Source organism: Prinia subflava, chromosome 12 (assembly GCF_021018805.1).
Source record: "Prinia subflava isolate CZ2003 ecotype Zambia chromosome 12, Cam_Psub_1.2, whole genome shotgun sequence".
NCBI classification, from domain to species: Eukaryota; Metazoa; Chordata; class Aves; order Passeriformes; family Cisticolidae; genus Prinia; species Prinia subflava.
This window is the reverse complement of record NC_086258.1, coordinates 20,619,177-21,140,997: the sequence shown is the minus strand read 5'-3', so window position 1 is coordinate 21,140,997 and position 521,821 is coordinate 20,619,177. Positions and strand designations below refer to the sequence as shown.

The 521,821-nt window shown below is 49.7% G+C and overlaps 10 protein-coding genes and 1 pseudogene across 26 annotated transcripts; 8 read left to right on the top strand and 3 right to left on the bottom strand.

Moving 5' to 3' along the window:
- Positions 1–35,949: 35,949 nt before the first annotated feature.
- Positions 35,950–48,335, bottom strand: ELAC2 (elaC ribonuclease Z 2). Of its 2 annotated transcripts, none has more exons than XM_063409462.1 (24): positions 48,023–48,335; positions 47,908–47,958; positions 47,763–47,833; positions 46,982–47,046; positions 46,335–46,392; positions 45,777–45,845; positions 45,130–45,279; positions 44,571–44,629; positions 43,724–43,782; positions 43,563–43,635; positions 42,639–42,751; positions 41,941–42,039; positions 41,616–41,754; positions 41,454–41,539; positions 40,376–40,485; positions 40,007–40,103; positions 39,762–39,900; positions 39,472–39,510; positions 39,213–39,322; positions 38,686–38,785; positions 38,496–38,616; positions 38,221–38,299; positions 37,406–37,550; positions 35,950–36,819 (listed from the first exon to the last, which is right to left on the bottom strand). In XM_063409462.1, the coding sequence occupies exons 1-24, from the start codon at positions 48,295–48,297 to the stop codon at positions 36,577–36,579; spliced, it is 2,550 nt and encodes an 849-aa protein (XP_063265532.1). In that variant the 5' UTR covers positions 48,298–48,335; the 3' UTR covers positions 35,950–36,576. The 2 variants fall into 2 exon arrangements, with proteins under 2 accessions (XP_063265532.1, XP_063265531.1); XM_063409461.1 differs by having other exon boundaries at positions 45,130–45,292; positions 45,778–45,845.
- Positions 48,336–62,787: 14,452 nt separating this feature from the next.
- MYOCD (myocardin) lies at positions 62,788–290,769 on the top strand. Of its 15 annotated transcripts, none has more exons than XM_063408926.1 (14): positions 62,788–62,983; positions 192,511–192,731; positions 266,460–266,525; positions 270,060–270,115; positions 274,416–274,491; positions 276,713–276,874; positions 280,714–280,889; positions 282,171–282,296; positions 282,809–283,062; positions 283,382–283,535; positions 284,618–285,559; positions 288,077–288,190; positions 289,073–289,127; positions 289,775–290,769. In XM_063408926.1, the coding sequence occupies exons 2-14, from the start codon at positions 192,593–192,595 to the stop codon at positions 290,320–290,322; spliced, it is 2,868 nt and encodes a 955-aa protein (XP_063264996.1). In that variant the 5' UTR covers positions 62,788–62,983; positions 192,511–192,592; the 3' UTR covers positions 290,323–290,769. The 15 variants fall into 15 exon arrangements, with proteins under 15 accessions (XP_063264996.1, XP_063264995.1, XP_063265000.1 ...); XM_063408925.1 differs by having other exon boundaries at positions 289,070–289,127; XM_063408934.1 differs by lacking the exon at positions 62,788–62,983 and adding an exon at positions 267,287–267,411 and having other exon boundaries at positions 192,674–192,731; positions 289,070–289,127.
- Positions 290,770–299,327: 8,558 nt separating this feature from the next.
- On the bottom strand, positions 299,328–366,560 carry MAP2K4 (mitogen-activated protein kinase kinase 4). The gene is made up of 11 exons (XM_063409181.1): positions 366,338–366,560; positions 340,380–340,482; positions 324,016–324,190; positions 314,416–314,535; positions 308,174–308,293; positions 307,378–307,429; positions 306,840–306,967; positions 302,656–302,733; positions 301,595–301,743; positions 301,039–301,084; positions 299,328–300,277 (listed from the first exon to the last, which is right to left on the bottom strand). The coding sequence occupies exons 1-11, from the start codon at positions 366,423–366,425 to the stop codon at positions 300,164–300,166; spliced, it is 1,173 nt and encodes a 390-aa protein (XP_063265251.1). The 5' UTR covers positions 366,426–366,560; the 3' UTR covers positions 299,328–300,163.
- A 5,765-nt stretch (positions 366,561–372,325) lies between these two features.
- Positions 372,326–378,818, top strand: TMEM220 (transmembrane protein 220). Of its 2 annotated transcripts, XM_063409009.1 has the most exons (6): positions 372,326–372,685; positions 372,790–372,819; positions 373,676–373,736; positions 374,882–375,005; positions 375,782–375,841; positions 377,292–378,818. In XM_063409009.1, exons 1-6 carry the CDS (start codon positions 372,341–372,343, stop codon positions 377,422–377,424), a joined length of 753 nt encoding a protein of 250 aa, XP_063265079.1. In that variant the 5' UTR covers positions 372,326–372,340; the 3' UTR covers positions 377,425–378,818. The 2 variants fall into 2 exon arrangements, with proteins under 2 accessions (XP_063265079.1, XP_063265078.1); XM_063409008.1 differs by lacking the exons at positions 373,676–373,736; positions 374,882–375,005; positions 375,782–375,841; positions 377,292–378,818 and having other exon boundaries at positions 372,790–373,669.
- Positions 378,485–380,650, bottom strand: ADPRM (ADP-ribose/CDP-alcohol diphosphatase, manganese dependent). The gene is made up of 3 exons (XM_063409011.1): positions 380,098–380,650; positions 379,472–379,588; positions 378,485–379,140 (listed from the first exon to the last, which is right to left on the bottom strand). The coding sequence occupies exons 1-3, from the start codon at positions 380,648–380,650 to the stop codon at positions 378,854–378,856; spliced, it is 957 nt and encodes a 318-aa protein (XP_063265081.1). The 3' UTR covers positions 378,485–378,853.
- Positions 380,651–380,694: 44 nt separating this feature from the next.
- LOC134556733 (protein SCO1 homolog, mitochondrial) lies at positions 380,695–385,333 on the top strand. Its single transcript, XM_063409010.1, has 6 exons — positions 380,695–380,856; positions 380,938–381,028; positions 381,745–381,942; positions 382,813–382,905; positions 383,019–383,134; positions 384,363–385,333. Exons 1-6 carry the CDS (start codon positions 380,695–380,697, stop codon positions 384,489–384,491), a joined length of 789 nt encoding a protein of 262 aa, XP_063265080.1. The 3' UTR covers positions 384,492–385,333.
- Positions 385,334–391,510: 6,177 nt separating this feature from the next.
- Positions 391,511–412,228, top strand: LOC134557151 (myosin-3-like). Its single transcript, XM_063409843.1, has 39 exons — positions 391,511–391,773; positions 392,931–393,074; positions 393,154–393,310; positions 394,031–394,058; positions 394,140–394,248; positions 394,770–394,862; positions 395,170–395,233; positions 395,316–395,414; positions 396,435–396,538; positions 396,619–396,757; positions 397,308–397,426; positions 397,611–397,760; positions 398,190–398,360; positions 398,940–399,249; positions 399,419–399,492; positions 399,725–399,812; positions 399,896–400,013; positions 401,340–401,463; positions 401,543–401,679; positions 401,754–402,009; positions 402,187–402,429; positions 402,794–402,970; positions 403,048–403,193; positions 403,280–403,370; positions 403,784–404,173; positions 404,594–404,720; positions 405,514–405,632; positions 406,131–406,327; positions 406,501–406,684; positions 407,327–407,492; positions 408,098–408,222; positions 408,421–408,729; positions 408,815–409,018; positions 409,153–409,278; positions 410,826–410,996; positions 411,089–411,193; positions 411,268–411,363; positions 411,481–411,618; positions 412,151–412,228. The coding sequence occupies exons 1-39, from the start codon at positions 391,570–391,572 to the stop codon at positions 412,226–412,228; spliced, it is 5,880 nt and encodes a 1,959-aa protein (XP_063265913.1). The 5' UTR covers positions 391,511–391,569.
- A 12,911-nt stretch (positions 412,229–425,139) lies between these two features.
- Positions 425,140–441,449, top strand: LOC134557287 (myosin heavy chain, skeletal muscle, adult-like). The gene is made up of 39 exons (XM_063410155.1): positions 425,140–425,189; positions 426,425–426,667; positions 426,755–426,898; positions 426,990–427,146; positions 427,712–427,739; positions 427,838–427,952; positions 428,038–428,130; positions 428,260–428,323; positions 428,420–428,518; positions 428,620–428,723; positions 428,811–428,949; positions 429,934–430,052; positions 430,155–430,304; positions 430,816–430,986; positions 431,528–431,837; positions 431,947–432,026; positions 432,700–432,787; positions 432,888–433,005; positions 433,270–433,393; positions 433,834–433,970; positions 434,061–434,316; positions 434,838–435,080; positions 435,183–435,359; positions 435,445–435,590; positions 435,682–435,772; positions 435,856–436,245; positions 436,482–436,608; positions 436,702–436,820; positions 437,087–437,283; positions 437,831–438,014; positions 438,101–438,266; positions 438,438–438,562; positions 438,740–439,048; positions 439,162–439,365; positions 439,653–439,778; positions 439,877–440,047; positions 440,137–440,241; positions 440,384–440,479; positions 441,175–441,449. The coding sequence occupies exons 2-39, from the start codon at positions 426,461–426,463 to the stop codon at positions 441,325–441,327; spliced, it is 5,832 nt and encodes a 1,943-aa protein (XP_063266225.1). The 5' UTR covers positions 425,140–425,189; positions 426,425–426,460; the 3' UTR covers positions 441,328–441,449.
- A 10,826-nt stretch (positions 441,450–452,275) lies between these two features.
- LOC134557288 (myosin heavy chain, skeletal muscle, adult-like) lies at positions 452,276–467,521 on the top strand. Its single transcript, XM_063410156.1, has 39 exons — positions 452,276–452,316; positions 452,871–453,113; positions 453,203–453,346; positions 453,438–453,594; positions 454,893–454,920; positions 455,019–455,133; positions 455,227–455,319; positions 455,418–455,481; positions 455,558–455,656; positions 455,764–455,867; positions 455,942–456,080; positions 456,791–456,909; positions 457,006–457,155; positions 457,521–457,691; positions 458,174–458,483; positions 458,613–458,683; positions 459,362–459,449; positions 459,564–459,681; positions 459,839–459,962; positions 460,045–460,181; positions 460,283–460,538; positions 461,002–461,244; positions 461,347–461,523; positions 461,609–461,754; positions 461,846–461,936; positions 462,020–462,409; positions 462,573–462,699; positions 462,870–462,988; positions 463,533–463,729; positions 464,025–464,208; positions 464,292–464,457; positions 464,628–464,752; positions 464,938–465,246; positions 465,351–465,554; positions 465,843–465,968; positions 466,067–466,237; positions 466,327–466,431; positions 466,574–466,669; positions 467,118–467,521. Exons 2-39 carry the CDS (start codon positions 452,907–452,909, stop codon positions 467,268–467,270), a joined length of 5,823 nt encoding a protein of 1,940 aa, XP_063266226.1. The 5' UTR covers positions 452,276–452,316; positions 452,871–452,906; the 3' UTR covers positions 467,271–467,521.
- Positions 467,522–480,744: 13,223 nt separating this feature from the next.
- On the top strand, positions 480,745–496,174 carry LOC134557286 (myosin heavy chain, skeletal muscle, adult). The gene is made up of 38 exons (XM_063410154.1): positions 480,745–480,983; positions 481,073–481,216; positions 481,308–481,464; positions 483,158–483,185; positions 483,284–483,398; positions 483,484–483,576; positions 483,706–483,769; positions 483,866–483,964; positions 484,072–484,175; positions 484,264–484,402; positions 484,950–485,068; positions 485,167–485,316; positions 485,879–486,049; positions 486,829–487,138; positions 487,296–487,372; positions 487,621–487,708; positions 487,803–487,920; positions 488,241–488,364; positions 488,451–488,587; positions 488,688–488,943; positions 489,730–489,972; positions 490,079–490,255; positions 490,341–490,486; positions 490,578–490,668; positions 490,752–491,141; positions 491,294–491,420; positions 491,598–491,716; positions 492,162–492,358; positions 492,726–492,909; positions 492,996–493,161; positions 493,332–493,456; positions 493,605–493,913; positions 494,015–494,218; positions 494,486–494,611; positions 494,710–494,880; positions 494,970–495,074; positions 495,217–495,312; positions 495,890–496,174. Exons 1-38 carry the CDS (start codon positions 480,777–480,779, stop codon positions 496,043–496,045), a joined length of 5,832 nt encoding a protein of 1,943 aa, XP_063266224.1. The 5' UTR covers positions 480,745–480,776; the 3' UTR covers positions 496,046–496,174.
- A 4,289-nt stretch (positions 496,175–500,463) lies between these two features.
- LOC134557289 (myosin heavy chain, skeletal muscle, adult-like) lies at positions 500,464–516,966 on the top strand (annotated as a pseudogene).
- Positions 516,967–521,821: the final 4,855 nt, after the last annotated feature.

Sequence of the window (521,821 nt, the reverse complement as noted above, 5' to 3'; positions counted from 1 at the left end):
AGGGGAAAAACGGGGGGGAAAACGGGGGGGAAAGGGGGAAAAAATGGGGAAAAAAAGGGGGGAAAGGAGGAAAAAGGGCAAAAAGGGGAAAAAGGGCAAAAAGGGGAAAAAGGGCAAAAAGGGAAACGTATATCTAGCCACAAGCTTTTCTCCACTTACCTGTACAGCAACCACAGAAAGGACCTCAACTGAGATCCTGTTAAATTCATCAAAACAGCCCCAGGCTCCTGTCTGGGAAAGGCCTTTGTAAATATTCCCACAAGACTGAAAAGAAAAGAAATAAAATAAAATTACAAGAGTGAAATCACAAACAGAATCAACTCCAACAAAAAAATGGATTTGATTTCCCTGCCTGTTTATTTATAGCAATTTACAGTCTATTGTGGGTATTTCAAAAGTGCACGGGAGCAGCAGGCACAACTCAATTATAATATTTATGGCTGTGCACAGTTTGCCACTTGATTTGCTAATTGCACTCTCTCGACATCTCTGCACTCTGGTTCCATCCAAAGGTCACCTGGGCTGAGTTACTGACAGCCCCATGTCCATGAGAGACCTCAGCTGGATAAAATATGATCCAAGGCCACCAAACCCACTGGCCTGTGGAGAGCACAGGGATCAGCCCCATGACCCAGCGCTGGCCTTATCCCAGGAGAGGATCCTGAGGAACCTCTCCTGGGAGGGATCTCTCCCCATGCCTGGGACAGTCTGTGGGTCTGGAGAGAGGGAATGGATCAACACAGCCTTGGTCTCGACTGTACAGGCCAGAATTTGTGAAGAATTTCATGTGGAACCTAATTCCAGAGGGGAAGGGAAAGGCAGAGTGGGGCAGCGAGCACAGTTCAGGTCTCTTCCTCCTCAGGAACCTTGTGCAAGTCTCAGAGATGAAAACGAGGAGGAGAAAAAGCTTCTCAGCAGGAAGGGAGGCAGCAGGGATGTGAGGAGAGGGGATGGATCTGAGCAAGCCCAGCTGGCTAACTCCCACCCTACAGGTTCCAGCGGGCCCTGAGCAGTCTGGGGGGAGCAGTACCTTGTAGTCCATCTGCTCGGAGCAGTTGAACACATACACCATGATGCCCAGGGCTCGGCCCAAGTCCTTGGTGGTCTCCGTCTTGCCGGTGCCAGCAGGGCCCGCGGGGGCCCCGCTCATGGTCAGGTGCAGGGACTGGGTCAGGGTGATGTAACACCTGGGGAGGGAAGGGGGAGAAGGGGGAGAAGGGGGAGAAGGGGGGAGAAGGGGGGAGAAGGGGGGAGAAGGGGGGAGAAGGGGGGAGAAGGGGGGAGAAGGGGGGAGAAGCATGAAAACCTATGACCCATGGTCCATTTTGGGTGTAGCCCTTGGGGGTGTTTCATCTGCCCAAAATGTACCTGAAGGCCCTTCAATAAATACAACTGCTCTTTACTCCCTTAAACTTGTCTGGCCTGTGTTTTCAGGCAGCCCAGGAGGCATCACCCAGGGCCTCACCTGTCGGTCAGGGGGGTGATGACCAGCCGGGGGGTGTTGCCCAGGTACTCGTAGCAGTAGGGGAAGTGGGCGTCGCAGATGTCGGCCCAGCAGTGCCGCTCCTCGTCCGACCAGCGGTGCCGCAGCTGCGACAGCCACAGGAACGCCTGGGCACTGTCCACCTGCAAAGTGCCACCAGCAACGCGTCACGGGAGGGCCGGGGGGACAGGCTGTTTTAGATTGCAGTGAGGGCGTAACCAGAAGTATGTATTCTATTATGATCTGTTAAAACCAGCTGGGGCAGTGTTCTTTATCCCTTCCAGGACCCATCCTCCCTCCAGGGGATCTCTGCTGTTCATGGGCCATCAAGGCTCACTGCAGGGCTGATACAATTCCATCATCCATGGGAGATGCTCCACCCAGGGGAGGAGCCCAACATTCCCACCTGGATAAACCCTGGGATTCAGAACCCAGCACAGCCTGTGTGCACTGCATTCCCAGAGGAAAATTGGACCCATGTCAGCACCACTGGACATTCATGGAGAAACTGCACTCTTCTACAGGATCATTGCTTCACCAGAACCACATCTGCCACTCCAGGAAGACTGCAGCCACTAATTCATTGGACTGCTGCCAACACCCTGACCAACAGGGTGCCAGGTTGTATTCTGATTTTATCAGTGGGCTTTTTTGTTTCGTTTTTGGTTTGGGGGGGGGGTTTGTTTGTTTGTTTGTTTTTGGGTTTTTTGGTTTTTATTACTGCATTTTTAGTTTAATTTCCCTAGTAAAGAACTGTTATTCCTATTCCCATATCTTTGCCTGACAGCCCCTTAATTTCAAAATTGTAATTTGGAAGGAGGGGGTTTATATTTCTATTTCAAGGGAGGCTCCTGCCTTCCTTAGCAGACAACTGTCTTTCCAAACCAAGACACAAGCACACAGAGCTCAGGGGCCCAAGAGGGACTGCAAGGGAGTTGTCACCAGCTCTCGGCTGGGCACTGCAGGGGGTGAGGAGTGGCACTGCCCCAGCACCCAGAGGGTAAAACCAAATTAGCCAGAAATCTGTGCTGTCCCTCAGAAATGCAGGTGAGGGCAAAGCCACTACCCAGCACATCCAGGGCACCTTCCCAACCACCTGCAGGGTGGGATATGAGACAGTGTCAAGGACAGAGTGATTAGAGGGATGGAGCCCCTCTGCTCTGGAGCCAAGCAGGGAGGGCTGGGAATGTTCACCTGGGGGAAAGAAGGCTCCAGGGAGATCTGAGAGCCCCTTCCAGTGCCTAAAGGGGCTCCAGGAGGCTGGAGAGGGACTTGAGACAAGGGATGGGGGACAGGACACAGGGAATGGCTTCCCACTGCCAGAGAGCAGGGATGGATGGGATATTAGGAAGGAATTGTTCCCTGGGAGGGTGGGCAGGTCCTGGCACAGGTGCCCAGAGAAACTGTGGCTGCCCCTGGATCCCTGGGCAGTGTCTAAGGCCGGGCTGGACAAGGCTTGGAGCACTCTGGGACAGTGGAAGGGGGTTGAAATGAGAAGAGCCTTAAAGTCCCTTCTAACCCAAACCATTCTGGGAGTATGTGATGACAGGGCAGTGGTGTGGGAGCAGTGGGATTCCCTGTGGGCCACACCAGAGCAAGAAAGCTACAGAGAAGAAAACCCCAAATGCTTTTCCTTATGGGCCTGCAACACCAACCTTCTGTGCTATCATCTTTGCCACCACGTCCCGCGCGTGCACATCGATGGTGCAGATGGTCATGATCTTCTGCCTGTCACCCTTGGAGAGCTGGCCCAGCAGCATGGTCACCAGCGTGTTCAGCTGGGCCACCTGCTTCTTGTGGTACTCCTTCATGGCCTTCTCGTAGCCTTCCTTCATCCTGGAGAAGGCCATGCCCACCTCAGCTGTCCACCAGATCTGGGTGCAGCAAAGAGCCACCTGGGGAAACAGGCTGGTTCAACAGCACGGCAATACTGGGCTTCCCTATGTCTGAGAGTGCCTGATCCATGGGGAGAGCAAGGATGAAGCATCCCTGACACGAAATTAGGTTTTGTTATACAGTATCAGAGCAGGTAGGAGAGCAGGGATCCATTTTACATCCACTGAAATCCCATCCTGGGCACATCCAGCAGCTGCTCATCAGTAAAGGAGCCCCTTTCTCTGGTCTAAACACATGGGAGGCTCAGTTGGAGACCATGAGGCTGCCAAGGGGCTCCTTCCTCTCATCAGGCCCCATCGATTTGTTCTCTCACCTCACTGGGGTAGGGGCTTCCTGTGACCCCTGGGGTGCAGCAGCCACTGGCCAAGCCCCTGAGCTCCATCCTGCCTGGAGCTCCGGTCAGAGCACAGAGCTCAGCCTGGGAACCCACCAAGAGATGGCCAGGAGAAAGGAGAACTCACCCTTCCTCTCCCCTGGAGAGCAGAGCCAGAAACACTCCCCTCCACAGGCAGAGACCCCGCTGGGAGCAGGGAAGGGCAGGGGCAGTACCTGGGCAGGGTGGTCAAAGAGCCACTGGTCCCTCGGCTTGTCCTCATACGCCGCCACGGCCACACTCATCCTGTCCCTCACCGTGGCCCTCATGGTGTCCAGCAGGCCACTGAGCCACACCTCCACCTGCAGAAGGGGTTAAATCCCACACCTGCCCCTCCTCGGCAAGGAGGGGCAGCAGGGAGTGGGACCAGCAGCTCAGCTCTCCAGTCAAACAAGCCTCAGGCCTCCTCCAAACTGGGGGATTCAGCCATTTCTGGTCCTGCAGGATCAGCATCTCCTTCCAGACACCAAGGGAGGGTTTTTCGTGGAAATCCAGCTATAGGAGGAACCAAGCTGAACTCCACTGAGGAGCAATTTAGCTCGGTGTGTTCCAGCTCCAGGCCATGACAGAGTCACCTGTGGGACTGGAGCACAATCTGCCAGCAGCAAGAGAATGCTGGGAACACAATTCCTGCTGAATTTAGTATTTCACAGGCAAAGTCCTCACTGAGAGGAGAGTTTAAATGCCAAGTGCCATCACCAGGGAGCTCAGAGCTGGTATTACCTACTTTAGCTTCCTATAATAGTCCATGGAGAAATGTGCAGCTACAGGGACAGAAAAGTAATTTAATTCTTAAATTTTGTACTTTGACTCATCCTTTGAAAAAAGGAAGATTTGGAAAACAAGGGGAAAACCCTTTTCTTTCCAGAGGTATCCCTGCAGGAATACTATGGAATAATTTAATCTGTTTTCAGTCTGCACTCCCTCCCATCTGGGAGTAAGAGTAACCTTCAAAACGTCTTTCAGTAATTAAAACTAAAAAGCCCAGTGAAGAACAGGCCACAGCTCTTCCTCACACCATGGGCTGTGAGGACCCATCCAGAGCAGGACTAGAGCTGTGGTGTAAGCAAGGATTAAGTTCCACATCACCTCTTCCAGCTTTTCTCACAGAGGCAGTGCAGTGAAGCTCTAGCAGGGATGCCCACCCAAGGGTGTGGGAGCAGGTTCCATAGGGTAGCTTGGACAGACAAGGTCTCCCCTCTCACCTGCCCGCTGCAGTCACAGGGTTCACTGAACTGGACATATTCCTCCTCTCTGCTGTACATTCCCAGGCCAACCTTGGTTGTCTTCTGCTCAGAGTCCACCTGGAATTTCAGCTTGGCCAAGTTGTCAAAGAGTTTGGAAAGGTGACGCTGCACCTGCAACAGGGATTGTGTAACTCAAGTGAGGGAGGCAGGACTGGCAGAGCAGAGAGCAGCAAAGGTGTGACAGGCACAGTCCTGCTCACAAAGCAAGACTTGGACATCTTGGCAGCACCACATCTTCTCACCCATGGCCAGGATGTGCCAACACTAGCCTCTTGCTATCATTCTCAGTGTTTCCACTTACTTGTACCTCATTTAGAACACAGGCAGGCCCTAATAATTCCTGAGAGCTCCCAGACAGGGCAAAAGCACAGAAACCATCCAAACACTGCTTGACCCCAGAGTCCCAATTCCTCTGCACCTAGTGCTGCTCCACCCTGCTCCCCCTTGTCCTGTTCTCAGCACTGAGCAGGTGTCATCACTGGGAAACTTTCTGGTTTCTCCCTCCTAGAAATCAATTTTGTGCTGAAGAAAAGTCCCGAATTTCCCTCCATGGAGAAGCCAGACCTTTATTTCTGCCTGAGACCCAGACAAAAGCCCCATCTTAACCAAAAGTACTTTTCCAGAAGGAGCAGAATGATTCAGCCCTGTCCTGTTCACACTTGGCTGAGTTTGCAGAGCCAAAGAGGAGACACCAGCACTGTTCCTGAGTTCCTCCCAACACCAGCCCTGCCTGTGGGAGCTGAGAGGTGACCAGAGCTTCTGGAGCACTGCGTCACACACAGCCACATCCCTGTGTCCACACAGCAACAATCCCATGGGAAAGGGCAGCCCCCAGAGCTGTCCCAGCCAGGTGCTGCCCCTCTCTGTGACAACTGAGATGGGAGATGGACAAACCCCACAGGCAGGATGGGAAAAGAGAACAACTTGTAATTCCTTGTGCTCTCCTGCTTTCAGGGAAGGCTGGGAGCCCTGGGGAACAAGAGGCTGGAAAGCAGTGCCACAGAAAGGGACCTGGGAGTGCTGGTCCATGGCCAGCTGGATCTGAGCCAGGAGGGACATCCGTGTCCTGGGGGGATCAGGCCCAGCAGGGACAGCCAGGGGAGAGAGGGGATTGTCCCCCTCTGCTCTGGACTAGGGCAGCCTCACCTCCAGTGCTGGGGCAGCTTTGGGCACCACTGTTCGATTTTACCCTTTTCTGACCCAGAGATGGGGATCTGAAAGGCGTTTCAAAACATTTACTCTATTTTCAGTCTCATGTGAAGGGTGAGACAATACAGATGTTACATTAAAACATTAGAGAGTCTAGAGTGGAGGGACATGAAGGTGGGGAAAGGCCACGTGAGGAGCAGCTGAGGGCACTGGGGTTGTTAAGAGGAGAAAAGGAGACTGAGGGCAGAGCTCCCCAGGGCTGCAGCGCCTCCCAAGGGGCAGCTCCCATCTCTGCTCCCTGTGACAGGGACAGATCCTGAGGCTGGGGCTGTGCCAGGGAGGGCTATGTTGGATATCAGGAAGGGTTCTTCCCCCAGAGGGTGCTGAAACTGCCCAGGCTCCCCAGGGAATGGGCACGGCCCCAGAGCTCCAGGAGTGTTTGGACAGCTCTGCCAGGGATGCCCAGGGTGGGGTTGTTGGGGGGTCTGGGCAGGGACAGGAGCTGCACTGGGTGATCCTGGTGGGTCCCCTCCAGCTCAGGATATCCTATGATCCATCCCATGGCTTGTCTGTCCAGTCCTTACTCCACAGAGGATTCCAAGCCCTCCTCAGGATCTGTCCCACGGGTGGTCACAGCCCATCAGCCAAATCCCAGGAGGTGCCAAGTGGATCAAGAAGCAATGGACACTCAACTTCCCCACCAGGACAAGCAGACATCCTCTCAAATGTTACATACACCACTGGATCCTGGTTTACACCTGTGAGTGGGCAGGCTCAGCAATCCCCACTGTCCACTCCCAGCCCCTGGCCACTCTGCAGGGCCTTGGCTGTGCTCCAGCACTCCATACAACTCTGCTACCAGAGCCTGGAATGCACCTGAATCTGCACCAGCGCAATATCCAGTTCAAGTGGATAATATCATTGTCTATTTAATCCTCCTTTAGGAATTATCAGGCCTTGAAACTACAGTGGAAAGGCTGAGAGCATATCTGTGTGTGATCCTGCCTGACATTTACTTTGATTTTACTGCAAATAGTTTTGAATAACAGAAAGCACCAGGAATTTCTTCTTACTCCGTGGAGCATTTCAACACAGCAGCTTTTCTCTGCTTCCTGTGTTTTCTTTCTCTCTCTCCATTTTAAGCATCAATCAGCTGTGTATTTATGACACTCTGTGGGCAGAAATCACCCAGCAGCAGCAAACAGATCTAAGCAGAGTTAAAGGTTACTGGCAACAGGAGCATTTCCAAGCCTGCCCCATTCACGTGCTGACATGAGTGCTGAAAATGAGGAAAAGCTTAAGGAGGCTGAGATTGCTCTCTACGAAAAGGTGGAAAAAGGAATTGATTCCTTACCCAACAGCCTCCATTTGCTGTGAACATGTTGATTGGGTTTACACACCAACCTTAGGATTAGTGATGCCTCCCCAAACCAGGCTGGCGAAGCCATGGAATTGCCAGGCTAAGTGGCTGAGGCTTCCTGACAGCAGCTCCAATGGAAAAGCACCTGCAGGACTGAATCCTCTGAGCTCTGCCCACGAGGGACAGAGGGCTCTGATCCCTGGGAAGGGGGGGAAGGGGACTGTGAGGCCATTTCTTAATACAGGAAGGTTACTGCCAGCTCCTGCTTGGGATGATCCAGCAATCCTGCCCAGCCAGGAGGAGGAATGGTGTATTTGGGGGCATTCCTCACACCTGGCATTCAGACCCCACCCCAGAAACCCAGTGCAGGCTCAGACACCACCCTGAGCCACAGCCTGCCTGACCAGCAGCTGCTGCCCTCCCCAGGCTGTGCTCCTCCCTGCCCTGCCATCAGGACATCCCGAAGGCTCTGCAGGGGGAAGGAAGAGGCACTTACTGGGAATTGCCTCTCCTGCCTAAAAAACAGCCCTCTACAAGCCCCCAGTGGGCAACACTCCCACCCTGGAATGGGCAGCCTGGGGCTCTTTGGTGGCATCCCAGGCTGGGATCCAAGGTCAGCAACAAGTTTTGCGTGAGATCCTCAACAAACTCATTTCCCTGCAGCCCCAGTGTAACCCAGCAGAAACACAGCCACTGTTCCCATGGCACAGAACCCTGGAGGTGCTCTCTGAACCTGCCACAAGCAACACCAGGGTTAGACCAGGCAACACCCAGGGCAGGGCTGCCTGTCAGTGATGACAGATGGAGATCAGCTGGGAAGGATCCCACCCTACGTTAATCCCCGTAGGGTGGGAGAAAATCACTCCAGAAAGGACAATAAGGAGAGTCCCAGGACAACCCCTTCCACTGTGCCACTCCTGACAGCTGGAAAATGAAAAGGTGATGCAGTACAAGCCTTACCAGATGTGGGTTGGTGCCGTTGGAAAGAATATCCAGTAAATCTGCAGAAGAAATGAAGTAAAATCTGGGAAAAGCCAATCTTTTCATGTCCAAATATTCAGCCAAAGCCTTCTCACACAAAGACAACCTGGGGAGACAAAGCAGAGCCCAGGACAGGTGGGTAAATACCTGACATGCTTTGTGCTGCCCTTTGGCTTTTCAGGCATTTTCTTCCCACCATGGGGAAATGCCGGGCATGAGCTGAGCCTGCAGGCTGCTCCTTCCCACAGCCCCGAATAGATCCACAAAGCACAAGGGAACTGAGCTCACTCTCTACTCCAGGGGTCAAACACCCAAGAGTCAGAGCAGCAACATAAAAAAGCAGAAGCACAAGTGGAAGAAGAGGTTGGAAAGGTTTGCAGTCTGACCCACGGCTTTAGACAAGCTCGTAGCTTGCCACAGGTGGTGGCATCCACTGGGATGAACATTTCCAGAACTGCTTTTATTCTAATGAGCCACATTTTAAAGTCTGATTCCAACCAACTCAGCTTTTTGTGTTTGCAAAGCATGAAAGGAAAGTTGTTTGCTCCCATCTAAAATGAATCTTGCAGTGTTCACATGCTAAACTGCTGCTGAGCTTACAAAGTTCCTAAATAACATTCTCTGTGAGGAACATTGGCCTCGTTCGATTGAAAATCAAATCAAATCTTTATTTGAAATGGAGAGCTGCTACTGACACAACAGCTTAGCACAGACTTTGAAGTGTTTTTCAGGCAGATCCATACGTTAAGTGAGAAGTGTCTCCATCTCAGGGCACTCAGGTCTGTCTCAGGGAGCTGAGTTATGCCTCGTGTCAAGGGGACACAGCGATAATTTTGGAAATTAAATGGGCTCAGCTCTGCTGCAAACATCCCAGAATCACAAAAGGTTTTGGGTTGGGAGGGACCTTAAAGCCCATCCAGTGCCACCCCTGCCATGGCAGGGACACCTTCCACTATCCCAGGCTGCTCCAAGCCCTGTCCAACCTGGCCTTGGACATTCCAGGGATCCAGGGGCAGCCACAGCTGCTCTGGGCACCCTGTGCCAGGGGCTCACCACCCTCACAGGGTGATGGGTCACAAATGCAAACACTTGAGAAAAGTCAGAAAAGCTGGAGACTTGTGACTGCAGAGGAAGCACAGCCTCAGAAAAAGCCTTGGAGCACAGCTTCAACCAGCTTCTTACAGCTGATTCCAGTCTCTGACAAAATCCTGGGACTCAGGCTCTACCTACCTGCTCTGGATGTCCTCCAGGTGTTGGGACAGACCTGGTTTATTGGTGGCTTCAATGACATTTGGGGTTTTCTGAACCTCATAGGCCAGTTCTTTAAAATCCACATCAATGCCTTCAAAACGTCTTGAGTCCTACAAAGGGACACAAAGGTCACAGCAATGCTCTAATGGTGTGCTGAGAGATCCCATCCTCTGAGGGCTGTCTTTGGGGTGAGGGGAAAGTTCCTCCCTCCCAGTGGAAGGCATGTTCCTCCTCAGCACGGCTGTGAGCCTGGAATGACACTGGGAACTGGGCTGGAGGCACCCTGAGGAGGTCCCCAGAGCAGGAGAAGGAGAAAAGCTGCCCCCCCCCAGCACCAGTGTGGAAGGACAGGAAGGGAAAGCTGCCAAAGCTGCCTGGGCCAGCTCTGTTTGAGGATTTCCAGTGTCTGAGTAATGATCTCGGTCCTCTCCCCTCCAAAGGAAGAGGGAACACTCCTGCAGCACTGAAGGAAGGCAGCAGCTCTCATTCAGCACCCAGGAACTCTGTGTTTGCCAGGCAGTGGTACAGGGGAGAAAATCATCCCCTCAGCATGGCTCAAACACAGCCTGGGGTACAAAAACATCCTGGGGGAACAACCACAAGCGAGGCAGTGGGAGAACAGCCCTGCTTTGGAGAATCTGGCACTATAAATAACTCCATTCCATAATGGAGCCTCTTCCTCAGCACTTTCCAAAGAGGAAATATGGGACCTGGGGGCTGATACCTGGGGCAGCTGTGCCCGGATGTCTTCTGAGCCCATGAAAATGCTCTCCAGGTGAGACCACGTGCGCTGCACCTCGAACCAGAGCGAGATGACGGAGTCGGCGGTAGAGAGCTTCCTCTGCCAGGCAGACACCTCCTCCAGGAAGAAAGCAATGTATTTGGATGACATCAAATTCTGCAGCTGCACCTGGTTGTCCTCTAGAGTTTCGATGAGCTCCTCATCTGACTTCAGCAGGGGGACGTCGGTGCGGGGGTGAGGCTCGTACTGAAACTCCCTGGAGCTCCAGGTCGCCCTCAGCTCCTTCAGCACCTTCTCCGTGCTCATTTCTCGCACTGCTTTGTCCACAATGCCGTGGACCTCCCCCTCAAATTTGTGCAGGTTGAGCTTGAGGAGGTCAGCCAGGGTGGTGTCGGAGTCCATCACAAACCTCACGCCCGTCACCTGCATCAGCTGGCTCCAGTGCCTTTCCCTGATGGCAGGATTTTGGAGCTCTGCCACAGCCTTCAGGGCTGTCAGCATGTTCTTCACCTTGCCGTCCAGCCCACTGAAAGCATCCCACGCCCTCATCTCCTTATCCAAATTCCGAATCTCTCTTGCAAACTTTTTGCACTCCAGGTCCATGTTCTCCACGTTGATATCCACCCATCTGGTGGTCTGCCAGTCCTCGAGGCTGGTGTTCACCAGGGAGATCATGTCCCAGAGCCCTTTGAGAAGACACAGCTCCTTCCTGCACTGCTTCAGTTGTTTATACTCTGGCACCGTGACTTCAAACAGACCAGCTGATTCATAAATTGAGGTCATGGCTGACTCCATCTGTTTAATCTCCATGTGCTTTGCATCCAGCAGTTGATAAGGCTTTTCGGTGTCAAACCTAGAAACAAGCATTTATTCTTCGTAAGTGATATTGTAACAGCTTCTAAAGAACCCATAAAACAAACAGAGCCTCTGAGAGCCACAGGAGAGATGAAAGGTCTCTACTACACCCTGATGGCTGAGCCATGTGGCACTGCTGACACCACCCAAATCCAATCCCTTCCCAGGGACACAACACCACAGGCACAGCAGGCTGTGAGCACAGATGAGGTCTGTGGATCACCAGGACATGCAGGTGACGCCTGAAGATTTTAGTTCTTACATTTTTCAGATCCTACAGTGCATTGGTGCATAGCTCTAAACTACATATAAAGTGCAGTTAACTCTTCCCATTTTGGACAGACAAAGCAATCCCTGTGATCCAAGGACACACCACAGCCTCAAGCCCCAAAAAGCATAAACAAAAGGGAATTGGGGTGGAGCAAACATGGGGTAAATTACTTCATTACCTGAAGCTGTAATTGGACAATTAACCCCTGATATACAAATGGACCAAATTTATATCTGTCTGAAAAACTCATGACCATTGTCCACCTTGGGTGTAGCCTCTGGGAGGCTTTTGGCTGCCCAAGGCGCATCTATTGAAGGCCTTCAATAAACATCCACTTTATTCTCTTAACGGTCTCTAGCCTCTGTTCTAGGCAGCCACTCCAAGGCATCACACAGATGAGGTTTTTTTCTCTCCAGGCTCTCCAGGTGTGATGCTGGAACATCTGTACCTGAAGGGCGCTTCCCTCCTGAAGCGCTCCCGGAGCCGGAGCTGCTGGGCGTCGAAGGCGGCGCAGCTCTGGCGCAGCGCTGTCACCTCGCTGGCCTGCAGAGGGGCCACCTGCTGCTTCACTGCCTGAGCCAGCTTCTTCACCTGGCTCCACTTCTCTGGCAGCTCCTGTGGGCACAATGGCACTGCTGGGGAGGCAGGATTGGCTCTGCGGGGTGAGATCTGCTCAGGGATAATGACGGAATGGGAAGAGCGACAGATCCCACGGCCAGAACGGCAGGGGAGGTTGGTTGGGATGGCCCAAGAGGTGCCTGGGGAGGTTTAGATTGAACATGAGGAAAACTGTAAGGGTTGTAACTGTAAGGTCACAGTAAGGGTTGTAAAGCATCAGAACAGGCTGCCCAGGGCAGTGGTGGAGTCACCATCCCTGGAAGTGTTAAATAAACTGTAAACATGCCACGTGGGGACATGGTTTAGTGGTGGTCATGGTGGTGGTGCTGGGGGCATGGTGAGGGTTTATGACCTTAGAGGTCTTTTCCAACCTTGACAATTCCACGATTGCCAAGGGCTCTGCTGTCCCCAGATTCCCTCTTCTCCATGTACTGTGCAAGCCCACAGGAAAGACTTTGGGTTTCTCCCCATGCCAGTTCCCACTCTGGAGGAGATTAATGGAGACCCACCATGGAAAAAGGGGAATGGCTGCAGGCAGCTCTCAGGCAGCAGAGATGGCCAGGGCAGGGCCAGCCCCTCCTGAGGGGGCTCTGCCTGGCATTTTTCATTACAGCCTCAGTAGAAACCACAATCCATGACCACATACAGGCCTGCTTCCTTCTTTTCCTCCCAAGCAGCAGCTCCAGCCCATCCATTTCCACAGCCACGGAGGGAGAGGAGCCTAGAGGAACTTCTGCTTTCCCCACTCCATGCAGGAGGGAATGAATCATTCACACACAAGGGTTGCTGTCACTTGCCAGAGAGAACAATTCTTTTGCTGCCTCCTGCATCTCAGTGGCTGCTCAACACCCTCATCTCTTCTATCAGGGAAGTAAATCAGTTATTTGAAAGTATTTGCACAAGCAGGCACACACCAGCAGCTCCCAGGGAGGGAGATTTAGTGGAGCTGGGATCCTCATAGGACGGGGTTTTATGGTGGATGAAGACACTGCTGGTAGGGCTTGTCTCTGTCCCCCAACACTGGTTGGGCATCTCACCATCTCTTACAACCTTCATCTCTCCCTTTTGCAGAAACGAAAGGAATTCCCAAAAAACTGACTCGTGAGAGTCAGATGCGGAATGAGGCCAAAACATTTTCATAACCTGTACCAGGGGTGTCCTCTGGGTAAAGCAGATCTGGTGGTCTTGACCCAGAGGAGGACTGAAGTCCTGTGAGAAGGCAGCTCCTCTGCCAACATTATCCTTCCCATCTCCATAGCTGCCAAGAACCAGCTTATTTAAAAATAATTATAATTCAACCTAATTAACAGATGGATTTGAAAGTGCATTAATTTTTTTTCAAGAGTAATCACTGGGAGTTGGAGCAGGCAATTCCATGTTTTTCCACACATAACAAAAAGCTTAATCTCTGCTTTAAAAGAAAAAATCTCAATATAACTCCAAGATTTACAGCTATTAAGGCACACCCTACAGTAGCAAAACACTGCCCACTGAGGCCCTCTAATGACAGGGATCAGGGCCTGGAATATCCCTGGGATGCTCCTGCACTCCTGCTCCCCTTGCCCTCCTCTCCTGGGCGCACTGCTGTGGCCACCACACACCCTCACCCACCTCCAGCTGCTGGTGGACTTCCTCGGGCAGCTGCTGCTCGTAGGCCCTCAGCAGCTCAATGGTTTCCTTCAGGGGCTCAAACATGGCATCAGTGGCACTGTGCCGCTCCTTCACAGCCAGCAGGTGACCCATGACCTCCACCAAGCCATCGTAGTCACCTTTCTCCACTTTTCTGCTCAAACCTTTCTCGGCAGTTTGGATAAACTCGTCCAGGTCGGCCAAGCTGCAGAGCACAGAGCAGGGGAGGAAAAACAGGATGAGGGCAGTTCCTCTGGAATTAATATCCAGCCTCAGAACTGGAATTCCTGCTCAAAGGTATCCCTGGATCTGGTACAGCTTTCTTCAAGGAACAGAAAGACACACTGGGGCTTCTCAGGCTGGAGACAGAGAACCTGAACAGAGGCAGTGAGCTCAGAAGGGTTCTATAGGAGTATCCAGTTTTTACTGGGAGGGTAGGGAACCCTGGCACAGGGTGCCCAGAGAAACTGGGGCTGCCCCTGGATCCCTGGCAGTGCCCAAGGCCAGACTGGACACTGGGGCTTGGAGCAGCCTGGGATGTTAGGAGGTGTCCCTGCCATGGCAGAGGTGGCACTGGATGGGCTCTAAGATCCCTTCCAACCCAAATCATTCTGGGATTCTGTGACAGTTTTCATTCCATCTCTTCCACTACAAGAACCCAAGCTCCCCAGGTGAACCTGACACATTTCAAACCTGTAACAAACAGGGACTGTCCTTCATGCACTGCCTCTCTTCACAGGGCTGCTCCCTCCTGCACATGATGCAAATTCACAGCAGTTTAGAAAAGCAACTGGACATTTGTGGGAGGAAAAAAAATCCCTTCAGTACTTTAAAATTAAGATCCTTGTCTCTCAAAGCCTTTGAGCCATAAACCATCACAGACAAGGACAATGTTTGGGTCACATTTCCTCACCTATTTATCCTGCTCTTAACCTCACCAGCTACTGGGCAATTTCAGCAGAGGAACAATGGCCTCCTGGGTCTCAAAACACTTTCTAAGTGCCTGCTTAAATTCTCTGGATGCTGCTGGGCCTAAAAGTATCCTTAAATACTTCACCTAAGAAAGACTAAACTGCTGAGTCAGGGACTCTCAATAACAGCTCCTAAATGCTCGTTCTCCGCCACACAAAACCTCTTTGCAAAGAAATTATCAGACAGATTTATGGTGCTGAAAAGCACACAAGAGATCACATCACTCCCCCACGCAGCAGCCTCCTCTTCAGATGTCTGTGAGCACTCCCCTAGGAGCATCCACAACCTAAGACACCCTTCAGTCGTGACTATGTTGCAACCAATAAATCACCCAAGGCATTGTCCTGCACAGACCTGAGCAGTTCTTCTGGGCAAGGAACATGTGTTAATGCAAAAGTTGGAGCGCAAACTGCTCCTTTTTGTAGCCTGAAGACATCTCCCCATGACTGCTCATGCCAGGCTATCTGAATCGTGGGCTTTTAGAAACCTCCTAACATTAATGCAGATTTACTGATGGCACCATCGAATCCAGTAAAGCAAGCCCAGAGCCCTGGCAGAGGTGGGATTATTTGGTTCAAGAGGAGTGGGCAAACACACACCTTGTCCAACACCCTACATCGAGTCCCAGGGCATCATCTCAGGGATGTCTCAAGTGATGTCACTGTTCCCAGCTCACACACCAGCAGAGTCCAGAAAATGGAATACACTGGGATGGGATGGAGCTGCTCTGCATGGGCCCTTCTCTTGCTTCTGTGTTTGCTCTGGAGGCTGTCACAGCTCTGAGGCTGCCAGAGCTCCAGGAGCGTTTGGACACTGCTCCCAGATGTGCACAGGGTGGGGTTGTTGGGGTGTCTGTGCAGGGCAGGAGCTGGACTGGATGCTCTTTTTGGATCCCTTCCAACCCAGGGTATTCCATGATTCTCTACCTGACTTGGTCATCAGTGTGAAATGATACAGCCCAGCCACTGTGGAGGTGTGGTGGCCCAGCCATAGTCAGGATCAACCCCACGAAAAACAACATCCTAAGTTCAGGGACATTGTTTCAAGATAGGGAGAGACTGTTGGAATGGGATCACGGGAGTTATCATGCTGATATGGTTGCCCCTTACAATTGGTTAGAATGTTGCTAGAATGTTCCATGTCAATGTATATAAACTGGGGTCGCCCTCTGTTCCAGGTCTTAGTGCTTGGCTGTATTTGGAGGTGCTCCTGTTCTTGTGGCAGAAGAATAAAGACCCTTGGATTTTCCACCCGACACGCCACGATCGTTGCCCGTCCTCGCGGGCGCGGGCAGAACAACGCGACAGGCCAAGCCAAGAGGAGCCCCCGCGCAGCCCCAGCTCCCACCTGTGCGTGACGTGGTCCAGCAGGTGCTGCTTGAACACCAAGCTCCACCGCTTGATCTCATTGAGCAGGGCTGCCCTGAAGGGCCGCGCGTCCAGCCTCAGCCAGCCCTGGAAGGTGCGGAGGGGCTGCAGGGCAGCCACCTCCTCGTAGAGCCGCTCGTAGGAGCCGATGTGCTCCCCGAACTGCTGCAGCGTGGGCGGCGCCGCGGGCACGCCGTCCTCACCGTGGGCCTCCACGTCGGCGGGCGTGAGGGCGCGGCCGTAGCGCAGGAACTGGCGGCACAGCTCCCTCCTGTCCTCCCCGTAGAGGTGCGAGTAGCGCTCCAGCCCCGCGCCGTGCTCGCGGCACGCGCCCGCCGCCGCCTGCGCACGGCTCAGCAGCTCCTGACGCACCGCGAGCAGCTCCGGCACGGCCTCCAGGTGAGCCTGGGTGGGAGAGGGACAGGGGAAAGTGAGGTGGGAGAGGAAAGAGGGAGAGAGAAAGGAGGGAAGGGGGAAGGAAAGGGGAGGGAAGGGGGAAGGAAAGGGAAGGGAAGGGGGAAGGAGGGAAGGAGGGAAGGAGGGAAGGAGGGAAGGAGGGAAGGAGGGAAGGAGGGAAGGAGGGAAGGAGGGAAGGAGGAAAGGAAGGAAGGAAGGAAGGAAGGAGGGAAGGAAGGAGGGAAGGAAGGAGGGAAGGAGGGAAGGAGGGAGGGAGGGAAGGAAGGAAGGAAGGAAGGAGGGAAGGAAGGAGGGAAGGAAGGAGGGAAGGAGGGAAGGAGGGAGGGAGGGAGGGAGGGAGGGAGGGAGGGAGGGAGGGAGGGAAGGAGGGAAGGATAGGAGGGAAGGAAAGGAGGGAAGGAAAGGAGGGAAGGAAAGGAGGGAAGGAAAGGAGGGAAGGAAAGGAGGGAAGGAAAGGAGGGAAGGAAAGGAGGGAAGGAAAGGAGACAGAAAATGGGAGAAGGGAGAGGGGAAAGAGAAGAGTGGAAAGAAGAGAGAAAGGAGAGAGGGAGAGAAAGGATAGAGGGAGAGAAAGGAGAGAGGGAGAGAAAGGAGAGAGGGAGAGAAAGGAGAGAGGAGAGCACAGTGAGGTGGGAGCACGTGGCACCTCCTCAGTGCCACCCAGCCCCAGAGCACAGACCTTGTAGTGGCAGAAGCCGCTGTGCGTGGCCAGCCGGGGCACCAGTGAGGAGATGTGGTAGATGCCCTGGAGAAGACTTTCCACCATGTCACAGAAGCCATCCTTGGTGCCAGGGTCCAAGGGAGGGTGAAACACCAAATCTGGGATCACCAAATCCAGCTGCACCTCGAACAGGGGAGCGAGCCCTGCCTTGGGGTCTGGTAGGGAAGAACAGAGATGTCAGGATCTTTCTCAAGGAATCCTGAGCCACCACCAATATCCTATTACAACATGCCAGATGCCCTGCAGGGACAGCAGGAGGGTGGCAGACACTCACTGGTGTCTGCACAACCCATGGGGGTGCTGTGGTACCCACCAAAGACAGTGGGGAACAAATGAGACACAAGTGATTGAAGGACCAGAAAACACCCTGAGGAGGAAAAGCCTGAAGAGACCAGGCTCTTCAGCTAATGCAGAGAGGGTCTGAAAGCTGAACAATGCCAGCATGGAAGGGCTTGCAGAGGAGAAAAACAACAGGAACCAAGTGGCTCTTTAATTTAGTGGTGGAAGGCATGAAGAAAAAAAAAAAAAAAACAGCAACAAGAAACTGAAGCCAGATGCAAATGTGACAACATATGCAAGATTTTAACAAGATGGTGAAGAACTGCATGCAATTCCCCAGCTCATTGTGCCACCACATCCAGAAGGGAAATGTTCCTGGAGATGTGCTTTAGCTGCACACAGGCTGCTCTCAGCAGAGCAAGGAGGGCTGGGCTGGTGATTCCTCAACCCAGCTCTGCCCAGGACTAATGCTCAGGGACTGAGGTTTTATTTTGTGCCTTTCAGGGGCAGAACTGGCTCTTGAGACTCCCCACAGAGGAAGGATGGTGCCACCCTGATGCTTTGGGCATGGGAGGGAGGGAGGTGGCTGATGTCCAAGCACAGAGGTGGGAGGAAGCCTCAGTTGTCTCTGTCCATTAACCCTTGCAAACAGTGCACAGTCACCTCCATCCTCCCCCTGAGCAAGCCAGTGACCAGTGATGGAGCCACCCTCCCCTCCTGGAGGCTCCAGGGCCAGAGAAAAGCCAGGGAAGAAGAGAACAACCACTGAGCATGAGGGAGCACAACCAGAGATGTCCCCTTGGAGAGGCTGAGCAGCCACTGCAGCCAGGGGACAGGAGCCAGGCGTCACCTGTGCTCTCCAGGAGGTTCTTGAGTGAGCACTCAATGGCAGTGAAGAATCCATCCAGGACTATCTCATCCACATAATCCAAATATACCTTCCAGGCATCAGATGCTGGGTCTGCAAGGAGGAGGCTCTGGTTTTCCTGGAAGATAAAGAAAATGCCTTCACACACAAGAGGGCTGAGTCTGTCCTAAAGAGAGCTGCCCACACCCAGGGGCTGATGCTGGGCAGCACAGGAGTATCAGCCTCGTGGAGGAGGATCTTCCAGCTGGGGTATGGCCATGATTTGCTCCAGTCAAGGGCTGAGTGGTCTCCAGGAACACTTCAAGGTGAAAATGGAGTGCAGAAGAGCCTTAGAAGGTCTTCAACGTGTTCTCCTCCCTCTTCTCTAAGGCCACAGGACTTTGAGCTGCTCTGCACTCCTGGGGCAGGGAGAACTGGGGGTGTCAAAGGCCCATCCTGATGAGTCCATCTGGTTCTCTTCAGAGTCCAAGGCCAGGCAGTGGCCCTCAGGAGAGGGCTGGGCCTGTAACCCATCTCCCTCCAGGCCAGGGGCTGTCCCTGACATGCACAACACCTGGCTCCAGGCAGGTGAGGAGCAGAGCTTTGGCCCTTCTCCTGGCGTGCAGGGGACTCTGAGCTCTGGCAAAACTGCTGGGAAGCCCCAAGGTGTGGGTCAGCAGTTTTTCTCCTGTCCCTCAGCTTCTCCCCGGGCAGTCAGCATCACCTCCTGCTCCACAGAGGGACCGAAGGGCCAGCCCCAGCCTCCGTTCTCAGCCAAACACCTCAGAGGGTTTTTTCCTTGGAGCAGGATCCCAAACCCGATGCACCACTCCCCTCTAGTGGCTCTCCAGCAGCCACGGTTGGAGCCAGAGCCTTCCCTGGGCTGCAGCTGCTGCTGGTTCTGCCCCGGGCTGGGAGCCCAGCCAGCCCCACACCCCCAGTCCCAGCTCACCCCTGAGACAACATCAATTAACACCAGGGCAGCTTTTCGATTGGCTTCAGGGAATTCATTTAAGGCAAAGCTGCTCTGGACCTTTTCAGTGCTGCAAGAACACCACAGAGGAGCCCCCCAGCCCTGAAGGTGCCCCCTCACCTTCACCAGAGAGTGGATCCTGTGCCCAGCCTCCCTGACGAGGCTGTAGCGCCGCTCCAGGCGCTCCTGGCACTCCTCCAGGCTCAGCACTGACTCCCTTTTGGAATCCTTCCTCTCGAATATGGGCGACCCCCACGAGTGCACCACACTCTGGATCTCCTCTACGTTGTCCTTGGCTTTCTGCACCCTCTGCTCCAGGTCACAGACATCGCCCATCACTCCAGAGATGTGATCCCAGACACCTGGGCAAAATGGGATGGTGGATCAGCTATCTTCAGAGCTGCTGGGCCAAGCTCTGGTGTTCTCTCCTTCAGACCTTTTCCCCGTGGTCTCATGTATTTCTCACTCATCCTTAAGGTAAGAGGTTCTCCACCTCAGGCAGAAGAGCACCTCGACCTCTCTGCTACCCCAACACGCCACAGCAGGGACCACCAGAGGCTCTCCTCCCCAAAGCCTGGGCTAAACCCGAGTGGAGCAGGATCCTGTGCACAGCCCCAGCTGGATCAGGGAATGCGGAAGGGAGCAGGCACACCAGGAGCTGCTCCTCACCTCCCCAGTGAGGAGCCAGAGTGCCCTGTCCTGCTGGGACCTGCCACTGGGAACCAGGGAGCACAGACTGGGCACATGGGGGAACAGGAGGAGACCCAGGTGTCACACAGAGCCAGCTCACCCTCCATCTTCCATGTCAGGGTTTCCTCTGCCTCTCTCAGCTTCAAGTCGATGTCCTGCAGCTGCCTCTGCACCAGAGGATACTCCACCTCCAGCACCGTTCTCAGCACCTTGTTGTACCTGTTCCCCATCAGCTCCAGGCTGGCCACCAGCTGCTGGAAGGATTCCTTGCAGGAATAGAGCTCAGCTGCTGCCGGGGGGATGGCTCCTGCCCCGCTGCCCCACAGGTACCTCACCTCCCTCAGCACCGACACCAGCTGGGGAAGGAAGGCACAGAGCTGAGCACAGCACAGTCCTCCCAGCTCCTGGCATCCCCTCCAGTCCATTCTGGGCACCACAGGGAGTTCCTGCTGGTTCATTCCCAAAGCTGGAAAGGGCTTGGACAGCTCCTGATCCCTTCCATCCCATTGATCTCTGACTCTGGATTCCCTCCCAGTTCTCCCAGTTAAGTACCAACCAGCCCCTAACAGACCCTCATCTCTGGCCCTCTCAGCCATCCCCACGTGCAGCCCCTCTCAGACGAAGGCTGAGCCCCATCACAAGTCTCAGCAATCCTGTTCCTGCAGCAGCCATTGGCCATTATCAAAGTGAAAGATAAGATAGCTCCAGTTCTTTGGCTTGCTGGGCTGATTGGCATAAAAGATAATTTAAAAAATAGTAGCATGGCCTCAAACCCACTGACTCAACTCCTTCTGCTGTCACCTTCCATCAAAGATTTCTGGAGTCACAAAACAAACCTTCCCTGGGTTTTTTACAACCTTTCAGAAGCTCAGGTTTCAGGTACACACAACATGAATGTGCATCTGCAGATGATGTCCCAATCACCCCCCACACCAGTATCAACCCTGGTCTGGACATGCTGACATCAGTTACACATCTGACTCCTGGGGGACTTCCTGCCACTGGCTTTAAGTAGAATTTGCTCTGCTCAAAATGCAGTCCTGGTATTTAGGCAAAGCAGACCTGTGGTAGATCCTTGTTACGCCCAAGGAAGGGGTTCCACAGACCACAGAGCCAGTACCAACCCCAGCAGGTGTCCCCTACAGTTTGGGGACATACCCTGGGGGCAGGAGAGCTGAGGGGCTGAGGGGCTGAAGGTCTTGATGCCTTAAGTTTTAGCTTTCATATATTTCAGACCCTGTGCTGCCCAGGGGTGCAGCTCTGAGCTCACACTCAGGGTCACTCAGCTCTGCACACAGCAGGGACACAAAACAAATCCTTTTCCTGCTGCACACCAAGGACAGCTGGGACAAGTGTTCAGCCCAAAAGCACAAACAAGGGTGGCTGAAGGGAGGAACAAGAAGGATGGGACTGCATCACCTGGAGCTGGAATTGGACAATTAAACCCCAATATGCAAATGGACCAAAACTTATCAAAGTGTGAGACCTTGTGACTGTTTGTCCACTTTGTGACCATTTTGGGTCCACCTTGGGTGTAGCCCTGGCCAGGCTCTTGTCCTGCCCAAGGTGTATTCTTAAAGGCCTTTTAATAAATATCTCCTTTATTCTTTTAGCTCTGTCCAGTCTCTGTTCCAGCTCAGCCTTCCCAAGGCATCACTCTTACCTGGGGATCAAAATTGACCGTGATCAGTTTGGTCTGGGGATCTCGCCGGATGAGAGGCTGAGTGAGGTTGTACTGGGATTTTTCTGAGACTGTCTGGGACCAGTCTGAATACAGCTTTTCCTGATACCTGCCAGAAAAGAGAACCGTACACCATGTAGTTACCAGGCCAGGGAGTGCAGCTGTGACTGAGTGGAAGCCAAGTGCACTCTGAGGACTGAAGAAGGTGAAGGAATGTTCAAAACCCACCCATGCCATCTCCACAAACAAGACAAACACCCAAAAAACAGTGGCAGCATCAAGTCAGGAGGGCAAAGCTCTCTCAAATCCCAGTGTTAGCAGAGAATTCAGATCTGGGGATGGACTTCCCAAATCATTTAGCCTAAGGTGATGTATCAGCAGCTGGGTGCTTCCAAAGTCTAAGCAGGACAGATGCCTAAAGCCACAGGGATGCAGGGGTGGCTGCAGCTGACCTCACTTGTCTGAGTGAGACCATGGCACCCCTGGGATGGGAGCACAGGGGGCAGAATGGGGCTCCTGATATCTCACATGTCATGGGCAGTCCCAAACTCCCAAGTGACAAAGCTGTTCTGAGTCACGCTGTCACCTGAGTGCCCTGGGAAACGGCACCCAGCAAAGAACACCCCGAGGTGTCACCCCAGAGCACCTGTGGGGCTGCTCCTCTCTAAAGGCTGTGCTGGATTACCCAGCCTTGCTCTGGTGATGGGAACAGGGTTCCCTCCATCCACCCTGCAGCAACCCAGGCTGGCAGCTCCCTGCACTGTGGGTGGGTAGCAGGGCCCTGCAGGGCTCTCCTCCCTGGACAAGGGGTTTCTCTCGAGGGACAGAAGCCCAGAACAATCAGGTGTAACATCAAACACTGAGAATCCAAGTCCTGGGCAGTGACTCCCAGCCCAGCCTGTGGAATATCCGTGTTCCAGCCACTGCAAACACAGCCAGTGACAGGGCACAGGAGAACAGAGCCCTCTCCCAGCCCAGCCTTTCCAGCACAGCAGCTTCTCCACCCCACTGCAGCCTGTTCTGATGTCCCTGCTCCTCCCCTGCAGGATTCTCATTTAAAGCCATCCCAGCAAACCTGTGGTGCCCAGGACAGGCTCCCTCCTCCTCTCCCCACAGGAAATTCCCTCGGGCTTACAAAGGAACATTCCCAAGCCCTGGACTGCCAAATGTTCTGGAAGGTGGCTTAGGGGAGGGGAGAGTTTCCTCAGCCACAGCCCTGCCTGAGCCCCCTGTACCTGTCGAGCAGCTGGATCATTTCTTCATATTTCTGCATCACCCTTCTTCCACGGGCAGAGTCCAAGTTCCTGGCAGCACAACAGACAGGGGTCACCTTCAGTCCTGGTCTGCATTTACCCCTCCCCAAGGCCCCCCACAGTCTGCAGGCACAACCTGCTTGGATTTCACCCCAAATCCTCTCCCTGCACACAGCCCCCTGTGCTCTCTCTCAGGTAAATGCTGTAAAATGGGGAGCAGCAGCTGGAATGGGAGAAGGGCCCAGGGCTGCTGGAAAGATCAGTTACCAAATATCACTTTTAAGCATTTTACCCTTTTAAACATTTCACCCTTGACAGTTTTCTGTCACAATTGTGCCCCAGCAGATGCAGGTCACAGCTGTGTGAATGACTGTTTATACAATGCATAGAAAAATATATATAAAATGTATGCAATAACACCAATAACACAAATATTGTATAGATCATATATATAATACATGATATATATCTAGATATACACATATCTTCATTTTTGCTTTTCAAACCCTTCTCCCTCTCAAGTTGCACACGGGATAGAGCCTCACACCACCCTGCTGCAGGACTTGTCTTTAACTGCTCCAAACAGAGGGGTAAAATCAATGCAGGGACAATAAGAATTCCAGCCCTGGAATTGTTTCCTTGATCTCGGGTGATTGTTCCTTTGTTTAATGTTAAGAAAGTTATCTTCTGCCAATACCCAAGAGCTGGGCTGCTCCCAAGGAGGCTCTGGAGACCGTGCAGAGAGGAATTACAGTGGGAAAGGTTGCAATAGCTATTTAAACTGCAGCCTAGAGCTATGTTAAAAGCTGGCCAGCCTATCTACCAGCCCACTGTGCCTCTCAATCACTTCCAACCCAATGAAAGAGCTTCTAAAAAACAAAGATGGCAGCAAAGTGGAAGGCTCCAAGGCACTTCTCACCTCTTCGCTGAAGACTGCTTCAGCTGCAGCCTCTGGGTGGCATTCAGCACAGAGAGAACATCTAAACATTGACCAGATTTCCAGATGGGCACAGAGCAGCTCATCTGGAGCAGACACTCACAGCCATGGGATGTGCCTGAAGTGCTCCAAGGGCCTCTGGATCCTGGCTCTCAGCTCCTGCGCCCAGCCCAGCGCTCCAGCCACGGGGGGGACGTTCTTGTGCAGGGGGGGGAACCCTGGCAGGGCACAGGGAACAGTATCTCAGCAGCCCTGCAACCCCACAGCAGCTCAGCTCCACAGAACCACCCTGGTCTCCAGGCTCTTCCCTGAAATCCCACCTTGTCACACCACATAGGTCTGGGACCTACAAATCCTCCTGTGCCCCTGGGTTTGGAATAAGGGATCAGAGGAGAAGCCTGGCTTGTCCTGGAAGCAGATTGGGGTGACTTCTTTGCTTCCCACAGACACTGAGGAAGGGATTTCTGGCTGGCAGCTGGTTGAGACCATCCCATCTCAGAGGCACAGAACAACACTGCCCAAAGTCACAGCAGGTTTGTGCTCCATGAACCTCCCCATTCCCTTTGTTAACCTGCACTGGTCCCAGCAGAGTCTTCCAGAAGACTCTTCCCAGCAAACTCTTCCAGAAGTCTTGCTGAGGCTGCTGTTCAGAAGATGACACACTAATCCTCACCATCTGACAGGAGTTTACCTATTCCCTTCTGTGGCAGCATTCCCAGGAAATAATAAACCTGGGAAAGGCTGATGGGAGCCTGAATTCCAACCTCCCCCTTGCATTTACAGCATGTGCCTTCAATCCCAGCCACATTTCACACATTCAAAACAAGGATATTGCCATTGCTTTAATGAGCATTCCCAGGCACTTCCCTTTCCACTAGGAACTACAGAAACTGAAAACCTTTGCAATTTGTGAAGTTCTGCTTTGCTTAGCAAAAGCAAATTATTGTCCCCCCATAAGTCAGTCTAAACCCAGTTTCCTGCACAATCAGTTTTCCTCCCACATGGCACCCACCGAGCTGCAGCCCTGCCTGGGTGTGCCTGCTGTAGGTGAGCCTGGCCTGGTCCAGGGCAGAGCTGAACATGCTGAGGAGCTCAGGGACCTTGTCAGCAGCAACTGCAGCCATCACAGGGCGCTCCAGAAGGTTCTGGAACATGGACAGCAGCTGTGCAGGGGAAGAAATGGGGAAAAAGTCACACTCCTGCACAAAGTCCCACTGGGATTTTCCTCACTGATGCAGGTGCTTTGTCTTGCTCAGGAGCTCCAAGATCTGCACTGATGGACACTTGGTCAAGGGGAAGGGTTTCCCCCTGCTTTCCCAAGTAGTTCCTGCCTTTCATGGAATCATTAAGGTTTGAAAAGGACTCCAAGATCATCTGAATCCCATCACTAAACCATATCACAAAGAATGTCTTTGTCACAGAAAAGCTCAGACCTTCTCTGTGAGTGAGCTCTATTCCATCATTCCTCAAGTGCTTCAAATTTTGTTGTTTAAAAAAATCCCACAACAACTCAAAGATAAATGCTAACACTTACCATTTTCTGCAGTCTTTTTTACAATTATAGTGTCGTTTTTTTCAGAAAATACCATTTACTTTCTCTGCAGGATAGAGTCACTGGTAAACAAAGCCACCTCATTTCTAGAAAACCTCCACATTCTGAGTTGAAAATGACCCATGTATTAACAAATTGATATTAACAATGATCACCTGGTATTAAACAGCAGTTTTCACCAGGAAATCAGAGAATGCCAGAATGGTTTGGGTTGAAGGGACCTTAAAAGCTCATTCCAGCCCTGCCATGGGCAGGGACACCTCCCACTAGATCAGGGTGCTCCAAGCCCTGTTCAACCCAGCTTTGGAACTCAAAGCAGCCTTTCCTCCACCTCCCAGGGAGCCCAGTGAAACTCCTGCCATCCAAAAGCCTGATCTGAGTCATTCCCTTGGCTGCTCTTCCCCAAACTGAGCAAAGGCCTCTTCTGCTTGTGTCAGGAGCTGAAGAGCAGGGACAGTCCCAGCTCTGGGGCTCCTGGGGCACCCACAGCTCTGAGCATCCCTACCAAGCCCAGCCCGACAGTGCCACTGTCCCCTTGTGCCTGCAGCTCCAGCTCTGCCTGGCCTCTCTGCGGGGCTCTTGGGGACAGGAGGGAGGGCACAGACAAACCTTGAGGACGTGCTCCAGGCCCGGGGCGTCGCTGAAGGCCTGGCTGAACACGGTGCCCAGCCGGCGCTCGATGTCCTCCACCTTCTGCTGGAAGGCCAAGGCATCCTGCTCAAACTCCTGGGGGAAGGGGAACAGCAAGTCCTCAGCTCTGAGAAGGCACTGGGGAGGTGCTGCCACCTCCCAACACAGAGATATTTCCTCTTCTTGTTCACCTTGTTCTCTGGCCACCCTCCACAGAGTCAAGGACACTTCTGTCCATCTCATGGCTGAGCTCATGGAGCTCCAGGATGGAGCCACAGTCTAACAAGTACTAACCTGAGCCTCGAGGCAACACAGGCTATTTCCACACTCTCTTACCCTGAAGGCCACACCACCACCCCAAAAACCCTCAGAAACACTCACTGAACCAGCAAGGTATGCTAGACTTGAACTGTGCCAGGGGAACTTTAGGTTAGACATCTGGAAAAAGCTCTTCACTAATAGAGTGGTTGGGCACAGGAATCATCTGCCCAGGGAGGTGCTGGAGTCACTGTTCCTGGACAGGCTTAGGAAAAGCCTGGATGTGGCACTCAGTGCTTTGTTTAGTTGATGAGGTTGGGTCACAGGTTGGGTCACAGGTTGGACTCAATGACCTCAAAGGTCTTTTCCAGCCTGGCTCATTCTGTGGTTCTGAGATATGGAGCTGCAAGAACTCCCAAGTGTCTGCAGAAAAGGCAGCAGCTCCCTGCTCCCTACAGTGACAACCAGATGACAGCAAAGGGAGGAAGGAGCTGGGAAGGAGGGGCCAGGGCTCTCTGGAAGGGAGGATGTGCTGCTGCCATTCCCAAAGGCTGCTCCCACCTACCACGTTGGCCAGGTCCAGGCAGTCGTAGGTTCGCTCTGAGAACTCCTGGAAGCTCTCCTGGAACTCCTCATGCATCTGCAGCACCTGCTGGCCCAGAGCCTTCCCCTTCATCCCCCCAAGCTCAATCTTCTCCAGCTCTGTCAGGTCCAGGGCCGTGGTCAGGAGGCCCTGCAGAGCCAGAGGAGCACACACAGGTTCAGACACCAGCAGATGCCAGCAGCTAGCACAGCACAGAGCCACGAGTGCTGCTGGGCCAAAGCACCTCCCAGGCTCAGCCAGGGTGCTCAGGCTGGGATCAAGATGATCTTAAGGTCCTTCCAACCCAAAACAGTCTGTGACTCTACAATTATGAACAGTTTTAAAATAGATGCCATCCACTGTGGCTTTTAACACAGCTCCTTAAGGAATGAGCAGAGTCACAGTGTGGTTAAACCAGTAAAACCTTCTGTTCCAGTGGAGAGAGGGAGAAAAGCAACCCAGATTTTGCCTTGGATAGGCCAAAGCACATCTGACAGTGCCCACCTGGGGACAGGCCATCCATAAACAGAGATTCACCTCAGAGAGATGTGACCAGCAGGGACAGTGAGCTGTTAACCACAGGAGAGCTCACAGGGGAACAAGGTGTGTGTGTAACACACTCAGTGTGTACTCAGTGTGTAACAGGCACTCAGTGTGTAACAGGCACTCACAGAGCCTCAGCCACGCTGGGGGCTGAGGGACGATGGCACTCATGACACCCCCTGTCCCTGCCCTGCCTTATGCCACAGTGAGGAGCCATGGCAAAGAGGGACACGCCCCAGCTGGGCACACCCCTGGGTGTGAAGGGATGACCTGGTGAGAAATGTGCAGTGTGTCCCTGCTCCTGCCCAGGCCCCTGTCCAAGTCAGGAGGTGCCCAGCTCCAGGGTGTCCCTGAGTGCCACAGGGAGCCTAGGAGCTTGTCCTGGTTTATTCACAGCCACGCAAACCACAGCCCCAAAACCCCCAGCCCCTTATCCCAACACCAGCAGTAGCTCCAGAGCACTCCTGGGAGCACTGAGAGTGCAAACCACAGCCCCAAAACCCCCAGCCCCTTGTCCCAACACAAGCACGAGCCCCAGAGCATTCCTGGGAGCAGTGACACACCCAGCAGCCTGAGCAGAAGGACACAGCAGCAAATCTGGCACATGTACTGAGCAGGACCTGGGCAAACAAGGTGCTGGCCTTGAAGTCAGGGGGAGCACACAGCACAGAGTGGCCCCATCCCCTGGCAGCAGGGAGAGAAGATATCAGCAAGGGAGCTCATGGCTGTGGAGCTCCCCGATGGCTGCAACACCTCCCAGCTCCAGAGCTCACCTTCACCATCTGCAGCCTCTGCAGGAAGCTGTCCAGCCTGGCAAACACCAGCCTGCTGTGGAACTCCCACCTCCTCACTGCCTGGCCTGGCTCGTAATACACGTGCAGGTTTTCTCTCCTCTCCTCAAACGCCCCTTTGAAGGCATTCAGGATGTCAAACACCACATGCACCTTGCCCAGGCTCTCTTCCATCTCTCCTTTCAGAAGGTCTTCAGGAGACAGGTACACCACGGCCTGGAAGAGCCAAATCACACCAGAGATGTCACCTCTGCTGTCTCAGCAAACGGTGACAGCACTGAGACAGGTCTGACCCTTCCTCCCAAGTTCAGAGTCCCTTTGCCAAGGAAGGACAGGGGAAAGGCAGAGAGAAGAGGCTTTCCTGAAACCCTCCCCGTGGCAAACACGGGTGCCACAGCCGCACACCTGCTGAATGAGAAGGTTGCAGATTTCCTGGAGCAGCACCACCACCCTCACGGGCACGCTGTAGTGCTTGGAGGAGACCCAGATCCAGCACACCACATGCAGCAGAGGCACCAGGAGAGGCTCCACCTTGCTGAACTCGACAGCCTCTATGTCCCTCAGGGGCTGCTGGAGGGCTGTCAGGTGCAGGTCAATGTCCTGGGCTTCGCTCAGAGCTGTGGGAGGAGAGGGGAGAAGGGTGAGATCCACAGGGCTGGGGTGGGGGTCACGAGCTGGATGCTGGCACCAAGGGGGACAGACAGTCCTGGTGAGCTCACAGCACTCACCCACATGTGCTGGACATAAATCACCCTGATCCCTGCTCACCTACAGCTTAACCTGCACAGCAAACACCCTGACTCCCTGGGGAGGGACAGGCACTGGGGACAGGGAGTGTGACAGGCCTCTGGGCAGAGGCCACAACAACCAAGCAGTGCCTGGCAGCACCAAAAACACAGCTCTGCATGGGGTGCAGGATCACCAGGCTGGGCCTGAGCTCAGCCGAGCCTGGTTTTGGCTCTGGCAGCTCCATGCCCAGAGGGCAGCACAGTCCCACCTGTCCTGACTGTAGCAGGACAGAAATGAGTGCCTGACTGGGAGAGATCTTGAGCTTAGCTTTGTACAGCTGTGTGGTTGGACCCTGAAGAGCTAGCCCAGAGTTAATAATTAATTAATTTTAATTAAATTAAATAATTTTAATAAAACTGGGTCATCATTGTGGAACTAAACCTGTGGACCAACATGAAGAGAGTCGTCATCATCATCTAATTATTGAACCATGGAATGGTTTGGGCTGGAAGGGACCTTACAGCACATCTTGTTACACCTTCCACTATCCCAGGGTGATTCCAGCCCTGTCCAGCCTGGACTTGGGCACTGCCAGGGATCCAGGGGCAGCCACAGCTGCTCTGGGCACCCTGTGCCAGGGCCTGCCCACCTCAAAGGGTAGGATTTCATCCTGATATCCAATCTAACCTCTGACAGCATGAGACCATTTACTTTTATGCTGTCACTGCCAACCCTTGTAAGAAAATCCATCTCCAGCTCTCTTGGAGCCCCTTTAGGCACTGGAAGGCCAAAATAAGATCACTCTTCTCTGGACTGAACAATGCAAAATTTCTCAGCCTTTTCACAAGTGCCAGAAGTGCAAATAACCCCAAAGCTCGAGACTAATGAGAAGAGACTCTCACTGTCAGCACCTCCCTGCCACAAAGCCACCCTGTCACCCCAGAGGGACAGCACAGGACAGTGGCACAGAGGACAGAAGTCAGCACCACGGTAAAGCTGTGCCAGTCTCTCACCTGCCTCCACATCCCCGAGCAGGTTTTGGAAGGCCGGGACGTAGATGCTCTGCACTCTCTCCAGCATCTCCAGCAGGTTGCTGACCCTCCTGGCTGTCAGCTGGCTGTAAATGCCCTCCAGGTCAGCACACCTGCAGCAGCCAGGACACGTTACCAGCCCTGCTGGGGCAGCCCCAAACCCCAACTGCCCTGGGCCTGACTCAGGGGGGGAACCCTGGAGGAAAATTTCTGTGCTAACAGGCACTGACCCCCAAGCAAACACTACATTTGACCTGAGGCCGTGGAACATGCTTCTGAGTGGTAGCACTGGGGTTGTGTGTGTGTAGTTTGAATGGTATTGTGTGATCTCACACAGTGAAAAACTTAGCATTTAAGGGTTTAGTATATAGTAATATATATGGGGCCATATGGAGGATTTAAGGCGTTGTCTAACTCCTTCTTCTTCACCTTCTTCTTCTTGATTTTGGGTAGTTTTTTCTAATTGGGTGAAAAAGGTCTGGATTGCAGACCTTGGGTGATCAGTTATTGGGTTAAAAGTATAAATAATATAGGTGTCATCTTACTATTTGATAGTTTATGCTTAAATAACCTTAGAAAAAGTTAGAGAGACCTCCATTTTCTACCTTACTAGTTAGAGCTCATGACTTGTGAGACTGTAGTACAGATAAGAATTAATAAACACTGAGTCCAAACACAAAACTGTGACTCCTGTGTATTAATCCTGGCTCTAACACGAAAATGGGAGAGGGAGAGGGAGAGGGAGAGGGAGAGGGAGAGGGAGAGGGAGAGGGAGAGGGAGAGGGAGAGGGAGAGGGAGAGGGAGAGGGAGAGGGAGAGGGAGAGGGAGAGGGAGAGGGAGAGGGAGAGGGAGAGGGAGAGGGAGAGGGAGAGGGAGAGGGAGAGGGAGAGGGAGAGGAGAGAAAAACCCTCACAACTCAGGATTTTCTGCATTTACACAAGGACTGAGCCCAAGGGTGGCAGGAAATGGGAGCAGCCCTACAGGACACGGCTGGTGGCAGGTTCGGGTGAGAGCAGCTCTGCTGTGCCCAAAGGAGCCCAGGGGGTGTTTCTGCAGCCACTGCTAACAGCTCTGCAGGGGCAGGGCCCTGTCTCGAGTCAGCCTGAGCCAACACAGCACAAAGGGCAGGTGAAATTCCACTCCCTGGCTCATCTAACCCCCCTCTGGCACCACCAGTAGCCAGCTGACAGTGTGGAGAGTGTCCCATCAGCTCTGCTCTGGGGCTGGTTCCTAATGAACACTGATGGAAACAGCATTTCCAACAAAATTCCCTCCTGGTGTAGCCCTGAACTGTGGTGGGGCCAAGCCAAACCGAGCCAACTGCCCAGCTACCTGCAGGCACTCAGAGATCATCATTATTTTGTGTCTGGGAGCAATATTTTTGGGTTCAGGTGTTTACACGACCTCGAGCAGCTGCTCTTGGCTCCCAGCAGCAGCAGCCCCTGCAGCCAAACCAGCAGCACCAGCTTCCCCCAGCACCTGCTCTTCCAGAAGTCCAGTTCCACCCTTGGGGTCGGGTTGGTGCCTTGCAGGAGAGGCTCTGAGGACTCTTTCTTCAGCACTCTCTGGATCTGCTGGCTCCAGTCAATGATTGCTGACTCGGTGGCATGTACAAGGGATTTATTGATCAGCTCCAGGCTGCAGAAAACAGAGCCTGAGGGTCACTTGGTGTTCCACCTGTCCATGTGCATTGCTCAGTTGGATCTACCTCAGTGGGCAGCTGGATTTTACAGGTACAGTCCAGACCCATGTCTCAAAACCACAAATCAATCAAATTCATAAGGAACACTATTTACAAGGGCAGTTAAAGACAAGATAAGGAGGAATGGTTTTAAACTGAAAGAGAGTAGGTGTAAATTAGATATTAGGAAGAAATTGTTCCCTCTGAGGGTAGCAGGCCCTGGCACAGGGTGCCCAGAGCAGCTGTGGCTTCCCCTGGATCCGTGGAAGTATCCAAAACCTTGGACAAGACTTGAAGCAACTTAACTGCAGGGTTTGGAGTTTTCCCTCAGTGATCCAAGCCGTTCACTGCTTCTCTGCATGCCCACATCCCCTCCCACCTCCTGAGCTTTTACTGATTCTATCATTGCACAGTCCCCAAAGACAGAGCCCATGAACCAGAGAGAGCAAAATACCCCTCCTTGGCAGTCTGATGAGCTGCAGAGGACAGGGAGCAAGAAGAGTCCCCATGTCTGACAGGGAGGATCCCCAAAAGACACAGCACATGCAGCAGCACAAGGAAACCCAGAGGACAGCAAGGGCTGGTACTCACAATTTCTCATTTTTAGGATCAATGTTCTCAATTCCCTCCGAGCCAGCTGGAAGGGGCAGCAAGGTCTTGCCCTGCACTTGGCCAACAACCTTGAAGACAGTATTTTTCAGGCTGTGGACGTGACGGATGATGTCTTGTGACACCACTCGGGGCCAGCCCTGATGGTTCCTCCGGTTCGTCAGGATGGGCACGATCACCTACAGCAGGAGCCATGGAAGAGCAATGGAGAAGAGCTGAGGGAGGGTAGATCAAGATTTGATTTAGGAAGAAACTGTTCCCTGTGAGGGTGGGGAGGCCCTTGGACAGGGTGCCCAGAGAAGCTGTGGCTGGCAGTGTCCAAAGCCACTGGGGCTTGGAGCAACCTGGGACAGTGGAAGGTGTCCCTGCCATGGCAGGGGTGGGGATGGGTTTTAAGGTCCCTTCCAACACAAAACATGCTGTGATCTGATGATTCTGTGACAAAAAGTACTGCGGATGGACTGGCCACTGGACTCCGAGGTCCTGGCTTGGGCAAGCCTGGAGACCCTCAGCATCCCTGTCCAGTTCCCTGCAGGTGATGATGAACAGGCCAGCGGGGCTGGGCTGAGCCCAGGGGCTGTCCCTGCACAGCCACCCCCATCTGCAGAGGGAAGGGCCTCTGGTACCTCCTGGCATCTACACCATAGCCACGTTCTAGGTTAGTTCCCAAAGCTGCAGCCCACGAAATATGGAGGATTGTGGTTCCTGTCTTTACCAGTGGAAGTTCCAGGGTCTGCCCTGACCCAGCAGCTGGGAACTCCGGGCTGGGCTTGCCTGGACCTGAGCTGCTTCTGCCTGGGACAGCAACAGTGTCTGTCACCTTCCCCTGGGACCAGAGCCAGGGTGCCCCTGGTGATGAGCAACCTTTATGTGGCCAGACGTGGGGGAGGATAAAGGTGTAAAACCAGCTATAGACAGACACAGAATCGAAAAGGAACAACCAGGGTGCTGAAAACTCTTTGCACCACAACCAAAGAGGACCAGAGTTCACCTCCAACAGCTTCAGCTGCAATGGTAGCAGGCTTTGTCTCCAAATCACATGGACTGCTAATGAGAGTAATGTCATAACCAGTCAAAACAGCTGTCTGTATTTTTTTGGATTGTTCAAATGACAACTGGGCCCTGATGGAACCTCTTGAAGATCCCTTTGGGAAAAGATCAGCCCTCCTGAGGTAACTGGGCACTCCAGTACAGGAGGCTCTCCTGAACATCAGAAGCCCTTTGCTGGTAAGGGTGGCTGACGGCTGACACAGGCAGCCCAGGGAGGCTGTGGGGTCTCCATCTGTAGGGATACTGAAAAGTCACCTGGACATGGTCCTGGCAACTGGCTATGGGTGGCCTGGCTTGAGCAGGGGCTTGGACCAGATGTGCCTGAGATCACAGAATCACAGAATTAGTCAGTTGGAAGAGACCTTCAAGATCATCGAGTCCAACCCAGCCCTAACACCTCAACTAAACCATGGCACCAGTGCCACATCCAGTCTTTCTTTAAACACATCCAGGGATGGTGACTCCACCACCTCCTCAGGCAGGCTATTCCAGTACTTTATCACTCTCTCTGTGAAAAACTTCTTCCTAATATCCAACTTATATTTTCTTTCTGTGTCCACTCGTTCTGTCAGTTGTTGCCCACAGAAAGAGACCGACCCCACCTGATTACAACCACCATTCAGGGAGTTCTGGAGAGCGATAAGGTCACCTCTGAGTCTCCTTTTCTCCATGCAGCACTGACTATTCTAGAACCACAGAATGGTGTGGGAGGGACCTCAAAGTTCATCTCGTTCCACCCCCCTGCCATGGGCAGGGACACCTTCCACTATCCCAGGTTGCTCCAAGCCGCATCCAGCCTGGCCTTGGAGATTTCCAAGGATGGGACAAGCACAGCTTTTCGTGCTCAGGAACACAATTTGTGATGGTGTGAGGTGGGTCACCTCCCCCGGACCCCACTGCGAGACGCCCCGAGCCCACGTGGCTCAGGATTTAGGAGGTTTCATCGGGCTCTACAGACCCCTCCGCCGCCTTTTCCCCCTTACCTCCTCCACCAGCGCGGCGAAGTGCGGCAGGGGCTCTGCGGGCAGATCCCCGCACAGCAGCTCGGCGGGGCCGGCACCGGCTCCGGGCTGGCGGAGGAAGAAAAGCGCTTTGGAGGCGCAGGGGGGCGGCGGGGGCGGCCCGGGCCGCAGCCCCAGCTCCCCGGCCGGGCCCCGCCAGGCGAGCAGCGCCGGCCCCGCCGCGCCCCGCACGAAGCCGCGGAGCTCCGGCCCCGCCGCGCCGCCCGCCCAGCGCCGCCAGCGCTCCTCGGGCACCGCCAGCGCCCGCGCCGCGCCCCGCGCCAGCCGCGCCGCGCCCCGCTCCTCCTCCCGGGGCTCCTCCCGGGGCTCCTCCCGGGGCTTCTCCAGCCCCGCGGCCCCCGCATCCCCCTCGGCCTCCATCCGCCCGGCTCCGGCCAGTGTTTGCGAGCCTCCCCCGCCGTTGCCCGGGGGACTCCCGGGAGCCGCTCCCGCGTCCCGCCGGGATGCGAGGGCGGTCCCAGCGCTGCCACCTCCCTCCTGCTGCTCCGGCCCGTTCTTCTCATCCCAGCAGCGCTGTGCAGCCCCAGAAGTCATTTCCTAGCCCGTCTCGCTCCGCGGGAATTTTCCCCAGTCGGGCACAGGCAGCTTCTGTCCCTCGCCCCCCCGGGCTGCTCCCGACACCGGCGCACCTACATCAACCACCTGAAGCTGAAACCTGGGTGCTGTGGGCTCCTGCCAGCGCTGCATTTCCACTTCATTAATGCCCACTGTGAGAAGCAGTTCAGTTTTCCAGATAAAAGATCCTTTTTTAATTCCACGAAAAGCAGCACACGGATGCTGTGCAGTCCCAGAGGGGGTCGTGTGACCCCAGCAGTAACCAGGTCCTCCCCTGGGCACCCCAGCCCACTCCTACCACCACCTGTCCAATAACAGGAACATTTTGTTTTTCCCCAGCACCCTGCTATTCATAAAAGCCCAGCAGAGCTTTTCTGGAGGAAACAGATGTGTCAGTTCTCCAGTCTCTGCTTTAGACAAGCATAACACTAAAGCACAGCTCATCAACAAAAGATACTTTGCTGATAGTTTGTCCCTTAATTTCCCATAACTTAAAATGAAGTCTTAAGACTTGTGTAAAAGTATCATCCCCTGAGCGGGGCCCGGGTGTCCTCAAGCTGCCTCCAAAAATGAACTTCTTAACTGAAACAGCACAAAACTCCTCTCCTACTTCCAAACAGAGGCAGTGACAGGAGTGGCAAGAGAAGCAAAGCTGACCCACAAAAAGTCTCAGAAAAACTCCTCTTAACCACAGACCTCCCCTCTCTGCCTGCTGTGCCACCTTTCCTGTCCCCTGCATCCAGAACTAGAATCTGCTCAAGGACACACTCAGTGCTTAAGGACACACACAGCCATGAGGCTCCAGCATGATCCAGATCCGACGGGCAAGGTCTTTACCCCAGTGCTGGATCAGCCAGCCAAGGTTGTTCACCGGAGAAATCCAGTTTTTGTTTCTTCATTAGTGATCCAGACACAACACAGCTTTCTGGAGGATGACAAGTGGTTTATTCAGATTCTAAATAAAGGGTTTGGAAAATTGACCTTTTGAAACAAAAAACCAGCAAAGAAAACCAAAATAAAATGGGAACACTGATGTACAGATGTATTCTCGTCCCTAATTTCACCTAAAACCCTAAAATTGGGTCCCATTTTACTGTTAATTTCCTCCTATCACCTGGGTTCTGATAGCTGGTTATGGCCTCCTTCACTGAGACCAACTCACCTTCTTCTGGCAAACCCACGGCCCTTCCAGGGCCTCTCACACCTGATCTCTTGTAAGGTCACACCTGCTGCTGTTACATTATCAATATCTTGTAGTATAAACCCCAAAGTTAAAACAGTTCAGAGAGGATTTTTGGTTAAAAGAAAAAAACGCCCTGAGGACTGGTGAGCCCCCAGAACAGGAGCTGTGTGGGCAGATCCTGTCTCCACGAGGACCACTGCTGCTGACAGCCCACTGGAGCTGCAGCCTGGGGAGATCCACGATGCCCAAGCACACCCAGCTGCCCAGGCCAGCCCCTTCCCGTGGCGCGGCAGCACCGCGCGCTCCCCAGGCCCGCGGAGAGCCAGGCTCCTCTCTCAGAGCAGAGCACTCCCAGCTCCGTCCCTCTCAGTTGACTGTTTTGAGCTTCTTGTCAGGCAGTTCCTGATGGTTCTTGGCTTGTTTCCGTTTCTGGCACGCTGCTTCTGTGCTGTCCCCCCTGGTCAGCTTGTCCAGGAGCAGGGCAGTCTCCTTCAGCAGCCGCAGCTCCCGCTTCTCCTTCCTCTCCTCCATCTCCACGATGTCGTCTGCAAACAGAGCCTTCAGGGGCGGGATCAGCTTCGGGATGGCCGGGAAGTCACCGAAACGTACCTGAAACACAAGCACAGCAGCTCCTGTGTGAGAACTGCTCTTTGATTTCCTTGCTCCCACCCCTTGCCTTTGGCCTGTGCAGACAGCAGGGCACTGCCCCTTCCTGTGTGCAGCACCTGCACCCAACAGCCCTGACCTCAATGAAGTTATTGATGCTTTTTTCACAGAAATGCTGTGGGCCAGTACAAATCCTCACTGACAGGGAGCTGCCCTCACTGCCACGAGTGCCTTCAGCCAGCTTTTGTCTCCCAGGTGTCTGCTACAGAAAGCCACTGGAGCAGCTCATCAATTGGGATGGGAATGGAAACAAAATAAGGTTTTTTGGTTGGGAGTAGCAAGCTCAGACTTGAGGTGATACAAGGCAAGTACCCAGTGTGTTAAGAGTTGGACTCAAGGGCCATAACCACCTGTCTCACACTGCTGTGGGGAAAGGGTGGCACAGGGTGCCAGCAGTTAGAGGAGCTGTTTCAGAGACTGCTCTTCAGGAGATGGAGTATTGATACAGTACAAGAGGAGCATTTAATTCATGAGCAGCCATCCCAAAACAACACCAACACTGTTCCCAGGCCCCAAGCTCCCAACTTACCCTCATATGGTCAAAGGCGATGCCGACCTTGTCGCTGAAGTCCTCGCTGAACAGCGGGATCTTGGCGTACCTCTGGCTGAAGTGATTGAGCATGATGAACTCTGCATTCATCTTCATGCCAGTCTGGATGGCCTGGGAGGTCGTGCTGCAAAAGGAACACGCCCTGGTCACAGCCAGACTGGCAGGCACTGCTGGTCACTGCTGTGACCCAGGGTCACACCACACCAAGCGGCCTCACGGGCACAGGCTCCTCTCCCTCGGGCAGCCTGCACTGGTGGCAATTCTCTGACCCCCACACAACCCTGAGTGCAGGAATGCAGCTGTAACCATTTGAGCTGTGCAATTAAGAGCTCCACAACCTGGGGACAGGCACTTGTCCTGGGGGTGCCAACAGGCCCAGCTCTTGCCCTGTGACTCACAGGGAATCCCAAGCAGCTGCTCTGGGTCTCCCCCATTTGCTGGGGGTAGCACATGGAATCCCTGGCTGCAGTGCTCTCAGGGAGCTGTGGGGTTAAGACAACTCTTCTACCCCTGAGCTTAGTCCCAAGATGTAACGATGCAGAGGGTCTTCCCCTTGGGCTGGTCTATCTGTAGAGTCATCAATGTTTGCTCGAAAGCTTTCCCCATTTCTTTTGGGCATGTTGAGAAGAGTTGAGGTGCTTTCAGAGCTGCTGCAATGACCAACACCCATCTTTAGTGTAGAAGAGCTCTATGCACACCAGAACCTTTGGCAGGACTTGGACCCTTCACCCCCAACTCCAAGGACTGTGCACCTTTCCCTTCCTAACAGAGACAGACAGCAGAACACACCCCACCTGTGGGTCTTCTCTATAGCTTCCTTTTCCATGCCATCTTCCAGCGTGGCTTCGTGGATCAGCAGGTTGGCATTTTTACCTGTGCAAACAATCACATATTCAATCTTCAGCTGAAGGCTGACCAGCCCAGCTGCCCACAGGAGCCCTCCTGTCCCTCCTCAGCCCCTGGCAGAGCGGCAGACACAGCACCAAAGGTTTGGGAGTGCCCACTTTGGACACTGACAGATGGAGACCTTTCTCCAAGAGATTCTTGAAGCAGAGGTTTTGTTACCTACCCATTTGCACTAAGGCCATGCAGGGCATTGTATCACCAGAATAAACTACTTTCCAGCCAGACTTGTGGATCACTGAACATGCAAAAGCATTTTTACAGTGTTGGACTTCACAGGTCTGAAACTGAACAAGGATACAAGTGTTAAACTCCAGATCCCCCCCAGCCATGGAGCCCCCAGCTAAGGAACTCACCTCAGCCAGGTCGTAGGTCTCTAACAGAGAGCTCAAAAACTCCTTGGCTTTGGGTCTGAAGTTCTCACAGCCTTTCACAAGAGACTGAGAAGGAATCATTCTGTGAGGGAGGGAAGAAGAGATAATTAAGGACAGGTACAAAATGAAACCTGATCTTCTTTTCAAGGAGCTGATTTCTCCTGTTTCTCAGTCTCAGTTCAGTGCCTGTACTGTGTTCAGTTCAGTGACCTGTATTACCTCTTGCTTCCACTGGTGCCCCAGTAACTCATCCAGTCACTTCTAACCCCCTATCAAAATACCCTTTCTTCTACTTGCCAAACTCCCTTTTCCTACAGCAAAGGAAAGCCTGCTTGTCAGCCTCTGTTAAGCAGCACAGCTGAGTAACAAACCCTACCCTGCCCTCTGCAAACTGCATAGCCTTGTTCTACAGGCAGTGGAAGGAGTCAGTCACCTCCAAGAAGGGGGTGGGGGAATGGATGACAGGGGTTTGCCTTGAATAAAGACATTTCTCCACACAGAACACTCACTGGATGTCTCCAAGGATCTCCTCACAGTGGTTGTGGTACTCGTGCAGCCATGGCATGATCTGCTCAGGTGCTACCAGAAACAGAGGGCTGAAAGCCTGACCGAGGGCTGCCTGCAGAAGCAAACGCAGGGGAAAAAATCAGCACTAGGTGTACATCAACCAGAGAGAAGAAATGCTAGGGAAAGGCTGCTGCCTCTCCACTGCTCTGAATTGCCCTCCCCTCACCCCAAGCCACGTTCAGGAGCAGAGAAACTACTCACAAAAGCTCTCCGCCGCTCCATCAGGATATTCACCAGCCCCTGCAAAGGGAACACAGGAGACAGCAAGGGCAGTCAGAAGGGTCTGGGGAGTCGGTGGCAACAGAGCCCCCAGAGCCAGAACAAAGAAGGGAGAGGGGACCAGAAACACAGACAGGTTCAGCAGTGCCTGGGGAATGAACACAGAGAGGAGCACAGAGCAGGACAGCTCACACTCATCAGCTGGAGCTACAGCTGAGCCTCAAGGCTCAGAGCAGAGCTGCACAGAGCCCCTGCCCACACCCTGAACCCACCGAGTGATGATCCGTGTGCATGTGGGACACGAACACTGCCACCAGGTTACACAGCACTTGGTCAACTTGCTCTCCATAGTGGCGGCAGAGCTGTCCAAAGGTTCCTTCTCCACAGTCCAGCAGCAGGGACCGGGTAGCACTAGTGAGAGGTGACAGAGACATTTAGCAGCCACTCTCAGAGCTCTGAGCAGGGCCATGCAGGGAGGGGGATCTTTTGGCAGAGATCAGAGAGCACTGGGGTTTACCTGGTATTCACCAGCGTGGAACTGACATTGCGGATTTTCATTGGAATTGCAGATCCTGTTCCCAAGAACACGATTTCAGGATAAGCAGACGCATTTCCTAAAGAAAACAGACAAGGATTTGTAGGTGAATGTTCTACACACACTGCCCAGTCAGACACCATCGAATTCACCAGCCCAGTAACTCCAGAGCAAACATGGCCAGCACAGTCATTTTTGCCCCCCTTAGCAGCAGGTTTACAAGGGAAGGCGCACACACACACACACAACAGGCCCCACCACTTCACAGCTTCATCTGGGCTCTGAAGCAGTGGGTCAGCAAGAGCTCCCATTTTCCACCACACTGACCCAAGCCAAGCTGCTGATGTGTACCTGGTACAGCAGACAGGCTCTCTTTGCACTCCTTCACACGGGTCTGGAAGTCAGGGAGATCCAAGGCTTCACTAACAAACATGTCAGGATCACAGACAGTCACAGCATCTCTGCAAGAACAGGCCACCTATCAGGATGGGGCAAGGCAGGAACTGAAACAGCCCTTTTCAGAGCAAAGTGCCAAATTCCTGTGACAAAACAGCCTTACAACACAGGGACAAACACTCTTGCCATTTTGAGGGGCTGGAGAAGACACATCCACTAGTGTGGTGTGTGCTAAAAAGGCCTGGCTGGGCTGAGCCAGGCACAGAAATGATCATTCCACCAAAGTGGAGAAGCTCCTACAATAGCACTTCATTCCATCCAGAGCTGCCAGGCACTAGAGGGCACTGCAATGCAGCACAGAAGGTCCTGAAGAGGAGCAGCCACCTAAAGGGATACAGGCATCGCTGAAAAGTTTCAGAAACCTGTGTCCTGGGCCTGCTTCAGAGCATGTGCAGCACTACAGGCCTTCAGATACCTTAACAGAGAAATTTAAACTCTTCCTGGCACCTGTGTCCTCCTGTTGTGCCCAACAAAGCCCAAAATCTGAGCCATGGTGGCTGAAATACCTTTGTCCCCTGTAGTCCTGGCCCTCTCACTCAGCAGCTTCACCCATTTGCCCACCAGGAGCAAAGGCAGAAACTGTTTAACCACCTGGAGCTTTCAGCTCTAGTGTCAGACTTTCTAGGTCTTCACAAGGTAAGGCTCTCCCTGGGCTCCCCCAAAACTCGCTCCCTGCCCCCACCTGCTGTGCCACAGCCACAGCTGGGTACAGAGCACGAATCATAGCAAAGCACCACAAGGCTACAGGAGCAAGGGACAGAAACAACACCCCAAAGCACTGGCCAGGTGTTGTTTCCAGTGGTTCACTCCTCCATGTGCTACACCTCGTCTGAGACTTTCAGGGGCAGGGACACAGCCCTGAAGAGTTCTCCCAGCACAGCCACCAGGAAGGATCTGACACAGTGCGCTCCCTCAGCGAAAAACTGCTTCAAGCCAACTCCTAAATCCTGGAAAGAAAAAGATTCCCACTGACCTCTGCCACTCCTTCTGTGGCCTGAGGTGGTACTTCAGGAGGCACTCCCCTCGCACGATGGGCACAGGGCACACAGCCTCTGCATCCTGTGGGAGGAGGGTGACATGAGACACAGCCTTTGCTCGGTGCAGGAGGCACAGGGGCAAGGTGGGCCTGCATTACCTTGCTCTGGTAGGTGGTGAGCAGAGGGAAGATCTCTGGGTGGATGAGGTTCAGCTGAGTTTGGATCTTGTAGCTGCGTGGGTTGTGCACAGCAGAGGAGTTTTCATTGAGCACCAAGTGCTGAGTGCCAGGCCCAAATCTGTCAGAGGAAATAATGCTCAACAGCTTCAGCCCCACGTTACCACTGGGCACGTGTGCACACCTGAGCTCAAAATCTCACCTGAGCCAGCAGAGCCCTCTTTCTAGAGCTCCTTTTACTTTGTGCACTACCAGAACAGGCTGCTGCCCACAGAGACAGGAGCCCAGGGAGCACAGGAGCACGTACCTCTCCATCCACTGCTGGTAGCGGCTGTCTCGAAGCACTGCCTCGGGGGTCATGTGAATAACCAAGGCCACCTGGTGCTCAGGAACTCCCTCCTGGTACCTGGCACACATTCAAACAGGAAGAACATCTGTGCTCCAGTCCATGTCCTTGGCATGCCCTCCCCTCTCCCACTTTGGTGCTACCAGAGATGCCTCCTGAGGCTGGCAGAGCAGGGATTTTCAGGGCTTGGCCCTGGAGCTCCAGGCTCTGCATCACCCAAGGCACAAGGCTCAGGCCAACATCTGCTGACACCTCCACTGTCCCCCTCCAGTTCCTCTCCTCCATCAGCAACAATATCTGCAGAGCCTCCATGAGCCCAAATGCTTCTGCACAAGCCCTACAGAGTTGTTATGCGCAGTCCAGGCTTTCAGCAGCCAGGGAATCAGCAGCCTCCACTGCTCCCCAGGCAGACACCAGGACTCATCCTGCTCTGGAGGTCCCTGTGGGAAAACAGGCCCCTGGCAGTCACAGAACCCCACAGGTCCTGCCCTTCCTAAGCACCTTAAAATGCACCACCAATCCTTTTTTGCATCTCAAGCTCCTTAAAAGTGCCAAAGTGCTCAGACATCAGCCACGAGAAACAGCACATCTAGACTAGAACAAGAGTAAAACTCAGCACAGGTGTCCTTCCCCAGACACTGCAGGTGCCCCAGCCCTACCTTCGGAAGGTCTCATTTTGGCAGACGGCATCCACAAAGCCCTCATGAGGACACTCCAGCACGAGGAACACTGGGCCAGGGTCAGTGGGGGTGCACAGCTCCTCAGGAAAGAGCTGCAGGCAGATACACAGTGGTCATACCCCAACCTGCCTGGACACACAGCCCCTCCTGCACCTCTGTGTCCGACTCCTTGGGTCAGACAGAGCCCAGCAGCCACTCCCAATGCTCAGTACACCCAGCCAGGGCAGCTCTTGGGCCCTTTCTGCTCTCATTACACAGCAAAATGCAAACACATGTAAACAGCAAAACCCAACCCTGGCCTCAGAGAAACCACAACCTAACCCATGGAGGGGAATATCAGCAGTTTCTAGGTTCGCATGACAGACTCAGATGGTAGCAAAAGCACGTGTAAGGAAAAAAAGGCTTTCTAAAATTCTTGTGACACAAAGATGTGCTGATCCTGTCTGTCAGGTCAGGACCCTCACTTGCAGATCACCCGGGCCATGGCCAGAGCTGGCTCCGCCTCTCACTCCAGTGTTTGAGAGATCCAGACCCTGTACCCCAGAACTGCTCAGAGATGCAAACAGGGTAAGGAGGGAGTGATGGCTACCAGGCATTCAATCCCCAGATTTAAACAATGCAGGGACTAACTCCACTAGCTCACTCCTAGACCTGTATCAGCTTTAGGAAGGGGAGATGAAGCAGCTCTGCCAAACAGCAAACACCCTGCCATACCCACACAGGAGTTCATTTCTCTGATCACCCCCCAACAGGCCCAGACATGCCACACTCAGCAACAACCTCAAGCTGGAAGAGTCCCAAGATGTACTGGCAGGCAAAGCACTCTGCACAAAAGCTTGTCACCCTGGGAGCCCAGTGAAGGAGGGAGAGTGGCAAAGCCACAGAAGCACAGACACATCTTACCTCTTTGCCTTCAAACATGACACTCTCCCCGTTTTTGAGAGCCGTAATGATGGGAAGGATGGCTGGAGTTCCCCTGAGAGCAAGGCCACAGAAATATTTAGCTTGCCAACACCCACGTGCCTGCTGCTGCCCCGTGCCCCAGCCTGCCCTCTCATACTCACACTGGCAGGCCCAGCTCCTGCGCTTTAGCTGCCAGGAATTTCCCCTTCCTCGGGTGAACCTGCAAAGAGTTAAACACACTTATCACCCACAGAAAGAGGGCCATGAAACAAGATCCATCTCCTGCCAGCTTAAGAGTTCTTACAAACCAAGGGGATATTTCTGCCTTTTTCACTTCCACAGCCATTGCTCCAGTTTCCCCAAAAAAGGCTCCTCTGGGCTCTCTGCTTTCCAGGATCATGGTGCTGCTTCTTGCTTCCCTCTTTAGCCAAACAAGCACTACAGCCTGCCCTCCTCTGAGGGTTAAACAAGAACAGAACCTGTACACTCATAACCACTGCTGGATTCTGAAAACACCTCCAGTTTTACACATTCCTATTCATGCTACAGCAGATCTGACACTGGAAAAGCAGAAACACACCAGAGCTTCAAAGCCCTACTTGAAAACACTGTCTCCAGTTAAATCCCTGCAGCAAGATGACGTTAGGAAGCATTTCCTTACAGAGGATGGTCAGTGACCCAAGCCTGCCAGTGTTTAAGAGATGGCTGGACAATGGCCTTCATAGTATGTTTTCAATTTTGGGCAGCCTGAAGTAGGCAGGTAGCTGGACTGGATTTTTCAACCCTGGAAGTGTCCAAGGCCTGGCTGGATGGGGCTTGGAGCAACCTGGGACAGTGGAACATGTCCCTGCCCACGGGGGAATGGAGTAAGAACACCTTTAAGGTCTCTTCCAATCCAACTCATCCTGTGTTTATAGATGATCACTGTATGTCCCTTCCCCCTGAAATACTCTGCTCTATTCTCTCATCTGTTCTGTGTTGGTTTAGAGACCCTGTGCCCAAACTCACTTTACAAAGAAAAGCTGTCACCAGATCAGGATGCCTCCTTGCAGACTTCTGCTCATCACCTGGAAAACAAAGCGAAACTACTAAAAATCATCACTCACTATCACTTTTCTTAAAATCAAAACATGCCAAATTTTGCTTAAGCATTAACAGGAATATTCTCCACTTAACTTGGAGCCCAGCAGCAAAATGTTATGAACACCCAAGGCCAGGGAGCCCATGGCTTTAGATACAGGAAGCAAAAATAAAGCTCAAGACTGAAAAATAATCAGCCCAGCATGCACCTATAATTAAATTACAAAGCTTGGAGCATCCACCCCCACCAGAAGCAAACTACTACAGGGACTAATCACACCCAAGCACCAATCATGCTCAATTCCTAGGCCTTTGAGGATCTCCATCAACTTCCAAAGTACCAGAACACTTTCTGCTCCATGAAACCTTTCAGCTGAGCTTCTCTACAGACCTCACTTTCAGAGAGCAAATGGCTCAGAGAACAAACTCCTATCCTTAGTTTGGCTCCCTCTCATTAAAGTTAAAAAGGCCATTCCATGTGTTTTACCTGTTTTCTTTGGGCTTTCTTTTCCTTCCTCCAGGCTTTGCTGTGCAGTTCTTGGGGATCCAGGCCCTGTGTCCCCTTTAGGGCTATTTCCACCTTGGGGAGATGCTCCAGGACTCTGAGGGGATGAACTTTCAGCAGCCAGTGGTTTTCCTGTCCCAAATCCAATAAAAGCAGACAAAGGCCACTCATTCCAAAGCAACATAAAAGGAAAGCAGGAGCAGCATTCCCTCTTCCATGACAGTCAGGTTTAAACTGCACCAGAATACAGAGCTCTTCCCCCCAGTCTAGCTTGCACTTGCATTCTCCAGACTTATTTCAGGAGCCATCCCTCATCCAAGTCCTTCTCCCCAAACTGTTCAACTCTGTCAAGTCTGTGCTGCATCCTCAGTACCAGTGTCCAGCAGAAAGCATGCAGCTGGCTGAGAAAGCCAAATCCAGGGGTGTTTCACAAGTCATTCCATCCACCCACACCTAAAGGAACAAGCCAAGGCCCTGACTCAGCAGGTCTTGTTATTTAAATGAGATCCTTCTCCTGAGAAAAGCAAATTAATGAACCTCTGCTTACTCAGCAAGCAAGCTGCTCCTTGCATCTTCATTGTGCTTACTGAGCACAGTGCTTCCCCTGTCTCTGCAGCACCAATGCTCACCTGTCAGAGGGATTTGGTAGACAGTCATTGTCTCATCCTTGTACTCAGGCTCTGTGTGCAACTGCACAGCTGGGAAGAGATCAAAAATCACCATTAATGAGTGCACAAGCAGAGATTCACACTCTGCAAGAATATAAATCAGAAAAGTGTCTTTGTCTTTCTTAATCACAACCTGCTGAATGTTCCCCTTCCCCTTCTCTGCCCAACTGCAAACCCCAATGAATAAATACGGTTTTAAAAGCCCATCATCCTCAGGGAGCAGCCCATGATACCACAGTGAGCAAATTCACTGGCAGACTCCAGAAGCAAACTGCCTTCAGTGTTTCAAAACCAAATGTGCTGTCTGGATCAGCCAGCCTGGCAGCCCCTGAGCCCAAACAGGGCTGGAAACACTGTTGTGAGGGGTTTGAACAGTGTATCAGAGCAAAACAAAACCTTAGAACATCCTCTGAGGGGATCCAAACCAGAGGTTGAAGCTGTTACTCAGCAATACAACCCTGACTGGAGATGAAACAAAAAGTTCCAAGTTCCTCTGCTACACATCCCTGAGCCACGTACCTAAATCCATCCTTTTGAGGGGCCCAGGAAAGAGGCGAATGGCTTTCAAGTAGTTTTGCTGGAAAAGAGACAGGGGATCAGGAGGGGCACAAGCAGTGCCATGACAAACACTCTCCCAGCAGCTACAGACTCAACACCCAGTCAGACAAATGTGAGCAGCTCAGACAGCTCTGGGCAGGTGTCCCCGCTGTGGCAGACACAGCACCTTTAGAAAGAGAAAGAGCCACTGTCCCCACCCCTCCAGCCATGCAATTAGTCAGCAGAGACTGCAAGGAAATAAAACCACTACAACAATGCTGAGGATTGCAAGGTTCTGGTCCAGATGCCGCATTAGGCTGGCAAGGACCACATTAAACAGGAGATCAAAGACTGAGTTTCTATTAATATAAAATGGGGAGGGAGCAGACAAGGGAACAAAGATCCTCCCTTCTCCCAAAAGCTGATTTAAACAAGACTACAAGACAGGAGCAGACTTCTGCTGTCCTGTAACTGGAGATATTTTCAAGCCAGCCCTTTGGGTTGACACTAATTCAGACCAGCATTTTACACCTGCACAAAGATTCCCTTTGCCAGCAGCTCTCCCAGTTTCAGGGTGAGCTTTAACACATGGAGGATTTGCTCTCCCTTCTGCACCTTGCCATACTTACCAGCTTTGGTGGCCCCAGGAACACACACCTCTGGAGCCCTATAGCCTTCAGTGTGAGAATCATACCTAAGAGCAAGCAGAGACACAGCTTTATCACAGCTCCAGAAACCACTGGTAGATCCCAAAAGAAAGATCCCTCTCTGTTCAGGAATGCTTGGTCTCTCCATGAAGGCCAGAACTGAACTTGGACCTGAATTCAGTTTTGCCACATCTTTGTGGCAGTTTCAGCAAGTCACTTGCCTCTACAGATAAATGAGATACCTGTATATTTATATAAAGATAAAGAAAATATCCACATATCTTGGTAAAACCAATCTGGAGCAAGGCATCTGAACAGATCATTAATTTCCTCCTTTTCCTAGAGATTTCCAGCACTTTAATGGACAAGATCCACAGCTATCTGTCCTAACCTCATCCTGCACTGAGCACAATGGTGCCACAAACTTCTGTGTGCTCCTATGGATTCAAACCAGCCTAATCCATGACCAGCTCCCTGCTGGCAACACTGGTACCACCCTTTGCTCCAGGAATTTTGGGAAGCTGAAGCCAGGCACGCTGGACAGGCAGGGCCTGTCCCACCACGTGTCTGCCCTGCCGCAGAGCCCACACACCAGATGAGAGCACCGCCGCAGGGCCCCAGCGCAGCCCAGCCCTCTGACAGCGATGTCGCCGTCCCCACCTCTGCCTCAAACACCCCCGCACGCCGCACGGGGCACCCGCAAAGTGACCGCGTCCTGCCCGAGGGCTGCTGCCCGCGGCCGCGACGGGCTCCCCGCACTCACCCGGCAGGCCCCCGACGTTGGCCCAGGCCACGCGGCTGAGGAAGATGCTGTCCAGGTGGGAGATCTTCAGCCTGCGGGACAGACGGGGGTGAGCGGGAGCAGGGCTCGATGGAGCCCCGGGGTGCCCCCGCGCTGCCCCGCTTACTTGTGCTCCTGCATGGCGCGCTGCGTGCCCTCGCCGCAGTTGAACAGATACCTGGGGGGAAAGGGGCGTCAGGGCAGGCCCGGGCGGGGAGCCGCGCTGCCAGCCCCGCACTCACCGGTTGAACTCGGAGAACACGTACACGGCGGCCCCCGCGTCGCGGCTCCCGGCCGCCACCACCTGCACGTACACGGTGTTGGGCCCCGCCAGGCCCGTGCCCGCGTTCCGCCGCCGCTCGCGGGCCCACACGTGCCGGGGCACGTCCTTGGGCCGCCGCGCCGGCCGCGTGGCTGAGGGGCCCTCGGACATGGCCCAGCCGCGGGAGCCGCCGGTGCCCGCCCGCCGCCACACGAGCCCGCGGCCCGGCGACAGCGCCCGCACCAGCGCCCACATCCGCGCTCCCGCCCCGCCGCCAACGCGTCAGCGCGCCAGCCCCGCCCGGCGCGCCATAGCCAATGAGAGGCGAGAACCGCCCGCGGTCGGCCCGCCTCTTTTTTGTCACGTGATGCGATCAGACCAATGGAGAGCGAGAAACCGCAGCAGCCGCCCCGCCCCTGAGTCGCCGCAGTGCTGCCCGGTCGCTGTCACGTGACCGGGCTCTGCCGGCCGGTGTTCGGGAGCTGCCGGTCTGGCCGGGCCTGTGGGGATCTCTGTCCGGCCCGGCCGGGCCTGTGTCCGCTCACTGCCGGGGATCTCTGTCCGGCCCGGCCGGGCCTGTGTCCGGTCACTGCCAGGGATCTGTCCAGTCATTCCCGGGGTTCTCTGTCCGGCCATTCTCGGGGTTCTGTCCGGTCACTCCCCGGGTTCTGTCCGGTCACTGCCGGGGTTCTCAGCCCGGCCACTCCCGGGGTTCTGCCCGTCCATCCCGGTGCCGGATGCTGGTGCTGCTGGGCCGGGATCCTTTCTCCCCTAACCCGACGGCCCCGCTGGACCCTCTGCACGCCATTCCCGCCGTCAGAGCCGGGTTCCTCAGCGGCTCCAGCCCGGGTGTCTCCCGGCAGTCTCGGATGTCTGGTCCCATAAAGCCATTTATTCCCGGTGCAGTGACACGGGCACAGGCCAGGCCGGTGCCTCCGGGGAGGGACCCCAAACGGGGAACCCGCAGGGTTTCATCCCCTCACAGGCTCCTCGCTCACAGCTATGGCTCTTCCCCCAGCCACTTCTTGAGGAAGCCTGTCCCAGTGTTTGATCTCCCTCTCTCTAAGAAAATGCTTCCTAATGTCAGCAGTACATTTCAGTTTAGAGAGATTGAATTGGAGAAAGCGTTTTCAAGTAGGGCTTTGAAGTTCTGGTGTGTTTCTGCTTTTCAAGTGTCAGACTTGCTGTAGCATGAGTAGGAATGTGTAAAACTGCAGGTGTTTTCAGAATCCAGCAGTGGTTATGAGTGTACAGATTCTTGTTTAACCCTCAGAGGAGGGCAGGCTGTCATGCTTGTTTTGCTAAAGAGGGGAGCAAGAAGCAGCACCATGATCCTGGAAAGCAGAGAGCCCAGAGGAGCCTTTTTGGGGAAACTGGAGCAATGGCTGTGGAAGTGAAAAAGGCAAAAATACTCCCTTGGTTTGTAAGAACTCTTAAGCTGGCAGGAGATGGATCTTGTTTCATGGCCCTCTTTCTGTGGGTGATAAGTGTGTTTAACTCTTTGCAGGTTCACCCAAGGAAGGGGAAATTCCTGGCAGCTAAAGCGCAGGAGCTGGGCCTGCCAGTGTGAGTATGAGAGGGCAGGCTGGGGCACGGGGCAGCAGCAGGCACGTGGGTGTTGGCAAGCTAAATATTTCTGTGGCCTTGCTCTCAGGGGAACTCCAGCCATCCTTCCCATCATTACGGCTCTCAGAGCAAGCAGGGCAGGCACTCACTCAGCTGTGCAGTCCCCTCTCCTTGGCTGCTGGACCAAACTGGGCACAGCCCCGAGGGCCCTGGCTTGACATCCATCAGGAGGCTGAGCCTCCCAAAGCCCCTCTGACCCCCTATCCCCCTGTGATTCCCCAGGCTTCCCTATTCTCTGCTGCTCCTCTTCCACAGGAGCCTGTTCAGGGCCTGTGTACAAACACCCAGCTGCAGCTCTGTTTATTTTTGAGCCCTCCAAGCTCTGTGTGAGCTCTCTGGGGCTTTTTGTTTGCTTCAAAAAGAGCCACTTGATGTTACTGTAACCAGAGTACCCCAACATAAGCAACCCTGACCATCAATATCCCTTGTCTCCCTGAGTTTCAAAGGAAAACCTTATCTTTCCCAGTGCTTTGCTTTCCAAACACTGTCTCCCTTTGTTCTCAGTGCCAATGTTCTTCCCTTTCTCTGCCAGTGAACCCTTCAGTCAGGACCTCTTCAAACCCCCAGATCTTGCCATGATGATTATAGCTGTTCTGTCAGTCTATTCACTTCCCATTCTCCTGACTCCCATTCCTTCACAACAGCTCAAATTGGCATGGTTTTCCTCACTTCTGAATGAAATGAAAGTTTGTTCCTTTGAGTGGCAAACTCTTTGTTTTCACACATTTCACTTGTGGCAGTGCTGCAGCCTGGAGCTCACTCATGGCACTTGGCCCTGCTCCCTATGTGAGCAGGGAAACATTGGATTAGATCTTAAACTCTGCCTCACCTCCAGTCCTGGGGCAGTTTTGGGAGCCACAACATAAGAAAGAGCCAAAGCTCTTAGGCAGAGTCAGGAGGAAGGACACAAAGCTGGTGAAGAGCCTTGAGGGGCCATAGGAGGAATGCCCAGGCTCCACAGGGAATGGGCACATTCCCAAGACTGCCAGAGCCCCAGGAGTGTTTGGACAGCGTTGCCAGGGATGCACAGGGTGGGATTGTTGGGCTATCTGTGCAGGGCCAAGAGCTGGACTGGATGGTCCCTGTGGATCCTTTCCCACTGAAGAGACTGTGCTGTGACTTTTTAATTGGTCCCAAATAAAAGCTGGAGTTTCCAAAGGCCAGTGCTGTCTGCTCATTCCTGCTCCACTGCTGCACTGATCCCTCCCCTGGCACTGCTTTTCTGGTCAGATGAATGGGGGAGGATGAAAATACCTTTTTTGCATGGATGCTTAATGCATTTTTTAAATAACTTTGGAAGCAGAAGGGTTTTCTTAGGGCTCTGACCAGCTGGCATGAGGTTCCAGCCAATGTTTCTTTAGTGGGTGAAGTAACTAAGAAGGTGTGTGGTATTTTTCATGAAATGAACCTTGACAATTCTATCCAGCCTTCCTGGATGAGTGTCTGTGCACAGGCAAGTACGGAGAGCTGTCACTTCTGCAGAGTGACAGAACTGCCTGCAATGCCTCATCAGGCTCATGAAGATTTCACTGGAAGTGCAAAAAAACCCCTGAGCCTGATCAGAGGCTCACAACAGCAGCACGCAAGAGTCCTTTGCTGTTTGGGCTGCAGGGTGCTCTGGCATCTCACAGGGGGCAGGACTTTCACAGGCTGGGTCAGGCTGAGGAGGAAATGCCTTTTGTTTTGCAGTTTTGGTCCTTGTTTTGGATGAGAGGTGTCCCATCCTAACAGACTGGGTGGTGGAGAAGTAGGGACATCCCAGAGTTCAGTCCCTGTGGTTCCTGCAAAGGCAATAAGGCAGTGACTGAGGGTGCCCCGTGCAGGAGGCTGGGCCCTTCCTGCAGCTGGGCCACCAAGATGATCAAAGGGATGGAGCACCTCTAGCATGACAAAAGGCAGAGAGAATTGGGATTGTTCAGTCTGAGAAGAAAAGCTTAGGGGTGACCTAATTGTGGCCTTTCAGTACCTGAAAGGACCCTACAAGAGAGAGGGACAGAGATGATTTACAAGGGTTGGAGTGACAGGACAAGGGGGAATGACTTCAAAGGTAAAAGACAGTAGGTCTAGATTGGATATTAGAAGAAATCCTTCCCTGTGAGGGTGGAGAGGCCCTGGCACAGGGTGCCCAGAGCAGCTGTAGCTGCCCCTGGATCCCTGGCAGTGCCCAAGGCCAGGCTGGACAGGGCTTGGAGCAGCCTGGGACAGTGGAAGGTGTCCCTGCCATGGCAGGGGTGGAATGAGATGAACTTTAAGGTCCCTTCCAACCCAGCAGTTGTGGGTTTATGAGACACTGCTCCAGGAGCACTCACATCTCCTGGAGCAGGTCTCCCGACTCTTTGATATGAAATGCTAAATTACAGTTTGATTTCCCCCCAAACCCTCAGTCCCTGTCAGACACAATAACCACCCTAACCTGGGGAATCCTCACAAATCCAGCTGTGCCCTGGGGCTGCAGGGAAACTGCAGAAACCTCCTGCCCAGTAATGCTCCAATAACACACAGTAATGCAGAGTTTGGGTAGCTAACCCAGCAGCAGCGATAGCATCAGCCATGCCACAAGAGAGATTTAAAAGTAATATCCCGACAAGCCCCACAAGATCCCTATCTTTGGGATTTTCCCAAGGTGATACCCATGCTTCCCTTTGTTTGCTGTGTGATGATAATTCACCGATTATCTCACCCCCTGGAGTCTGGGGTTTATTGGAAGAGCAGGTTTACACATAAAGACAGCACAGGACAATATGAAGAGTCTGGTGTGTCAGTGGCTCATAAAGATAACCAGTCTGGTCAAGATAAGAAGCAAAGTTAGTGGAAAGTAGATTTTGGGGGCGAAGCAATAACCACAAGATGCTGGTCCCAGACATAGAGAATTCCCCAAAGACAGCAGGGATCAAGAGAGGACACTCTGAGAGACAGGTCTGGGAGCCTGCCAGAGGCTCCTCATGGCTTCCCAGAGGTGGGGACATCACCCTGAGCCAGGAGGGCGTGCAGCTGGAGCTGGGGCTCAGTGCACACTCCCTCCATACAGAGCTGGAATAGCTGCAGAGCGTGGGCACCCACAGCCTCTTCCTGAAGGTGCCCCAAGGCCTGACCCACCCCTGGACAGGACCCTGCTGCTGAGGAGTGAAAGAGATGGCCAGCATCACCTCAACACAGCAGGGACTTCCCTGCAGGCACAGCATGACCTTGGGGGATGGATACTCCAGGAGGCTGCCCAGAGCCCCTTATCCACTGGCCTTAGGGCCAGACATGCTCCTGACCACCCTGCCAGCCCCTCAGAGGTAAGTCCAGCTCATGGAAACTGCACAATATGGAATCCCAAATGGATGAGTGGCTGGAACGTTGTGCCCAAGACTAAAGGATGCAGGGGTGACCTGGGAACTTGTGTGAGTGTCCCTAAGGCTTTCCTTGGAGCGAGCTGTCTGTGCACCAATTTTACACAGCCCCCAGAAAGGCATGATACTGTTCAATTATCCCTAAATCTTCTTCTCTAACATCCCTTGATGTGGAAATACATGTGAGCAAAGGTTCCTGAGTGAGCCTTGAGAATTCTCGGATTCCTTTCTGAGTAACCAGTGTCAAAATCCCCAAACATTACTACTGTTAGATAATTACTACTGTTAGATATTTATCTATTATTAAATACCTATTGTTAATATATATTTAGAAGAGGCTCAACAAGGTAGAGGTCTTGTCAAGCCTCTAAAAGCAGGGGAGCAATGCCTAAAGTTTCCGCTTTCATTTTTTGAGATTCTGTACTGCATTCGTATGTAACTCTGAACTTCATATGAAGTGTTAGCAAGTTCTCCTGACAGCTCAGTCAGACAAAACAATCCTTTTCCAGCCCCAGAACCAAGGACCCCGCTGCAGCTTCAGGCCCAGAAAGTGCAAATGCAAACAGCAGCAAATTGAGGAGAGCAAACTGGGAGGGTGGGACTGCATCACCTGAAGCTGTAACTGGACAATTAACCCCAATATGGAAGTCGACCAAAACTTATAAAAGTGTGAAAACTCGTGAGCTGTTGTCCATCTTGGGTGGAGCCATGGCCAGGCTCTTGTGCTGCCCAAGGTGTATCCTTTGAAGGGCTTTTAATAAATCCCTACTTTATTCCTTTAACTCTGTCCAGCCTCTGTCCCAGGCAGTCTGATAAGGCATCATCCCCAGCTGGGTTATTTGAGCCTGCAGAAGGGGCTGCGTGGGACAGCAGCAGGGTCTCACAGAGGGTACCCTCTTTCTCAGCATTGCAACTTCCAGCTCTAAAAGCTCAAAGGATTCACAGTAAATCCTGCCGAGTTTGGCTCTGCACAGCCCCAGGGGTGGATTTACCCTAAGGGTTCCTGAGGGATAACTGCAGTTACCAACGGCATCGAGTAATGGGGAACAGACAGGGAATCCAGGAGGAGAAAGCAATTTGACAATGCTTCTTTTGCCATAAAGGATTTGAATGGAGATTGTGGGTAGGATTACCTTAAGACGTGAGCTTTCAGGTAGTTCATCCCTCAGATTAGTGGCATTTTGCTGAAAAGTCTTGTTTCTTAGCAACAAATAATGACAGTACTTGGCAGAGGAGTGGGGAAATTCTCAAAAAGTGGCACAGGACATATCAGGCACTGCCCTAGCCAGAAAAACCTTCAAAAAAAAATCCCAAAAAATAAATATGCAAATATATAGGCAACTAAATGAGAAAGAGAAAAATTCATTAGGCTTCAGAAATACTTGAATCTGGAATTATTTCAGGGAGCCAACAGCAAGGTGTAACCCAGGGAGCTTCATTAAAGAAGAGTTTGCTTTTCTTATCTGCAATCTGCTCCAGCCCCTGGTCCTGTGTCTGCCAGAGGAGCAGATGTATGGATCAGCCTGGTCCCTGCAGAGCCCAATCTCCCTCTCCCAGTCCCCCCAGTCCAGGGATATTTCTTTCTACTCTTTCAATAAAAGAAAGGTAAACACCCCACACCCAGCTGCAGCGGGCTGTGATTATTTTCAATATTGCCTGTCAAAGTATAAATTAAATCAACTCCTGTTTGTTCGAGGAGGAACAGAATCCTTCTCCCTGTGATTTGCTCTATTCCCCCTGCCCATGGTTCACAAAAACCCGGAGGGAGTCATCCAGCTGCGGGTTTGGGCTGGGTTCAGCAATTCCTGCTGCCCCCTTGCGCTGTGGGGATGAACTGGGAGGAGGTGGCTCCATCCCCTCCTGGGCATCGCCCCCGCAGTGCTGCTCGGGCACCTCGGGCACTGCCAGGCCAGCGCTGGGCACGGCGGCCGGGGCACAGCTCCACACGGTGTCCCCGCACGCTGCCCGGGGGGCTCCTCGGAACCCCCTCTGCGGGCCGGGACCCCCGGAGCGTTCGGCCCTGCGGGGCCGGGGACAGCTCCTGCCGGGTGACCGCGGATCGTGCCTGCCCAGCGCGGCCGGGGCCGTCAGCTCCCACCGGCCGGGAGGGTCCCCGGGGCACAGCGGGGACGGGAGGGACCGGCCCAGGTGCGGGCTGGGCCATGGAGCGACCGGGTGGGTGCGGGGATGTGGTACCCGGGAATGGTTCTGCTCCGTCCCGCAGCCCATTGCCGCAGCTGCCCCACAGCCCATTCCCCATCCATTCCCCATCCATTCCCCATCCATTCCCCAGCCATTCCCCAGCCCATTCCCCAGCCATTCCCCAGCCATTCCCCAGCCCATTCCCCATCCATTCCCCATCCTTTCCCCCATCCCATTCCCTGTCCCATTCCCCAGCCATTCCCCAGCCATTCCCCATCCCATTCCCTGTCCCATTCCCCATCCATTATTCCCCATCCGTTCCCCAGCCCGTCCCGCCGCCGCTGCAGGGCCCGGTACCGGCCCTAGATGGCACCGCGACTCCGCCGCCGCCGCGTCCCGCCGGGACCGGGCAGGGTTGTGAGGACGGGGCAGCCCCGGCGCGCCCCGCAGCCGCCCGAGCCCCTCCGCGTCCCTCCGGGCACACCCTGCTGTCCCGCTTCCGCCGGCTGCCCCGGGCTGCCCCACCGCTGCCTCCCGAGCTGTCCCGCTGTCCCGCTGTCCGTCGTGCTGCTCTGTGCCCCCCGGCTGCCCCTGCGCTGCCCCATCCCCTCCGTGCTGCCACGGGGCTGCTCCAGGTCCTTGCCCGGCACTCGCTGCAGCTCCGGGCTCAGCGCTGTCCGGAGAACCTGGCGGCTCCCTCCGTCCCACAGCACTCCCCGTCTGCCTGGCACCTGCCCTCGGTGCCACCTTTAGCATCCCCAGCACAAACCCTGCGGCAAGGGCAGGCTCCCAGGGCCCCCGTGCCCGGGGAGCAGAGCCAGCTCCTGCAGCGGCACAGGCGCTGCCCCATGGGGTGCCCTGTTCCCCTGCAGAGCAGCTCTAACTCTGCAGTGCAGCAGTCTGGGACGGGGGACCCTGCCCCACTGAGGACGGCACCTTCCCGTGGTGACACAGCTTGGACAGCCTGGGACCCTCGGCTGCTGCTGGGTTTTCACCAGCTCACCCATCCTCACATCACAGGGCCCTGGGGCTGGTGCTTGATGTGGGCAACTCCTGACAATTAAAGAGGGCCACGGAGCATTCATGGGGTGTATCCCCCCATTCCTCCCTGGGAGAGTGGTCCCCCAAGGAGGAGCAGTGGACTTTCCTCCACTCTGAGCTCCAGCCCTGTCCCCATCCCTCTCCTCGCATGGTGTGTGAGCCACAAGAGCAAATCCCTTCAGGACACAACGCCCAGGAGCTCTCTGGTTGATAACTGGATGACCCACTATACCACCTCCTCCAGAAATCAGAGTTCAGGATTTGTGCTGGGGTTTCCCCAGCAGCTGAGATGGCCCTGGAGAGTGGTGCAGGGAGAGTGGGACAGCCCAGAGCTGCTCTGTCCTGGCAGAACCAGCACCTCTCGGCCCCAGGTGGGCTCAGAGATGCCAGGATCCCACCTTTGCTCAGAGTGGTCCCTAGGCATGAAGCTGCTTCCTCTCACTCCATGAAACAAACTGGAGAGAGCACACACAGTTCAGTGGGTGGCTGACAGTTCACCCTTGACACGGAGCTCGTTTCTCTCCATCCCCCTCCTCATTTATTTATGGTCCCTCATCGCAGCGTGGCTTTGCCCTGATGGACGGTGTTTGCACATGTTCCTCTTATCCAGAACATGGGCCTTTGCAGTCACTTCTCTATTTACTGTAATTTTTAGCTCAGACACAACCAGAACTCCCACCCTGTCTGGGCGTCTTAGTGCAGAAAACAAGACTAAACTATTTTGGGATGCTTTTCCCTTTTCCTCATACTTGGGTGCTTTCCCATGTGGCTAAGCCTTTGGAGCCTTGGGGAGGGTGAACCTGTTTCACACACCCCCGAGAGCTGCCTCTGACCCCTGCCCACACTTTAACCCTCTCCTCTGCCCACAGGCACCTCCCACACAGGGCAGCTTCATGCTCCACTTGGTTTTCTGAGCTAGGAAATGCATCCAGTGTCAGGGATGAGCTGAGAGCACAGAGGATGGGAACGAGCCTGCCAGGCTCCATCTTCAGCCTCCTCCTTGTCACCTTGTCTGGTCACACCTCCTCAGGGTGCCCAGAATGCTGTGTGCTGCTGCCCCAAGACAAGAAGGGGACATAGATTTGGCCCTGTTTGTCTGGCAAATGTGGAAAAGAGCCTGGAAAATGCCCCTTTGCCTCTGTCACTCCCATTTTAGTCCCGCTGGGTGGCACCCGCAGGGGAAAGGCCAGCAGCGTGCAAAGCTTCCCCCCTCCTGCCTGTGTCACAGCCAAGGGTCTCTCCATTGAAGTTTACTTGAAGGTCTAATAAAATTTCCAAACTGGAAAAATCTTTATGCAGAGGTTTGCTTTGTTTAAAGGAAGAGGACTATAAAGATAAAGCCTCGCCTGCCCGCCGCTCCCCTCCCGCTGCCCGGGCTGGGGGCCGCGGCTCAGCCCTTCCCTCCCAACCCGGCTGCGGCCGGAGGAAGAGCTTGTTTTCCCAACGAGAAGTTTGAAGATTAAAAGGGGGGAAAAAATCAGCCATTTGGAATCCTCTACTGACGCTGCAAATACCCTCGTTAATAGATATGTCTCGTTTTGTTACCTCATTTTAATTAATCACTAAACAAAGACAGCTGCCAAATTTTGGCTCTGGCTTTGAGCCTAAAACTGACTTGGAGCCCTTGAAAAATAGACTATTTATGGTGCCTGGGCTTAAAGCTTAAATTTCTTGTATAAACTTTACCCTCCCTAAGAATAGCGTGGGGAGAGCATTGTTGGCCCCATACACGGTGCCCATGTCCCCAACCCCAGCCTGGTGTGGGCAGCAGTGGGGCCAGGAGGGATCAGTGTCCCTCAGGCTGCTCACAGCCCCATCTCACAGTGCAGGAGCAGCTGAACCAGTTCCAGGGTGTCCCTCAACAAGTGCTGTCGTGGCCCTGCTATCTCCACTCAGGCAGGTGCCACCACCAAGGGGGGTGCCCAGTTCCCTTTGCCAAGTGGGAGTTATCCACAGGGCAGAGTATCCTGGTGCAGGAGAGCATCCCTGCGTCCCAAGGGCTGCCTGGGTGCCTAAGGGAGGTGTTTGTACCCCAGACATGCAGTGTGTGGGGTGAAGAAGTTATTTCATGTTTTAGGGCATGGCTGCTGCATCCAACCCTGCCGCTGCCCCTGTGGGATGGGGCTCCTGCCTCTGCTTCATAGACATCCCAGACACCAGAGCCCTGGGACTTGGCATCTTGGTAGAGCTGCTCAGGCTACCCACAGCAGAGACACGAGGCTTCTGTGTCTTCCCTTGGATGCCACCTTGGGGCTTCACAGACTCTGAAAGGGCATTTTTATTCCTTTGTGTGTTTTCTGTTTCTGTTTGGAGTATCCTGGGGAAAGGCTTCAGCTTGTCCTTCCCCATCCCTTCAGATCACAGGCAAGGAAGGAGCTTTCCTGGAGGACTGGGGATGACATTGCAGGAGGAGCAGCCCCAACACAGACTTCAGGCTACCAGGTGATGTTCAGGGGATGGATAGGCTGAAGCAGGGGCTGTGGTCCTTGGGTGCTGTGTGCTGCTCTCAAGGGTGTTGCAGAGCCCACTGTACTCACTGCTGGCTCTGAGTGAGTGCAGCCTTCGGTGCAGATCAACCCCATCACCTTTGGTGGTGCTGCATATTCAGTGTCATCCTAAGAGCTCCTGAGCCCTCCCTGAAAGCTCCCTCCTTGCACACAGGAAGGACTGAAATTCCCATGTGGGATCACAGTGCTGCCAGCTCAGCTCTTTCCTGGCCTCACCCTGGTGACCTGGTGGCTTTGGGCAGTGCCACAGCTCCGGCAGGCCCTGTGCTTTGTCAGTGGGGTCACTCCATGGCCCTCCGTGGGATCCTGAGCCTGGACAGATCCCGGCTGCTGGGCTGGGCTGAGGTGGTCAGTGAGGATGTGCCGAAGTGATCCTGCAGTGAGCATCTGCCTGGGCTCAGGGCACAGAACCAGGCCAGGTGCTGGGCAGAGAACATTTGGCCCTTCCAGCACCTAGGAGCTGTTAAGATGTAAGGGCTGTGAGGAAAAATCACCCTGCACAGCTGCTGACCACATCCCTGAGCCGGGCAGGAGCTCCTGAGGGTGGGCTTCCTGCAGAGCTGGGCTGGGGCTGAGCCGCACGGCCGTGGGGCTGTCCCACTGCTGTTGTTATGGTTTTTGGACAGCACAGAAATCACACCATGACTCTCCATGATGGTAAAGATGAGAGCAAACTTTATTCTTCTAAATTCTACTTTTATAGAGTAGTTCGGTACAAAGAACATGATTGGTTATTCAGCGTCCGCACCTTTTTGTAAACATTTCTTTCCAGTAAACATGCTGGAAAAACACCACCTGCGGATGGTTTCTCACTTCCCAAGGTTTATTTGAATTCCTTCTTTAGATTTCTCAGGCTAACGTGAGAAAGTTGCTCATTTGCCTTTCACACAGACACTGGCAGAGCCTGAAGCCTAAATTCAGACTAATGTCAGGCCTACACACTGTCTGGTGTCCATCCCACTGCCCGGTGTCTGTCCCACTGCCCGGTGTCTGTCCCACTGCCCCGTATCAGTCCTGCTGCCTGGTGTCCATCCCACTGCCCAGTGTCTCTCCCACTGCCCGGTGTCTGTCCTGCTGCCTGGTGTCCATCCCACTCCCCGTGTCCATCCCTCTGTCCGTGTCCGTCCCGCCCCGCTCGGGGATGTGGCTGCGGTCACCGGGCTCGGCGGTCACCGGGCTCGGCGGTCTCCGGGCCCGGCGGCGGCTGCCGCTGCCCTGCCCCGCCGCCCCGGTGAGGCACCAGAGCCGGCTGCAGGACGAGCTCCTCCAGCTGCAGCCGGGAGCCCGCAGCTCATATTTCACCCGCCAGCAGGTCTCCCACTCGGGTGACACCAAACGCGTGTCACACGCGCTGAGGCACGGGCTGCCGGCCCCCGCCCGCCCACACAGCCTCAGCCGCGGATCCCGGGCCGCCTCCTGCCCCCGTGTAAATAAACTGTCTGCGGCACAGCCGGCACCGCCTGCTCGCCGAGGCGGGAGCAAACCCAGCCCTGCACACGCGGGCGTGTCGGCACCTGCTTGGATCCGGGGTGCTGCCACATCCAAACCCCGCATCCTTCCCTCGTCAGCACCCCGGGACACCTCTGGTGTCCCCATGCCGAGCATGCACGGTGACACAGCCGCTGCCACTCTGCCACCTCCCCTGCGGCACCCACGGGCAGCAAGTGACCCCATGTAGCAGCGCTGGCTGCTCAGTGGGATTGCCAGGGGCAGCCCAGTCTGTGCCTGCCACCTCCTGCCACCCCTGGCGGCCCGAAGCCACCAACACACTCGTCCTGGGCTGCCCAGCCCGCAGGGCAGAGCTGAGCCCTCTGCTCTGCATCATTCGAGCTCACACTGTTGGTGGGATGAACTCACCAGGTGTGGGGCTGGCAGGGAGGAATTCCTCCTCTGGCCCGTGGTGTTTTAGTGGTGTCAGCATGCAGGGAAGCTCTGGAAGCTGCCCCTGAGCCCCTCTGAGCTCCCTCTCCTCCTCACGCTGGCCTGGCTGCCAGCTCTCATGGTGCTGCAGGAAGGTCCTGCCCCACCCGAGCTCCTGGGGCAAAACTGTCCAGGAGATCTTCCTCTGCAAGGAGCTTCTGGCCAAAACTCCAGTGTCCCCCGTGGGCTGGGGCAGTGGATGGACAGCAGGTGGCTTGGAAGGAACCTGAGGGAAGTGTGAGTTGTTCCACTGCCCACTGTGGATTTTTAACTCTGAGCTCTAGGGATGGCAGCCTAAACAACAGCACAGGTGCTGTATTGGTACAGAAACTTAATACAGAAACACTCACCTCTCCAGCCCAGAAATGTCACTGTTCCTTTTTTTTTTGCCTGTCCTAAAGCCCTCCTGCTTCTAAAGGACGTTTGTATGGACTGTAGCTCTGTCCTGTGCAAACACACCATGAGCAGACCTCTCCTGGGCAGTGTCTGGCTGTGACACTAAAGAACCTTCCATGGGGACCATCAGGCCTGTCTCATTATTGCTTTTGGGGCTCTGGCTCGGGTCTCCCCTAGACCAGGAGCTGCTCTGCCAAAAGGGCTTCACTTACAGGCTGCTATGTAAACACACCCAGTGGGAGCCGGGGATTTATGGAAGAGCTGGAGAAGGGCTGGTGGAGATCCCCCAGCTCCCTGTGTCTGCCTGGCCAGTGGCTGCTGCGCAGAGCAAAGGGACGTGTTTGTTAGTGTGAACAGCAGGTTCGCCGGCGGGTGAGTTTACAGCGAGATGGATATAAATAAACAGAGGGAAAAGGACTTTCCCTGCCCGGGGAGTGGCATCCTGCCCGCCCAGGAAGGGCTGCCCTTGGCCTGGATGCCGGTCAGAAGAGGGATTTGCTTCCAGGGACCTCCCTGCTGGTGTCAAAAAACCTACAGGGTTTTTTTATTTTTGGGGGGGCAGTGGGGCAGGGTGAAAGCAGGGGACTGCCACCAGCACTGTCCCCCAGCACCACAGTGGCACTGCGGGCACAGGTGGGTGGACATCATCCTGCTTGTTCTCAGTGAGGAGAAAGCACTGGGGGTGTGCAGGGGTTTATAGGCAGGTCATGTCATGCCTGCTTTGGTGGTCAGCCTGCAAGAGGGACTGCTGTGCTCAAGGTGACAGCACCTCTGGGAATGCTGGACAGAGCTCAATAAACCCTCCAGAGCTCGGGTACATGGGGACAGACCGTGTGGGCCCTGAGCCCACACTCAGGAGAGCAGGATGAAAGAAGTGCCACCTCCCCCAGCCACATGTGTGAGATCAGCCCCTGCCACCAAAAGAGAGAGGCTGAGAGCAGAAGGCTCCAGGGAGACCTTAAAGCCCTTTCCAGGGGCTAAAGGAGTTTCAGCAGAGCTGGAGAAAGACTTGGGAAAAGGGATGGAGGGACAGGACACAGGGAATGGCTTCCCACTGCCTGAGGGCAGGGATGGATGGGATATTGGGCAGGAATTGTTCCCTGTGAGGGTGGGCAGGCCCTGGCACAGGGTGCCCAGAGCAGCTGTGGCTGCCCCTGGATCCCTGGCAGTGCCCAAGGCCAGGTTGGACAGGGCTTGGAGCAGCCTGGGACAGAGGAAGGTGTCCCTGCCCATGGCAGAGGTGGGATGGGATGGTCTTTAGGGTCCTTTCCAACACTTCCAAACTTTCCTACGGTTCTCTCTGCCACATCCTTCAGCTCAGCATAGCCAGCACTCCCAGTTTCATCCAAGCACGAGTACTTTGCAGTGCCAGGGAGACCTGTTCCTGCTCACCCAGTCTGGCCTCCCTGGGCTGAAAGAAATGCCCAGCACACGCTGAGACAACGAGTCTGGCAGGGACTGCCCCATGACTCCCACCTTTAGTTGGGATTGTGCCCCACACCTCACTGCCGGGGCACGACTCCCTCAGGTGCCTCCACTCCCCTCTGCCAGTGCACAGACACTTTCCTGGGCTGCAGAGAGACTGAGGGGCACGGGGCAGTGCTGCCCCCTCCCCATGCAGCCCTGGGATGGAGTGTGCCCGGGCTGGGGCAGCCGCAGCCCCGGGCTATGCCAGGAGAGGGACAGCAGCGGCAGAGGCACTCGGGCAGCTCTCCCGGGAGGCCCCGTCCCCCGCCTCTGCTCCGCGGGCTGCAAGAAGTTAATTTATTTTTGGAAAAGCAGCTCGCAGAGTTTGTCTAATTCCACCCGCACCAGCTCCGTTCACTCTATTTTAAACCAGTTCTTACTGTGCTTCAAGTTTATAAAACACAATCAGTGCTCCCCGGTCAAAGCAGCCCTAACCCGCGGAGCAGGCAAGGAGTGGCAGAGCAGCATCTCCTCCAGGACGCTCTAGCCCGGCCGAAAAGCCCTCAGGTAATTAATTAATGCTTCTACTTGGTGTTGTTCTGTCCTCTGGCCGCGTTGGTGACGGTGGCACACGGCACTGGCGTGTGGTGACAGCCTTAGGGGGACAAGCACAGCCGGGCATCGCCGCTGCCTGCTGCTGCTCCTGGGGTTTGTGGGATCCCGGTGGCACCTGGCAGGTCGTGCACTACAGAGGGGTCTCTGAGGAGCGTGGCACTTCTCCGGGAGCGGGCACAAGGTGTGTTTGGCACTGGGGAGCCGGCCCTGCCCGAGGCTGGCAGGGAGAGGGGCTGCAGGGCTGGCTGTGCACAGGGAGGATGGTGCAGATGGGCCGCTGAGCTTCCCCAAGGTTCTCGCTGTGCTGCAGCCATCTGGATGCTGCCCTGGTGGTTTCTGTGGTGCCCCCACCCCAGCTGACACAGTGGGTCCCCCCTGGCAGCTCAGCTGTGCAGTGGCACCCTGCTTTTACTCCTGGTGTGCTTTGCCATGAGCGTGTCACGGCTCCCTTAACTGTGGAGGGTCATCCTGGTTGCACCAAATGCTCAGTGTTTAATGCAACTTCTCAGTGACTCACCGCTGCAACCCACAAAAACCTCTCAGAAGAAGCTCCCAGCATCTCTCACACGCAGAAATCCGGGGCATTTACGGGCCGTTTTGTTTCTGTCATACAAACACTTTGCTGCCAGTCAGAAGGCACTGATGTCATTTGCTGAGCGCTGAAGCGCTCGGGGGAGGTTTGTCAGTCTCATGCTGGCCTCTCTGATGTCTCGGGGTTAAAGCTCTCAAAAGCACTGCCCTGGCAGCTGCAGCCAGGACATTCCCAGCACAGAGGGTTCGGGAAGGGAGGCAGCGCTGCCAGGGCTGTGCAGGTTCCTTTCCCCTCAGTGCTGCCTGTGAGCATCCTCTCCTCATCCGAGCGGCCCTCAGGGCATGCACAAGTGTTTTGGGAAAAGGGGAGGGTTCAGGGTTCAGCGCTACAACCTCTGCCTCACTGAGAGCCGTCTGTATCCTGCTTTTTTCTTGTTGCCTCTTGTCATTTCAGCTCTGAGTGGGGCGTGGGGGAAGCACCCCAAAAGGCAGAAAAATGAAAGTGACTCTTTTAGGATGACATGAGCCGATCTCTCCTATAAATGTCACTTGTCAGATGGCCCCAGGGACAGCAGCAGGCTGTGACCCCAGGTCCCCCTGTCCAGTGCTGCTCTCTCTGGTGCTGCCTGTGAATTCTGGTGGTCCAGCTTGGAGGGGAAGGGAAATGCGGTTGTTGTGTGGAGTGTTCAGGCTAAAAATAGTTTCCCTCTCGTGCTCCATCTGAATGGGCAGCCACATATGACTGTACATGGATTTGTCTCATAGTCCCATTTCAGTGTAAGAGACAAAATATCTTAGTTATGGCTTTGTTCTCCAGCTAACAATGGGTAGCTAAAAATATCCAACTTTGTTCCACTCAATAAAGTTCTCTCAAGGGGAGACACTAACGTTACATTTTTGCCAAATCCATGCAAAACGCAGCCAAAGAAAATGCACATTTTTGCCAGCAACTTTTCATAAAACATGTAACCAGCAGAAAGCTCCGTACTGCGCGGCTGTGCTGTCTGCCGTGCAGCACCCCGGGACTCCTGGCTGCCTCGCTCCCCGGGAGCATCCGAGGGAGCCCGAGGCACATGGGGCTTCCTCTCACCCTCATCCTCCTCTGGGCATGCTCCAGCTGCTCCCTGGCTGCCAGAGCGTTTGGGCTGGGGCACGGGGTGTGGTGCTGCTGCCTGCTCGTGCCTGGCACAGGGTTGTTGCCCTGCTGTGCCAGTGCTGGCTGCTTGGTGGTCGCTGTGGTCTCGCTCCAATTCCCTTATTTCCCGTCTGATGGCAGCCAGGGCTGGAAGCTGGCCAGGCTGGCCCTGTCCTGCTGTGCTGGTGTTTGTGAGGAGCCTGACAGCCAAGAGGAAACCAGCAGAGACCTCACCGAGCTGGCTCGGCCTCGCGGAGAGGAAGGAGATGGACTCTCCTGCATTCATCCCCATCCTCGCAGAAAATCTTGCCCTCCCCACTGCTCTGCTCGAGACCCTGGTGCCTTTTTTTCCAGCTCCAAAGCTGGGACCTGCTCCCAGAAAGGCTCAGAGAGTCAGGAGAACCATCCCATGCTTTCTGTGTGTGGAGGCCAGCCTGCTCCGTGGGTGACAGTCCCCCCTGGGCAGAGCAGAGCTGGGTGACCCAGCCGACGGAGCCCTCTGCATGTCAGGGCTGATCTGGATCAGAGAGGGCAGGCTCACAGTTTGCATCAGGCACTTTGCTTTCCTGGTCTGGACCAGCTGGAAATCCTTTTGGTTTGGGCTGCACAGCTGCCCAGCAGGTGCTGGCTGAGTGGGGCCAAGTCTTGTTTTACTTGTGCCCTGCATTGGGAAAAGTGGTTGGGCTTCTTCTGCCTTCCATGGTATTGGAGTTTCCCAGGATTGTTGTCTCTCAGTCATTCCTGTAGCCCTTCTCTGAACCCACTCCCATTTTCCAGCATCCCTCCTGTTCTGTAGGCAATGATTTCCCTCATTCTGATGTCTCTCTCTGTGCTGTATTTGCTCTCCAAGCCAGTGCCAGGCCCAGAGCTCCAACCCCATCAGTTTTCACTGTGTGCCTTCCTGCACTTTGTCCCCTTGCTGCTCCTCTCCAGGGTCACTCCATTTCTCGTGTGTCCGTATTAAACCCCATTGGAATTCAGGGTGAGGCATTCCAGAGGAGCAGGGGTGGTTTGGGTGCTGTGGCAGGAGCAGTGTCCTGTGCCAGGCCGGTGGCGTTGGTTTGATGCTGGTGAGCAGCTGAGGGTGCAGATGGAGGAGGGACACAGGGCAGGGGACGTGTGGCTTTTCCCCACCTCATGGCGGCGTCAAACCTCCCTCTGCCTGGTGCCTATCCCACTCCTCCAGCACCCCTGGTGTGCAGGAAAGGCTGAGCTCCAAAGGTGGGATGCCCACCCCAGCGTGTTTTTTGGGAAGAAGACGCAGCCTGACGTGATTCATGCAGTGTTTGCTGCTGCAGCATTCCCGGAATGTACCTGCTTTATTTCTTGGCCCTCTTGCCTGTTACTGCAGAGGAGCTCAGCTCATGCACTGGGGTTTACATGACAGAGATCCAGCCCTGCTCTCAGGCTCAGGGGTGCCTTGCACCAGGACAAAGCCCCTGAGCTGGAGGGCAGGGACCTGCCGGGATGTCTTTCTGCCAGATGTGACACATCTGTGGCAGGGCTATTGTCCCCTCCCCACCTCTGGGCCCCCAGCAGGCTGGCTGTGAGTGTCCTCCACACTGTGACACATTTGTGGCAGGGCTATTGTCACCTCCCCACCTCTGGGCCCCCAGCAGGCTGGCTGTGAGTGTCCTTCGTCACAGGCTGGTTGTTGGGCTCAGACAGTCTGCAGGTGTCCCCAGCTCTGGGGGAAGTGTGGGGACTGTGCACAGTGGGGACATCATTTGTGGGGGCTGAAAAAGGATTTTCACAGTGTTGCAATAAGTTTATATAGACAGAGGTTTGAAACATAGTTGAATTTTAGGCCTTGAAATATTCGGAGCATAGAGAGTTTCTGAGCTGCAAAAAAAGAATAAAACAACCAACCACTGTATGCTGTAAGGTGTACCTGCAGTGTTTATTGACTGGCTTAAGTTTTTAACTTTTTAATGTTTAACTTTAAATGTTTTTAAACTTTTAGCATTAATCTATTGGGTAAAAAACTTTTAAAAGGCCTTGTAACAAAGAGAACTTTGGCTTTTGTTGTTAAGGCGTGAGTTTCACCACCTTTTATGCCTGCACCTCCACCAAGACTGATAATGAAATCAAGAACCCGTGGAGCGCCCCTTGGCCGCCCCGCCCCGTTACTGGAGATGAGATCCAACAATCCCTCCTAGTGCCAGCTCACCTGGAGCCCACCAGCACAGCTCCATGGAGGGTGGGTGATTCAGAGATGCAGCACAGACCCCTCCACCCCCAGGGCAGTGGCAGGAGGCACCAGACTCCTCTGCCAGCCTGTTCCACTGCTGCTGCAGAGACCTGGACCTCCCCAGCCCAGAGTGTGCCCCCAAGAGCAGCAGCCCTGTCCTCCCTGCCCTCCCTGGCTCCCACAGGGCTCACACTTGAGATCAGAGGTGCTCAGGGAACAGCCCCAAAGCCCTGCCAGCCTCCCTGCCATGCTCTCTTCAAGGCCCCAGCCACTCTCGGGGTGAGAAGCCAGGGTGAGTGAAACCACAGCTGCCAGGTTCCTTCAGGGTTCTCTGGCTGCTGCCTCCAGCCCTGCCTTTGTCCATCTCCCAGACACAAGGCAGTCACCAGCCTGGGCTGTTGGCAGTGCCCTGCAGAAGGCACCAGGGAAGGGCACATACTGTCAGGGGGCTCTGCTGACTCACGTTGATTTATGGCCCAACCTCAAGCCAGGAAATTCTCCCCACTTGCACGGGCATTTTTGGAACAGATGCAGAGGGTTTATCAGCTGTCCCCTGGGATTTTCTGGCTCTGAACCCTGTTGTGGCAGTGTGACAGCCACAAGCAGCCTCAGGACGGGGCTGTGTGCCCCCTCACAGCGCTGAGGGGAGGGGTCTGCTGGTGCTCTGCAGGGGTGGCAGTGGCACTGGGCTGGTGCTGTGGGTTGTGTCTCCCCTCCAGACAGAGCTCTGCCCCGTGGGGAGCAGCCAGTCCCCAGGATTGGTTTTGGGACATGCGCCCATCACCCAGCACGCTGTGACTCCTGGAGCAGCCCTGGTGGCTGGCAGGTGTGGGATGAAGGACCAGCAGGCGCCTTTGCAGAGCTGTGAAGGAGTAAAATGAACTAAAATAAAGCCCAGGCTGCAATGAGCAGGCTTTGCCACTCACCCTCATGCAGAGCAGGGACCAGCCCCACCTGGTGCATCCCAACCCCTCCAGTCCCTGCTCTCCCCTGGCTCTGTCCCAGCAGGACACCTTGGGGTGCCAAGAGCTCCTCTCTGGGAGCCTCGAGCAGCTGTGGGACCTACACAGGGCTGCACAGGCACCGTAAGACACTCACCACTGCTGGAGCAGTGCCCAGGGAGGTTCCTCACCCTCTGTTTGCCCCTCTGTCTGTCCCTGGGGGCTCTGCTCGGGAGGAAGGGAAGATCTCACCTGGCACTGTGTCTCTCAGAGCATCACCCAGCCCCCAGGCAGGCTCTGGCCTCTGATGGGGTTTCAGGATTTTAAGAGAGATGTGACCACTGGGAGACATCTTAAAAGATGATTTATTGCCTCAGGCTTAAGAAGTGAGAATGTCTTCACCTCATTCACCAGGATTTCATGGTCAGTGGTCCCACGACCACAGACTACAAGGGGTTTTAAAGGTTAATTAGCCAATAAAATACTGCCACACATGTTGTTTTAACTTTCACACCGATCCCTAATTAATTGTATCACACATTTTGCCTCAATGCAATTTTATTCAATCCTACTGACACACAATCCTACAGAACTACACCTTAAAACTTCTTACTATTTCTGTAACTACTTCTATGTCCAAAATTTAAAACCTTAAAACTTTCCACTTCTTAGCTTAATAGCCTCCACTTAAACTACAAACCCACATTCTCACTTACGGTCTCTAAGTTTGGAAGCCTTTTCCAAGGTCTCAAGTCAAACCCTGTATTCTTTTCTGCATTTGGGCCTGCATGCACAAGATTGTGAGGATTTTCTGTGCCTTGATTTCCCACACTGGGAGAGCTGGCCTCTGTCCTTTGGAATGTTAGCAGCATGGAAAGTGAGCCCTCTGAGTTGTCACCAAGTGCAGCCTCTCACGCCCAGCATCCATGGTACTCTGGACCAGTCTCCAGAACTTTCTTTTCTCCTTACAGTCTTCTAATCCTTTTAACTGCAGGGCTGGGTTTATCCTTTATATGATTTTTTTTGGCCTCCCAAGGGTAAATCTTCACCATGTGCTGCTCTGGCTGCTGGAGGGGAAGAAAACAGAGTGGCTGTGGCCTATTGAGGGAGACATTCTGGGGTGCTCTCACTTCAAAAGGCTTCCCTGCACATGGGTGAATTTGTGAGCAAGGGCGTGGCGCTGCTCCCACAGTGCAATAAAGTGTAAGGACTGAGTTTGCAACTTTCCTGCATTTCTAGAAGCCAAACCGCTGCTGGGGCAGGGCAAAGATCAGGAAACAGAGCTGAGCATCTCATTACAGGAGCTGGTTTTGAGGCAGGGACTTGCTGGAATGCCGAGGATGAGGGGCTGGTGAGAGCACAGGGACACCGCTGGGTGCAGGTCCAGCCCAGCACACGCGTGTGCGTGCTGCTCGCTGTCTGCAGGGCAGTAAATCCTGGATCAGGGGAGAGGGGCTGTCAGAGCAGGTCATTCTGCAGGGCCCTGACACGGCCCAGCACGCTGCTGGACGGGGCAGAGCCAGTTTGTTTAACTACCAGCAGAGGCACACGCTGCCTTGGGTCCCACAGCTCATTTGCACAGCGAGGAACAATAACATGCCTTTGCTGTTGACGGAGGGTTGTGGTGCCATGTGGGATTTGCTCCCAGCTCAGGAAACGTTCCTGGGAAAGTCTTTTCCCTCCCAGCATTAGCAGGAGAGGCGTGAGTCCCTTCTGAAGAGGGTCAATGAACAACAGCTCCCCAGAGCCCCACATGGCTGCCAGCTCCAGCTCAAAGGATCCCGCTGTTTTCTGTCTCTGGAAGGCTCACAGGGCCCTGTTTCTGCCCCACAAACAGCACGTAGGCATGGCCACGGTGGCTGGCATCGCCCTCCCAAGGAGCTGTCCCAGCACAGAGTGCCCAGCCCTCGCCCTAGGGCTGACAGGCTGCTCCCTGCCCAGGGATCGTGCCTCGGTGCATCCCTGTCACAGGGCTTCTCCCTTCTCTGCATCCCTGTGCCACAGGGATTCTCCCCTCTCACCATCCCTGTGCCACAGGGCTTCTCCTCTCTCTGCATCCCTGTGCCACAGGGCTTCTCCTCTCTCTGCATCCCTGTGCCACAGAAGCTTCCATTTTCTTCATCCCTGTGCCACAGGGATTCTCCCCTCTCTCCATCCCTGTGCCACAGGGCTTCTCCCTTCTCTGCATCCCTGTGCCACAGGGATTCTCCTCTCTCTACATCCTTGTGCCACAGGGTTTCTCCCTCTCTGCATCCCTGTGCGACAGGGCTGCTCCCCTCTCTGCATCCCTGTGCCACAGGGCTTCTCCCTCTCTGCATCCCTGTGCCACAGAGGCTTCCATTTTCTTCATCCCTGTGCCACAGGGGCTTCTCCCTTCTCTGCATCCTTGTGCCACAGGGGTTTCTCCCTTCTCTACTTCCCTGTGCCACAGGGCTTCTCCCTCTCTGCATCCCTGTGCATCAGGACTTGCCTTCTCTGTATCCCTGTCACAGGGCACCCCTGAGCTGGGTGGAGGGTAGGGCTGGGTCCATGGAGTGCTGAGCTGCTGCCCACACAGCCAGGCCTGCTGCTCCCTCCATTCTCTGCTGAGTGCAGCTCCAGTGACAGGAATGCTCTTCTAGGTGGTTTTCCAGCTCGGTAAAGTCCCTGCTGCTCACACATCCCGTGTCACTGCTCTCTGCTCTCCAGGCCTGTGTCCCACCAGGCTCCAGCATCAAGCCCTAAGAGCAGCCAGGGCTCCCGCGGCTGTGGCATCCCCTTCCCCACTTGAAAAGACCCCCCTCTCCTTAGCAGTGCAGTAAAAACAGACATAAGAAGGTGCATAATCCCTTTTCCCCCATCAGTGCAGCAGTGTCAGTGCCCTCCTGGCAGGGACTGGCTCATGTCCCAGTGGCACCTGGTCCTGTGGTGCTTCCAGGGTCCTCCCAGGGCTGAAGAGGTTGGACAAAGTTGCTGCACAGGACTCCCCACATCATCCCAGAGCTCTGTCCTGCTGTCAGGCTTCACCTTCAGAATGGTGGTGAAAGGTGGACACACAGCCCTTCAGAAGGGCTCCTGAACACACTCTTCAGTTCAGTTTGGATAAGAAGGAAACTAAAAATATATGTCTTAAGGAGGAGTGCTAGCATTGGTTTCCTCCTGAGGAAACCCTGCTACTCCAGACCCTGCTCCAGGTCTTCAGGGCCATGGAGAACAGCAGAGGCAGAGGGCTGAGGGGCAGTGGGGCCCTGAATGCTGCCTGAAGGGGTATCTGGTAACTGCTGTGTCCCACCTGAGACACCTCCCACCAGTCTGGACTCGGATAAGGCATCAACAAGCTCCTGAGTCCAGGCTTTGGCTCACCTGGGCTGAGCACAGGGAGATGAGAGGTCCTGGGCACAGCATTGCCAGGGCACACAGGAAGAGGGACAGGGCTGTCATTTGGGACCACGGCAGATGGTGTCCTTGTAGGGGAGGTGTGTTTGGCTCTGCCCTGGTGTGAGAGGTGACCTGCTGCTGTTGCTGGAGCACAGGAGTGCTCTGAGGAGTGGTGCCCAGAGCAGTTAACCCACAGCACACACGGGAAACAGATAAGGGGTGTCTAAGCCTGGAGTGGGAGGCAGCAGCTCCTTGGAGGAGCGTGGGATGTGCCAAGAGCCCTGGTTTTGTGCTCTGTAGCTGTACAAGAGTCCTGACACCAAGCCCGTGCTGGCTCTTCCCCTGGGGATTCTGCCCCGTGCAGGGCTCAGTGGGACCTGCTCCCCTGTGCTGCCTCCGGGGCCACGCACGCCCTGCCCGCCCAGCTCCATTTGTCACCAAGAAATTTAACTTTCTGAAGCCTGCAAGCTTGCTAAGAATAAACTTAATAAATTAGCGAGCATATTTAAAGTGCAGTGCTGCTCGCTGATCTGGCATTTTAATCTACTCGTGAAACTATCCAGAGTGTTTGCTCAGCGTGTGGCCAAGTTCTGAAATATTTGCATGCTGCTATTGTCAGAACATCTTCTGACCCTTTGCAAAAGGATGGCAGGAGGAGTGAATTTATAAGAATCTTCCACTGGCGAAGGTAGCGGGGCCGTTCCTGCTCACACACTCCTGGAGTTATCTCCCTGAGATCATCCTCGCCTGCTCTTCCAACCCGGTTCAGGAGATACTTTTAAACAATGCAGCTGTGGTTTATGTTCTCCAGGGCTACATATCCTCTTCAGTGACACACATTCCTTGCGGGTCAGCTGTAAAACATGTAGGATGTTGGCACCAGGGCAGCCGGAGCTGGAGGCACTCTTTCCAGCCGGGAGTGCCGGCGGTAGCTGCAGGCTGGCCCGGCCTCTGCAGCCCCTGCCCAGCTCCTCCCTGCAGCTGGGCAGTGGGAACAGGGGCCCCGTGCAAGCCAGGTGAGGGTCAGAGCTCTGTGTAGGGCTCCAGGAGCTGCTTCTCCTCCTCCAGCCTTCTCCACGGGGTAGCTTTTCTGCAAACCACCTCCTGTGGCACTCAATGTTTGCAGAGCCCTGATGGGTTGGAGCAGGAAGCCCATGGATCCCTGTGGCCAGGGCTGGGCTTCTTTCTGTGGCTATGGCCACGCTCTGCTGGCAGAATGTGCAGTGGTTCTGCAGTCCTCACACTCCTCCTGGGGCTGCCTTCACCACTGATGCCTTGGGAAGGCTGATCTGGAACAGAGACTGCACAGAGCTGAAGAATAAAGCAGAGATTTATTGAAAGGCCTTTAGGGTACACCTTGGGCAGGACAAGAGCCTGGCCAGGGCTGCACCCAAAGGTGGAGCCAAAATGGTCACAAAATGGACACAAAATGGCTAACCAGTCACGAGGTCTCACACTTTGACAAGTTTTGGTCCATTTTCATTTTGGGGTTTAATTGTCCAATTACAGCTCCAGGTGATGCAGTCCCATCCTTCTTGTTTCTCCCTTCAGCCCCCCTTGTTTGTGCTTTTGGGCCTGAACACTTGTCCCAGCTGTCCTTGGTGTGCAGCAGGAAAAGGATTTGTTTTGTGTCCCTGCTGTGTGCAGAGCTGAGTGACCCTGAGTGTGAGCTCAGAGCTGCACCCCTGGGCAGCACAGAGTCTGAAATACAGGGAAGAGAAAACTGAAGGCATCAGAGGAAGCAGCCAATGTGAGAGGATCCCTCAAGTCTGTCCACCACCAGGGCTGGGAGCCCCATGGCTGCTGAGCCCAGGGCCAATGGTGGGGACAATGCTTGGCAAGGTGGCTGAGGAAGGAATGTCCATTATGGACAGGTCAGTAAAATCTCCCAGGCAGGGACTGGGGCAGAGAAGCCATGAGGAAGTATCCTCAAAGCAATCCTGCACTTATAAGTGTGTGTACATTTGTAGGTCTCTCAGGGGAGGAAGCAGAAGAGGAGAAGGATGGGAGCTGGAGGAGAAGCCTGCCTGGGCTGCCTTGGGCTCTGGGAGCATTAAAGGAGTTTGAAAGATTTGGAGAAAACCAGAAGCAATCCCAGGAACATTGGACGTTATTTCCTGTAGGCAAGCGGGAGCGCCTGCAGTGATCCAGCACGGCCAGCGTGGGAGGGAGCCCTGCCTGGCAGAGCTCTGCTCCTTCCTCTGGCAGGCAGAGCCCAGGGCCTGCACAGAAAATATCCAGGGCACTTTAACACACAGCACCACTGGCCCAGCTTGGCTGGAGATGCAGCAGGTTTGCTTCCAGCAGAAAGGCCTTAACTCACGAGTGGGCACCTCATTGTAAAAGAAATGCTTTTTATTGACCAGATGTGGCCGGCAGGATGCAAGGACCAGCAGGTGAAAGTCCCTGCCTGCTGTGCAGAAGTCAGAGATGATCCCTTCTGTCCTTGAAAGGCAGTAAATGGTTCTGCAGATCCTTAATGTGTGAATGAAAAAGCGACTCATGAGAACAAGGCACGTTAACTCCTGCACTCCTCCATCCAGAGGAGTGCCATGAAGTATCTGAGCCAGTGAAAAAAACCCCAGGAACTGAGGAAAGTGTGGAGTTCACAAAGGCCCCACAGCCACAGGGTCCTGTCCAGGGTTGCACAGGCAGGGCTGGTGCTGAGATCGGGGACGTCCCAGCTGTGGGCATCCTCCCCAGAGCGAGTCACCACTGCTGGCTCAAATGCTTGTCAGCGAAATGTGGTATTTTGGACATCAAATTATTCATTTCAAAGAGAAACTTAATTTTCCAACAAACACAAACACAAACACAAACACAAACACAAACACAAACACAAACACAAACACAAACACAAACACAAACACAAACACAAACGCAAACGCAAACGCAAACGCAAACAAAAACAAACAAACAAATACCACCAAAAACAAAAAACCAAACCAAAACCAAATCAAAATCAAAATCAAAATCAAAATCAAAATCAAAATCAAAATCAAAATCAAAATCAAAATCAAAATCAAAATCAAAATCAAAATCAAATAAAAACAAACACAAACACAAACACAAACACAAAAACAAAAACAAAATAAATTTTATTTCCAATGAAATCTGAAAAACCTCTAAGTGATTGAAGAATTTCTAATTTTAACTGCCAAATGCAGAATGTTGGGGAAACTTGGAGAATCCAAAAAGAAAAAAAATTTGGACCTGGTGTCTCAATTTTCAGTTGCCAAACGAGGGATGATGCCATTTTAAGCTGCAGGATTTCAAACCGTCCTCGGTTTAGTCAAATTAATATATATGTTGACAAAAAACATCTCATGAAAACAACTTTTCTCAGGAACAATTTCCATTTCCCAGTTCTGTGACCCCAAAATGCACGCCAAAATTCTCAAAGAGTGCTTTAGTTTATTTAACCAAAAAGCAAAATGACAATAAAACGAATATTTAAAGTGAAGCTCTGTTCTGAAAATACATCCACTTAATGCTAAAACGATTCAGTTTCACAGAGCTGGAAACAATTATGAACCAAATCAATTGGGAGAAGGAATTTAATCAGAAAAATATGAATGCTAAGTGGGAATTGTTGAAAAACATTTTACGCGTTGCCCCAAAACCACAATCCCACAATTGAGAAAGAAGGCAACGTTGGTTAAAAAAATAGACAACTCTGGCTCATGAGGGAAGTGAAGACAACAGTGAAAAATAAAAAATCATATATAACTTAAGAAAGTGGAAACTGATAATAATGAATGAGAAGTGAGAAGCTGTGGAAAGCTCATAAGGAAAGCCAAGAGCTGAGAATAAAGAATGGGCTGCAAACCTGAGCAAAATAGCAGAAACTTCTGTCAGTGTAAAGGGAATAATTCCAGCTCTGGTGAGGCTGTGGGTTGTGTTAGGCTTGGGATGGAGGCACAGAGCAGTCAGCAGCTACACAAGAAATCTGCTCACCCGTGTTCGCTTGGAGGGGTTGGGCATCACCTCTGGTCAGGCCCCTCCAAAAGACAGACAAGTTTAGGTGAGACAAATGTGACTCAGGCTAACTCACACGGACCTACAGAAAACAGAATGTGTCAAACTAAGACTCACCTTTTTACTGAGATCACTATTTTGATTGATAAAATAATATTGGTGTTGTAACACACTCAGACTCCTGCAGGGCGATTGCCGTGGTCCTGCTACATTTTGGTGAAGAAAACAGAACAATACCCAATCAACATGGGCCATATTTAATAGATTAAAAGCTGCCTGTGGGGTGTCCCAGCTGCAACTGTCAGTGGGAGCTCCACATCCAGAGGGGGGAAACAGAGCTCCCCAGGGTTCAGGGATGGGCCCTGGGCTATTCAACTGCCTTATCAATGATCTGGAAATACATTAAATCATCCGTGTCGACACTGAGGTGGTGAGACAAACAAATGGAGGAGCCAGATGGCTGCTGCAGAGTGGCTTGGGTCAATGTGCACAGGCAGGGACAGATTATCAGCCACAGAGACACCTCGGGGTGCTCTGACATGGGGAGGGGGGCTGGGGAATCCAGCGGCTCTGGCAGAGCTTTGTGCAGGCTGTGCCTCCTCACAGGAGAAGATGAACGCTCCCAGGGCAGCAGGGAAATGCCACTGCCCTGCCCCTGAGTGCCTGGGTGTGCCCAGCACCCAGCTCCTGTGCACACTGGGCACAAGGGTGTTGGGAGACTGAGGAAAAGCTGGGAATTTGATTATAGAGAACCAAGCCTGCAGTGAGAGTCCTTCAGAATACACCCAATTCACAGTGACCCAAACCAGCTCTTAACTTCATAGGACAACAGAATTATAGAGTGGCTTGGATTGGGAAGGACTTTAAAGCCCAGCCCACCCCTGCCATGGCAGGGACACCTTCCACTGTCCCAGGCTGCTCCAAGACCCATCTAACCTGGCCTTGGGCACTGCCAGGGATCCAGGGGCAGCCACAGCTGCTCTGGGCACCTGTGCCAGGGCCTGCCCACCCTCCCAGGGAAGGATTTGTTCTGTATATCAAATCTAAACCCGCTCTCTGCCAGTGTGAAGCCATTCTCCCTTGTCCTGTCACTCCAAGCCCTAGTGGGTTCCCTTCAGGTCCTGGAAGATCACAATTAGATCACCTGAAAGCTTCCCTTCTTCAGACTGAACAATCCCAGCTCTCCCATCCTTTCCTCCCAGCAGAGCTGCTCCCTCCCCCTGCTCATCCTGGAGCCTCCTCTGGGCTCTCTTCAGCAGCTCCAGGTCCTTGCTGTGCTGTGACCACAGACAGAATTTCCATGTGACATCCTCTCCCACCTGCTTATTCCCCCCATCCCACTTTCCCACCTTCCCAGATGCTCACACTGTGCCGTCTGCACCCTGCCAAGCTGCTCCTACCGGCATCATGTGCAGAGCACTGAGCTGTCACCTGGCCAGGCTGTGAAAGCTCTGCTGGGACCCCAGGCATGGCAGGAGCTGCTGTTATCCATATTCCACGGCATGTCAGGAATAGCTCATCAAACTCTTCCAGAAACTCTGGCTTTTCAAAATGGGGAAGGATGGGGGGGCTCCTGCTGTGGGTAGAGGCTGCTTTGTCCCCCTCCCCAGCTGGGTGACAGGTACAGCTTCAGAGTCAGCGAGTGGCATCGGGAAGGAGCACAGCCTGCACTCAACAGACAGATACTGAGAGCAGCCAATCCACTACCTAAAAATGGCAAAAGTGGCCAGGGACTCCTGGATTCCATAAAGTCTTTCCAGTGCCTCGGAGCTGCCATGGCTCTGCCCAGCAGTTGGAAGTGCCTGCATCCTGCTCATGGTGATGCCTTCAGTTTTCTCTTCCCTGTATTTCAGGCTCTGTGCTGCCCAGGGGTGCAGCTCTGAGCTCACACTCAGGCTCACTCAGCTCTGCACACAGCAGGGACACAAAACAAATCCTTCTCCTGCTGCACACCAAGGACAGCCGGGACAAGTGTTCAGGGCAAAAAGCACAAACAAGGGTGGCTGAAGGGAGGAACAAGAAGGATGGGACTGCATCACCTGGAGCTGTAATTGGACAATGAAACCCCAAAATGAGAATGGATCGAAACTTGTCAAAGTGTGAGACCTCGTGACTGGTTAGCCATTTTGTGTCCATTTTGTGACCATTTTGGCTCCACCTTTGGGTGCAGCCCTGGCCAGGCTCTTGTCCTGCCCAAGGTGTACCCTAAAGGCCTTTCAATAAATATTTACTTTATTCTCCAGCTCTGTCCACTCTCTGTTCCAGCTCAGCCTTCCCAAGGCATCACCTCCATGCCACCGAGACTCCCCAGACCCCAAATCCCAGCTGTGCCTGGTCATGCCGTGGGACAGCAGCTCCCTTGGGGCAGCCTAAAAACAAAGCAGAGGTGGAGCGACGTGGCCGCTCCTGACTCCCTCGTACCCCAAACTCAGGAGTCTCTTGGCTGACCCTAAGGGAGGAGAGTGTAGGACACACTCCCAGGAGATCCCCCATGGCAACACCCAGGTCTGCTCCCTCTCTCCCCCTCTCCTGCAGTCCTGGGTCACGTAACTCGTGTGCAGCACAGGCCAGACAGACTCTCTGGCAGACTCTCTGGCATCGCTTTTTCCGAGCTTGATAAATGGGGCCAACTCCTCCAGACTGAACTCCAGAAAATACCATTATCTGCTGCGCAATGACTCAGAGATTGCATTGCAACATCTCATTGGTAATGTCAGATCGCAGGCAACGATATTAAAAATGAGCATTTTACCCTGGACAGGGTATTAACTATGAAATTAAATCCGTATTTATTGCTTTTAGCCACGAGCATCCAGAGCCTTCCAGAATAAATGTTTTCAGTCCCGTGCAGGAAGGTTCTGTCATGTACAGGCCAGAAATTTCTAACCACGCTGAGGTGCTGGGGTGCCGTGCCCTGTGCTGCCATGGCAGATCCCATGAGCTCATCCCTCACTGTGCTGGGCCAGCCTGACACGCACAGACCTCCACAGAGTGCAGTGAGTGAATGAGTGCAAACACCACCAACAAGCACTTCACAGAATGGCAGAAGAGCAGAATATCCTGAGCTGGAAGGGTCACCAATGCCCAACTGCTGACCCTACACAGGACAGTCACAGGAGTCCCACTAGGTACCTGAGAGCCTTGTCCAAACACTTCCTGAGCTCCTTTGTCTTTGGCAAATGCCTGAGCAGAGCAGGGCCCAGCAGCATGAGGATGGAGGGGTGTCCTGGAATGGGCTCTGTCCCCAGGAATGGGGCTCCAGCCATGGCACTGCCTGTGGCAGGGCAGTGCAGGACTGTCACCAGGTTTCACACAAGACAGGAGCCCTGGGACCCTGGCAGGGAGAGTGTGGCATCTCCCAGGACAGGAGGCAGCACGATTTCCCCAGCTGTAGACCCCCAGCCTTTCTCCATGCAGCATGGTGTGTCATGGGTTTTCATTTTCCTGGGGAGAGAGTGAGATGCCCATGACCCCACCCTATTCCATGGGAGAGATGCTTGGAGCCCCCAGGACCCTCTGCTAGCACTCAACCCTCCCTCAGGGTCACAGCAGCCCTGTGTGTCCCTGGGCACAGCCCTGGGAGGGCACAGCCCTGGGAGGGCACAGCCCAACCCTGGCTGGGCTGGACAGAGACAGGGACAGGGGAACAGAGTCCTGCCACATCCAGACTGGGACAGCCAGGAATGATCCTCTCTTCCTGGGCTGCAGGGTTTGATCCTCAACCTCCTCTTCTTCCTCTGCCTCTCAGTCCAGGAGCTTTTCTGCTGAACAAGAGGCTTTCACTGAAATGGCTGTTCTGTACAGATAAAGGTCTGTTCCTGGGGGGAAAAATCAGTCAAGTGACTGCAAGTGTCAGGATCAAGGCCAGGTGGCTTTGTCTGAGTGCAAGTGGTTTGTCAGTGGCATTTTTCAGTTGGAAACCAACAGACCTTTAAAAGGGTGGTGAGGAATGATGATGTACAGTTTGATTCAGACTGAAATTCCTCGTGTGTAATTTCTTTTCGCCTTTTTTTTATAACAAATATTTGGAATGGCTCTTAGGTTGTGTTGAGCTTTTGTTCTGGATGAGTTTCTGGTGGTGCCTGGCTCTCTCACCAATGTTCCTCAGGGTGTGTTTCCTGGAAGGTGGGAGCCATGCACAGCTGTACGAGATGTTGCCAAATACACCTGTCATCTCCAGACCAGCAGCTCGCAATGAAATTCTGCCAAATGAGCTTTCCAGCGATGTTTCCAAGAGCAGAGATTGGTTTGAAGGACAGCAAACACAGCCAGCTCCTCATTCAGGAGCTCTGTGGAGCTCTGCGGTCGTACTGGAAGGGGAAAGAAAAGGAAACACTCCCAACTTTCTTTGAGAGTCAGCACGGTGTAGTTTGCACTCCCAACTAATGGCAGCACTCCTGGGATAGCAGCATTCCCAGGGATGAGGGATGGGCTGGGACCGAGCCCATTGTGCTGCCTCAGGGCGTGTCCCAGGCTGGCTGCAGGGGGGGAGCCCCAGCTGGTACCGGGAGCCCCGTCCCGCCCGCTGGTGACACGGCTGCTCTGGGGGTGGGGGACAGGCAGGGTGACACGGCTGCTCTGGGGGTGGGGGACAGGCTGCCAGGTAGCCCTTGACCCTTCTGGGACAGCCCTGAGACCCTTCCCTGCACCCTGACCTGGGCAGGGAGCCCTGAGGATCTGCCTGGCTGAGCCCAAGGCTCGCCTTGCTGCACCTCATCCTCCTGCTGTTCCCACAGCCCTCCCTGCCTTTGGTCCCATCAGCACAGCTCTTGGCTTGCATTCCCACCCTCCTTCCTCCCCTGCAGCCTGGGGTGTCTGCTGTCCCCCAGGACGTGAGCAGCTGTCCCCAGAACATCCCCCCCAGGCAGCAGCAGAGCAGATTGTCACTGCTCCCCTTGGGAGAGTGCGATGGCCCCGATGGATTTAAGGGCTTTGCAAAAGGCAACCAAGTCTAGAGAGCGCATGCTTGTTGTTAAGCACAAGAATACTTCATTGTTGTCAAGTGTGAAAATCACTTTCTGTTATGTTGTGCAAGCACGCTGTGGCCTCACACGGAGAGTGCTGGCACGGAGAGCTCCTGACAGCTCCTGGGCCTGCCTGACCCCTCGGGAGACAAAACACCAGCAGGATGCACATGGGGGCCAGCCCTTCCCGTGGGCCAGCCCTTCCCGTGGGCCAGCACTCCCTGCTTGGTGCAGGGAGCTGGGAACGTGCTTCCTAGCCCATCCCTGCCTCCTGGGGACAGCTTAGTGCAGGGATGGCCACCCTTGGGCCATCTAGAAACCCTGGGACCTGCTGCTCCACCAAGGGCTGCTGCAGACTGAGGGTGGTGGCCCAGAGCAGCCAGGGGTGTGACCACCAGGCCCTTCTGGTCATGAAAGGCACCTGGGCAGAGCAGGCTGACACCGTGGTGTCACCAGGCGTGGGGGGCTGAGGAAGATGGTGAAGGGCTTGGAGGCTGAGGGAGCTGGGCTTGTTCAGCTGGAGCAGAGGAGATGAGAACAGAGCTCAGTGGGGGCTGCAGCTCCTGCTGAGGGCAGCTCCCATCTCTGGGACAGGGACAGCACCCAGGGAACAGCTGGAGCTGGGCCAGGGCAGGCTCAGGTTGGATTTCAGGGAAAGGTTCTTCCCCCAGAGGGTGCTGGCACTGCCCAGGCTCCCCAGGGAATGGGCACAGCCCCAGAGCTCCAGGAGGGTTTGGACAGCTCTGCCAGGGGTGCCCAGGGTGGGGTTGTTGGGGGGTCTGGGCAGGGCCAGGAGCTGGGCTGGGTGATCCTGGGGGTCCCTTCCAGCTCAGGAGTTTCCATGATTCTGTGATTCTGTTCTGTGATTCTTCATGCTGGGCCACCAGCCTGCCCCAAGCACAAGTCCAGGGCTGCCTCTTGGCCAGCTCTACCCCAGAACTCTCCAAAATGTACTTGTTGTCCAAGTACTTGTTGTCCAAGCTCGTGGGGCCATGTGGACAGGGCACCCCTCCCTGAAGAGACAAACTCCAAGGGGGAATTCATCCCCTACAGCCCTTGGGTTGGAAGGGACCTTAAAGACCCTCTAGCTGCAATCCCCCACCACAGGCAATGGATAAAGGATCAGAAAGATGTCATTAATCCTTTAAATGCTTTCTCAGCCACCTGTTTAGGAGTGTGTTAAGGTACCACCAGCTCATTTGGAACTGTGTGTATCCGTAGCATTGGCCAGGTCTTTTAGGATTTTAACCAGGAATTTCTTTTGCTTAAATGGCTGTCTGGGGAGTGAGTACTCCTGTCTTGTATTTTACTCTGAATTATTGGGATGTACTTTCAGTACTCCAGCACAGTGTGGCTTTTGTCTGATTTTTGTACTGATTAAAAAGAAAAAAAAATCTCCTTGGAACATTAAAAAAGAAAGGTGAAGGGAACATTCCTCCAGCAGGACATCTCCATGTGCTGATCTAACCTTCTGAAGCTATCAGTACCAAGCTTGTATTTCCAAAAAAAGAGTGAATATGCCAATTTCATTGATCTCCAGAACAGAGCAGCTCCCACACAGCCTGAACTCCAGTGAGGAGGAGAAGGGCATGGGCAGGACCTGGCATGCAGCAGGATGTGTCCTGGTGGCGCAGGATGTGTCCTGCTCGTGCAGGATGTGGAGGGATGTTCTCACATGGGGTCAAAGAGCATGGCCTGGAGAGAAATGTCCCCAGGAGGTGCCTCTGGCTTGGTTTGGCATCCTGGTGCAATGAATGGCTGGGAAAACCAGACGGGAGGAGAGGTTTCAGCAGTCAGCTAGAGTGGGCCCGTGGCTGCCAAACTTATCCCCATAAAAAAGAAACTCTGTGCTCCAGATCTGATACCAGCCCTTGATGTGTGGCTTGGAGCCAGGCATCTCTCAGGGCTGGCCCGAGCAGAGCTGAGAGCTGGGGGGAAAGGGCGAAGTCAGAAACCCCACCTGAACTGGCAAAGGGTCTGCAGAGACTCAAGTGACGAATGTGGCTGAGTATCAGTGAGGGCTTCCAGGATAAACTTGCTCTGAGCAAGCAAAGAGTCACTCTGCTGGGGCTGGAGATCAGTGGAGGAGGCCAAAGACTCTCCAGAGACTTGGAGTTTGCCACAGATCCCAAATCTTTTCTGGCAGAGACTCACCTGAAGGGGAGGGAGCTGTGAGGGAGGGAGGTGGACACTGGTTGAGATATGGAACCATGTCTGTTATTAATGGCCAAACCCTCACACGGGTCCTGGCCAGGGAGTCCTTGAGCAATTAGAAGAAGTGATATGTCCTGTCTGTAAAGCAGGAGGACTGGCAAGAAGGCAAAAAGTAAGAGAAGCCGAGGAGTTGGGTGCTGGCACCTTCAAAACTCATCATTTAAAGGCCATTTCTGGTTTGCAGGGCTGGTCCCAAGCTGACCTGAGGGAGGACTGGCCCTGCCAAGGCTGGGACTTCCTGGCTGTTGTCACCAGTGACCATCAGAGCTGCCTCCAGCCCAGGCACTGCTGCTGACAGCACTGCTTTCAGTGAGGTGAGGAAAATATAAACCTGATCTAGTGTCCACACCCCACAGGCAAATCCTGCAGGTCATTGCATGGGCAGCCTCGGGGACTCAAACACTTTTTTGCCTCCAGAAATGTCACACTGGGAGCTCTGTAGGTTTATAGATCCCATGATGGGGGCCAATTTCCTCCTGGATTCATCTGGGCTCCCCACACAAGGTACATCTTTAATTCCTGAGGGACATGAAGGTGTCTCTGCAGGGTTTGCAGTGGTTCCCTGAGGATTCCAAGTCTCCAGCTGCTCCCCAAACCCACATCCTGGGCAGTTTTCCATCAGAATGCTGCACTTCCTGTGCTTCCTCACCAGGTTTTTTCTTGCCTCTTCTCCTCTTGTGCCCAGAGCTGCAGAGGTGGAAAGGGAAGGGAATCCCGGTGGCTGAGCAGATGAGAAGAAGGGCAGACAGGATCAAATGCTGTGAGGGGTCAGAGTTTGCCTGTTTTCTCCTCCTCCCCTGCCTCTCATCCCTGAAGAGCAGAGTTCTTCCTCTTCCATTGCTCCTCCTGCATTATCAGCAGCATTTTGCTTTTGCCCAAGGGATGGGGCCATGGGAAAGCTGCATGTTAGGAAGAGCCAGGCTGAAACAAGGAATGGGGTGAGGCACTTGCTTGCCACTGAGCTGATGTACATTTGCCACCTTTGGATAGTGCAGATTGTCAGGAAGGTTTGGAGTCTGCCCTGATGTTCCCATTGCTGCCTCGAAGGAGTCTTGGGAATAACCTGTACTCTGCCTGGAGCTCTTCTGCCTCATCCTTTGGAGTTGTTGTTTCTTCTCAGCCTAGGACAAATTGACTGTGGCCCGAAAAGCCTGTCTAATTCTGGCACTGCAGCTCCTGTCCAGCAGCCCTTAACTCCAGCAGGAATTGTGAGGTGCCACAGGATGTGGTAGCAAGGCCGAGCCCACTAAGCCATCCATTAACCCAGATCTTTGCCTTCCCCACTGAGCCATCCATCAATCCAGACCTTTGCCTTCCCCACTGATCCAGATCTTTGCCCCTCCCACTGAACCATCCATTTTAATCCAGATCTTTGCCTTCCCCCCTGAACCCTCCATCACTCCAGGTCTTTGCCTTCCCCATGACTCACGTGGCTGCCATTCTGAGGTCTGGAGCTGCCACCTCAGAGGAGTGTGTCCAAGTGTGTCACACCTCTGTCACGTCTCTTATCTCCTCTCTCTTGTTTGGTTCCCCGTGTCCGCCGAGCGCTGATTTACGGTGCCTCCCCCAGCTGTGTGGGGCGTTGGGCACGAGCTGTGGTTAAGAATAGCTTTCAAGCTGTCAAGATAATCCTGCATTCAGCTGAAATGGATCCGCATCAGCTCGAGCCAGGAACCACAAGGGACCTCCTGTGATTTCAGTGGGGTTTCAGCTTTCTCTGTTCCTCCCTCGGGCTGGCCCAGAACAGGGTGTGTTGGAAAGAGGAGATGACTTTTCAAGGGCCATCACATCTAGGAGGTGATGCAGAAACTACCTGAGCCTCCCTGAAATGCTTTTTTCCATCCCACCTCTCTCAAAGCTCCTGTCCAGCACCACTTGGTGCCTGGCAGAGCGTCGGTGCTGTGTCTGCAGAATGCTCTGGGGCTTTACAGCACCCTGATCACTGTGCTGCTTCCCTTCCTCCACCATCCTGATTTTTTCAGACCACCTTTTCTCCCTGCCCTCTGGACAGGCTGCAGTATTTGTGTGGCTGGGAGTGGCAGAGTATACTCTGCCCTGGATCCCAGCTGGTGCTGTTCACTCCTGCTTGGCACATCCCATCAAGGTCCTGCTGGGGATCCCAGACCTTTCTGAGCTGCCTGGTGTTGTGCTTTCCTGAGAGATGTGGGAATACACTTTCTCTACCTTCTGCCAGGGAGAAGCCTTCACTCATGGCTGGGAGTATGGTGTGTGCTGGGTGACCTCCCCTCTGCTTGAGGAAGACTTTGCCACACCATTTTTAGAGTGAACAGTGCCCTTCTGAGAACGTGACCACAGCCCAGGGGTTCCTGCCACTTGCCCAAAGGAGATTCATTCACCTCTCCCCATGTTTTCTCCCTGGCTTGTTTTTGAGTCCTTTCTCCAACGATTCAGCTGAGGCAGGTGGTCCAGAGCCAGCCCTGAATTAGGGCCAAGCTGCAGGATGCTGGAGAATTGCTGGAGGAGGCTGATGGAAGCAGCAAAGCGGGCGCTGAGCTGCCCAGCTCTCCTGCCTCACCTGGCCAGTGTCACCCTGAGGTGCTCAGCACAGCTCGTGCAGGAGCCCTGGCAGAGCTCTGCCCCTGGGCCAGAAGCTGCTGGCACTCATCTCCCCCATCAGGAACCCCAGGGTCCCACTCCAGCCCAGGGCTCCTGGAGCTGCAGCGCCCGTGGGCAGCGTTTCCTCGGGAGGTTTGCAGGCGTGGTGGCTCCAAGATGCTCGTGATGATTTCCAGCATGAGGGGTGTCAGTGCTGCTGAGCAGAGTGAAGAGTGCTGCAGGCACAGTTCTTCCACCAAACACCCACGCTAGGCTGCACCCTCTGCAGACTCTCTGGGTTTTCAGAAGGAGGTGTTTGGTGCACTCAGCAGCTTCCTTCCCCTCCAAACTGGAAGAGGGCATCCAGCTGAGGTGATCTCCGAGCTCACAAACAACACTGAGCTCTCAGTTTGGGGAGACCACCAACACCAAAACTAAGGGATCCAGGCAGGCCCCTGCCTCCCACAGCCCAGCCTCAGGGAGAGGGCCATGCAGGAAAGCTCAGACCTTCAAAGCTGAAGGACACACTTTTGCCTGGCTCTGAACATCACGTACATGGGAAGGAGCTGTGCAGAACCTTTCTCTCTGCCTTTTTATTCCAGCCTCAGGCTGAGGTGTCCTGCAGTTCGTGTGGCACTGTGGCTGTGCCTGCAGCTGCTGAGGGTCCAAGGAGCAGCTGAGGGCAGTGGGTGCTCCTGGAGCGCAGGGGTGAGAGGAGACCATCCGTGGGAGGGTTAAGAGGAGTTGCCTCCCTGGGGAAAGCAAACCCAAATGCATCAGGCTACTGAAGGGTGCATGTCTCAGAGTGGTTTTCCAGCCCTGTGGTCAGGCTGTGCTGTGAGCCAAGCCAGGCCACTTCCACCAGGGCTTGGCCACCCACCCTCAGGACACACGCTTCCATCAGGCCGCGTGTGTTGCGCTGCCGCGGGCTGTCAGAGTTTCCCCTGTTCCTGGAAAGATGCTGTGTTGTACTAATTAGTGGGAACATTTGGAATCGGCGTGGCTTGCGAGTCCTGCTGCTCGTGCCAGTCCCCATTTCTCTGCTTGATTTAGGGAGGGGGTGTTCTAAATAACGCCCGCTTCTCCCTGCCTGCAGCAGCCAAAGGCACCGAGGCAAAGTTGCATAACCCAGTGCTGCTGCTTGTGTACATGCTTGAGAAGAAACAGCCACGGAAAAACCCTGTAACATTCCTCTGCTGGTCCTGCTCCTGGTATCAAAGCGTTTCCTGCTGTGCTTTCACCTTTGAATCTTAATCCAGCAGCTTTGGAGGAGTGGGGAGAGGGGCTGGGCAAGGCAGCAGAAGACCCCTCAGAGAAGAGAGTGGGTAAAATTTGAGTCACACTGTGTCTCCAGAGGTGCAGGAGAGCCCTGGTTTCGTGTCCCTGACAAGAGGAAATCTCTCCCCTGGGTTGAGCTGGGCTGTAGGTCCTGCTTGCAGTCAGTGTAGATGTTGATGTTCACCCTGGTTCCTTGGGGAGCACCGACAGCTCTGGCTCCTCGTGTTCCCTGTGACCCCCCTCTCATTCAGCAGCCAAAGGCAGATCCCTGGCATCTCTGGACAGGTACCCCCCAAATCAGCTTTTAGGCCAGAAGAACACATTTCCACCCTAACCTATCCATTACTGAACCCCTTCTTCCATGCAAGCCCCCTGCCCAGGTACAGCTGGATGGATCAGCTTGCAGTTAAAAACAAGTAATTTTGTTTTCTTGTGTGCTCCTCTGCTGTGTGAGTGATGGTTGGCTTTTCCAGGGAAACAGCAGCACAGGAGACAAAGAGCAGATCTTTTTCCTTCCTGGCCTGGGCTTGTAGGATCCAAACTCTCAGCACTTGGGGGAGGTGGTGAGGTGTCCTCTTCCCACAAGGGGCACCTTTTGCCCACCTCCTCCTCCTGGGACAGCCAATTTTCTGGAAAGATTTGGGCAGGGAAACTTGAGCAGAGCAGAGCTGAGATTTCCCATCCTGTTCCTTTTCCTGATGGTGTCTGGGAGGGGAAGGGAAGCAAAATGGATCTTCACAGGATGGGTACAAGCGTGGAGAACACAATGCCAGTTCTGCACCATCCTCAGGCTGCACTCCACCACCAGCAGCAAAGTCCCCCTGCCACCCCCAGGGCAGGGAAGTCCCCACCTTCCCTCCTGCACAGCTCTGGCTGGCCAGGAGACGAAGGAGGGCTCTTCCCACCACTGTCCCCTGGCATGGTGGTGTTTGGAAGAGTGGCTGGTGCCCAGCACAAAGTCTCCTCTACTCTGGGAAGTTGTGCTGCCTCTGCTAGTCCTGAGCCTTGCAAAGGCAGCCACGGGCTTGTCTGAGGGCTTGCCCATGGCCCAGGTTTGCTGTACCTGCCTGCCCTGGGGAGAACAACCTGGTCAGATCAGCACTTTGTTCTTTCTGCTCTGCCTGCTACAAGTGCTCTGGGGGTGGTAAGGGACAGCTAGGGACACATCCCCAGAAGCAGCAGGGTGAGGGGGAGCTGCCTGTGGGAGCTGTGGACCCTGCATGGTGGCAAAGGATGGGTGCAGAGAGCCCAGGGACATAAAGCACTGGAATGTCTTGGGACCCTCTTGCTCCTCACCCTCAGCTGGCTCAGCAGCCCTTGCAGGGCCAGGAGGAGGTGAGGTGTGCCTGCTGCCCACAAGAAGGTCAGACAGGCCTTCCATGGCAGGAGCAAAGTGATTCATGCACATTCCCTCCCCAACAAAGGTGAACAAATGTGGGACACGACTGTCACTAGGGGTGTCTCTGGCCCCTGAGTCTGAAGCAACCCAGGAAGGAATGAGGCTGTTTCCTGCTCCCTGACATCCCTGGCACTTCTCTGCAGTCTGTGCAAGGGCTGCCCTCCCTTACAAGCAGCACAGACATGTCATGGGGCCGTCCAGCCCCCCAGTTAATCCTCTGAGAGTTTGACAGTGAAGACAGGGTGTGCTTCAGATGGAAACCCTGCTCAGTCGTGGCTGACAGAGCATCACCCCACAGCAGCTCCCACACCTGCCAACGTGCCAGTGGTGTAAGGGAATCCACGGCACATCCATGAACCTCACATCCCTGCTGGATTGAGTAGGTGTGAGAAAGGCTCGCTCATGTGCTCAGCTCCATACCCAGCTCTTGGGGATGTCTCTGAAGTGACACTTCTCCTGAGGCAGACCCCGCTCCTTGGAGAGCAGAGAGGGCTGTTTATTGCCTTGTACCTTGAGTGTGACATTTGGACACTGCCAGCCCTCGCCCCGGAGCAGCACCTTGGCTCAATTGTATAGATTCACTTCATGACTCACCCTGCAACTTGATGCATTGTGTCCAGATAAAAGATACTTTATCCCTATGATAAAAACGGACAAAGATGATGTCAAAATAAAAGAATGTTTTCTCATCTGAATAAAAGTCAGAGCTGCCGTTCTTGGGGTTATTTTGCTTGAAAACCTCCAGAGAAAGCAAGACTTTGAGTTTTTACCATTTATAGTTAGTTTCAGAAAATTCAGCATGCGAAGTTTGCTATCTGCCTTCCTCCCCTGGTTTGGAGAGGACTCTGTGCTGGTTGCCTGGGACCCTGCTCTGACTGTTGGGGATGTGGGGGAATGGGATGGATGGACCCAAACCCCAGGGATGCTCCTTGGGCAGGGAGGGGCTGCTCTGTGCCCACAGCCTCCTGCCAGGACAGCTGTCCCTCGTGTGGGCACCCGGGGGACCTGCAGTCACAGTCTCCAAGGGTTTATCCCACCAAGGAGGGGCTGTCCCTGCCCATGCCATCACCACCAGCCCCGGCATTCCTGCAGTGGGATCATGGCCAAGCACCAAGGCAGCGGTCTGAGGGACAGGGAGGGCCCAAACCCTGGGGGAGCTGTGACTTCCTGGCTGTGTTTCATTGAGTAGGGGTTTAATTTTAGCAAACAATGCCAATTAGAGAGGGATTGTTCGATGGCTGAGTCTCAATGGAGAGCAAGAGCTGCTGGCAGGGCTCTGAAGGACCCCATCTGTGGAGGGACCCTCCTGGGACAGGGGAGGGGACAGCTGAGCCCTGCTCTGGGGCTGCATCAGCTCCTGCTGCTCCTGCTGCTCTGAGGTCACCGGGCCTGTTCCTGGAGCTGCAGGGACTGGGCTAACGAGTGTCACCCTGGTCCCCTGGGGCAGTGTCCTCTGGAGGCACTCAGCCTAGAATTCACAGAGTCACACAATCTCCAGGTTGGAAGAGACCTCCAAGGTCACCGAGTCCAACCCAGCCCTAACACCTCAACTAAACCATGGCACCAGTGCCACATCCAGTCTGTCTTTAAACACATCCAGGGATGGTGACTCCACCACCTCCCCGGGCAGACCATTCCAATACTTTATTATTCTTTCTGTGAAAAACTTTTTCCTAATATCCAACCTGTATTTCCCTTGGTGCAGCTTGAGGCTGTGTCCTCTCATTCTGTCAGTGCTGCCTGGAGAAAGAGACCCACCCCACCTGACACAGCCCCTTTCAGAGAGTTGTAGAGAGTGACAAGGTCACCTCTGAGTCTCCTTTTCTCCAGGCTGAACAACCCCAGCTCCCTCAGCCGTTCCTCACAGGGTTTGTGTTCCAAGCCCCTCACCAGCTTTGTTGCTCTAACCCCAGAAGCTGTAGTTGCCTTCACTGAGGTCTGAAAAGAGCCTGTGCCTCTGCCCACCCGTGTTTGCTGCAGCTGGGGAGGGTTCTGGTGTGGCTGAAGGGCCAGAGAGGGGTGGGCAGATCCCTCTGCTCTGGAGAGAGGCACTGCAGCAGCAGGACTGGCAAAGTGCAGATGAAACAAGCACGAGTAGGAACTATGTATGGGACCACCCTTTGTCAATTCTCATTTCAGAGGTGAATCAATCCCATTGCTTCAGTTAAATTGTTCTTATAAGTGCAATTAAATGTTTTCTGGAGAAGGATCATGGATCACCCACACCCTGAGTGAATGCAACCATCAGACTGTGCCAAGGGGAAATCTCCATGGGAGCGTCAGGGTGAAAGTTCCAATCTTGGGGTACCCACAGTTTGTTGCCTTTGGTATTTCTCTGGCTGCAAAGACCAAGTTCAGGCCTTTCACCAAAATCAATAAATTTATGGCCTTCAGCCTGAATATGTCCTTCAGAGAGTGCCCTGGAGACAGTGTGGAGATAAAGGTGGGAGGACTGATGCTACTGAGAAGCCCTCAGAGAGGGTGAGGACCCATCCTGAGGGCAAGCAGACATCACTCTTGCTGGCCAAAGGAATTTAAATCCCACTGCTCACTGTGCATGGTGATCTGTGCCCAGCCCACAGTTAATTTGCCAATGAAACAACTTGTAAAAAAACGGTGAGGAGAGACCACAAGAGGGAAAGGAACAGAATCACAGAGATGTTGAACTGCCTCATTTTGGAAATGAAAGAGCCTGTTGGCAATGGCAGAGCTTCACATGCTGAGCTGGAATCGCAGCCCAGGGAAAAAGGGAATGGATTAAACAGAACAAGAACTGAGGGACTCTAAATGCTGTCTTCAACATTTCAGTAGGGGCCTCATAAATCTAGACAATTATGAGATGCACTTAGAGAAGTCCAACACTGTTATGTTGGGGCAGGAGAGCAACTCTTTGGAAACAAAGAGTTTCCAAGGAGCTCTGGCATGAGGACACCCCAGAGCAATGTGACCTGAGTGCCTCTTTAGTACCTGGAAGGGGAAGGCTGGATGAATGGAGCGGGCTGGAAGCACCACATTCATTAACCCCTGCAACACAGGACAAGACAAATGTTCCTTGGCTTCGGCCTCTTTCCTTTTTTGGAAGCTCTGAATCCCGAGTAGCCAGTCCTGGAGTCCCTTCTGGTGTTGAGGTGACCTGTGAGAGGAGGCTCAGGGCAAGCCCCTGCGGGCAGCGGAGCTCATGCCCCTGGTGCAGGCTGATTTTCCACCACACTGCACGGGCTTTGCAGGAGGGAGCAGGGCCTGCCTGCCTTGCCCCGTTGTGCAGGAGCCTTTAAAGCAAAAACTAGAAGAAACACGTTTTAACACCTGGTTCTGTGTGCTTTTCCCCCCCAGACTGCAGCAAAAAGAGCCCTTTCAGTGAGTCAGAGCACTGATGTGAGATGTGGGCTCACCACGAAGAGCTGGCTGGGGCAGGGAGGGTTTTCCTGTGTGTGGTGGCTCCAGGACAGTGTGCTCTGTGGGACACCAGTGCTGCTGCAGTGCTGGGGGCCCTGACCCTACACCTGCACCAGGGAGGGGAGCACAGCCTCAATGCAGGTGCGGGGCTGCCCATGCCCCACCCCAGGAACGCTGTGCTTTGCCCCCATGTCCCCTCCCAGCCTTGTCCAGCAGAAAGGCAGCACTGCCCATGGTGTCTCCTCACCTGGATGGGGGGTTTGGCACTTCTCAGAGCTCAGCAGTGTCACTGCCCCAGGAATGTGGGCAGGGGATGAAGGCTGTGCTGGAGGGAGACTCTGGACACCGAGGTGCTCAGGCTGGCATCAGGCAAGCTCTGGTTTGGGGGTACAGGGGGGTGGGCAGTCACTGGACAGCACCATCGCTCCCAGAGACCAGGAGAAGGGGAGTGAGTTGTGCCCTTTGTTGGCTCTGCAGTGTCTCTGGGTGAAATGGGCAGAGCAACCCGGAGAGCTCCCACGCAGAGGAGGGCTGGCAGAGCAGGGACTGCTCGTCCCCAGGCTCCAGACTGGGCCCATGCCCTGTCCTGCAGCACTGCAGGCACAGCACAGAGCCCTGTGAGAGAGGATGGGTTTGCCACCCCCTCCTGCCTCTGTGAGCTCACTGTTCTTGGCATCTCCTTAGCCAAGCACCTCCCCAGCGAGGGCCAGACACTGCCCTGGCTGCCAGGAGGAGCTCAGCTCTGGGATGCTCTGGATGTGTGTGAATGTCCAGAGCTTCCCCATTCCATCCTCCAGCATGCAGTTGGAGAGGATAAAGAAAAAGCTCAGTGGGCACTGGCTGGGAGAAGAGAATTTCCCTGCTTCCCTTCTGGAGGAAAGTGAATGAGCCAGCCACAGCAGAGGCCATTCATAATGTGGATGTGGGCCAGGGGCACCTCGTGGGGTCACGGTGCCCTGGCTGACCCCAGCCCAGGCAGGCACAGCCCCTTGGCCGGGCCCTGCTGGGAGGGGTGGGCTGTGTCTTCGCACGCGTCTTGCTCACACCCCTGCTCCAAGAGCAAATCCAGAGGGTATTTTATCCTCTGTACATTTGTTTAAGGAAGTTTAAAAGCAAATTTGGCCCCTGCCTTTGAATCCTCGCTCCTATAAATTCAAACACCTTGGACAGAGCATGTCTGTGCAGTCTTACATGTGACATTTAGCTAAAACCACTTACAAACAACTTGCATTACAAGTTTATTCATTCCCCACAGAATGTTGGCTCCGCTGAGTGTCTCACGAGCCATCTGCTGTGGGCGAGCTGCTTATCTTTGCTATCAGAGCCCTCTTCTAAATATTATGACCAAACAGAATTCCAAGAACAACATCCATCCCGCTGCACTGCAAATGCGCAAAGCTGATAAACTGTTTATACATTACCAGCTAAATAAGTTGGGTTTATCTGGAAGGCTTTGCAAAAGAAAGCCTCTCGGGGTGCTCAGCAAGAATGCATTTTACAGGTGGTGCTGTGAGATGGGGAGGTCATGGGGGCTGCCCCCCTGCCTGAGCCAGCCCAGGGATGCCCATGGTGACACAGAGATGGGTGCCCACACAACAGTCCCTCCCCAAAAGTGAACCCAGAGCCTGATGAGCTGTGGTGCAGCAGTGGTTGAGCATCAGCTCCTTGCCCAAACATAGGGCACAGGGGCTGGACTGAGCCACCTGCCCCATCTTCAGCAGTGGGGGAAGAGCTCCCAAGCCTGATTCCTGGGATGTCAGCATCTGCCTGCTGCTCCTGTGGCTCTCCTGCCCACACCTGGCCCCTGCAGCTCCAGGGTGCCCTTGGCCTGTCCTGCTGGATCACCTTCTCAGCCTGGGAGGAGAGTGTAACCCCCGTGCCTGGGGCAGCAGCAGGGCCAGCTCACCCTGGCGCCTGGGACAGTGCCCAGAGCCCTCACCCCAGTGCCCCAGTATAAATTGTCTAAAGGCTTGTGAAATCCACCCAAAGTGTCCCGGCCCTCCCCAGCCCAAATTGGGTATCACAGGCTGTGTTTACTCTTCCACACTGGGTTCTGCTTGTTGCCTTTTGGTGTCAAGAAACCTTGGGACAAGGCCACGAGCAGAGGTCAGTGTGGGCTGGCGCAGCAAACCCCGGCTGTCCCAGCAGATAGAGAGCATTTATTGTCCCTGGGGGACTCCAGACTTAAGGACATTTTGTCTGCTGGCTGCCAGCAAGCACATCTCCCAGCTCGGGCGGGTCCCTGCTGGCCCCAGCTGCCCTCTCTGGGAGCAGCACGGCCAGCCCAGCAGGGTGGGCACGGACAGCCAGGCTGGCCACAGCCCCTGTGGTGACCCCTGGGGCTGGGAGCAGTGAAAAGAGGCTCTGTGGCACTGAACACCAGCAGATCTGCCCACTGCCAGCTGCTGTGTGCCATCGTAGGAGCATGGGGAGTGAGGAACAGGGGCTGGGTGGGAGCTGGTGGCCGCAATACACCCCAGGGCAAAGGCACCTCAGCCTGGCAGGAGGAAGAGGAGCAGGAGTGGGGAGCTGTGGTTTTATCAGGGATCCTGAAGTAGAGCAGGTGGCTCTGGGGCAGAGCAGGGCTGTGAATATCTGTGATTGGGTCATGCTCAGCCAGGGTGCCAGTGCTTCTCTGCTGACCCAGCAGTGGAGTGTTCCTTCTGCTAATGCTTGCAGAGGATCAAAACCCCTGGAGCAGAGTAAACAGAGGGAGCCAGACTGAGTCCCATGGCTCATCCAGAGAAGATTCATCATCCAGCAGCTGAAAATTGTCCTCCAGGTGGATGCAGGGCTGCAGGTGATGCCAGTCAGAGGGAACAGGACTTGGGTGAGGAGGCGCAGTGAATGCAAGTGGGTGTGGAGGAAGGGCTGGTGCCTGGATGGGGATCAGAGCACTGAGGGGGAGCTGTGCTTTCTGGAATGTCCCTGCAGAAGGAATGCCATTCCCTGACCCAAGCCAGGGCTTTTCAGGGTGTCTCCAGTTGGGAGCAAACTCACATTTTGACATCAGGACTGAAGAAACTGCCTGAAGCTGGATGATCCAGAGGAGCCCTGGGATGTGCCTGGGCAGTGGATCCCAGCTTCTGGACAGCCAGGCTGGTGCCCAGCATAGAGACATTTGCAGGGGACATGAGCAGTGCCTGGCAGCACGAGAGGGCAGCAGTGCCTGGCAGCACAAGAGGGCAGCAGTGCCAGGCTCTCCTTGGCCTTGCTGTGGTCTGGTGGGGCTCGGTGCCTCTTGAGGAAGCTGGCACATCCTGTCCAACTCAAGTACCCTGTGTCTGCATGGCACTTAGCAGTGAGATGTGCTACAGCAGTGGTGATAGGGAACCCTCTGGTCACCTCAATCACCCTATTTATGTTTTGCAGAGTTCCTCACAGTGTTATCAGTGTCTCCAAACTGTATTTAAGGACAGGGAGCACTCCAGCCAGGCTGGGTGACTGGATCAGTCCCAGTTGGGGGCTGCTCAGGTGACAGGGCAGTGCCTGGGGGCTGTGAGATCCTCAGCCACAGCAGCGCTGATCCCCAGGCTTGTCACAAGGTGGGGAATGTGGTTCCTGCACATCAGCCACAAGGGGGGTGCTTCCAACCCCTCGTGGTTCACCAAGGCCTTGGCTTCCCTTCTGGCAAGCTCATCATGCTGACCTTGGCTATTACCCCAATCACAGGCTGGTGGAGCGCATGGAGGGAGAGACCCTGGCACTTGGTGGCACTTGTGACACTTGGAATAAAGCTTGTGACCACGAGGTCCTGTTCCTGTGTGTGCCCAGGATGGAGGCAGCAGGGGCAGGCACAAATCCAGAATCCCCTGGAGGTGCCACCAGCCTCCACCTCTGCACTGCTCAGCTCTGCCCAGGGCTGTGAGGATCCAGAGTAGAAAGATGTCACTGCCTCCTCTCACAGCCATGAAAATGGAAAAGAAACCAGGCTGCAGCTACAGGAATTCCAGGTGTCCAGGGTTCATCCTTCCATTTTCTTCATGCTTTCCTGCTTTGGCATACTACTGTTCATTTTTGGAAGGAAATCTAAGAGAAGGGGGGACAGTAGCTAATTTTTTGTGCTGGTTCCCAGCCATCAGAAGTACTGTCCCTGGGGCACAGAGGAGAGGGACTGACGAGGGGTGAAGGCAGAAGGACAGCTGAGAGGAAAGCTGCACAAACGCCAGGTGTGCCAGGGCTGGGATGAGGAATGCAGTGGGGAAGAGCAGCCCTGTGAGCACTGAGGTGGGGCTGAGCTCTTCTGGGGTGTCCAGGCCTCTCTGCCAGCACAGCCACTGCTGGTGGCACTTTGGGCTCATCTTTGCGTTCTGCCACCCCTCACTGAGGGCAGCTTCCCCCGGGGTCACTTCTCAGTAGCTCTGCAGGGACTCTGGCCATACAATGTCCATCTGGAGCTTCCCTGGAGGCAACAGGTTCTTCCCAACCCACCTGCTGCTGGTGTGGACACTCACCCAGCCCTGCCCAGACCCTCTGACAACTCCTGCCCCAGGGAAAAAGCTGTCCTTGCCCAGGCTCCCTGCCATCAGGGCGGAGGTGTTTCCCAAAGCAGACCTCCAGCACACACAGGCTCTCCTTCTCCTGGAGGTTCAGCCTGGCTCCGAGCCCCACCGTCCTGCATATCTTGTATATATGAAGCAACTCCTTTGCATAAAGATATGGAGTTTATTAGGAGACATTGGAGCTTAGGAGCTGTCAGGAGTGGAAGTCAATTCTGTTTCTGACACGCAAAGAGCCTTTTATAGGCTGGAATGGGCACCGTACCCGGGGCGGGTGCCTCTCCCTGGCGCTCGCTCGCCCCTTCCCAGGCACAGCCCTGGCTGGAGCTGGATTTTCGCTCTGCCTCTGCTTTGGGTCCAGTCCCCATCCCTTGCCATGAGAGATAAGGCCATAAATCTAAGGAATCTCTTGAGCTGAACTCGTTTAAACACACCCACAGACAGGCTGTGCTCCCCCAGGCCCTCCTTCTCCCCAACACCCTGATTAACCCTTGTCTCCTCTCCTGGAAGCTCAAGGAGGTGACAGGAGCCTCTGAGCTTCAGGGGCACTGCCCCTCTGCCTGTTCTTCCCTGAAACTCCAGGAGTGCAGGAGCAGCTCCTCTGCTGGGGCTTCTGTCAGACCTGCCAGGGCTTTCACATTCCCTTGGCTGCTCAGCAGAGCTCCAAAGAGCCAAATATTGGGCATTTTTCTGCCACATCCTCTCCTCAGCCTCTCAGTCACTCTTACCAAAAGCAATATTTTGTGGTTTTCCATGACTTGGAAACCAGAGAGGGTTTTTGGTCTATCAGAGAGGGGTTTTGCATCTCCTAAGTCTCCTGTCCTGGTGTCATTCCCCAGGCTCCTCAATTCCTTCAGCTACACTACGTCCTTGCACAATGCTGGTGTCCCTCCTTTTCCATCCTCTTCCTGTTCTGGCCTTGCTATGAAAAATGAACAAGTGCTTTTTATGAATTTTGTGGTCAGAAGATTCCTTTCCTGGCCTGTGTCCAGGGAACACCTGGGCTTGTTCTGTTTCTGCAGAAGCACTGGCCATGAGTTTCAAAGGTGAATCCCATCCAGGAGCAGTTTGGGCGTGGAGCTCATTCAGGCCCAAGCTCAGCTTTCCCTCTGGATCCAGCTGCCCAGGGGTGCCCAGCTCCTGACTGCTGCAGATGATCTGTCACCTCTCCCAGCTGCTGGAGGTGGGAGCAGCATCCAGGCACGTCCTCCAAGCCCTGGGAAAGACTTGGAACTTCTGTAATCTGAAAAGTGAGAGAACAACCCCAAAGGAAGAGTCTTGTTTTCAGGACTGTTTCAAGGGAAGGTGCCTCTACCAGTGTTAAAAGCTTCAGCTGGCGTTGCAGGTCCCTGTCCCTGGCTGTCTGGCTGTCCCTCCCCTGCAGTGGGCTGCAGCTGCTGCTCCAGGCTCGTGCCATGTCCCACCCTGACTCTCTGGAAGCACTGTTCCCTCGGGCATGATTCCTGCATGGGCACCCCAGGGGAGCCTTAGGGACAGAGGTCAGTGTGTCCTGAACCCTGGGCAGCTTTTGCTGAGCAGAGGAGACTCTGTGAGCTAAAACCTCCTGCCAAAACTCCAAGCAGATTTGTGCTGCACGCTGCTCCTGGGGGACAGAGCCCTGCGAGCTCTGCGCCGTGGGCGGTGGGAGACTCCAGCAGAGCTGGAGACACGTCACTGGGAATCTCACTCATTTGTAGCTCATTCCAGTTGCACAGCTGTCTCCTTTAAACAAAGTTTACTCAGTGTTACTCAACGCTCGAGCCGTGCCTGTGCCAGGAGAATGTTCAGCTGCAGCGTGTGCGACCGCTACCCACCGAACCACTTGGGGGATGCTGATCCCACAGGGCTTGGCCATGGATGGGGTTTGGAGCTCCAGGGAGCTGTTGGGGACTTTGGTCCAGCTCTCCCACCGCTGACACTCCCCAGAGAGAGGCTGACCAGACCAGCTTGTCCTGGGCTTTCCTCCTCAGTCCATCTAGTCCCTTTATTTCACATCCCTTCGTTCTTGCTTGCCGGCTGTGCCTCCTGCCCTGGCAGTGGTGAGAGGGGACCAGGAGGGGACAGTGCTCTCCTGAACCCCCCAGGCTGCAGGTCCTGAGCTCTCAGGGGTGCCTCGCTCCATGTCCCATGGCAGCTCCCAGTGTCAGGGCACTGGGATCCACCCTGACCCCGCTTTGGTCCGTGGCACAAGGAGGAGTCAGGACCAGGCTGTGACTCAAAGTCTGGCAAGATACAGAAGAAGGAATTGGCTGGGCTGTGCTCATTGCCCCTCTGACAAAGGAAGAGGAGTGCTCTGAAAGCTTCAGGAAAGCATGCTGAGTTCCCACATCATCAGGGATGCATGTGAGCCCTTCTCCTGAGGCCCCAAGGTGCTACTGAAGATTCCCAGGTGCCCAGGAGGGGAGGCTTTAGGATATATTTCTGTAGGATGCTGCCAATGTTTCCAGACATTGTCCATAAGCCTTTTTGGACACGGAGCTCCCCATCAGGCCGTGCCAGGGTTGCCTCCTTCTGTCCCAGTGATGGTGGGAGTGCTGCACAGAGCAGCAGCCAGCAGATTTACAGCCTCGGTGTCTAGACCAGCTCTGCCCTGCCTGGGAGGACAGGTACATCCTGGTGAAAGGCAGGAGGCCTTCTGGCCCTTCATCTCAGAGCCAAGCAGAGGGAATTTGCCAAAAAAGCATGCTGCAGCATCCCCCTGGGACTAGGAGGGGTTGTCCATCAGGTCACCCTGCTGTGCTCCCTGCTGGGGACAGTGGGGGCCACCCCTTGCTAAACTTCCCCCTCTGCAGCACAGGGATGTGGCTAGGGTGGGATCCTGGCCCTGGGAATGGGTCTGCCTTTTAGGGTAGCCTTTTGAGCACTGGAACCATCTGCCCAGGGAGCTGCTGGAGTCACCATCCCTGGACAGGTTTAAAATAGACTGGACGTGGCACTCAGTGCTTGGTTTAGTTGATAAGCAGGCTGGGCCGTAGGTTGGACTTGGTGACCTCAGAGGTCTTTTCCAGCCTGGTTCATTGTGTCATTCTGTGATTCTGTGATTCTGGTGCTGCTCCCACGGGATGCAGAGCTGGGTTGGATCCATGGGATGGGCAGTGGTGTGGAAGGGCTGGAGCAGGGAAACCCCCAGGCTGTGCAAAGGGGATGAGAGAGCAGCAGGGAGGGGCTCCCTGCAAATGCACTCCAGGGAAGGGAAGGCAGCGCACTCTGAGGGGACAGGGATGCCCAGCTCAGGGGTGCTGGGAGTGGTGGCAGAAGCAGGGGGCATGTCTACCCCACCTGGGAGGTGGGAGCCAAAAGTCTGGGTACCAGCAGATCTCCTCACCCCGCTGGCAGCTGGCTGTGGTGCCCCAGTGCTGCACAATGTGCTGGGCCCTGCTGCAGCCAGGCTGTCCCCTGCCCAGTGGGCTGGTGACATGCAGGAGTTCCAGGGTCTAGGGTGGGCAGTGATGCAGCTTTGCAGTCCACATCCTCATTCTTGCCATTTTTCAGGGGATTTGTCACAGGTGGCAGCACCTTTGGATGCTGCCACGAAGATCAGTGTGTGCACGTGCCCGATGATAAACATACAGATTTGAATGTGAGGGAAAATGTAAATATATACAATAGTTTTCCACAATTAAGAGATGTTTTAGAGCAGAAAAATTTCCATTTTTGGAGTAGGAACATCAATTTTATAAATAAAAAGATTTAAATAAACATTAGCATGGCTACATCAACACACACACACACACACACACACACACACACACACACACATTCTCACAAGTGCACTTTAAATAGGCTCCCACACTGTAATTTTAAATTGTACAAAACAAATGAATTCTCCAAATATTGTTTAAACTGGCACGGGGGTTATGATGTCATTTCTGTAATAATCATAAACTTGTTTTCCTGTAATGAATATGGTTGCTTTTCCCATTAACAGTTTTTTAGAGCACTGGGTGTGTGCGAGGCCAGCCCCGGGCTGTGGCTGGGTTTGATGGCTGCAGGCTCCATCCTCACACTGCTCTCCAATGGCATTTTCTCATCCTTCTTCTGGGAAATGAGGCTCAGTGCCCAGCTTGGGAGCAGGCTGGCAGCTCTGCAGCCCTTGTGGGACTGTGCCTTTGGTGGGGGCAGGATGGGGCTGTGTGGCAGGAACAAGAGGGATGGGGGTGCAGAGGGAGCTGGGCTTTGCTCCCCATACCCTCAGCCTGAGCCCTCCCAGAGCTGCTGAGGAGGAGCCCAGCCCAGCCTGTGTCACCTCCCTGAGCCAAGGTGTCACCAGCCAAGGTGTGTCACAGCTGAGGTGTCTGTGTGTCCCGGGGGAGCATCCCCACAGTTCAGGGGGCCCAAGGGAAGCTCTGACACCTCTGCTTGCAGGACCCTCTGCTGGAGGGGGAGGTGCAGTCTCTTCCCCAGGGACAGAGAGAGTCAAACTGGCAGAGTTGGGATATTGGGAAGGAATCCTTCCCTGTGAGGGTGGACAAGCCCTGGCACAGGGTGTCCAGAGAAGCTGTGGCTGCTCCTGGATCCCTGGCAGTATCCCAGATTGGACAGGGCTTGGAGCAGCCTGGGACAGTGGAAGATGTTCCAGCCCATGGCAGGGGGTGGCACTGGATGGGCTTTGAGTCCTTTCCACCCCAAACCACTCTGGTTCTCTCCCAGATACTCATCACTGGATTTTCACCTGTGTCCCTGCACCTCTTGTGGCTGGGAGTGACCGTGGCACTGAGCTGGAGGCCCCCTGCAGCCCCAGGGACTGGGATATGCCACACCCCACACAACCTTTCACCCCTTCCCTGGCAGTTTCCAGGGTTGAACGGGGCAGAATGCGGAGTTCAGTACCACCCCTGGGATAGTGGCAGGTGCCCCTGCCCTGGCAGGGAGGTGTGGAGTGAGGTGAGCTTTGGAGTCCCTTCCAGCCCAGACTGTGCTGTGATTCCAGGACAGTTCTGTGATTTCCCAGGCTCCCGGGGCAGCACCAGGGCCGGGTGCCCCTGCCCTGCCTCCTCTCCTCTCCCCTGGCCTGCCCAGCCCTGAGGAGCAGGGCAGGCCCGCCGCTCCTGCATGCGCTCCATTCACACCAGCACCAGGACACGGTGTTTCTGAATGACTTACAATAATATTTGGAAAAATCCATCTTAAGTATATTAGTCCACTAAGCCTTTAAGTCTTCACAAGGGCCTTAATTCCAAGGACGCTGGTGCATGCCTGTGCCAAGGATTTTGCAAGGCAGTGACACAGAGGCAGGCGGGCTTGTTCCACGCCCCGTCCTGCAGCCTCCAAAATGGTTAACAAATGTCTTACTGCTGGAAATCTGTTTCTGCTTAGCTGGGAAGCAGTGGGGTTCTGAACCCTGCTTTGTAGCACCCTGCTGGCAGCTTTTGTCATTCCCAGGCTTGGCATATTATTGGAACTGTTAAATGATGTTGCATTGCCTCATTGTATTTAGATTTTAAACATATTTGTAAGGCTTTGAAAAAAAAATTGTTCTCATTATTAAAGCAATGTACCAAATACCTTCTAGTAAATAATCTGTCCCAGAAGTGCTATGCTCACCCAGAGCGGGTTGGGGAGCAATAAACCAGCAAAAGGGAAGGAAAAAAAATAGTCTGGATGCTAGAGGGATGTAGAGCCAGGAGCAATGAGAAGCAGGGATGGTGCAGCTGTGAGCTTCTGTTGGCAGGGCAGCGCTTCCACCCTGGGGCCCGGGCAGGGTGGGCAGAGGCAGCCCCAGAGAGGGGCTGGCAGCACTGGGCTGTGCCTGGTGACACCGCTGGTGGCACTGCTGCCACAGCCGGGCCGGGAGAGGCAGCGTGGGGCAGGAGGGGGCACTCGAGCTCAGGGATCCCCACAGGCTGCTGGGGAGGCAGCAGGAAACTCGGCACTCGCTGCTTTGCCCTCAACCCTCCCGGTCCCAGCAGGACAGAGATCAGCAGCAGAACCTTTGGTTCTCCAGGCTACCAGGCTGTCTGAAATCAGGAGTCAGGACCAACCTGCCTGCCCACCTGCACATATCTGCATGGAGATGGGGATGGGGATGGGGATGGGGATGGGGATGGGGATGGGGATGGGGATGGGGATGGGGATGGGGATGGGGATGGGGATGGGGATGGGGATGGGGATGGGGATGGGGATGGGGATGGGGATGGGGATGGGGATGGGGATGGGGATGGGGATGAGATGGAGACACCTATGATTGGAAAACCAGCTTAGCCAGGCCATTCTGGCAAGCTTCCCCTGTCACTGTCACCACTTGCTTTACTCTCTTGTAGAGCTTTTTCCAGTCTTACACTTGTCTCCCTGAACTTACACCTGCTGGCAAGGGTTTGTCTCCTTCCATCTCATCAGAGCAAACCCCCCAGGGCAGAGTTCAGTGCCCCCCAGCCCCTGTGCCAGTGTCCACAGGCTCCAGCACTGCCAGGGCTCTGCTGTCCCCAGCCACGGGCCCGCAGCACTTGAGCAGCACCAGGAGCTTGACTGGCAGCACAGCCTGGGCCAAGGAGGTATTAGGTCAATCTTCTACAAGCTGGGAAAGCACCAGAAAGCAAATAAAACCAAAACAACAACAGCACAACAAAAAGCCAGGAAGAAACAGCTCTGCTGTTGTGATGTCTGTGCATGAGTATTTTTGCGGCGAAGGAATGCAGATGCATTTTTGCTGGGTTACAGCACAGCTCTCCACAGACCAGCAGTGATGCACTGTAAACAGACCATGCTAAAACACATAGTTCTCTCTAGATCTTTCTACAGCATTTTCTCTAAATAGTTATTTGGTAATAGGCATTTTATTTGCTTTGCAGACTCCCTAAATAGTATGAGCCCGAGTTCAGGAACATGCATGTCCTGGCATTTATTTTGAAGTGCTCTTTATTTAGCAAACATTGTGCCAGGAGATGTCCCCTGCCCACCATGTCCACTCCCAGCCAGGGTCCCTGATGACCTGCAGGGCCCCAGAGCAGCCCACTCCCCACAAAACCATCTCCCCTCACCCACGGGGAAGGCAGGAGCAGAGCTGGTGTCTCTGTGCTGTGTACCCAGCAAAGAAAGCTTCTCCAGGTAGATTTTTTCCTCCTCCAGTAAACAGAAAAGGGCCACAGAGCATGGGAAAAGCAGGCACATTAGAGTCCAAACTCTTTTGAATTGTTTCATAAACCATCAGGCTGTGTAAGAAGGTAAAGCCAAATTCCTTGCTCTGCTGCCCCAGAGCACTTCATGCCCAGAGAAGGCAGCTGAGGGCATTCCTCTCTCGACTATTCTGGAGGAAATGCGGCCTTTCAGGTGTCTGATCTGCATCCAAATCCAGGTGATTTGGTTCCAGACATAGCAGCTAGAGGTGAACAGGACACCCAGCACCAGGCAGCTGGAGAAGCTCTGGAATCTCCCTCTCAGGCCTCAGGAGAGGGACCAGGATGGAGCCATGGGAAGGGGGTACAGCCCTGAGGTCTGGAGAATGAAACTCCCTGTCTGCTTCTCTGTGCTGGCTGTGGATGCCAGGCCAGAGGGATCTTTAGAGGAGGGACAGGTCTGGTCAGCACTGTCTGTCACTTGGCTGGAGGTGGGACAGAGCCAGAGGGAGCCCCTGTGTCAGTGCTGAGGCTTCCAGCACAGAGGTTTGGACATCACCCAAGCTCTCCTGCCTGCCTTGGGGCACAGGAAAGGCAGTTCTGTGCTGAGAAGGAACAACAATCCTACAACAATCAGTAGGATTTTTAACATGTCCCCCCAATATTACCTTTTTTTTTTTTTTTTTTTTTTTTTTTTTTTTTTTTTTTTTTTTTGTGAGGAATACAAATTTAAACCTACCTTCTTTGAGACCTTTAAATCTATTTCTCAGTGGTGGCTCTCTGATTCACCCTTCCCCCTTCAAATCTCAGTGTCACTAGCAGGAATTCCTTTTGGGTTTGTAGAAAACAAACTGCAAACAAACGACAAAATATTTTCCTTTTGCAAAAAGGAGGAAGGGCAAGCAAAAGTTAAATGTGATTTTTCTATAGCGGCCTCACTCACAGTGCTGAGTTTTTCCCATTGTGTGAAATGCAGCTCGTGTACCCCAGGACAGAGCTGGGAAGCAGCACTTGGGGCTGGGTGAAGCTGTTTGGGTTTGGAGAGCACGCTATGTAATTGCATGGCAGAGGGGAGCCTGCCCTTGTGGTTACCAGCCCCAAATGGGAATGGGATGAATAGCCAGACTTTTCACAGGCGTTGTAAATTGTCTTTCCACAAACCAACTTCCAGGAATAACAGCATGCTTTTCTAAACCATGCTTGTTTGCTCTCTGCACCCTATCCAGCCCTCCCCCTCTTCTGCTCTGCTTTTTATTCTTTTTATTCATTCAAGTGATGAAAACTTAGGGAATATTTTGGTGACTTTCACAGACATTTGTGATTTTTCCTCCTGAACTGCCAAAGTAAAAGTTGGCCCAGACCAGCTAAGGCACTTCCACGGGGATTTGAGGATGGTAAATCAGAGAGAGCCAACAGCACAGTGAAATCTTGGTCAGGAATTACAATGCCATTTCCCCCCTCGCAACGAACGGAAAGACAGAAATAACTCCAGGAAAGACTTTCCTGCCTCTGCAAAGCCCGCTGGAATTTGCAGCAAACCCCAAGCCTTTCTCCCCTTTCCCGCTCGCACACACCCCACATTCTGCTCGTTAGAGAGTCCCTGACACCAGGGACTTTATCTGATAGAAGTGGAGCAGCTGCTGGATGTGCCTGGTAGGAGCAGCCCACCTAAGTCGTGTGAAACCCGGGGCTCGGGGGGGGGGGCAGCATCATGCAGAATCTGCTTCTGAATCATCCCTGGAGCTGTTCCGGCTGCTCCAAGCAGGGCTCTCAGCACAGCCCAGCCCTGTGCTGCAGCCAGGGCACTGCCACCGCCCCAGCACAGGGACAGGGGCTCCCCGAGGGGCGCCTCTGTCCCAGCACTGGGTGGCTGGAGGAAGGTGTCCTGCTGGGTGTGCCCAGGGGGACACTCCATGCCCAGAGAAGGCAGCTGAGGGCATTCCCCTCTCGATTATTCTGGAGGAAATGGGGCTTTGCAAGTGTCTGATTTGCATCCAACTCCAGGTGATTTGGTTCCAGACACAGCAGCTAGAGGTGAACAGGACACCTAGCACCAGGCAGCTGGAGAAGCTCTGGAATCTCCCTCTCAGGCCTCAGGAGAGGGACCAGGATGGAGCCATGGGAAGGGGGGACAGCCCTGAGGTCTGGAGAATGGAATCACCTGTCTGCTTCTCCATGGGGGGGTTCTGGCTCATGGGTCACTGCAGTGTCAGGAGATGCTCCGGAGCAACACTGGACACTCACGCCAGAGGTTTGCATTGGGCAGGAGCTGAGTAAGGGCTGGAATCTGCTTCTTCTGACTCTGCCATCTGCTGAAAGGAGCCTGCACAGGGCAGTAGTTAATGGGTCTGGCTAGAGGGAGGTCGTGGTGCTGAAAAGAGGAGTTTTGGTTTTTAGAGAAATAATTGGTGGGATCCCCCAGAGAAGCATTGAGATCTTATTCTTGTAAATTACTTTAAGTCATGGTTTTACCACCAAAAGAGGGATCATGCTGGAGAAGTTTGCACTGAGTAAAAATGTAAATAAAGACTAAAAAGTGCAGTCGAAACTCAAGAGGAACATCACCTCCCAGGAGGTGAGGGAGGAAGAGTCTCTCACTCCAGGTGGGCCTTGGACACTCCACCTGGGAGGGGCTGTGAAGGGGATAAACTGTGGGTGGAGACACTGGAATTGCAGGACATGCCTGTCACAGGACAATCAAGTCATGAACACGAGAGTGTAGAAGGTGTTTTCTGGGCATCAAACCGGGAAAAGTTTCCAAAGGAGAGACATAAGGGACAAGGAAACCCTGGTACACAAAGCTCAGGCACTGGATTCAAACAGAGTGTTGGGTGGGCATCATACCCATGAATGCCAGGAGGAAATGGAGCACAGGCCTGAGGCTGGGCTGTCACAAACAGGTCACACTGCTCATGCTGGCCTTAGACAGTCTCCAGGGGCAGGTGAACTGTGAACCAGCAGTCACATTTTCATGATACAAGCACCCAAAACCCGCTGCTGTGGGTCTGGGGGTCTGGGTCAGATTCTCCCCTGAAGTTAGACCCCAACAAGCTGGACTATCCTCCTTGATTTACTCGTTACTTCAGGGAGCCCATGAGTAGGAAAATGCTGCCAGGAGCAAGGGATTGCTGGAACCAGATCCAGTCTGGAGGCATGATGGTGTCATGGGACAGATCTCCTAAAGGAGCCTTTATAGGTGTGGTTTTAAGCCATTCTTTGAAATTCAGAAGCCAAGAAACTTACCGTGTTTTAGAGAAGCAACTCTTGTACTCATGGATCTTTGGCACACAGGGCTGTAAATAAAGTCATCTGAGACCAAAGTGGGTGATCAGAACTTCTCAAGAAGTGGTGATAGTGCCCACACCAGCTGGTGCTGCTTGGGGCAGGAGAAGAGCCTGTGAGGAGGAGCCCAGGCAGCAGTGTGGGGTGGCGGGTGAGGAGGGTGCCAGTGCCCCCCTGCACAGACCCCCCAGCTCCCCAGCCATGTGCAGACACATTGCTCTCCCCTCTGCTGAACAAGGCAAAACATTGTCTGGGGACTGGGCACTGGCAGCTTCCTATTCTCTGGTGAATCGTCCTGCCTGCAGATCCAGTGCTGTGCATGTTTCCATTTCTATACCCGCTGCTATAACATCAGGTCCTGGGAATGCTCCCCCCTCCTGCACTCTTTCAGGGGGTATCCATGTTTCCAGTTAATGTGGGGTTTTTTGCCCTCACTAAAGAATTTTACAAATCGTTTGTTTATTGTGTCAATCTCTGCCTTTGTGAGCAGAAGAGGGAGCATCTGGAGAGCATCATGCACTCTTGGCATGGGTGTTCCTGGGAGGCTGAGCTCTCCCCAGCATGAGAGCAGCAGCCCATCCCCACTCCCCAAACCCCATCCCATCCTGAGGTGGGGTCATGCCTGAGCCCACTGCTCTGCTCCCAGCCATGCCAGGACACTGCCAGGCTGCAGGGGCAACCACCATGGAGAATCCCTTCCCCTGTCCTGGGTCACATGAAATCACCTGCCCGCTTCACAGCAGAACAATGTCTCTGATGTCTGACTCTCCTGGAATCAGTCTGGCTGATGCAGGAGATAAAGACCTCTCTGACCACGTGTGCCAAAGCCAGGCAAGGCTGTTGTGCCACTCACCCTGGGGATTCAGCAGAGCAGCAGCCAACAGCCACAGCACTGAGGCAAGCAACAGCTTCACCTCTGCATCAGAATTTTCCATCACAGCGGAGTTTCATTGGAGGAAGAAATGAACTCCTTGGTTAATCAGGAGGAAAATGTCACACAGGAATGCACCAGTTTGAGTTAAAATCTTATCTGAGAAGGTCAGGGGTGTTGGGGAGGGATTGTCTCCTGGAGGCTGGGGCAGACCACCCTGCAGTGGCCCATCACCTACTGGTCGGGTCACAGCTGGGAGGGGACAGCAAAGCAGAGACCCAACCCCAGCCCGCTGAGACCCAGGGGAGCACAGCACTCGGTACAGCCCAGGACAAGCACATGCCTTTCCTGTCCTGCTGGGGCTGCTCAATTGTGTCTGGTTAATTAATATTCATTAAGCCAAAGGGAAAGTTGGATTGCAGTCTGCTCGTTAAGGTACTGACCCGGGCTCAAGTTCAAGTGATTATTCCTTTATTTATACTGTGGAAAGTTGCAGTGGGACAGACCGTACAAACATGCTGGTCTAGAGCTCAGCTGGGGTCTGGGACATTTCCAGCCAAGTCCCCCCTCTGCCAGCACTGGAGAAGACCTTGGTCCTCCTTCCCACACCCCAGCTGGTCTTGTGCCATGGCAATCCATGCGGGAACGTCTTTGGTTTTTCACGGAAATTTCTCAAGTTTTTGGGTTGATCCTGGTGTGGGGTGGGACTATTTTCTGATGCTTTTAGAGGTTTTGTTGGAATGGTGAGGATCCTCCTGCCCAGCACTGCGGCCAGGGCAGGCTGCTGCTGGCTTGGCAGCCAAGGCAGTGCTCAGAGCCCTCAGCTCCTTGTCTGAGACAAGCAATGGCACAGCCCTGCAGCAACGCCTGACGCTGTGGGGAGGCTCATCCCTTCCTGGGGACTGCTGCTTGCAGCTTGGGAGCTCAGCTGAGCTCAGGGGGACTGGCACTGCAGCCAGTCCCACTGCTTGAGGTCACCTGGATTGGCAGGTAGATCATAGAATGGGTTGTGTTGGAGGGACCTTGAAGATCATCCAGTCCCACCCTCTGCCATGGCAGGGACACCTCCCACTGTCCCAGGCTGCTCCAAGCCCTGTCCAGCCTGGCCTTGGGCACTGCCAGGGATCCAGGGGCAGCCACAGCTGCTGTGGGCACCCTGTGCTAGGGCTGCCTGCCACCCTCACAGGGAAGAATTTCTTCCTAACATCCTACCTAACCTTTCGTTCTGTCAGTGGGCAGCCATTCCCTCTGTCCTGTCACTTTATCCCTCATCAGTAGTGTCTCCCCATAGTTCTTGTAGTCCTTTCAGGCACAGGAAGGCCACAATTAGGTCACCTTGAAACTTCACCAGGCTGAACAATCCCAGCTCTCCCAGCCTTCCCTCACAGGAGAGGTGCTCCATGCCCACAGAAAGGTCTCCAGGGTTTGAGGAACACTCACACCCTTCCTCTGCCTCGGTGCTCAGTGTGGGGCAGGCCAGAGAGGGCCAGGGCTCTCACAGTGCCACAGCAGCCTTGCTTCCCTTGCTGAGACAGCATGAGCCCGCAGAAGGCCAAGGTCACATGTCCCCAAGGCCACAGGGGCATGGCTGCCTCCTACACGCAGGATGGAAATGGAAGCTCTGGCCTTCTCCAATGCTTTTTGTGAAGTCTGGGGACTCTCTGCCCCTGCCAGGGGTGCTGCCTGGTTGTCACTCAGGAAGAACAGAGGTTGCCACCCAACAGGGGCATCTAAACCCATCCATCTTCATTCCGCCTGACCCCACATCCTATCCTGGGAGCCCATCTGGGCTTGGGCCCATCTCACACTGGGAGCACTGGTTTGGCAGGGAACAAGCTGCAAAGCCCATGGCCTCATTCCTATGCCCCAGACTGACAGCAGGGCCTTCCCATGGGCAGGGCCTGGCAGACATCAAGAGAATCCCAGAATCACCAGGTTGGAAGAGACCTCCAAGATCATTGAGTCCAACCCAGCCCTAACACCTCAACTAAACCATGGCACCAGTGCCACATCCAGTCTTTCTTTAAACACATCCAGGGATGGTGACTCCACCACCTCCCTGGGCAGATCATTCCAGTACTTTATCACTCTTTCTGTGAAGGACTTTCTCCTGATATCCAACCTGTATCTCCCTTGGTGCGGTTTGAGACTGTGTCCTCTCATTCTGTCCGTGCTGACTACAGAAAGAGACCAACCCCACCTGACACAGCCCCTTTCAGGGAGTTGTGAGAGTGACAAGGTCACCTCTGAGTCTCCTTTTCTCCGGGCTGAACAACCCCAGCTCCTTCATCTGCTCCTCACAGGGTTTGTGTTCCCAGTCCCTCTCCAGCCTCGCTGCCTCCTCTGGACATGCTCAAACGTCTGCACATCCTTCTTAAACTGAGGGGCAGAGCTGGACACAGCACTCAATGTCCTTCCTAAACTGAGGGGACACAGCTGGACACAGCACTCAATGTCCTTCCTAAACTGAGGGGCAGAGCTGGACACAATACTTGAGGTGTGGCCTCACCAGTGCCGAGCACAGGGGAAGAATGACCTCCCTGAGATGATGCTGCAGCTCTGAGCAATCCTGTTGCAGGTGTTCTGTGGTTTGGTGGCTCCCTGTCCAGCAGACCGTGCCCAGTGCCAGGCAGAGAGCTGCATGGAGATCTCGAGTTCACCTCCATCACAGGCACGCTGGGATTTCCAGGTGTTGAGTCTGAGGAACATCCTGGAGAAGGCAGGTGGGTGCCCGTTCATGCCCCGAGGTGGGTTGGGCACCATTCCTCTGTGCACAGCCAGCTTGTGCCCTGCCAGGAAAGCTGGTCACACATTTCTGCCAATTCATCTCAATGGAAACTTTCCATAGTCTAAATTTGTTTAGAAAAAACATTGAAAAGAAACATTCTGCTGATGTCAAGATATTTGGCTTTTGCATTAGCTGGTGAAATGCCCTGATTTTTTGTTTTGACTTTTTGTTTCTGTATCCTACTGACTTTATTATTCCAGTATACCTCACAAAAATAAGAAGTAAAACAAAAAAAAAATCAAACTGAATTACTTCAGTTGGCTCTAGTGCCATTCTTCAAATTACACGAGACTGGCCAGTTGAAAATTCGTTGTTTTCATCCTGATTAGACACAAACCCCAACCTCCAAAGGTCATAATTTTCTTTGGGTTGGGATTATGATCCTGCCAGCTCAAGGTGCAATGTGTGCACCTCATGTGGTGTGTCCCTGGAGCTGAGCTGGGAGGGGGCTGCATGGGCAAAGGGGTCAGAGCTGATGCTCTCATCAATCCCCCATCCCCTGCTGAAAGCAACAACTGTGGGGGCAGAATAAATAGTCAGCTCCACTGGCAGCCTCAGGCTGTGCCAGGCAAGGGTCAGGTGGGATATCAGGGAGAATTTCTTCCCTGAAAGGATGGTCAGGCATTGAAAGGGGCTGCTCAGGGATGTCTGGAGTGCCCACCTCTGAAGGTGTCCCAGGAATTCCTAGAGGTGGCACTCAGTGCTCTGGGCTGGTGACAAGGTGGGGGTGGGGCACAGGTTGGACTGGATGATCCTGGAAGTCTTTTCCAGCCTCAGTGATTCGAGGATTCTGGGATTCTAACCCAGCTGAGGAAGGTTTGCACATGACCATCCATCCCTTCCCACTCCCAAGACTGGGTCACCATCACCCAGAGACAGGCTCTGGTCCCCAGCCTGTCCCTCTGACTCCTCTCAGAGCTGGTTTCTGCCCACTGAGCAGAAGTCATGTGTGCTTTCCTGCCAGGAAAGCCCAGACCTGCCTCCTGCCCCAGCCTGCACCGTGCAGCGGTGGGGGAAACCCTGGAACTGGGCTCTGTCCTTCAGCAGAACACCGGGTTTGTTTATCCACCGTCTGCCTGGGTGCTTGGTGGCCCGCGGGGACAGCTGCTTCCAGAGGGCTGCCGTGAGGGAGCTGACAAGCCCTGCGTGTAAAAGCTGAGGGCTGATGACCCCTACAGTCAGCCCGGGAAATTCATCCCTGCTCCAGCAGCTCCCACCGGCAGCTCTCAGTGCCCCCACAGCCCCACCCCGGCATGCTGCCTGCCCAAGCTGCACTTCCAGCCCTTCTCCACCTGCAAGGAGCAGGTCTTTTCATATCTCATTTTGGCACCTGAGTCGATAACCAGGGAAGGTTTCCAATATGCCTTTTCTTCTTTGGAGTTACATTTTTTCCTCTGGAATCCACCTGAGATTACTCCCAGGTATGTCCCAGAATCTTCACACCTTCTAGAGGAAGCTGAGATCCCAGGAAGCAGCCCCAGATTCCTCCAGGGAAGGTTCCCAAGATGTCTTTCCTCATTTGGAAGTATTTCTCTATGCCAGGATGCCCTGGAGTCTCCTCCTGGCATCTGCCAGTCATTTCCTCTCAGGTTCACTTTCCTGCAAGGAGCATCCTGGCCCAGCCCAGCTCTCACAGCTCGGTGGGCACTGAGATGTGTCACTGAGATGTGACACAATCCATGGGATTTGCTGCTGCTCAGTCATTGTTGAGAGACTGAGAACAGCCCACGGGGACCCCTGGGCTGCCCTGGCTCTCCCTGGAAAGCAGAGTGACACAGCCCAGCTCCGGGTCCCTGCAAGGCAGGGCAGGTCCAGGAAAAGGAACAGCAGCTGCTGTTCACCCCGTCAGCACAGACCAGCCAAGAGCAGAGCCTGGAGGGGCCTGCTCCCACACCCAGGGAGTGCAGAGGGGAAAGGAGGAACTCAGTGCTTGTGGCATTGCTGCAGGAGGTGTTTGTCATTCCCATACCCACAAAAGGGACATCTCCACTGCCCTGGGGGCACAGGAACCTCCCAGCAGCAAACCACCCCATAGAGAACCAACTCGGTTTTATCTGGGAAGTGTTTACTGGGGAACCCCTGGTGTTACAAAAGCAGAGACCACACACCAGCCATCCTCCAGCATTTATGTGTCTGCCAAAAACCCGTTTTGCTCAGAGCTGTCTTCTCGTTGGAAGTAGCAGACCAGATCTGGGGGTAATTTTCTCATTAGGACAATGAGGAGCCCCATGTCCTGCTGTCTGCCACCCCAGCTCAGAGAAAGGCCTAGAAATCCCTGGGGTGCACAGTGATTCTGTGACAGCCTGCCAAGATTTCCCCCCTCTGGGCAACACAGGCACTGATTCCTTGCACTGCCACCTCTTCTTAGCGTGGCTCAGATGGGATCAGAAGCAGCATATCCACCCCATTTGCAGTAAGACTTTTATCCCACAGCCAGGGATGCCTGGGTTTATTATAAGTTTGTGCACTGTGAGTGTCTTTTTTGTGAAAATGTGTTTGTCAGTTTTGGAGGCACCTGTAGAGTTTATTCCTGCCTTGGCCAGATTCGATCCAGGAGCTGCCTGAGGGAATGCTGCTGCTGCTGGTGCTGTGTGAGCGCAGCCAGAGCCATGCTGAGCCCTGTGAACCAGCCCCCAGTGAGAGAAAGGCCCTGCTCTGGACTGTGTCCCACACAAACAGGCTGGACAGATAGGACCGTGGCTCTTACCTCATTTCTTAGGAGGGAGCTGAAGGAAATCAGGGAAAAAAACCCTCTGCATGTAAAGAAAACATGCTCTGAGAGAAATAATTGTTTTTCCATTAAATCTTGCCAATTTTTGATCAAAGTGTGAATGGGCTGGAGCTGAAGTTTGGCCCCTCATAGTGCATCTCCTGGCAGATCAACTGCTTGGACTTCCCTGTCCCCATCCCCATCCTCCTCCAAGGGCTGTCCCCCTGGCCAGCCTCACCCACGAGGCTCGTTGGCCAAGGGCAGCACAGGAGCTGGAGGTTTTGGTCATCAGTCCCTTCCTGGGAATCAGAACTTTCTGTGAGGATGAAGAAAAGGCTTCAAAACAGTTTCAGGGTGTGTTCCTGAGGGCCAGGCCAGCTCCCACAGGATGGTCTGACAGGGCTGGGAGCTGGTTCACCCTGAGACACAAGTTGGGAGGCTTGGGAAAAGGTTGAGGCTGGGGCCAAGGCTCAGGTGCAGCAGGACAGAGCTGTTAAAGAGGTTGTTTGAGGTGTGCTGTTTCAGTGTGGGCACTGAACCCCTCCAGTCTGCAACCCCAAACCCTAGTTCAGGGTTAAGAGAAGATTATTCCTCCCTCTCCAAGTGGCCCAGCCAGGCAGGGAGCTCTGGCTGCTGGTTCCAGACCTGAGAGTGGCCCTGATCCTTTTCCTTGTGACTGCAGACACTGCTTGGCTGGCTGGAGAGTGACCAGGTGCCCAAGGAACACCCCTTTGTGCTTGGAAGGGTGGCACCAGCACAGGGAGCTGGCCCTGGGGTCCCCCATCAGCTCCCTGTGGCTGGGGCACGGGCACAGCTTGGCACGAGCACTGCAGGAACAGTTTGCTGTCTCTGCTGTCACTGTCAGGCACAGGGAGGGTGGAAAGCAGGGTGGTGGCATCGGTGTCATTTCTCACAGGCTGTTTATCATTGTGGCCATGATCTCAGAGAGTTGGAAGGTTCAGCTGAGGTGAAATTCCACCCTGCACCAGCAGCCCCTGCCACACACATGGGCACAGCCCGGGCACCATGGGAACCACTGCCCTGCCACCACTGTCCCCACCCACACTTGCAGGCCCCCAGCCCAGGCTGGTCCCCTCCGTGCTGGGATGGCCACAGGCAGAGCAGGGTCTCACTGAATCTGGCAGGAATTTTGCCCATGACATCAGTGCAGTGGAGACTTCTCATCGTTCTATTTGCAGAGATTATCTGGAGCAGCCCTTGGCAGCCCTGCACGGGTGGGAAGCCAGATTTTTTCCCAAATTAGAGGTGAAATGTGCCAGTAGAAATGCAGTGAGAGCCAGGCTCTCTGCCTCCTGACAGGCAGGGTGCTGGCAAAGTGCTTATCAGGGCAATATCCTTCACTCCAGGGGAGCAGGGAGCGGCTGACACCTCACCCAGCACCTTGCTCCTGGCCCTGCACCTGCTCTGGCACCTGCCAAACCCTCCCCACATGTGCTGCTCTGAGAACCCCAAACACCCCCAGGGTGGGTGCTGATGAAGCATGTTTGGCTTCCTCACCTTTCCCAAGACCTGGTTGCGTGTTCACAAGGAAAATGAGGGGAGTTAAGGGAATCAACCAAGAAAATGAAGAAAAAAAAATCCAGTTAAATATACCGGGAAATGGGTCTGAGGTTTTCAGTGTCACCATAATTCTTCCCCCTTGATGGTGTATTTTTTCCTTCCGTGAAATGTCCAGGGCAAGGAAAGGTTTATGCTTTGGGACCATGTGGCCCAAGAGGACAGCTGGGTGCTCAGAGGGTCCTTGGTCTCAAGGCTCATCATGAGGCCTGAGTTTTGGGTTGAGCATTTTCTCTTGGATGCTGATGTGGAGAGCACACAGAGCTGGCTGGGTTTCCATGCTCATTATTGTTACAAAAATGTCTAAATGAATAATTGAAGTTTTCATGCTTTGTATGCACAAATAAAATGTTAGAGGCACTTCGGTGCAAAAATGCTGTTTCATTAATTTGCTGTAATCTTATGTTTTGGGTTTTTTTAAAAAAATCTTTAATTAGGTATTACTGTATACAAGGCATCATATTGTTACCTTTTATACAGTAATCAGACAATATAGAAGTTACTTTTTCTCCTTTTTACCCATGCTGAGTCAATGTTGAGACTTTTAGACATCAATTTAATGAGAATCAGAAGAAACTTCTCAGTGTTGACATTTCTGATGGTGCTCTTGTGCTTGCCTTCTCGCAGTCTAATTTACTGGTGTTCTGATTTGCCAGCATGTAAGTCATTAATCCCCACTGTAAATTAGGGTTGGGGAAGTTTGAATTGACCTGTGCACATGCGTAAACCAGTGTCTCTTCCAAATGCCTGTTGTTCTAAGCCCAGTATTAACTCTTCATTTCTCCCTGTCTCCACAATAAAGCAAGGCTTGTTTTGCAAGGAAAATGCTGAACACTCAGCCTGGAGCAGGGGATGGGAAGGTGCAAAATTCCTTAGAGATGGGAGAGCGTCACCATCGGGTCCCCTCAGAAGGAGGGAGCACCACTCCCTAATCAAAAGCTGGAGAAGAAAGACTCTGACAGGGATTTGGAAAGTGTTTGTAGGAATCCTCTGCAGAACCCTGCTGAGATCCCATCTCTTCTGAAAGCCAAACAAAATGATAAGGGGCTGACAAGCCTAAAGGGCACAAGAGCTAAAAGTGGGAAAAAACAACTGACCAGAAAGGTCACTGCAAATAGGCAAATGCTTGGAGAACCAGGGAAGTGGAGGAGATGTAACTGCCTGGGGCAGCACAGCTGAGAGCCCCACAGTGAATTTAACTGGAGGAAAATGTGGGCTGGATATCAGCAAAATCCTGTCTTCCGGGCAGCAAGATCTATGGGAGCAGAGTGGTTTCCCAAGGGACAGAGCAAGAGCTCTATTGCTGGAGTAATTTAAAATTGGATGGGACAGAATGCTTGGGAACAGGCAGCAGAGGCTAATTGTGGGGTTGGACTGTGTGAAAATCTGGCATGCATGGAAAAGAAAAGTTTGCTGCGGAGGGATCTATCTGTTGATCAGTCAGTGGTACAAGGATCAGAGTATGTAGAGCAGGGGGAGGATTTGGGTCTGGGGGAGATGAGCTGCACGGGGTGCTGATGCCTGCTGAGCCCACTGAGAACCTGACAGTGCCCTGGGGAGGAGCCAAGGGGCTCCACAACTCCTCCTGCTACCTTGCAGAGAGCATCTTTGCAGTCCCTCCATTCCCCTCCTGCTGGGGTTTTGGCTTTTCTGTGCCAGGGAGCAGTCTGGAGGGGTTTTATTACCCGGGAGCAGTTTGGAGGGGTTTTCTTACCCAGGGAAAAGGTGTGATGTCTGTCCAGAGCTCAGCCTCCATCCTGCCCTGGCAGCTGACAGAGGGATGGCCACTCCGCTTTCCTGGCTGCAGTGGGCTGCTCTCCTCTGGAAGAGGCTCTGCAGCAAGCTGTCCCTCTGTCATGATTTACAGCGCCCTGTCTGGCTCCTCAGACCTCTGCACTTCTCTTTTCAAGCACCAGAACAAATAGTGAGGCTGGGGAGCTGTGGTGGCAGGTGCTGGTGGTGGCTGAGCTCTGGTCCTGCCTGGGACCTTGTCACAGCGTGAGCTGGAAGATGCAGACACCTTCCCATGCCCTCTGCCGGTGCCAGGGCTGTGTCCTTGCAGCTGAATGCAGGCTCAGTGTGGGCTCTGGGTACCTCTGGCACCCTATGGGTCATCAGTGGTGGGTTCAAACCATTGTATCCCTCACCCATGTGGGGACGGGCACCCTGTGGAATGGAGGTGAGAGCCCTCATGGCCCTGCCCTGCTTGCTCTGGGCTGGACACAAAGGCTCTGCCATGGCATCTCCCCTCTGTGGTGGTCAGCAGGAGACCACCACACTGCCTGTGCCCACATCTACCCCCCCATCCAAACCCAAAAAGATCTTCTGGTGTCTTCCAGGATACCAGGATAAAGTTGGGGGAACTGGTGGCAGCAGACTGGCCAGGGCACAGCCCTGCTGTCCCTTGACAAAGCTCTGGGCTCACCCTGCCCAGCTGCAGGCTGTTCAGTGACTTGCTCGCCCCCTCTCCCTGCAAGACAAGCCCTCTGCTAGGCCTAGCAGAGTTAAAAATAGAGCCTTGCTTATGGAAAGTTCATGTTGGATAAGAGACTTAGCAGGACGCCGCTGAGATCCTCATCTGAATGTAAATCAGTCTCTGTGCCCCGGGCAGGGCCGGGGGGCAGGAGCAGGGCAAGCCCCCGGCACACGAAGTTTCCCCCCAGATTCAGAGGAGACTCTTTGGGGGCTGCTCCTCATCATCAGTGGGAGGCTGGGGTGGCTGCCAGGCCGTGGCAGGCACGGCTATGGGTGGGCAGGGCTGCTGGAGCAGTGCTCTCCTCCTGTCACAGGGGGTGACACCCTGTGGGTGCAATGCCCACAGCCAGACCTTTGCCACGTGGCATCGCCACTCCACGGCTCTGGCTGAGCCTGGCACTAGGATTTGTGCCCATGGGTATCAGCATGGTCTGTGTGGAAAAAAGCCTTGGAGTAGCTGTGCCAAGCACTCTCCTCTGTGTGTGACAGTGTGGGTGGTTGGGGTGCAGTGGGAGAGGGGTTAAAGCAGCCTCCGGTGTGCTGGGGGCGGGTGCTGCAGCCACTAACACGGAATAGTAATGAATGGAAAAAGTGAAGTGTTTTTTCCCTAAAGCAAACAGCCCGGTCAGATTAGAAGCTCGGAGTGCGCTTTACCCAACTATTAATACATTCCTCGCTCATCTCAAACTAAACAGCCACACTGAGCTCCAAGTTCATAAAAACAGCATCAAATCCATGAGAGCACAGAACATTTATGGTGTCAGCCAGTAAAGCTGCCTGCTGGAGGTGATGGTGCTCTGGCTCCCTGCCTGCCAAGAGGGACAGTCTGGGCCAGGCAGGAGGAAGGCTGGCAAAGGGACCCTCACCCTCCTCAGCAGGGACTGCTGGCAGGACAGGAGGGAGCCAGGAGAAGCTCCTGACACTGCTGGAGTTGCCCTGCTTAAAAATGCTGTACCATGGCAAGCTGGCACTGCCAGGACATGGGGCTTCTGTTTGTGGCTGCCAGCATATGGGATCATCAAGGAAGTTGAATGGGCTCAGTCTTCCCAGTAAACACCCTGCAGGAATCCCCCCGAACCCTAGAGGTCTGTGTTCGTCTCCCCTCCCTCTCACAGAGAGGTGGTGACATCCCCGTGTGGCACTGCCAGCACAGAAACTTGGGCAGATTCACACTGCCCTGCATCCCCTAATGGAGCAGAGGGATGGGGCAGGCAGCTGCTCCGGGGCCCTTGGAGCAGAGGATATCACTGCTCAGCTCTCCTTGCTGACAAGTGTGAGGCAGCAGCTGCTTCCCAGCTCCCCACAGCTGTGCAATCCATCTGCAGCACACGCTGCGGGCTGTGCCGGCTGCAGCTCCAAGGGAGGCTACAGGGCAGGGCTGTGCATGGCAGCATCCCCTGTGCCCCCGGGACGAGCCCAGCACCTGGAATGGGACAAGGACAGCAGCCAGGTGGGGCTTTGCCATGGTCTTAGGCTGGGCGGGGTGTGCTCCCGGGGCTGTGAGCTCTGCAGATCCCCCCGTGCATTCCTGGCCTCTGTGCCAGCTGCTGCAAGCCAGGCACAGGTGTTTGGAGCAGGGAGGTCTGCAGGGACAAGGTGCAAAGCCTGACCACATTTGGCATCGAGGTGAATTCCAAAAAATGGTGTCTAGTGGTGCTCTGCTTCTCACAGTGTCTTTCAGTTCAGGAAGAATTTCTTCCTGGAAAGATGGTCAGGCATTAGAGAGGACTGTCCAGTAGATGGTGGAGTCCAAGGAAGGCCTGGAAGTGGCACTCAGTGCTCTGGGCTGGTGGGGATCGAGCAAAGGTTGGACTTGATGATCTTGGAGGGCTTTTCCAGCCTCAGGGATTCTGTGATTTCCATGGGACTGCTCTATGCTCCGTGTTTCATCTGTTGGGCTGGGGTTGTTTAAGGTAACACAGCCTGGGGCAGCTGCTTGCACTGGACATCTCTTGAGGCTTGCAGATATCCAGAGAGAGCCAAACAGAAAGTGTGCATGAGCCAGGATTATCCCAAACTCCCTCGAGGGGCACAGGGCTGTTGCTCCCCCTGTGGTGTTGAGGAGGGGGCAGCTGGAGCTGGGCAGAACGCTGCTGGTCACAAGGGAACTCTTATCCCTCTCCTTTGTTCTGCCTCAGTCTGAGAGGACTGGGTGGTTCTCAGAGAGTCCAGGGCTCGCTGGCCAGAGGGCTCTGCCCTGGTCTGCTCAGTGGCCACATGGCTCCCCTGAAGCTCCTGCCATCTGCTCAGTGGCTCAAGCCCACCACGGGCAATAAGCCCAGCTGACTGGGCAGACCAGGAACGCCAAGGATGCAGTGCAGCAGCTGAGACAGATGCAGAGTTAATCCCAAACAGAATTGCTGGGAAAGAAAAGAATTCCCCTTGGAAAAATGTGATTTTGGTTTTGCAGAGCAGTGTTTTCCTGCAGAAAGAGGATGACTGTGGCAGAAAGCTGAGCTCATGTGTCCTGTGGAGGAATGGAGCTTGCTCTGGTTTATTTTGTGCCCAGGGTCACATCTGCAGACCCCGGGTGAAGGGCACCGAGAGCCTGAGGTGGCTCTGAGCAGGGTGGCCTCACACCTGTCTGGTGGCTGGCAGAGCTTGGCACGATCCCCTCCTGGCTGGTGACACTTGCCAGGGGCTGTTTGGAAATCTCCCCATTTGCTTGTAACTGCCCGTGTCAGGGAATAAATGAGGCTTCTCCCATGACAATTTTATATACATTTCTGAGCAATAACAGTGCAGCTGCTTCACCTTGCCAGGGACTAGACCCACACTGCAAAGATTTCTCCATAAAGCTCTTCATACCTAATACAGTTACACTGGAAAGATCCTATAAAATATGCCAGGACACAGGGCTCATTCCAGAAACTGTTGCTTATTAAACCATCAGGGTGGCAGAGGAAGAGGCTGATCAGATAAAGTGTGGCTCTGGGAGCTGCCTGACCTCGGTGTCACGTTCTGCCCTATTTTATCTTTCCCACACATTGCAAAAAGGCAGAGTCTGGAGTGATGCTATATATACGGGCTGCTGTGCCAACCATCTGGGCAGCACAGAGCCCGGCTTTGCACGGATCTGTCTGGCATTAGAGGATCGAAAGGTTATGTTATTGGTACATTTCTGCACATCCCAACCATGAGTCATCATTTCCAGGAAGCCAAATACTTACTTAGAGAGCTGTGATGCAAATTGTGTTTCCCAAATATTTTATTCTTAATGCAGCCCTGGACACGGCAGTTTATGAACAGCTGATCTACAGCGAAAAGTTGAGGCGAGGGGTCAAAGCTGCCTGTGAGTTTAGCCTGATTTATGGACAAAGTAATTTTGTTATGAAAAATAAGCATATAAAGTACTTGGATGCTGCAGTAAAACCATAAACAGTGCACTTTGCCTTCTGCAGACAAGAACTAATTGCAAATATGCAGCAAATAGCAAAGATGCAGAGAGGTGCTTGCTTGTATTTTATACTGAGACAGCACTGCCAGTCCTTTGTATTGCTAATTGTTGTTGTTATTATTGTTGTTCTTATTATTGATATGGGTGAAATAGATTTTGACTGCATGTGTTTTGAAATTCTCATGTCACCCTGTTCACCAACACTGGACATCAATGTTGTTCCTCTAAGAGCTGTGAGAAAAAGCACCAAAAATATTCAAATGCAAATATCCGAGCAAATAAAAAGAAGGCAAACCTTCTCCCAAAAATGTAAAATTTCAAGAAAATGGAAACATTTTCAGGGTGGCTGTTTATAGGCCTGATGGCATTTCCACTTAGCTGGGCTCTTGGCTCTCCTGGCAGTGGCTGTCACACTGTTGAGGTGGTGGCAGCAGGGACGGGAGGGAGCTGAGATCCCCCTTGCCGTGGAGGGAACAGGCTGGGCAGCATCCCAGGGATGGCAGGGGCCACAGCCTGACCCCAGTGCTGCAGAGGAGCCCCATGGAATGCTGACCATGGGTCCTGCAATCACAAAATGGGTTGGGTTGGAAGTGACCTTTCTCATTCCCTGGCAGGGACACCTTCCACTAGCCCAGGCTGCTCCAAGCTCCAGTGTCCAGCCTGGCCTTGGGCACTGCCAGGGATCCAGGGGCAGCCACAGCTGCTCTGGGCACCCTGTGCCAGGGCCTGCCCATCCTCCCAGGCAGGAATTCCTTCCCAATATCCCATCTAACCCTGCCCTCTGGCAGTGAGAAGCCATTCCCCCTTGTCCTGTCCTTCTGTCCCTCATCCCAAGTCCCTCTCCAGCTCTCATGGAGCCCATTTAGGCACTGGAAGGGGCTCTGAGCTCTCCCTGGAGCCTTCTCTTCTCCAGGATGGACATCCCCAGTTTTCTCAGCCTGTGGTACCTGAGTAGGAAATGCAGATGGGCTGTGTCAGGGAGATTAGGCCCTTGTAGCTGAGACTTTCCAGCCTTTAAGCCAAAGGGACAAGATCTAGGCCCTCTTCCAAAAACTTGTGTCCATAATCCAGGGCTGCAAAGCCCTGAAGTTATTTTTCTTTGTTCTGGTTAAAGCTCCTGGGAGCTGCCAGCTTGGTGACACTGTTTCTAGGAAACATAAGAGCAGGACATCCTGGCTTTTAGCTGCCTGTGCGTGCTGAGGTGGGAGGTGGTTCCCCTCCTCCCGGGTGTCCTGGTGTGTGCAGGGTGTGACTGGGCTGGAGGAAGAGGGGTCCCTGTCCCTGCCAGGATCACCCAAGCTCTGGTTGTCTGCTGGGCAGGGAACAGCCCAGGTGCTGAGCTGCAGCCACCCATGGGGTGTCTGTGGAGCTGCAGCCACTGGGGCCAAGCACAGGTGAGGAACACTTCCCAGTGTGTGGGGCAGGAGAGACCCTGTGTTTTGAGAGAGAGAGTGTTGAGGCTTTCATGTGTAGACACAAACCATGTTGCTGCAGTGGTCAAAGTACAGCCCAGGAACTTTTATTTACTATTTATCCTGTTCAGAAAATGCAACCACCTGTCCAGGCATCTGAGCAGCCTCATCCTCAGTGGACATGTGGACAGACAGGCAGCTGAAGCAAAACCTGGCAGTGGCTGGGCTTATCTGCAATCAATGGGAGGAATAAATAACAACGGTGGGATGTCCAGAACAGCCCTGCCAGGCTGCTGCTCCTCATTCCCACGGAGCAGCTCTGGGACTCGGCAGCCCGATGTTTCTCAGAGCTGAACTGAGCAGAGCTGCCTGAGGGGGTGGATAAGGCTCTTGTGTCTCCCTGGGATCCTCCAGGGTGTCTATTCTAAGGTTTGCTGTCGCAGGCTCTGGGAATGGGCTGCGAGGCTGCCTCTCGTGCTGCTGGCAGCCCCTGGGGACCTGCTCTTCCCAGGTTGAGTGGCCGTGGTCCCTGATGGGGAGGTGCTGTTTGCTGGCACCTTTCAGCTTTCCTGAGGCTCTAGAGCAGGCTCAGGCTCTGTTGTCCTCCTGCCTGACTGGACACCCCCTGGCAGCTGTGGAAGCCTGTCCCGGGGTTGGTGTGTGCCAGGAAGGCTCCCCTGGCAGCATGTGCAGCATTTCTCTGGGTGCTGGGGCTGGGGTTACTCATTGTCCCACTTACTACAGGTGTGCACAAGTCTGCAGCTTGTTACTCCTTAATTAAGGCTGGGAGTTTCTAAGACATAAGAGTTTCTTTTTCCTTTCATACATGTTCTTTGAGGTCTTGCCAGAGAAGTTTTGCAGGGACATTCTGGCTCCATCTCTCATGGTGATGGATCTGCTGGACTACAGAATCTCTGTGACTTCTGCAGTCACCCTCTGTTGGACCTTGCTGGGCCCATAACCAAAGAGAACTTCAGAAAAGCCAAGTCCTTTTAGGACTGAAAGAGAAAAGAAAAAGAAACAAAATCTAACCCAAAGTCTAATTTTAAGAATGGGAACAAAAAGATAAAAATACAAAAGTAGTTGAGAAGGAATTCAAAAGAAAAGCTAAAAGGGTAAAATATTTACAGAAGGCATAAAAACTGTTTAAAGACAAAGTATTAGAGGCTCAGAATAAATATATACAACTAATCTAGAATGTGCTAAAATACCCAGAAAAAAAAAACTGCCATACTTTAGTAGTGAAAGAAGTTACAAGAAGAATGAGAGATTCATCAAAATTGAAATAATTTCCAAAGAAGGAAGATAGAATGGAGTACAAAGTATGTCTGTAAGATGTAATACCCATAAGGACAGGCCAAAAATATTTTTAGGAAAAACTTGCTAAAAGCATAAAAGCCAATATTAAAACATTTCTCAAAGGATAAATAGGAAGCTCACCAGAAACTGTCCCTGGCTCAGATCTGTGTAGGGAAAGATAGAAGAAGGTGAATGTTGCAGTGCAAGAGCTCAAGAGCCAAACTGCTGCTCGGTGGGAGGGGAAAGGAAATGTCCCCCACTGTGCCCATGGTGCACACAAATCCCACACCCACACAATCAGCAGGATCAGTGACTGCTTCTGACAGACAATTTTGACCTGGAGATGCTCCTGAGCATCAGCTGGAGCTGCACAATGCACCATTTGGGGAGATGGTTGGCCTGAAACCCAGCATCCTACAGTGAGGCACCGGCCCTCACATCCCCAGGGATCAGCAGCTCCCACCCTTCCCCACCCCTGTGCATCTCCCACCTTAATGCCACTGTTCCTGTGACACCACCATGGGCTCTACCTGGTGTGGGAGCATCCTGCCCCTCCTTGGTGACCTCTGGCTCTGTCTTTGGCCAATGTGGAACAGCCAGGCATGGTGTGATTCCCTTTTTTCTGTTGTGGAGGACTTGAATGCTGTTCCCAGCAAACTCTGTGGGTCCCCCCCCTTTCCCTGCCATGCTCCTCTGGTTTCTCTCTGTGCGTGTCCCTCACTCCTGTCCCCAGTCCTGCTGTCAGTGGTGCTGGCACAGCATGGCAGAGCACAGCCAGGCAGCTCCTTGGCAGCTTGGCAGGGACACAAGGAGAGCTGTGCTGGGATCGGAGAGGTGCCAGGGAGAGGGGGGCAAGTGGAGGACTCGTGCTGTGGGCACCTCGCATGACCCCAGGCTGGCTTTGCACATAAACAGGTAACAAACTTGTGTTAGCCTGGCCTGGAACTGGAATATCTTCTGTCCCAGCCAAGCCCAAACTGGAACAGAATGAAAAACATGCAGTGGTTGGACTCCCTGCTAACTGAGCACTGGGCTCTGAATTAGCCATTACCGCTGGGGAAAGAAATCCGGGGCTCTTGGGCGAGATCATGGAAAACATCAGCTCAGTAGGGGGCAAGAAATGGAATCAGGTTTTGGGAATGATGAGGAGAAGAACTAGGAACAAACCAGAAAACACAGTTCTGCTGTGGTAAGTCCACAGCATCCCCACACCCCAAGCTGGCTGGTATATCCATTCCTATCTCCTCATCCCCAGGAGAGTTCAGAAAAGGACTGAGCACAGGCATTTAATGGTGCCCACAGGACAGCATAAAATAGACAAGGGCTTTTGGGCTTCAGCAGGAGACATCTGAGTGGGGTGATGGGGCAGTGTAGCATAGCCTGGAGCCCTCTGGGGGTGGTTGGGGACAGTCACTTTCTGCTTCTTTCTGTTCAGGAACAAGGATGCAGTCCATGGGATTATCAGGTAGCAGATTTAAAACAAACAAAAGGAAGCACTTTTTCATCCAACTTGGAATTCATCATGAAATTCATTTCCATAGGATAGTGTAAGGCCAAAACTGTAACTAGTCTCAAAAAGCAATTACATTCAGGAAGAAAAACATGAATTATATTGATTTCATCACTTAGATATTAAACACAAGGGCCTAGTGATAGCCTCCTGCTCCCCAGATTCCAAGGGCTGGGAATTGCATAGCCAAGCATCAGAGCAGAGATCCAGCATCCATAACTGACCAGTAATGGAGAGGACAGACTGGCATGGGGGGGTATAGGGCTGGCATAGCACAGCTGTTGTATGTTCTCACCTATTCTGAGCTGTCCTTTCTGCTTCTCAGCCTGAGGAGAATTGATTCCCATCTTCTCCTTCAGTTTTGGTCTTTAAACATCCCAAAGACAGCCATGCCCATCAGAGAGAAACGAGCCTCTCCAGTGCAAGATTCTTTTGACTGGGTGTACACATGCCCATGCTCCAGACCTCTGCAGAGGAGCTGGAAAACCTCATCTTGCCAAGGTTTTGCCTGACCTTTTGTTCTGCACAAACAGGATCTCCTCAGGCCCTCAATGTCCATTAGGTGTACAGGAGTCATCTTCTCTCTTAGCAACACATCTGTGAGGCCAAAAACAGATCCAGTCACGTGCTGGAAGCTCATAAGCAGACATTAGGAGCTTGTCTTAGGATCTTTCCTCTGAGATTGATGTAGGAAGGGGAATTAATCCCCAGAAGGATCCGTTTTACCTGCCATGGCCTTTAGGTGAGATGAGCCTCTCTGCAGGGGCACACCTAGCACCTCCCTGCCATGGCATTGCTCATGATGCCTCTGAGCAGCTCAGAGCCCAGACTGCAGAGAGCAACAGAATTCAGGCTGGAAAAGACCTTGGAGATCGTCAAGTCCAACCATAAACCTAACACCCAAGAGGGCATCTGATGCCCTTCCACTGGGGCAAATGCCACTTCCTGATGCTGTGCCCAGGCAGTGCTCTCACACAGGGCACTTGGGCTGGCATTGCTTGGGCACACAGAAATGTGCATTCAGCACACAGGGACTGGGCTTGTGAGGCTACACCTCGAGTCTTGTGCCCAGTTCTGAGCCCCTCATGGCAAGAAAGACTTTGAGGTTCTGGAATACATCCAGAGAAGGGTCTGGAGCACAAGGAGGGGCTGAGGGAGCTGGGAAAGGGGCTCAGCCTGGACAAAAGGAGGCTCAGGGAGGACCCTGTGGTTCTGCACAATTCTCTGACAGGAGGGAACAGCCAGGAGGGTCAGGTTCTACTCCCAGGGAACAGGGACAGGAGGAGAGGGAATGGCCTCAGGGTGGGCCAGGAGAGGCTCAGGGTGGACATCAGCAGGAATTTCCCCATGGAAAGGGTGTTCAGGAATGGGAAACTGCCCAGGGAGGTTTCGAGTGCCCATCCCTGGAGGTGTCCAAGCAGGTCTGGAGGTGGCACTCAGTGCTCTGGGCTGAGGACAAGGTGGAGATTGGGCACAGGTTGGACTTAACAGCATTGGAGCTCTATTCCAACCTCTGTGATTCTGGGATTCTGTGACTCTGTTACTGTTACTGTTATGTGTATGTGTTGGTGACTACAAGACATCAGGGGAACCACAGCGAGCCTCACACCCAGGAACACCCAGGAACACCCAGGAACACCCAGGAACACCCAGGAACACACAGGAACACCCAGGAACACACAGGAACACCCTCACCTGCTCCAGGCCCTCTGAACAAGCAGGGAGTCCTGTGGGGTGGCAGGTGACAGGGCAGCACTGGCCCCGGGGCTGTCACCAGTGCTGTAACCACACGTGATCAGTGCAAACAGAGACAGGGCCAGGCACCCAGCTCCATGGAAACCAACACACACATCTTCCAAGGACATTCAGTTCACTGCCCTGTTTCCCATCCGCCCCCACATGGGTGAATATGTAAATAGAGGATATTCTTAGCAGAGAGGATTCCCAAGAAAATGCCATGTCTCCTTGATGCAAGCAAGGATTTAGTACAGTGGCATGGGGAAGCACTGAGGTCTTCCTAGCCAACGAGAGCCAGAGCCTCTGACACTTCCCAGGCTGCTCAGGGATGGGGCAAGGGTTTGGAAATGTTCGCTCTGTTCTCCTCTTCTCCACACTGGTGAAATTAAAAGGGGTGCAGATGGTGATGACATGTCTGAGCTAACCAGTTCTCAACTTTAGACCTGCTAGAGCTGGAGGGAAACTGGGGAGCTGATCCCAGCAACTGGTTCTCCTCCCTGGCATCAGTGGTGCCTTGGGGACCTTGGGAACTTCCCCCATGGAGCAGTTGGGGGCTGCAGGCAGAGCCATGACCCAGATTTAGCTGGCAGCAGCCAGTGTCCTCTGGTGTGACAACACTGCCAGCCTGCAGCACACCACTGAACGGCTGAGGGGGCTGGGGTTGTTCAGCCTGGAGAAAAGGAGACTCAGAGGTGACCTTGTCACTCTCTACAACTCCCTGAAAGGGGCTGTGTCAGGTGGGGTTGGTCTCTTTCTCCAGGCAGCACTGACAGAACGAGAGGACACAGCCTCAAGCTGCACCAAGGGAAATACAGGTTGGATATCACAAAAAGGTTTTTCACAGAAAAATTATTAAAGTATACTAGAATGATCTGCCTGGGGAGGTGGTAGAGTCACCATCCCTGGATGTGTTTAAAGAAAGACTGGATGTGGCACTGGTGCCATGGTTTAGTTGAGGTGTTAGGGCTGGGTTGGACTCGGTGACCTTGGAAGTCTCTTCCAACCTGGTGACTGTGTGATTGTGTGATTGTGTGATGCTGTGATTCTGGGATTTTGTGATTGCAGATCCCCCCAGGCATGATGGAGGCCTGGGCAAGGAGAGGTGCAGGGCAGGGCTCTTTGCTCACTTGCTCAGCCCCTTGGCCAGGCACAGCAGCGGGGTCAGCATGGGCCAGGCTGGTACAGAGGTGGCTGAATTTCAATCCCCCCTAACAAGGCCTTTCTTTCCCTTGGGGCTGCCATGCAGGGAGCAGAGCAATAAATTCCCCAGGCAAAAGGCATAACATGGAAGCTGTGAAATCTGGGCACAGTTTCTCTCAGCATGCCTGACAAACACAGACACAGAACTCATACTTTTCTGATGTAACAGGGGCAGAGCTGCACAGGCACAGCAGCCTGTGGGGCACAAGGCTTCCTGAGCTGCTCGGGGCTGCGTCCCTTGTTCCTGGCAGCGAGTGAGGCTGGTGGAGTGTGGGCAAGGATGGGTGTGGGATTGGGGTCAGAGGGGTACCATGGAATTTTGCAGCACTATTCTTCAACCCCCGGCTCCCCTCACACCTGGGATTGCTGTGCTGAGCTGGTGTGTGCAGAGCCCACCCTGGGGCTGAGCGTGGTTTGGAAATGCAGTTGGGACCTCAGCATCCTGAAGGCAGCACAAGGTTCAGCTGAGGTTTAGTATAAAGTGCTTGAGTAGCACGTGATATCACAAGAAATAAACAACATTGTTTAAACAGCATCTTTGTATTAATTTCTGCCCTGGCAGAGCTGGGCACTGGGGTCCTTTCCAGCTCCCCTGCTCGTGCCACCCTGCTCTGGCTGAGCTCTCTGCCACGTGCTGAGGTGGTGGTGGGGGCAGGAGAGGCTGTGCCTGTGAGCTGTGAGCTGTCTGTCCTGCCCTCAGTGTGGCTGAGATGGCTCTGTCACGTCACCCCTGTATCCCACCTGAGCCCCTGAGCTACACCAGCCTCGTGCCTCACCAGTTGTCCCATGCTGCAGACTCTTTACAATGTATGGATCCATACAGCTCTGTAAGTGCTGCTTTTCAACCTCCTACGTAATGTTTAGTCACATTTAATAACAATAAAATTCTCCTTCACAGCTGCATTCTGGAAAATGGGGCTGATTTTACTAAAAACAATGGATGTGAATAGTTCATGGTCTTCTCACATTACCCAGAGATTTATCACATCTCTTGCATAATTTAATCTCTGCATCTGTGGGACACAAATGTTTTACATTTCTTACATTTATGGGCAGACATCGAAAACATCTGTGCAGACCCAACACACAAAAACATCTGGAAGACATCTCTGCCTTTTTATGACATACATCTCCTGATCTTTTGTCTGGAACAAGTGTGCAGCTATCAGTAGTAGCTTTATGTGTCGGTTACTGGGCTTCCCGTTTGGGCTCTGACAGGCACAGGGGAAAATGTGATCAGCTCTGAATTTCAGCCCATTTCAGCAAGTGGAGAAGCAATTCAGGGAGCTTCCCATCCACCCACGCTGTGAGAATTTGGACCAGGATGAGAACAAGGCAGCCAGGCTTTGCTGCTAAGCTTGTGGACAGGACTGTTTCCTGAAGGTTCAGGCTTGGAGCTGTGCTGAGCTGCTGCTTTCCTCTCTGGAGGATCCCAGGCTGGTGCAGTGCCTGCCCTGGGATCAGACAAGCTGCTCCTGCTGTTTGTATCCCAGCCCCTCGGGAATAAGTGCTTTGTGCAGGTGGGATGGGAGGAAATAACCCCACCTGGAGATCTTCTCTTCACTCTCCACTTTCTCTATGGCCATAGCAGGGTGTCTGGGAGCTGCTGGCTGTGTCCAAGTGAGTGAAGAGATCACGCCGTGGCCTTGTGCAGTGAGCACACCTGGGCAGGGTGAGCTGGGCTTCACCAGCCTGTGCCCAGCTGTGCTGCAGAGCCTGTCACAGCCCAGCCACTCTGCCCAGTTTGAAGACAGGAGCATGAATAAATGTAGTCATCATTCCTAGAGACTTTAGGTCCTGTCTGAATTTGGCCACAGAGCTGGGGAATAGGCCTTGGCCGGTTTTACTTTAGGAGTAAGGATAGAGCCATTGTGACCCCCAGGTGTGCTGTTCCAGGAAGGAGTCCTGGTCAGCTGTCAGTGGCATTTCTGCGGAGTGTCTGCCCCAGACAGATGCATGGAGACTGTGGCAGAGGGGAGCAGTGTCCCTCTTCCACCCCCCTCAGGCAGACAGCTGAGCTGTGGTGTCCTTACAGCCAGCCTTGGCTCCTGTGAAGGGGTTTCCAGGGTGGCATAAGCTCCCTGGAGGGGTTGGTTGATGTTAACTGTAGCAGGGGCATGTATCCCTTCTGGAATTCATGGACATCTGGCCCCAACCTGTGGAGTGCTGAGCAGGGCAGGACCCTGGCTCTTGCACCTGCTCAGGGCAGAGTGCGCAGCTCCTGGTGAGAAGTCCTAAGGCCATCCTGTGCTCCCCTTCTTGCATGCCCCTGCCCTCCACAGACCCATGTCCATGTGACAACTTGTGCTGGTGGTTCTGACCTCAGCCACCCACAGAGGGGGAGAGGGTGGAAGAGAGCACTGCACCACAGAATTCCAGAATCACCAGGTTGGAAGAGACCTCTAAGGTCACCGAGTCCAACCCAGCCCTAACACCTCAACTAAACCATGGCACCAAGTGCCACATCCAGTCTTTCTTTAAACACATCCAGGGATGGTGACTCCACCACCTCCCCAGGCAGACCAGTCCAGTACTTTAACACTCTTTCTGTGAAGGACTTTGTCCTGATATCCAACCTGTATTTCCCTTGGTGCAGCTTGAGGCTGTGTCCTCTCATTCTGTCAGTGCTGCCTGGAGAAAGAGACCAACCCCACCTGATACAGCCCCTTTCAGGGAGTTGTAGAGAGTGACAAGGTCACCTCTGAGTCTCCTTTTCTCCAGGCTGAACACCCCCAGCTCCCTCAGCCCTTCCTCACAGGGTTTGTGTTCCAAGCCCCTCTCGTTGCCTCCTCTGGACACGCTCAAGCGTCTGCACATCCTTCCTAAAATGAGGGACTAAAGCTGGACACAGCACTCCAGGTGTGGCCTCACCAGTGCCACTGGGGGTTTGAAATCACAGAGATATCAAGCATTCCTCTCGTCTTTGCAAGTTGTGAGAACCATGGGGCAGCAGTGACACCCTGTCAGCAGCGCAGGGGATGCTCATGGCCCCTGGGTTTGTTTGGAAATTCCTAACTCCTCATGGCTGGCACAGGGTGGGGGAAGGCAGCATTGTCCTGCAGCCTGTGAGCTCTCCCCTCGTCCCTGCTGCAGCAGCCTGAGCACAGCGCATTCATCCCTAGAAGGACTCCAGGCTGCCTGGGACCACAGGATCCACAGAGAGACCCCTTCCTCCTGCCACAATGGGGCTCTGCACCTTTTAAACTTCTGTGAAACTAATGCCTTTTTGGGCTACCTGAAAACAGAGGCCAGACAAAATTAAGGTAATAAAAAGCAGTTCTGTTTATTGAAGGGCCTTCAGGTACATTTTGGGCAGATGAAGCCCCCCAGGGGCTACACCCAAAATGGACCACAAGTCATGGGTTTTCACACTTTTATAAGTTTGGTCCATTTGCCTATTGGGAGTCCTGATCTTCCAATTACAGCTTCAGGTAATGAGGTCATTTAGCCCAAGTTTGCTCCCCCACCTCACTTTTGTTTACATCTCTCAGGGCTTGGAGCAGTGAGGTGTCCTTGATTCCCAGGCCTGGAGAGGAATTGTGTCTGACCAAAATGGGGAAGCAGCAGCTCACACTGTGTGTGGAGTTTAGAGTTATACACTAAAGAATTACAGGATTACAAATAGACGAAAAATATACAAGCTGAAATCCTAAGGCATCAACACAAGGGGGCTTCTCCCCCTGCACAGAGCTGGTGGGGGCTGGTGGCCCCCAAAACACCTGCCTGGCTCATGTCAGACCTGTGAGGGTGTTCAGCCCAACCCTCCCACAGGCTCATGCTGTGACTCCCAAAGCCTCTGCTCATTCGGGAAGGCCCACCAGCCCTGCACGCTGCTTGTACAGGAAATCTGAAATGTTTCACAGGATTTTGGAGAGTTTTTATCATTAAAAAAAACCCCTCATAATGCAGCCAGTTGAACCTTTAAACAATGTGTCATTGGGAGAAGAAAACCTAGGAAGGTGTTGCACAGTTGTGTACATGGGAGTTCTTTCAACATCTTCAAATTTATACCTTTCTTGGTTTTTAGCGAGCAAAATAACACCCAAAAAAGAAAGGTTTTGTGTCCTTGCAAGTTTAAATTTTAACAGATTTGTGTTTTCCAAAGCCAAAATATTTTACTCAAATTTTGTGGATTCATTCCCAAACTTTTCTGATTGTCTGGGCAATTTCATTTGCCTGCACTCTGATATTATGTGGGATTACATGAACAGATGTTATTTTTCCATGGGATGTGATGTAAACCCACAATTCTGGAGGTCTAATTTGATCAAATGTCAGTGAGTTTTCCCAACAATAACTAGTTGGGAGCCCTTGCTCCAAAATGAAGTGGTTTAAACTTCTGAATGGTGGCTTCAAGGAGCTTTTCATCGTGGATAAAGAAAAATATTTTTCCCAAAGTCTGTTTCAAGGAATCATTGACCTGTTTTGGCTGAGTCGTTGCAAAATCCTCGAGTGGAAGCAGACATCCTGGCAGCCAAACCTGGGGTTTGGCAATCTCTAAGCCATGAGGAGTTTAGGCAGAGAACTGATCGACATTACCTGTCTGTGTTAAGCACAGAGCTTGTTTTCCACATTTTTGTTTGGAAACACTTCTGAATTCCAGGATGGAAATAAGAAATCAGCACAGTAGCTTTTTCCAACTTCCTGCATGAGCAGGGGGGACAGGCAGAGCACATCGTGACTGGGACAGTGAGGAGGCACTGGCAGGGCAAGGAGGAGTGTCCATTTCAAACCCTGCCTGATTTCAAGATGTTTTGCAGGAGTCAAGGCCAAGTTTGGCATCTCCAGGACAGGGAATGTGGCTGGGAAGGTCAGTGTAGGCCTCCTCCTGCTGCTGAGGAGCTGTTGCTGTGTCTTTCCTATAGAACCCCAGAAAAGACATCTTCCACCAGTCCCACGCTTGCTGGTTGAGCCCACGCCTTGCCAGGGAATCATTCCCCCTTGCAAACACCACGTTTGTTGCTGGCAGCAGGCTCAGAGCCTAGGTTGTGCCAGGAGAGGCTGGCTGGTGTGTCCTCCCCGGCCCGGGCCGTGCCCGCGGGCTGGAGCAGAGCCCGGCGCTTTGGCAGGCCCCGGCGCTGATCTGACTCCCGAATCGCGCTCTAAGATGACAAAAATCTACAGCCAAAACCCAGCCAAAGCCCCAGTAACGCCCTCCAAATGCCCTCACTGGCAGGTCAGGGTGACAGCGCCACTCCCTGTGCCCCTGCAGGGGGGCTGTGGGGTGGCATTTCCCTTGTTTCAGTGTGCTGAGGGGACAGCGAGGTTGGGGACGTGCCCATCGCAGCCTCCCGCAGAGATGGGGCCTCCAGGGCTTTGGGAGCTGGCAGGAGCAATAAAATCAGAGCTGAGGCTTGGCAGGAAAGGTCTGCAGGAGGAGAGCTCCCCGGGGGCAGCCACTGCTCCCCCCAGACACAATACTGCACTGAGTCCAAGCACATTTTTCTCAGGCAGAGCTGGATAATCTACGGGAATGTTAAACACCAAAATGAGTAACAAGCTTGGCTGGAATTCCTCTGCAGGACAAGCAATGATCTCGTGTTCCAGGGGTAAGCAAGGAAGAGGTCAGTGTTCCCAAGTCACCCAAAAGGCCCAACCCATAGTGAAAGTGCCTTGGACACTTTAGGGGTTGAACAGTCTGGAGGAGAGGGAACAGACAATGTCACATCTGTGCACGTCACTACCTTGCTTTCCTGTCAGGAGCAGCAGTTCTTGTGCAAGGTGTGAAGACAGCTGAGATCACCTTGCTAAGCTGCTCTGCAGCTCACAGTTCTGAAAAAGAATTTTGGGTCCCCAGTAGCACCAGTCTGTCCAGGGGACTGCCAGGCACTGTGCCAGGATAGTGGGATCCTCAGCTGGAGGACAGAAGGGTCACACAATCACAGTCGCAGAGTGGGTCAGGCTGAAAGGGACCTCAGCGGGTCCCGTCTGGTGCCACCTCCCTGCTCCAGCAGGGCCATCCCACAGCACAGGGCACAGAATTGTGGCCAGGCAGCTCTGGAATATCCCTGGGGAGGACACTCCACCCCTCTCTGGGCTCTGCTCAGGGCTGGCACTGCCCAGGGCAGAAGTTCTGCCTCCTGTGCAAGGGAATTGCTGGGCTCAGCACTGCCCGTGGCTCTGGGGTCATTGCAGGGCCTGGAACAGAGCCTGGGGCTGCTCTGACCCTCCCTGCACACAGGGACAGACACAGGGACAGACACAGGGACACACAGGGACAGACACAGGGACACACAGTGACAGACACAGTGATACACAGGGACAGACAGGGACAGACAGGGGCACCCAGGGATGGATAGGGACAGACAGGGATACACAGGGACAGACAGCAGCAGCCAGGGACACCCAGGGACAGACAGGGACACACAGGGACAGACGGGGGCAGACAGGGATGGGCAGGGACACACAGGGACACACAGGGACACACAGAGACAGACAGGGATGGACAGGGACACAGGGACACACAGGGACACATAGGGTCAGGGACAGACAGGGACACAGAGGGACATCCAGGGCTGAGGGCCCCTCTCAGCCAGGGCTCCTCTCCAGGCTAAGCAGCTCCAGCTCCCTCAGCTTTTCCCAGGCACAGAGATGCTCCAGGCCCTTCTTCAGCTCCAGGAGCTCCTGGCCCTGCTGTGCTGAGCATCCAGAGCTGGACACAGCACCCCAGATGTGCCCCCAGGGCTGGGCAGAGGGGCAGGATCACTCCAGATGTGCTTCCAGGGCTGGGCAGAGGGGCAGGATACTCCAGATGTGCTTCCAGGGCTGGGCAGAGGGGCAGGATCACCCCAGATGTGTTTCCAGGGCTCAGTGGCAGGAATATCTAGTGGATGGAGGGTCTCCTCTCTGGGACATGTCTTCTAAAAAAAAAGAAACAGTCATCCTCTCTCATGGGAGCACAGGTTAGGCCTCCCAGCAGGGTAGTTCCTATCCCCATCCCAACATCCATGAAGCTCAGTAGGGACACTCCACATTCTGGATCCCAAAAGGTTTGGGGCACAGAACAGCACCACAGGTCCCTCAGAAATGACAGTCTCTGCTGCCAAAGTCATGGCCACTGGTCTTTCCCTTCCCACACTGGGGGACCAGCAGTGCCTGATCCAGAGTGATGTCCCATCTGATGTCTTGGGGACATGTCCCCAGGAGGCCATTTCTCCTTTAGCAAGGGCAGTGCTCAGAGTGGGCAGCAGTGAGGGGTTCAGGCCACCACATCCCCATGGCACACGAGGCAGGTGGAGCTCTGCTTGTGCACACACAACCCCTGTTTTCCATGAATCCTATTCCCAGCGTGGTTCCTGGGTGTGGGAACTCTAGAGAATTTTTGTACTCTCAGTGCTGACAGACACAGAACTTCAGGGAAGCACTGCATTTGACCTGAGATCTTAAAACAGGCTTCCAAAAATGAGTGATAGTACTGGGATCATGGGGATGTAGTTTAGATAGAATTGTGTGATCTCAGAGTGAAAAACTTAGATTTAGGATTTTAGTATATGGTAATATATATGAGCCAAGACAGAGAACTTTAGGTGTAGATTAGTTGTCTTCTTCCTTCTTCTTCACGAATCTAGGTCATTTTCTGTAATTATATGAAAGAAATCCTCACTGTGGGTTTTGGGTGGTCATTACTGGGCTAGAAACTAAATAATAATAGATGTCAACTTGTTATTAGATAATTAAGGCTTAAATAACCTTGAGTAGACACCATTTTAGAGGTGTTATTATTTTAGAGGTGTTTACTCAAGGTGAAAGTAAGCACCACTTTCTCGACTTGTTAAAGAGAACTCACATCTTGTGAGCTTTTAATAGATAAAGAATAAATTGCAGAGCAAGGATTCAAAAACAACCTCTCCTGAGTTTTATTTGCCCTGACCTTAGAGCAGGAAAGAGCCAAGAATTCCAACACTGGGGACCCCAGAGCCCCATGTGTGTCCACAGGACGTGGTGGCAATACAGCTTCCAGCACTGGAGCAGGGAGGCACATCCAGTCAAGGCCAAAAGCCTCCAGGGCTGTGGGGAAGTTGTGTGGAATTAATTTTTTCTTTCACAAAAACATAGTGTTTTCATCTTTATAATAAAGTGTTCCTGTTTGCATGGGAATGCAGCAAGGGTTGTTTATTTATTTGCTTTTAATAACTGAGAACTGTTAACTTCCAAATTGTTCTCCTGGTTTTCTTCCCTTGAAAATCCTCCCAAGAGGTCAAGAGAAGAGAGATGAGGTGTTTGTTTTTTCATTAAAATTTCTACTTTGGCAAAAACACCTCCCTCCAGTAAGAAACAAAATAAGTGCTCAGAGCTGGGGATTGGTGCTGTGTGACAAATCTCTCCAGTGTCCAGAGGAGCTGCAGGCATTTGCAAATGAGCAACAATTCCCAGGTTGGGGCACTGGGACCAGCATGTCGAGGTTGTTCATGTTCTGAGCCGCTCCAGGAAACCTCCCTCAGATTCTTGGCTCGGGCCTGGGCTCTGTGATCTGGCATTGACCCCCAAAAGGCACATGGAGGCTCATTATCATTTGCTGACCCAACTTCTGTTTTCATTCCTCATGACAGAAATCTGCACAGTGTTTAATGCAAACAGAGGAAACACATTTATTGCCCTTTCTAAAAAATTCTGATGTTTCAAAGCTATGGTCAGAAAGCTGGAGTGACTAAATTCTTCTGTCTCTGCACACCCCGCTCTGAATACTTTGTGCTCTCTGCTTAGGAAAACATCTTACAAAATTCTGCCTAGGAGATATTTCTTTTACACATACTGGACCTTCACTGAGGGGCTGCAGGGCTCAATTTAAGGTCAGTTGTACTGTCTGCTTACAGGAACAGCCAGTTCTGTGCAGGAAACTCTATTTCTGCTGTAATTCTCCCCTACAGAAGCCTGATTTGACAATATCTTGATTTTCTCATGGGCTTAGCCAGATGTGTGGGTCTCAGCTAACCTGCACGGCCATGGGGCTATGCTCAGCCACCCCACCAGCAAAAATGTGCTTTACCATCTTTGAAAAAGGCAAATAATCCTTTCAGCACAACTGAAGAGAATCTAGCAGTGTACCCAACGTGGCCTTGGGGCCAGGCTGGTGGAGCAGCAGCTGAGCTGCTGTGCTGTGCAAGGGATGTGGGCTTGGGCAGGACTCAGGAAGAGTTCTGGGGCTGAATGGGCTGAGGCCGCTCTCCAGTTTGTGGGTGGCACCAGGCTGAGTGGTGTGGGTGACACACCAGAGGGAAGGGAGGTTCTCCTGAGGGACCCTGACAGGCTGAGGTGGGTGTGTGGAATCTTACAAAATTCAATGAGGCCCAGTGCAAGGTGCTGCACCTGGGTAGGGTCAGTGCCAGGCATGGGCACAGACTGGGCACACAGCAGATGGAGGGTAGGCCTTGGGAGAAGGACTCAAGGATGTTGGTGGGTCACAGCTGGGACCCAGAAAACTCCCCGTGCCCAGGGCTGAGCCCCAGTGTGGGCAGCAGGGAGGGGAGGGGGATTCTGCCCCTGTGCTCAGGTGAGAGCCCACCTGCAGAGCTGCCCCAAAGCAGCACAGGCAGGACCTGGAGCTGCTGCAGAGAGCCCAGAGGAGGCCATGGAGATGCTCCAAGGGCTGGAGCCCCTCTGGAACCAGGTTGGGAGAGCTGGGGGTGCCCACCTGCAGAAGAGAAGCTTCAGGGAGAGCTCAGAGCCCCTTCCAGTGCCTAAAGGGGCTCCGGGAGAGCTGGAGAGGGACTGGGATAAGGGATGGAGTGACAGGACACAGGGAATGGCTTCCCACAGAGGAAGGTTGGAGGGATATTAGGAAGAAATTCCTGTTTGTGAGGGTGGGGAAGCCCTGTCACAGGGTGCCCAGAGAAGCTGTGGCTGCCCCTGGATCCCTGGAATTGTCCAAGGCCAGGCTGGATGGGGCTTGGAGCACCCTGGGCTAGTGGAAGGTGTCCCTGCGGTGGCAGGGGTGAAACAAGATGAGCTTTATGGTCCCTTAAAAGGGGGGAGTGCTGTTCCAGAGTGCAAAAATTTCCAAAATAAGTCTCCTCTTGTTTTTGAACACTAACAAAGTGGGTTTGGCTGTAATATTTTACTCTGATTTAATGCCACTCACCATCATGGAGTTAGACTTCATAGGCTCAGATGAGATCAGGATGTGATCCAGCCAGCACAGACTGTGGGACAGGCTCTGCCCTGGCAGGAGTTCAGCCAAAGGGGACCCTGGCCATGGTGTCATTTACCTTGCCATGTGCTGGCACAGAGCTTGGGGCCTGCCCCACTGATTTGCAATCTGTGCAGATGTGAAAGGAAAAGACCATTATTTTAATCAAATTAGAGCTCTGTGCATTGCTGCTGAGAACAGCCTGAAGGATAACACATTGTTCTGAGGGCACTTCACTGCCATGAGTGCTGTGACCTGGTAAATCACGTCAGGAAACCCATTCTGAGCAGCTTCAAACACATCTGTCATCTTTAGGGGTTTGTAAATTCCAGCTGATCACAGCAGAGTGCTTTACAATTGTATCCTTCCAGAAACTGAAAGGGTGTTTACAAGAGCGTGAAGTGACAGCACAAACTGACAGAAAGTAGGTGTAAATTAGATATTGGGAAGGGATTGTTCCCTGGGAGGGTGGGGAGACCCTGGCACAGGGTGCCCAGAGCAGCTGTGGCTGCCCCTGGGTCCCTGGAAGTGTCCAAGGCCAGACTGGACAGGGCTTGGAACAGCCTGGGACAGTGGAAGGTGCCCCTGCCATGGCAGGGGGTGAAATGAGATGATCTTTAAGATCTCTTCCAACCCAAACCATTCCATGATTCTATAAATTACTATATCAATATCTAGCATGTCAGTACATCTCACATTTGCTGGAGCTGTCAGGGACACCCAGCCACTTCCTTGAATGCTGCAGAACTGGGAACTTGGGCAGTGAGTTGGTGTCCCTGATAAATCCAGACTGACACAGCTCTGCTTTTTCTTGTACAAAGGAAACTCTAGTCCAGAAGAAAACAAGTTATAACCCAGGTGAACAATGACTTTCTGTAGCACCAAGATGTTTGCAGAACAGGGTGGAAGCAAAAATTTCCTATGGAGACAGGTGTGTGTTGCATAGGAACGTGGGCTGCACAGGGCTCTGCCTTTTCACCAGACCACCCCAATGCTCCTGGATGTCTGGAGGATCCCTGGATGTTTGTAGGAGCCTTGTCAAGACTCCTGTCTCATTAGCTCAGGGCTATTTTCCCTCTCAGCTGACTCTCCAAGGGGCAGTCTGACAGTGATGGGCAGCACATCTGGGCTGTGTTGCTTACAGAGCACACATCTCAAAATCCCTGCTCTTCAGTTAAGTGAATTGTGTATCTTACCAGGACTGCAGATGAAATAAAGTGCTGTCATGCTGAGAATGGCTTCACAGTCTTACCCTGTCCTCAACATAAAGATTAAGGGAAGAAGTTCTGGTTCAAGTGTTTGAGTGCCTGTATAATTGAATTTCATGCTCGTTCATTCCCTCTGAAGTGGTGTACACAGGCAGTCACTTGAAAGGGGGAAAATCTTCAAACCTCTGTGAACTTTCCTTTATTCAGTGAGGTTTTTAATAGTGGGTAAATCCTGTTCAGACCCCTTTGACCATGGGATGTTGATGAGAAACAGCTTTGCTTCATAAATGTTTCTGGGGACAGCCCTTCTATCCAAATGACCTGAAATGTTTTCATAGAACCAATATCGTGGGTTGGAAGGAAGAGTTAAAGGAGACATCACCAGTCTGTCTGGTCTGCATAAAACCACAGAATGTCCTGAGCTGAAAGGGACATACAGAGATCCCCAGTCCACTCCTGTCCCTGCCCAGACCCCCCCCAACAATCCCACCCTGGGCATCCCTGGCAGCACTGTCCAAAGGCTCCTGGACCTCTGGCACCCTCAAGGCTGTGCCCATTCCCTGGGGAGCCTGGGCAGTGCCCAGCACCCTCTGGGGAAGAACCTTCCCCTGAGATCCAGCCTAAACCTCTCCTGACACAGCTGCATGCACATATCAAAAATTATGAAGGCATATGAGTTAATTGCAGTTGCTGAGTAACAGAATCAGACCCATGCACAGGCATCCTCTGCTTGCCTGGCCCTTGTGAGAAGCTTTGATGTGTTCAGATCAAAGCTCCTCATCAATATTCCTGCTATTTGCAATGCTTGTGCACCAAAGCCTCTGTAACCTGCCCCTGGATCCCTGCTGAGGTGGTGCTGTAATTCCCCACGGGTACCTGTGACGGGCCACATGTGGGCTGTGTGACATAACACTGTGTCGTGGTTTGTAAAGACAGGTATCTGCCAGGGAAAACTGGAGTATCCCTTGGAATGGAAGCTGTAAAACCCCCTCCCTCCAAATTATTACAATTTTCCAATTAGGAGCTTTCAGGCAAAAATATGGGAATAGGAATAACAGTTGTTTACTAGGAATATTAAAAAATACAAATGCAGTAGTACCAAAAAAAAAAAAAAGAAAAAAAGAAAAAAAAAAAAAAAAGAAAAACCAAACAACAACAACAACAAAGTCCTAGAAAACCCTGACAGAGTCAGAGATACAACCATACAACCTGACACCTGTTGTCAGGGTGTTGGAAGCAGTCCAAATAAGTCCTCCTGGAGTATCAGATGTTGTTCTATGAAGTAGATATGATCCTGTAGGAAAAACAGGTCCAGTGCTGGCAAGATGGACCCAGTCTTCATCCAAGAATTCAGTGGAAAACTGGCTAAATTGGTGTTTGGGATTGCTGGTTTTATCCCAGTGGAAAGGCTTTGGCTCCTCCCGCTGGGTGGAGCATCTCCCAATGGGATGAGGTGATGTTATCAGTCATGTGAGAGGCCTTCAATGGCCCATTCACAGGGGATGTCCCTCGGAGGAGGATGGGTGGAGGAAGAGATAAGGAAGCCCTGCCTTATCTGGTGTTATCAGGTGTCCCATTAACAGAGGGCATCCACCCTCTTCCCCTCCTAGAGTTACAAGAGATAAAGAACAATATCTCCCAACTGGTTTCAACAGATGAAAATAGAATACACATTTTTGGTTACATTTTTAACCCAAGACACACTGCTTTGAGGACATCAGGGGCTCCACGGCTGTGCGGTGCTCCCCTGCTGCAGCCCAGTGTCTGCTCCATACCAGGGACTGGCAAGCTTCAGGGGCAGGTTTTTGTACATCAGGGACTCCAGAAGAACCAGCAGATCAGTGGTGACTGGAGACATGCTCATACTAATTACTACTAATTAATCACCTTCCTTGTCAGTTGTACCTTGTCATTGGTACTCTTGGCCATGGTGGCCAGTGGGATGAGGTTCATCCCCTGTTCTCTGTGTATCTGCAGCCTCAGAGCAGACCTGAGCCCCTCAGGTTGCACCTGCAGTGGGTTTGAAAGCTTGTTCTTGTCCCCAGTCTGTCTCCAGTCATGGAAATTGGACAGTCCATCAGGGGATGGAGCCAGTGAAACCAGAGTGCAGGGCCACAGAGTGCCCTTCTCCCTTGTGCCAGTCACCAAAAGGACAGGCTGCAGCTGTAGCCCCAGGGCATCTCCCTGAGGCAAACTCTGGCTCCACAGTGCCCAGATGAGGTGAGGCCATCTATCCTCACTCCAGGATATCTCAGCATCCAGCAGTGCCAGCAGCCCCCATTGGGGAGCCCAGCAGGGTCAACAAGAGCCCAGCTGAAATCCACCCCTTTGAGTTTCTTATCTTCTTTTCTTCGTGTTAGAGCTGGGATTAATACAAGGGAGTCACAGTTTCACACTTGGACTCTATGTTTATTAATTTTTATCTACAGCACAGTCTCATGAGTTGTGAGCTCTAACTAACAAGGTAGAAAATTGAGTCCCTCTAACTCTTTCCAAGGTTATTTAGGTGCTCATTACTCAATAACGAGATGGCACCTATATTATTTTTACTTTTGACCCAATAATTTACCACCCAAGGCCTGCAATGCGGACCCCTTCACCCAATTAGAAAAAAATACCCGAAACCAAGAAGAAGAAGGTGAAGAAGGACTTAGAGAATGCCTTAAATCCTCCATATTGCCCCTTAAATATTGCTATATACTAAACCCTTCAATTCTAAGTTTTCCCCCCTGTGAGATCACACAATACCATTCAAACTACACACACACAAGCCCAGTGCTATCACTCAACTTCAGAAGCCGGTTCCATGGCCTCAGGTCAAATGTAGTGCTTGCTTAAGGGTCAGTGCCTTTTAGTACAGCAAGCCCAAGACCCTCAGCTTCCAGAATTCCAACACACCCTACATTTCCCTGCACTCATGCCCACCCTAAGAGGCCATTCCTGCCCCATCACCTGCACAGAGGGCACTCCCTGGGCACCTCCCCAGTGGTGGAGCTGGTGTTCCCTGGGGAAAGGGAGAGCTTCTCTGCCCCGAGCGGGGCACTGAGGCGAGACTTGGAGCTGCATTGTTGCCAGTAGATGTTTGAGCAGCACCCCTGCACATGACATTTGTTTGTTCAAATGTAACACGATTCATGGGCTCTTTGGGAGCGTGCTGATGCTGTGACATTAAGCAGCCGATCACTCCTGTGCTTGGCAGCAGCTCAGTCCTGCTGAGATATGGCTCGTGCCCAGCACCTTCCCCAGCAAAGTGTGTTGGCATAAATATGTGAGTAATGCAGGTGACAGGCTCTGTGGCTCTGGCTGATTATCCCTCAGCTTTTATGTAATTTATGCTCCGAAAGTAACTGTGCTCAATCTTGTCCATGGATTTGATTCCTTTCATGTGGTTTTCTGTGCTAACGAGATTAAATCAGTTTCAATAGGCACCGTTTTAATGGAGATGATAAACTTTTATTGAACTCAAGCACATTAAAATGAAATGTAAGCAATAGGTGACTTTAGCATTAGTCTAGAGTCCTTTCCAATCTGGATCAAGCCAGCATACCTTCCCTGTTAAGCAACAGCCAGCACCCCAGCACGTTTTATGAGCTTCTAAAGAGCCGAAAAATCCTTCCCCCACGGCGCTTCCCTGTTTCAGTGCTGCTGGAGGCTGAGGTGGAGCATTAATTGGAGCAGCTCCATGACCTGGTGGTGCAGCCACGGAATGAGGCATAAACACAACTAAGTACAGGACTTCACATCTCCTGAAAACAGGAAAGCAGGGGATGGGTAATTTGGTGTTTTACAGCAGCTTTGTCTGCTAATCTGTGATCTGTTTGGTCTGCCAGTAGGATTATTATGGTGGGTTTACTGAAGAAGTGCCAAAAATGATGTTAAATAAACTGTTTACACAATGTAACTAGAGGCTGAAAAGCTAAACAGAGAGTCCCAAACTCGGCCCCATTGCAGGTTTGAAGAAAAATAAACTCCTCAACACTTTCAACTGGATGCTGCTGCTCTGCAGAGGCCTCTCTGTTTGTTGAATATTAAAACATAAAATTAATGCATTTCCCCCTCTTTCTGGGGCTCTTTCCAAAGGTCTCATGGTTGGAAACATGATCAGATCATTTTGAGCTCCTTGGCTGTCCTTGGAATTTGCTGTGATCATTTCAGTCTTTATAAAATATTCAAGTTTCAGAATGACTGCAAGAAAACCCATCATTCTTTAGAAGTGGGTTGTGTAATATTATTCCTGAGAGGACAGGAAGAGCCAATGCTGGTTCTGTGTCCTCCAGGGAATTACAAGGGACACCTGGGGGGCAGAAGTCCATGGTGGTCTCCATTGTAGCACATGTAGAGGAGGGCCATAAAAAATGTCCTCTGCACCAATTAAAAGGAAAATTTGGAGGCACAAAAGAACTTTCTTCCCTTTCCCCCACTTTTACCTGTGTTCTTCAAGGGTGTTTCATTGCTGAGGAAGGAACTCGAGTGGAATTTGCAAATATCAGTGGTGTCAGCTTTTTGGCTAGGGAATTGCATGGAAATCTCTCTTGAATTCTGAGTATTTCTGTTAGCCATAGCCTCCCCTCTGCAATCCAGACAGTTTCTGCAGCACATGGGATAAGCCTGCAGTTTATGCAGGGGCCCTTCAGTTACAGTCAGTGTTTCAGTCCTTGTTTTAGTGCCTGAGGGTGTGACTTTGGTTTTTTTAACTATGTTGGGATGAACAGGGCAAAACAGGCATTGGCAACAACTTCAGGGTCCCGTCCAGGCTGGGCCTTTGGTGCCTGTGTGGGGTTTGTGAGTAACAAATTCCGTAGAGATCAAGGAACCCCACGTGTGCTGGCCATCAAGGACAGGGTGGTAGGACAGAGTGTGCCTGGCACTGCTTGCACAGAGGTTGTGTTGATGTTCTCTGAGCATTTCAAAACAATGGGCAAAGAGGCATTGCTGACAGAGCTTGCATGGGTTTTCAGAATTCCCTTGTCAGAGGTGGCTGGAATAACTGGATCATCCATGGCATGGCCAGGGTTCAAAACCTAGAGGCAGGATGGAAAATCAGACCTCCTTGTCCTGGTGCAGACCTATAACTGGGCTGCCAGGTTTCCTTCTGCATTCTGTGCTGTCAGCTCTCTTCACAGGATTTGTACAAAAATGAGGGAGATGCTATGAAGGTGCAGTGTAAAAATGCCATTTAAACATGCCTGTGTGGTTTGGCTTAGTCTGACATGCGTATGCTACGTGAGAGAGCTTTGGGCATATGGAGACACAATTTATTTATTTTTCCTATAAGAACCAGCTTTGCTAATTGCACAATCTTGCTTTGTTCACTGAGATCCTGTGGTTAGATAAGGCAGAGCTGGGGTGACATTGCACACACAATCACGTAGACACTGCAACACATGTTCAATATGTTTAAAAGCGAGGGGGGAAAATTCAGTGACTAAATGCGATTTTTTTTTCCCCAAAAAAGACTTTAAAACCAGCAGATCTGCCTTAGAGTGATGCACAAAAGGTCGCTACAGAGTCAGTGTCCCAAACACGGTGTGGACAAGGGCATCTCCTGCTGCCACCTCGGCCACTTGCTGGCAGCAGAGGAGTGTGGAGAGCCGTGAGCCAGGCACTGCAGCATCCCAGCACCAACAGCCAGGAGGGACAGTGTCCCTGCTGCCCAGGGACAAAGTGACAACCTGGCACAGCGGCTCAGGGGTCAGGGGCAAGGTGACATCTGCCGTTTGGGCAGTGGGGGAGTGCCAGGGGCTGCGGCTGCAGGGTGGCCCCACTGGTGTGGGTCTGGGCTGAGGGAGAGGGGCAATCACTGGCTGCAGTCACAGCAGTCACGGGGATCAGCCCTGGTACAGCTCTGCATCAGGGGGGCTCGAGAAAACCCTTTGAGACTTTTCTGTATCTGGGTGCATTTGTCATGAGACACACAAGAGTAGAGACACAGCCCCAGCACCAGAGCCCTCCCCAAGCTGTCCTGCAAATCTCTGAAGGAGAGGCCTCCCAGCAAAGCCTCAATAAGAAATCAAGTGTTCCCCCCTCGTTTTTCTTTTCAAAAGGACTAGACTTGCTGAAGATGTCCTGAGTTATTCAGCTCAAAGGGTTAAAGTTTGGCAGTGTTGAAAGCAACCGAACAATGGGTCATATCATGGAAACTGTCAGGCAACCTTAAATATAGCTGTTATGATCTGCATAGTCTGCAATGCTCTGGAAACCAGGATGAACAGCAAGGGGAAAAAATTCATAAAGTCCATGGAGTTGTTTAGGTTAGTCAGGAACAGAAAGCACTGCAGGGAGTGCAGAAAGCCAAAGGGCACCCAGGGAAAGGGGCGGGCAGTGGGAGGGCAGGAGCAGGGAAAGGAGCCCACCAGGAGGAAGACTCAGATGAGCCAGACTGGAATGATGTTGGGGAGGGTTGATGCTCTGTGTCTGGCTGGTTTTGGAAGTTTAATGGATTTATCTGACAGCAATTGGTGACCCTTTTTCCCCCAGACCTTGTCCTTTGGCCACTCACACATGCCCAGACACTGGAGAACTGGTTTGCTGTTTGCACAAACCAATCTGACAATGAGCCAGGAGCCAGGCCGGGCTCAGCATTGATGTGGGGGTCCCACATCCTCACAGGGACCCTGGCCACTCACCAGGAGGGGCTGCAGCATGCCGATGTCAGCTTCTTCCCCTGCAGCATCCCAAGCATCCCTTCTGAGATAGCCAGCAAGCGTGGCCTGAACTTGGAGCCCGAGAGCTTCAAAGTGAGTCGGAAACTATTTTATCAGGGCGAGATCAGTGCAGGCTGCAGTGCTGGAAGCCAGTGGGGCTGGGGAGCTCTGTTACGGGAAGCGACTCTTGCTGTGCTGTCTGGGCGCGAGCCTGGCACGGGGAGCGGGGCCTGAGGAGCACCAAGCTGTGCAGGAGGTCACAGCCACCATCCCTGCGGCCTCCAGCCCTCCAGGCAGATGCTCAGCTGGAACAGCCAGGGAGCCAGAGTGATTCATACTGCTAGGAGAGGTTTCTGTTTCCCTTCTCTCTCCGGGGTGCCCTGGAGTCCCTCCTTATCCAGCAGCACCGACAGACAGCCCAAGGGCTGCAGGAGCATCCGAGTGCCCCACCCACAGCCATGCCCCCGCTCAGACGTGTCACAGGGAATGGCACCTCATGGGGCACCCCGGCCCCGCTGCCCCCTTGCAAGCACCAGCACAGCAGATTCCCAGCTGGCTCATGATCTGCCATTTGCTGGCCATGTCTTCAGAGCCCCTTGGCCTCTCTCTTGGGCACAGAGTGATCTTGGGAGTGAGTTTTGGCTCCTGTCAGTGCCCTTCCTGTCCATGCTCCCAGAATCCCCACCCGTCTCCCCAAGAGCTGTGCTCACTGCCCCACAGGCGCCTGTGACAGCCCTGACACCCCATGGCCCACGCAGCCTCCCTTGCACCCATCTGCTCCTCTCATCTCCAGCTGCCATCATGGCTGAGATCAGCATCCTGAATGTCAAGCAGGGACAGGAGCTACTCTTGGACAGATCTTCAATCCTGAAATCATTGGAAAATTTACAGGGACCATTTGGTGCAGGTCTGTGCCAGGGGAGGGCTCCAAGGCATGGAGGGACACCCCCTGTGCTACATGGCACAGCGCTGACCTGAGTATTTCCACTGGCCTTTTCTTGACCATTTTTGGTCCCTTTCATTTGTTTTTGAATCTGTTCCTCCTCTTTGCCCAAGTTCCTTTGCGCTAATTGGGAACTGGCTCCTCTCGGGGTGGGAGGTCTGTCAGGACCGCCTTATGACAGATTTACTTTGTCTCTCTGTCTCTGCATTTTGGCAGTTTGGTTCTTCTGCAATGTTCTGGATTTGGATTTTGCTTCTCAACGCTGATATCCTCACAATAGGCAGCCTATGGATTGAATAAATTAAAACATAACGAGCTGGAATGCAACTGGCAGCTCTGCAAGATCCCCATCAGCACAGCAGGGCTTGTTCATGCACAGCTGAGCTGTGTCTCTGGGCAGGCACGAGCCCATGGCCACAGCCTGGCTGGATGGGCGAGCCCAGGTGGGATGTGGATGTGCTGGGCAGTGTGCTGGGCAGTGTCCTGAGCCACAGCAACGGGGCTGACAGGTGGGAAGTGTCGCCCAATGTCAGATTCAGAAGGAGGACAAGTCTAGAAGACAGACTTCACTCATGTTGATCCTTGCACCCTACGTGCTCTGGGTTCATCAGTCCTCTTTGCTCTGGGACTGGAGCCTCTCCTCCATCCCACTGTCGTGCTAATGAATGCCACCAAAACCTTGCAGCTGGGTCCCTCCTGCAGCACAGTGGTTCTGTGTTCATGCCAGCCTTGTCCCATGGAGAGGGGTGTCTGTATCATTTTTCCTGCTCACTTCAGCTGTAGAGAATCCATCAGGGGCTGTATCTCTCTCCTCTGCTTCTGCTTTCCCTGCAAAATTTCTCCTTTTGTGAGCCCGAGCTCACCCAGGCTAATTTTCACGCCAAAGGGGCTTTTGCTAACCCATTGCTAACCCGGCTCAGCCTGGCATGTCAGCAAATGCAACGGCCTCAGAGAGCCCCACTCGGTGTCCTGGGGTGGAGGTGACACACAGAACACCCGATTGTGACAAGCAGCCAATGAACAGAGAAAGGAAACCGCGGGTGGCGCTGAGTGTGGGAGTCCATGGCCAGCGTGGGATTGCAGGAATGTTCATCCCGGCTTGCAAGGCGTCAGGAGGAGATCCAAACCCAGGGAAGGCCCTTGAGAAATGGATAGCACGCAGACTGAGGCCAGAGCTGTGATGGGAACTCAGGCAGGGAGCAAATGGGAAATAGGGCAACAGGGTGGGAAAGCGGTTTGCTCCCCCTCCTGACGATGCTGCCGCTCACTGCAAGCCAAGACCCATGAGCTGTGGGCAGCCCTGGCACCTCCCCTGCTGCCCTGGCCAGCTCCTGGCAGCTGTGGAGTGCATGGCACAGGTACTGTTTGCTTTGGGTCATACACGCCCGTCAGCAGCACAACAGGAAAGCGAATGTGACACACACACAAGTCAGAGCTCGCTCACGTTTCCTTACACAGCTCTGCCCAGCAGGGCTGGCCAGCACCTGCTTTTCATTAGGGTACACACTCTCCCCAGAGCCTGTCTGCAGTTGGCCACAGGAGCAGGAGAAAGACCAGCACATTAGAAAAATCTGGGATGAACTGAGGGGTCTGGTTAGGGTCTGCCCAGGAATGGTGAGAGGAGCAGATAAGAACTTTCTCCTGGAAGGAGAACAAGCAGGCTGAGGGTAGGGGGCAGCTTGCATGGACAAGCACTGGCAGGGTGAAGAGCAGGAGGGTTTCAGAGGAGTGAGATGAAGAAACCACAGCAGAACAATTTCTCTCGGTACCCTGAGGTGTGTCAAGGCGTTTTCCTTCTTGTTTCTCCCGAAGGTTTCACAATTAGTGAGATTTCGTTGTTCTTTGAGACCAGGGCAAAATCTGTGCCCTCTCTCCCTGAGGTCTGGGTACTCACCTTGCTCTTGGGAAGAGAATTTCTGCACAGAATCCAGTTTACCTCCAAAACCAACCATGCTCTTCTTCCCAAGGTAGGACAATAGTAGGACCACAGCCAAAGTTTCCAAGATTGGTTTCCCATTTATTACTGTGGGATATATCTAAATCCTAACAGTGAGGCAGGGAATCATCAAACCTCACCAGTGCCCATATAATGCAAATTAAGAACTGAAATAGGTGATTAAATAAACCAGAGGGGTGGCTGGGGAGGGGGCTGAGAGATTCACTGCTGGTTAATCCAAGAAGGGATGTCATCTGGCTTGTCTTCCTGCACAGAGCAGGCCAGAGCCTTTCCCCCAGTGAGTACTTGCAGAGCACGTATTTTGGTTGTTGTTTCATATTGATTTTTGAGCTGGCAATAGGAGGAGCTCCTCCCATGTTTGAGTTGTTCCAGTGCATTTCATTCTACATTAGATCTTCAAATTAACCTAATGATCAGCTTGATTAAATTATGGTAAATCAAGTAACACACCCATGTCATCTTTCTGGAAAGACATCAGTCTTGTTCAGCTCTGAACCTCCCAAATCAGCTCTCATTTGACTAGCTGTGTCTCTTCCAATCCAATGGGGATTTGGGACCAGACACCCTGCTGAAGTTTCTCCAACCAACATTTCTTTCCTTCTATTAATAGCTTGTCCTAGAAGAGTCAACCCTTTGCGTGGGCTTCAGCTTTTCTGGGGTCCCCTCTGGTGCCAGAGCAGCACCTAGGATGGAATAGTGAAGCTGCTCCCTTAAACCCAGCATTGAGCACACCAACCCCAAAGAGCAGAGGCTGTCACACTTCACAGTCCAACGATAGACCTGGGTGAAAAAATTGTCTCTTACATACATTAAAAATATAAATTGTTAGCTACTATCTATGTGAGAGAGACAGAAAACAGAGAGGGAGGATTTGTTTCAGAGGGCAAAGCGCACTAAGTTCCAGCTGGCCAGGCTACTGCAGAGATCAGGATTTAGAGGTAAGGTTGAGGGGATGATAGGGATGAGGGGATGATAGATAAGGTTGTTGGATGATAGGGAGTAGGAAAAGAAGTATGGTCCTGAAGGTTCACTTCTGATTCTGGTCCTTGGATCCAAAAATATTCTCAGTGCACAGGACTATGATTCATAGAATCATCCAGTGACAGAATGACTTGGGTTGGAAGGGACCTTAAAGCCCATCTTGTTTCAACCCCCTGCCATGGCAGGGACACCTTCCACTGTTCCAGACTGCTCCAAGCTCTGTCCAACCTGGCCTTGGACACTTCCAGGGATCCAGGGGCAGCCACAGCTTCTCTGGGCACGTGTGCCAGGGCCTCACCAGCTTCACAGGGAACAATTCCTTCCCATTATTGAGACCTTTCAGGAAATGGGGTTCTCAGCTGCCTTTATGAGCCACTTTCAAAAAACAACAAAGACATGCAAATTTTGCATCATTTTCTGATTTCCTCTCAACTTTTCACAGCCACACCTGGGAAACATTTTCAAAGCAACACACTTACTGTATCCCAGGTCCTGAGAGTTCCCTATCTGTTCTGTGCTTTGGCAGCTCAGCCCATGCACAAGCAGCGTGTGAACTCCCAGGCAGCATCCCCTGAACTCTGATGGCTTGGATCTCCTCCTCCAACAGCTCTGATGGCAGAATGTTCAGGTGGAGTGGCTGCCCCTGCTGCAGGTTTGAGAGGTTTTTCTGCCCCTGAGCAGACACATCGTCCCAAGCACCCTCAGCCTCCCCTCACAGAGTGGCTGCCTGAGCAGCCAGAGGTTGTGCTGGTTCCTGTACTCCTCATCATCACACCCAGACTTTAGCCAGAGAAGGACTGGAAATCCTGCTGCTCTAGCCAGGTGGATAGAAAAGAGAAGGGGCACCCCACATCTCACAGGGTGGAAAATCAGCAGGGTTTGAAGAGAGGGAAGTTGCTAGAAGAGCCTTGGTTTCACATGGCAATGCTTGCCTGACACCCCTGGCAGGCAGCAAGGCTGAGGAGCTGCTCTGGAGGACAGTGCAGCCTCCAGGAGTTCCTGACACGAGCCTGATGAGCCCTGGGGAGCGGCGGCGTCCGGAGGGACGGAGGTGGGGCCGTGACCCGGTGCTTATGGAGAGAGGCAGCAGGAATTAGATCTGTTCCGTAAAATAAACAGTGCTAGTCTCTAATTTCCAAACAAGCCCCAATGGCCCCTTTCCCTGAGCTGCTCTGCTGTGACTAATCGTACTGGTAGGTGTTGGGTCAAAATCAACAATGGTTCTCCACTAAGGTCACTCACTTTCTCTGTTTACACTGCTAATTTTATCGCTGCTCAGAGTGGCTAATGGTATTATTTATACGTTTAGCAGTGATAAATGCTGGTGCTAAATAAAGGCTTCCTGGCACAGGCAGGTTAAGGGCTGATATGGCACATCCAGAATTTTATCATCAAAGGAATTAGCACCGTGGGCAAGAGCTTTCCTGGTTTTCTGCAAAGCTGAACATTTATGAATGGGGAATGGTGACAGCAATCAGCAATGGTGGTGGTAATAGCAATTATTAGCAATTATTAGCAATGGTGACCTTTAAGAGCCTGGATTTTACACATCTCCCCAGGAGGGCAAAGGGAAACACCCTAGCCTGCTTTCCATGGTGCAAAGCTGCTCGGAGCTGCAGGTGTGTAAAACAGGGGCTGTGGGAGAGCAGGAACAGAGCTGCACCCCAGCAAACACCCAGCCCTTGATCTGAGAGCTGCTGGGAGCAGGGATGACATCCCCTCAGGGATGGACAGCCCCAGGAGCAGCAGTGCTCAGAGAAGGCTTCTCATCCCCCTGGAAAGATGTTTACTTTGTAGTGAAAACCCGCATCCCATGTTATTCCAGGGAAAGCTGGCTAAAATCCAGGCACTTTGACCCAGGGATGCCACTGAGGTGACTCACTGAACTTGCAGTTTTGGAAACTCCTGTCACTCATCCTGTCTGGATGAGTGCTTGGACTACATCACCCAGGATGCTCCATGAGCTCTTCCCTAGGAGCTGGGCTGATGCATGGTGAAAGCCCTTGGCTGCAGCCCAGCCTGTCTCAAACAACCATGAGTCCTGATGTGTCTTCACTAATTAGAAAACTCACCCTTTTCCAGTGAGAGATGATATTTTAAGAAACTTCTTTGTGATCTTTGATTCCATCTTGAGAGAAAACTCTTGGCCTTTTTTCATCTTGGAAAATGGATATGAGAGCATGAAAGGGGTCTCAGGGCCAGGGAATTGGGAAGATCTGTTCTGGAGACATCGTGGCCAGGGGCAGCAGAGGAGGAATAGCAGTTAATATGGGTCTTGGAGAGGGAAAGCAAACAGAATTGCTGCATGGCAGGAAAACAAGCAGAGAAAGACAGCATGCAAGGAAAACAGGCAGGACTTGAACTTCACATCAAGACAGAGTCTGTAGCTATGCTGGGAAGGCTGCTGGATATGCTCGGAGCCTCATTCTTTGTACTGTCCATAACTAATGCTCACAGCATCCCAAATCCAAATCTTAATTATCCTAAGAATTCCTGGATCCTGATCTTCATTCAAACGAAATCCACCTGATACAGACACTGCTCTCCCAGGTTAAATAAGTGTGAGCCCAAGCCAATTTCAGCCCCTGCTTGGAGCCCCTGTGTTCTCTGCACATCTGCTTTCATTCCTGCCCTGCACATCCCCCTCCCAGTGTCCCCTCTGTGGCAGGATGGTGACAGCAATTCTGCAGGGCCATGGGCTGGAAAGGAGACAGGGAGCAGAGCCTCCTTTTATTGAAGTGTAATTTTCTCAGAACATCTGCTGGGGTCAGGGTGTGGTTGTGGCTGTGTTGAAGGCCCAGGATTGGGGTGATTGCACAGGCTGGGGGTGTCTCGTGGTGGGTGTAGCCTCAGGGGAAGCTGGACCATGTGCAGTAACCACCGTGGGTGCAAGAGGTGCAGCTCACAGCTGCTTCCAAATTCACTGCAGGGCAGGAGTGGGCCAGGGGAGCTGATGTGAGTCCCAGGTGAGGTGTGATCCTCCTCTGTGCATAAACTCACCAAACCCCAGCCCAGTGCACCAGGGAAGGGTGATCCTGCTGCTGTAGCAGCAGTGTGGGCCCTCTGTGGATCAGTCTGGGTGGATCCTCACCCCCACAGATTTGTTCATGCCTTATACCACTCACACTGAGACCAGGATTAAACTGACAAAGGTCTGGATTTAGTTCCAGGATCCCCTGGGCTTGGATTTCCTCTACACAGGTTGTCTGCTTCTCCCAGCAGGGTCTAGGGCCACAACAACATGATTGCCACAACCAGGGTGTGTGGGGAAATTTATCATCTATATCCACTGAGCCTCCTGTGGCAGTGCTCCTGTCTGGCACAACAGATTTTGGATTAACTGAGAATCAGCCAATAGTTTTGGCATTGGACAGCTGAGCAAATCCACCTCCACCACCTATCAGTGTTGGGAAGACAGGACTTACATATTCTCTGGAAGTTTCTCTCTCAGAGCACTCCACAGCCCTCACAGATGTTTCTATCTATTGCCCTGCTGATGTGAAAAGCCAGAAACAGGGTGCCCCACTATTTGCCATGCCACATGTGCTTAGGGCCACTCTCAGCTTTGTATAATGCTGCAGTTTCAGAATAATTGATTTCCAGAGCTGAGAAGGGCACCAGGGTAGCATTTGTGTGTTTCAAGCAGGCAGCTGACATCCCTTTCTGAGCAACCTTCCCTCCCTTTTCACAATGAAGCCACTAGAATCCTGCAGAGGATCACTATTTGTTTTCAAAACAGTGGGTGCTTTGTGCCATTGAGCCCAGATAAGAGCTTTTGGAGTGAACAGGGGTACTTGTGAGGAGGGAATCACAGTTGTAAACCCAGGTGAAGAGACACTTGTTTTGGATGGTGATGCTCAGTGCTCCTTCCCTGGTCTGATGAGCAGGGTGGTGCTGGGCCAGGCAGCCTTGATGTCCTGCCAGGGGCTGATGGGCCATGGGGCACTGTTCCTTTTAGATTTTCTAAAAGGAAAGACTATATTTTTTTATGTGAAGACAAAATTTTTTGCATTTCTGAATTCTTCAAGTGGGAGAGAAAAATAATTTTTAGTAACTGTATCTTTGAGGGCCAGCTCTCTGTAAATCACCTTGGCAAAAAAGGACCTGGTGGACAACACACTGAGCATTACAACCAAGGTTAAAGGTATCCTGAGCTGCATAAGGAGAAATGTTTCTAACAGGTAGAGCAAGGTTCATCTTTCCTTCAGCACCACAGAGGCCACATCTGGAGTCCTGTGTCTAATTCTGCAGTTCCCAGTATGGGAGTGGCATGGAGCTACTGGAGAGAGCCCAGTGGTTTGAGGGAGCCCAGTTAGGTTTGGCTGGGAGTTATTTTCTTGTATTCAGAGGCTCTAATAGCTGGTACCTGCTTTGGGTCCTGTAGAGATGATCCCACTGTGGGAATAACAGAGCCCTCAGAGAGGATTGCTCCATGCTGAACGTGGACCCCCTTGTCCTCAGGAAGGGTGAGCACATCCTTGCCCTCCAGGCAGTGGTGGGAGGCACAGCAGTCTGGCATGGGGCTGGCTCAGCCCTTGTCCTGGGGCTTCATCCCAGCCAGGATGAGGAGGTGAAGAGCTGGAGGAAGGTCCGTGCCACGGAACAGGGGGTCCTGCTCTGTCCAGCCCCCTCAACCAGGGGCCAGCGTGGGCACATCTTCTGTCACCAAACACTTGAGGAAGTGCTCTGCCAGGTGGAGCTGCAGCCACAGGGCAGCCCAAGCACCTTTTTTGTTGAACTCTTCCCCGGGGTAAACACGGCCCAGCTGAGCTCGGGTCCTGTCCTCAGGGCTGGAGTCAAGAGCTATACATCGTGTTCTGTGAGCCAGCACATGAATGTAAACAGCAGGCTCCAAAACAGTGGCAGGAGAATTAACTGATGCTATATGCTGCTGCTTCATGTTTTCTTTGGAGTTGAGGGATAGGTTTTGGAGAGATTTTCCTCCCCATTTTCTCCTCGTGCCCTTGGACACAGCTCTGTTATCCCCAGCTGACTTGCCTAAGCCTATAATCCCTGGTGCTCAAGAGAGTGAGAAGAAAATAGGATTCAGAGTCCAAATGCCTCATGTGTCGGCCTCTAGAAGATTCCTACCATCTGCTCTGGCCACCAAGCAAAGGGACTGAGCTCATTTTGCATCCTGTCATGTTGTGCTGTTGTGTTAGGAGCTGGAAGGGCCCTGGAGGGAACTGTCTGCCACAAGTTTGGCCCAAGGACCTGGGAGTGCTGCACACCCCCAGGGAGAGCTGCCCCTGTGCACTGCAGTGCCTGAAAAGCACCTGTGTCTCACCCCAGAGAAACCTGAGAGGCAGATCCTGAGTTCCCACCTCAGGGAGAGACCTTGCAGTTTGAAAGCATTTATCCTGCATGCTTGGAGCTGAGAACGTGCCAGCAATCTTTCTGCTGTTTGAGGTCAACATAACAAATCACCCAGCACATTTACTCAGAGCAGCCACTGACATGCAAAGGAAGGGCCTCCAAGATCATACCCAGCTCTCTGCTTCTGGCCAGCCAGAGCTCAGAAGCATCCTGGTCTGCCAGGGGCACTGTGTTTGTTCCTCTGTGCAATGCCAGCTGCTGTCATTCCCTAGGAATGCCCAGCCAGGAAAATCCAGCTGCTTTCCTACCCTGTGTATTTCCACATCGCTCAAAAGCTGTCAAGCTGTAGCAGTTAGGGTGGATCCCTATTATTTTTGACAATCTGTGTTGGTTTCCATGCTTAGGTACAACCTTTAAGCAGCTGTTGGCATGGAAGAAACGCTTATTTATTCTTAGCTGAGACAGAATCCTCTTGCCAATGAAGTCGGTTGCTGCCTTATATTGCAGCAAAAGATGAATTCACAGTCTTAATTTAAGTTGCTGTCACATACCTGGACTCAGAGCACCCAGTACTTCCCACAGCCATCACTGCTGGGGTCTAATGCATCAGGGTTATGACTCCTCCAGATGCTTTCCAGCATCACAGCCCAATTCCAGGGAACAGGCAGCACAACAAGGCTTTGCTTTTCAGGCTGGGTTCACCAATGCCTGGCTGCAAGGCAGGGGATGCCAGGGGCAGGGATCATGCCCAGGGATGTCCCTGTGCTGCTCTGGATGGAAAATGGGGTCCAGCCACACTCCCTGGGGAAAAGGAGCAGCCACCACATCCCTGGGCTGAGGTGCTGGTTTTGTGAGTGGGACACCTCTGTTACAGCTGGCATGGCCTCACTTCCACCAGCAGCCAGAAGCCCTGCTCCTTATTTTTCCCCTAAATCAAAGATTCTACTTGTAGAAATGTGGCCTTATAAACACTGTTCAGTCACTTCATCATATTTTCTTGGATAAGTTAAATTAATTGACCTACTTTAATCTCTCACTAAAACATGCCCTTTAGACACGATGTTTTTCTGGAGCTCATTTCAGAACCCTTTCATTTTGTCATTTTTCGGTATCTTAAAAGAAACTCATAAGGCTAAAAATGGGAAGATTCTTCCCGTGCAATCTTATCAATGTCACAAACAGATAACTTTGACACCATTCTCAGAGTCAGTGTCACCCAGTATCTGCAGGCAGGATTGCATTCCCACGTGGGGACAGGGCATCACTCGGGCAATATTTGCTGATCCCAAAGTCACTTTTAAGGTCTTTCTGAGGTACAATGCATTGTCCTGCCCATGACATCGTCATCTTCCTTGTTGAAAAGATAAAATTTATCTGGCTTCAGTCCAGGGTAGGGAAGGGGATGGACCTGGGGAAGGGGCTGGAGAATCAGTCATAGGAGGAGCAGCTGAGGGAGCTGGGAAAGGGGCTCAGCCTGGACAAAAGGAGGCTCAGGGCGAACCCTGTGGCTCTGCACAACTCCTGACAGGAGGGGACAGCCAGGGGATCGGACTCTGCTCCCAGGAACAGGGACAGGAGGAGAGGGAACGGCCTCAGGGTGGGCCAGGGGAGGGGCAGGGTGGGCAGCAGCAGGAATTTCTTCACTGAAGGTGTGGTTAAACATTGAAAGGAGCTGCCCAGGGAGGGTTGGAGTGCCCATCCCTGGAGGTGCCCAAGGAAGGCCTGGAGGTGGCACTCAGTGCTCTGGGCTGGGGATCAGGCACAGGTTGCACTCCATGGTCTTGGAGGGCTTTTCCAACCTCAGTGATTCTGTGATTTCATATCCAAATGCACTATCTGTAATTCCCAACTAACCCAACCCTCAATTACACTCAATTCCCTCCACCTTTCAAATGCTGCAAGCACTAAATACTCCTACAAATTCTACTACTACCACTGAATTCTACTACAACACATTTCTTCAGTTTTGAAGAACATAGCAGCAAATATTTTTCCCCAACAAGAATAATTTTTCCCCGATCAACATTAAAGAGCCCGTGTTGTGTGGAATTTAGAGTAGGACAGCAATGTTCCTCTCCCCAGAAACTCCTGCAGCAGCATCCAAAGATGACTATTAGCAGACACATTTCAGGGTCTGACTGTGCAAATGTCATTTTTAGTCAGCGAGAATTTCAAGAACAAAATACCACCAAGTCTCAGCCTTTAGGGAAGGCCGGGGTGTTTACAGACCAAACTGCATAAAATTATCTATTGAATTCATGCTTTAAGAGCAGAAACAGCTTTTGATTGTCTGAGTAGTCTTGTACCAGCTTGCCACAATTTCAGCTGGGACTGATGTCAAGTTAAGAGGCTGACAGTTTATTCTGTGCTTTGTAAATATTTGTACACTGTTGGCCTCTTCCAGTCCTTTGGAACAATATTCCAACTTTTGTTAAAAATAAACATGAATGGGGCGGAGCTCAAGGACCAATTCTTTATAAACTCTTGTGTGATTTTCAGCTCCCAGCCATTTGTAAGGGAGGCTCTGTTTCCCACATTTCAGCTCCCCAGGCTGTGACATGGGACAGTAGTTGCATGAGTGGCTTTTTTCATGTTTTCAGTATGCAGATGTCACCTCGGAGTGTGGGCAGTAGTAAAGACATGAACCCTTGCTGCAGCTGAGAATCCTGACCCAGGAGACCTCTGCACACTCCCAGGTTACTTTTCATGTCTCAGCTTCCACAAAGAGACTGCCAAGAGCTGAGATCTGCAGTCTGGGTCAGCATCAGATAAGGAAGAGGAAAGGTGGGAACCCCCTGAAGAACACAGAGTAGGAGAAATATCACCAGGGGTGGGGTTGAGGATGTGAGAGCTGTGGGATGTCAAATATGCAGGCAGGAGGAAAGCTTGACTTCCAAAACCATCAGAATTCAGGGCTGAGCTTTTCCCAACTTTGTCATTACTGGTTAGGATTTCACACCAAAATTCAGAACTCCCGTTCTGCACAAAGGCTGAGTGAGCCTGACAAGCTAAGGCAGCATTCCCTCTGTTTTCCTCAAGACTAAGTGCTGAGTTTGCCAGACTAACCAGGAGAATGTGGGAATTCCTATCCCCTTCTTCCCCACTGTTTGCCTATGGACACTGTGATTTCCCTGAATAACCAAGCGTGCTCCAAATCTGTTCAGACAACCCAAGGATGCAAAAGGGGAATTGGAATGCTGTGCTCTGTAAGAGTCCTCCTCTGCCATGGGCACCAGGACAGCAATCCCAGCTGAGGAGGGTGAGAGCTGCTGCAGGAGGTCAGTGCTTCCCTGCAGAGGGCCTGGGGAGCTGTGAGCTTGTGGGGTCAAGGTGCTCACTGACCACTCCTTGTAAGGCACAAACTCTGGCCACGAGAGAACAGGGAGCCTGGGGGAGCATGGACTCCTTGTAGAGACCCATGAGTCAGGGACTGTGAGAAATGGGTTTGGAGAGGGTTCTCAAAGCCTGACAGAACGCTCACACTGTCCTGTACATCTGTGTGCAGACTCTGAGATGAGCTGTGCTGACTGAGAAAGGCCATGGGACAGGACAGACACTGCTGAGAGAGAAATGGAACTGGAAACAAGTTTCAGATGATGGCCTTGCAAACAGACCAGAGATTTTGGAGAATTAGAACTATGAAAGATGCATTGTAGTAGGACTATGTGGGGTAAAATAATCGGTGATTGGTGTTAGAAGTATCAGCAGCATTGTGTGGCAAAAGCTGATAGGCTGAAAAACATTTATAAGGTATTGTAAACAAGAAATAGTTTGGCTCCTGATAGAATGGCATTGAGTTTTACATCTCTGATGTCTCACCCTTCTGTGAGATTGATAATGGAATAAAATCTTTAAAAAACCCTCTCAGCTGCCCCGTCTCTGTAGAGCTGGGTTTTCCAACAAGGGACTGGCTGGGATATGGGAGACTCCTCTTGGTTCTTTCTGGGCTTTCACATCAGAGCAAACCCAAAAGAGCCACCACAGTGTCTTCTGCCTCATCCCTGTGTTTAGTACCCCTGGCCTTGCCAGGGCCACGCAGGGTGAACATGAGCACTGTGCTGCAGTGGGGATGTCCTTCCTCCCAGGCACAGAGCATTCCCAGCACAGGCACAGAGCACAGGCTCTGCCCAGCTGGAAAAGACTGACAGGGAATGAGGATAGGAAGGCAGGCATGCACTAAACTCCAGGGAAACACTGAGCAAATAGCTGAAGAGCCTGGCACTATTATTCATTATGATTCTGATATTATGAAGTGGCATGAGGTTAAAACAACACACTCAAGTGAAGAAAAAAATGACCAATGAGATACCAAAGCAAACACATGGAGAGAACAAGCATCTTTGGCTCTAAATCATCCCAAAGAAGCTCGATGGGGGAAACCTCCTCAGCTGCATCTCCCCAGGGGTTTCATGCAGCCCTGCTCTGGCTTTAAAACGTGCAAAGCCAGATGCAGGCATAAAACCATGCAAGTTTTCGAGGTGTGGGCAGGAATGCAGGCAGGCAGCTGGGCTTGGAAGAGAGGAGGGGACCAAGCACAGCCCCAGACCCTGAGGAAGGAGACATTTCAGGGAGAGCTGATTTTTGGTGCCCTGCACACTCAGTCATCCCACTCTTTGGGTCTTCTCAGGGCTCTGAGACATCCCAAGCCACGGCTGCTCTTTGCCCTGAGAGTGCTCAGATGCTGTGAGCCAGAAACCCACCGCCATGGGGGCAGTGCTGCTGGGAGAGGCAGCTCCTTCTGGGGAGGATTTATGAGATGTCTGAGGCATCAAAAGCCCCCCACCTTTGGCACTGCAAGGCATGGGCCACGCAGCTTGTGCCATAAATCCAGGCTGTCTTCCCAACCCGGTACAGCTGGATCCAGTCCTTGGGGTGTGTGATCCACGTCCAGGGCCAGCACATTTCCAGCAAGAGGCAGAGGGGAGAGCAGGGGAGAACACTGGGCATGGCTGCAGTTGTTGTGGCCAGCCCTCGTGGGGCTGCAGTCACGTTTCCTCCAAGGCAGGACACAGTGGCAGGTCCATCCCTCAGCAGGGCTGTGCTCTGTGCCTGGCAGGGCTGGGGAGCCTTTCCCAGGGACACATCCCAGTCTCCTGGGTGATGGCAGCTCCCTTGGATGTTGTTTTGAAAAAGCTCCCAAGCGGATCTATGACAAAGTGCAAGCCAGAAGAGCAAAGTGAAGCCCTTAGTCCCTTGAAGCCAATGGAATTTCTGCCTCCCGGTGTCATGGGGTGAGGATTTCCCCCAAGCTCCCCCACTCCCCTCTTGGCTGTGGTGTCAGTGGGCACAGAATGGTGCCAACCCTTTGGGTACACAGTGATTTGGGGTGCATGCAGTTCCCACAGAGATGAGACTGGATGGAAGAACTGCCAGCAGCCATTCTCCAAATGCTCCCTCTTCCAGAACCAAGAGGCAATGGCACAGGCAGTAGAGCTGGGAAGTGCCAGGGTGCATCTTCCAGGGCAGAAAGGCACCAATGGTGGGACAGTTCCCATGGCCACTGCAGGAGCCAGTCCAGAAGGTCTGGGGGGGCAGGATGGGCAATCACTGCCTCTCAGGCTGGCAGCAGCTGCAATTCCCTGTGGTGCCTACTCCTGCAGACACATCCATGTGCTCCTGGTGCTGGGGATGTTGTGGCCATAGCAGGGTTGGGTGGCTGTGCTGTGCCCTCCATGGCTCCCTGCAGCACTGAGCCCAGCACAGCCCTGTCCCACCACAGAGCTCAGCTCAGCTCTCAGAAGGGGATGGGCACCCCCTCACAGGGGGTGGTGTCCCCTCACTGACCTCAGCTCACTCCAGAGAAAAATAACTCTGCCCAGGACCCGAGAGCTCCCTGCCAGCTCTGTCACGGGTCTGCTACCCGTGTCACAACTCTCCGTGTCACATGCATGCAGTGCTGTCTGCAGAGCTGAAATGCTCCCCCTATCCTTTTCATCCCTTTCCCCAGGGTAGGCCATAATTTCTTTGCCTCATTCCTGGATGGAAAGTCTTCTCCTGATGTTTAAGATGAGGTGTAACTTCCACAAACCCTCCTTTCTTCAGCAGGAAATATCTCCCTGTCTCAAACTCTCCTTAGCTGGATGATCATTTATCTTTGGGTTTCCACTGGGTTCATGTTTCCTGTTTTCTTCTTCCAGATTGTGATCCCTAACTGGAGATATTTTACAGCTCTGCTTTGCTTTCCACATATCACTGCAGAGATAATCTCTGAGCAGACAGTTTCTTTTTCCTTGGAAGTTATTGGGAAAAAAAAGTAACTGAGCTATCAAAACACGAGTGTGTCTTTGAAACCAAAAAAGCTTCTCTCTCACTGTGCATCCTCCTGGCTCCAGCACATCACCCAGTAATTGAGATTTCTGCCTTTCCAAGTATTTGCTTTCTGTCTGCTTCTCCTTTAAATTCCCAGGAGCCTTCTGGCAGTGCAGGCAGTTCTGATCCCGTTTTACCAGCAGAGAATGCCTTACACTTGGTTTTGTTGATTCCTTTAATCTAAACTAAGTCATTCACCCAGAAAGTTCAAGGCTCTGGAAAGGTGACGCGTTGGGCCCCGTCCCAGGTGAATGTTCCCATTCCCTGCCAGCTCCCAGACGGGTAACGACTTCCCAGCCCCACAGGCCCAGCACTGCTGGAGTCGACTGTTATAAACCTGCCACGGGGGATGAGAGCTCATGAAAGGAAAAGGAGCCTCTTTATTGTCTGTCTGCTTGCCTGCCTTTGGTGCTGCTTCCCGTCAGCGCCGTTACCCCGGGACTCCCACACGAGATGGGCACAGCAGCAGCAGCAGCAGCAGCAGCACAGAAATGCTCCTACAGCAGCACAGAAATGCTCCTACAGCAGCACAGAAATGCTCCTAACAGCAGCACAGAAATGCTCCTACAGCAACACAGAAATGCTCCTACAGCAGCACAGAAATGCTCCTACAGCAACACAGAAATGCTCCTACAGCAGCACAGAAATGCTCTTCCAGCAGCTGGGCTCAGCCTATGACACTCAGCCCTGTCACTGTCCTATCACACCCAGTCCCAGGGACCTCCTTCCCCTCTCTTTTGCTTTCTCAGACATCACATGGTGACAGCTTTCCTGGTGACACCTCTGCAGAAGGCAAGTCATGAGACACAGAAAGCTGTAGTGAATGTAGTGAATGCACTGAGGAAAGCAATACAGCTGGTGGCATTTTTCTAGAAGCTGAACTCAGCTGCTGTGACACTGAGGTCTTTTCACTGTTTTTCCATCTACTGCTACAGAGAACATATCTGAGTAGGAGGTTGCTTCAGATTTCTGTATTTTTTCCCAAAAAGTACCAGGGTGGCTGGCAGGGCATGTAGGGGGGAAAGAGAGTGGGAGAAATCTGGTGTCAGATTATCTTCCCAAAATAAAAAATAAAGCAGTGGTTCTTCTCTTTAGATAGTTGTGCTCCAACCCAACTCTTGGTCATGTTCACATCTCTGCTGTTGGAGATGGAGCACGAGGATCCTGGCATTGAGAACCAATTCAGGGTACTTGGGATGCTGGATTCACATTTTCAAAGAACTAGAAACCACGTCCCCCATGCAGTTCCATCTCCCCAGTGCCCTGGACCAGAGCAGGACATGCAATGGGCACATCAGAGCTCCACAACAGAGCCAGGAGCACTCATGGGCACCCTCAGGGTGCCCCCCTGAGCTGAGGGCAGGTCTGGCAGAGGGCACAGCACGTGCAGACAGCGCCGTGGAGCAGAGCCCCAAATTCTTGGCAAGGCTGGCTTCACCTCCTCCATGATCATAGCCCCGCTGCAGAGCTGGAGCTGAAATTTCCACACATGGTCCTTGTCGGCCTTGGGGAGCGTCTCTGCCGCCCGTCACGTAACTGCTTGCCTGGAGGAATGTGCTGGTGTTTCTTTCGGGGGATTACGAGGTCTTTCCTGTCCTGTTTTCCCTTGGAAAAGCCCTTTCTGTCTGCAGGGCCCAGGCAGGATCTCTGGGCTGTGTAAAGCTCTGCACCACAGGGCACAGGCAGTCCCTGCTGCCTGCGTGTCTGTGGTGGCACCTTGGCCTTGCACAGGAGCTCCAGTGGCTGCTGCTGGCAAAGCCACCTGCTCGTGGTGTGTGACCTGTCCAGGAGGGCAGCTCGCCCTCCTGACCACAGAGCAGCACCTGGGATTCAGATGTGGGACAGGGAAGCACAGGGAAGCTGTCACCCATCCCCTGAGCTCCTCTTCGAGCCCAAGAGGTGGCCCCTGGCTCCCACAGAGCTGGGCAGGCATGTGCCCACCACTGTTGCTTGGCTTGGTGGTTGAACTGGACACTGCTCATTGTGGGATGTCCCCAAACCTCATGTGTATTGAAATGGAGCTGGGAATGTTCTTCTGGCATGCTGTAAGGGGATGGCCTGGAAATTCAGAGTTTGGCCATCATACAGTGGCTTTAGGCCTAATGTTGAAGCTGAACTTCTTGATGAGAATTTCTTTTGTAATGCAAATAGCAAAACACAACCCGCCTTTGTATCTGGAAGTAAGAGATGTTTCCTTGGCCCCCCTGATCTGACTGTGCATCTGGAGCTCCACTGGCTCAGCTCTGTGGCATCACTGTGTCCACTGGGATCAGCATCCATGGGGAGGAGCAGGAGGGGCCAGCAATTCCAAGTTTTGGAGTAAATCAAAGCATGCACAGGGAGCAGAGCGTGCCTGGGACACTGAGAGTGCTGCTGCAGACCAGAAGGCCTGAGAGACACAAACATTTTCTGAAACAGAATTTCCTCTCAGTGATTTCCTCCAGTTACCAGGCATGACTCTTCCCAGAAGCAAATCATTCATCTAAGCTATCACTGCATAAAATGCCCTGGAAGGTCAGCTGCTATCACTGCATTTATCCAGGCTGCTCACCACCAGTACCCTTGTGAGTGGATCTGCTTTCTGAGACCAGCACTGAGCTCCTGCCCCTGAAAATCCCCTGCCTGTGGATGTGGTCAGACAGGCTGCAGGACAGCACAGCCCTGAAGACTCTCACTGAAGAGGTTAAAGAGTTACCTTGAGCTGGGATCTGTATTTTGTTAAATTATTTGAAAGAACAGCATCTCTGTTGTTTCCTTCTCCAACGTGCAGAAGAAAAATGACTGTATTATGGTTGTGTCTAGCGTAGTGCTTGGCACCAGGCCAGCAGGATTTACAACGGCTGGGTGAAAAGTCTGCAGGGAAGGCAGTTCTTTTTGCTGTGGACAGTACTTACAGGGTCTGCAAGGACCAATCTCACAGCCCCGCAGGGGCCAGGAGGAGACCTGCCAGCACAGAGCTGCTGGAGAAGCCATTTGTTCTGTCCATGAAACATGAGGTCAGCAGGACCCACTGCCTCCTGCCAGGGGTGATAAGAGGGGGAAGGCAACAGAGTAAGACAGGCTTTGTCTATTCTGGATGAAAGATCAATTTTATTGCAGCTTCTTAGCATAAGATTTTTTCATGCTGGAATTTTCTGGCTGGAAAAACACGTGTCTGATTCAGAACCATTTTCGAAAGAAACACCTGGCCTCACTCCCTAGAAGGGAGGAAGCAACTGAATATTAATTTCTAATAGTCTGTATTAAGCTCACATATATTCCCGAGTGAGATTTTACTCTAGTGGCAAGTACAGCTGCCAGGACAGGTTCCACAGCAGGTACTGAGTACGTTCCTGCTCTGCTGGAATGCTGTGTCCTGCCTCATTTGCTGGAATGCTGTGTCCTGCCTCACTTGCTGTCCTCTCCTCACCAGAGAGAGAGATGCTCAGGCAGTGAAGGGTCTCAGTTTGGAGGGCAGTGAAGCTCTCTCCATAGCAGCTCCTTTTGTGATGGAAGCAGTACCGGGTGGGACAGGAGACACAGAGAGTTTGCAGAGGAATCAAGGCATAGTCTGGAGGTGAAAGAGATCTTTAGTGTGGTTTATTGGTTTGCTCTGATCAGGTTGGACACTGGCTGGGGCTGGCAGAGAGCTGTGTGCTCAAGTGGGTTTTAGACTGTAAGGGACAGGTGAATTTCTTCCCTAAGGAAGGGTCTTTTTTTTGGGTCAGACTGGTTCTGGGTAACTGCTGGCAGAGACCTCAGGCATGGATATCCTGGAATTCCCAAAGATTCATGGATATCATTGTCCTTACAGCACTAGGTCAGACTTAACACTCAGTGCAGCTCACACTGTACCCCGAGCAGCAGCACTGGACCTCTGCACAAGGGCAGGGTCCCACGTCAAGCTGAGCACAGCATCTCTGACCAGGCTCAGATCTGGCTGCCTACATCTCCAGCTGAACCAGCCAAACCATCATTAAAGGCCATTAAAATTCTGGCCAAAGACTTCCCCTCTGGTGAGGTAAGGCCTTCAGGACACCTGGGCAACTGGGACACGCTCCCCCCACATCCTGTCCAGCAGGCTGCAGGTCCTGGAGGATCACTACAGCTGAGTGTGTCCCTTCAGGAGGCAGTGTGGGCTCGCTTTCCCAGGACGGGCTGTAGCAGATCCGTACCTGACAGTGGCAGCAGATCCACAGGTTTCCTGTGACGAGAGGCTGAGCAGGCTGTGATGACTGACCAGGGACAAGCCACATCCTCAGAAAGGTTTTTTTAGCAGTAGCCAGGTGTCTTATAACTGCTTTTCTGGTTAGCAAGGAGATATATTCTAAAAAATGGAAAGAGAGAATTATTCTGGGAAACTGGGAAAATGTGTAGTAAAGATGAATCCCGATGGACTGAGTTACACTGGGGATACAATGCTGCTGCTCCCCCTTGTAGGCCAGTGTCAGAGGAGCTGTACTAAACCCACAGGCCAGACCCTTGCAGCCAGTTCTGCTGTCTCCATGCAACCCGAACAACTCAGACTTTGTGTCAAGTGTTGGGAAATGAGCTCAAGTCATCTCATTTTTGTTGTATCATCTTGGGTTCTGGTGACATCCTGACTACTGTGTGTGAACCCCACACCGATGGCACCGGCTGGACTCCTCTGACACCACTGGCAGGACAACCTGCCACTGAACTTGCTGCTGACACCCTGAGAGCCAAGTGAGCCTCCTGTGACCCAGCCATCTGGAGAGGACAGCTGTGTGTCCCCATGGGCTTTTGGGCCAGGCTGGTGAACTCTGCTGGTCCATGGAGTCAGGGACACAGGCGTTGCCTCTGTAACTGGAGACAGTTTTCTCCTGGCCAGCAGAACCACCCTGTATGTGAACTCCTGTCCCACCTGTCATAGGTAGTGACAGGACCAGGGAATATCTGGAGCTGTGTCAGCAAAGGATTAGGTTGGAGATCAGGGAAAGGTTCTTCCCCAGAGGGTGCTGGCATGGCCCAGGCTCTCCTGGGAATGGGCACAGCCCCAGAGCCCCAGGAGCCTTTGGACAGCTCTGCCAGGGGTGCCCAGGGTGGGGTTGTTGGGGGGTCTGGGCAGGGACAGGAGCTGCACTGGGTGATCCTGGGGGTCCCTCCCAGCTCAGGAGACTGTGATTGTGTGCAGGCAGGACAGGCTGATGATCTCTCCCTGCATGCAGGGTCTTACCTTCATTGGTGCTCCCCATCCCCAAGTGCTGGAAGAGGGAATGGTCAAAGTCAGCTCTGCTGGGGCTTAGCAGAGGGAGAAGGGAGCAGGCACTGGGGCTCAGCTGTGTTGGTGAGTGTCTGCCTGAGCATGCAGCTGCCTAAATCCCAGAGATTACTCACAGCAACCTCAGCACAAGAGTTACTGCTCAAGGAAAAACTTCAATGTCAAGAGCATGAGTAATAACCAAGCTGGCACTTAACGGTTCAAACAGAAGATAAGAGCTAAGGCAGGATTCTCAGAGGGCCCGTTTTATCTCTTTTATATATGTCACAACTGAAGAAATGAAGAATATAAAAGTTATTTATTAGCGTTTCGTTCCTGCAGTACTTTTATCATGTTGAGTGTGCATTGACCCCACGGTACCACAGAACTGGAGAAGGGATTAACAGATTAAGGGAATCCTCTATCTCAGTAGGACCAGATTTGGGGGTGATCTTCACCCTCTGACCCCTTCACAGCTCTTCCCTGTTCGCTGGGGAAGCTGCTGTGCTGCTCCTGCCCAGCTCCGAGCCTTCCCCTCAGGGTGAGGAACACATTTTGACCCTCTGGGCAGGAGGTGGAGGTGATCTGGTGCAGGCACTTGCACTGCCCAGGGGCCAGCTCTGCTCGTTGGGGGAGTCCATCACCAGGCTGCCCTTTCCCCACTCCTGCACCGCCAGGCAGAGCGCTCGGAGGTCCTGCCCGTGGACATGGTGCAAGAACCAGCTGGAGCAGCCTGGTCCTAGCAGCAGAGGCACAGCAAGGTGAGAGAACTGGAAGGGCTGGAGAAAAGAGATTCAGACAGGAAAATGTAAGATCTCTGTGAAAGTACCTAAGGGTAGCAAAGAAAACAGGAGAAAGGAGGAGGGAAGCAACAAATTTCAGTAAGTACAAAATATATCTTAAGTTTCCTTGATTGTGTGATACGGATCTTGGCAGCTCTGCATGTGCTGTCCTTGGCTGAAAAATTATCCTCCTGTCCTAGCTGTGAATGAGGTGGCTCCAAAGTGGCAATTCCTGCTGCTGGAAATTACTGAGCTGAACAACAGAGTGGCTGGGCAGGGCTCAGCAGTGCCTGGGACAGTGGGGCAGACTGAGTGCAGCAGGAAAAGCTGAGTTGTACTCAAACAAGTTTAGATTGGAGCAGAAAGGCAAACCCTGGAGCGTTTTGAAACATGGCATGTCGGGCTGAGCTAAACAGCAGTGAAAGGTGCAGCACTCCCAGTCTACACAGACCATCAGGGTGTTTACGTGGTGCAGGCAGAGGGATTGCTCCAGGGCTTCAGGCACAGGAAAGGTCAATAATTAATTATTGAACAGATGGGACAGTTTTGCCTGCATCTTCCTATAATTTGACTGTGGCCAGGTGGTGACTGTCTTGAATCTGTCTGTGATCTGCAGTTAGTGTCTGTCACTGAGTAATTCTCGACCCTTGAAAGATTTGCATGCTGTAAATGTATGAGAAATCCAAGCCTGTGCCCTTTGACAGAGCTCCAGGTAGGTCCTTGCACTCCGTCTGGTCTCACAGGCTGGGAGGGAAGTGGAGGATTTCAGGTCTCAGACAGGATGTGGGTGATACACCCTCACAGAGTGAATTTTAAATATTATAGTTCAGTCCACCAGCTGCAGTGTGGATGTTTAAGCTCAGAGATCACCTTTCTTGATTATTCCTGTTGGTGGTATCCCTGTTCTGGCTCATTTAAGGAAACCAAGTGAGAAATGGGCAGGAGCAGGGTACTGGGGTAGATGTGGATCTGCTTGAACATCTCAGTAGGCATCAGGGAGTGCTTAGAAGAACTTTCATGTGCCAAGAACAATCCAAGTACTGTGGTGTTCCTGGTCAAAATCACATTTGTTTGTTATTCTGACTATCAGGACAAACTCCAGCTGGAAGATGGAAGAGCTTTCCAGGAAAGAAGGATCATCACAGGATGGGCAAAGGGCTGGCAAATACAGTTCTGGGTGCAGGCCTCTCTGGGCTGATCTGGGCAGACCGAGTGTGCTCTCCATGGCACTTTAGAGAACTATGTTTTGACAGTTTTAATTCCTCTGATCCCATCTTACATCAAAATGTCCTAGATTTTGGCATCAGCATCACCCTTTTCAAAATGACTGGTACCTCTGAAGTAAACCAAATGTGAGTCTAGGGCAATTACAGCTCAAATTTAACATTCAAGATTGAAGTGGGGCTTGTTGTGAATGACAAACAAGTGAGTAATAATCTTTGTGGTTCAGGTCACTCAACACTTCTCATCTCAAGGGCCTCTTTCCATTTGTCAATAACTTTGATGAATGCCCAGGACCAGGAGTCCTCATGCCATGTATCTGTCTTGTCCTGGATTTGTTTATAGCATCACGCTGAAATCAGTGAAGTTGCATCAGAGAAGATTAGAGAAAACCAGTTGATTTTTCCCATTTTTTTCCAAAATTCCTCCGACTTTCATTTTGAGAAGCTCCAGCAGATGCAGGCTGTGGAGCAGCACATGACATTTGGCAGAGGTGGTGGTGTGTATGTCAAGATGTGCCTCCTGCTATCCTAGAGAAAAGATGCCCAAATTTGGGAACATTAAAAGTGTTTGAAAAGCCCTGGTTCACACGGACTCAATTGGAACTAGCTGGAATTTAGCACCTAAAACCTTGCAAGCATTTGTCTGCACAGGCCATGCTGCAGCTCTGCTCTGTGGGTTGTTCTTTGTGAGCCCTGCTGGAGACAGCCTTGGGGGAGGACCAGAATATGGATGTGGAAGTCCTGGAAAACAACCCAGATTCTTTAGGGCAGAGGAACACACAAGAAGGATCCTGGGGTGGAAATGGACTCAGAAGCCCAGCTGGGGACAACAGTAAAATGATATGGGGATTCGGGGGGGGACAGGTAGGACTGGTCTGAGAACAAGTGATGCTGGTGCAGAGGTAGAAAGGGAAAAATGTGACATGAGGCCACTTGGGACCTCAGAGCTGAAGGAGCTGGAGGATGAGTGAAAAACTGCCCAGGAAAAGGGCAGTAGGTCAACAACTAACATAATATTGGGGGTCACTGTGGATGGGCAGTCTGGGGGATGATGTCCAGCATGTCTGGTCATGGCTGAGGCTCTGGCTCTGTGCTGAAGGCACACAAGGCATCACTGCTTAGTTCTCTGTCATGGAACAAACCTCCTGCTGAGCCCCTTGGATGGAGCCAATGCCTTGGCTAACTGCAGACTTGTTCCCAAAATTACAGGAGAGGAATTAGCAGGCTTCGGAGCAGCTGACTCTCTCTATTCACTGACATGATCTTCTTTGCACCCTGTGAGATGTAAGTGGCTCCAAAAGCTGAAAATTCACAATAAAACTGACAGCTTCACAGCAGTGGCAGAGACCCTGGGATCCCGTGTTTCACCAGCAGTGCAGAATATCAGGGGAAGGAAAAGGCCAAAAGGCCACAGATACTACTGGAGCTCATTTTCTGTGGGCCATCACCCACAATCTCCCTTTCATCTCAGTGTCCCAGCACACACAGGAGGAGGTTGCACTTGAAATTTGGAGCTTCCCACCCTCCTTGTCCACTGAGACCCCCACTGTAAGAGCCTGGACGAGAGATGCAGGACTCCCAGGCAGCTCTTAATAAAGCTGCTGTTTATTTCATAGATGGAATTACAGCAGTCTTGGGGCGTGGGTAAGAAGAGCCAGCTTAAAGCTGCCAGTCACAACTGCAAGCGTGAGCTTGAGAGACCCCTGAGTTCTGGTTACAATACATTATCTCTTTCTGTACTGAATATGCTGATTTAAAACATGCAACCAGTAAAAGACACAGATCCTATAGAATCTACATACAACCTATTAGAAGTCCTACATTACCATACTGTGTTACATTTTAAACCCTAACAGCTACTCTCTAGACCCCTTTTTTTTCTTCATTGCCATGTTGGCAGGGTCTCTCTGACCCTTGGACCCTTCAGCATCCCTTTATTTGCTAAGGATATTGTTCAATCAACAAGGGATCTTCCCTTCAGCCCACTCAACCATTGTCTTTCCAGTTGTTCAGTATGACTGGCTTGGCATCTTATACATCAAAACCAGCTCTCATTTCCATTTCACTTACAGGTTTCATATTCTCAGAGTCTTTTGCCAAGCAATCATATCTGTAAGACTTTTCCTGTTTCATCTTCCCCAACACCTCACCATCCCCCAGAACAGCCCAGGCAGCAGCCAAGGAGGCCTCCAAGTTGGCTTTGCCCCCATGGCATGGCAGCGTCAAGTGTCAAACCTGAGAGGACAGTTTTGTGTCCTGGAGAGCTGTGGAGGAAGGGCTGCCACCCGTGGCAGCACGGAGAGGGGGAAGGAAGCGCTCCTGTCAGTGCAAGGTTCCACCAGAGAGGCTGCACCTCACTGGCTTTTTCTATCTTTGAGAAGAAACAAACCCCCCACTCGTCCATATTTTCATTCCTCAAAAGCCACCTGTCCTTTAGCAACTTTAGCATAACCAGTCTCCCTGGAACCACGGGAATCAGGAGGAAGGCTCTGTGCTGTGGCTTCATGAAATCACAGGCCTGCTCCTTCTGAGCCACTGCCTCCCCTGTGAACCAGCCAGGAGCCCTGCCAGGATGATGCTCCTCAAACACAAGCAGGCAGCCACTGCTCCATGCTTGCAGTCCTGGAACACCTCTCTGCACAGGCACAGAGGCAGTGAAAAAACCCAGCAGGCTCCTGACTACAGCGTGGTGTTGTCATTTCTAGGAAAGCCAGCTCCAGCCCTGAGCAGCAGATTGCATTGATCTCTGGCCATGCTGTGCTGCAGCCCTGCACACCCTGCAGGCTCTGCAAGAGCTCAGCCCGGGGACAGCTCCTGGCACAGCTGCTGGGACTCAGAAGGAACTCTGTGTGGTGCAGAGGGACCTGCTGCAGGCACAGGGGCCCTGCCATGGCAGGGGTGTGTGACACTCACCACTCAGCACTGAGCAGAGGAAAAAGGAAAGCATTAGGTCTGGGACACACTGGAGGCTGGAAGAGTCTGTTCCAGCTGTCTCACCCATACCCTGAGCACAGAGTGGACTCACAGCATTGTGTGAATAGGTGGGACAAAGGAAGGGATAGAAGAGTGTGTCCCTTCCCTTCCCTTCCCTTCCCTTCCCTTCCCTTCCCTTCCCTTCCCTTCCCTTCCCTTCCCTTCCCTTCCCTTCCCTTCCCTTCCCTTCCCTTCCCTTCCCTTCCCTTCCCTTCCCTTCCCTTCCCTTCCCTTCCCTTCCCTTCCCTTCCCTTCCCTTCCCTTCCCTTCCCTTCCCTTCCCTTCCCTTCCCTTCCCTTCCCTTCCCTTCCCTTCCCTTCCCTTCCCTTCCCTTCCCTTCCCTTCCCTTCCCTTCCCTTCCCTTCCCTTCCCTTCCCTTCCCTTCCCTTCCCTTCCCTTCCCTTCCCTTCCCTTCCCTTCCCTTCCCTTCCCTTCCCTTCCCTAACCTTCCCTAACCTTCCCTAACCTTCCCTAACCTTCCCTAACCTTCCCTGCCCTGCCCAGGGATGAGCTGTCTGCAGAGATCAGAAGCTGGCAGCCTGTCCGCCGAGACAGCAGGAGAAGGGCTGAGATGTCAGCCAGCACACAGCTGTGCAGTCCTTTGGGCCTTCCCTGGACCTGTCAGGGCTCTACCTCTCCACACCACTCTGACAGGAGAGGTGGGAGAGGCAGGAGTCCTCCCCAAGAGCAGTCAGGTCAAACAGACATAGCAGAGGGACATGAAGAGCTGAGCTGTGGCTGCATGAGGGGGGCTGTGCCCTCAGGTAAGGATGGGAAGAACAAAGGATCTTCTGGGAAGAGAAAATGTTGTCCCTTGGCATCTCTAGAGCTGCCTGGCACAGACAGGGCTCTCTCCTGCATCAGCTGTCCACAAGGCCAGCTCTGCTGGCAGTGGCAGAGGGGGGGAGGACCTGCTTTGTCCCCACAGCAGATGTCTGGGACAGTCTCAGTGATGCTGACATGACAGGGCAGCACAGGTTGCACTTTGCTCAGACCAGCAAACAGCAGCATATCCCCAACTTCTACCACAGCAGCTTCAGCACAAAGGTCTTCACATGCTTGGCAATTTTCAGCTTGCAGCTCACCCAGATGTGGGTGGCATTTAGGTGACCTGCAAGAGGCCCTGTGTTCCCCAGGCTCACAGACAAATACCAGTGTCCTCTTCCAACTTCTAGAGGTGAACAGGTGACAGGTGTCAGCTGTTCTCTTCTTCTGTTTAGAAGTAGCTGAGCTGATTTTGCTGAGATATTAGCAATTCTAGGAAAACTTAACCCTGACATTTGATTCCTGGCTAAGCTGATAGCTTGTTAAAAAGATCCAACACTAATAAAAAAATCTTATTTGCTGCTAAACACCGAAACTGCACTAATAGCAGATGTTTGTTTTCTGCTTCTGTTTTTTATTCTCACAAAAATATTTGCAGAAAATCTTGTTAGGATATTTTCTTAGCATTTCAGCCAGAGCTATCATTGCTCCAGTGCTCCCTTCCCAGGGAGGGCTCTCACGGGAGGCACAGGGCAGCACTAATGAGGGGCTCGCTGTGCTCCACTGCCCACAGCAGTCATGCTCAATCTTCCCTTATATGTCAGTCTTCCCAGAGTCTCAACCTTTCCCACCACTTCCACAATCTTCAGTCTTCCCCTCAAGGCCGGCGCACCCAGCTTGGATAGTCCTGTGTGATGCCTGTAGTGATGGAAATGCCAGAGTTCTGCACCAAAATATTGCACAATGTCTCTGCTTTCTGCCCTCCTGACACTCATCTAATCTGTGTGCTGGGTGTATTCCATCCCCAGCTTCAGGGCCCATCTCTAGATTGTCCTTAGGTCCAAGCAGGCAGCAGATGCTCCTGATTCCTGTGGTCCCCAAGGGATGGGAGAGCCCCCTGCACACCAGGACATCACAGCATGGCAACACCCTGCCTTTGTAAATCCTCGCCAGCTGCAGGACCCAAGAGCATTTCACTGTGAGGGAGCCAGGAGGGAACACTCCCACCCCACAGCTTTGGACAGCAGGTGGTCCTGGGAGAAGGCAGGAGGGTCAGGAGCTGTGAGGAGCCTCCTGAGAAGCAGTTTCACCTCTACCTCAGATGGAGATAAGCTCCTGGGAAAAGGGAGCAGCATTTTCCCCAGTGCTGCTGGCCTTGTTTGGGTGGTATTGAACAGAAGGGCACAAGACTAAACTGTTCCTCGTAAAGGTAGTGCAGGGCACAGTGTGTGTGTGCAGGCTGCCTCTGCAGAGCCTCGGGACAGGGTGGGAGGGTGGGACTGTGCTCACACTGCCCAGGCTGTTGTATGCTTACGGGCTGGGACAAGAGGGAAAAGAGGTAGTGATGGGGATACAGAGGAGAAAACAAACCTGGAAGAGCTGCAGACTCAGATTCTGGGAACCTTTTACAACTTCCAGCCCTCTGCAATCCTGTGAGGGTGAGCAGAGACACAGGAGCAGCGCTCAGACCTTGGGGTAGTGTGGCAGCACCGTGGGGAGAGGTGGATGAGGGGATCCTGCCCATCACCACGGTTCCTCCCTCACCCTGGGCACCCACTGCACTTGGCCAGGGCTTTTCCCTTCAGGTCTGGTGCAAAGTTGCCCAGCTGCAGTTTCCTCCTAGTTAAAAAAAGATGCTGGGCACATCAACAAAGGCAAGTGGTCAGTACAGAAGGAAAACCAGCAACAGAGGGAATGGTGGGGCTGAAGAATTTGGTGTTTTCTCTGCTTCAACTGCTCCTAGAGTGATTAACTTTAATGAAGTGATTAATGCAATTAACTGACTACAAAGGGGGAGAAATGTGGATTGAATAAGAGAAGAATCAGTTTGAGAGTGCTTACATAAATGAAATCCACTTATTTTCACCTCAGCTGGGTCTGCTGAAATCCTGCTGAATCCTGTCTAGATCATTTAAGGGACTGATGCCATCTCACAGCTCCTGGCAGCTCCCCCCGAGAACAAGGGCAGGGACAAGATTTTGTCTGTCCTCAGGCAGGGAGACAAAAGGATCCAGATACAAGGGATAATCCACATCATGGCAATAACACTGTGAAATACTGGAACAGGTAACCAAATGCGCTGTTTGCAGGCACCTACAGTAGGCCACGATGAGGAGGAGCAGCCAGCTGAAATGGATTTGTCTAGAAAAATGCCATGTTCAAGTGTCTCCTTTCCTTCATGCTGACGTGGCTATTAGAGGCAAGGAAAAGCAATAGCTCATAAATAACTGGATGTGCAGAAATGTTGACATCCTTGTGGGCATGCTGACAGGAGAAGGTCTGGGTGGGACTGCTAAAGGCTGGTACAAAGAGAGGGAGCAAGGATGTGGAGTGGTCATTCCTATTCAGTGTCTGTCTGGACAGGGGTGGGGAGGAGGAGACAGCCAAGCTCTGTCTGGGTACCCCAGAGATTTCCATGAACTAGCAGGGGTGTCCACTGCTGCAGGGGCTGACCACAGGCTGGGAAATGAGGACATTCTCAGCAGGGCCGCATCAGTGTCCAGGCTGGCTCAGAGCAACGAGTCTGGACACTAATGGAGAAGAGTGAGAGAAGCAGGATCCAGCCCTGTGCTGGTGGTGGCTCCCCTGGCACAGGTGGGACACACCTGTCACTGCCCCAGGGAACCACAGGATGGGGATTCCTGCCGTGGGCCAAGCCCTGCCGGGAGGGAGTTGCTTTCTCCAGCCAGCTGCTGCCTCCTGCAGACCAGCCAAGGGGAGGAGAGCCCCGGGGACTGTCCCTGCAGAGCTCCCCGATCGCTGCCCACAGCCAGCCAAGCCTCCAGGGCACACACAGCTCTGCCGACTGCCACAAATTTTCCTTCAGAATCATTTTCAGTTTAAAAGTACCTTTGTTTGACCAGCTCAGGAGATTTTTGTTGGGCAATCTGAAATGCCATCTGGCTGGCACCCCCACCTCTGCCTGCAGGAGGAAAGCCCAGCTGGCAAGAGCCTTTCAGAGGAGAGCCAGGAGGCACCGAGCACCTCAGGCACCCAAGTTCCACTCAGGAACACTGGTGAGAGGACAAGTAAGGAACTGAAGACCTGAGGGCTTTGGAGCCAGCAGCCAGCTGAAGTGGCAGGGTCTTTGGCTGAGGGCAGGGATCAGGCTCCCAGTGACCTTCTCATTTTTCCTCCTCCACCTGCCCTTAGGAACAGAGGATTCCCCAAGGGAGCTGACAGGAGGAGCCAGTCTCAACCGACTTCTTATGTGGTGTCTCATAATCAGAGGAGTTCAAGGCTCCCCTGTACAAAGCTGTGACCTGATTTCACGTGGTCATTAGTCCTCCTTTGGGCAGTTTGGTTCTCTCCAGATGTCTCTTCCACCAACTCCCCTGTGAGACAGGGGAAACCCTCACTGGGATAATCCTTCCTGTGTGATCCTCCCAGGCAGGAATTCTCTTGCTGCCTGCAAGGACTCCCCTGTGCTGTGTCTGCCAATTGCACCTGAGCCTTCTTCCCCTCTCTCACAGCAGTGTTTACTCCTCCTGGAGCCAGTGCGGACACAGTGGTGTCAGCACTGACAGTCAGAGGCCAAGATAACCAGCAGTGAAGGTGTTTCCCTCTCTGCCCTGGCCCATGCTGTGGTGGGAAGGTCAGATTTTCACAGCCTCTTGTTCAAGGGGGGGGACTTGGGGCAGGCCATTCCTTCCTGCATCTAACAGAGTCAGACACTGTCCTGAGCAGGGAGAGGCAGGCAGGGATCCTCCACTCCACCTCCTAGCCCTGCACAGGGCACCCCAACAACCTGAGAGCATTGTCCAGACACTCCTTCAGCTCTGGCAGGTTTTGTGCTGTGACCACTGCACTGGGGAGCCTGGTCAGTGCCCCACGACCCTGTGGGGAAGAACCTTTGTCCTCTAAGCTGAGCTCACCTTTTGAAAACAAGTAGGAGAAAGATGCCAAACCTATCTGTAGGAATTTGATTGTAGGTTGGCTGGCAGAAAAAGATGTGTCTCAGAAACAAATGCAGTTCTTGCCTTTGTCAGGGATGATTTTTTCTGGGAAAGAGAAGAATGGTGCTGTTGTAGCAGGTCCTAAAGAGGCCTTATCTGGAAAGCCAAGGTAATTCATATCATTCACTTCAATAAAAGCTGAACTCAGAAGGAATTGGTTGTATGGCACATGGGATGAGCAGTTTCAGCTATGCCTGGGAACATCTGTAGTGTGGAAGAAACAGCGACTCCTCCTTGGTGGAGAGCAGTGCTTGCTTGGTTCAGGGCCTCATGTGGGGAGAAGCTGGGAGAGACAGGAGCTGGGAGTAGGCACCTCTTCATCCCATCCTGTGAGCAGATTCTCATGTCTCTTTACTCTTTGCCTGCCAGCAAGGACCTAACAAAACTCCCGGCAGATTCCCAGGCTCTCCAGTGCCAGCTGAGGAGGTGGCACCGCACTATGGACACACAGCTGCTCCAGTGTGGGCTTTAGGGCACCAAACAGTTCCTGAACTGGGGACACACAACCAGGGGTACAACACAGCTGGGCAGGAGCTGATTCACATGTCAGAGCAGCCTGCAGGATAGAGAGGGAGCCATGACCCTTTGTCAGCTCACACTGGCACAGCCCACCTCCATGTGTCAGCAGGATTTGGAGGTGTCTGAGCCTTTCTGTGCCCGCCCAGGCATCCTGATGTCCCCTGTCTGCCAAGGGCTGTGAGCAGGGAGGCAGAGCTGGTCCACAGGATGCTGTAAATCTTGGGGAGCTGCTGCTGTGAAGCCCTTCACAGCACCCAGCCTGCTGTCTATTGAGAAAAGCCAATACCCTTCTGTCTGTCAGATGGCACTTAACCACCGCTGTTATTCTAGATGAGTGAACACTTGTGTTATATTTTCCAATAGCAAAAACTGGGGTCAGCAGGGTGTCTGCTGTTTTAGCCAAATCCAGATGGGGTTTTCCTATAAACAAGTGCACACAGAATATTTATACAGGCGATGGCACCTGACGCCTTAACACTTAGGCCATCCTATTGAGTAGCCACTCATACTATAAGTCACTTCAGTGCATTAAGTAAATATTTTAATATAGCCATGTCACTGTTTATTATATAATGGCGGGGGCCCAAATCTTGCCTAATGCTTGGTTAAAAAGTCAGTTTACACCATCCTTTACAGTGAATCAAAGAATGCATAAACGGGGCTCTTTTGTTACTCAGAGCTCTGTTTACTTTACTTTTCTGTAAACCTTTCGAAACACTTGCTTATAAGAGCTGATAGAACCCAGATTTTCCCCAGGGGCTGAGGTGTTCATGATGTCGGGAAGGTACCGCACAGAGTAATCAATGGAGTTTCCACTGAGCAGCCCCAAGCTCATCCCTCAATATCTGTCCCTAGTTCTGGTTGAAAACCAGCTTGGGGTGGCACAGAGGCTGCTCAGCAGCTCCTGCTCCAGCACAGGTAGCTCTGACACACCTGGGGGCAGGTGCAGGTGGCAACCACACAGAGCAGCATCTTTGGAGGCAGAGGTTCAGCCTGCATCAGGGAAGGGTGTCTGGCTTCTTCTCCAGGTCAGGGACTGTGTCAGGTGGTGACTAGAGGGATGAATTAATCTCTTTTCTTTATTGCTTTCTTCCTTCACTTGCCTTTTCAGTCTCCCACTGCCTCTTCCAGTGTGCACCATTCTCTGCTTCACTCTGCAGCATGTTGCTGAGCTCCTCGGGGTCAGGAGCCATGTGTGGATCTTACCTAGGATCAGGGACCACAGAAATCCATGCCAACATGAACTAGAGGCTGGGGACTTCAAAGGCCCATCACAGGTTCTGGCTCAGAAGGATTTGGGATGTTGCAGAGGATCATGTGGTCCTCTCAGCCCTGCTCACACTTCAGTTCTCTGCATCCAACCCTAGTTCCACTTCTGGCAGGGGAGAAACTTGCCCTGAGCAGGACATGCATGATTCTTGGGAAGCACTAAATAATGCAAGAGAGCCCCCCAGGACAGTGCCCGTCAGTTCCAGCTTGCCCTCGGCACTTCTTTCACCTCTCCCAGGATGGATGGTTTGGCAGCAAATAATGACTGAGCACACCTTGTGTCCCCGTCTGAGCTTGTCCCTGGGAGCCCCTGGCTGTGGAGCAGCACTGTTCCCCACAAAGCTTCACCTGCACCCAGCCCACCACAGCCAGGGGAGGAAAGGCATGCAGAGCATCAGGAAGGGTGCAGGATGTGCTGTCACTGGGTCAGAACAAAGGGGTAAAGAAACCCTAAAAGAGGAGACAGGAGAGGGCCAGGCTGCAGGGTGCTTTAGGTAGGAAGGAAACCCCTTCTCAGGCCAGTTGTGTGGCTGGGCAGTGAGCACCCATGGGGAGTCCTGATGCTTCTCACTGGCTGCTCCAACCAGCATCTGCTTTTGGTTACTCTGCCAAAACAACAAGCCTGTGTGTAATTCTAAAGCATTGGTTCTGGGTCTGATATGAATCAGAAAATCACTCCTCTGTGAGTTTCTGAGGTAATCAATGTCCACATCCTCCCCTGTGCCATACTGCCAATGAGTTACATCATTACAGCACTGAACATCTCGGCTCCCTGGAGGGTGAGATGGGAGGTTTGGGGGTAAACAAACATGGAGCTTGAGGCTGCAGGTAGGTCCTTGAGCCCTTTTGGATGGGCAAAGGGATGCCAGGGAGGGGAAGGGCAGTACAGGGGCAGCCCAGTGAGCTGCCCTCTCAGCTCAGTGTGAGCTTGCTCCCCTCCCCAGAGCTCAGCCTGCCCTGTGCTGCTGCCCACGGCAGGGACACAAGATCCTGGGAAGCAGCTCAGCTTTGTGCTCCCATGCACTCATGTATCCTGGCTGTGTGGAGCACAGAAACCCACAGTTCCCTCCCAGACCAGTTCAGATTTTGTAGTTCAGCTAGCCTGGGGCGGTGAAGGACTAAGCTGCTGTCTTTGAAGACAAAATGCTGCATCAGTGAGGGCCACAGTAGAGGAAAGCACACCTTGCTGAGAGCCATGCAATGATGCTGCTCAGCACAGAGCAGCCTGGGCACAAACAGCACCTGTGTCCCCTCCTGCTGCAGGTACCCCACCCTGATCCAAAGCTGTGCTGTCAGTCTGGCAGCTGTGGGCAGCAAGGTGAGCGCCACACCTGAAGCAGCAGCAGCAGCAGCACCTGCCATGGCCCCAGGCAGCTTGCTGAGGTGTGTGTGCACTGGGACAGACATCACCCTGCCCCTGCAGTGCTGGGGAGGACAGCAGTGCCAGTCCTGATGCTCTGCAGCCAGCCACTGGCCCTGAGCCCACCCTCAGCTTCCTTGTCAGCAGAAGCTCCAGCACCCTCACTGACCCTCTTGTTCCAGTGCCAAAAAACCAGTCCCACCAGCAGCACGTGGGGGTGGGTGAGGATGGGCTCTCACCCTGCTGCCTCCCTCCCCTGCACGTGTGCACTGCAGCAGGAGTGGTGGAGTGTGAATTCTGAGTCCCCTGGGTCTCTGGTCCCTGTAATATATTGTTCTCCATTTCCCCTAGGGCAGCCTTGTTCCATTGGATAATTGGAAAGTATTTATCTGTGTCATATTAAGACCCATTTGGGATAATTGTGAAATTGGCAGCCCTGGCCCTCCTTTGTTTAGACCAGGGTATAATTTGGTTAATGTTATTGTTTTTTTTAACTTTGCCACAAGAAGGCGGAAATTTAGATTCCATTATTTAGCAAGTAGCTCTGAGGAATGTCCTTTGGCAGCAGGGACCTGCAGTGGGGCCACAGAGCTCCTCACAGCCTTGGGGCATTTGGTGGGCACGTTGAGTCTCAGCCAGGCCTCAAGAGCCCTTGCCACAAATCTCCATCTTTTCCTGATCCCTGTTCCTCTTCCCTGCCTGCTCCCCACTGTACCACACACCAGACGGGAGAGGCTGTCACTGCAGCACATGGGTTTGTGCTTGACAGGGGCCGTGACAGTGGCTTCACTGGGGGCAAAAGGCAGCTGAGCCTGGTTGAGCAGCTGGTCCCAGCCACAGGGACATGACTGGAGGAGAGCAGGAGACCTGCAGGGACCCTTCTCAGCATAAATCTGCTTCTAACCCTCTATGCCTCAGAGTTTCCTTGAGCCAGGCCGAGCATCTCCATGTTTAATACCTTGCAATTCTTCCCTAAATGTATTCTTTTGCAACCATCCAACCTTTTGGGGTTGGCATTCTGCAGCAGAGAGCTCCACAGTGCAACCGTGAAGGGGGTCAGTGTGGAAGACCAGACAGCTGCAGAAGCTGGACTGGGTAGCACTGCAGACCTCTTGGCCATGGTACAGTGAAAACCATGGGACAGATAAACTCAAGTCAAGAACAGAAAAAATCTGCTTTTGTTTTTCTTTCTTTTAAATCTCATGCTTAAGCACTTCCTTGGTTCTCCCTAGTTCCTGTAGTTGCAATCATTTCTCATTGATGCTGTTTTGACCATTCGTGACTGGGCAGTCCCTTAGACTGAAGTTTCCTTCCCCAGCCTTCTTCCAGACAAAGGCTCTCAGCCCATTTCCCCTCTCTTGTGGTCATCGTTGTTGGTCTTCTCTGTGGACTGTTTGTCCCCATAAACATTACTTTTCATTTGCATTTTTATCACTCAGCCACTCAGTATCAGAATATTCTCCTGTAGCTTTCCACAGGAGGCATTTTTGCCATGGAGTCATAGAATCACACAGTGGTTTGGGTTGGTAGGAACTTTAAAGATCATCTCATTCCACCCCACTTCCACTAAATTGCTCCAAGCCCTATCCAACCTGGCACTGAGTAATTGGACAATATTGGAAAATTTCTCTGTCTCTCTATCTCCATCATCATGTGGACCAGCACAAGCCCTAGCACATTTTCCTGCCTTTTGCATTCATTAAAGCAAACCTAAATTATACTCCCTATTTCTAAATACTCTTGTTCAATAACAGCCTTTTAGCAGCTTTGGTGAGGAAAGTTGTTAGAAATGTTCTAAAATCCAGGACCTCTCACATCACCTTTATCCAGGTGCCTTTAAATAGTTCTAAGGCATGAGGCACCGTGAAAGCCATTTGGACCACACACCTTTAACTCTTCATTCCTGTTCCCTCAGCACCTCCAGAGCTCTGAGCCACGTGTTCTGGCATTCCCCTCCCTTGCTGAACCTGGCTACACTACTGATGCCTTTAGTGCTGAGATCCCACTTGGTCATAGGTAGGGAAGGTGAAATATGTGAAGGTGAAATATGTTGATGTGAGCTGTAGCTTGGGGATGGGGATCCATTGGTATGTTGCTGTTGCCTCAGAGAAAGCCATGGCTGGGGAACTTGTGGGGAATTTGAGGAGAGTGGGAAGATTTCCACTCTTACCCCTAAACACTGCATCATTCTTGCCAGCATACAGGCAAAAACAGCAGTGGAGACACTTCAGCACTGTGTGTCCTTTCCAAGCCAGGCTCAGCTCCTCCAGAAAGGATATTCCACCAGAAATCTGGATACTGGGTATCTGTCCCTGTACAGCTGTGGGAAAATAATTATTTTCTCTTTCTGATATCAATGTTACTCAGGAAGAAAGAGATCTGTAACTCCTGTGCAGCTTTACTCTGTCCCCTGGTCATAGCCCACACATCCAGGGAAATGTTTTCCTGGGTGTTTCAGAAAGTTGGGGCTCATGCTCAGTGAAATAAGAGGGACCAGTCATGAAATTTGCAACTGGACCTGGAGCCCCAGTTAATGCCAAACCTTGCTGCTTGCAATAACCCCACCTAAACATGGCCCTTTTTGGTCACAGGCCTGGAGCTTTGAGTCTGGATGATTTTCCAGATAAATGTAGACTGCGGGAGTTATTAAAATTTCTAGCCAGTAGGAGAGAGATGTTCTTGAACAGCCTTCCAAACCGGAAAGTAGGGGCAAGGAGCCTAGGCTGTTTGTAGATGGAACTTGATAAGTTAATGGAAGGGATTTCATGACATGACAGAAATGATCCTAGAGTGAAAAATTAAGTCATGGGATAATGGTCCTTGAATGTTTCATTTGTTTGTATCCCTGGAAGCACACTTTAAAAAAGTGGTTCTTTAGTTCTTGATACTCTGTATTGTATTATGGTTTATCATCCCAAGCTCTGAGTTGCCTAAAGGAACCACACATTTTCTTTCCTCCTGGCGCAGCCTTGGCTTGTGGGATGGAGAGAGGAGCTTGCTTTCTTTCATGGCCTTTTGGCTGGAGATGGGGTCTGGATCTGCTGCACTGCTGCTGCTGTGTCAGAGCACTGCAGGGTGCCTGTGTGAGGCACCTTGTCCACACTAAGATGTTTCTTGGGCTTGGAGCCTTTTGCTCTTGGCTGGACTGTCAGGACCACGTGCTTTTTTTCCTTCTTTTATGGGATAAAGTGGGTGTTCACCTGGCTTCACCCAGGAGTTTCACTTTTAACAGTCCAGTGGGTGCAGGGAGAACAGGTAGAGATGTTTAACTGGTTTGGTCTCTGAGAGAAAAGGCTGGATAATTGGGGCTGGAGAAGAGAAGCTTTGGGGTGACCTCGTTGTGGCCTTTCAATGCCTGAAGGGAGCTGCAAGGGAGATGGAGAGAGACTATTTACAAGGGTCTGGAGTGACAGGACAAGGAGAAATGACCTTAAACTGACAGAGAGTAGGTTTAGACTGGCTATTAGGAAGAAATTCTTCCCTGTGGGGATGGTGAGGGTAGCTGCAACAATGCGTTTTTCAGAAAATGGACTGCTCTGGAGAACTGTGTAGGGCTCAGTGGTGACCACAGACACTGGAGAGGGAATCCCCTCTAAGCACAGGTCCAGTCCAGGTGTGCCCTGCAGTCAAAGTCCTGCTCTCAGCACAGCTGGCCTCTGTGGGCTCAGTGGAGAATTAATGGCTCTGGAGCAAAGTCTGTGGAGCAGATCTCAACTGCACATTCTCACTGCCCTTTGGACCTGCCATGCAGCTGAGGGCACTTTCTCTTAACTCTCCTCCACATTAAAGTGTATTTTAACATCATTGATGGACGCAAGCAGACTGGCTGTGCACTGGTTTCTCTCAGGGGGTTTCCTGTTAGAAGTGCTTACCTGGCAGCTCTTTAATGTGTGCTGTGGCAGTGGGTGGCACAGGGTGCACACCAAACCTCTGCCTTGGTCTCTCCCATTTTTCACCTGGGCTTTTTTGCCCTGTCATCTGCTGCCTGTGTCAGGGCAAGAGACAGAGGTCCGGCCAAGAAAATTTTCACTGGACTCTGAGCATGAGCATGAGGTGTTCTACAAAGACCAGCAGCTGCTCTTCCTTTCCTGGCCACTTGCTTTCTGGGGTAGCCAAAGGAGGAGAGGCTCCAGGCCAGCAGCCTGAAATGCAGCTTTGGACATGACCTCTGTCACCAGATACATTTTTATTCAGGGTTCAGAGCCACAGGCACTGGGCTGGAGAGGTGTCATGTCACCACAGGCCCAACGCTCAGGACTGCCATGTGGTCTGGCTCAGGTTAGTCCTTGCTGCAGCAGGGACACACCCCGTGGGCACGAGCCCTCTGCCAGCAGTCTGGGACCTTTCCCAAAGCCCTGCTGGGTCAGACTGTGGCCTTTCCAACCCGCTGGATGCTCCCTCTGCCAACTCAAGCTGGCGAGGCCCCTGTGCTGGGCAGCGGGGCCGTCCGAGGCTGGAGAGCTGCTCCTGCCCGCCTGAGACCCACCCTCAGCACTTTATTAATAGTGTGTGTCCCTGTGCTGTTTGCTCCTTCTCCTCTGGCATCTCAGGAAGAGGCGTGGGTCCAGCTTGTGCTTGTTTTCCATTTCAAATCTCTGCCATGTTTTCTCTCTTTCAGAAATATTTTGTTTATTGCATTTCTAAAATGCAATGAAATAAGGGAGACAAAGATCAGACATAACCACAAATGCTGCAAAATTAGGGCACATTTTAATGCTGCAGACATACTCAAGGACATCAACATGGCCTACAAGAGAAGCCAATGTTTTCCTGCAGAAAGGTAGGGAAGCAGCTGCTGGTAGGGGTGCAAGAGTAACCAGAGGAGCCTTTGGGGTGACCAGCAACAGCTCAACCTGTCTGGTCACCACAGAGCCAAAATCCACATGCAGGAAGGACCTGAACTCAGAGCTGGGCTCCACAGGACTTCATCAGATCCCCCTGGGATGCACAAACCCTGAGCTGTACAATTCCATGTGAGCAGGACAAGCAGACCTGGGGCTGGGACAGCAGCTGCCCTGCCCAGCACGGAGCTGTGGGGCTGCATGGGCTGAGGGACCTCAGCTGGTGTCTCTCTTCAGGCCCCTCATAAACAAAACAGCCTTGCAAGAGACACGACCACCTTTCTGTTGGAGGACCAGGCTGATGAGTCCAGAAAAGCTCTCCATATTTGTAAGTTTGGGTTTTTTTCTGAGCTCAATGCAGTGCTATGAGAAAACTCAGCCTGGATTTTTTGGATACTTGTGCCCATGAACTCTGGTATCTCAGAGTAGGACGGGCAAGCCTGTGGGAAGGCCTGGCTTCAAGAATGCCCCACACTTCACTGGGATGAGAAAACTTCTCTTTTTGTAGCTGTCAGAGCCATGACTTGGTGGTAAGAGTAGTGCCAATGCTGATGGCAGCAGTGATGCTGACAATGTTAAGTTCCAGGGTCACTTCCAGAGACCAGGGATTCCCATTCAGCTGGAAAAGCTGAAAACCACAAGTTTTTGGTTGGGGCTGGATTTAAACCAAATTCTGAAAACAATACAGTTCATTTGAATTAGGAGCATGGTTTGTCCTTCGTAATCAGCCCAGGTTTCACTGCCACCAGCAGAAACAGCTCATTGTTAAGTGTGCACAAATTAAACAGAATCAAATCATAGTTTAGAAAAAAGTGCAATTTCTCTCAGCAGCTTTGTTCTGCCAAGGCTGCTGGAGCAGAGCTGTCCCCAGGTGTGCAGGACCCTGTACCTGGTGTGATCCAAGCCCCACCAACCCCAGCACACAGCACTCATGAGTCAGACCTGGGAGAAATTCACAGGATTAGCCTGAAAGCAGTTCTGCAAACAGAACAAGCAGCAAGAACAAATCTGAGGCTGATAACTGCTTTTTGAGCCTTTTCAGCATACTTAGAACATTACTGCTTATTTTAAGATTTTGGAGTTTATTTTAAGATTACTTTTAAAACTACAAGTATGGTCCAGATTCATAAGATGTTTTATCTAATTCAGAACTATCTGTATATGTTGTCTAGCAAAGTTCTAGCAGTATTTTTAGCAGACTGTTTCACCATGGAAATAACCCTGGGCACAAGAGTAGGGCTAAGGACTAGTGGCAAATGCCAGGTAGCCCATGAACTGCAATCCTTAAATGCTTCTAATCATAGAATAATCTAATCACAGAATGGTTTGTGTTGGAACGGACCTTAAAGCCTATCCATTTCCACCTCCTGCCATGGCCACACCTTCCACTATCCCAGGTTGTTCCAAGTCCCATCCAACCTGGCCTTGAATACTTGCAGGGATGGGACAGCCTGGACAGCCTGTGCCAGGCCCTCACCATCCCCACAGGGAAGAATTTTTTACTATTATCTGATCTAATCTACTCTCAGTCAGTTTGAAGCCATTTCCCCTTGTCTTGTCACTCCAAGCTCTTGTAGAGCCTCTCTCCATCTTTCTTGCAGGCTCCCTTAATCCCAAACCAAATGCAGAAACACCAGCCCCAGCAGACAAAACTCGATGTGCTGGTAGCCCAGGGCTGGCCCGTGGGCAGGACACACCTGTGGGTGACTGTGGAGGTCTGTGCCATGGCTCAGCCCCCAACCCACCCTCTCCATCCACTGTACAGCATTCCTGGGGCTGCAGGGAGCAGGGTTATAGCTTTGGCCTCCTGGGTGTCCCACCTCATGTCTGAGCATGGAAATAGGTTGTGGATGGAAGAGCAGGCTGCCTGTGGTGGCAAGCGACTGGCACAGAAGTCAGTTCTGCTCAGTTCAGCTCCTCTGGAGGCTGAAGTGGAAGTAAATACATTTGGCTTCAATGCATGTGCAGCACCTCTTAAGCAATCCTGACCCACCATAAAACTTTAAACATACAAAGAGAAAAACCAGGAGAGAGATGTTCAGAGATGCAGTTCAGCCTTATCAGATTCTTATCAAATATCAAATATCAAATATCAAAGCTGAGCACAGGGCACTGGGGAATAGTGCTGGAGGTTTGTTTCGTGGGGTTTTAGGCAACACAAACCTGCAGCAAGGCTGAAATCCCTGCCTTGGGTCTGCCATTCATGCGTTCAATGCTGTTGCCATGAGCAGCCCTGGATGAGGGCTGTACAAAAGCAGGAGTTGAGGCAGCTGAAGTGACCAGGCTGTCTCATGTCAGCATGATGGCTTTCCTCTGACTTTGACATCCAGAAGCAAAATCTTACTCCCATTGTTCCTGCAGCCTCTCTGCCCAGCCAAGCTCTGCTTCCTGTCTGATTTTCACCCTCTGTGGATGAGTCTGTTTTCCCCGCTTTCCCTCTGGAGCATTTGCTGTGTGTCTGGAGCACGGGGCAGTGTCCCAGCATTATCATGGCCATCCATCCCTTACACCCCCATCCATCACTGACACCAGGCATGGGCCCTGCCACCCCTGGCTGGTGCCAGGAGCTGGGGCTGCCTCTGTGCCAATGCAGAGCCTGTGCTGAGGAGCAGTGCTGCCACAGGAGAAGGCACCAGCATTTGAGGACAGTGGGTGTAAAAGGGGGCTCTCCACAGAGCCTGATGAGGCCTCTGAGTATGGTGCTTATCAGTCATTTGCACAGATATTTTCCATAATTCCTAGCTCTCTTGGACAACATGGTGTTCAAGAGCTCAGATTTTTACTCCCAGTGACACTGATGTACCCCTTCTGTTGCAGTGTATGATGTTTGCTGTCAGTAAAGTGGTCAGGGCTGTGTTAAATACTATTTGGAGCAAAGGAATAATATTTTTCCAAGTTTTTTGTGAATGAAGAGACTTCAAACAAAGCTGGGGCTGAACAGGGTTGAACACCATGGGCAGGGACACCTTCCACTGTCCCAGGTGGCTCCAAGCCTGTCCAGCCTGGCCTTGGGCACTGCCAGGGATCCAGGGACAGCCACAGCTGCTCTGGGCACCCTGTGCCAGGGCCGGCCCACCCTTACACCACCTCACATATTTGTCCCTAGATATAATCTATATTTACTCTCCTTCATCTTAAAGCCATTTCTCCTTGTCCTGTCACTCCAGGCCCTTGTCCCAAATCCCTCTCTGGATCCCCTTTAGGCACTGGAAGGGGCTCTGAGGTGTCCCCAGAGCCCTCTCTTCTCCAAGAATTTTCTCTGTCTTCTCTCTCTATCACCTGCACCACACCTACAGTGCTGTACATGGCAGGAATTCCCCACATTATCTTCTGGGTGTTCCCAGAATACAATAAATCACCTTGCAGAGCTCACACCAGTCTGCCCATGCTCATGGGGTAGCGTGAGGGAGCCCCTGTGCTGGGGAGGGCCTTTGGGTGCCAACAGATGTGACATGGGCGTGGATGCACAAGCAGGGAATCAGTTCTTGAGTAGTTTTCCTGAAGATCAGTTATTTTAGAATTGTCAGTCTGATTTCGTCTTAGACGTTTTCAGCCCCTTTGAGAACTGACACAGAGGTAGGCCTTGGGAGGATCTGGCATAGTATCCAAGTGCCTGATCACTATTCCTCTACTATTTTCTACCACTTAAAACTTCTTCCTATGAAAAAAAATTAAATCCTTTTCAAAACAGCTCAATGGGAGGGGTCTGAGGCCAGAGCAGAGCGTTTCCCCTGAGAACAGCCCCTGTCCCTGGTGCCCCTGGGCAGGCTGAGGCCAGGAGCTGTCCTGGATGAGGACAGCTGCCACTCCCCATCCCTGGGCCCTTCCCTGCTGCCCAAGGCCTGTGAGCAGTGTGGAGCAGATATCCACGCTGAGAGTTTGGAGCTGGGAAGGAGATCCTGTCCCGAAAGGCCTGGGGGTGCAAACAGCTGGCAAACCTCGCCGAGAGAGCCCAGGGGTCACACTGTGACCAAAGGCTGGCCGGATTTGCCCTAAGTGAAGATTTCATGGGTCACACAGCTCTGTTTGCTGGGTCTTGGCACAGGACAAGTTGTCGGTGAAGGGGGAAGATCCAGGCCTGTGGAAGGCTTCCTTGGTTCCTTTCCTGTTCACAGGGAAAGCCCAGTGGATCCAGGCGCTGCCCCTGCCCTGCAGCTCCTCTGGTGGAACCCTTGTGGTGAGCAGGTCACTTCTCCAGGGCATGGAGGAATGTGGGATCTGTGGGAAAAGGCCTGCAGGCCCCATCGCCCTCAGTCACGGGATGGGGCATCTGCACTTTCTGCATCCCTGAGGAGGAGGAGGGAGTTCAGTGAGGGGAATCGTCCAACAGGGACGTGGTCTGCAAGGCAAACCATGAGATAATAGCAGTGGTGCGTGCCCTGGCAGCCCAGCGAGGCCTCAGAGGAGAAAAGACCTCTTGTTCTGGGCATAGGGGCAAGTGGTCACAGTTGCCTTGTGCCTTGCCAAGCCTGAAATGGCTCCAGAAGGACCAGACAGGATTCCTGCAGAGCTTGTGCACAGCAGGACTTGATCAGCATTTGCAACAGGCCAGTGCAAATGTTCACTGGGTATCTGCCCCCAGGAATCCAGAGCTGCTCTTACTGCCTGAGCACTGTAAACACCAGCTAAAACACACCAAGTCCATGTTTAGTGAGATGGTTTTATCAGCAACATTCCTGCAGGCAGAAGCCCAGGAACACAAACACACCACAACAAACACGTGAAGAATTTGATAAGGCTGAACTGCATCTCTGAACATCTCTCTCCTGGTTTTTCTCTTTGTGTATGTAAAGTTTTATGGTGGGTCAGGATTGCTTAAGAGGTGCTGCACATGCATTGAAGCCAAATATATTTATTTCCACTTCAGCCTCCAGTAGGGCAAACAGCCAAACAGATTTGGTGGATCAGATGTGAGGAAGTGCAAGCTATGCTCATTCCCACCTCAGGGCATGCAGGAGTGGCACAGGGGAAAGGTGAGAAGGTGGAAGGTGAGGGTGAGATGCATGGCCCATGCTGGGCAGGGAAGAATAGTGCAGACCATCAAAGCTGCACCCCCATTACCCATGCAGGGCCCAGCTTTGTGAAAATGTCATTCCTGAAGACATTTCCACATGTTAGAAACCAAGTGCACCTCCAGGTTTGTGTCCAGTCCTGCACAGGCTACAGACAGGAGCCAGGACTCTCGGTCCTGCAGAGATGCCTCAGGTCCAGCTGCTGTAGATGCTCCATCTCCTATTTTCCTTTCCTTTTGGGGTTGCCAAGGTGCATTTGTGGGACAGCAGTGGCACTGAGCAGAGAAAGCAGTGTCTGTCCCTATGGTAGATCCCAGAGGAGGGCTCAGGAGATGTTGGTTTAGCTCCAGGGAGTGGCAGATCCTAGCTCTGGTATTTCTGGTACTCACCTTGGCAGGAAGCTCACTCCTGGAAACTTAGAAAAAAAAAACGTGATCCAGGAACTTGCTTGACATGTGAAGACCTGAGGTGTGAAAGGGATGGCTAACAGGGAATTTTTCAGTTTAGGAATTTTCCAACCAAAAAATTAGTTTTCTGGAGGATGAGCTGCTGAAGCCAAAACTGTTTCTCAGGGAGATAAAGTTTTTCCCCACTTCTAAAAATAATATTTCATTTCAATGGTTCAGTTCATTTTTCCTTAGGAAAAAGTTAAAAATGTTAAAAAATAAAAATATTTTCGAATTATCCAATTATCTGCCCTAGCAGGACAGGCTCCAAACAGTCTGTGGTGTCTGTGGGCACTGCACTGGCTGCCTGGGGGACAGAGGAGCAGGGTAAGGGGACATGGGGGGCATGGTGAGGGGACAGGGGAGCAGGGTAAGGGACAGGGGGAGCATGGTGAGGGTGAGGAGCAGCCTGTCCAGCTGTGCTGCTCCATTACCTCCTCAGGAGGGAGGAGTGGGAGGTAGCAGCATGCAAAGGTGCCATTGCCTTGTGTCCTGTCCCTATCACAGGGAGCAGAGATGGGAGCTGCCCCCTGGGAGGAGCTGCAGCCCCCAGGGAGGTCTGACCTCATTGTCTTCTGCTCCAGCTGAAAACTCCTCATGTGGCCCCTCAAGGCCCTTCACCACCTTCATGTCCCTCATTCAGGTGCTCTCTTTAGGTCCTTCTTGGGTCGTGGCACCCAAAGCTGCCCCAGCACTGGAGGTGAGGCTGCCCTAGTCCAGAGCAGAGGGGGACAATCCCCTCTCCCCTGGCTGGCCATGCTGGGCCTGATCCCCCCAGGACATGGATGTCCCTCCTGGCTCAGATCCAGCTGGCCATGGACCAGCACCTCAGGTCCCTTTCCACTCTGGAGCTGCTCTCCAGCCTCTCCTTCCCCATTTTGTCCATACATCCAGCACTGCCCCACCCCAGTGCAGCCTGGCATTTGTCTTTGTTAAACTTCACTTGTTTGGTAGAATCAACCAAGTCCCACCTGGGCCTTGGGGAGCAAGCATGATAAAGGGGAAGCAAGTCTGAACTTCATCCATGCTGCACTGCTTCCCAGGCAGAAAGCGGGGAGGCTGCTCCTTCCAAACCAGGCATGTCCTCCAGAGGATCTCCAGTGTCTTGCAAGGAAGTACCTGTGGTGTACCATGATAGCCCAGCTTGATGAATTTAAAATTTACAGGCAGGGAGAGATGGAACATGACCTGTACTGTATATAGCCTTGCAGTCGATGTGTTGGCAGCAGTGGTTGATGGGAGATGTGCTCTGAGGCTCAGAAGTGTGTCTAAGCTTTGTAAATACAATCAGTTCAGCCTAAACGAGGGAACAATGTGGAATGTTTTCAGACCAAATTTCACTCCAGAAAAAAATCCACAGCTGAGCCAGCGGTGCTTGAGTTTGCTGTTCAGCCTGTGTCTGCAGGGTCACAGCGTGACCTCCTGGCTTAGGCACGAGCACCCCAGCACACTCACTGCAAATTAAAATGTTGCATATGCTCTGAGAGCAAAAAGAGAGTGTACACAGAGCCTGCAAGAAACCTTCCTGAAAGACTTTCGCCTCGGCTGGTGGTCTTGCAGCTTCGACACTCGATGTCTGGCTCAGGCTCTGTATTTTTGAAAAACATTAATAATCATAATCCGTATAAAACTGTCATATTGGTTCAACATGTACGTCACCAAAGCCCTGACTAATTTATCAAAGATTTAGTGTTGGGTTGAACAAAGTCTCATTTTTGTAAGCAGATGCAGTTTGCTGGATAGTCCTGTCATCACCCTCTGTTCCCACTGGAAAGATGCATCGTATCAGCAACTTCAAGAAGTTAAAAAAAATGTTCATTTTACAACAGCAGTGTAAACACTTATTGAATGTTCCACACTAGTCATGAATTAAATCAAGAGTTTAGGGGCTCATGCTGCTTGTGTCAAAGTGGGTCTCCAGCCCTGCAGCCAGCAGTGGGTGGATATCACAGTGGGGATGGGGCATTGCACTGCAGTCACAGCACTGGAAAGGACACCTCGAGCTGCTCAAGGGACCTAAATGCTGCAGCAGAGGTGGCAGATGGAATTGTCTATTCAGACAGATGCAGCACAGGGCAGGCCTGGACTGTCTGGGAGCCTGCAGGGCTGTTGGCATGGACAGTGGCAGCATGCCAGGCTTTGGCAGGAATAACTGGGCTCAGGACATGAGGAAAGGGCCACAGCGAGGAGGGTGATGGGGAGCACACAGCAGAAGGGAAGGTCTGGTAGCAAGGGCTGGGTCTGGTTTCTGAGCCCTGGGCACAGACACAGCCTGTCCCAGTGATTCACGTGGGCACAGCTTTGTGGTCCCTGCAAAGGGCTAAAGTGACACAGGCATCCCTGGGACCTCCTTCCCAGGCAGTGCAGCCACCCCACGGGCACCCTGTGCCAAATGTGCCAGCAGGGACACTCAGGGCGAGCAGGACAGATGGACACTGGGGCTGAGCTGCAGCTGGTGGGACAGGAAAAGCTGGAGCAGGTGGGGCTGACAGTGAGGTGGATGAGCAAGCAGATGGCAAAATCCCTGCTGGTGCAGGGTGGGGAGAGGGGTGTGAGGGTCCTGGCTCACACAGTGTGGAGGAGATGGTATCATGTACAATGCACTGTTCCTACTTCCTTATACAGTAAATTGGTAACTTTTTTGTATTAAATCAGATTTTATCACAGAATCAATCTTACACTTTTCTATTCTTGTTCTCTACAAATGACCTTTTTTAGCTCTCCTCAGCTCTTTCCTGATGGGACTCATTAGGAGCTGGTGCTGATTCTTAGAGGCATTCACTTTCACTCAGCATCTGGAGATTTTTCAGACAATACTCTGTTGAAATGGTTCCTGCAGCTTTCCTCTGATGTGCTCAATATCACAGCCCCTCCTGGGCCATCTGCCTGCATCCCACAAACACGTTTGGTGTCAGCTGAATCCTCCCCATCCATCTTTCTGGTGAGATGGGGCTGTCACCTGCCCAAAGGTCTGTAGAAGCACAACCTGAATTTGGAGATTTTTTAAAAGCTTTTGTGATGTATTTTGATCACAGACCCCACATAAATCTTGGAGTAGAACAATGTGGTAAAAAAAACCCAGCTCCATCCTCCAAAAACTCTCAACATTTTGTACCTAACATGGTTGAATTCTTCATGAAGCCTTTAGCTGTGGTGGGTGCTAATCATAACTTTGATATCTGAAATAAGTTTTTGCACATGTATTTTACTTTGCAGGGTGTTTGTACACTCCCTAGTGTAAAAGCTGACTGATGTTTGCTCTTTTCATTTGCTGGCTGTGTCATATAATTAGCAGCCTCCTGTTGGTTGTGTGGAATTATTCCTGACATTTATTCCAGTTTTCTCAGCAAACCAGAGTCATATAGAGGAAGACTGTTCTCATTTGTGGATCTCTAATAGACCAAGAGCTCTCTCGTGGGGATTCCTCAGGGCTGTGTGTTTTGAAGACAGACTTCCTGCAAATATTCTGTGCCCATGGGTGTCAATTCCTCCAAAAAAGTAGTCAGGTGTCCAGCAGACAAGGAGAATCACGCAGCCAATAGAGAATCCTGTGGTTTTCCTATGTAAACTGTCAGTAATTAGTTGTTTGTGGTCTGATCATTTCACAAATGCCAGTCTTCATTTACTGTTTCTCAGACTCCTCTAGGAATCTGTCCTTACCTGCTCCTCTTCTCTTCCAGAGGTCACTTTGGTGCCTGCTCCTCTCCCTGAGCACCCAAAGTGGAGCAGCCAGAACCCAGCCCGGTCCCTGCAGGCACGGTGATGAATGGTGTGATCAAACAGGACCACAAAAGTGCCCCAGCCGGGAATGAAGAGGAAAAGACCCCCAAGGAGAAGCCTGCCAGTGAAGTGAGGGATGGCACCAAGCTGCAGCCCCCGCCCTTCGCCGAGAGGAAGAACGGTGAGTTCAGAATGGGAATGGAGAGGGGATCCAGGCTGGTTTAGCACCTCCTGTGCTGGCGTTTGGTTCACTGCTATTTTCACCTGTGGTGCTTTTGAGGGTATTTGCCCTCGAACCTCTTGCCACCAGATGGCAGGATTTTAAGGTTTAATGGAAGTGGGGCTTGTATTGCTGGGACAGACTTAAATGCTGTTGACACCTTCGAGGCATGTTCTTTGTGATCCAAGTGCTTGGTGTGATTTTGGGTGAAATGTGGAATTTCAGTATCTTAGGAAGAGACCAGTGTTCTGCTCATACCAGTGGACTTTCTGGGGAATTAGGGTGATGTGAGGTTGATCAATGCAGAAGAAATGGGATGGGTATTTGGTTTGCCAAGGTCCCAATAGACTGCCCTGCCCTCACCAGGTACTGGGTGCTCCAGAAAATCTGATCTTCACCAAAATTGCTTCAGATTCATGTAACAGAGAGCAGAATTTGGCCCAGGCCTGTGCAAGGGTCATTTGTGGGGTCATGGGCACAGCAGCTGCTCTTGCTGGCAGATAGTGCTCTGAGTCTCAGTGGAGATGTGTTGGAAAGTTGATGGACAGAAAAACCCCACAATTGTGCAAATCATGCTTAGGCTGAGGAGTTGTTTGCCATTTCTTTCAGGCAACTGTATAATATATGAAATGAGGAAAATTCCTTTTGTGCACTCTAAGGCTTTCAACATTAAGTCCTCAAAACATCATGCAATGTGAAAGTGCAGCCCACAGGCATTATTTTCGCTTTGTGTCTTTGATTGTTTGCATTATTGTACGGGACCCAATTTTTCTCAATCACTATAAATCAGAAATAATCCAAATGATGTCATCATGGCAATGTGCTGGTGTCAGGCTGGAGTAAAACAGCAGAGAGTCAGACTCAGTCACACCAGAGGACTCCTCTTTCCTACAGCCCCAGATATCAAAGTGTACCTAAGATAATACAGCTACAACAGGGACTTGTAAAGGGACAAACTGCTCAGTGACGTAAAAGAAAATCATATTTTCTTTGTAGCTTTCACATCCTCACTTTTTGTATCCTTGTTCCACACCTTTTTTTGTTATGAGAAGGTAAAGAAAAATCTCCAGGTGCCCACAGGCTGCCAGCACAACCTGCAGACATGCTGGTACTGACTGCCCCGAGCCCTGCAGCAGTGCCAGCACCTGCCTGGCAGCTGGCCCCGGGGTTGGTGGCCCACCAGGACATGGCTGCAGCCCCTCCACATTGGGCTGTTTGCCCTCTCTAAGTGAGAAGAGCCCCCCACAGTCTGGGCACCCCTCCAGCCCTTTGCTCTGCTCCGTTTCCCTTTTTTTAGCCCATTTAGACAGCACAGGGGCTCAGCTCTTCCTGCCCCCCTGTTTGGGAGCAGCCGGCTCCCTTCATCTCACATCATCCCAGGAGCTGGCAGGCCTGCCAAGTGTCACACATGTCATGTGGCACCTGGGTCTGCCTTTGATGTCCCATTCCATGGTGTGACAGCTCCTGCAGGGCCGGCAGGGCAGCCTGGGGAGCTGGGATGAAGAGGGAAGGGGACATCCCACAGCCCCCCAGGCTGCCCTCCACAGAGCCCTAAAGCAGATCTGTCCCTGCCAAGGACAGAGCCTTCCAGTCCCTCTTGGTGCCATTTGTTGGGATGTCACAGCAAGGACCCTCTACCCCGTCCCCGTCCCTCGGTGTGGGGTCAGTGGTTGGGAGTGACTTGTGGAAAAAAACAAGGCGTCAGTGTCTCCTTGTAGCCCACCCTGATGAAGGGCAACCCCAGGGATGTGTTCAGCACTCCCACCTTCATCCCACACACAGAGGGGACAGCTGGGACCCCCCATCCAGGATAGTGCCACCAAAGGACACAATGCCTGGGAATGAGCTGGGTGAAGAGGAAGAAGCTTCCATCCCTTGTCTTTAGGAATCTTCCAGGGTGTGTAAGGAGAAGCAAGGGCAAGGTGTGTCACCTCCCACTCCTCCTCCTGAGGGTACAGGTGTGCACACCCCAGCCAGGCAGGATCTTCCCTTTGTTCTGTGCTTTTTCCATCCATGGAGAGAGGGTGGGCATTAGACAGACACCCATCTGTCCAGGGCACAGCTCCTCAGTGAGGACCAGCTCCTGCCCAAGCCTGAACTTTCAAACCACCGTCTTTATTTGACTTAACTTTGATTTAATAAAAACAGTCTAGCTAGAATATTCTTAAATAGGAAAATAGTCTTTTTAACTCTAGTATTATTCAAAAATGGCTGAGGGGATTTCATTTAAATTTGTAAAAATAAATCACCTTTCAGCAAGCAGAAAGCCCATTTGGCAGGGCCTACAAAATCCTGAGACTGTGTGCAATAAGTCCTGGAAAATGAGGACTTTTACCTCTACAACAAGCAGGAATTCTGACCTCTGCCTGCCCAGTGTACCCCCAGGCCCAGCCCTGTCCTGCCCTGGCTGGAACACTGCCAGGCTGCCCTCTCACCATGATTGTGCCCAATCCCACAGCATTTTTGTGTCCTCCTAAGCTCTGGTCTACACTGAGCTGTGAACTGCTGTCTCAGAAGAGCCTCAGAAGAGGCAAACATGGCTCTGGGTCTTCCTAAAGTCACGGTGCTGCTGGGTTTGGAGGTGAGGTCTAGACCCCCACGCTCTCCATTGTGCATGACCTTGGCTGAGCACTGGCTCCATGGGCTCCTGCATCCTGCCTTTGACCTCAGCATGGGGACTCCATCTCTGAACCAACGCCCTGCTCACCCCATTCCATCTCTCCATGCAGGGACACTGTTGAGGCACGTGGTACCTCTCAGAGGGAGGACACACCATGTCCTGCCCACACCTCTGTTGCTCCCTGGGCTGGTTTGGTTGCACACAAAGGCAGACAAAAAAGCAATAAGATAATTCCTGATGCAGTGAGCACACCACTCCCTACAGGGCTGCCCTACAGCTGCCACCTCCCTGGAGCCTTTAGTCTGGGAACCACGAGGGACAGTGTCTGCAATGAACCAGAGTCCTGTTGTGCAGGTCCCAAAGGTGTCACCCCACGACCCAAAGGTGTTTAGTACATGAATCCCTCACAGGCCCACTCATCCACAGGCTCAGTGCCCTCTGAGTTTGGGGGTCTCAGATCCATAAGCTGCTTTTCCCTCCCAGATCCACCTGAAACCCTCTCAGATGTTGGCACCAGGGCCAGAGCTTACACTCTGAAGCAGCATCAATGCTCCCAGGATAATTTCTTCAGCTGGTAGCAGCTTTCATCTATCCCAGCTCACCCCAACTACTCCCACTCCATCCCATCTCACCTCATCCCATGCCAGTGTGCTGCACACCCATGTCAGTGGGAACAGCAGCAGAACATTTGATCTGTCTTGTATCAAGACTGTCCTTACCTTGGCTGTAACCTGTGTGACTGATGAGTTCCCTGCAGAGGGGCAGTGAAGGTGCAGGCTCTGTGTGTGACTTTGTGTGTCCCTCCCTGTGCCAATTTGGCCAGATGGATTTCAGAAATAATTTTGTGATAACATTTGCAATCACAAGGAAAGGGGCCAGAGGACATGCAGGGGCTCTATAAAGCAGCTTCTCCAGAAGTGTCTCAGTGGGTGTGCTCAAAGTGAATAGTGAGGTGTCCTTTGGTACAGCCCAGAGACAGCAAATTCCCTTATTCCCTGTCCTGAGACTCTGAGACTGAGATGGATTTCACTCATGGCACTGTCGAAGTGTGAGACATCCTGTCTGACCTGATGAGATTTCTCTGCCTCAGAAGCTGCTCAGTATGAGCTCAGCCCACTCTGGAGGGCTCCATTTCTCCACAGTGATTATTAGAGTTTAAATGCCCAGCTCTGACCCAGGCTGCCTTTAAAGAAGAGATTGATTTCACCCATTTGCCTCCACCCCTGTGCCTCCAAGCCTGGGTGTCAGCTCTGGCTGCAGGTGAAGGCTCTGGTTCCCAGGCACTGGCTGGCTACTGCAGGAAGGAGACATGAAGGGCTCCCTTGTGCCTACACCACTCCAGCAGTGGGTTTGCAAACTGCTCATAATGTTTCCACATAGGTTTCCCATTGCTGATTTTGGAGAATAATGTAGTTAAACTCTTCTGTTTATTTGTGTAATGAAACAGACCTTCTGACCACCAGCCCCTTTAGCCCACTGCAACAAAGGGGAGGATTTTCCAGTGCCCATCTGGTTTGTGTTTAATGTAATGTGCAGAAAGGTTGCACATTTTCAGGGCCTGTGTTCATAAGTAGTAGATTGTAAAGCAGTTTATTACACAAATGGAGCTTTATATTGCTGGGCTTTGTTGAGCTGCCAGTTGGGATAAAAAAAAAAAGTAACTTGCTTCATAGACCCTATCAAGGAAAATTAGAAAGCATTAAATTCTGCTCAGACTATCCATCACTGTTGAGCTGGTAATCAAATCCAGAGAGGCTGGTGGGAGGTCAAGACTTTCTTGTTCCTGGTGTTTCTGAATCAATAACTACTAGGAAAGACATGTAAGCTAAACCAAAAGAAGAGAGAGAGACATGTCTGACCTAGAAGTCAACACAAGATCACAGTGCAGAGGCCAGAAGAGACCAGACAGCTCCAGGTTTAGAGAAGAAACCCCCACAGTCTCAGCTCAGTTCTTGCGGTGAGCATGTGTTTTAGTTTAATTCTATATTGCAATGGTTATTAAATTACTATCTAGTCCCAGGCAAAATCTAACCCTTGTTGCACATAGCCAGGTAAGAGGTGTATCTACAGGAAGATTTTTCAAATTGCCTTTGGATTCAAATCAAATAAATATTGCAAACCCCGCATTGAACCCAGGTGATATCTAATCCACAGTGAAACTGCAGCTTCGGACTGCGCAGCCCAGCTTTAATGCCACTTAAATCAGAATGTTAGAACTAAAGGAATTCCAGGAATCCAGTGATATAAACTGTATTTTTAGAGCCGTGAGTGACTTGTGAGAGTGAAACAGTGCAGTGACTAAAGATAGCCCAAGCAAGGTTTTCCATGATTTATCACAGGAACGCTCACAGTAAGTTAAAGTCACTGAATGTTGTGATAGCAGCACCTACATGCTGGCATGTTTTCAAGACAAGTCATTCATAACATATTTGTCACAGAGGAAAATTTCCATAACAGAGCTCTGAGTTGTGTCTCGCTTGCACAAGCACCACACACATCACTTTCCCATTAAGACACCAAGAGGTCTATTTGTTTCCAATTTTTTCTTTAAGCCAGCTGGAGGGAAGAACCCCACTTGCCTGCATGCCTCAAAGCTCTCCCAAGCTTTCAGTCTAGCTGAGCAATCAAAGCAGTGGTGGCAGAGGACAAAGACTCTCCCTTGGGCCACTCCATTCCCTGTTGGCCATCTGCAGCTTGGTTATCATTTCATAGGAATTCATGGTCTGACCCATCATTCCTGCTCGGGGATCTGAGCTCCTTTGTATACCTAGAGGCTGGGTAGGACATTTCTTTGCCGAGCAAAATGTCTACAGGGGTTATTTTAAGGATGAAATCATGGCAAACATTTCCTGACACCTCATGATCGGCGTTGCTCTTGGCTCCTGGCCCTTGCTAGCTGCAGTTTGCAGGATAAAGGAATTGCCTTGCCAAGGGGTGGCTGCACTGCAGAACTGTTTTCTCACAGTTTCTAACACACTGGGATGCACTCAGACAGAAATGACAGAGAACCCACAAAGAACTCCCCTCATGGACAGGTTGGTCTTTGCCTCCTGCAGCCACCTCCTGAGTAGTCTGACAGTCACCTGAAATCTCATTTTCATGGAATTGCAGAATGCTTTGGGTTGGAAGGGACCTTAAAGTTCATCCTGTTCCACCCCCTGCTATGGGCAGGAACACTTTTCACTGTTTCAGGTTGCTCCAAGCCCTGCCCAACCTGACCTTGGACACTTCCAGGGATCCAGGGGCAGCCACAGCTTCTCTGGGCACCCTGTGCCAGGGCCTGCCCACTCTCACAGGGAGGATTTTTCTCATGTGTCAAATCTCAAGTTCAGCTTCCAGCACACAAGCCCACTGGCTCTGTGGAGCCCCGCCCACACTCCCCAGGCAGGGTTACATTCCCCCCTGGATGGGGACATCATCTGGAGACTGAGTCAGGTCCTCTCTCCCCATCCCTTGACTAGTTCTGCTCAATCCTGTGGTGTCCCTGCTCAGCTGCCAGGTCTCTACTCAGAACCAAGGCTGTGCTCAACTCTGTAATCACCTCCCATGGAGGGACATGTATGAGTGACTCCCATTTCTTTTTCAGGTATGTTTTTGAGATGCTTCAAAAACTAATTTCCATCTCATTATATGAGTCTAAGCCGCAGTTTAGTGACCTCTTTCAGAAATCAGATACAGACAAGGACAATTGTTTGTCATGATCCTTCTTGTTGCTCCATCTCCATGTGCTTTCAAGCAGGTCCAGCAACTCTTCCATGAGTGACCCCGTCCTGCTGCCTACTGCAGCCTGGGCACAGCAAAATGAGCAGCACAGAGGTACCATTGTCTGCTGTGAGTTTGTTCTTGGGCTAGGGCTGAGCCCCACTGCTCCAGACCATTGCTCAGCACCCAGCAGGACAGAACCCCCAGGCTGGGTCTCCTCACCTCACTGCCCATCCAGCCCTAGCACTCCATACCCAGGCTCTGCCTGTTGTCCTTCCCTTGTAACCATGCCTGTGGTTAAATAGAGTGTGTCAGCAATTATAGGATTTCCTCTCCCTGCTGCACTGGGGAAAGAGCACTCACAGCTCTGTGCACTTTTTGAGATTTTGTTTCATCTTGTTTATACTTGTGGTTATTTCTGTGCTGCTTCAATGATTTGCACATTCTTGAGGCCCTTGCTCAGAGCACCTGCAGACAGGTTGTGCTCAGCATCTCCCTCTCTTTTGCAGCTGATTTTGAGAGGTAGCTAGTGAAGGGTAAAGTTCAATCCAGGACACAGTTCTTAATTCATGATTGAGCCTGATGAATGGCATGTGAATGATATCTGGACACGTGAAACTTGGGGCTGAAACCGTGATCTGTGGTATGAAACTTGATAGCCCTGAAATGATAAAAAGAAAACATCCTCTTGCAAGAATAACACCGTGTTGTCTCTGTGAGCGTTCAACCTGCAGGACTTGGGGGCACGTTAAGCTCATTGGCACCAAAAAATCAGGAGGATTCTGGAAAAAAGTTATTTCTGTAGGCTAATGGGAATATCCACCACATCACAGTGAGGAAGTATGGATGTATCCAAGCAGAGATTCCAGCAGGCAAAGACATCTATTGCAGGAACTCCCTAGGTAAGATAGCCTAATTAAAAACTGGACTAAGAAATGAAGCTTAAGTAGCTCTTCAGGGTAATTTGTCTCTTAGGCCAGCTTATCCAGGGACTTTTTGCAATCTCCAGCACTTCAAGTCTTTCAGGCAGGATGCACTTGTTCCTTCAAAAGATGCTTTCTCATATAAAAGAAAATTACACCTTTATGCAAAAAGGTCTAGGAGAGTTTCCCTGGCCTGTGGTTCATGCTCAGCTGCCTCAGTGCTCTCTGGTGGGGAGCAGCAAGCCCAGGGGGTTCACAGGAAGCTGTCTCAGAAAACACAAAATACCACAGGTTTCATTGCAGTCCAATGCCAAGGCAGCCTTGCTCCACACCAGCAGGTTACACCCAATGCCTCACTCCTGACACTGATAGCCTTGAAACCTCTGCCTTGGTAGCTATAGGAAGAGGAGAAGAGGTGATGATTTGACACAGCATTTAGCTGGGTATCTCCAAGCTGTAAAAATTGGGAGCACTGAAGAGATGATCATAAATGGAGCCGTCTGTTCTTGAACAGAGTGAATCTCTGAACAGACTGGAGCACAAGATGTTTCCAGTTAATGCACCATCTGTGTTGGATCTGCCCATTCACAAAGAGGAAACATATTTTCACTCTGAGTGACTTTTTAAATTAGGAGACAACGAGGAAAGCAAGTACGTAAGATGTGCGTGCGTGTCTGTGTGCGCAAACGTTTGTGAGTGGGGACACGCGCGGGACCCCCGCAGGCACAGCCTCGAGCTGCCCGTGCTCTGCACCCCTGGCACAGCAACCACGTGGCACCCCACCACTCCTCAAGACTTTCTCCAAGCTCTTCTTTCAACTAACTTCATGGAAATTGTCATCAGTCAAGGCAGCCCCGGGGTGAAATGCCTAGGGAGCGCCTCTGCTGTGGGAAGAGAGAGTGGACTCGGACCAGGGGCTCCCCATGTGGAGCAGGGTCAGGTTCTGAGTGTGGGGCTTCCTCAGGCAGCTGGGAGGGCGCTGCCACAGGGTTCCAGGCTCCTCAAGGAGCTGTATCCACCCTCAAAGGTGAGCCAGGACCTGGAGAACTGGGGCTGGCCTCTCCACCTTGCTGCAGAAGGGATGCACCGGTCGTTCATGCACCCTCCTACCACGATGTTTGACTCACTGGCAAAGCCCAGAGAAGTTTCAGGAGTCAGGGCAGGATCCTGACTGCTCTGGGGCTGGGAGGAGACAGTGCAGGACCACATGATCCACACCACTGCTTGGCCCACGCTTGTGTGCTGACAGTGCAGCCGGAGCCACTGACCTCATGGGAAGAGAGAATGGGAGAGATGAGCCTGCTCCCAGGGCTAACCAGCAGCCAGGAAGATCTGTGGGAGACCTGCTGGTATGTGGAGCTGGCTGGGGCTGGTTCCTCCCTTCCTTTGACATTCCAGTCCCAGCAGCTCCATCTGCCCTCCCTTGTGTGCCCGGTTGCTCTCTTGGTGGGACAAGCAAAATTCCCTAAGGAGAGCCAGGCTGCGATTGCAACCCTTGTGCTCTTTTCCTGTGTTTGTTGTAGATCCTGCTTTCTCAGGGATGGTTCTGGGCAGGCTAATTGGGGTGGCACTTCCAGGAATCCATTTCCAGACCCACTCCTGCATTGCCTTCTGGTAACATCTGGCACAACGTGTCTGCACAGATGTTCAGTGCTGGGGCTGCTTCCCAGTAGTTTGCTGGGGTGGTGTGTGGAGAAGAGCTCCATGGATGAGAAAAGCTGCATCCTACTGGGGTTGTGCAAACCAGCTCATATATTTTAAAATGCCAAGAGAAGAAATTCACAGCTGTGCTTTTATTATACGTGCATTTAGGGCCAAATTGGGCCTGTTTCTGGCATGGCCATAGAGAACTCTGCAGGGAGAGGGCTGTTCCTTCAGAGGCTGCTGAGCAGCAGCAATATCTCTCCAGAGCTACTGCTGCAACCCTAGGTCTGCACACGCCTTATTTCCCTTGCATTTCATCTGCCAGAAGATACAGAATCTCTGCTGCCTCATCCTCATTCCCCCATCCCATTAAGTCCTACTGCCCAGGGACAGGCAATGCTGGAGGCTGAGAAGTGGGGACAAAAGAGATCCATGTGGTTCCAGCTTCACTGGGCTTTTCCAGACCCCTGGGGCTGGACTAGAGCTTGTGTTTTCCTCCCTATGTTGCTGAGTGCTCCACAAACCCTTCTGCCCCGACTGTGAGCCCCAGGGAAGGGCTCAGCTCACTGTGCCCCTCACCCATCATGCCAGCTGGAGAGCTCCTGGGCTTTCCAGATGGGCACACGCTTGGGAAGATGCTTATGGAAAGCAGGACGATAACAAAACTCCCTGAGACCAAAACTGCTGCCCTGAATGAGTGTCCTAAACACCAGTGTGAGCTTTGCACAGCGTGGTGATTCCTGTCTGGTGTGAAAAATAGCTAAACACTACATCTCATGATTAACCACCAACACAGTCATGGCTGCAATTCCACACAGACCAGGCAGCCCCAGCAGCTCTAAACACAAAGCCAGGCTCTTCCATCTCCTCTTTGTTCACTCTCTGCATCTTTCTGATGCTGCAGGGCTGGCTGGAGAGGTTCCAAGAACTTGTTAAACCTTCTGGAGGTCAGCAGCACCTATAGAGCTTCAGGGCTGATGGCTTCAGGGATATAGCACACACTGCTGTGAGCAGTGAAGGTTAAACACTAATCAGCTCAGGGCACTGAATTTTGGTTTGTTCCTTTTATGGGTGCTTCTCCCAAAACCACAAGGCCATGGGTGCTGCTCTGGCCAGGATGCGTGACAATAGACATTGTCCTTGGTGGCACACAGTTTGGGAAAGGGTGGCTGGACCCGTCAGGATGCGAGAGCCTGTGCAGAAATGTGGCACAAACCCTGAGCAGCACTGCTGAGACCAAAGCACAGCTCTCAGCTGCCCAGGGAAGGAGGAGAAGAAAAAGAAGGGCTGGGACACAAAGACACTGTTAATGATGAGGTGGCATCAGGAGGCCTGTGCACGCTGAGCAGTGAACCTCTGTGTTTGTGAGAGGATGAGGAGCAGGGAGTCATGGAGGAGCACGGAGCAGGGCTGGGACAGGCTCTGGGCTGCTCCCAACCACAGCAGCTCTGCCCCAGCAGCAGGAGCACCGGGCTGCCAGAGCTCCTGTCGCCTGCAGCTACGAGCAGCCATGGTTTGCTGCACAGTGACAGGCATGGAGACCAAGGTGGGGGTGGATTTGTCACAGTGCTGGTGTCCAAATCGCTTACAGGAGAGATTAATGTGAAGCCAGCAGGGGAAGCACTGCACGTTCTGTACTCAGGACTGCATTTGCAAACCATCAGAGCAGTGCTCAGGAGGAGGAGGGTTGCTAGCAAAGATGTTAGGAGAAGAAGAGGAATCGTAATGTTAAGGTAAACATGGCAGGTCCCTCCCTGATGGATGCGTGTAGTCCATAAACATCATTGTCACACCGGAGATCTCGCCAGGGATTCCTGAAGATGCTTCCAAGCATGCTGCAGAACCTTGGGGTTCTTGGGGTTTCAGAATTATGACCATCTGTTTGCAATTGAGGCCATTTGGAAGCAGAATAGAGCTGCCAAGAGACTCTTCTTGAATGAAGAGTGCCTTCAGCCTCGCCGAGAATTCCTTCCAGCAGGTATCAGAATCAGAACCACAGAAAGGTTTGGGATGGAATAGAGCTTAAACTCATCTCATCCCAACCCCTTGCCATGGGCAGGGACACCTTCCACTATCCCAGGCTGCTCCAAGCCCCAGTGTCCAACCTGGCTTGGACATTGCCAGGGATCCAGGGGCAGCCACAGCTTCTCTGTGCTAGGGCCTGCCCACCCTCCCAGGGAACAATTCCTGCCCAATATCCCATCCATCCCTGCCCTCTAGCAGTGGGAAGCCGTTCCCCCTTATCCTGACACCCCATGCCCTTGTCCCCAGTCCCTCCCCAGCTCCCCTGGAGCCCCTTTAGGCCCTGGAAGGGGCTCTCAGGTCTCCCTGGAGCCTTCTCTTCTCCAGGTGAACCTCCCAGCTCTCCCAGCCTGGCTCCAGAGCAGAGGAGCTCCAGCCCTCAGAGCATCTCCATGGCCTCCTCTGGACTTGTATCACTCAGGAGGGAGTTCTGCATCATCCCAAGATGAGGCAATAAATCTCAGTTAGAATGTCTGTGATGGGATTGACACCAGGCTGGACATTTTTCACATTCAAGCCCAGCCCTGCAAACATCTCCTGTCTGCTGTCCTGGCACAGTCACTGCTCAAAATAAGAACTTCTAAGAGTGAGCATTAAGCTGGCTTACAGAATTTGCAACTGCAGCCCAGCTAATTGAAGCCCTGACAGCTTAATTTGATTCTTACTTTGCATGAAGCTGGGCATGACAGTCTGTGAGTAGGGTTCAAGTGAGCCAGGCAGGTCAGCTCAGCTTCCCACTGCTCCTGCTGTGTTGGATAGGGATGAGGGTTGGGCATCACCTTGAAAGTGCTCTGCCACACTGGTGGGCTCTGCACTCCAAGGAAAGGAGGGAAACACAGGCTCTTTTCAGATCAGAGAGAGGGTGGGAAATTTTGCCATCACTTGGGTGCTTCCATTGAAGCCACAGAGGAGATGGCACAGAATTTGCCCGTGGTGTGGTTTGTGCAAGTGTGGGCTGCATCCCACAGATAGGGCAGCCTCTGCACTCTGAGGGGATGACCAGTAGTGGTGCTGTGCACCCGAATATCCCCTGAGGGAGGCTGTCTTCCTTAGCACTACACCAGGGTTCCAAGCTGGCTTTAAATGTCAACCTGCCTTAAAAGCCCCAGGCATTCCCTGACATGTGTGGTGTGAACCTGTTCACTCAGTAGAGATTTGCTCCACTGAAAACGAGCCTGAAAGTTGATAAGAGCCCTTGGTTAGGCCTGAAATAGCCCTTTGCAATGTGGGACTGGCTGGAGTAGGTATCAGATGAAGAGCAACAGTCACAGCACAGCAGAAAGGAGGCTGAGGTCATGCCTGCACTTGGGTCCAGCCACAGGTGCAGTGGCTGCTCGGAGGTGTTGCTGTGCTCGTGCTGTGCTTGCCAAGCTCTGGTGCTCCCTCCTCCCGAGATGGAACACCGAGGGAAAACACAGAAAGAGTAGAGAGACACTGGGGGAAATTATAAAAGGTGCAGTGGGTGCTGTCTGGAAAATAAGGAAGCAGGATTCTCACCTCATGCAGCTGCAGAGAAAGGCCAGAGGGTTTGTTCAGTTACCTGGGCGAAGTGCAGTGTTCCTGGCATGAACATGAGTCATTCTAATGCCCCCAAAGAGGCAGGAGGGGCTGTATTTTATTTTCAACCTCTGCTGGTACCGTGCGTGGGAAACACTTCTGGCACTGGGATTTCGTTCTGGTGGGGGGTTTGCTCTGCCCTGCATATAAGGCTCCTCTTTCCTTGGTCACTTTGTAGGAATGGAAAACATGCCTGGGCCTTCAAGCACATTTTGAAGTCAATCAAAACTGTCTTAAAGTATATTTCTCTGCTATAGAACATAAAAATATTATCCTTCTGGCATGCCTCCATGAGAATATCAAAAATAGCTTACTGAGTTACTCTGTGAAAATCACTAATATAACAAGACTTTTGTGTCTTATTTCATTAATGAAGGAACTCTAATGCTGGGCTTGAGTGTGATACTGCTGTAAATCAATAAAGAATATTTTTGGAAAAACACAATCCTATTATTCCGAGATATTTTTGTAGGGTGAAGTTAGAAAGAAACATTTATTGCCATGACTTTTGTCCAACTCAATAAGCTACTTGCATCTGAAGACTTTAGTGCTAGCTAAATAAAAGCATGTTCTGTGCATGGGATGGCATTTGCTTTCCTGGTTTGCTTTACTGCTGTTTGTCCACAATGCGGGAGAAGCTGTTTGGCAGAGAAAGGCTTGGAGCTAAATCTTGTACTGACCCCTCCCAGCAGAAACCATGGCTTACTTAGGGAAGAGTCAGAGCAGGACAGGGCTCCTGGCTTTTCCTGAACAGCATCCAGGAGGCAGCAAGTCTGAGATGTGGCCTGACTGGGAGGCACTGGATTCTGTCCCATTTCCAGCTGCAATTGTTTGTTAACAACCTCCTGGGGCTGTGGCCGTGCTGGATGAAGAACCCAGGGATGGTCCTGGCTGGGTCAGGAGCTTCCTCCAGCTCATCCCCTCATCTCAAGCCCCGGGAGCCAAAAGAATGTGGAAAACCAGGGTAATCATATAGTAGCAATTCTCCCACCCAGCTACTGGTCTTTCCTTCAACGAGAGAAAGGCTTTAGATTTAATGGCCTCAGCGGGTATTTCTTACATGGATTTGTCTAATTGCCTTTTGAACTCGAGCTAAAGAGGTGATTTGCTGTTTCCTCGGTGGCCTCCCGAGGGGTGTAAATCACAGCCCTGCTTCAAGACCCAGAGGAACAGGCAGCCTTCCTCCCACAGCACCACTGCTGCCTTTGGCAAACAGAGACCCCTCTCATTTTCTGCTGTTTACAGAGGCTCCAGAGATGGTCAGTGATTTGGGCTGGGAATGGGGCTCTCCATGTGCCTGAGTTCCTGAGGTGCCTCTTGGTTGCCGCTGCCAGGGTTTCACGGTCACTTGCCTTAAAGCATCCACAGGGTGAGGAATGGCTGATGCAGCAGGAGCACAGATGAGCTGAGGGAAAAGAGCTCCTCTTGGTCAAGGAACAGAGTGCAGCTGCTGAAACTGAGCATGTCCCTGAGAGCAAATGACACAAACCACCACAGTGTGTCATGAGCCTGGAACTAAGCATTACACACCCCTCTAAATCTACACTACCACATGGCATGCTGAGTACATCTGGGGGGAACCTGCTGCCCAAAGCCAAGATCACCTTTCCCTCCCTCATTCCTGACAGAAGATTGTCCACCCTGTTTTTAAAAACCTTCTTTGGTTGGAGAAGATTCCAACCCTTGCCCAAACATCTTTCACTCCAGCTCCTTCCTGAAGTGCACATCCATAACGCCTAGTCCTCCTCAGTTTGGATAGAGAGAATAAAACATTCTGTTTCTTTCTATGATAGTCTTCCTTATATTTAAAATCTGATCAGGTTCCCCTCAGACAGTTTTTCATTGGACTGCCCCTCAGTCTCTGTGACTTCCCTTGAGTGTCTGTGCAGGTTTGAAAGCAAAACCAGTGAGATTCCAAGTCAGAAATACAATTTAATAGAGAGAGAAGAAACAAACAACAAAAAAAGGTAAAAAATAAAATAAAATAAAATAAAATAAAATAAAATAAAATAAAATAAAATAAAATAAAATAAAATAAAATAAAATAAAATAAAATAAAATAAAATAAAATAAAATAAAATAAAATAAAATAAAATAAAATAAAATAAAATAAATGCAATAGTACAAAGGACCACTGACAGAGTCAGAATCCAAACCTGATACCCTGTTGATCAGGGTGTTGGAAGCAGACCAAATAAGTCCTCCTGGAGTGACAGATAAGGCTCCATTGGAGCAGAGATGATCCTCAAGAAAAGAGTCCACTCGTCCTCTGGGAATCCACAGGAAACAGGCTTTCTTGCTGTTTGGGATTGCAGGTTTTATCCCTGTGGAAAGGCTTTGTCTCCTCCCACTGGGTGGAGCATCTCCCAATGGATGAGGTGATGTTATCAGTCATGTGAGAGGCCTTCAATGGCCCATTCACAGGAGATGTCCCTTGGAGGACGATGGGTGGAGGAAGAGATAAGAAGGCACTGCCTTATCTGGTGTTATCAGGTGTCCCATTAACAGAGGGCATCTCCCCTCTTCCCCCCCTAGAGTTACAAGAGATAAAGAACAATATCTCCCAACTGGTTTCAACAGATGAAAATAGAATACACATTTTTGGTTACATTTTTCAACCCAAGACAGTGTCTCATTTTCTAGACTGCTGGTGTCTCTTTCTGTGCTCTGGGCTCTCTTCTGTTGCCTCTCACCTTCCCTGACATGGTCGAGAGCAGCCAGCAGTGCTCGAGCAGAGCAGTGCTGCTCTGAGCAGGCAGGTGAAGGGATGTGCTTTGCAGCCTGCACTGCACAGCCACTGCTCTCCCTTCTCACACTCTCTCACCATCCCTGATGGTCCTGAGCTGGCTCATGGTCCTGCTGTGTCATCACGGAGCAGCTGCAGAACATTCTGCCCTGTACACTGTGTATGTGCAATCCCTGTCTAACTCTCACTGGGTTTGTTTCTGTAACTGTCCTCACATCATCACTTCTTTTTAAAACTATTATCTCCCTCTAATGCTGCTCTGCTGAATGCATGTGCCCTCTTCCAACTTCACCTCCTAGTAAATAAAATGGCTTTCTACTCCACTTTGTGGATGAAACATAGAAGACAAAGGGACACAGTGACCCAGTGAGAGTTTCTCTCTGAGTGTGGTTTTCTGAGTGTTTCTCACCACCTTGGGCAATATGCACCATGCTTTCCCAAAAATCTTTAGACAATGTCGTGTCGGGGGTGTCAACAGCCTCATTAAACACAAGATAGATGACATGTGCAGCTTATTCCCTATCCACAAGTGTGACAGAAGGATTAGATTTGACACATGCATAATGGCTGGGTTTTATTTCTTTTCCCTGATTTGTTTCAGGATTTCTTTGTTGGCTCAATTTGTTGTCCCAGTACTTTTCTGGAAATGGAAGTTGAAGTAGATGCTCCACAATTTCCCTTTTTCAAAACCAGATATTCTGTTTAGCATTTTTTTGAAAGCCATAAGGAGTGTTACATCTCTTTGCCTGCCTCATGTCTTTAAAAATCTGTTTAAGCTGCCTCCTAGAATTTTACAACAGATGCATATCTGCCAGTTATTGCATAGAAGGCAGAATTCTGCACATTTGTACCTTGGCTGATTACTTTGCTTTCTGGCTAGTTGGCCTGGTGGGCACATGCCAGCTACTCAGAGACACCTTCTGCACAAAGGGGTGTCATCCTGGAGTTAAACACACTGATGGGAGACAGAGGACAGCTCTGGGGGTTGCTGTGCCCACCATGACCCCAGGTATCACACCCACACATCTTTTAAATCCCTCCAGGGTTGGCAACCCCGCCCCTGCTCTGGGCAGCCTGTTCCAAGTTTTACAACCCTGTCAGTGAAGAAATATTCCCTAATACCCAATTTAAACCTCCCCTGACTCCACTTAGGACAACTCTTCTCATCCTGTCCCTTGTTCCCTGGGAACAGAGCCTCACTCCCACCTGGCTGCACCCTCCTGTCAGGGAGATGTGGAGAGTGAGAAGGTCTCCTCTGAGGAAGGAAGGATATGAATTTCACATACCCACCCTCCACAAGGCTCCACTGCCCCCTCCCAGGAAAAAGCAAGTGAGGAGCTCCAGGACAAAGAGCAGGTTGTGTATCAATGGAAGAGAAGGAGCAAGTACCTAAATCACCTCTAAGAACAGCATGAGTGTCACAAATGACTCAAGGAAATATGAGGATCAGGAATGAAATCTCTTTGTCCATCTGACCCAGGAACATGTCCTGGTTTCTTTTCCTTCCCAGCTTTTCTTCTCTCTCTCTCTCTCTCTCTCTCATGCTAAGTTACATCTTGGGAAGCATCAAAAGCTTCACAAAAACACAAAAATGTTTCAGACCCTGCCTTGGCTATAATACAGTTTTTGGGAAAGATCAAGGCAGTGGAAAATAGAGGCTAGCACTGCTCCTTGCTGGCTGCCAAGACCCCTGGCAATTCCAGAACCAGCATTTTCAGTCTGTGAGCAGAAACACCACCAGCACAGAGAGCCCTTCCACCTCCTCTGGTTCCCTTCACCCAGCCTCGGGCAGCTGCCCCCTGCCAGCACCCGTCCTGCTGGAGAGAAAACAGGGAAAAGGCAGGAGACAGCACGCCCAGAGCCTGATGGAAAGGTTCCACCTGCACAGGCTGCACTCCCAGCACCAGGTGTAATCCCACACCGATCCCATCCCCAAAGCTGATCCAAGAACAGAGATTTCCCCAAGCTGTGGATGTGGGTCAGTTTGTTAACCATATATAGCATAACCCACCACAGCTGACTGAGAGTGTTTTAATTACTTTGGGTTCGTTTCTGTAAAAATAGAAGAAATCTGTAGTTTAATCTTTAATTGTCTCAGAAAAAAAAACATAAACTTGCTTCTTTGTGCCTCTCCAGCCCTTCACAGTTCATCATTTGCAATGTGTGCAAAACAAAGGAATGTTACCTTGCTCAGAGTAAGTCTCCTTGTCAGGTCTGAATTTCTTTCTTTGTTTGTTTTGTTTTAGAAAGCTTGCTCTCCCATAAGTTCAGGAATGCTGTCTTGGCAGTAATCTCTCCTGCATCTCCTTATCACAGATGCTGTTTAGACACTTCTTCCATTTTGGTCCCCAAACTACCTGTGAAGAGCTCAGTTCTGCAAGGTTTTCCCCTTTCCCTTTGTCCACAAAGAAGCCACCCAATCTGCAGGTCAGGTAAAATTTTGTGCAGCTTCCCTTTTCCTGGATGTCAGAGTGACCTGGGAGGTCTGGTTTGCTTTGCTTTTCATAAGAGAATCCCTTTCACCTTCTCCAGACACTTTGACTTTCACTTGCTCTGAGCTGCTGTGACTCTGCTGGTTTATTTCCTGAATAAAATCCCCTGTCTCTGCTCTGCAAGAAAAGCAGCAGCATTAAATGGTCACCAGAGAAATGCAGCTGCATTTGTAATGACTTGTAGGGGAACTTCTTCCCTCCAGGTCCTTCAGCATGAGAGGGAAGGGATCAGGGGTCATTCATCCTCAGCTGTTGGCACAGCATTAGCTGGAAGAACAGGGCTGAAAGTCTGAATTTTTTTTCGTATTTCCTCTTCCTCATTTTTGACTGACAAGTGGCATGTAGTGGCAAAGGTTCACACCACTCTTCAGGGAGAAGGGACTTCCTGTGCTCAGAGCAGGCATGAGAGAGAGATTTCTTGGCAGAAAAGTGGAATGTCCCCATGGCACCTCTCTTAGAGAACAGAGGGGAAGCCTCAATCAGCCTTACCAGAGACACACCAAAGTGTCCTGTTCCATAGTAGGGCTCAAGCCAGTGAATATTTTATTAATTCCATGTTACTTTCTACTCCTTTACCACCCAAAATTGCTTGGATTTGGCCTCATCCATCCCTTTCTGCCCACAGTCTTATCACCTGCCCCTTGTCACAGATGCCAGGGGGATTTCAGTCTTCCAGAGGGGCAAGGAGTGGGAACAGGAACATCTTATTTCTACACAGTGTCATGTTGGATGTTCTGCTTCAGAAAAACATCCCTGGCTGGGCAGCAGGGGAGTGGCTGCTGTTTGCCACCTCCTGGCTCCTGTCGTTGGGGCAGGTGAAGCCCTGGGGAGTGCAAGGAGAGAAGGAGGGACCTTGGGAATGGGAGAAGAGAGGTGGGAGGGTGAAGAAGAGGGTGTCAGATGCTGGAGCAGATCTGGGGAAGTCCTGAGGAACTGGGAGCAGACACAGGAGCAGTCGCAGGGTGATAGAAATAAAGGTTTTATCCTCTGGTCCCAGAGGGGACCGTGCAGAGCTTGGTGCCACTAAGAGAGGCACTGGAGGACTGAGGGTCAGAGAATGCTGTGTCTGCAAAGATATTGTGGACGCTGAACAGTGCATCAGGGGGTTTCAGTCTTATTGGATTTTTTCTTTGGAGACCTGAGGTTTTCTGCATCAAAGACATCTCAGCTGAAGTTCATGAAACCCCCCTTGTAGGAGAAGAAAAGATTTGGGTCTTGTGGTCCTTGAAAATCACAGACCAAACTGGACAGCAGCCATGGGTGTGGTCTAAAGGATGATGATCACATTTTTCCATGCAGCAAGGCCCCAGAACTAATGGGGGCAGCCTAAAGTCTTCAAACAATAGAAAGGCTTCCCAGAGATGGTCTCTGCTGGGGCAAAATCCCAGTGCAGACTCTGTTGTTCACGGCAGTGCAGCACTGCAGAGGTCAACTGGGTCCTGCAGCACATGGGGCAGGGCTGCCAAGAACCAGGATTTTGGGAAGCTGAAGTCATTCTGGATAACCTTTGCTGGTGGATGGCCCGTGCCCAGCTCAGCTCAAGGTGGGGCAGTGAGCCAGAGGGTTTGTGGCAGTGACTCTCAGCTGAGCTGGTGGTTTAGGGAGCAGAGAGGAGGCGTGGAGGAAGGCTCCAGGTAGGACTGCTGTGCCAGGCTGGGGGTGCAGCAGGGTCCCACTCCAGGGAAGCTTTGGAAAGCTGAAGGTCATCTGCCCATCCCGTGCCAGGATACTTGGGTTATTGTCATTTCTAGAAAAAGAAAAATCCATCTATATTTCTGTAAAGAGACCAGACCTTTTGCCCTCCTTTCCAAGAAGGAGAAGCAGTGGCAGCCCACAGTCCCTACTGCACCTGGTAACTCTTCAGGAGCACAAAACTCCCCCAGCCCATCCCAAGCTGGGGTTTAAGGGCTGCCAAGAGCTCAATCAGAGCAAGGCCATCAGAGGCCTTGGCAGAGCTGGGGCTCCTGTGTCTGGAGCAGCCCAGAGGACACAGCTGCCCTGTGAGCAGACACACTCTGGGAGCCATGGGATACCCTGGCAGCCGACCAGTCACCAGTGCATCCAAATAATGTCTGGGTTTCCTTGTCAATTCAGAAAAAAACGCTGCATTTCCATGAAACATTTCGATGTCTATGAATCAGCATTTTCCAATAAAACGTTTCATCCGAAAATTCCCAGCAAGATCCAGCCCTGATAAGGTCCAGAGCATTGGCTGCAGTCCAGGCCAGCCTCAGCCATGGGGCAGTTGTGCACAGTGATCTCCCTGGGTGATGACGATTCCTGCTGACCTTTCCTGCAGGGTGACTGTGTGGCCTGGGCATCTGAAATGTTATTTATAGGCAGGAGCAGCAAGTGCTGGGGAGACAGTCTCCAGCAGGCCCTTGAGGCCTGGACATGCAAGAGCTGCTGGCAAGGAGCTTTTGCAGTGGAAAAGCCACTTTACAGAAACAGGAATAGAAATAAACTCCCTTTTGGAGATAAATCATTCCTACTGGGGGCTTGGTTCTGTGCATGGGCTTCTACACGACCTGGGGACTGCTGGCTGTGTGACACCACTGCTGACAATGGGGTGATCTCCTCCTCTCATTCCTCTCCTGGGGCTGCTGCCAGAGCAAGATTTGTTACAGCACAGGGAGGCTCTGCTTTCACTGCATGTCTCCAGCTCTGTGCAAATGCAGTTTCCTGCATCTCAGAGGATAAGAATTGCTGGGGACAGGTTGCTGGTATGTGACTGTAGGGCCCATATTGCAGAGGAATGGAGAATTTTGTCTTCACCTGGAGCAATGAAATGAAATTATTCCCTCTCAGAGACACCTGCACAGGTTTCTTGGAGTTTCCTGGAGCTTCTGAGCTCTCTAAAGCCCATTGTCTATATTGGTCCAAGGTGAAGGAGGGTGCTTCAGAGCTGAGGACAAAATGAGCAATGTCAGGACACTCAGTGTCTCCAGTTTGCTCCAGAAAAAAAAAAAAAAAGAAGAAAAAAGAAAAAGAAAAGAAAAAAAGAAAAAAGAAAAAGAAAAAAGAAAAAGAAAAAAGAAAAAAGAAAAAAAAGAAAAAAAGAAAAAAGAAAAAAGGAAAAAAAAAGAAAAAAAGAAAAAAGAAAAAAGGAAAAAAAAAAAAAGTAGCCCAAATCAGTTTTTCCTCATCAAAACTTTCAAATTTCCATCCCATTCAGAGGTTAGGGCTGGCACTCTCAGAGCTTCCACTTACAAAACCATTCTAAAGAAGTAATTTTCTGCTTCTGACCCTGCTTCCTTTCTTGTTAAATGAGGTTCCAATGTCCTGTTGCTCCAAGTTCTAGACACTTACTGATGGGTTTCTCTCCTTGTGCACAACAAAACAAACAAGATTAAAACAAGAAACCAAGATGTAGTTTCTGCTCAAGTCCCTTTCATGAACCTGTTCAGAAGCCTCTGTGGCCTCAAGGGACAATATATTATTGCAAGATAAGACCTGGTTTTGGCATAAGCTATTACCCAGCTGGTGCTGCTGCTGTGAGGGATGAGGTGGGAATGAACCCTCCAAAGATAAAGGAGAAGGGACTCTTCCAAAATCTTTTACTTTATCTGAGGAAGCAACTCAAGAAGCTGAAAATCTCTTTCTGAAGAGAAAAACCCTTCCCTGCTTGAGCTATCACCCTATCCACAGGTTAGAACAACAGGAGAGGTGCCTGGATCACATCCTCTGGGGATCCCAGCACGTGCAGGGGTTTCTCTCACCAAGCCTGATGTGGAGATGCTGTTGGATCTGCTACATCCTAAAAAGTCAAGGGTATAACACTTGCAGAGTGTCTTTTTTATTTGGTTTACATCTGAGACCAAAAGGAAGGGGATCAGAGGAGGGAGGCAGAGGCTGCAGTGGGATCCTCTCTGGAACACAGCTGTGTCACCAAGGCTTGAGATGGAGTGTCCCAACAGGCAGGAAATTCTTAGGCTGAAGAAAAGACCATGCAGTATGAAAAGCTGCTATTTTGGCTTTTGACAGCAATTCCATGCAGCAGACCACAGCCCTGGAGCAAGTGTTGTCCCAAAGACTTCAGTTCAACACTGAAATGCCAGCAGTCAGCTGTTATCCAAAACCAGTTCAAAAATCTTCCTGGGAAATGTGCTGAACTGATGACTTTTCAAATAATAAACCCTGGCTCATTTAAAGCGTAGACAGAGGTGTCTAAATATCTTTTTTTTCTTATGGCTTCTCCCTGCACGCTGAGAAGCAGCTCTGGGCAGTTCACAAGTACAAGTGTGCACTGCATCAGCTTGTGGGAACTTTGGAATATAACCCTGAGTTATATTTTTCTGCAAAGTTGCATTTCAGGTTTCATCAGAATACAGAACTGGTTAAAGGCTGAGTGTAATAGCATCTCAGAAAATAATAGGAATATAGGAACATTAATAGGATTATATATCCTTCAATTGTCCTTATTAACACACAGGGAATAAAACCTTTATTCTGTGTTGTAATGTCAGGTCTGTATCTGTGGTTTGATGCAGTGCTATAACAATATAATAATGGATTTACTCTGCAGAGACTTTTCTTCCAGTGTGTGCTCTGAGTCCCTTTGGTAAAGAGAAATGTTTGTTCTGACAGCACATATTGTGTTTCCACAATGGACTGATTTGTGTTTTCATTCAGCAGTGGAGACTTGTGGCAAATTATTAGCATAAGCAGCACAAATAGACTTTCATTCTTTAAGCTGTACTTCTGCTCATGTAAATCAGCAGTGAGGCTTGTAAACCAACCCTGTTACAATTCTTTCAATTTTACAGTGGTTTTGGTCTCATATCTGGAAGCCACTTTGAAATACAGTCATTGCAACAGTGCCTTCTGACAGGGGTCTTAGAGAAATTCAAGAATAAAATGGTAGCAGTAGTTTGATAATTATGAGTAAAATATGAGAGTGAGCAAAATCTTCCAAGGGAGCAAAATCTTCCAAAGGAGCAAGTGCACACTGGACAGAGATGTCTGATGCAATGACTCTTTGGTTTTTTTATTACCCCTAATATTTCTGCTGCTGTTTCTTGCTCTCCTCCTTCTTCCCAGCATTTGTTCTTTGTGAAGGAACAATAACTTGAATAACTCATTTTCAAGTTCATAGGCTCTGTAATTCCAGAAGCATCACCCTCTGCAGTGTTCTCTCTCCACCCCACTGGAGTCAGAGATGGGCCCTAGCTATCTGATTCCAGCACAACAAAACAAATATGCTGGCCCAATGATCTTCTGACCATATATAGGCTGAAATAGCCTTTTGGAAGATATGGTTGATATCTGTGATCATCACAGGGCAATTAGGAACCATTATGAAACAACCATCTTACCAGTAATTTATTGGGCAGCCTCAAACTGTTTCCTTGGGTGGGGAGGGTGTCATCTTCAAGAACACCTCCTGCCCAGGAGAGGCCATGAATTAATTTTTATGGAAGATCTGATGGGGAGAGTGCAGAGCTCAGAGCATGAACCTGAGCACAGAGTTACGTCTTGGAAATGCAATGTCCCAGAGGAAAGCAGACAGGAGAGATTCAGTGTTAATATGGTTCTCGTGACAGCTGCTTTCTGAGAGTTCCTTGACAGAGTAATCTCTGCTTTCCAATTGCCTCCCAAGAACTGCTTTTTCTCCCATGCAAGAAACAGGCAGCACTACTGAATGCAGTGCCCCACTTTGCAGCAGCAGGACAGACGGGATCTATGGGGTGTCAGTGCTGCTGCACTGTGGGGTGTGAGGTGAGGAGAGCTCAGCTCCAGGCTCCTGCTGCCTTTATTGGCAGAGAAGCTGCCTTGCTTCTAGGGCCAAAGTATGGCCAAAGGGGTCATTGGGCAGACAGCAGTGACATGGAGCACTGCAGACTGTCCTTTGCACCCACCACAGAATCAGGATCACACAACTGGGTGGGGTTGGAAGGGACCTTAAAGCTCATCCCATTTTACCCCCTGCCATGCACAGGGACACCTTCCACCATCCCAGGTGCTCCAAGCCCCATCCAACCTGGCCTTGGACACTGCCAGGGATGGGGCAGCTACAGCTTCTCTGATCCAGGGCCTCCCCACCCTCACAGGGAACATTTACACCAGCTCAGTTCTGCTGGATTTGTTAGGATCTTGCTGAGACATGATTTTTTTTTTTCTTCTTTTTTTCTTTTTTTTTTTTTTTTTTTTTTTCCCATGGGTTTAGAGGAAAGAGGCAGAAAGGGAATTTCCAGGCCCAAACAAGTTGGGTTTGATGGTCTCATTGTCATTTTTTAGTGATTCATGTAAAGCACAGAGCAAAGTGGGCAGCTGATGGTGGCTGCTGGGTGGGGAGGGGCTGGAGGAGAGCTTGGGGGTCAGGTGTGACGGGAGCAGTGCAGGCGATAAAAGCAAGTGCTGAACTGCAGACCTGCCTTTTCTTTGTAAATTCATCTGCTGCTAAGAATAACCTGCCTGGACAGTGTCCTACAGCATGCTCCAACCTAAAGGGCATTTTGGTCTGACAAATGAAAACTAATAGAGCGAAGTTATTACCATATGAACATGTGGATTGAAAACATGTGTTGAGTGATTAAAGGCGAAGGCTCGATGACAGGCCCGTGCCGGAGATGGTGCATCTCAGGGAGGGGATTGCTGTTTGGGAAATGCCATATTTTACCATTGAGTTCATTAATATTTGCCATAAGGAAAACAAGAAAGGTTGACTCCAGGAAAAAAAAAAAAAACAAAAAACCACCACCCTCCCTCTCAGATCCCATCACTGCACACACGATGTTTGCTTTGGAAACTCCTCGCCGGGGTTTCTGTCAGCGTTGCTCCGCGAATGCTGTCTCATGGACAGTTTAGGATTTCACTCTGCCTGGGCTTGGATGGTGTCCCAGGAGTGTGCTCGGTGTCAGGAATCCAAGCTGGAAAAAGTGTGCATTCTGGAAGATTAGGCACTGCAGGCTGTCCCCGCAGTGCCACGGGCTGGGCAGGTCGGAGCTCACCGGGGCGGCTGCGGGGCCATGCCCCAGCGTGGTGAATCTGCCACAGCACTGCAGGGAGACACAGCAGAGCTGACAGGAACTTTGGGGTTGATACGTGTCCATTATAAATCATCTTCTGCTTGTCTGTTTACAATAGCCTGTCTTTCCCCAATGCTTTTGAGGTAGTAACAGACCCTGTATTTCAACTCGACAACAATACTTTTGTGTGAAAACATAACCCCACATCCTGGCTTTTTGTATTTTTGGATGAGATATGAACCAGAACTACGGGGACAAGCACCTCACCCTAAACATTAAAAACTGAAAAACAAGAAAAAATCAGTCACTTCCCAAAAACTTTGCTAAATTTTGTGACAGTAACCAGTGTATCTGTGACTGGCTGTGAGGCACCTGTAGGAGATTAACATTTGACAGTCCTTAACAGCCACAGCCCTTGTTGACTTTCCATCAAGATACTGCATCAAGAACTGGTACTTAAAACCAAACTGAAGCAAATCTTTAGGCCCTCCAAAGCCCATCAGTGGCCATGCAGCACTGCAGAGCCCTGGGCACCACAAGTAGGATCAGAGGAGCCTGCAGAAGCTCTCCTGCCAGTCCGCTGTCAGGACATTTCCCTGAGATGAAACAGTCTGCAGGAAGCTTCCAGCCAGGATAAATTCCTGGTTCATCGCAGATTTTGCCAGATGCTACATTGCTCCCACAGTCCTGCCAGTGCTGTGTTGTAGGTTGGGTTTGTGCTTTCCCATCATATTCACATCTCTAGGGATTGCAAAAGCTGGATAAGGAGGGCTCATTCAGATGTGTGGGTCTATTAATTTCATCTTGTAAAGTGTATTAATTGCTATTAATTTCTAGGGAGTGGGATATCCTGTCTTTCTTGCTTGTTGAGTCTCATCCCAGTTCTTTTTTTTCAGCAGTGCTTTTTTTCAGTGAAGTTTAATTGCACAAAGCTTGCTAAACCCAAAGACTTGTGAATGCTGATGGGGAGGATTCATCTTCAGGCTTGAAGGAAATCATGTTCCAATATCTGTTTGTCTTAGATTTTTACACAGATTTAGAAATTACTATTAAAAACAAACAAACAACACCCCCCCCCCAAAAAAACCAAAACAAAACAAAAAAACAAACTTTTTTTTTTAAACCGCACAATTTTTCTGACCTCTGTGTTTTCACCTCAGTGGTTCTGCTGACAAAAGGGAAAGACAGGCAAAGGAACTGAAAATTGCTATTGAAAATGCCTGCAATGGAACCAGAAGACAAAATTTCATTTTATTTATTTCTGACAAACTCAGCTTACAGTGGCTGGAAATCCAGAGAAATGAGAAGACTTCCTGCTTTTTGCATTCACCACTTGGTGTTTTTTTGGGTAGAAAAGCCCATTTAGCTCAATTCCTTCATGCAGCCCCTCTGTTTCCTTTTCCCCTCCTTGTCAACACAACATGGACATTTCACACAGCTTTTGCTGACTCCCATCTTTTTCACAGTCCCGCTGATCTTTTGAGATTTCAGCTGTTGTGTTTCTGCCTGCTCCCAATGGGAGAGTCCAGGGGGACTGGGCAGATGCAGGTGTCCTGGGAGGAGGATGGGAGGAGGATGGGAGGAGGATGACATCTGGCAGAGCCACAGGAGGGTCAATGTGCAGCTCCATGAGCCTGTGGGGACAGGGACAGTCCTGCAGCACCCACTGCAGGGTCACAGTCCGTGGTGGCAGTGGGACATCAGCCTGCCAGGGCATCTCATTCAGTGTGTTGCAAATGTACAGCCCAGGCTGCTCCTTGTAATGATTTTACTTTTGCCTGGTTTTGTTTGTTAAATTTAGTGCAGTGGTTTGAGTGTCTTTTTTATTGTGAGATAGGATTAGGAGAAAAGTAATGTAACCTTAAATTTCAATGTATAAAGATAGATTTATTAACACATGTTAAAAGAAGGAAATAAGAATTAAAATGAAACTTCTAAAACACTCCTCCTCCCCTACTAGCTCCTTTTTTTAATAGATAATGTATAAAGACAAAAGTTGGAACATATAATTTCTCTAGTAGCTATATTAGCTATCAATTTTAAAACTAATCACTAATTAGTTTAGCTATAACTTCCTAAAAAATCACTTCACCATGTCAAACTACCACACTTGTGATGTGCAGGAATGCAGTGGTGGAGACACAAAAAGCTGAGAGGTTTCTCAGGTTGGCTGAGAACTCTGTGCAGCACAGAAAACAAGCATGGGAAGTCATGCTCATGCATCTCCTCTGCCCCTGCCTCTCCTGAGACCCGGCTAAAAAACAATCCACAAAGAAAATCTACACGCAGATGGCAGCTGGAGAATCTGGGGCTCCAGGGAACGGTGGGAATGGGGTCAGACACAGCAAAGGGACGGCCAAAAAATTAGAGAGGTCTGTGCTGCCAAACTTCCCCTGCCCTTTGAGGAAGGGCAGAGGGCACGGGGCGGCTGCGGGGATGAGGGCTGTCCCGGGGGATGCCAGCCTGCTGCCGGGGGAGGCACAGCCCCCGGTGGGCTGGGCACGGAGCGGGTGGCACGGGGCGGGCAGGGAGCCTGTGCAGACGGAGGGCAGGGAGCTCCTGCCCGGCACCTGGGGCAGACGCACAGGCTGCTGCTCACTGCGGCGCTCCCCGGGGACATTCACCGGGTCGGGGCAGTCTCGAAAACAGATCTCAAGCCTTTGTTTGATTTAGCCCTGTGCAAAGCCCAGGCCGTGGGACACACCGAGCTGTGCCAGGCTGAGGGGGGACAGCGTGCGGGAGCAGCCCGCACCCAGCCGCACCTCCGGTGAGCCGGCTGCAAGCAGCCTCCGGAACTGGTGTTTCCTGCCCTGCAGGGCTGCAGAAGGGCTGGCAGATCACACCGGCACCTGCAGCCGGGACAGCCCCGCTCCATCCCGAGCCGGGGACGGGGAAGGGCAGAGCCGCGCCCGGCGGTGCTGCCCGCGCACGGCTCGACACGCACCGCTCCTTCCCTGCCCCTCTGTGCTGCAAGACACAAAACCGCTTTCTGTCTCCTGGTATTAATAACCCCTCGGATGCCTTTGTTTCAAGTATTCCATTGGGAAGTGCTATTTTAAGGCTCCATTGAGGCAGGCGGAATGTGAAACCTCCTCCTGCCGGACACTTCGCGCTCGGCGCTTATCTGCGCGCACGCCGCTGTTTTGTCTAACGCGGAGATCTCAGCTCCCCTCGCCATTTGGCTTTCACGATTTACATTTGGTGTGTTGGAGCAGCCACAGCAGTCTGCAGGAGATCGTGTCCACGTCTTCCCCGTGCACAGAGCACAGTCCTGTGCTGCCCTGGGACCCGCCGGGGCTCGGGTCCTGCCAGGTGCTCGCTGGGCAGAGCCCAGACCTGGCAAGCTGGAGTCATCAAGAAAGGTCATTTTGCTAACAATTCATCAAGCAGCCATGAACACTGTTTAGCTCTTTAGTGTGAGATAACACTCATCTGACTTCCTGCGATTCAGAAAGTATTCCTGGTTTTTGAAGTGCCTCTAAGTTAAACTCTCCCCTGTCGGCTGAATCGCTGGGGGAGAGGTCCTGGTGTCCACACTCCTGGCCTGGGCAGGATCCAGGGTGCAGCCACCAGCCCTTCACATCTGGACTCTCAGCCTCACCCACACCAAAAGTGCTTTTCTTTACTTTTTTAACCTGCGCTGTCTTAGTGTGACTGTGGGCTAAAGCTCTCTTCAGAAACAGGAAGGGAAGCAGGGAAGGTAGTCCCTTTGCATAATAAAAAGTGTAAAAGCCATTGCTGAAAAGGAAATATTTTTATTAAGGTTGATACAGAAGCTGAGAATAAAAAAATCTGTCCAAAACTGGTCCAGGGTTTTATAAATCAAACCTTCAGGAGATGCAACAAGGGGAGGAGAGGTGTGGTCTCAGAGTAAGTGCTGTTAGAACTGTGAAATTGTTTGCATAATATGAACATAAAGAAGAACTTGGGTGTTACTGACGAGAAGGAGGGGGGAAATACAGAAGTGCTGCACAAAAAACCTCAGAAATTCGTGACTATAGAAATAACACAAATGTTCTAATTTCTTGCTCTGGCTCTGCAGGGAGTATAGCAATAGTGTAGCAGTGCCATGGCCAAAACTAATGAGGACATGGGAAGTTTCAGCACCCATGAACCTTGCAAGGAAGGGTTTTTCTCAGTCCAGTTCTCCAGAGTGGCCTTCTGGTATAGAACTGAGTCAGACTCTCGATCTGAGGAGCTAATCAAGGCTACACAGGAGCAGGGAGGTTTCTCTTCTCTTTGTCTTTGCCTCAGCCACCTGCCACCCTTGTAGGGCACAATGGAGAGGAATTGTTCCCAGCTTCTACTCCTCCAGTCAGTACCTGGGACAGTCCCTTTTCTCTCCTTGAAATACCAGGCCTGCTGAGGGAGTACACTGAGGGAATTGAGTGGATGGTTTCTCCAGTGTTCTTCAGCCCTGGAGAAGATGAGAGAAGCTCTGGGGAGATGAAGACCCTATTGGGAGCAGATTTGATCTGCTCTGGTCCTTGAGATGGTGGGATCTAGGCTTGGGGAAGACCCAGTTCCTAGGAGCAATCCCAAATACTTGAGACCCAAAGAAGAGAGTCCTGAAGAGTCCCACTGGTGTGGCAGAGGAACTAGAACAGATGGCAGGGCACAGGGCTAAACCAGATGTGCAACACTGGCTCCTTGCTTTCCTTGTTTCATAGTGGTGATCTCAGGCCTCTTCACTTTGGCTTCAGCAGGCTGGGACCCCGCGGCTGGGTGATTCTTTTTTGGATGGGACCATGCCAGGTGATTGTTCCACTAGTCCCAGCCCTCCAGAAAGTTTGAGAAAGAGTCATCAGTCCAGGCAAGGCTTCCCTGGACTGCTCTCAAGTACCCTGACACATTTGTTAACTTACATCAACCATATCCATCTGATGGTGGGCTGTTTCCATGATGCTCTCTCTCACTGCAAGTTTGCTTGAAGAGAAGCAGAAAACGTGCCCACGACAAAAATAAGGGCTCCCACCTACAATCTCTGCCCCCAGGCCTGAGAGCAGCACTTGGAAGACATCCCTGTCCTTTCTCCAGGGTCCACGGGGTGCAGCAGTGCAGGGATCCTGTGGAGACGCTCCAGCAGCAGAGCAGTGACTGAGTGGCTGTGCAGAGCAGGGACAGCCTGGCAGGAGTTCCCTCCTGCAGGGAAAACAACCCCTTCTGGAGAGGAGACACTTGCTGAGCACAGGGCTCAGCACTGCGTGTTACCCCTGGATATCAACAAAACACGGTCCTGCCTTATCCTTTGCAGCCCCGCTTATAAATACCACCATCTCTGCCTTACCCGAAGAACAAAGCTGATTTATTTTTGTTCTTTCAACTGTGGCTTATAATAAAGTGTGAACCCTGCACAAAGCTGAGCTCTGTGCTGGGGCTCTGTTGTTATGAGACCAGAGACTCCAAATAGAGGGAGATGGGAACACCGAAGGTGTTGTCGATGCATTTTTTACACTGCAAGGGTCAGCACAGGGTAGGGAGCAGCTTTGTTTAAAGGCTCTGGGCTCCTTTGGCAGGTGGCAGCTCTTTCTCTATGTGGCACAGGGAGTTTGAAGTGATTTACAAGTCAGAAACAACAGCATGCCTGTGACACTTTTGCAGCCCTTTTTTTTCTTCTAAATAATTTTCAAGTATTTTTCGGTAGAAGCTGGAGCCCTGCTGAGGTGCACTGGCTCAGCCCTGCATTTCTCCCATTTATGGAACCCCACACACAGGCAGTAAATGCCTCCACTCATTGGCCCTATATTTCCCTTGCCATCACAGGCTGCCTTTGCAGAGGTCCAATCCTTGCTTCTGCCCTGGCAGCCTTTGCTAAATCACAGGGTTCCACATCCTGCCCCTCAGGCATCACATACTCCCTGCAAACAAGCACTTTCAGTTCCTGCCTGGAAGCTCCTTAACTCTGACTCTGCTGGAAGACTCAGCAAGATGGGGAGGGCTGCATTAAAACAAGGTAAAAAAAACCAAATCCTCCTAGGCATGACATGGAAGGAAAATTAATATTTAAAATACATGCATGATGTAATGGGACTTAAAATAGTCTGTATCCTGGAAAAAAGAGATTAACTGCTTAAGGCAAAGTAATGAAAAGGTCACTTGGACAATACTAGCAAAGCACTCCCTGTACTGCATCATGGACTTATCGGTTGTGTTTGACAGGGAGTCACACATGATCCCAAGCACTTATCTCTGTTTTATACTTTATGAAAAATTGATTGACTCCTTTTGCCCAAGAATTTGTGTTAAATAAGAAATAAAACATTGTTTATGGGCAACTTTCTCTTCGCATAGTCAGCAGGGGCCAGTTGTATAAGAATAGGACATCAAATCTTAATACTGCAAAGTACCTGCATATTTGACATGGCAAAGTGAACTCTTGTGTTATTATCTCAGCTGGATCAGTTCCTAAAGCTAAACAGAAACAGCAGAGAACATTTTCCATTCTTTCTGCCTTTAACCAGCTTCCCTCACCCTCTGGCACAGACCACATCCTGTCTGGGTAGTGCCAGTCCTCCCAGAATGTCACTGAGAGGGGTGGAGATGTCCATCCCTGCCACCCCAGCGTGGTGCTGGCAGCACAGGGATGTCCATCCCTGCCACCCCAGAGTGATTCTGGCAGCACTGGGGTGTCCATCCCTGCCACCCCAGTGTGGAGCTGGCAGCACTGGGGTGTCCATCCCTGCCACCCCACATGGTGCTGGCAGCACTGGGGTGTCTGAGCTGCTGCCTGCCATGCTGTGGGTGCAGCAGACTGCCTGGGTATGTTTTGCTGCCCTCTGAGTCTTTGTAGCAGCAAGTCCTGTGCCCATCTGCTGTCAGATGTCCGCTGGTTAAGGGACTGCAGAGATGCCCAGTGTGATGAGAGAACACTGTGCTGGATGTACAGCATTGCCACTGGATTTGGAAGCTGGGAAGGGACTGTAGATGGTGGCCCAAAGTGGGTCTGTTCATCTGGCTAAAATTCCAACCAGCAGCAGTTAAAGCACCCTTGGCTGATACATCAGACACAACTGTTGTTTAACATTGGCAGAGCAGAGGATGGTCCTCCCTGAAGCTGTGCAGCCTGAACAGGGCAGGACTCTGTCAGAAATGGTGTCTTGGACTGAAAACACCTCCAGCCTGTGCTGAATTCACTTTCTGTTTGCTGGACTGCCCCAGGCTCTGCTGGATGAGAACAGCTCTGGAGCAGGACAAGCTGCTCTGGCTGCCCCTGCTGCCACAGCTCTGCCTCCTGTGACCTGGGACAGCCCAGATGGGCTTGAGTGGCCCCTGTGCCCAGGGCTGAGGCCACCTGCTCAGAGCAGCACCGAGCTGCTCCTTCTGTAACTGCCTCATCACTTCCTGGGGGATCTCCTGCTGTGATGTCACTTCTGCAGCACCTTTCACCAATGATAAATTCCTCCAGGAACAGAGAGAAAATGACCCAGAAACATCACTACACATAAACCCCTCAATTATACAAAGTCCTGCAAACATCAGATAAGACCATAACAGAGAAAAGGTCACAGCAACACCAGCAATGTCGTGAATAGCAGCAACAAGTAGCAGCCAGTGCCTGATTCAGTCTAAGGCTAGAAAGATGAAAAGATAGAAATGTTGTTGGCTTTAATTCTTTTGTAGTGCGTTCCAGGCAGCTGTCAACTGCTGAACATTTGAACAACCAGGGCCTCCCAAAGGGAAATAACATCTTCGGAATGGCCAGGCTCAAGAAAACACCACATCTTAGATGATGTATTGATGGGGAAAAATAAATTCAGAGGAGAATTTGGTGCTTTGCCGAGCAATGTCCTGAAGATAAGCTTGTACCAGTTCTTCAGTCACGCACTAATGATCTTCAGTTCATTATATGTTATAAATCACTCTGATGGATACAGAAAAGGGTAATAAATGAGTAAATAAATAGCAAACACTCTGTGGATAGTGCTGATCATAGATAGATGAATTAATCATAAACACTGCTTCCAAAGGCTGTGACACGAATGAGCATTCCTTTGATATCAGCCATACTCTTCTTCCCACCAACTTGTTCTCAAATAAACATCCCAGTAAATATTTGTCTCCTTGCTCTAGCAAATAAAATGAGAAAGGCCACATCCCCTCCTAGCCCATGGTTAGCAATTCCCTTAGGGTGATGCTGGATTTCAGGTTTTTACCTCACCTCTCTTCAGGCAGCTTCTAGCTTGTCATCTCAGTCCAGAGTGGATCTCCCTGCAGAGCTGCCCTTCCAATTTGCCACCCTCCAGTACTTCCAATCTCTTCTATCTCCTTTAATCTCTTTCATGGCTTCACTGTCTGATGCCCCACCCTGGTGCTCTCTTCCCTAGGGAGTGCCCCAGGAATTCTTCACTGCAGCACAACCTGCACTGGGGCCCTTTCAGGGGAAGTGATTTCCACCCCGCTGGTGGCACCTCAGTCACCTGCAGCCTGAGCCCTGGCCCTGTCTGCTGCCCTGCTGTGCCACCACAGCAGCCCAGAACCAGAGCCCTGCAGAGGCAGCACAAAGACCCAGCTCCTCTGGGATGATGCTCCAAGGCTCCTCATGGGCCACCAGCAGGGGAGAGGGGCTGCTGTGCTGGGCTGTGCCCTGCCCTGCACCAGTGAGTCACACAGCACTGAGAGAGGCAGGGATGAGCCTTCTGGGAGGCTGGGATGGCCCTCTTGGACTCGGGACAAGCCTTCCTCATACCCTCAGGGCTCACTTCCTCTATCTGCTGTCATATGATTGCAAAATCTAATTTCATTCTCTGCCTGCTTTCCTTCCTAGGTGAAGCCCATTCATTATTTTTAACTGTATTCACAACCCTTCCTTATCTCTAAGCCCTGCTGTTCCTTCTGCACAGACTGATGGCATGACTGCATGTGTGCTGTTCCTCTGGCAGCTTGTCTGAGCACAAACCCTCTTGCTGCTGCCTTTCCTGTTCCCCTCAGGTGCTCTGAGGAAGCATTTCTGCCCTGGGATCTCGTTCCTCAGGCTGCAGAGGGGCAGCAGCCTGCCCTACTCACACCCATACCAAAACATCCTGAATCCTGCAGACACGTGTGAGACTTGGCCATCACCCACCTGAATTTTTCCTTGGCAACTCCAGCCCTCAAGCAGCCTGCGATGGACACCACATCTCAACCTCCTCTTCAAGCTGTTGCTCACAGAATCAGCTTCATCTTTACTGGATTTGAAGCCTAAATTCTCATATGTCAAAACCAAATTCTGTCTCCCAATTTGCCCAAGCTCCTTGTCAGCTATTTTCATGAAAGCAGTAGGGTTCAGGCAATGGGAAGTGCTGCTGCAGATAAACCATGCTCAAAGGGTTTGGAATGCTCTGCTTGACCCAGAGTGTAAAAACCTGCATGAGCAATGCCGCTAAGCAGAAAACTTGTCAGAAAAATCGATCTGGTTGCCTCCCTGTGTGCAGTATTCCCTCTACTTATGCTCCACGTTAGCAATACCTTGAGATAGCAGGGATGGGGGGTGGATAATGGGAGACTTCACTGAGCAATCTGAGGTAACCAGCAAGTCCTCAGCTTTCCCTGCTGCTCAATTTTCCTAGATTGGAAATGAAATATGGGTGGCAAAAGAACTGGAAGATGCTTTTAAGTGTGGTTCTGGCCTGCACAAATGGCTCTAAAATGTGGATGTTGCTGTGTATTGTTTCTTAATAGGCCCCTCAATTAGTTCTGCTGAGCACAGCACAGTGGGACAACTGGTTTTATCTCCCTGCCTCCAGCCTTGGTTTTAGCTCAGACAGAGAGGGCTGTCCACTGCTGTTCCCAGCACAGGGCTTGAGGAAACCCTGCTCCAGAGAGAGCTCCCAGATGAGCCCAGCTGCAGGAGGAGGGCATGGAGGAGCAGGTGTGAGTGGGCTCAGCTGGCAAACACAGCCCCGTCTTCTGTCACTGGCACCACGGCTCGCTGGGCTGTAAGAAACGTGCTGGCTCCTTCCAGAATGAGATGCCACCACCAGGATCAACAGCCTTTGTGCAGGACTTTGTGATGCTTGGGCTAAATCCCAGCCCTGAAGACACTGGCACAATCCCTTTGTTGTTGCTGTGCCTTAGGAGATGCCTGGGCAGGAGCTTGGGGTGTCACAGGGCAGCCCGGGGCAGCTTCTGGAAGGGGTTGAGGTTCAGTTTGGTGAATGCAGAAAGTGCAGAAAACCCTCTGGGCTGCAGGCTCAGCTCTGACACCTGCACATGGAGCACTCCTGGGTAGTGCCAGGCATCCTTGTGAAAGGAGGACAGAAGAGTGCTCTGAGAAACAACTGCAATTGGGATGGTCCCTGTCTGTCCTCTCAGAATCAGTGCCCTCCAGAATACGCTTCCCCCTGCCCATCCAGAAAAGTGTTTCTACAAACATCTGTTTTATGGCCTGGACTCTAGGCTGGACTTGCATTTTCAGGGTCTAGAGGCCTGACTGTCTTTTTCAGACCACCTCACCAACCCTCAGTGGTTTTGGAGAGCAAACACCCTGTTCATGCATCTTAGCATGTGCCTTTTTGCTTTGTTGTTCTCTGAATTACACACACAAACTAATAACAAAGCCATCTCTTCATCCACTATTGTCTTTATGAAAAAAAATGACAAAGTTGGAGAATAAATGGACATATATGAGAGAGAAACAGCGTTAATGAAATTAATGTTCAATAATACACTAATGGCTTCACACTGTGAAGTAGAAAGTATTGTAGGTGCTGGAAAATTATATGACATCAGTCAAGAATGGAAGGAACCCAGCTAAACTTAGATCAGTCTGACAAGTGAATTTTTGAGCTGGTTTTGGATAAATTTTGCAGTCAAGGAATTGTGTTTGCTGATCCCCAATGGGAGATCCATGCAAAAGTGAAGTCAAAGGCAACCAAAAAAGGGCTACTGAGGGTAGGTTCTTACCCTGGGGTAGACTTGCATAAAAGGCTGATGTGCATTCACCTGGTGCCCATCACCCAGCTGGCCTCAGAGAAGGATTGCACGGTGCTCAGGCCCTGGCACAGGGTGCCCAGAGCAGCTGTGGCTGCCCCATTCCTGGAATTGCCCAAGGCCAAGTTGAACAGGGCTTGGAGCAGCCTGGGACAGTGGAAGGTGTCCCCCCAAGGCAGGGAACTGGGTGGTCTTTGAGGTCCCTTCCCTTCTATGAAGACAAAAAAGGAAAACAAGAGCATTTGAGATGGAGAGACAGAGAGTGTCTGATCTGAGACAAGGTACAAGGTTGCCATTACCTAATATAGAGACACAAACCCTGAGGGACAGCAAAGAAACATCAGAACATGCTGAGGTTCCCTCTTCACTCTTTGTTATCATCATTCAAGTGCCAAGACATGTTCAATGGGTTAGACCCTGTAAAAGTGGAGGAGAACCTGGATGCTGTAAATGCAGAAATCCCATGGATTCTGAGCATGCTATGCATTCATGTGCCTAAGAAATCTGTGACAAAGCTTCAGAATATGAATTTAAGACTTGGAGGCATTATCCAACATTGATTTTCAAATGCAAAGTACGCACTTGGGGAATTTGTTTGATTTTCCCCTGTAAGTTTCTATTGTGTGTGAAGCAACCAGTACAGCCTGCACCTTCTGCTGTGGGCAGGGTCCAGAGCTGAGCCCCCAGAGAGGTCTCAGTAGATCATAAAGCTGACAAGCACTTGGAAAAGCTGAAGTAATAATAGGTCTGTAATTTAAGGGTGTGAGACAGTGAAATTGGGAGATTTGGGAGACAGCTGAAACTCAGAGGACCACAGGGCATGCAGGTGTCTGTGCATGGCTGTGGAAGGTCAGTCTGGGTGGAATTTGTTTGTCATTACTGGTGGCACTCAGTGGCTTTGTTGCCCATGCCCAGGAGAGGCCGGACCAGGTCACTCATCTTCTGGTCCTATTGCTAGAAGATGGATTATCCTTGGAATATTTTGCAGCTGTGGCTGTTTTCATGGTTTGGCAGGTCAGGAAGAACATCTCTTTTGCTGACAACTCTTTGACTTCATCCTTTATTTGTTCTACTAAGTTTTCCTTAGGAAACTTACACTTGCAAAGAGCTCTGGGGTCTCTGATTAAGCTCAGAATCCCAGTGCTGGAGCCCACAGATCAGATTAGTCAGAGCCAACCGTGGGTTTCTGAGTTCCTTCATCCAGAACCAGGATGTGGGGTGTGTTTGCTGGCATTGCACTCGCCTCAGGGGATGGCTTGTCCAGTCTCCATCACCCCACACAGATGCCCGTAGGTTTGTTCTCCCAGGAAGATGTGGAATCCCTGGCCCTGGGCTCTGAGGTGTTGGAGCCTGACCAAAGCCCAGGAGAATGTCTGTGCTGGGTACAGCTCCAGCCCTGTCTCTTCAGAGGACTCCTGACAGTTCCAGTCAATGCCCAGAGCAGAGCATGAAAGTAAACACAATACCCTAGCAGTAAGCAAGAATCCAAATCCAAATCAGCAGTTAAGGAGGGCATCCATCCTGCCACACGAGAGGTGGCTCCACAGAGTACAGGAGGTCCTGCCAAGATCTTTTTTTGGCTCTTTAGTCAAAACTTCCCTTTGCCTAAATTTCCATTGCTCCTGGGCACAGTATGTGCCTTCTTGGAGCACCCCAAATAACCCTCGCTTGCTACCATTGAGTTATTGTTTCATTTAAATGATATTGGAAGCTCCTCCAGCCCCAGCCAAGGAGAAAGGCTTTCCCTCCTTGCCAGGGGACTATGTAATACAACAGTTTTGTGCCAGAACTTCTCCATGGGGGCCAGGAGAGAAGCAGGAGGGACATAATGTGCTTTCCATGAGGGAAGCCCATTCTACCAAGATCTGCTGGGGCTTGTTCTGCTGCTGGCATGGTTGCCTCTCACAAGTTGTACAGGGCTTGATAAAGTCAGACAGCTGGATGAAAGAGCATAAATACCCTAAACTTAAACATGCTATTGAGGAGCTGAAGGCAGGACATAAATAACTGCACTCTCGCTTTCATGTTTATCATACAATTGCAACAGGACCATATTTGGAATAAGCATCCCAATATTTGAATGCAACATGTGATCGGAGTTTATCTGTTGTCATGTTTTGAATAAATATTCAGAAAACTCATTATTTCGGATATCCCCCTCTTCTCACTTTTTCCCAGATGAGGTGGAGCTAGGCAGTTTGGACAGTGCTCGAGCTGTCTTTCATGTTTTCCAAAGCCCTAAGCCCTGGAGCTGAGCTTAGCACAGCTCCTTCCTGAGCTGTCCAGGACTCCGGATCCGTGCAGGGTGAGCCCTGGCCAGCAGCCAGCCTGGGGTGTCCCTGCCCCTGAGGTGTGGTGACTCTGCTGGGCTGCAGCTCCTCCTCTCTGGAGGCCCTCACTGGGTGGGTGACAACAGAGAGGCTTCCCCATGACAATGCCAAGGGAGCAGGACAGCTGCTCCATCCCAAAGGAGAGGGAGGCAGAGCATCCTGCCTCTGCCTGCCTGTGCTGCACAGACTGACCTTCTCTGCACAGGGCCAGTGCCAGTCCTACGAGCTCTCAGGGACAAGAGGAAACACTGGCATCGTTTTACCCTTTGGGTTTTAATGATGCCAAGTGCAAGAGGCCCCCAGCACCACCAGCCATGAGCAGGTGAAGCACAAAATCTTGTCAAAAAACCTTTGAGAAGGATGAAACAAAACTAAAGGATCAAGTCAACTACAAAGATCTCTCTACACCCAAAGCAGTGTTGTTAACTGATTATACTCACTTGTGAGAAATTCAGTCCTGTTGCTGTGTGGAGGATGCACAGGCTGGTCTGCACCAGCACGGTGGATGATGTTATCATGGCAAAAAGCTGCTTACAGGCAGTCTCTGGGTAACAGAGCTTGCACACCCTGTGGTGGGCATCCCCAACAGCCAGGTGATGTGTTCATGGAAAGCTTTACTGGTACTGCAGACAGTGAAGTGGCCTGGGGCTCTGCAGAGCACATGAGTCAGTGACAGGGTCCTGAGTGACAGAACTGCCCCAGGGGTGCTTTAACCAGGTCTGCTGCTGAGGATTGTTCCAGCCCTTACAAACAGCTAATTAGTGCAGTGGTACCTCGTTAGGACAATGTGGATTTGATCAGAGCTTGTACCCAGGGTTATCTTTGCTGGGAAATGCAGTGTTGCAAAGTAGCGTTTCCAGTAACATTCCCTTTATTTTCCCTTTCACTCTTACTCTTACTAGATCAGATTTTGGCAGAGAACATTTTTCTTGATTCCATTTACTTCCAAAAACATGAGTTCTGCAATTAATTTCATCTTTCTATTGTCTGAGAAAATGTTGGTCAACAGGGAGAATAACTCTGGACTGGATTTCTGATGTGCATCGGGGTACAGCACCAGACCATGCTGCCAGCTGACTCCCAGGCATGGGAGGCATTAGGGAGGAAATGGAACCCGAGGGCACAGCGTGTGGAAATGCAGGGATGTCTGCCTTGCACCTGGTGTGGATTCACACCCTTCCACGATGGCAGGGGCTGCAGTGGGACACAGGGGTGTGCTCGGGGAGCGCTGCAGCTCCCAGTGCTGCCGGCACCACCAGCCTCTGGCTCACGCCCAGCTCACACCAGCACGGCTCCACCATCACGTGTCACTGCTGTGGCTCCTCCTCAGTTCTTTGGGATTCACACAGATGGGCCCCAGGGTGCTCTGAGCTCTTGGGGCTGATGGAAATGCTGAGTCTCCAGAGCTCGAGCCATAAATCTTCGTGCTGAGATGTAGGAAGCACAAGCTATGGATGAACAGAGTTCACCACCTTCTGTCATGCAGGGAGCCTGAATGGAGGGTGGAGGGGGACAGGACAAGGGGGAATGGCTTCACACTGTCTGAAAGTAGATTTAGGTTAGGTATTAGGAAGAAATACCTGTGAGGAAGAATACTGTGAGGCCAATGAGGCCCTGGCACAGGTCGCCCAGAGATGCTGTGGCTGCCCCACCCCTGGAAGTGTTCAAGGCCAGGTTGGACAGGCTTGGAACAACCTTGTCTAGTGGGAGATGGAAGTGGATGATCTTTAAAGTCCCTTTCAAACCAAGCCTTTCTGTGATGCTGAGATTCCATGATTCTCCATGCTCCTTTCTGCTGGCTGCATGGCTACACCTCCATTTGCTTTGTGACTGAGGACACCGGGCTGCAGAAATCTGTCACTCCCTTCTCCCAAGTGCCAGATTTCAACTTCCTTCCATGCAGAGGACACAGCAGACAAGACACAGGTCCCCACTTGCCAGAGGGCCCTCAGGCTTGGGCACAGCCTGTGCTTGATCTCTTGGCTGCTCTGTGTGCAGGTGGAGGGCACACATGGATCATTCATTCTCCATGGGTTACAGACCCATTCAAATGCTCCATTTACACAAGCTCTTCTCATTTAGCTGCCCTTTTCTGAAATTCCACATCTCACAAGAAGCACTATGAAGAGAGAAGCAGTCAGGGTGGACAGAAAGGATCATGTCCCTGGTCTGCTTCTTTGCAATCTCCACTGAAAAGGTGCTCTGGTACCTCTCCTTCATTCGTGAGCCCCTGTGGGTTCCAGCTGCTCCTAAACACGGCGCTCATTTACTCGGAGCAGCTAACGCAGAACAGCGGGTTGAATTTGTTGACACATCTCAGAGAGATCTCACTGATTAATGTGCTGAATCTCAAACACAGGCTAAGACCATGAAATCCCTAACAGGGGTTTAGATCAGAGATAACATAATAATACACAGAACTCTTGGAAACACTTTCAAACCATGTAATGTCTATATTCTTAGTGTTCCTGACAGTGCTAATGGAACCAGAAAGTTGACAAGATCTCCTCTGTATTCAATTCCCTGATTGCTTTTAAACCCCTTTTTCTGTAGACATGGTTCTTCCAGCATCACTTAAATCTTTCAGGCCTATAGCATCTGGGATCTCAAGCTTGGGGAGCCAGGGTCACTTCCCCCCTCTCAGTGACCAGGGATGAGAGGCTGCAAGGGCTGCCCAGAAGGAGATGCCCTTGCAAAGGGCAGGGAGGGATCAGCTTTACTGGTGGAAAGGAAGATGAAGCAGGCCAAGATGAGGATGTGAGCTTCATTTCTCATCTTTTGTGTCTCTGTCCTCCTTGTCTGCAGTGTGGGGAGGGGAATGATGAAACGCTGTTTGAGTGTTCAAGGCAGGTCATGGAATGCTTATCACTGTGCCTCATCCCACAGGGAAAGGCATATGAGAGCAGACCATGGAGTGATTCATTAAAAAGCTCTGCTTCCCCCTGTCAGAGCCTTACATGGTGTATAGCTTACTCCTGCTGCCTTAATCCTTTGAAGATGCTGGGTCAGTTTTTCCTGTTCATCTGGCTTTAGCTGCACGTGCTCTCGACGCATGGAGCTGCCAAGGCTCCTGGGCTCTCCAAAGGGGCAAAAGCAAGGTTTTAATTTATCTGATCTGTGTTTCATTCTTTATTTGTGAAGGGAGCAACAGAAGTGGAAACTAAGTGTCTGCCTTTTCCCATCAAGCCCCACACGTGCCCCTGCCATCGTGTTTACTCTCTTGAGGATTCACGGCAGGCAGCTCTGGGATTTCATGCTGCAACAGTCAGGAATATTTTTCTCTGGGTTTGGAGGCAGTGAGGGGGAAGGTTCCCGAACCCCCTCCGAGATCTGGCACTGGTGCAATAGAGTGAGCTGAGAAAAGGCCCTTCCCAGCGAGGGCTGTGCGTGTGCTCACAGTGCCATGTGCCCTCAGGAAGGGAGAGGTCCCCATCCAAACCCCACACGCCGCTGGCTCCGGACCCTCCTTCACCTTCACCTGAATCACTGTTAGGTCTCCATTCTCGCTGATTTTATCTGCTCCGCTTTGCTCGCTTCCTGCCCTGGGGCGATGATCGCCTTGGCTGATAGGGGCGCAGGAACAGCGCTGCGGGAGCGCAGGCACCGGGGAGCAGCCTGCAGAGGGAGATGCCAGCCTGGCTCGGCAGGAGCAGCCTCCCCGGGCGGAGCTGCGCTCCCCAGCTGCGCTCTGGCTCGCTGTGGCGTCACGGAGCACAGTGAAAAATGAAAATTCGGTATATAGCAGCTGAACATAACATAGCAGCAACATTTATCAGGACCTTTTAAAGTGCAGCTTTACTAAAGAAAAAAATAAAAGACAACAACTTAAAATTTGGCAAACTGCTATTCAGCTTTGCAGCTTTTTGCAGATTTCTGTACAATATATTCGTACTTCTTCCACTTCCTTCTGTGTTTCTTGAAAAGTTGTCCGTGTTGATGGGTTGCTATTCTGACAAGGTCCTTCCATCTCCCTGGGAGCTGCTTCTTGGCAGCACCAGATCCAGGCAGGGAACTTGAGCTGTGCCCAGCCCAGGAGGGAGGGAGGGTGCCAGGACTGAAGCCAGCCCTGCAGCCAGGGCAGGGCACCCAGGAGCAGGGACAGCCATCACCTCTTCCCACAGCCTTGTGGCACCATGGAGAGGTCACTGCCCCTTCACAGGCAGCACCAGCACACCTGCACCTGGCAGAGCCTGCAGGGTCCTTGCAGCTCACTGGGTACTGAGGCAGAGCTCTCGGTGTGCTGGGCTCAGGGAGGCACTGACTTCACCTGTGCTTGCCTTGCTCACCGTCCAAGCAGCAGCCCGGCCTCCCTGCAGCCCCACAGGGATGTGCAGGCTGTCAGGGAGTGGTTGGGAACGCCTGGCCCTGCCAGCAGCACACTCTGTGCCGTGTCCCATCACGAGTCCAGCAGCCAGCGGGTCCAGCCCCCCAGCCTGCCCCAGGACAAGCTCAGCCCCACCACCCCTGAGAGCCTCAGCACCTCAGTTCCACCCCAGAAGCACCCAGGGGAAAGGGGAAGGGACAAAACAGAGCAGGAGGTGGGTTCAGGATTTTCAGGGATACCTTAGAAGCAGTTTGCATCTACCTGAAGCAGATAAATAACAGAGTTCTTCTGGGGCCAAAGGAAGAAAATCAGTTCACAAGCCCTGAGGTTGCACTATCTGTAGCCCTCGAGGAGCAGCAATTGGCCTTTTGCAACGTTCTGGCTCCCCTTCCCTGCCTGGTTTTCCCACAAGCTCTCTGCCGCTTTCTGTGCTGAAGTCTCTGGTTGATGCCAAACCTCATGTCTGCTGCAGTGTATTTAACAGCCAGTGATTGGGGGTTTGACTCCTCAGGTGGTGAGTCCTCTGCATTATTGTCAGAGAACACTGTGGTTTCCATTTTTTCCAGTCCTAGGAAATTTTAGGGCCTGCAGAGAATGGAAACTAAATTTGCTAGACCAAATAATTCTGGTTGTTTCCTAGCAGAATAAGCACCATATAAAATACACCAGTGACAGTCTCTGAGCTATGCACTGCATGGGTTCAGCAGCACAGCACATTGGGGAACAGCTTTGGGGCAGGATTTGGACCTCAGCTCCTTCCTGGAGCACTGAATGCCCTGTAAGACTTTGCCCCATGCAATAATTAATACAATTTACAAAATACTGGGTCCTGGGAGTACTGCTGGTGCTGCTGTGGTGACAGTTTCGGCCACAACAGGAGAGGCCTTGGCAGAAATAACACTGCTGATCAGATGAATGGGATTGCACCTTAGTTTTAGCTGATTTTGGAGTGCTGGGAATTGGCTGTGACATGCCAGCATGAATCATGCCCTTGGGAAGTGGGCTTCTGCTCCAGACTGGGAGTTCAGCAGCGGGGAAGACTGGAGAGCATCCTAAGACAAGTCTAACCCACTGAAGTCACAGTGAAAGGGGCAAAAGCAATACCAGGATGTCTTGGGATGGCTCCTGCATCAAGGACAGGGAGAAATGGATGGCAGGAGCTCTGGAGAGACCATGCCTGGAAAAGTGCACGCAGATCTGGTTGCCTGCTTCAAGAGAGACACATTCACTGCTCTCTGGACATAAGTCTGGGGTAAATTCCAGGGATTAAGGAGATCTGTTCTTGACTCTTTAAGCTAAAGATCTTTGCTGGCAGAAGAACAAATGGGTATAAACTGGTTGTTATGAACTCAATCTGAAAATAAGGAAATACAGTCTGAAGATCTGGAGTGAGATACAGGAGCAGCCTTCTCTCCAATCAAACCCCCTCCCAAAGGAGACAATTGCCTGCAGAGTAAGAGCACGTTGCTGTGTGTAGGGGCAGCTCCAGCTCAGTAATCCCTTACTGGCAGAAGCAGCCCAGTGTCTGGCTCATCCGGGCACAGGGGATTACCAGGGCCACAGAGCTGAGGACAGCTGAAGCACAGGCTCTGGTTATCAGCCCTTCCTCTGAAATGGTGTGTTTGTTTTGCTCAGTCTTTCATCTCCCAGCACACACTGAAGTCCATATTTTTCCAGACCAGGAGTTCCTGGGTGCTGAGCAGAGGCAGTGTGCAGCCAGAGGGACTGACTTTGCTAAATACTCCCATTCTAGCTCTCTGTGCCTCAAAAGCAACAAACGATCTCTCAGAGGTTACTCCAAACCCATTTCTGTACCACACAGTCACACAATGGTCCCTCTCAGGGCAGTATAAGTGTGCCACATGTAGCTCCTGCAGCTGCTCCTCCTGGGCATCCCCTGGGCAGCCCAGCTATGCACAGCCCCAGGGAATCTCAGCTTCACTTCCTGGGGAGGACAAGAGGGTGTGCAGAGAGCTCAGTGACAGGCTCAGTAATGGATAGAGGGAGAGACAAGCACAAGCCACGTAGGGACTCAGTAAATCCTCCTTATCACACATCTGGAGCAGAGAGGAGGCAGGAGCCTGCTGAGATGTGAGCGGAGGGAAAGAGGGATGTGCTTGTGACACATCAGTGCAGGGTAGTGACAGCTTCTCTCATGCTGAGGAGCTTTTAGCCCCCCTCTCCTGGTGAGACCCAGCAGGTCTCCTCACACAAGCACTTGGCAAGGGGGAGCGCAGAGACCTCACAGCCAGGAATCAAGCTGCTCCCCCAGAGCTCTGCCAATGTGCCCTCATTCACGAGCAAAGAGCTCCAACCACCACCCCTCCACTTGGCTGTTAGCTCGTGTTCCCATCGTGTGACTGATAGCTTAAATCATCTGCCATTGTTTCTGTTCCCTGACTGGATGGCTTCTAAACAGGACACCCAAAAATACACTCTGGTTAGGCTTTTCAGATGAATATTCACTCGGGGTTGAATTTGCATGTTTCTGCCTTGCAAACGCTTGCCCCAGCCAGGAGCAGCCGTGCACGTGCTCACCAGGAGCCTCAGCACTCCCAGAAATCCCAGCTAGCTGGACACCAAGCCATGCTGAGCACACGTCTTGGCAAAGCTCCTCTCTTTGCTGTGTGACTGGCTCCGGGGGGTGCTGAGCAACTGCTCTGAGCACCAGGGGGTGAAGCACTCTCCAAAACCTGACCTGGTTTATTTATGAGTTTTGTGATCTCTTCTGCACATCTTCCCATGTTGCTGTGAGCTTTGTGCTGGAGCTGCTGCCATGAGAACTCATGTCACTGTACAACTCATGTCACAGATTGCCCAGGTCCCCTGACACTGCCTCTACACCTCTGTCCTCTGGGCTGCCGAGCAGAGGTGGAAATCATGGATTCAGTAAAGCGTTCACAGCCATGACTGTCAGATTTCTGCATGTCCAGGGTGCACAGCACACAGCAGGAATGCAATGCACTGGCTGCACCAGCACCTGCAGTGAGCAGTGCCCCACCTCACCCTACTCACGGGCTGGAGGGAGCAAAAAGGGCAAGGGTGGAAGGTGCAGTCACAGGGTGACACAGCAAAGTGTGTGCCAGGCACCCTGCTCTTCTCACCACCCATCATCTTCATGTGGAAACATTCCAGTCTGACTCTCCAGAGGCCTTCAGGGAGCAGGAGCTGGTCCCTGCACAGCCCTCGGCGTCCTTGCAGGAAGAACAGGGAGCCAGACACCTTCACATAAGCTCAGGCTGGTGCTAAATCCTGCCTGCCTGGCAGGTGGTCAGCGTGGTGCTGACGGACCAGGTGTGGCATGGAGTTCCTCTCCACACAAGGCAAGGAAGAGGAGCAGTGCCAGCCTTGGGCATGCTGACTTTCCAAGGAAGTGCTGTGTGAGTTCCTGGGAATTGCTGTGGAGCATCCTCAGGACAGGCTCTGCTCAAAGGGTGGCTTGGCTGCCAGGTTTTCAGGGAACACAGCAACAGGCCAGATGTGGGCTGGCAAGGAAACCACAAACACCTCCACCAGCATACTGAGGGATAAGGAACACATCTCAGGATCATCCTAGAGCAGGATGGAGGACCTGGCCACCAGTTTTCACTGGTCTCCTAATTCAGAATTTGACCTTGAGATGGGTTTGAGCCTACAAGGCTTTGGGTGAGAAGTGGCGAGTGAGAAAGGCAGGTAAGCACAGAGCCCTGGAAGGGTGGGGCTGTGTGAGGGTCACTGCACTGGACAGCTGCTGTCCTTTCACTGCTGATGGCCTGGCAGCAGCAGGCACTCACACATCTGGGGATCAGGAGCATGGGCTGAGTCAGCTGCTGTGGTTTGTCCCAGCCCTCCTTGCTGCCTGTCCGTGGAGCTGCCTGCACACGGGGGACAGCATGTACAGACCCGTGCCAGCTGAACCTCCCAGGGCTGTAGGGACAGAGCAAAGCTGCCCTTTAGCAGGAGCTACAGGAGCAGGTGGGCCTGGGCTGCTTCTGCCAGCGTGGGATGTCCCAGGCAGCTGCTGCACAGAGAGGCTGTGGCTCCCCACTTGAGGAGTGACCCTGTGTCATTTCACTTGGCACTCTGAGCTGACAGGGCTCCCACTGCCCATTCCCACAGCCCAAACACTGCTCAGGGGATCAGCACCTTGCAAACCTTGCCTGCGTTTGACATCTGCTGAGGCAGGTTTCACTTGCCAGAAGATTCAGGGCAGACTTTGTGTCCTGAGTAATGCTGTGGGGGCATTCAGGCAGGTGATTCCGTGTCCCTGACACATCCACCCTGAGGAGGTGGAGCCCTTGACAGAGCTGGCTGAGCAACAAATCTTGGAAACTCGAGGGTAGGGTTTGTAGCAGAGCAGTGCCAGGTCACAGTGGCTGGGTTTTTACTGGAGACAGAGGAGAGATCCAGTTCTGGTGTCAAATCACTTCTGAAGGGGGTTCAAGCATTTCTTTCCTGAAAATGTCTCACTCTCCCTGGGAAGAGGGAAGGTCCTGAGAACTTTTGATTCTCCACCAGAGGGGCTGACCCATCTCAGTGCAGGAGAGGGCTCACAGCCAAGAGCCTGGAGCAGGGCTAACTTTGCCCTTGCCACAGCCTTTCCTCCTGCTGCTGCTGCGTGTCAGCGAGGAGGATGAGATCCAGATGGATGGGATAAAGATGAGTCCTACATCATGGGACTCCCAGTCTGGTGTAAATCCTCCAAGGGTTTCTGCTTCTCCACCTAGTAAACTCCCTGAGATGGCATCATGAGCAGATGGCAGCTGAGAATGTGACGTGAATCTCAGAAAATCAGGGCAACACAAATATTTGTGATATTAGAAATAGCTACAAAAATATAGAGCAATAGAAGATACTATTAGAATTATAATAAGTAATGCATTCCAGAGCTGCCACGGTGCCTCAGCTTGCTTGGGAAGTTGGCATCTTGGCCTCTTTCAGACAAAGGAGGGACAATGAAATGGAGATGTCTGAGGAGCTGTGCCCATCCCCATCTGAACATCCCTTCCTGACTTGTTCTCCTTTGTAAAGGGATCCCTTTGAAGAGAAAATCTGAGGAAGAGACATCCCAGTTGGTCTCAGCTGGCCAAGGGCATCTTGTTTGCAATGTCTGCTGACTTCCACTCTTTCTCATATTGAACTTCCTTTATTTAAAATAATTTTGGTTTTAAAGCCCCTTTTTCTTCATGGGCTGCTCATGAAGGAAAGGGCAGCTTGGTACCTCTGTTTCAAAGCTCTGGAAGACTCCTGGCCCCATCACAGAGGCTGCAGACTGAAACTTGCTTGAAATACAAAGTACAGTAGCACCTGTACATTGAGAATGATATAACCAATGGTGAAACAGGAAAAGGGATCAGAAATTTCACAAGGACAGGCTTGAGAAATGCCAGTGGGAATCTCAGGTGGTTTAACAAGACCAAGTGCAAGGTTCTGCATGTAGATTGGGGCAATCCAGGCTTGGGATGAGCAGGCACAGCAGCCTTGGGAGAAGGACTTGGGGGTGCTGTGGGTGAGATCTGGGTCCCAGAAACTCCCCCTGCCCTGGGCTGAGCCCCAGGGTGGGCAGCAGAGAGGGGAGGGGGATTCTGCCCCTGTGCTCAGGTGAGAGCCCACCTGCAGAGCTGCCCCAAAGCAGCACAGGCAGGACCTGGAGCTGCTGCAGAGCCCAGAGGAGGCTCCAGGATGAGCAGAGGGAGGGAGCAGCTCTGCTGGGAGGAAAGGCTGGGAGAACTGGGATATGCTGGGAAAAAAGACGTTTCAGGATGACCTAATTGTGGCTTTCCAGTGCCTGAAGGGAGCTACCAGAAAGATTGAGAGAGACTTTTAAAAAGGGCCTGGGGTGACAGGACATGGGGCGAATGGCTTTAAGCTGAAAGAAAGGACATTTAAACTGGATATCAGGAGGAAATTCCTCCCTGTGAGGGTGCTGCCACAGGGTGCCCAGAGCAGCTGTGGCTGTCCCTGGATCCCTGGCAGTGCCCAAGGCCAGGCTGGATGAGGCTTGGAGCAGCCTGGGATAATGGGAGGTGTCCCTGCCATGGCAGAAGGTTGGAATGAGATGATCTTTGAGGTTCCTTCCAACCCAAACCTTTCCATGTCTGCATAACATTCATCCATTCAGGCTGCCACCTCACACTTGCTCATGTGGCCTGGGCAGGTGTGTTCTCCAGGTTTCTGAATGGATTGTCTCTTTGTCCCTGCTGCTGGCATCAGGAGTTGCTCACAGCACTGCTGGAAGCTGCCCTGCAGGTGTGCAGGGGCTCTGCAAACACATTCTCAGCCTTTTCCCAGCAGCACAAGGCCCATGGGAAGATCTATGACAACCATTAACACTAGTCCTGGTATTAGCTAAATTTTCATGTCTGTGGTTTTTCCTTGGACTTCTAAACATTGTTCCATGTCTCTCTCATTTCTGAACTATTTGCATTGCATTATTCTTTATTTAATTGCTCCATGTACAATCTGCCATCAAAATACTTTGAATTGATTGGTTTGGGAGGGGCGAGTTCCTTGAATTCCTCTCCACTCCTGCTCATGTCAAGATGCAGACACTGTCACAATCCTACAAAACCAAATCTCTGTCTTTTCGCCTGAGCCTCAGCCCTGACTTTTTTCTTGGTCATTTGGTGTGCAGCCAAGAAGGGATGGGAACTGTCCACCACTGCAACCCAGTGTGGTAATGCAGTTCTCCTTGCTGAAGGCAGTGATTGTATTCACCAGCAAGCTGGGAATCAAACAGAGTTTTGGGTATTGTTCAGGCGGCTTAAAGAGCTTTTCACCAGACCTCACTGCTACCTTCCCAATGCCACGGAACTGCCTGCTGCTGGACAACATCTGCCTGCACAGCCTGGAGAACATTCCAGCCCTGGCACACAGCATGGGGGTCTGTGGGTACCTGCAGGTGGAACTGTGTGGATGTATCCAGGGTCTGGAGACAGGAAAGCCAAAGGGATTGGCTGTCCAGAACAGGGAGGTGGGACTGAGGCAGCAGGGAGGGGTGGTGGGACATGCCTGACATCTTGTGTTCCCGGGGTTTGCTGCTGCCAGGAACGTGCGTGCGGCCGGTCCCGGCGCAGCTGAGGGCTGTCCCTTGGTCAGTGTGACAGTGGAGAAAACACCCAGCAAATCTGCTGAGTGACCCTCTGCTGACTGTTCCCATTACTGACTGACCCCTCTGCTGACTGTCCCCACTGCTGACTATCCCCATTACTGACTGTCCCCATTGCTGACTGACCCCATTGCTGACTGTCCCCATTACTGACTGTCCCCATTACTGACTGTCCCCATTGCTGACTGTCCCCATTGCTGACTGACCCCTCTGCTGACTGTCCCCATTACTGACTGTCCCCATTGCTGACTGACCCCATTGCTGACTGTCCCCATTACTGACTGTCCCCATTACTGACTGTCCCCATTGCTGACTGTCCCCATTGCTGACTGTCCCACTGCTGACTGACCCCTCTGCTGACTGATCCCTCTGCTGACTGACCCCTCTGCTGACTGACCCCTCTGCTGACTGTCCCCATTGCTGACTGTCCCACTGCTGACTGACCCCTCTGCTGACTGATCCCTCTGCTGACTGTCCCCACTGCTGACTGACAGCACTCTTTCCAAGCTGGAATTTCTGGTCCCCCCAGCCAGCCCATCCTGTCAGCACAGCTCAGATGTCAGTTCAGAGACCTCAGTGAGTCTAACTGAGGACAACTCCCCACAGTTCCTCTCAGCCAGTGGTTTTCCTCTGGACAAAACCAGCTCCTTTCTGCAAGGCCCTGGAGCCCAGCCCACCATGCTGCAGTGAGGTGAGACCAGTCTAGAAGCAAAGGTTCCCCTGTGAGCACAGCTCTGTTTGCTCACAGAACACACCAGCACTGGGACCCTGCCAGTTCCACTGCCCCTTCTCCTTGGCCCCATGCACCATTCAGGAGGAGCATATTTGCTGCTCTCAAGTTTTTCAGCATCCACTTTAAAGACTGTCTCATTTTTCCTCATCATTCTCCCTAGGGATTGACTTAGCACACTCTTTAGGTGGCATTTTTGTCGCTTGCTTGCACCTTTGAGCACACACACACACAAAAACACACACTCAAATCAGAGTTAGTAATAAATAAAACTATTCCTTTCAAAACAGAAACTCATTCTTGTCAAGATTCCCATCTATAAATACCTCTGAAAAGGACAAGAAAGTTTAGTTTGGCATGAAAATGTGGGTACCATGAGGAATGCCATTTTTCAGTGCTACCAGAAGGGGCCCTGCAATAGATCCATGCCATGGATACAAATGTCCTGCCCGGAATACGTGCCTCCCTTGTGCCTGCCTGTGCACCCTGACCTATAGATTGGGCATGCCTGGGAAGCAGAAGTCTGCAGAGAGCTGCAGGGAGATCCAGGCAGTCTGACTGGACAGGCAACAATTCACAAATTCAAAAAAAATGCCTTCTACAATGAGGTAACAAGAATAGGAGTCAGATCATGACAAGGGACACCCCCACCCAGAGGAATTTAACATCTCAGTAAGCCCCATGTGGGAGTGGAAGCAGGCCAAGAAGTGACTTTAAGGACTTCCCTGAGCTGGCTGGTGGCAAAGGCAGGTTCCTTGTGCCAGCCACTGCTCTTTCTCCCAAAGTCTTCTCCAACCTGAGGTGCCCCCACCACCCCCAGAAGCCAGAGCCCTATGATAAAATCTTGCACATGGCCAGAAGGGAGTAAACTATGTGGAGATTTATCAAGTCTCTGAGGGTGTCCTGCACTCTCAGAACAGCTTAAAATAATTTTGCGAGATGGCTCTTCAGGTGTGTTTTGTAAAGCAGAAGGTTTAATAAAGACAAAATGACAAACAATACAGAAACAAAATGAAAAGCTGAGCACAGGTGTCAGAGAAGCCAAACACCTTGCTAAAACATTCCAAAAGCACTTGATGTCCTTTGTGCACCTTTATAAATACTTAACAATTTAGGAGGGATAATTTGGCTTGTTGCCAATAGAAGCAGCTACAGATGTTGAGGGACATTTCTAAAGCCCAACAAGTGCTCCTTTGCTGGCACCAGACCACTCCCCAGTGAGAGCATCACAGAAGATTCTAGCCCATTTTCCTCTTAAGTTCAAAGGTAAACGGAAACTCTTTTCCTTCTATAGGAACACCTGCTTGGGTGTGGGAGTGCACTACTACAACCCTGCACATCTGCAATGGCATGTGCTGCTCTTGGCTGCTCTTTGATCTGCCCTCCAGCAGCCCCTGCCTTCTCCATGGGACCTTGCACTACTGCTGGAAGAACCCAGCTCCCCCCACACTGATTCATCCCTCCCCGCACCACATCCCCCTGCTCAGAACCCCGCTGCTCACCAGCCCTGCTCCACACCCTGCCCCTGTAGGACCACCTGGAGCCCCAGGGCACGGCTGGCTGGTCTGGTTGTGCTTGTGAAGGGCAAGTGCCTGTCTGATGGGCTGATATAACTCCTACAGGCAGCTGGGTACCCCCCAAATCAAGTGTGCTCTAGCAACACAGCAAGAGTTCACCCAACTTCGCCTCTCCAGAGGATTCACCCCTTCCCCAGCTGGCTGCCCTGATGCTGGTGTGTCTCCGGCACAACTCAGGGGGTAGAAAGCAAAATGCAAAGGATTCTCTCTTCCCCTGCACTCCAGACACTAAACTGGGGTCTGTGGCAGCAGAGCAGCCCCTCCTCCCTCTTATCAGCTCCTGGGAAGAGCCCCCCCTGTGGTGGCTGCAGGGGCTGATGATAGTGGGTATTGCTCAGGCCAGGCCATTTCGGAGTCAAGCCCCCTATCTCAACTCAAAATCCTTTCCCATCCTGGGCTGTGGAGCCATGTCAGGAGAGTCTGAGCACTCTGGGCAGGAGACACATTTGGCTAATCTCTGGCTGTGGCTGGCTGCTCAGGGCACAGCTGACACCTGTCAAAGTGATAGCAGAGGTGGCTTCCCAGAGAGGCCTGTCCTCCAAACCCTCCGAGGCCCACTGCAAGCAGGAGCCAGTGCCCCTGAGCCCTTATCTCCCAGCTCTGCTGAGAGGAACCTGAGGTGTGTGAAGGCAGCTTTATCTCCCAAAGTGACAAAATGACTCCAATAAATAAGCTACCGGGCTGGGGAAGGTCCCAGCCGTGTTTTTGGGACATGTTTTGACCCAGCACAGCTCCGTGCTGAGCTGGCAGGAGCTGGGGGAGCACTGGTGTGTGCTGCCAGTATAATCCCTCCTCACACCCCACAGAGCACAGCAGGACCAGGGCACTGAGCCAAAGAACCCCTTGGAGGGCAAGGTGACACAGGCTCATCCTGAAGCTGTCACTAAGATGTTTTTCAGGCAGATGAGCCTGGAGGTGTCACCCAGAGAACCCTCACGTGTTTCCTTTAGGGTCAAATCCCGTCTGCTCCTCCTGTCCCAAGCATGAGAACCAGCCAGGTGTCCCAACAGAGGGCACGGCTCCACCACACACCTCTGCACAGAGATGTGGGTGTTGCTGACCTGTACTCTGGGGGTGATGAGCAGCCCACAGAGGAATCCAACCACAGAGGACGGGCAGTACCGTACCACAGCAGTCATCTCCCTCTTTTAGCTCTCTCCCAGCTGCTTCCCCCCTTCTCCTGTACAAGGGAAACTGGTGACCAGAGCCCCAGGGTCAGGGCCATACTCAGAGGAGCAGGCAGTCCTGCCATGTCCTGATTATGTCATTGGAAGCCAGAAAGAAAACCAGGTTTTTCACATTTTTTCCCCAAATGTCATTTCCATTAGGTCGTCTGTTTCAGCCAATTTAAGCTCTCAGCAGAATTCCCACCAAATTTTATATCAACTATTTTAGGGTAGGGTTTAAAAAAGTGAAAGAGTTTGACTAATTTTAAACCCAGTGTTCCCAAGGGACACTTAACAAAACACACAATGTCTAAAAACCTTTGGCGTTTCAAGGAGTTCAAAATAACATTCCAGAAGGGATCTTTAGAAAAATGTTCCTGCACCGGTCCCGTTCCTGCCGCTGGGCTGGGCCGCCTCCCTTTAATATCCCACATTTGTTTTCCATTTAGGTATCAAACCTACATTAAAACAAAATCTCAGAGTAAATGAAATCAAGCTAACCTGCCTCCTTTCATTTCCAGAATATTTAAGGCATATTAAAGGAGCAGAGCCTGTCTGTTTTCATTGCCAGGGGGGTCAGGTAGCTCACGAGCTGCCCCTCTGAGCCCGTGGGATGGGGCCAGGGCTGAGCTCACCTTTGCTTTCCCTCATCCCACACCCTCATGCTCTGCACCAACAGCCCTGAAACCACTCCAGGAGAGAAGTTCTGGGGCTGTGCCTGCCACCTCCACTGAAATACAGAGGCAGCCCAGCTGCCACTCGCAGAGAATCCATAAATCTCATTTTACACTAATCCAAGGACTCTGTGAAGCTCCCTCTGTACTTTTTGTCCAGAGAAACTGGATGTGTTTAGAGATGGTTTTATTAAAAGAAGCTTGGAAGGAGTTATTTAAATCACCCTGCCCGGCAACCTGACAAAATTACCTGTGCTGAGCTCAGAATAAAGCACCCTGTCACTTGCAGAATCCCATGCCTTACATAAAAATCTAAACACTTCCCTCACTTGACAAAAAAACAGATGTGTCTCTTTATTACTGCTCCCCTCATTCACTATTACCCCTTTCTCACCCTTCTGCCCAGGTTACCCAGTGTCAGGCTGCTCCCCAGCTCGGTGGCAGGTGGATTGTTTGGGGGTTAACACCTGAAATTCCATGCAGGAATGAGCCCCATTTCTGCACAACATCACCAGCAGCCTTCTGGTGATGGCAGCCCTTTGAAAGTCATTTTACGTTGTCTTGATCTGTGTGGTGGGGAGTGATAGTGACAATGTGAGATCTTTGGGAAGGAAGATTTATTTTGTCTAGTTTATTCTTAGTTTTCATAGTATGGATGCCCTCCGACTCAAACATTTAATTTTTAGCTCTTTTTTTTTTTCATAAAAGAAATAAAAATTAAGAATTTGCATGAGTCAACGTCTGCCCAGAGAGCATTTGCTACAATATTAACTTTACAAGTAGCTCAATACAAAAATTTCCCTCTTTCCATGAACAGCAGACATTTCTTTTTGTCAGCAAAGATATTTCAGATTTATTGAAGCATAGTAGGATAGTCTGTGTCCCAAACATACAAACAAAACTATAAATAGTTCAGGAAGATAAGAAAAGTATCTTACGTAAATACTCAGCCTAAAATGAATACAGAATCCAGGAATCCTTCCTTGCTCCCCACTATATTTAACATTTCCAGATGTGTCTGGATGACCAGTTTGGGATTAGGGTCCTGAAGCTGCATGGCGTGGGGCCCACTCCTCAGAGACAATAAATTGGAATAAATGTCCTACAGCACATCTACTTTTCTACAGTTGTCCCTGTCCTGAACAAGTATTTGCTATTTCATAACAGAGATGGTTTTCACTGGGTTTTGCCTGTCCTGTAGATCACTGCTAGGCAGTTTCATTTTCTTACTGTGGCTTCAAACTCTTTTATCCCTTTGGACCACCTGGTCCTGTGGTCTCACACTGAACAGGCTCAGATGTTGCAGTAGCCCTCAGTGATCTTCACATGATCTTGTCCGTGATCTTGGTCAGGAAAACACATCACACCTGGCAGTCTGTGACACGAGATGGAAGCTGAACTCCACATCTGATTTTAAGGCAGTACAGTGGGGAGGGATGACTGCAGCTCTCACAGAGCTCACAGCAGAGCAAGGGCTGAAGGCATCCCCTGCTGTTCCACGAGTGTCACTCCCACCTGCCCAGGGAGGAACCACATCCCACAGCCAGCACAGGGCAGGTGTGGACTTCTCAGAGAGTCCCTTCCTTCTCAGCCAGAGATGTGAGGCTCTGAAAAATCCCTCAGTACTTTCAAGGAAAAGAAAAAGGGGAAAAAATTAGTTAATTTCTAAAAAGAAGTGTGTAAGGAATAAGAGATCATAAAACAGGCACATTTGGCTCATTTTCCTCAGAACTGAAAGGCTTTTTAGAGCAGTGTGCAGAATGATTTTATTTCCAGGGGTTTCCCCTTCATCTGCACTGGAGTGGCAGGTCTGTGTTTACACAGCATTTCAGAGACCTGTCCAAAGAACTTCCCTGTGTGTTCCCAAGCCAGCAGCAGGCAGCTCCTGTCCCCAGTGGTGTGATATTTTCTGATTGCAGAGCTCTGGCCACAGGCACACACTGCCCGTGTTTGCACTACTCAGGCTCTAGCAGCACCTCTATTTCTCATCAGTCAGAAAAAAAACCCAAACATAAACATTACTAAGTTATATACAGCACTGATTCTATTTTTGTCATCTTTAAAATAGTAGGTAAGTCCCGTAGTTCTATCCAAGTTGGCACAATCCCTCTTTTTGTTTGTTTGGGGTTTAATTATCTTGGAAGAAATTTGCTGGTGATTTCGGGTCTCTGCTGCAGTGCTGCGACCAACTCTGTGCTCGGGTTATTCATTTCCAAGTCTGTGTTTTGCAATGCTTGGCACCTCCATGCCCCTCCCCATCAGGGAGAATTTCAAAGTCTCTGCTTTCTCTCCTCCTCGAGCAGCACAGGCCGAGGGGAGGCTTAGGGAGGTGGCTGGAATAAAGCACCAGCTCTCCCGGCTTCACCGCGCCCATTTCCCAGCAGACAGTGACTGATGCAAGAAGACAGCAGGCGAAAAAGCTTGTGAGGGGGATTTTGGCAGTGAAAGGCCAGTGCCCTGTGGAGAGCTGCGGGGGGAATGGGGTGCTGGGGAAGCTGGCAGCTCCCGGGCTGGAAAGGCAGATGCTGAACAGACCCGTGCGTGAGCGGGGCGTGCGGCAGGCGCTGCCGAGCAGCCAGCCAAGGTGCAGGACAGTAGCAGCCTGAAGTTTTATAAATAAACAGTGCTTGCAGATGGCAACAAGCAGATTCCTCTTCCTGCCCCAGGTCTGCGTGGCTGTGCAGGATGAGATGATCCCCAAGGCTGCTGTGTGCTGTGAGCTCTGCTGGGTGCCCTCACCACAGCTCACCATTCCCCTAAGCAGGCACTGCCCTGCAGAAGTGCAGATTCTCTGGTTTTCAGCCTTGTCTAGTGTCCAGAGGTGGAAGAATTGGGCTGGAGCAGGTTTATGTGTGAGAGGGAGCAGGCTCCTGTTCTGCCCCAAAGCACCACCATGTTCATGCATTGCTGCCAGAGCTGGGCTGAGGGGACACTGAGGAACAGCAGTGAAAGTTCTGGGCTCGGGTACAAGGGTTAAACAGGGCAAGGGCAGGGCACTCAAAGCATCAGTGATGGGGCCAACATCTCCATGAGAACAGGGCCCAGGGACACCAGCAGAAAGTCGTGTCCTGAGAGCACCAGGTGGGATCAGTGTCTGTGCATCCCCATGCCTGAGGCACTCAGCTGAGCCCAGAGGTCACCTGGGTGTGGAGGGCTGGCAGTGCTGCATGCACAGTCCTCCAGGAATCTGACAGTTTGAGTGAAATTTGGGATCCATCTGCACCCTCTTCCATGGCCAAGGCAGGCAAGCAATGGCATAAGATTCAGCGAAATAATGCATCTAATCCGCCTGAGTAATGCTAATGCAAGCCTCTTGATTAGTGTTTAGAAACCAGGCAAACAATTGATTTAAAATAATTGGTAAATTATGATTAAATAAAAACATTTATACAAAAGAGTTTGTCATTGATATGGTTAAATAAATATTTGTAGAAGTAACTTATACTTGGCCCGGTGCCTGGGCGATGAGCTCTCTTGGGCTGGCTGTGGTTTCATTTTAATAAAGACCAGAAGGCATTCCAGGAATACATAATGCTCCCAGCCCATCCGATGTATATCTGGGGCTTTAGCTCTGCTCGCCACTAACCCAGGCCCAGCTTTGCTGTGCATCCCTCGCTGGTGCTTGTCACACTCTCCCCAAAACACCCTCCTTGTTCAGGGCTGGGCCTCCGAACAAGCGGTGCCTTGGTGGGCAGGAGGGAGGGATGCAGATCGAGCATCAGCGAGGTGGGAGCAGAGATGGGGCGGTGCAGGCGGCTCTGTGGGGAAGCCTTGAGCTCTGGAGCTGCTGCAGGGCTTAGAGCAACGCAGCTCTTATCTGGCTCTGCTCGGTGGGAGATTTCCAAGAGCTTTACAGAGGGGTTAGCCTCATTACGGCCAGTCAGAGATAAGGAAACCCAGCGGAGACGTGACTTGCCCAAAGTGCTGCTGCGGAGGGAACAGAAGCCAGGTCACCCCTGGCCAGGCCCTGTGGAGCCTGCTCAGCTCTCGGGGTGCTGCAGACTGGTCCCCCTCAGCTCCACAGCCTGGCAGTGTCTGCACTGCCTGGGCATCCACGGGCCAAAGGGACTCGTGCAGCCCCTCCGGCACCTGTGCTGCCAAAGAGCTCTGGAAACACCCACGGAGTGTAGGGTGAGGAGGGACACAGGTCAGCAAAATGGGTTATCTGGGGCCCTGGGGGTGATCCTGGCACTGCCACTGCTTCCCTCCCTCATTTCCAGGCAGCCACTGAGTCACCCGTGCTTGGATCAGCCAGGCCAGGCACAAAATCCTTCCTCTGCCTGCACTGGCCACCCAGAAAGCAGCCAAGGGCTCCTCATTGCTCCAAAACACACCAGCTTGGCCTCGCATGTTCCTCTCTGCCCTCAGCACTGGTCATGCAGCTCCTCTCACCAGTGCAGCTGCCTGGGAAGTCCTGTTCACAGGGACATCACCCCAGCCCCAGCCTCACCCTCCTCATCCTCTGGCACAGATTCCTGAGCCTGGGATGTGAGGGCTGCCCAGAGGGGATGCACATTAGCAGCAAAGGCAGGAGAGCCACTGGACAGCACTTAGAGGTATCCAGCAGCACAGCCTGGGGGTGGGAAGGTGCTTGGACCCTCGCTGGGGTGGGCAGTGGGGCTGGCTACAGGAGGAAGGACACAGGCAGCCAGCTCTAGGCTTGGTTTGCACCATGCACCAGCCACTGGCGAGGTGGAGGGAGGAAGTTCCTGCCCTGCTGGGCTACAGCATTTGAGGCTTACCCCAGGCACCACTTCCAGGGGAGCTCGGCACCCAGGAGCATCCTGCACCAGAACAGCCGTGGGTGTGAGAGAAGTCCCTTGAAGGGAGCAAGTTACCAGCTCCATTGGGAAACCATCCCCAGAATGTCATCTCCAGTGGATTAAACCAGAAATTTGGCTGGCCCAGCTGTGAAACACAGATTCACAGTCCCACCCACTGTACATCCCCCTCAGCTGTGCTGGGAATTCACAGAGCCTTTCTCCAGTTCTCCTCCCCACAGGGACAGGAGACCCAGACCCTCCACTGCCTGTGAGCCCACACCAGGGCCATGCTCTGGGCATGTGGTGCTGCCGTGCTGGACCTCCCAGCGAGGCCACAGCCTGACCTTGGTGTCCCACCACAGTCATGAGTCAGGAGGCAGCTACTGGTATCTCCCATCCCACATCCTTGGACAGCACGGGCTGCGTCTGGCCCGGCCCTGCCCCTGCTCTGCACGGGCCAGAGGAGGTCCCTGAGTGCCTTGGGCTCCTGCCAGCACAGCCCACTTGACCTGAGCACTGTGCTCCAGCCAGCGACCCCACGGAGAGATCACCCGTCCCGCTGACCTCCCTCAAACCAGCCTCACACCCTGAGCCTTTAACTCTTCCTTCACCTGCTCTGGTCCCCTCTATCCTCCATCCTGAGGCTCCTGGAGCTGATGGAGTGGCTGCAGCCCCTGCTGCTGAAGGACCAGTCTGTCCTTCAACAAATTAGAGCTTGTTACAGACTGTGTCACCTGCCGAGAAAGATGAACCTGCATCCCCCACTGTATCCTCTAGGAGAGGAAAGGGAGGGAAGGAAGGAAGGAGGGAAGGAAGGAGGGAAGGAGGGAAGGAGGGAAGGAGGGAAGGAGGGAAGGAGGGAAGGAAGGAGGGAAGCAAGGAAGGAAGGAAGGAAGGAAGGAAGGAAGGAAGGAAGGAAGGAAGGAAGGAAGGAAGGAAGGAAGGAAGGAAGGAAGGAAGGAAGGAAGGAAGGAAGGAAGGAAGGAAGGAAGGAAGGAAGGAAGGAAGGAAGGAAGGAAGGAAGGAAGGAAGGAAGGAAGGAAGGAAGGAAGGAAGGAAGGAAGGAAGGAAGGAAGGAAGGAAGGAAGGAAGGAAGGAAGGAAGGAAGGAAGGCAGGCATTGGAAAGTCCAAAGGGAGCAGGGATACCTGAGTGGAGCTTTGGCCAACAGGAGCAGTACATCAAACAGGAGGTTGCAAAGCAAAATAGTGTCAGGAGTGACAATCTGCCCCAAGCCAGGCAGTCAGGGATGAGTGCCAGTGCATCCAGGGTCCCTGCAGCCTGGAGCACACGGGGAGGAACAAGCAGGGACATGGGACATGGGACATGGGACATGGGACATGGGACATGGGACATGGGACAGCCTCCAGCACAGTGCCCGTCTGTGGCAGCTCTCTGCACTCACTGAACATCCCTGCTCAGTAAATACAACAGCCAGAGTTTTACAATCAAATATTTATGCTAGTACAAAACATTTTACATAATCTTTAAACAGCTATGTCATCTCCCTATTTTCATTCTCTGATCTTTCTGTTTTGAGTCGGGATTGGAGAATTCAGTGTATTTACAAAGAAATAAATATTATGATGAAAACATCAGGCAGCTTAATAGTAGCTTTAGCAAAGTGCAGAAGTATTTTTGTGTTCATGTTGTCAATTGCATAATATTTTCTGGACCATCATAAATTGAGGAACCTTGCTTGGATGCTTGCAGCACTGTGATAAATAGTTCACAGCTCCAATTCAAGCAAGGCTGTCTGCTGTCGGAATGGGAAGAGCTCATGACATCTCTGCCATAAATTCCAGCCCTCAAGCTCTGTGAGGAGACAGGGAGGGGACAGACTACTTAAAAGTGTGGCAGACAGTGGCAAATTCAGGATAGTGGAATGCTGCTGCAGTGCTGCTTACCAGGTGCTATCAGAAGTGAAGGATCGGAACATCCCTGCTCCCAGCTCCTTGGCCAAAGAAAATCCCATGCTCTGGGCATGTCCCTGGAGTCAACCTCTGCTTCACAAAGGCAGAGACATTGCTGCCTCACCAGCTCCAGCTCAGAAAGTCTCTGTTTGTCCCAGATTGTGGAGGGGAATGTCCTGACTGTTTGGTATGTGAAAGCCACAGGAGCTTTTTTCTGTGCAATTCACCCCGAGGTAAGTCTCAGGCACACAAAGAGAAGATAATTTCTCTTCAGGTTCCTAAAGGTCACATTGGGCAGCATGGCTGGAGCTTTGCTGGTGCAGTCTTACAGCAGGAGGTTCATATCGGCCCTGAATTCAGATCCACTAATGGGCAGTTCAGGGAAAATTCTTTCTCAGGGAAAGATTTCTTCTTCCATTCTCTATCACAATGATGACATCCTGGCTTCAGGCATCTTCAAAGGATGTCCAGAGTTCCTTGTGAGCCTTGGCTGCTGGTTTCCCTGTGATACCTGCGCTTGGCTACTGCTCCATACTCTGCATTGGGTACAAACGGAAGAATGCACTCCTCCTGAGCAATATATTTGTGAAGGCAACTCTTTTTCCAGCCTTCCCACTCCTGAAGGATTCAGAGTTATGCCAGCCTGAGGACATTCAGCACAGAGCTGTGTGCCAGTACAGCTGTCCCTCCCCATGGGAGCTTGGACACCACAGCTGCACAAGCACACAGCAAATTATCACTGCTTTATACACGTGATGGACTCAGGGCTGGGAGTTCATGCCACCAGATCTGTCTTTCCAGAGCATGCTGTGAAGATTCAAGAAATAAGGCCATGGCTGGAGGAGTCTTTTCCAAATGGAGCTGCCAGGTGCTAGAGAAAAGTCAAAGACAAACCAGTCTCATTCCCACAGGAGAGGACAATCTGAGCAGACATGACTGGCAGAACACCAGGTTTGGGGAAACCCTCCTTCTTTGGCACACACACTGTCACACACTGACCCCTCCAAATCTCCAGAGGGGCTTCACTGGAACTTCAGCTCACTTTGGTTCTTTTTCCCATAGTTGCAAATCTACGTACAAACAAACAATCTGCTTTAAAATAAATCAGTCCCATAAACAATAGGGTGTGTTGGAAGATTGGAGGGATGGCTTCCTGGGATCTGGTGAGCAGCACAGAGCTGATATCCTTATGGCTCTGGGGTGTGACTTCTCAGTTCAAAGGAATTCCCTGCCATGACTAATTTATTCTGGCATTTAAGGCTCACTCTCACTCACTGCAGTCAATATGACCCTGTTTACAACAGAGGTGCTTAAAGCAGAGCTGGGAACTGGGGAATGGGAAGCAATTGTGGCCTCTGCAGGGACCCAGATACCTGTGTCACCTTCCAGAGAAAGGTGGTGCTGCAGCTGGTGGTGAGGCCCATTTCAGAGCTGAACAGTGACCATAGTGCAGACATGGCCAAGACACGAGGGCTGGGCAATGACAGCTCTGGAAACTCATCAGGACCTGTGGGGGGATAAATATTTCTGGGCTACCTAAAGCAGGCGGCAGCCAGGCAAATGGCTTAGTACCTGTGGTGGGATCTCAGTCCTGTCCTCGCCTCTGAGGTTCATGAAAGACAACTTTATTCTGTTTCCTGAGAACATCAAGAGTACACGAGGGTTGGCTCTCACGTAATGACCATCACAGGGAAACACCAGCTCTGCACTGTGGGTTTAGCAGGTGAGCAATTTGCTGAGATGAGTCAACAAATTAGAGCTTGTTACAGGCTGTGTCACCTCCTGAGAAAGATGCATCTCCATCCCCCACTGGAGGAGGAAAGGGAGGGAAAGGATGGAAGGAAGGAGGGAAAGGAAAAAGGGAGGAAGGGAGGAAGGAATTGGAAGGAAGGCATTGGAAGCTCCAAAGAGAGCAGGGATACCTGAGTGGAGCTTTGGCCAGCAGGAGCAGTAAATCAAACAGGAGCTGGCAAAGCAAAAAAGTACAAAACCCTGGGTCACAGGATGTCAGTGAGTCCTGCCTTGTCCTTGAGCTGTTCATGGCATGGTTCTGCTGAGTGGTGGAGTTTGTTTGTTGTTGTGATTGTGATGTTAACTCCATTAGAGAGGACATTTCAAGTACAGTGGACTAAACATTAGGCAAAATTAGTGCGGAAAAAGATTCTGGCTACCTTGCTAGACAATACAGTTGAACTCTGTTTACCAACTCAGCTCAATGCTTGGAGATTAATTTATTTAAATCATCTCTCCCTAGCCAGTCATTAAGGAAAATCCACTTCATCAGATGCAGCATGAGCAGGAAATCACAGCCAGCCCATGGTAAGCAGGGAGCTCAGCTCAGGACAGCCTCAATAACCTCAGCTGTCAGGTAACAAGCAATAGGCCAAGAGGAAATGGTCTGAAGTTGTGACAGGATTTAGGAGAAATTTCTTCACTGAAAGAGTTTTCAGGCATTGGAAGGGGCCCCCCAGGGGAGTGGTGGAATGGCCATTCCTGGAAATGTTCAATAAATGTGTAGATTAGCTGCTTAGAGACATGGGCAGTGGTGGGCTTGACAGTGCTGGGTTGGTAGTTGGACTGGATGATCTTAGAGGGTTTTTCCAACCTAAATGACTCTGTGCTTCTGTTGTTCTATCACATAAACTACATGAGGATGAAAGACCCCAGGGGTTCTCTGCTGTGTTGGGGCACTGATGAATCAGAGCCTCTGGGGCCATGAGTGTAGAAGCCCAGAAATTCCTATCCCCAACCCAAACTGTTTAGGAGCACTTCCCAGAAACCATGGGATTAAAATAAAGTAAAATAAAAAACCAAACAAAAAACAATCCCAACAAAACTTCAAACCAGTCCTGAAGTATTTTTATGACCTAGAGGAAATTTAGGCAGCTTCCTTAGATGAGACCCAGTGTCAGGGAAGCTGAGATCTGTCCTTGACTTAGCTTGGCTTGTACTACTTACGTTACACAGTAAAAGGTGCCAGCAGATCATCCCCTCAAGTGAACCAGATGTGGGCTCGGGGAAGGGGAGCCTCAAAGGGTCTGTTTTCTCTTTATTTTGTGTGTTTGCAATCATCCTCTCTTCTCTGAGAGCGTGTTTGGTTGGTGGGGAGGGATCCTCCATTGCACCAGTGTCCTCAGCCTCCTTGGGATGGCTGTGGCACAGGAAACCTTGAGCCAGCCCCACAAATCCCACAGATGCCACAGCACCAGAGGACACGTCCCGGGTGCCAGCAGCACAGGGGAGAGTCTCCTGTGGATAACCCCTCGGATAGAGCCACGCACTGGGAAGGTTCAGGTGAGGCTCTGGGCACACCTGTGCCCTGCAGGGACGCCCAGGTGCCACACCTGAGCAGCCCCGTGCTCGCAGGGCAGCAGCAGCCACGTCCTGCCCCCCTGATGGGGATGGCACCCGAGGCAGCGCTCGGCTGGAGCCACCTCCCCAAAGCCATCCCCTCGCAGGGACACTTGTCCCCACCCCAGCCCTCCCCATGTCTCTGGGAACCGAAGCCCCCAGCCCCGCTGAGGTGCGGGCCCTGTCCCACCACGCTGCAAAGAGTTAAGCCCGGGCTCTGTTGATATTTCCAGCGCTTCCAAAGCCGGCGGAGACGGGGAGCGCCCGGATTGGCTGCGTACGGCCGGTAGTAATTAGGATCAGATATCAAACTTCTGTCTTTGCTAAGACCCTTTCCGATAGTCGCTGCTCCCCGCTAGACGATGACATCAGCCAGGACACCCAGCTGCTGGTAGTAAACTGCGGCGGGAGGAGGCTCCCGCTGGCTCCACGTTAATTAGTTGAGCGCAGCGCAGGGGGAACAGTCGGTGTCTGTGCAGGGTCAGTGCTGGATGGGACCAAATCTTCCAAAGCCACTTGCTGCTCCTTGCCAGCCGGCTGTAAAAGCACCCAGAGAGTCCAGGAGAGCTGGATGAATCCTGAGCACCAGCCACGGCTGGGTCGGCTTTTCCCTGTGGAGGAAGTTAATGGTTTAAGTGAGGGGCGTCTGGATCTGGTCCCTGAGTCACCATGACACTCCTGGGCTCTGAGCACTCCTTGCTGATTCGGAGCAAGTTCAGATCAGGTAGGGAAAACCTTGAGATTTCTCTTCAAACTTCTCTCTCTGTCAAGCCGTAGCCACAGACTGTTTTGCATTAAATGTTCGGAAGCAGCATGTGAGCAAAAGACTCGAGGGGTTGCAGAGCTGTCACGGCTTTGCTCTTACACAGGCTGTTCCACAAGTGCAGAGACGCATCTTCCTTCCTCTCTCTTGCTTTTTTTCCCTCCTGCTTTTTCACTGTCTTTGATTTATGTCTGTGGTTTATTTCGGTAAAACTGCAGTCCCCGGTTCTCCTGCTCTGGCCCTGCTGCGAAGGATTTGGGCAGGAAGCCAAAAGGGCATCTGGGATAAACAAGGTGCCTAATGCCCTCTGTGTATTCCAGGTGCTCTTGCGGGTCCATGTGGGATAACCACGGGGAGAGGACGGGCCTGACACTGTCTCTGACAGGCAGGCAGCCGAGCTTGTTCCATTAGGTTGTGACTAATTGGAGAAAAATGGATTTCAAGAAATGCGTCATTTTTAGAAGTAAAAATAACAAATGGAACATGAAAAGTATTTAAAGTGACATCATCAGAGACATAAAACCGGAGGCACACAATTGATTGCCGCTTGAGGAGGGTTTGCGAGTCAAACATGCCTCCAGCTCGTAAGTCAGGGGAAGCACCAGGCTGGGGCTTCTCCGGGGACGTTCACTGAGTGAAGGTGAGTGAAGGTGAACTATGGGACGGGCGCTTCTAGATCAGCCCCTCTGCTGGATGTTCATGCCTTTAGTCACTGGCTGCATCTATAGTAAGTATTCTCTCTTTGGGACTGGGTATCCTGACTTGTAGGGGTTTTTTTTAATGATAATAATGTACTGAAAATTTTAACAGTAATGCCAAAACAACGTTCTTGAGGTGCTTTCTCTGACCTTCCCAGAGGTGAAGTTCTCCCTGGGGATATTTTGTGTGAGGATGTGCAGATACATCAGCTGCATGTGCTGTACAGGATGCTTTAAATCCAGACAGGGCAGTCACGTTGGAACATGCACCCGGTCTGGCATGTCACCCACGCTGTGTGTGTTTTTGCCTCCTTACTCATTGTAGATAATGAAATGGGAGATTTATGGTACTGATGGGAGACATGAGTGGTGTTATCAGGATCTCTTAGATAGCTGGGTGGTCAACTTAAACTTTGTTTTCTCAGCAAATACAAAGTTGGCAATTGGTTGAAAACCCCAGAGTGTGTGTGCAAACACAAGTGTCCTAGTCTGGCTGAATTATACAAAGCCTGGGTCCAGGTCTTTGGTGTGGTTTCCATATCACTCTGATCTTACATTTCATTAGATTAAGTCATTCCTTAAATTTCGTTGGTATATTGGTACACTGCTATTCATTTGAAAAAAATCTCAGTCTGTAACAATTTCTCCAGCATGTACAAAGCAACACTGCCACCTCCCTGAGGAGCGGAGGACGGGCTGTGCATTGTCCCTGCATTCTTTTCAAATGAACCAGGATTGTTTTTAAGGCTCATTTCTGGTTTATTTGTAAGCTGGCTTTATTATGGAACCAACAGCGGGCTCTCTAAACATATTTTTCAAATGATTCTTCAGGAAAAGTAAACTTTGTGGGTCTTTGCGTCCATAAATTCTCGTGCCTTTCAGCATTTCTAGGACAGTCAATTTGTGGGGCATTCTTTGGTTCATGATTTATTCCCACAACTGCTATCCCTTGCAATGGCCTGGTGAAAGGCAGGCTTCCCATCTGACAAGATTCCTCTGCCTGTTGATTTTGTTGGAGCTGGGCTCGCCAACACCCCAAATGTGTGTCTGCACCTGGCTGTCCCCAGCGCTGTGACCGCTGCTAACGGGGGACATGGCCACAGCACCACCCTGGGTTATCACAGGGTGTGAGGCAGGGGGAGACCAGGATGCTGAGAAACCCAAATAAGTCAATAAAGCTGCTTTCAGTTTGTGCTGGATTTTTTAATGACATGGGGAATAGAGAAGAAAAAGCTTACATTTCATGGAATTGCTTTTATTTGCAAAGACTCCATGGCACAGTTTTCTGTGGCAGCCCTGTTCTGTGTGCAGGCTTTGCCAGCTGTAAAGCCCCACAAGGATGGCAGGAGGTGCGGAGCTCTGCTTTACCATCCTCCAGGCACTTGGAAGAGGGTTGAAAGTCTCAAACCGCCCATGGCTGTGCCCCACACCATCCTGCATGGCTCAGGGGCTGTGACATGAGACAGCAGCAGTTCCAGAGCTTGCAGAGAGGCAGGAGGGATCAGCCCCTGAAATGCCAAGGAGCCCCAAGGAGCCACATGGAGCCATGTGCCATCGCTTTGGAAACGCTCCTGAGCCGGCAGGTGTGAGGCTCTGTTTGCTCCCAGGTTTGGGAAGGATTAGCTGTGCTCCATGACTCATGATGAGCCTGAATCCCTTTTGAAGGATTCCAGGCCAATATTAAAGAGGGCTGAAGTAAATCTTAATAACTAAACTTTCGCTGTCTCTCCCTGGCCTGCACACACTGAGCAACTGAAGGAGCTACGTGAGTGTGTGAAGGGGAGCTGGAGATACATTACTTGTTGTTTCCTCCTCCCAGAATCCCTTTAATCTCTGTGTTATGCACCAGGCAGACAGTGGAGCGAGGAGGTGGCAGCTAGAAGATGGTGGCACTGGTGTGGCTTCAGGGCCAGCTCTCTGGTCCCTCACTTCCATCTGACAGCATCAGTAGCAAGCAAAAGTGTGTTTATCCAGGAAAGGCTGCTGTGGTGGTGGCAGTGGCTCTTCTCAGTGTGCTCTGCAATCATCCCTTGAGTACCACAGTGATTTCTCCTGTTCTTGTCTCTCCAGTGGTCCCAGTGAAGGACCAGCACAGCTGTGCCATGAGGAGGGACAGTGTCTATCCCAGTGCCAGGCACCAGGAACCTCTCAAAAAAAAAAAAAAAAAAAAAAAAAAAAAAAAAAAAAAAAAAAAAAAGGAGAAAATCACCACCATGCTGCAGTCCTGCAGGGTCCCGCTTCCCTTCCTCAAGGATCTGTGTGCCTCTTTATTTTGTCTGTTTGGCCAAAGATAAATATTCTGATCTGAGGTCATCCTGACAAATTTTGCAGGAATGATGATTCTTCAAGTCTGCCATGCTGTCCCATACGATCCAACTATCAATGGGATTGCACTAAATCAACAGGACATCTAAGTGCTGTTCCAGAAACACGTTTAACTCTTCCCAGAGATGATCATTTATGTGATCTCTTGCTCTGAGTACAAACCAATTGTTCTCCAGCAGTGGAGAAGCATTGGCATCAGACAAAGCAAACAAAGCTGACAAATGCAGATCCAACCTTAGCCCTGACCTTTTTTTTCGCAGCTACATGGAAAGAGTTTACAAAGCAAACATCTGCCTAACTTCAGCAGTAATTCAGATAATTGGTGAGAAGTGAAAGTTTAACACTATAGATAAGGCTCTGCATGGCTTGGCATGGGGTACCAAGACCTAATTGTGGACACATGGGTGTGGGTTTGCAGAGAAGACTTGCCTGGCCCCACGGAGGAAAGTATTCATGCTTACACACAGGGCTTGAATGAAACTGAGATGGGAGAGGAATTTATTCTGTCTGCCTCCGGTGGCGAGAGTGATTTGGACCAAAATCAGCAGGTCAATAAAGGCAGAAGAGAATAGGTCTTGGTAGGGTGTTTGGCCAGGCGTTTTGGCAGAACCTTTGTTTTGATTTTCCTGGTGTCCAAAGATAAAGCATGTGCCTGTGTTTCCTCTCAGATCATGAACTCATACAGGTCACAGTCAGTGTGTGTGTGTTCAAACCATGGCCTTGCTGTAACTGATGAGACTGGCTTGTGACGTTTTTGTAGAACACTGACTTGCTGTAGATCTCTTTGTGCTTGGTTTTGTTGTTCTGGCATCTTATCCCTCAGTGTTTCAATGGGCAGTCAGATGTTTCTTTGTCAGTCCAGCATGTGTTGTAACACAGATCGAAATGTACCTCCCTGTGCTTCAGGGGACATCTGTCCAGGCTGCCCATGGGGGTGCTGAAGGGGTGGCTCCAAGGGGAGAGCCTGTTCTCAGGAACGTGGTGAGGTTGCACATTATGATGGATTCAGAGGGATTTCACAGCTGCTTGTGTCCCTTTGGTACTCTGGGCTCCTTGCTAGCCAGCTGTGCTAGCCTAGTGCCTCTTCCAAGGTATCTGAAGACCTGGACTTGGGGTTAGAAATGTAGTTCTCACCCATGCAGAGATTTTTCAGTGCAGGTAACACACATTAGCAGCACATCTGTCTGTTAGAAGTAAAATGTTCCCAGCTCTGAAGTGACATCACAGGCAGAGATAAAGCAGTGCCCACCTGGTAAAGGACTGACCAGGGCTGTGCATGGCTGTCCTGGCTGAGCAGTGCCATTCCCAGCCTCATCTCTGAGCTTCATCTCTGCTCACACAGGTCCCACAGAGGTCAATTTGTCAGAGGATAACATGGGCCTGGATGCAGGGGGATATGGGTCACTGAATACTGAACCAATATGATTTCTCCAGAAGCCGTTTATTGTTTACAATACAATTCCAATTACAGATTCTCAGTCTTTGGCCCATGTGGGCACACATCTCTCGGTTGGCCAAGTCGCTGGTTCAAGAGGCAGGTACATCTCCAGGGCATCCGATTGGTCAGGGTCCATCATCACGCTGTGTGTCCTTTATGTAGGTTTAGCATTCTTGGAAGTCAGTTTCCCAGACTCTTCCTATTCTTAGCCCTGTTTTTCCCAGTAACCTTGACAAATTCCTGAGAACCCTGAAAACTAGACTTCAGGTGGCTTGATAAGATTTCTCACTAACAGTTTGGCTGGTGCATCAAAAGGGCCTGTTACACAGATGCATTGCTACACCTGGAGACATGAGGCTACAGAGAAACCTCTTTGTGGCTCGAGTCTATGGGCAGAGCAGATGGGCTGAGATCCATGGAGGGGCTCAAGACAAAGTTTGGCCAAGGTGTTTTTGCAAAACAGCAGCTCCAGAGAAGTCCTATGATACTCTGCTGTGTCAGCACTGAGGAGGCAGGCTGGCTTGTCACCCAGCTCAGAATCACTCCATGCTGGAGCCTGATGCCAGCCTGCTGCTCAGCTGGGAAAGAGCCCCACAGTCCTGCCCACATCCTGCTTTGAGAACTGATTCCTGCTCCTGGTGCAGCTGCAAGGAAAAGACACAGTCCTGAGAGGGCCATGAACAACACGACTGAACCTGCCAGAGTGCCAGCCCTGATCCTGCCCTGGTCCTGCTGGGACCTTGGCACACAAAGGATCCCACAGGGCAGCTCCTCTTCCCCATCAGGCTCACACAATACCTCAGACATTAAATGGAAAGCCAGCCTTATAGCCAGCAGCCAGCTGCCTTTCAAATGTACCTGGGTCCAAATCAAGGCCAGGAGCTGGACTTCAAGATCCCTGTGGGTCCCTTCCAACTCTGGATATTCTCTGATTCAGGGCCACTTTCTGCCAGGCAGTGTGTGAGCAGGGGCAGGTCACCAAGTTCCTGTGGTACACACCATGTCCAGGCCTGTGTTTCACCTTTGCTCAGCTGTTGTTTGGTGGGCAACAAAACTGCTGCTGTTGCCAACAGGAGTCCCCCCTCCCCACTCCCAGTTTGTTGCCAAGTCCTGTCCCCCCCCCACTCCATCAGAGCTGTCCCCACCCTGTGCACCTGAGGTGAGGTGCTCTCACACTCCCCAGACCCCAGCTCTGAGCCATGAGGGCAGCAATGAGCTGCTGGTGGCAGAAGGGACAGTGACTTGCTGCTGCTTTTTCAGTGGACTCCTTCTTGGAGACAGACCAGCCCCAGCACGGGGTCAGGTCAGCCGTGGCTTTGCCCGCCTGTCCTAGTGCTGAACCCCATGAGGAGGGCACTTCCCTCTCTCCAGGGGACACATACCTCCTGCTGCTCAGCCCCCTGTGCTGCTCAAACCAATTCCCCAAGGAGAGGATGATGCTTTGGCAATACCTCAGTGTGGGGATGCTCTGAAGCAAGGGATAAAATCCCATCCCATCCTGATTTTCTGCTGAGCATGAGACTCAAAGTGTCCTCACAGGCTGAAGCAGATAGTCAGATCGGCCTGTTCCTGGGCTGGAGAGAAGATTTGAACATGTCTTTTCTGTGCATCACCAGGCCAGGCAAGGCCCAAGCTGTCCTGTGAGCTTTCTACAGCTCTGAGGTCAGCTCCTAGAGAGGAGGATGACTCATGACTGCAAGTCACAGGCAGTGCTCAAGGCTTGGGCCACCAGAAGCAGCTGTGACTGATGCCAGGAGGTCTTATTTGCACTACTGCCACAGCCCTACTGCACAGGACATTTCTGGAAGCCAATATCAGTGAATGGGACTTGGTGCTAGCATAGCAGTGAGGAGTATTTCTAACAGAAAAAGTTCATGAGCAAATTCACTGGGATAGGTCTGCCATGTCTCTCATCATCCCAGGAGGATTTCTCATCGTGGGGTACCCCAGGAGGGAGCAGGATTGCTGAAAGAAAAGCTGTCTCTCAGCTGGTGGTGGCACAGGATGACCAGTGGGCATGGCTGGTCCCTGGCTGGCACTTCTCACCATCCAAACTGGTGCAGGCAGGCAGCAAGATGCTGCTGGGGTGGGACCAAGATTGTCTCTTCAGCACTCCAGCCACCACTTTTTGTATCATAAATGTTCCTCTGAAATGTTAGCAGAGCGGTTCCCTTGAAAAATAAGAACATTCATGAAAATTTAATTCCCATACAGCGCTCAGGTCTCCAGACATGCAGCAGAGGAAGAGGAAAGGAATGCAGCTGGGGTCAGACACAGCTTCAAGGAAAGAAGCAGCTAAATGGTGGTTTGGGTGGTGCCAGGGCCTCCTCCAGCCCTGTTTTTAAGCACTGTTGGTTGTAAGGGAAAGGTGCAAGCCCTAAGCTGGCATCTAGCAAGCTGCAGACTGCAGCACTGCCTCAGAGGCTGCTTCCCTCTAGTGCAAGGATGTTCAGCATTTTTGTCTGACACTGTCCACTACGTTTCTTCAGATGGTTTGCAACAGGTTTTGGAAGTCCTCAGAAATATTTGAGAGTCAAGTCATGCATCCTATTGCATGAGGAGGTCCAGATTGGGATGAATATTTGGTGGCTGAAATAACTGTTTCAACTGTTGAGTGTGTGCTGCTCCTAGAAGTGCCTGGCACTTGCACTGGTGTTCGTTGACTCACATTTTTTGACACTCACATTTTTTGACAGCATGCCCTGAACACAAGGCTGGATAAAATTTTTCTCCTTGCCCTATATCTTAAGGATGGTCCAGACTTTGTTTGTAAGCTCAGCATAGCCCATGATGAAGTCCCTGTCTAGGGGAGGTCACCTGCCCATGGAACTGCTCAGCTCTCACACCAGAGCAGGGAGTGACATTGCTGGGTCACAGCCTTTCTACCCAGCAGCACAAAAAACAAACAAGAGACCTTTTCTCCTCGCACAAAATTATGACTACATAGTCCCAGATCCCCTCTGTGAGTGTCTGCCCACAGGGCAGGAGGCAAAGGAGGGGCTGTGAGGTGGAGCAAGGACCAGCTGCAGTGGGGGGATCCCCCAGACTGTGCCCTGCTCATGGAAGGCAGTGGGATCTGGGGAATCCGGGCTCCCAAGCGCTGCTCCTGCAGCCAAGCAGAGGGAGAGCTATGGCAGTGAAACGCACATGTTTTCATCACTTCTTGCAGCAGGCCAGATGATGAATCTTACACCCACCACACGGGAAATCATCGTCACCTTCCGAGCTATGCTCCAAGGGGATTTGTATCCTCTCCTTTTTCTCCTCACCAGCCTGCCTGACAGCTGGCTGCTCCGGGGGGCTGGTGCACTGTTTGTTTGCTAGGAAGGGCTATGAAATAAGCAGAAGCAGCAGGGAATGTGGGCCCTGAATGCACAGACTGCTAGAATCCCCTTGCCTTTGTGGATGTGGTACATCACTTCGTCTGGCTGTGTCGGAAGCTGGAGTGAAATGGTGCAAATAATTTGGCACACGTGGGAGCTGTGAGGGGAAGTGATGGGGGATCCTCACTCAGGATATTTCACAGCCTGATGGGGCACTGCTGTGTCCTTGGCAGGGTGGCGTGTGTGACTCATGAAGGCTTTGCTGTCTCTGATTCCTGTTAATAATGTGATGTTGTGTGTAAATTGCCTCAGTTGAAGGCAGGATGCTCTAATGCCTGGGATACTGGACCAGGGCTAGGAGAGCACAGAACCATTCTTGGGTGAGTGGCAGATTGTTTTTATTCTTGGACAGTTTCTGACCTCCCTTAGCTCACCTATTCCATAAAGATCCAACTGTTACTCAGGGAAAGTACCAAACTCTGCACAGTTCTTCACTATTGTGAGCAGTTACAAAGAATGTTTAACACAGAGAAACTGGGGTACAGCTCCCCCTGTGTGAGATATCAGCCAGGAGCTGGTTGCCTTTAACCTGCCTGCGTGGCCCAGGAGGAAACACAGGCATTCCCAGAGCATGGACTGTTGGTTTTTGAGGGTTTTTTTTTTTTGGTTGAACATTTGGTTTTGAGGATGCCTGAAGGGGATGACTTCTGCAAAGGGGGTGCAGGTAACTGGGTGCAGTGTAGGTACCCAGAGTGTGAGTGTCTGAATCCATGCCCACAGGCAGGACCAGCACTTACTGAGAGTGGTGCCATGGGGCAGAGGAGGGCTGCAAACTCCCCTGGCAGCAAGGTTTGCCAGTGACTTCAGCCATCAGCTTCACCCTGGGTGAGAAGAAGCTCACACACAGACTCTAGTTCATGCTGAAGGCTACATCCTTCCCTCCTAGCAAGAATCTATCTTTGGTGTCCAAAGTAGTGCTGGAATTTGGCAGGAGATCATTGTCCCATGTGAAGCTTTCACTAAACATTTGCTCTGAATGTGAAACATGGTTTGTACAGAGGACATGGGAAAGTCACAAGCAATGGCATCTCAGGGAGTCCCATGCTTTGGGACTGCTCGGGAAGGGATTAATTTTCAGCTCCATCCCACATCCCAGGAAAGCTGTGTTGTTGACATGAGCTGCTGGCAGAGCTCAGCAGGTTGCTCCCAAGGACAGAGTTGCTGTTCTTTCCTTTCTTTTCTTTCCAACCCCAGCTCATTCTGGGCAGCTGAGGAGAAGCAGCCTGGGGCTGTGCTGGTGGGCAGGGAAGTGTGTGGTTGTGTTGTGACTGAGGTTCCTGTATTCATGTCAAGCTGTACTGAGCATCCAGCAGGAAAGCATGGAATTGAGTTCTGTGTTTCACCTTGTGATACAGGTGTCCTCTTGAAGACAAATTTGCAAAACCAAAGGTGTAGAATATGACACAAAGTACAGGCATGGTTACCTGGGTGGTGGGATGAGCTAAATCCTTCACAAGGCTGGTCCAGCAGCAGCAGGGATCAGCACCAGACCTCTGTGCCACACACAGACCCTACACACTTTGTCCTGTATTAGCACCTCAGTACAATCCTGCCCCTTTCCCTGACACTTTCTCTCTCTCACACAGTTTTACAGCTGCGGCTCCAGCAGAGAAGGACCCGTGAGCAGCTGGCAGACCAAGGCATCATGCCACGTGAGTATCCTCTTCTGCCTTTTTCATCCTAGCTCAGAGGGCTGTGCTCATCATGGGTACTGCTGGGGCACTGTGTGGCACCAGCTGTCTGCTCAGTGCCCCACAGCTCAGAGCAAAGAGCCACCAGGGGGACTTTGCTCCCAGCCCTGCAGGAATATGATGGTCCCTGGTGCTGTACAGTGTATTATCACACAGACTATGATGCCCCTGCTCAAACTGAAGGCAGGAGAGATGCTTACCTTCCACCACCCAAAATTTCAGCTGCAGAGCTCCCTGTCCCAGAGGTCACTGCAGCAGGACAAGCATATCCAGCTCAAGCAGAGGACTCACAAAGCTGTTCACGTACACAATGGCAGAGAATCTCCTGTCCTGTAAAAGCCAGGAACCTCTGTGACAGGACAAGGAAGAGGATGAGAGGGCTCATTCTAGGAGGATGGAGGAAGGCTGAAGGGGAGGAAGACAGCTCTGGGGAACTCCAGGCAGTCCCAGGAGGATTGGACATACCCAGGTCTGCCCAGGCAGGACCCCACAGGGCAGAGCTGTCAGCTCATACCTGAGGCCAGTGAACCCCCACAGGGGCTGCTTGCTGCAGAGTGACAAATGTGCTCCCCCTCTGACCCCATCCACCCCTGCTCACCTGGCATTCAAGCCTGAAGGACAAACTCCAGTCCAGCATTATCGTGAAATCATTCTGCACCAGAAAGTCAGTTACTGGAGCCCAAAAATCAGTGAATGAAAATCATCCCCTTCTGCACCTGCAGGTGCATCATGAAAGCTGTAGCACCACTGGAGAAAGGATGTTGGGAGCTCAGCCCTGCTCAGTGGAATTCTCCATCCTGACCTAGCTCAGGCTCCATGTGCAAATCTGTGGTTACCTGGGACCCAGGTAGAGGATTATCCTTTCTGTCTCATCAAGGACCCCTTAGCTTCACTGCTAAGATCACAACTTTTCAGAGGCTGTGTCACTTCTGTCTCTTCTGGTTGCCCTTGAAGACTGTGATGGAGCTCTTGCCTAAGCAGCGGAGCACCACTTCTCTAAGAGCATGGCTCTAGCACTGCTTGCTGCACCCTGTCCCTCCCCTGTCCCTCCTGGAGGATTGTGCTGAACAGTAGATGCCTTCTCAGAGCATTCTTGTCAGCACCAAGCATTAGGAAAACTTGAGCAGGGTGACAAAAATCCTGACTGCTAAAATGATCAATGCTTTTAAGACTGATAAATGCATCTCTTTCCATTTTTCATCTGTTTATTTCTTTAAATATTCAGATTTGATGCTGCCTGCCTCAAAAGGGCAGGCACTTTGATCACAAGACTCCAGGAGCTGAAGCTTTAGTCAAAATACTGTGATATTTGTTAGAGTAATGCAAGAGCATGGGGCAGCAGTGCCCCCTGAGAGGTTTGTGCACCTGGGGCTGCTCTGCAAGGCTGCGCTGTCACACGTGGCACCATCTCAAACCTTACACACAGCAAAATATTCAGCCAAATATATTTGATGGCAACTGAAGGGTATTTTCCTGTTACTTACAGCTTCTTTGCACTCCCAACTTCTAGGCTGACATTTTGCAGTCTGGTTTCTGTCCAAGAAGACCATTTTGGGAAACTTGAGCACTGTTCACTCACTGAAAGTACTAGAAGAAAAGGCACTTAGGCCATTATAAAAACAAACATGCAGAATTTAACTGCTGAATTTGACATCAGGAGGAAGTGTCAGATGTTAGCATTTAATACATGGGAGCCCCAGCCAGCTTCCCCATGGCTTGGGCATGTGCAGACATTCCTTATGAAAAACAAGGCCTTGTTAACCATATCTTCCCGTGCCATGTTGGTTCTGAGGACCAGCAGGTGAGTCCCCCTGGCTGTGACGGATTGCAAAAATACCTGTGCTTGAAGGCCCTCCTGCTATACACAGCCATCACCTCATCCTCACTGCAGCCTTAAAACAGTCCCAAGGTGATCAACACCACACACAGCACCTCTGCCCTGGTGCCCCAGCCCCTCACCCATTTCATGCTGAAATGTCATCCTCTGACAAATTCTCTGAACTAGCAGTGCTAGCAATGTATCCATTTGCTCTGCAGACCAATACAAGCTGCAGCACCCACATAATTCCTCCAGAAATCTTGGTAAATTACTAAACTCTGCAGCACGTCCCTCTTGAATAGCAGAGCACTCAGTCAGTGCCTGCAGCACTGCCAACATCAGTCCTTCACATGAGCAGGGCTGGGAAAGTCATCTCTCCTGCTAACTTCATTTTCTCATGTGCACTATTTAATTTTGCTTCTGATTAAACCAGCTGTCACCAGTGCTGGTGGCTGCTCACTGGAGCATGGCACAGCAACACCAGCTTGTCTGTCTGTCTGCTTTCCAAATGGCAGGAGCAGGAATGTCCCTTCTGTGTTTTTTCTGTGATTCACTGGATGTTCCAGGGGTTGCCTGGGTGTTGACTACGAAAAGTCAATTCAGAGGGCCCCCAAACCTTTCCTGTTTCTCCCCAGTCTTCTTTTCATCCTCCCCTAGACTGATGGAGGATAAGAAGGCCTGCATGAAAATAGTTTCTGTCTTTATTGGATCCCATTCAGGAGATGGAAAGTGAATTTCTGTTGCCAGACAAAGAGTTGCAGCAGACTGTTTTTGTGGGTCAGGACACCTTCCCCTTCGTTGTCCCAATGGGAACAGTTAGTTTTGTCTGCTTACACAGACAGCAAAGAATTTTTGTAGGATGTGAGAAGTATTAACCCCTTCACCATGAAAATTCTGCCTCGATTTTTATTGCACCACAGACAATGAGGAAATGTGCAAGATTCTCCCTGACTCCAATACAGGCTGTTCCATGGGACTGGTGTTCACTGGTCCAAGAGCCAGGGATTATTGGCCTTTTTTTTGGGAGCACCACTGAGTTAATCTTCCTTGGAGTCAGGAGATGCTGAGGACATGATCTGCTCCTTGCCTGCCCAGGGAGATCCCACATGACACATCTGCTTCTGAGCAGGAGACAGGACAAATGTCCAGTCATGGTCAGTGACAGAAGGGGGATAAAGGACTACCTGGCAGTGTCCTTGCTGCAGGCTGCACCACAGACCCCAAGAGCTGAGGCAGGTATTAATTCTCCTGCTGACCTTCATCACCTACAGGTTTTACTTTCAGGTGAGGTCCCTCACAGGTGTTTGCTCTTCCCAGATCTGTCTTCTGGTGCTCTGGTGCCTCCCATGACTTGCAGGGAAGATGACAGGGAAAAGATTGGTCTGCTCTCTGACGTGTCCCACAGAGCACTGTGTTTCAAAGCCTGCACCCCTCCCTGCCCACGTGCCTCCTGCTCTCCCCATGCTCTCCATCCCCCCTGCTCTCTTGCCATGAACTGGCTGAGAGCATGGGATTTCCCAGAGCTTTCCTGGGTTATTTTTAGTCAGCACAATAAAGAGAACAGCTAGTTTGTGTTGCTATTTTTATAGCACTCATTAAAATGCTGTTGCTGAATATCCTGGTAGCTGCTTGCTTCCGCTCCTGTGCTGACTGCTCCTCTTTCTTTCCTGTTGCAGCACTGAAAAGCCCATCTGCATTCCATGAACAGCGAAAAAGTCTGGAGCGAGCCAAGGTAACTCCTGCAGCCATCCCAGTGAGGGAACACATGGGCTTGCTTTGCATGAGTCACGGGGTTTGAAAGCACCTTCCACCACTGCCCCTCCTCTGGCACCCTCCACGCTGGCCCAGTGGCCAAGGATGAGGGGCAGAGCACCTGCTCTGCTTCCAGAAATGCTTCCAGGATCACAAATGCTCTGGAGCACCCTTCTCTGAGCAGGGGAGGTTTATAAAAAAAGGCAAAAGGGATATCTGTACCCTGAGCTGGGGGGTTTTACAGCAGCCTCAGGTTTTACAAAAGGCCATGGGCAGGGTTCAGCATGGCTTTGTCAGCCCTTGCAGTAAATGTCCAAGCAGTGGAACTGCTGCTTCCCCCTCCAGGTCACAGCCACAGCCTGCTCCTCCCGTGCTGGCTGCTGGCCAGGCCTGAGGGAACACAGTCAGCAAGTGTGCAGGGGGAATGCAGGTGCCACCTGCAGCCAGTCCCCAGGGAACTCACACTTGTCACCAGGCAGGAGCTCTGGCTTTGTCTTTCCAGTGTAGCTTGGCCAATAGGACACAACATCCAAGGGGGAAATGGGCCAGGCTCCCACCCACCCCATTGCCAGGCTTCCCTAACCACTGCCAAAAGCAGTAGCCATTTCCAGGACACATTGAAACTCTGTGATCTGATCACTTTTTGGGAAATCACATTGGTTTTCCAATCGCCAGCAGTCCAGCCTTGATCAAGCTGGAGGCATGATCCCAGAAAGGGAAGCAATTAATCATGCAGGTTTTGCTTGAACACAAGAATTTGTTCCATTAATCTGCAAAACGTGCTTGCAGTCACATTGGGAAAGGACCTTTGCAAGGAAGAATGATTGTGAAATACAGGGAAGTGCTCTTCTGAACTTATACACACTCCAAATCACTTGCCCCAAGTCTCCCGAGGTAATAAATGGCGAGCATAAGAAATACGCTGTGACTCTGAAAAATTAGTATGCTTAAAAAATTTCAAGCAATCCAAAGTATCCTTGAAGTGTCATATATTTTACAGTTAAAGTATACATTTGTGTCTCTTTGTCTTTCTCTTCAAAAGCTTCCACTGGCTAGTTGCCTGGGGAAAGGGGAAGGATGGTCTAGTCTATCCCAAACCACAGGCATGTTCAGAAAGTGCTAATGAAGACACTGAGCACAGCCCATAACAAACATTATTCCCTGCTTAGACCTGGGATCAGGAAGATCAGCAGCTGTTTCCAGAGAGTTACTCGAAGGCATTTGTTGTTTAGCTGATATTCCCCCAAGCTGATGTTGTGCAAACAGAAAGCAGATAACTGTTCATGTCTGGTGAAAGCTCCTCTGCTTCAGCTGATGTTAGAAAAGCTCACATCTGAATTCTTCATCATTTGCACCCCAGAGACACAAATGCAGCTTATTAACAGCCAGGGTCCAAAGGAACTGAAGTCACAGCAGAAACACAGCTGTGGGTCAGCAGCTGGAGCTGCTGATCCTTAGATCAGTCAGGACCCGATCTAAGGATTAGTTGGAAATGCATTACGTGAGTTTAAATGCACTCAGGTGCAGACACCAGCCTGCTCTGACCTGGCACAGGAACCAGGCAAACCTACACATGGTCCAAGCATGGGATTCTGTTGGTGGAAATAAGCTGGGGAAAATATGGAGGAAGGGTAAGGCGTTGTAAAGACTTTAGTAAACAAAATGTCTATTATTTGTTTAAACATGTCACTGGCTATGTTAGAGGCTGGCAGCAAGCCAGCGCAGCAGACTTTGAAGTTGATGTCCTATAAAAGATTGCTGGAGTGGAGGACTGAGAGCAGGCTGGCTTTCCTGGGGCTGTCTGGCTCAGCAGGGCTTGAGCACTCCCCCAGCAGCCCAGCACAGAGGGGTGGCTGTCATGGCTCTGCTCCAGAGCAGAACAGCCCCACTGGGCAGGTCCTGACTGATGTGTGAGCAGTGACAGACCCTCACTGCTGTGACATGCTCTGGTGCTCTCCCAGCTGTGCTGTGAGCTCTTGGCCCCTGATTGCCAGCCCAAGCTGTGCTGCTGAAGTTTGAGCATACTACTGTGTGTATATTCAGAACTGTGTCTCTTTTTTCCTGCAGCACTTTTTAAAAAGCTGTTTTGCACCCTGTGTCCCAATAGCCATCTCACCTCTGGACTGAGCAACCTCTCCCCCCTCAGCCCCCCTCACTGATCTCATCTCTGACTCAGTGGTGGTGTCTGCAGCTGTTGCCCAGACCCTTCCCTGGGGCCTTTCAGATGCAGGGAACAGAACAGGGCTGAGCTGACACCCTGGGCTGTGTCTCCCTTGCTGGTGTGGGGCTGTGGGTCAGCTCCTGATCACTGGATTCTCCAGAGCCTTTTATACTTTCCCAATGCATAGAGTAACTAATTTCTGCCTAAGGCCCTGTCCAGTGACCACTGCAGGAGCATCTCTGGTGCATTAAGTCTTCATCCACTGCAGTTCTTAATCAGTGGCTTAGCTGTGACCTGAAGACAGCTCTTCCCAAATGTCCTTCTTGAAACTGTAGCACACATATTTCAGATTATCAGTTGTGCCAAATCACAGTGCACTGTAATCAGTTAGCCTTGAATGATTCAGAATTAAGGAGTATGTCTTCTATCATTCAAGGCATTCATTAATATATTGACTAGCATGAAATAATTGCTTTGTAACAGGATTTGATTTATTCTTTTGTTTAGGCTCTGATCCATTTCCAATTCCTTTGGTGATCCACAGCTATGCTCCTTTTTTTTATATTAGCCTTATCCAGACCAAATTTCTCTGGCTTGCATGTGAGAAAGCCATGGGAGATAATGTCAAAACATGCTTTAAGTCAAGCTGCATGATATTCATTGTTTATTCCTGTGACACAAAACTGTCATTTCTCCATAGAAGGAATTTTGGTTGGTGTGATGTGATTTGTTCTTGATAAATCTATCCTGGCTGTTGCTCATCTCCTTGCTATCTTCAACATTCATTTGTATAGATTGTTTGATTACTTGGTACAAAATCTTGCTGTCTGCTTTATAATTTCCTGGTCTCTTCTTCCCATCTCTTTTAAAGCTAGCAATTACTCTCCTTTGCCCAGTTTCCTGGAGAACCATAGATACTTGCTAGTACTCCAGCCTCACGTGTCTCAAAATTGTTTGGGAACATTTAACTCCTCTGAGTATCCTCTAACCTGTTCTCCAACCTGACAACTGGGGTTTCTTCTCTTTTCTTGCTGAAGGTTCTTGGCTGAGTCACCTGTTTGATAAAGAGCCATTTATCTTTTTAGTGAGGATGGCTTTTAAAAGGCATTAAATCCTGTAGCCATCTCAGCAGTATGCACAATTATTTCTCCTGTTTATGGAACACAGACAGCACTTTCCATTGCCTGATCCTGGCTATAGAAGTCCTTATAAGATCTTTTTCTCATGATCCTGTACATTTTGTACTGTGGATTTCCAATTTTGCTCCAGCTGCTTGCGCTATTCTTTTATATTTATCCTTAAGGATTGTAACCTCTTTGAACTCTGTACAATTTTTGTACTATTTCTTCTTGCAGCTCAGCTTAGCTAAAAGCTTGTCTAAGTTGATCTGTAGCTTTTCTTCATCAGGGGATAAGCTTACATTTGTATTCTCAAGGTCATCTGCCCTCCAGGCTGACTTTCTTGGCCCTTAGGGATGGTGTTCCTGTACCTCTGTGTGCCTCTCTGTTCCTAAAGCCATGAGGGAGTTGGCACAAGGCTGCAGGACTGTGTCCATCACAAGCCCAGCTGCAGTGACTGCAAAGCAGATTTTCCCAACCCCATATCATCGCTTGGGTGAAACCACAGAGCACAGGAGCTGCAAGGCTGCAGGAAGGTGAAGCCTTGTGGCTGACCTGGGTAGATCTGAGTGGCTTCATGACTTGTTCTGCCTGATATCTCACCCCAGAGTGCTGGGCTTCCCACACAAGCTGCTGCAACCAGGACATTCTGGTGCATGTCTCAGAGGTGGCTTGGTGTGCAGGCCCACCACTCCCAGGGAATAGGTCTCACCCTTCCTATGAGTTCTCATAGTATTTCAGGCATCAGAAGCCCAATAGGGATGACAAAGGGCACAGCAGTGGGTGCAGTGAACAGTCAGCAGCTATGTGCACATTGTTCCTTTCCTGAAGAGCTTCTGCCCAAGAACAAGCCAGCGTTTTGGTGATAAAAAATGCCATTTAGCAGCTCACTCAACCCAGCTTGTAATAAACCCAAAAGAATCGTGGGATGGCACAGGGGCAGGTGCTCTCAGTACCTTATTGCTGCTCTAGCCAGGTAACTTTGCATTTGTGTTCCACAGACTGAAGATTATCTCAAGCACAAGATCAGAAGCAGGCCTGAGCGGTCAGACCTGGTCAATATGCACATTCTGCAAGGTAAGACTGCCCAAGCTTCTCCCACGTACCCCTTGTGCCCTGGGACTCGTGTTTCTCCTGCCCTTGTGTTCCTCCAGGAATCTCATTGCCATTACTTTGTTCCAGCTGCTCATGGGAGGCAGACTCAAGTGGCACACGCTGCATGAAATTCTGTCCAGACCTGGTGTTCAGGAAGCAGGACAAGCTTTTATTCCATGACAGACACAGTCCCAAGGCCACCCAGTCTTTCTCCCATCTCTGGCAGGGAGCAGTGTAAGATCCTCTAGAGAACAGTGGGGTACAGAGCAGCTGTACAAGAGAACTCTGTTAGACTCCCGTGCCAATGTCTGATTGGGAAGAGCAAACCCAGGAAACGTGTTGTCCAGGGCACTGAAATTCCTATAGCAGGTCATTGTAACACCTTCCCAAAGCTGGACATCTTTTGTGCTGTTATAATTTTGGATATTCAGTGTGACAGATCATGCAGTCAATGACCCAAGCAGAGCTGTATGAAAGCCCTGCTGTCAGTCCATGAGCCACAGCAGCTCTCTCCTCTCCCATCCTGGTGTTCCCTCTCAGCCAGAAAGCTGGCAGGGCTGTATCCCATCACAGACAGCAGAACACCACAGTGTCCCTCCTTATCACCAGAGATAACAAGATCCTCAGAGACAGAGAGGAGGTGCAGCCTCCCTCCCTCCTTGAGTCCTGTCACTTGCCTGGAAGAAGCAGATCACTCTCTGGCAGCTGTGAATGCTGCCCTCTGCTCTCAGCATGGATGCAATCTGGATTTCTTTTTCCTCTGGCAGGCAGGAGGGCTGAGCCTGGGTCCCATGCTGGATCAGTGCTGCTGCCTTGCTTTTCCCTGGGGTTTCCATCCCTAAAATAAGCTAGCACCACTGCTTGTTTAAGAGACGAAGAGTGTCCTTCCCTTAGGTTAAATAATAGAAGCAATGTGGACTGGAGCTGGGGGTAGTTACCAGACACAGAGGCAGCTGCAGTCCCTGGACATGGACAGGGACAGAGCCAGCCAGGGGAGAGAGACTGCAGAGAGCAGAGGGTGCCTGGCCAGCAAGATGCATGTGCTGCTCCACACCCCCCTTACCTGCAGCCTCTGCTCACACCTCTGTCCATCCTGCTCTGCATTTCAGAACTGTCTTGCCATATCCATTTTGTGGATTTGACTTACAAATCCATTTTGTTCACAACTGGACCTAGAGGTGATTGCAACTGGCCAAGTGACACAGTTTGCATCATCCAGGTGCTTTACAGGCACCCCTTCTGCTACAGTTCAGTTCAAGGAGCTCATTTGTGTTCACTAGAATCTGAGGCCAGGAATGGCCCTAGACCAGCTCTTCTGGCCTCCTGTAGAGAATTTCCATGGTATCAAGCTCTGTAGCTCCTGTTCCCTTCAGTATCTCTTCCAGAGAGTGTCCAGATTTTGAAGATAGAACAACCTACAGGCTGAACAACTGTTCTTACTTTAGACCCTCAAGGGTTTAGAAATGGCCTGGTTTAGAATCCCACTCCCTCACTACTCACGCCTGGTCCAAGAGAGGAGCCAGATAGCTTTGTTCAGGAAATCTTTCTGTTTAAGTTGCTGTTCTTCTGTCACCCTTTCATAACTGGGGTCTTCTCAGCTGGCTTTTGTAGGGCTGTAGCTTCCAGAGGTACCTGCCTTTGCTCTGCTCCTCCCCAGCTCGTTCTTCTCTCAAGGCCTGGAGCACTGTTGTCATGTCACCTCCAAAAGTCCACAGCCCAAGACTCAGCATTTTCAATTCCAGTGTAAGCCATTCACTCCACTTGTCAAGCACTGCCAGTGGTTCTATTCTCCAGCTGTTTCCCAGAAGTGGGGATCCATTTGCCACAAGGGGCCAGTGTGTCCTGGCAGGCAGGAGCTGGAGACACCTTTGGCCCTTATTAGTGGCAGCTTGCTCATGAGGTTTCCATCACAGATCACTCCTGGGCCTTGAAGAGGATGCTCCAGCTGTAGGTTGGGTTTGCAAGCCCAGGGTGGTAGAGAGGCTCTTGTTTGGGGATGGAGAGGCTGAGCCTGAGGCTCAGAGAAGGACCCATGTCCCAAACCTCACAGCCCCACCCAGCCTAGCAGAGCAGATCCTGCTGTGCTGAGCCATGCTCAAGTCTTGGCCACAGCCCCCCGAGGCTGTGCTGAAGGGCTCCACATTCTCACTGAGTGCTGTTTCCACAGGAGCCCCTGGTCCTGATGCTTCTGTTTGGCTTTCAGACTCGGCTGCAGAGGGGTCCATCCAGTCAACTCAGATGAAGCTGAAAAGAGCCCGACTGGCAGATGACCTCAATGAAAAGATTGCGCTCAGGCCTGGTCCTTTGGAGCTGGTGGAGAAGAATATTATTCCCGTGGACTCAGCTGTGAAAGAGGCCATAAAAGGTAGTGATAATGAACATGTGTGTTGTGTGTGAGCATGGAGTGGGGCAGGGGCTGCCAAGGCGACCAGGAGGTACCACAGTGACTGCAGGAAGTAGCTGACCTGGACATAAGAGCTGCATTTATTGCTTCAGTTTCATTATTTTCACAGTACCCAGCCCAGTCTAGCACAGCCTGTGAGCACAGAGCTCTCATCTTAGAGCAGTGACACTGAAACATGCACCATTGCTCAGCCACATTCCCCCAGAAAGAACCTCCCTTCTTACACCCCTGCCCTCCCCAAGGCTTTGAGCACAGAAGTGATACTGCTGGAGAGAGGACACTCCCTCCTTCAGCATGGGAGAGAACCTGAGTGCACAGGAGTTGGTTGTGAGACCAGCTCGGATACTCCCACCTGTGCTCTGCCAAACTCTCACTTCCCAGTAAACAGGGGTAGAGTGGCCCCAGTTCAATAAGGCTATGGGTTCTCTTAGGTTTTTTTACCACTGGTGCTAGTGGTGTGCAGGACCCAGCAGAGCAGGATGCTGCATCCCTCAGGTGTGGGGCATCCTTGGGGTGCTAAATTGCTGGAGAATATGAGCAGGGGCCTGCACCCTCAAACAGGGTACACTCCTACCAACCAGGACCCAGCACTTGCCTTATCCCTGAGCTTCGTTTTCCTCCATCACCTCCTCCTGCCAGAGGAGGGAGGAAGAATCATCCACAATTACTTCCCCCACGCTGGTGCAGGGAAGTTGGTGTGGGAGTCAACACAGAGCAGAAAGGTGACTCAAATTTCACCAAGGCCCAGTGCCAGGACAGGGAGATCTGAAAGCAGAGAAAGGAGCAGGAAGGTCAGCAGGGTCCTGCAGTGACAGGACAGCAACCTGTATTTTTGAAGTCTGGGCTGTCTCCACATGTCCAAACTGGTGCTCAGGTCTCCAATGAGGCACTGAGAGCTGCTCTGCCCCTGGAAGCTGTTTGTTCTGTTGTTCACAGTTCCTCAATCATTGGGATCATTTCCATTGGCATAATCCCAGTTGAAGGGTCTGTTCTGGAGCTCAGAGCAACCTGAGGACAATGGCAGGGCTTTGGGACAGAAAGAGTCTTGGAGTGACAGGAGAAATGCCAAAAATGAGAGTTGAAACAGGAAGCACTTTGATTTTCATTTCATCTCAGAAACCATCTTAAATGACATGAAATATTCCATGCTCAGATACTGCTCTGTCCTACCCCATAGCTATTCCTGCTCTTGATCTGGGGGCTGTGAAATGCAGGCTGTGTATGTACAGCAGCTTCTCCAGCCTGGCCCTGGAGCTGCTCCATTCCCAGCAAGTCGCAGTTCTCCTCTTTGAAGGTGAAATGTTCCAGGACTCTGCCTGAAGAGGAATTTTTAAGGAGAGTTCAAGTAAAATCTCCCTGGCCACTTACTAAAGGAGAGAACAGTGGGGGGAAAAAAAGTTTCAAAAATCCCCCCCTTTATAACCATTTGAGGCATTGTGAGCATGAATTTTTCCCCTGGAGCTGAGATTTGGGGACTGGGCAAAGGAGCTTGAATCTTGAATAGAGTGTCTCTCCAGCTGCCTTGTCAGGAGCTCATGGTAAACAGAGATTTACAGGACCAAACCGTTAAAAACATAAAGTCTGGCTTAAAAATTATTTGTTCAGTTTGAAATTTCTGCCTTTCACAATGTTCTTCTATCACACTGCTGGGGAAAACCGTGCCCTTGTAAGCCAGTTTCATTCCATTTAGGGTGAAACATGCGGCACATTAGGGTCCAACACGAAGTGGCTCGGTACCATAGGGTGCCATGAGAAGAAGGTGGTGCAACTGCACCAGGAACACCATCCCAGCCCTCAGGTTTCTGCAGAAGAAAGCCTCAAGCTGAAGGATCCTCCAGCTCATTTTTGGAGTCAGAAGCACTTGTGGTACTCACACTTTGGGGCAAAGGGCTGAACACAGAGCAGAGATGAGTACTGGCACTTCTAAATGTTAAGCCTTTTGTTTTTGCAATACCAGAAAGATGACAGGGTTTAAAATCATTTTACTTTAACCTTGGAATCTCAACTGTTTATACAGTGGAAAGTTCAGCTGACGTGTTCCTCTAATCACCTCCGGCAGGGTGAGCAGAAAGTGCCAGACCCCAACCGAAAGCCCAAACGTCCCAGTGACAGGAGGCTGCCAGTGCCCTGCATAGCTGAGCAGTGATACAAGAAACTTTTTTTACCAGGTCCTTGTCATCACTTTGTCCAATGCGCTCAAGAGGACAATACCCAGTGCATTAGAAACAGCCCGGAGCAAACACCATCCTGCCTGAGATTACAGCAGGGACACGGGACTGAGAAACAATACGCTCAGGCGGGGCTGGGTGAGAGCAGGGCAGATAAGGGAAGCATTCCCCATCGGCACAGGCCTGCGGTATCAAGCAGCAGGATGCAGCACATTCCTGTCATGCTCTGTGCTGTCGCGGTGTCCTGAAGGTCCCTTGTGCTCCCAGCTTTGGCACCACTTCCCAACACACACTTCCCTGCCAGCGCAGCAGGAGCCCTGCAGATCCACAAGTCCTCCTTTCTTAGAGTCATTTTTCCCAAGAGGGGATGTCCACGCTGGCCTGCAGGTGTGGGAAGCAGCTCCCATGCAGCCCAAGTGTCCCATGCAATGCTGCAGTTCCTCAGGGACCTGTTTGGGTGCTGCCTCTGATGAAGAGGACACAGGCCCTATTTCCAAGGCCATATGAAGAGAGCAGGTTGAACACTGCTGATCTCATTTCCCCAGCCCATGTCTGGGCAGCAGCTCAGGCAGGGAGCCAGGGCTCTGTCCTCGCCCACCCTGGCACCAGCAGCCACAGGGAGTGGAGATAACCCTTATCTCTCAGATAGGGGCAGGGGTCAGAGCAGGAGGTGCGTGTCGTTGAGAAGGTGCACATTGCTAGACCAGCAGCAGGGACAGGTGGAAGCTTGTCCCCAGGCCCTTCCTATTTCCCCATTTGTCACCTCATTATCAGTGTGCCAAGCTGCCTGACAAATGCCAGACATGAGCACGAGGAGATTACGAGTGTGGCCACGATGCTCCTTCCTCTGCCCCCACCTGGAGCTCTCCCGAGGCTGACATGAGACCTTTTTTTCTCAGCACTTTATTTATCATCAAACCTCGGGCTCAATAGCCCTTGCCCATCTGACTAGCAGATAACAGTGCAGGAGCTGTGCAGGAAGAGCAGCCTGGGGCTGTCAGGCAGGCAGTAGCAGTGGTTTGAACCATGTCGGTGGGTGAAACCTGTGGACAGAGACAGGATGTGGGAGCCTCTGTGCACCTGCAGCCGCATCCACTCCTGTTGGTTCTTGTGCTGTGAACAGATGGATCACACTCCGAGCTGATTTCAACCTCAGTCCTACTGCTGAGGACAGAGTCCCACGCATGGTGTGGGTGTTCACCTGGGGTGCTCAGCTGAGGGAGGGCGACTCGTGCCCTCTCCCCTCCCAGCCCAGTGCAGGGGCAGGATGGCAGAGCCCCCCCTGCACCAGTCCCACGTGTCTGCACCTGCCCTGCTGTGCTGGTGGTCTGGGCTCCTCCGACCCCTCCTTTCCCCCTGTCCCAAGGAACATGAGCCATGATCCTGCCTCCTCAGATCCTCTTCTCTCCCGCGGGAGAGTCCCTGGTCCTGGCTCCTCAGACCCCTCCTCTCCCCCTGTCCATGGCTGGGCCCCCCTGCTCGCCCCCCAGCCCCGGAGCTGGCCGAGCCCCCCGGGCACCCCGTGTGCCCCCAGCCCCGGCCGGGGACGGGGCGCTGGGCGCGGCCGGGGCCCTCACGAGGCTCACCCGCCCGTCCCCGCAGGCTCTGACCGTCGCCCCTCTGCCCCCGCAGGCTCCCAGGGCGGCTTTCCCCGGCAGACCGACGCGTTCGCCTTCGAGGAGGACAGCAGCAACGACGGGCTGTCCCCGGAGCGGCCCCGCAGCCGCGGCTCCCCGGGCCCCGCCGAGCCGCCCCCCGGCTCCAAGGCCCCGGAGCCGCCCCCCGCCGCCTCAGCCGGGGCTCCACAGGTAGGGAGAGCCGTCCTGGAGGCTGAGGAGATGCGGATGGACAGGAGAGACGCGTGGGGACAGGGGTGGCGCAGGGGAGGGAGCACACCCACGGGGGACATGGCCGAGGAGGGGATCCCTCCCCTCAGCACTGCTTGGGAGCACCCCGAGTGCTGTGCCCAGTTCTGGGCCCCTCCGTTTAGGAAGGATGCGAAGATGCTGCAGGAGAGAAGGGCAGCAAGGCTGGTAAAGGGTCTGGAACACAAGGCCTGTGAGGAGGGGCTGAGGGAGCTGGGGTTGTTTATCCTGGAGAAGGGGAGACCTCATCACTCACACCCTCCTGACAGGAGGGTGCAGCCAGGTGGGGTCGGGCTCTTCTCCCAGGGAACAGGGACAGGACAGGAGGACACAGCCTTAAGCTGCGCCAGAGGAGCTTCAGGTTGGACATCAGGAAGAAATTCTTCACAGGAGTGGTTGGGCACTGGAATGGGCTGCCCAGGGAGGTGGTGGAGTCACCGTCCCTGGAGGTGTTTGAGGAAAGCCTGGAGGTGGCACTCAGTGCCATGGTTTAGCGGACAAGGTGGTGTTGGGTCACAGGTTGGACTCGATGGTCCCAAAGGTCTTTTCCAGCTGTGTTAATTCTGTGGTTCTGTGTGATTCTGTCACTGTCTCATTCTGTCATTCTGTTATCCCTGGGGGGACCGTGCTGCGCGGGGCCGGCGCGCCCACTGCCGGCCGACCTGGGCACTGCAGCCCCGGGGAGCACCGGGCCGGGGGACGTGAGGGACTGGGGATAATGGGGAGAATGGGGAGAATGGGGAGAATGGGGGTTATTGGGGGAGTATGGAGGCTGGGGAATGGAGAGGCCGTGGCGAATGGGAGAACTGGAGTGGAGTAAGGCAGACTGAAGGTGCTGGGATGAACCCCCCGTCCCATCCAAGGGAGGAACCGGGGCAGACGGGAGTAGGGGAGGACCAAAGGGATTGTGGCCATCCACGGGTCATCTGGGAAGACTGGGCTGGTCTAGGGGACACTGAGACGCTAGCAGTGAGCAAGGATACAGGGCTCAGGTGAAATTGGGAGGGCTGAAAACCGAGGAGGACTGTGAAGGCAGAAGACTAGGAAAGAACTGGGATAGCCTGAGGATGTGGCTGGGATAGACACGAGGGGTTTGGGATGCACTGAGGCATCTGTGGGCATTGGGAACAACATGGGGTGAGGAAAGGGGGTACCAGGAGCGCCTGTCCAGGCTGGAGAGCCCCTGGGTCCAGCCCCACAGCCCCTCTCACCTCTCCCTTGCAGGATCGTCCCCCCAGTGCCGATGGCCACGCTCCGGACACTGCCCCGGGGCAGGGCAGCCAGTGCGACAGCCCCAAGCAGCCAGCAGGGCAGGAGAGCCCGACGCTCCCGGTGCCCTCTGCCGTGAAGGTAAGGCCGGTGCAGCCTCCAGGCTGCCCAGGACAGGAACCAGCCCAGGGCACACAAGCCTGAAGTGCCCATGTGCTGCATCCCAGATGTGTGGGAGCTCTGGGTGTCTAGCCTTAAAGGCTTTGAATAATTCAGGCAGGCAACTTTGTGTCAAAAAACTAATTTAATTCATTGTGTAGTGGTAGAAGATACAGCAATACACCATGCTAGAGGCAATTGCTTGAGTCCTGCCCTGAAAATATCTCCTGGGGTGGGAGCAGGAGGAGACAGAAGGCAACACTGGAGCACCTTGCAGGCAGGGAGGATCATTCTCCATCTCATGTGCTCTCCAGCACAGCTGAGATGGGACACAGTGCCAAGGGTGTCGCCCACATTCAGGCTCAGCAGATCTTGGAGCTGGAGTATCAAGGTGCCAGCAGGAGCTGCCTTTTTTCTGTCCCAGGCCTCTGAGGTCCCATGGGGATGACCAGAGCTCTGCTCACACCTAATTCTTTTCCTTCTTGGCCCAACAGTCCAAGTCATCCAGTGATAGCAAGAACCGTCACAAAAAGCCCAAAGACACCAAGCCCAAAGTAAAGAAGCTCAAGTACCACCAGTACATCCCTCCAGACCAGAAAGCAGAGAAGTCCCCTCCACCCATGGATTCTGCATATGCCAGACTGCTCCAGCAGCAGCAGCTCTTCCTGCAGCTCCAGATCCTCAGCCAGCAGCAACAGCAGCAGCAGCAGCATTTCAACTACCCTGGGATGCACCAAGGACAGCTAAAGTGAGTGACACTGTGCCAGCAGTGACTTTCTCCTCTGTACCCATTTGTGCCAGATCAAGGGGATAGAGGCACACCACTGGAACAGAAAAGCTTGGGAACAGACTCCTTCCAAGCCATTCTGGCTTTGCATACTGGCTGGGGCACCTGTGACCTGCTGGTGGGACACCAGCAATCTCCTACAGCCCAGCCTGGTTTTCCTTGGCCATCCTGAAGTCTCATGTAAGAGACAGCAGACCCAAGGGAGCAGAGGGATGGGATGCTGGGCACAAAGACCCTGTGGGGACAGACAAGTTACTCCAAATCTCCTTTGTTATTTCAGGCAATCTAATGAGCAGATGGTCAAAAGTTCAAATTCTTCATCAACTTCTGGCAACAACACCCCTCTTTCTCCAGTGAAAACCACCTTTTCAGGCCAGACTTGTGTCTCATCTATCAAGCCAGGCCCTCTGCCATCCAACCTGGATGATCTCAAAGTGAGTGTCAAACTTTGTCACTGCAGGAGCAGAGTGTCACAGCCTGAGGATGCTGTGCTGCCTCTGAGGGTGTCAGGGGAGTGCCACAGGCTGGGAGGGGCCGTGTTGCAGTTCAGCACACCTGAACCCCCATGCTCTGAGCCACCCAGGGGTACAGCACAGCACCCTGGGGCCGGGCTTGGTCACTGGGGAGATTCTGAACATGAGGCCTTGCTGCTCTGCAGGTGGTGAGGGGTGCACTGCTCTAGCCTGTGTAACAGCAAACCAAAGGTGTAGCCTGGAGTGGCTGCAGGTCAGGCTAAAGGATGATCTGAGCTGCTGCTCCTGCAGCTCCTGGCTCCATCCTCCATCCCTGCGTGGTTTTATGGTGGACATTGTGGATGTTCTGACAGACCAGCCAGAGGCCAGTAGGGCAGCATGTTCCCCTCATTAGTGACTCAGCTCCTCAGGCCAGCTCAGCTCTCTGCCTGAGTAGGTACCTCCTGCTACATGCACTGTTTTGAGTACCTCTCATGCAGGCAAGAAAGGGCATAGGGGGGAATCCCTCATACCACCCTTTCTTTTTTACTTTGCTAGTGGACCCTCAGTCATGGGGAAAGCCAAATCCTTCTAGGAGCAGAGGCCTGGGGGCAGTCCAGAGGTACAAACAGCATGAGTTTGCCCTAGTTCAGGTGGATGAAGCATGTGCCTGAGCATAGAATATGTGGCTCCAAGGTGTCACAGTCTGAGCCATCAGCTGGCTCCTGGTCTGTTCTAAAGTCCTCTGCTCATGGAAAAATCTACTGCTAGGATGGGAATCCTGAGTTGCTTCCCTGATCCAAGGACCACTGCTGGTTCATGAAGAAGAGTCACAGTTCTTGAGGAAGGTTTTCCTGTTAGGAAAGGTTGAGATTCTGCAGGATGTGCAGTGGTCAGGCCTGTGCACAGTACTCTGGTGACTGCAGGTGAGACAGGGAGCACCTGGCAGGTCAGAGCTTTAAAGCTGGGAGCTGGGAGCCTGAGATCTGAGACTCCTTGTGAGAAGCACTGGGTTTCTAAAGGGCTTCTCTGCCACCAAGACTGATCAGTGACTTTCCTTGCAGGTGTCAGAGCTGAGGCAGCAGCTCCGAATACGAGGCCTGCCCGTGTCGGGTACCAAAACAGCGCTGATGGAGCGGCTGCGGCCCTTCCAGGAGTGCAGCGGCAGCACGGTGCCAAACTTCAGTGAGATCACCACCGTCACCTTCCCAGTCACCCCAACAAGCACCCTGTCCAGTTATCAGTCCCAGTCCTCCACCAGCATGTTGTCAAATGGCTTCTACCACTTTGGCAGCACCAGCTCCACCCCACCCATCTCGCCTGCCTCCTCGGAGCTCTCTGTGAGCGGCTCTTTGCCAGACACCTTCAACGACGGGCCCATGTCCTCCCCACAGTTTGGGCTCCAGCCATCGCCCGTCCACGGCAGCGCTGAGGAAAGCCTCATGAGCAGCATGAATGGAGGGAGCATCCAGCTGGAACTGGAAGGAATAGACACAGAGAAAGACAAGATGCTGGTGGAGAAGCAGAAGGTCATCAATGAACTGACGTGGAAGCTGCAGCAAGAGCAGAGGCAGGTGGAAGAGCTGCGGATGCAGCTCCAGAAGCGGAAGAGAAGCAACGGCCTTGAGGAGAAGCAGCAACCTGCTCAGCATTTCTTTGGTGTCCCCATCAAGCAAGAAAACACCGTGTCCAGCTGTCCATTTGCATCCAAACAAATGGCCCTGAAAGGCCAGGCCGGCAGCTCGGATAAGCTGAGTAACTGTGGGGTGCCGCAGGTGCCCCACATTGTAAATAGCCACTGCTTGGAGCCCTCAGGGCAGAGCACCATCACCTCCTCGACATTCCTGAGCCCGCAGTGCTCCCCCCAGCACTCTCCCCTGGGAGCTGCCAAGAGCCCCCAGCACATCAGCCTGCCACCATCCCCCAACAGCCACTACCTGCTGCCAGTGTCCCCCGAGGGCCGCAGCGCGTCCCCGCCGGGCAGCGGCTGCCTCCGCACAGCTCCGGTGAGTGCCTGCCGGGCCCGCGGTCACACCACACGGGGGAGGCCTTTCCTCACGGCCCGGGGCTGCTGGCAGCACGAGGGGCTGCCTGCAAGGGCAGAGAGTATCCGCATGGACAATGGGTTGGAAGCTGATAGCACTGCAGGGTCCTTTGCAGGGTTTCACCTGGGGAGTGAACTGCAGCCAGTTGTCCTGGAGGGGCCACAGCACAACTCTCATGCCCCGTGGAGCCCTGGCTTAGCTCCTGCTGCCCTGAGGAAGCCCTGGCACAGCTCCCCTCTTCCTCAGGGGACCCCAGCACAGCTCTCTCAGCCCCTAGGTGAGCACTGGCAAAGCTGCTAGTGTCCTGGGAGAGTCCTGGCAGAGCATCCTCTGCCCTGTGGAGCCCTGGCACAGTTCCCTCTGCCCTGGGGAGCTCTGGCACAGCTCTCTCTGCCCCTGGAGGAGTCCTGGCAAGCTCTCTCTTCCCTGGGGGAACACTGGCACAGCTTCTTCTGCCCTAAAAGAGCCCAAACCCAGCTGCCTCACCCCTCAGGGGGAGTCCTGGCACAGCTTGCTCTGCCCTTGGGGGAGTCCTGGCACATCTGCCCATGCCCCATGGAGCCCTGGCACAGCTCTGTACACAGCAGGGAGGCACCAGCGTGGATGCCTCAGCTCCTGGGAGAGCCCTGGCACCGTTCCTACACCCCTGGGGGACCCTGCTGCAGGGCTGCAGGACTTCCTAGCATCTTGCCAAGCCATTGTGGCTCCCTGCAGTGTGTGAGGGATTTTCTCCACTGAGTTGGAGGAGAGCAGTTGCCCTGGGGAAGCCTTTTCTCTCAGGAAGCTGGAGCAGGACTGCAGTTGAGGTCTGCAGTCAGAGAGAGCTTGTGCCTCCCCACCAGGCCACCAGCCCAGCAGAGTTGTCCTCAGCAGCCACCTGGGCAGGTACAGGGACAGGCTGCCAGCACAGAACAGCACAAAGGTTCTGCTGATCACAACCCCAGTTCATCCATGGCCCTCCCAGGGCTCCCCAGGCAGCAGCAGCACCTTGTGGTGGCCTGTGCCATGCACAGGGGTGCAAGGTGTGCACACAGGGGTTTGGCAGGGGCAGGCTGGGTGTGCAGGACAGCCCACGGCAGAGCAGGGCCTCTCCCCAGTCACCCGGGGTGGCCCCGAGCAGGGTTTGGGGTGCAGCCCTGCTCAGTGGCACAAAGGGGGGCTCAGGGCTGTGACCAGAGGATGGTGGGTGTGTGGGCAGCAGGCAGACAGCATGGCCAGAGGTGGGGAAGGGCAGCAGTTTAGGGTGAGGAGGGGCAGAGACAGAGCTGCCAGTGGAGTGGGTGTGGAGGGCAGTGGGGTTGGGGTGAGTCAGGCAGTGGGGCTGCTGCAGGGGTGAGGAGGGAGCACTGGTTTGGGTGAGCTGGGCAATGGGGAACAGAGCAGGGGATGCAGGGGGTGATCCTGGCACTGGGGCAGTGGAGGTGAACTGGGCACTGCAGCAGAGCTGTGGGGGCAGTGGGACAGTGCTGTGAGGTGATATCCAAGAGAGGCAGCAGGGCTGCTCTGGGCAGTGGTCAGTGAGGCTCAGGAGGGAGCAGTGACACCACAGGGGCATCTGCAGCTGCTCCCTCACTACCCAAGGGCAGGGGGTGCACAGAGGGGATGGTCCCATTGTGTCCTGCAGCTCCTCCCAACTCCAGCGCCACCCATCCTGGACATTCCTCTGCTGCCTGCAAGGGACTCCCAGGGGTGAGGGTCATTCTTCAGCAAGAACTCTTCCTTTGTGCCCAGCACTGCAGTTCTGTTTCCCATGAGCCAGGGGTAGTGTTCCTGCCAGCTACCCTCCACAGAAAGGTGACCAGGATGTGCATGGCCAGGCAGAGTGACCTCACTGCTGCCCTGGATTCTCTCCTGGATCCAACGCACCTGGAGGGACGATCCCCTGGTGCTGTTTTTTGTAGGACAAGGCCATGGCCAGGCAGTGGGGAAGGACACACAAGGGGCTAGAGGTGATGGGGACAGCAGCTGACAGCACTGTGCTTCAAGTGCCATCCATCTTGGAAGAAGAGCCTGGCAAAAAGCTGGCAAAGATATGCAGGTGTTTGGCAGAGGCAGAAATTCCTCTTTTGAGTGACCTTCCGTGGCCTGAGCTGTGAGGTGCCCCCATTTTCAGGTGGTGTTGGGGAGGGGCTGGGGTGGCCGGGGAAGTGCCTCATCACTGGCCAAGCACAGCTGACCACCAGCAGCACCCGGTGCCTTCCCTTTGTCCTGCAGGTCCACAGCTGACTGAGCACCAGGCTGTCCTGTGACACCGTGTGCTCTGGCAGGGACGAGAGGCCAGCCTGGCCCTGGGTCTCAGAGCTAGGGCAGGGAGCTGCTTTACCTGCCTCTATCCTGCTCAAAGCCAGGCATTTTGTCTGAGCTCGTTTGTCCCACAAACTTGTCATTTTCGCTGGCACCACAGCGACCCCAGCAGAGATGGGAGCGCCGGGCCTCCCGCCGTGCATTGACTCCATTTCCCTGTATTTCCCCATGCAGATGGCTGCGCAGTCAGGCCAAAAGTTTTCTATTCCATCCCCAAGTTTTTGTAAGTCAAGCCCAGCCCTGTCAGAGGTAAAGCAGCCTCCACCCTATGAGGATGCAGTGAAGCAGGTAACTGCATGGTTTTTGTTTTCTACAGGGCTAGGGCTGCCCATGATGTCTTTTTGCAGTCAGTGGGACTCAGCTGCAGCAGTTCCAGCCCGTTCTGGGGTCTCTGGGTAGGACAGGCCTGTTTCCAGGAGGAATGGGCTCTTGTGAAGGGTTAGTTGCTGACCAGCTGCCACAAAGGAGTTGGACACCCTGCTGGGCAGGGCAGTGTCCCCTGTGCACCCAGGGGTCCTGACACCCCCCAAGTCCCTTGGGGTGCTCAGTGCTGTGTGTGACAGACCCTTGAGCATTCCCAGGTCACCAGGGAACCTCGTCCTGCTCTGTGCCATCTGCCCCCCGAGCCGTACTCTGGAGTGCTGTTCCTGCAGGAAGGACTGGCCATGGCCCAGGAACACCTCACTTCCCATCAGAGTCTGGGAGCAGCCTCAGTGCTGGGACTGGTGGTGCCTTAGGAAAGTGGAGTGATGCTGTTGGCAGGGTGAAAATGGGTTTATGCCAGCGTGCAAGAGATCTTCCAGGTTCCAGTCAGGGAAAGGAGGGAGACTGGGCAGTGCAGGGAGGGCAGGCAGGTACGTCCCAGTGTGAGGTGCTGGGGCCAAAATGTTGGTGTGTCCTGAGGGCCCTGGGACAGGGCAGGCTGTGGTGGCCACTGAGCAGAGGGTTGGTAGCAGGGAAGGGTGCTTTGCTTCCTGGATCCACTGTGATTGTGCCGTGAACACTGCTGCCAGCCCCGTGTTGGTATGGCCTCTGTTCCTTGTGAGAGGAAGCCATATGTGGGGTCTAGAGCCATCTTTTTTGGGGTCCAGAACCATCTACCTGGCTCATGGCCGGAGGGACTCTCCTCCTAATGCCCTCTACTCTCCTCTTTGTCGTTTGCTGCAGCAGATGACACGAAGTCAGCAGATGGACGAGCTCCTGGACGTGCTGATTGAGAGTGGAGGTATGCCCTGCTTCCCTCTTCCCTCCAGGGCTTCCCTTGCAGGCCCCATCGGTCTGTGGGGCTCAGTGCATTCTGTGCACCCCAGCAGAGCTGCCTGAGTCCAGTGCAGCTTTCCCCTGCCCGCCCTGTGCCAGCAGCCACTCAGATTGAACCCAAAAGTGTACTGGCCCTCCCGGAGCCTGCTCCTGCGTGTGCCAGCCCAGTGGGGTGGTCTGGGCTCCACTGTCACCTGTGCAGAGAGAAGGGACAGCAGGGCAGGAGCCCTGTGCTCAGCACTGCCAGCCCCCTCCCCACAGAGCCCCCAGTGCCCCCTCCATTCCCAGGGCTGCCAGTGCCATCTCCCACACAGAGGGCATTTGTGGTGCCCTCCCCTTGCTAAGTGCTGCCTGTGCCCTCCCCCAGCCCCCTGGGGACAGCTGCCAGTGCTTGTGCCCCCGGGCCTGTGTCCAAACCCGGGGGATTAAGGTCAGAAAGCAGGAATGTGCGAGGCTTCCCGCAGGGAGGGTGGGCAAGCAGTGCCAGTGGGATTGAGTGGAGGCATCCATAGGGATTCCCAAGAGGTCAGCTGGGGGGCTGTCCTGGTGCTCCTGTGCCCAGCAGCGGTGGGCACTGCCAGAGCACCTCAAATCCCTCTCATTTGTTGACAGAAATTCCGGCCAACGCCAAGGAAGACCGCTCCTGCCTCCAGAAAGTCCCTCAGATCATGGTGTCCGCAGGGAGCTCCGGTGCCGCCGGCCCCAAGGGCCCCGCCCCGTTCGAGCCCTTCGAGCACTGCCCGGGCAGCAGCGACGCTCACCTCGAGGTGCTGCTCAACGCCCACAGCCCCCTGGGCAGGGTCAGCGAGATGGCCCTGCTGAAGATGGGGGCAGAGGAGCCCCACTACGATGGGATGATGGAGGGGTTCTCCGGGAAAGCCGCGGATGAACTGCTCAACTCCCAGGAGATTTTACAGACTCCCCTGTCGCCCATGGAAACGCAGCTCTCCCCTTCCCCTGCCGAAGGCTCCGGTTTACAAATGAGTTTCACTGAGTCTCCGTGGGAAACAATGGAGTGGCTGGACCTCACCCCCCCCAGCTCGGCCACCGGCTTCAGCTCGCTCACCCCCGCGGGCCCCAGCATCTTCAACATCGATTTCCTGGATGTCGCCGACCTCAACCTGAACTCCAGCATGGACCTGCACCTGCAGCAGTGGTGAAGGGACCTGCTGGGGCAGGATGCTGTGAGCCTGCAGCAGGCAGCACGGTGTTCCTGTCGTGCCAGAGAACATGCAGGGCTAACGTGCCTCATCCAGGGAAAACTGGAGTCATTTTGCCAGCATATAAACTTGTTTGAATTTCCAGTCACTGAAAATTGACAGCACAACTCTGGTACTTTGGTTTTCCTCCATTGACACAGCCTCACAGAGGGACACCAGTGCCTGAAACAACACTTTCTTTGATTGACAAGAACTTCAGTTTTCTTTCTTTGATCTTTCCCCTTCCCCCAGTTTCAGCAGTCACTCTTGTGAGAACTGGAGCAGCTCATGACAAGACTGTGTGGTGAGGTGACCTCACCTGGGTGGCAACAGGAAATCATGGAGAGAGAAGCCCACTCTTCCTCTCCTCTCCTCTCCTCTCCTCTCCTCTCCTCTCCTCTCCTCTCCTCTCCTCTCCTCTCCTCTCCTCTCCTCTCCTCTCCTCTCCTCTCCTCTCCGAACCTCTCCGAACCTCTCCTCTCCTCTCCGAACCTCTCCTCTCCTCTCCTCTCCTCTCCGAACCTCTCCTCTCCTCTCCTCTCCTCTCCTCTCCTCTCCTCTCCTCTCCTCTCCTCTCCTCTCCTCTCCTCTCCTCTCCTCTCCGAACCTCTCCTCTCCTCTCCGAACCTCTCCTCTCCGAACCTCTCCTCTCCGAACCTCTCCTCTCCGAACCTCTCCGAACCTCTCCGAACCTCTCCTCTCCTCTCCGAACCTCTCCTCTCCGAACCTCTCCTCTCCTCTCCGAACCTCTCCTCTCCGAACCTCTCCTCTCCTCTCCGAATCTCTCCGAACCTCTCCGAACCTCTCCGAACCTCTCCGAACCTCTCCTCTCCGAACCTCTCCTCTCCTCTCCGAACCTCTCCTCTCCGAACCTCTCCTCTCCTCTCCGAATCTCTCCGAACCTCTCCTCTCCTCTCCGAACCTCTCCTCTCCGAACCTCTCCGAACCTCTCCGAACCTCTCCGAACCTCTCCTCATCCAGTCCTTCAGGCAGACCTGTTGGGCTCACCTTGGCCGTGCCCATGCCAGGGTGAAGAGCAGGGGCTGTGCCCAGCCAGGTGCCAGGCACCCTTCTCTGGACAGCCCAGCTCTTGCTTCCCTCCTGCCCCAAGCTGCCTTGCCCCATCCCTGCAGAGCTCTGCTCCGGGTGGATGAGAGATGGAGATCACCGTGTTCAGGGTGGCACCTTGGCATGTCCTGAGGGACTGAAAGCCCAGGAGCCGCCCTGGCTGCATTCCGACCTGAATCAGGCTGCGGCTGTGACCTCGGAGCAGAGAGCTCTGGACATTGGAGGCAGATGTTCAGGATGCAGGCGCAGGAGTGGCGGGGATGTGGCACCCCAGTGGAGCAGCCGTGTCCCCGGTGTGCACAAAGAGAAGCGTGATGTGTGTTGGCCAAGGTAGGAGCAAGTGGTATGAAAGGACCAGCCAGGCTTTGGAGGGGCTGTTCTCTGCACAGCCAGGCCAGGGTGATCTCCACCCCTCACATGATCCGGGAGCAGGGGGAGCCAGGCAGGGACACTCAGTGGCCGCCTGTGGGGCAGAGCTGAGTGAGCCCTTGTGTGGCTGAGGCTCTGTGTGAGTGCCTGCTCCTCTGCCACCCTCCCTCCATCCTTCTGCCCGTGCCACCTCGACCCCCGCAGTCCTCCCCTCCTCCCGAGTTTATCCCGCGTCACTGCTCCCTCAGCCCAGAGCGAGGCTACCGGAGAACAGCTGTGAATCACCGAGCCTGGAGGAGCCCGTTCTCCCGAAGCCGGCAGAGAAGGAAGCTCTCCCGCAGTGATGCTCCCGTTTGGAATCACCAGCATTTCTCCTATGAGTCTCTGTGCAATATTCTTCCTCAGGCTCTAGCAAGAAGGAGCCTTTGCTTCACTTCTTGGCTTCCACCAAAGAACTTGCTGCAGACTGTGTGATGGACACGTCTGTTCATTGCAACTCTGGTTTTGCCAAAGTAAATATTGTTGCTGACAAAGATTGTTAAACTATTTACAGACTGAGTGTATTTAATATTTGTGTTACTGGAAGGACAGCACACGGAGATGAAGCTGCTGGGAGGAGGTCCAGCCTGGCTGTGGCTCCCGTGGCGCTTCCCTGGGGATGCTGGAGCTGTGGGAGGCAGCTCTGCAGCCCGGGCAGTGTCCCCAGTCCCTGGCGTTGTTGCATGCTGTATAAAGCACGTGGCAGTAGCTTACAAGTCACTATTTAAAGCACCTCTTTTCTATTGTACAAATGTCACAGGGCACTGCTAGGATAGACAATCACAGGTTGCATTTTTTTAAAAGAATTTCTTTTTCTAAGTGAGAGATTTTTTTGAAGCCAGTCCATGGAGAATATTCAGAGCACTTGAACCAGAGTAGTGTTAGCTGCTCCACTGCGGCCTTGTACAGAGTTTTCCAGGTAACTTTCTCCTCTCAGCAAATGTATTTCCTTATTTAAAGGGATGCTGTCAGCTTCAAATCTGTAAGCAAGCACATTTCCTTACCTATGTTACCAGCAACACCATTATTAAAACCCTTGTCTTGCCACTCTGTCTGCTCGTGGTTTGCTGTTTGACTTCACCACTGGGATAACCACAGCTATCCCAACTACCACCACTTGGTACCAGCCCCGTGCCCTGGGACAGCTACAGTCCTTCAAGGCTAGATGAATGTCATCCATGGCAGCAGTTTCTCCTGGAAGATTTCTGAACACACCAGCCAGACTCTCCTGTCTTTTTCTTCTGTTGGCCCTGCCTTTGTTTTCCTGCAGACCCCACTCCTTGGGTCCCCCTTGAAAGGCAGAGCTGACCCCTGCCCAAGCCCCTTGGTGGTTTTGTCAGCACTGGGCTGGTGGCTGCAGGGTGGTGGGTACAGACAGAGCTCTGTAACCAGAGGTGCCAAACCTCCCACTGCCCACAGGCACAGCAGACTGGGACCTCTCCCTGAGGGACCTTGGATCCTTCTCCACAGCAGCCCTGAGTGTCTGTTTCATAAATTCCATTGATTAGAAAAAGGTTCCCGTGTATTTGCCCACCTGTGTGCTAGGAGGGACTGCCCAGGTGGGCTAAAGGTGAAATGGTCCTGAGACATGGCTCAAGTGAATCTGAAAAGATGAACAAATGACCAGTTCCTGTGGACATCTCTTAGTGTCTAACCCATGCCCTGCAGCCAGGTGTGCTGTGATAAACAGCCTGGGCTGAGCCAGGTCATGGTTACTCAGAGAATGAGGAGACAAGCCTCAGCCTGGGATTATTTCAGGAATATCGATGGACTGGAGCACTCCCCTGCCCCGTCTGCCTGCTGAGGAGAGCCTGCCTGTGCTACTCTCCCTGCAGCAGAGCAGCTGGGGAGGCTGAGTCTCCCTGCTGTGAAGGGAGTGAGTGGTACAGGGAGCCTCAGCTCTGGGGGATGCCTGTCAGGTGCCAAGGTTTGGAGCAGAGCACCTGGGGAGGCTGAGCCCAGACCAGGGTCCTGCCGCGGGCAGAGAGAGGGATCAGAGGTCTCCTGAGTCTCCTTCCAACCCCAAAGGACACCAGCAGCAGATTTTCTGCTGCATGGAGAAGAGCTCAGCTCTGCCCAGGCCTGTGGTCCTCCAGCCAAACGAGCAGCCTCCTGAGAAAGCAGAGGGTGTGCCAGTGGGATGGGCCCCTGGGATGGGCCCCTCCCGGGATGGGCCCCTCCCGGGATGGGCCCGTTCCTCCCACTGCCCTGAGTCAGTCCTCACTCAGTCTTCCATGTGTAGGTGATCTTCCCATACAGTCTGTCCCAAGGAATTTAGGGTTCTGGGATTTTCCTTTCTCTCAACACCAAGCTGAAGGATCCAGTGATGTCCCACTCTCCTTCAGTCTTCCTGCCTGAAAATACAGATGTAGTACACAACAAACAAACAATTTTTTTTCTAAGAGTCAAATTAACATTTTTCATGCCTTTAGCAAGTTTTCTTGAATGTGAGCTGCCTGTCTCGGTTCACATCCAGCGCCTCCCCCACCACAGTCACTGAGACACGCACAGCATCCCCCCCCAGCTCCCAGGTCCAGACAGACCAGGTTCAGTCACAGCACGCACCCTCCCACGGGTACCACGGGCTTTACACAGTCCTGCAAGCCAGCAAATCTCAGTGTGAGCAGCTGCCCTCCTGCACCAAACCCTTCCAGCCTTCTCAAGCCTGTGTGTGCTGGTGGGGCTGTTGGCACAGCTACCCCTGCAGGGTGACACCTCTGCACCCAGCTCTTCTGCTCAGCTGAGCAGGGGTTTGTGTTGGAATTCTGGAATGCTGTTCGGGCATACCACGTTCTCCTGATGGGAGGCGTGGGATTTATGCCAAGACAAAGGCTCCTGGCTCTCCCCAGAGCAGCCCACAGCCTGTCCCCTGTTCTGTTTCCAACAGAAAGTCCCGTATGTCTCCAGGAGAGGGAGTTTGTGCTTCGTCTCCTTCGTCTCGTTCTCCAAGCACTTTCACAGCTGTAAACATAAAGGCAAAATACAGCAGCTGTTTCCTTCCCTTGGCCCTGAGAGCAGTCACTCCATCTTTCCCTGAGCCCCTTACCCCGCTCAAAGCAATGACCACGTGTGATTTGCATCAGGAGTCAAAGGGAAAATGGAGTTGTTTTAAAAAGCAGCACCTATGTGTTAACAGGATCATGGAATCTCTGAGACTGGAAAAGCCCCCCCAGATCCCTGAGTCCACCCTGATCCCCACCTTGTCCCCAGCCCAGAGCACTCAGTGCCACCTCCAGACCTCTTTGGACACCTCCAGGGATGGGCACTCCAAACCTCCCTGGGCACTTCCAAGGCCTGAGCTCCCTTTCCATGGGGAAATTCCTGCTCTGCCCGCCCTGCCCCTCCCCTGGCCCAGCCTTAGGCCGTTCCCTCTTGTCCTGTCCCTGTTCCTGGGAGCAGAGCCCAACCCCCCCTGGCTGTCCCCTCCTGTCAGGAGCTGTGCAGAGCCACAAGGTCCCCCCTGAGCCTCCTTTTCTCCAGGCTGAGCCCCTTTCCGAGCTCCCTCAGCAGCTCCAGCCCCTTCCCCAGCTCTGTTCCTGCCCTGAACACGCTCCAGCCTCTCCATGTCCTCTTGTCCTGAGTGTCCCAGAGCTGCCCCCAAGGCTGGAGGTGCCTCAGCAGTGCCAGCACAGGGGGAACCCCCAGCAACACAGGCCTGAGCCCTTCACCTATACTCACCTGGCCCCTGAAGGAGAGACAGGGCTGGGATGAAGGCCGGGGAAGCCATGCCAGAATATTAATGGAAATACTGCCCATGCCACTCAAAGTGCTCCTGTAAGAACAGGTAATGATGCACATCTGCACTCTGCTTGCTTGGGGCCAGGCACAGATGGGTTTGAGCTCGTCCAAATCTCAAAGCTGGTCTTGGACATCCCCAGACACATAATAACCACAACAGAGCACAGTGGGATTTTCTGGATGCTGTGTGATGCTTGTTGAAGATCTAAGAAGCACCTCAGCCATGCCAGGGAGTACAAAGGTGTGAGGAATTGGTGTGAGGTGCCAGTCTGGGTCACTAAGCACAGAGAGTGGCTCCAAGTCTGCTGGAAGGCTGGTCCAAAGAGAGTCTTGGCACTGAGCTTGGAAACCAGGGCAGCCTCAGAGCCTGTGTGGGGGTACAGAGGGACAGCCACAGCCAGAGCTGAGCTGTGCAGACCTGGCCGTGATGCCCAAAGGAAAATCCCCAGCCCTAGGGCTGGAGAAAGGCATCACACAGCGCTCAAGCACGGAGTGTTGGAACCGTCCAAGGGCTGTCAGGAGCAGTAGCAGTGGCCCTGTGCAGGAATGGACCCCCTTGGAGACACCAGCAGCATCTGGGATGAGGTCAGATTCTTTCTGTGCTGCCTCAGCAGTGACACAGTGACAACAGGATCCTCGGTGAGGGCAGTGAAGCCCCTGCAGGCAGGAAAGAGTCCAGAGGGAGAATGGAGCACGAGTTCAACAAGGAGCAGTTGAGAGGGACCAAAATGCCCATAAATACATTCCCTCCCAGGGAAGGGAAGACTGTCCCTGGTGTGTGCTCAGATTTTGTCTTCCTCCTTCACCAAATGAGGTCTCTTGGATTCTGACAGAAGAGTGAGGATAGCAGGTGACCCAAAAATCTCCAAAGTACTGTGCTGGCAATAAAAGGCTCCAGAAAAAGGCTTGGTGTGGTGGGAACACAGAATTTAGACAAATTGACAAGACGAGCTACGGGAACCTTTCACACTGTGCATCTCTACACAGCAAAACCTTCACCTCCATCTTCCCTGCCTTCCCTTCTCTTGACACAGCTGTAACCCTCCAAGTGGTGCAAGACCCTGCAAGACCTTGCAAGAGCTGGTGTCAGATGATTTCAGATGATTCCCCCGTTCCCAACTATTCCTGATCTGAGGTGTACCATGACCAGCAATCCCTGCAGGGTGCTCTGCCTCTGCCCTCTCTGGGCTGGGCACTCCTGGATTGTCCCATCCAGCCCACTGGACCAAGACAGGCATTTGTGACCGGGCCATCTTCCCCAAGACCCTTCTTTCCCAGTGGGGCTGCTGGGGTCCAGCTCTGCCCACTTGACTGGGCAGATTCCAAGCCCTGCACAGCTTCCAGGCAGAAGAGACATCCCAGGCAGCAGGACTCACCCAGGACTCTGAGGGTTCTGCAGACCTTGACTGTTTTTGCCAAACTAAAGCAGCCATCAGAGCTGGGAGCACCAGCTGCCCTTTCCCTGGAGCTGGGCACGGCCACCTGCCCTCCTCACAGGGACAAGGTGTCCTGAGCCCCCAGAACCTCCCTGTGCTGCACACAGCGCTCGCCTGAGAGGTGCCCGAACACACCGAGGGCCCGGCAGCCTTCCAGAGAGAGAAAACACATCCAGAGCTCCCTACACCTCCTTCACTTGGCACAAGCAGATTTGAAGGTTGCTTTCCTTCCTCCTTCAAAGGTTTCTTCCACCTGGAGCACAGGCCTGGAAGGCAGATATTCCACAGCTCTCAGTGAACCTTCCCGTTCAGGTCTGACCTTACGAAATGAAAATAACAAGGTCACAGTCGCATCTTAGTTTTATTACAACTGACCTGCAGGCAAAAGAATAGAACTGTTACATAAACACTCTGATCCATGTATAACAGCTTAAATAGAGGAGGAAGTCAAACCAGGATACCAGATAAAATATTCGGAAGCTCTTTGAAGCAGTTATGTTCCTGAGCTTCATTTTACAGACAATAAGGCAACATCCCTGCACATCAGCTTTTTGATATTTTTATACATTTTTTTCTATGGTACAAGAAAAAAAATAACCAGAATTCACAATGTACAGTTCTTACACTATTTTCACAGCTTCTGAACACTATACACCTTTTTTTTTCTTCTTTTTTTAAGTAGATACATTGCAATAAATGGTGCACCCTTAATAATTTATAATAATCTATGTGGAATAGTCTAAACCTGTCCTGTACAGCCACCCAGGCAGCAGCATCTCACTCCTGCCACTGGCAGCTCAAAGCTTTGCATTTCCATTCCCAGCAAACTGGTCCTGGGCTGGAGATGGGATGGCACCAGAGCACAGACCCAGCCATCCCAGCAGGGCAGAGCAAGGCAGTCCTGCGTGTTTTGGGAAGCTCCACCTCAGTGCTGGCCCTCTGAAAGGCTTTTGGGTTCCCTTGCCACCAGAGAAGCAAATCAGAATTTCACACCCAAGGGAGGAGCAAAGCCCCCCTGTGGCTGCCCGTGCTGGGTCTGGGTCTCTTCAGCCCTCACAGGCAGCACCCCTCGAGACCAGGAGCCCTCCCAGTCCCATTCCAGGGGCTGGAGAGAGGAATCAGCTCCATGGGGATTTGCCTGAGGAAGGCTCAGGGGTTGGGGACAGTGACTGCTTCAGACAAGCATGGGCCTGACTGATGCTTGTGCAGGATGCACCAGAGCTGTGGGGAAGGAGCAGTCACTGCAGAAACCTCTGCCTTGTCTGCTTTGGGAAGACTTTGGCGACTGCTTTGCCTGAGGAGCAGCCCCAGAGGAACAGAGCCCAGGAAGGGCAGGACCAGGGGATCCCATGGGCTCACAGCAGTGCCAGCCTCGCTGCCAGCAGGGCACCGAGCCATGTCACCTCTGCGGCCGAGTGACACCAGCCGTGCCCAGGGCACGGCCTGGCTCTCCCTCCCAGCTGGGGTGGATGTGCTGCTCAGTCTTCAGCGCTCTGCCCCAGGCTGGTGTGCACAGGAGGCTTTGGTTGGACGTGGGGAGCCCTTCCCTGGGGATCCTGCTGGCCCCACAGTGTTCTCATTCCCCTGTGCCCGGGCTTGCGGCCGAGCTCTGAGGGGAGGTTGCTCTAACACTGATGAAGTCCTACCAAGCACCTAAATCAGCTCAAAACGGAAAGTAGAGACCCTGCAGCCTCCTTTTGATCCCTGGTGTGCTGCTAAACAGCTGAAAACTGCAATATTTGGGGAAAAAATGTTTTGGGAAAAATTAATCTTTGAAAAATATGTCAGTAAAACAAACAGAAAAGCCTGATGTGCTGTTTCACCCAGGAATGGATCAGAAGACAGCGTGCCTGCCCTTGCTGGGCCAGCTGAGGGGAATTAGATGCTCCTTCATCTCCACCTCATCTCCTTCTGCACCCAACAATCTCAGCGAGGTTTGCTCTGGGTGCAGCACCCGGAGTGGTGCAGGTCCCAGAGGAGGTCACTCTGCAGGCGGTGGTGAATCGTCTGCAGCAAGCTCAGGGGTGTGGTGGGCACAGAGCCCCGTGGCAGCCAGGGCCACCCCTCCCTCCTGCCTGCTCAGGTTTGGACCGGGACTCAGGAGCTCAGGGACTGAGCTGGGAGGGCTGGGCTGGCCACAGGCACAAGCAGCAGGGCTGGGGACAGCAGGACACGAGAAACACTGGCCAGGACTCACAGCCAGCAGCTGGTGGCCCATTCAAGCAGCTGCAGCCTCTGTGGATGGCACTGGGTGAAGGCAAAGCCAAGCCAATGGGGGGTGAGCACTGTGCACTATAAACCAGGTCAACAAGCAGGTTAAATTCAATCAAGTAGTTTAATAATTCTTCAGGTCAAAGGTCTTATCTTACCAGGTAACAATTTACAGGACACCTAGTTAAGAGTGAAGAGTGGCTGGCTTGGTAAAAGGAGGAAGAATACATTATGTCCCATCTCAATAGTTTAATGTTAGCCTCTTTCAATGCAACATATTTTTGGTAAAGACATATTCACTATATTTAACATGATCTCTCTTTAACAGGAAGTTCAGCTGAGCACACTGTCCCCAGAAAGTACACTGCGACTGTAAAGCAACAGAATTTCATAGCAGTAAATCTATTGCACTTTGTGAAGAATAAAATTCTCCTTTGCCTTTCCAGCTCCAGAAGGCAAAGCATCTTGTTGGTTAAGCAAGTTCTTCTCCCTCCAGGCAAAGTCTCTTAATGTTCAGACAGACAACGCCTAACTTTTGTTTGTTTGCTTTTTATTATTACTTGAAACAACAATCGGAAGAGTTTGAGAGAAAAATCTTTCCAGTAGCTGCTGAGGAGTCTCCAAGTTTTGAGTCTAGAAATGAATTTTAGGTGCTATCCAATCACAGTCAACAAATAAATGTACTTATTTCCACATTTCATGAATATGTCCACAAAAGAGCAAGATGAGGTCTCTCTGTGACCAACACTAACACTGTGTGATCAGATATTACAGGGATGCACTTTATATGTGACAACAGTATACAGACAGGATGGAAATAACACCAATATTATTGCACATGGTGTCTGGGCGAGCATTAAAAACACTGCAATATGTGATGAAAATTCTTTACAGCTTGTTTTCTCTCAGCCCTTTTTCTAGAGTTTGATGTAGCAGCAGTATCAATCCACGTACATTGGAGAGCTGGGAGTTGCTGGCATTTGATCCAGGATTTTACAAACATAGCATGCAACATCCACTGTGCGTTCCTCATACATCAGGATGAAGGGATGTTTCTGGAAGCAGATAAAAAACAACAAAGTTACTCAGGGCACGCTCCTGGCAGGTGCCCTTCAGATAAAAACTGAGCAGGTGAATTTGTCTGGTGCCATAACACGCTTGGTGGTGGCTGTAGGGCACCAGAACACAGCCTACTCCATGGCTTTCCCACACTGGGAATCCATGGTGGGAGGTTACTGGGGCAGGACAGGACTCCAGAGGGTGGAGCTGACAGGCAGGAGGGAGTGAGGGTGCAGGATCAGCAGCTCCTCTGTAGCACTGACATTTACTGAAATCCTTTCAGGAGGGGTTTCAACATCAGCACTGTCACAGTGGGGAGGGCAACAGGAGTGACAGGGAGTGGCTTGCAGAGGTCAAACCCAAGCTCTGCTCTCCTGAGCCCTGACCCTCTGCTCTGCCCAGACCCAGACAGAGCAGCTGGGACATAACACCAGGGAGGTTCTGGGCCAGGACATCAGACAAACCCCTTTCATCAGGTGATGTGAAACCCCAGGACTGACGGTGGAACCACAGCCTCTAAGGGGTGACTTCCAGGTGCCCAGAGCTCCTTGAAGGTGCACAGTTGCCACATGTGACTGATCCAAGCCAAAAGCATTGCTGCCCTCTCTCCTTTAGCACCCTCATCACAGAGAGGCCCTGCTGCTGCCCAGCTCCAGGGCTCTGCTCCTTCAGGGCTCTGCTCCTCACTTCTGCCTGAGCCCAGCCCTGTGTGAGCTGTGTGTTGGAGGCATTGAAAGATGCAGCACTGAGAACTCACCAGAAGCTCTTTGTACTTTGGCCTTTTGGACTCGTCCTTTGTAAGGCTAAAGAAAGCATAAAGATAATTAGGAGAAGGCGGGATCAGGGAAAATGTTACAGACATCAAATACAAGCTTTTACAGGACACAATGCTGTTGGAGTGGGACTCACCTCCTTTGGTTTTCTGGAAAACCCCTCCTTGCACTGAGTGATCAGAGGAGTAACTTCTCTCCCTCCCTTGCAGCCATCCCAGCTGTGGAGAGGCTGGGGCTGTGTCTGACACAAACTTCCTGCCATGGAAACTTCCCTCCTTACCACATCTCCTCTGTCTAGCACAGCCTCTCATGGCTTATCTCCTAATTCCTTTCCTGAGGAGCAGTTTCCAAAGTCTGCCCTTCAGTCCCAACCCACACAAATCCCCCATCACCTCCAAACCACTAAAATGTGAGAGGTGCTCACCCTCGTGCTGGTGTAGGAATGTGAGAAGAAGCCAGAAGTGCTGGACACACAACCCTTGCCAAATACCAGCCAACAAAACGAGCCAACCCCAAGTGCCTTCAGCAGCACACACTCACCACAAGTTGACGAAGTTGATGAAACTTGGGGAAAACTCCCTTTCCTCTGAGTTACTCAGCTGTGGTGGGTCTCCTTTCACTACCTGTGTCAACTGGTCAAACACACTGTTCCACTTGGGGTAGGGGAATCGCCCCGTGGCCAGCTCGTACTGCAGGGAGACAGCAACAGAAGCAGGAGCTTTACATCAGGGAAGTTCAGTCAGGGAAAAGAAATGTCTGCAACAACCCCCCCAGAAGGAAGACTGAGATGAGATTCTTCATCCTGTTCCCTGCATGATTCTAAGCAGAGGGAAGGTTTTAGCAAGCAGTGAGTTCTGCTGCCTGTGTGAGGGGCTTGGTGACATTTACCCTGACCAGGCCACGCTTCCATGCTGGCCATGTCTGCTCTCCACTGACTGTAAAACAAACCAGTGTAGGAGAGTAAAATCCTCCAGCCTCTTCCCAAGCATCCTAACAACCACTAGAGAAAATGGATAATGACAATAACACAATCACATGGTATCTCAGGTTGGAGAGGACCCGTAAGGATCCTGAACCCAACTCCCTGCTCCTCTCAGCATAATAAAAATGAGTTTTTTCAAACATCAGTGGTGAAAACAGAAGCTGCTGGTTTATACTTAATTGCTTCTGCTTTCTCTTCTGCTTTACAACCTGGAGAAAGTAAGAGCTTCTCACTGTGTGAATGTGTGCATCTAGCAGTGCTGTGTGGTTAAACCAGTGAGGAATCAGAATCCCAGGATCCAGGATTAACCAAAGTCTCTGTGCAGCCAAAGCACAGCAACTGCCAGGGCTGTCAGAGGCTTATTCCCACAGGCTGGGTGCTCTGCTCTGCACCACCACACTCAGCACCCTCAGTTAAGGTTCTGAACACAAAATTCATTTACAATCCAACACCTCTTCCCTGCTCACATCTTGCTGTCCGCAAAACACAGCTGCAGGGGCTCAGGAGAACCATCCAGGAAGGGAAAGCATCCAGGAGGGGCCCACTTCAACCACAGCACAGGAGAGAGCTGGGCTGTGCTGCCCTGGGCCCACTGCACAGGGCAGAGCCCCTCACTCACCAAGGTAATCCCCAGGCTCCAGACGTCCGAGCGCACGTCGTAGCCCTGCCTGGACGCGCTGGGGTCTATCCTCTCCGGCTGAAACGGCAACAAGGACCAGTCAAGCTCTGGCCATGCAGCAAGAAACAAGAAACATCTGCAAACCTAGAAAAAACCCTGAGAGTGGCACAGCTCCAGAGGCAAACCTGTGGCCAGGGCAGCTGCCCAACCCCAGCAGAGAAACATCTCAAGGAATCACTTAGAACACTGATTTTATGGAGGTGTAGTGTAAAAGGTGATCAGAAATGGCAATTTATCACAGTCCAATGCTTTGGAGTTTTTTCTTCCCTTTGCACAAACCCCCTGAATAATTGTGATTGTCTTATTTATTTAGTTTTGTTCAACTTTGGGATCTCTTTGACACAAAGTCTCACTTTCTGTTTTCACAGCCAAGTTGTGCCCAAGGGATCATAAGAACTGGAATCAACATCTCATCCACCACCCTGGGGACTGAAGCTTAGCAGCATCTACCAGAACTCTTCTCCCCAGCCAGCTACTAAGAAACTATTAAAAACAATGTGCTTTAAGAAAAGCTCTCTGAATAAGGTTTTAGTCATCCTTTGAAACCAACTATGATGTTACAAGGCTTTAAGACATCCAAAATGCCTTTAATAGAAAGCAATATTGAGCCAGACATGGATGATTCACACCTAAGAGCAAGTTATCCAGGGAGCTGAGCCAGCAAAAATCTTCATGCCTTGCATGTCATCTTCATGAGAAACCTCAGTCTGCCTTCTTTAGTTAAAAATATAATAATTACCATGTCAAAAGAAACAGGCTCTCATTCAGTTTTGACTACAACAATAATAACGATACCTGGATAGCAATAAATTCTGAATTATGAGGTACAGGAAATACTCTGAAAGCCCTGGTTACTTTGTAAGCTACATTTTAATACAAATTTCTTGGCAGATGCAGGTGAAAAGCGCAGCAGCAGGTGGCCCATCCCTGAACTTTACTGGGGACACACCATGATGGCTGGAAGCTGCCAGCAGGGATGGACCAGCTCAGAACACACCAAATTATGGGGATGCTGGCCTGGCCAGTGCTGTGACCCACACACCAGAGATGCACAGGGATGCGCCTCACCAGAGCAGCTGCCAGGCTGCAGATGGAGAGGGGAGCAGCTGCTCTGGGCAGGGACAAATGCCCAAAGAGACTGGTGGGATGGGTGGCACTGGGGAGACAGAGCTGGCTGTCACAGGCATCCATGAGGGGCACCCTGCTCCTGTGACCCAACAGAGCAACAGGGATTTGGCCCTAGACCATGGTGGCACAGTCAAAGGGAAAGCAGGACAGACCAAAATAAAACCCATCTAAATACAGAGCAGGAAGAATGCTGAGAATTTTCCATGTAGATCACATGGGAGCAATTAACACCAACGAAGGAAGAGTCAGCATGTCACACTCTGGGGACCTGGAGCAACGGCTGCAGACAAAGCCTGGCTCAGGCCAGGTATCCTTCTGATGTCAAGCAGAAAAGGAAATGGCTGAGGTGGAGATCCATCTCTGGATGTGCTGATGAGGTGAAGGGACAGGGTATGGATGCATCAGAGAAGGGTACAGGCTGCCATGGGGCTTCTCCAGTTCAGCATGCACCTGAGCACCAGCATCCTGACTGAAAAATGAGCAGTGGGCACCACAGATGTCCCTCTCCTGCCAAACTTCAGCTATACAAACACAGCCATACATGGCCTGATCTCTGCCTGAACCACCTGAACACAAGACATCCATCTGGCCCTGCCAGCAGTGCCAGCAGTGCCAGCAGTGACTGCCCACCTTCACCAGGGAGAAGCCACAGTTTGCAGCCAGAGGCTCCAGGCTGACCTGGGAAAAGGACCTGAGTGACCGAGGCTGGAGGTGACTCCTGGAGGTCTTGAAGGAGCAGGGCAGGGCAGGACATCCATCCTCACTCTGGCTGGGTCTGCCTCTCCCTAAACCAAGCACTTCCAGTCTCACCCTTCCTCTCTGACACAGGCACTGCGCTCACTGGGGCACTCAGGAGGCAGAAAACAGAAATGTCACAAAGGGCACCAGCTCCAGCATGGCACACAGAGCCCACTCCCAGCAGAATCCACACAGCCAGAGGCAAGGCAGGGACCACAGGGAGCAGCACTGAGACAGATGCAGGGCTGGCCAGGAGCACCCACTGCTGGGTGAAGGCTGTGGAACCTCACCTGGAGCAAACCCCAGCGCTGGCACCAGCACAGGGCACGGGTGGGTAGGGCTCAGAACAGCCTGGGCTGCTCCAGGGGCTGCCTGGGAACTCGGTCCTGCCTTTCTTCCCTTCAGAGAACATGAGGTACCAACACTTACAGGCCTTTGCTCACTGTAACAATTGCAGGGGAACTGAGAGCCAAAAGCAAAACAACCTCTCAGCACCACAGCTCCAAGGCTGAGGCGCCGCTCGCTGTGACAGCTCCAACAATTTTGGTTCAAGCACACAGCACTTGCTTGGCAGCTGGACATGGCTCCTGCTGCCTCCTCAGAGCACCCCCAACAACACTGGCTGACATCCAGAGTCACTGTTACCAACAGCTACGTGGGGACCAGGCTCCTCGGGGGCAAGTGCCATGGGGTTGGTGGGCCTTGCAAAACAAGACATTGTCATCAGGGAGAAACATCCAGCAGCCCTAAGCAGAGCCTCCCTGGCTGAACAGAACTACTATTCTTGGCCTTTTTTACACTAAAAAAAACACTATTTGCCTTTTGAGAGGAGTGTGGCAGCCTGCCTCCTTCCCAGGTATATCCAGTTTGATCACAGCACCCCTTCAGACATCAGCCTCTGCTGGCTTGGAGAAACAGCTGGCAGATGTGCCTGGACACTGGGGACATGTCCCCATTCCCAGGCTCCCTGGGACGTGGAAACGCTCATGTACTTGGAAAGGAGTCACTGAGGCTGCAGAGCAGCAGCAAAGAGGCCAATCATCTCCCACATCACTTGCCAGCTGCTGGCTGCCCCACAAACCCTGTGCCCTGCCAAGACTCTGAAAAACACAAACTGAACTGCAACACTTCTGTTCACTTAAAAGTCCACCCAAGTCTGGAGCTGCCGGTGGAGCTGCACAAATCACAGAGCGCACGAGGACAGACAGACAGGAAAAAGGAAAAGCAAAAGGCTGTGGAAGCACTCACCCACCCAGATCCCAGGGGAAAAGGAGCACTGCAGCTATTTACAGACATCTCAGGAACTGTCAGGCACAACTACACCAACAGCCTGAGCAGAGCTGACCACCTACCCATGGCTCAAGGAAATAGCAGAGTCAGGGCAGACAGGTTTTGCCTTGGACACCACAGTCAGAGAAAAGACATCTGAGAGCCATGGCCTGGGCCAGATGGGAACCATAATGTAAAAGAGAGATATTTTCCTTTTTTCTACTTGGTGTTAGATAAAAGAGTTTAGAAAACAGTATTTTTCAGCATACAGAGCCATAAATACATAACAAAAATTAAAGACAGGCACTAAAATTAAAATTAGATGAACAGCAGCAGGCACACCGCTCCCTGCACAAGGTACTCTTGGCTCATATGAGAACACAAATGCATTTTCAAAGCACCTTGAAGCAATGAACTGTTTAAAACACTCAGATAGCTTCCAAAATCACCACTACAGCTTTTCTCTCTGGGAGGGGGAGGGCAGCAAACAAGCAGGACAGACTCCCAGGAGCCATGACTCAGCCCCAGCAATTTCCACACAGCTGCTCTGCTACTGCCACTCTCCAGAATCACATTCTCCTGGAATGAAGTTCTGGCACACTTTGGAATTAAAGTGGTTTACAAAATCACTGTCATTCTGCTCTGCAATAACTCCTGTGACATAATCTTACCAGAGCAAATGGATTTCTTGTAGAGAAAGAGAAACCCACACTCTGACAGCCCTGCTCCCCTAGGCAACGCTGTTTTGGAGCTGCTGTAAGGCACAGAGCTCCTCTCCACTCCAGCACCACAGCCCTGGCAGCAGCAGAGGAACCCAGCAAAAAACCAATTTGGAATTTGGTCACTTTGCCACAGCCTGCATGACACTGCCACAGCAGTGCTTGATCCAGAGCTCAGCTCCATCCAGGAAAGGGGTGCTCATCCCACAGGGAACAGGCTGATAACAGGGAGGGGGAGACCCCACAGAGCCCAGAGCTCATCCCACTCACCGCCATGTACGGCCGGCACCCTGCATCCCGCGTTTTGGCAATGGAGTCCACGAGCTGTCCGCTAATGCCAAAGTCACAGAGTTTAATATTTCCATTTCTGTCCAGAAGAATATTGGAAGGTTTGATGTCTGCAGGGGAAAGAAATTTAAACCAGTAAGTCACGGCTGCAGGTTTCAATTTCAAGCTGAGCAGCTGCAGAGGATCGAGGCCGGCAGTGCCGCGCCGTCGCCGTCACCCTTGGCGCTGGATCCTGCAGGGGAGCACGAGGGGATGGAGCCAGCCCTGGGGATGCCACGTGCCCAAAGGCAGAAACAGATGCCCAACCACCTTGAAATCACATTTGCATGGAAAAATCATAGGCTGGAGGGGCAATGGAACAGGCACTGGGACACTTGTTCAAAACCTGCACTCAGACTTGTGGCAGTACAGGTGCTGTGCTTACACCTTGAGTGAACCAAAGGCCACTAACAATTCTTGCAATTATTTTAACAGACAAGAAGAAAAGATATGAACTTAAAAAAAGACATGAAGAACTCACCTCTGTGAATGATTTTCAAGTTTTCTTTTAAGTGGTTTAGTGCTTTCACAGTCTAGGAAAGAAAAATAGATGAAAAATAAGCAGATGTTGTAAGAATCCTGGGATTATTAATTTTTTGGAACTCCAAGAACAGGGGTAAAAAGCATTTAATACTGGAGCATTAATAATGGAGATATCAATGCTGTAATATACCACATAATCAAAGCAGTCTTCTCTGAACCTTTTCTGCAAACAGAAGGTGATATAAGAAAGGGTATGGGCTGAAGTGAACATACATCCCCTGTGACCTGCAAAGATCCCACTCTGGGAGAGGGGAGCATGGGGTGGAGCCAGAACAATCTCTGATGTTAATTATCTTGCAATAACTTATTTCAAGCCCTATGCAGGTCACAACTGCTTCAATTACCTGTCTTTTCATTATGCCAGAACTTCCAGGTTATATCAAGAAAACATCAGCCAGGTTCCCCAGTGCTTTTGGGAGCCTTTGCACAAGACTGCCAGAAGCTTCTCTGGTCTGGGCTGTGCCTGTGCTGCTGGTGCTCACATTCAGGCAGACAGAGCAGGAAGCTGGTCCTGGTGTCTGTTCATTAACTGATTACTGACCCCAGGACCTCTTTTTACACCATGCAACATACTGCAGAAAAATCATGAGCACCCTGAAGAACCACCCCCAGTGTGGTGCAAACAGCAGCAGCAATTCTGCTCCAGACCAACCAGCTTTTCACGCGGAGTGTGATCTGAACAAGGATCTGAACTTTTCAATTATCTTCAACAAAAAGTTTAACAAAATACTCACAGCTAAAGTGATTTTGCCTAAGATTTCTTCTGGAATAACATCATCTAATACACTATATACATATTTGTAAAACTTATCAAACGAGGTAGACATGAGCTCCATACAGATCCAACAGTCACCCTGGAAAAAGAAGAGAACGTGTATTACTGTTGAGATAAAAGTAAGAAGTAAAAATCCAGAGAGCATACAGAGATCTGTTGAATCCCATGAAATATATGAACAGCAACATGCATTCCATAGAAAGGATGGAATTCAGCTTGATTAGTTTTAGCAGTGAAAGACTTGTTCCCATTCACAGCAGAGGTATTTACCTGCCCAGCTCACACCTGACATTACAGTTTAGATGCCTGAACCCAGATGAATCCAAGCCTCACACACTGCTTTGCTCTCCAGAAGGCTGCAGGCACAGTGGAACACCCAGAAGAGAGGTGCTGCTTTCCTAGGAAGGGCTGTCTGGCTGGGGGAGAGGACTTTGGTTTACAGCCACGGGCAGCTCCAGTTTACGCTGCTCATTTGGCATCAGGCTTTTCACATCAGCTCAAGGCAGAGCACGAGCTGATGTCATCCACTCAAGGGCTGCTACAAGCCTGAGCCCAGATAACTCTCATTTCACCCCCCAAAAAAGCAGAAGACAGAATAAGTGCTGTGACAGACATGGAAGCAGGGACATCACAAGAGGCCAGAGCAGTGCAGCAGGACAAGGGCATGACCAGCACACTTGAGGAGACCTGGAAAAAGGTGAACCTGGGCTGCTACAGACTGCAGGCTGGCTATGGAGAAAGTTGGCTAAGGAAGTGGTCAGATTTGAACTACAGAAATGAAATTGGGTAATATGTAGAAAATTTCTTTTCTTCTACACTAGTAACAAAGGCAAAGTGCAGATGAAGCACTTCCATATGATGAAGAGTAAGCTCCAGAGCCAGTGATGTGCATAAATCAAGCAAGACTGGAAGCCCACCAGAGCTTTATGAGCTCTCTGCAGTGAGAGTAGCCTCTCTCTCATGGACTGGTTCTACTGGCCACAGCATCATTCAAAAATTGCTTCTGTTTTGATCAGATTTATTAAAAATATGGGACAGGGCTATATTCCTGGGCTATTGTACTGAGACTGTGGGGGCTGGACTGGTTCTAGAGAGCCACAATACCACTGACCCCCTGCAGCCCTGTATTTATGTCCAACTGCACCAGTGTTGTGGGTGGCTTCCATTACAACACCTGATGTTTGGAGAGAAAAACAAACCAAGTGAACAACGCTTGAGCAGAGCCATTATCATCATAAAGGCTTCACATGTACTCTGCATCACAGGTTGTGACTGGTATGGTACTGAAACCTCAAATAAGTACAACAAATTTCTACCCAATGGTGATTTTTAAGCATAAAAAAACCCCTTTTACGATCAAAAGCACTCAAGGAAAGATCTGGTTTACCTGTCCCCAGAAGTAGATGCCATACAGAACTCCTGAATGGGGGCATTTATTGATCTGATAATATAAAAACCTACCTGGCCTACATGAATTCATGTCAGCAAGATCAATGGAAAAAGATAACAGGCCTTTTCCACTATGCAGCACCCTTAAGGCTAGTGGCAAGGTCCAAAACTCTACAGGCTAACTCTTCCTGGGGCTCAGAAAGCCATACCTGTTGGCGAACTGCTGAATTTTAACAGGAAGAAAAAGGAAGACTGGCTGGGCAATGGAGACTCAGATGTCTTCCTGACCAAATACCAAGAAGTGCTGATGTACATGAGCAAGTCCTACATTGTGAAATGTAAGGACAAAAACACCCTAATGAAAGTTTCAGTTTAAATTTTGCTTCTTAGGTCAGGTTGAGTTCCGATCATAAAATGACAAAGAATGCGCTTTAATTTTCTCTTCTTGTTAGAGTTATTCTTCCAAAGAATTTTTTGTCTCTATTGGATATTAGATTACCAGATGCTAATGCACATCTTGTAGACATTCCAAAAAATGTCCAGGAACACCCTGCGCATTTAATTCAAAATATTCCTATCCAGGTCAGGCACAAAAGCTGCTTCACAAGCAATGGAGATGCCTCAGCTTCTCAATGCAGAGAACTCCCACTGACAAGGGAGCAGGAGTCACAAAGATGTCACATGTGGAGTGCAGCTCACCAGAAAAGGACTGTGGGTCCAGGTGGACATTAGGCTGAACATGAGCCAAGGATGCATCTTTGCTGGGCTGAAGGATCACAGTGTGAGGCAAAGCATCACCAGCAGGTGGAGGGAGGAGATCCTTCCCCTCAACCCAGCCATGGAGAGGCCACACCTGCAGTGCTGTGACCAGTGCTGGGCTCCCCAGTAGCAGACAGACTCCAGCAAAGGGCAACTAAGATGACTGAGGAACAGCAGCATCTTCTCCATGAGAAAGGCTGATAAAGCCAGCACTGTTCAGCCTGGAGAAGGTTCAGGAGAATCTCATCAAGCTGAGGGGAAGTTGCACAGGGGATGTGGAACCAGGCTCTCTCCAAGCAACACAAGCAGGGCACAACCTGACACACAGGAGGTTCCCTCTGAACATGAGGAAGCACTTTTTGTGAGAGGGATTAATCCCTGGCACAGCCTGCCCCAGGAGACTGTGGAGACTCCATCCCTGGAGAGATTCAAAGGTATTTGGACACAATCCTGGCCAAGTGGTCCCACATGATCACGGGGGTTGGAAGAGGTGACCCCAGAGGTGTCTGCCAACACCCACCACTCCATGGCTGCAATGCTGAAGGTTCATTGCAGCCAGCTCTTTATGCAAGTTGCAGCTACACCAGTGAGGGAGACTGACAATGTCACCACCACTATATATTTAATGGCACATGGGAGACTTTTCCTACAGACCAGGGACTGACAATGGGGGCAGATGTGCTGAGGAATGGCAGCACAGTCAAGGATTTCCATAAAAACAGAGTGAGGTGCATCAACAACAAAGAGATCAAACAACTGAGCAAGGCTATGTCAGCAATTCACACCAGCCTAGCACTGTGCTACCAACACATCCATCCCAGCTCTTCTCTCCTGCCAGCAGGAGTTCCCCATGGGCTGATTTACCCAGCTTCCCAGGCATGTTCTGCAACTTGCAATGAATTTTTCATTGAATAATCTTATCAAGTATTGAACTTGTTGGTTTAAACTTAGCTGTGTTGGTTTAGACTTGCACTGTGTAGGAGTCACTCCTTAGATTCCAAGTCAGATAAGGCTTTTTCCTCTTCCCCTCTTAAAAAGAGACACAATCAGAACAGGTACTTTGAAGAGCCACTAGTGTGGTCACGGTAACTACCCAAACATTCTTAGCTTAACAGGAGCAGTTTCAAACCAGGGCAGCTGTAAAGCTTGTAGCAGACAGGCAAGAAAAGAAGACCATTTTTTTTTCCTCAGACCTAAGAACCTCTTAAAACAGCTATGCTCAGGGCCAAAGTCTCGGGGGTACCAGTGCAGCCCTGTAGCTCAGCCACAGCTCCTCTTTTCTCACAAGGAGAGACTCAAGTGAAATGTTTGCAGAATCCCTGTCAACCAACTTTTTTTTTTTTTTCTTCCTCCATCTAGCAAGTACAGCCTTGAGAGGAGACACAAGAGCATGAGTGGCCAGATCCTCTTCAGTCAGATCTCTGGTGGCTGATGAGGACAGCTCTGTGTGCATGAGCAGGACTCTGGGCAATCCTGGGTGCAGTATGGAGAAGCCAGCTGGTCTCCTGGGGCCAGTGGGAACCCCACAAAGTTCAACAAGTGTGAAGTTCTGCACTTGGGTCAGGGCACTCACCAGTAGAATGAAATGGGATTGAGAGCAGCCCTGAGGAGAAGAGCTGGGAGATACCAGTGGATGAAGAATTGGACATGAGCTGGTAACCTGTCCTTGCAGCCCAAAAACTCAACCATGTCCTGGCAATGGTGCACTAAAGCCCCTGATTCCATGCATGGACTGAAACACTTTTAATTTTTCAGCTTTGTCCTTGTTTCACTGACCAGGCAATTTAATCTCATCTAGTAGGTACCAGTGAGCTGAAGAAGTCCTGTACCTGGCAATCAGCTTGTGCTTGTTGCACTATCACATGTTCAATCACAAGCACAGACATACACAAACTGAAATGTCCCTTCTGACTGAAGAACAGGCAGCAAATGATAAAGTTCAGGTGCTGCCTGCTGAGGACAAGCAGGACCCAGAGAAGGCTCTTCTTTTATCACAAAATGCAGAACAAGCAAGAGAAAATACAACTACAGAGGGTTTTGTGTAATATTTTCTGCCTTTTAAAATCAAGCTGCTGGTATTCCCAGAGGCTGCCACAGGAACTTGTGTTCACAGCTACCTCCCTGTCTGCAAGTTGAGACATTTGCCTGGCTGCAAAGTAAGACCTAGCATCATTTTGTCCAATTTGTTTTAGTATTCTCAAACTGTCAGGATCCCAGAGCTTATAGCTCTGCCTCTCCACATCAAACACTCCCTGTTGTGGACGGCTGCCTGCCTTCCCTGTGTGCCAGCTGCCCTGGTGCTTCTCCTGGAGCTGCTTGGATCCTGCCAGCCCTCTGGCTGCACAAGCTGCCCAGTCAGTGTTAAACTCCTGTAGAGAGGCTCACATGGAAGTCTTTCACCTTATAGGAGCAGGCAAAGATTTCTCACCAGTTGTTCCATCCATAGCCAGAGAACCTGAACCTCAGCTCAGAGCAGGTAATCCCAAAAGGATTTCCTTACTTTTCACCTTGAAATGCTGGAACAAAGAGCTTTGTTTTATATTGTTTGCTGCAGACTTCCTGAGAGAGTTTGGGTCTTTACCAATTGTCCCATGAGCTCTTAGACCCCAGGGGATGGTGCAGCAGTGACCTGGGTATTTCACACTTATCTGAGAACAGATCTGATACGCAGACTGGGGTGGGTCAGACAGGTCCAAACAGCCTGGTGAAATTCCTTTTTTTCCTTTTCTGTGCTTCTCTGCTGTCATACTTCGCTATCTTTAAAAGATTAAGATTCTACTTAATATTGGAACAAGTAATTAATAGGACAAGACAGGAAACTTTATGGAAGCCTCCCAGCTCACCTTGTTTACCCTTGAGGAACATGACTTGGAACATCCCTAGGCAGTGAGGGACCCAGGAGAGGGGAAGGCGGCTTTCACCTCAGAAGCAAACACCACTTATGCTGAAGGGGGAAGAAGGGAATTTCACTCCAACCAGAGCAAGCCCAATGAAACCTTTCCCAGACAGAGCATGCAAGGAGCCCTGGGAGCCCTGCCTGGCTGCAGGATGATGAGATTTTTGGACATGACAAAGAGTGCAGCCAAGCTGACATCTGGGTGCTGATTAACGTAAGCTTTTATATTGTTTATGTATTTATATTTACACTCTGGGATGTGCCCAGAGCTGAAGGGAGGTGAGAGGCCTGCACAGCTCTGAGCATGTTGCTCATCAGCATCTGGCAAGACACTGTGTTGTCCACAGACCTTTCCTCACACCAGCTGACAGCCTTGTCACCTTTATCTCTGCAAAGCTGGAAACTTCCAGCCACACTGAAGCTCCACACATGGTAGGAGCTTGTACTGTGTGAACATGGACAATATCTGCTGGCCCAAAATGGCTCTGTATTCAAAAACATCAGAAAAAGCAGAGCTTGGGAAAAGGAAGGATTATTACGCTTATTTTAGAGAATGAGATTTAAAGCCAGAGGAGTGACCTGGCACAATTGCAGAGGCAGACTCTCTAGAAGCAGGCATTGACTATTCAGTTTTGGGTTTTACCTACAACACTGACCTCTCTCTAAAAGTTTTCCAGTAAAACCCCACAAGACTCTGCACAGGCTGCTATGCCTGATAATCTCCAAAAACCACCAGCAGCCCTTAGGTCTCTCTAGCCCTTCTTCCCTTGAGCAGAGGTACTGGAGTTGTGCTGAAATGGTGGAAAACAGGCAGGAGCTCCAAGGCTGTCCCCCTACACTGTGGCAGTTTCAACAACAGAGCAATTACAGGAGCAGGGATAATCCAAGCCTGCAGAAGAGCTACAAGAGGAAGGAGAAGCAGCAGTCAGGTTTCAACATTCATCTTCTCCAAAACTCCTGCTGCAAAGGAACAAAATGCTTGCTCAGAAGTGCCCAGACACCTGGGTCTCCTGGCTAAACACCCGAGTAAAAGTGGAGAACCAAGAAACCTAACAAGAATCAATTTTCCCCTCCTTAGCACGAGTTTGAAATTACAAAGGGAAAACCAAGTTAAAACCCAAACTCAGCTCCAAGTGAAGCAGGTTTGGGGTGCCCACCTCTCTGAAGAGTGCGCCATAAAACTGAACAATATACGGGCAGTCACTGCTTCGCATCACTACATCAAGGTCCATCAGAAGCTGCTTCTGCTCCTTCTCATCCACTGTCGACCGAATTCTCTGAAAGAGGAAGAGTGGCAGAGACTTTATCACTTCCATGCCATCACTGTATCCTCAGCCCTGCTGGTGACCAGGACCCCAAACCAAGGCAGAGCAGGCAGTCCCCAGGCATGCTCAAAAACACTCTAGAGAATCAAGCAGTGCTCTCAAATAAGAAATGTAACTGAACACTTCTAAAGCTGTTTAATCAGACTATAAAACCCTCAGTCCTCGCATAAGCATCAACATTTTCAGATGAAATGTCAGAAGAAATTAAAGAGCTCCAATATCATTGAAAACTACAGCAAAGCACCAAATCCAAGCTTTCATTTCAAAACAAATTCCCACACAGTTCTTAGCCATGTTAGATAGGGCTTGAAAACTGGTTTGAAATTTAACCAAGGAACATTATGTTTAAAATTTCTAAGCACAGGAGCCAAAAAGGTTCCTTCCACAGCCTCCACCATGGCTGAGGAGAAGGGACTGCCACAAAACCCAGGGAACACATTTCTCTGGTAATGTTAATGATGGGCAGCAGTCCTGTGAGCTCTTCTCATAAAACTAACAATCCTTTACCTGGTACTGGCTGAGGGAACATCAACACTGTATAAAAGATACTTTGCATAGATATGTACCCCATGTGTACATAGAGATATATATGTATACACACACTAAACTTCATATATATACTATATATTACAAAAAGTTTCCTTTGGGCTTGAAAGAACAATACACAGTTGGAAACAGAAAACTGTACATTTTCAAGCATGAAACTGGTTAAATGAAGGATGGAGACAACCATCCAGTTTTTCCATGTGATTTTACAGATATATTTAACATCGTGCACTAATTAATACATTCTCTGAATCACAAGTGAGGAAATCGTGATCCTGAAGCTGTGACTCATGTTGAAAAAACCATTAAAAAAAACAAGAAAAAATATCTGGCAAGAAGTCCAAAGCAACAGAGGTAGCCAGGACCGCCCTAAGGGACAAAAACTACACAAGTATCCAAGAAAGAAAAATTATTCAAGCTTGTGGAAAAAAATCTGCAAGATACTAGCACCCATTTCACCAATATTGGGGTCCCATGGGCAATTGCTGGTGGCATCAGGACCACACACATCAGCCAGCACAGGCCAAGTGAATGAAGGTACTTTCAAGGCTGGCCATTCATATAGCACCACATGTGAAACAGTGCACCATTATGTGCTTTAGGACTTATTTTGTGATGACTCATACAAAACAAGGACAGTATCAACACTATAATTTTCCTTACCTGTAGTGTATCCTGGTATTTTGGTATTTAACCACTTGTTCTTAATGTTCTAGTACCTCTAGTATGGCCTAGACCAGTAAATAGTATGTTTATATTGCCCTTTTCCCACCCTGTGAATTCTAGAGTTCTTGGGGACCTGTCAGGAGACTTGCCCAGCACCCACAGTTCCTAACAGCCGTGATGTGCTGAGCAGGTGGGGTTCTGTGTCACCAACAGAGCAAGAAGCAGTTCACGGGCCAGGAACAGAACTAAAACACTTCACCTCCAGGTCACTGGTTCAGGTCTGTGTCACACAGTTCAAACAGCCACTGGCTATTTCCTGCTCTTGTGCCCTCACAAAGCTCTGCAATCCCCCAAGAGGCTGAGAGGCGAGCAGAGTGAATGCAGAGCTGCCAGTGACACCCAGCAGCACAGTGTGGAATGGAAATGCCACTGCTCTGACCTCCACACAAGGTGATGGATGCCAATGCCACCGTGGTGAGACCTATGACCAAACAGTTCAGCCTCTCACTGAGACATGCCCCACACTGAAAAGATCACCTCTGGTGAGGAACCAGAAGGAGCTTTTCTTCATATTTTAATTTGTATTCTCCTTCTGTGCCCACTCCATGTCTGCCTCCGAAAAGCCTCTTTCCTGGTCACCTGAGAATGATGACCTTGTCCCAGCCCTGCTCAGCATTCCCCTTGCACCTGCACAATCCTGTCACAGCCAACCCCACAGCATCCTCCTCAAAGTCCACAGCTTCTCCTCAAAGCGTCCCCTCCCACCTCTGACATTCCCCCTCTGCTGTTACTTCTCCAACACTGGAAACCATGTGCAACAGATGCTGCATGGTGGAGGTGATTTTAATGGCACTCCAGAACAACACTGAACCCAAACACTCCTCTTCTCAAACATGAGCTCCCCTGCAAGAAAGGGCTGGCAGAGGACCCAGAGCACAGACAGTGGGTCAGCTACAGGGCAGAGGACAGCTTGAGAAGCCAGCGTGGACACTACAAAGAATATTGCTTCAGAGGGTGAAAGGAATGCCATGATACAAGACTGGATACAACAGTGCTGGAGACTGGCAAAGTCGAGAGAAAGGAGAACTCTGAGGAGCAGCATGCAGTACAGCACACAGACAGGGTCAGCCCAGGCTGCACAGGGTGGCTCTGTTTAGCTGCAGTGTGCCAGGGAGGAGCCTGCTGCAGCCCAGCACTCCCAGGTCAGCAGCAGAACAGGGGAGGTGAGGAAAGTCCACAGCAGTCACTACCCAAACAGCCCATGAGCCATGATACAACCTGCTACCTAAACCCAAGGCACAGTGCAAAGCACTGCAGCAGCTCCCACAGACACACTCCCCAAGAACATGGGACATGGCAGGGAAAGAAGACACAAGGTGAGGCAGCTGCTGGAAGGAAGCACTGCAGAAGGGATGGACAGGGCCAGATCTCAGCCCAGTCACCTTCCTGCAGGCAGCCACTGATAAGTGACACCACGGCCAAACAAGCCACGGATGGAAAAAGGGGGATTTGTAGTAGAACTTTATGGAACCGCCTTTTTAACAATTCCTTGTTGGGCTCCAGTTTAAACTATCAAATCCTGTAGAAGAAAATTCTCCAGCCCTTTTTATTCAAACACAGGTTAGGACAAAGCCTTCCAACACCAGGAAGAAGAGCTCTGAAGCCATGCTCTGAGTAGCATTAACAGCAAAAGCACAGTCTGTGCTGTGGATTGTGCCACCCTGAAACCTAAAACCAGGCAGATTCCAGAAACTTCACCCAAAACAGAAGAGACACCATCCAGCCCAATATGCACACAGAAAGATTCAGGTGCAGAATGAGTGACTGGTTGAAAAAAAAATCTAAAAAAAATCTTTAAAAAAAAAAAAAAAAAAAAAAAAAAAAAAAAAAAAAAGTTGTAAACAGCAAACTGAAACTCAATTCCTTGAGCTGTGAGACAATCCAGAACTGTCCTGAGCATGGGGCTCACCTGTGTCCTCAGCAGAAAGCTCAGCACAGCAGTGCCTGGCAGTGTCATGGGAGAAGCATTCCTTCCATGGATAGGAGGGATTTGGGACAACAAACCAGTAGCAAAAAGAGGGTTTGTCCAGTCACTGCTGAGGATGGGAATAGTTATCTCCCCATCTGAAACACATTTAATGCTGACTGAAGTAGATCACAACTAGTTTCCCACCTCCTGTGATGAAGCTCTAACTCTCTCTCATCTCCTTTTAAGCTCTTACTCATCCACTCCCTCCCCACCTACCCTACCAGTAGGACTGGGAACACTGGTTTCCCCAACTCTCAGCCAGCAGACCTAAATAAATGACTGAAACAGAAAATTCCGAAGGTGTCATTTAATTGTGTGAAGAATTACAATGATGGTTTGGCACTAAAACCCCAAGAGTTGTCTTCAGAAGTCATATGGACATGGGAAGGACAGAGAAATTTGCCCCTAGATGGGGCTAAATATTCTAATGTATTATTCTGATGGGCCTTTATGGGCTATCAGGCGTCCAGGAAAGGATGGAGAGATCATGGAGCTATAAACAAATGTTAAATTTCTGCTCTCAGGGGCATTTGATACTTAGCAACCTCCTTCAGCTGTGAGACTCCCATTGAGAAACCCAAGGAAGTCAGACAGGAACTTCTGGTTTGAAGCTTTGGGTGAGAGAACAAGCACTGACTACCAAAATGATGACAAGAGACACTGCTCAGAACAAGAAACAGCTCCCCATGCCTTACTGGCTTCCCCAGGAAGAACAGGGATCTCTTCTGGGCCCATGGGTTTGACACCGCTGATCACCCAACTGATCTTGAAAATGCCTCTGATTTCCTTAGGACAAGTTTAGAGAACAAATAGAGCATGTCAAAAGTGTTGTTAAATTAAAGAGAAAACAGGAAACCAGCAGCAATGGCTGAGGACACTGACTGTAACTGGCTGGACTATGCAATACTGCAGTAGGACTAAGCCAGGCTGAGGATATTGGAAGACACAGAAAATTCTGGCCTACAGCTGAAAATCATTTTCTTTGGAGGTGGGGGAAAACCAAACACTGGAAAACCACCCTCTCCCCCAGCTGGGTTACTCTCCCAAATGTAACCATTCCTGACAGAAAAATAATTCTATTAAAAATAAGTGCAAGATGCATCCATGGGGCAATAATAAGAAGCTTGAAGGCCAACCAAACCACTCATGTCTTGGTGATACATTTCTCAGCCAGCTGAACTGGTTGAAACAAACTGGGAGAAGCTGCTGATGGCAAACCCCAGATGTCCAAGGTGTTCCCTGCTGCAGAGCAGAAGAGGTGAGGGGGTGAAGATTTCCCGCCTGAGCCTCAGGCTCAGACATCACTGCCAGGAACACCACATGCTCAGGACACCACTGCTATGTTTAGGCTCCTGACCAGCACAGGAGCCACCCAACACATCAAAGGTTGACTATTTTAAATATGTTCTTATTTATTTTATGAACTTTTCAAACAAGCAGCTTTCGCAGCCTTCCAGAGGCACTGTGAAGTACCCTGGCTAACAAAACCCACACCAAGGACAGTATTTCAGTGCAAAGCAGAGCATCCTGCTCTAACTAGAAGAATGCTCCCCAGCTTTCATTCCAGTTTGGGCTATTTTCTTTTTTAATTCATATTCCAGGATCTTTTAAAGAATCCTTTCTGTGTGAACCATCACCAGGGCCAGAAGGAAACCTCAGGACAGAAATTACACCCACCCAGCAGCTGGGCAAGTTTCCCAAGAAAACATTTCATCCAAACAAATGGGGCTTCTCTACGTGCCTCTAATTTGTGGTACCCTCACAGAACAAGAGGCACAGTCCCTGAGCAGCTGGGACAACACCACATGGTGATGCTCGAGGGCAAATACAAAAAGGGCTGGAGAACTGCACATACTGTGGAGCCTCTCAGACAAAACCAGGACAGCACTGGAGCAGATCCTGAGGAGGAACCAGGGCTCTCTGCACAGTGGGAAGCCCAGGACAATGGTCACAAGTCACTTAGGGACTGCCACAGACTGGGGAAAACCAGACTAACACAAAAACAAGAAACCAGAAGCAAAATCAAAGGATTGGGGGGTAGAGCTAGAAGCCTGACCAGGCAAGATCACAAAGAGCTGGTGCAGAAGACACACACCAGCCAGGAAAAGAGATTTCTCCCAGGAAAGTGAGGAGCCAGGAAGAGAAACTTGACAAGGTGAGGATTCAGAATACAAACTGGCCTTGCATTGGTTTGCATAGCCAGACCTGGCACTGGAAAAAACTGGGCTGTTCTATTTCCCACCTGGAAGAGTCTTGACCTCATATGCCAAAAAATCCTTAAGAAAATGAAAAGGGTATTTTCAGTGACAGGAAGACTGTGATGGAGTTGACCCAGAGTAGAAAGGTGCATCTCCAGGAAGATCTGAAAGGAAGCAACCCAAAGAATGAAAGGATTTGGTTTTATTTGGAAATAAAAGTTTGGAAGATTAGGAAAACATAATGCAACATTTTCCAGGGGCAAAAATGAGAAAGGCTTGAACACAAATCCTCCTGAGTTAGATCTCTCTTTCCTTCATCCTCTCCCCCTCCTCCTGATAGCTCTAGGAAGCAGCTCTCTGTGGCAGAAAGCATAAAGGGTGCACAAATAATTGCAGGTGGCAGCAACAGGACCAGGTCTCTGCTCCTGCAGCCCACTCCAGCCTTCAGCCTATTCCCAAAGAGGTTCAGAGTGTCCTTTTGTCATTGAAGGGAGTATTCATAATGTCTTTTTGTCATTGAAAAGGAGAATTCACAGAGAATGACCACAGCCAAAGGAGAAGGAAGAGCAGGACTGGGGACAAGAGCTCATCATCCCAGCCATGCATCACCAGCTGAAACTTTGCTGCAGTGGTTTTAGCCAGAGACATAACTAGGCTCATTTCAGGCTCATTTCCCACCTTTTCTGCCGACTGGAGCACAGATGAAAAGTCTGACTCACCCAGGGCCTGGCAGCCCTGCCCATGCCAGGAGACTCATTAAAGGTGCTGGGATTGCATCTGCCAGGACCCATGGGCTGACAGACCAAAATGAGTTAAAGGGAAAAATGAAAGAAAACAGTGTCTTCACCTGAAGATCTCAAGTTATTTTGGTGCTATTTCAGCCCTCAGGAATTATTCTCCTTCAGTGCTAAGAAAAACTGGATGTGCAGCAAAAAAGGCTGTGCTGGGGGAACCCTGGTGGCACAGGAGCCCATGTGCCCTGCAGCACTGATGCCACACCACCAAGCAGGGGAAAGCCTGGGAAGCTTCAAGGAACTGTTCCTTGGGCAAAGGCAGGACAGGATACAAAAAGCAAGAGCAAGGAGCTGGGAACAGGATTTGAAGATATGCTCTGGCAGCCACACCCTTTGAGGGGAGCAGGATGAGACACCAGAGGTGCCCAGCTGGCCTGGCACAGCAGGAGCCACCTTCAGCCAAAGGAGGACTCCAGCAAGGGGAAATGAGCAATTGGAAGCTGCACACTTGCAGAACACGGAGGAACCAAATCTCCTTGTGGCAGAATGGGGTGACAAGCTTGCTCATGGTAGCTGCAAGCAGGACATAGCCCTTCCAGAAGTGGGGTAGGAATTTCCTGACCATGCTGGGAATTTGCAGCAATGGTAGTGGAAACTTGGGGAGTGGTGGAGAAGGATGGAGGAGCAGTTGGGACAGGCCTCTGTACCAATTTTCTCTGCATCTAGTGAGCAGTACAGAACAGTCAACTTTTGCCTTGCAGCTTCCACAAAGCTGTTTCCTTGTGCTGAATGTCCTCCCAAGGATGCTTGGCCTGCTGCACAGGTGCTGCTGTTGGGGAAGCATCCCAATAACCAGGCACTGGCTGCACACTCCAGCTGTGAGGGGATCCTGCCACCTGGCCCCAGCATGGTGCCACACCACAGAGCTGCATGCAGGTGCCATGGAGAGCATGGACCTCACTAAACTGACACATTTTCACAAAACACAATTTCCCTTCTCAAACTTCTCTTACAGAAGAACTTTATGCTGAAGGGGAACATGTGGCTGAAGGCAACAGTTCCACAGTGTGGAGACCACAGACCTTGAGAAAAAGAGAGAGCAGGAGGGGAACAGTTCCCAGCATGGACAGATTAAGATAGTGGAGGAATAGAAGATTAATGCACAACCATGGCTGCCCCAAAAGCATCAGGAGGCTGAGAAAGGAAAATCTGAGGAGTATGGGATGAGCTAGTAACTAGCCCAAGCTTAGTCCCATCCTGAAACCTCATCTCAAAGAACTGCACCATCCAGTCTGGGGAATGCTGCTGCTGCCTTGGAAGACTGTTCCACCCACAGGTCCTTGTTTGCTCAATTTTGTGTTTCCTCCCCACTGGGAAAAACAGAGCAGTTGCTTACCACTACTGTTTTAGAAACTATGCTGTTGCCCAAACCTTCCAACCTTTCTTCCCCAGCAGACCCAGCCATGTCCACCCAAAAGAAATAGGGTCAGAGAAAATAAGGTGGCACCAGCCCAGTCCACAACTTTAACATTTCACAGTTCCGACACTGTAAACAAATCATTTTGTTTTAAACAAGATTTACTTGTTTAAAAGAGAGCCCCCAAGGCTCAGAACACACCTCATCCCTGGGGAAAGCCAGCTCAGCATGCTGCACCATGCCACCTCCAGCCATGTGCTCCAAGGAGCTGGTGCCTCCTGCCTCCCACATGGCTGGACCTGCACCACGGGCAGGGCCCTGCACAGTGACAGGGCTCACCTGGGGTGCTGAAAAGCCCTTGTGCAAACAGTGTGGGACAAGAGAACCCCTGTGCCAGCAGACACATCTTCTCCCTGACACGGGCTAATCCAACAAAATGCCCCTCTCTGCACGGCAGTAGCCACTGCAGAGCTCCAGGGAACAGCCCCTCAGCTCTGGGGCTGTGCCCCCTTCACACCTTAGCAAAACTACAGCTACAGGTCACACAGCCCGAGGCTCAGAACATGGAGGTGTCCAGGAATCATTCCACTACACCAACGTTTTTCAACCTGTCACCTGCAAACTACACCCGTGAGTTCTACCAAAGGCAACTGAAAGACAGCAGCCTTTAGCTACAGAAAACCTCTAGCTCCACTGGAGACCTTAAGGGATTCAAACCCAGCTTGAAACAGCACCGCATGGTGATCAAAAACACTCAAGAGACCTAACCAGTGATCCCACCACTGTAAGGAAGTCAGCAGTTACTGGAGGAGATCAAAGGATGGGGGTTACTCCAGTAACCTGACACACCAGAGACAGGTAGGAATTACATTCAGAACAGCTGGAGCTGGGCTGAGATACATCTGCCTGGCATGTGAGACCAGCAGGGGCAAATGTTTCCAGATTGGATCAGAGAATATTTCAAAGAAGACAGAGAGTTGGAAACGACAGCAACATAGACTCCTGTGTAGCTCACTTCTGCTTTTTCCTGAGAGCCATGAGAGCACTTAGAGTTGATATCATCGACAGAGTTAAAAGACAGATGTCATTAGCAACCTGCAGTGAGCAAAGGAAAGGACCAGAGAGACAGAGAACTGCTGCTGTCCACCTCCATGGACAAGCAGCTCCTCCAAGATGCCCAGTGAGCAGCATTGCTGTGACAAGACAGGTAATGATTGCCCAGCCGGGAGAGGAGGCTGTTCCTGGTTCTAAGGTGAGGTTTTGGCTAGCATAAAGTAGAAAATGGACAGTCAAGAAACCTGCTACACTTCCCACCTCCAGGACAGTCTGACATGGTAAGCACAAAGCAGACACTCCATCACACATCAGCAAGAGCACAACATTCCCTAGAAGACATCCACTCCATTCCAGCTCCTCCTGGCAAGACCATACCATGGCACATGCTGACATGGACAGCTAATTTTAAGCCATTACTTTATTTATAAAAGACACCAAGAAGCTATGAGATGTCAAATTGTGCCTACCACCAGCCTAGGCTGTACCTGAACCAGTGACCCAGAGGTGAAAGGCCCGTGCCCCATCATCAGTCTCCAGACATGTGTGATCCCCTCAGCACAGCAGGTTCCTGATAGACATTTTGAAAAGGGCACAGAAATTAGGAGAACTTCACAAATCACCTGAAAACATGCCCATTATACACTGTATTTTCAGCAAACAGCAGCCTTTACACCAGAAATAAATAGAACAGAGCAGTAAATGGGTGCTAGATGGAAGAACCTTAATTCTCCATCACACTGCATCCCAACGGACTGAAGTACAAATGTAAGGATGGGCATCACCTACTTTAACTGCCATAATTTGCCCACTTGGTTTGTGGACCATTTTGTTGACAGAACCATAAGCGCCTCGTCCAATTTCTCCAAGGTCTTTCAAGTCCTCTGCTGTAAAATCCCAATGTTGCTCAGGGGAAATCTTCAATTTTCCTGATGATTCAATGCTGTGTGTTCTCAGTCTCTCTCTGTCAAAAATATTGGGAAGCAATTTTTCCACATTTTAAATAGTCTTTAAATGTCTCTTTTCAGCACTTGATTAAACATTAGAAGAGAGGGGTTCACAAAGCTACAGCAACAATCTGACTCCACAAAGGATTTTTGGTTGGGGTAGGGGGTGGAGGGGTGAGGGAAAATTTTAAATCAAAAATGACATACACTTGCCCACAGCTTCAATTAAAGATAAGTTTCTCCAGCTGCAGCATAAAATTCAATATGTCTCATAGAGTCATTCTAAGTGCTCATTTACACAGTTCTTTCTACTTTGCACAAAATACATCAGGCTGTGAGCAGGATCTGGTAACATGCAGCACCAAGAGCCTGAAGAGCACTCCCAGCCCCATCTCCCCAAAGCTCCTGCTGCTCTACATCACCACATCCCAGCACCTGCCTCCCTTCCAGCTGGGATTCTGTCAACACAGGCAAAGCTCTTCTGGCTCAACCAGTGAGACTCTAGGAAAAGTTTGCCCTTAATGGAAAACTGCAAGTAAAAAAGAAAATAACCCCCAAACCCCCAAATCCAATACATTTAGATAATCATTTAATTTATCCAAAACCAAATAAAGAGCCAATCATTTATAAAAACCAAGACAAGTTCTTTGTGACATATGAAAACAAAATCTGCCTGTTCAGGTGTGTCTTCACCAAGCACCTAAATTAACTTTCTCAGGCAAACCCTGCTCCTACTGAAGCCACCAGGACTTGCCCAGGTAAGGAGTAGATGAATGTCCAAATTTGTGAACAGAGAGTTCAAAGGTGCCCCCAATGGCTCATTCACATGCAGCAATGTTACCACTGAATTAGCAGGAAATGCACAAGTATTTGCAACAGTTTTCATCTTAAAATACCATGCAAAATTTCAGTTTTTCATTAGTTAGTTAGCTGATTGACACTTCTTGAGTCATAAAGTAAGCCAAATCCCACATTTTCCACTTTCAAGATGCATTAAGAACAATGCAGACAGTTCCCACTGCAGGGCACACTGATCTCACATGGATTTTAAAGCACACGAGTACTTGTGACCACCCTGTGCACAGGAGAGATCTACCAAACCCAGTGGATATTTGATCCAGCCCTCACTCGCCTGTCCAGGGTCTGGCCCAAGGAGCAGAACACACATGGAAGATTCGACCAAACACATGGAGCTCCTTGAGTTTATCAGCTGAGGAATAAACAGGTCACAGCTGATTCCACGCTGATAAATCCCATGTTGGTCACCAGCAGCTGCCAACACCACCCAGCTAGGGACCCAGCCATGAGGGGGTTTTATTGGGATCCCAGGTTTTGAGAGGCAGAAGGCAAATTGACTGGAGCAGCTACAGTTCAAATGGCTTTCTGCTGCACTCTGGGTTAGTGCTGCTGCCTTTGGAGCTGCTGCATGTCCTGAACCCTTCACCTGTCTGATGAAAGCCTTTAGGAGCAGCTCCTCTCCCCACTGCTGGGCTGTGTCTGCCACGCTGTTTCCTGCTCTCTAACCTGCCCAGCTCAAGATTTCCATCTGCTCTTCCCTACAGCGCCCCTACACTGCACTTAGGGATGATTTGGGAAACCACCTGATAGTGCTCCAACACAGCACAGGTGGGATGGATGCCATTGAGAACTTCTGTGTATCACAAACCCTGCACTCAGTCAGGTTCTCCACGGAAATTGCTTACTAAAAGGTGAGGAATGAAAAAAAAGGCAGCAAAATTACAAAAAAAGAGAAAAACAGAGGAAAAAAGAAATGGGGAAAAAAATGAAAAGAAACACGACCTCCACATGTGCCAAGTGTCTCACAGGCAGCTTCTGTTGGGAGCTCCTGAACTGGTTTGTGTCTAACTGCTCCACCATCCTGTTCTGTCAGTGCCATAAAAACAGTTCTTGTTTTGAGGGAGGAAGGGAGGTGAGAAGCACCATGCCAAGGAAGCACAGACAAATGGGCATTTCCTGCCTCACCTCCTGCCAGCTGGTGGGCACGAAGGAGCATGACCTTTGAGAGCTAAATCCTCCTCAAAAAAGCAGAAGAGAAAAGGCAGAGAGGTGAAATGTTGAGTTCTCACTGACTGAGCTCCTTTTTCAGCTCTTGTTTGAAAATAACATTTCATATCAAAATTCTCACGCAGTTAAAAAATTTAAACATTGAGGTAATTTATTCAAATAAGCAATTAAACCCTTCTCCCCTCTTCCCTCTGTTTTTCAGACTAGGAAACCTTGCTTTTCTGAACTGGAATTCATTATTCCCCTGTCACACAGGCAGCCTGTGTGTCCCCAGCTGTGGTGTGAGAGCGGATCTGGGCCATTGTTCCACAGCTGCAGGACGGTGCCTCGAGCTGCCGGGAAGAAGGTGGGAGCTGGGGAATATCCCCTCCTCCAGGGGTTTGGATCGGGCAGACCATTACCAGCCACCCTCAAACCCTCCTGCCTTGGAGCTTGGCTGCCTTTCCATTATGTATTTATGATGCCATCTGCCTTGTCTCACAACCACGGCTCCTGCTTAGCTCTTCTCAAATACCCAGGGAAATGGTCAAATAACCAAATTACCAGTTTGACAGAGTGACACATACTTGAATAGAGGTTTTGCTCATTTAGCTGATTTGCCATATACAAGCAGGACAGTTTTTCCTTAGGCAGCATGGCCCACCTCAAGAGTCATAACTGGAATGCAATAATTGCTTTTAATGTCAGAAAACCTACGCTTTGTATCAGGAATTTTTCAGTGTAAATCAAAATTCCAAGGGATTCCCATGCCAAGAAAACAGCTCAAAAATGCAAATCTAGAACACAGACTGTCTGCACTGATCTAAACTGGGAATTTTTTTATGTAAATTTGAGTGAAGCAATAAAACTAAATTGTCAGTGGAGGACATCTATCTGTATGTTTGCACTGCTGCAGATGTGTGACAACATAAATCCATAGGGTGGACATGCCTCCAAATGCAAAAAAGCCTGCTGAAACCCTGCATTACATCCTGGTGCTCTGGATACTACAGCAGCCTGCTTCAGAGAATAGCAGGACAAAACCACAGAGCCCAGGGTCTAGTGAAGGTAAAAAGTGCCCAGTCCCTGGGATTAGTGCACATCAGAGTTTGCACAAAAGTCAGCAGACATGTGCCTTCTCTTACCATTTTGTTTTTAAGCTGTCCAATCCAACCTTCTCTAAGGCTGGGAATGTTGGGCAAAATTGGACATATATTCTCCAAATGCCCAGGATGTGTAAGACAGACTCATGGGGCTTCATATATGATTTTAAAAAATAATATAAATAGCTGAAGTGGGCTAGATACTCTTCAAACAGTTAAAAGCAGCATTCCCAAATGCACCTTAGAGTGACTACAGCTCCTGACAACTCATCCAGGGCTTGAGCTTCCAACTCCCCATCTTGCTTTTGAAAATTTTTGAAAAGCAAAGAAGAAAGGGGCCGAGGAGGTGGCTGCGATCCTTGCACTTGAAAGGCACCAATGTGTCTGTCTCACTGCAGATGGTTACTATGCTTGTCACAGCAGTTATTCCAGGGATTAGGAGCACCAAGCAAGACAACAACTCCTCCAAACAGTTGGCCTTTGTCAGAGCTGTGTCCAGCTTGGCAGGAGGCGGGCGGGCGCTGGCGCCAGGCACCGCCGGGCCCGGCACGGCCACGAGGCTGCTCGCCACAAGCTGCACAGCTGGACACGCATGGAGAAAGTCTGTGATGGCCACAGGACCCCAAAATCTCCTGTGGAGACCCACAGAGACCCTGGGAAGCTCCCAGACAGGCTGTGAAAGTTCCCCGAGCCCTGCTGTAAACAACCAACTGCAGGGAGGCCACAACTTTTAAAAACAAGCATTTCCTTGGCATGAAAAAGAAGTATTGTCAAAGAAGCAGAGAAAAGGTGGTGGGGTTTTTTAAGCAAAATTGAAAGTCAACAGACATGAAGCAAGGCCAAAAGGATGCTGTAAGGTAGCTGCCTCTCTCCTCTGTTTCACTTTGCTGAGAGCTCTGCAGGACTCAAAGAAGCCCAAAAGTTGACATATTCCATGGTACAGCTGACATGAATAAAATCTGCAGAAGCAAAAAGATCCAAGTGAACCAGCTGTGCTTCCCAAGCCTGCCTGGTGCTGGATTCTGCTCAAAAGTCTCTCATTACAGCTCCTATTTTCACTAGAGATAATGAGAATATATTCTACATCTCCACAAGTTTGGTAAAAAGGCTGACATTTTAAGAACTGATTTGTGGTCCATCAGGCAAAACTAAAATGTAAATCCTAACAAAAAGGCTTACAGGCAAACTGCAGGGCTCAAATGACACTGTGCAACTTCAGAGTACAAACAGCATTTAGGACTGTGGCTGACACCTTCCTACCAAGACTCTCAGACAGCCTGCAGAGGTTTTAGAGAGCTTTGTTTCTTCTGTCCCACAGTCTGTGTCATTTCTAAAACCATTTTCAGACCCTGCAGGCCAATGTTAATACCATATCAACCCTAGTTCGAATTTCACTAGAAAAAGCCTCCAAGAGAAATATTCCGGTTTTTTTTCCTGGAGGGATGGAAATTTTGGTGCTGTCACAAAGTTTTGGGATTCTCAAAAGAAGAAATTTTTGCTTTTCATAAATAAACAGCATCCTTGCAAGAAGGGCAAAACTAATTTGGGTTTGCTCTGATCCATGTAAGCTGTCCTGAGGCGTCATTACATTTAGGAACAGATTCCTAGACATGAAGAAGAGATACAGAAAATGAGGCAAAGGAAGGAAATAGTTTTGCACCTGTGATCTACTCAAGACTAAAGCAAAGCACTTTTGCCCCCTTTCCTTATGATCAAGAGGCTGAAATCCTCCCTAGCACTGCTCTGGCTTTTTATGCTCCTCCAAAATGTTAAAATAAAGATAATGGCAAAAAGTGAAAGATGGCACAGCCCTTCCACAGCCCGGCATGTGCTAAAGGCTGCTAAGAGTCTCCCTGGATTCAATGGGGCTTGACTGAGGCTTTTAAAATGTCAATATTTTGTATTAAACTCCCCTGGTAAAATACTGAGTAACAATGGATTTTAATTAACCCTACACCCTGACATGGAAGAAACCTCCCTACCCATCGTGGTGAAGACTGAGCTGAATTTAACTGAGCACATTGATCTCCAACTCATTTTGACTCGGCCATGAGCCAGACAGCAGCACTTCCACTGAACCCACCATTGCTGGGATTTCAAAGCTTAAACTGGATTCAAGAACTTCAGGATAATACTGGAAAACTCTGAGCTAGTTAATTTAAACAACACATCTGAGAATGCTGATTCTTTTTATTTCCTCTCCTGAGTCATGGGCAGCTCCCTGAGAGAGAACAGCAAACAGAGACATGAGCACAGCCATAAGAATCAACAAAATAACCTCAATACAGAGCATAAATAGTTTGCAAACTCATTATTACACAGCAATCACCCGATGGAATGACATTATTTCTGAGACAATTTCATTACTTTAAGAGATGCCATTTTTGCAGGATGGAGAAGATTTGACAATGGCTAACAGACAGGAAAGCTTACTGTAGCCTGCTGGAAAGTTTCTGGATGAGGTCCGCTTCTCTCCTTTTGAAACTGAACGGGACAATGTGATTACTACCCAGGGTTGCTTGTGTGTCACTTCAGCCAGGAAAAGTTGTGGAAATGACAGGAAAACACGATGCTGTTATCACATGACACAATAACGTACAACACAATACTCAGCTACTCACACTGCCCACCGAGCACTCAGTGGCACAAATCACAGCCAGACCTTTCTCTCCTGATTTCCACCAAAGCAACCTCCCCTCCTTGGGGGCAAAGCAGCACCCGATGATTTGAACTCATTTTAATACTCATTTTAATACTCATTTTAAAAGTTATAAGCAATTTGTTTTCTTACAGCAATGAGAATTCTTATTTCCAACTGTATTACTACTGCAATTAGAAACATGCATTATTAACTTGTTAGCCAAATACCTGTGTGTTAGTGACATGCTACTTCCCTCGAGGCACATTGACCATCCCTGCGCTCTGCTTTTCTTATGCTAAGGCAGATCTTACTAACATCTTTTTTTCCCCCCTTAAAAACATTTAAAATCGAGCTTCCATCCTGAATCCACCAATCTAGGACTGGTGGTCTCTCCCAGGTGGGCTTGTCATTCATCAGATCCCCTCTCCCAAATAAGTCTGAATGAATTGAACAAGTACATCCTTCTTTATTCCCTCTGGAGCCCTACAGCTGACAAGAGTTAATCACCACTTTGCACTATGAGACTTCTCTAGGAACAAAAATCGTACTCTGGATCTCAGAGTCCCTTAAGCTGTCCAGCTCTAGAAATCTTTCTCAACATGAGGACCTGTTATCTCAGAGCAGCTGGAGGAGCTTGGGTGAGATGGGCTTGTGCTTAGCACTGTGTGGAGAACAAGCCCTGGATCCTTGCACCACTGACCACTGCAGCCATGGACACAGGGCCAGCAAAGGAACCAGGGGCTCTGCTCAGCTCCTTGTGGGAACCACCTGAGAGGGCCAGATAAAGAGCACTGCTGATTCAACTGTAAGAAATGGTTTCAAATACTCTAAAGAAGTGATTTTTTCTATTTAAACTTCTGTAGGACTAAAGAATTACAACCCAAGCCTGGAAAAGTCCAGCTTCTCTTCTGGGATTTTTAAAAAAACACAACCGAACAATATCCCACAAACTTTGGGCTTCATCACAGCCTGAAATAACCTGAAATTCACTGCCAAGAACGCACCTGGTCATGTATTTCTTTCTGTGGCAGACAAGGACAGATGGGAGACACAGAAACCACCTGACTGCAAGACAGAGACTGCTTATTCAGAGATGCACCTATTTCAGCGTGGTAACCAAAAGAGCTCGTAAGACCAAGTAGACCAAATTTGAGTTTTATTTAAAGTCTCCCTTTTTTAAGACAAAAGATTTGTGCAGACCAGGTGAGATTCCCAGGCTCCAGTAGTGTGGCGAGATTTTCCATGCTGGGCTCCTCTGTGATGACTGCTGGGGCACAGTGCTCTCACTAACTATTCAGAGACAAGAGCTGGTTTGCTCTAAGCTCTGCAAGGATGCTCCCAGAAAACTAAGGGTGCTGTAAGGAGCTACACCAATGTTGCTAGACAACCACCTTTCCCCTTTTTCACTGGTGTGAAATGCCTACCTTGAATATCAGAGAGAAAAGAACACAAGCTACCTTATAGCAAAGCCCCTGTGCTCCTCAGAGAGGAGCAACCACCTTCACACTGCTTGGAGCAAGAGATATCAGAAACAATCACTTCCAACTGATCCACACTTGTCTCTGCAAAGGCAACACTTACTCCAGGCCTGAAGGACCATTTGCTCACCTGGATTTACTCCAAGCTTATCTGAGGAAGGAAGGAATTAAAACAGGCTCAACAAAGCTGATTGTTCAGCGTTGCCATAATCCACTGGAGAAATGGCTTGGCCACTTAGATTTATGTTGGATATGAGGAAAAAGTTCTTCTCCCAGAGGGTGGTGGAGCAGGCTCCCCACAGAATGGCCACAGCCCAAGGCTGCCAGAGCTCAAGGAACATTTGGACAGCACTCCCAAGCAGAGGGCAGCATTTTTGCAGGGTACAGGGCCAGGAGACTCAATGATCCTCGTGGGTTCTTTTCCAACTCAATTTATGTTATGATTTTACGATTTGTTCTCTCTTCATTGAAGTTTCCCAAAATGAAAAGGTGTTTGTGGTATGAGCAAGAACGTCTACCTGATATCCAAGGATGTCTGCAGTTTTTGCAGACACAATACAAAGCAAATCCAGATAATTCAAGTCCCTTTCAGAAGCCTGGTCCCCAAACAAGCAGAATAGCAAAACCCGTTCAGTCACACAGGCCAACCCCCACCTCCATCACATCCATCCTGTCCACCACTAGATACTTTCCATGACCATTCTCTTCAACAGCTGCTTTTCCTGTGTGCACCCTGTCTGTTCAGACCCAACCTCCTCCACAGAACACGCTGGAAGTCACTCATTTGTGTAAAGAATGAGGACAGAAGATATTGACAAAGACCCGTGGAGATGATGCAGTCTCTGCATCTGAAGACTCTTCTCTCTTCATTCTCCATTCCTTGATGCATACAGAAGATAAAAGCAATGACTGATTCCTTCAGTTTGAACCCACAAAGCAAAAGAGTTGACTCACTTTTCCGTAGCCAGAGGAAAACAAAAGACATTTTACTACCAGGTGGTGATTAAAGTCTGAAGAGATAAAGGATGTGTCTGTCTGATGAAAGGTGGGATCCAAGTACACAGAGTAGCAATGAGCAGAGTTTATTCCAAGAGCTGGTTCAAAGGGGTGTCCTGCAGGAATGTGCTTTTCCATCTGGAGTCAAAGGGTTGGAGTCCAATTAGATACAAACTGTGGTGGTCCATGCCTGATCCTCTCAGATTAACAGTGGCAGTGACAGCCCCTCAGGGCCAGAGCCCAGCTCCACCAGCTGCTCAACACAGCAGAGACACAGGCACCAAGCTCTGCCCAATGCATAAGCCACGTTCTACTTTGTTACTTGTAAGTAATTATTGAACAAGATATTTATCCAAAAATGAGTAGAGACCAAACCTGCATGTACACACAAATATATTATACACATGTATTCAGAGATGTTACACATAACATTCTGCTTCATCCCATCTTCCTCTCCAAACATCAGCACATTCTGCATAGGAAGCCAGCAGATATTGCACTTGCCCAAAGAAAGGGGGGGAACATAGAAATACTGGGTCTTCTTCAGCCTGAGGACTCCACCCATGTGCCAGGACATCAGTCCCTAAGACATATAGGATGTGAGGATGGGACAACGATGGCCCCACTGACCTTGGGTCAAAAAAAAAAAAAAAAGCTCAGAAAGCAGATTCAGGGGGCTAGAAGAAAGGAACTACAGAAAGCCAAAAGGGCATCCCATGCTCCCAGGTGGTTTAGAAAGATGAGCACAAGCATCTCCTGCTCCCAGGAAAAAAATTAATGGCAATCAGTTCCATCTGATGAGTTTTCAGAGCCTGCCTTACAAACTGATGAGCTCAGACACAGCGATGCCCAGTGTTCCCTCCTGGGCAGGGCAGCAGCAGCGCACTCAGCTCAGAGGATCCCTGGGACACTCTGGGATGCAGGAAACACACAGGGGGCTTGGGATCATTTTGATCCAAAAGCTCACATCCCAAGGACTGCTCTTGGCAGGAGGGAGAAAGGGAGAAATTTTAGCAGCTTCTGGCTGTCAAATGGAATTCTGGATCTCACGTGTACCCCTTAACCATAAAAAGTTACTGGTAAATAATTGATCAGACCATTTGAGTGCTCGGAGATGGCATCACATCTCACCTTCTCTACCAAGTATGAAATGCGAGTTTTAGAACAGCTTATAGAATTTTCCAGACAAAATGGTAAAGGGACAAACACACCAGTCTTAAAATACTCTGAGAATACTACAGATCCAGATGCTATTTATGGAAAAGTCCAACATGAATGTAGCTGTGGTCTCCTACTTTCTCATGAGCCCTCCAGAGAAGACTGAGGTATTTTGGTGTCCTGAAGGCTTTGAAAGTCTCCACACACCAAGACTTACAACCAGTTTTCCTAGAGCATGTCCACAGCTGCCCTTGTGGGTGGATGCAGGACCTCAAAATAAAGGAAGGAAAGAAGGGGAGAAAATTTTGCTTCTGGTAACACAACAGCATGAAGGCAGGAGCTGATACCAACTCTGAAACTCCTCGACCAACTTTCCGTGCTTTGGAACAAGCACTGCAGCAGCTACATCTTGGTGTGAGCTGTGCAGCTGTGCCAGGAGCAGACGTGTCCCCTGCATGTGTGAAGAGGGCTGCAGCTCAGGAGTCCTCAGGGCCTGCTGCACACTGAAGGGACAGCTCTGCTCCTGCCAGACACAGAGCTACCGCAGAACCATCAGGACACAACCAGAGGAATTACATAAACCCAAAGTTCTTAAACCACACCAAATCCTCTGTAGCTTGAAGCTCTGAACTGCTTTCAAAGAAAGGCAGCACCATCCCTCATCTCATGCACAGCAAGCAGAATAGGGGAAATTCCAATTCTTCATGGCCACAATGACAGACTTCCCTAAACTGTCTTCCTCAGCAGACTACACAATGTATTATCAAGGCACTGACCTTGTATTCAGGTTTATAAACCTGTGCTTTTGGAACCAAGATGACTAAGCAAGGAAAATGGTCACCCTCAGCTCTCCTTCAGGCTCTGGAGCATGACAGGTACCCCCAAAGCAGCAGCTTGGTCCTGCACAGGCTGCAAACACCAGGCTTTTGCCATGAGCATGGATGGAGTCAAGGATGGTGTCTTGTGTCTCAGGGAACGACCTGGCCAACCACAGGTCACCCATGGAGCCACGTCACCAGTGAAGGGGAGGCAACACAGCTCACCAAAAGCCAGGCATGAGAAGGGAAGTCTGTGGGAAACTCCCACCCACGGGAGACATCCCCAGCTTTGCTCTTCTGTCCAGACACCCTATGTCCCAGCAGGCCACACTGATGGAGATTTCATGTTGAATCAAGTCAAGTTCAGTTTGAAAATGAACATTTCCAGCTCACTGCTCTACCTTTCTCATTCCCACTGACCCAGATTGCTTAACGCCCCCTCCACACCATTCAACCCAGTACAAAACATCTGGGAGTCAACTCAAAACCACTACTCTGAGTAACTTACCCCAGACACCATCTTAGGGCCCCTGGAAAAGGGAGGACAACACTATTAAAAATACCTTTAAAGGTAACAGCTCTGCTACTACCCCAATCCCACCTTCTTTGCCCAACATGGCATGGAAAACAGCGCTGAGGAGGCAGCCCAAACATCAGCCATCACACCTTGAATTAGGAACAGTGAGATGTTCGTGCCTTGGTGTGTGAGAGGTCTCCCAGCTCAGCGGCCAAGGATGGCTGTGTTGCCATGAGTGCCCACAGGGACAGGCACAGAAGTCTCCAGCCTCTCTCACCTTGGATGACCCAATGTCTCTGCCACCACAGCTCCTCTGCCACCCCAGTACCCAGCTGCTGCCCCTGTCTGGGCAGGACAGGCCAGGTCTCAGTGCTTTGGAAGGTGACTTGCCACCATCACCATCCTCTAACCCACCATTGCTCTTCCCACCATGGGGGGGACAGGCCTATCCCAAGCCCTGGGTGGGGGTCCTGTTATCCACATCGAGAGGGTCAAGGCTGCAAGGTCCAAATTCTGCCCCCAAATGAGCAGCTCTGACCATGGCTGTGTGCACAAGGACCAGGACAGCAGCTCCCAGCCATGCCCAGAAGGGACAGGTGACACAGAGCTACCTGTGGATCACACATCAGAGATCCCTGTCGAACTCTATCACAAGCTTCTGGCCTAACCTCTGCCTCTTCCAAAAGACAGCATGACCCAGCTTCCCATCCACAGGATGGGGAATGCAGAGATTTGTGCAACAATTTATAATTTCACTGCTCAATCACTCAGCACCCGTGAAGCACTTGGAACCCATGGGAGTCAGGTCATTACATAACATAATCCAATCAAACTGGATTTGATTTAGACACCCAAGGGTGGCTCACCAGTTTCCAGAAGTCCTGAGGAGCCCAGGCCCCTGCAGTGTGGCAGGAAGGCAGGTGCTCAGCAACCTTGAAAAGTTCATGTGGATTAGGTGAATGGAGATACACAAGGTCCAAATTTTGGTTCTAGACACAGAAGGCCTAAAGTCAGAAGCAGAGTGCTGGAATATCAAGCCCTTACAGAAAGAACAGTCCTACCAGGGCAGTGAAGCTCCAAGGGATGTGGAAGCTGCTAGAGAAGTTTAATTTGGAAGTTGTAGATAGCAAAAAATCACCTTTGCAGAGAGGATTTGCACTTAATACCAAAACTTAGAAAGTTTAAAAAAAAAAAAAAAAGAAAAGAAAAAAACAGACCTTAAAGCAGCACACTCAGTGAAAATCTCACACTGACTCTGGCAGCACCTTCTCTGAAGCAGTGACCTACTCAAAGCCAGAAATACTTGAGTGTGTTACAGACCACATAATCTCTGCCATGAAGAGATCTGGCCCAGTGAACTTACAAACTCTTGGAAGGAAGAGGAAGGTTAAATAAAAAGCAAAATTCATCAATTTGCAAAAAACGTTCCTGAAAAAATTAGAGAAAAAACGCTGTTCCAACACTGAACCGACAGTGATGTTTGTATGAAAAGTGAAAGCCTGGTTACCACAGGCTCCCTCAAACACTGAGATGTCTCTGCTGAGGCCTTGGAGGTTGCATTTTAGTTGTGCTGACTTGAAAATACAAGTGATTACAGCCAGATTCTACAACTTTCAAGAAACGAGACAGATTCAGTCACAGAAAAAAAGTTCAAATTCTTGGTACCTTTGACTCTGAATTCTGCCTCCAAGGCTTCCAGGCAGCACTCCTGCCACAGGAAGGTATCACACAGCAGAAAGGTAACAGAAATCATAATAATAAAGATGTGAAGTGACAATTACAGAAATGAGGAAGAGACAAAGAAATATTTACAAGAAAATTCACACTAGTAGTAGAGAACATGCCAGTTTAGGATATTCCCCTTTGGGGTTTAGGTTTTGGGTTTTTTTTTTTTCCAAAATGGTAGGAACTCTCTCAGGTTATTTCCTAAAGAACTCTACCAGCTGCAGGCTGTGCAGCCACAGAGCCTGACCCCACACACCAGATGGGCATGGGAAAGCCTAAGAAGAGATTAAAACAGCAACAGACACCTCAGAGAGGCTTTGGAATGGCCAGAAAAAAAACTTTTCCAGGAATAACAATCCCTGAACTATTTAGAAAAAAAGGAAGCAGCGAAGTCTGATGTGCAACTGGACCTCCACTGGCTTTTGAAGAATCCAGCCCTGACAGCTCCGTACAACATCCAACACACTCTTGAGGCAGCTCTCTGGAAAGCGTGTGACTCTCTCAGGAGTCATAAGGAGAAGCTCCACACAGGGCAGCTCTGGAAAGCTTAAGTCCCAATAAATCCATGAAGACACTCACAAGCTGTAGGGAGACTGTGGAGTTCAACTGGACACCGGGCACTTTAAACAGCAAGGTTGTACACTAAGAGAGATTAGCTCATTTTGTCACCTTTCCAGGTGACACTGCAATGCTCTGGTAATCAGGTTCTCAAGAGGTGGCAACTCAGAGTTAACAGACTTCCCAGGCAGCAGCCAGAACATTCAAGAAACAGCACGCTGCCAACCACAGCCAAAGAACATTCTCTGTGCTTGCCCATTTCCTAGCAGGTCCATCTAAATCCTCTAAGTCAACATCCAGGTATCACCGCACAAGAACATAAAGCTTTCCAGAAAACCAAAAATCTCATCTACAGCCAAATGGTTTCCATCTTGGTTTCAAGAGCAATGGGCAGCACAGCCCAGCCAGAAATCCTACATGCACAACCACAGTCACACCTCACCACATCACTCCTGTTATTGTGATCTGAATCTCCTTTTAGCAAAGGCAACCAGCTGCAAGCAGCTCTGTAAAGCTTCCACACACATAACGGAGTAATCTAATTTTGTTTGTGACCTAAATCCTACTTGGACACAGGACAGATGAGGTAAAAGGTGGGATGCTTTCCAGTTGGTATAATGGGTTAGAATTTGAAGAGCTCACCCTAACCATGGCTTGTGTCCTCCAGCCTCTGCAACGTCTGCTGCAGGGAAAACAAAGTTAGCAGCTGTTAATCTGGTCTAAGTGACAAAGTCAGCCTGAACTCACAAGAGACATGGGCTAACCTGGAAGGTCTCCACAGCCTCAACTGCTCCCCAGCCTGCACAGCATGGTTATCACACAGCCTCACTGACTCTAAGCAGATATCAGCCATCAGTAAAACTCTTGCCTCTTCTCTACACTGCATCCTTTCAAGTATGAATTATATTCCCCAACTATTGTCTATAATTCAGTCTCTAGTCTGCCCTACCCTGCATAGGTCACATGTAAAATTATGTTTACAACTGTGCTGGATGCTCTACAGAGAGGCAGGAAACATATCACGCCTAGATGAAAATCTCTTTGCACTTCTCGAGAAGATTTGGTGGCAGCAGTTCCAGCTGAACCCAACAAGACACACCTCCTCCATCACATGGAGTCACAGAACCAGAATGGACCTTCCTTCCAAACCCCTGCCTCGCTTTCTGCTGCTTAACACAGCCTCTCAAGCACAAGCAACAGGACATCCTGGATTGGTGGATCCAAACCACAGAACCCCAAACTTCATGTGAAAAATTAACCTTTCTGTATCTTCAGATCCACCCATCTGGACGAAGAGGGCCTGTCCAGGACAATCCCCAGCCGTGTGGAGCCAGTGCTCATTTCGGGAGGACACCCAGGCTGTTCAGCTCCACCAGGCTGAGAAGTGGCTTGGTGAACAGAAATACATTCTGTGTCAGGAACATGTCTGGGTGAGGAGGTCTGAAATATCCAGTTCAAATCCAAAGTCTAGAAAAGGTTTCTAGCCTACTGAGGAAAAAGTCATTCCAGCATCTCAGGGAAGAAGGCAGGAGATGGAGATACATCAGCTGTAAGATAAACACTTGACAGAAGCGTGCAGTCACAAGATGTCACCACTGCTTTTGAGGAACAACATCTGCTACAGACACATAAAGGACATGAGGACAATTTGCTGCATCCAAGCTCAGCCAGCCTCACCACAGAGAAAGCAACCAAGCTAACAGCATCCATCTCTTTCAAACAGAAATGGCCATGACAGCTTGCAACCTCCCAAGAAAGCTTTAGCACAGACACACCACCATCAAATGCTAGCATCTGAACTGCTATCACATCCAACCAAAACACCTGCAAGCCCTCAGACCTAGTAACACCAGCCCAGGATCAACCCCTGCCAACAACTGCAGCTCCCACAGAGAAAGAGCAGCACCTGTCTTGGACAGTGTTGACAATCACTTGCACAAACATGAAACTTAAGATGTCACAGACTAACAACAAAAGCTCTTCTGTGCTAGACAGGAGTCACTGTACCTTCCAGTGAATCCGAGACAGAAATCAGCACAGATAAACACAGAAAAGTCAAAGCCCTATAGATGCCTGATGGTGGGGACTCACTAGCTAAGTCCTCTGTTTAATGGACTAAGAAGGTCAGAGAGATGAAAGAGCCCTAGAAGGGGCTCTGCAGAAAATCTTTACAAGAGTTTGATGATGTGATGAGATACAAAAAGTGATTCTCTAAATGTGAGCTCTATAACCAGTAATAACACACTATTTCAGAAAGAAGAGAGAAGGAAAGAGGAGGACTTGCTGGACCAGTCACTCAAGATTTTAAGAATCATCTAAAGTACTCTATAAAATTTCTCTATATTGTAATTGCCATCAATAACTCATCAGAAATTGTTCCTAACTTGACAAAAGCTTGTTTAAAAATCCCCAGCATAAAGAAGTTCCCAGGAACAGAGCCCAGCAGGTATGTCCTGCAGAAGCAGAAGGCACTGAGCTCCAGCAGAGAGGCAGTGACATGCAGAGCCAAGCAGGAGCAGCCTATGACAGGGACACTCCAGAGAGCCCAGGCTGCAGAGAGGGCTGTCACAGGGACCGGCTGCAGAGCAGCATTGTCCAGCTAGATTGGTGGATCTGAGGATACAAAGCTGATCTTTTTGGTGCTGATGTACCCTGGTATTTACTAGAGTCAGGAACAGCTCTGTGCCACACTTGCTCTCTGACTTTGGACAGGGATATCTCCTGGGGCTAAACTGGCTAGAAAACGCCCTGAGACCTGATCTCTGCATAACTCCCCTGACATCTCCCTGTAGCTAAAATGATAATCCTTAACCTTTGTCTGGTTTAGTGCTGAAAACAATTCTACCACAGTTATGGCATTCACAAATAACACAGAAAAAAGTTCTAACAAAAAGTAATAAGCTGATTAAAGAGATAGGAAAACAACAGTGACTCCGTCTAGACATTAATTATAGATGTATCTAGCATTATCAGCTAGAGTACTCAATTCAATCAATTCTGGAAGGCACTAGCTCCAGTGTAAACCAAGAAGATCCCAATTTAACCTTTTTTTTTAATTCTGGAAAAAAATCTTTTACAGTGACTCAAACTGAGAGATTTAAACAACCTACAAATAACTGGACTAATCAAATTGCATTTAACTAACACTGGGTGTTGGCTAATTCATTACAAATGAAACCACTAGTTGTGCCATTGGCTTTATACTCACATGTGTGGATTTTGGAAAGGAACTCCAGAAGTATTTAGAGTAAATCTTGCTGTGGACTTGAAGGGTGGATTTGCAAAATTTAACTTCAGCGCTTTGCGTTTACCTGGGAGACAACGAACACAAAGTAAACTTTTTGTCAGCACAAAATATTGAGAGCATCTGGAAATAAACAGAAAAAAAAATGACACATTGTAAGAAAAGGATTTTACATTTTACAACATTAGCAAATCACAGCTTGTGTTAGGACACAGGGATGGTGACACAGAGTCAGCTCTCATATCAAGGTCTTCCCCAGTTCATTCCAAGGCAGTTGCCAAAGCAAGGCATCCACAGCATCTCCTGTGGCAGCTGGAGCATCTGGATCCCCTGCCAGGGCTCCAGCAACCACAGCACCTCCAACTCCAGGGCTGAGCATCCTCCACGTCCACCCATGGGGCACAGAGGCCTGACCTGCCACACACAGCCTGGGCACACCACCAGTCCTGGGGAGATGGCACTGAAGAGGGAAAGGGCACCTTGGGGTGTCGTTTATGTGACACTCCAAGCACAGGATGGCTGCTGGAGCTCCTGATCCTCCTCAGGCTAGCAGCCAATGGAGATAACCAAGCTTGAGGGAGGATGGGTATCTGTGTGCTCCTTCTGCCAAGTGAGCTGCCAAGCAAAAAGTGTCTGAGGGGTGACCAGGAAAGCTCTGCAGCCAATTGAGGAAGAATTGGGAAACACAAAATAAATAAATAGTAGTGTGGGAGGGGTTCTGGTCACTGTACCAGCCACTGCTTCTGCATCTTCCACTGAATTTGAGATGACCTGCTCAAGCAACAGCAGGATCAGGACTACAAAGGCAGTTTTCCCTCCCCAGACCTCCCACTGGGGTACAGAAGACCCTGTCTTGTTCTTATTTGCCCACAAGAAACCTGCACTCTTTCACACCAAAACTCCTGAAATGAGGCCTCTTCCCCCCCCTCCTTCCCAGGAGTCCACAACTGAATCCCTCCCCAGGTTCCCACTGCCTGGGTGATGTCTTTGGATTGGAAAGGTCCTTAAAGATTAACTCATTCCAACCCCTGTCATGGGCAGGGACACCTTCCACTAGGTCAGGTTTATCAAAGCCCTGTCCAACTAACCTTGAACGATGAGACAGCCACAGCTCCTCTGGGCAGCCTGTGCCTCACCACTCACACTGTAATAACCCACTTCAAGCTGACACTAAGGACAGACAGAGCACTTTGTACCTCGTGTTTTTCCCTTGAGCAAAGCTGAGGGCAGGTCTGCAGCCCCAAGGAACCAGAGGGCCTTCTGTGAGTGCACAACCTGTCACAACACCACGCCATCCCTCACCGACCTCCCACACCTCCTCTGACTGCTCCCCTGAGGGCATCTCCCCCTCCCACAGAGCAAAACCAGACTGAACCAGACTGTAAGGGGTCTGGAGGATGAAGGCTGATCCCTGAAACCTCCCCTGTTCATCAGCTCCCCCCAGGTCTGCACAGGCACAGGGGGTGGTGCTGGGCAGGAACCTGTGGAGAACGGCCACACAGCCCCTTGCTCACAGGTCCCATCACAGCAGCACAAAGCTGCCCTCAGATGGGATCCAGGGATTTCTTCTATTATCCTTTGGGTCTGTTTCATTCATATGCCTGAAACCCCAGCCCTCTGTCAAGGGCAGTTACATTGTGTTGTAAGGTTTTCCCTTTCTCACAGCAATGCTTATACAGCTCAGGAGAACTTGGGGAGCTGAAGTGGCCCAAGAGGAGAATTGACACAATTAACACAAACAAATCACAAACTCTCATCAGAAAATCTCCTCACAGCTTGCTCCTATTCTTACTGTTTGTAAACTTTATACACCAAGTTTCTTCCTGTTTTTACTCGGGGACAGAACTCTTTGTAACACAGTTAAATATTGGTCTCTTGATTTCTATCTCAGTAGGTTTCTAAGGATAGTTTCAATTATGTCAATCTACCATCTGAAGCTGGATTTTCTACAAGTCCAACAAATACAGAAGCTTAGGCTGCCCCTGGGAAGCAAACAGGATGGTTTGTTTCTGCTCAGCTGATGAACGAGGAATGCGACTGGGAAAAACGAACATCCTGAGAAATGCCAGGAATTTCCATCCAGCACGGATCACATGGAAATGTACTGTAAGTGAAACAACAGATTCAAATGAAGCAAAGTCTGAGGAGAGCCAAAACAAACCGTGCTCCCCAGCAGCCTTTCACAGCTTCAGCTGTGGACTCCAAACCTTGAGTTTCATCCTAAACAAGACTTTTGACTCCATGTCTCTATTCCTTGCAGACACATCATTCTAACTACAGGCAAAAGAGCCCCTTTAGATGCAGGAGTTTTGCTTTGATTTTGCCAGGCACAGGTTCATTACAGACCACCCTGTCTCATTACAACAAAGAGACTTGGGGGTTATGATGCTTCTGGAATTCACTAATGCTCATCACCACCAAGGCTGCGTGACCAAAACTGCCCAAAAGTGTTCTGCAGAAATATCCACCCTATATAAATTGTCTTTTAAAGGTTCTGCTGACTTAACACATAATTCCAATCATTAACTGTTTTAACATCTACTTCTCTGAGAACTTTTACAGTAAATATTATGGGAGAGAGAATAATTTGGAAGAAAGCAAAACTAACTCTACAATAGATAGCTTTTTCACAAATAAGGGTAAATCTCAAAACCAGACCTGAAATTATGAACTTTCCTGACTTATGGTCTTCCCAACTGTGACTACTGGGTTTGTTCAGCTGCATGTTAATGGTTATACCAAGTCCAGGCCATATCTGAAAACAGGATGGCCTGGACTTTGGCTGAGCAGAAGTACTACCTTATGTTTTGAGGGAATCTAAACAGGATTGTATCCTACATTAGGCTGCTCTCCAAGAAGAAAAAAGACAGCCAAAAATAGCTTTCTGGTTGTAAATAAGGTAATCAACCTATAAACATAGCAATCTTTATTACAAATCATCTCAGCCTTCAAGTGGTAGTGGTGGTGGTGTCCTTAAAACAATTTTTCAAAGGATGTCATCATTCTACCACCAGGCCTGTGCATTGAACTGGGGTCCAGGAGTGATGCCTTGTGTCACCAAATGCACAGCCCTTGGAATTCATAGATCACAACCAAAACAGACACTGGGAAAAGCACCCACACAACAGCCCCAGAAAAATTCAGGCTCACAGCAGCCCTTGTTCCTTGCTACACTGGTGAATGGGTGCTAGGCCAAGGACAGAATTATTTATGTGCTGCTATCCGTCACCAGAATTAATCCAAGCACTTGGCTCTGCAGTTAAGTTCTCATCACTGTGAGGCCCCTTTACCACCACTACAGCCAACCAGCCTTCAAACAACAAGAAACAGCTGTCCAGCAGGTCACATGCAGGCCAAAAGTATTCCTCCAGTCAGACTGTGTACTACTATTTTTACTTCACCTAGGACATCTATGATTTACAGGATCACAAAATCATTAAGGTTGGAAAGACCTCTAAGATCACCAAGTCCAACCATCACCCCAGCACCACCATCTTGTCCACCATCAAACCATGGCCTCAAGCACCACATCCTTGTGTTTTTATACTTCCAGGGATGGTCCCTGGGCAGCCCCTTCCAACGCTTGACAGCTCAAGGAATTTTCCCTAATGTCCAATCTAAACCTCTCCTGGCACAGCCTGAGGCTGTTCCCTCTCCTCCTGTCCCTGTTTCCTGGGAGCAGAGCCCGACCCCCTCCTCCTGTCAGGAGTTGTGCAGAGCCAGAAGGTCCTCTCGAGCCTCCTTTTCTCCAGGCTGAGCCCCTCTCCCAGCTCCCTCAGCTGCTCCTGGAGCTCCAGACCCTTCCCCAGCTCTGTTGCCTTCCCTGGGCATGTTCCAATACAAAGTTTGTCTTGTCATGAGGGATTCAAGGTGCCTCAGCAGTGCCCAGCACAGAGGGACTGTCACCCCCCTGGTCTTGCTGGACACACTGTGGCTGGTACAGGACACCCTTGGCCATTTCTTCAAGCCTCTAAGTCACCTCCTGTTGGGGAAAGCAATTCTAACTTCTTCCTAGAATTTCCTCACCACCATTCCTGCATGCCATACCTCAAGAGCACTGCTTACCATGTTCAGGTTACACAGAACAAAATGCTCCCTTTTCAAGCAGTAAGATTTTCAAAACAGCAGTAGTTTAATGGATTTTTCCAAGGTTTCTATCTTGCAAGGATACAAACTGATCCCTGTCAAAATGTTTTCCACTCAGTTCAACTCTGCAGGATCAACCTCTTGCTGCCACAGCCTGAGCCCAGGTCACAGTGCTCAAGTGAGTCACAGTGCACAGGCCATGACCAGGTATTCTCTCTGTCAGATGCTGAAGTCGCTCTGTTTGTGATGATACACTGGGAATCAAATCTGCACTCCTTACTGTAACCAGGAAAAAAAGAGACACAACCACAGAAACACAAACTGTGACAACAAATAGCAGGAGGGAAAGTCAATGGATCTGTAATGAACTGTGAAATCTTTCTACCTCTCCCTTGTTATATTACAACACATCAACAAAATGACAAAGGAAATGGGGAAGAATGGATTATTTACTTCCATTTGGAAACAGAGATGAATGCTTGAGGTAATTTTCTTAATAGAACACTATCAGTTCTGTTTTCTTCTAAGGTAATTCCAAGCAAAGCTAGTGCAAATTCTAATGTGAGACAGGAAAAAAAACCAAAACCACAGATCTCTGCTCTTCCAACAGCTTTAAATAACCAAACTGCTGTCTCTTGTCTGCTAACAAAATGCCTGCTTTGATGTAGAGACGGCAAAGAACATTTACCTGTGTTCAGAGCTGCAGCCCTGCAGTTGCTGACATCCTGATGCTCCCAGGATTTCCAACTGGTTTTTTTCTGCTGCTCCTAGTACAGCTCTGCCTGCCCACAGACCCTTCCAACCTACCATCATATTCCCTTCCTTTCCAGTCTTGCTCAAGGATCTATTCCAACACCAGCACAACTAAGTTGAGACTAAAGCAGTCTTACACTCAAGGTAAACTATTTTTGAATTTTGAAACAAAATCTGAAGAACTTCAGCATATCATGAAGTTCTGTTTGAGAAGTCTGGATGAAAGAAGAGGCCTGGGGTTTGACTTATTAGTTTTAAGAGCTGCAACTAAGGAAATTCACTTTAAAGGGTACAAATATTTTCAGTGCATCTGTCTGTTACTGATGTTTTTAGTTCTTCAATTTCATATAATCTGAGTGTCAGCATTCAAATCAGAGATGATGATTTTGCACTGCAGGAGTAAGCCAAGTACGCTCATTTTTAGGAGTCACCTCATTAGAAAGAGGATTTAGCCATAATTCACCCACAGCCCCAAGTGTGCTTCCAACCAGGGAGTACAAACATCCAAGCCTAGAGCAGCCAGGACTCTGGAAGGAATACTGGCCACTGCCTTCATGAACACACTCCGTGGCAAAACCATCATACTAGACAATATTTTAATGAGACATCTGCAAGATTTGGGGCTGTGAGGCAGCTCACAGCTGCACCAGCAGACACCCATGTCTGTGACTGGTAATGCAGGATATGGGCTACATCCAGCAGCACTTCCAGCATCTATAAATACCTCCACCGTGGCACCTGGCAAAGTAGGTTAAGCTTAGAGGGCAAGAAATCACAATCGGATTAAGATTAGCTCCCTTATACTGGAAACTCCCAGAAGCAAAACCTGAGAATGAAGTCTCTATACTCTCCAAAACCCACTGGTAACCTTTAATATGATCCCTGATGCTACTCTGCATGGAAACACCATTTGTATAAACAGGGTTAAAGCTCCCAGCCCAGAGGAGAGTGCAGCACTGGGGTCAGACAGCAGCTTCCAGCCCAAACTGGAGTTCAGGCAATTTCTGTCTGGAGAGCAGCACTGAACACATGGCTCACAGTCACAGTCCAGTGCCCAGCCTGCTGAAACTGCTGCAGAGAATCTGGAAGGTTCAATTGTCCACATGGGAGGTGCTGCCAGACCAGGAGTCTGTGTCTGCTCTCACAGCAGAACTTTGCTTCACCCAAAATATTCCTGCAACCTGTGCCTGAGGCAGCCACAGCATAACCCTGCAGAGCTGAGCCTGTCACAGAGCAGGTGTCAGAAACAAAGGGTGACACTGCTCTGGGAAATTTATTGTACAACACCTGGAGTCTCTCCTGGTGAACAACAATAATAAATTATGTAAAGGGCCATGCCAGGTACTTTTTCAATCTGAAACAGCACAGCAACAGTTATAAAATATACCACAGGAAGGAGCACTGGGGAAGAAGCTTGGTTGATTTTATTACTTTTTAATTTTAGAAGCTTGTACTCAGACTAAAAAGCGAGGAAAAAAATCAGCCCTTGAGGCCTTTGCTTAAGATCAATGGAAAGGATTTAGTTTCTTTGGATATTGCAACAAGCATGTTTCCATCCTCTAGATACCTTAGGCCAGCAAAGTGGCAACACCAATCACAGCCTGCATCCCACTGGCTCCGATAAACACCTTGGACCCAGCCACCAGACTGAATCCCCCAGTCACAGAATCATAGAATAAGAAATCCTCGAGAGGCAGGGAATAAGAATAGTTACATGTTGCCTGTCACCAGCTAGTTAAATAACTAGAAAGAATAAGTCAAGATAGTGTGTGTGTGAAAATGTTCAAGCTGCACTAACATGCACAAAGAAAATGTTGGAAATAACCTGTGCTACAGTGGCACAGGTTTTCAACAGGCTTCAGACTCTCCTGGGGAGGGATAATGCTCTGACCCCAGCACTGGGCTGCTTTTCCACTCGACCGCTATTTCCACAAGAGATAATCCTTTGTGCAATGCAAACATAGCAGATCTTCATGTCTGGATCCAAAACTTTGTTATATATAGGGTTTTTTTTCCAAATACTACCAGCCTGACATCTATGCACAACTAAAAAAATACTAATTACCAATAAAAGCCAATTTCTCAAGTTTGGATCTGCTTCACATTAACTGGTCTTTTGCTTGTGAGTGCCCACGTGTGCTGTTCTCCCAAACATCTGATCAGTGTCTTCACAGCCTTAGAGAGGAACTGAGCCCTTCTGAAAACCTGGTCTCAGCTGCAAGGTTCTTTCTGCGCTGTTACACTGTGAAAGATTTTGATCTGGAGCTTAAGAACACCTTGGAATACATGGTCCCTATGGGCATTTTTGCTTAGTTCTGCTGAATTATAATGAAGGTGTGTAGAGTTGCTTAAGCAAGAAATTAAATCACAAGTCTACAGGGCATATAAAGCTTTTAGTTGTCTTTGAAAGCACTCAGTTGGAGAACTCTTAGACACTAAATCGTAGGCAATTTTGTGCTAAGCTTTAGAAGTGGTATCTGTAGATAGATCTATCTGATCTATTTTTGCACTTCTCCAATCTGGATTTCAGAAAAAGATGTTTTAATTCCAGGGTTAACAGCTAGATCCAAAGACAAAGAACATAAGAACAGCTGCAGTGGTCCATCTAGCACGTCATCCTGCCCTCCATCACAGCACTGAGATGTCAGTGAAAAGAGTTATAGGAGTTATATGTCAATGAAGAGATAACCAAAGCCACAACATCCTTTCTTCCAATATTCTTTCATCCTCTAACCACTTCCAGCTCAAGGCCCTCCTCAGTCAGCCATAGTATCTCTGTATTTAATGACAATTGCTGGGTTTCACTGCTACAGTCAGATCCCATCCTCTCATTGCCTTGTGAACACCAGACCCCATCGTGCCAGGCTGGCAAGAGCTCACCCAGCTCAACCCAACACCTGATTGAAGCTCTCAGACTCAAAGTCAAGTTGAACAACACAAACCCAACACAGCATCTATGGGCAGACTGTCAGCAGAGACACAAACTATCACCTATGCCCCGTGCTCTGTCACCACCCACTTCCTCCCCTTGTCACACAGGACCTGCCCTGACACTGGAATTTGAGACATAACCTGAGTTTGCTGAATTTCCATCACTCTGTCCAGCAGAGCAGCAGCACAGATCTCCCCACGACCCCACAACAGGTCTGGGAGTTCCCACTGGATCCTCTCCCTGTCTGCAGGAGAGCAGATCCTCAATGCCACAAGGGATGCACATAACCCAGCACCAGGGTTTGTCCAGCACACCTCCACACGGCCAGGAGTGCCCTGCTGCCATGCCACAGCCCTTCTCCCAACACTTGAATTACTCTGCTTTCCAAGGAACTGGAGAGGGAAAAACGAAGGAAAATTCACATAGCAAGGAATAAAAAAAAAAGAAAAAAGGACAAAAAAAATCTTAAAAAGCTGGCTCAAATGAACTTTGGTTCACTTTAATTACTTTGTTCAAACCTTTCCTCATGCTGAAATCCAGCAGAAATGCCCAAAGGCCAGTTATTTCTCAACACCAAAATAACTTAATGAACACTCAGAGGCTTTGTTAAACATCACACTACGGCTCTGTGAACAGCAGGTTTTGGGCTGATGTTTTTCTTACCAAAAAAAAAAAAAAAAAAAAAATCTTGTGCACTCATAAAAATTCCAGCTTTGTACTGTCTTGTAAAGCATTCAGTACGAATTAGCAATACCCTGTAGCAGGACAAGCACAGGAAGGAACCCCTGATTCCCACTGCTGAGACATGTTAGGCATTGTCTAATGACTGATGTTTCCAACAGAACTGCAGCTTTGATAGCTTGGCAGTGTCAAACCCTCTTCAGAAAGACACACGGTGATGGCACTCTTGTCCAACATTGTCATTCAAGTGACAAAACACACAGAATGCCAGGAATGAGCTGCTGCTCTGCTGCTGTGCTGGAAGGAGTGAAGGTACCAAACCCCTTGCACAGCTCCACTGAAGGCTGGAGTGAACCAGGGATTTGGGCACAGGGCTGCTGCCTTCAGGAACTTGGCAGATTGCCGGAGCTCCCTCCAACAGCTGGCTCTTCTCAACAGAGTTTTGGATATTTACTTATGCGGTAGAAATCTTCACTTTCTTGTGAGCAAAGATAACACCAAAGTGTGACAACAATTCAACTTCCTCCTGAAGGAAGAACTGCACAGATGGACACACCAACTCTGACTCCAACAGCCAAGGGATCTGCAGCAAGACACTTCCACAGCAATGAAAAACTGACTGGCTTTGGAACACCAGCTGATGCAACCCTAGACAAAGATCTTGCATGCTGTCACTGAGGAGAGAATAGATCTAAGAAGACAAATAATAATTTAAATAAAGACCTTAATACTGCCATTCCTAAAGCAAGCAAACACTGCAGAAAGTGAAAGTAGAGAAACGAGGAGCTGCAATCACGTTACCTGCAGAGCAGGAAGCTGAGGGTTTTGTGGTTTTCCTTTCCTGTGTGGTTCCAGATGAGTAAAACCCCAGTGTTTCCAGCCAGGACAAACCCAAGCCTCTGCAGAACTTGGCTCCAGCACACAGATCACAGTCAGGAGGTGAAACTTCTGTGGAGAGCTCTGGTCTCCTTCCACCCAGCTCTAAGGGTTCTGCTCCCCCAAAGACCACACAAACCCTTTATTTCCACAGCACAGGAACTCCTGCTGTGGAGTTCCTTTCAGCTGCTGTGGAGTTCCTGTAGCTTTTTATTGCTACGGCTTTCATAATTGAAAGAGTATTTTTTATTACTTTGTATTTATCTTGCAGCACTATTAACAGGCCCTGACCATAGGACTGGGGTGTTGCTGTAATGAAATAACACTAGGAAGGGATCTTCACATGGAAGTCTGGGAAATAAATATCAAATAGTTTTGAGGTTTGCAATCCTGGTAGAAAAGGAGAAGAGTCCCTGACCGTTTCATTTTCTTTATATGGACTTGTCAGCAAAATGTAAATGGGAAGGAACTACCCCTGGGAACAGCCCTTCCCACAGACAAGGAAGAGCAGGGCACAGGCAGGAGCCCAACAGTGGAAATGGAGAATGGCTTGGGCCACTGCTTGGGCAAGGAATGCCATGGGACAGGGACCTCAGCACTGCATCCTGCTGCTCCACAGTGCAGAGCTGCACCCCAGTGCACTGCAGAAGCTGCAAGCTAAAAGCTGCTCTCTTTAGGCCAGCAGGCAGTCAGTTCCATTGCAGATTTTGCCCCTCATTTCACCATTTATTAATACTCTGACTGCTTACTGTCAGGGTCTCCCAAATCTAGGTTAGCAGAACATCAACACAGCTCATGCCTCACCTGACAGCACAGTTTTGCTGAATTATTCACTAAGCAAAGCTGCCATCCTGAAGTAAGGCTTGTTGCTCTTTTCCCATGAAAAGGCTGTAGAGCACTGGGAATCAAATCCTGCCACTTCTCAATGGCTTACATGAGAAATTCAGACACCTGTGTTACATTCCTTTCATTTACAACAAGCAGAGGATCTGCAAAGCATCTCTCTCCAGTAAAACCTTTGATCTTCCAGCAGAGAGCAACAGCCTTTTCCTTCTCAGCACAAAATAACCCCCACCTTCAAACTAAAGGTGTTCTTCTGGAGGAAAAGAAATGGAGGCACAGTAAAAACCATCACTTAATGGGAAACCTCAACAGGTATGTGCTAGCCTGTGCCAGGTCCAGGCCAGACCCCTCTTGCCCTCTGTAAGTGCCACCAGTTTCATCATCAACAATTACTGAGCACTGACTGACTATTTGAAAAAATAAATTACCACCCAATAGCTCCTGTCATTCTCATTAATACCTGGTAAGCAGGACCTACAGAAATTGCCTATGAAAGAGAAAGATAACTGGGTAAATGCATTCATGCTATTGTCATGCTTTCTTTCAAAATACATGAGACATTTGCACAGAACATGCACAAAGTCAGTAAATACACTTCCAGCACTTTAACAAGTGGTTTAAAGAGAAAACTACAATTAAAATATACTCTGGGGGTAATTAAAGCAAACACACTGTCACTATTTAGCAGTTAACAGTATTTTTAATGGAAAACACTCAACATCAAAATTTCTCTTTGCTGTAAACCACTTTTCCCAGGAACAAATGAGGTTTGTTCAAAAGAATCCTCTTGAGTGCTTTCCTAATACCTCACTTCTTAATCTGCCTGGTTAAAATCTCAAAGGGAAACAAGGCATGGGCACCTCTCAGCAGCCCTCTGGGCTGACACAGTGCCCATCCTGCAGCACAGGCCGCTGCTCCAGCCATGGCTCTGCCCACAGCAAGGTCCCAGGTCCAGCCCTCCCTGCTCATCAAAGGTTCCCCCCACACCCACCCTCAGGCTGGACAAAGCTCCCTCCCAGCTGCTCCCTCTCCCTTTACCTTATATTAGGGTGAACTTCCTGACAAGGAGTCTCACCTTTATCTGCACGGTAAGGTTTTAAACTAACAGAGTGCAGAATTAGCCTGCACATGAGGAAGAAATGTTTTGCCGTGAGGGTGGTGAGGACCTGGCACAGGGTGCCCAGAGAAGCTGTGGCTGCCCCATCCCTGAAGTGTCCAAGGCCAGGCAGGACACAGCTTGGAGCACCCTGGTCTAATGGAAGTTGTCCCTGCCCATGGCAGGGACATGGAATGAGATGGGCTTTAAGATCCCCTCCAACCCAAACCATTCTATAATTCAGTGAGTAAATCCAGGAACAGCCAACTGACTGTGTTTGACACAGACTTTAAAAGCAGCAAACCAGGCCCACAGCCCCAGCAAGCAAGCAGGCACTCGCTCTTCCCCTCAGTGAGAGGTGAAACCTTCTCTGGAATAAAACTCAGGCAAGAAACAACTCCGAGTGTGCCAACCAAGACCACCTCCACTCAGATGCACAACAGCAGCTGTTCCTAGAGAAAGAGACAATCACAACTCTTGGAGATGAAGATCTCCACTAGGCAATGCTTCAGGAACTCCCCAGCACCAGGAGCATTAGAGTTTGTGGGCACAACCCTTTATTATCAAGTATTCTTGTGTATTTTCTGCATTTTTAAGGCAAATTGTGATGCTTGGGCAAAGAGGTGCTAAAGTATTGGTTTAAGGCTTTTTTTTTAATGAGTTTCAGCCTCCTGGGTCTGACCTAGCTGCATTCCTGCCTCCACGCATAGAAGTCAGCAAAGAGAATTTAATGGAAACATTTTACAGCTTTCTGGGGTTGCAGAGAGCTCACAGCATGGCAGGTGAGAAACTACCAGTGAATTGCTGCTTGCAGGGCAGTGCACTGCAGATTCCAGAGCTGCAAGCACATATTTTCACTCCAAAACTGTCGAGGTCAGAGAGCCACAATGATGCTGAAGGGATTTTTGTCACCTGCTCTCTGGAAGCCCTTTGGCGGCAGCCTGGCCTCATGCTACCAGCAGCTGTGCTCTGCAGTCCCCAGCAAAGCAGCTCCCATGTTCTCCTACACTTCCAGGTAGCCAGTACAGTGAACAGGGCTGGGCAGAAAGGATTCACTGGTTATCAGTCCTCAGCTTGTGGCAGCCTCAGAACCCCTTAACTCCTGAAATGACAAAACAATAAATTCCCTTCCCTAAGATCCCATTCATCACCAGTTTACTGCAGGGGTTACCTACCAGTTAGACCCAGCTGCTGAGCTCTGGAAAAACATCACTGTACTGTAAAATCCACTGCTGACAAAGCCTTTGTAGTTCCTTTTCTTCTGTGGAATATCTTTCATTCAAGATTTTTTGTTTGGTAGCAGACTTCAAGCCTTCAAACACTATCCCTGACAGCAGATCTCAGCTTCAGATGAAAGGCACTGCTGGGGAAGTAACCAAACTCCTGCAGAAGCATTTACAGTCTTAACATGCCAGACAACAGTGAGCTGGTATAAAGTCTGACACAAAAGCAAGCCATTGTCCTTAATAAATATTAATTAACCTTCTTGGGCTGCCATAGTTCATATGAACCATGGGGTGCCAGCTGTTCCCAGCGAGTCCAGTCTCACCTGCATTAACACAGCTCCATCACACAGGCAGCAGCAGGTCACTGCTCCCTTGTGCCCACAGGCCACTTCTCTCTGTCCAGACACCTCCACGCAACAGCTCCCTGGGGAAGATGCTTCCCCTCCAGCTCTTTTCACAGCTCAGTCACTGTCCTCTCTGTAAAGGTCTATAAATCTACCTCAATTCCTACCACAGAGCTGCAGCTCGTAAAAGAAGTTTGAAAGTCCAGCTTCCAACACCAAGTTTCCTAAATATCTGAATATCCTGAGCTAATAGAAAGCTATTAAAGAATAAATAGGTGCTTTCCAACCCTGTCTTAGGGGAGTAATTCTGACACACAGGCTCACTCTGTGCTGGAACACCGAAGCACAGCTCCTTCTCAGCTCTTCCAAGACAGAAAAACAGGCTGTGAAATGCAATGGACAACAAAGGATTTTCTATATACGGTATCTCAGAAGCAACGTCTCTGAACAGCAGTCACAAAATACACTGAGATAAAACCCAAAGACACCAACTGTTTAAAAAAAATTAGCAATTATCTCTTCAGATATTAGAATTGCTGCAGCAAATTCACATATGGAGTAAAAACAAAAAAAATCTTCATGTAAATTGAAAGAAATGCTAAGGTACAAGGTTTCTACAGTTCAGATTTATATTTTAAAAAAAGAAAACAACCAAAAACTGAAACAAACAATGCTAAACTGAAACAGATCATGCTACCCTTATGTCACAGGCAAAGCAGAAGGCACAAATCTACCTCAACAATTGATGACCTTTCAAGAAGTCTTAGTTGAGTTCTTGCTGCACCAGCACTGTGAGAAACAGTGGCTCTCTCAGGAGCAGGAATGGTATATCTGGTTAGTTGCAAGAAAAAGCAATTTCTCAGTACCAATATTGATAAAAAAGCAAGGATAATGCTAAAAAAACAGGCATAGCTTTGTCTCTTTGTGCTCTTGCACAGAAGCTTATCCGAAAGCCTAAAGTAAGAGACCATTTCTCATTCATTCACTCAAAGGAGAGCATCAGAATTAAGAATCTGCTTTTATCTTTCAACGTTTACTCTAAAATCATAAATAAAATTGGTTTTTTCGAACAAACTTTAGGCTGCACTGCATTGAATACAGAGCAGTCCCATCATCAGGATCCAGGGACAAACACTGGCATCTGGCAGGAAAGGAGTAGACCAGTGTACTACTGTATGAAGTAACAAACTTTAAGACTGAAGAGATTGTTTTGTTCCCAGAAAGCTGAAGGTCTGGAGTAACTCTGCCCATATTAAACAATATTTTAAACCAGATGGTCCAGCTGCTCATGCCCAAGCAATTCCCATGGAAGCCCACCTCTCCAGCACTGCCACCACAGCGAAAGACCAGACTTGGCTGAGCACAGCATGCCACACTTTCATCAAAAACACTGGCCCAGAGTAGGGGAAGATGCTTACAGAGTGGCTTTTTGTGAAATTCCCCAACAGATGCTGCTAATGACAGTTCACCTGTACAACAGCAACCTGGGCAAGCAGCATTGCCTGCAGCACCTCTTTACCTTGCCAGCAGCCAGGCCAGACTCACAGAATCCCAAACAGTTTGACTGGAAGAGACTTTGAAGCCCATCTCATTCCACCCCCTGCCATGGGCAGGGACACATCCCATTATCCCAGATTGCTCCAAGCTCCATCCAGCCTGGCCTTGGACTTCCAGGGATCCAGGGGCAGCCACAGCTGCTCTGGGCAGCCTGTGCTAGGGCGTCATCATCCTCACAGAGAATAATTTCTTCCCAAGCAAAGAATGTCCTCCTAAACACACAGAGATCACACCAGTTAACCACACTACAGACCACGGTACAGATCCATTGCTTGATACAAGGGGCAGGTCATGGCAAAGCTCCCACTCTCTGAGCAGTGACAAGGACCCAACCCAGCAGCACTTGGAAGAGGCAGGTGTGATCCAGCAGGCTCTGGGATGCAGGCACTACAGCAATGTCCATGAGGAATTTAGCACCACTGCACTCTCAGGAAGCAGCAACCTTGCTGTTTACCCTTTTACTACGGTAAATAACTAGGGGCAAACGCAAAATTTCACTGCTAAAGAAATAAGCGCCATGAAATCTCTCAATAAAAATTCCCCAAGTGCACTGGATTTTGAAAGTCTGTGTAAAAAAGCTCTAGTGGTGTGCAGAGGGCAGGCGGGCCCTCAGTCCGGAAGGAGCCTGACAGTCTGCCCAGCTAATCCCCGCGGTCTCACGCTGGGTAACAGAAGGCTGTTGCAAAAATATCAGCCAGTAGCCCCAACTGAGATCCAGCTATCTTCTTCCCTTGCCCTTGTCCCCATTAACTCGTTCTCCCTCCAAGCTTCCAGGAAAAGGAATGTGTGCACCAGCCCTGCATACAAACTGACTATCCCACACAAAAGCACCAAGAGTCCCCTCCTGGCACCACAAAGAAGTTTTCCACCTTTGCGGCCACCCGTGTGTGGCCTGTGGCCAGAGCTGCTGCCTGCCTGGCCCACGCTCACCTCAGAGCAAACTGACCCACAATGTCTTGGTTTGTGGTGCTGCAACTTCTCCATTGCAGCAGGGCTCCCCAGATTTTGCTGAGAAGGTGGGAGCTGCACGACCTTGTATCGATGCAAGAGTCATCTCTGCTTGTGCTGCTGCCCTCAGAGGCATCTGAAAAGGAGGGAAGCTGAGGTATATCAGCCTGGCCTTGCTGCCTATGTTTGCTGCTCCATACAAGACCATCAGCAAATTCCAGAGACAATGGGAACTCCAAAGATACCGCAAATAACATCCCATCAGTGGGAACAGAGCACCCCTAAGCTGGAAAGGGGAGAGGAGGCTGGTGCCTTGCCTAGCACAAGGCACACCAGGGCAGGAATACCATCACACCCTAAAACACCTCTGAGACACAGGCATTACAGAGGGAGCAGTACATGCATGTTGAAGGTGCCAGATCAACAGCTACACAGGTGCCATGAAATCACCAAGGTGTGGCAATAGAAAGAATAAATCAGCTAGTGACTGAAATTGTCTACTGAAAGCCAAGACTCTTAACTGTTTTTAAAGAGGAGTTTGAGATGCTTGTGTATGAGGTTGAAAAGTGTAACTAGTGGAGACAAACTATTAAACTTATTAAAATTTTACTTCTCTTTTCAAAGAGATTTCCAAAGGTTTTTGCATTTCTTTGAGTCCTAACATGGACCAGATCATATCAAACCCACAGTCATTTAAAACAACTGCCATACTTGGGACTGAATCATCAAGGTTGGAAAAGCAAGTCACTTTTCCCTGGCATGAGTCAATGCTCCTGTTGGGCAGTAAAGCAGTAGCAGCTCCTGACAGCTTGTATGGAGATAACCCAAACTTCTCCTTTACCAGCTAAGCTGCCATGGAGCGACCTGTGCCAGCTGCTAAACCCACAACTCTCGAGCAGAATGTCTGAAGGGACAGGAAGATGATGACCCCAGTTTTATTACACCCTCCATTTCTGCATTGCTCAACAGCAAGGACATCAAGCTGTTGAAGAAGGTTGTCACAGAGCATTATCTGTGTTTGCTTCGGGTCTCAAGGAGTCAGGACATGCCAGCACAGGATTATTCTGAGAACACTGTTCAGCAGTCAGAGCTCTGCTGCTGAAGTCAGAGTATCATTTAGCTCTGAGAGGGAAACCCTACACAAAAGTTCCCAGAAAGCTGCTATTTACTACGTGGGAACAACACTGTGGACAAGTGGCTCCTGGACTGTGTCCCAGGTACTGTGAGAGCAGCACAGTGCCCTGGTCAGGGTTCCTACTGCCAGTTCAGTTCCAGGCTCCCATTCAAGTCAGCCCTTACTAAGGCCTGTCTGTATTAAAGCAAATTACCAGACCTAGAAACATTGCAGGGCTTCATTGAAATAAACTGTGTATTCACAGATTCTCAATTTCCCGTATTTGTGTAGGGCAGAAATAAAGCAGCCATACTGACAAATCAGAATGGGAATTTCTTCAACCCACAGAAGATTCCAAATCATGGCCCTGATGGGAAGCCAGCTAAGCCTTCACACAGAACCCTCCAGACAGACACACATGGGCATAGGACACCAGCTCCCACCACTCCTGTCTCAATCTTTGCCACTTCCACACTTGCTGAGAAGATCCTTCTCCCATTTGCTCAGCTGAAGTCCTCATCAGCAGGATCAGCAGGGATGAAACCACAGAAACAGGCCAGAGAGAAAATTTTCGTTTTTAGCCCCACGGGCATCTAGCACTGATACACAGTGGCAAAGCTTAACCCATAAGAAGCCTATCTGGCTATGTATGATGCTGGCATAACCAGCTGGGCACATAAACTCAGGCTATTACTCCAATTCTTCTCAAAAAGAAATAAATTAACTAAAAATATTTTTTCAAATAGATTTTGCATCTCCAGGAGAATGCTGGCAGGCTTGTTCAGATATTCCACAACATGTGGCTCCAGTGCAGAAAGAACTCATCTGCCAAGCTGCTGCCTATAGCAGCACATTATCTAAATCTTTTTGCATCCAATCCTTTCTTCTTCCAACAGAAGTCTGAGCTCATTCACAACTCCTTTGTGTAAACTTGCATACTAACTTACACCTTAGTGTCACACTTTCTAGTGACAACAGCTGGGCTGAAAAAAGCTGACCTCTTCCCCAAATCACAAAGCAAACCAGCTCTAAAAGCTGACATGCAAATACCGCACTTTCAACACACTGATTCTTGCAGCTACCCCAAGGCAAAGAGGACCTTGAAGGCCAGCACTATACAGAGCCGTTCTGACCATCCTCCCCCTTCCTACAACTGCCCATGCAGGTTTCTGAATGGGACAAGAGGAAACAAGAGGATATCAAAAGTAGGATGAAGTTTCCAGAGTCTGGCATGAGACCAAGTCCTGAACTGACAGTGTTTAGGAGAGGAACTGGTCTTTACAGGAAAACTCGGACATGGTCCCACTGCTCCCCAGAAGAGATTTCCAAACGCAATGCTTTCATCTTAGGCCACAACCCCTCCCAGGTCAAACAACATAGCCATATGTTTTTAAAGGAAACTGTTTTATCTCTGTCCACAAACCTCTTCAAAGTGCAAACACTTTGCTTTCTGGTCCAAAAGCAAAGCAATAGCTAATTCACTCAGAGACCCACTTCCAGAGAATCAGGTCCAAAGCAAACCACACAACCCTTTTGGTCCACAGAAAAAAAAATAAGCCTAGACAAAAACAGATAAAGGATGAACTCCCATTCAGCTCAGCTGTCTGCTCCCAACAGCTGTCCTCCTTATGCCACAGGGCATCTCCTGAAGCACCTCAGAAAGATCAGATAAATTATTCAAAACACAGACTAATTCCTGGCGCTTGGACTCTTTGCTCCAGGACCAGCAGAGCTGTCTGCTTCCTGGAGGGCTCGCCCTGCCTCCAGCAAAGGGCAAACACCAAGGCTTTGATTTGCAGAAGAGGAAATCAATTTAGCAACTAATAAATACACAATTTGTGCAATACATATACTCCCATCTCCCTTGATGGTCATACAGAAGTTAATGGGCCATGCCCACTAAACACTACAATTGTACCATCCATGTGCACGAAGTTCAGCTCACCTGAGAGGAGAAACAGGAGAGAGATGGGCAGTGATAGTTGGCAACATCGTGTTGTATTTCCTAACAGCAATAGCAGAGATCTCACCACTGAGGGTACAGCCTGAGGTGTCAAGGTCATACATTTTGGAAGATGCTCTGCAGCATCACATGATACTCCTGATGCAAATCCAGGCCAATGATACCTCACATGCCCTGCAAAGGATCTGTGCAGGCATGGAGCAGACACCAGACAGGGCTGCAGAGAGCTCCACTGGGACCGTGTTTAAACAAACCTATGACATCTCACAGAAATCACGTTTGCACCTTTCCACCTAACCACGAGGAGACACAGATATGTTACACCTGCATGAACTGCAGGACTAATCTTGAAGAAACAGCCACCTAAGCAGACCAGGAAATGCACATCATGGGGAGCTTCAAAACCTAAAAACATCCCCTCAAACACAAGCAAACCCAGTAAGATTACAGATGATCATAAGAACCAGACTAATGTAACATAAAATAAAAGTAGAATGAGACATTTAGCACCAAAGTCAGCACCACAGCCCGTCCAGAACACCAGCTTCAAAATGCAAATGTTCAGGTTGACAAAGCTTCACTGCTGAGGCTGTGGCAGCTCAAGTGCTGAGGCAGAGCAACTCTCCCTTCCCTCCTTATCATTATTTACAAAAGTACTTGGCTGCCAAAGTTTATCAGTCTTTTACATCCTTTGGCTTAAAACACATCCCTACTGTCCTCTGGGTGCTCTGAGTTTACTGTATTAAATCACAGGAATTAGTTCAAGTCTCTCCTACTGCAAATCTCCCTGCAGTCTATCCTTCCCTGCAGTATCAGGGTCTCAGCAAAAAGGCCAATTCATTCAGACATCGCTCCAGAGAGGGAAGACAGGTCCTGAGCTGGGACCACTCATGAGGCAAAGTGACAAACGTGGTCCGAAATGGGAAATGCCAACAAGGTGAACAAACAGATGGGCTGTGTCTGTTAAAGGCACATGTATGCAAAAGGTGCATCCTGCAGTCAGTTCAATGCTGGCAGCACAGAAACAGCTCTTCAAGCAGCTGCCACAGGAGGTGTCACCTGCAGTGGCAGTTTCCCAAGCATCTCATATACAGTTTACATAAATCCACCTAGCAAACCTCAGCAAGAGACCTGTAGCAGAGATAACTTGTCCAACAACTCAGCAGCAGTACAAAGAGGTGGGTGGGGGTAGAAAACAGGGTGCAGAGTCACAGCAAAAAATATTTTGTCTTGTTCAGACACTAACATAACTATGAGTAAAAACCAAAGCTCCAAGGCTGCACAAATTCTTCCTGCAATCCTGACCCACGAGAATGAGATGAAACCCACTCCCTGCATTTCACACTTTATGAACAACAGCTTAACCCCTCGGAACCTTCAGGATAACTCTGAGCACTTTCCTTCTCACTGATTTTGATAATCAAGTATTTCAATATTTTGACAGCTAAGTCAATGCCAGCTGCGAGGGGTGAGCCTCACACTCATGTTCCAGACATCCTCCAAACCAGAGGGACAACAAACATGCAATAGCTGTTCCGTTCTCAGCCCAGCAGAGACACAGTATTCAAGTTATCTATGAGCTGAATTGAATAACACAGGTGAACTGCCTCTCTCCAGGGATTTACCATGAGTAACTACTGCATATTAAGTAAACCAGCTGTAGTAACACACCTTTTTGAAAGACATTTTTCTGTGCTCAACAAGCACTGCACTGTCATTTACCCATCGCTCACACATCCCTCCTGCAATCAAACAAATCCACAACATGAAAAGAAACCTGAGTACCCAGAAGACAGACAAAAGCCCTTTGCAGGGAACACCAGCAGCCTGGAATAATGTGGTGGAAGATTCACATTACTGAACGCACTGGCCAAGGGAGCAGCAGCAGAACTGCACAGGGAGAACCAAAAAGCAGAAAGCAACCAAACCGATAAAAAAATGGTTTAAAAATGCAATAACTCCTAGGCAAATAGACTTAAAGACACAGATTCTTTTGAACAAGTGTCATCAGAGGGACTCAGTTTTTCATTGCAGAAGAGATGTTACAGCCCAGCAACCATAAATGACCAGGATCAACAAAAAAATGCCCAAAACATTTGTTCATCTCTCCAAAGCCAGCAGACAACACTGTACAATAATAAAAACAATTCATCCTGACCATAATATCCATGAAAAGGCCCACATCCCAAGGTGGTACTTCTTGAATCATAGTGAAAAGGTTCAACTGCCAGTATCAGGCAGGTTTTCCTCACCCTGCTGCTGCAGCAGAGCAGTGAGCATATTCCTGAGTGGATGCTGCTGTTTTGTACAAGGCAGAAGGTCAAGACACACATGCACATCTAAGGAGGCATTTAAATACAATGAAGCCCATTTTAAATGAGGTACATGAGAGCAGGGAACATCACCACACCTTTCCAACGCTGGTCCAGATCACTGCACTTCAGCTTTTGAGAGGATGCCAGAAGCATCACATCCATTCCGAGATTTTTATAGCTTCTTTATAGACATCACTTCAGTGGAGCCTGGAGATGGATATTTGCTGCCAGTTCCTACCCACAAGGCAGAGGACTACACAAACACCCTGCACAGCTTCCTCCCCTCACACAGCTTTCCTTTTCAGTCTCCACAGGTAGCCTGCTTCCTCCACCAGGAAGCAGACCTCCACATTGTCTTTCACATAAAATCTTATCAAACCTAAATCCAACAGAAGATATCCAGCTTCAAAGCTGCATGATGCTAAAAAGTTACTTATGTGTGTTTGATACATGCAGAGCTTGATGTGGTTACACGAGATTCCTGTAAGCAGTGCTTCACTGCATACACACAAATTTAATTTCAGGGACACCTCAACAACATGAAGTTTGGAAAGTAAACATTTTGGCCCCTTCTGCTTCCTCACAAAACTCATCCTTCTCTTGCAGGGTAATTCTCATTTTGATGGGCAACAGTGTGACTTCCACACCTCCTAGCTTCCTCAAATCAGCATAAAATAACTGAAAAGGCCTCCCAGAGTTTGGGGAGACTAACTAGTACTTTTGGGCTGCCCCTTTACCAGGAAAAGACATATCAAAAACATCAGATGATTAAAAATGAAACAAAATAGCCAAAATGCAAAACCATATACCCACATACCAATACAACCCTACACACAGAAGCTTACACCAAGACTCAAACACAAAGCAGACATAGCCATAAGGCCCATACAGGAATAAACTAGGGGCACAAATTAACTAAAATACACTGATTACTGAAATACACTGATTTGCTCACCACACAACTTTTATCGTTCTTAACAAATGCCAATATGTCCAAGTAGACATACACCCATCAATCTGCCAGAGTCAGCCTGCATTAGCGCTGTCTGCTAAACACACAGGGTAAGAGTGGGGAGGGGAGCAGCTCCAGTCACTCCATGCACTCAACGAGGCAGCAAACAACAGAGGAGGACACAGGACCCACGGCATCTCTGACAAAATTCCCACACCGAGCACCAGTCCAGTCACAGCCATGCCCACAAATGGTTTCAAGCAATATTCTGCTCCTGCCAGTGCTGCCTGCAGGAGCCATCATTACTCCACTGACACAGGGCACATTACACAGCCACACAAATTCACCTGACCGCAGTGACTGGCAAAGTCCATCACAGCACTCACCAATTCTGTAAGCAGTCAAACATCAACAATTCCTGACCTCTCAAAAAGCCTCCCAGCAGCTCTTTTCTGACAGAAAGAGAAAGGTAAGGATACTTTCCTTGTAAATAGGAACTGATCCCCAACTTCAGTAAGCCACTGATGTCATGGCACCCAAGGGTAAGAGAGGGACTCTAGTTCATCTCCTCATACACTCAAACACCTCTTAACAACCTCCCTGTCCAGGTTCCTTGTCTCATACCCACAAAGGACTCTCTCACCAGAGACAGACCTCCTCTGATTTTTTGTTAAAATGGCTGGAGTCAGGTGAAGAGGGCAAAGACATCAATGAGGGAGCAAACAGGACCACACACGTGAAGGGAACTGAGAATCCCAAATTCTGGTTGAACCAGTCAGGATTCCCACCTAACACACCTGAGCCACCTCACCCACTCTGAGAAGACATACGCAGTAGCTCTGCCTTGCTTTTTAAAGACACCAGAACACACCAGGCACTGAGTATTTGGAGAAGTCCCAGTTGCCTCCAGTCTTCCTGAGTGCCCAGTGCATCTGAGCTGATTCCATAACCATCAGTTATAGGTGATTCCAGTTCCTCTTTGGCACTGTAGTTAGGATGAGTGACTCCACAGGTTGTAATTAGAATCAAAATTCCCCCTATGCCTTGGAATAAACTACATTTCTAGATTTCATACCACCATTCTTCAAATTATCATTTTCTAAGTAATGTTAGCAGTAATGACTATTACTAATTTTGGCAATGAGAGAAACACAAAATTGCTCCAATTACAGTTTGGGTGCTGGTTTTTCCTTAAATCATTGTCAAAGGTATCCTACTTCTCACAGAATCTGTTTCCTCCACAAAACATCCAGGACACTAAATATTCAGGACTGTTCCTGAACTTTAACATTACACGTGAGTAAGAACGACAACAACTCTTCACACCAGCAGTCACCAGCATTCAGCCAGACTTCACTGTATATGCAACAGATATTTAAAAAATTATGGAATAGAATCTATTTTAATACTCAGAATTCCAGCTGTCCTTTGTCTCAAAGCTGTGCCTTGAACACAGCACCACAAACTGCACTGGCCAGGAGACTCTTTGGGAAGAAATGAAGCTCCAGTCCTTTGGTGTGGGCAGCTGATCCAGGTAGCCAACAGAAGATACGAAAGTGAAGCTGGGGTATGCAGAATAAGGGTGAATAATAATAAGGTCTAAAGTAACCCCTTGCTTGATCGCCAGGCTTGAGGGCCATGGCTGCACAGCGAGCCTACCACAAGGACAGGGCAGTGCCCCTTCACTTCTGTATTGTCACCTGGAGGACTTTAGCCTGTGTGCATTAAAAATGGCGTAGGATACAGAATCAAAACCAAAACTGGGTGGCCTGCAGAGTCCTTCTGGATCTGCTGCCCTTGCTCTGGACATCAATGTGATGGGCCTCCATTTCTCCAAAGTTTTCTCCCCTGTACTACCATCCTCAAAACTCTTCCCTACCCCCAGGCCCTGATGAATGCCCTGACAGCTGACACTCCTTATAAAACTGCCAGCTTGACACCAAAACAGAAACCCCCTGTGAGGGACTCTCACCTCAGGAGAGCTTGCACAACCACATGGCTTCTGGGCAGGGTCTCCAAAAACAACAGACTGCTGTCCAGGGAAGCACTGCCACAGTCCTTCCACATGGGAATTCCACCCTCTCCCACTCCCACCTCCCTCACAGCAACAGTTGCACAAGCCAGGTCAGAGTGTTTCTGGCTGAAAATTAACTGAGCCAAACTTTTTTTTTTACATATAATTACTTGTTTCCAGCTTAATGACTTCCCTGCTCCACCTTGTCACGCTGTTTAAGCCAATTAAATCAACACTGATGCAGTCCTGCCTACTCTTGTCCCCATCCAGCAATGCATTCCTGCACCTCCCTTGCTCCAGTGCCTACCCAGCCCCACCACGAGCACAAGCTGGGCATCCCACCTGCAGAACGCTCAGGACTTTTGTGGGGTTTCCTTTGTTCAGCTCAGCTTGCCTCGGCATCGGCAGGAACACATGTTGTGGGCAAGGCCAGTGTGCATCTGGAGAGCAGCCAGAGCTGCCCCAGCAGCCTGCACACCACCTGCAGCCACATCCAGCCCCTTTCCATCCCACCCAGGTGCTGTGGCAGCACACGTGCTCCTGGGACAGCTTCTTGCAGGTTCCAGGAACCATCACAGTCACAGCAACCTGCGGCTGCACAGCTCGGCAGGATCCCACACACAGCTCCTCCTGGGACACCTAAACTCACCTGTTACCTGGGGAAAAACCACCAGCACTTGGGCATCATCACACTGGCCCGTGTCCTGAATCCATATTTAAACACTTTAAATCAGCTACAGCAGAACGAACTGCCCTTCCTCCACTGCAGAGAGCACGCAGATGCTACATCACCACAAGCTCACAGGGCAGCACAGGTGCCAGGGTGCAAAACCAACTCTCAGCCTTGGAAGATACAGGTGATTCAGAGGAAAGACTCAAATATGAAAAATGGGTCAGGTCGAAATACAATGGGCAACACTGAGGGTTGTAACTGCACTACAAGAACAAGGCTTGTTCTTATTAAATCACGACTGCTTTGGCATATCATGGTTAAGTTTTTAAACCATGCATTTAACTCACTACATCTGGGATTCGGATTTTTGAAAGACGAATAATGCTGTCTTGACAAGGCCCAAAAGGTACCCAATCCTCCACACAGGGGAAGCTACAAGGAGCCAAATTTCACCTTTTTACTCCAAATATACCAAATTCTTCGGTTTAACCATCAACTCTCTGCCCAAACAATTCCCCACAGTCTCAGCACAGTCCATACCAGCAGGACTGAACAGAGAATATAGCAAATAACTGTGACAAACATTATTTCACAACAGTACCTACACTTCTCTCCCAGAGAGAGCAACCTTTCCTTTTTCCTGGTCCCAAAACAGAGTAAACTGCTTCTTCAATATTACTGTCCCTGTATTTAATTTAAAAATCCAAACAAACCAGCACTGTGCCACCTCAGCCTAATAAGGCCTAAAATGTTTTTCAAGCAGAGAGTATTTTTTAGTGGTCTAACTTTAAAGGAGAAACTCAAAGGGTTTGCTGAGGCCTTTCTGAAAAACAAATATCCACCGTTCTTGCAAGACTGCTCAACCATCAACAAGTGCCGGTGGGAACCAACACGACCCGCTGCAGCACTGTAAATTTCCATCGGAACGGAACGAAACTGAACCGCAAGTTCGTGCTGAACTGATTTTACTTCAGCGTTCGTCTTGAGAAAAGCACACAGCGGAGGCGGAGGGCCGGGGAGACCGCGGCTGGCCGGGGCAGTGCCATCGAGCCGAGCCCCGGCCCGGCCGCCCCGCGGGGCTCCTGCGGGCATGGGCCGCCCCAGCGCACTTGGCCCCGGCCGGGCCCCGGGGATGCTGCTGCAGCCGCGGCCTGCACCGGTCACCCGGAGCGGCCGCAGAGCCGCTCCCCGTCGGGAGAGGCCGGAGCCGCGTCCAGCCCGGCCTTTGTCCCGGCGGCCGGAGCCGAGCTCCGGGCAGGCCCTGCGCCCCGGCAGCCCCGGCGGGCAGGGCCAGGGCCGCGCTTCCTCCCGCCGAGCGCGCCGGGCGCGGCCAGGCCGCCAGCGGGGCAGGCCCGGAGCGGGGCCGCCAGGGCCGGGCCGAGCCGAGCCGGGGCTTCCCGCGGGCAGCGCCGCTCCACAGCCGCGGCCCAGCGCGGGGAGCGCCAGCCGGCAGCGCCCAGGGGTCCCCACGGCCCGGGCAGGACGAGACCTGCGGCGGCTCCGGCCCGGCCCGGCGAGGCCCGGCGCTGCCCGGGCCGGCGGTGCTTACCCTGCATGCTGCTGCTGCTGCTGGCGGCGCCCGGCCCGGGCCCGCTCCCGCTCCCCCCGGAGCCGCCGCTGGGGCTGGGAGTCGCCATTGTGCGCGGAGCGGGAGCAGCGGCGGCGGCGCTGCGCAGGGCCCTCCCCGGCAGGGCAGGACACACGGCCCCGCCGCCCGTCCGCCCCCGGCTGGGGCCGCGAAACCCCTCCCCGCCGGGGCCCCGCGCCTGCGGCACCGCTGCGGCGGGGCGGAGGCGGCGCTGCCTCCCGCGGGGGGACGGGGCATCTCCGGGCCGTCCTTCGGCTCCGCTCCTGCTCCCTCGGGCCGGGGGGCATCGCCCGCAGCCCATCAGGGGACCCGCACCGCGCTCGGCCCCGCTAGCCGCTCAGCCGGCGGCGCCTGGACATCTGCTGTCCTGTCTCACATCCCCTCGGGGGCCGGCGGTCGGCCCGAGCAGCTTTATCGCGTTTCTCATCTTCACCCTAGGGTTAGGACTTCTCCCACACAGGCAGCCCCTTGCAAATTTCTCCCGACTCCCTCGAGACCATAGGGCACAACTCCTTGCCGTGCTTTCCGGGACACCCAGGGCATCACCCTCTTTCTGCCACCATCAGTCTCCCTCTCGTTTTCTTTCTTCTCTTGGCCACTGCTGTTCATGCCAGCTCATTGTTTCTGACCATTCCTCTTAACTCCAGCAAACCCACACTCCTAGTCATTGGGGCAGCACATACTGTGAATTACAGCAGTTTAATTGTTGCCCCAGAGCTGTGAGCCTGCTGCATGACATAGGGGAATCCCTTCACCTAGAGGAGAGAGACTTTGTGTCCTCATCTTTGTAGTAGAAATAATACTGACGCCCCTATGAATGGAGATGGGCTGAGGAAACAGCTGGATGTCCCTCGTATTGCAAGTATGAGGACCATTTCCCTGCTGCTCCATTGCCCAGGTCACCATGGAGGTGGTAATACAGCCCTGAACATACACTGGAATTGCCTCCAGGAACTCCTAACCATCACCCTTTGTACAAGGACAGTGGGGGAAGAGGCTGGGGCATGAGCTGCCTCTCCACCCTGCCTTCATTTTTTCTTCTTTCTCTCCCAGTTCAGCTCACATTGCTTCCTCTTGTGTTATGATAAGAAAAAGATTTTTCTTTCCTCATATGTTTTGAACTTAGGAAGGCATCTTCTTGCATCCTGGAGTCTTCTGGTTTCCCTGCTCAGTTGTGGGGGGGTCAGGGAGATGGGCTGGAATAGTCCCTGGGGCACACAGGGAGCCCAGCCTTCTGTCCCCACACTGCTCTGCAGGGAACAGCTCACACTGCTGAGCTCACCTTTGCCAGGAAGTGGGAGAAGAGCAAAGAACTAGTCCTCACCATCTCCCTGTTTCTGCTCCCAGCTCCTGATAGTCCAGCAAATTCACCTGCCTCCCTGCCAAGGATGCAGCTTTCCTTTGCCTTGGGGAACACCATAACCCCTCTCACACAAACCAAAATCCCAGTTTGCTGCGTTTGAACTTAGGCTGCTGCCCTTCACTGTCCCATCTTGGCCTCTACCGTCTCTGGGGACATCACTCACTTTTCCAAAGCTCCTTCCAGTCTGGCTCCTCCACCACTTCTGGTTTGGAGAGGAATGAGAGTCACTTGTACCCAGAGCTCCAACAGAGAACAACCCTTCCTGGGTATGGTTAGTGTGAGCACCATGGGTGGCAACCATCGGTGCCAGCACCTGGAGGAGCCTGTAACGAAGCCCAGGGACACACCAGGTAAAGGTGTGCCCTTATCCTCTCCTCCCATATTCTCATATTGAACATCTCATTGCAGCAACACTGCAGTGATGTAGCTTAGGTGGGAACCAAAGTAAGAGCTTTAGCTAAAACCGGCTGCCAGGTGATTAAGTGAAGAGTGGTTTATATATACATACACATGTACATACACACACACGGCTTCTTCCATTTTTTTTTCAAAATGCTCCAAAGCCAGCTGATGGCGAATAAACCACTTGCTCTTACAGCAAACTGGTCTTAAATGTTGGGAGTTAAACTTCTTTGGGAAGGCAGGGGCAGAGGGTGCAGTTTGAGTCCTGACACAGAAAACATTCCCTTCCCTAGTTCCACATCTTTTCTTTCTCTCCCCTGTTTTGATTAAGCCTTCTTTTCTGCATTAACCCCTGAGGGCAGGTCCAGGGCTGGCACCTTGGCTTTCATGCAGAAACCCAGTGCCTACTGGCAAACACTGGCACAAGTTGACTTCCACTTCTGCTGTGTGCCACCTACATGTGGTTTGCCTACAATTCGCTAAAGTTATACTTTTCTCTCACTGCAAATCTGGGAGGATCAACAATACCTGTTCTGACATGTTTGTGAAACCTTTCCTTAAAGACCTCTGGTGATGGGGATTGTGCCATTCCTTAGAAATCTGTTCTGGCACACATCCTAACATCATCCAAAAGCCTAACTTCAGGGTGTTTTGGTGGAGGTTTTTGTGGTTTTTTTTTTAATTTCAAATTCTTTATATCCTGCCCTGTTCACTATGGCCATAACCTTCTTCAAAATGACCCCTTGGGCACTTGCTGATGTGCAATGATGAACTGCAATGTTTCCCCTCTTGCCCTTGCCTCAGCTTTCACTTCTACATATTACATCAATTCATTTCCTTCAGCATTTCTTCCTGTTTTCTGTGCCTCCCAGCTTCCTCACTGACCTCCTTTGATGTTTTCTCTGTCCATCTGCATTATCTGAAGTACAGCATCCCTAGGTAGGCACACTACTCCAGCTTGCCTTGGAGGCTACAGCTCACATGCTCCAGGATGGCGTTTGCCTTTTGTGGGGTTTTGTTCGTTTTTGTTTTGCTTGTTTGTTTTTTGGCTTGGTTTGGGTTTTTTCTGAAAACTGCATCCACCCAGTTCCCTCACCTGAACCTGTGTTGTTCACTGCTCATAAAAGTAATGCTGGAAGTTGTACTTGTTGAATATTGCCCTGTAGATTGCAGGCCATTTCTCCATCTAGTGCTGAATCCTGTTGTCTTTGCTGTCCTCAACAGCCTGGAGTAATTAGCAGGTTTAATAAGGCAGTCATGGATGTTAATCATCCAGGCAGTTAACTGAAGTAATTAAAAAGATCTGGCATCAGAATGAATGCAAAAATCCTCTGAATATGTCCTTCCATTTTGACAAACACTGATAATTAGCACTTGAGGTACAAGGATCTCACTAGTTTTACGCTCACCATGCCCTTATATCTTCTTATGAAGGGGTCAGGACAGCCAATATTAAAAACCTTCCTGAAGTCAACATATGTGACATCTGTTACTACTTATTACTTTATTCCTAAAACATTATGCCACACCAGGACATGAGAGTGATTTGTCAGCATTTTTTCCTGATGTGCCCTTTTCTCTGCAACCAGGACATCATCCACCCTTTATTCTACTATTGTAGATAGTAGAATACTATGTACTATTTACATCATGCTTGGTTTTTATACTTTCCAATTATGTTATATACATTTATTTTCATATAACTCTACATGAGCACAGCTATTATTTTGGTAGTCACTGGCCATCCCCACCAAGATGTTTATTGAGTTCAGTTAGTCCATGACTGCTGTATCTAGAGCAGTCCATACTCATTGTTCATGGTAGCTATGACACAGAGTAGCATTGTCATGACCAATATTACATATGAAATTCAACATTACAGACTGTTCTCACCAAAAAATCAAATTCCCTTGATGTACATATCATTTTTCCTTATCCCTTTGCATTACTCACCTGGTGCACCGAGGTTTTTAAGCAAAAACAATTCCAGGGATGGGGTTGCCTTTGCTTCAGAAATGTGTCCTCTGAAGTTGGTCAGTCAGGGAACATGGGGCTGCTCCCATCCTCAGGAAGGTGGGCCCCATCCTTCCCTGCTCCTGGCACCTGACCCACCAATCAAGGCAACTAAACCCAGAGCCCTTTTGGCAATATCAGCTGTGCATTCATGCATTTATCTCCAGATGTCCCTACTGGGAGTCAGGGTTCTGAGCCAGCAACACACCAAAGCCCCTGAACCCTTCACCTCCCCACCCAGAGCCTTTTAATCACTTTTGATCCAATCTAAACCAATCTGTGACCATTCAGGACACAAGGACGAGGGCTGTTATGAAATGGGTCACTGTGATGGGTGACTATGGCTGTGTTGTAGTAACATCTCTGGTACAGGCCCTTGAGCAATGTCCTGGCTCTCAATATCACAGCTTGGCTGCAGGGCCCATCCCGGCTCCCTCTGTTCTTTACAGGCGGAGTTGCCACAGTGAAGACAAACTCAGAGTGCTGTAGGGTGAGTAGCAGATCCAGAGTCATAAGGAAGGAAGATGTTTTGCCTAACACTGAGGAACAAGTAGCTCAAGCTCTGCTCAAGGATACTAAAGGTTCTTGGCCTCCCTCTCATGGGAGAAGTCAGTATTGCCTTCTGCCAAGAGTCTCCTGTGTCCCTGCAGCGGCTGGCTGGAGGAAGTGCTCAGGACAGCTGGTAAAGCTTCAAAGTGAACAGCCTCGACCTTTTCTTTGCAATAAGCACACCCAGCACTGAAAGACTTTTTTATTTCTTAGGCATGTTACAGCCTGATTGCTTTTGAATTCGATTTAGCTCAGTTGGCCAGAGCAGGATGCTAACATGAAGGTTGTGGGTTTGATCTCCACTCAGGAGCTGGACTCAGTGATCCTCACGGCTCCCTTCCAGCTAAGAATATTCTGTGAATTAGAGCAGTAGAGAATGCCACAGTTGATAAACCAATCCCTCCTTCCAACCCTATGCTCAGGAGTGACAGAGGGGCCTTTTGCCTTCCCTTGCTCTTGCATCACTGAACTTTGGTCACTCACGGGATTGCCAAACTTTCCATGCCATGCCTCCCAAGTGCCCATTAGAAGCTGCTTTCTGCCAGCCCAGCCCTCCCTTCCCCTCCGCAGAGTCCTGTCCCACACCACGCGGGGCCCTGGATGTGTCTGCCCAGGTGTTTCTCTGCCTCCTTCCCAGTCTCTATCAGTTTCTCCCGTCTGCCTTCTCTCCCTTCCTGACCATGCAGGCCATGAGATGTCCAAGAGCAGCCCAGCTGCAACAGAAACTAGGTGGGCTGTGCAAATTTGCACAATAACTTGTGATCAGACAAATTAAAGAGCCAAAGATTTCATCACAGAGTAATTTTAATTTTGAAGATCAGCTACTATGGTTGGAAAAAATGGGCAGTGACTCATTTTTTTTTCCCCACACAAAGAAGAACTGGTGTGCCTGAAAAGCTTGGCTGCTTTTATTTTCCTATCATATTATGCTAATAATTATTATGTTAATGAAAGACATGCTGTCTCTTCTTACAGTCTTCTTACACTTTTTATCACCACTGTTGCTTTTTAATCCTTGACATTTTCATTTTCTAGCCCAGAATTACTTCCCCTCTGTTAGCAAATACATTCAAGAGCCTATCCTTGATGTGGAAACAAGGCATGAAGGTGATTCATTACTAGAGCTCTGCTTCTTTTGAGGTGAGGGGTAGGGACTCTCACAAACACAACTCTTCTCTCTGGCTTTATTTGCAGTAATTTCATCTCTTGTACCCTGCTTAAGGAAAGACTCAGTTAAAAATATGCTGAGAATTAATCCTTTCCACAAATGTGGACACATTTGCATGCCCTCCACATAACAATTCAGCAAGACCTGATTCTGTTGGGTGCCGAGGGAACTGTATGATGCTGATACTAAAATCAGTGGGAGACATGATCTCACACAGGCTCAGTTTTGGGAATTATCACATTTCTAAAGGACCCCCTTTCAATTCATCACTTATTATCACTTTTCATCACAAATGATCAGCGAATGATGGCACAATGCTATTCTTCTGAGCAATATCCTTTTTGGTTCTCCAGACCACACAAAATGACTGAATCATTTAAACACAAAACTAATTCTGAACCATTACAAAAATCACAGAATGGTTTGGGTTGGAAGCAGCTTTAAAACTCATCTAATTTAGCGCCCTGCCATGTGCAGGGACAACTTCCACTGTCCCAGGCTGCTCCAAGGCCCGTCCAACCTGGCCTTGGGCACTTCCAGGGATCCAGGGACAGCCACAGCTTCAGTGGGCAGCCTGTGCCAGGGGCTCACCTGCCTCGCAGTATTGCCGCGCTGCCCGTGCCTCCCGGGCGGCCCCGCCACCGGGATCGGGGCCGGGATCGAGATCGGCGCTGGGACGGGATCGGGGCCGGGGCCGGGCCGCCTCCTGTCCCTGTGTCCCGCCTCCCGGCCCGCCCCGGCCATGGCGGCGCGGCTGTGGCGGCTCTGCAATCTCCTCATGGCCGCCTTCTTCGGTCTGGCGGCCGCCGTGCAGGTGAGGCCGGGGCTCCCCTCCCGTCCCCTCCGCTCCCCGCCCGCGGAGCGCGGCCCCGGCTGGGCCGGCGGCTGCGGGCTCTCAGTGCGCGTCTCCTGCTGCAGGTGAACGACCCCGACGCGGGGCTGTGGACGGTGAGTACGGGCCGCCCTTCCCTTCCCCTTCGGCACCTCCTGCCCCGGAGGTCCCGGCGGCCCCAGCCCCGCTCCGCTTACGCCCGTCCGATCCGGGACCGCCGGAGGGAGCGTCCCGGCTTCCAGCTGAAGAGCGGGCAGACACCGGGAAAACGATGTCTACTGCAGCGACGGCTGGAATCCGACCGTGCTTTCAGGATCTGCCTTATTTCACCCCAGATCTGCCCTTGCCCCTGCAGGGCATCGCTTTCCTGTGCAGAGCACCCCGAGCCGCTGCCGCCCCTGGTGCCCGGCGCCCCTCAGTGCCCGTGGCCCTGTGCCCCCGCGGGAGCCGCCCTCCGCCGCTCGGCTGGGCCTGCAAGGGCAGCGGGCAGCGACCCCGCTGCTGTGCCCCGGGCACACGGGGACAGCGTGTGTGCGACAGGAGCCGCTGGCTGGGCAGCGGCTGTGCCCTGCGAGCCTCCCTGACAGCCGCACCAAAGGGGGGCAAACGCCCCAGCGCGGGTGGGGGGTTTGGGGAGCCCAGGCCGGGCAGCAGCCTGTTCCATCAGTGCTTTCCCTGGAGGATCAGGATTCAGGGAAGGGGCTCTGCGGTGGCTGGTCAGGCAGGCAGTGTTCCGTAACCCAGGAACAGAGGAACGAGGGCTGGCTGTGGGCTGGTAGCCCGGGATTCTGGGCGGTGATGGTGAAGATGAGCACTGGCAGTGCCAGGGCACGCCAGAGGGCGAGGGACTTGGATCTGCTCTGTGCCTCTGGCAAACTGCTGCAAAGGAGAGAAGTGCTGCTGTGGCTGTGCATTTCTGCTTCTTGACCTTGCTAAGTTTTGCTACCGAGTAGATTTATATGTCATTAACAGGTTGTCTACTTAGTGCCAGCTGCCCTCACACTGCTTGTCAGCATCAACCCTTCAATAACAGGTATGATACTGGTGTGCAAAACAGTCTCTGCTCAAATTCTGCCCTCAAAAGGTTGTTTTGCCTTTTTTTTTAATTGAATCACAGATTAAAATCAGGCTGTGTAGAAACACATCCTACTACCTTCTGGGGGCAAAAAGCTGCAGGACGTATTTCTTCAGAAGCTGATCATTGCTTTAGTGTTGGTGGCTGGACATGCTGCAGGTGAGGAGAGGAGCCCAGCAGAAAGCCCAGCTGCTGGGATGGGCTTGCCTTTACACCCCGATTCCAGCTCAAAGCCTCTGGAGCAGAAGCCTGGGAGCATGCTCTGATCCTGGCTCTGTGCTGACCTTAGCACTTTAATTCACTTTGTTTCGTTGTCGTAAATCTGTGTTTTTGTTTATCTATCTCGTGCAAGAGCATCTGAGCTTTGCACGGTTCCGTGAAAGTGCTAAAGGTCTTCTTCAGTGCCAGGTATTGCAGCTGCCCCACAGAGCAATGGGCAGCAATAGGAACATTCAAAGGCTGTGTTTCCAAAGGTTTCTGAGTTTCCAAAACTTTCCAAAACTTTCCAAACTCTGGGGGCTAATGGCAGTTCAGAGGATCATTCAGATCAGATTTGCTTCAGGTCTTCAGAACATAGTTAAGATTTTTGTATTTTAATTCAGTGGAAATAGTTTAAAATAAGGCCATTTTATATACAAAATTACTGTATCTATTGTGGATGAATACCAACACTGAATAAACTAAAATCACACTCAAAAAAGAAAACCTTCAGGAGTGCATGGTATTGTCACAGATGACACCATTGCAGTCTCTTGAAATTTTGGATACCTTAAGCATATAAAGTGGCAGCATTCCTAAGGTCAGAACTCAGGAGGGTTGGTCGCTTGTGGTTTTGAATATTTCAGGGGAGGTTTACTGTGTAATAGGTGGCATAATGGCATTTGGCATTTGGCAATGGTCAAGAGAATCTGCATGTTAAACTCATAGTTAGGGTTTTCCTTGTGCCAAGATCTGGGGAAAATAAAGATTATAACAGCACAACTGTTGTCAAACTGCAGGTTTATGTAAATTCACCAAGGGGTATTTGCCATTCAGGTCTATAGAAGAACCAGATGGGTTTGTTGATGCTTCATGACAGTGGCTGACTGTCTATTTTTCCCCAGACAATGGTGTTTGGAGGAGCCTCTGTGACCTTCATTCTGTTGGCTGTGTTGTTGGGACCATTGTCTTGGCGTGCTCTTTGTTTGCTTACGCTCAAGGAAACATTTTTCATGAAGAGGAAGGCAGGTAAGCAGTGGGTTTTATTTGCTCCCACCCAAATCCAGCTCACCAGGCCATCTCCTCCTGGTGTCACCTTCCAAAACTTTATTTCTGGGCTGTTGAAGTAAATGCTGTTGGTCCAGAGGAATCAGACCACAGAAGAGGGACCATAAGGCTCCAAACCAGTGACTCCTTGGACACAGGGAAGTGAACAGTCATTGCTTCCCTGATTGTGGCAGTTAGATCTACTTGTCTGGCTTTCAGACCAGGGTACAAGCACAGGGAAGCAGCTTTGTGCTCTTTTCCTGGAGCTGTAGGGGTGGTAATCAATCTTTGGTAATCAAAAAACTCCTGAGGCAATACCAGATGCATGTTTATCTGGCATCGGCTGCTGAGTCCTCCAAGGGATTGAGGATGAGGGAGAATTTCTCACTCTGACATTCAGGAGTTGCCTAAAAAGTAGGTGTTTGCTAAGCACTCAGGTGAAGCCCTGGCAGCTACTTCTGTGCTTAATCACAACCTGGAAAACTGGGATGTTGCTTTGCTCTATTTCAATGAGAGAAATGTGCTGTGGGATATAAATCTAGCAGTGGAACAAAATGTGGAGGCAGGATTTCCTGCAGCTGTTTAGCTGTCATGTAGATTTGTGGTGAGAAGCAAAGTTACTCTTTGTAAATATCTTTATAATTATAATCCTAGTAAAATACATTGAACTTCCCCAAAGGAGCAGCCACTACTGTTTTGGAGGCAAATTTCTATTGGTTATATTATTTTCAGATCTGGTTTTTTGTTTGGCTTTTTAGAGAGTTGTTTGGTCTGGTGATTATTACAATATGGATGAGTCTTTGTCGCAGTTCAGCAAAGTAAGTTGTATTTTCTCTATTTTTTTTCTTTATAATTCATTCCAATGTTCACATTTAGTGACTAGCTCCTTGAAAACACACAGTTGATTTTGGCAGCTTGTTTTCCTGTTTTATGTCACCCTCTGAACCTTCAAGACACCCAGCTGGTGCTGCAGCCTGGAGGATCTTGCACAGATAAAAGTTGGGGCAAAGGGGAATGTAAGGCTACATGAAGCCCTTTTTCTGGCCCCTTGCCATAATAGGGACATTTTCCCTTTGCTTAGGGTGCTTTTTTAAAATTCCAACTAGTTTCTGTAGCCTGAGTTGACAGAAAATTCTTTGTGCCTCTCCAGTAAAAGACTGTGGTGATGCATCCATAGGAGCCCCATTAGAGTGGCCAAAGGCTCTCTGCTGCTGTTCCAGCTGCAGGCAGATGTGAGTGTTATGTGACAGCTTTAGCAGTGGCCAGGAAGGCCAGGGACATGCTGGCCTGTCCCAGCCATGGTGTGGTCAGCAGGATGGGGACAGTGCCTGTCCCCTGTGCTGGCACGGCTGAGGCACCTCCAGTTCTGGGGTCAGGTTTGGGCACCTCACTTCAAAAACGACTTTGAGGGACTGGACTGTGTCCAGGGAAGGGAATAGAGCTGGGGAAGGATCTGGAGCACCAGGAGTCACGAAGGGAGCTGGAGTGGCTCAGTCTGGAGAAAAGGAGGCTCAGGGGGACCTTTTCACTCTCTGTAATTCCCTGACAGGAGGGTGCAGCCAGGTGGGGGTCAGGCTCTGCTCCCAGAGAACAAGGGTCAGGACCAGAGGAAACAGCCTCAAGCCTGTGTCAGGGGAGGTTGAGATTAGATCCTTAGGAAAAATTCCCTCTGAAAGAGTGGTCAAGCATTGGCACAGGCTGCCCAGGAGGTGGTGGAGTCACCATTCCTGGAAGTGTTAAAAAAAAAAAAAAAAAAAAAAAAGGATGTAGCACTGCACCATAGGGTTTGGTAGGCGTGTCACAGTGGGGGCAGACAAAACACCAATTTCTTCAATGCACAATAGCCAATCTTTATTCTTCACAGCTCATATTTATATGGTTTTCTAAAGGCATTGTGTTTAATTCTAGCTGGTTAGTAATTTACTGCAACTCAATTAATTGGTCAGTAGTTGCTAGTGTCAAAAACTTTCCTAACAATGTTTACATTTTTGTCTCCTGAATAGAAGATGTTTCTCCATGAAGTCTTTCTTGACACAGATGCAGATTTCTTTCTCACAGGAACTGACCAGGCTAGCTGTTAGCTGTACTTAGCCAAAGTAGCAGGCCTGAACCATGATTTTACAAGGCCTTTCTTTTGTAAGGTTTTACCTATATGCAACAGGCTTGGTGGTATGCAGTGCAAGGTTGGACTTGATGATCGTGGAGGTCTTTTTCAGCCTTGAAGATCCAGTCATTTTAAGTAGCTCTGTTGGATTTGTTCTGTTACAGGAGTCCTCTGGGAGGAGTTCGCTTGGTTGCTGCAGTGGTTGTTGCCCTCTTCCCCTTTCTTTCGTGGCTGTACATTTATATGAACAAAGACATGCGAGAGTCTTGGCCAACACACTGCAAAACAGTGATTTAATTGGGTGGGAGGAAGTCTACAGCAACTCTGCTGACCTTACTTGCTTTGTTTTTGGTGTTTAACAAAAGGTGTCAGTTTGACAGGACCCAAGAATACCTGGCTGCTTCCAGCAGTGTCAATTGAGATTTGGTAAAATGTTGAGGAACACCGTCAAATCTGAGTAGGGGATTTTTCTGTGGAAACTGTTCACCTTGCTGCTTCTTGCATTTTCCAAGCACCATTGATCTAATGTCTGTTCTGATGGTATATTCAAGATATCATTGCATCCCTGGATCACTCTCCAATCACCTCATAGTTTGGGAAATCTACTATTCTGTAACATAAGGGACAAGTACAGCAAATGCTATTTTAATAAATTACTATTTACAGCCATAGAACTTTCAAAAATGTGCCTGGATAATCCATTTCAGACTTACTGGAAAATTGAGCAGTCTGTATTTCTGTCCTATGCTAAAATCATATATAGAATATATCTGAAAATATTATTTTTGGTATTAATCTTTAACTGAAAGTCACTGGTTTTACTGAGTAATAAACACTATTTTTTTAAAGAAAACTCAACGAAAGCCTCCATATCTTTTTATTTTCTGGGAGATTCATATTCAAGCGTGTCACCAGCAGATGTGGGCACTGTCACAACCCTGCTGCTCACCTAATTTTTCTTGGAAAGCAGGACCCACACAGCAGCCCTGCAGCAGCAAGCATGTTCATCCTGGAGAAAGAAGCACAGGTGGATACACTGCACTCAGGAGCTGGCTGGGACAGAGCCAGGACAGCTCCAGGTGTAACACCTTTATTTAGATGGGTGTCAGAGCTCATGCTGTCAGCAGTGCTGCAGGTGATTCCAGCTGTACACACATGGCACAGCCCGAGTATCTGCAGCATTCCATGGTGCAGCACACATGGTCTCCATTCTCCTTAGGCTCAGCTTTTTCTGAGGATTACTTTAGTCTTTTAAAGCAAGGTTGGAAGGCTGAATTAGGCTACAGGCTGGACATATTCTGCCAGACATGAGATCTTACTGTAATGTTCACAGAAAATAAGTAAACAGAGATGTGGCTGGGCAGGTACAACTCTGTATGCTTTAATGCTCACTGAGAGAACAGCAGTGGGACTTTTTCTGAACAATATTCATAACATGGTTTGCATATTTTCACAGTAGCAATCCAGTCTGGATTGGGTGTTTGAAATCAACATTCTGCATTCGAGTACATTTATTTCAATAACTGGCCTTCTGTATTCTCCAAAAAGAAATAAAGTGCTTTCTTACAGAAACGTAACTTCTAAAATTCTGTATTCAAGAGAAAAATGCCTGAGCTAAAGCAATAAGGATCAGGCATGCACAGCTTTCTAAAAGCAAACAGCTGAATCTCCTACGTTTTTGTCCGAGTCCTTCCCAAAGAAGAGTGATCTGGATTCACCTGGTATTTCAGAAATGCATAACTCTGTCGGGAATCCTTCCCCTTCCCTTCAGTACCATTTTATCTTCATAGACGTGAACAGTCCCGAAGGCGTTGCTGTCCGGGGGCGTCTCGATGACGCCCTCCAGGGTGAGGTGGTGCACGCCGTGCGTGTCGCGGCAGTAGGCGCCGTCGTGCAGGTGCCCCGCGAGCACGCACACCACGCACCCGTGCGCGTGCACCACCGCCAGCGCCGCCTCGTAGTTCCAGGCCAGGCACACCCCGTTGGAAGCGCTGGGATGAATGGGCACATGAGCTGCAGTGCAGAGGGAAAGAAAGAAAGAGAGTTAAACTGTAACAAATCTGCTTCCTTGCTGGGAAGTTCAGCCCTGCAGCTGAGTACAGAAAGCTCACCCCAGAGTGTGGCATGGATGCTGTTCTGCTCTTTCACGGGTTCCATCTGTACCTCACCAGACCAACCGCATGTTTTCCACAGCTAACATACAAGGGCTAGCTAAATTTTTTTTCCCATGTATTTCCATTTGATTTCTCAATCAAATATAGGGGTTGGAACTAGATGAGCTTTAAAGACCCTTCCAACACAAACCATTCTGATTGTCTATTTATCCCCCTCCATTTCCACCTACCTGCAACTATGACTTTTTCTTGGTTTTCATCAGAGAACTTGAGGACTTCATCGAACCAGTCCAGCTGGGCTTGGCTAAATCCTCCATTAAATGCCACAAAATGAGGTTCTTTGAGCCCTGCAGTGAAGAAGAAGGTTAGGCACAAGTGCATACACCTCGCATGGCCCCTCTATTTGCCTTATGTAAATCTGCTGATGGTTGGTTTACTCTCAGAACCTTTGGGGTTTTTTTTGCATTTCTTGGATCAAAACTCCAGCCCCCTTGCACAAAGAAGTTTATTTGTTAGTGTTTTTGGGAATTTTGGTCTCACTACACAAACAGGGTTTCCACTGCTGGGTGTTCCCCCAGCATGGGATAGGGTGGGCACACAACAGCCTCTTCCCCAGCGGTGGTGTTCCGATCCCGCAGGGCGCAGAGCACCGCACAGCCCCAGCGCAGAGGCACCGCGGCAGCACCGGGTACACAGGGGAGCATCGCCTGTGCCCGCCCGGAGCCGCACTGACAGCAGGGAGGGGAGGTGGGCAGCAATGGGGCACATGCTTGAGCCCCCCGCATCCCGCTGTCAGCACCGGGAGCTCCGGACAGCGAAGGTTCGGCCGCCCGCGGCCCTGCCAAGCCGGAGGTACCTTCGGGGCTGTTGAGGTCATCGTTGGGGTTCTTCTCCCGCAGCACCCGCAGGGACTCCTGGTAGCGGGGGCTGCCGGGGTCCGCGCCCAGGGTGCTCACGTCGTAGGTGTCGAGCACGACGAGGCGGAGCCGCGGGGCCGGGCTGCAGTGGTAAGCGTGGCACTCCCTGTCCGGGGGCCCGTCCGAGCCGCCCGCGGGGCGGCTGTACAGCCCGGTGTGCACCAGCCGGGCCCGGCTGAAGTTGTAGAGCTCGTGGTTGCCCCACGCGTGGTGCACCGGCACCGGGAGCTGCCCCAGGACCTCCAGCACCTGCTGCAAGGCGCTCTCGGCCTCGCCCCGCCGGGCGTTCTGCCCGTCGATGCTATCGCCCAGCTGCAGCACGAAGTCTACCGGCGGGCTCTCTCCGGCCCACGCCCGCACCGCCTCCCGCAGCAAGCGCAGGCTGTGCCGGTAGTAGCGCCGCCGGCAGCCGGCGAAGTCGTGCCCGTCCTCCGCGTCCGCGAACTGGATGTCAGCGATGACCCCGAAGGCGACGCGCGGCGCCGCCTGCATGGCGGCCTCGGGCGGGGCGGAAGGGGCGGGCCGGCGCCGGGAACATGGCGGGGGCGGCGGGGCTGTGGCGGCTGCGGGCCCGCGCGGGGCTGTGGGCGCTGCCGGGCCCGGCCGTGCGGGGCCGGGCGGTGCTGCCCGCTCTCCGCAGCCGCCCCCTGTCGCAGCTGCCGCCGGGCCGCGGGCCGCGGGCGGGCCCCCAGAGGCGGGTGAGTGAGTGAGGGAGGGAGGGAGCGCGGGCCGGGCCCTGCCGTGCCCTGAGCGGTCACCGAAGCCCTTGTCCCCCGCAGCTCCTGTCGTGGCGGTCGCTGGCGGCCACCGTGGTGCTGGGCGGGGGCCTGCTGGCCGGCATGAAGGTGATGAAGCGGCGCAAGGAGGAGGGTGAGTGCCGGCTGCGGGAGGAGCGCCGGGGGCGTCGCGTTTCGTGTTCAAACCAAGCGATTTTCCTGTTTAGATGGCGTGGGGTTTGCATTCAGATGTACTTTACCTGCTTGGACATCGCCGCTGTATCGCAGCTTGGCCACGCGGCCACATGGTGGCTGTGTTTATGGAAGTGCCGCAGAAAATTTTCAAAAATTAAAAGCAATTCAAGGTTCAGCGTTTTAAAGTTCCTAGGTTGCAATAGTTGTGTTTGGCCCCACGCTGTGCCAGCCTGTGCAGGGCAGACACGGAGCTGGCTGTTGTGGGCTCGATGGGTTCCTGCCGTGCAGCCCCTGAGCTTTGCCCTCTCCTGCAGGCGTTGCCCGCACATTTCCTTTTCATGGATTTACTGTTCCAAACAGAGGTATCGCAGCTTTTAGGGTATGTTCAGTTTTAAAGGGATGCTGGTTTTGCCGTTTCACAGCAGGCCAGATATCTGTCTTTATGTTTCCCTTTTTAAACAAAAATGCAGTCGGGTAGCAATGAAAGATAATGTCGTGTTTCAAAGGAATTTAGTGATTTATTTGATTTTGTCCAAAAGGAATGCTTTCTGGAAGGCACATGCACGTTGGGTTTCTGTGTGACAGGCGCATCTCCAGGCCCTGAGCAGGGGCTGCTCCCGAGGGAAGCACTGTGCACTCACATGGGTGTGTTTGATTCCCACTCGTGTTTTGTAGAGCTGGAGAAGGAACGGAACCGAGGCATTGGGAAGCCGCTGCTGGGAGGGCCCTTCTCGCTGGTGAGCCATGAGGGACAGCCCAGGACCAACAAGGACTACATTGGCCAGTGGGTGCTGATCTACTTTGGCTTCACTCACTGCCCTGACATCTGTCCTGATGAGCTGGAGAAAATGATTGCAGTGGTAGACGAAATTGGTATGGGAATTCAGTTGGTGTAGGGGCCCGTAAACAGGGATTTTTGGGTAGGTCAGGTTTATTCTGATAAAATACCACAGATGGTGATAACTGGTAATATTTTTTTAAAAAATGCTGCTGGCTATTATTCAGTAATTGAATTAATTGCTAAGGGGCACATAGATCAATCCCTAGTGTCACTAGGGTCTGACGTGACAGCGCTGATCATTCTTTTCTTGGGACTAAAAAGATGGTGGCGGGTTACAGGAAATATATTGTGTTGTATTTTTGCCAAGAAGTGACTGCGAGGTATGTTAGGATTTTTTTTCCCTCTGTTTTGTTCATCTCTATGAGATTCTGTCCTGAAGCAGAGTGGCTGTGCTGTGGCATGGAGGGAGGAGGAAGGCTTTGTATTTGCTGTATTTTCTTAGTCTGCAGGTCCTGGAGATTTACTGGGCAGGATTAATTGTAACCCAGCACGGGGGAAATCAGACCAAAGTGAAAGCTTTGGCTGGAACATGAAGGAAAGAGCCTGGATTGTTTTAATGTTTACTCCTGCTCCACCACCCTGGTGTGCCTTCCTTGTGTCAGCCAGTGCCCCAACACATGCATCACACTACAGCATCTTCTGCAGCAGAGCCTCTCTGTCATCCCTCCTGAGCAGGGCAAGGCCTCTGGCTGGGGGGCTGGAAGCTCCCAGCACAGACACAGAGCATTGCATCTCATGGCATTTGCTTCCTTCACAAATTACATAAATAAAGCTGCACAAAAAGGTCTTTTTTTAGTCACTTGGGGTGGGCTTGGATTGATGTTACATGGCTGTGACCTTGTTTAAAGGAAGATGAGAGATGATACCTGGTTTTCTAAAATAAATATTTTTTAATGTCACAGATCGAATTCCATCTTTGCCTAATCTGACCCCACTCTTCATCACCATCGATCCTGAGAGGGACAACCAAGAAGCCATTGCCAGATATGTTAAAGGTATTCCTGCTTTCTTCCTCTGTGTCTCAGAGCATGCAGTACAGAGCACTGTAAAGGAGCCTCTTGAAGGGATTCTTTTCACTAAAATGTGTAAATGTCTTCTTTCTGTCTAGAATTTTCTCCGAAGCTGGTGGGGCTGACTGGCAGCAAGGCACAGATTGACCAAGTGGCTAAAGCATACCGTGTGTACTACAGTGAAGGGCCCAAGGATGAGGACAACGATTACATAGTAAGTAAAAGGAGCCTTTGCTTACTGGTGGACTGTGGGCAAGAGCAGCATGTACATTTTTAAACCAGTTACTGGATCTCTACTGAAGTCCCTTTTGTGGTGGTATGTTAAGCTGTCAGAACTACAATGCCCTCCTACAAGCTCAGAACCTTCCCAAAGTGTGTTCTAAACAATCCTGGAAATGCAGACAGTAGCACAGGAACTAGCAAGCCTGGCAATAGTCGAATTTTTTCCTGGTCTGTAACATATTTGACTGTCTCTTTTCCTGTGTGCTCTGAAGTCACTGTGATTTCTCATTTCTAATGCAGCTGCACTCAGAGCACAGCTGTATTTCAGTCCTGAGCAGTCATGGCTTCCAGCGCCAGAACTCTGTGTTTTTGCCAGAAAGGTGGTGTCACGGTTAGGTGCAGACAGCACTTACAGCGTCATTTAAATAAATTTGCAGTGGAGTTAATTTTTATATAAATCCAATTGAAATATTCGGGATGTGCATAAGTGAGGCTGCTTCGGTGCGCCGGCAGGGGGCGCCCCTGTCCTGCATGTCCCCGTATCCCACTGCTGGTTCTGCTCCTGATCCTGCATTTCCGTGTACCTCACTGCTGATCCGATCCCGATCCCGCATGTTCCTGTATCCTAGTGCTGGTCCCACTCTTGATCCTGCATTTCCCTGTATCCCACTGTGGGTTCTGCTCCTGATCCCGCACGTTCCTGTATCCCGCTGCTGGTCCCAATCCTGCATTTCCCCGTATCCCACTGCTGCTCCTGATCCCGCATGTCCCTGTATCCCACTGCTGATCCCAATCCCCCATGTTCCTGTATCCCACTGCTGGTTCTGCTCCTGATCCTGCATTTCCCTGTATCCCGCTCCTGATTCTGCACCTTCCTGTATCCCACTGTTGGTCCCAATCCTGCATTTCCCTGTATCCACTGCTGCTCCTGATCTCTGTCCCACATTTCCCTGTATCCCACTGCTGGTCCCACTCCTGATCCTGCATTTCCCTGTATCCCACTGCTGGTCCCACTCCTGATCCTGCATTTCCCTGTATCCCACTGCTGGTCCCACTCCTGATCCTGCATTTCCCTGTATCCCACTGCTGGTCCCACTCCTGATCCTGCATTTCCCTGTATCCCACTGCTGGTCCCACTCCCGATCCCGCGTTTCCCTTCTGAGCTGGTGCTCTGGTGTTCTGCGGTCTCTCCTCCCAAGGCCCGCTGTGCTCTCTTGCAGGTGGATCACACAATCATTATGTACCTCCTCGGCCCTGATGGTGACTTTGTGGACTACTATGGCCAGAATAAGAAGCCCGCTGAGATTTCGGCTTCTATTGCTGCACACATGAGAAAATACAGATCCTAGAACAGAAGTTCTTCAAAGACCGCTGTGAATGTCACCTGTGGGTTTGGCTGTGATTGGACATTGGAGCTAAAGCAGAAGCACACAAGTGGAACATCTTGTCAAGCAGGTCTCCTTTCTTCCTAAAAGGAAGGCATCCATGTTTCTGCAAATTCCCATTACCAAAAATCTCTACAGAACCTTCCCCAGGGGTATCATTTCCAACAAGATCTTGGGTACAGAATGAAATCTGGGACTTCTCTGAAACATTGTTGGGAGCAAAGGATGGAAAGGACTTTTCACTTGGGAAGAATGTGTGTGTTGCTGGTAAAATATTGCTGGTAAAAAAAAATTGCTGATCTAGCAAGACATCAGCAGGGACAGCAGTCACTGCAGGAGAATTACTTGATGCAAAGCCATGGGGCCGTGGTGTTCTCAGAGGAGCTCTGCCCTCTGGTTTCTCTGCACTGTTTTGCCTTCTGGGAGAGGCAGTTGCACTCTGAGAAGCAGGGGAGCCTTAAGAGTGCTTCTTTATCCAGGTTAAGAAGATGAAGAGCACTGCAAGCACCGGCAGCTTCCATGCATGGGACCAGCCCTGTAGTGTGCCTGATCATTTAATCTGAATGCAGAAATGAAATGTGTTTTTCTGGTGATTTTTCAGATGAACACTGTTCACTTATAAGGAAAAGAGAATTGGGTTGCAAGTAGGCTTTTTTCTTCTGGTGCAAATGATGGTGTGTGTAGTTGCTTTGCTTGTGCTGTGCTGAGAGGGGAGGTGGGGAGGGTGGAGGGATGCTGTGTCCATGCACAGGGCTGGCAATCAGATACATTTTATGCAGTGCAGCATTTGAAAATAAAGATTGATTTGTATCAACAATCTATATTTTTATTTCCTTAGGTTTGACTAAAATATCAGCAGAACTTTGTATACTGGTCCAACTTCATATTCTTGCTCTGCTTTCCATCTTTTTAGAAAGCAGTATTTATTTCTAGTCATGCACATCAGGAGCTGAATGTGCTTTTTTTAAGCTGACCCTCAGAGACTGACCCACAGGAGAGAAACCAGAACAGTTCTTGGTGTGAGAGAGGTGTTCTGGAGAGTCCTAGGCTGAGCACAGGTGTCCTGCAGGTAGCACTGGTGTTTTCCTGAGTGTGAGGGTTGGAAGAGAATGTTCCCATATGAGGGAAGATGCAAAGCCTGTGGAAAATTTGTCTTTCCAAAATTGTGAAAAACAGTAAACATCACCTGTTTCAGAGCAGTGACATCTCTCATGCATTTTTACATATATTGGACACTTGTTCTCTTCCATGGGTTTCACCTTCAGGTCTGTATTTATTTGATCCCTTGTGATTTGTTTGTGTTTGTGAGGTCCTCAGAGCCCATCTCTGCCCCATCTCTTACCATCCTGTGGCTGTGCACAGCAGCCTTTGTCTGCCTTTCTCAAGGTCTCTGCTGTCACATCAGGCCTGTATTTAAATACTGCAGTAGTGTGTTAGGGCCAAATACCTTTTCTGCACAGAGGACAGTCTGGAAAATCATGATTGTAGGAAGCAATGGTAAATAAAAATAAAACAAATTAGTTAGAAGCAGCTGCTCAGAAGAAGGAATTGTTACAGCTGAGCCAAGTTAAAGCAGAATTTGGACAAGGCAAACCTCCTGAGGCTTTGCAAAATCAGCACATGAGCTGCAGCCTGGGAAAGTCACCTGTCAGGCTGATTTCTCTAAAGCTCATTTGCAGCTGACTCGTACTACAGAGACAAATAACAGGATTTCTGTCTTCTCCCAAATGTTTTGGCAGCAGTGTCGTGTCCTTTACTTTGTTTTTCCGTGCCCTGAAAGGCAGAACCAGCTGACCCAGGGAGCTTATGGCAGACTGGGGGGAGTGTGGCAAAGGCCCAGAAAGATTTCAGATGGAGTGACATGTCCCTTGCCTCATGGCAGTGGGAGCAACTGATGTCCTGCTTTTCTTCAGCCTCCCAATTTGACCATGCCCATCACTTTTTCCTTGGCTCTTCCAAGAGGGAGACTTTCTTTGGAAGTGAAGAGTTTTATTTTTGTTGTTATGGTTGGTTGTGGAGTTTTGTTGTTTGTTTTTTCTTTATTTGGAGTTTTGTTTATTTATTAGAAACCCAAAAATGATGTTTAGGCAACTGTTAGGATTTCCCTGCCCTGTTCAGTGACAGCACGGAGCACAGATCTGTTTCCTGCGTGTTTAGGAGGCCCAAGGGTTGTGCTGAGTGCTCACTGGGAGGAGGCAGAGCTGGTCTAGGAGGGGAAGGGAATGTGCTAGGGGTGCTTGGAGACACTTTGTCAGCAGATATGCAGGTTTTTTTCCAGTCTGGTATTGGAAATGAAGCAAACTCCCTCTGTACTCATTGTACTCAAATTCCCTGTATCCCCAAGTGCAGTGCCCATCCCACAGGGAGGGAGCTCAGCTCTGGCAGGGAAGGTTTGTGACAGGGCCCCTCTCTTGGGGCTGTGCTGGGTGCTGGCATGGGGCTGAGCAGGGCCAGGCTGCCCAAGTGGGTCTCCTCTCTGGAAACTTTACCAGGTGGCAGGCTTCATTTGGGAACTACATTTGTTGGAGTCTGGTGCTGTGCAAGGTGAACCTGTGCTCCCCAAGGCCAGTGGGGATCCCTGGGTCCCCCACAGATGGGGGGAGGACAGAGCACAGTCCTGGCAGAGGCCAATCTGCAGAGCTGTGCTCTGTGCCCACACCCAGCCCTGGCCTGTTTTTCCTGGAAAATACCAGTGGGAAACACATCTCTGAGGGGCTGACATCTATAACCCCAGCTGAAGAGCTGCTGCCATCCCAGGCTGGGCACCAGTGGCAAGGTTGTCTACCCAAGGAAGGCAGCACATTCCTTGTGCGCTGCCTGCATGGCCCATGGAGGAGCTTAACTAATGAGTAATACTTAAACCACACGGGTGAAGCTTGGCTGTTTTAAGAATGTTCTCAGCACCAGCATGGGCAGATCCAGGACCTGAAGAGGTGCAGAGACTGTGACCTTAAACAACTGCAAAAGCCCTGTGTTTCATTTTCAGCCTAGATCATGGAAAGACTCAGATAAGAAGGACTCAGGGGAGGTCTGAGATCCAACCTCCTGCTGCAGTCACCCAGAGACACTTCATCCTTGTTCACAGCCTGAGAAAGAAAGCAAGTATTACTCATCTCCAGCTTGGGTCAAGGTCATATGTGGTTAGAGATGCTGTAGCTCTTTGTCCTCTTCTCCAGTGCCTTTGAAGAAATCTACATTTTCTGAGCCTTTTCTCACTTGATCGGGCGTGAGCACCGACCCAGCATTCCAAAGATGTGCTCCCATCAGCCTGCAGGCAGGATCTGGGATGTATGAAGGCTCTCATGTGGTCTTCAGTGAACTGCAGGATGCAGCTGGAGGCTGAGAATTGAGTTGGGCTCTTCACACCGCTCTGCAAATCAGTATGTGTTTTCAGTCAGGTAGAACAAGCAATGCCTGCACTGCTGAGGAGTCAGCTGGGAACAGCCTGTCCCCGTGCACTGAAGTTGCTGGTTGCAACCAAGGCTTTCCAGCCCCTGCTGCTGAAGCAGTGTACTCACCTGGAGCTTCCAGGAGCTGTGGCTCCAGCACACTGTGCTGAAGCTGCTCAGGAGCTCCCCAGCCTTGGGGCAGTGGGTCTGTACTCAGTGAAGCAGATGTGTTAGTTTGGGCTGCAGGGGGAATGGCCACAGTCCTTACTTTAGACATGAGCTGACAAGCCCCTCAGTTGTACTGGACTGCTTTTAGGTTTGGTGGCCTAAAAGGAAAGGCAAAAAGCTGACTACTTGCATCCTAAAAGAAAATTTTGATTTGGTTCAATTGGAAACGGATGTTTTTTACAGGAAGTTATACTGGTGGTGGAGTCTCTAGCCCCTGACTTCTAGCAGCTCTGCATCAGTTGTACATGTGCTGGGGAGACCTGGGCAGGAATGACTGCACCTGTCTCTGTGCAAAAGCCAGCTCATTCCATGTTTTAAGCTGTGTATTACTAGTTTAATAAAGCAGGTTCCTTCAGCGTGCCAGGGAACTTACTCAGCTGCAGCTTACAAAACCTCCTTGTTCTCCCGAAGTTCTTTGTGCAAAAATAGATAGACACCAACCAGTAAATCCACCTTTAATTTGTGGGGGTATATTGAGCTATGAATGTGCCCTTTTCTGAATGAAGGGCAGCAATAAAAGCTCCCTGGCAGCACCAGGATGGGATGAGAGAGCCTTGCAAGGCAATGTGGCTCGTGGTGACAGCACCCTCGTGACCTTCACCTCAGGACAGCTCTGCAATGATGTTGGCAGCACAGAGCAGCAGATGTACCTGCAGCTGCCACGGGTCATTTGCCAGTGCCACTTGTTTTCCTGCACTCTGCTCCCACCTGGGCACCTGAACCAGCAAGAGAAAACTGGGAACAGGGGCAGGAGGAGAGGGGATGGCCTTGGGCTGAGCCAGGGGAGGCTCAGGTTGGACATCATGAGGAAATTCTTCACTGAAAGGGTGGTCAAACAATGGAACAGACTGCCCAAGGAGGTTTGGAGTCCCCATCCCTGAAGGTGTCCAAGGAAGGACTGGAGGTGGCAGTGCTGTGGGCTGGGTGACAAGAAAAGTCAGTCAAAAGTGGACTTGGTCTTGGAGTCTTTTCCAAACGCCAGTGATTGTGTGGGTGAGGTCCAGCCCCTCCTGCCTTGAGCATTCCTGGGAGCAGGAAATGTCCTTTCTGAATTACAGTGGCATTTTGGTGTCAGGACAAAGCCCCCAACTGCTCAGGGGTCTGGTGTGCCTCAGCTTTTTGCTCTCAGCACATCCACTGATGAGTTCAAAGGGCCGATCACAAGGGATGCTAAAATAAGCTTTTCCCTCATCCTCTGGGCTTAGGGGGATTCTAGGAATTCATGGTTCATGAGATATGTGGCTGTGGTGTCCATTTTTAGTGACCTTAAATGAAATGAAGGGCAACATGAAACATGTTTTTCAAAACACCAGTGCCAGTGACTCTGCTGCAAGCCCACAGGCTCAGCTCTCATCGGGCCAACACAAACAGGGTCAGCCACTGTCCAAAAGGGCGACATCTCCTGTGCTGTGGCAGCAGCTGCAGGTATCCCAGGGTGCTCCACCTCAGAGTGGTGCTGTGGGAGGTGGCAGGAGCTGTTTGGGGAGGCTGGAGGGGGCTTCTGGCTTCACACAAGTCGTCCTGTCTTCGTTGTGCTGAGGGAAGGCTGGTCCTGCAGCCTTGGGTGAGTGTCCATGCAGTGCAGAGAGCAAACTGGGGTTGTTGAACAGTGACAGAGGACCAGAACAGCCAGAATGGCTCAGGATGGACGAGACCCTTCCTCTCCTGCACCAGGAGCTCACTCCAGCTGTGTGTGAAGGCTCCCACTGTTCTGCCAACTGCTGCCCTGCCAGCCGTTGCCTGGCTGCTCTGTACCAACCAAAACAGCGTGTTTGGAACTGGGAGACCTCCATACTTTCCCAGTATCCTTCTCATGTGGGAACTGCAGTCACACATGTCCAAGAGCTTCCTTAGCACAGTGTAATGGGGCTTCTGCAGCTCCTTTCGGCAGCAAGGGCAGTGAACATCGTGGGCAGCCAAAGTTTTGTCTGAAGCTAAATTTGTGGAGTGTACTCATGCTTTGACATTCATGAACCATCCACCTCTGGCCAGATTTGGGTGTTCTTTGTGATTAGTCTCTAATTTGCCATGTTTGTCACATCGTATTCCAGTCATGGCCTCCCATCCTGTCCTCCCTAACCCATGCAGTGGTGTAAGCCACAAGAGTTGCCATAACCGATCCTACATGAATCTTCATCCTCTTCTTCTTGTGGCCTTGCTCTCCACCCCATACAGAGCTGGTCTGGGTTCTTCACCACTGTGCAGCTCTGCCCAGGCAATCTGTGAGCAGAGCAGTGAGGCAGGTCCCTTCTGTGCTATCGTTTGTTTGACATGCTGGTGAGAGTGAAGCGCTGGCTGTGGTCGTAGCTGTCCGGAGACCATGTTCCCAGTAAAGGAAATTTCCACCAAAGAAAAGTCTACAAACCATAGATAGATCCCAGAGTTACTAAAATTGGGAGGGGAGAGAAGAGAAAGTCCTTACTTGACACACTGTATATGGCAAAAAATGAACATGAATTGGTGAGCAGGCGGGAGTGTCGATCCCTTCCTTCCAAATATAGGGAAGGGGCTGAACCAGGGGAACTAAGCTGAGCCTATAAAGGCTGTCAGGGAGAAAGCCCTTGTTGGTGGCTCCTGATGTTCTGGCCATGCTGAGAGACAGAGAGCTTCTACCACAGGTCTTGTTCCCCCTGGTTGGAGCCTCACAAGGCTGTAGCACTGTGGTGGGAATTCTGCTGTAGATTCCCCACTGGGCCTTTCCTTGGGCAGGGAAGGAGTGGTTCCTGGTGAACTTTGCTGGCTCTCAAAAGGCACAGTTTCTTGGAGTTAGAGGTGTTGGGCCTTTGGAGAGGCTGCAGCTTAGCTGAAGTCTGACCTTTGACTCTTTTTCTTTCAGAGATATGAGATGTCAGCTGGTTCCTTCCTGCTTTCTGTTGACTGATTGTTAAGGTGAGGATTTGAGGCATGAAAACTAACAGCTTGCCCAGGCTGGCATGAGCTGGCTTTTCTCCTGTGCTCACTGCAGGCAGCTCCCTGTTTTTCCCCCTCCATGACCTCCTTTAACAAGCCACAGCACATGTCCATTCCTGCCCACTGTGGCTGCTCACCAGAGGACTAGAGCAGGTTCCTTGTTAATAGAATGGGGGAAGTCATAAATTAAAAACCAGAAGAAAAATAATCTTCAGGGCTTCCCTTCTCCAAGGACTACACGAATCCTTCAGATCTGACCACTTTTCTGGGGAGCCCTTCTCCTCCTTTGGACATGGATCTCCTTCCCTTGGGGCCATGAAGGGTGGTAGCTCTTCTTCACTGCCTTTGTACCTTCCAGCTTTGAAAAGCAAACAACTCCCTCAAGATCTGGCTGCACACACTGGAGAGCTGGGAGGGGTGAGCTTGGAGCAGCCAGTTGGGGGTGAATGTTCAGCTCCACTGTGCCCTTAGCACCACACAGGGGACCAGCCCAGCAGGGTCTGTCTTTCAGAGCCATGAGCAGAGACGCTGGCATGGAGATCTTCGGTGAGGCCGCACCGTACCTGCGCAAATCCGAGAAGGAGAGAATAGAAGCCCAGAATCGGCCATTCGATGCCAAGACCTACTGCTTTGTGGCTGACCCCGAGGTGGAGTACACCAGGGGGAGGATTAAGGCTGCACAGGATGGGAAGATAACTGTTGAGACAGAGGATGGCAAAGTAAGTGCATTCCTTCCGGCCCTTCTCCTAGCCCTGCTTAGGACCCAGGGCATCTGCTGGGGATGAACTGAGAAAGCACCAGGCTGGCTCAGGCAAGAAATCTGCCCTGCCCTCCTCTGTCCTCTGACTGGGTCCAGCACAGCCTCCATGGGAAAGTATAGCTCTGGATGGTGGGATAAAAGTATTCATTGGATAATTATTCTTGGTTTGGGCTCTAAGAATCAGGCAATGCTCTAAACCAGGTTGGATCACAGCCCTGCCAGTCTTAACTTAGTTTTTAACACTTTCTCAGCTAACACTGTCATATCCACTCACAAATTCCTTCCTTTACTGGTAGCTGAGCACACAGATACTTTGCAAGTCGCCTTTGCATGTGAAGTTGTCAGTGTCACTGGCTGTGGTTTCCCAGAGGAGCATCCAAGGTGTTAATCTTCCAAAACGCTGAAATGTCTTAGCAGTTCGTGTCCTGACACCTTTTGTAAGAATAACTGCAGTTATTCTTACTTGCAGTTCAAAGAACAACCAACATCTTGGCAGTAGGTGCTACAAGGCTTTTAGAAAGCAGTGGCTGAGTTAAGCTGATGCCAGCTGTGAACATCTGCCGCCCCCACAACACATCCACAGGCTCTGGCTGTGTGACAGGATGGTTCCCCACGGTGTGAGCCCAGCAGGCGGTGCTGTTTGGTAGAGACAGAGCCTTTCTTTAATTGGGAATGGCCACAGGCAGGAGTGGAACAAGTCTGTCCCAAGGATGGATTTGATGTTGATGAGTCTTGTGCTGTTTGTGTCTCGGTTCCTCATGGGAACCCTGGAGGCTGGGAGGTTGGCTGGCCAGCAGATGTGCCCCAGGCTCTTACAGCCATGAGCAGGAGAGACCTAAAGTTCATAAACAGTGATAATATGTTGAAAGATCTGATCCAGCACAAATCATGTCCATGTGGTCATAACAATTCCAGTAAATTTACATCCTGTCATCATACCAGTGTTGTAGAGCTCCTGGCTGGCTGCAGTGTTTGCCCTGAAATAGCCATATCTGGCTAAACAGAAAGAAAAACATGAATTAGATTAGCATTAGAGATGTTACTACTTCTCTGTGGTTGTGGAAGGACTGTGAGGATTTGCTGAATGAAGGTTTGCTCTTTCTTTCTGAATTACAGACAGTTGCTGTCAAACCTGATGATGTGTATGCCATGAACCCGCCTAAGTTTGACAGAGTTGAGGATGTGGCCATGCTGACGCACCTGCATGAACCTGCTGTCCTCTACAACCTCAAGGACCGCTACAGCTCCTGGATGATCTATGTAGGTTCCTTCTGGCAAAGGAGAAAATACAGCTGCAGGGGCTGGACTTCACTGACACCTCTGGTTTTTTTCCCTGCAGACCTACTCGGGTCTCTTCTGCGTCACTGTCAACCCCTACAAGTGGCTGCCGGTGTACAACCCCGAGGTGGTGTTGGCCTACCGAGGCAAGAAGCGCCAGGAGGCCCCTCCACACATCTTCTCCATCTCTGACAATGCCTATCAGTTCATGCTGACTGGTGAGCTTTTCTATTTTGACCAGACTTGGAGTAAAAAAGAGTGTGCAGAGCCACTGCTTCTGCCAAGTGCCATTCCATACTGCCATGGCTCAGTTGCCTTTCCCATCTCTTGCAGAATGTTTGGTCTGTGTAATATTGCAGATTATCTGCTTGGTTTTTATTATCAAGCCTAACTGTTGCAAAACCAGCTCCAGTTTTCCCCACCTCCTGAAATATTTTCTTTATTTGGGAAGTGCTCTGCTGTTGTGCTGCACATTATCTACATTTCTGGTTACGTACTAAGCTAAGCAGCCTAACAGGGACCTCTGCAAAGGACAGTTGCACTTGGACAGGAAACAATATCACAAATGTCTGGGCAGGACACCTGCATATGGCTTCAAGGAACAGCAGGTAGATCCAGAACAGAGCTGGTAGAAAGACTCACCAAAACAATATGGTTTTAATTTGAATAAAGTCCTGTCCCATATTTAATAGTAATAAAGGTAAAGAATGGAAAAAACAGAAGCAAAAACAAGCACAGGATGAACAGAGGAGGAGGAGAGAAGACAAACAGTGGAGTATAGGGAGTGAAAGAGAGGTGCAGAGTAGACCATGCACATTTTCAGTTTCACCTGCAGAGATTTTATCTCGTTCCCCCTGATGGACACCAGGTCACAGTCAACCAAGAACCAGCACTTCCCCTACAGCTTCCCTGACTGCAGGTATTTTTCCTTTTGACAGATCGTGAAAACCAGTCTATCCTGATCACGTAAGTGCGCCTGCCACTTTGGCCTTTGTCTCCAACAAGGCGTGGGCAGGTTGTTCTTCACTCTGAGCCTTCTTTTGCCAGCGGGGAATCGGGTGCCGGGAAGACGGTGAACACCAAGCGCGTCATCCAGTACTACGCGACAATCGCCGCCAGCGGGGACCCGGCCGCCAAGAAGGAGTGCCCGATGAAGGTGTGAGGAGGAAGGGCTTGGTGAAGGGCAGCTCAGGGTGTTACCCCCTTGTGGACAGCACTGGTGACACACACTTACCTCAAAACACCTTTTAGTAGCTTCAGCCACTCCTTTGAAAGGCAGTAGGGCCAGGGGATGATGTGTGGTTAGGACCACGGCAAATACAAGCCGCCAGAGCTGACACTGCCAAGGTGTAGCTTTACCTGGACTGACACCAGATCTGCAGGATTGGTGCACAGGAATAATTAGAGACTCCAGTTTCTTGACATGGATCAATCTGTCCCTGTGGCTGAGACCTGAGAGCTCTGACTGTGGGAGAAATTCTGAATAAGAGGAAAATGAGTTATTTGCTCTTTATCCCCAGTGCTGGTTCTTGGTGTTGGAGTCCAGAAGGTGCTGCAGTAGCACTGTAAAGCTGAAACAAAGTGCACATGGCTGCACATGTTATCATGCCATAGAGTCACTTCTTCCTACCATATAGCTCATGGTATTTTTCAATAATTACTCAATTATTCCTGCAGGGTACGCTCAAGGATCAAGTGCTCAGTGCCAACCCACTGCTGGAGGCCTTTGGGAATGCCAAGACTGTGAGAAATGATAACTCCTCACGTTTTGTGAGTCATCCTGTGTCTGTCCCTCTGCCCTCCTGTGCTTCTAATGCTCTTTGCCTGCTTGTTAGCTGTGACTGTGAGCCCCTTTGCTGGGAAAAATGTTCTTGCCGACCAATTTCTTGGTTTTTTATGAAATACTGATGTGCTAGCAGCTGTTTCATGCTCACATTGCTGCAGCAAAGTATTCCCTTTATCTATCTTTATATATCAAAGCTAATCAGACTGATTTGGTGATGCTGTCACTAAGACTGAAGAGATAAAAACACTCTGAGACTTCTGCACTGACCATCACCTTTTTTCTGCTTGTCAGGGTAAATTCATTCGTATCCATTTTGGAGCCTCTGGAAAACTGGCCTCTGGTGACATTGAGACCTGTGAGTAACTGAGGGGGGTGTGACAGCCTCACTAGAACATAAAGAACCTGAAAAATGTCTAAAATGTGCATACATGTTACAGACTTGCTGGAAAAGTCAAGAGTCACTTTCCAGCTGAAAGCTGAGAGAAGCTACCACATCTTTTACCAGATCCTCTCCAATAAGAAGCCTGAATTGCTTGGTAAGGACAGCCACCACCTGGTGACATTGAGTAAAGTCAGTGTGGGAAACGTTTCCCTCCCCGTGCCAGCCCAGTGACAGAGGGTCTGGTGGCACCAGGGCACAATGCCCTGTGTCACATGGCCCCAGGTGCCCCTTTGGCAGTGCCTCAGTGTGGGCAGAGCAGGGTTCATGTGCTGATTTACATCCTCAGCATTGCAGCATCGGCCCTGCCCAGGTTCCCCAAGCTGTACTTGTGTCTCTGCATAGCAGGGTCACACCAGGGCTTTACTCCATCTCCATTTATCCTCCCTGGGTAAGTTCTAACACAAACTGTGTGCAGGTGAGGTGCAGGGGTGGCCAATGTACTCTGCCTCACACCTTGCTATTCTCCATGGTGTGGAAATTCCAACTTAGATGGGCCATATCCTGTGAATAACCTTCAGTGGAAAGGTAAGCAATTCTGGGTGCAGGATGGGCACGTACCCTGAACGACAAACCATTTATCTGAGCTTTTCATCACATGGGCAAAGATTATTTCCTGTTTCAAATGCAACCCCTCTGACCTTCTCCCCCTTCCCATTTCCACTCCCTACCCATGCCCCACATCTGTCCCTTTTGCCACACATCCAGCTACTGCACTCATCTTGGTCCACTCTGCCCATCCTTCCCAACCAGCCACAGAACATTTCCCAAAGTGCAGCTCCTGCTCCCATCCTCCCACTCTGTTTGTGTCATGTATGAGGATAAGCACAAATGAGCCTTTTCTAAAAGCTTCTTTCTTAAAAGCTGTTTCTGTGGATGGCCTGTGTTCTGTGTCTGCCACACAGACAGCTCAGCCCTCAGTTCGTAACATATTAAACAGGAAGAACTGCCCAGCCAAGGGAAGGCAGATGAAAGGCTTTACTCTCCCTTTCTGGTCTCTTAATAGAAAACAAAGAGTTTGGGATGCAAAAGGAAGGAGAGCTTGTGAAACCTTGCTGAGCCATTGTTCCACCTTCCCCGCCAGGCTCTGGCTCTCACTCCTGTGTTTGCCTTTCAGAGATGCTCCTGGTCACAGCCAACCCCTATGACTATCCCTTCATCAGCCAAGGGCAGATCTCTGTGGCCAGCATCGATGACCAGGAGGAGCTTGTTGCCACAGATGTGAGTACAGTTAGCAAGGAGAGACAGTCTCACTTTTACCCTCACCTGTGTTAAAACCAGCTGATCTGTCTGGTGTGCAGGTGGCCATTGACACTTTGGGATTCAGCCCTGATGAGAAAATGGGGATTTACAAGTTGATGGGGGCGATCCTGCACTATGGGAACATGAAGTTCAAGCAGAAACCACGTGAGGAGCAGGCAGAGCCTGATGGCACAGAAGGTAATACCTTCAAGGCTGGGAGAGAACTATTTCTGACTGTTTCTATGCCATTTTTCACTAGAAATGGAGAGAGTCTACCAGGAGAGACCCAGTTGTTCCTTGATAAACATAAAAAGGAGGTTTGATTTTCAACTTACCATCTCAAGTAGAGGCACTTTCCGCATCCAGTTTATTCCTGATGACTCTGCTGTAGGAGCCTGTGCCTGGGGCACATTACTGTGGTGTTCTCCAGTTTCTGGTTACACATACACACCTGTTCTGCCTGGGTGGCATTGTGAAGAAGTGGCTTGATGGGGAAAATGCTGTGTTGTCCCATCAACAGTGCACTCATGGGTTTCACCACATCTGTTGGGGCTGCTGTAGCCACTCTGTCATGAGGACCAGTCCTACAAAGCTGTTCAGAAAAGTAAATGAGGATGTTAGTCAAGATTTGTGGATGGGGTAAAGCAAATCAAGCTGCAAGTTTCAGAGTGAGCTCTGGCTGGTTCCAATGCCCTGTGTGTGTCCGAGCTAAAAAGAAAGTATTTCAAGTTATTATTTTGTTTTCCAGAGGCTGACAAAGCAGCATATCTGATGGGCCTGAACTCAGCAGACTTGCTGAAAGCTTTATGCTATCCCCGGGTGAAAGTGGGAAATGAATATGTCCTGAAGGGCCAAACAATGGATCAGGTGAGTGCCAAGGAGCAGCAGGGACCTTCCTGTGCCCCAGGAAATGGAATGGGTGCAGGTCACAGCTGAGAATGGTTGGGGCCATTAAGGCCTGTTAGCCCACTGTGTGTGGGCATGGTGAGGGTGTTTTGTTCTGGGGGTGCACAGCAGTGCCTGACACGGGTGTGTGACCATCTCCCTGCAGGTGCACCAGGCAGTGAATGCCATTGCCAAGTCTGTCTACGAGAAACTCTTCCTGTGGATGGTGATGCGCATCAACCAGCAGCTGGACACGAAGCTGCCGAGACAGCACTTTATTGGGGTCTTAGACATTGCTGGCTTTGAGATTTTTGAGGTTTGCAGTACTCTCAGACTTCATCCAGTCTCTAAATGCATTTTACATTTTGTTTGTCTTCTCTGACCTTTCCTCCTCCTCACCCCAGTGCAGCCCTCAAGAACAGGGCAAATCTGTCTGAAGTTGCTCCTGCCTTTGTAGATCCATCACCCCCTTTGTAAGAGAAGAGACAGGGCAGAAGCAGAGCCATGAGGCTGCTGTCTCTGTCCCCACAGAATCTCTGTTTAGGGACATTAGGGCCACCCAAACCATGGCCAATGCAGGCTGCAGCAATCTTGTGCTGCACTGCACAACTTTTCTGTAAGCCTGGACACTCGTGTTCTTTACACTGTTATCAAACCCATTTTGGGACTGACCTTGCCATGACATCTCTGTGAGAAAAAATGATCAGAGCCAGTTAAACACTATTAACACTTACTCAAATATTAGTTCAACAGCTTTGAGCAGCTGTGCATCAACTTCACCAATGAGAAACTGCAACAGTTCTTCAACCACCACATGTTTGTGGTGGAGCAGGAGGAGTACAAGAAGGAGGGGATTGAATGGGAGTTCATTGACTTTGGCATGGACCTGGCTGCCTGCATTGAGCTCATTGAGAAGGTGAGTTTCTTAAGCATCTTGTGGAATCACACAATTGGATTTGTGAAGGATTCTTGAGAGTGTTTGCACTGAGTGCCTTCAATAAAATCTCTCTGGGAAGCTTTCAGAAGCTCCTGAGGGAAGCTCCTCTGTTTCTTTAAATATTACCCTTGTGATTAATTAATTATCCACTGTCTTCTAAACAGACACTGATTTCCTTCCATCCGTCCATTTTCGCGTATTGGTTGCCCCTCAGGTTTTCTCTCAGTTAAATTCAAATCCCAGAAAGTCTCATGGTCTGGTTGCTTTTTGTTCCTTCTGAGTAAGAAGTCACTACTGTATTCTAAGAAGTTACTGCACAGTTTTTGCCTGACTTCTTTTATTTTCCACACACTGTCTGGGTAGTTCAAAACCATATATTAAAATCCTGTGAGTTCTTTTAAGTATCTTGCCGGCTGTTCACAAAAAATCTTGCTTACCTGCTTCTCCCAGGCTAATTCTCTATGAAATACCTTCAGTACTTCAATTTTAGCATGTCTTTCACTCTGTATTATTATAGCTTGAATTCATCTTATTTGAAAACATCATTCTTCTATTCAGCCCATGGGCATCTTCTCCATCCTGGAAGAGGAGTGCATGTTCCCCAAGGCAACTGACACCTCTTTCAAGAACAAGCTCTATGACCAGCACCTGGGCAAGTCCAGCAACTTCCAGAAGCCAAAACCTACCAAAGGGAAGGTTGAGGCCCATTTCTCCCTGGTGCACTACGCTGGAACAGTGGACTACAACATCACTGGCTGGCTGGAGAAGAACAAGGACCCTCTGAATGAAACTGTCATTGGGCTGTACCAGAAATCATCTATGAAAATCTTATACCAACTTTATGCCAATTTTGCTTCCATAGATGAAGGTAAACTCAGAGGATTATGTTTCCAGATTGGGATTTCCTACTGGGCCTCTCACCTGACATGGGTCAGTGTTGAGTCAGTGTTTGTGGGCTGTGTGTTAGATGCACAGTTATAACACTGCCAAAGGGATCTGCAGCAGTTCCTCACTTGAACTGTCATCTCATTTTCCAGCTGAAGGTGGTGGGAAGAAGAAAGGAACCAAGAAGAAGGGCTCTTCCTTCCAAACTGTCTCTGTACTCTTTCGGGTAAGTGTGTTCTCTGGCAGAGACTGTCACACCTGGCTCCACAGCCACATTTTCATTTTAACGCAGGAGGGAAGTTCTTCAGTAAGAGCCATTTACTTTGCTGATGCCTACACAAGATTGTAGTATATTCAGTAGAAGAGTAAGAATAAAGTTCTGAATTTTTTTCTTTTTTAGCAGAGTCAAATCACTTTGAGAACTGATATAGAGATTAGAAATTATCTCTGTTTTACAGGAAAATCTAAATAAGTTGATGTCTAACTTACGAACCACTCATCCTCACTTTGTGCGTTGCATCATTCCCAATGAAACAAAGACCCCAGGTAATTCATGAAACATAGACTAGAAGGGGGCAGAAAGAGCAATGCCAGAGCAATCAGGATGTCCCCATGCTGCTCTGTCACAGGCCTGATGGATCACAAGCTCGTTCTGCACCAGCTGCGGTGTAATGGTGTTCTGGAAGGCATTCGGATCTGCAGGAAAGGATTTCCTAACAAGATACCTTATGGGGATTTCAGACAAAGGTCAGTAATAACATTCTTGTGTTTGCATTGAGCCCAATTCATTTGAAAGAAGAGTCTTGTTAAGCCAGTCCAGTATATAGTTGTTAGGAAAAGACTTTTAATATTTTACATGCATGGAAAGCAAAAGACATATCTAATAACATGGTCTGTGTGGGCAGTGCCCACCCAGATGCCTTCCTCTATACTGTATGCCAAAACTTATTTTTAATTCATTTCCCTTAATCTGAATGTTTGGATATTCTTTGCTTTAGTTCTCAAATTGGCACAATCATGTTTCAGCAAAAATACAGAGGGTGGTCTATGCACATCCTGTATTTAACTGCCATCTAGTAGAGGTTTCAAGAGTGTGGTTTAAATAATTTATCTAGAATGGTTTTACAAAGATGAAATTGTGTTAAATCCAATACTACTTCTTGACGAAATGCTAAGTTTGACTGGCAAAGAGAGCTGCTGTGACAACAGAGACTCCAACAGGAAATTCAAGTTAGTTCCACATGGCCCTCTCATTTTGTAGTGGGTTAATATTTCTACATGCTAATGTTTCTACAGCATTAGTAGATTCATTTATAGATAAAACCCCACAACCAAGAAATCTTATCATGGGAACTGCGGCAAATAAGACATTTATAAAGGGCTGCTAAATTTCAGGCAACCCACCTGTGGTCATCTGCTCATTGTGTTAGAAGAAAGGCAAATGTAGGGTCAGATCTCTACGAACAAAGCAATCATTTCCCCCTTACAACTCTGTGCAGGGTGTGCTGGAGAGCAGGACACAAAAGGGCTGAAATGGTGTTTTGGGTGCCAACTGAAGGCATTGGCCCAGCCATTGCTGTGGGAGGGCAGATTTGTGTGTCAATGCTGAAAATAGGTATAGAATAATCTCAGTGTAGGATTAGGAAGTCCATTGCTGCATACAAAGTCTAATTCTGGGTTACATGGTTCAGGAGGAATGTGAGAAGCAGGATATGGTTCAGAAAAGCAGTTCCCCTACTCTTAAAATCCATCCATTTTTTGAATTTACAGCTCAACCAATGAGCTGAACCCCTAGAGCAGTGATAATGACTGTGACACAGACAAGCAGAGTCTCTCAGGTCCAGAGAACAGACTGTCCATGCCTTCAGTCTCAGAGAGGGCTGCAACACATCTTTGGAAGCTACTGAACTAATCTGCTGCTATTTGCTGCTTTTCTTACTGCTTTGCTATTTGAGGCTGGAGGTGTGAGCCAGACTCAGCCTTCCTCTGTATCCTCAAACTGACAGCTGTTCTTGTGGCATCCTGTGCACTAAAATGGTACTGATGGGTAAGCTTTTTTCTTTGTTTTATCAGATACCACCTTCTGAATGCCAGTGTCATTCCAGAAGGAAAGTTTATTGATAGCAGGAAGGCATGTGAGAAGTTGCTGTCTTCCATTGAGATAGATCACACTCAGTACAAATTTGGACACACTAAGGTAAATGCTTAATTTTGCCAAACATTCATTGCACTGAAATGTGAACCCATCAATGAGCAATGTGTGTTTTTGGCTGCAGGTGTTCTTCAAGGCAGGTTTGCTGGGGGTCCTGGAAGAGATGAGGGATGACTGTTTAGGACAGCTGATCACACGGACCCAGGCTTTGTGCAGGGGATACCTGCGGAGACTTGAGCTGAAAAGAATGTTTGACCACAGGTGTGTGTCCTCTGCCAGCTCTGTTGCTCAGAGATGGGCTTTATTCAAGAACTGATGGATCACTTTGGTTTCAGGGAGTCCATCCTCTGCATCCAGTACAACATCCGTGCATTCATGAAAGTCAAGCAGTGGCCCTGGATGAAGCTGTACTTCAAGTTAAAACCACTCCTAAAAAGTGTGGGAACTGAGAAAGAACTGGCCATGATGAAGGAAGAGTTTGAGAGAATAAAAAAAGAACTGGCTAAATCAGAAGCCACGAGGAGCAAACTGGAAGAAAAAATGGTGGCTCTGGTGCAAGAGAAAAAGGACCTACAGCTGCAACTACAAACTGTATGTAATTTAAATTATTTTTGACTCTTCAAATTACATCAGTTTTGTCTGAGTGTTCAGGAAAGGGCTGAAAAGAAATTCTATTATTTCATGTACCAGCTACTTAATAAACAGGTGATTTCTGCTAGTCAGTACCAACGTGTGATAATGAAACACATTTCTGTTCTCTATAAAAAGGAAAATGAAAATTTGGCTGATGCTGAAGAAAGGTGCGATCAGCTGATCACACTAAAATTCCAGCTGGAAGCAAGAATAAAGGAGGTAATGGAAAAGCTGGAAGATGATGAGGAGATGAATGCTGATCTGGCAGCCAGAAAGAAGAAACTGGAGGATGAATGCTCTGAGCTGAAGAAAGATACAGATGACCTTGAGTTAACATTGGTCAAGGCTGAAAAGGAAAAGCATGCCACTGAAAACAAGGTGCTTTTTATTTCTGGAATGTTTAATAACAGTTGCTCTGTCTATGTATAGGCTGTAAAGGTTCAGTAAACTTGAATGCTTACATGCTACTGTGTAAGGAGATCTGGGGGCCTGGTATTGAATCTGGGCACCTCTGTTGTGCAGGAAAACCAACCCATAAGCATGCAAAAATGCACTAAAATTGAAGTTCAGCATTGCTTTGTGACTTCTGAAGGGCTGATATATAAACAGAGAGATTGTAGAGTTTGACCATACAATAGTCAAAGCCTCTTTGGAAGTCTAACAGCAAGTTCATGGTCTGTGTTCATTGCCTATGTGAGGGCCAAAATTATTAGTGACCTTTACGTATTTTGCCTTACAACAGGTCAAAAACCTGACTGAAGTAGTGACAGGTTTGGGTGAGACTGTTGCAAAATTAATCAAGGAGAAGAAGGCCCTGCAAGAAGCCCAGCAACAGGCAATGGATGACCTACAGCTAGAGGAGGAGAAAGTTAATACCCTCACAAAAGCTAGGATCAAGCTGGAGCAACAAGTGAACGATGTGAGCATGTTCAACACAAGGAGAAGGAGCAGATTTTTTAGTTGTTTCAGTCATGTTTACATATGTTTATGTTGCAGGTTGAAGGATCCTTGGAACTCGAAAGAAAAGCATGTATGGACCTTCAACGAGCAAAGAGAAAGCTTGAAGGAGACTTGAAACTTGCACAGGAAACCATTGTAGAGTTGGAGAATGATAAACAGCATTTAGATGAAAAATTAAGGAAGTATGAGAAAAAAATGGGTGAAAAATTTATTTTTTGGCTTTCACTGGACATAGTTTCTTTTAATAAAATGAACATCTCCTTCACAGGAAAGACTTTGATTTTAACCAGATGCAAAATAAAATTGCGGAACAGCAAAATTCAGGTACTCATTTGCAGAAGAAGATGAGAGAATTGCAGGCAAGAGACTTTATGTACCTACTTCATCATTACTGTTTGCTTGTTTTGAACTGTAGTACCATGAATAATGTTGTCCACACTTTGGCATTGCCTCTGTCGGACACAGGGGAAGCTTCCAGCAGCTTCTCACAGAAGCCACCCCTGTATCCCCCCACTACCCAAACCTGGCCATGCAAACCCAATGCAACAGAAAGCTGTGATCTAAAGCTAGAACGAGTTGATCCATTGGTCCTTTCCTGTTAGTAAGTCTTTACCTATAATGCCAAAACAGTGACATTTGAAGGAATTTTGTTTTGCTTACAGTCTCCAGCACAAGGTTCTTGGTGTTCTACTGTGAAAAATATGCAGCAACTTAAGCACTGAATGACTGGTTCCCTTTTTAATTCCTGATGTGCTATTCCCTCATTACACAGGCCCGTGCTGCAGAGCTGGAAGAGGAGACCATGAGTGAGAAAGCGACACGGGCAAAAGCAGAGAAACGTTGTGCAGAGCTGGCTCGGGAGCTTGAGGAAATCCGTGGAAGCCTTGAAGAGGCTGGAGGAGCCACCACAGCTCAAACAGAGCTCAGTGAGAAGCGCGAGGCAGAGTTCCAGAAGATGCGGCGTGACCTGGAAGAGGCCACGCTGCAGCACGAAGCCACGGCTGCCGCCCTGCGCAAGAAGCACGCGGACAGCACGGCTGAGCTGGGCGAGCAGATCGACAACCTGCAACGCGTCAAGCAGAAGCTGGAGAAGGAGAAGAGTGAGCTCAAGATGGAGATTGATGACCTGGCCGGCCGTACAGAGACGGTTACCAAGTCCAAGGTGTTTCTTTATAACTTGAATACTCGTGTCGCAATTCGACACAAAAGAACCGCATGAGGACACGGTGATGATCAAAGCAGGAAAAGCCCCAAGTTTATTTACGAAACTCAATTTTATACATTTCCAAAGGTGCCTGTGGATTGGAGGATGGAATCCCACCTCTCAAACCACATTGGTCAGGCCAACTGTCAATCAACTTTCTCCCCCTACCCAAAAATATGTAAACTATGAAGGATAGTTAGCAAAACAAAGCTATTATTTACAGTAGAAAGTAAGAATTCTGACTCCAATATGAAAGAAATCAGAAGGCTTAGAAAAGTCTTCAAAATCAGAGCATAATACTCGAATTACCAATATATCTGTTTGATGGGAACTTTACAAACACACCTACACAGATTACACTTTCTTACTCTCTTTCAGGCTATTCTGGAAAAAAGGTACCGCATCCTGCAAGATGAGATGAGTGAGATGAAAGCCAAACTTGAGGAGCACCAGAGGAGTGTGAATGAGATGGTGATGCAAAAAGCCCAGCTCCAGACAGAGTCTGGTAAGGAAGGCACAAGGATGTGCTGAGAAGATATTTCTTCCCTTTGGTAGAACAAATTCTCTCATGTACCATTCTCTGGCCAGTTTGTTGTAAGGTCACTGAGCATCATGCTCAAGGGGAATCCTAGAACTAAACTGAAAATGTGAGAAAAAATGTGAAAATGCTCAGGAAAAATCTGGAAAAGACAATATTGGAGGGCTACAAGAAGTACTGAGAATTCTAGAAATGATGGCATAAACTATAAGCACCTCTCCAAGAAAGGGGAGAGGTGTACTTCAGCCCCCAGGACAGAGGGTCTATATGGAATAAATGTTTTCCAGTTACTGTAAATCTTATGAAGTGAAACTTTAGGGTTTATCTCTTGCATCACAAGGCCAATTATGGGCAACTTCTACAGCATTTTGTGTCAGTTCAGCCAGTGTGATAGCATAAAATCCTACTGTTTCAAAATAAAAAATTGGGCTTTAAGAGAAACAATTAAGCAAATTTTCAAAAGTGTTTTTCTTCAGGAAAAATACCACCTGGTGGATCAGAACTGTAATAAGGGATACAATTAGAATTAGGGAATCAGCTGAATTTAGATAAAGAACAACTACAAAAGCATTTTGAAGGATTGAAATATATTTCAATGGTAGACGTATGTACATAATGGGAGCAACTGAAAGGTAAACAGTACTGTGTGATTCCACTTATTTATTATTATTTTTATTATTATTATTATTATTATTATATATGAGTGTTTTCAGGATGCCTAATCTGGACAGTGTTGAGAACTTGCCCTCTCTTGTCATAGGTGAACTAAGCCGTCAGCTCAAAGAGAAAGAAACCGTAAGGTTGCAGCTGTCCAAAAGTAAGCAGGCACTTACACAGCAAATGGAAGAGCTCAAGAGGCAGCTGGAGGAAGAGATCAAGGTAATGTGAACTACTGAGCACCTGATAAGGTTTTAAAAGGTATCAGAGTCTAAGTTCATTTGAAAAACACTTTTGGGGAGTTTGTAAGTACTGCCTATATTCTAACACAGTAAAATTATTCCGGGGAAGGATGTGTACAGTAAGCACTGTGTGCAGGAAGTTCTTTGCAAAGGATGACTCTGGCATACTGAAAGTTAATTTAACTTGGTGAATCTTTTCATGCTTTTAAATTTTAAAGCCATGGTCTATGTGATTTCTTTAGCTTCTGTAGCCACAGGGAAGACAAGTTACAACATAAGCCAAAGTGAAAGCATCACTTTTGGTCTTTTCTAGTGGTAGAGTTGGTGACAGACAAAGACAGCTTCCTGAACACTTACAAAGCCCCAGCCCTTTGTCTTCTGCCCACGCTGCAGTGATCATATTTCAGATGTGAAAGGTCATGAGGTCTCCTGCTGGTCACAGCTAACAGAATTACATGATATTGTGGGTAATTTTTAGGCCAAGAACGCCCTGGCCCACGCCCTGCAGTCCGCTCGCCACGACTGTGACCTGCTAAGGGAACAATATGAGGAGGAGCAGGAGGCCAAGGGGGAGCTGCAGCGAGCCCTGTCCAAGGCCAACAGTGAAGTGGCCCAGTGGAGAACCAAATACGAGACAGACGCGATTCAGCGCACGGAGGAGCTCGAGGAGGCCAAGTACAGAATAGATGAGATGAGCTGTCCAGATGTATACTGGGCAGAACATAGACCCCCTTTTAGTAGCCTAACCTAAATTAATTGGGGGGGGTTGCATATACTCTTAATTAAAATGAGACACATAATGCAATGTGTTTTTTTAATCATAACTTGTTTTATTTATGTGCCTTAAGGAAAAAGCTCTCTCAGCATCTCCAGGAAGCAGGGCAGCAGGCAGACACTCTGAATTCCAAGTGTGCCTCCTTGGAGAAGATGAAGTTAAAGCTGCAGGGAGAAGTGGAGGATCTGACACTGGACGTAGAAAGAGCAAACACATCAGCAGCTGCCCTTGACAGGAAACAGCAGAATTTTGATAAGGTCAGAAATGAGCACAGTATCTTTCAAGTGTAGACTTCCAGAAAACCAAACTAACACTCTGTACATCAGTCAATGCTGAAGTCCAGGTGAATCCAACCAGAGCCTTTAGGGCATGGCAGTAGGAATTTGTCCTGGTTTCATAGACTGAGTTATTTAGTTATCTGTAGTCACAGATAAAATAATATTTCTAGTACCAGCAGGAAATGAAACATAATAGCCTCTCCTATGAGGGAAGGCTGAGAGAATTGGGATTGTTCAGCCTAGAGAAGAGAAGCTTGAGTGTAACCTAATTGTGGTCTTCCAGTGCCTAAAGGGAGCTACAAGAAAGATGGAAAGAAACTGTTTACATGGGCCTGGAGTGACAGGACAAGGGATAATGGCTTCACACTGACTGAGAGTAGGTTTAGATTGGATATCAGGATGAAATTCTTCCCTGTGAAGGTGGGGAGACCCTGGCACAGGCTGTCCAGAGAAGCGGTGGCTGGCCCATCCCTGGAAGTGTCCCTAGGCCAGGTTGGACAGGGCTTGGAGCAATTTGGGATAGTGAAATCTGTCCCTGTCCACAGCAGGGGATTTGGAACTTGTTGATCTTAGATGTCCCTTCTAACCCAGAGCATTCTGTGATTCTATGATGTCTTCCAGGTCATGGCAGAATTGAAGAGGAAGTATGAGGAGAGCCAGCTGGAGCGGGAAGCTTTCTCTAAAGAAACAGGCTCACTGAACACAGAGCTTTTCAAAGTGAAAAACACCTATGAGGACACCTTAGATCAGCTGGAAACAATCAAACGGGAGAACTCTGCTCTCCAGTGTACGTGTTTGGCCCTGGTTTCCCGTTAGCTTTCACAGACCAACCACAGCAAGGTGTGCTCCACGAGCACACTCATGTCTGCAGGAGAGCACCAGGTGACAGAACTCTGTCCTTCCTGTGCTCTCCATCTCAATGCACAACATCAGTGCCTTGCCAAAAGTTGTCACGCATGTCTGTAAAAGCGATTATGCCAATGAAACAAATGTCCTGGCTCTCTCATCTGCTGCAGACATTGAGATACCATTTCCCAGGCAAAGGCAGTGACAGTGGGGACTGAGCAGCTCATGAAAGTGAGTTTTACAGATGCACTGAACACAAAGACAAGAGCTGTAGTTTTAGACCCTGATGGCCTATTTGTAGATGTAACACATGCAGGGCTCTTCCAGGCTCTCTGTAAGGAGGGCTCTGAAACCACGCAGAGGCCCCACTTGGTCTGCATCAGTTGGTTGTGTCTGGTTTTATCTGTACATATTTACAGACATGTGTACCATTTCTGTGCACATGTACATTTGTGTATACATATTTATGTGTGCAAAAGGGATGCTGAATGCAACAACCAAGCATAGAGTTCAGCTCCTCTGGTTGATGCCATTCTCCTCTCACAGACGAAGCAGCAGATCTCACAGAGCAAATTACTGCAAATGGCAAAATGATCAGAGACCTTGAGAAAGCCAAAAAGCAAGCTGAAATAGAAAAAAATGGTCTGCGATTAGCTCTGGAAGAGGCAGAGGTGAGTTAGTTTAAATATTACTGTGATTAGTAAAAAGCTTGCTGTACAGCTTTCTGTTCCCTTTTCTGGCAGTAGCTGTGTGCAAGGCTGATTGCCACAAACTTTAGGAAGTTCTGTGAAGTCACTGAGTATCACCTCAATAATCATGTTCTTTGAAATGTTACCTTCATCTTTGTTTTTCCCCTTTTCCTTTTAAAGGCAGCTCTTGAGCACGAAGAAGTCAAAATCCTTGGTGTCAACCAAGAACTGACTCAGATGAAGTCAGAAATCAGCAGAAAGATTGCTGACAAAGATGAGGAGTTCAACCAGCTAAAAAAGAACCACGAAAGGACTGTGGAGACAATGCAGGGTGTTTTGGATGCTGAGATCAGGAGCAGGAATGAAGCCCTGAGGCTGAAGAAGAAGATGGAGGGAGACCTGAATGAAATGGAGATCCAGCTGAGCCATGCCAACCGCCAGGCTGCAGAGGCACAGAAGAACCTGCACAGCATCCAGGGAGCTCTCAAGGTCTTGCTTTACTTTCTGGTTGATTTCCTTTTTAAGCACAGTATTTGAGAGGTTCATTAGGACAAAACTGGCTCTTTAAATACAGGACACCCAGATCCATCTGGACGATGCTCTCAGGACACAGGATGACCTGAAGGAGCAGGTGGCCATGGTGGAGCGCAGAGCAAACCTGCTGCAGGCTGAGATTGAGGAGCTCCGGGCAGCCCTGGAGCAGACAGAGCGGTCAAGGAAAGTGGCTGAGCAGGAGCTTCTGGATGCCACTGAACGTGCTCAGCTCCTCCACACTCAGGTAGTTTGCTTTGCTAAGACTGATGTATTTTGGGGTCCAGAGATTGATAGAGGAAGAATGAATAGTAATTGATGGTGTCTATGTGTAAGAGACCGAAGACAGACACTCAAAGCCTCTCTCTTTCTCCTCCATAGAACACCAGCCTTTTTAACACCAAGAAGAAACTTGAATCTGATATAGTGCAACTCCAAACAGAGATAGAGGATGTTACTAATGAAGCAAAAAGTGCTGAAGAAAGAGCTAAGAAGGCAATGACAGATGTGAGGATGCTACTGTGGTTTTCACTTTGAATTTTCATGGCTTCCAGTGGCATTGCTGCTGGGAGTTAATGTAAATACTCTTGTCACATGTTGGACAAGGAAACAGTCTCTGGGCCTGATTGAAAAGGCTTTGTGTCAGAGGAGGATTAGAGCAACAGGGAACATGTCCTGCTGGCATATGGGGCTGTTGCCATTATTAAAACTAAACCTACGTTTAGTCAGTCAAAAACAAAATAACTTCTTCAGTGCTGCATGAAAATGTAATCCACAAAGAAATCCTGCAGTATTGAAACCAGTAAAGCAGCTAAGGTATCTGAATAGTAATCTTTGCAAAATTCTATTTAACAATTTTTAAATGAGAAACATAAATTTCCATTCCAAATTGGTGCTAAATTCTCCCATGTAAGACCTGTGAAGCTCAGCCAGGCAATAGGACTGGTGTGTCATGGGACTCAATCTGTTCAAGATTTTTGATGCAGAGGATCAACCCAAAATCTTAGATACATTATGCGGAATTAAAATAGAAAGAAAACTTTTCAACTTGCTCATTAAAAGGAGAAAAAAATTAAATAGAATCCCAGCATCATCAGGATTGGAAGAGACCTTTGGAGATCATCTACTCCTACCCCTCTGTCCAGGAAGGGTCACCTGCAGCAGGTGACACAGGAAAGTGTCCAGGCAGGTTTGGAATATCTCCAGAGAGATATTCCATGCCCTCCGTGGGCAGCTGTTCTGTGCTCTGCCACCCTCCATGGAAAGAAGCTCTTCCTCATGTGGAGGTGTTCTTGTGTTTGAATTATTTCTATTCTGTTTGAATAAAAGGGAAGGAAAACATTACAATGAATTATACACACATATACATATATGTTTATGTTTATATAAAACTTCTGGTGGTCACATTTTTCAGTTTAGACCTTTTCAGATATTTTGCTGCCAAAGCAATTTGTTGAATTCTACATTAATTAATGTTTTAATTATATAATTATAATGTCACTCAATATTTCATCAAAGTGCTTAATTATATTGTGTAGAAATCCAACATTTGAGAGCAAAATAAATCTTAGTTTGTCTTAAATAACATAGATTATTTTGTGCCTTTGTGGCATGACCCTCCAGGAGGTTGTGGCAGTAGCAGGGCAAGCACTAAAGCACAGCACCCAGCACACCCCAGATGTGTTGACACAGGAGTTTTTCAGCTGTTCCATGCCCTGTTCCATGTCCTGTTCTCAGATTCTGATGTTGCTATGGCTGTTTCCCCTGGCACCCGGCTGTTGGTGAGGTCACAGTGGGACTGTGCAGTGGGACAGAGCATTTACTCTTTCTGTCACTCCAGCTCTGTGCGCAGTAAGGCAGACCTCTCCCATCCTTTTCACTATTTCCTGTCATGTTTTTGCCATTATCATGTCATGGGGAAAAAAAAAAACAACAAACTAGGGAGTGGGGTGGCAGAAATGGTCAGCAGGACACAGGAGTTAATCCTCCACTGGTGCACAGTGTGTGCTGCTCTTTCACATTCCTCCAGTTTCTTGTGTCATCTCCCTTCCAAGGCAGCCAGGATGGCAGAAGAGCTGAAGAAGGAGCAGGACACCAGTGCCCACCTGGAGAAGATGAAGAAGAACCTGGACCAGACGGTCAAGGACCTGCAGCACCGTCTGGATGAGGCTGAGCAGCTGGCACTGAAGTCAGGGAAGAAGCAGATGCAGAAGCTGGAGGCCAGGGTGGGTACCAGCACTGAACATAGGTGTCAGAAACATCTTTTTTCTCCATGTTCGGTGTGAGGGCTTAAGGCAATTGTTGATTAATTCACTAGATCCAAGAATTAGAAGCTGAACTGGAAGAACAACATAAACAATTTTCAGAGGCTATGAAAAAGAACTGCAAATCTGAACGGCGTTTGAAAATCCTCACTTTTCAGGTGGGTAAAAAATAGAAAGCAATTCTGATGTTTTGTCTCCCAAGGACATAAAATTGCACATTCTCTTTCCACAGTGTCAAGAACAAAAGAGGAACCTGATTACGTTACAAGAGTTGGTAGAGGAACTGGAGATGAAAATCAAATCCTACAGAAAACAAGCTGAGGAAGCTGTGAGTCACTAAAGCAAAGCAAATACTTATTTACCAGTTCATAGGACTGTCAGTTTAAAAGTTGGATCTATGCCCCAGCACATTGCCAGATACCAGTTTTAATTTATTTTTTTTCAGGGTGAACAAGCCAATATTGATCTCTCCAAACTGAGAAATGCACTGCATAGGATAGGTGAGGCCCTGGAAAGGGCAGATACTGCTGAGAGCCAAGTAAATAAACTCAGAGCTAAGGCCCGAGGAGGCCTTGCTACCAAGGTAAGGCTTTACTGCAGGTTTTCTCTGTGCTCAAGCGAGTCTAGCAGCAGATTTGTGCCTTGCCAGTGGTACAGTCATCATTTGGAAAGGACAGCTCTGGAAGGATGGGCCTTTTAAAGACAAGCTGAGTGCATTGGGGTTGTTCAGCCTGAGGAAGAGAAGGCTCTGAGCAGACTTTATTCTGGCCCCCTTAAATGAGTCTTCTAAGAAAGACAGTGAAAGACTCTTTGCAAGGACTTTTAGTGACAGGGCAAGGAGTGATAGTTTTAAACTGAAACATGGTATGTTTTTGTTGACCGTAAGGAAGAAATATGTATAATGAGAGTGGTGAGACACTGGCACAGGTTTCCCACAGAAGTTGTGGATGCCCACCATTGGAAATGTTGAGGCTCTGGGTGGAGGGGATTCTGAGCAACTTTGTCTAGTGAAAGATGCCCCTGCCATGGCAGGGGTTTTGGAGTAGCTGACCTTTGAAGGTCCCTTCCAGCTCAGCCATTCTGTGAACTGTGATTCTGTGATTCTGGTGTTTCAGGCTCTGGTGCTGAGCCTGAGTCTTCTGGCCAGTTTCATCACATTAGTTTCAGATTTATGGAGTTTCCTCATAAAGTGAAAGTAATGAGAGTCAACCTAACTCTGAACATTTCTACAACAGCCCTTTTCTGAGCCTCAGGCAGAACTAGAATTCTGATTGAGAAAAGAACAGAAGGTCTGTCTCCTTAGCTGACCTTCCTTTCTTCTGAGATAGAGTTGTCTATCTCCAGCCCATGAGTGGTACAAGATCTAGAGCTGCCTTTCCTGGTGTGATCTGAGCAGCACCTTTTGGCTGCACTAAGCTAGCTTAGTTTGTGGTTGGAGGTAGAATACTCTCAGTCTATGTTTTGGAAAAATAACTACTGCCTATCCAGGAAATGGAGAACTTTGGCTTCAGGCTGCCTCCTGCAGCATCCTCTATCTCATACAGCATTTTCACACTAGTAGACACCCTATGGAGAATCTGCTTTCTCCCAAAGGATCTGGCCTAGACTCAGCAGACAAGTGTTTGTTCTTCCACAGGCTGGTCTGCAGCTTTCAGTGAGTCACAGAATCACACAGAATTAACCAGGTTGGAGAAGACCTTTGGGACCATCGAGTCCAACCTGTGACCCAACACCACCTTGTCCGCTAAACCATGGCACTGAGTGCCACCTGCAGGCTTTCCTTAAACACCTCCAGGGACGGTGACTCTACCACCTCCCTGGGCAGCCCATTCCAGTGCCCAACCACTCTTTCTGTGAAGAATTTCTTCTTGATGTCCAACCCGAACCTCCCCTGGTGCAGCTTAAGGCTGTGTCCTCCTGTCCCGTCCCTGTTCCCTGGGAGAAGAGGCCGACCCCACCTGGCTGCACCCTCCTGTCAGGGACTTGTAGGGAGTGATGAGGTCTCCCCTTCTCAGGATAAACAACCCCAGCTCCCTCAGCCCCTCCTCACAGGGCTGTATTCCAGATACCCTTTACCAGCCGTGTTGCCCTTCTCTGGACATCTTCCAGTTCCTCCATGCATTTCCTAAATTGAGGGGCCCAGAACTGGACACAGCACTTGAAGTGCTGCCCAAGCAGTGCCGAGTACAGGGGGAGAATCACTGCCCTGGTCCTGCCACACCTTTCCTGATTCAGGCCAGGTGCCACTGGCATTCTTGGCCACCTGGGCACACTGCTGGCTCATGTCCAGCCTCCTGTCCAGTAGCATCTGCAGGTCCCTTTCTGCGTGGCTGCTGTCCAGCCACTCTGTCCCCAGCCTGCAGCTCCTCCCTGTGGGTGGTGGTGGTGACCAACACCGACACTTGGTCGTGTTGAACCTCACATTGTTTAATCTGGCCCATCAATCCAGCCTATTCAGGTCCCTCTGCAGAGCCCTCCTATCCTCACCTAAAGCTGAGCACCAGTAAAAGACTTTGCTCAGTGCTTGCCAGGCTATCTTGCCACAACTCCAGAGGATGCACTAGGATGGCTGAGTCCAGGCTCCTGAGGAAAGTCTCTAGACATGAGATAACCTTATAGAGGGAATGCTCAGTCTTAATTGAATTGGAAGCCCAGACAGAGGCAAGATTTCAGGTATCTTCCATTGGCTATCTCCAGGTGAAGGCTGGTTGAACAAACTGTGACCCACTCTCTGCAATATCCTGTAGGTTTGGATCCTGCTTTGAGACGCCTGATACTCCCTTGCACTTGAGGGATGTTAGAAAATACTCAGTGTGAGAGAATTCCACATATCTCCTTTGCAGATTTTTTTTTTTTGGCACGTTTTTATCACACGTTGGCTTTGGGTTGTTTTCTGTGTGCTAAAGAAGAAATAGAATTTTCTGAAAGCAGGTAACAGAATGTTGGTAAAGGCTTGAAAGCTTTATTCCCACAAGACTGGTGCCTCATTGTAAGGAGGGAAGGGAGAGAAAAATTTCAGAGATTGTAAAACACAGCCTGGTGACAGACTGTGCCTGCTCCAGGCCTGTAATGCAAGGCTTAGGCCCCTCTTAAGTTGGAATAAGCTTAGCAGTGCATGTGTCCTCATTTTGCCAGTGAAATAATGGAATTAATCTTTTCTCCATGCCTCAGCTGTGGGTGGTGGCTATCCTGGTGTTACCTGCATATATTCAACTCACACAGTGGTTTTAAGGGTTCCAGACATCCCTGCATTGGCTCGTGCTCCACTTGCACATCCCAGCTGGATGGTGCACTGAGATAGATGATTTTAGGGATCAAAAGACTCATCTTGGCATGTGTAGACTAAACAAAACCTTTCCTTTCCAGGTGGTGTCAGAAACTGAAAAATGACCTTCCTCTGGGATAACCAGAACTTCTACTCTGTGTTCTTCTCTGTGTACTTCCACAGCTGGAGAGAACAGCTGTGGAAGTAATTTTCCCTTTGTTTATGAACACAAACATTTTCTGTTGCTGTTGCTGTACTAGTGTCAATAAAATAGATACCTGCAACTTCAGATGCTCCAAATGAGAGTCTCATTTCGTTACTAAGTTAAGTATAGTCAAAACTGAGGGTTTGAGTCTTACTCCTTCTGTGACCAGTTTGACCAATTTTATCCTGAATTTAAAACCTACAGGTTTGACAGGCTTTTTACTTCCCCAAGGGATGAATTCTGTTTCAGCTCCTGTAGCCTGGACGCAGCACATTCTCAGGAGACCAGCTGCTCCTTGTTCTCAGCAGCTCATGGCACAGTGCTGTACTTCAGGATGCAATCTGAAGTCCTGCTGTGCTCCTAGGCCATGTCACTGACCCTAGCCCACCATGTCAAATGACTGGTTACTCAGTGCATACTCTGCTTCATGAGCCTGCAGAAAAACAGGAGTTTTTCTGTTTAGGAGTAGCTGTGCAAAATCAACAGAAAATTCCTAACTGCTAGGCAAGTCTGGTAGCCCTTACCAGCCTGCCATTTTTCATTCCAGAGTATCCAGTCATCACCATGGCATTGTCATGTAATCTTCCCAGCCCTCTTGCCTGCTTTTGGCACAAAGTTTGCTGTTTGCTCTTGTCCCAGCTATAAAGTCCCTTGTTCTTTGAGACTCCAAGCACAATGGGCAGAGCACAGCAGCCCCTGCAAGGCTCTGCATGGATGTGGCTTTAGCAGGATAATCCCAACCTTCACTACACCAGCTCCTTTCCTCCTTGCTGCTGGCAGTGCAGCTCTTTCTCATTACATAAAGTGGGATTCACTTTTGGTTTGTGTTGGCTCTGACTCATGCCAGGGTTGGCTGAATGGCAGGTGCCAGAGCCTGGCTTTCCCACCTGGCACCTGGAGTCCCCAGGCTGACATATCCAGGGTTATGGTGCCTGTGTTGGCATAACACACCATGCATGTGGGTCTGGCTGGTTTGGAGGAGAGAATCCTGAGAGCAACAGGGCAGGTTTGGGCTCAGGGCCTGCTGGTAGCAATTGACCTCTGTAGAAAGCCTGTGCTGCCAAGAAATAAAACAGATTGAAAGAAATGCACGGCAGTGGGGCACAAACCCTCACAGCTCGAGTTTCTGCACAGAAGCTTAGCCTGTGCTGAGCCATGATGGTCCAGGGCAGCACAAGAGTAAGCACTGCAGTGCTGGGGATCCTCAGAGAAGCACACAGTTCTGTCCAACATCCCAGCCACAGAGCCTGCCACACCACAGATGCTGAGGCCCTGGTTCTGTCAGTACCAGGCAAGGTGATCCACAGGAACCTGAACCACAGCACGTGGCACCAAATGGGGGGTAAGGACTGACTTTATCACCAGCCTGACCTTGAAGTGAGCAGCCACAGATGGACTGTGCAGGGTGCCCACATCCATTGTACTGTATTCTGACAGACACAGGGGATGCTCAACAAGCACAGAAGTGCTGGCAAAGCCAGACTTAGAGGGGAAACTTACTAGGCTGCTGAAAAAATAACTTGACCATGAATGAGGAATTGTGGCTCTTATATGCTGGCTGAGCTGATATTTGTCTGCAGCAGTGCTGGATGTGCATGGGAATGGCTTAAAAGGCTGTGACTGTGCCAAGTGGCCTTCTTCCAGGAACTAGCATGAGACTGACCCCCAAAGGTGTGGGATTGAATTTAGTGGCAGCACTTTATAAGCTACCCAATACACCCTCAGTCCCCTGACCACTTGTTGCTGCCTGCTAACACTGCTGCTGTGAACCAGTCCAGCTGAATACGGAGTCACAAGGGAGACCAATTTGGCTGGCTGATCCAGCCAGAAAACTCTTCTGGGAAAGTGATGATTTTTCCTCTGACAGTTTAATCTGCAACTTTTCACAAAGCATGGTAAATTTAAAAAGAGATAAATAAGACATTAAAAAGTGCAGTGAAAGAAATCCACACCCAAAGAAGATGTTAAAAAGGTGGGAATAAGTTGGGGAGGGAATTGTAATGGCTGGAAAGCAGGCCTCTAAAACATTTCTGGTGCTCAAGAACCACTAAGAAATGGAGAGCTTCAGGTGGAAAGAAGTAAATACCCTCCTGGATGTAAAGGATTTGTGTTTCACTGCACATTTTCAGCAAGTTGTTTATAGCCCCACAATACTTTCTGGTATCCCTCTCACTCTCATGGGTGTGGTTGAGAATAAAGCAGGCAGCCCCAGGCCCTGAGCTCAGGGACAGGTGCACACCCTCTGGGAGAACCTGCCCTGAGAACAGCTGGGCTCTGCTGATGGCACTCAGGGATGGCCCCAGCCCTCAGCAAACTCTCAGCTCCTTCTGCCCTCTCCTGCACTCCAAGGCCACACCAAACTGCCCCTCAGCCTTCACAGGAGTCATTCCTAGAGGAGGGGACAAGGCTGACAGGAACTTTGGAGGAGGCCCCTACCAGCAGGATCAGCCCATCACTTGTCTCCTTTCATCCTCAATGTCAAAAGCCCAAAATAGCCCCGCTCTCCTAAGACTCCTGTGCAGGGTCGTGCTTGTTTGTGGGGATGATCTGCTTCCACTAATAGCGCCTGAAGACATTCCTGGGCGGGTAGGCTGCCTTCTATGTCGCAGTGCAACGTGCTGCCGTGGAGGAGCTGGACACGTGTGCCGTGTCCCAAGGCAGCAGCTGCTATTCTTACCCCAGAGAGACTCGCTGCAGCACAGCTCCACTGCCAGCTGAAAGGTTAAGCATCAGAATGAGGCCTGAGTGTGCATCCCTGCTCCAGAATCCAGAGTGTTCCCCTTGGAGCCCCTGCAATGGCCTGGGGCAGCCCAGCTGCACGGCCATTCCCTCCTGGGATGTGCTGTCCCATGGGCAGCCAGCAGCTGCCCAGGTACTTCCAGCAGTCAGCTGGGGCTCCTTGAGGTGCATGGGGCACCCCCTCTCTTGTAAACCAACAAATTAATGCAATGCCCACAGACCCAGAAGATCATCCTTTGCTTTGCAGATCAAGAGGCCCCAGTTCATGAATCCCTTCCCTGGTGAGGAAAGCAGAGACAGGGCTCGCTCCAGGAACAGCAGCATTGCAAAGTCTTGTCCCCTCTCTTAGCCAAGTGGAGCAGGAGCAGCCTGTTGAACACGTTCAGATCAAATAGAGCTGGCCCCAATACATCAGCTGTGAGCAGCTGAACTTGATATATTGTGACTCTTGTTGCAGATAAAAATTGGTAAGAGAGTGCGAAAGAGTAACCACAGGACTGAGGTGGGGTTGAAACAGTGCTGGGGAGTTCAGACAGGGCCTGGGAAGAGGAAAGCAAGATGGATGTGTACAAAGAAATGAAATAAGTGATAAGAGGATAGAGAATGTGGGGGTGGAAGAAATGGCAACTCAGAACAGGTCTGGGTATGAAAGGTCAGGAGAAATCTGAGGGGAACTGCTGAGAAACACTACAATGATAATCTGCAAACGACTAACTCATACCCCACCTCTGAAATTCTTTTTAAAATCTAATTTTAATTTTGAAGAAATAATTTGCTGTATTTATTCTGTTGTTTCATTACTGCTGAGAAGGTACAAGGTTCATGCCCAGGCACAGTGCTGAGCAGAGCTGTCTGCACTGTGGAGAACAAATCCTCAGGCAGCATTTCCCAAACCTGGGAACACAAACTGTACAGGGAGGACAGAGTGAAAATCCAGACCTTCCCAGAGGGCTGAAGAATTCAGGGGCTACTCCAGGTGCAGCCTGGAAGCCCCCAGCATGGCCAGACCTCAGCTCTGGCAGGGCAGGTCCAGCAGCCTCAGGAGCTGCTTTTCTCTCTGGCAGAGGGAAAGTGGATGGGGGTGGTGCAGGGTGGTCCAGGTTTTGAGCTGGTGCTGTGGCCAACCCCACAGGGCTTGTCACTCTTTTTGAGCCCACCCTGTGGCATATGTTTTGTGTAGGACTAACCAAGAAAACAAACCTGGAGTTCTGCTTTGCACAACTGATTTGCCCTTCAGGAGCAGCAGAGACTTGTATTATTCCCTTGGCAGAGATGAATGCAGAGAGCATTTAAAGAAATGTTTAGTCTGACCCATAAGGGAATCTGTCTTCCCATATAAAATAATGAAACTGTTGATAAATTTCCAAAGGATGCAAAAGGAACTTTTCTGCAAGAACAAATTAGTTCAGAAATGTCACTAGAAAATTCTGCTGTGTATCCTGCTGGAAACTTCACTACAGTGTGCGTCACTCAGAAAATTCTGTGGTCATCCTCTGGGTTGCCTTAGTCTTGAAAAGCCTATGTTTTAAAGTGAGCATGTTTACAGAAATTACATACCAGTTTACTTCCATTTACATCACTGAAATCTGCCCAGAAGTAGGATTTGTGCATGTGTCCCAAATGAGTGCCAACCAAGGAAGATACCTCATCCTGTCTTTTTTAGGATACAGTTGCTGCTTGTGCTAATATTATGCACCTAATCCTAGTCCTCCTTCCCTCCCCCTTTTGCCACTTGCCATCTTTTGACTTTGTCTCACCCGGAGGCGTCTTAGCCTGCCCACCCCACTCCCCTGCTCTGTAACAGGAGCTCCTCAGCTGCTGTGGTGAGTGACAGAAAGGACATCCTGAATGTCACCTCCTAGGCCAGCTCTTCCGCTGGTGTTTGCTGGTAACATGAGGAGTCTGATTAGCAGCACAACTCTGATACTCAACCAAGAGTTCTCAGCCCCAAAGGAAATTTTGCTGCTTTACCTGTCTCCCCACTGCTCTGTGAGCTGGGAGTCCCACCCTCTGTCTGAGGAGGAGAGGAGCCCAACTTGAGAAGCATGGCCAAGCACAGCTGCTTGTCACCAAGTCTGTTCCCTGTGTGACATTGCCTTAAGAGACAGTTGGTAACACATCAAATGTGTATGTAAACAATGAACAGATGTATGTAGATTGTACATCATGGAATATCTACCATGGTTTATCAGGAGCTGGGCAGCAGTCACCCTGCAAGCTGATTTGGTTGAAGCAGGGCAGAGTAATCACCAGTAGTGACCCACCACATGCAGGACTGACTTTCTTTCACCTTAGCTGTAATGCCTGGTCAGAGAAGCAGCACATCCATACAGATCCTGCTCGTTCCTGGTGCCCCCCATGGCCCTGAGCACATCTCAATTCCTTTCAGGGCATCAGGGACCCCGATCACCTGAGGAGGAGCTGCAGTGACCTGTCCCCAGGCACAAGAAGACACTGCTGTCTGTGTAGGCTCCTGAGCCTGCTCTCCAGATCCTCGACCCACAGCAGGAGGTTTCTACTGGAGCAGAAGCTGAGCATCTCTGAGCTCTGTCCAACCTCCCAGGGCTCGCTAGCAGGGTGTGCAAGGGGATCCCTGCTGAGGAGGAGATCTGCTCTATCCCATGACCATTACAGGCTCCACGTGGGGGTACAAATAGGTCACTGAGACCTGAGAAGGCCAAAGGCTTCTTAGGCTTCATATAGAGATAGTAGGAACGTGCTTGTTCTTCTGTCTCCTATTACTGGCAAGGACACACAGAACACATTGTTGTTTTCAGTACAGCTTCCCATGTGTAAGTTACTTGATTTTTGGTCCATTCATATGACATTTTTCAGCATCTTGAGGTGGTTTTTCTCTAGAAGGCTTCACCACCTGGGTGGAATGTCATGCAGAGGCTGGGTGTCTGGTGAGAGGGGGATGATGACAAATGTCTTGGGTGTGAGAGTCTGCCTGTTCCTTTGGACTCACCCAGTACAGCCATTCAGAGTCACACAGATCACAGAAGGGTTTGGGTGGAAGAGACCTTTAAATCTCACCTAATCCAATCCCCCTGACATAGGCAGGGATGTCATGCAATTTTATTTCCTTCAATGTGATATTATTGTCAGAAATAACCCACAGAGGTGATGTTAGTGCTGTATCATACAGATATTTCTGAAAACTCATGCCTGGCAACTCAAAATGAAAAAATTGTTTGAACCGCACCCCTAAATTCATGTGATGGACCTGGAGAAACGCTTACCAGCATACAGTTACCACTGAGGATATGTCCAGCCTGTCGTAATGAGAAGAATCTCCTGTACTCTGCCTGTCCTGTTGCCCCTCATCTGCTAGAGCTCCTTCCTGATGTAATAAGATGCATTTTGCTGCCCCAATGAACTCCACACATCTCTGACTCTGCCTGCAGGTCACGCTGCTCTTCAAGGACTGAAAGCAACCAAAGCCTGCTGCTGCTGCTGAGGACATTTCAGCTGATGCTCATGAGCAGCAGTATTATGGATTTGGTGTTCTGGAGGAATATGCTTTCGCAAGTAGCATGTAATTAACCGTTCAATGAATGAAGTGAAATCAAAGATTTTACTGATGGCCGCGGCTTCAGCTGCATGGGAGTGGCCACCTGGACACATCCCCAGCCAGAGGGGACACCTGGACACATCCCCAGCCAGAGGGGACACCTGGACACTCCCCCAGCCAGAGGGGACACCTTGGAGGGCCCTCTGTCTCAGGGAATCACAGAGCATAGTGCCTGAGAGTAGCTCCCAGGAGTAAAAACTCCAAAGAAACATTCCTTTTCCTGCTGCAAAACCCCTGCCCATACAGGCCATTCTTGTGTTTCCAGTTCATGGGCTTGATAAGTCTGAATAGGCAGCAGAGGGAGGTTCCCAATGGCCAATACACAGCACCTGCAGGAACTTCCCCTTGCCCTCCCCAGCCCGACTGCTGCCTGGCTAAAAAGTGCCTTGTCACTCCTTATCTCTCAGTTAACTGCTGGGATGGGGAGAACAAAATACAGTCTTAGGCCCTGGCAGAAAGGGAGTAGCTGTGTGACCAGTGTCTCAAGAAGGATCTATTTTCAGCACGACTGAATCCTTTCTCCTCCATGGGGAATGTGCACCTTGACGACACTGCATTGCTGTGCAGCACAGTCTGTATCCAGAGATGGCTTCCAGCATGCCTCTTCCCATTTATCTCTGCTGTGGTTTGCTTCTGGTCCCAGTGAAGTTCACCCTGCAGAGATGGAAATGGAATTGACAGAATATTAATGGTTCCCAGGAAACAATGCCTTTTTTTTTTCTTTTTTTTCTTTTTTTTTTTTTTTTTTCTGTGAGGTGCTTGCACTCCTTTCAACAGATTCCTTCCTGGACAGATTTCTCCTTGCTCTACCTGGATAGAGGAAACATAGCAAAGTTTTTCCCTGAAGTAATTTTTTGGGATCTAGAAAGTGAAACTACAGTGAAGTCTGAATCATCTATTTCAGACTAGAGACTACTTTGGAAGAAACCACTGTACCAGTGTCATATAAATGATACCTTGATGAAAGAGAAGAGCTGTATAAATTAAACCAAATCCAATGCAGATGCTCAGTTGCTCAGACTGTTTCCCAGGGATGCTCATGACAGCTGACCAAAGACTTCACTTTTCATGAGCTTTATGTCATACACTACAACACAGAATGTTGGGTTATTTGCCCAATCCTTTTTTTGCACTTGCTCCTGTCTCCTCTTTCAGCCTCCACAAATATAGTGTCTTTCCCCTGTAGACATTGACTGAGAGTTCATATATGACCTATATTGACAACACATGCTCCTACAGCTGCCACTGCTTTAGCCCTAATGTCCTTCAAAAAGATATTTAAAAACAGCTTAAAACATTGAAAGAGAAGTTCTTGTTTTCTGTCTTATTTCATTAATGCAAAAGAGGGGAAGAGCAAATGGGTATGAATTTAGAGCTTTTAAGTGAAAGTAGTTGATGTTTTAACATTTATCTTCTTTTTATAACTTAACTAGCAATACAGATAAACATGTCAGTAAGATCTAAGTCTTGTGATTCTACAGTTGCCAAGGCCCATTTAACATTAAGTGTTTTCTGTGTTAAGGACAGTGTGCAGCTGAGTACTGGTGAGGCAAAGCTCTGAGGTGAATCTGGGACCCAGTAACACAAAGCAAATGCAAAGCCCTGAACCTGGAGAGGAACAAGCCCAGACACCAGTAAATGCTGGGTGCTGACCAGGTGAAAAGCAGCTTTGCAAAACAAGAACCTGGGGGTTCTGGGGGTCAGCAAGGTGAGCATGAGCCAACAATGTGTCTTTTCTGTGAAGAAGCTGAATGGTGTCTGCATTAGGAGTGTTGCAGCAGGTAGAGGGAGGTGATCCTTGGCCTTAATTCAGCACTGAGGCCACACGTGATGTCCAGGGCTGAGCTCACCAGTGTAAGGGAGATACAGAGCTAATGCAGAGGGCCACTAAGATGAATGAGAGACTGCAGCATCTCTCTTATAGGGGAAGGCTGAAAGAGTAGAGACTGTTCAGCCTGGAGAAGAGAATGGTCGGGTGAATCGTGTCCATGGATATAAATATCTGGAGGTGCACAGAGGATGGAACCAGGCCCTTTTTAGTGGTGCCCAGAGACAAGACAAGAGGCAATGGGCACCCTGTGAAAATCTGGGAATACTTCTGTCCTGTAAAAGTGACTGAGCACAAGTTTCCAAGAGCTATTGTGAAATCTCCATCCTTGGAAATATTCAAAAGCCATCTGGATTAAAGAATCTCTTTCATTGCTGTGTTCTACTTCACAACCCTCTTCTGAGATTTGGACCAAGAAGGTTTTATGTTCTACCACTGGAATATGGGTACCTACTGACACTAAATTCAGTCCCCAAATAACTGGTGAGTGTCAAAACCTGAAGACATCTCAACTCACTGACTGCTTCCCACTCAAACCAGACCTTCCCTCGGCTACCTGGTTGTGTGTCTCACTCCTGCCTCTTGCTGGGTTCACATCCTGCACAGCACAACAGCAAAAACCCAGAAGAGCTCTATGGCTTTGTTGTTGGCCACTGGAAAGGCAACATCCCCAAAGTCAGGTGACAGCATAGAATCATGGCTCTAGGTGGGTGGGGCTTGGAGAAGTGCACTGCCTCGCCAGGGCAGGGCCTGACCTGCCCTTCCCCCACACACGTGCATCCCAAAATGTCTCAGCACATCAATCTTGCCAGCCTCTCGCACCTGGTTGGAGGAAAGTCCTGGTTAGCCAGGACCCATGATAAATGATGGAGGCTGGCTGGGCAAATGCTTCCCACAGTTCCCTCAGTGGCCTCAGGTGAATCCTGTCTGGCCTCACAGGATTGGGAGTGCCTAAAATCAGCAGCTCACTGCTGGATTGCAGGGAGTCCATTCTGCTCCCCTTCCTTGATAACAGCCTAAGGGGTTGGTTGCCCTGAGGATAACCACTGGTTCTGTTGATGACTGAGGCAAAGAAGGTGTTAACTACCTCAGCCTAAATTTGACAGGATTTAAATCAGCTCATATGACTGTGCTCTATTCCTAAAACAAGACCAGTCTCTCTCCAGCACCACCAGTAAATCCCCTTCCCCTCTCTCCATCAGCATTGTCCAGGTACGTCTGCCACCCCCAGTGCTCTGGTATACCCGTGGTGCCTTGGACCAAGTGTGCAAGATATCTGTAATGAAATGGAAGTGCTGGACTGAGGATGTATCAGGTAGAGAGCATCTGGGACTGCATGCTGTCGCCCTTGTGCATACATCCAATTATTTGTACAGGTATTACTGAAAAGAGGATCTTTCTACCATTTGTAAGTAGTGTGCTGGTTTCAGTTGGAAGGCATTTCAAATCAGTTATTCTTCCTAGGGTTACAGGAGGATTAAGGAGGAGTTATGTTGCCAGCAAAAGCAGGGAGCATCTTGTTCACTGGCACTAACCTGCAGATCAGGAGTCTCAGCAGGTATAACCCATCACAGGGTTCACATGAACAGTTCTTAGAGAGTTCTTAGAGAATCTCCCACTTACTTGCAATCTGAAGTGTGTGCCAAGAGGCACACAGGCACACGCCTCTGTGTGTGCACACTCCTCCTGATACCCCTAAAGCTGCCTCACATCTATCAGAGCCATCAGCTTAAAAGCCCAGGTAGAACCCAGCCTCTCCCTGCTGCAGTGTTTAGCTGACCACCCTGCTGTGCCTGTCACCCTCCTCACCTCTTAGGCATCTGCACTTCTGCTTTCAGGGTTAAACCAACAAAACTGCCAAAAGGTTTTAATAATGCTAATCTACCTTTTAACATCCTGTTTGATCTATTGTACTACTGGGATAGCTGCAGCACAGACATACCAAGCAATCCATCCCAGGTCGTGCAGTGAGTCGGTGGGAACGCCAGCAATAAAATCCATAAGTCCTGAATCCAAGTTCTTTAAGTGCTTTGACTAGTCCAGATTCTCTCCTTAACACCCTTGGAAGATTGTTTATAGGAGATGTATTCATATAGCCACTAAGACATCAAAATTTTCTAATTATATCTAGTCATGTCAAATGACAATTATGCCCTTAGTTCAGTTTGCCAGACAATGCTTTACCAAAGAGGGTTTGCCAAAATATTTCTGACCGAAGAAAGAGTAGGCATCTGTAGCATCTGCAGGCGAGAGCGTATAAAACGTCCCTGCAACACGTCTGCCCTGGCTCCACAGAAAGCTCCAAGGTAAGAGGATGGGGTCTGCAGGCTGGCAGGAAGGGGATGGCACCCCAACGTGCCACCACATTCCTGCTGCCTCCGGTGCTCCTGTCCAGGAGGGGACTCCATTATAAATCTGTTTTCAAGGCACTTGCATGTTTTCACTCTTGATTTCTGGGCAACAGCAATTTGGGAATTACAATTTCTGTTTTACAGTACTGACCAGCTGTCAGCCCACAAGCCTCACATCTGGTGTCACGAGAGGTAAGAAGCTGATTTACTCATTCTTAGGGGCAAAGACAGATCCTTTTGACTGGGTTGTCAGGAAGGTTCACTGGTTCACCCTATATGCAAACCTGGTGGGGTTGCAGTAGAAAGTGGTGAGGGTGTCCAAGGCTGTGTTTGAAGCCTCTGAGCACTGATGACAGAACAGAAAAACCCCATGGGGACATTCTTCAATTCTGCTTAACTGACCTTACATAAATCAAGGTGTGCTGCCTTCCCATCTTTGCTACGGCAGGAGGAGAATATGACCAGATAAGCACAGCAGGAAAAAATGCAAAATCCTGTATTCTGCTTAAGAATATATTAATTATTAAATCATCTGAACATATGGACCTTCTAAACACATTTGTAGAGTGCCAGGATTCTCAGCTTTCTCAGATATCATTTGCTTACTCCAGACAAAAAATATATTTATTACCTAAAGAATAAAGAAGTAATAAATTTCACTAAAGTAGCTAGAAAATTTTCAAGTGCAATTGGCTAAATTTAGGTACCTTAGATGTTTAATAAATCACTTGAAGAAATACTTTTTTAAAAAATCTTTTGAGAACTTGTGTGTTCCTAGATTTTTTCAGTAAGTATTTATTTGAGATCTTAACATAGCCTTGGAAATTCCAGTTTCAATGACTGAATTTTATTTCACCTAAGTGAGAACTTTGGGGCCAAAATTATTTAGGTATTGTAGTGAAGGATGACAAATGCATAGAGCAAATGAATTGTGGCAGAATATTAAAAGGTCACAAAGCCTGCACTTTTTTTTCCTGTGGAGAACTTCATTAGCAAAATTTATTAATTACTCATTACCTTTCCATTACCATTAAATAGTTAAATGTCCAACAGATTCATTGTTTTCCAAGACTGTAGGTCACCTACCCTACAGTTTTTCAGAAGTTTTATTCCACTCTTCATCCTTTTAACAATTTCTTCTATTCCCTTTCCTAATAGTGATGTCTTAGTGAAACTTGTTACAAGTTCACTCTTGTCTTACAGGCACAGTATTCTTGAACTATCAAATCCACAGTTCTGAAAAGGTCATCAATGGACATTTGAAGACCTAGACTACATCCATGAAAGCCTCTTATTTTGACATAAAATTAAGTTTCTAGTTATCTTATGTTAAAATACTCCGAGTATGAAGAGACATCAAGGCACAGGATAAAATATTCCCAAATCTTACAGAATAAGTAATCAGTACCATTTTTTTTTCTCCTCAGAGTCATCTGCTGAGATATTCTCAGTGAAGTGCAGACATGGCCTCTGGAGATGCTGAGATGGCTGTTTTTGGGGAGGCAGCTCCTTACCTCCGAAAATCGGAAAAGGAGAGAATTGCAGCCCAGAACAAACCTTTTGATGCCAAGTCATCTGTCTTTGTGGTTCATCCCAAAGAATCCTTTGTGAAAGGGACAATCCAGAGCAGGGAATCAGGAAAAGTCACTGTCAAAACTGAAGGGGGAGAGGTGAGTGAAAAACAAGGCTGAAGGACAACATTTGATCCCCATTTTGGGCTTTTCAATGACACATGTGGATCTTTTGTTTCCTTGCAGACCCTGACTGTGAAAGAAGATCAAATCTTCTCCATGAACCCTCCCAAGTATGACAAAATCGAGGACATGGCCATGATGACCCACCTGCACGAACCCGCTGTGCTGTACAACCTCAAAGAGCGTTATGCAGCCTGGATGATCTATGTAAGTGGCAGCAGCAGCTTCCTCTGGGCAGCCTCAGGAGCTGCTGGGCCAGGCCCAGGGGAAGCCAACGTGCTGTGTCCCTTCTCCACAGACCTACTCGGGTCTCTTCTGCGTCACTGTCAACCCCTACAAGTGGCTGCCGGTGTACAACCCCGAGGTGGTGTTGGCCTACCGAGGCAAGAAGCGCCAGGAGGCCCCTCCACACATCTTCTCCATCTCTGACAACGCCTATCAGTTCATGCTGACTGGTGAGTGCTTGACCTCCTTCACAGCAATCTAACCAAAAAAGCTCTGCTGATCTCAGTGGGGCATGTGACAAGCCAGCTGGAGCCACCAGAGATAATGACTATGAACTTGGTCCATTTATGTAGCAAACAATTTCAAGTGAAACTCACTTGGGAACATTCATGAACTTACCATAATGAATTATTTCTACTTTATTGTACAAAAATCTACACTTTCCTACTGCAGAAATAGTATTTGACTAATTTTTCTACATTTTTTTCACTGATAAGAAACAAAAAGTGGTATTTTTTCTTGTATTTTGAACTCGGGTAGGTACTTTGTTTTCATTGCTTGAGGAAAAAAATGTGAAGGGCAAGTGATACACAGCTAGTTTCAGGTTCAGATGCCACTGACTGTTCAATATATCCATTTGGGCTAATACTTAATACTGCTAGGCCATAGAAAAGAATTGGGTCGTCTTGGACTTTCTGAAGAATCCCCAGCTTAGATTTGCAATTTTACTTCTCATTCCACTTAGCATTACCCAGGTCAGCTGCTAACACATCTTCCATTGTTCTGCTTTCCCAGATCGGGAGAACCAGTCCATCCTGATCACGTACGTACACCCCCTGCACGGGTCCCTGCGGGGCTGCCCGGTGCCAGGGGCCCTCCTGCCTGACCACGCTCCCTCTGCTCCTCCCTTGGCTTTGGCAGCGGAGAATCCGGGGCCGGGAAGACTGTGAACACCAAGCGTGTCATCCAGTACTTTGCAACAATTGCAGCCAGCGGAGAGAAGAAGAAAGAGGAGAAGTCATCAGGCAAAATGCAGGTGAGTCAGGAAGAACAGACTGAATGCTTGGCCTGTCATTGCCTTCTCAACTAAACACCATCACTGAATACTCATCACCCTGCAGGGAACGCTTGAGGATCAAATCATCAGCGCCAACCCTCTGCTGGAGGCCTTTGGAAACGCCAAGACCGTGAGGAACGACAACTCCTCACGCTTTGTGAGTTCTTGCTTTGCATAAAATCTCCCCCCCTCATGGCAACACACAGGATGCCTGAGATGTTCTTTGTGCAAAGGAGACGTCAGCACAACACATCCAGGCTGACCTGCTGCTGCTTCTGCTTAACAGGGCAAGTTCATCAGAATCCACTTTGGTGCCACAGGCAAACTGGCTTCTGCTGACATTGAAACCTGTAAGAGATTCTCCTGCACTGCTCCCAACCCTTCCCTGATTCCCATCTCCATGTACATTCCTACAAGTGCCTAACTCTTTCTGCCTGCCTGCGTAGATCTGCTGGAGAAGTCCAGAGTCACTTTCCAGCTCAAGGCGGAAAGGAGCTACCACATCTTTTATCAGATCATGTCCAACAAGAAGCCGGAGCTAATCGGTAGGAGACATCACTGAACTTTTGAAAGGAAAATCTCTGAGCAACGTTCAACTGCATTACAAGATAAATTATATTTAACCCATGAACACATTTGTCTTCAGAAATGCTCCTCATCACCACCAACCCATTTGACTACCCTTTTGTGAGTCAAGGTGAGATCACTGTTCCCAGCATTGATGACAAAGAGGAGTTGATGGCGACAGATGTAAGTAATGTACAGAACAGGTCAACAGGGTGCAGGTCATACATCAGATAACATGCAGATATTTCACTTTGCTCATTGTATTACCAGAGTGCCATTGATATCCTGGGCTTCACTGCTGATGAAAAGACAGCCATCTACAAGCTGACAGGGGCTGTCATGCACTACGGGAACCTGAAGTTCAAACAGAAACCAAGAGAGGAGCAGGCAGAGCCTGAAGGCACAGAAGGTATTATCAAACTGAATAATTAACTCTCTTTAAGCCCCTACATATGTAGAAGACAGCAAAAGTTGTTCACCATTGGACTTTAGATCCCAAGCAAAACAATCATCCAGGAGAAAACAGCTGTCCCTTGTCCTCAGTACATCGAGTTCCCTATCTCAGGATTTAAGTAACTTATGCTATGAACAATTAATGCCTTAAACTGATATTCATACTCTTTCAAGAATTCAGGAGTTATGGATGTTCCTTTAGTCATACCTTTGCTGGAATATGGCTTGCAATTGTGAAGCCCTGTGAATCACAGTGAAGCCCTGTGATTCAGTTCTAACATGACAGGGAACCATGAACCCATGCACCTCACCTATCAGATGCTCAGGGAAGTCAGCTATGAGAGGTGTTATTTCATTCCTTTCCTTTGCTGGCACAGGGCCTACAACCCCTGTCTTCAGTTCTGTGAGCAATGCCTCGTCTTGTTAAAGGACAAGGCAGCTGGGGAACACTATTGGTAACAGGATGAAGCCCAACGAGTTTTACTGAACATCAGAAACAAAAGCTCAGAAAAGGTTGTAGGCTGTGGATCTGAAGGAGAACAGACATCTTGTTTCTGTGTTCCACTCTAACTATTTTGTCATTTTGATCACCTGAATGTAGATCGGTACTTGACTGTTGTCACTGTGCCACTGCAGCTCCTGAGCTGCATGTGTACTGCACACATTCAGACTAGCAAGCTTCAGTTTTCAGCTTTGTGCCAGGAGATTTTTGAAAACTTCATTACTTTCTGCATGCTGCAGTGAAGAATTTCAAACCAAACTTCTTTAAGAAAAGCTCAATATGCATAATGGCATGTGTGATGTTACAAAAATTCCTTCCACAAGAGCCTATTGAAAGTTTTCAAAGAACAGAAATCTTAACCCTTCAGCCTTTAGGGAATGCTCCAGGATTCAAAGCCTATTCAACATAAAAGTCTTCCTTTTTCTTCTGGATTTTCAGTTGCTGACAAGGCTGCCTACCTGATGGGTCTGAACTCAGCTGACATGCTCAAGGCCCTCTGCTACCCCCGAGTCAAGGTGGGGAATGAATATGTGACCAAGGGCCAAACCGCACAGCAGGTAAGAAACATATTGTAACTGTAACCATGTGTAGAATGAATATCCTTTTGTTTCTCCTCTGCCCTGTATTGTGATCCCAGGTTTTTGGTTTTTTTCCTGTAGGTGCACAATGCTGTAGGTGCTCTGGCAAAGGCACTCTATGAGAGGATGTTCCTGTGGATGGTTGTTCGTATCAACGAGCAGCTGGACACGAAGCAGCCCAGGCAGTACTTCATTGGTGTCCTGGACATTGCAGGCTTTGAGATCTTTGATGTAAGTAAGATTTGGTAAGAGCTATTTGGAAGTGACCATTGAATGTTATGATAATTTGAGACCCATTTTAAAAGAGAACATAAAATCATCACATGATTATTACTATTTCTCTTCTTTAAGTAAAAAAATGACCTTTCAAAGGACTTGTGCTATTTCAAGATGTGCAAAATTGAAGGTACTAAATGGTCCAATCAAAAAAGTTCATTGTTTATATGATCAGGGACAAGACAATATAAAAATATGTAATCATGATAAGCCTAAGCTTGGGGTTATTCTCCCTGTAATTTGGTCTCATTTTAAACAGGATGTAAAATTTATCTTTAAATTTTGTCAATGAAAAAAAATCCTTGTGGGCAATTAATTTGATCCTTTTCTCTTTTTCATAATGTTCTAAAACAGACTGAAGAAATGCGTGGGAAGTCAAGTTTACTGCATTCCTTAATTTTAACAGATGAGGTCCTGCAATTATTGCTGCATCTTCAAATATATATCTTTCTTATTTTATTTCCAGTTTAACAGCTTTGAGCAGCTGTGCATCAACTTCACCAATGAGAAACTGCAACAGTTCTTCAACCACCACATGTTTGTGCTGGAGCAGGAGGAGTACAAGAAGGAGGGAATTGAATGGACATTCATTGATTTTGGGATGGACCTGGCTGCCTGCATTGAGCTCATTGAGAAGGTACCCCCTACAAATCAGTTACAAGCATGGAATGTCTGTAATTACTTGGTCTCATTTTCCAAAGGGATCTTTTATGTTCATGTTTCTCTTTGCTGGGTAGCTAAGAGCTCAAACAGCACTACAGATGTTTCTTCTCAGAGCTGAGTAGAGGGGAAGGATCAACTTCCTTGAGCTGTTAGCAGCACAGTGTAGCCAAGGATGAGTTGGTGGCTTTGCTGCAGTGGTGCACTGTTGGCTCATGTTCGATTTGTCTGACACAACTGTGTCCTCTCATTTCCACTGAATAAGGAGGTAGTGCTCTGATTTTACAAAGTACATTGTCAACACAAGCAAAATTAATTTCTATTTCTTTTATGAGTAATATTGTGTTTAAAAATGTAAGTATCAATGTGATCAGTCCCACTTGCTAGAAGAAAATGGAATTAAATAATAATATTTTCTGATGTGTATCTCAGTCTATGTTCCATTATTGTGCCTAGGTGAAGGTCATTATTGCCCTGAAAGGTAAATTACAATTGGTCTCCCTTGTGATTTCTCTCAGCCCATGGGCATCTTCTCCATCCTGGAAGAGGAGTGCATGTTCCCCAAGGCAACTGACACCTCTTTCAAGAACAAGCTCTATGACCAGCACCTGGGCAAGTCCAGCAACTTCCAGAAGCCAAAACCTACCAAAGGGAAGGTTGAGGCCCATTTCTCCCTAATACACTATGCTGGAACAGTGGACTACAACATCACTGGCTGGCTGGAGAAGAACAAGGACCCTCTGAATGAAACTGTCATTGGGCTGTACCAGAAATCATCTGTGAAGACCCTGGCTTTACTCTTCGCCAACTATGGTGGAGCAGATGCAGGTTGTTTCTTTGAATTCCATGTTTCCACTGATGTACAGCTTGCAGAAAGGAATCAAGGAAGGCAAAAAAAAAAAAAATCTAACATCTGTTTTATTTATTTTCAATTTAGCCGAGGCTGGTGCTGGTGCTGGCAAGAAAGGTGCCAAGAAGAAGGGTTCTTCTTTCCAGACTGTCTCAGCTCTTTTTCGGGTACAGTAGAGATTTCACTACCTCTTCCTAAGATGAGGCATAAACCCACCAATTACTATGGCTAGTCTTGTTTTGGCTTGGTTCTGTTAAAAGATTCTGAAGTTCTTGGGCCACATTCGACTAGGAATAAATCCAGTTAATCTACTCATACTTCATTTCACTGAATGACTTTTCTGTTTGCTTACAGCTGGGATTCATCTCACTTCACCCTACAAGATAAATGTATAATATTGATATTTAAAACTCAGCTTGTTGGTTTTGTCCATTTTGCTTTCAGTAGGGAAAACACAGAAGTTCTATGCGGTATGCTCCATATGACCCATATGCTTACTGCAGAATGCCTCCCACTGCCTCATAGGGGCACTACTTTATCTCTCTGGGTACATTCAACAAAAGATGGATATTCTTTCAGATGAAGACATTCTACTTGAGTATGTGAAATGTAGTAAAATTGAGTGTTTAAGAGTACAGTCTTTCCTACACATTACTCAGAAGAACTTTATACACTAAGTTAATTATAACAAAGATCTGTGGAAAGTCAGAAAAACTGGTGCAGAGAGCTTGAGTTCAGGGTTCTGCTAATTTTTTTCTGGAGTATCTCATTTTAGAGGACTTGATGCTTGCAGCAGAAATTACACTTGCTAATATCAACTTTTCTTAATGACTGTCCCAGGAGAATTTAAACAAGCTGATGACCAATCTGAGAAGCACGCACCCCCATTTTGTACGGTGCATCATCCCAAATGAAACTAAAACACCTGGTAAGATACTTACACATATATATTGAAGGTTTTCAGTGTGGTGCAGCTCTTCCCCACTGTATTACAGAACATGGCATGTATTTGTGCTCTGCATTGCCAGGTGCCATGGAGCACGAGCTGGTGCTGCACCAGCTGCGCTGTAACGGCGTGCTGGAAGGGATCAGGATCTGCAGGAAAGGATTTCCCAACAGAGTCCTGTATGCAGATTTTAAACAGAGGTCAGACTTCAGCATCTTACTGGATCACCTTGTCCACCTTAAATAGCTTTTGAAATCTAACCTTCCCCTCCTGTGCCTAAAGCCTTCTCTAAAGTTTCAGTTTAACAAGTGCTGTTTGTTCTCAACAGTTCTTAAGACTTTCTTGCCATGTACCTGCCAGGTGGTCTCAAAAACAAACCTCTTCATATTCATAGAATCACTTAGGTTGGAAACAACCCTTAACATTCTGGAGTTCAAAGCAAGTCCTTCCATTTTCTTCCTCAGGTACAAAGTATTAAATGCCAGTGCTATCCCAGAGGGACAGTTCATTGACAGCAAGAAGGCTTGTGAGAAACTTCTTGGATCAATTGATATAGATCATACTCAATACAAATTTGGTCACACTAAGGTAAATCTGTTTGCTTCAAGTGCAATTTGGTTTGCATGGCTTGATACGGACACTCAGATATTCCAGGTAGTACAAGAAATTATCCAATAGGGTATAAGAAATAGTGTAAAATAAATCAACCAGATTCTTGATTACTCAACACTTGAGTAAATTAAAATTCATGGTCATACGATCTTTTAATTAAGGGTTAATCAAGTTCCTAATTTAAGACAAAGTTGTAGAATAAAAGAATCAAGAGTCAACAAAAAATAAAAGGAAAATGTCTGACTATTATAGTTCCTCAACTGCAAGTAACCAGAAGCTTGGAGTTATAAAAAAGTGTCTGCCACTACATATATTCTTTGTGGTTTTGCTCTTAACTTCCACAGTGTTTGTCATGGAGGGCAGGGTATTACCTTAAACAAGTACAGACTGCGCCTATTTTCATCTTCTTACCTAAGGTGTTCTTCAAAGCTGGGCTGGTGGGCCTCCTGGAGGAGATGAGGGATGAGAAGCTGGCACAGCTCATCACCCGCACCCAGGCCAGGTGCAGGGGCTTCCTGATGAGAGTGGAGTACCAGAAAATGGTGGAGAGGAGGTAGACTTTTCTTCAAATCAGCTTCACTCTACTTGGCTTATTGTGCTGTCATGGTGTAGATATTGGATATTAATTTGACTTATCTTTCAGGGAGTCCATCTTCTGCATCCAGTACAACATTCGTGCATTCATGAATGTCAAACACTGGCCATGGATGAAGCTGTTCTTCAAGATCAAGCCCTTGCTGAAGAGTGCAGAGTCTGAGAAGGAGATGGCCAACATGAAGCAAGAGTTTGAGAAAACCAAGGAGGAGCTTGCAAAGTCTGAAGCAAAGCGGAAAGAGCTTGAAGAGAAAATGGTGAAACTGGTGCAGGAAAAAAATGACCTGCAGCTCCAAGTACAGGCTGTGAGTACCACCAGTGGGCTTTATCTTAATTCTACTGTGACTATCAGGTTGATATATACAGGTACATTTTCAAACCACATAGAAAATTTGATTTAGTTCAATTCAATTGTAATTCTTTCAGTGGTGCTCTCAAAGGCATAACTAGCTTCAGTAAGGACTGTGAGGTATCTGTAGTCAAAATATTACTTGGGTGACACTTTTCTACAGTGTATGCTCAGATATTCTGCATTTTGACCCATTGTTTGATATTATGAGATAATATTGGATTCTATATCCTGCACAAATATATAACTACTCATGTCATCACGTAGTTTGAAAAGGATTTTACTTGGTTTTAGCTTTTAAACCTGGCTGTTTCAAAACTAACAACACATAATCAATTCTATATTAGATGTCATTCTGTTGGAACGTCAATCAAATTTTAAACTACAAAACTGCTATCCAAGACCCTGCACTATGAAGGTTAAGTATCACAATCTTCCCTCAAAAAGCATATCCCTAAAATGGCATCTCCCTACTAGGAAGCTGATGCTTTGGCTGATGCTGAGGAAAGGTGTGACCAGCTCATCAAAACCAAAATACAGCTGGAAGCCAAAGTTAAGGAAGTGACTGAAAGGGCTGAGGATGAAGAGGAAATTAATGCTGAGCTGACAGCCAAGAAGAGGAAACTGGAGGATGAATGTTCAGAGCTGAAGAAAGATATTGATGACCTTGAGCTAACACTGGCCAAGGTGGAGAAGGAAAAACATGCCACTGAAAACAAGGTATGAGGCAGAACCTGTCACTCGCATTCTGGAAAAGACTTGTCTTGTTATAAAGTTTTTGAGCATCATTTTCTGTCTGTGCTTGCTAATTTCTTCTCAAAGGTGAAAAACCTGACTGAGGAGATGGCAGCCTTGGACGAGACCATTGTGAAGCTGACAAAAGAGAAGAAGGCCCTCCAAGAGGCCCATCAGCAGACCCTGGATGACCTGCAGGCAGAGGAGGACAAAGTCAATACTCTGACCAAAGCCAAGATCAAGCTGGAACAGCAAGTGGACGATGTAAGCACACAGATAGAGAGCAGGAACAGGACAGGTATGGAGCCTGACCTGCCTGGTAGGGTCCTGATGGTCTTGTTGTGTTTAGCTGGAAGGGTCCCTGGAGCAAGAGAAGAAACTGCGCATGGACCTGGAGAGAGCCAAGAGGAAACTGGAAGGAGACCTGAAGCTGGCCCAGGACAGCATCATGGATTTGGAGAATGACAAGCAGCAGCTGGATGAGAAACTGAAGAAGTAAGTGTGGCTCTGGGGCACCTGAGTGAGTGCTGGGCTGCAGCACCTGTCTTTTTTCTTTGAACTCTAACATGGTTCACTTGGCCCAAAGGAAGGACTTTGAAATCAGCCAGATCCAGAGTAAAATTGAGGACGAACAACTGCTAGGCATGCAATTTCAGAAGAAGATCAAGGAGCTGCAGGCAAGTCTCTGTTCCTTCCCCTGCCTTGCTCAGGCTCAGGCCTGAGGAGGGCACGTGTGTGAGGGGTCCCTGGTGTTGTGCAGGCCCGCATTGAGGAGCTGGAGGAGGAAATTGAGGCAGAGCGAACGTCTCGCGCCAAAGCAGAGAAGCATCGGGCTGACCTGTCCAGGGAGCTGGAGGAGATCAGCGAGCGCCTGGAAGAAGCAGGAGGGGCCACAGCAGCTCAGGTTGAGATGAACAAGAAGCGCGAGGCAGAGTTCCAGAAGATGCGGCGTGACCTGGAAGAGGCCACGCTGCAGCACGAAGCCACGGCTGCCGCCCTGCGCAAGAAGCACGCGGACAGCACGGCTGAGCTGGGCGAGCAGATCGACAACCTGCAACGCGTCAAGCAGAAGCTGGAGAAGGAGAAGAGTGAGATGAAGATGGAGATTGATGACCTGGCCAGCAACATAGAGTCTGTGTCTAAAGCCAAGGTACACAAATATTTTTATTAGGAATTTGATATCAATGTGATCTTTTTCTTTAATCTTATATTATTTAATTTTTATCAGGTTACATTATAAATGATTTCTGCAAATCTTATGTGTAGAAGTATGGCCATATGTACAGTCTCAAAATATGTCAACTGCATCTTCTAGATATACTTTCCCACTAAAAGAAATCAGGATCAAGGTATTTATTCATTTTCATATGTGCAATCGATATCCAGGCAAATCTGGAGAAGATGTGCCGCACTCTGGAAGATCAGCTGAGTGAATATAAAACGAAGGAGGAGCAGAATCAGCGCATGATTAGCGATCTTAGTGCTCAAAGAGCTCGTCTGCAGACAGAATCTGGTACAGCCCTTCCATCTGTAATTTGGAAATGGGAGAACCCATAAATTTCTCTCTTGGCTAATAAAATGTTTTCTGAATTCAAAACTTTTTCAGGTGAATATGGACGCCAGGTGGAGGAAAAAGATGCTCTAATTTCTCAGCTGTCTAGAGGAAAACAAGCTTTCACCCAGCAGATTGAAGAACTGAAGCGGCAGCTAGAAGAAGAGATAAAGGTGAAGATATTCATGTTACATATGAAATAAATATTTGACATAATACTGGTTTTAGTGAAGTGTTCAGGGCTTCAAAAGGTGATCCAATTAGAAGTTCAAATCATTCCCTTAGGTCATGGAAGCTAGACCCTTGCAGTGCAGGACTCCCGTGTTTTTATCAGGATAGTTAACAACTCTCTCTTTGGGATGTATGTCAGTGTTTAAGTTCCCATAGGAGAAATTTCCCAGGAAACAGCTACTCCTTATTGCCATATTTTTACCACCAGGCCAAGAACGCCCTGGCCCACGCCCTGCAGTCCGCTCGCCACGACTGTGACCTGCTAAGGGAACAATATGAGGAGGAGCAGGAGGCCAAGGGGGAGCTGCAGCGAGCCCTGTCCAAGGCCAACAGTGAAGTGGCCCAGTGGAGAACCAAATACGAGACGGACGCGATTCAGCGCACAGAGGAGCTCGAGGAGGCCAAGTATGTGGGCATGGTGTGGAAGGTTGGCATACACCAGTACACCAGATTTAAAGACATCACTGAGATTTTCAAAGGCAAAAGCCTAATAGAAGGTTGAGGAGTTATATGAAGCAGTAAAACAAAAGGAGAACAGGCTATGTCAAAAAGAATGAAGGAGAAAGGACATGTACAAGATTGTGCAAAGTGCAGAAGGATAGCAAGACTGCAGAGAAGCTGTGGCTGCCCTATCCCTGGAAGTGTGGCTGCCCTACCCCTGGGAGTGTTCAGGGCCAGGCTGGACAGGGCTTGGAACATCCTGGCCTACTGGAAGGTGTCACTGCTAATGGCATGGAATTAGTGGATTTTTGATGTCCGCTCCAACCCAAACCATTCTGTGACCCTATGAAGACCTAGGGGAAATGATATAGGAAAAAAATAATTCGTAGGAATAGGCTCTGCACCATGTGCATTAGGACCAAATACTAAGAAGTGTCTCAGTGCTCTGGTGAATATGACAATCAACATCCATCTTCATTTCCAATTAAGAACTCTGCCTAACACTTTGCAGGAAGAAGCTGGCCCAGCGTCTGCAGGATGCAGAGGAACATGTTGAGGCTGTCAATGCCAAATGTGCCTCACTGGAAAAAACAAAGCAGAGGCTGCAGAATGAAGTGGAGGACCTGATGATTGATGTGGAGAGATCCAATGCTGCCTGTGCTGCTCTGGATAAGAAGCAGAAGAACTTTGACAAGGTCTTTTGGCCTCCAGCACCAGCACTCCTGGCCACAGCAGGGCCCCATGATGGTCAGAACCCGACTCACACCCCTTTTCTCTTCAGATCCTGGCAGAATGGAAGCAGAAGTATGAGGAAACGCAGGCTGACCTGGAGGCCTCCCAGAAGGAGTCACGCTCTCTCAGCACGGAGCTGTTCAAGATGAAGAATGCCTATGAGGAGTCCTTGGACCACCTGGAAACAATGAAGCGGGAGAACAAGAACTTGCAGCGTAAGTCCCTGGCCCTCTGCTCCTCACTGGCCTTGCTCACTATCAGCCATTAGCACCATTCTGCATGGGGCTGTGCCTGCAGGTCTGCAGAGATGCCTGTCCCCTTGGTGGGATGGGAACCTTCCCGTTCTGCTCTGTGCCTGACCATGCCATTGGTCTTTGTTCCCACAGAGGAGATTTCCGACCTCACGGAGCAGATTGCTGAGCAAGGAAAGGCGATTCATGAGCTGGAGAAAGTCAAGAAGCAGATTGAGCAGGAGAAATCTGAAATCCAGGCTGCTCTGGAGGAAGCTGAGGTACATGACCATAATGACTCGTGTCTGCACTAAATAAATGAGGAAATAGGGATAAAAAGGCCTGTGTTGTCCTCTCTTCTGGCTGGGCAGTGCAGACAGCTGAGAAATATTCTGTTATTCCCTAAAAAGAAGCAGTAGGTTTACTGATGTTATCAATGTTTGTGTCCACTTGTCCAGGCCTCCCTGGAACATGAGGAGGGGAAGATCCTGCGCCTGCAGCTTGAGCTCAACCAAGTGAAGGCTGAGATAGACAGGAAGGTAGCAGAGAAAGATGAGGAGATTGACCAGCTGAAGAGAAACCACCTGCGAGTGGTGGAGTCCTTGCAGAGCAGCTTGGATGCTGAGATCAGGAGCAGGAATGAAGCCCTGAGGCTGAAGAAGAAGATGGAGGGAGATCTGAATGAAATGGAGATCCAGCTGAGCCATGCCAACCGTGTGGCTGCAGAGGCACAGAAGAACCTGAGAAATACACAGGGAGTGCTCAAGGTCTGTTCAGCAAAGCTACAGAAAAGAGAAAATGAGATCCCTGACAAAATGAGATCTGTTGTCCATTCAAGCGGCCACTGACACCTGGTTCTTTCTCTTGTGTCTCTTTCCAGGACACTCAGATTCATCTGGACGATGCTCTCAGGACACAGGATGACCTGAAGGAGCAGGTGGCCATGGTGGAGCGCAGAGCAAACCTGCTGCAGGCTGAGATTGAGGAGCTCCGGGCAGCCCTGGAGCAGACAGAGCGGTCAAGGAAAGTGGCTGAGCAGGAGCTTCTGGATGCCACTGAACGTGTGCAACTCCTCCATACCCAGGTCAGGGCAGGGACCAGAGAGCTGTTTTTACACTGACCAGATACAGAGGGCTGGAATTTACCAGAGGACCAGCAGTACTAGAAAGGCCTCTCTACTGCTGTCCCCAAAGAAAGCAGTGTTTTGCATCCATTCCCCAAGCACACACTGGACATTTTGTGAACAACCATTGTAACAATAACTCCATAGTAAGAATTGGAATCTGGAAGGGGAGAGTCTGTGTTCAGGCAGAAGGTTTACTATGGCAGGTTTTAGAATTCAACTCTTGCCATGTCTTTCCCATTGCACAGAACACCAGCTTGATCAACACCAAGAAGAAGCTGGAAACAGACATTGCCCAGATCCAGGGTGAAATGGAGGATACCATCCAGGAAGCCCGCAATGCTGAGGAGAAGGCCAAGAAGGCCATCACAGATGTGAGTTGGACACTCCAGGCATTTTTTGCTGATGGTGAACATACTATTCCCAAAATATCTCCAGTCCTAAAATGGCTTTGACCTTTTACTCTGATCAGGCGGCCATGATGGCAGAAGAGCTGAAGAAGGAGCAGGACACCAGTGCCCACCTGGAGAGGATGAAGAAGAACCTGGACCAGACCGTCAAAGACCTGCAGCTTCGTTTGGATGAGGCCGAGCAGCTGGCACTGAAGGGAGGGAAGAAGCAGATCCAGAAGCTGGAGGCCAGGGTGTGTAGGGCTGGGGCTCTGTGTGAGTTGTGTCTGTGTCCCTGCAGAGACATTGTCAGGAGGCTGCAGGGATGGGCTTGTCCTTGCAGGTGCGGGAGCTGGAAGGGGAGGTGGATGCTGAGCAGAAGCGCAGCGCTGAAGCCGTGAAGGGAGTGCGCAAGTACGAGCGCAGGGTGAAGGAACTGACCTACCAGGTAAGGCAGGAGCACTCCTGCTCTGACACGCTTTGCTCACAGCAAGGCACACTTTGTACACCCCATCCCCAAGGGGAATTGTCAGCCTTGTGTGATGTAGAACCAAGAATTGACTCTCTTTGGTGTTCACCAACCACTTTAGTCTGAGGAAGACAGGAAGAATATTCTAAGGCTGCAGGATCTGGTGGACAAGCTGCAAATGAAAGTGAAGTCCTACAAGAGACAATCTGAGGAGGCAGTAAGTATCTCTCTGAGTGCTTGGCAAGAACCCTCAGTTTCCCAGAGGGTAGTCTAGCCATTGAGGAGACAAATATAAGAAAGTTGGAAGGTGCTACTCATCAATAATGGAGTTCTTCAAATTCTCTGAAAGGATCATAAAGCAGATTCACCCTTGAGAAGGAAATCAATGAGCCCTTACGAAGACTACTGAAGAGGGCAAATGCATTTTCTGCGTTAGAATCACAAAGCAACCCCTAAGGACTTGTATGGATGATATTGGTAGTAGAATATACACAGAAATTTTATAAATACCTTATTTTTAGTATTTTGATAGTAGACAGGGAAGTTGTTGGAAGTTTCCCCACAAAACACTTTGCATTTTGCATTTAGAATAGTGCAAGGAACCTTTGCCTCTTTCTGCACATGCAGCAGTCAGGGATGAACTGAGGGAAGTTCTGCAAGCCCCTGAATTTATGATTGTCTGAGCACGGCTTCTTCATTGTGGAAACAGCCCAGCACAGAGTAGGGCTTCTGATTCAGTTAAGGGGATATGTCAGAATGATTCTGAGGAGATCTCATCAGTCTCACTGTCAGACTTTGTACAAGCAGTGGTGGGTAGAGTTTGGAGGTTTGTGACTTTGCCCAGACCAAGGCACAGGAGGCATGAGAACCCCAACTCCAAATTTCTCACTACCGACTCCTTCTTCCTCCCAGGAGCAGCTGTCCAATGTCAACCTCTCCAAGTTCCGCAAGATCCAGCACGAGCTGGAGGAAGCCGAGGAGCGGGCTGACATTGCAGAGTCACAGGTCAACAAGCTCCGAGCCAAGAGCAGGGAGTTCCACAGGAGGATTGAAGAGGAAGAGTGAGAATGTCACTAGGCAGCAAAGTGACCTGAGGACTGCACAAAATGTGAACCTCTTGGGCACTTTCCTGCTGCCATGAGTCTTTGTAACCCCCTCAGTGTCTAGTGAATAAAGACTGTAGTAGATTCTTCTGCATACACACTATGATCAATGTCTTCTTTGGGTTTTGTTTCCCTTGGGCAGTTGCAGAAGAAGTTTCCTTACTTTTCCTCTCCGGAACAAGGGAGAAGCTGATGCCAGTGCTGGATTGAGGATCTGCAAACTTAGAGGCTGGCCATTGCTGTGGAGACTCCTTGAAAGTCCAGCCTGTGCTGTCTCCTGTCTCCAGCAGCTCCTTGTCCAGCTCCTGCCTTCACATGCTCCTAATGCTTTCCCAATTGTCCTTTCAGCACAGCTTCTTTCCCATGGCAGAGTCAAGAGAGGATGATCCTTTTCCTTTTTCCTTTTTCCTTTTTCCTTTTTCCTATTCTTGCTTGTGATGCTGGCCCTCACAAACCCTAAACACCAGTCTCTGAGAGAGTCATCAGAAGCTGCAGTGCACTGCACTGTGAAGGGTTGACAGTTCTGTGACAGAGACTATTTCACCATTGGTTATGAGATACCAACGGTGTCCCTACATTGTGCCATCTCCCTCAGCCTACATTTCCTCAGCTGCCACCAGCTGCTGCCAGTTTCTTTTGTGTGGGCAAACAGCTGAGCCTGCCTGTGGCCAAGTGCTGGAAGGACTCTCGGGACTCTCCCTTAGTGCCCAACTCTCGCACACCACATGGCTCCAACACACCTCTTCACCTCATCAACCCAAAGGTCAGCCTTGTCACCCCTGTAACCCTCACTATCAGTCACTCCAGCTGAATCCAGGTTGCAGAAGTCCTTGACTCAGACCAGTGTGGTGTGAATGACTAACACATTAGCAGCAGTTGGGGTGTGGAGTTGGCACAGAAAGGAAACAAGAATCAGTCAAAGGAGCAGGGGCCATTGGGGGCAGTGATGTGTAAAGCTTGTGTCAGTCCACAACTTTCTACCACTGTCAACTGTAGAAGTGCTGGTATTCAGCAGCAGAGGTTTGTGCTCTATGAAGCATTGAACCTAATAGGATCACAATGTTTTCAAGGGAGAGCTTGCCTGTGGAGCTCCTTGGGGTGATGGGAAGTGATAAGGATTGACACTGCTTGGTCTAAGCTTGCAGAAGTCACTGCCAGAGGGTTTGCATCCATATAGATGCTCACACTGAAGGTAAGTTGAAACCAGCCACTCTGATATTTGTTTGTTATACCCATGACACCAATATCCAAAGGGTTCTCACCTTACCTGGCTCTGAAGTACAGCCTCACCAGCACACCAGCTCTTCCTGGGAAATTGAGCCTGATTCCAGTGTCATTAACAAGCACTGACAAGCAGAACCTGTTGGTGTTGTCTGTGGAGAGAAATGGAAGGTGTTTCTTTAGGAGCAGACTTCAGCTTTCAATCACAGACCTTAAGAAAGCCACCCAACGCCTTGCAGAGATGTCAGACTAGTCCTCCCTTCTTATGACACTGTACAACTTTTCCCAAAGGCTCCTTAGCAGACTCCTAACCTTGTTCCTCCTTCCTCTTCCCCTGCAGTCTTTCTCCTTGCCTCACAATGTGCATTGTTCTGTGAGTACAGCCAGGGCCTCTTGGCCTGCCCAAACCCACCTACAACTTGGCTGCTCCTCTTGGGGACAGCCCGACCTGAGGGCATCTCCACAGCTTTGGGTGGGTCTGGGTAGAGTTGAGATGGCACAAAAAATCTGTGAGTAACTCTGTTAGGTGTAATGGCTGGACAGAGACTCAGGAACAAGTGCACCCCTTCTGGAAGAACCTGCCCTGAGCACGGCTGGGCACTGCTGATGGCACTCAGGGAAGGTCCTGCCCGCCAGCAAACTCACAGTCCCTTCTGCCCTCTCCTGCACTCCAAGGCCACACCAAACTGCCCCTCGGCCTTCACAGGAGTCATTCCTAGAGGAGGGGACAAGGCTGACAGGAACTTTGGAGGAGGCCCCTACCAGCAGGATCAGCCCATCACGTGTCTCCTTTCATCCTCAATGTCAAAAGCCCAAAATAGTCCCGCTCTCCTAAGACTCCTGTGCGGGGTCGTGCCTGTTTGTGGGGATGATCTGCTTCCACTAATAGCGCCTGAAGACATTCCTGGGCGGGTAGGCTGCCTTCTATGTCGCAGTGCAACGTGCTGCCGTGGAGGAGCTGGACACGTGTGCCGTGTCCCAAGGCAGCAGCTGCTATTCTTACCCCAGAGAGACTCGCTGCAGCACAGCTCCACTGCCAGCTGAAAGGTTAAGCATCAGAATGAGGCCCGAGTGTGCATCCCTGCTCCAGAATCCAGAGTGTTTGTTCCCTTTGGAGCCCCTGCAATGGCCTGGGGCAGCCCAGCTGCACGGCCATTCCCTCCTGGGATGTGCTGTCCCATGGGCAGCCAGCAGCTGCCCAGGTACTTCCAGCAGTCAGCTGGGGCTCCCTGAGGTGCATGGGGCTTTGCCTCTCTCATTTTAACCAATGAATGGAAAAGACAGGCTGGGCAGCAGCTGTGAAAGCTCAGCATTTTACAGCTACCAACCTGAAGTCCCTGTCTGGGTGTGGATGAAGGCAGAGGCAGGGCTTGCTCTGAGCTCCAGCAGTGCTGCAGGGGCCATCCATGTCCCTTTGCTCAAGCTCTGCTTTCCCAGCACTCATTTATGGAAGGCTGTAGGACCGTACTCCAGAGGTCCCTCGAGTGCCTGGGAGTATCAGGGCTGCAGGAGAAGCCCTGGCCGGGCTGGTGGCTCTGACATGATGGTGATGGAGACTCAGCCCTGCCCTCACCTTGACTCCCTTGGCCCTCTGGAGAGCTCAGCAGAGCCATGTCCCAGCTGGGTACAGTCACCAGGGGCCATCAGGCAGAGGACACCGAGCCCAGGACATCAGCTGGGATGGCGGCTGTGCCTTTCCCCTCAGGCCTTGGCTGTTGCTCTGACAGCGCAGGCCGCGTCAGCCTTCTCCTCAGGCTGGGCCTTGTCAGCGGACACCGAGGGACAGAGCGGCTCCTTAGGGATCCTTGGCAGGAAGCCAGCAGCATTATTCCCGTGAGGGGAGCAGGGGGTGCCCGTTCCACGGCCCCATCAGGCTCCTGTCAGTCACAGGGAGCTCCCGGGCAGCAGCTGAGCAGGCCTCTGCTCCAGGCACCCGGTGCCAGGGGATGGCAGCCTGGAGCCATCGAGGGGACGCTGCTCTGGGCCCTGCTCCGCTGCGCACCAGCAAGGCTCGCTTTCTCTGGGTTAGCCTTGGTCAATAGAGGATCACAGTAACATGCCTTATGTTCAGAGAACACTTTATGAGTTCAAGAAGTCATTGGAGAAATAAATCAATTAAAATTCCACCTTGAGGTCTTAAGTATTCAGATATTGCATTCTGCTTAGGGACTCCATAAATACAAATTACTGGAGGTAGGAGAGTTCTGTAGAAACGCCATTCTATGCTGATGCTCCTCACTGAGCATCACTTTCAAAGACACTAAATTGGGCTACATGAACCTTTGATCTCAGAAGGACAGCTCATTTTAGGTTATGACAGAGTTTCCTGCAGGGTTTAGTATCATGCTCCTTCATTATTTCCTTTTCCGTCTCCTTCCTTCCTGCTTTTGTAGTTACTAGCTGCTTCAATTACCTCTTCCTGTCTGCCAGGTTGCCCACCCCACTCACCTGCTTTGTAATAAGAGCTCCTCAGCTGCTGTGGCAGGGGGTAGAAAGGGCATCCCGAGCGTCACCTCCTTGGGTGGGATCTCCGGCCCAGACCTCTTCCGCTGATGTGTCTGCTGAGGCTGGAGAAGTGTGAATCGCGGTGCACGAGTGGCGCGCACTTGAAACTGCCCATCCTCTAATCCCAGATTATGGGGTTTAATTGCTTCTCGTGTTCAGTTATTCAGTTTATTTGCCTCTTGTGTTCAGCTTAGACTCACTCCAGGACTTCCAAGAATACCACTCTGTGGGAACCTACTTGGAAACAAATTTATAATTCAAGCTCCCCCTAGGACAGGTGCATTCACTTTCCTTGACATGTAGTGGAGGTAAATCACAGCTGCATTAGGATCTACAGAAATTAATTTCTGACTAGAGCAGAAGGGACAGCAAGGCCATCACAGCCCCTCCACGCCCAGCCGGTGACATTCAGCTTATCTTCATAGATGCTTACACTTAGACATAGAAATTTTTGATCACATTTGCCATGGTAAAGAATGGGTGGCCTATTCTTTACCTGCAGCTTTTAAGTCTTACCAGTTATGGTCCTCAGTAGTTCTTCCTTGGAAATCATTTATTGCTTCCAGCAATTGCCTCAGCCCATTCCTTCAGCAGCATTTATCAGAAATATTAATTCAATGGCAAATTTCCTAATCAGATGTCACATGAAAATTATGGACTGAGCACGTTCTGCTCATAACACTGAGCATGTTTCAACATAACATTGAAAGCATGAACCTTAATGGAGCAACACTGAATTGAAAACCAACCTTTTAATATGGAAAATGTGCTCTTACCCTCTCCAGGGCTCAGTGTCCAGTCACATCCAAGCAGAAGTACAGGGGTGAGCAGTGCTGCTACAGAGCAGTGCTCTGACATTTCTGCCTCCCCTCTGCTAACATTCCTGGAAGCTCTCATTTTACACAGAGAGCAGCAGAAAAGCTGCTGCAGCAGGGGCTGAACATTCCCTGTCAGACTGTCCATGACAGGCTGCAGAGAAAATTGACCTGTTTAGGCAGGCCCTACCTTAATGAAAGCAGGACCAAAACCAACCCCAGGACTAGAGGTACAGCTCAGAGATTTTTGCAAGATACCTGTCTGAGTGTCCGTATGACCAGGAGTTTTAAATCCACAGAAGGAAATTTTTCAGATGAGTTTGCCTGTGAAGAAGAATACAACTTCTTGAACTTTTCATGTTGGTTCCCATATGTTCTAACTGAGTTTACATTATTTGTTTCTCTTTGGGCAGAAAAGAATATCAATAGGAGGTCTTGAGACTCCCACTGAAGTGGAGGCCAGCAACTTACATCTGTGTTTCATTTTCTGTTATTGCAAATGGCCAAGAGGTCCTAGTCAGCTTGGTGCAGGGAGGAAGCAGTGGAGGACCTAAGCAGAAAGCCTGAAGGTGGTTTGTTCTGTGACAAGGACATGAAGATACTGGTCCTGGACTTTCTTTCTAACTAGACAGGTTACAAGGCTGCTGCTCCAAGAAGCAGAAATAGAGAGTGAGGTTTCCATGGGGCCACAAACTCAAGAGCTGTGATAGTGCTCAGCAGTCACACTTCACTTGTGTTCATGAGTTCCCCTTTTTTCCTGAGAGCTCCCCATCTCACACTCACTGAACACGAGGGAAGGGAAATCTCACTGTAGGGAATTACAGAAAGTGGCATGGGATCTGTTTTCAGCATGCTTGGATGTCATCACACTAGCACTTTGCTCACACCTTATGCCTGAGCAGGATCATCTTTATACAGGGATTTCTCACATTCTGCCTCTTCTGAGTTAGCTCAAACCTTGCAAGGGAGCCTACAGGCTCAGCTCATAGTTCAGCAAAGGATGGATGATGGGTTGAATGCCCAAACGAGACAGAAAACCTGCAGAACCAGTTGAGCAAGTCTCTGGGAAAAGAGTTACAATTGCAAATTGCCTGTCTGATGATGCAAGCCGGGGCTCTTCAGCCTCCAGAAGGAGGTGGACTTCCCTAAACATGAGGTCACTTCACTCCCTGGAGGAGGACTCAGCAAAGCCAACCAGCTGCCCTCTCCACCGCACCCTAAGCTCTGCCCAGTTGTAACAGGAAGGAGGCACCCCGTGGTAATTATATTTCATTCTGCAACAGAATTACAAGTTACAAGAGAAAATTAGCAATCAAGCCAAAGAAAATGAAATGGAGAATGTTTTAATAATTTCACTAATGGGGGGAAATAAAATAAAATTTTCCAAGGAGGAAGCACATGGTAATGAGCACTGGTGTCTTACCCAGAGAGCAGCTTGTGTAAGAAATTTGGAGGTGTTGGAGGAAGAGAACACATCTCTATCCCCATTCAAAAATATGCTAAAATTTCCAGAAAGTGTGGGATGCAGTGGTGCCCTGTTGGGTTTCTCCCAAGTTATTGTTACTTACTGTAAAATTTAAGGATTGAGACCAAGAAAACAAACTATTGGCACTGCCCTCAAAAGTTGAATTGATGGAGGGGTACTGAATTAATTTGTCCAGTAAAGCCATTAGCCTTACTGCACTGTAGTTCTCTTGGTCTCCCCATAAACCCTCTTAATGCCATGGGATTACATTAGCCACCTGGCAGTCCTGTGATATACAAATGGATTCTTGAGTAGGAGCTTTCATTGAGTTTGGAAGTTTCACAAGTTCATCTGTGAGTTCCCATGATTTTCAGACATCTGTATTTGAGGACAGAGAAGGAAATAAATCTGCCATGAGACTACTAACCTGATGATAAAGGTCTGAAATCAGCTTCATTATGGGAAGAACACTTAAGCTGAGAAATGACAGAGGAATAGCTGCAAATGTAGGAATATTACGAGGAAGAAGGGGAACATGATCAGAATTATGGAGGTAATGTAGGACAGTGTGCATCACGGGAACATAGTCATGGGACAGTATGAACTGTGTAGGAAGCATATACAGGGGAAATGAGAGGGGTTTATGGTTTATGTCAAAGTGCTCCTTGCTTGTGCAATGCTCCACTGTGGGGCTGCAGGAGGAAAATGAGGGATGTTTTGATAGGGTCTGTTATGGACCCCCTGAACCAGACAAAGTAGTAAAGGGTTTCTATAACTAGTAGAAACCCAAGTCTTCTCTGCCTTAGGGAGGTTTTCAGCCATGTGGACATCTGCTGTGAGGGCAAAAGCACCAGGCAAGGTCTGCCAGAAATTATTAGGCAGTGCTGATGTCAATATTCTAATGTAAATACTGGATAGGCAACAGTGAGTATTGGAAGCAAGGATGAATTTGTGATAAATATGAACCCAGATGTCACCTCAGACTGCAGCAAACACATGATAACTGGATGAAGGATCCAGTGGAAAGCTGGGGAGATAAGCAACAGAATTAGCACTCTAGACTGTAAGATTGGAATTCACTGCGTCCAAGGAACTGCTAGTTAGCACACACTTTGCAGCAGCTGTGAAAGAGAAGAGACTGCTCAGGAGACATGAGCTTTATAAACACAATCATATTGAATTTTGGGGACTATTTTAACCCTTCATATTACAATTACATGTATTGTCATAGATCAATTCTCAAATAGCTTTATTTTCAGCTATGTCCGCAGCTGTATTCGAACCAGATAAGTCAACACTGCTTTTCTTTCACACCCTAATTAGTGATTTCTACAAGCACTCCTTGGCAGTGAGTACTAGAACCCAAAATAACATCTGCCCATACTGTATGGAGCAGTTGTATTCTCCCATGGGTGTTACTTGAGTTGCTTGAGCAGTGTGGTAGCCCCCTCTTATTTGCAGTTGGTATTTCTGTCCTGAAAGGACAGCTGCTGAGAAATGAAGAGATACTTGGTGAAGAGCCTGAAGCAGGAAACTTGAGGAACCCGAATTCCCTGAACAGTATGAGCATGGAGAAATTTTAACACAGACTTCAATGCTGGACATGGCAAGAGCTAGAAGGAATTCAGCTTCCCAGTTTTCACCTCTCCTGAGTGTAGTCTGTTCAGTATGAGTCTGCTGTTCAACCAAAAAAGGCAAACAAGGCTATGGTCAGTATCCATTCCTCAGAACTGAATGACTCATCTTTCTCTAAGGATTTTTGAATAGCAGCTGAACATACAGAGAAATTTGGCAGGAGGTCCCTACTCCTATATGAAGAATTATTTTGTGGAGGTTGCATTATTAATCAGATGTTAAATGCTCTCTACATTAATATATTGCACTAGACAAGAATTCAAAATTTTCACATCAGTCCTCTGGTGATAGACAGCTCTTCTTCCTAATCCATATGAAAAGATTAGCCTTTTGAGATATTCCACGGTCCTCAAAACTCGTTGAATGAGTTCAGGGGTGAGCTCTGGGTTTGGCTTCCAATCTGGGGCCCTGAATGTGCCAGAGGAGTCTTGGAAGGGGCTTCCACAGCACAGGAAATCATCTGATGCTGCATATTGCACTGGATCACAGACACTGTTTTTCTAACCATTTTAACTGTGATATTCTTTGAGCTATTTAAATGATTAAAATGCAAATGACCAGGAGAAAAATGTCTTTAGATCTAGAGGATCTGAAAAGTCTAAATCATTAAGATCAAGTGTGGATGTGTCACTTGGGGACAATGTTTAGGTGTGGACTTGGCAGTCCTGGGATAACAATTGGACTGGTCTTTTCCAGCCTAAACAATTCTGTTTATGATCCTGTGGTTACACCCTAAAACTGGACCAGTTAGTCTCCTGGACTACCAGCAAATCTCTTTATCCCACACCATAAGCATTACACACCCTGCTGCCTCTAATGCCCTGGTACAGAAGGCGCTGTGTTGTTAGGTGTTTCTGGGACTGTGAATGTTTCATTTTGATCTTGGCAGTGCAAGAATGAGGTTGTATCAGAATGAATAGCAGCTGGAATTGTTTGTCAAGGTTTGTGTGATTGGCACAAGCATGGCGTGCTTTTTTTGGGGGAATGGGAGCTAGGGAGGGGATATGGGAAACTCTGGAACTTCAGTTTTGACATACTGAATAACAAGTATTATTTATACTTGTTATTTATGCAGACAATAGGTGCAAGTACTCATCAATTTCAAGTAAGAAGTGTATGACTGTCAAAAGTGACAAGGCAAAGTTTCTTGAGAAATCTCTTTTAAAATTAAATACACACAAACACATATATTATCTATGCATTCAGAAGCACATATTTTCTTTTGATGTGATAGTGTATCCCCCTTCCTACTCAGGTCTGTTCTACAATCTCAGGAATTCCCATAAAACCTTGATGAGTGTCCCTTGATTCTACCAAGAGCCCTTCCATGGCTAAGGTGGGAGCAGCAGCGCCTGTATCAGGAACTCCTGGTTAAAGTGAAGGATGAGAGAGGGAATAATCAGTCACTTGCTGAAAGCCTTGGAACTTTCCCTACCTTAACTGCAGCCAAGTAGAATGGTACAATTGCTGCTGGAGTTTTGGTAACTCCACTACCATTGCTACTGGAATTTTGGAAGCACCAGTAATTACTGACCTGGATAGTGTCCAGGATGGAAATGTATAGATGACTGAAACCAAACATCTTGCACCCCTATAAATAGCAGGCCTTAGTGAGGCACTTTGAGCTCTCTTGGACTGCAGCAGGCTGGAACCAGCATCTCCAGCATCTCAGAGTGGGGTGCCTCTCAAAACTCATGAACTCTCAAGTTTGTGAAAAATGAAGGACTGATTTTCAAAAATTCACCAAAAGCTGAATCACCAGAGCAATCCTTCACTCCCCGAGGCTCAGCTCTTGCCCAGTGAGAAATTCCAAGATATTTGAAGTGAATATTTCACTGAACTCAGAGGGAACTTTTAACAGGTGTAACCCTTGAACATTTATATGCACTCCTTTGTGTCTGTGTGCGTGCATGTGAGTTCATTGAGGCACTCTACAGCAAGTATAGTTTTAATGTTGCTATCTGGGATCTATAAGTAAGTCACTGTTGCAATTATAGTAAATACTTTTGAATCACTTTATGACTGACAAATTATTCAATGATTAAGTCCTGCTAAAACCCTTTAGACACAAACTGTTGACCAGGTCTCATATTATGATGTGATCCAACTGCACCTAGATTCTGTCAGGAGTTTAGAAACCAAGGGGCCCTCTGTGAACCTTGTAACTCAACAGAAGGATTTTTCTTATGCTTTTTACCCTTATCCTTTGCATCCCTAGTTGTTGTGCAAATCATTCTAAAGTAATTCTTAGCTGATTTTTCTTGATCTTTGTAGCGGGTAATAGAACGAACAGCCTTGCCATCATACTTTGTTGTACTTTTGCAAATTTATATTGAACCCTCTTTCACCAATGCCTTTGATGGTGATACTTTAAGCAACCTTAACTCATTTGAAACATTTGATTCCTCAGCAGTCAGCTCAGGAATCTGTTCAAGAGCTCCATATCAAAGTAGTCTCCCATTACTTGGGATCAGGCTCCCAACTCACTGTATTTCAAATCATTTCAGCTATTGAGAGTGTCCTATAGAGAAAACTCAGCTGTAATAGATTTTTACTTCCTGCTTTTTAGAAAACACCACTGAAAAATGGCTTCCAACACTATCTGCTAGTTTTTGACATATTTTCCCCGTTCCTCCCCATGCATATGTTCCTAAAGCATCATAGGCGTTGTCATCACCATTACATGACTGAAAAGTTGTGATATAAACACACCAAGGAAACTACCACGGGTCAAGGAGCAAATCACTGAGAAAGGCAGCAATAGTACCATGCAAGTTCTCTAAGTGCCTTGAGTAGTCTAGATTCTCTCCTTAACACTCTTGACGAATTATTTATAGATGTATTCACGTAGTCAGTAAGATATAAAAATGTTCTAATTATATCATTCAAATCAAGTGACAATTATGCCCTTAGTTTGACAGACAATGCTTGGCCAAAAAAGGCTTGCCAGAAATGTTTTGACCGAAGAAAAGGGGGACCATCTGCAGCATCTGCAGATGAGACGCTATAAAATCTGCCAGAGACAAGCCTAGCCTGTCTCCGCAGAAGGCTTCCAGGTAAGAGCATGCATTTCATGTGCTTGAAGAAAGAGGACAATGTCCTTGCAATATCCTATTTAATTTCTTCTGTCTCTAACAACCATTTCCATGAGGGAGTGGCCATGTGAGCAAAAATTTTTAGTGTCATTTTTATGCATGTCTGTATTTTCAATCTGCAGTATTATATGGAATTATGTTCAGCAATAAGAAACAACTGCCATTCCTATTTTACAGGGTTGGCCATATTCCAGGATACAAGCTGTTCTCCAAAGGTAATACACTGAATAATCCTCTCCTAATCTGTATTTTAGGACAGGACTTTTAAAGAGCTGCATGAATTCTCTTCATAAATTCTCTTATATCCCAGCTGAATTAGCTTAGACTAGAAAGCTGGAAATAGGAAGTATGTATAAAATGAAGTAATTTTTCATTTTTAATAGAAAAGGTTATCCTTTCAGCAAGGAAGTACTCTCATGAAGACTTGATGCTCATAATTAAGGACCACAGCAGACAGTGATTTTTCTGTGACTGTGGATCCTTTTAAAAAGCTCAAACCTTGGCAGAATTCAGGGTGACTTACCAAACTGTATTCAATATTCATATGTTCTATTTAGTCTTAAAAGATCTACATGTTGTACAAGTCAAAGTCTTACGCTTGGGTTCAGACTAGGGTACTTTTAACTTTGAACCAAAGTGGATTTAATTGGTTTCTTCCTAAGAGTTTATTTTGGAGAATAACTAGGAATTTATTTGCTAAACAGCAAGGAGCTTTCTCACTGGTATAGATTGTATTATTCTTCTTAATGATTTTTTTTTTCTCCACAAGACAACTCTGCTGACGAGCTTTCCTTAGAGGGCAGACATGGCCTCTGGAGATGCTGAGATGGCTGTTTTTGGGGAGGCAGCTCCTTACCTCCGAAAATCGGAAAAGGAGAGAATTGCAGCCCAGAACAAACCTTTTGATGCCAAGTCATCTGTCTTTGTGGCTCATCCCAAAGAATCCTTTGTGAAAGGGACAATCCAGAGCAGGGAATCAGGAAAAGTCACTGTCAAGACTGAAGGGGGAGAGGTGAGTCAAAAACAAGGCTGAAGGACAACATTTGATCCCCACTTTGAGCTTTTCAATGACACATATGGATCTTTCTGTTTCCTTGGCAGACCCTGACTGTGAGGGAAGACCAAGTCTTCTCCATGAACCCTCCCAAGTATGACAAAATCGAGGACATGGCCATGATGACCCACCTGCACGAACCCGCTGTGCTGTACAACCTCAAAGAGCGTTATGCAGCCTGGATGATCTACGTAAGTGGCAGCAGCAGCTTCCTCTGGGCAGCCTCAGGAGCTGCTGGGCCAGGCTCAGGGGAAGCCACCGTGCTGTGTCCCTTCTCCACAGACCTACTCGGGTCTCTTCTGCGTCACTGTCAACCCCTACAAGTGGCTGCCGGTGTACAACCCCGAGGTGGTGTTGGCCTACCGAGGCAAGAAGCGCCAGGAGGCCCCTCCACACATCTTCTCCATCTCTGACAACGCCTATCAGTCCATGCTGACTGGTGAGTGCTTGATTGCCTTTGAGCTGCTCTTGAAATTGTTTGTCTGTAGAGGGAAATGTAGGGTATTCTCTGGAAATGTGTTGCCACACTTAAAATAATTGTGTATGTGAAATTAATGGAAGATTAATGAACTTTAATGAGCTGTGAGAGCTGAGTGTCAGTGTTCCCGTTAGAATCACTAAAGACTTGGACATAACCTAGAGGGTGTAAATTCACTGGAAAGAAATCACCCATTTTGTGGTGTAGACCTTATGCCTATAATGGAATCTTACATATATGGATGGATTTCTGTATCTTAATCACTAAATTAGTCTCAGACAGAGAGTACAAGTTACAGCTAAATGACACATACCCTACAAATGATGTGCATAATATCAATTTAAATTTTTAAGCATCAGTGCTGACAAATAAAACAGAGATCTCTACTTTAAACAGGTACAAAAGTATTACCTGAAGCACTTATTATGCAAATGGATTTCATTATGTAGATCATAGCCATGTGATCTAAATTGCATAGAGCCTCTAATGATCTCTGGAACTACTGCACTGGTCTGTAGCTGCATCTATGAATCAATTGCGCGGTATAGTGAAAAGTAAATTTCATTAAAAAAATCAAGGAAAAAAATGAAGCTTTTAGCATTTAAACTGAGCGACTTCAGAAGATTTCTTTCTGCTTTCTCCTCTTCCTTTCACCTCTTATTTTCTCTTCCTTATATATGCATTGAAATAAAAGGTATGCAGGATTTTAGAACTTCTCTTGTTCTTTCTTAGACACTGGGAAATACATTCAGAATAGAAAAATAAACAATGAATGTTGTTGATGTATGATCTCAAGAACGCATAATTTCTATATATAAAGAGATTAAAAAATAGAGGTGAAAAAGGGTGGAAGAGCTTGGTCAGGTGTTTCTGTGATTAATGATGCCTCCAAATTTCCATAAGATTATTCAAGAAACTTTTAGCTTCAGAAGAATTAACATAGAAAAAAATTACAACCTCAGTATTTTCATTACCTGTACTTGCCTATAAAGAGAGAAATAGGTAGTTTGGTGAAAAGACGATGTCAGGAAAGGCATAAGACTACTGAAGTTTCTTTGAAGTGATTCCTTTACAGAACCAGTTGCTAATAGGTGAAACACTGCTGGTAGCATCAAAAGTACGCACTAGAATTCCCTAGGCACATTTTTCTATTTTCTGTTCCTGGATTCTGTAGAAGCTACAGTTCTTATTTTTTCCTAGTTCTTCAATATCTTAATTGTCTTTTCTTATCTCTGTTCCTTATCTGTGTCTCTTCCCAGATCGGGAGAACCAGTCCATCCTGATCACGTACGTACACCCCCTGCACGGGTCCCTGCAGGGCTGCCCGGTGCCAGGGGCCCTCCTGCCTGACCACGCTCCCTCTGCTTCTCCCTTGGCTTTGGCAGCGGAGAATCCGGGGCCGGGAAGACTGTGAACACCAAGCGTGTCATCCAGTACTTTGCAACAATTGCAGCCAGTGGGGAGAAGAAGAAGGAGGAAAATGCATCAGGCAAAATGCAGGTAAATTAGTAGAAACATGTTGGGATCAATGCTTTCCTTTGTTCCTGACATGATTTTTGGAAAGCATAACTAGCAATACTTATCACCCTGCAGGGAACGCTTGAGGATCAAATCATCAGCGCCAACCCTCTGCTGGAGGCCTTTGGAAATGCCAAGACCGTGAGGAATGACAACTCCTCACGCTTTGTAAGTTGTTACTTGGGACAACTGTCAACACCAATTTGAATATTCTTGCTGTCCAGATTGGTAAAATAGGTCTTGCTTGACTTTCCTGCTGCTTTCAGGGTAAATTCATCAGAATCCACTTTGGTGCCACAGGCAAACTGGCTTCTGCTGACATTGAAACATGTAAGGCTACCCTGATCCCCTTCCCTCCGGCCTTCCCCACTTCTTGTACTTGACTCTGTCCTGCCATCCTTGCCAGATCTGCTGGAGAAGTCCAGAGTCACTTTCCAGCTCAAGGCGGAAAGGAGCTACCACATCTTTTATCAGATCATGTCCAACAAGAAGCCAGAGCTAATCGGTAGGAAAGAGCATTCAGACTTTTTGGGGGTTGATCACAGAGGAACAGTTCCCTCTCTCACCTGATTGGCAAAACTAACCCCATGCCTTGCCTCTTCCTGCTTTCAGACATGCTCCTCATTACCACCAACCCTTATGATTTCCACTTTGTGAGTCAAGGGGAGATCACAGTCCCCAGCATTGATGACCAGGAGGAGCTGATGGCCACAGATGTGAGTAACTTTACCAAATGATCATCTGGTGGACTTGAGTCCTGGTATATTTACATTTGTGTTTCTGTTGCCAGAGTGCCATCGACATCCTGGGCTTCACTGCAGATGAGAAAACAGCCATCTACAAGCTGACAGGGGCTGTCATGCACTACGGGAACCTGAAGTTCAAGCAGAAACAACGAGAGGAGCAGGCAGAGCCTGATGGCACTGAAGGTAACAGCAGAGTCAGAAAGCTTTCCAAAAGAGATAGTATTTTTTACATAAGGACTTAGGCAGATTTCAAGCTTTAAATGTGCAAACTAAGAATAAGAGTAGTTGCTCCATGATGCGATGCCAGTTGAGGCATTTAACTCATTTAATGATACCTGTACTTTTTCCTCTGTGACTACTATATAAGAGATCCAGTGTGCACTGACAGGAAGCCAGAAGACTTGCATGTTAATGCTGTCACATTGCTAATCATACTGAAGTTGAAATACACCTTGCAACCTCTTCTGCAGTATGGAGCAGTGAAATGGTTTAGCCCTAACAAGACAGAAGGCTGTGCTCCTCTTCACCCTCACCTACTGGAGAGAACTCTGACGTGAGATGTGTACATGATTAGTCTCTGTTACAGCAGGAAGGACAGTCCATACCTCCATCTTTGTAAGTGATAAATCCTCCTGCTGTATGACTAGAAAGTTTGAAGTTTCATACTGACGCCTGAGAAAGGATAAAGGCAATGAGCTGTCTTGAAGAATGTTTGCAGAAACTGAAGTTCAGGAAGAGTTATAGACTCTAAGTCTCAATCACAAAAGAGAAATTAGTTTTGTAGCTTTGGCAGATACTGCTGTGCAACCTTGTGGAGAGCACTATTGGGCCAGTCAGCCAAGCACTTTTAGGAAATTTTGAGTATGTATTCTTCTCTCTCTTCTGGTGTCTAGTTGCTGACAAGGCTGCCTACCTGATGGGTCTGAACTCAGCAGACCTGCTCAAGGCCCTCTGCTACCCCCGAGTCAAGGTGGGGAATGAATATGTGACCAAGGGCCAAACTGTGCAACAGGTAGAAAAAATATGATAATGTGGAGCATGCTGTGATGATCCCATTGATTCTCCTCCGCAGTGAATAGTAACCTCCAAAGCTTTCTCTCTGCTTTAGGTGAACAATTCAGTGGGTGCCCTGGCAAAAGCTGTCTATGAGAAGATGTTCCTGTGGATGGTAGTTCGCATCAACCAACAGCTGGACACGAAGCAGCCCAGGCAGTACTTCATTGGTGTCCTGGACATTGCTGGCTTTGAGATCTTTGATGTAAGGAGCACAGTTTTCTTAGCATTTTTGTAGAACTACAATTGAGAATTTTGAAATATATTTAATGGAAGTGAGTATCTCCCTCCACTTATTCATAGGGCTTTTGGAATCATGCTTTTAATCTCAAAAAATAAAAAATAGAATAGAAAACTAATCTTCTAATTGCCCTAAATTAGAAACCTTTGTTTTCTAAATACAAAGCCTACCCTGGAAAGATAGCAAAGAAAGATAGCAAAGGAAAACTACACAGGAAGAGGTATAAGTACTTTAAAGTATAAGACATGGTGAATTGAGATTGCACAAGAAAACGCCTTGGTATTGTTGCTGATCTTTCAAAGTGTTGTATGTCTTTCTATGTCTGGCAGTACAACAGCTTTGAGCAGCTGTGCATCAACTTCACCAATGAGAAACTGCAACAGTTCTTCAACCACCACATGTTCGTACTGGAGCAGGAAGAGTACAAGAAGGAGGGCATTGAATGGACATTCATTGATTTTGGGATGGACCTGGCTGCCTGCATTGAGCTCATTGAGAAGGTATCCTTCCTGTTCAAGTCTAATATAAATTGGGTGTTCTATGACTGCCAAGAGGAACAATTAAGAAGCATGTGAGAATATTTTGACTTCTTCAAATATATACTGTGTGAAAGTGGCAACAGTGTAGAGATGTTTTTGGAGATGATTACTCATATATCACGACTTTTGGTGAGAGAATTCATTGCCAAATGATAAAATGAAGTGAGAAAGGAGGTCATGTTTTCTATATACTTACCAGTAAACAGGTTTTATGGAGAGGACAGTATTTCACATTGTCATATCTATAATAACTTCATTGGCAAAGGCATTTTCATAATTTTGAATGAAACAGCAACACTGAAAAAAGTTGAGCCTTAGTTGATTTTCTCTGACTTAAAGTCAGTGTTGGAACATCTTCCTATTCTGACTTTACCAACTTTCCAACCAAGAGATTTCTCCTTTCTAATCTGTTTCTCCCTCTTGTCTGTCATAATCTCTTCCAGCCCATGGGCATCTTCTCCATCCTGGAAGAGGAGTGCATGTTCCCCAAGGCAACTGACACCTCTTTCAAGAACAAGCTCTATGACCAGCACCTGGGCAAGTCCAACAACTTCCAGAAGCCCAAGCCTGCCAAAGGCAAGGCTGAGGCTCACTTCTCCCTGGTGCACTACGCTGGAACAGTGGACTACAACATCTCTGGCTGGCTGGAGAAGAACAAGGACCCTCTGAATGAAACTGTCATTGGGCTGTACCAGAAATCATCTGTGAAGACCCTGGCTTTGCTCTTTGCCAACTATGGTGGAGCAGATGCAGGTCAGTTTTGTGGAAATTGTATTTTTAATGTGGAATAATTGTCACAGAATTAAAGCCATAAACACTAAACATTTAAAGTTGTTTCATCTTAATTTTAAAACTTCTTGTTTACCGTTATTCAATTCACAGAGGCTGGTGGTGGCAAGAAGGGAGGCAAGAAGAAGGGTTCTTCCTTCCAGACTGTCTCAGCTCTTTTCCGGGTATAGTACTGCATCTGTTATCTCTGAAATGTGAAGAAAGGGGGTGAACTAACATAAATTTAAAAGAGCTATTTTAAATTACTGTAAAGGGGGTAAATTTCTTTGGAAATTCCATGACAGGTTTTTAAGGGTCAATTTTAACATTGCAGATATGTCCAAAGAGGAGCATTCAGTCTTCAAAATCATGGAAATCCACTAATTTGTGGTGGTTTTCTTTTTTTTTTTTTTTTTTCTTATTATTATTATTAGCAGATATCATTCAGATCTTCATATTTTTATGTCTTTGGGTCAGACTAGAATGGTAATATTAGTATTCCTGCATTTCCATTGAGGAGTTGAAAATAATTTCCAAGAAGATATTTATCTCATTGGAATAAATCCCTATTTTTAAAAACTTAGGTAGATTTACTTCTGAAGGCAGAATGTGAAAAATCTAAGTCATTTATTCTTTGTGAACATGTGAAATTATATATTAGTTTTCACTGAACCAATAGCAGCACTGTAGTATTTCAGTCTAAAAATGATGCTCAGTATCTTCAAATAGAAAAATTTTTTGGTTTCTGTGGCTTTATCTAAGTGCTCCAAAGCCCACCTTGAGAAGTCATAAAATCTATACCTGGGCTTGGTGCATCAAACACTTAATACAAGGAAACTCACACTGGTAATTGGTTCCTCTAGGAGAATCTCAACAAGCTGATGACCAACCTGCGGAGCACTCACCCCCATTTTGTGCGCTGTATCATCCCCAATGAGACTAAAACACCTGGTAAGATGCTCAGGCAGAAAGATCCTGGCCTGGATACACCCATTCCCCTCTGCACTGGGAATACACCCTCCCCAAAGGCAGACTGTGCCATTCCTTTGTGCTCTGCATTGCCAGGTGCCATGGAGCACGAGCTGGTGCTGCACCAGCTGCGCTGTAACGGCGTGCTGGAAGGGATCAGGATCTGCAGGAAAGGGTTCCCCAGCAGAGTCCTCTATGCTGACTTCAAACAGAGGTGAGGGCATGGCACTTGTCAGCATCATTAAAAGCAATGTTGGTTCATTCATGGGTCCATTTAGGCTGTGCTCTGTTTTCAAAAATACTTGGTGGAGTTTAGTGGCTACTGTGTGTTGCTTGGAAAAAAATAGCCTTATCTTCCTCTGATTCCACAGATACAAGGTGCTTAATGCCAGTGCCATCCCTGAGGGACAGTTCATTGACAGCAAGAAGGCTTCTGAGAAGCTCCTTGGGTCAATCGATGTGGACCACTCCCAGTACAAATTTGGACACACCAAGGTACAAACTCCCCCACCATTCACTGTCTGCCTGGGCTTTGCTCTGCCTGACAGTGATGTGCTGCAACATTCCCTCTCTCAAGGTGTTCTTCAAAGCTGGGCTGCTGGGACTCCTGGAGGAGATGAGGGATGAGAAGCTGGCACAGCTCATCACCCGCACCCAGGCCAGGTGCAGGGGCTTCCTGATGAGAGTGGAGTACCAGAGAATGGTGGAGCGGAGGTACACCTTCCTCTTGTTCAGTTAAAGTCACTTTGCTCATGGGAAAGTGTTGACACTTGTCAGACTGAGAATATTCATTGTACTTTTTAATTATGCCTCAGGGAGTCCATCTTCTGCATTCAGTACAACATTCGTGCATTCATGAATGTCAAACACTGGCCATGGATGAAGCTGTTCTTCAAGATCAAGCCCTTGCTGAAGAGTGCTGAGTCTGAGAAGGAAATGGCCAACATGAAGCAAGAGTTTGAGAAAACCAAGGAGGAGCTTGCAAAGTCTGAAGCAAAGCGGAAAGAGCTTGAAGAGAAAATGGTGAAACTGGTGCAGGAAAAAAATGACCTGCAGCTCCAAGTACAGGCTGTGAGTTTAGTGATGAGTCCATACATTCAGACTGTTCTTTACAGAGAGAAGATCAGACTATAGAAAACCAAAAGTAAAAATTGGGGGAATTATCCATCATATGTATCTGAAAGTAAGGAAACAAATTCTAGCAGTGATGTGGTAAGCACTTTGACAGCCAGTGCAAAATACAGAGATTTTCAAGTAGGAGTTAGTGCTCTTGTCTTCAGAGGAGGGAGACAAATGTAGATCCTTCACATGAGGTAGAAAAATGAATTTTGTGGCAAAATGCAAACCACACTTAAAAGTGGTACTTGTGAAGGCAAGTGCAGGAAAAGCCATGCTCTCTCTGCTTGATAACTAGCAGTTACGATCCTTATGTTGCTGGACTTGAACATCAGGTTCAGTTGCTACTCAGTGATAAAAGAGTCAGAGCAGAGAAAATTCAATACATTAGAACCCATAAATTCTGTCTCCACACCAGGAAGCAGATAGCTTGGCTGATGCTGAGGAAAGGTGTGACCAGCTCATCAAAACCAAAATACAGCTGGAAGCCAAAATTAAAGAAGTGACTGAAAGGGCTGAGGATGAAGAGGAAATTAATGCTGATCTGACAGCCAAGAAGAGGAAGCTGGAGGATGAATGTTCAGAGCTGAAGAAAGATATTGATGACCTTGAGCTAACACTGGCCAAGGTGGAGAAGGAAAAACATGCCACCGAAAACAAGGTATGAGGTAGAACTTATCACTCGCACTCTGAAAAAGACTTGTCTTGCTATAAAGTTCTTGAGCATCATTTTCTGTCTGTGCTTGCTCCTTTCTTCTCAAAGGTGAAAAACCTGACTGAAGAGATGGCAGCCTTGGATGAGACCATTGTGAAGCTGACAAAAGAGAAGAAAGCCCTCCAAGAGGCCCATCAGCAGACCCTGGATGACCTGCAGGCAGAGGAGGACAAAGTCAATACTCTGAGCAAAGCAAAAAGCAAGCTGGAACAGCAAGTGGACGATGTGAGCACACAGATAGAGAGCAGAAACAGGACAGGTACGGAATTTGACGTGGCTGGTAGAGCCCTGATGGTCTTGTTGTGTTTAGCTGGAAGGGTCCCTGGAGCAAGAGAAGAAACTGCGTGTGGACCTGGAGAGAGCTAAGAGGAAACTGGAAGGAGACCTGAAGCTGGCCCAGGACAGCATCATGGATTTGGAGAATGACAAGCAGCAGCTGGATGAGAAACTGAAGAAGTAAGTCTGGCTCTGGGGCACCTGTGTAAGTGCTGGGCTGCAGCACCTGTCTTTTTTCTTTGAGCTCTAACACGGTTCACTTGGCCCACAGGAAAGACTTTGAAATCAGCCAGATCCAGAGCAACATTGAGGATGAACAAGCCCTGGGTGTGCAATTTCAGAAGAAGATCAAGGAGCTGCAGGCAAGTCTCTGTTCCTTCCCCTCCCTCACTCAGGCTCAGGCCTGAGGAGGGCACGGGTGTGAGGGGTCCCTGGTGTTGTGCAGGCCCGCATTGAGGAGCTGGAGGAGGAAATTGAGGCCGAGCGAACGTCTCGCGCCAAAGCAGAGAAGCATCGGGCTGACCTGTCCAGGGAGCTGGAGGAGATCAGCGAGCGCCTGGAAGAAGCAGGAGGGGCCACAGCAGCTCAGGTTGAGATGAACAAGAAGCGCGAGGCAGAGTTCCAGAAGATGCGGCGTGACCTGGAAGAGGCCACGCTGCAGCACGAAGCCACGGCTGCCGCCCTGCGCAAGAAGCACGCGGACAGCACGGCTGAGCTGGGCGAGCAGATCGACAACCTGCAACGCGTCAAGCAGAAGCTGGAGAAGGAGAAGAGTGAGCTCAAGATGGAGATTGATGACCTGGCCAGCAACATGGAGTCTGTCTCCAAAGCCAAGGTATGGAGTTTGTCATTTTATCGCCCTAATATACATGCCCTAATACATGATTTTGATTCTGATTGTATTTGCTGTCCCATCCAGTTGCATTATTTTTCACCCTGAGAACAGCATGCTAGAACCTAGTGGTAGTTCTCTTTCTTTATGTGACTTTGATGCACAGGCCAGCCTGGAGAAGATGTGCCGCACACTGGAAGATCAGCTGAGTGAGCTGAAGACCAAGGAAGAAGAACATCAGCGCATGATCAATGACCTCAGTGCTCAAAGAGCTCGTCTGCAGACAGAGTCAGGTAACACACCCCTATACCCCTCTGGAATGGAAGAACCGGTAACCAACGACAATGAGAAAAAGATTGATGCTTTACTCAAATTGATGTGTTCTCGGTAAGATGGTATACTGTGGTTAAAGGAAATATTGTTTCAATATTGATTTTAAATGGCAATCTGAAAATTTTTTTAGGTGAATATTCACGCCAAGTGGAAGAAAAAGATGGTTTGATATCTCAGTTATCCAGAAGCAAACAGGCATTCACTCAACAGATTGAGGAACTAAAGAGACATTTAGAGGAAGAAATAAAGGTAAAGTTACTTCCTGTAGGGGGTTGATTTTAGATTGGGAATCTGTTTTCCTCACAGACAGTTCCTACTCTCACATTAAATCAGAATGTTAGCTGTATCATTTTAATTTTTGAGCTATCAAGCAAGGTTAGAAATTTAACCTTCTCCCTCTTTGGTGTGGAAAGCTAAAGAAGACATCCTACATAGTGTGGATTCTAAGACAGAAAAAAATTATTTTAGGTCTTTAATGAGATTTATGATGACATATAAAAAAAGACTGAGATATTTCTAAAAAGAATGTGCACATCTTAGTCTATCTTTTCACAGGAGCAGCTGAAGCTTTAGAACATATTTAAAAGGATTCAATGTATTCGCAGCTGCCGTTTAGAATTTAGCCACCATCTCTCCTGAGAAGGCATTATATATTCTCAAATCATGGAATGAATATGCCATTTTTTCTTGGTCTGACTTTAAATGTCATAATCAAAGAATTTCAACAACTTTCATCAAGTTAACATTTTACTACTCATGGGAAATCAATCGTTCCAACCCAATTGCCCCACAGGCCAAGAACGCCCTGGCCCACGCCCTGCAGTCCGCTCGCCACGACTGTGACCTGCTAAGGGAACAATATGAGGAGGAGCAGGAGGCCAAGGGGGAGCTGCAGCGAGCCCTGTCCAAGGCCAATGGGGAAGTGGCCCAGTGGAGAACCAAATATGAGACAGACGCGATTCAGCGCACGGAGGAGCTCGAGGAGGCCAAGTATGTGGTGATAGGCAAAGAAGAAAAGTAAGACTGAAAATTCAAAGGTGACATTGCAAGAAAAACATAATATAATGAGAAAAAAGTGATGGATTTGATTTGGGAGAGAGCAATAGAAAATGAGAAACTTTATCCTAAAATGTATTTAGTGGTATAGTAAAGGCAAAGCTTTAAGACAGAATAAATGTAGCACTTAACACACTGTGACTGCAAACTGCAAAATCATAAGGCACACTACAGTAAAAAGCACACATTAGTACCCAGTAATAATGTGAACTGACTTTATGTCTCCCAGGAAGAAGCTGGCCCAGCGTCTGCAGGATGCAGAGGAACAGGTTGAAGCTGTCAATGCCAAATGTGCCTCCCTGGAAAAAACAAAGCAGAGGCTGCAGAATGAAGTGGAGGACCTGATGATTGATGTGGAGAAATCCAATGCTGCCTGTGCTGCTCTGGATAAGAAGCAGAAGAACTTTGACAAGGTCTTTTGGCCTCCAGCACCAGCACTCCTGGCCACAGCAGGGCCCCATGATGGCCACAGCCATCACACCCCTTTTCTCTTCAGATCCTGGCAGAATGGAAGCAGAAGTATGAGGAAACACAGGCTGAGCTGGAGGCTGCCCAGAAGGAGTCACGCTCTCTCAGCACAGAGCTATTCAAGATGAAGAATGCCTATGAGGAGTCCTTGGACCACCTGGAAACAATGAAGCGGGAGAACAAGAACTTGCAGCGTAAGTCCCTGGCCCTCTGCTCCTCACTGGCCTTGCTCACTATCAGCCATTAGCACCATTCTGCATGGGGCTGTGCCTGCAGGTCTGCAGATATGCTGTCACCTTGGTGGGATGGGAACCTTCCCGTTCTGCTCTGTGCCTGACCATGCCATTGGTCTTTGTTCCCACAGAGGAGATTTCCGACCTCACGGAGCAGATTGCTGAGCAAGGAAAGGCGATTCATGAGCTGGAGAAAGTCAAGAAGCAGGTTGAGCAGGAGAAATCTGAAATCCAGGCTGCTCTGGAGGAAGCTGAGGTACATGACCGTAATGACTGGTGTCCGCACTAAATAAATGAGGAAACAGGGATAAAAAGGCCTGTGTGGTCCTCTCTTCTGGCTGGGCAGTGAAGACAGCTGAGATCTCTGGAAATATTCCAACATTCCCTAAAAGGAAGCAGTAGGTTTATTGATGTTATCAATGTTTGTGTCCACTTGTCCAGGCCTCCCTGGAACATGAGGAGGGGAAGATCCTGCGCCTGCAGCTTGAGCTCAACCAAGTGAAGGCTGAGATAGATAGGAAGGTAGCAGAGAAAGATGAGGAGATTGACCAGCTGAAGAGAAACCACCTGCGAGTGGTGGAGTCCTTGCAGAGCAGCTTGGATGCTGAGATCAGGAGCAGGAATGAAGCCCTGAGGCTGAAGAAGAAGATGGAGGGAGATCTGAATGAAATGGAGATCCAGCTGAGCCATGCCAATCGTGTGGCTGCAGAGGCACAGAAGAACTTGAGAAACACCCAGGCAGTTCTTAAGGTCTGTTCAGCAAAGCTACAGAAAAGAGAAAAGTGAGATCACTGACATATCTGTCATTCAAGCGGCCACTGACACCTGGTTCTTTCTCTTGTGTCTCTTTCCAGGACACCCAGATCCATCTGGATGATGCACTTAGGACAAAGGATGACCTGAAGGAGCAGGTGGCCATGGTGGAGCGCAGAGCAAACCTGCTGCAGGCTGAGATTGAGGAGCTCCGGGCAGCCCTGGAGCAGACAGAGCGGTCAAGGAAAGTGGCTGAGCAGGAGCTTCTGGATGCTGCTGAACGTGTGCAACTCCTCCATACCCAGGTCAGGGCAGGGACCAAAGGGCTGTTTTTACACTGACCAGATACAGAGGGCTGGAATTTACCAGAGGACCAGCAGTACTAGAAAGGCCTCTCTACTGCTGTCTCCAAGGAAAGGCATGTTTTGCATCCATTCCCCAAGCACACACTGGACATTTTGTGAACAACCATTGTAACAATAACTCCATAGTAAGAATTGGAATGTGGAAGGGGAAGAGTCTCTGTTCAGACAGAAGGTTTATTATGGCAGGTTTTAGAATTCAACTCTTGCCATGTCTTTCCCATTGCACAGAACACCAGCTTGATCAACACCAAGAAGAAGCTGGAAACAGACATTTCCCAGATCCAGGGTGAAATGGAGGATACCATCCAGGAAGCCCGCAATGCTGAGGAGAAGGCCAAGAAGGCTATCACAGATGTGAGTTGGACACTCCAGGCATTTTTTGCTGATGGTGAATGTACTATTCTCAAAATATCTCCAGCCCCCAAATGGCTTTGACCTTTTGCTCTGATCAGGCGGCCATGATGGCAGAAGAGCTGAAGAAGGAGCAGGACACCAGTGCCCACCTGGAGAGGATGAAGAAGAACCTGGACCAGACCGTCAAGGACCTGCAGCACCGTCTGGAGGAAGCCGAGCAGCTGGCACTGAAGGGAGGGAAGAAGCAGATCCAGAAGCTGGAGGCCAGGGTGTGTAGGGCTGGGGCTGTGTGTGAGTTGTGTCTGTGTCCCTGCAGAGACATTGTCAGGAGGCTGCAGGGATGGGCTTGTCCTTGCAGGTGCGGGAGCTGGAAGGGGAGGTGGATGCTGAGCAGAAGCGCAGCGCTGAAGCCGTGAAGGGAGTGCGCAAGTACGAGCGCAGGGTGAAGGAACTGACCTACCAGGTAAGGCAGGAGCACTCCTGCTCTGACACGCTTTGCTCACAGCAAGGCACACTTTGTACATCCCATCCCCAAGGGGAATTGTCAGCCTTGTGTGATGCAGAACCAAGAATTGACTCTCTTTGCTGTTCACCAACCACTCTAGTCTGAGGAAGACAGGAAGAATGTCCTCAGGCTGCAGGATCTGGTGGACAAGCTGCAAATGAAAGTGAAGTCCTACAAGAGACAATCTGAGGAGGCAGTAAGTATCTCTCCGAGTGCTTGGCAAGAACCCTCAGTTTCCCAGAGGGTAGTCTAGCCACTGAGGAGACAAATATAAGAAAGTTGGAAGATGCCACTCATCAGTAATGGAGTTCTTCAAATTCTCTGAAATGATCATAAATCAGAATTGTCACAATGTCATAAATAATACTCTTGAGGAGGGCAGGTGCACATGGTATTTTTTGCATTAGAACCACATTCCAGAGCAGAAATACGTTCAAATGCCATTCTGCATCTTCTATAATGGATCCTCATAAAAGGCAAGGATGACGAGCTACGTGTGAGAGTGACGTGTGAGCAGTGGTAGAAATAGCATGGAGATTTGTGCCTTCCCCTAGGGAAAAGCTGCAGCTCAATAAAGTCAAGGTGCAAGACAAATGAAACCCCTACCATGGGCTCTTCACCACTATCTCCCTTTCCCCACACAGGAGGAGCTGTCCAATGTCAACCTCTCCAAGTTCCGCAAGATCCAGCACGAGCTGGAGGAAGCCGAGGAGCGGGCTGACATTGCAGAGTCACAGGTCAACAAGCTCCGAGCCAAGAGCAGGGAGTTCCATAGGAGGATTGAAGAGGAAGAGTGAGAATGTCACAAGGCAGCAAAGTGACCTGAGGACTGCACAAAATGTGAACCTCTTGGGCACTTTCCTGCTGCCATGAGTCTTTGTAACCTCCTCTGTGTCTAGTGAATAAAGACTGTAGTAGATTCCTCGGCATACACACTATGAGCAATGTCTTCTTTGGGTTTTGTTTCCCTTGGGCAGTTGCAGAAGAAGTTTCCTTACTTTTCCTCTCTGGAACAAGGGAGAAGCTGGTGCCAGTGCTGGATTGAAGATCTGCAAACTTAGAGGCTGGCCATTGCTGTGGAGACTCCTGAAAATCCAGCCTGTGCTGTCTCCTGTCTCCAGCAGCTCCTTGTCCAGCTCCTGCCTTCACATCCTCCTAATTCTTCTCCAATTGTCCTTTCAGCACAGCTTCTTTCCCATGGCAGAATCAAGAGAGGATGATCCTTTTCCTTTTCCCTTTCCTATTTCCTTTTCCCTTTCCTTTTTCCCTTTCCTATTCTTGCTTGTGATGCTGGCCCTCACAAACCCTAAACACCAGTCTTAAACACCAGTGAGAGAGTCATCAGAAGCTGCAGTGCACTGCACTGTGAAGGGTTGACAGTTCTGTGACAGAGACCATTTCAGTCACAAAGAGCAAGGTTACGAGATACCAACGATGTCCCTACATTGTGCCATCTCCCTCAGCCTACATTTCCTCAGCTGCCACCAGCTGCTGCTAGTTTCTTTTGTGTGGGCAAGCTGAGCCTGTGGCCAAGTGCTGGAAGGACACTCAGGACTCTCCCTTAGTGCCCAACTCTCGCACATCACATGGCTCCATCACACCTCTTCACCTCATTGACACAGAGAACACTCAGCTTTGGAGGATTTTCTGAGAAATCTCAAAGGCTGGGGGGCTCTATGTATACACTGAGTCAAACAGATTAGCTGAGGGCTATGAAGTTCATTTGGAAATCCTTTCAGCAATATCAGCTCATGAAATTGCCCCCACTATTGCTCCCATTATATAAGCTCTGTGCCTTTCTGAAGCTGTCACAGCCAGTCACCCCATCTCCATGTTGCAGAAGTCCTTTACACAGACCAGTGAGGAGTCAATGAGCCCTACTGTCACATGAGACACCTGGAGAGTTTCTTTGATGATTTGTCCAAAAGCTCTGTCTCAAAGGACACCAGTGGGAAATGACTGGCAAGTCACTGAAGAAGCAGCTCTCTCATTGTGGGTGTGACTGTGTCTATTCTGAAATGCTGCAGCCTTATTTGGAACCTTTTGGAAAGTCAGCTGCTTCTTCCTCAAGCTTCCTGCCTGTTTCTCTTGCACCCTCTTGTATCCCTCTCACTCTCATGGGTGTGGTTGAGAATAAAGCAGGCAGCCCCAGGCCCTGAGCTCAGGGACAGGTGCACACCCTCTGGGAGAACCTGCCCTGAGCACAGCTGGGCTCTGCTGATGGCACTCAGGGATGGCCCCAGCCCCTACCAAACTCTCAGCTCCTTCTGCCTTCTCCTGCACTCCAAGGCCACACCAAACTGCCCCTCAGCCTTCACAGGAGTCATTCCTAGAGGAGGGGACAAGGCTGACAGGAACTTTGGAGGAGGCCCCTACCAGCAGGATCAGCCCATCACATGTCTCCTTTCATCCTCAATGTCAAAAGCCCAAAATAGCCCCGCTCTCCTAAGACTCCTGTGCGGGGTCGTGCCTGTTTGTGGGGATGATCTGCTTCCACTAATAGCGCCTGAAGACATTCCTGGGCGGGTAGGCTGCCTTCTATGTCGCAGTGCAACGTGCTGCCGTGGAGGAGCTGGACACGTGTGCCATGTCCCAAGGCAGCAGCTGCTATTCTTACCCCAGAGAGACTCGCTGCAGCACAGCTCCACTGCCAGCTGAAAGGTTAAGCATCAGAATGAGGCCCGAGTGTGCATCCCTGCTCCAAAATCCAGTGTTCCCCTTGGAGCCCCTGCAATGGCCTGGGGCAGCCCAGCTGCACGGCCATTCCCTCCTGGGATGTGCTGTCCCATGGGCAGCCAGCAGCTGCCCAGGTACTTCCAGCAGTCAGCTGGGGCTCCCTGAGGTGCATGGGGCTTTGCCTCTCTCATTTTAACCAATGAATGGAAAAGACAGGCTGGGCAGCAGCTATGAAAGTTCAGCATTTTACAGCTACCAACCTGAAGTCCCTGTCTGGGTGAGGATGAAGGCAGAGGCAGGGCTTGCTCTGAGCTCCAGCAGTGCTGCAGGGGCCATCCATGTCCCTTTGCTCAAGCTCTGCTTTCCCAGCACTCATTTATGGAAGGCTGTAGGACCGTACTCCAGAGGTCCCTCGAGTGCCTGGGAGTATCAGGGCTGCAGGAGAAGCCCTGGCCAGGCTGGTGGCTCTGACATGATGGTGATGGAGACTCAGCCCTGCCCTCACCTTGACTCCCCTGGCCCTCTGGAGAGCTCAGCAGAGCCATGTCCCAGCTGGGTACAGTCACCAGGGGCCATCAGGCAGAGGACACCGAGCCCAGGACATCAGCTGGGATGGCGGCTGTGCCTTTCCCCTCAGGCCTTGGCTGTTGCTCTGACAGCGCAGGCCGCGTCAGCCTTCTCCTCAGGCTGGGCCTTGTCAGCGGACACCGAGGGACAGAGCGGCTCCTTTGGGATCCTTGGCAGGAAGCCAGCAGCATTATTCCCGTGAGGGGAGCAGGGGGTGCCCGTTCCACGGCCCCATCAGGCTCCTGTCAGTCACAGGGAGCTCCCGGGCAGCAGCTGAGCAGGCCTCTGCTCCAGGCACCCGGTGCCAGGGGATGGCAGCCTGGAGCCATCGAGGGGACGCTGCTCTGGGCCCTGCTCCACTGCACACCAGCAACGAGATCTCACTGAAACCTGGGGGCTTTAAACCCCATCTCATTGAAACCTGGGGGCTTTAAACCTGCCTGAACTGCCTGGCCCACATCATTGAAACCTGGGGGCTTTAAACCTGCCTAAACTGCCTGGCCCACCTCATTGAAACCTGGGGTCTTTAAACCTGCCTAAACTGCCTGGCCCATCTCATTGAAACCTGACTGCTTAAAACCTGCCTAAAGTGCCTGGCCCATCTCATTGAAATCTGGGGGCTTTAAACCTGCCTAAACTGCCTGGCCTACCTGTTAGGAGCAAATCACTGCAGAGGGGTTAAAATCCAGCCAGGTGGGTCAGCCAGTTTCATGTGTTCCCCACTGAAACACAACAAAGACGGGTGGGATGGGCCAAAGAACATCTGGAAATGTTTGGGTGATGAATGCTGGAAGAAAAGACCCTGAGCTGACAGAAGCAGCCACTGCTCAGTGCACAGGGCCTCACCTGCACTGGGCCTCACCTGCCCTGGGCACTCTGCCCAGAATGGGAACCACGGAGGTGCTTGGGAGTGTGCGACCAACAAAAGGACAGCACAAAATGTCAGTGACCCTGCCACCTCCCCTGCACACCCTGGGGAGCAGCCTAAGGAGAGCCAATGCAACATTTCTCTTGGCAACTGTGATCTGGCCAGGCTTTCATAGTGCTGGCACTTGGAGAGGCCTGGGTCTCTCAACACCCTCACTCCTCCTAGGATGAGGTCCAGCTGCACACATAAGGACTTCATGGACTCTTACACCAGCAGGAGTGACAGAAAAACCTCCTGGTGGCCTGAAGTGCAGATGAGCCATTCCCACAATCTACCTCTACAGAACTTCAAAAAACACAAATAATCAAGATATTCTTCCCTGTAAAGCAGATTTGAACATGGCATTTTGAATCCAAGCAAAGCCCACCTGACCTTCAATGTTCAATTATAAAGAACAGAAAAAAGAAATCTTGCTCCTCATCTTCTTTGTCTCCTTCCCCTGCCCTCAGGTTTCCTCCTGCAGAGGGGATATATCCCCCTGGGACATGTCAGCAGGACCAGCTTCCCCGGAGACAGGGCTGCTGTCAGCCAGAGGTAGGGTCAGCTTCTAGCACACACTGCAAACCCAGGCCATCTCTCCCTCAGTCAGTGGAGCAGCACGATAGAAGAAGATCAGTGAGGCAGAACAGCAAGTGCTGAGGACCTGGCACCTAGACTGAAATGGGTTTTCAGTGCAAAGGATGAAGTCCTAAGAGGTGAATGCCAGTCTGAGGTGAGAGCACAATCAATGGGCCCCTCGATCATACCTGTAATGCAAATCAAACTGTGGGGCAACAGGGTTTTGCTTCAACAGCGTTTTCCTCTGACACTAACTATTAATGAGGACATGCTCAAAGACTCCCCATGCAATCACTGCTGATTCCACCACGGCAGAATGTGCAGAAACCAGGTGGGGAAGGGCATGAGAGACACCCACCCCCAAAGATGCTGTTTCTGTCCCAAAGGAGGCAGTTCCATCTGGGAGTCTCTGAGCAGCAGAAGCTGCAAGGCACAGAAGTGCCCTCCAGCTCCAGTGCCCTCCAGTTACCTCCTTTCTCTTGCTGACAGGGATGAGATCTTTCCTCTCCTTCTGCCCTGGAATGTGGCAGTGAGTTGCCCACAGCTGCAGGAGGGAAGGGCTTTGGAAGGCTGAGAACAGATACTTGCCCTATTTAGGTGAGCTGTGCTTCGTGTCTTTGGTTTGGTGAATCCCTCATCCAAGGATGAATCTGTGGCCAGAATGTGACTTTTCCATCATGATAGAGCTACTGAGATGGACACAGGCTATCCCAGCATGAGTCTGCCAAAAACCTTCAGGGTCTTTAGGGGAAAAATACTCTGGCCTAAAATACCCAGAGCTAAATGGCAGGTGAGCATGCTGTGCTGTGATTTCTATTGCCTTTTAAAGCAGGGGTGTTCAGTGCCACATTTGGAAACCACACCATGTACCTGCCACTGGAACTGCCCTTTTGACCACCCCATGACTATCACGACTACCTGCCCTGATTACCTCACGTGGTGGTCACATTGCAGACTTTGTGAAGGTCCTGACAGATTTTAGGACAAGGACATCCAAGCACTTTGGCAGAGTGAAATGGAATCAGAATTAAAAGTAACTCTGAGAAACTGGAAATGTTGTCTCAAATCTTCAGAAATAAATGCAATAAAGTACTTTCATAAAGACTAGTCAGAAAGGTTTATGGCTCTTAAATTAAGAAGGAAAGGTAGTGGATATAACCCATCAAATGTTAACTGTGGGGGGAAGAAAGGATATTTTGATATTTCTGAAGGCTTCTAGGGAATTTTTTCGTTTGTAGTTGTGTTTGTATGTTACTGTGGCAGACCTAGAATGTTTCCGTAGTAGGATAGAATTCACTGGGCTGAGTAGGTAAATAAGTAAATAAGAAAACCAGCATTTTTATTTTGGAGAATATATTATGAACAACATAAAATTATTAAAATATCAACCATAAATTATAAATACTTTGAAAATATAATATGTTGTACTTGGAAAATTATTATATTCCTTGGGATTCCAAACTCATATCACACTTACTAATGCTTTATTTTGCAGGGATTTTTTAGGATTCTTACAACTTGCTGCAATTTTCAGTCTAAACTAATCATTTCAAACAAGGTGTGCTCTTCCTAAAGCCATCTTTAAATTATTCTAGTCCTACATGTTCTTCTGGGAATTACAGCACAGCTTTATTGAAGGTCCATATTACATTGTTAGGATACATGTAGAACACCCATGAGAAACCAAAGTTTTACTATTCTTAATGTGTATCCTCTCAAAACTGAAAGCAAATTTTGAGAACCTTCTTCTTCCAAAGTAAATAATGAATATGGTAATTACCAATACAAAACATCTGGTATCAATACTGCAAACTTTTCCTGCACTTGAAAATGCCTTGTATAATTTGGTTTTGATGTTTTGATGTCTTTGTTTTGTAAAGAAAGATAGTAAACATTTTTTATATAATTGCAACATTCACTTAGAGAAAAGAAAGGCTAGTTGTGCAAATCTAAACAAATCTATTTCCACAGTGTAGTCCTTCTCTGCTTCTCTTGCAAGTGCAGTCAACAGAGATACAAGTCAATTAATCAAGCTAATTTTATTTCATAATGCTGTTCTCATTTCTTGTCCTTCCATGCCGTTGTCCAGCTCTTTTTGCCTTTTCCTTCTCCTTCCATTGCCATCAGAGCCTGTCCACCTCACTCACCTGTTTGGTAACTGAAGCTTTTCAGCTGCTTTGGCATGTGATGGAAAGGGCATCCTGAATGTCACCTCCTCATCCAGAACCTGCTGCTCATGTTTCTTTCTCTGACATGCTACAAAAATGGGAGGAATTTGAGTAACCATAGAAATCTCACGCACACAGAAAGCAGTTTGTCATTAAGTCTAAAAATTCTGAGTCAACTGTCGCTAATCTCTAGCTGGTTTTGCCCTCCCTCTTCACTTTTCTTTGCAAGACTTCTCCTCAGTGGGGAGACACTTAGGTCTCACCAAGCAAAATAAAGACATTCCTAGGTTTAAAATATACTGTTGAAACTTCAGAAGTCACAAATGTTTTCCCGGCTGTGAGGTCAAATAATAACTGTACCAAGCATTGCAGAAATTAGTCTCCAAAGGAAGGAGCAGAAGCAGAAGATCACAAAGGCTTCTCAGTCCATTCACTACTACCCTGAGATACAAGGTTGTTCTAAGTAGTGTGGCCACAAAGGCCAGCTCTCTCATGTTCTTGCAATGGCCAAGCCAGTAACTGGCCCAGAGTACCTCACCTGGTTAGTTAATCTCTTCTTTTTTAGGCTCATCAATGGGTTTTTTTGTTAGACATAAACCCCAACTGTTTTTCTATCCATCCATTTTAGCATTGCTCATCTGGAATGATAGTTCAAGTCATTTTACCCAGGTAAAAAACTATCCAGATTAAATATGCTGAAAACAGAGAAGGTACTCAACATATTTCATTTAATTCAACACAACACTCATCTTTCAATAGCATAAGAACTTTTAATGTGAAAATCTTTCTTACCATCTCCAGGATCCAGTGTTCAGCCACATCTTAGCAAAAGTGTTACAGTGAGAACCTTGCACCAGAGAATTAATGTTCTGGCATTTCTACTTGTCTCATGCCAGCATTCCTGAGAGGTCTTATTTTACCCAGGGATCTTCGGTATGAGGCTACACATTCCTTATCAGTCATTAAGGATCCACAGGCAAAAAGGTCTCTCCTAGCAGGTTTTATAAATATTAACAGCATAGCTGAGGATAGCATTTGCAAGCTGCAAATCCCATTGCATTTGCAAGCTGCCAATTCCATTGGAAATTTTCCTTCTAGATTAATGTAAAACTAACACGAAACAGTAAAAAATGCTAAATATCTTCCATTTTTAACAAGAAACTTGGATGCTTATCTTTGCATTTTGGATCAAGTCAGTATACGAGACAACGTCTTTTCTTGCATGTTGATAATTTCATTCCTACATCTAAAGGTTTCTCATTAGAAGATAAACTATTATAGTAACCCTGTCTATTTTCCAAATCTATGTGATAATAACCTATTTTGGCAACAATAAATACATATATGTGTTCCAGGTGTAGCATTTGGATTAATTTTGCTTTCTTGGTTCAGCCTACTGAAACTAAGCTATTTCTAAAACAAGGAGGGAGAGAATGAATCAAAGGGATTTAATCACAATTTTCCTTCTTATCTCCAAAGTACAAAGCTCCTCTTGAGATTTGTGCTCTTTGCAACTGAAAAAGAAATGTGGAAAAGTATTAGCAATAAAAGAACACTCCATTCTAAAATGAATGATGTTGTAGTGAGTTTGTCTCCTGGATTCCTACAGGAATGACAGCAGCATTCAAGCCCTTTCCATTCCAGCAAAACTTTTGCTGCATCAACTTGTCATTTACAATGCACCCACATTACTGCATCTTCTCTCATCACTGCCTGTCACTCCTCTCTTCACATCGCCTATCCTGCATTACCCTTCTCAGTTTCCACATTGATGAGTGCTCTCATTCTTCTCACCCTCACCCACCTGACCTCAAGGTGTCCTTGGAGGCGTGTCCCTTGCAGTGTGCATGAGCCCCTGCCCAGGCACAGGGTGGGACAGGCTCACACACACTGCTCCTCTGCTCTCCCAGCTGTGCCTGGGCTTACATGGGCTGTGGTCTGCCAGAGAACCAGCACATCCATGCACATCCTGCTCATTCCTGGTCCCTCCCAGGCCCTGAGCACCTCCCAGTTCCCAATCAGGGCATCAGGGACCCCAATAACCTGAGGAGGAGCTGCAGTGACCTGTCCCTCGGCAGAAGGAGACGCTGCTGTCTGTGTAGGCTCCTGAGCCTGCTCCCTGCTCTCCAGGTCCTCTACTCACAGCAGGAGGTTTCTACTGGAGCAGAAGAATGGAGCATCTCTGAGCTCTGTCCAACTTCCCAGGGCTCACAAACAGGAGCTGTTTGCTTTATCCTGAGCTTCATGTTAGGGAAATAAGTTGCTCAGAGTCGTGCATTTAATCTTCATCTAGTGGTGGTAATAACTACTTATCAAGACCCAATTTCACTCTGCAATGCATCTTGTAATGCCCCTGAATCTCTACTGCATCTTTCCCATGCCATGCTATTCTGTAAGCAGTAAAACCTCACAAGGCCTAGATCACAGGACATGTTCATCATATAAGTATGATCAGTGTAACCTTGGAATCTACTGATGGTTATTGACTTGAGTGAATTGTCCCCAAAGATACAGTCAGTTGGAAATAAATGTCAAATCTTCAGGAAAAGTTTCTGAACTCAAAACTCCTGAGTCACAATCTCAGTGAGGCATGATGCTACCTGACGTGTGAAGGTTTCTTTATGAATCTATAAATGAGTACTTCTTCATCTACTGCTACTGAGTGAATGTCCTACTGAATAAACAAACATCCGGAAGACATGTCTGAAATTTCAGACTGTACTAGGAAACTAGTGAAAAAGTAGAAACTAATGAGACTGCAAGAGATAGTTGATGAGCATATAAAAATTATAAATTGAACATAAATTCACTGCTGCACCATAATGAAAGAGGAAATGGGATCTCACAGTTTATTTTCTACTATAGTGGATACTACTGGCTGCCACAGGGCAATCTGTTTATAAGATTTATATTTATAAGATTCAAGCTAGACAAGATGAAAAGGCCTTCCTTGCCAATTGTGGGAAGTCAGCAGTGCTCATTTTCAATCAGTTTTTTCAAGCTGCAAAACAGAATGCATGAGAATTACATGAAGATCTGATCATTCTTTTCCCAGATTTATTTTTGGCAATAGGTTCTGACACCAGAATAAGGATCATGGGGCTTCTTCCACGGAAGAAACTCATTGATAGAAGCATTGAAACATGGATAAAAGTAAAGAAGAAAATGATGACTCTTCCAGGCTGTGAAAAGTCTTCCACACTGGAATGTTATAAACTCTAGTCTCCAGTTTACAATGCAAATCTAAGAATTGTGTGATTTTGCCAGGCCATAGGCTGGAAATCTGTGTATGTACGTACTTTTACTTCTTGCTAAGTATTCTCTCTCTCTCTGCCTGCTAACACTGAGTCTGAGATAGAAGAAGTCATATCCTAAGGGCTGGCAGTCAGTAAGACAGCTGCTTGATATCTTTCTCAAGATGGTTCTATTTTCAGTGTGCTTCAGTCTCCTTTTCACAGGGAATGTCAGCACTGCAATACCTTGCAGACCCCACATTGCTGAGCAGGACATTCTGTATCCAGGGTCTGCGCTCACTCTCCCTCTCCTCTTTTTGACTGTGCCATGCTTTGCTCTCAGCTGCAGCAGAGTCCAGCCCTGCAGTGACAGTAGTAGAAAGTGGTGGGCAGGATATATTTAATTTTTCTTCTAGTGTTAAGGCATTGCTGCTGCTTTCAGTACACCTTTTCCTAAGGACTAGCAGCCAAGTAGCTGCCCAGCCGTGTGTCACTCTTGCCTGTTGCAAGGCTGGGCCCACATCCTGCACAGCACTACAGAAAAAAAAACCCAAAAGTGCTCTGCTGAGTAGACTGGCTTTGTCATTTGCCAGTGGGAAAGCAAAGATTTGCAGTTCCAAATCTGAGCAGACAGAACCCCCAGCTGTCACCCTAGGATAAGCATCAGACATTCCTCACTCTTCTTTCATTGTCTCAAGAGCTGTTACATACTTCCTCCGTCTGAACTCTATAAATCATAAATTTCATCTTTTTGCTCAACGGAAAACACTTCCTTATTTTTACAGACATGGGGATGCTGTGATTTTTAGCAGTTAAAATCAGAGGGCACATTTTGTTCTTACATGGTACATGTAAAAACCATGATAATTTGCAACTAATTTTTCATTATTAGGGACGTGCAGAATGTCTTTCATCTCATCTTTCAAGGAAACTTAATTTATATTTTAAAAATATAATATACCTTTACATTTATCATTATAATATCTTTATATCCATCAGTATGTATCTCAGAAGTCTGGAAATCACTCAAGTGCTCTATATGCGACCTGTTTTTCAAGAGTTAATACATTGTCCCTAAGGGAATATGAGCTACAATAGGTTTCTGCTTTTCTATTTTCAGTAAAATCACCTTGGATGTAGTTACAATGGGTTACAGGTTTTTGCCAGATGGCACAGAAAATCCTTAGCAACTAACCTTTTAATAAAGAAATCAGTTTTGAGAAACACTTTTGGGTTTTTTTTTCAGACAGGACAAAAGCTATTAATTCATACTGTGAAAACTAAGTAATATTTCCTTTAGTATACATAGATTATCTGACCCCTGGCCTCTCGTACTAAATGGTACTCCTTCAGTTTGCTTTTTGGTGGGATAGTTTGATGCATTTTGCCATTTGATATGCATGGTTTTAACAAGGTTTTTAGAAGATAAAGTCTCTCTAGTTTCATACATAGACTCTAGAGTTGGTTCTGTCATATATAGACTTCTCCTAATGGCAGTACAGACCATGGCCTTTGGAATATAGGAGCTTTTTTAGATCATGACTAAGAAGTTGAGTTATAATTGAATGACCTTTTTAAAGTGAACACTATTAAAATAAGTAATTTGGTGTATAAATTTAGTTAAAATATCCAAGGAAACTATTCTTACTGATAACTAAGTTCAGAAAAATATCAATATTGACTTTTGTAGCTTTTCTGTATTCAATGTTTGCTGTGACACTAGATTAAAAGGTTTGCAATCAAGTATTTGGGTCATTAGTGGGATTTCACACATACACACACACACACATATCAAACTGCAGTCTTTGTCCAATGATTAATTTTTTCTTTGTCTCTCTTGTGCTTCAGTTGCTGACAAAGCAGCCTACCCAATGGGTCTGTACTCAGCAGACCTGCTTCAACCCTATGTTATCCTTGAGTCAAAGTTGGGAATGAATTTGTGACCAAACCTGTGGATTGTCTTAAGGGAGGTAGGGCAAACTCCCCGAACAAGGGGATGTGGCTGACAGCCCGGATGAAGTGCTCCTCTACCAGTGCAGTTCTCTATCTGCCTGTGGGAAACAGACAGAAGGAGCTGGTAGCCACTGCCCAGATAGGCACTATGGCTTGAGCGCTACCACAGAAATTTGTTGGGATGGATTGTGTGATTGACATGGGCTGTGACTGACAGCTATAAAATATTTGGATGAGATAGTCAAGGAAGGAGAGATGAGGGAGTTGCACTGATGAGATGCATCTGCAGATCCTGAGGGAAGTGGCAGATGAAGTGGCTAAGCCACTGTCCATCACACTTGAACAAGTTGTGGCTCTCTGATGAAGTTCTACTGACTGAAAACTTCCCACTTTTAAAAAGGGGCAAAAGAAAGACCCAGAGAACTACAGGCTGCTCAGTTTCATCTCTCTGCATGGCAAAACCATTGAGCAGATCCTTCTGGAAAATATGCTATGGTACATTGACTGGATGATCACACACAAAGAGTTGGGGTCAATGGCTTGAATTGCAGGTGGAAACCAGTAACAAGTTGTGTCCCCCAGCAGGTTGTTTTGAAACCAACTTTAATTTAACACATTGGTCAAGAACATGGACAGTGGGATTTGAGGGCACCATCAGCAGGTTTGCTTTTAACACCAAGCCATGTGTTGCAATCATCGCACTGGAGGCAAGATAAATTCTGGTTGGATATTAAAGTGAGATTTTTTAAAAAAAACGCCAGTGAGACACAGGCCCCAGAATACAGGAATGCCCCAGAATCATTGGAAGTGTGCAAGCTCAGTTTGAATGGGGCTTTGAGCAACCTGATCCAGTCAAAGATATTCCTGCCCACACCAGTGGTGTTGCACTGGATGATTCTTTTAAGGTTCCTTCCAACCCAAACCATTTGGTGATTTGTCCTCTAAGCTCTGTATGTCCATGGAAGTCAGACTGTGCAGACACAGCACTTCTGATGTCCCCCTGCACTCACTGTTTTACACAGGTTGTTTCTGAGCTCCTCCTGCTCAGGGCAAAGGGTGTTTCCACCAGCTTCCCCCTGCCCTGCACAGGGAGCCCAGGGCTGAGCTCTGGTTTTGAACTCCAGAAAGTTGCATGCTCAGCCTTGGAGCAAGATTTTCATGCCCAAGCCAGTGCTTGATGTTGGATATCTCCTTGGATCACATTTACTGACCTTGCCCCTCTGCTCTTCTGAGCTCTTTTAACAATCAAAATGCCAATGACCAGGAGAAGAGCATGTTTAAAGGAGCTCCAGTGACAGTGATATTTGTGATGTGATGGAAATGCTGGACTGAGGATGTATGAGAGTAACACCACAGTCATGCAATCTGCCTTGAGTACACGAGGAAACCATTGGAAATGCAGCAGTATATTTCATTTGTCCTACATCCAAATTTTCCAAGTGCCTTGACTAACTGAACTTCTGTCCTTATGTCTCAAGACAAATTATTTATAGTCAATACATTCACAGCATTGGTAAGATACAAAACATTTCTAAATATATCTTATTAAATCAAATGACAATTTTGCCCGTAGTTCAGTTTGCCAGACAATGCCTTGCCAAAGAATGTTTGCCAAAAAATGTTTTGACCGAAGAAAGGGGAAGAATTCAGAGCATCTGCCAACCAGACTCTATAAAAGCGTCTTTGCAGTGCTCTGCCCTGTCTACTAGAAAAGTTTCAAGGTAAGTGCACTGGATCTAGCTGTTAGGTAGCCCCATTATTGCATATTATGCATATATATTTTTTCCTTTGAAACTAGTGTCCAACTAAGTTTTTCCATCTGCTTTTAAGACTGTAGTATGTATTCTATCTATACACTTTTTTTAAATTTTATAGTAGAATAAAAACATTCCTTTAATATACTTCATATTCTCAAATATGACACTACAATCCATAAAGCCAAAGTAAAATCTGTACAGTACCATAAGACACAAATAAGAGAATTTTTTACATGATTATTACATATTATTCAAGGATGAAAGAATTTTTTTCTCTTGTGGGTTTAAACCATTAAACACTAGGAAGGCAACTTTTGGTAGTTTTAGCAATTCTTGTAAGTGCTTAATTTTAAAGCATTAGAAATGCTGTCCTTGCAAACAAGATACATTAATGACCTATTCATGTTCTATTTCTTTTCTCCCACAGGGTTCTTTGCTGATGTGCCTTCAGTAAAGTGCAGACATGGCCTCTGCAGATGCTGAGTTAGCTTGTTTTGGGGAGGCAGCTCCTTACCTCCGAAAATCGGAAAAGGAGAGAATTGAGGCTCAGAACAAACCTTTTGATGCCAAGTCATCCGTCTTTGTGGTTCATCCCAAAGAATCTTTTGTGAAAGGGACAATCCAGAGCAGGGAATCAGGAAAAGTCACTGTCAAGACTGAAGGGGGAGAGGTGAGTCAAAAACAAGGCTGAAGGACAACATTTGATCCCAACTTTGAGCTTTTCAGTGACACATATGGATCTTTCTGTTTCCTTGGCAGACTATGACCGTGAAGGAAGATCAAATCTTCTCCATGAACCCTCCCAAGTATGACAAAATCGAGGACATGGCCATGATGACCCACCTGCACGAACCCGCTGTGCTGTACAACCTCAAAGAGCGTTACGCAGCCTGGATGATCTACGTAAGTGGCAGCAGCAGCTTCCTCTGGGCAGCCTCAGGAGCTGCTGGGCCAGGCCCAGGGGAAGCCACCGTGCTGTGTCCCTTCTCCACAGACCTACTCGGGTCTCTTCTGCGTCACTGTCAACCCCTACAAGTGGCTGCCGGTGTACAACCCCGAGGTGGTGTTGGCCTACCGAGGCAAGAAGCGCCAGGAGGCCCCTCCACACATCTTCTCCATCTCTGACAACGCCTATCAGTTCATGTTAACTGGTGAGTTTCATGATTTTCTTTAAAATCACTTGGCTGTAAACACTCACAAAGGAGAAAAGTCTTTTCATGGCAAAGTAGTTCAACTTAATGGTACTGTGAGGTTGCATGCTCTCTTGTCATTGGAAATGATGAAGACGTTCCTTTGGTTCAAGAGGATCAGGTTAGAGATCATTTAGTCAAACCTGACATCCAGAAGTTCATCCTAATGGGATGTACCTGCACATTCTGAGGGAACTGGAGGACATAATATCTTGGCCTATTTCATTCGCCTTGGAATGGTCATGGCAGTCAGGAGACGTACGTGAGGACTGGAAGAAAGCAAATGTCACAAGTCTTCAAAAAGGATAAAAAGGAAGATCCAAGGAACTACAGGCCTGTCAGCCTCACCTGAGTGGTGGAATGGCTAATCCTGGAGGGTATCTCTAAGAATGCAGAATACAAGAAGTTGATCACAAATAGTCAGCATGGATTCACCAAAGGGAGATTGTGCTTAACCAACCCGATTTCTTCTACAGCGGGACAATTGCATAGAGACATGAGGGGAGAACACTGGATATTGTCTACTTGGATTTCAGCAAGGGTTTTGGTGCTGTTTTTTATGATACCCTCATAGGCAAACTCAGGGAGTAAGGGCTGGACAGGAGAATGGTGAGCTGGATTGAATACTGTCTGAATGGTAGATCTCAAAGGTCTTTATAAGGACTTGTTCTGGCCCTTCAACTGTTCAACATTTTTTAAAATAATCTAGAAGTGATGAAAATATTTCTGATTTGACTAAGTTCTTAAGGTCAGCAAAAATGAAGTCTAATAACAAAGAATTTCAGGGGGACTTTATTACATTAAGTTCTTATTCTGTGAAGCTGCAAGAAATTTTTATGAACAGGAGTGTAAAACAAATACCAGTGGGGAAAAAACTCTCATTGCCAAGAACTTTTATCAATATCTTCTAGTCCCGCTTCAAAATTTTGTCTTAAAGATCATAGATCTACAAAATAAAAAGCTGAAACCTGGAGATACCTGAGCTAGAATGAGAGACCAAAACAGAAAGCATTACTGGGTACAAGGGGTATCTGCACCTGGTGTGCCGTACGAATTTTCAGGCTTCCTTCTTCACAGAGGAATGTAGTAAAGTGGAACAGGTCAAGAGGAAGATGAAAAGGTTTCCCAAAGGTAGGACAGGCTATGGTGGTAACTCTAGAAATAAGATTTTTATTATTTTATAAAACTATGCATGGCAAAGAGAAGATGAATGAAAAAGACAGAGTACATGATGAAACAAGCTCAACTCCAGGAAGGTATTTTTTCCTTCATCATTAAGTAGCTCAAAAATTAAGCATAACAATGGAACACAAAAAGAAGTGACCATGGGTTAAGAGTTTATGAGAAGCACATGCTCCAGTTCAATTCAGCTCACTGATAGACCATTTAATAAGTAACTCTACAAAACTGATCCTTAGATGGAATCATTTCCATAAACAAAATGAACAGTGTGACAGGAAGGGACTATCCAAAAAAAAGATGTACATTTGTGCTACACCAGACACCATCAGAGGGCTGAGATATCAGCTTCCCACCTGCAGCTGGGAACATCAAAATATTCAACAAGGGTGAAGGCACACAGGATTATGAAAGAAATTAGCTGCGTATTGCCAATGCATTAATAACAATCTCCTCTTCTCTGCCTTGTTCCCAGATCGGGAGAACCAGTCCATCCTGATCACGTACGTACACCCCCTGCACGGGTCCCTGCAGGGCTGCCCGGTGCCAGGGGCCCTCCTGCCTGACCACGCTCCCTCTGCTCCTCCCTTGGCTTTGGCAGCGGAGAATCCGGGGCCGGGAAGACTGTGAACACCAAGCGTGTCATCCAGTACTTTGCAACAATTGCAGCCAGCGGAGAGAAGAAAAAGGAGGAGCAGTCATCAGGCAAAATGCAGGTGAGTCAGGAAGAACAGACTGAATGCTTGGCCTGTCATTGCCTTCTCAACTAAACACCATCACTGAATACTCATCACCCTGCAGGGAACGCTTGAGGATCAAATCATCAGCGCCAACCCTCTGCTGGAGGCCTTTGGAAACGCCAAGACCGTGAGGAACGACAACTCCTCACGCTTTGTGAGTTCTTGCTTTGCATAAAATCTCCCCCCCTCATGGGAACACACAGGATGCCTGAGATGTTCTTCATGCAAAGGAGATGTCAGCACAACACATCCAGGCTGACCTGCTGCTGCTTCTGCTTAACAGGGCAAGTTCATCAGAATCCACTTTGGTGCCACAGGCAAACTGGCTTCTGCTGACATTGAAACCTGTAAGAGATTCTCCTGCACTGCTCCCAACCCTTACCTGATTCCCATCTCCATGTACATTCCTACATGTGCCTAACTCTTTCTGCCTGCCTGGGTAGATCTGCTGGAGAAGTCCAGAGTCACTTTCCAGCTCAAGGCGGAAAGGAGCTACCACATCTTTTATCAGATCATGTCCAACAAGAAGCCGGAGCTAATCGGTAGGAATGAGCATTTAGACTTTTTGGGGGTTGATCACTGAGGAACAGCTCCCTCTCTCACCTGATTGGCAAAAGTAACCCCATGCCTTGCCTCTTCCTGCTTTCAGACATGCTCCTCATTACCACCAACCCTTATGATTTCCACTTTGTGAGTCAAGGGGAAGTCACAGTCCCCAGCATTGATGACCAGGAGGAGCTGATGGCCACAGATGTGAGTGACACAGCAACAGGGCACCTACTGAGGGTGACATCTCTGACCTGCTAAGGACAACCTTTTGAATTCCTTATTTTGACTGCAGAGTGCCATCGACATCCTGGGCTTCACTGCAGATGAGAAAACAGCCATCTACAAGCTGACAGGGGCTGTCATGCACTACGGGAACCTGAAGTTCAAGCAGAAACAACGAGAGGAGCAGGCAGAGCCTGATGGCACTGAAGGTATCAGCAAATTCAGGGGCTGATTTGTGCCAAGCCCACACTGTAGTTGCCTTTGTCTCCACATAAAGAATTCCTTTTTTGCCCCCGGTCCCTCTAACTGCAGAGATTCTTTCCTAGTCATGAGAAATTCCATTATTCTATCCAATGGTGTCTCCTCAAAAACATGCTGCCTGAAAGCAGGAACCTCAATTTCAACACAGGATATCTCTCTCTCTCTCTCTTGAAAACCTCCAAACACTAAGACACCCTGATTGGCAATTGTCTTCTTGGTGAAATAACTCCTGTAAGCTGTGCTTCCCAGAAATCCCCTTCCCACAGAAAGAGAATCTGCCTTGCTTTATGTCTTCCTATGCAAGCCATACTTGTTTTTACTTTCAAAGACCATCAGTGGTGTCCAGAATTTGCATTCCTTCACAGGTCTTCTGTACAGGGTGACCTAGGTGTTCTTCAATTCCTAGAACAGGAACAACAGAGCTGTTCACAGCACCTGAACTCTAGAGACTGAATGTAAATAAATGCTTTTCTCACTCTCTCTCGCCACCTCTAGTGGCTGACAAGGCTGCCTATCTAACGGGCCTGAACTCAGCTGAATTTCTCAAGGCCTTGTGTTACCCCCGAGTCAAGGTTGGAAATGAATACGTGACCAAAGGTCAAAACGTGACACAGGTAACATCTGACAGTTGAAAAGGCACAACTTGAAGGAGTATGTGGGCATTTTTCTTTGCCCCTCAGAGGTAACTCCAGTCCTGTCTCCTCTGCTCTAGGTGAACAATTCTGTGGGTGCCCTGGCAAAAGCAATGTTTGAGAAGATGTTCCTGTGGATGGTTGTTCGCATCAACCAACAGCTGGACACGAAGCAGCCCAGGCAGTACTTCATTGGTGTCCTGGACATTGCTGGCTTCGAGATCTTTGATGTAAGGAGCCAGGATTTGTCACCACAGTCAAGCCATGGGCAAGGAGAGGTTACGAGGGCTCAGACACACATAGAGGACTAAGGCTCACACAGCTATGGGCCAAAGGGGTTGATGCTCTTGTAAAGGGAGTGGTCTGGGTAAGCTCAGTGTGTTTCCTGTGCTGAAAATGCAGAGATGATGCAAGGACTTCTGTGTCAGAACACAGAAACACCCTGATTAGTGATCAGAGGCCAGAGAAGTTCTTGGGTGGGACTGAGGAGGTTTCTACTGTCCAGGGGCTCAGAGACCTGACACCATGCAACTACTGAGCTTACCAAAACTTGCAGTTGAGTAGCACAGTGAAAAAGATTTGTAACTTCTGGCTTGATTTGCGAGGCAATAATTAAAATGTCCTTCAAGGACAATGAGGGTTAGAGTAGAAGGCCTGCTAAGGAAACACATGCTGGTACAGCTGGGTTGGGACTGGTGCTTCAACTTCAAACAGCCTTAGGAGAATGGCAGCAAGGACCTGTGGGTTTTGGCACACCTTGAGAACCTGTGCACCTTTCCTTGCTTTGGGCAGTTCAACAGCTTTGAGCAGCTGTGCATCAACTTCACCAATGAGAAACTGCAACAGTTCTTCAACCACCACATGTTCGTGCTGGAGCAGGAGGAGTACAAGAAGGAGGGCATTGAATGGGAGTTCATTGACTTTGGCATGGACCTGGCTGCCTGCATTGAGCTCATTGAGAAGGTACCTCTCCCATGCAAGGATATGATGGCTCTTGGAATTCTGTGGGGTTTCTAAGCTAGTCAGCTCAGAAAGAACTCACAGCCAGACATGTAGCATCAGTTAAGGAAAGCATTTTGCACTCAAATTTAGTTTAGCCGGGGAAAGAGAAATAGGGAAATGCACATGTGTGTCATCAATCTTTATCCAGTCTTCAAGCATGGAAAAGTAACATGGACTTCTACCAAGAGACTTCTAAAGACAAACCCAATTCAATCGCCTTTTCCTCCTTCTCTAAAGGCTCAGATCCAAAGTCCACATACAAATCTGAGAAATAACTATCATATCATTTGACCTTCCCAAACTATGGAGCCCCTTGTAGCTGTTTTCCCCATTTATTTTCTCTTTACCATTGCTCCCCCAATTCTACACCCAATTCTCATGTGAACAGGACAGATATTCCTACCAGTTCTGTGAAGATAAGGCTGCAGGGAGGCAAGGGATGGCAGAAATAAACTCCGTGACTGAGAACAACTCCTGATAAACTTAGCTTTAATCCAGGCTGAGATGCTGCCAACAGCACGACCAACCTTTGATCTTTGTAGCACAGGCTTCTTGTCACTGTCATAGAATCACAGAATGGTTTGGGTTGGAAGGGATCACAAAGAACATTTTGTTCCGATCCCCTGCCATGGGTGGGGGGCTCCTTCCACTAGACCATAGGCAGGTGAATGTCCCCTCCAAAGTGATACTGAACATTTCCATTGTAACCTTTCCTTGTCACTTCTTGTGATTTCTCCCAGCCCATGGGCATCTTCTCCATCCTGGAAGAGGAGTGCATGTTCCCCAAGGCAACTGACACCTCTTTCAAGAACAAGCTCTATGACCAGCACCTGGGCAAGTCCAACAACTTCCAGAAGCCCAAGCCTGCCAAAGGCAAGGCTGAGGCTCACTTCTCCCTGGTGCACTACGCTGGAACAGTGGACTACAACATCACTGGCTGGCTGGAGAAGAACAAGGACCCTCTGAATGAAACTGTCATTGGGCTGTACCAGAAATCATCTGTGAAGACCCTGGCTTTACTCTTTGCCAACTATGGTGGAGCAGATGCAGGTCAGTTTTGTGGAAATTGTATTTCCAATATGGGACAAAGTTTTCTGACAATTAAAGCTGCAAACACTAGAAATGTAATGTGGCTTTGTGTTCTGCAGTATCTAATATATATTGTCCATAATAAAAAATATTTCATTTTCTTTTCTGTGACTTGCAGAGGCTGGTGGTGGTGGTGGCAAGAAGGGAGGCAAGAAGAAGGGTTCTTCTTTCCAGACTGTCTCAGCTCTCTTCAGGGTAAGAGCAAAATTATTTCCTCATTTAAATAGCCACTGAAATATCACAGGAGTTCACTGAAATTGCAGTCAGAAGACAGGCCTGTAATTCACAAAGACTCTGATTCATATTTATACAAGTTTTACAACACATAATCATGCATTTCCTAGAGTTCAAGACATGGAAAGACTCAGGTTTTTTATACACATCATAGATAAGCATGAGGGTCTTACTAGCTTAAACCTTAACTTTTCCTTGTAATCTCACAGGAGAATTTGAATAAGCTGATGGCTAACTTGAGAAGCACTCACCCCCATTTTGTACGGTGCATCATCCCTAATGAAACTAAAACACCTGGTAAGGCAAGCCAAGAGGAGGAAAGCTTGAGCAGCGGCAGCTCTTCTCCTGAGTGTCCAACAGCAGGGTGCTTACTAATGGTGGTGTTTGCCAGGTGCCATGGAGCACGAGCTGGTGCTGCACCAGCTGCGCTGTAACGGCGTGCTGGAAGGGATCAGGATCTGCAGGAAAGGGTTCCCCAGCAGAGTCCTCTATGCTGACTTCAAACAGAGGTAAGAGCTCTGCACCTCTCTGCCCATTCTGACCAAGATGAAGAGCCTGAGCATCTTAACAATCTCCACATTTCACATTGTAATGTTTTGCTGTGAATTTATGATTTTATGCTGATTGTGAGGATTCACTCGAACTCTGAGTCAATGATACGAAAGATTTATGCACTTTCTTGCATTGTCTTTCAAGATTTGCATTGTCCTGAAAGCATGCAGTCTCTAAAACATGTTATTATTCAGCTATTGCTGAGTAGGTTGTGAGGTTCAATCACAGTGATGGTTTCAGAACTGTTAATTTCTTGATGTTCTGCTTTCTTCTACAGATACAGAGTACTTAATGCCAGTGCTATTCCAGAAGGTCAGTTTATGGATAACAAGAAGGCTTCAGAGAAGCTTCTTGGGTCCATTGATGTTGACCACACCCAGTACAGATTTGGTCACACCAAGGTAGAATGAAGTTCTGTATCTAAATACAGTGTAGCCCAGTAGTGCACTACACAATACTCATGTACTAAAATCTTGCCTTTCTCAAGGTGTTCTTCAAAGCTGGACTGATAGGTGTGCTAGAGGAGATGAGAGATGAGAAACTGGCAGCAATTATGACCATGATACAAGCCAGGTGCAGAGGCTTCCTGATGAGAGTGGAGTACCAGAGAATGGTGGAGAGGAGGTAGATACTTCTCACTTGTTTGTTATGCTCTAATGATAGTTGGCTGAGTCGAAATTCACCAAACAGAAGATATTCAATAATCATGTGGATTTGTTTTCAGGGAGTCCATCTTCTGCATCCAGTACAACGTCCGTTCATTCATGAATGTCAAACACTGGCCATGGATGAAGCTGTTCTTCAAGATCAAGCCCTTGCTGAAGAGTGCTGAGTCTGAGAAGGAGATGGCCAACATGAAGGAAGAGTTTGAGAAAACCAAGGAGGAGCTTGCAAAGTCTGAAGCAAAGCGGAAAGAGCTTGAAGAGAAAATGGTGGCCTTGGTGCAGGAGAAAAATGACCTGCAGCTCCAAGTGCAGGCTGTGAGTACCACTGTTCATTTCTCCCTGGAAAAAGAATGATATATTGTCAGAATGCCTCTTGTCCTGCACAGAGAATCACAGGAATTAATGGGTGGTAGAAAACAGACTAAATCACTCTGAAGTACTCTAATACTGAGTAAAGAGGCACTGGCAGGGGCATAGTGAGATTCCTGGGAGACTCACATGGCACTCATGACATTCCTATTGTCTATGGAAAGAGTCATGTAGCACCAGCCAATGTGTATTGAACAGCAGAGAAACCAGAGATGGAAGGGAAATAACTTTCAAAGCACTGTTTCTGTCTAACACAATAAAAGCACACCTGAGAAGGACCCACTTTTCCTCAAAACTCAATTAGGAAAATGCAGTTTGACCAAAGAAAGCAAGTCTTTCTCCACGGAAGTATTCTCATAAAGCTTCTATTGCTCATATACTATGAAGTTAACTAGTCAGTTAAACAGAAGGTATTGAATATTTTTCCATGAGAAAAATATTCCAAGCCCTTTTTCTTGCTGAAACTAGAAACTGAAGGAACCCATCTTCCATTTTGCTTGTGGGTGCAATGAGGAATTCTCATAGCTAGTCACCCTGGATGATTTACTTAAGAGACACAAAAACTTTGGAATAAATACTGATTCCAAATCAAAAGGTTTCCCAGTAAACACCACTCAAGATCCTCCTGTTGCTGGAGTTGAAGGTCAGGTTCAGCCGCAGTTCACTGATAAAAAAGGCAGAGAACAGAAACTTCAAAACATGAGAACGCACAAAATTTTGTCTCCACACCAGGAAGCAGATAGCTTGGCTGATGCTGAGGAAAGGTGTGACCAGCTCATCAAAACCAAAATACAGCTGGAAGCCAAAATTAAGGAGGTGACTGAAAGGGCTGAGGATGAAGAGGAAATTAATGCTGAGCTGACAGCCAAGAAGAGGAAACTGGAGGATGAATGTTCAGAGCTGAAGAAAGATATTGATGACCTTGAGCTAACACTGGCCAAGGTGGAGAAGGAAAAACATGCCACTGAAAACAAGGTATGAGGTAGAACCTGTCACTCGCACTCCAGAAAATGGGCTGTGGGCTATTACAGGACTTCTGTATCTGCTTCCTTGATTTACATTTGCTCCCTTCTTCATGAAGGTGAAAAACCTGACTGAAGAGATGGCAGCCTTGGACGAGACCATCGCCAAGCTGACAAAAGAGAAGAAAGCCCTCCAAGAGGCCCATCAGCAGACCCTGGATGACCTGCAGGCAGAGGAGGACAAAGTCAATACTCTGACCAAAGCCAAGACCAAGCTGGAACAGCAAGTGGACGATGTAAGCACACAGATAGAGAGCAGGAACAGGACAGGTATGGAGCCTGACCTGCCTGGTAGAGCCCTGATGGTCTTGTTGTGTTTAGCTGGAAGGGTCCCTGGAGCAAGAGAAGAAACTGCGCATGGACCTGGAGAGAGCCAAGAGGAAACTGGAAGGAGACCTGAAGCTGGCCCAGGACAGCATCATGGATTTGGAGAATGATAAGCAGCAGCTGGATGAGAAACTGAAGAAGTAAGTGTGGCTCTGGGGCACCTGACTGAGTGCTGGGCTGCAGCACCTGTTTTTTTTCTTTGAGCTCTAACACGGTTCACTTGGCCCACAGGAAAGACTTTGAAATCAGCCAGATCCAGAGCAAGATCGAGGATGAACAAGCCCTGGGTATGCAATTTCAGAAGAAGATCAAGGAGCTGCAGGCAAGTCTCTGTTCCTTCCCCTGCCTTGCTCAGGCTCAGGCCTGAGGAGGGCACGGGTGTGAGGGGTCCCTGGTGTTGTGCAGGCCCGCATTGAGGAGCTGGAGGAGGAAATTGAGGCAGAGCGAACGTCTCGCGCCAAAGCAGAGAAGCATCGGGCTGACCTGTCCAGGGAGCTGGAGGAGATCAGCGAGCGCCTGGAAGAAGCAGGAGGGGCCACAGCAGCTCAGGTTGAGATGAACAAGAAGCGCGAGGCAGAGTTCCAGAAGATGCGGCGTGACCTGGAAGAGGCCACGCTGCAGCACGAAGCCACGGCTGCCGCCCTGCGCAAGAAGCACGCGGACAGCACGGCTGAGCTGGGCGAGCAGATCGACAACCTGCAACGCGTCAAGCAGAAGCTGGAGAAGGAGAAGAGTGAGCTCAAGATGGAGATCGATGACCTGGCCAGCAACATGGAGTCTGTCTCCAAAGCCAAGGTATGCAGTTGCAGGAGAAAAAGCTCACAGGGACAAAGTGTGGCACAAAAGCTGCCTCTTCCAGACACTTTGCCAGAAACACAATCCCCACTGTGACAATAGGGCAGACTGCAGTCCATCATCTCTTGTCCCTTCCCGTGTTTCCTCTCTAGGCCAACCTGGAGAAGATGTGCCGCACTCTGGAAGATCAGCTGAGTGAGCTGAAAACAAAGGAGGAGCAGAATCAGCGCATGATCAACGACCTCAATACACAAAGAGCTCGTCTGCAGACAGAGTCAGGTGAGACATCCTCACCCCTGAAGTTCCAGGGCAGCACTTGCATGCCCTCAGCAAGCCACATGGTTCAAGGTGGCAGCTGGTAGAAGCTTTCCAGGCCCTTCCTGGTTACGTGGCTTTACAGGCAGAAGGTGTCATAGGAGGAACAGTCTGCTTCCTTTTTTCCCTTTCCCTTCCCAGGTGAATATTCCCGTCAGGTGGAGGAGAAAGATGCTCTGATTTCTCAGCTGTCAAGGGGCAAGCAAGGATTTACCCAACAGATTGAAGAACTCAAGAGACATCTAGAGGAAGAAATCAAGGTCTGCAAGTACCCTACTGTCCACAGCCGACATCACCCCCAAAATTGCAGAATCTTGTCTGATACTAGACTGCTTCAATGTTCCTTCCCCAAACACACATAGGAGTGAAGGGAACAGCACTAATGCAGAATCCCCTCCTCTTCCACTAGAGACGGAAGGAAGCAGGATACTTTAGCTGCTTGAGGAAGTCAACCACAAGTCTTCCATGAGATTCTGATGATCCTCTCTAAGACACAATTCCGCCACACATGTACACAAACACCAGACTACTGTTCCCAGAGGAGCTGTCACTAACATGTCCTGATGCTCCAGAATATGTCAATGAGGGCTTCACCAGATCTACAACTGCCCAATTAGAGTTTCATTCCATTTTCACTGTGAAGTTCACAGTCATGAGACATTTCAGGATAAGTATTCCAGTTACCAAACCCAACTGTCCCCACAGGCCAAGAATGCCCTGGCCCATGCCCTGCAGTCCGCTCGCCACGACTGTGACCTGCTAAGGGAACAATATGAGGAGGAGCAGGAGGCCAAGGGGGAGCTGCAGCGAGCCCTGTCCAAGGCCAATGGGGAAGTGGCCCAGTGGAGAACCAAATACGAGACGGACGCGATTCAGCGCACGGAGGAGCTTGAGGAGGCCAAGTACGTGGGGAAGCAGGGTGGCAAATGATGGGAGAAGACTGAAACTGGTCAAGAGAAATTGGAATCTCTGGGATTTGTTTAAGACAAAAGTGGGATAAAGGCAAAGACATACTGTCTTTGTAAAAAAAAGAGAAAGGATGGAGAGAGAGAAAAAGTGTAGATGGGAAGAGAAAACATAGGATGTACAAGTGCTAAGACAGGCCTAATCCTCCATAGGTGATAGGACACAGCAAAGGATAGATCCTTCTGCATCTGTCAAAAGTGCTTGGCTCAAAACCCCCAAAAGTGACAAATCTACCCTCTTATCATGTTGAAGAACTAATGCCCTTCCAAGCTCTAACGTGCAACTGTGCTTTTCTCCTCCCAGAAAGAAGCTGGCCCAGCGTCTGCAGGATGCAGAGGAACATGTTGAGGCTGTCAATGCCAAATGTGCCTCCCTGGAAAAGACAAAGCAGAGGCTGCAGAATGAAGTGGAGGACCTGATGATTGATGTGGAGAGATCCAATGCTGCCTGTGCTGCTCTGGATAAGAAGCAGAAGAACTTTGACAAGGTCTTTTGGCCTCCAGCACCAGCACTCCTGGCCACAGCAGGGCACCATGATGGTCAGAACCCGACTCACACCCCTTTTCTCTTCAGATCCTGGCAGAATGGAAGCAGAAGTATGAGGAAACACAGGCTGAGCTGGAGGCCGCCCAGAAGGAGTCACGCTCTCTCAGCACAGAGCTATTCAAGATGAAGAATGCCTATGAGGAGTCCTTGGACCACCTGGAAACAATGAAGCGGGAGAACAAGAACTTGCAGCGTAAGTCCCTGGCCCTCTGCTCCTCACTGGCCTTGCTCACTATCAGCCATTAGCACCATTCTGCATGGGGCTGTGCCTGCAGGTCTGCAGAGATGCCTGTCCCCTTGGTGGGACGGGACCTTCCCATTCTGCTCTGTGCCTGACCATGCCATTGGTCTTTGTTCCCACAGAGGAGATTTCCGACCTCACGGAGCAGATTGCTGAGGGAGGGAAGGCGATTCATGAGCTGGAGAAAGTCAAGAAGCAGGTTGAGCAGGAGAAATCTGAACTGCAAGCCTCCCTGGAGGAAGCTGAGGTACATACAGTGTTAATAAATGGTGTCCCCAGAAAGACTATGGATGTAGTTCTTTGGAGAGACAGCAGGAAAGCAAGTCCACCTGTCATGTGGAACTGCACAAAAGGTTTCTTAGGAAGTAAGATACTCTTCTTGCTGAATTGTGCAGGCCTCCCTGGAACATGAGGAGGGGAAGATCCTGCGCCTGCAGCTTGAGCTCAACCAAGTGAAGTCTGAGATTGACAGGAAGATAGCAGAGAAAGATGAGGAGATTGACCAGCTGAAGAGAAACCACCTGCGAGTGGTGGACTCCATGCAGAGCACTCTGGATGCTGAGATCAGGAGCAGGAACGAAGCCCTGAGGCTGAAGAAGAAGATGGAGGGAGACCTGAATGAAATGGAGATCCAGCTGAGCCATGCCAACCGCCAGGCTGCAGAGGCACAGAAGAACCTGAGAAACACCCAGGCAGTGCTTAAGGTCTGTCCAGGAAAGCTATAGAAAGAAAAATGAGATCCCTGACATGTTTGCCACTCAAGCACCCATTGACACCTGGTAATTTCTCCTGTGTCTCTTTCCAGGACACTCAGCTGCACTTGGATGATGCTCTCAGGACACAGGATGACCTGAAGGAGCAGGTGGCCATGGTGGAGCGCAGAGCAAACCTGCTGCAGGCTGAAGTTGAGGAGCTCCGGGCAGCCCTGGAGCAGACAGAGAGATCAAGAAAACTGGCTGAGCAGGAGCTTCTGGATGCCACTGAACGTGCTCAGCTCCTCCATACCCAGGTCAGGCACTGCTGGAAAGTATTCCCATTCATAAATGATAACAAAGAATTAAATTGGCATGCATCTTGTAAGTGATTACTCTGTAAACATTTGAAGAAGTGTGCTGCAACATGTCCCCTCCAGCCAGCCCTCAATATCTGGTTTACTGCTCTGGTGCTAAAGAAGTCTCTTGCACTGAAGACTTTCCTAAACTCTACCCTCGTTTTCAGGCCTTGATGTGGAGGCATTTGGTCTGACAGTAGGAATCCTGTCTTTCCTCTTACACAGAACACCAGCTTGATCAACACCAAGAAGAAGCTGGAAACAGACATTGCCCAGATCCAGGGTGAAATGGAGGACACCATCCAGGAAGCCCGCAATGCTGAGGAGAAGGCCAAGAAGGCCATCACAGATGTGAGTTGGACACTCCAGGCATTTTTTGCTGATGGTGAATCTACTATGTCCAAAATATTTCCAGCCCCCAAATGGCTTTGCCCCTTTGCTCTGATCAGGCGGCCATGATGGCAGAAGAGCTGAAGAAGGAGCAGGACACCAGTGCCCACCTGGAGAGGATGAAGAAGAACCTGGACCAGACGGTCAAGGACCTGCAGCACCGTCTGGAGGAAGCTGAGCAGCTGGCACTGAAGGGAGGGAAGAAGCAGATCCAGAAGCTGGAGGCCAGGGTGTGTAGGGCTGGGGCTGTGTGTGAGTTGTGTCTGTGTCCCTGCAGAGACATTGTCAGGAGGCTGCAGGGATGGGCTTGTCCTTGCAGGTGCGGGAGCTGGAAGGGGAGGTGGATGCTGAGCAGAAGCGCAGCGCTGAAGCCGTGAAGGGAGTGCGCAAGTACGAGCGCAGGGTGAAGGAACTGACCTACCAGGTAAGGCAGGAGCCCTCCTGCTCTGACACACTTTGCTCACAGCAAGGCACACTTTGTACACCCCATCCCCAAGGGGAATTGTCAGCCTTGTGTGATGCAGAACCAAGAATTGACTCTCTTTGCTGTTCACCAACCACTCTAGTCTGAGGAAGACAGGAAGAATGTCCTCAGGCTGCAGGATCTGGTGGACAAGCTGCAAATGAAAGTGAAGTCCTACAAGAGACAAGCTGAGGAGGCTGTAAGTATTGCTTGGAGTATTGAAAAGGCCACATTCCATTGGGGCAGGACTCACATTGAATGAGGCTGAATACCAGCAGAGGGCTATGAAAGAAACTCCTGAGACACAAATGTCTTGGCCACGCTGTTTTGGTCTTGTGTCATGAAGCCTTGGGGAGCTCTGGGCACCCTGTGGTCATGGACATTCATTAAGGGAAGTTCTGCAGTGTGTTCCACACAGGAGGCCCCAGTGAACAAACCCAGGGGCCACACCCACTGACTGACAAGTTCCTGAATCTCTGCTAGTAATCAGCAGCAGAAGGCTTTGGGGACTTCTTAACCCAGTAACTCATACAGAAATTAGTGTGAGACTAAGTAAAGAAATGACAAATCAAAACAATGAAATTGCTCCTCACCTGTGACATAGTCCTGGTGAAGCTTGTTCCTGTAGGGTGCTGAAAAGAGGAGGATGAGGAGCTCTGTGTGAGGCTGATGTGTGAGCAGTGGTGGGAGCGGGATGGAGATCTGCAAGGCTGCCTTGCAGCAGGAGTGAAAGCCCTGCCCTGTGCTCCTGACCCTGACTGCCTTTCCCCACACAGGAGGAGCTGTCCAATGTCAACCTCTCCAAGTTCCGCAAGATCCAGCACGAGCTGGAGGAGGCCGAGGAGCGGGCTGACATTGCAGAGTCACAGGTCAACAAGCTCCGAGTGAAGAGCCGGGAAATGCATGGCAAGAAGATCGAAGAGGAAGAGTGAGAATGTCACGAGGCAGCAAAGTGACCTGAGGGCAGCACAAAATGTGAACCCATTGTCACTTCCTTCTTTCTGCAGTTTTTGTTTTGAACCACTTAATATCTAGAGAATAAATCCCGTAGATTCCTTTGTGTGCATACCATGAGCAGTACTCTTCATTTCTTTCTGGTTTTATTGGTTAGACCTTTATTACCATTTTTGGTACAGTTTTGTCTTTAATCTCCATGTACCTATGTCACAATGCAGCTTTTTGTCTTCTAGTTCCTGACTCTTTATCCCTTCTTTTTTTCATAGTGACTGAGGTATGAATAGAAAAATAACATCACATGAAGAGAAATCAAGGACAGTAATTCCTGATTGTGACTCCTGCAAGTTCTTCCTACTGGTATACTCCAGACAAAATCTTATATTATATTTACCCTTATGGCACCTCAGCACTTTCCAGCTTGCAACTGTCAGTTGTGAGATGCTCCTTTTGCTGGCCTCTGCAAATAATTTATAGAGAGCTAATAACCCAAGGAGTTCATGGGTTTTTGTGAAGCTGACAGAAAGCAGTCTTTAGTCTCCATTATTTTTTCTTCTTGCATTTAATTAGAAGACCATGAAGAGTATCACATCCCCTTGAATTAAAACTGAGAAAGCTGGTGACAGTTCTGTAAGAATCCCTTTAGTTTCTATAAATTAGGTCAGTGTCTACAAAAGCTGAGTTTCTGCCACACTACTTTCTGAAACACTGCCCTGTCCTGAGGAATTTTTGTCTCCTGATGAGAAAGACCAGCTGTTTGATGTAGTGTTTTCCTTACTGGATGTGTAGGAACTCAAAACCCCCACCAGGAGCTTCTCTCACTAGCCTATGGCAAGAGAGGTCAGAGTAGACAGTGAGCAGGTAAGAGACAGCTTGCAGTAGACAAGCAGTGAAAGGAAAACACTTCATTAGTAGCTGTCATTTCCTGTCTAGACTCATGATTTTGCATTCTATGTGCAAAAGGCAATAAAGAAGATGGGCAATTAAATGGCAGATTCTGAGCCTGAGCAGAGGTCCAGATAAACTGACAATGAAGACTTGAGTGCAGGGGGAGAACGTTACCATGTTCAGTCGCAGGCCTCCTAGGACAGAGAACACTGCTGCAGCTGCAGATTCTGAATTCCGAGGGAGCACTGACCAAGCATATGTAACACCTCCAGGGAAACAACTGGTATGGGGAACTGAGGACAGGTGGTTTATGTCCTTCCAAAAGGAGTACTCTGGTAAATTCCAAACAGCCTTATATATGAAAAAAAACCACACAAAACTTTGAGAGGATAGGTGAGCATGTGGACAGAGAGATACAGTGGATACAATTGACTGGAATTTCCAAAACCTTTCAGCAAGGTATCCCAACAAAGGCTTTTATAGAAATGATGAAGCCATGGGATAAAAAGGAAGCCACTTACTCAGAGACAGAATGAAAGTGAAGAGTTATGTGTGCTGGGGCTGTGTTGTTCAATCTACTGATAAGGCAGACAATATCAAGCTGGATTGTTCAGTTGATACACCAGTGGGAAGGAATGTCCTCTGGTTAAAGAGCTGTCATGAGACCACATCAGTAGTGCTGCATTCATCTCTGGGACCCCCAAGAAAAAAAAGGACAATGGAACAGGAGGAGCATATGCAGAGCAGAGACACAAAAAAAGATCCAAGTCCTGAAACACCTCTGCTATGAAGAAAGGCCTAGTTGTGCCTGCTCAGTGTTGAAATGAGAAGACTCTGAGAAGACCATATTGCAGGTTTTCAAAATACAAAGGCAGCCCATAAGAGGGGGAAAGACTTTTTACCTAGGCCAGTGGCCATAGGACAAGGGGAAAAGTTTTAATTTAAAAGGAAAGACTCTGGCTAGATATAAAAGTGAGATTTTTTTTAAGAAGAGGGAGGCCAGTGAGACACAGGAACAGACTGGCTCCAGAATACAGGAATGCCCCAGAATCATTGGAAGTGTGCAAGCTCAGTTTGAATGGGGCTTTGAGCAACCTGATCCAGTCAAAGATATTCCTGCCCACACCAGTGGTGTTGCACTGGATGATTCTTTTAAGGTTCCTTCCAACCCAAACCATTTGGTGATTTGTCCTCTAAGCTCTGTATGTCCATGGAAGTCAGACTGTGCAGACACAGCACTTCTGATGTCCCCCTGCACTCACTGTTTTACACAGGCTGTTTCTGAGCTCCTCCTGCTCAGGGCAAAGGGTGTTTCCACCAGCTTCCCCCTGCCCTGCACAGGGAGCCCAGGGCTGAGCTCTGGTTTTGAACTCCAGAAAGTTGCATGCTCAGCCTTGGAGCAAGATTTTCATGCCCAAGCCAGTGCTTGATGTTGGATATCTCCTTGGATCACATTTACTGACCTTGCCCCTCTGCTCTTCTGAGCTCTTTTAATAATCAAAATGCCAATGACCAGGAGAAGAGCACGTTCAGAGCTAACACTGTTTAAAGCAGCTCAAGTGACAGTGCCCTTTTTCCTAGAACTTGACTACTCTTTCTGCAGAACTACTGGGAAATTCTCCCTTTCTCAGAGTATTGCCTACAGCAATACTGCTCCAAAACAGGCACACCATGTTGAGAGCTCTTGCTGCTGGAGCTGTATGAATATGTAAGAGTGCAAGATATTTGTGATTTGGGAGCTGCACTGAGGATGTATAAGGGTGCAGAGGATCCCAGACCAATGCTGTGTGTGTGAATGTGGGTAGAGTTGTATTTGAGCACAAGGGCTGAGATGTTTTTTGGAGTTGTAGGTTGTGAAGGCCTGACTTGGTTGAGAGCATTGCATAGTATACAGTGACAATAGGCACATAAATATTAGCAACAACTTCTTTTTTCTCAGGTGTGAGAAATTAGGAATAACATGTTTGAAATGACAAAGAATTTTCTGTTATATCACTTATGACTGACTATTGCAATAGTGAACATTCCTCTAGTATGCACATTTTGAATTTTTTGATTTCTGAAAAATACCAAGTGAGGATTTATTCACATACATATTCAATTGCTTTTATAGCTAAGGAATCACATTTCACACTGAAGGCACAAACTGCATGTCCAAACTTGAAACCATATTTGACCTTGCTATCTGTTGGACTCTTCTTTATCTGATATTCCTGGCCCACAACACATGTGGTTTTCCCCTTTTTATTATAGTAGATAATGAATGACTGAAAGAGTTTTAATAATAATTTGTCTTTTGTCGAACTGCTTTTTCTAATGATGTAAAAGCAAGCTCTAAGTTCATAGGACCATATGTACAAGACACCTTACATTATTTCCCTTTTACATTTGCAAAAGTACAGAAATGACAAAGAATCCTATCTGGATCAAAGATTAGGTTACCTGTAAAGACCATAGAAGAACCAATAAATCACACACCCAAGTTCTTTAAGTGTCCTGACTAGTCCAGATTCCAATATTAATAGCCCTGTCAGACTATTTATAGGAAATGTATCCACAGGAACGGTAAGATGCAAAACATTTCTAAATATATCAGGTCAAATGACAATTATGCCATTAGTTAAGTTTGCCAGACAAAACCAAAGATGGTTTGCCAAAATATATTTTGATAGAAGGAAAAGGAAACATCCAAAGCATCTGCATACCAGAGTCTATAAAAGTCTCTTTGGAGTGCTGTGCCCAGTCTTGACAGAAAATTTCAAGGTAAGTGTTTGGCTCCTGTGAGCTGCTGGGCAAAACATATCCCTTTTTATTCCATTTAACTTCCTATAAGACTTGGATTTCCACTTCTGTCATGGACTAATTGTATGAGCTGTAACTTTATTGTATATTTGAAGGCAGCATATTTTCCTTCAACTTACATATTAGATCTGGATATCTGTGCAACACAAAATGAGTTGTTATGTTTTCAAGGAGCAGTGACCTCTGCCACCAAAATCAATACCAAAATTGAACAACTTTTAAAGGACAAGATGAAATCCAAGAGTTAAAGATTTGTGGAAGGGAGAATAGGCAATAGTAACATTTATATCTGTCATAATGCAAAATGCAAAATGAATTATCCATAGCAAGTAATTTTTAGAGAGCCACTATTTGCTATCAGAAAAAAAAACTATTTCAGAGAATTTCAGTAGCATTAAAAAAAAATCTGAGACTCTGTTGTTGAAACAGCCAAATTTGCTAGAGTTCCCAAAGTTGAAATAATACTGCTAAACTTCACAACATACTGTACACTTAACTGCTGTTCTGTACATGGTCTCTCAGCTGGATGTCTAAGGATTAATTTTAAAGAGCTATATAAGTATTTCCAGCCAAGGCTGGGAAGTTTAAATCCAACTTTTGACTTGTTCATGCCTACTTTATTATTTGAAAAGATCAAAGGGTAAGAGATCTCCTTTCTTTCACATAAAGATATTCATTCACTGACACAACGTGTCTTGTAGCCTACAGAGGACCCTGCAGACTGCGGCTCCTGAAGAAGTGCAACAATGTCAGCTCCAGACGCTGACATGGCCGCCTTTGGCGAGGCAGCTCCTTACCTCCGAAAATCGGAAAAGGAGAGAATTGAGGCCCAGAACAAACCTTTTGATGCCAAGACCTCTGTCTTTGTGGTACATGCAAAGGAGTCCTATGTGAAAGGGAAAATCGAGAGTAAGGATGCAGGGAAGGTCACTGTCAAGACTGAAGGTGGAGAGGTGAATAAATGCAAAATTTCCAAATAAAATTTAATTCCCACTCTGAGTTCTTAGCTGACATACATGCATCTCTCTCTTCTGTGGCAGACTCTGACCGTGAAGGAAGATCAAATCTTCTCCATGAACCCTCCCAAGTATGACAAAATCGAGGACATGGCCATGATGACCCACCTGCACGAACCCGCTGTGCTGTACAACCTCAAAGAGCGTTACGCAGCCTGGATGATCTACGTAAGTGGCAGCAGCAGCTTCCTCTGGGCAGCCTCAGGAGCTGCTGGGCCAGGCTCAGGGGAAGCCACCGTGCTGTGTCCCTTCTCCACAGACCTACTCGGGTCTCTTCTGCGTCACTGTCAACCCCTACAAGTGGCTGCCGGTGTACAACCCCGAGGTGGTGTTGGCCTACCGAGGCAAGAAGCGCCAGGAGGCCCCTCCACACATCTTCTCCATCTCTGACAACGCCTATCAGTTCATGTTAACTGGTGAGTTTCATGATTTTCTTTAAAATCACTTGGCTGTAAACACTCGCAAAGGAGAAAAGTCTTTTTGTGGCAAAGTAGTTCAGTTTAATGTTGCTGTAAATGTGGATGTTCTGTCATCACTGTAAACAGATTTTTTACTGAACATGACCATTTAGATGAAGTTTATAGAAATCAGTGTTAAAAATTCATGTCCAGTGTGTATAGGAGGCTATGATTTAACACTGAATATATTGTCAGATTTTCCATTAAAGAAATTTGGATATACTTTAAAGTTCTGCTTTTTCTTAGATGAAAGAATTGTTCTTTGAATGATTTGCTATGCAGGACTGAAAATCACTAGGGTGAATTTCTGTAAATAACACTGCGTGTAAGAGGAAAGTACATCCAACAGTGGAGCCAATCCTTCCTATGGTAGTTTTAAAAACTCTGAAAGCAATGTCAGTCAGAAAATGCAGTGAAACCTGATTGGAAAATTGATAACTTCCTTCCTCCATCGTTGAAAAAAAAATTATTCTTTTTCATTCATTATTATAAAGGAAAGAAACACCAAAGAAGGGTAGTGACAACTTTTCTAGCATTTTGTAAGTATTCAGATTTTTAGGAAAGTGCAGATTGTCAGAAATATAGATAACAGTGTAATAACATGTGTTTTAATTGGTTAAAAGAAATCTTTTTCCCTCTTTTGTCTCTAATTACTGTATTTAATTCTGTAGCATTCAGAACATTAAGAAGATTAATTGGAAGAGAATACAATTTTAAATAAACAATATTAAATTGATGATTGAGTAATCTGTCTTATCAGGGTCATATTCATGTAAGTTGTCATATATTTATCCTTGCTGACACCTTCATAAGACATGCAGAAACTCTGCGAGTGGAAACCCAGACTCCTCCACTAAGAACTAGATCCCGAATGGTTTAGTCTCTTCAGACTGCCAAGAGATTTTTCAGTTTCTATAGTGCAAAGGTTTTGTCAATGGAGTTGCAGTGGGAGCATGGGTTAAAAAAGCAACCAGACAAAATTGTGGAAAGCAAACTCAGCTCAAGATATGGCACAGAGAAATACCAAATGTAGTTTTGGAAGTACCAAACTTTGCATATTCTATAGCATGCCAGACTACTCTAGTAAAGGTTGCTATATATTTATGATGTTACTCTGATTGTCTTTAGGCAATAATCAATTGGCCAACAACATAAAAACCATTTAGGAGCATTGTTGACTGATCAGGAGTGTTTGTTCCTATGTAATAAAGTTTGTTCCTATGTAATAAAGCTGCTCCAATTGAATTCAGCCTATTGATAGACCATTTAATCAGTAATTCTACAAAACTGATCCTTAGTTGGAATCATTTTCATGAACAAAATGAACAGTGTGACAGGAAGGGACTATCCAGAAAAAGACGTTCATGTGTGCTACACCAGACACCATCGGAGGGTTGAGATATCCATTTCCTAACTGAATCTAGGAATATTAAATATTGAAAAGGAAGTAGGGGTGTAGGTAGAGAGGTTTATTAATGGAAATAGATGCTTACTGCTAGTGCACATTCTAAAAGTCACAGGAACAATTTTATCAATGATATTCATGACACATAATAACAATCTCCTCTTCTCTGCCTTGTTCCCAGATCGGGAGAACCAGTCCATCCTGATCACGTACGTACACCCCCTGCGCGGGTCCCTGCGGGGCTGCCCGGTGCCAGGGACCCTCCTGCCTGACCACGCTCCCTCTGCTCCTCCCTTGGCTTTGGCAGCGGAGAATCCGGGGCCGGGAAGACTGTGAACACCAAGCGTGTCATCCAGTACTTTGCAACAATTGCAGCCAGCGGAGAGAAGAAGAAGGAGGAGCAGACATCAGGCAAAATGCAGGTGAGTCAGGAAGAACAGACTGAATGCTTGGCCTGTCATTGCCCTCTCAACTAAACACCATCACTGAATACTCATCACCCTGCAGGGAACGCTTGAGGATCAAATCATCAGCGCCAACCCTCTGCTGGAGGCCTTTGGAAACGCCAAGACCGTGAGGAACGACAACTCCTCACGCTTTGTGAGTTCTTGCTTTCAATAAAATCTCCCCCCCTCATGGGAACACACAGGATGCCTGAGATGTTCTTCATGCAAAGGAGACGTCAGCACAACACATCCAGGCTGACCTGCTGCTGCTTCTGCTTAACAGGGCAAGTTCATCAGAATCCACTTTGGTGCCACAGGCAAACTGGCTTCTGCTGACATTGAAACCTGTAAGAGATTCTCCTGCACTGCTCCCAACCCTTACCTGATTCCCATCTCCATGTACATTCCTACAAGTGCCTAACTCTTTCTGCCTGCCTGCGTAGATCTGCTGGAGAAGTCCAGAGTCACTTTCCAGCTCAAGGCGGAAAGGAGCTACCACATCTTTTATCAGATCATGTCCAACAAGAAGCCGGAGCTAATCGGTAGGAATGAGCATTCAGACTTTTTGGGGGTTGATCACAGAGGAACAGTTCCCTCTCTCACCTGATTGGCAAAAGTAACCCCATGCCTTGCCTCTTCCTGCTTTCAGACATGCTCCTCATTACCACCAACCCTTATGATTTCCACTACGTGAGTCAAGGGGAGGTCACAGTCCCCAGCATTGATGACCAGGAGGAGCTGATGGCCACAGATGTGAGTAACACAGCAACAGGGCACCTACTGAGGGTGACATCTCTGACCTGCTAAGGACATCCTTTTGAATTCCTTATTTTGACTGCAGAGTGCCATCGACATCCTGGGCTTCAGTGCTGATGAGAAAACAGCCATCTACAAGCTGACAGGGGCTGTCATGCACTACGGGAACCTGAAGTTCAAGCAGAAACAACGAGAGGAGCAGGCAGAGCCTGATGGCACTGAAGGTATCAGCAAATTCAGGGGCTGATTTGTGCCCAGCCCTTCTCTGCTGCCAGAGGTGATATGATAGTCTCCAGAGGTACACTGCAGTTGCCTGAGTCTTCATATAAAACACTAAGAAATCCTTTTTTGCCCCGGTCTCTCTAAATGCAGAGGTTCTTTCCTAGTCATGGGAAGTTCCATTATTCTATCCAATGGTGGCTGCCCAAAAATATGCTGCCTGAAAGCAGGAACTTCAATTTCAACACGGAATATCTCTCTCTCTTTCTTGAAAAACTCCAAGCAATAAGACACCCTGATGGGTAATTGTCTTTTTGGTGTAATAACTCCTGTAAGCTGTGCTTCCCAGAAATGCCCTTCCCACAGAAAGAGAATCTGCCTTGCTTTATGTTTTGCTAGATGCTTTTGTTCTTCTGGGAAATTCCAAGTTCTTCCTATGCAAGCCATACTTGTTCTTGCTTTCAAAGACCATCAGTAGTTTCCAGAATTTGCATTCCTTCACAAGCCCTCTGTATGGGATGACAGAAGTCTTCTTTAATTCCTAGAACAGGAACAGCAGAGTTGTTCACTGCACCTGAACTCTAGAGACTGAATGTAAATAAATGCTTTTCTCACTCTCTCTCCACACTTCTAGTGGCTGACAAGGCTGCCTACCTAATGGGCCTAAACTCAGCTGAATTTCTCAAGGCCTTGTGTTACCCTCGAGTCAAGGTTGGAAATGAATACGTGACCAAAGGTCAAAACGTGACACAGGTAACATCTGACAGTTGAAAACATCTGACAACTTGAAGGAGTATGTGGGCATTTTTCTTTGCCCCTCAGAGGTAACTCCAGTCCTGTCTCCTCTGCTCCAGGTGAACAATTCTGTGGGTGCCCTGGCAAAAGCTGTGTTTGAGAAGATGTTCCTGTGGATGGTTGTTCGCATCAACCAACAGCTGGACACGAAGCAGCCCAGGCAGTACTTCATTGGTGTCCTGGACATTGCTGGCTTCGAGATCTTTGATGTAAGGAGCCAGGATTTGTCACCACAGTCAAGCCATGGGCAAGGAGAGGTTATGAGGGCTCAGACACACATAGAGGACTAAGGCTCACACTGCTGTGGGCCAAAGGGGTTGATGCTCTTGTAAAGGGAGTGGTCTGGGTAAGCTCAGTGTGTTTCCTGTGCTGAAAATGCAGAGATGATGCAAGGACTTCTGTGTCAGAACACAGAAACACCCTGATTAGTGATCAGAGGCCAGAGAAGTTCTTGGGTGGGACTGAGGAGGTTTCTACTGTCCAGGGGCTCAGAGACCTGACACCATGCAACTACTGAGCTTACCAAAACTTGCAGTTGAGTAGCACAGTGAAAAAGATTTGTAACTTCTGGCTTGATTTGCGAGGCAATAATTAAAATGTCCTTCAAGGACAATGAGGGTTAGAGTAGAAGGCCTGCTAAGGAAACACATGCTGGTACAGCTGGGTTGGGACTGGTGCTTCAACTTCAAACAGCCTTAGGAGAATGGCAGCAAGGGCCTGTGGGTTTTGGCACACCTTGAGAACCTGTGCACCTTTCCTTGCTTTGGGCAGTTCAACAGCTTTGAGCAGCTGTGCATCAACTTCACCAATGAGAAACTGCAACAGTTCTTCAACCACCACATGTTCGTGCTGGAGCAGGAGGAGTACAAGAAGGAGGGCATTGAATGGGAGTTCATTGACTTTGGCATGGACCTGGCTGCCTGCATTGAGCTCATTGAGAAGGTACCTCTCCCATGCAAGGATATGATGGCTCTTGGAATTCTGTGGGGTTTCTGAGGTACAGTCAGCTCAGAAAGAACTCACAGCCAGACATGTAGCATCAGTTAAGGAAAGCATTTTGCACTCAAATTTAGTTTACCCTGGGAAAGAGAGAAATGCACATGTGTGTCATCAGTCTGGAAAGGTGCCCTGGACTTTCACCAACAGACTTCTAATAACACACCCAATTCAGTCTCCTTTTCCTCCTTCTCTAAAGGCTCAGATCCAAAGTCCACAGACAAATTTGAGAAATAACTATCATATCATTTGACCTTCCCAAACTACAGAGCCCCTTGTAGCTGTTTTCCCCATTTATTTTTTCTCTTTACCATTGCTCCCCCAATTCTACACCCAATTCTCACGTGAACAGGACAGATATTCCTACCAGTTCTGTGAAGATAAGGCTGCAGGGAGGCAAGGGATGGCAGAAATAAACTCCGTGATTGAGATCAACTCCTGATAAACTTAGCTTTAATCCAGGCTGAGATGCTGCCAACAGCACAACCAACCTTTGATGTTTGTAGCACAGGCTTCTTGTCACTGTCATAGAATCACAGAATGGTTTGGGCTGGAAGGCATTGCAAAGAACATTTTGTTCCGATCCCCTGCCATGGATGGGGGGCTCCTTCCACTAGACCAGGCAGGTGAATGTCCCCTTCAAAGTGATACTGAACATTTCCACTATAACTTTTCCTTGTCACTTCTTGTGATTTCTCTCAGCCCATGGGCATCTTCTCCATCCTGGAAGAGGAGTGCATGTTCCCCAAGGCAACTGACACCTCTTTCAAGAACAAGCTCTATGACCAGCACCTGGGCAAGTCCAACAACTTCCAGAAGCCCAAGCCTGCCAAAGGCAAGGCTGAGGCTCACTTCTCCCTGGTGCACTACGCTGGAACAGTGGACTACAACATCTCTGGCTGGCTGGAGAAGAACAAGGACCCTCTGAATGAAACTGTCATTGGGCTGTACCAGAAATCATCTGTGAAGACCCTGGCTTTACTCTTTGCCAGCTATGGTGGAGCAGATGCAGGTCAGTTTTGTGGAAATTGTATTTTCAATATGGGACAAAATTTTCTGACAATTAAAGCTGCAAACACTAGAAATATAATGTGGTTTTGTGCTCTGTAGTATCCAATATATATAGTCCATGTTATTAAACATTTTTTTCTTTTCTTTGATTTTCAGATGCTGGTGGTGGTGGCAAGAAGGGAGGCAAGAAGAAGGGTTCTTCTTTCCAGACTGTCTCAGCTCTTTTCAGGGTAATTAGAGTATTCATTATGTCCTTGAAGGTGGAAAGCATTTTTATTCTGAATATGAAACGTCTGTTTCCATTTTGGATATAACTCTTGTCATCCTTTAAAGTCCTTCCCTTTCCATCCTTGGAACTTGCAGAATATTCATTTTATAATGCCATACTCTTTTTTGAATACTCCACAAAAATATATGATGGGTTAAGTTCACCTACTTATGTGGGATTGAGAATCTTATCAGCTAACTTCCTTAAAATCATCTCCACAGCATTCAGATATATTCCCTACACTTGTTTTATGTCTCTAAGCAAATTTTCAGTACTGACTCATAGTAAAATTTGAAAATAATATATCAAACATAAAAAGAAAAGAATTTACCCCAAGAGTATAGGATTTTAAGACAATAACTTGATTTCAATGTGGAAAAAGAGTGAAGGTTCAATTACATCAAATTAATGACTTGTGAGGTCTGTTTTCATTTATGTCTTCAAAGTTTGAGACTGAATTACTATTAAAAGGGTCATTTTATAGGGACTGTAAAACTATCCCCTCCATTTAGAAACAACTTACTTAGCTGACAAATCAGATGCTAGGCATGTTTAATCAAGAGTACATCATTTATTTAAGATCCCCAACAATATACCACAAGAATTACAAGCTCAAAGGAAATCTGTAAGATGACAGTCCCGTATTTGGATGAGGAGGTCAAGGAAAAGTAATACTAACCATTATTCCATAAAAGAACTTCAAAACCAAAATTTGGGAGCTTTCCGCTTCCAATTTTCCTTTGGGGAGCTCTGCAAGTTTTTTAGAGAAGACAGGTCTGCATCCTGAAACACTAATTTGATACATCCAATGTTAAGATTTCAGTGCTTGCACTTAATAAAGTAAACTTCATTGTATGCTCTCACAGGAGAATTTGAATAAGCTGATGGCTAACTTGAGAAGCACTCACCCCCATTTTGTACGGTGCATCATCCCTAATGAAACTAAAACACCTGGTAAGGCAAGCCAAGAGGAGGAAAGCTTGAGCAGCAGCAGCTCTTCTCCTGAGTGTCCAACAGCAGGGTGCTTACTAATGGTGGTGTTTGCCAGGTGCCATGGAGCACGAGCTGGTGCTGCACCAGCTGCGCTGTAACGGCGTGCTGGAAGGGATCAGGATCTGCAGGAAAGGGTTCCCCAGCAGAGTCCTCTATGCTGACTTCAAACAGAGGTAAGAGCTCTGCACCTCTCTGCCCATTCTGACCAAGATGAAGAGCCTGGGAATTATAGCATACTTTGAACTTTTTATTTTAAATTGGTACTGATCATTAATATAGATGTTTCACCATCAGTTGTGATGATGTGGCAGTTCTGAGATCAGGATTGTTTTGTACGTAGAATTACTATTAAAAACACTTCCTATATCCTGTCCTGAGAGGATGAACCATCTCTAGTCATGAGATGTTTCAGTGGTAGAGTCTAAAAAGTTCTGGTGGTGCTTTCAGTGACTGTGATTTCTTCATGTTTTGTTTCCTTTTGCAGATATAGAGTACTTAATGCCAGTGCTATCCCAGAGGGACAGTTCATGGACAACAAGAAGGCTTCAGAGAAGCTCCTTGGGTCCATTGATGTAGACCATACCCAGTACAAATTTGGTCACACCAAGGTAAAAACAAAACCTGTGTTAAAAGTTTGTCAAAACCAGTAAGAGTGGGCTCTGTCACGGGATCAGGTACAGCACAATAACATAACAGAACTGCCAGACTAGGGGCTGCTATCAGCAGGTGCCCAGTCTCCCAGTACTCAATCAAGACAAGGGAGGATGACCCAGGAATGGTAGTCAGACTCAATTGTGAGTCCACACCACCAGTCAAGTTTGCTACAATAAGGATGATCTACACTGAAGCCATAAAACCTTGGGTTTCAAGATTTATCAGAGTCAAATACAGGTAGGCAAAAAAGGCAAGGCCCTAGTCATTAATTCATGGACGTATACACAGCAGTGAGATTGGTCTAACACCAAGCCAGGAATTAAGTTAATAGGTCATGGTAGAGCTCACTGGTGTCCATGACCAGGGACAGGAGTGGCTGAGGCTGAACTGGAAACCAGTACTCGTGACACAGCTCAGGCAAGACTGAGTGCTTGGGGTTGAGATTATGAGAAGTCCTAAGCCTTGGACAGAGGATTTGGGACAGTGCCCAAGGTGATACTGATCATGGCCACTAAAGTCTTTCAGCAATCTGAATGACTGTGTGCTTCTGTTCTGTTGTACATCACAATGATACGGTGCAACATTTTCTTTCTCAAGGTGTTCTTCAAAGCTGGGTTGCTGGGACTCCTGGAGGAGATGCGAGATGACAAGTTGGCAGAAATCATCACTCGCACACAAGCCAGGTGCAGGGGCTTCCTCATGAGAGTAGAGTACAAGAAAATGGTGGAGAGGAGGTAGATATTTCTCATATTTAGTTGATTTTCATTGAACTTTACTGATGAAGTACAAATTAATCACACCAAAGTCATGTAATAACTGCGAGATTATCATTTCAGGGAGTCCATCTTCTGCATCCAGTACAACGTCCGTTCATTCATGAATGTCAAACACTGGCCATGGATGAAGCTGTTCTTCAAGATCAAGCCCTTGCTGAAGAGTGCTGAGTCTGAGAAGGAAATGGCCAACATGAAGGAAGAGTTTGAGAAAACCAAGGAGGAGCTTGCAAAGTCTGAAGCAAAGCGGAAGGAACTTGAAGAGAAAATGGTGGCCTTGGTGCAGGAGAAAAATGACCTGCAGCTCCAAGTGCAGGCTGTGAGTACCACTGTTCATTTCTCCCTGGAAAAAAAAAATTATATATTGTCAGAATGCCTCTTGTCCTGCACAGAGAATCACAGGAATCAATGGGTGGTAGAAAACAGACTAAATCACTCTGAAGTACTCTAATACTGAGTAAAGAGGCACTGGCAGGGGCATAGTGAGATCCCTGGGAGACTCACATGGCACTCATGACATTCCTATTGTCTATGGAAAGAGTCATGTAGCACCAGCCAATGTGTATTGAACAGCGGACAACCCTCTGTGAAGAGCGGAGAATTGAAAAGCCTCTAAATAAAAAATATTTTAAAGTTTTGTTGAGACAACTAAAAAGAAGTGAGTAGATAAAATTTCCATGAGAAAAAATATATGCCCCAAGCCCTTGCTCAGGTTGAAATTTAAAATTAAATTAGAATGTTCTGTTCTGAATTAGCACTTGTGCTATGAGGCATTCTCATAGATAATTGCCCTGGGAGACAAATTTAGTAGACACAAAAACTTTGGAATAGATACTGATTCCAAATCAAAAGGTTTCCCAGTAAACACCACTCAAGATCCTCCTGTTGCTGGAGTTGAATGTCAGGTTCAGCTGCTACATTTAAACCCACCTAATCTGTGATTAAAATAGGCAGAGAACAGAAACTTCAAAACATGAGAACTCACAATATTCTGTCTCCACACCAGGAAGCAGATAGCTTGGCTGATGCTGAGGAAAGGTGTGACCAGCTCATCAAAACCAAAATACAGCTGGAAGCCAAAATTAAAGAAGTGACTGAAAGGGCTGAGGATGAAGAGGAAATTAATGCTGAACTGACAGCCAAGAAGAGGAAACTGGAGGATGAATGTTCAGAGCTGAAGAAAGATATTGATGACCTTGAGCTAACACTGGCCAAGGTGGAGAAGGAAAAACATGCCACTGAAAACAAGGTATGAGGTAGAACCTGTCACTCGCACTCCAGAAAATGGGCTGTGGGCTATTGCAGGACTTCTGTATCTGCTTCCTTGATTTACATTTGCTCCCTTCTTCATGAAGGTGAAAAATCTGACTGAGGAGATGGCAGCCTTGGACGAGACCATCGCCAAGCTGACAAAAGAGAAGAAAGCCCTCCAAGAGGCCCATCAGCAAACCCTGGATGACCTGCAGGTAGAGGAGGACAAAGTCAATACTCTGACCAAAGCCAAGACCAAGCTGGAACAGCAAGTGGACGATGTAAGCACACAGATAGAGAGCAGGAACAGGACAGGTATGGAGCCTGACCTGCCTGGTAGGGTCCTGATGGTCTTGTTGTGTTTAGCTGGAAGGGTCCCTGGAGCAAGAGAAGAAACTGCGCATGGACCTGGAGAGAGCCAAGAGGAAACTGGAAGGAGACCTGAAGCTGGCCCAGGACAGCATCATGGATTTGGAGAATGATAAGCAGCAGCTGGATGAGAAACTGAAGAAGTAAGTCTGGCTCTGGGGCACCTGTGTAAGTGCTGGGCTGCAGCACCTGTTTTTTTTCTTTGAGCTCTAACACGGTTCACTTGGCCCACAGGAAAGACTTTGAAATCAGCCAGATCCAGAGCAAGATCGAGGATGAACAAGCCCTGGGCATGCAGCTTCAGAAGAAGATCAAGGAGCTGCAGGCAAGTCTCTGTTGCTTCCCCTGCCTTGCTCAGGCTCAGGCATGAGGAGGGCACGGGTGTGAGGGGTCCCTGGTGTTGTGCAGGCCCGCATTGAGGAGCTGGAGGAGGAAATTGAGGCCGAGCGAACGTCTCGCGCCAAAGCAGAGAAGCATCGGGCTGACCTGTCCAGGGAGCTGGAGGAGATCAGCGAGCGCCTGGAAGAAGCAGGAGGGGCCACAGCAGCTCAGGTTGAGATGAACAAGAAGCGCGAGGCAGAGTTCCAGAAGATGCGGCGTGACCTGGAAGAGGCCACGCTGCAGCACGAAGCCACGGCTGCCGCCCTGCGCAAGAAGCACGCGGACAGCACGGCTGAGCTGGGCGAGCAGATCGACAACCTGCAACGCGTCAAGCAGAAGCTGGAGAAGGAGAAGAGTGAGCTCAAGATGGAGATTGATGACCTGGCCAGCAACATGGAGTCTGTCTCCAAAGCCAAGGTATGCAGTTGCAGGAGAAAAAGCTCACAGGGACAAAGTGTGGCACAAAAGCTGCCACTTCCAGACACTTTGCCAGAAACACAATCCCCACTGTGACAATAGGGCAGACTGCAGTCCATCATCTCTTGTCCCTTCCCGTGTTTCCTCTCTAGGCCAACCTGGAGAAGATGTGCCGCACTCTGGAAGATCAGCTGAGTGAGCTGAAAACAAAGGAGGAGCAGAATCAGCGCATGATCAACGACCTCAATACGCAAAGAGCTCGTCTGCAGACAGAGTCAGGTGAGACATCCTCACCCCTGAAGTTCCAGGGCAGCACCTGCATGCCCTCAGCAAGCCACATGGTTCAAGGTGGCAGCTGGTAGAAGCTTTCCAGGCCCTTCCTGGTTACGTGGCTTTACAGGCAGAAGGTGTCATAGGAGGAACAGTCTGCTTCCTTTTTTCCCTTTCCCTTCCCAGGTGAATATTCCCGCCAGGTGGAGGAGAAAGATGCTCTGATTTCTCAGCTGTCAAGGGGCAAGCAAGGATTTACCCAACAGATTGAAGAACTCAAGAGACATCTAGAGGAAGAAATCAAGGTCTGCAAGTACCCTACTGTCCACAGCCGACATCACCCCCAAAATCTGCAGAATCTTGTCTGATACTAGACTGCTTCAGTGTTCCTTCCCCAAACACACATAGGAGTGAAGGGAACAGCACTAATGCAGAATCCCCTCCTCTTCCACTAGAGAGGGAAGGAAGCAGGATACTTTAGCTGCTTGAGGAAGTCATCCACAAGTCTTCCATGAGATTCTGATGATCCTCTCTAAGACACAATTCCGCCACACATTTACACAAACACCAGACTACTGTTCCCAGAGGAGCTGTCACTAACATGTCCTGATGCTCCAGAATATGTCAATGAGGGCTTCACCAGATCTACAATTTGCCAATTAGAGTTTCATTCCATTTTCACTGTGAAGTTCACAGTCATGAGACATTTCAGGATAAGTATTCCAGTTACCAAACCCAACTGTCCCCACAGGCCAAGAATGCCCTGGCCCATGCCCTGCAGTCCGCTCGCCACGACTGTGACCTGCTAAGGGAACAATATGAGGAGGAGCAGGAGGCCAAGGGGGAGCTGCAGCGAGCCCTGTCCAAGGCCAATGGGGAAGTGGCCCAGTGGAGAACCAAATACGAGACAGACGCGATTCAGCGCACGGAGGAACTCGAGGAGGCCAAGTACGTGGGGAAGCAGGGTGGCAAATGATGGGAGGAGACTGAAACTGGTCAAGAGAAATTGGAATCTCTGCGATTTGTTTAAGACAAAAGTGGGATAAAGGCAAAGACATACTGTCTTTGTAAAAAAAAGAGAAAGGATGGAGAGAGAGAAAAAGTGTAGATGGGAAGAGAAAACATAGGATGTACAAGTGCTAAGACAGGCCTAATCCTCCATAGGTGATAGGACACAGCAAAGGATAGATCCTTCTGCATCTGTCAAAAGTGCTTGGCTCAAAACCCCCAAAACTGACAAACCTACCCTCTTATCATGTTGAAGAACTGATGCCCTTCCAAGCTCTAATGTGCAACTGTGCCTTTCTCCTCCCAGAAAGAAGCTGGCCCAGCGTCTGCAGGATGCAGAGGAACATGTTGAGGCTGTCAATGCCAAATGTGCCTCCCTAGAAAAGACAAAGCAGAGACTGCAGAATGAAGTGGAGGACCTGATGATTGATGTGGAGAGATCCAATGCTGCCTGTGCTGCTCTGGATAAGAAGCAGAAGAACTTTGACAAGGTCTTTTGGCCTCCAGCACCAGCACTCCTGGCCACAGCAGGGCCCCATGATGGTCAGAACCCGACTCACACCCCTTTTCTCTTCAGATCCTGGCAGAATGGAAGCAGAAGTATGAGGAAACACAGGCTGAGCTGGAGGCTGCCCAGAAGGAGTCACGCTCTCTCAGCACGGAGCTGTTCAAGATGAAGAATGCCTATGAGGAGTCCTTGGACCACCTGGAAACAATGAAGCGGGAGAACAAGAACTTGCAGCGTAAGTCCCTGGCCCTCTGCTCCTCACGGGCCTTGCACACTATCAGCCATTAGCACCATTCTGCATGGGGCTGTGCCTGCAGGTCTGCAGAGATGCCTGTCCCCTTGGTGGGATGGGAACCTTCCCGTTCTGCTCTGTGCCTGACCATGCCATTGGTCTTTGTTCCCACAGAGGAGATTTCCGACCTCACGGAGCAGATTGCTGAGGGAGGGAAGGCGATTCATGAGCTGGAGAAAGTCAAGAAGCAGGTTGAGCAGGAGAAATCTGAACTGCAAGCCTCCCTGGAGGAAGCTGAGGTACATACAGTGTTAATAAATGGTGTCCCCAGAAAGACTATGGATGTAGTTCTTTGGAGAGACAGCAGGAAAGCAAGTCCACCTGTCATGTGGAACTGCACAAAAGGTTTCTTAGGAAGTAAGACACTCTTCTTGCTGAATTGTGCAGGCCTCCCTGGAACATGAGGAGGGGAAGATCCTGCGCCTGCAGCTTGAGCTCAACCAAGTGAAGTCTGAGATTGACAGGAAGATAGCAGAGAAAGATGAGGAGATTGACCAGCTGAAGAGAAACCACCTGCGAGTGGTGGACTCCATGCAGAGCACTCTGGATGCTGAGATCAGGAGCAGGAATGAAGCCCTGAGGCTGAAGAAGAAGATGGAGGGAGACCTGAATGAAATGGAGATCCAGCTGAGCCATGCCAACCGCCAGGCTGCAGAGGCACAGAAGAACCTGAGAAACACCCAGGCAGTGCTTAAGGTCTGTCCAGGAAAGCTATAGAAAGAAAAATGAGATCCCTGACATGTTTGCCACTCAAGCACCCATTGACACCTGGTAATTTCTCCTGTGTCTCTTTCCAGGACACTCAGCTGCACTTGGATGATGCTCTCAGGACACAGGATGACCTGAAGGAGCAGGTGGCCATGGTGGAGCGCAGAGCAAACCTGCTGCAGGCTGAAGTTGAGGAGCTCCGGGCAGCCCTGGAGCAGACAGAGAGATCAAGGAAACTGGCTGAGCAGGAGCTTCTGGATGCCACTGAACGTGCTCAGCTCCTCCATACCCAGGTCAGGCACTGCTGGAAAGTATTCCCATTCATAAATGATAACAAAGAATTAAATTGGCATGCATCTTGTAAGTGATTACTCTGTAAACATTTGAAGAAGTGTGCTGCAACATGTCCCCTCCAGCCAGCCCTCAATATCTGGTTCACTGCTCTGGTGCTAAAGAAGTCTCTTGCAATGAAGACTTTCCTAAACTCTACCCACGTTTTCAGGCCTTGGTGTGGAGGCATTTGGTCTGACAGTAGGAATCCTGTCTTTCCTCTTACACAGAACACCAGCTTGATCAACACCAAGAAGAAGCTGGAGACAGACATTTCCCAAATCCAGAATGAAATGGAGGATACCATCCAGGAAGCCCGCAATGCTGAGGAGAAGGCCAAGAAGGCCATCACAGATGTGAGTTGGACACTCCAGGCATTTTTTGCTGATGGTGAATGTCCTATGTCCAAAATATTTCCAGCCCCCAAATGGCTTTGACCTTTTGCTCTGATCAGGCGGCCATGATGGCAGAAGAGCTGAAGAAGGAGCAGGACACCAGTGCCCACCTGGAGAGGATGAAGAAGAACCTGGACCAGACGGTCAAGGACCTGCAGCACCGTCTGGAAGAGGCCGAGCAGCTGGCACTGAAGGGAGGGAAGAAACAACTTCAGAAGCTGGAGGCCAGGGTGTGTAGGGCTGGGGCTGTGTGTGAGTTGTGTCTGTGTCCCTGCAGAGACATTGTCAGGAGGCTGCAGGGATGGGCTTGTCCTTGCAGGTGCGGGAGCTGGAAGGGGAGGTGGATGCTGAGCAGAAGCGCAGCGCTGAAGCCGTGAAGGGAGTGCGCAAGTACGAGCGCAGGGTGAAGGAACTGACCTACCAGGTAAGGCAGGAGCACTCCTGCTCTGACACACTTTGCTCACAGCAAGGCACACTTTGTACACCCCATCCCCAAGGGGAATTGTCAGCCTTGTGTGATGCAGAACCAAGAATTGACTCTCTTTGCTGTTCACCAACCACTCTAGTCTGAGGAAGACAGGAAGAATGTCCTCAGGCTGCAGGATCTGGTGGACAAGCTGCAAATGAAAGTGAAGTCCTACAAGAGACAAGCTGAGGAGGCTGTAAGTATTGCTTGGAGTATTGAAAAGGCCACATTCCATTGGGGCAGGACTCACATTGAATGAGGCTGAATACCAGCAGAGGGCTATGAAAGAAACTCCTGAGACACAAATGTCTTGGCCACGCTGTTTTGCTCTTGTGTCATGGGGCCTTGGGGAGCTCTGGGCACCCTGTCGTCATGGGACATTCATTAAGGGAAGTTCTGCAGTGTGTTCCACACAGGAGGCCCCAGTGAACAAACCCAGGGGCCACACCCACTGATTGACAAGTTCCTGAATCTCTGCTAGTAATCAGCAGCAGAAGGCTTTGGGGACTTCTTAACCCAGTAACTCATACAGAAATTAGTGTGAGACTAAGTAAAGAAATGACAAATCAAAACAATGAAATTGCTCCTCACTTGTGACACAGTCCTGGTGAAGCTTGTTCCTGTAGGGTCCTGAAAAGGGGAGGATGAGGAGCTCTGTGTGAGGCTGATGTGTGAGCAGTGGTGGGAGCGGGATGGAGATCTGCAAGGCTGCCTTGCAGCAGGAGTGAAAGCCCTGCCCTGTGCTCCTGACCCTGACTGCCTTTCCCCACACAGGAGGAGCTGTCCAATGTCAACCTCTCCAAGTTCCGCAAGATCCAGCACGAGCTGGAGGAGGCCGAGGAGCGGGCTGACATTGCAGAGTCACAGGTCAACAAGCTCCGAGTGAAGAGCCGGGACATTCACGGCAAGAAGATCGAAGAGGAAGAGTGAGAATGTCACAAGGCAGCAAAGTGACCTGAGGATGGCACAAAATGTGAACCCTCTGTCACTGTCTGCCTGATTTGATATTTGCAACCATCTTAATACATAGGGAATAAAGAGTAGATTAATTTGCATTCAAATAATGAGCAATAGTGTTCATTTCATTTTGGTTTTTTTTTGTATCACCATTAGTCTTTGGACACAGTTTTGCCTTATGAAACCTTTGTGTAGCTTTGTGGTGGTACAGCTTTTTATCATCTAATTTCCAAATGATTATCCCTTCTATAACACTTTAGCCAATGATTAAAGAAAGCTTCTTACTCACATAAGTAAGCCTGAAAGACAAAATGAAAGAGAAAAGTTATTTGTGCTGTTGCCTGTGTTGGTCAAGCTGCTGTTAGAGTATGTCAGAGTGTATTGAACGGGAAGAATGCATTTTCAATGAAATTATGTCATTTCAGGCACTAAGGACAAAGAATGATTCATTAGAAATGTACATTACAAGGCTTCCATGACACTCAGCAAACAGTGCCATTAAATACTACACCAAATTCAATACTGTTAAATCAATGAACTGTACAGACAGGGAAACAAAATGCATTGTAATTTTGAAGAGATGGACTCCTGGCTGACAATCCCCTATCAGGAGGCAGTTCTGCACATGTTCTGTGTAATTGTGTGAAAATATCAGTTCATTTTCTAGCAGTGGTAGCAAGAAGAAGATAAAAGAAAATAAGAAGAAACAAGGCCAATAAGACCAATTACACCCAGGGATTTAGGAAGATAAGTCTTCTAAGATAACTTTGTATAGAAGGAAAAGGGCAAATTGCACTTCTGTGAGGAGATGCACCATTTATTGAAAATGTGTATAAAATGCCTTCCCCATCTCAGGAGATAGCCATACAGGTTTGAATCCTGCAGGTGGACCTAAAATCTTGGGATATATACATGGAGGTGTATGAAATGGTGCAAACAAGTCCAATCAAAGACATCAGCTTCAGGCTGCAGGCCCAAGGCAATGTTGGAGAGTGGGCAGGATGGTGAGCACCCCACCAGCTTTGTGGAGGTCGAGGTGAGGGGTAAGGGATTGTAAGGAAACTGCCTGTCTGCTCCCCCAGAGGTAAAGAGACCCTGAACAGAGCATGGGTGCAATGAGGCAGTTGCCCCCTGTCCCACATTTACATCTGTCCCAGGCATTGGTGACACGTGAAGAAAGCAGCGGCAGCTGTGGTGATGCCCCAGGGTGGGTGCTGGTGTAGGGCACAAAGACACCAGTTGGGCTGTGGCTGTGCCTTTTGCCTCACCATTTAGGCTGTTGATATCTGGGCAAGGCTCCATCAGCTTTATGCTCTGCTTCAGGCCCCATCAGGCTCCTGTCAGTCACAGGGAGCTCCCGGGCAGCAGCTGAGCAGGCCTCTGCTCCAGGCACCCGGTGCCAGGGGATGGCAGCCTGGAGCCATCGAGGGGACGCTGCTCTGGGCCCTGCTCCGCTGCACACCAGCAACGAGATCTCACTGAAACCTGGGGGCTTTAAACCTGCCTAAACTGCCTGGCCCATCTCATTGAAACCTGGGGGCTTTAAACCTGCCTAAACTGCCTGATCTATCTCACTGAAACCTGGGGGCTTTAAACCTGCCTAAACTGCCTGATCTATCTCACTGAAACCTGGGGGCTTTAAACCTGCCTAAAGTGCCTGATCTATCTCATTGAAACCTGGGGGCTTTAAACCTGCCTAAACTGCCTGGCCCATCTCATTGAAACCTGACTGCTTTAAACCTGCCTAAACTGCCTGGCCCATCTCATTGAAACCTGACTGCTTTAAACCTGCCTAAACTGCCTGGCCTACCTGTTAGGAGCAAATCACTGCAGAGGGGTTAAAATCCAGCCAGGTGGGTCAGCCAGTTTCATGTGTTCCTCGCTGAAACACAACAAAGACGGGTGGGATGGGCCAAAGAACATCTGGAAATGTTTGGGTGATGAATGCTGGAAGAAAAGATCCTGAGCTGACAGAAGCAGCCACTGCTCAGTGCACAGGGCCTCATCTGCCCTGGGCCTCACCTGCCCTGGGCACTCTGCCCAGAATGGGAACCACGGAGGTGCTTGGGAGTGTGTGACCAACAAAAGGACAGGACACAATGTCAGTGACCCTGCCACCTCCCCTGCACACCCTGGGGAGCAGCCTAAGGAGAGTGACTGCTGGAGAAGAGGAGACTTCAGGAAGATCTCCCTGAGGCCTGCAGTACATGAAGGAGTCTTATAAAAAAGAGGGAGGGTGACTTCACATAGGCAGATAGTCATATGAAAAGAGGGGGAAGCTTTTAAACTAAAAGAGGAGAGGTTTAGAATAGATATTAGGAAGAAATTCTTCCCTGTGAGGGTGGTGAGCCCCTGGCACAGGGTGCCCACAGAAGCTGTGGTTGTCCCTGGATCCCTGGAAGTGTACAAGGCCAGGTTGGACAGGGCTTGGAGCAGCCTGGGACAGTGAAAGGTGTCCCTGCCATGGCAAGGGGTCAGCAACAGGGTGTTGGAATCCAGCAGGACTTCAGGGTCCCTTCCAACCCAAGCCAGTTATGATTCTGCAATTCTGTGAAACCAGAGATTTGCCTAAATAGCATTATCCTGTTTCACACTGAGTCTTAATGAGGACATGCTCAAAGACTCCCCATGCAATCACTCTGATTCCACCACCGCAGAATGTGCAGAAACCAGGTGGGGAAGGGCATGAGAGACACCCACCCCCAAAGATGCTGTTTCTGTCCCAAAGGGGACAATTCCATCTGGGAGTCTCTGGGCAGCAGAAGCTGCAAGGCACAGAAGTGTCCTCCAGCTCCAGTGCCCTCCAGTTACCTCCTTTCTCTTGCTGGCAGGGTTGAGATCTTTCCTCTCCTTCTGCCCTGGAATGTGGCAGTGAGTTGCCCAGCATTTCTGAAGATATTAAAAAAAATAATAAAAAGCTGTATATAGTGAGCAAGCAGTGATGAGTGAAATGGTCCTCATAGCTTAAGATTGATAGGAAGTACGCTAACAAAGTTCAGGCAAAACATAGTTCAGTTTTCTTTTTGTTTGCTGTGTGAGCTGAGCTGAAGGCTTTTAGCTGCATGGACTGCCATTTATTGGTTTATATGATCTCAACTAGAACTGCTTACCAGTTGACAGAATCACAAAATCGTGCAATTTAGCTAATGTGTTTCAAAAAGATAGGATATATGTGAACATTTCAAATCTTTCCCTGTGTTCTGCCTTGTTAACATTCATTTATGTCAGTATTGACTATTTCAGAATTTTTCCATCACAGTGCTTTTTTCTCTATGTACCACAGCTGCAAATTTGCCCAGCACCCTTAGGGTTCTTGCTACATTGCATCTTATCAGGAAAGTGACCCAGTTCTGCTGAGTGCAAATCCAGGTCTATTGGCCATATTCTCCTGTCTGCTGCTCTTCTGATCCACGAATCCTGAAAATGGAATACTGTTCCATGTGAAATGGGCTATATACCAATGATTAGAGCGTTGTCATTGTGTTTTTGATGGTCACTTTGACTAATGAGCACCCCCAGTTCACTGTGCAGATAGTTCACTGTTTCAGCATGTGCTGTAGGCATTCCTGCACCATACATTTAATCACACATCATGGAAATTGAAGAGATTTTTAGCTAACATCCTGTCTAAACCTAGATCCCAAAAGATTTAGGGAGCAGAAAGGCTCCCCAGATTGAGACCACTTTTGAGTGAACAAATCACTCAGCACAGGAAATCTAAGAAAAGTTACAGCTGGCCCTTAAGCAATAAGTTTAGCTAGAGCTACAGAGAAGACAATCACGGTTGTATTTAATAGAAACTAAGCAGTTGATGTTTCCCTCTTTTTGCAATGTTGAGACTTACAAAAGAAGAGAGCAAGACTTCCTGCTGGTTCAGTGTTCCTATGCCACTCTTCTAGGTTTGTTTTCTTATTATAAATCTAACCCTTTATCTGGTCTTAGCTGGACTGGAAGACATGCAATAACAACTACTGAAGATATTCTGGCAGTGTCTCAGGTACCTAGTGAATGACAAGCATCTTTGGAAAGCTCCACAGTCTGCCTGGTTTGAAAGTCACTAATGCTGCCATTTCTCATCTATTTTAAACCCACTAACAAATGAGTCAGTGTTGACAGGTAGGAAGCTTGTGGGAAAGTACATCAGTCAAAGAAGAAAGAGGAAGAATCTTTCAAAATAAATAGGATTCTGGAAGGCGAAGTGTCCTACTTCTAAATCATGTTGAACAAAGTCTGAGTTACTAAGCCAAATTCAGTCAGGTTTAGAAACCATTTCCACAGGTATCAGTGCAGATGGAGAAGACATCTAAAGAGCATTTGGCTTACAAAAGATACAAATGTAGTCAAGAAGAGCTCCTTTATATTCAACAGTAATTCTGACTTACAGAAATAACTCAAGAAAAAACAATTCCTTAAATTCTCAAGCACTTTGTATTGTTGTAGACATTTCCAAACATTTTGGCACACCTTCTCAAAGAGTCAGAAGTGGGAAGCTTGATGATGTATTGGCTAGAGCAGTATTTCCTGTGTGAATCTGAATCTGCCTTCTATGGAAATAATGAAGTATTCTCTCCTCCTATCATTAGGGTTTTTTGGTTAATTCCCAAGAAGAAATTAAAATACTGCTCAGAGAACAGGAAACTGAGTTGAAGGACTTTCATTTTCAGATGTCAAATGAGATGGTCGAAGATGCAGAGCAGAGTAAAAAAGTAATTAATCTGTCATTTCTTCTTAGATCCATTATCTTATTAGGTAATTCCTATTAACCTGAAGGTGAAATTAAATATGAGATGTTAAACATAGGTGATGATATGCTGTAAAAGTAACTTTTAAACCAATACACTAAAATCTGAGCTTTCTCCCTCATTTTTGTGTGTGGGTTTGAATGCTCTATGAAGAAAATTATTCTGCAAAGAATATTTTCC

Bases quoted from the DNA above. Each gene is read 5' to 3' on its own strand.
- ELAC2 (XM_063409461.1), bottom strand. From the start codon at position 48,297: ATGTGGGCGCTGGTGCGGGCGCTGTCGCCGGGCCGCGGGCTCGTGTGG. The intron at 41,540-41,615 runs GTAATGCAGGCC...CTCCTCCCACAG, and splicing joins TCACCACCTACCAGAGCAAG to GATGCAGAGGCTGTGTGCCC. The intron at 39,901-40,006 runs GTAAACCCCAGT...ACCTCTCACTAG, and splicing joins TCCACGCTGGTGAATACCAG to TGCTACCCGGTCCCTGCTGC.
- MYOCD (XM_063408925.1), top strand. From the start codon at position 192,593: ATGAATGGTGTGATCAAACAGGACCACAAAAGTGCCCCAGCCGGGAAT. The intron at 266,526-270,059 runs GTGAGTATCCTC...TTCCTGTTGCAG, and splicing joins AGACCAAGGCATCATGCCAC to CACTGAAAAGCCCATCTGCA. The intron at 283,063-283,381 runs GTGAGTGACACT...TTGTTATTTCAG, and splicing joins ATGCACCAAGGACAGCTAAA to GCAATCTAATGAGCAGATGG.
- MAP2K4 (XM_063409181.1), bottom strand. From the start codon at position 366,425: ATGGCGACTCCCAGCCCCAGCGGCGGCTCCGGGGGGAGCGGGAGCGGG. The intron at 314,536-324,015 runs GTAGGTGATGCC...TTCCTCTTTCAG, and splicing joins GGCAAATTATGGCAGTTAAA to AGAATTCGGTCGACAGTGGA. The intron at 302,734-306,839 runs GTGAGTGGGATG...TTGCCGTTTCAG, and splicing joins GGTGCCGGCCGTACATGGCG to CCGGAGAGGATAGACCCCAG.
- TMEM220 (XM_063409008.1), top strand. From the start codon at position 372,341: ATGTGCAGGGACAACTTCCACTGTCCCAGGCTGCTCCAAGGCCCGTCC. The intron at 372,686-372,789 runs GTGAGGCCGGGG...CTCCTGCTGCAG, and splicing joins GTCTGGCGGCCGCCGTGCAG to GTGAACGACCCCGACGCGGG.
- ADPRM (XM_063409011.1), bottom strand. From the start codon at position 380,650: ATGCAGGCGGCGCCGCGCGTCGCCTTCGGGGTCATCGCTGACATCCAG. The intron at 379,589-380,097 runs GTACCTCCGGCT...TCTTCACTGCAG, and splicing joins TGACCTCAACAGCCCCGAAG to GGCTCAAAGAACCTCATTTT. The intron at 379,141-379,471 runs GTAGGTGGAAAT...TCTGCACTGCAG, and splicing joins AGAAAAAGTCATAGTTGCAG to CTCATGTGCCCATTCATCCC.
- LOC134556733 (XM_063409010.1), top strand. From the start codon at position 380,695: ATGGCGGGGGCGGCGGGGCTGTGGCGGCTGCGGGCCCGCGCGGGGCTG. The intron at 381,943-382,812 runs GTATGGGAATTC...TTAATGTCACAG, and splicing joins TGCAGTGGTAGACGAAATTG to ATCGAATTCCATCTTTGCCT. The intron at 382,906-383,018 runs GTATTCCTGCTT...CTTTCTGTCTAG, and splicing joins CATTGCCAGATATGTTAAAG to AATTTTCTCCGAAGCTGGTG.
- LOC134557151 (XM_063409843.1), top strand. From the start codon at position 391,570: ATGAGCAGAGACGCTGGCATGGAGATCTTCGGTGAGGCCGCACCGTAC. The intron at 391,774-392,930 runs GTAAGTGCATTC...TCTGAATTACAG, and splicing joins TTGAGACAGAGGATGGCAAA to ACAGTTGCTGTCAAACCTGA. The intron at 398,361-398,939 runs GTGAGTTTCTTA...TCTTCTATTCAG, and splicing joins GCATTGAGCTCATTGAGAAG to CCCATGGGCATCTTCTCCAT.
- LOC134557287 (XM_063410155.1), top strand. From the start codon at position 426,461: ATGGCCTCTGGAGATGCTGAGATGGCTGTTTTTGGGGAGGCAGCTCCT. The intron at 427,147-427,711 runs GTGAGTGCTTGA...CTGCTTTCCCAG, and splicing joins CTATCAGTTCATGCTGACTG to ATCGGGAGAACCAGTCCATC. The intron at 438,267-438,437 runs GTAAGTCCCTGG...TTGTTCCCACAG, and splicing joins GGAGAACAAGAACTTGCAGC to AGGAGATTTCCGACCTCACG.
- LOC134557288 (XM_063410156.1), top strand. From the start codon at position 452,907: ATGGCCTCTGGAGATGCTGAGATGGCTGTTTTTGGGGAGGCAGCTCCT. The intron at 457,156-457,520 runs GTAAGGAGCACA...TATGTCTGGCAG, and splicing joins CTGGCTTTGAGATCTTTGAT to TACAACAGCTTTGAGCAGCT. The intron at 458,684-459,361 runs GTATAGTACTGC...TGGTTCCTCTAG, and splicing joins CTGTCTCAGCTCTTTTCCGG to GAGAATCTCAACAAGCTGAT.
- LOC134557286 (XM_063410154.1), top strand. From the start codon at position 480,777: ATGGCCTCTGCAGATGCTGAGTTAGCTTGTTTTGGGGAGGCAGCTCCT. The intron at 493,162-493,331 runs GTAAGTCCCTGG...TTGTTCCCACAG, and splicing joins GGAGAACAAGAACTTGCAGC to AGGAGATTTCCGACCTCACG. The intron at 495,313-495,889 runs GTAAGTATTGCT...TTCCCCACACAG, and splicing joins AGAGACAAGCTGAGGAGGCT to GAGGAGCTGTCCAATGTCAA.